This window comes from Camponotus vicinus, unplaced genomic scaffold (assembly GCF_025532165.1).
Source record: "Camponotus vicinus isolate PSW18456_S1 unplaced genomic scaffold, iyCamVici1.0 SCAF_4, whole genome shotgun sequence".
In the NCBI taxonomy this organism is placed as follows: Eukaryota; Metazoa; Arthropoda; class Insecta; order Hymenoptera; family Formicidae; genus Camponotus; species Camponotus vicinus.
Window position 1 is genome coordinate 22,263,148 of NW_028141976.1, and position 468,640 is coordinate 22,731,787.

At 33.4% G+C, this 468,640-nt stretch overlaps 15 protein-coding genes, 1 long non-coding RNA gene and 1 pseudogene across 42 annotated transcripts; 11 read left to right on the top strand and 6 right to left on the bottom strand.

Annotated features, from left to right (window-relative positions):
• Positions 1 to 22,149: 22,149 nt before the first annotated feature.
• Positions 22,150 to 22,633, top strand: LOC145970680 (UDP-glycosyltransferase UGT4-like; annotated as a pseudogene).
• Positions 22,634 to 22,721: 88 nt separating this feature from the next.
• Positions 22,722 to 23,731, top strand: LOC145970682 (UDP-glycosyltransferase UGT5-like; the record flags this gene model as incomplete). Its single annotated transcript, XM_083097550.1, has 3 exons — positions 22,722 to 22,944; positions 23,062 to 23,275; positions 23,425 to 23,731. Coding segments are annotated over 3 exons (744 nt in total), but the record flags the coding sequence as incomplete, so codon positions are not given.
• Positions 23,732 to 27,774: 4,043 nt separating this feature from the next.
• On the top strand, positions 27,775 to 35,798 carry LOC145970683 (uncharacterized). The gene is made up of 10 exons (XM_083097551.1): positions 27,775 to 28,237; positions 28,660 to 29,030; positions 29,221 to 29,440; positions 29,560 to 29,779; positions 29,938 to 30,218; positions 33,319 to 33,801; positions 34,224 to 34,594; positions 34,785 to 35,004; positions 35,122 to 35,341; positions 35,498 to 35,798. The coding sequence occupies exons 1-10, from the start codon at positions 27,787 to 27,789 to the stop codon at positions 35,796 to 35,798; spliced, it is 3,138 nt and encodes a 1,045-aa protein (XP_082953677.1). The 5' UTR covers positions 27,775 to 27,786.
• A 26,853-nt stretch (positions 35,799 to 62,651) lies between these two features.
• Positions 62,652 to 69,949, top strand: LOC145969814 (myrosinase 1). Of its 5 annotated transcripts, XR_014438256.1 has the most exons (9): positions 62,654 to 62,844; positions 63,012 to 63,145; positions 63,240 to 63,573; positions 63,676 to 64,018; positions 64,526 to 64,676; positions 65,205 to 65,446; positions 65,579 to 65,717; positions 67,681 to 67,965; positions 69,360 to 69,949. XR_014438256.1 is itself a non-coding variant. In XM_083096084.1 (8 exons), exons 1-8 carry the CDS (start codon positions 62,664 to 62,666, stop codon positions 67,711 to 67,713), a joined length of 1,557 nt encoding a protein of 518 aa, XP_082952210.1. In that variant the 5' UTR covers positions 62,654 to 62,663; the 3' UTR covers positions 67,714 to 68,865. The 5 variants fall into 5 exon arrangements, 3 of the variants coding, with proteins under 3 accessions (XP_082952210.1, XP_082952211.1, XP_082952212.1); XM_083096084.1 differs by lacking the exon at positions 69,360 to 69,949 and having other exon boundaries at positions 67,681 to 68,865; XM_083096085.1 differs by lacking the exons at positions 67,681 to 67,965; positions 69,360 to 69,949 and adding an exon at positions 66,029 to 66,387 and having other exon boundaries at positions 65,579 to 65,750.
• Positions 69,950 to 107,189: 37,240 nt separating this feature from the next.
• On the bottom strand, positions 107,190 to 337,870 carry LOC145971119 (protein O-mannosyl-transferase TMTC1-like). Of its 5 annotated transcripts, XM_083098435.1 has the most exons (17): positions 337,786 to 337,870; positions 329,813 to 329,981; positions 322,706 to 322,742; positions 184,344 to 184,521; positions 167,969 to 168,042; positions 165,736 to 165,867; positions 165,174 to 165,246; positions 160,451 to 160,554; positions 143,692 to 143,881; positions 131,988 to 132,109; positions 131,737 to 131,901; positions 131,186 to 131,299; positions 120,466 to 120,606; positions 117,540 to 117,739; positions 117,214 to 117,349; positions 110,871 to 111,000; positions 107,190 to 109,713 (listed from the first exon to the last, which is right to left on the bottom strand). In XM_083098435.1, exons 4-17 carry the CDS (start codon positions 184,506 to 184,508, stop codon positions 109,528 to 109,530), a joined length of 1,932 nt encoding a protein of 643 aa, XP_082954561.1. In that variant the 5' UTR covers positions 184,509 to 184,521; positions 322,706 to 322,742; positions 329,813 to 329,981; positions 337,786 to 337,870; the 3' UTR covers positions 107,190 to 109,527. The 5 variants fall into 5 exon arrangements, 4 of the variants coding, with proteins under 4 accessions (XP_082954561.1, XP_082954560.1, XP_082954559.1 ...); XM_083098434.1 differs by lacking the exons at positions 329,813 to 329,981; positions 337,786 to 337,870 and adding an exon at positions 323,305 to 323,724; XM_083098433.1 differs by lacking the exons at positions 322,706 to 322,742; positions 329,813 to 329,981; positions 337,786 to 337,870 and adding an exon at positions 235,428 to 237,816 and having other exon boundaries at positions 117,540 to 117,736.
• On the top strand, positions 141,092 to 142,279 carry LOC145971237 (uncharacterized). Its single transcript, XM_083098697.1, has 2 exons — positions 141,092 to 141,864; positions 142,069 to 142,279. Exons 1-2 carry the CDS (start codon positions 141,172 to 141,174, stop codon positions 142,267 to 142,269), a joined length of 894 nt encoding a protein of 297 aa, XP_082954823.1. The 5' UTR covers positions 141,092 to 141,171; the 3' UTR covers positions 142,270 to 142,279.
• LOC145969674 (uncharacterized) lies at positions 224,437 to 230,493 on the bottom strand. The gene is made up of 3 exons (XR_014438220.1): positions 230,431 to 230,493; positions 227,999 to 228,230; positions 224,437 to 224,736 (listed from the first exon to the last, which is right to left on the bottom strand). It is a non-coding gene; the product is annotated as an uncharacterized LOC145969674 (long non-coding RNA).
• Positions 270,347 to 276,867, top strand: LOC145970684 (uncharacterized). The gene is made up of 11 exons (XM_083097552.1): positions 270,347 to 270,923; positions 271,043 to 271,413; positions 271,527 to 271,749; positions 271,830 to 272,049; positions 272,179 to 272,451; positions 274,598 to 274,628; positions 274,689 to 275,175; positions 275,378 to 275,748; positions 275,875 to 276,097; positions 276,187 to 276,406; positions 276,600 to 276,867. Exons 1-11 carry the CDS (start codon positions 270,416 to 270,418, stop codon positions 276,865 to 276,867), a joined length of 3,195 nt encoding a protein of 1,064 aa, XP_082953678.1. The 5' UTR covers positions 270,347 to 270,415.
• LOC145970685 (uncharacterized) lies at positions 289,865 to 307,158 on the top strand. The gene is made up of 20 exons (XM_083097554.1): positions 289,865 to 289,944; positions 291,088 to 291,233; positions 291,680 to 291,848; positions 293,247 to 293,382; positions 293,558 to 293,665; positions 294,152 to 294,439; positions 295,311 to 295,413; positions 295,484 to 295,536; positions 295,722 to 295,810; positions 296,440 to 296,581; positions 296,691 to 296,801; positions 297,260 to 297,406; positions 297,467 to 297,643; positions 298,468 to 298,606; positions 304,174 to 304,295; positions 304,477 to 304,565; positions 304,730 to 304,871; positions 304,931 to 305,044; positions 305,969 to 306,118; positions 306,560 to 307,158. Exons 2-20 carry the CDS (start codon positions 291,188 to 291,190, stop codon positions 306,704 to 306,706), a joined length of 2,472 nt encoding a protein of 823 aa, XP_082953680.1. The 5' UTR covers positions 289,865 to 289,944; positions 291,088 to 291,187; the 3' UTR covers positions 306,707 to 307,158.
• Positions 335,937 to 383,302, bottom strand: LOC145971123 (beta-1,4-glucuronyltransferase 1-like). Of its 6 annotated transcripts, none has more exons than XM_083098445.1 (7): positions 382,989 to 383,302; positions 381,065 to 381,466; positions 378,873 to 379,255; positions 373,220 to 373,309; positions 368,377 to 368,445; positions 367,932 to 368,225; positions 350,527 to 350,649 (listed from the first exon to the last, which is right to left on the bottom strand). In XM_083098445.1, exons 1-6 carry the CDS (start codon positions 383,203 to 383,205, stop codon positions 367,947 to 367,949), a joined length of 1,440 nt encoding a protein of 479 aa, XP_082954571.1. In that variant the 5' UTR covers positions 383,206 to 383,302; the 3' UTR covers positions 350,527 to 350,649; positions 367,932 to 367,946. The 6 variants fall into 6 exon arrangements, with proteins under 6 accessions (XP_082954575.1, XP_082954569.1, XP_082954571.1 ...); XM_083098446.1 differs by lacking the exon at positions 350,527 to 350,649 and adding an exon at positions 365,525 to 366,760 and having other exon boundaries at positions 381,146 to 381,466; XM_083098444.1 differs by lacking the exon at positions 350,527 to 350,649 and adding an exon at positions 365,525 to 366,760.
• LOC145971124 (dipeptidase 1) lies at positions 382,208 to 391,319 on the top strand. 4 transcript variants are annotated; one of them, XM_083098453.1, is made up of 11 exons: positions 382,208 to 382,279; positions 387,502 to 387,655; positions 388,119 to 388,281; positions 388,604 to 388,887; positions 389,195 to 389,252; positions 389,702 to 389,878; positions 389,954 to 390,044; positions 390,406 to 390,481; positions 390,573 to 390,723; positions 390,828 to 390,943; positions 391,072 to 391,319. In XM_083098453.1, exons 2-11 carry the CDS (start codon positions 387,531 to 387,533, stop codon positions 391,127 to 391,129), a joined length of 1,299 nt encoding a protein of 432 aa, XP_082954579.1. In that variant the 5' UTR covers positions 382,208 to 382,279; positions 387,502 to 387,530; the 3' UTR covers positions 391,130 to 391,319. The 4 variants fall into 4 exon arrangements, with proteins under 4 accessions (XP_082954579.1, XP_082954578.1, XP_082954577.1 ...); XM_083098452.1 differs by lacking the exon at positions 382,208 to 382,279 and adding an exon at positions 384,827 to 384,917; XM_083098451.1 differs by lacking the exon at positions 382,208 to 382,279 and adding an exon at positions 385,044 to 385,139.
• A 603-nt stretch (positions 391,320 to 391,922) lies between these two features.
• LOC145971126 (ornithine decarboxylase 1-like) lies at positions 391,923 to 411,170 on the bottom strand. Of its 2 annotated transcripts, none has more exons than XM_083098456.1 (7): positions 395,902 to 396,142; positions 394,125 to 394,201; positions 393,684 to 393,856; positions 393,248 to 393,548; positions 392,909 to 393,148; positions 392,595 to 392,803; positions 391,923 to 392,347 (listed from the first exon to the last, which is right to left on the bottom strand). In XM_083098456.1, the coding sequence occupies exons 1-7, from the start codon at positions 396,083 to 396,085 to the stop codon at positions 392,290 to 392,292; spliced, it is 1,242 nt and encodes a 413-aa protein (XP_082954582.1). In that variant the 5' UTR covers positions 396,086 to 396,142; the 3' UTR covers positions 391,923 to 392,289. The 2 variants fall into 2 exon arrangements, with proteins under 2 accessions (XP_082954582.1, XP_082954584.1); XM_083098458.1 differs by lacking the exon at positions 395,902 to 396,142 and adding an exon at positions 411,112 to 411,170 and having other exon boundaries at positions 391,925 to 392,347.
• On the bottom strand, positions 401,125 to 405,767 carry LOC145971125 (ornithine decarboxylase 1-like). Of its 2 annotated transcripts, XM_083098454.1 has the most exons (7): positions 405,552 to 405,767; positions 403,931 to 404,007; positions 403,455 to 403,627; positions 403,020 to 403,320; positions 402,682 to 402,921; positions 402,373 to 402,581; positions 401,125 to 401,271 (listed from the first exon to the last, which is right to left on the bottom strand). In XM_083098454.1, the coding sequence occupies exons 1-7, from the start codon at positions 405,733 to 405,735 to the stop codon at positions 401,214 to 401,216; spliced, it is 1,242 nt and encodes a 413-aa protein (XP_082954580.1). In that variant the 5' UTR covers positions 405,736 to 405,767; the 3' UTR covers positions 401,125 to 401,213. The 2 variants fall into 2 exon arrangements, with proteins under 2 accessions (XP_082954580.1, XP_082954581.1); XM_083098455.1 differs by lacking the exon at positions 401,125 to 401,271 and having other exon boundaries at positions 402,496 to 402,581; positions 402,783 to 402,921.
• Positions 411,171 to 413,000: 1,830 nt separating the features above from the next.
• On the top strand, positions 413,001 to 416,516 carry Pp2a-29b (Protein phosphatase PP2A regulatory subunit A). 2 transcript variants are annotated; one of them, XM_083098436.1, is made up of 10 exons: positions 413,001 to 413,328; positions 413,658 to 413,849; positions 413,952 to 414,171; positions 414,275 to 414,435; positions 414,515 to 414,670; positions 414,802 to 415,073; positions 415,149 to 415,343; positions 415,433 to 415,676; positions 415,765 to 416,008; positions 416,160 to 416,516. In XM_083098436.1, the coding sequence occupies exons 1-10, from the start codon at positions 413,245 to 413,247 to the stop codon at positions 416,162 to 416,164; spliced, it is 1,773 nt and encodes a 590-aa protein (XP_082954562.1). In that variant the 5' UTR covers positions 413,001 to 413,244; the 3' UTR covers positions 416,165 to 416,516. The 2 variants fall into 2 exon arrangements, with proteins under 2 accessions (XP_082954562.1, XP_082954563.1); XM_083098437.1 differs by having other exon boundaries at positions 416,165 to 416,516.
• Positions 416,517 to 416,672: 156 nt separating this feature from the next.
• Positions 416,673 to 423,094, bottom strand: LOC145971121 (uncharacterized). Of its 4 annotated transcripts, none has more exons than XM_083098440.1 (10): positions 422,824 to 423,094; positions 421,555 to 421,738; positions 421,240 to 421,479; positions 420,924 to 421,163; positions 420,712 to 420,807; positions 420,365 to 420,639; positions 420,167 to 420,265; positions 419,806 to 420,079; positions 419,464 to 419,708; positions 416,673 to 419,385 (listed from the first exon to the last, which is right to left on the bottom strand). In XM_083098440.1, the coding sequence occupies exons 2-10, from the start codon at positions 421,693 to 421,695 to the stop codon at positions 419,226 to 419,228; spliced, it is 1,770 nt and encodes a 589-aa protein (XP_082954566.1). In that variant the 5' UTR covers positions 421,696 to 421,738; positions 422,824 to 423,094; the 3' UTR covers positions 416,673 to 419,225. The 4 variants fall into 4 exon arrangements, with proteins under 4 accessions (XP_082954566.1, XP_082954567.1, XP_082954565.1 ...); XM_083098441.1 differs by lacking the exon at positions 422,824 to 423,094 and adding an exon at positions 422,407 to 422,780; XM_083098439.1 differs by lacking the exon at positions 422,824 to 423,094 and adding an exon at positions 422,357 to 422,780.
• Positions 423,095 to 423,142: 48 nt separating this feature from the next.
• Cype (cytochrome c oxidase subunit cyclope) lies at positions 423,143 to 424,315 on the top strand. Its single transcript, XM_083098459.1, has 3 exons — positions 423,143 to 423,303; positions 423,724 to 423,881; positions 424,121 to 424,315. Exons 2-3 carry the CDS (start codon positions 423,724 to 423,726, stop codon positions 424,191 to 424,193), a joined length of 231 nt encoding a protein of 76 aa, XP_082954585.1. The 5' UTR covers positions 423,143 to 423,303; the 3' UTR covers positions 424,194 to 424,315.
• A 580-nt stretch (positions 424,316 to 424,895) lies between these two features.
• Positions 424,896 to 440,615, top strand: LOC145969701 (uncharacterized). 5 transcript variants are annotated; one of them, XM_083095889.1, is made up of 12 exons: positions 424,897 to 425,130; positions 426,008 to 426,064; positions 426,769 to 426,909; positions 427,551 to 427,679; positions 427,802 to 427,968; positions 428,115 to 428,331; positions 428,419 to 431,229; positions 431,324 to 431,704; positions 431,808 to 434,384; positions 435,190 to 435,310; positions 435,500 to 435,855; positions 436,243 to 440,615. In XM_083095889.1, the coding sequence occupies exons 4-12, from the start codon at positions 427,553 to 427,555 to the stop codon at positions 436,332 to 436,334; spliced, it is 6,849 nt and encodes a 2,282-aa protein (XP_082952015.1). In that variant the 5' UTR covers positions 424,897 to 425,130; positions 426,008 to 426,064; positions 426,769 to 426,909; positions 427,551 to 427,552; the 3' UTR covers positions 436,335 to 440,615. The 5 variants fall into 5 exon arrangements, with proteins under 5 accessions (XP_082952017.1, XP_082952015.1, XP_082952014.1 ...); XM_083095888.1 differs by lacking the exon at positions 426,008 to 426,064 and adding an exon at positions 426,113 to 426,195; XM_083095887.1 differs by lacking the exon at positions 426,008 to 426,064.
• Positions 440,616 to 468,640: the final 28,025 nt, after the last annotated feature.

The window sequence follows — 468,640 nt, forward strand, 5'->3', positions numbered from 1 at the left end:
GTCATGCTATTGATCGCCGATACTCTTAGAAAACAGGGCACTTAAAGAAAGAACAGAAAAAGTTGCTACGTACAGCAATTTTTTTAAGATTTGTTGTTTAAATTTATTAAAAATTTTTAATGTATGATTACGTGATTACTGATTTCTCGAAAATAAAATAATAAATGAATAATAAATCCGCGTTCTTTTCAGATATATTAAATAAAGTGCGGTTTGATTTAATCACAAATCTCGTATCTTATATATAACACTTATTTTCAAAAATATTCATTTCAATTTTAATTCAAAAATTTAAATTTATAGAATTTTTCAAACGAAATGTATCGCGTGTGCGTATGTGTTAGACGACGACATCGATAGATAAAGCTAAAAGTACTTTGCCTTCCAAGTAATCGTCGAATGGAGTAAGTAACTATAGTTGATAATAGATGGTCCATGATGGCGATAATGTTTCGCAGCTCATATTACAAAATCTTTCCGGATTTCAGTTACGCGAAATTTTTTTAGAAATGCGAATGCTATTCGCGCTATTTGGCAAACCCGCAGGCTCTGCACTTGTAGAACTCACGAAGTTAAACTTAGTATTCGTTGAAAGACGCCGAATACCGTAAAGTTATAAACTGTAATAAATCGCATCTAATGTAGGTTAACGCTAGGATGGGAGAATTATCTGCCGAATTTACGACGAGCTTGTTGCCAAAACCGCCATCGTAAAGAAAGAAGGATCCACCCCTCGTCGAAAGAGGGTCGGTATCCGCGACGATAATGGACTCTATCGTGGTGTAAGTCGACGAGTGCAACCAAGGAAGTTAATTTAGAAAAGAGGATTGTATCCTGACGTAACATTTGTAATCTTTAACAAAGAATCGTGGATTTGGTCAATTTGGATCGTAAAAATGCTTACAAGAGAAAACAGTGGTTACAATAATAACGAGCATAAAATAATATATATATTCTCAGTTACTTTATAGAATTATTATTACTTTTAAATAGCATAATTGCCATTATCATTCGTATTTATATTATATAATAATTGTAAAAGAATAAAACGGACTAATTGAGAACCAAGCATAAAAAACCGAGCGCGAATAAATATTTTCAAAAAAACATCTTTAATTATCTAGAAATGTTTTGGTCTCTCTTTCAATATATAATTATTATTCCATAAACAAAATTATTATGTTACATAATAATTATATTATATTAGAGAATCAATAATATTACAAATCATTATTATTAAAATTGATGATTGTTATTACAAATGATTATTATTAAAATTATTGATAATAATAATTTTATTAAAAGTGGACGATACTGTTATCACAGGATATATTTATGCAAAAATTAAATTGTTATAAAACTCGCACATATATATGTGTGATATGTGCAATTATTATTTTATTAATTGATAAGCAAAATTTATTTTATGGCTTTTGTTTTCATCCGTAAATTTTAATACAACTAAAGATAATATACTTATATGTGTGTTTTTATCTAAATTTTTATTCTCTATATAAACCAGTTAATGCAAACAATATGTATAATAACATAATAAATCATATAAAGTAAATTTAATAGCAAAATAAAATATACGCAGTCATGCACAAATATTTCGAAAAAGAAATTAGAGTGTATATATTACATATAATATATAAATTATTCAAAATAATCTTAATGTTTATTAGTTATTAATGTCTATTGACTTGAAAGAGTTTGCTCTAAAATATTTGTATAAATACATAATACATAACTTGATTAGTATAAATACATAATAACCAAATTCTCAATATTTAAAATTACAAGCTTTTTTCCTAAAAATCTTTTTTATAAAACAATAATGACTTGCTATATCTTAGTTAGTTATTACGATATAACTAATAATAAGAATTATATATCGTGCATTATAAGTAATTAATTTATATATATATACGTGTGTATATACATGTATGTATACATGTATGTATGTATGTGTGTGTGTGTGTGTGTGTGTGTGTGTGTGTGTGTGTGTGTGTGTGTGTGTATATATATATATATATATATAATTATTTATTTTATATAATAATAATAGTACAAGACTATCTTGTTTGATAAAATGATTTTTTTAATGACTTGTTATTCTCCAAAAACCTTTGATATAAAATATTCTCTTATAATAATTTTTATTGCATGATAAAGGATTCAAGACATTAGTATGACGCACTATTATTACTGATCTTATGGTCAATGGGGGATTTTCACTTCTAGCGCAATGTAAAAATTTGTATCATTAATCATTCACGAAAGGTGACAACTTTCTAGTAGACGTTACAATTATCAACTTCGTGGAATAATTATCGCAAACCACGAGCCCGAACGGATATGCGACGCCAGAAATGGGAGGCGAATTGTTCCTTTCGTCGCGTCAATGTAACACGACCGCGCGACTGTTTGGACGTTTCGCGAAATAACATCGAAGGCTGGGGGACGAAGAGACGCGGGGAATGGGGTGCGTAAATTACGAGGAGCTTGTTCGTGCTGGCAATAAATCATACGCGAGGCTGACAGGATCCCAGTCGCGACATCGTTGCACATAACCCGTCGATTTAAAGTGTGTACGTGCATGTTGCGAGTATTTCAGAATTCGAATTCAGGAATGCATCGGCGGGCATGAGGAAAATGAGAGCGAGTTTTGCTTGTCAATTAATTTCATGTTCTTCCAATATCCTGTATTTGACATGCGCAGAAGCATGATTTTGTCCATCTATCTGGATCATAAAATTTGAAAAATGTCAGCGAATTATCATCATTTATTGATAGTATGTAAGTGATAACAGTTCAAATAAATTAACATACATCCACAGATTGAAATATAATATTATACAGAAATATCAAAACCATTAATATATATTTTAATGGCAAGAATTACGATAATAATTGTTACAACGAGATATTATAATTACGTTTGTCAATGGTTAAAAGTCGGAAATAATAATAATAAATATAATTGGAATAAATAATTAATATTAAAATAATTTGTATTAATAATTTTATCATCACGTTTTTATTTAGAATTAATTAAATATATATATATATATATGTGTGTGTTTGATTTAAACGGAATATTATTATATGAATTATAAAATATATAACCATGATTTTGGAGAAATATATACGTAGATTTTAATATTAAATCAATCCGAGATTTGTCAATTACTGTCACGTCTTGTCAGCGACAGGTTGTGTCATTCTTCGATTTTACCGGCTCAGCCTAACTAATGAAAATCCTCGGAAAAATTGACTTTCACCCTAGATTTCTCTCGGTCGTAAAACCTCGGAGACGAAGGATCTTCTCGTAACCTCAGCTTGCTCCCATCTACGCCCGTTCTACAATCGTATCCACGGAAGAAAACTCGAGAGGAATTCAATCTGGTCTATGTGACTAATGAACGAATAAAACGCTTCTGTCTGTCGCGTTTCATTCTCTCCTGACTACGTCTTCCCTCGGAGAAATATTCGCGAAAGAAAAGTTGATGAGCACTTTGAGCGTCAAAAAGCTAATTCATTATCGCAGAGAAGCAGCATTACGATTCAAAATTTATGCAAAACAATCTCATGCGGATTATCATTAATTATCGTGATAGTGTCACCTTTGGGCACAATGGCACACAAAATAGTTCTGATATTCAGTTGATTTCGTTGTATTGTAAACGCTTCGCAATATCGCTTCGAAATACTACGCTTAAGCGTCCATTACAATCGGTGTAATGACAATGGTAATTGTAGCACTCTGTGAATATACTATGTACTATATCACATGAGGAAACATTTTACCATTCGTGTTGTATTTAATCCGATGCAACAATCGATGTATACTATTATGTAAAAATCGATGTGTACTATAATTTCTAATAATTTGCTACATAGAGCGCTTGTATGTGCGTGACGAGCAATGTATCTTATTGGACAGAACGTCAAGCTTGCTGTGATATAGTGATATAGTCTCTATGTATATGAGGATAAAATATAACTTTTAATGAAACATCAATGTCAGGTAGATCGATTTATATTGCATATCCGTATATTACTATAAATTACTATAAAATTGCAGTTATGATGGCAAAATCGACAATATGTATGATATTGACGAGTATGCTTTCAAATTACATTGAACAAATCGCTTCTAAAGAAAGAACGAAAAATAAATCAGAGTATAAATGATTTCGAAATAGTGGAATTTCTTGGTTAAAAATGATAATATCCGAAATTTATGGATATCCGGTAATTATGCATAAAAAGGGCCCACCTTCGGACAAATGTGTTATTGACGTATGTTGTGAAGATGTTATCCCTGATTAACATTCTGAAGGTTTTAGCCGGCGGTCGTTCTTTATTCAAAAGTTATTAACAAATAGTTGTGAGAAATATTGACATAAAGATTCTACTTTATTTGTACACCGATTTGCTTTATTTTTAAATATGTTATAGGGAAGATTTTCCCGAGTAATTTCGTACTTATATAAGATAAAATGTGTGTCAGAAAAAATAAACTAAGAAATGTATTATTACAATCCCCATATTATTATTTAAAGACAAATATAATTGCATTATTTGAAAGTCTTAATATGTATATATATTGCATAAATTAAAATATATCTTCTGAAAATTATAAAGTGAAGACTTATTAGAACTAAAACGCGCGACATTAAATAATTAATGCATTACGCTTTTTACGTCAACTATTAAAAGCATACATTGTAAAGTATAAAGAATGGATTGCTTGTCCTTTTAGCGATATGCACACAATGGAACAGCCCATCTTGAAAGTACTCTATGCATAGTTTAATTCTGACTAATGTCTCCGAGAAGGAGATTCTCGAGCGTTTTATTATTCTCGTGGGTTCAGCTCTTCCATCGTGTTTGAAAAGCCGCCACGGTATTTTGGATATCCGTTTTTAGAGAAATATTTTTTGATTAATAGCCATCGTATTGCAAAATGTCCAATTTGATGGCAGCCGAAGTGTGCAATCTTCATTTTACGATTGTAATAACCGAACAGAGAACTTGTGGTCTCCTGTACTTTTATCTTACAAACTAGAGATCTTGCAACTTCGAGTCATCTTTAATGACCGGCAATATATAGTACGACGTGTATCGAGCCAGCGTGAACATCGCGCGTGCGTTAGAAGCGGAAAAGACGGCGATTTCGCAGCGGCCGCTACCACCGTCAAAGCCAGAGGCGGAATGGAAGAGAAAACGACTGAAGGAAAAGTTTCATAGGGAGTTTGGTACTTTAAAGTGGTTTTCATGCGAGTCCCGTTCTGCGAAAACGAAATTTAAGGGTCACTCGCGGATCGCGGCGACGGTAGAAGGTTGAGAAGAGAAGAGAAGATAATAGGATAAGAAGAAGTTTCTTTTAGAGCGTACACAGGGAATCCGTCGATGTTCATGATAATACTGAAAATGATCGTCCTCGTTTGACTTCAGGACTTAAAAGAAGGTGTTGCGTCAAAGCTGAAATTTTTTATATTTTTTGAGAAAATGTCGAAATGCATTTATTACATCATAAACTGAAAAATAAGCTTTGAAAGTATCAATTTATTCAAATCGTCTCATATTTGAAATTTTTTTATCGCCTCAAAACAAACGTCAGAAAGAGTACTGATTGCTTAGCACATTGAGGCTGTACTAGTAAAATTTTGTCAAGTTCGAGAAGAATAGAAGTAAGTCGATTCCCTTTTTAGAAATAAATCAATTGACGATCGGAAGAATGGAAAAGTGTATGATAAAGACGATCGAAAAGAATATCAAGGAGGTAGATTCAATATTTCAGTATTTTGAGTTAGACAAACGCAATAATATCAATGCACCAATACAATCCACTTGTTAGGTACACACTTATATATTTATATACATGTATATATGTATTCTTCGAGACTTATTCTGGTTGAGGTTTTTATCGCTGTTTGATATTGTTCAAATACGAGCGTATATCCTTGATGAAATGCATTTTTGATAAACATGCTGAGAATTCGATCGATAATCAATTAATAAAATTATCATGAAGATATCTCTGTAATATAGATGAATCTCTGCAATATAGATGAATTTCACAGTATAATGCTATAAACAGGATACATATTCCGTCACAATAGATATTATAATTTCTTTTTAAATTGTTGAAAGATTTCTCAATACTTAATATTCATATTTTTTAAATTAAAAATATTAGTTAAGACATTTATTAATATTAGCGAATTCAAAAAAATATCAAAAACAGAGATACAGATAGATAAAAATATTATATCTATCTAATTTTATTTATGTTAAAAAATTATAATATACATGTACACATATAGTATATAATAATAGTAATATACATATATACATATAGTTATTAAAGAAGTGAAGTAATGTATGACAGGAATGCTATAAATTTAAGAGCTACACTTATATTTTGGATCTCTATTATATCATCATAACGTGAAGAAACTTTAACAGAGAGTATAGTAGTCTGACCACGTTTTGTGCCAGACAGTAATACGTCCGACTCACCTAGTAGGTAATGCGTTAGGCGAACGTGTCTAATGTCTAGGCGAGTGCTCCTGGAAATTATAAATTGTACGGTTCTTTATATATTAATAAATATTTTAAATATACAATAAATCTTTAATAGCACTGAAATTCATGTGTGTGAAGAAAATATATCTCAAAATAGTAATAATTTTTAATTAATTAGAAAAATTAATTTCTCCCTCTTCTTTCACTCTTTATATATATAAAGAGTGAAAGAAAATATATGTATATACAATATTCAAAATTTATTTTACACATATTCTGTTTTGAAACAGAAACACACTAAACTCTTAAATTCTAATAATAATTTTAAGTAATATTTCAGTTGATATTTTATAAAGAATGTAAATAAAAGTATGCAAAATATTGATCAATAGATATTAAGAAAGAAATTTTATCTGAAGAATCTGAAAGAAATTTTACTGCGATGAATGAATTTAATTAGAAAAATTTTGACATTATTGATTCATAATGAGATATATACTAACTTGTATATTTTCATTTTTACAGAAATGAAAATAGCGGAATTTAATAATTAATACGTTTAAAGCACCTTTACATTTAGATAAATCAATTAATAATTATTTCAAGCTTTTTCGAGTTTCTTCATATCACAAATATTAATAGTTTTAAAAGATAATAACCGGAGTTTTTTAATGGAAAGTTAAATTTTCAATAATTATTCTATCATTATAAAAGAAACGAAGACTACGAATATTATTAATTTATGATTATAAAGACTATTAATTTTACCGATAAATATTGATTAAACGTTCTAATGGTCTAGTTAAATAATCATTGCACATACAGTTCTTTCCTATTTGCGATCGAAAGCTTTAAATAAAAAATATTATACTCATTTGCCTTTCTTGCTAGTTATAGTCGATTTGGATAAAATCGCTAGCGGGAAATTAATTGGCACGTTAACCGAGTTTTACTCTTCTTTCGTGAAGTGATCCTGCACCGCAATCACGCGGCGAAACTGCTGTAAAATTTTTTTTGCGTTGAGTAGCAGTCAAACTTATCTCTGTAAAATTAGCAGACCGTTTTAAAAATTTTGATATATAATAGATAGAAGGGAAAGGTTCTGTGCTCTTTTTTTTCTCAAAGAGTTCTAGAGTTTCTGGTATATTTCAGCAAAAATTACAAGAGTTCTAACGAGTAACTGTAAAGTAGAGTCTACAAATATGGAGAGACAATCTCACATTTTTGTTATAAAAAATAGTAATAACGTTTCATTTATTTTAATTATTAATTAAGATATTGAGTTACCATTTCTTAATACTTTCCTTATTTTATTCATAATTCTTAAAAAATACTAAATTTTCAAAGAAAACTCTCAACCTATAAGAACATCAAAAAATTTCTATTCGAGAATTGATAAATCTTCAGAATTTTTGAATTAATGATCGATATAAACATTAAACAACATTATATATAGTAATATATAAAAGCAAGATATCAATTATGCGTTTTTAATGAATTATAACTGCCACTGAATACACTATGCGCCAATTTAGTTTGTCTTTCGCAATTTTGAAACGATTCTAACGTTAATTAAAATAAGTTCTGTCGTTAGTCGTAGAGAGGCGTTCTTTCCACACACGCATTATTTTGACTCGGTGAAATTGAGATTTATTATTAGCTCGTGTTGGAAGAGAGCGCGTTACGATGTATTACTTCATATTTCTGGATTAAGCCTTCCCCTCTACTATGGGAGGCTACGCACGAAACAGTCGCTTATCATGCATCTTTTATATACGCGCCATTTCCTGGTTTGAATTTTTCCGTCTTTCAAGTTATATATTGAACGCTGTTCACTTACATCAAAAATGTTTATTTTAACGTAATGTAAACTAGGAAATTTAACAAACATTATTTATTCACGTGTGTAATAGATAAGCTTCATATAAACTTACAATTAACGTGCCATAATAGAAAGATAATAGGAATTAGCAGAAGCATCAAATTGGAGTTTCAAATTGGCTCAATTTACTGATTATCTCTTTACATGCTACTACAAATTATTGTATTCAATGCATGTACATATGTGTGCGTGTTCAAATGCATAGGAAATGTAATTTTGTTGCAAGTGAAACGAGGTCAATTTATTAAAGATGTAGTGATGTAATCTCCGAATGTTGACACCCGATGATGAAATAGAATATCTGCAGCTGATTTGACACAAAACTCTAGATAATTCATATTCAATTATAGCCCTCTCTTCGGCGAATGATCAAATTTACTTTGGCGGTTGATTCGTGCTCTCTATTAACATTAAACCAACTTAACAACTTTGTTATAAGTAAACACGTAAATAAATGCAATAGTCGGAGAGCATGGTTAAACCCAAATTAAATCGAATAAATAAATTACACATAGATGCACACATGTGTGTAATGCGTGTAATAAAAATATATACACATTAATTATTAAATAATATTATTGTTTCAACAAAATAGAGCTTATGGCCTGTTGAAATTAAAAATACAATTTTAATAGTATAAATCAATAGATTTTCAATATTATATGATACAACAAATTTAATTACAATAATTACACTTCGGCAGTTCTTGTTGGTACGTGAAAGATCATCGAAATTGATTATATAAGCAAAAAATATTTTATTTTTAAATATTTATTTTTGTAAATTGAATTTTGCATATCGTACGTACTTCGATAATAAATATTCGTACGAAGTATTGTAATTATGTAGTTTGCAATCAGGTGATTACTCTAACAACGTTATTAGAAAAAGAAGAGTGTATATTTTCTGACATCATATCATTAATAATTTGTACCAAATTTATCCTTTTTTTCAATACATGTATAATAAGTTAATACTCATGCAGTTTTAATTAGACGTTCCTTGCCATATCTATAGTTCACAATGAATGAACAATTCGTTTATAATGCGGAGAGATGGATTCTATATCAAATACGTAAGGTACTTGGAAAGTTACGAGGTCCTCCGTAATCCTCGATATTATTGCAGCTGCGTAATTCTGACAACTCGAGGATAAGTTCGATAATAACGATAGAAATGTTATGGTCTTTTCTAAGTTAGTATCGTATATATAAGAGTCGTAATAATAAAATTCACATTAATCTTTCACGAAACGCTCGAGAAAGGCGAGAAGGAAGATGAAACGGGATAGGCGCTCATCATGCTTCAACTCGCGACTGCGGAACTATTTATGACTCCAGTCCATTTGTCGAACGTCACGAGGGATTTCCGGAAATTGCTTTAAACGCGTAATGGCACGTCCGCTTTCGGAGTTTACCGGTTGGGTTACCAGCTGCCATAATAAAAACGATGATATTGTCCGCGATGGTACCACCGGCATGCGTGACTATTGTAAATCGACGAAAACGATCAGCAGACGCCGGCAAATAGACATTTCTTAGCTTAGATGCAAAACGACTTTGTGCAATTACACGCAAATCATACATTCCAAAATAAATTCCTATTAAACTCTTTGCATCGATATTTTATTCTGCAGAAAATTATATCTAGCGAAAATTATATCTAGCGAAATTATAAACTATTTTAATATATTTAGATTAATTCCTACGGCATTTAAAAAACATTTAAAATACAATAAATAACCTTTGTAGAAGGGCAATTAAAAATTTTTTTATAAATCGAATGTACAAAGGAATAAAAATATATAAAATGTTTTAATTTTGTAACACGTATAACTCGAATAAATATAAATTAGATTCAGATAAAATAAATTGTTATCAGCACTAATGATGACTTTGCGTGTAGTTCGATCATAATAATTAAGGACGTGTAATATACAACAAAATGCAGAGGCAATTACTTACACTTAGCGTGATAACAATATGACCTGAAGTCATTCCTGGTACCGCTTGAATTCTTCTCTAAGTTTGGCGTACGTTTCAGCAAAACTGGAATTATTAACCGCAACTTCCCTATTGTGTCTCGTGCAGAACTGGGTGACATAATTAAGAGGACTCCTGCTAGTCGTTGACTAGCACGTGACTCGACCTAGGTACAGCCTGGTACATACATTTTCAGACATGCAAAGAGTGAAACCGGCGACGTGTCTTAGGTTTAATTTGATTCTAGATCTAGTTACGAATTTACATTGGAATAGATTATCAAATTTTTTCCACGAAATTAGAGAGCTTATCGTGCATTTCTTTAAATTTTTATAATGTCTATTGCTTATTGAAAAAGAGAAAACAAGCCAAAAATATTGAAATAAAATTAAATTAAGGAAAGAATTTTTATCTGAAATAATTAAGTTTTATATAACATTCTTAAAAATTCAAGATATGTTTCTGTATAAGTGTGTATAAAATTTTTTATATATTTAAGGTTGTTTGCTCTCGAAATTTAACACATGCAAAAATATATTGCATCGCTAATTTTTTGTTGAATGTTGAAGTTTCTAAATTTCTAAATTTCATCGTAAATTCGAAAAATTTCACACATAGATGAATTTTAAATATACAAAGATACGCTGGTGCAGCTAAACATGACGCATAGATGCAATACGAAAATAAATGTTACAAGCAAGACTCTTTTAACATTGCTCATTAACACCAATGTAACACGGCATGGTTTAATGCGAACATGTTTATTCAGTAGTTCACTATAAAGAGGTGCATCTGTAATGCGCGAAAATAGATGACGATATTATCCAGAGACGAGAAATTTTAAAAGCGTAGAAGTTTAGAGTAAGTGAGAAGAAAACACAATGCGAATGGCAGCAGAGGTAGCCAGCGAGGGTAACGAAGGGAACCAGCCTGCGACTATTGCATCCTGTAAATCATGTATAATTGTAATTTATACCGCGCATCATCCTGTGTTAATTATAACAGGGTGCAGCGTCATGCCTTGGCCACGACAAAACGAGTTTACGAACGCACCGCAGCGTCAGGATTTACGAGTTACGCGAAGGGAGGATCCTCTTGCAATGCAATGAGGGAGTTCGGTCGCATCGCCCTCGAATATTTTCTCTTTTCTTTTCATTCGTATTCACGTTTTCTTTTCTATACATATATGTATATGTGTGTGTGTGTATCATATAAAAACCATGATTGTTTCAACTACAACTACAATATGTGTGTGTATATATATATATATAGTAGAGAATCTAGTCGAGAGAGAGAGAGAGAAAAACAATCATGTTTTTTGTCCCAAAATTCAAATTCAATTATTCAATTTAAAACAAACACGATATCTAGGGATATCAATGTAAAGAATTCAATTACTGCATCTCAATATAGAACAGAAATTTTGGGAGTAGAAACTACGAAATTAATTATGCATTAACTATATAAACTATATACATTATAATATATTCATTATAAAGAAGAAAGACATTGGACAGAGACGAGAAATACCTAGGAAAATCCATGATTTATCAAGGACTGCAGTGCCAAAAATAATGACGATAATAATAATATTATATATATAATATATATACATATTAGTAATTAAATTTCTGTGAACATATCTAAAAAAAAAACAAATTTTATTTTTATACATCGATAACTTAATTTTATTTGCAATGTCTGGTGTTGGTATTTTAATTTTTCAATATTCTAATAATAGCGTGATTTTTTAAATATAGTTTAAATAATCTTATTAAATTACTCTTTATTTTAAGCTGGCATTAATAAATATATTTTTTGAAAAGATCGATACACATACGTATCGATAAACTTTGTGATATTTAATCTCACTTTGGAAGATCAAAGTAGATATGCCATCTATCTCTGAAAAAAAAAGTTAACGAAAGCCGATGATATCCGTATGAAATACAGATCGTTGGAGAACTGCGCAATATTTTATTTCGCGATACGACCATCTTTTTTTCGTATTCGACGATATCGAGAAGTATAACGAGATTTCGGGATCGATGACGCTAACGGTAGGCGCCATCATCGAATTTGCTAACGAGACCCGTGACGATACCACCCGCGCTATCGACTCAGCGGAACTGTCATTAAAAAAAGCCAGTTATAGCGGACCATCTATGCCGAGGGAAAAACACGCGGTTCCGCGATTGCGGCAAACGAAGCCACTTTGAAATGGCGAACATAATCGATACGTCTGCCGTACGGGCAAACGGAACGGATAGAAAAAGCTGGACGCGGATTAAGCCGCGAAGCGCAATGTCGTTGACAATTCAGCGAGGTGAAAATGTTTTGCCGACGTATCTAGTTGCACCAGCTGCTCCGTATATATAGCGCCGGCACATTGATAACCGCGTGTATCGGGAAAGATAATTCGATATGTAACGAATTGCTCTTTGACGAACTTTCGTGTCTCGCGTCCCATTGTGAACCGTGACCATGTCGACAATTCGTTCGTCGAATAATCGATATTGGTAGCACTTTGCATATCGTTTTGCCGTATGAAATATTTAATCATCATTAGTAATTCGAGATATTTATTTTTTGCTTCAATGTAATCAATTATTTATAAGAAGATCGCACAGTTTTAGCATTTTAATGATTTATAATGTTTTTACATATTACTGACCGTATAATTAAATCCTTCCGTTTTTATTTAATTATGTTTGAATTAAAATTATGATGTAGAAAAATAAAACAAATTAATTATTATTGTTAATTAATCTAGTTGGCATTAAACAGTAAAGGAAATTAAATTATTTATATAATAGCTATTATAATATTACATTCTCTTTTGGAATTATGCGATATCATTTGTAATTATGCGATATTATTTGTAATTTTATCATTAAAATTTTACGAGAAAATCTGAATTTAACGTGAATCTAATTTTAATATAAATGATATGACGGCATATGATATAAGTTAGAAAATGTACATCAGATACAATCACATAAAGTTTTAATATTATTATAGTATTATAGTATTCTGCTGTAATAAATCTCATAAATAAATAATCTTTATTATATTACATATAAGAGAACAATATACAGATTTTATTGAAGTAGCATTTGCATTGCTGGTAGCATTCTAATGCAATATCGTTAATTATAAATCCTTTCATTATAATTTAACTCGATTTAACCTAGGCATTAATTTTTAATTATTCAATTTAATGATATAGAATTATATTCTCGCATAATGTTGTATATGAAAATGTTTCACCGTTGTAGAAATACTAATGATATCTGAGAAAATACTTATGCAATGCTATTATATATTATATATGTAATATTTTATATGAAAATCTCTTATTATTATATTAATATTATGAATGTGTATGTATTCTCCCTGCTATCTATTAGTATATTAATTATTAACAATACAAATTATGCATATATACATATATGTATGTATTTATATATGTATTTATAAGAAAAAATTACGATTATGCAATAATTTTATAGTTTCTAGATAAATGATCATTATTATGATAAAATTGATTAATTTTCGTTCTAATTGCTTTATAATAATTACTAAATGATAACATTACTTAAAAATGATATAATATTAATATGGTAATTATTTTGATTTTATTTATTAAAACATTATTATCTCATCTCATTTATATATTATTATGGTAAATGTTTATTTTAGGTTACACAGCTCGAAAAATTTTTATTTTCACATATGTTGTAGAGGATACATTTCTAAGTAATACACCGTTTGAATTTTGCGGCGGTCTCTTTTCGTTTCTGAGATATGCACTTTTGAAGTTTCACACTTTTATGTCATCTTTTCGTCATATCCTATTTATATATTTACATTTTTTGTTTACATTTGTTCATCACGGTTTCATATTATATTTTACTTGTATGTTTATATTTTTTTGTTTACGTTTGCTATCTCTAATTAATATTCTAATATAAATATTCTAACAAAAAAAGGTAAACAATTTAATATTATATAGAATTTAATACAATTTAATACAAAAAAGGGCCCAACAATTTAAATTTATATAGAATTTAATACAATTAAAAAATATCACAAATGTATGTGTACACACACACACACACACACGCGCGCGCGCGTGGGGTGCAAGGGGGGCTTTAGGCCCCCTTCCGCAACCACCCCGCCGGTAGGCAAGGTGGATCTCGCTTTACAACTTACAGCATATATCCATTGTGATTGAACTCTTCGCAATGTGTCCCCTACCGGCGGGGTGGTAGCGGGAGGGGGGGCCGAAGGCCCCCCTTGAACTCCCCCCGCCCGCGCGCGCGTGTGTGTGTACACATATATTTGTGATATTTTTTAATTGTATTAAATTGTATTAAATTCTATATAAATTTAAATTGTTGGGCCCTTTTTATGCATAATTACCTATATTCTCTCTTCTTAAACATACATGATGTGGTAAAATTATATTCTATTCATGAAACTTTTTTTGTTAATAACTATTTAATAAATAACAAACGGCTAAAACCTTTTGAAAGTTATTCAGAAAGATGACCTCGATAAATGTAAACAAAAAAATATAAACATATTTAGAATGTAACGAAAAGATGATACAAGTAAGTATAAAATTTCAAAATCGCATATCTCAGGAACGAAGAGAGACCGCCGCAAATTTCAAACGGTGTATTACTTAGGAATGTATCCTCTACAACATATGTGAAAATAAAAATTTTTCGAGCTGTGTAACCTAAAGTAAACATGTACCATTATTATTATTAATTATTTGAAATTAATCCTTATTTAGAGTCTTCTTTATATTATCTTGGCAGCAAGTTAGCTCTATCATTAGAATAATTTGACAGATAACCGACATTTCTTTCTTTCTCTCTCTCTCTCTCTCTCTCTCTCTCTCTGTCTTTCTCTGTCTCTCTCTTTTTCTCTTTCTAGAAGACAAATTTGATGAGGAATATTAGAATCGTATTGACCGAACAAAAATTGATCTAGTTATGGAAAGGTCAATTTCGCCGCGCTGAGCCACCGGTGATGCTAAATTTGATTGCCGCAATTCTTTTCGACAGCAGCCACTGTGCATTCACGATTAACGGCAAATGCATGCCAATCGCGTTTGCGTTTTGTTTGGCCCGACACTAACGAACTATGAATTCCAAAAGCAAAGAAGCAAAAACAAGGAAAGGAAAAAACAAAAATGGGCATGGAGGGGGGGTTTGGTCCTCGTGACGACCGAAAGTGCGGTCGGAACTCGATGAATTATTCACGTCTGTTCTTCATCCGACCGTTTCCGTAGAGAAGTGTGTCCGTGTGACGAGAAAAGCCAGCGTAATGTGCAACTGTGAGTGGCGGCTGATTCGCGATAACGACGACGCCAGATGGAAATTCCGTTCGCCGGCTGGCCGGCTGGCCGACACCATATGCAACTTAGGCGGTTTAGCATACGCATGCTTGCACGCGCGCGTGATGGAGCGTGAAGTAACGAGAACCGCGCGCGCTCACGCCCCCGATCATGTAAATTGACGAACGTAAATACGCGGCCCATACGCTCTCTGCAGCGAGCTCGTACACACGGAGGACCAGCCAGCCGGTTTATCTGGGGCATAACCCGACGACCCGCATTAATCGTCGTCGTCAATCAGAGGAACCCGTCACCACTAGCGAAATGCGATTAATATCGATCAGCTCGCGTCCCTACCGTAAACGGGCGATATCGACCTTGCGGAGAATCGAGTCGCTCACGGTAATGGTTTCTGCGCGATACGATGTTTACGATGTTGCGAACGGAAACTGTTCAATGTATAAGTGTGTAAAACAAATTCGAGAGAAATTAATGAAAGATTCAGTCATTTTATTACATTATTTACTTTCTGTGATTATACAAAGTAAGAATCTTACGTTAAATCAATTATCTCTCTATGTGTCTTTTAAAATACATAATTTATACTACTATTTCGTTGAAAGACTTCTTGATATTTTCGATTACCGTTTTTATACACGATGTCATTAATGATATTAGTATAATTATAGCGAGCAGAAAATTTCATGAGAAAATTTCTCGAAGTAAAGATCCTCATTTGGAAATCCGCCGTTTCCATCTCTTGGCGCGCGAGAGTCAAAGATTTAACGAATTTCTCGTCGAGTTGTGGTAAATGAAAGCTGATTAGAAGCGACTCGGCGAAATTATCTCTATAATCCGATTCCAATGTGGATTAAAGGAATCGTACTCAAACAGGATCTTGGATTCACTTCCGAATTTAGGCCTTACGCCGGCTGTCTTTACCCGATCTTCATTGGTATTCTCGCTATGTCAGTGATCGGATCTACTTTCGTCATATCGCGCAAGCTGGTGAGAAAATGAGTGCTCGGCAGATGCATGCAAAAAAGGAATTAAAATGGCGGTAAACTCGGTCAGAGTGAATTCCGCACTCTTCGGAAATGAATTTCATAAGAGATCGAATCGGGATTGTCTAAGAAGAAAGCTGTTGGCTAGTAATCATCTCTGTTTTATTGTCAAACCGGATTATGTAAGCTGTGAAAGCTAGATTGTTGGACTGTTTTATGCAAAAGTTATAACTATGCGATAATTGCTACAAGAAATAAGATAAATCGCATAATTTTATTGGGTCCATGAGATAGCTTTAAATAAATAAAAAAATGCTTGTTTTGTTAAATTTTGTTTAAAATGCATTCTATATAAAAATATTTTATAGATAAGAATATTTTTAAGCTAAGATATTTTTAAGCTAAGATAGAATTATGAGGTTAATTCTACATTAGAAATAAACTTTCGAAGCAATTAGATGCCCGCTGGAGTATACATACTATAATGCACAAATAGATTTGCATCCCACGCATCCATCAGTAAGAATAATTTAATATTAAAATTAAAACAATAAATATATTAAATAAGTTTTGAATTAAATAAATAAGAGCTAAATAATAAAATAAATTAATAAAAAGTAATTAAAAAATTGCCATAGTATAACAATACGCTTGTTACTGAAGAGAATGCAATAACGACGCGCATGGAATTTATATTATACACATATCTATGTTATAGCTTAATTTCTCATTAACCTAAATATGCCGATAAACAATGTGCGTCACAATATGCTTTACATAAACAATCATATTGGTTATAGTATGATCTCTCTTGCTTGTCATATTTGTTACTTCACATAAGATGTATTAAAAATTGAGTTATTATGTCTTATTATTAAATTTTTTTATCATAAATTCTATACAATGTTGTTTCATAGTTAAATAAATTTTATAATTAACTAAATAAAATAAGTGAAAAAGTAATTATTACAAGTATTAAAAGTTAACTATTGATATAAGTGGAAAAGTTTATTTTTTTCAAAATTTTATTTTTTTCATATTTCTATTTTTCTTGTGTAAAATTACTAAAATTTAGTATGTGCGATATAACCTGTGAAATAAATTATTTTTAAATTTATTGAAATTTCCTTTTTAGTTAGCTATTATTAGCTGAAAAAGCTAAAAAAAAAATATGCAATTTAACTTTACTTTTATATTTACATATTTTTTAATGTTAAAGCTACATTGTACTCCATATCTAACTTTCTTCTAACAGTATATTCTCTCGTCGTTGTTCTGGTTTAGATTTCTTCGTCACGTGGTCGGTTGATCGTCGCAGTATCCGAGAGGTAGTCGACATCGTAAAGTTGTTTCGTGCCTACGAGTCGCACGCCTACCACCAAATGCAAAATCCATTTCCGTCTAACCAGGAAACTTTTAACAAGCCGCATTCAAAGTATGTGTGTTCCATGTTAAAGTTATCCGGTACACCGACAAGTACATACATCACACGAAGGTGGAACGCGAGGGTCGCGAACGATAATTACTTCGTGCCGAGGCTCGCGATTTAGGGAAATTGTGTTTACAATCTTAGCGATTTTAAAGGAAATTCGACTTAATGAGACGGCATTAATCATCATTCATCATAGACAAGTCGGGAAATATTATTTTCTTGTTTTACATGCATCATTTTACTTGTACTTTTATTTCATATAAATTTTAATTTAACAAACTATAGTGAAAGAATAGAGAATGTATTTAAAAAGAAATATGTATTTCTAATGAAGACTGGGGCAAATTCATCTTTGCCCGACGACGTGTGTATGTGTAAGAGAAAATCCACGCTATCTCATGTGCCACACAGTTGCTACAAGTTCGTTTTAACCATGTCGCATATTGTTCTCGTCGCGGCGAGCGTATTTGAACATATCTCGTTGATGAAGTACAGCGACCGATGCCAATGGTTAGTGTATGTGCAAGTGGGTCAGTACCAACATCTTGAAGACATTTAAACTTAGTCCCGATTAACTCCCCCTAGGATTCTCATAGTGTCTACTGTATGTTGAGTATGGTTTCTGCGGATAGGTAGAAACTTTGGCTAGGACTGATATGCAGAGATACATGGGAGCGCATCGTCGCGATCTCTTGAACTGATTGCAAACTAATATTCCGTTCAACTTGCTGCGAATTATAACAGCGAAATTAGTGATGGATTATATTACCATCTAATAATCAAACGCTTGGAATAAAGCAAGTGTATTTTTTTATTTTCTTCTTATTTTATTATTAATTATATAATATAAGCATTATTAATTTTATAATGTTAATTAAACGTAAAAAATTGTGACTTTAGACAAATGTAGACAAAAAAGAAAATACAACGAACTGTCGAAGACAGACTTATTGGTATTTGATGTGAATCTGCAAGCGCTTTGCGAGATTTAAATGCTATGTTTACGTCATGTACAAACATCTAATATTTAATAAAAGATATTGCATCCTAAAAAAATCCATCTAATGATATTATCGCTTCTACTATTAATTACATTTTTATAAGTGTATAAATAAGGTATAAATTTCTCATTGCAATAAATTAATCAATAAGGACTAATAGAATTAATCCAAGGATTAAGAACTTCCTATAGATCAAGAGTCATGGACATAAAAAGATAGAACTGCCATTCCACGCAATTTTCTATAATATATATCAGATCAGATATCATGAAAGGAGAGAAAAGGAAAAGAAAGATATATTAGACTCTTTTACTTACAATAAATAAACATAGTTTGATATACACAGATCAAGAAATCAACGTGTGACTCAATGTTAATATTTTCATTTAATATATTTAGGATAGGTATATAAGTGATAGATGAACGAATACTTGTCGAGATGGCGCTATAAATGTTTCCGTATTATAGCAACGTGTAATAGTAGTCTTTCCAAACAAAGAGAGAAGAGTGATAAGATTGGTAAAATTGTTTTGTGAAAGTATAGGAAATATAAGTGACAAAAATTTCTAAAAATATTAAGGAGAATTAAAGAGAAATACATGTCATTTAGAACTGCTTTTAATTTACAACTGTTTCCGGTGTTATATAAATAATAAAATCAGAAAAGTAAGCATAATTCGATAAAACATTAACTTTTATAAAGCTATTAATTTTTTATATTCAGTTAAATAAATTGGCAATCAATCTTTTAATTGGCTTATCAAACATCTTTTGATGTGTCACTCCAGTTATCTTAGATATCTAAGAATAAAGAGTATAATCTTAAGTATTTTTCTTCGTGACTTTTGATGTATAAATTACGACAACAGATAAATTTTGTGATCAGTAAATTTGGTTAAATTAATTTGATTATAAAATTTTAAACCTTTCCTTTCAAACTTATATAATTCACCAATCCATAATTAATAATATTATATATGTTAGTTTTCAGGAGATGTTTTTAGTCACAGTTTTCATTAATTTGTATTATCTTTTGAATCACGCTTCATAAAATTACAGTGAAAAATTGATAGTGATAAAATATTGATAATGCTAAATAAATAGTGCGATAAATGTAAATAGTTTAAAACAAATACAAATATTTGATTTTAATTCTACATACTACTGATGCAAATTTGATTTTAATTCTATATACTACTATTTAAAAGTTATCTATAATTAGAAATTTGTAAAAGGAAATATTGATAGATATCTCTTTTTACTTTTTATTTATAACAGACTGTTCATGTGCAATTCTGGAAAATAACTATTCGACGTTACATATAAACACGGTTATGATTTTAAAGTAATAATAACATTTATTTTCTCTCAGTTCTATTTATTAACACGTAGATTATTTTTATTTTGATTCAACTATTAATTTGTTCGAGATAATGGAAAATATTTTATTTATAAGAATAATTTTAGATAAAATATTTAAAATTCACTGATAAAATAACATGATTTAGTAATATTATCAAGTAATTAACCAATAATTAGCTACGAAATAAATGAGTTAACATATTTTCTAGATGTATGTGTATATTCGGAAAGATATAAAAAATTCTAACATGAAATTAAGTTACTTGAAGCTTACTCATATAGTTACCATAATATGTTCTACTATTTATTTTATAATTTTGATATGATGTCTTCTATCTTTAACCTCTTATCCCTCTTACCTCATTTTTCGGAGAAATTTCAGAGAAAAATCTTTATCTTATCTTATATATCATAATCGGCATATAAAACAATAATTTTGAATTTTGTGTATCAAGATGTGAGATAGATTTGATTAATATAGTTAATATAGCATAAATTTTTATTATATTTCTTAGTACGAGGGTATAAAAATTTGAAGATTTCTCTCGAAGTTATAATTATGATGATTAACATGTTTTTATTGGAGTTGCATTAATAGCCTTTAAAAAGAATTGTTCCGTATTATGGCGACGAAATAAAGCGAGATTTCACTTTCTTACGGAAGGAAAGCAATCTAAGCAGTCAGATAGAGAAATAGTGTGATAGATGACAAATGAAGATGGACGATAGACGAAAAATAAAAGAAACGAATCTCCATAGTTTTGGTCTATCGAATTTGCGAGTTTCTCATTTGCCACGATCTATAAAATACCCAACACATATACCATTAAAATTAATTTCACTTTCCGCTCCAACTCACCCATGACTTAAAATCACGTAACAATAGAAGAAATAACTTTTTATTTTTTAATTGATACAATTTAAAATACGTTATAATTTAAAAGGACATTTAATGCTTAGAAAATTTTTGCATCGAAATTCTGCTGTCGTATAGCTAACAAGTTTGCTAATAAGCTGTAGGCTATTAGATAACGATGTTATATCTAATGAAAACGATTTAGCATAAGCAAGGCTAACATATAAAATTTTTTAATATACATGTTCCTAAATTTAAATGCGAACCTGATTACTTGTATTTTAATCTATGTCTTATTCGTAATCTCATGTCATACAATGTTCATTTTGATAATCATATATTCTGAATATATTCTATAAAATTTTACATACATTTGTAAAATTTAGGTAATTTTATCACGCAGATGAAGGTCACGAAACACATGCTTGCTATATAATCATCTCTCGAGCGGAAATATAAAAACTAACTAAATAATAATTTGCTATTGCAATAAATATCTGTTATCTGTATAACCCATTTCGTTTTTTATCGAGAATAAAATATACATAGTTATTCATTATATAATAAATGAGAACATATATACATATAAAATATGATTATCATTGCTTTGGCAATATATTGCGCAAAGTAGTCTGGATATTATCAGAAATACATATATATAATACATATATATAATATAGAAAAATACATATATACATATAATATATATAAAATTAAATTTTGTTACATTTATCAAGAAAGAAATGGGACCAACTGCCAAAATAATATTTTGTATGATGTGTTCTCCGTGCATTATCACGTCATTCTTGGAAGCTGCAAGAATCTTAGCAATAATTCCGACACCATCCTACAGTCACCAAGTTAGCTATCAATCATTATGGACTGCCCTAAGCCGACGAAGACACAAACTTGTTGTTCTAACAACAGATCCAGTTAATGACCCTATCATTACAAATTTAGCAGAAATCGATTTTCATTACAACTATAGACTACTGAAATCACGTAAAAATGATGGAGCATAATACATGACTAAATATAGAACGTAATTTATTCTTTAATGTAGGCAATGAATTGATAGAGGATATCTATAAACATTCAAAAGTACGTAAAATGTGTGCACCAGATAGTAACCAAAAGTTTGATGGAGTAATTGTAGAAGTTTTTAAAACACTTGGTCTCTATGCGTTGGAGCACAGATTTAATCCACCTCTTATAGGTAAGAGTTAATTTATTTTTATATCTAATAGCTATTACTCTCTCTTTTAGTACATACTATTTTTTCTAAAATATAAATATTATTGATAATTTTACTTTGTTTCAGAACTTGAATAAATTTCTGATAGATGCACCAAATGGATTTATTTACATTAGTCTGGGTACTAATGTCCATATATCACATTTTTCTAAGCACGTGTTAAACGCATTTTGTGATATCTTTGCAAGTTTGTTAATAAAAGTTGTGTGGAAGATGGATGAATTAACAAATAAATCAGACAATATTTATATCGTTAAATGGCTTCCTCAACAGAGCCTTCTTGGTAAATCTATGACAAAAAATGTCATAATTAAAAATTAAAGAAGTTAATGAAAATATATTCTCTCACTTATATATGTAATCATTAGTTATACATTTTGTATGTTCTTTTCGTTTTTAGCTCATCCAAAAATTAGATTGTTTATATATCACGATGGAATTCAAAGCACGGAAGAAGCTGTTTATAACGCTGTACCACTTATAGGATTACCAATTCTGGATGATCAATATATGAATGTTAATAAAATGGTATCTCTCGGAATTACAAAGTATCTAAATTATCGATATATTTCAAGAGAAATTGTAAATTCATCCATAACAGATATCTTAAACGATAATATCCTTTGTCCACAATGTTTCTTATATAATATATTCATAGAAATCTAATTATTGTCCAGCACTAACATCTAGACCTTTACATAATTAGAATCAAAATTTAATTGTAGAATAATATATATTTTTTTAAAAGATACTACAATTCTTTTTCTAGATATAAAGAAAGAATGCTTAAACTTAAAGCAATAAATGAAGATAAACCTTTCAATTTATTGGAAAATGCCGTTTGGTGGATAGAATTTGTAACTCGTCATAAGGGTGCTCCTCATCTTCGTAGCAGTATTGCATATGATTCTTGGTACCGGAAATATGATATAGACATTATAGCAATTTTATCAAATATCACATTTATAATATTATTGTGCACATTATTAATAATCTATAAATCGTTAAAATCAATATTTAGTCGAAATACGCATAAGCAATTTATGAACATTACAAAAAAAATTAATTGATTTTTTTACATTTCTCATATATAGCATAATTATATTTTGTACATATAATCCTATTTTCTTATAAAGAAGTTGAAAAATATCGAAAAGGTCTAACATCTATTCATGTTTCAAACGTATTTATTTATTTGAGAAATTTAAAATTATATTTTATTATAATGCAAATATAATCAGAAATAATATATTCGAGAAATTCCAAAATCTTAATTATTTAAGCCTTAATTATTTAACTAAAAACAAAGTAATAAAAAAAATAAACATATCCAAAGAAAGATTTTGTTGGCATTTACAAAACAACCTAGTTATTTTAGCTATTCTTCACATACTCTGTGCTATGCATCATAGTGATACTGTCATTATGAGCAATTTAATTATCAGCTATTTTTTTTATTTTCGCTTTGTCACATTTTCGGTTGTTATTTTTTTTGTTTAAGTTGCGAGGGTAATTTACGCTCTGGATCGCGCGCGATATATTGTCGATAATGTGACGAATCCTATCATGGGTGGCGCTCGTGAACTTCCGCGCCTGAAACCTCCCCTTTTCACCTTATCATACTTTTACTTTTCTCATGTTATTATTACGCTCTCTCTACGTGTGTGCCGATTATTGGCTCACATTCCGGACATTATAACCGAAATAATAAAATAATAATATCAAAGTTCATTGTTCACGTTGGATCTGTTTTATCAATCACAAAACCACATATATATAGCACATAGTATCTAAATACAGGGTGTCATGGAAATTTTAGCCCATACGAAGTAAGGAGGTAGATTGGCTCAAATTAAGAAGGAAGGACTTGTACTGTTTTGTGATATTCGCAATAATTAACGAAAAATTAAATAAAGAATATCGGCCAATCTGAATGAGTAGAAGCGCGCGGTGACGAGAGTCGTCCCACTGTAATCCTATACTAGGCGCGCGGCGAAGCGATGGGCGGATCGCTCTCCGAGACATGATGGTGGCGTGCGATATATCGCAATACCGCGCCGAAAAATGACCCGTCCTTTTAGTAGCGAGAAAATGATGCGCTATCATTTCCACACCACCTTGCGGTAGATAGCATGGTGCGCTTTTTTTATAGTGGTTTCCCCCATAGGCCTATTCCGCTCTCAATTTAAATATTTGTGAAAATTGTTCAAAATGCCGTTACTGTACGCTGAATGTATCGTAAATGTAAAAAATTGATGATGACAGTACCTTCACAAAAATTGATCCGTGGTTGAAAATCTTTTGATAAAATGTGTTGCACACGTTGGTAATGATACGAGCGTAATCCGTTACACGTAAAGCGTGATGTACCACGTATCGCGAAAAACCAAATTCATGTGCCACACGACGCACCCTAGTTCCAGGATTTTCATAAAATGCTTCAAGAATCCTTTCTTCATCTCGTACACGAAGACGCACTACTGGACCGGTTATCCCGATATTATGCACGATACCCAGTTTCACATAATTATTGCACAACTCGTAAAACTGTACGTTCACTTGGCTTTCGTGCACACCCGGAAAATCATTCCACGTAAATTACGGCCGCGCGATAAATATTTTTTCCCGCTAGCCCGTATGCCACAATCATATCCGCATATTCCTGCAGAATACACTTCATTTTCACTATTAATTTACTACGCGAACACAAGATTTTTACTAAAACCGTCTGAGCTCTCGCAGGCTGTTGCCAGAGTGCATACGCCAGCAGCACGCAACTACAGCTGAGCGGACATGCGAGTGTAAGCGTACGTGTGAGCTCGGCATCTGTGCATTATGATTACTATTCCGGTGCTATATAAATAATAAAATCAGCGAGGTAAGCATACTTCGGTAAAACATTAACTTTTATACAGTTATTAATTTTTTACATTCAGCTGAAGAAATAGTCAAATAATTCTTTAATTGACTTGCCGAACATCTTGCCAAACAACTTTTGATATGTCACGCGAGTTTTCTTAGATATCTAACAATAAAAAAATATATTCTTAGGCATTTTTTCTTTGTGACTTTAGATGTATAAATTATAAGACAGATCTTGTGACCAGTTTTTTGTTTAAATTAATTTTATTATAAAATTTTGAATCTTATCTTTTGAACTTACATAATTCACTATAATATGTGTTAGTTTTCAGGTGATTTTTCTAGTCACAATTTTCATCAATTTTTATTATCTTTTAAATGAAATTTTTTATAAAATTATATAAATTTGATAGATAATGCAATAAATGTTAATATTTACAAAAAAATAGAAATTTGATTCTATGTACTATTATATTTAAAAGTTATCTATAATTAGAAACTTATAAAAGGAAATAATATTGTTTATAACAGATTGTTTGTGTGCGATGTTCTTGAAAATAACTATTCGATCATTACATATAAACACGTTTATGACTTTAAAGTAATTTTAACATTTATTTTCTCTTAGTTCTATTTATTAACTCGTAGATTATTTTCATTTTGATTCAACCATTATTTTGATCGATATAATGGAAAATATTTCATTTGTAAGAATAATTTTGGACAAAATATTTAAAATTTACTGATAAAATAACATGATTTAGTAATATTATCAATTAACCAATAATTAGCTACGAAATAAATGAGTTAACATATTTTCTAGATGTGTGTTTATATTCGGAAAGATATCAAAAATTCTAAGATTAAATTAAGTTACTTGAAGCTTACTCGTATAGTTACCATAATATGTTCTACTATTTATTTTATAATTTTGATATGATGTCTTCTATCTTTAACCTCTTATCCCTCTTATCTCATTTTTCGAGAAAAATCTTTTTCTTTTCTTATATATCATAATCGGCATATAAAACAATAATTATAAATTTTGTGTATCGAAACATGAAATAGATTTGATTAATATAGTTAACTTAACATAAATTTTTATTATATTTCTTTACGTGACGTACACTATAGATTTTTAGTACTGGCAGTGAATATTGGAACACAACCGTAATACGAGGGTATAAGAATTTGAAAATTTCTCTCGAAGTTATAACTATAATGATTAACATGTCTTTATTGGAGTTGCATCAGTAGCCTTTAAAAAAAATTGTTCCGTATTATGGCGACGAAATAAAGCGAGATTTCACTTTCTTACGGTCGAAAGGAAAGCAATCCAAGCGGTCAGATAGAGAAATAGTGTGATAGATAAATGAAGATAAACGAAAAATAAAGGAAACGAATCTCCATAGTTTTGGTCTATCGAATTTGCGAGTTTCTCAATTGCCACGATCTATAAAATACATATACGCAACACATATACCATTGTTTTAAAATTAATTTTACTTTCCGCTCAAACTCACCCATGACTTAAAATCACGTAACAATGGAAAAAATAACTTTTCATTTTTTAATTGATATAATTTAAAATACGGATTTAAAAGGACATTTAATGCTTAGAAAATTTTTGCATCGAAATTCTGCTGTCGTATAGCTAACAAGTTTGCTAATAAGTTGTAGGCTATTAGATAACGATGTTATATTTAATGAAAGTGATTTAGCATAAGCAATGCTAACATATAAAATTTTTTAATATGCATGTTCCTAAATTTAAATGCGAACCTGATTACTAGTATTTTAATCGTATGTCTTATTCGTAATCTCAAGTTATACAATGTTCATCTTGATAATCATATATTCTGAATATAATCTATAAAATTTTACATACATTTGTAAAATTTAGGTAATTTTATCACGCAGATGAAAGTCACGAAACACATGCTTGCTATATAATCATCTCTCGAACGGAAATATAAAAACTAACTAAATTATAATTTGCTATTGCAATAAATATCTGTGATCTGTATAACCCATTTCGTTTTTCATCGAGAATGAAATATACATAGTTATTCATTATATAATAAATAAGAATATATATACATATAAAATATGATTATCATTGCTTTGGCAATATATTGCGCAAAATAGTCTGGATATTATCAGAAATACATATATATAATACATATATATAATATATATAAAATTAAATTTTGTTACATTTATCAAGAAAGAAATGGGACCAACTGCCAAAATAATATTTTGTATGATGTGTTCTCCGTGCATTATCACGTCATTCTTGGAAGCTGCAAGAATCTTAGCAATAATTCCGACACCATCCTACAGTCACCAAGTTAGCTATCAATCATTATGGACTGCCCTAAGCCGACGAGGACACAAACTTGTTATTCTAACAACGGATCCAGTTAATGATCCTAACATCACAAATTTAACAGAAGTCGATTTCCATTACAACTATAGACTACTGAAAGATGCAAATCACGTAAAAATGATGGAGCATGATACATGGATAAATATAGAACGTAATTTGATGTTTAATTTAGGCAATAAATTGATAGAGAATGTCTATAAACATTCAAAAGTACGTAAAATGTATGCACCAGATAGTAACCAAAAGTTTGATGGAGTAATTGTAGAAGTTTTTAAAACACCTGGTCTCTATGCGTTGGCGCACAGATTTAATGCACCTCTTATAGGTAAGTGTAGTGAAAAAATTATATAACATATACATATATTATTAATCATTCCTTACATGTTCATCTTTAACAGCAGATTATTTGGAATTTATTTAAATTAAATTTTTCTTAACGAAAATATTAAGAAAGTTCATAAATCAATAAAATTTTACAATATTTATTCTTTTTTAATTAATACAATATATCTCTATTATCAGTTTGACTTAATTAATGTAAATACTTATTCTTAATTTTTTCGTCTTTATTATGAATTATACTGGATTCGAAGACAATTTATATGCAAATAATTAGCTTAATTACCTTTATATATCGTGAATGTAAGCGATGTGTTTATAATATTATTTTGCACAGATTTTTAAATTCGGAAATTCTTTTAATTTTAACAATCATTTACATAATGCATTGCATGAATTTATTTATAGGTATATCATCACTAGGATTGTATAGTCATATTTATTATCTTCTTGGTGCACCCGTTTTGCCATCACATCCTTCAAATTGGGAAATGGAAAGAGTTACCGGTTTTAATCTATCATTGTGGCAGCGGTTAAAAAATTTTATTGAACAGTGGCATCAGATATATTGCGTGTTGAATCATTTCTTTCCTCAGCAGCAAGCAATAGCAGAAAAATATCTCGGAAAGAATATACCAAACATAATTGACATGGAGAGAAATATTAGTATTATACTTTATCATCAACAAGAAGCTCTCTCCTTTATAAGACCGAAAACACCTAATGTTATAGAATTTGGAAATTCTCATGTTTCAAAAAATCCTCCAGCTTTACCGAAAGTAATCATTACCTTCAACAGATATTAAATTTTTATTATTGGAATTACAATCATTATTTAATATATATATTAGAAATTATTATTTATATACATTTAATTTATTTTTATATCTAATATCTATTACTCTCTCTTTTAGTACATACTATTTTTTCTAAAATATAAATATTATTGATAATTTTACTTTATTTCAGAACTTGAATAAATTTCTAGTAGATGCACCAAATGGATTTATTTACATGAGTCTGGGTACTAATGTTCATATGTCACATTTTTCCAAGCACGTGTTAAACGCATTTTGTGATATTTTTGCAAGTTTGTCAATAAAAGTTGTGTGGAAATTGGATGAAGAATTAACAAATAAATCAGACAATATTTATACTGCTAAATGGCTTCCTCAACAGAGCCTTCTTGGTAAATCTATGACAAAAAATGTCATAATTAAAAATTAAATAGAAATTAATGGAAATATATTCTCTTATTTATATATGTAGTCATTAGTCATATATTTTGTATGTTCTTTGCGTTTTTAGCTCATCCAAAAATTAGATTGTTTATATATCAAGGTGGACTTCAAAGCACGGAAGAAGCTGTTTATAACGCTGTACCACTTATAGGATTACCAATTCTGGCAGATCAATATACGAATGTTAATAAAATTGTATCTCTCGGTGTTGCAAAATATCTAAATTATCGAAATATTTCAAGAGAAATTGTAAATTCATCCATAACAGATATTTTAAACGATAAAAGGTAATATCCTTTGTACCTACAATGTTTCTTATACAATATATTCATAGAAATCTAATTATTGTCCAGCACTAACATTTAGACCTTTACATAATTAGAATCAAAATTTAATTGTAGATTAATATATATTTTTTTAAAAGATACTACAATTCTTTTTCTAGATATAAAGAAAGAATGCTTAAACTTAAAGCAATAAATGAAGATAAACCTTTCAATTTATTGGAAAATGCCGTTTGGTGGATCGAATTTGTAATTCGTCATAAGGGTGTTCCTCATCTTCGTAGCAGTATTGCATATGATCCTTGGTATCAAAAATATGATATGGACATTATAGCAATTTTATCAATTATCACATTTATAATATTATTGTGCACATTATTAATAATCTATAAATCGTTAAAATCAATATTTAGTCGAAATACGCATAAGCAATTTATGAATATTACAAAAAAAATTAATTGATTTTTTTTACATTTCTCATATATAGCATAATTATATTTTGTACATATAATCCTATTTTCTTATAAAGAAGTTAAAAAATATCAAAGAGGTCTAACATCTATTCATGTTTCAAACGTATTTATTTATTTGAGAAATTTAAAATTATATTTTATTATAATGCAAATATAATCAGAAATAATATATTCGAGAAATTCCAAAATCTTAATTATTTAAGCCTTAATTATTTAACTAAAAACAAAGTAATAAAAAAAATAAACATATCCAAAGAAAGATTTTGTTGGCATTTACAAAACAAACTAGAATAGCCTAAACAACCTAGTTATTTTAGCTATTCTTCACATACTCTGTGCTATGCATCATAGTGATACTGTCGTTATGAGCAATTTAATTATCAGCTATTTTTTTTATATTCGCTTTGTCACATTTTCGGTTGTTATTTTTTTTGTTTAAGTTGCGAGGGTAATTTACGCTCTGGATCGCGCGCGATATATTGTCGATAATGTGACGATCCTATCACGGGTGGCGCTCGTGAGCTTCCGCGCCTGAAACCTCCCCTTTTTATCTTATCATACTTTTACTTTTCTCATGTTATTATTACGCTCTCTCTATGTGTGTGCCGATTATTAGCGTGGCTCACATTCCGGACATTATAACCGAAATAATAAAATAATAATATCAAAGTTCATTGTTCACGTTGGATCTGTTTTATCAATCACAAAACCACATATATATAGCACTTAGTATCTAAATATAAGAGACAAAAATTTCTAAAAGTATTAAAGGAAGAGAAATACATGTTATTTAGAATTGATCTCTTCTAGGACAATTGTTATTCCGATGCTATATAAATAATAAAATCAGCGAGGTAAGCGTACTTCGGTAAAACATTAACTTTTATACAGTTATTAATTTTTTACATTCAGCTGAAGAAATAGTCAAATAATTCTTTAATTGACTTGCCGAACATCTTGCCAAACAACTTTTGATATGTCACGCGAGTTTTCTTAGATATCTAGCAATAAAAAATATAATCTTAGGCATTTTTTCTTTGTGACTTTAAATGTATAAATTATAAGACAGATCTTGTGACCAGTTTTTTGTTTAAATTAATTTTATTATAAAATTTTAAATCTTATCTTTTGAACTTACATAATTCACTATAATATGTGTTAGTTTTCAGGTGATTTTTCTAGTCACAATTTTCATCAATTTTTATTATCTTTTAAATGAAATTTTTTATAAAATTATATAAATTTGATAGATAATGCAATAAATGTTAATAGTTGCAAAAAAATAGAAATTTGATTCTATGTACTATTATATTTAAAAGTTATCTATAATTAGAAACTTATAAAAGGAAATAATATTGTTTATAACAGATTGTTTGTGTGCGATATTCTTGAAAATAACTATTCGATCATTACATATAAACACGTTTATGACTTTAAAGTAATTTTAACATTTATTTTCTCTTAGTTCTATTTATTAACTCGTAGATTATTTTCATTTTGATTCAACCATTATTTTGATCGATATAATGGAAAATATTTCATTTGTAAGAATAATTTTGGACAAAATATTTAAAATTTACTGATAAAATAACATGATTTAGTAATATTATCAATTAACCAATAATTAGCTACGAAATAAATGAGTTAGCATATTTTCCAGATGTGTACTCGGGAGAGATATTAAAAATTCTAATATTAAATTAATTTACTCATGCTTACTCATGGTCACTATAGTATGCCTCTCTATTTGTCTTAATTTTGATATAGGTGTTTTTTACCTCTAACTTTTCTCTTCTATCTCATTTTTCGAGGAAAATGTAATACATTTTTTATCACCCTATCATAAACCGGCCATATAAAACGACAATTTTGAATTCTGTGTATCAAGAAATAAGATAGACTTAATTAATATACTTAATTTAGCATAAATTTTTATTATCTTAGTATGTAGGTATATAAATTTGAACGTTTCTCTCGAAGTCATAATTATGATATGTTGATTAACTTGTTTTTAGTGGAGTTGCATCAATAGTCTTTAAAAACAATTGTTCCGTATTATTGCGATAGTCTGAAGCGAGATTTCACTTTCTTGCGGTCGAAGGAAAAACAGTCCACGCGGTCAAGTAGAGAAATAGTGTGACAGATGAAGATGACGAGAAATAAAAGAAACAAATCTCCACAGTTTCGGTCCATCGATTTTGCGAGTTTTTCATTTGCCACGATCTATAAGATACGCATGCGCAACACATATACTATTGTTTTCAAATCAATTTCACTTTCCGATCAGTCACGTAACAATAGCAAGAATATGTTTTTTTATTTCTGATTGATATATAATTTATAATACGTAAGGACATTTAATGCTTAGGAAATTTTTGCATCGAATTTCTGCTGTCGTATAGCCGACAAGTTTGCTAAAAGTCTGTAAACCATTAGATAATATTATTATATCTAGTGAAAATTCTTTCGTATATAAGCAATACTAATATATAAAGTATTTTAGTATGTATAAAATTTTTTAATATGTCCTACATTTTTAAATGCCAAATTAATTACTTGCATCTTAATCGCACGTAATCTCATGTTACATAATGTTTGCTTTGATAATCGAATATTTTGAATATATTTTATAAAATTTTACATATATTTGTAAAATTTAAATATATTTTATCACGCAGATGTAAATCACAAATCATATACTTGCTATTACGAACTGAGATATGCAAATTTATAAAAAAACTTCGCGTTATCCATTATTTCTAATATCAAAAAAGAAAGTAATCTGCAGCAAATGCATTATCTATAGACCCATATGTTAAATATGTGTTTCTGATAATATTTAGACATGTTTGAGCAGCTATTGTCAAAGCAATGATAATCATATCTTATATGTACATGTCATTATTTATTATAAAATAAATAAGCATGTATACTTTATTCTCGATAAAATACGAAATGGAATATAAATAACAACAGACATTTATTACAATAGCAAGTCAATAGTTTTTACATTTCCGTTCGATGGTTATATGTAAAATTATATTTTATTATGTTTTGTTGTCAACAAAGAAATGGGACCAATTACCAAAACGATATTTTGTATGATGTGTTTTCCGTGCATTATCACGCCGTTCTTGGAAGCTGCAAGAATCTTAGCAATAATTCCGTCACCATCCTGCAGTCACCAAGTTAGCTTTCAATCATTGTGGACTGCTCTAATCCGACGAGGACACAAACTTGTTGTTCTAACAACGGATCCAGTTAATGATCCTAACATCACAAATTTAACAGAAGTCGATTTCCATTACAACTATAGACTACTGAAAGATGCAAATCACGTAAAAATGATGGAGCATGATACATGGATAAATGTACAACGTAATTTGATGTTTAATGTAGGCAATGAATTGATAGAGGATATCTATAAACATTCAGAAGTACGTAAAATGTATGCACCAGATAGTGACCAAAAGTTTGATGCAATAATTATAGAAGTTACAAAAACACCTGGTCTCTATGCGTTGGGGCACAAATTTAATGCACCTCTTATAGGTAAGTGTAGTGAAAAAATTATATAACATATACATATATTATTAATCATTCCTTACATTTTCATCTTTAACAGCAGATTATTTGGAATTTATTTAAACTAAATTTTTCTTAACGAAAATATTAAGAAAGTTCATAAATCAATAAAATTTTACAATATTTATTCTTTTTTAATTAATACAATATATCTCTATTATCAGTTTGACTTAATTAATGTAAATACTTATTCTTAATTTTTTCGTCTTTATTATGAATTATACTGGATTCGTAAACAATTTATATGCAAATAATTAGCTTAATTACCTTTATATATCCTGAATGTAAACGATGTGTGTATAATATTATTTTGTACAGATGTTTAAATTCAGAAATTCTGTTAATTTTAACAATCACTTACATAACGCATTGCTTGAATTTATTTATAGGTATATCATCACTAGGATTGTATAGTCATATTTATTATCTTCTTGGTGCACCCGTTTTGCCATCACATCCTTCAAATTTGGAAATGGAAAGAGTTACCGGTTTTAATCTATCATTGTGGCAGCGGTTAAAAAATTTTATTGAACAGTGGTATCACATATATTGCGTGTTGAATCATTTCTTTCCTCAACAGCAAGCAATAGCAGAAAAATATCTCGGAAAGAATATACCAAACATAATTGATATGGAGAGAAACATTAGTATTATACTTCATCATCAACAAGAAGTTCTCTCCTTTATAAGACCGAAAATACCTAATGTTATAGTATTTGGAAATTCCCATGTTTCAAAAAATCCTCCAGCTTTACCGAAAGTAATCATTACCTTCAACAGATATTAAATTTTTATTATTGGAATTACAATCATTACTTAATATATATATGTTAGAAATTATTATTTACATACACTTAATTTATTTTTATATCTAATATCTGTTACTCTCTCTTTTAGCATACTATTTTTTCTAAAATATAAATATTATTGATAATTTTACTTTGTTTCAGAACTTGAATAAATTTCTGGTACATGCACCAAATGGATTTATTTACATCAGTCTGGGTACTAATGTCCATATGTCACATTTTTCCAAGCACGTGTTAAACGCATTTTGTGATATTTTTGCAAGTTTGTCAATAAAAGTTGTGTGGAAATTGGATGAAGAATTAACAAATAAATCAGACAATATTTATACTGCTAAATGGCTTCCTCAACAGAGCCTTCTTGGTAAATCTATGACAAAAAATGTCATAATTAAAAATTAAAGAAGTTAATGGAAATATATTCTCTCACTTATATATGTAGTCATTAGTCATATATTTTGTATGTTCTTTGCGTTTTTAGCTCATCCAAAAATTAGATTGTTTATATATCAAGGTGGACTTCAAAGCACGGAAGAAGCTGTTTATAACGCTGTACCACTTATAGGATTACCAATTCTGGCAGATCAATATACGAATGTTAATAAAATGGTATCTCTCGGGGTTGCAAAATATCTAAATTATCGAAATATTTCAAGAGAAATTGTAAATTCATCCATAACAGATATTTTAAACGATAAAAGGTAATATCCTTTGTCCAAAATGTTTTTTATACAATATATTCATAGAAATCTAATTATTGTCCAGCACTAACATTTAGACCTTTACATAATTAGAATCAAAATTTAATTGTAGATTAATATATATTTTTTTAAAAGATACTACAATTCTTTTTCTAGATATAAAGAAAGAATGCTTAAACTTAAAGCAATAAATGAAGATAAACCTTTCAATTTATTGGAAAATGCCGTTTGGTGGATCGAATTTGTAATTCGTCATAAGGGTGTTCCTCATCTTCGTAGCAGTATTGCATATGATCCTTGGTATCAAAAATATGATATGGACATAATAGTAATTTTATCAATTACCACATTTCTAATATTATTTTGCACATTATTAATTATCTATAAATCGTTAAAATCAATATTTAATCGAAATACGAATAAGCAATTTATGAACATTACAAAAAAAATTAATTGATTTTTTTACATTTTTCATATATAGCATAATTATATTTTGTACATATAATCCTATTTTCTTATAAAGAAGTTGAAAAATATCAAAAGCGTCTAACATCTATTCATGTTTCATATGTATTTATTTATTTGAGAAATTTAAAATTATATTTTGTTATAATGCAAATATAATCAGAAATGATTTACTCGAGAGATTTCAAAATCTTAATTATTTAAAACTGAAAATAAAATACTATAAAAAATAAACATATGTGAAGAAAGGAATTTATTGATACACTCACAAAATGATCAGGTTACTTCAAATATTCCTTACATATTGCGCTATGTATGATGGTATTTAAGTTATATCAATTGGATAGGTTTTTTAAAATATATCATTTTTATATTATCATACATTTTTAAATAATTTTAATAATATATCATCTTTGATTAATATATCAAAATTGGTAAAAATCTGATAATTTTAAAAAACTTGGTACAAAAATATATAAGCGAAATAAGATAGTAAAAATATTACATATATATATGTGTGTGTGTGTGTGTGTGTGTGTGTGTGTGTGTGTAATACTATATTGTGTGTGTGTGTGTGTGTGTGTGTGTGTGTGTGTGTGTGTGTGTGTGTGTGTGTGTGTGTGTGTCTATATATATATATATATATATATATATATATATATATATATATACACATATATACATATATATACATATAATATTCTTATTATCTTATTTCCCATTACATATTTTTAGAGATAAATATAATAAAAATATAACTGTGAAAGAATTTTGTTTTTCTTTATTTGAGGCTTAATTATTATCTGATTAATTATCATATCAGATTAATTACAGTTCATGTATGTATTCTTTGCGTACAGAACTGAAATTGTTGTAATCTATTTCTATCTTTCTATATATGCTTTATCATAAGTTCTTATGTTTATACACTATATAAAAAAAAAAAATAAAATTACAAACAGTCATCTATATTGTCAGTATAAAAACTATTTTTAAGTTTAATTAGTTCTTGACATACTTGCTCTTTAACTTTGACTTTATATTGCTCACTTTGATGAGTTACTCACGTTTTCTATCTCACTACAATTTCTATCACACATCGGAATTATGCATGAAGGAGAAAAGGTAGATACCATGAGACGAGGAAAGACCACTAGCTCCTGTATCTTACGAAGTATGTTGCCTGAAGGATGGGAAGATTCGAAGAGGCGGGTGCAGCTATCTCAAAAAAGTACCCTATTACGAAGGCACCGTTCGAGATGCTCGAGACCTCGTCTTTTTCTTACAAAGAATGTAGAGTGCGATAAAACGGCGTTCGGAAAAGAGCGACGGATAACAGAGGCGAACAGAGTCATATATGTTTATGACATAGCTACATCAGGATAAAATAAAGTAACTTTCATGATATATGCATTTGATCTGAAATCAGTTTTCATTTAATGTTTTATTGTTGTGCTGGTAACATTTATATAATATTTATTTATAGGTGAAGTTTAATAATATTTATTTAATGGTTCAAGTCAAGCGTGATATTAAAATGTCCAAAAACGTAATTGTGCAAATAAAATATTAATAATAACTGTATCGTTACTTTTGTATTGACAAGTTGATAGACATATATGTATTATAATTTATAAAAAATGTAGGGCATATAATTTTTTCGTTGAAGAGATATCGAACTATATTTCAGTATTTAACATTTTAATATTTAATGTTTCAGTATAAACAATATTTGAAAATATAATTATATAGAAATATTAGAAGCTCACAGATATTAATAATTAATTTTTTTTCTACATGGAAATAGTGTATTAAGTATTAAAACGTAATACAATAAATTTTATAATCACATATTTACGAATGAAACGATACTTCAGCAAACTAGTAAATATGCGAGAGACTTCCTATTTCATGTAATCGTATAATTCGAGATTCCATAGTATATGCCATGGTAGAGAAAGTCGTAGATACCGTGGGATAGTTTTCTACACAGCGACACAAATTGCAACGCTTTACGCCTGATGAGATCGCATAAAGTCAGCGCAGATCGATATCGTCTTAAGAAATACAGCACCCCGAACCGCTTTCCTTCGAATCCAATTAAGCTTAAAGGGCTTTCAACGTGTCCATTCCGGAAATTATGCCACGGTAATTTCTTTCAGCACTTAAGTCGCGCGTTTATCGTTTAATTTGTATAGTTAAATAGCCGCGTGCTACATATATATATATATTTGTCTTTTTCTTTTGTGAATATGTTTGTTTCCTTAAAAAATATTTTTTTCTGTCCGCGACAGCAATTCTGCGCGTAACTTAAATTTTATATTTAATTTCATTATATGATTTATTATAGATATTGTATCATTTTTCTAATACTAATTGAAAGATTTCTATATACACAATCTAATGGCACAGCGAGTTCTGTTAGTTTTTACGAATACATTAACGTTATGTTTAATTTCGTGTTACCACTTCACTGACTCGAAAAGGAATTTAGATAGTGCTTCGGTCGAATAGTAGCTCGTTTACGAGTTCGACCGCAATCTCCGTAGCAGAAGAATAGGCGTAGTTAGATGTTGGTCGATCAATTGTGTCCCCGCGCAATTGTATCCTGTGCGTTCTCCAGCGTGCCATACGCAGCGAAACAATTAAAATTGCTTTTGTACCCTGTAACAGCCTCGCAAATTAGCCGTGGGAAGTCAAAGGGCGTCTCTCAGACGCGATGAAAGTAACGGCGCGCCAATTCGCAACGTGCTGACCTCGAACAAAACTGCAACCCACTACTGCTTGCGGTTTCCGGAAGTGCCGAGTTCACCCACCCGCACATACCGCTTATATCGCAGCAGTACTCAGACGCCTCTCTGCAACTACTATTATCTCTTCTAAACGATTTGTTCGATACGGACTAACGCGCTGATAGTCGTACAAGCGAGATTAGTCGCGGTCCAGCAACTTTGGATCGCGTAGTCTGGTGAGATTTTATGCATCAACGATGTATGTACGTGCAAAGCGAAACGGACAGAAATGTAATATCTTTGAACTAGTCGCCTCGTTATGGTGTGTGTAAATCGGCCATGTCGCGTCAACGAGCATTTCGTTATATGCATATTAAAATGTGCATGATATCTATTTAATAGACTCGTCTTGGCACTTGAACGAAAAAGAATGAAAAAAGAAGACTTTGAGTTATGACGAACGGTGTAGAAAATAAAGTTTGCGCTTGTAGTTTGTGTAAATTCTGCAAATCTTTGATAATATATATATGTACAGATTGTTTGATGAATAATCTCTCGTGGACATGTAGCACAGGTAAAAATAATATAAGTTCCTATAACATTTTTTCTATAACGAGAATTTTTTCTTGATCGAGATATATCTCTAAAGTTAAGATTTGAGAAGCATTTCTTTTAAATAATTTTTATATCTGTAGATTTTTCTAATAATTATTTTTATATTAAATAAAAGTCTATTTTTATAGTAAGTAAAGGTTTTAAAATAAGAGCATAATAGAAGATTTCTTGATATCACGTTAGACAGCCAGGCGCGAATCACCTATAAATCATTTAGCTTACACAACTTTGCAAGCAGTAGGTTTCTTTTATTTTTTATTTTAAATATATTTTTTAAATTCTCTGAATTTTTTTCTAAAAAAAGGACACTTGTTTAAGTGTATTTAGTTCATTTCAAAATTAATTGTTTTTTTTAGAAAAATACTAAATAATGATAACAAAATGATGATGGTAAAAAATGCGTTGTAGAAAAGAATTTTGTAGGAAATTGTGGGGTTACTTTTACCTGCTCTACATGCTCACAAGAAATTGCCTACCGAACACTCTCATATATATGTATACAAAGAAAAAAGTAACTATAGAAAACGGAAGTATGCGTCGAAAACGGTATTGGTGAGAAAACGTCGCGGTTAGTTCGCTTCTCTCTATGGCATTTCGCAACGAAGAACGGGTCGCGGGTAGACGTTTATTTCCATGCGTTTATTTCCATTCAGCCCGGTTGCCGTCGCGAAGAACCGACACAGAGGAAGTGAGGGTCGCATTTGTACGTTAAGCCGCATTTGCACGTTGCCAAGCTCCCCCAAACTACTCCGGACATTGTTTGCCGTTCTGGCGGGGCCGGAATGGAGAGTAAACGGGGGATACCTAGAAGCTGAGAGACACGTACACAACGAGCGGCGAACCGAGATGGAGAAAAGCGAAGGGAAGGGGAGCTCGCAATTCCCGGATCCACGAATTCGATCCGCTCCACGGAACAGAAGCAGCTTGCAAAACTTGCGAAACTGCTACGCGACACGAGAGGCTGTTATTATGCGACACCAACGCAAACTCTGGTAGTCGGATAGGAGAAGTACGCATGACTCGCTGGACACGTCAAGCAGATCTTGGACACTAGGTACTTATTTTGGGCAGATATGTTGGCATTGTAACAGCGAGAAAAGACGCTTAAAGGATAGAAATACAAATTTACAACCCTTTTGCATGTATAGATACATGTTAATCGAAAGAATCAACGGTTGTTCGAGCTTGATTAATTTATATATGCAAATTATGAAGGTAATGCGATGAAATTTTGAGCGAAACCTACTTCTTATAAGAATATTTGCAGCCTTTACCGAGAAATGTTAATAATGTAAAATGCCTCCACGAAGCAGACCTCGATGAGTTGTTATGCGTCGTAATAAAGTGGCCTAAATAAACTAGAAAGTGATTGTAAAACTATAAGAAATAATGTATTTTTTCCTCATCGACTTGGGTGATTAGAGCGAGCAATATATTATTGCGCTCTACTAAACTTTACTTTCCGGGAAATTTAGTTTTCTCTTATTTTGCTTTTAACTCGCCTTGTAAAAGTATATATTAATTAATTAACACGTTCTTTACTAACTTCAAAGCTTTTTATATTCTACCATCAAGACCAATCAAAGGCTAATATGTAACTTCCATATTTTATAACAATTTACAATAATTTCTAGAACGAAAAGCAACTCAATTTTATTATGTCTTACCCTGCAATTCTTATATTAATTAGATATTTTATTAATTATATATAAGCATTCTTTATTATTTAATATATTTTTAAGCAGTATAATTTTTCTAATAACAAATAATTCTCAATATTTTAATGGAAATAAATGATTATTTATTTAATCATATTCTTAATATAACATTTTTTTAATTTACAGTTTTAATATATTTTTTCAATAATTTTTCTCTTAATAGGACTTAATAGTGTTAAAGTAAAATAAAATATCATAAATAGCTATTAAAATAATAGCTTCGCTATTTACATCGTTGTGATATTTAAGAAGAAAATGTCCGAATTGACTCGATAACTCAAGGTAATGATACATAAATTGATTTAACCTTATAGCCCTGACGACATGATAATGATGTGCATGTATATATAGAGTGTATTAGAAGTTCCATACATTTTTTTTAATATAAAATAGAATCTAAATTAATTAAGAAACAACGGCATACATGGTTATGTGTAATGCTTCAATATTTAAGAATTTTATTTCTATTTTCAGAAAGATAAATAGATAATATAATAGTTTGAAATAAATTTTTTACATATTTGGTTTTAAAAATAGATAATATAATATTTAATAATTAGAGATTTGGCTCAAGTAATCAAAAAATTAAAAAGAAAATGGCATAAGAGCCAACGCGCGGTAGTTGGAGCGCAGAGAAGCAACACCACTTCTTTCTTTTTTCAATATTAGTTTATTAAAAAACACATTATAATAACAAAAAGCGAACGTTTCGGATCTTTTGATCCTTCTTCAGCGCGATGTTAACAATATATATTACAGATAGTGACGCGTTACATTAAACGAATTTGTTTTCGACGCGTAGGTGACGCTAAATTACATCCCGCGGAGGTCTAGTAAGCGCTCTGCTTCCAACAATCAATTAAATATACTATAGTTATGCTATGCGACGTCACAGCAGATCAGATTCCGCGCTTTTTACAATTAATAATATAGTATGCCGCTGTGCGCCTCATGTCGATTCGAGATTCGATGACGAACTGTCAGTATGATATGTGAATATGACTGTGAATATAATATTTATAATATAATATTTTTACTCCAATCTATTTCAAATGTACATATTTTACTTTAATAAAATTTATTTTAATATTTACTTATTAATTTATTTAAAAAAATGTTAAAAAGAATAAAAAGTATCCAATTACAAATATTTGATATAATGAAAATGATTTCAAATTTGTTTAATAGTTAATTGTTGAAAGTAAATGCCTCGTGATACTGTAAATTTACGGTGACACCGTATATATCGACAATGTATATGTCAATATCATAGGCGCCGAATACATTAGAATGTCTGCCTTGGAGATAGACAGTGGTCTATACACCGCATATGACGAATTCTGAATGACATTTACATTGGTCACTTTAGTTGAAAATAGCAACATAAACATTTATTTATATCATACTGTTGTCCAGCGATAAAGTAAAATATAAATATGATAAAAAAGCAATTTATAGATAAATGCGAATCGATTTAATCTGAGATGATTAAAATCTTATCAAATACTGATTGATACACATTGATACCAACAAGTAATATGCAACAATAAATACCTTTGTATTGATAAAATTGTTATCAATGTTATTCTTGATCTGATTATTTCTAATAATTAAAAAATATTTATTTGTTTTAAAGAACGATGATCACATTGAAAAAACTTGAAAATACTTTACAATTATTTGCAAATCTTTACTTTCATATATATATTTTTCTTAATATTATATAAAAATTCACACTTTAAAAAAAATATAAATATAAATTAGTTTAAAATATAAATTAGGTGATGTTGCAAGATAAAATATATGCGAATTATATATTAATAAAACTATTCATACATTTCTTATATAAATTTTATTTAACAATTATACTTATATTACCTCTTATATTATTTGTAATTATTTAAATGCTAAAATTCACAATTTTAATCGTTTTTCTATCATAAGACTACATATATATATAGGAAATGAATTGTTTTCTGTTATGTGTTCGGCGATCAGATCGATATATATATATATATATATATATATATATATATATATATATATATATGTATTGTTTTACTGCATTCGTGTTTATTAAACTATAAGTTTATAAAGCAAAAGTAAACATCTCTCACGTCAAACTTTTACAGGGAAAGCATCTTCCGTGTTCTAAGTCCCCGATCGATACTTCCCTTGAGGTGCTTCTCTCGCTGTTGCTACGGCTATTATTACGGTAGCAACAAAAACGGGATACATGGATGAAAGTTGATCGCTATCGGGTATTACTTCCGCATCCATATATTCATCATGTTCTTTTGCGCGATGCATTATATATAGAAGATAGCCTTCACAAAAAAGAAATTCGTTTTTATATTCATCAGTTTTGTAAATTCATGCTTTACATTTGTGCTCTCTAGATACATACATAATAGGATAGATTGTAAGTATGAATTAATTATAGTTATTTCTATTTCGTATATCGAAAAGAGTATTTTAAAAGTATGAAGTATGAATACGCTAAATTGCAATTTATCAATGATATTACAAATCGCTATAAGCGATGCTAACATCCTTTGCATTGAATATATTATTATTATATAATTCATGGTATATATACACACACATACACACTTTACGCGGTAGACATTACAAGTTTACCCAAACATCAAAGATCAAATTTAATTTATAATCCATATATAATTATCTAACAAATCTTGTTATATTAAACCGCATACATATACAGTAAGATTAACACGATAATATATATTATAATTTTTATACATATTTTTATAGAAAAAAAGAAAGAGAGAGAATTATTATTATATTCTTTCCCTTTCAACACACAGATATTGCAAATTAATTAATATATATTTATATATTGAGTTATTTATGTATATTATATCAAACCGTAGTAGTGATATTATTCGTTTTTAATATCCACTGTCTTTAGTGAGGGAATAAGTTCGATATTGAACGGAAACTCGCAACGCAATACTTCTATTCGCTCGACAGAAATAAATATACTTCCAATATTCTACCCTTTGTATCCGGCACGATTAAGAGCACCCATTTAATAACTGCACGATGAAAACTTGGAAAGATTGCCCTTCGAATTGTAAAGATTAATAATGATCGATATCCATCCAGATTCTCGAAGGAACTGGGATATGAGCGCGAAAAAGAGGAAAGAATGAACGTGGGTAAGACGAGTTACGACTCGACGGAGCCACTCAGAAAGTAATTTGCTCGATGCTCGAATGAACAGGAGGAATCGTGCGTTCACAGAAGGTGAGAAGCGAAAGGAAGGAGGAGGCGAGAAAAAGAAGGTGGGAAGAATGAAAAACTGCAGGAAGAGGTTGAATTCCACGCGTAAATAGGGAGAAAGTCGGTGACGACTGCTGCAAAGAGAGAAAATGCAAAATGGCTCTGTAGGATGTACCAATAAAAGCGCACTGCCGCATACTTCCACCCCCTCATCTCATTGTAACTCCTTCATTTCCAAAGTAAATGAAGACGCGCCCTCAATTGAATGCATCGCTGCGAAAACATAAACAGTCGGCATAGAAGGAGCACGAGAAGGAAAGGCGCTTGGAAAGATTTTTCCTTTCCTTGTAACATCACCATATAAAATGAAAAATAGGCGAAAATGTTCTATTAGAAACAGCCAAAGCTATTAGTAAGCTTATAAGTATTTTATGCTCATACACATGTTCTGCATTCATACTTAATATTTCCTTTCATTAAGCTTTCCTCTAGATAGAAAAAACAAAATTTTGAAGTTACATTTAATTATATGGTTAAAAGTTAAATTGCGCTTTAGAATGTAAAATATGAATATATACATAATTAATCAAATAAAATTAATTTAAAATTCGTTCTTAGTTTATACGTACGCGCGCGTGTGATGTGTGTGATGTGTATGTGTGTATATGTGCGTAAAAAACAAAGCTCAAACAATTTTTTGTCAATGTAATTTTGTTGCGAGATATCATATATGCTTCTAAGTTTTGCGTTACATTCTGTTCCACGCCTGCATGATTTTCACAATGAATATTAATTATCAAAATTCTCACGGAACTTCAGTAGAATCCGCCTCACTGCACAGACACAACATGCGTTGACACGGCGGCGCGTGGAATAATCACGTAAATGTCATTATGCTAGAGAAACTTTGCGTCTAGAATAATAAGGGAGTATAAATGCAAATGAAAATTATGAAAATGAGTCATTAAGCATGCATCATTCTCATACGAAGTTGAATCATATTGAGAATTCTCATGATCCGCAATATTGCGGATTCCTTTTATAACGATATTTTAAATAATTACCACACACATTTGAAAAAAGAATAGACAGCACGATTGCTATCCGCGAAACGACTCTGAAAATCATCTCGTTAGAAACACCTGTATATTATCCATTTCAATATCGTGCAATAAATTTCGTTTTCGTATAGTCTCCCTCTTTTTTTCACGCAATCAAGCTGCTGTTAACGCGCGAGCATTATGGACGTATAATCGTAGAAAATCGTCGAGTCTGAGAGGTTCTGTCAAGTGTTCAGCAAATACGACCACGCGTTTGCAGCTATCTTAGGGGAAAATTTGATTACTCTTCTCTCGTGTCGGCTGGTGAACTAGATTGACGTAAATCTCTCTTCTATCCTTTTGCTCGTGTCTCATTCGCAGCACGACGACTTATGAAAAATCCACGAGATCTTATGACAGCTTTATCAGTCAGTGAAGCATACCCTGGCATTCACCGCTGAGAATTTCCGTAAGATTGTTATTTTGAACTTTGTTTCTCGATAGTATAAATTATATGTATACATTCCCTCAAGGAATTAAACATAATTTATTGGAAAGTTGTATAATTATTTTATGAGATAACTCTCTCTCTCTCTCTCTCTCTCTCTCTCTCTCTCTGTTTCTGTTAAATTGTTATATCAAAGCAATTAATTTACATTAAATATTAAATTAAAAGTGACTCAATATGTTTGCCGTTATAGTTATGTTATCGTTGCCTTCTAGAGTGCTGAATTGGTTTGTTTGTTTCAAAGTAGCAGTTTGCATTACATTGTATTGTATAAAGTTTGTATCGCAGAAACAGCACATATTACTAATATTAAGCGTGTAGTTATAAGTTCGTCATAAAGCGTTAACTCTTGACGATATCGCGTCGAATAGTTTATACTGCAATGACATACTGGTAGCTATGAAAGTATATACTACGATGCAACATGTAGGCACATATATATACTCGCCGATGGAGCAGTAAATATTCTTTCTCATGCATTATGTAAACGCAGAGTATCTTGTTTCCTGCGTTACTGCACGCCCAAGAGACCTCGATTCTTTATGAGTGCTTTTTCTTTTGTTTATATAGCGGGCTCGGTACACCCCCGCTACGACGATACATCGACGACGCGGTGCATGTGTGCGAACTGTTGTTAGTGCATCTGTAAAGCTCTCATGATGGAATATAAGAAATTTCACTTTGAGAACGCAAACCTAGTGGCATCGATATTATCTTGGTTGTCAAAAATGCATTCTAAATAGAAATTTTCGTAAAAACGTAGTAAAAATAAGACAATAAAATTATTTATTTATTTTCTTTCTTTTCAACAGTTCTTATTCAATATCGATAAGAGATGGAAGAAAAAAAAGATTTTTATAACGCTCTTCGAAAAATATTATTACACTGTTATGTCATTTATAATTAGTAAACTCAAATTAATTAATTAACTTGTTTTTAAATATTTAACAGAAATGACAATACGATATTGATGTTTTCGAATCTGTTTCCGATATGCAGTAAACACAAGTCCGTTGAAACAACATGAATCGAGGCATAAAAAATCGATAAAGCGAACATTCATATTCCCCAGCAAGGTGCATTCTAACTCATTGCATTCTAACTCATTCGCGAAGTGAAAATCGCAAAAATAAAAATTCACGAATCTAATCGATTTTTTTCTTATGCAACAATGCAACATTATTTATGAATAAATAACGAACGAGATAAATATTTCTGAATGCAAAGGATTAAATTTTTAATTTCGAGTACATTTTTTATAATCTTGCTTCCGCCTTCTTTTCCGCTGAGATCTTCGTCGTTTCTCTCATGCGTAACATCAAACGCAACTTCTTGCTATTTGGTATTCGAATTGCACCTCCGGCACCTCAGTCAAAATTTCTTGCACGTATATCGCCAGATATTCATCTCGCTGATATTCAGCACCAAATATCACCCATGCCTTTTATGCAAAACATCAAATTTCATTGAAACCACAGGAAACTAGGCTGACTAAACGCGGGAAGAAACATGTCCGATCACGTGCACTGCCTTTAAAAAATGTAAACAGAAAATATTATTCTCATACTTTCCGATATTATATGTGTCATGCTGCAAGTATTTTTATACATTTCTTCTAAACACGCATATTTTGAATGCAATCACATTTATTGGTAATAACTTTTTATAATTAATGCAAAAGTGTTTTCTTGCATTCCTATTCAGTTTTCGAGTAATTTACGATCAGTATCAACAGTGTATCATAAATCTTTCTATAATATATTTTTTATTTGCATAAATTGTAACATATACTATTGTAAACGTATTCAAATTTTTGAACAATGCAAATGCCAATGCAAACTTTGATATGCATATAATACATCGCGTGCGATGCTGAGCATGAAAAAAATCCTCGTATAAACATATATAACTTTCATTGCGATCTGTTACATTAACGTGCAGTGTTTCTGCATATCATCGTTACAAGGATAATGCGTGTATGCACAACATATGTGTTGTGTGTGTGAAGCTTAATCAATATACAAAACCACGTACAATATAAAATATTACAAAATCATCACTTTCCATTTCTTACTTGATTAGCTTGTTAACTTTCATTAATCAATTCTTATTTAGAATACATAACGAGATATCAGAATAAGTTTTAAATTATAGAAAGAATTATTTTTCAACTGTAACATTGATGAGATTTTACTAAAGTAAGCTTCAAGAAAATATTTAAATCTCATTTATCTCTTTATTTTCAAATATTTATTTTTATTTTCTATATTTAACTTTATATTATTAAAATTGTTTAAAAATTTATTATCAAAAAGTTTATTTTATTAAAATCTTTTAATTAATAATTATATAATTAATGTAAAAATATAAAAACTTGGAAAATAAATTGCATACGATTATATTTTTTTTAAATTCAAGTTGATTGAAAATATCCACACCATAGAAGAATATGATCGAAAAATTACAGAATTTTTAAATGATTATGTATAAAGTGCTTATGTAAAAAGTTGCTTAGTAATTAAAAAGTGCAAATTTTATATTAATTTAAATACAACATTATATTAATTTAAACAACATTGTTCCATTGCACCAAAGTACATTTTACTAATTTTTACTAATGTATTTTAAGTCTTGCACTTGCTATAAATAAAGGAAGCGTTTTTTTCTTATTTAAGCGTATTCAGTTATAAATCATCTATGCAACTCCTGGTTTTCTCGTTGCATCAACGAGAAATATCTTTGTGAGATATACATAAGAGGATGTGAACATGGAAGCGCACTTAACGGATAGCGATTATATATCTTCTTTACATAGACATTGTAACATATTTAACACACATATACATTTTTATTTATTATGATATTAATATGATATTTTTATTTATTATGAATCAATATTTACGATAAAAAGTGAATAATATACAAATTTCATTACAATCAATTTACCACACCTTATATGAATCATAAACGCTCGATAGATTTTGGTTCAACTTATTTGTACTTTCCGATATACATATATATATACAATATATAGAGAAAATATATTATAAAACATTCTTTTTTCCATTAGTCGTTCGTCACATATGAAATTTTATCAGACGTAATGGACGAAAATTTTACTTCTGCCACATAGACAGTCATGGAAATACAATGCGTACCAAACGGAAGTTCGTTGTGTCAGATTCCGGAAAGTGTGAAAGTGCGAGATCCGAAAAATCCATCAGCAAGCAAATGGACAAAAACAGACAAGTATTGGTGACTTCAATGATATTATTCTGAAGGTGCACGATCGGTTTACGCAAAAAGCCGATAATGCTATGTCATATAAATACTATAGTCAATATTAATAAAAAAAATATATAGCTGAAGTAAATTATGTACTACTTTATTTTACTATGATAAGATATTCGATATTTATCTCATAAATGTCATGTAATAATATATATCTAAATGTAAATTTTATTCTATAATACAAGTCAGATTGCAATGAGATTTACAAATAACTCGTTTCGCTCTTGAAATATTGATATAAAAATAAATACAAAGATCCAATCTTTGTTTAAATAATGCAAAAATGATACCCGAAATGTTCAGAATATTTTCCAGAATATTTTCTCACAAGAACTGTTTTTTTAAATCGCAATTACGCATTTTTTAAATCGCAATTGTACAATATAACTTTAATTTATGAAAAGAAATTATGTTTTACATTTATATATACTTTTAAACATTTATTACGACGATGAGTTACAAACTATAAGAATAAACATAATTAGTTTAATTTTAAATTTAATTTCTTTTTTTATTTTATAATTAAAATTTTAAACACAATTTTTATTTAAGTTTTCGATGTTAAAAAAAAGTATTGTGCTAGTTGCTTCAACTGTCAAATATTACGCGATGATACTATTAAAGGAAAGAGAATAAAAGGGGAGAAAGATTTAGCAAGAGGGGATAGTTTTAATTTGTGGGCAAGAGCAACGGCAACTGCCGTCTTATTGGAAACTTATATTGGGTTTCTCTACTGCTATGATCAAGGCTAGACTTCACAGTAGCCACAGTTCTGGGCAAGAACGATCGATCGTTCCCTTTGTCCCGTACGAAAGATCCGCTGAGATCCTTATTCCGTCGGGACATGCTTCCTTGTTGCTCACGATAGCTCGCAATAACGTAGAAAAATAAAGCATTGGCATTTCTTCTGATACAATCTCTTATACTTTGAAAAGACAAAAAAGTTTTCCACTCTTATTGCCATTAGACTTTTCTTACTTGTTCGTTTTAGAAAGAAACAGTATATCTTTGAAAAAGGTGCGTTTTAATTATTTCTATGATATTTTAATTTAAAATCTTGATATGCGGCTTCATTAATACAATTAAATAGGATATCTGTTAGAATAGCAGGAGTATATGAATCAATAGATGTAATAATAGAATACGAAGAAATTTTGGCTATTTTGAAGGCTTTTCACCCATGAAATTAATGATTCATGTAGAATAATTGCCGATTTAATTTTCGTAACATGACGCGTTTCGAATATTACATATTTCTGCTTCGTCAGTCTTCTTCGCATAATAATTATCATTTAAAAGAAGAAGGATACGCTAGGACTACGTGCTCGTCGTATTACAGGAATAAGCAAACCGCATTTACATACATTTGGAGAAGTTTCTACCGTAATTCCATCATCTCCGCGAGCAATTTTACACAATTCAGCATCCTTGAAAGTGCGTCGAGAATTTATGTTTCATAATGAGCCGGCAAATTTGCGATTAACATTAGGAAAGTCACTGGCCCGGTTTATTATTTAACGGGCTCTTTATCGAAAAGTCGCGATCTTTTGCTCCCGGCGTGTTTTTGACACTCGAAAATATTCGTTGGTTATCATAGCGATTCGTTTTCATGCAAACTTGTTTCTACTGAAACTCGATAATACCGCAACAAGCTTTTCAACTAGGTTCTCCGCTTCAAAGAGTACATTCGATTCACTTTTTCACCGCCATCGATCGATATAACGCTCTGGCCATGGTCGCCTCCCGAGAGATCATTCCGTCGAGATTGTGGACGATTCGGGAGGTACCTTCGATCGTACCGGGAACAATGCTTAAGTGGCTGTTATCGCGTTTGAGCACAAGCCACAAGGCCTTCCTGACCCATTTTGGGGAAGATCCTGCGGGATGCAATAATGTCGTCTCCTCCGCGAGAGCACGTACCTCGGCGCAATGTAATGAGAATTGCATTGTGCATTATCGTAAACGTAGCCGCTTCCCGAGTGTCCCCTAGGTAATTATACGGCAGTTGGAGAGAGCTCGGACAAGCCGGTGTTCTTCGAGCACGAGCATCGAGAGTATCTTACATATCTAATTTTGCCCATTATCGGATAGATCGAGGCGCACGTATCTTCTCGAACGTTTAGCAATGCATGTATTTATTCGCGTTATTTATTGTTATAATTGTACCAAGTGCAAACTGTATGTAATGTAGCACAGTAAGCTCTGACTTACATAGCAAGTTTATTCACCTAGACATAACAGCATGTGATATATAGGAGAACTTAAATTAACTGCGCGGAGAGAGAGACTGACTGGTGCAGAGAGAGCATTGCCCAAAATTGAGGGTTATTTTTAACGCTGATTACCACACGATATTCGCCGAGGGCTGAAGCTGCCTACGTTGTAATACCCCCGTGGGAAATCTATTTCATTTCGTGCACGAATTATATCGCAAAACAAGCAAATACGTCTTATCGTTTCGTTAACTGCAAACAGCGCTTTTTTTCATTACAAACGCAGAACGCTCCCGGATTAAATCGAATTAAATTGTGCAGAAACTGAAAAATGGTAGAGTAAATATTGCGCACAACTTGCTTGAAATAAATAAAAGATTTTATTTAACGTTAAATCAAAATAAAAAAAAATGTGTGCATGATAAAATCAGAGTGTAAAGCGCAAATTAAATAAAATATAAATCAATTCACGCGCGAGAGAATCTCACGTTTGATACTCTATTCATCGTTTTCCCCCGAGCAAACTTTACCGCTTTTCTTTCGTCCGAACTTTCTCTCGCTTCTAAAGGGGAAGGTGGGAGATTCCGCGTTGGTGGTTACGGGACGGGACGAAGTACGAAACGAGTTCGAAGCTCGTTAACATGAGAAAGCACGCGGGATTGGCAAAAATGTCGTTTCTTCCGACCAAGAGAACAACGGGAAAATTACGTCCAGCCATTTAACTGCGACGTTTGCTTTCAACGGCTCGCCGCCGCGCCGCCGACAACAAAAGGCGAGCGGAATAAGCAGGCCTTTTATTCTTCCCGTAGATTTATGAATATTTGCGGAATAAAAGTATACCCGGGAGCGATATATATCGCTTTGTAAAATGGCCACCGACGTCGCGTCGCGTCGCATCGCCCGATGCAATGGTTGCAGCGTCGCTATTCGCGCCGCATGCCATACATCGAAGCGTACAAGCAACGATAGCCCAAGTCTACTATGGCCCGCAGACTATATACCGTCGTAGAAATTGGATGCAGGGATATAAATCCAGTCCATCCCCGTGCCATTCTTCTCCTTTACATCGAAACATTTCTAAAATTGGGCCCATGCACATACACAGAGTGAGAAAACTAACGTTTTCTTTCACATCTGCCGAAAACCCAACTGCGTTACATAAATTCGAAAATATACGACAATATTTTCTTATTTATTCGTGTTTGCCAGTATCAAAAATTCTGCCATCAACAAGTTAATAGACACTAGTAACGGCACGTCTATAATATATCGAGCTTGTTTATTAAAGTGTGTTGATAAATGATTTCATATATATCTTACGTTCTTATTAAGCTCGGAAATATGCAACGAATTGTTCCCAGGAGACGAGTCATATTTTTTACAGAAGATTGGAAATTATAGTGTGTATAATGAACAATTCGAGTTTGAAAATGTTTCCTTAATGATAGCACGTAACATATTTGCAAATTTCGGGGGAGTTCGCATGTCTCTCGTATCCACAATGTTCGCGGTATTTGAAATTTGCCCGCCATTACCGCCGGCTACCTTCCGCGAACTTTCAAATAACATTCCTAAACGTGAGTACATAATACTAGTGTAAATGCTCTCGCATACGGCGCGATATTACTGTAATAGCCTGACTGAAATTCCAAGCGATAGTCGGGCATAGGCGGCTTTGGGAACTTTATCGATACCTGTCGTCCAGAGACGGCAGTGAAATACGTGAAACATTAAATTTTAATGCTTTTGGATCCGTATCAACAGCTTCGGGACGAAAGTCACTTTAATCTAGTTCAGTGCACGTTGAATGGCGTTAGCGGACATTCCGCTATGTGAAATCAATGATTTGTGACAGGGAGACTTTTCGTTTCTCGCTTTATATGATTTATACGCGCGAGCATCCTTCGCGCACAGAAAGATATTATTATTATTTGCACGCGAGAGTGATTTTATTTTTCAATATTTCTTCAAACAAATTCTGTCGCTCTCTTAACGCGTGATAAAATTCTACCGGAATCGAAATTCCATCGGATCCAAAATTTATAAGTAATTTCATAGTTCCCTGTAATACTTTATGCACATTATATATATAGGCATTCAGTGGAGTTATTTAAAATTTCCGCAAGTTAAGTCATCCTTGATGTTCCAAGAATAAGAATAAGTCAGAATAAAAATTGCCGAAATAATATCGAAGGATCCGTATAAAACTAGGTCGTATAAATATACTCTTTCAAAGTGTTGTAATATCGAGGTCGGATGTTCTGTTCTCCGTCTGTCTTTTGTGGCAATCCTATTCAAGGGAACATGGAAAAGTTCTCTTTGTGCAGGATGAAATCTTCCTACTTCATCACACGAGAAGGATGGATCATAACACCATCCACCACCATTTCCACGAATAAGTGAATGGTCACAAAATGTTTTTTTTTTCTTTTAAAAATTGTTTTAAGGATTTTTAAACTTCAAAATAAAACCGACATTAAATACAAATATGTATATCATTTTAGAAAAAAGAACATTATCTTTTTATTACTAATTATTTTGATTAAATAATACCATGCTTTTGTAGCTGAAAAATACGGGAGATGTTTTGTTTTAATGTGATATTTCCTTTTTTTCTGCAAAATATATTTTGTATACAATAATATGAAGCATGAATAATAAGATATATCTGATTTTGTGATACGTAAATTTCTACCTATAATAACGCAAAGTATCCGACGAGTTTTATTATCGCATTTTATTCCTCTTTGATTTTATCTTCCCTTTTGAATATAATAGAAATGTTAATTTTGCATTTAATTGCACGATTTAATTTAAAATCATATTATCGCTCTTTGCGGCACATTTTTAGTGATTCTCCCGAGAAGAGATAAATTTGGGAAAGACTAATTCTAGGATGAGATACGAAAGCGCAGAGGTGTATCGCGAGAATAAAATTATCTGCTCTGCAAAGTACGAAATAATACCGTTCGTTTCGTGTAAGACAAACCATCATTTATTAGCAGCGTCGCATTCTTAAGTGCCTCAAGTAACTCAATGCTGGCACGTAGAAGTTCACGAAATAAACTTACTCGTCTTATCCACTGCTGTCGTTTTAGTCGTTCTAAAACTAGAAATATGTCTTTCTCTGTGGCATCCTGTGGTATTCCTTTGCGCGCGCTGCGTGAGAAACTGCGATATTGAACGCTTTTTATTTCATTTCATGTGGCACAATTGGACAATTTGAGGCGATAATATATTAAATCGTATAAAAAGAATTGCAAAAAAAATTTTACTTTAACAATATTTTTTATTATTATCACAGTTATTGTCATTATTATAATTGTTTATTATCATTGTAGTAACTAATTCCTTTTCTTTCAACACATTAAATAATATATAAGTATTTATTTATATAGTAATATATAAATAAATTTGGAAGTTTTTGTATAGACTATAATATTTTATTTTATATGTGTGATATAATTTTTTTATTAATTACTTATTACGTATTATTGATAGTTTATGTGAAATTTAAAGTTTATTAAGCCACTAATGATACGGAAGAAAGCTCGATTAAACCATATTTTGATATCAATTATCGATGATATGATGCAAAAAGCATGTATTTTCAAATCTCATCAAGTCCGTAGAAAACAATTAATATCTCCCTACATTGCATTGAACGAGCGTGCGTGATTTATATTCGTATTTTAGTTTATTTATACGATATCTGTTAAGTGATTGGCTAGATTAATCAATCGAGTGTGCGGTCGGAAGTGACCTCTCGTTGATAGAGTACAGATCGGTACCTAAATATGATCGTCGATGCGCTATACGCCGCGTTACTGGTTTACAAGAGATACCGCAACCCCCGGAACCAACGTTGTTAAATCGAGGAAGCAATTTTACGAAAATCACGATTTGGTTGATTCGTGCGTCACGCGGACCGCCGTGTAATCCGTGGTTATTCGGTACGCTCGGTCTTTTCGCGTAATCCGTGCAATTATACCAGATCTCTCGGCGAATACCGAAAATTCCTCGCGGCTGGAAATGAGAGAGCACACAATGGAAAAGTTTAAGTGGCAAACCAACGGCTCGTTAGCCGGCGCGGAATGCGCAAACAGAAAGTACCGTTTTTATTGAAAACGCTGGTTACCGTAATTGGATGTAAGCATCATTCGTCGTATAACTTTATCCATACCTGACTGAAAAGTATTTAAATGGGAATAGGAAATGTGTAAAACTCCTAACACACGTACGAAGTGAGTGCCCCTCTACGTACATAACGACGAAAATAAAATCTCGTTTGTCAGAATTAGACGGCAAACACGCGCAAATTCTCGAAATAAGTATCATATTTATAAGCGTTCTTTTTTAAATCAGATTATATTTTTTTTCGGAGACAGAAATCATATTTTAGATGTATACGTACATCTCCCTCGCAAAGGCAAATTCTCTTCAAAGATAATATTACGAGGGGGGGGGGAAAGTTAAAATTATATACAAGGAAAATAGTATTCTGCATATCTACTTTGGTACCGGCCGCAGCTGTGTTATTATTAATGTTTCGAAACAAGAGCAGCTACGGAATGTCTCGTTGGGAAGATATTGATATTATCTGTATAATTGAAACTTGGTTCGGAAAGATATAATTATTTCATTCCCTTCGGCATGGATCGAGTTTCGTAACGCGGAGCTCCGTGTAATTCGGCTTTCTTGCGGTAGCCGTGTTCAAGAAGTTCCGGCAACAAGTTACAACCTTCGACTTCTAGCCCGGTAACTTTAAGGGTGAAGAACTCGAGACGCGCAATGTGTCAGACGCCATAGGCGTTCGCTTGATTCATGGTTGACTTCCTGCGGCGTGTAGGAATTGCCTGCTGCTAATCTAAGAAACTGATCATCGCGCATGCAAGCGTCGTGTAATTAACCGCGGCAGAGCTCTTCCGAGGCATACAATGTGCATGTATACATGCGAGGGATAGAATGAATGGTAGGTTAGCCAAACTAGTGATTAAAAACGTCGTGATGCAAAATTAAGGATCCATTGAATATTCGTTAGACATCTCGAAATATTAATCGCGATGATATTAATTGCTTAATTTGACTCTGGTGACTACATCATTGATATAGTCTAAAAAGAAATGAATGGGAAGGAAGAAGAACGGAGGGGAGAATAATGATTAAGAGTATTGGAGAGAAAAGGACGACAACGTGTCACCGCGATGTCTGTACAAGAACAGACGGAAGAAGCGATGGACGGTAGACGCTCGTCAGAGGGTGCATGCCGCCTCCGCGTTATGGCGAAAGGGTGGAAAGACGGAGGGATATAGAGAGGGCTCGCCCGGGCACGACATGGTCGCCCCCTTTATCAAAGACCTTGGCACTTTGCCACGTCGCAACGCATAATGAAGCAGCACGTTGGGCTTCGGTTATACTGGCGCCAGGGTTCGTGTTTTGCCTCCCGGAGAATAGTTTATTGTGCCGCGCGGCGTCTCCTTTTGCGCCGGCAGTCCTGTTAGCCTTGTCATATATGATATTCGCATTTGGTATTAAGACCCTTAATGTGCTTAACGGCCGAATGGACCTTCTTTTGATGCGGACCGTGTAAACGAAGCAATCTCCGTATCGAACGGGGACTAGATACATGCTATTTAACTCTTTGGCGTTATGTGCTAAATAAATCACGCTAAGGATTTTCTTGTGAAATTCTCCTACTTTAATATCGCACTAGATGTTCCATAATTAGCACGCTTAGCGCGATAGATTATTCACTGAAATTGAGTGCTCAATAAAGCTCTCGTAAAAGGCGACCGTTTTTCATTAATATCTAAGATTATACGTATATTTAAGTCAAAAGTAAATTTCCATTAGAATTGATAAATAATAGATTTTGCGTGATGTATAAATCTTACAAACGATTAAAGTTTCAGTTTTCCATTATTTATAACAAAAACTATTAATGCTTTAATATTGAAGTAGCTATATTTATTTTAACTTGATCTGCAATGTATGAGTTGCTCAGATATCAAATGATACAAGTCCGAAAAAGCTTGAGAAATGAGGACATGGTTTAATTATCTGATCGATCATGAAAATAGACGAATTCAGTATATTGATAGACCGGATTATTTACTTAAAATCAGTTAAATCGAGAATGGACTTGCATTATTTGGCATCTGACCATAACTTTTTATTTTGGCAATCTAGTTTTTTTATTTTTGCGTTACTCGGTAAAAAAACGATCGGTTTTATGATTTTTAAATAATAAGTACTCTATCAATCATCTGGATGTAATCATCCTTAAAAAATAACAACGCGATCAATATTTATATTGATATGGTTTGGAATATTTTGCATATTGGAAATATAACGTTCTGTGAAACTCAATATCGTGAAACATTTTCCTATTGATTTAGATTGACGGAAGTGACATTTGCAATTATTGTGGGAATGTCAAAACTTTATCAAACAAAGACGAACATTAATGTCCGTTTATCTGTTAATCGTCAGGACAGTAGCGGAACACTATGGTTTGTTAAACCACAGTTATATCCTCTTTGTATTCGAGAGCGCGGTTATCGGAGGAACTGTAGACAGCATAACGAGAAGGTTATTATCCGTGCTGCTTAATTTATGCAAGTAATAAACTCATAGCGCCATTATTGGCTCTGTGGCTATACGAGCGCGGTGAATACACGTGGGTATTCATAAGCAACGAGTCTCGAAATTTCGATGGCTGTCATCCCGGATAAGCTTCATGTCACGAAGAATTAATGCAGATAACAATTTACAACTTGATGGAATGCTTTGAAATAATAAAAATAAACAAATACATATATTCCATCTAATTTTTAACTTTATTAAACAATTTAAAATAAAATATTAAAATTTGTTTACTGATATAACTAAAATTATCAAGTATTTTGCAAAATATAGATTAAAAATATAGAAGAAAATAAAGAGAGAAAAGCGTTATAAAATCAACAACAATCTCATTTATATAATAAAAAGTGCTCGCTACTCCTAAGAATATAAAATATGTCTTGCACATTCAGAAAGATTGTTTCTGAGTGAAAAAAGTGATGCATAAAATATGCATGCATTTTAGAAGAACAGAAATAAGATCGTTAATGATTTCTGAAACTTCCGTTCGAAGCAGACGCAAGCGATTCGATTTGTGCAGTTTTCTATAACATTCCATTATATAACATTCCATATTTTGATAACGTAGATTGCTGGCAGATTCACGAAGACGCTGTAGCATCGTAATCATTTGCTTTGGCGACCTAAATTATAGAGTTTAGTCTCGACTATCACGAAAATGTTCGTTGCGAGAATTTAACCGAAACTTTGCAGACGATCTAATTAAAAAGTAAAGAACCAAAAGTACGGTCGGCGCCTGTTTTCAGTATTTAGATGGAAATTTATGGCGCGAATAGATAACGTCCGATTTATTCATACCTCTAACTTTTGATATATTCGAAACTGATTGCTGCGATAAGGAAATATATTGTCAGAATTTCTTAGATATTTCTTGAATATAGAGCAGAAATAAACATAAATAAAAGATTAGCATTATATAGCTGGACGCTGATTAATTTATGCATGATCAAGAGATTGTATACTCTGGGAAATTGCATAGCACGTATGCGGAGTTAAAAGCGATACATGTATCGGGATGTTTATGAGACGAGTTGCAACGATAAGGGGTCTCCAACTTCGCTCCGAATGTCGAATAATCGGCACATAAAGCTCCGATTTAATGCTATCTTTAAGGTTTGATCGGTTATCCACGCAGGACGGTAATACCATGCTCCATTTCCGAAAGTTCGACCCTTGTTATCAAAGCTTAGAGTATGTATCCACTAGAATATATTTGCTCTTCCCGACAGGATACCTATAAATTTAATAGAAAATCCTAAATAGATGGGACAGTAAAAGATAGCATAAATAATATGAGAATAAACAATGGATCTTCTGTATAACTCTAAATTGATATCATATAATGGGAGTAGATAAATGAAATTTTGCGTTGGAACTTCTATGACAGATGCTCTCGCAATTTCTCAGAGAAAATATCTTTTAAAAGTGAATATTAGACTCTCTGGTCTCTTCGTTTTGTTACTGTCTTGCGAAAGAAATTGCATTCATCGTACGGAAGAATAAGAATCCACAAAGTCTCTTCTACGCTCGTAAAGATATAAATTAAAATGCTATTAGTCACGAAACATAAAATGATTTATAGCTGAAGAAAAATTGTATATATTGTGAACTCTTTCGTTCAAAACGAAAAGAAACTCATGAGAAATTCGCCTCGGTGGAAATCACAAAACTCGGGAACTTTTATATTCGGTCTGAGCGAAAATTAGAATTTATAAACGCGGACTACTTGGCACGCGCGCGACTCGGTTCGATTTTCCCCGTCACGGAAGAGGCAGAGTATAAGAAAAAAAGAAGCAAACGAGTGTAACGTTATATCTATTTTTTCATATTACTGTCACGCCTTACGAGCGGACTATACAACGCGCCGAAATGCATACGCATGCAGAATCCTCTGATACACTTTCTTCGCGAAGTATCGTAAAGACGCGCATCCCAGTACGCTATGTCAGATACGCGCGATGTTCTGTATCGGAACATCGAGACACTTGAAAGGAGAGAGAAGAAGCGTTATCTGCTTCTTTTCTAGCAACAAAGTTTTCGTACTCCCAATGTATTTTTCTGTTTGGTTATATAACCCAACCCCTTACTTCAGAGCCGAATGTTTCGCGGAGATTACCTGTCAGAATACGTATTTCCCGCCGGCGAGTAAATTTCTCTTCAGGATGGGTCGCGAAGATGTTTCAATGTGGCAGGACGCTCCTCTTAGAAAGCGAGCGTATTACTCTTTGTCCTATACACATTTTTATCACTTTAATTTGTGGTTAGCAAGACAAAATCTCATCATCACATTATAAAATAAAATAAGAATATTGAGGGCATAGTGAAATAAGAGAGGCAAATAAATCTTTTTTCTCGAAATTATTATGTTTAGTATAGTTTCTATTGTCTGTACTATTATTAATTTCACAAATTTTACTAATTATATAATATTGATTGCATAATTAGTAATTATATATTATTAAATATTGTTTTCAAAGGGATTTTTACATATATAAGCAAATAATTTAAATTAATTTTCAATAAATGAAATTTTTATATATATGTATATATTATCATAAGAAGAGTATGCATATATAATTTCTAATAATGCACTTTGTGCAATTTATATATATTAAAACAGGAAAAATCCCATTTGCGAAACTATTATATACATTTTTTTTTCTTTAGCAATATCGCGTATGCGATATGCGTTTCACATCCCGGATACACAAGATATATCTGCTATTAGTCATATTTGCAAAAAAATTTCCAATAAATATAATAAATACTTTAATTACACTATAATTAACACTTTATTTTATTAAATGTTATAATAACTATATATGAAAATAATGTTACTATTTGCTTGGCTTTATAACAGTTGCATTTGATTTTCTGTTTTTTATCTCGTATTTATACGTGTATCTATATATATATATTCTTCTTATATTCTTTTTTCATACATTTTTCATGAATAATGTAGAATTAAATAAAATATAAATCTTTTTTTAACTATATCTGAATGTCCTATACATTGCAGCGAAATACATATATGATTTGCTACGTTTGTGTTGTACATATATATATAATTTGATAAAATATCCATTTCAATTATCCAACATAAACGTTTGATAAGCTTGATAATTTACTCATACATATATGTACTATTTACATCATCATAATTAATGTATCCGCTTGATGATAGTGGGAATCATAAATAGGATTATTTTTTACTCTCTTATCGCAAGAGTGCTTACAAATATTTTTGTATCTACGATTTCCAAATTTTATTATGCAAATAATAAAACATGGAAAGAAATGCAGTTATTAAGTTTACGAAATTTAATATGTCAATTATGACAAACATTTATGAAAACTTTTTTTGCAATATACTCGGCAATGAGTAATGAAGAGAAAATATTTAAAATTATCTCATATATTTTTCCATGAATATAAACATATTTTATATGAAAAGAAAAAATATAAATTAAAAGTGGTTTCAAAGATAAGAATCAACGAACTGATAATGACAAGGCCAACAAACCACAACGTTAATGATAAGATTGCTTTATCTATATAATTTTATTTATTATTTTATTTTTATATTATTTTTTAATTTTATTTGTTATTTTATTTTTTAATCTTTTTATCCATATATATAATTGATAATATAAATGTTATTAGCTAATAAAATTATCGATTATTTTAATGATAAAGTATAAAGTATAAAAGTAGCGATATAAATATCAATATAAAGCACATATGATAATTGAATATGTATTATAAAACGTTTTTTCTTAAATTTTATTCAATAATATTATACTTTATTATTATGGTTGCAAATCAAAGATATCTGCATTTAGGCGTGCTATAATTGCATTAGAGTTTTCCTCGAGAGTTTTAAAAATAAAATGGCTTATCACATCAAATGAAACTGTTATTCATTTCATTTAAGATTATGACAAGGAGCATGCATGAAAGAAGTTTTACCGATTAAATGATAAGCATGCAAAATTATTAATTAGTATGCGACTGAAGAGAAAAGCGTTGGAGTGGCTATATTCGAAGCCCGAGTTTCTCGAAATATCAGTGGAGGCGTTACTTTGTGAGCTCAAGAGCATGTTTGATCATCGGCCCAGCAGGATGAGGCTACGCAAGGACTTCGAAGAGGGCGAATGGAAGAAAGACGAAATATATATATATATATATATATATATATATATATATATATATATATAATTATCCGTTAGAGACTATTTTTTAACACAGTTAACAAATATAGTTTCTTTTTATAATTAATGCACTTGAAATATAATGACTTGAAATCTTACATAAATATAATTATCGAAATACAATAAAGTTATCGTATCGTTAGACACAACTCGAATGAGAATAGGATATTTTATATGCATATAATATTTTTACATATAAGTAATATTAATACATTAATATCTATCATCCTAATACAGTTTTTTAAATAACAAATTTATTCAAATAATTTTTAAATAATTTGAATATTATCTTATACAAGTTATTTATGTATCTATAGTGTATGTGTGTGTGTGTATGAAGCGCTACATTATAATCGTTGCAATGCAATTTTATGTTTAATATTTTTTCATAAATTGATAATAAAAATAATTCAACAAAATTAACTTTTAAATAAATAAGAATGAAATCAAATTGCATTAAATCACATAGTGCACAAATACATATCACTTCAAAAACATTGTTGTATCGATTATACTTGTGTAATATATATATAAATGAATATGATAGCGAGGAGGAGAGAGATCGTGATAGCATTGAATAAATGGTTGCTATCTTATATATAGGTCAATGTATATAACTGATAATATATTCAATTGCCATGATCACCGCTCAGTCAGTCGTCTTCACAATGGCGCACTATTTGTTTCTAGCAGTTGCTGTCAATTTTATTTTTATTGTTACATATGTCTTTGCTATTGATACGTTATCTTTTCCCCAGGACTTTTTATTAGGCGCGTCTACGGCCGCTTATCAAATAGAAGGAGGTTGGAACGAAAGTGGTAAGTAGATAATACTTTGGATAATATGTTGGCATGATTTAATTAATTTTAATTTCAACATTAAAATGCTAATTAAGGTCTTAAATATATGGATACATAAAATATGTGACATCTGTTCTCTCATCAGATTTGTAATTAATTTATCATAATGCATTTAAATTGAAAAGGTAAGAGTGAAAATATTTGGGACGGATGGTTACACGTAAACCCAAGTATTGTACATGATGGTAGTAATGGCGATGTAGCTTGCGATTCTCTTCATAAATATAAAGAGGATATAAAGATATTACATGATTTGGGAGTACGTCTTGCATAAATACAAAACATATATATCTTACTATAGAGGCTTTAATCACGACATAAAATAATTGAACATTAAAATACAAATATTTTAGGTTGATTTTTATAGATTTTCTGTCAGTTGGACACGTATTTTACCGAATGGTTACGCTAACGTAATTAATCAAGAAGGACTCAGTTATTACAAAAATCTTATTAACGAATTGTTAGCAAAAGGTATCGAACCGTTTGTCACTTTATATCATTGGGATCATCCAGAAATATTGGAAAAGATGGGTGGATGGACCAACGAAATGATGGTTGAATGGATATCCGATTATGCAAGAATTATTTTCAAAGAACTTGGCCCAAAAGTTAAATATTTTCTAACTATTAATGAACCATTTGTCCTTTGCAATGAAGGCTACGGAGGAAACACGAAAGCACCAGGTATATGTTGCATGTATCTATTCATCCTTTAGCAAAAAACTTATGTTATCTTTAGTAAAATCATGTATTTCAGATATATTAAAACAAAACATACTTTTTTAGGAAAGAACTTAGGTAGTCCTGCCACATTCCTATGTATGCATAACATTCTGAAAGCAAATGCCAAGATTTATCATATTTACGACGAAGAATTTCGAAAAGATCAAAACGGCACAATTGGATTAGTTATACCTTGTTCAGGTTCATTACCCAAAAATCTTAATGATACATCAGCAGTAGATACGCATTTTCAATTTAACTGTGCATGGACAGCTCATGCAATTTTTTCGAAGACTGGCGATTATCCAGAAATCATGAAAAATCATGTAGCTGAAAATAGTAAATTAGCTGGTTTTCCGAGATCGCTTTTACCGACATTTTCACCAGAATGGGTGCAATATATTAAGTAAGAAATCTATAAGATATCGAACATGCATGTGCAATCTATTAGCAGGTTTTTTAATAATTATCTATTAATGTGAGCAGATAAAATAGATATATATAATTATGACATATAATTATGATGATGTTTTGAATATGCACATGTTTATGCAATTCTTTTTACATTTTTCTTTATCTAATGGAGTGTTGAAAATCAAACATTTATTCTTTTCTAATTCTTTTTCTTATAGAATATATATATATATATATATATATATATATATATATATATATATGTATATATATATAATGTATTGTGCTTGTGAGTTAGGTGGGTGGGTGTGTGTGTGTTGTGTGTGTGTGTTAAGAAATAATATTTGATAAATTTTATATTATTTAAATATTTAAGAATGAAAAAATTAATTATGTTATTACGATAAAATTAACTTAGTAACTTACTAGTAACTAGTTAATAATAATGTAATATAGTATTGTTTTCTTTAATTCGTATTATTTTGTTTGTCTTTTTAAGGGGCACGTCAGATTTTTTCGGATTGAATCATTATACTTCAAGGCTTGTGGAAACAGTGCCACGAGTGGAAGGGCAAGAATGGTATGCTTATTCCGGTGTGAAAGAAAGTATAGATCCATCATGGCCAAAAAGCGCTTCAGATTGGCTCAGGGTTAGTTAGCGTAAAAAATGCATATTAATTGCATATATCAAATTAGCAGATATTAATTTTCATGAATTTAAAATTTTTATTTATATAGAACTCATTCAGAATTTATTAATTTGATCCGAATAATACATCAGACACGATTAAGATATATAAATGATTTATTATGAATATATAATTCGTTTTATGAATAATTCATAGATTCTATTCATACGCACGATGCCACAAATTGGAAATCAAAATCGAGTGCATCTTAGAAAATATGTATATTTCGATAATTCGGCTGAATCGAATATAAGGGGCGATTAAAATTGATTAAAAAAGGACGAATAATCGACTTGTTGAATACATTATTGCACATTAGGAGACAACAAATGCTTTTAATTTAATTGATTATACCGGCATATATATATCATTTTTTTGTGTATAACAAGATTACATCAATTAGCAAGACAATTTTCTCGATTATATCTATATATAATATATAAACATATTGTGTATTTGTATGTATCTACATATAAAAATATATTTTAGGTCATTCCTGATGGATTTCGACAAATTCTTAATAAGATTGGAAAAGAATATGATAATCCACCTCTCTATATTATAGAGAACGGCTTCTCTGATAAATGTTGCATTTTTGATAATTCAAGAATATCTTATTTGCATTCCTATATGCAAGCTATGCTGTTAGCTATTTATGAAGATGGATGTAATGTGAAAGGCTACGCTGTTTGGAGTCTCTTAGACAACTTTGAATGGTTGGATGGTTACACGTAAGTTATTATTATTTATCACAGATTCATGAGTTTCTTTAAAATTAGACGACAGAAAAGTTTACATATTAATTATAATTTACATATCTATTTTAATTAAAATATAATCATATACAAATTTTGTTCTGATAGAGAACGATTTGGATTAGTAAGTGTCAACTTCACGGATAGTAATCGAAAGAGAACTCCAAAATGGTCGTTTTACTGGTATAAGGATATCATTGCATCACGGAAACTTAATTCAACTACTAATTCTATGGAGTTACCAACTGTAATAAATGTTTTATAAATAATGCATGCGCACGTATGCATGTAAAAAAATCATTACATTATTTATTATATAAGAAATAGTCATTATAAATACAGTTGAATAAATATTACACACACATACATACACACACACACACACACACACACACACACACACACGCACGCACGCACGCACGCACGCACGCACGCACGCACGCACGCATGCGCACGTTATTTCTTTAAAATTAGACGACAGAAAATTTTACATACTAATTGTAATTTACATATCTATTTTAATTAAAATATAATCATATACAAATTTTGTTCGGATAGAGAACGATTTGAATTAGCAAGTGTCAACTTCATGGAGAGTAATCGAAAGAGAACTCCAGAATGACCATTAAACTGACATAAGGATATCATTGTATCACGGAAACTATATTCTATAATTCTACTATACTAATTCCATAGAGTTACCAATTGTAGAAAAATTATTATATTATTTATTATATAAGAAACAGTTATTATATAATTTGAATAAATATTACACACATACACACATAAACACACACATATACACACGTATGTATGTGTGCATGTACACATATATGTATGTATGCATGTATGTATATATGCATATGCTTTGCATATAAAATGTAATACTTTGCTCTCTCTCTATATATATATATATATATATATATATATATATATATATATATATATATATATATATAAATTATTATTAAAAAATACTAAAACATAGTTTTGTGTAAACTTTCTGTCATTTGGTATAATTATAGTTTGTATTAAAATTAAAAATGCCTAGTAATAGAAATAATAGTCAAGATACTGTGATATTTATAATTAAAATCGCGACAGTTTCTACATGCAAATAAAAATAACAGACATTGCGAAAATATCTATAAATAAATTTTATACCTTATCAGTATGGTCATAATACAAAGTGAGAAAAAATTCTCTCTCTCTCTCTCTCTCATAAGTAATATCATTTCTGGTAAATATATTGATAGAATATCGACCTGCGATTGATTAGAGTGTAAAAAATATTGCAGCAATCATAATTTGAGAAATAAACGAAATATTGGGTTTTCAAAAAGAAGTAATCGCATGCCATTACTCTCGGGAAATATCTTTCCAAAGCATGTTTGAAGCATGTTCAAAGCAAAAACCTTAGTAAAGTAACGAGAGCGCTTTCAGAGAAACGAAGTAACTCATTATGGCATATGGTTTGTTATTTTTATTCGCATAAACCTTCAATTTAATAAATTTTAGCAAAACGCGCTTTAAACAATTTCTACGATAAGTGGAAAATTTTAAACAAAACGAGCATTCTTAAAAATTTAATTTTTTAAATACATTTTTAATCATTTAATTTCTTAATTAATAATTTATTCCAAATATATCAATACATGTCACTTAAAGTTTTAATAAATAAATATACTATAAATATTTATGTAAAAACGATTGTTATTTAGAAAATTTCAATTTTTATATGCAGAAAATAGAATATTGTATAGTTAAATCGTTTTGCAGCGTTATAATAATTTAGAAATACTTGACAGCAAAAATTCTATAGAGAATATTAATTTTCTTCACTTGGAAATTTCTATTATAATAAAAATTAAAAATTAATACTAATTAAATTTTCTGTTAATTTTGCAATTTTTATATAGACTTTATCCAGAATATCTCAAAGAAAATTAAAAATTTAATTTGCATTCTTTCTGAAAATTTAGGTAAAAAATAATGCATGCTGTAAGATTCCTCTTCGTATTTTATAATGTGAGATGGTAGCCAAACAAAGTGTGTGCGCGTGTGTGTCAGCAGACAGAGAGAGAGAGAGAGAGATAATGGGGGAGGGAGGGAGAGGCAGAGCATATATTAGGATCATGTTACATAATTTAAGGAAGAATAATAGTCTATCTCCGTTTAATCTGTCGGGTTTACTCTTTCCCCCTGGATAGATCGAATTGCCAGTAGATGAGATAAGGCGTTAAACAAAAGGGTGCAGACCGGGTTGGTGAGGGCGATACCGCGAATGCTCCGCTGCCTATCTCGTTTATACAGCTTTCTATGCATACCGCCGTCTAATAAAAGAAGAAGGAGGGACGGAAATAACAGATCGCGCTTCGGCAAGCAGAATCTCCTGTAATTACACCAGGAGCGCTATTATATGTGTACTCGTATCACGTTCGTCGATGCTCCACGGAATGTATGTACTTTACTAACGAAACGAGCAAACACGACATGTAAGTAATGAATCTTCAAGATCTATAGCGGCGAGTAACTCGGTATATCATAAAAATAAAAGATTACAAAGCCAATTAATATCTAAACTTTAAATAAATATTAATTAAATATTAACTATGTTTACCGTAGTACAATAGTATCGATCTCAATATCACATATGTCGACATCAATGCAGGTGTATATCATTACCAGTTATTATCGACTATTCGTCAGCATTCCCAGCTTTCCCATCTTTGATCGCTCAATATCGGATTCGCGGGTGTTAATTGTACTCGCGCGATGTGTATACTGCATCATCCCCATATACGCAATAATTTACGCATAATTGGTATAATTTGGATAACTCGTGGCGTATGAAATTATACTGCGTAAACACGTGCAAACCTATCTGCGCGTGCATGGTCCGTAACTCGATAATTATGTATTCGTACACATTAAACGGACCGCGCGAGCAGACTCGACAGTTTCGACGAAGTATTAAGAGGTGTCTAGACAGGAATATGCATACCGCGCCGCAACAACTCGGGCTGCTTGAAGATCGTTTACATTCTAATGTAAATATTGTACGTGCACAATATATGCATGTAGACCGAAAATCCGTGCCCCGGAATCCCATGGGTGAGATTAGCTGTGCGCCATGAGGAGAGCAGAACAAATTTGGGATAGTGGAATGAGGCGGAGGGCCGATTTCAACGATTAATTTTATTGGCCTCTTTACAAAATAAGTAATCAAATGATACATGACTCTTCGAATATTTGATAAATAAAAGAAAAGTTTTGAAGATAAGTAAAACTGGCTCGCAGAATTTTCCTCATGTTCGCAAACTGAATTTTTTATCTTGAAAATGAAGAGATGGAATGTCTTTGACAGCTCTTAAATATAAATCAGGTTTATAAGTGAGCTATTTCGCGTTGGATGAGTTTACCTGGTTTACCTGGTTTAAATTTACATCATTAGAATCCGATGTGTACGCGATTGTTAAGAAATATTAAACGTCATGAAAGAAGCAGCAAAAATACAAACAAAAAATACTAAGCTTCTTTTTAAGAAGTTACAAAAAATATAACAAGAATAGCCATTTTGCGAATCGCTGATGTATTATCGTGGAAACAATCGATCTTAACTTCAAATTTAATTCTAAAGTAGTACTTGTCGAAACACTTTCTATTTCTGCCATGTCTATTCTTATTTTCCTCCGCACCTTGCGACATTGTTAGCGTTTTGGCGAGAAACGCAAAAATATCGTGAAAAAATTGAGAAAAGTGATTGAGAATAAGAAACCCCGATTCATTCTCTTTCCCTCTACCGTTTAGAAATCTGCGAATCGCGAACAATTCAGCAAAGTCGGTACGCTACGACGGACGTTCAACAGCAACCGCTTTTGTGCCCTAGGGAATGCTGGAAGCGCGAGTAAAAGAGGCACCAGTGAGAGGCGCCGTGAGAGACGAATCCGTACAACGACGTCGACGTAATTGTGTAACTTCGTGGCTGCGACGTACGAAACAATAACCGCCGGCAAATCGCATCAAACAATACTACGGCAGATTGCATCTTCCCGGGCGAGACGCGCATCATTCCTTTTTTCGCGCTGATTTCCTTTGTCCTCGGTCTTCGCGTCGACTTTGCCGTGTCCTCCCAACAAATAACTGTACGCCTTTATCGTCCCGCGAAATCGTGATTCTCAAAGGCTCCCGCCTTTGGTGAATCGCGGCGAAGAGGAGCGCGAAAGAGGCGACGGATAAAACGCGTTATCATCGGGTACAGAAACGATTACGCTTCTTGGTGTGCGAGTTTCGAATAGGAAAGAGAGGGGGTGAGCGCAAAAGGGCGCTCAACGAGAAGAAAATCCTTTTCTATCGCTTTTTGATAACCTTTCAAGATGTCGTTCTTGCGAAAAGATCTTTTCGATAATGAGAAGACAAGAAGAGAATGATGAATTTCTCATATGTATGTATTTGCTACCTGTGACATTATTGCGTTTCACAAATATGATAAGTGATATAATTTTAGATATAATTTTTATATTAGCATTGGAAGAGTAGTGATAGATATTTGAAATATTAAGATTTTAAATCTTAAGTAATCTCGTTTTATCATAAGACATAATTTGCATCTTTTGGTTAGGTTATTAATTTATTTCTTTATTGTGTTTCTGTATTTTTCTATTTTACTCTGTGGAATAATTTATGTTATTTCATTTATGTTGTGTTTACAATAATCTTTTCAGTAGTATACATATAATTAAATTTAATACATTATTTTATAATTAAATTTAATACATACACATATAATTAAATTTCAGTTAATTCAATTTCATAACAAATATTAAAAAATATATAAAAACCAAATTATATTTCCTGTAAAAATCAAATTATATATTTCCTGAACTATTTATTTTTTAAATATCTTACTCTATTTTTATATGCGGAATAATAGAAAGAATTAATTCATATTTTAAAAAAATGGATAGTTTTGTTTAAAAAAATTGAATTGATCTTGGAATCTCCTAAACTCCTGCCTTATAACACGTACAATATTTGATGTCCCGAAACAATGTTATGTGCGTGCTCTTTTTTTATTACTTTCAGAAGAAAAATTATTTATAGATTATAATATATGATATATGATGTATCACTTTATATATATATATATATATATATATATATATATATGTGTGTGTGTGTGTGTGTGTGTGTGTGTGTGTGTGTGTGTGTGTGTGTGTGTGTGTGTGTGTGTGTGTGTGTGTGTGTGTGTGTGTGTGTGTGGTGTGTGTGTGTGTGTGTGTGTGTGTGTGTGTGTGTGTGTGTGTGTGTGTGTGTGTATGTGTGTGTGTGTGTGTGTTATTATATATTATATATATTACTTATATATTTATTTAATTTAATATATAGTAATAGTTTCTCTATAAGATATATCCAATTTAAAGATTTATTATAAGCTGCCATTTTTAATTATGCATTTTCATCGCTTCATTATGACTGGCCTATGCACCATTACTCGAAAATTAGATGGGTACTTTCCACTAGGATAATATAATTATTTAACAGATATGAATTATGTTTCAGCGAAACACGATTATTAGAGTTATTAATATAAATTAAAAATAACATAGAGACAGAGAATGCGTGCACACACACATGTGACAATTATACGTTATTCATGTAACAAAAGAAGCAATATTTATTATAGATATATTTTCCAATGTTTATACTTTATAAAGTTGACCATTTATTTTCACAAATATTAATATATTTAATTCTAAAAAAAATGTCTTTTTTCCTTAAACTAAAATAATTGCACCAAGTCCACGTCTGTTGTAAAAACACTGTAACTTTTATAAAATATATAATATTATTTTAATTAAAATAAGAATTATTTGAAATTATATTATTATAAAAAATAATCATAAATTAATATTATTTTAATTTCAGAAGTAATGTTACATAACAACTGATAAATTTACAATTAATAAACTTTTTAAATTTTTCTAAAAATAAATTTTATTTTATTTTTCCTATAGATAATTATAATTTAAGTTTCTAAATTTTTCTGAAAATAATTTTAATTTAACTTTTATATAAATTTCTTATAAATCTCCTATTTGCTGGCTACGCCAATGAAAAACTGAAATTTTGAAAACATGATGTAATCGCCTGTTGCAATCGCATGCCCTAATCGAATGCACCAATAGCGTTCCAATTAGGTGCACGTAAAATATAAAATGCGCAAAATGCTTCCATATGCTCTAGAAAGTTTTATGAACACTTACGCATTCTGACTAGTATTGGTGTCCTATTTTTGGTGTAGTTTTATCCATTTTTCGTGTACTTATTTTATTTTGGTTCGTGTACTTTTTTATTTTGGTGTACTTATATCCATTTTTCGGACCTACTTTTTGTTTTCTGGCCATATTTTTAGCTCGAGAGATCTCTAACCATTTCTAGATATTCCAGAAAAAGAAAAGAAATTCTCTTTCTAATGCTGGCTGCTTATTATCAAGTAAGCATAAAGATTTTACTTGCGTTCTTTATGTTAAAGATTTGTTAGACGCGTGCATCACTCAGGTTGAAGAGGGAGAAAAATTTCTTCTATTATCGATTAATTACTGTCACTAGCAGATAATCTTTATCATTTTATGCTCGTTAACGATTGACACTTTGATTGTTAAAGTTATTTATTTTATAACATAACTTTGCTTTAACTGATTGTGAGGTAAAGCCAAGTTATCAATCAATATTTATTTGATATTTATTGAATAAAATTTTTATATAGTAAAATATAATTTATATATAATAAAATGTAATATTTATAAATTATTAATATATAATAAAATGTAATATTTATAATAAAATGAAATTAATTAAATATTTATGTCATTTATTATCATATTAAAATAATTCAATTGATTTGTTACTCGACTTTACATCTGTTAAAGCAAAATTTAAAGACAGTTTCTACTAAACAAATCCTAGAACATGGATGGACTAAAAAATTAAGATTAAAAAGTTATATAAGTAAGTTATATCATCATAATTAATAAAATTACTACTGTATTCTTTATTAAATAAATTAAATAAAATTAATTTATTAAAGAAAAAATACTTTTTATAATTTTTATTTTTCAATTTATACTTTAATTCAAACAATATAGATACATATTGAAAGAATTTATTAAAAATTATTCAATCTAATCTATTTTAGCTCATCCATTTTAAGGCAACAAATCTATGCATCTATAATCTAGAATCTGTTTCTATAATCTCTACAAAAATCTAAATCCATTATCTTGAAATAAAATAAATGTTTATCACTCACTGATCAATGCGCACAGCGGACTTGATAATATTAAAACTACATTGATTTGTAACATGCAAATATAAAATTTAAATTATATAACAGCATTTAAGATATAATTAATATTTCAAAGAATTATTATTGTACGCACTGAGTTTTATATTTAATGTGTAATAAACAGATAAATATGGAATGTCTTTATAATTTCTAAAAAAAATTTGTTTTTTTTTTTTAGATAAATCAACTTTTATAAAACTTATATAAAAATTTTTCTCTCTCTTTGAATATTTCTTATTTAAATCGTTTAAATAAATCAAATTAATGCGTATACACAAAAAACTAATATATACAAATAATTAATACTCACCCCAGAGTTGCTCCGCCAGTACTTGATGCCTCTCCTAAGCCTCCTCTTCCTCCTCTCAGATTATCAAGGTTGTCAGGAAAAAATTGCGCACTTAAACACATGACACTTTAAATAGCACTTTCTTATTTTTAAAAATGCCTGGACACTTTTCACGGCACTCCCGAATTCCACGATTGCAAAGTAATATGTTGTTTTATTTGAGAATTGCACTTCAAGTCGACGAGATGATTTCGAGCAAGAATTAAACCAGAAGCGGGAAAAATCAAGGATCATAAAGATTATTAGAAAATAATTTTATATATTATTATATATATATAAAATCTAAAATTTTTTACAAAATAATCCTTATAAAAAGATTTTTTTATCTCTGTCGCTTCGATTTTTACTTGAAATAATAAATAATCGTAATATACGCACTTCGATAAAAATCTATCGCAAAACAGTTTTGTTCTTATTTATAAAAGTTAATTAATCATTAATCATAATAATTATAACGATTTATTTTTCGATACTTGTCGTAATCATCTTTAGGAAAGGAATTTGATAACATACGGAGCGTTTTGTACCATCATTTCACTACTCGAGTGTCGCCGTGCGAATGATAACACGGCCACAGCATGTAAACATTAGCGCGCTACGTCATCAAGGCCGAATACCGGGTTATTATGTGTTGTTATTCTGAGGTCGTAGAAATATTTTACGTACTACAATTTATACAATACACGAAATATTATATTTTTAAATGATAGATTAGTTATTTGTTAAAAGATTGATATGTTATAGAATCTTGTTACGTTAAATTACTCGATCTTATAATTCTTGCCTTTTTTAACCCGAATAAAAAATTACATTTAATCGGCGGAAAATTTTTATAATATCGAAATATATTTGACTTTTAGTATATCATTAAAGATTTAATTACTGTTCGTAAGGATGGCAACGAAATTATAATTTATAATTTTATCTCTATCGTGCGCATTTTGATGCCTTAATTGAAATTACAAATGAATAAATCGCGAGAAATACGCATTTCGATAATGAGTTGTTATCGCGATACAATTAAAAGTTAAATAATCGTCAATTAATAATTATAGCGATTAATTTTTCGATACTTATTGCGATCGCGTTTCAAAAAAGATTGACAGAGCTTCTCGCACCACTGTCCTACTGCTCGAGTGTTGCCGTGCTAATGACAACACGCTCAGCGTGTCCGTAATTACAATACATATACGTCGTGAAGGCTATATATTATATGTTAATTAATAAAAGGATATATAAAATGTTAAATATTTTGAAATGGCAGTTAATTTACTGCCACCCCGAAATATTTAACACACACACACACACACATTTTATATATCATTTATATATTATAACGCTGAATATATATTTTGTACCTTGTATTTCAAATTAATGTTGATAAATAAGCTATTGTCGCAAATAAAATCTGACGTTTATTCGAATAACAAAATTGATTTATTTTGATCAAGGAATTACTGCTGTAAATTAATTTAGTATTTTCATACACTTTACGCTTTATCAAATTTTCAGTTTTAATAATTTTATTTGACGAATCAAAAATTCTTCTCTTGATTTCAATAAATTTTAGTAATTTAAATTTATAATTACTACAAGTAATTTAATAAGTTATTTTCTTTCCTTTTGCTTTTTTTATTAAAAACACGCAAATTTTTCTGGAAATGTAATAATTTGAAAAGAAAAAATGATAATAGTAAATTATATAATTAGTTAATTTTTATATATTAAATATATGTATTTTATAATTATATTATCTATCTTACTTTTTTATTAAGAGCAGTAGAATTTACAGGTATAACAGAGTAAGAAGTAAGTAGATCTATTTTACTTGAACATCAAGGATGATTTATAATATTTAAAAAAGAGCATCTTGAGAGAACTTAGCTACAGTTGTAATAAAATTGCGAAGCGGCAGCTCGCGAAGTAAAAAGTAGGTGTAAAGAAGAAAGCGAGTGGAGATTTTTCGCAGTTACGTTTAATTGTAGCGGCGGGCGAGGCGGCAGGAGAGCAAAAAAGAGGAAATAAGAAACTTCGTCATGATATTTTCTTGCAATTATGTTTCGGAGGCGGTTACAAGCACCGTGTTGGAACATTCGGCGTCCCCATTGTCAGTTAACCGAGCACCAGCCTGCTGCCGCTCGCGCCCAACTCTAAATTAACATTAAAAAGGCGCGTTAAAAGCATCGACTTCGTTAAAGCTTGTCGAGCGTTTCTCGCTGCTTTTGTTCCAGTAATAGAGTATTAAGCAGCCAAGATCTGATAAGATCATTCTTGCAGACGCGCCGTCCTGCGAAACTGCAGGAAAAGCTCTATTGCGAGTTGAGATGACCGGCGAAAAAAAAACGACACTAACGTTCTCGAACGAGAGGATCGAGTTTAATTTAAATTAGATCTTATCCGTGATACTATCGATCGCACGCACGTATGCGGGAAAGCGCCGTTCCTCCCGAAATTTCTCGCGTTTTCGCGCGCATCTCATTTCGCTGAGCGAAACGAACCGACAAAGTTCTCGCAGCCAACTTTTCCGTAGCGCAAGTTTTAAGAAGAAGAGCTCAGAAGTTTTTCACCTCGTGAGCGGTAAAGCGGATTTCTTAACGCTTAATTACTTTTGGACTCGAGCATACGCCGTTTTTTATTCGATAGATCGGCCGAGTTTTGCAACTCCCAATATTGCTCGCGATGTTTTTAAAATATGACTAATTAGAACTCAACGATATAATCTGAACCAAATAATAAAATTATGTAAAAAATATTTCGTACGAAATTAAAAAAAATATACTTAATTTCTCGCATATTTGTTATAACAAATTATTTAATCGATTAAATCAATTCGGTTAAATCGTTTAAAAGAGTGATTGAATTTTAGGATCAGAAGGGATCTGTTAGTAAAGAGTGAGCCGGATGAGTGATCGTTTTAAGCAGGGAATAAATTTAAATCAAGCTTTATCCGCAACGCTATCGATCATGACCAGCTTTCGGAATACTTAAAGCTTTGTTCCGCATTTAATTTCACCATTAGCGTAAATTTTTTATGGAAAGTCAAAGTTTTTATCCCTTGTAATATATACCAAATTTTTTAAGATTTAGCTTCTTTCATATTTGACGGGTAAAACATTTGTTACCTTGAATACATCACTCTGTTTGTTCAAAATAGTAGAAATATTACTTAAAATTAGTGCAACCATACAAAAAAATTAAAAATAAATTTAATTTAATTTAAAATAAAAGCAAAGATATGTAGTATCTAAAAAATATGATTTGAAAGCACAATCTATAAAATTCTTTAATATGACTGGACTTAGAAAGAGAGACGACTATATTCAAAAAGATATAAATCGCTGTCACCAATCAATCATATTCGTCATTGCACAATTTTTCCAAAATATGTAACAATGAAAACAATTAATAAAAAGTTGCGGTTATTTTTAATAAACGATTGATCGCAAATAAATGGAAGAAGAAATATATAATCTCTTTGAAAGATGAAGGATCACAAAAGAGAGGATAAAGAGGCTGGAATCTCATTTTTTGCGAGAGAGAGAGAGAGAGAGAGAGAGAGAGAGAAGAGAGTGTTAGAAACGAGGTGAAACACCGATAGCTTCCGAGAAGCTGGGTCGCGAAGATCTGGATCAGGTAGGAAAAGTGTTTAGGATCGCAGGATGCGCCCGACTGCACCGGCAAATGAGATCGACTGAAAACTCCTCGAGAACCATCCGAACCAATCCTTTCGGCGGAATGTATCACTTTGGTGTAGACGCGCACGATTAATGGGTTTCTCTTGGAAAAGGATCTCGTTTACGTTCGAGAAAAGTACGATAGAACTGACAAGCCAGGCTGTTTCCGACTTGGCCTAGGAAAATGTGTTTTTCTACCGTGGCACAAAGATTCCTGTTTTTCGATGAAAAACATTTTTTTTTCTAATGAAAAATGATGTTATATTGCGAAATATTCATCTCCATATTGCCATACGAGATTGCTATTAGAAATGTGACTAAAATTGTTGTATACATAGAGAGGAAAGAACAGTTTGTAAAAATATATTTATGAAAAAAACATAAAAATCATCATTGTTTTATGAAGTATTCTTATATATTATAATTACTTATTAATTCTATTTTTTGACAAATTCTTTTTTTTACATAATTTCTATTATATATTTATAATAAGAATTTATTGTTAATAAGAAATGTTAATAAGAAATTTTATCGTTAAGTCTATAGTCTTTACACAATTATTGTGAGCTCAATTTGTAAAAATAATAGTGTAAAAATAATCTATATTCTTATAAAATATTTCAATCTACGGAATTTTATATATTTACTATGATTTAAAAAATAAAATTATCATAAAACAATAAATCTTGATTGATCTAAAAAATTTAAAGTTAAACTTGTGTGGGAAATTGCTCTTTTTCTTGAAAGTCCAAAACTAAATCTCTTCTCTCACATACATCTTTATGTACATACATAAAATGTAAAATGTTAATACAGAACATTTGCTGAATTTATTTAACCATTGATGAACCAATCTGCTTCAACTTTTTCGCTGCCCGGCAATCTTTACTGAACTCGACGCTCAATTTACAATCCAAGTTTCTATTGAACTTATGGCGATGGGTCTAAGTTTGTTAAATAACGAGCGGTCGCCTTGAAGTTTGTCCAAGGCGAAAGTCTTATGAAATCATTAAATTGTAATAGGCACTTTCATAGGTATTTCCGAATATCCAAGAATTTCATTTTATAAACGGTGCTAAACGTAGAGAGAAATTTGGAGGCATCGATTATTGAATATCGATTAGGACACTCCGCGCGTATGTCACAAGCAAATACTGCAGTAACTAAATTATTTCATTGATAAAGATTCTGTTTTTAGTAGAGAGAATTTATTTATTATAATGATCATTATACAAGTACAGATAATATAATAACATAATTGTTAAATGTAAGAGTAAATAAAAATGTAAGTGTAAAATAAAAGTATAATTGTTAAATGGAGTATCTCAAAAATATTATTATTGTTATTCATATATACATTTGTTCATATAACACGTGCCATTATTTAATTATCTCTTTTCTTTATTAAAATTGCAGTATTGAATAAGCAATGATATTTATATAATAATGGAGTTTGCACAATTATATTATTATTAATTGTTACACATGTATGTTTAATTTTAATTAATTAGGAATATTTGTGTAATCAACAATTCAAAGTATTTATATGTTGTGCAGGTTAGCTTTGTTAGATACATCACATTGTTAGTTGCATTAATTGTAATTATCTCGAAAATATCTGTAAATTATTTTCATAGTTTTCGTCAACTGCGCATCATATCATAATGAATGTTGCAATCAAGATATATAAAAGAGGAAACTTTAATTAATTGGATTTTAAATGAATTTCTTAATTATTTTTTCTACATTATATAAGTTAGATTTCTTCTTACATTTATCATATCACTATCTTGTCATACATTAGCTAAATTGAAATTTTATCAATCAAAAAGACAAAATAAAAAGAAAATGTGTAGTATAAGAAGTGATTTAGTTAGTTCCAAAAGGCAATAAAAAAAACACAAAAATACTCGTACGAAAAAGCTACTTGTATACATAGCTGAATTCACTAAGCTAGAAAAAGAGGCAGCATGGAAAGATGCGAGGATCAGAGCATCGGTGAACATGATGAAGGAGTGTGCTCCGGAACCAGAGAAGCGTCAAGTCTTAGCCGTTGTCCGCTCAAAAGACGAAGATGGATCGTATCACATTGAATCTCAGCAGAATCTATCCACCTTCGACCTGCCAGCCTCCGTGAATATATCTTTCTCTTCTGTCCTGATCAAGCTGTAAGAAAGTCTGTAATTTGGTTATAAAAATTCTTTACGCCTCGCACATATCGGCAAAAGGAACTTTGTTCGTCAACTGAAATTCGTCGCTAAGATTTCTGTAAGCTGTTATCTTCTTCTACTGTGACTATATTTATATCGGTTTCAAATTAATTAATGCTGATAAACTAGATTCGCGGTTTATTGATGGACGTTGAACGAATTACGACTGAGCGACTGAAGTATTTAAATGAAGTCTAATGAAGAAAAAAGAAACTGGACATCCGATTCATTGAAGAATGCAGATTTCGAGAGCGTTTTAATTAGCCGTCTTCCTCTTTTGTCGATGCGGGGCAGGTTTCATGACAGGATCTGAGATCTAAGTCGAAATTGAATTTCGCCAAAGAATGAGAAGAGTTCTTCGCGGAATTGAATCAGGGGAGATCGTCCTGACATCTCGTTAGGTGGAAAATTCCATCGGATATCAAGGAGGACGAAAATGTTCGGTATGGAAGTTATATCATCTCGCTCTCTAGTTACACGGAGGTAATACGATTTAATTCAGCGTAACTGGGGATGTAGAGGCAAGGCAAAAGTATTCCGAGATTTTCTTCCTTTGCTTGATAGAATCCCCGAAAGTAGCCGCTTTTTCGGTAAATCGCCATAATTCGGGAATACCGTGTAAAGTCGTGAGAGTCGTAGATGTAAAGTTTGCTCTTTCATACATACATATATATGCAGTATCTTTCAAAGAGGCAATAAAAAAAATTTACTTTACTTACGAGAAACCACGAGCCATGCGCCGTGAGATCCCGTGGGACTTTTGCCGAAGAAGGCAAAGAGTCAACGATCAATATACAAGTTACGGACAAACGGAAATCCACCCGAGTGTACAGAGAGAACCCGATAGATTCCGCATCGGCGCATTGAAATTCAGAAGCGTCGGTCGCTGGGCGAAAGTCGCGATGGCGCAATGAAAAAGCTCTTCTTCTCCATCGCTTTCCCCGTCGCGTGTCCAGGGACCAAAAGTCCGTCGCTCGAATCTCCGCAATATGGAGGATGTGAAGAGGATAGGAGAGCGTGAAAGAGAAATATCCACTCACTTCGCGATTGGGAACTTCTTGATGCACTACGGATACTCGAACTAGGAAACTGTGCTCGAATAAAGTCGAAAGGGTACCAGGGACTCTTATTTCATTGCGCCTCGCGAGGCGTGCCACGCAAAGTTATGCAGTCTGCCGTATACAGCTTGAGTATCATCGGAGATATGTCGGCTACTAGCAGGACCTCTCGTAAATACTCGCGCGTATCTGAAGGAGAGATGAATAACGTATTCCGGACACGCTCGAATGCATCGATACCCTTGATCCGTGCACCTGAGACAGCGAAACTATTTATCGAGTTTGCATAATAGGACCTTTGGCGTGCGCGAGATAGACAGGAGATCGTTGATTCTTGTTCGTGAGACAGGGTTACGGTACGTGATCGCGCGTGTCGGAATTTCGTCGGAGCAAAAGGTTCCCTGTGACGCCGCGAAACTCACTTTTATTTTGTTCGCCGAACGAATTGAGATTTACATAAATATGCATATCATGAATTTTGCTTTACGGTATATTAGTACGTAAATTACTCGGAAATTCAAATATTATCTGATGATTCACGCATGTGTCGTTTATAATTTCGCATGTTTCATGCTTATTTTTTTACATTACCGACGACAAAAAAAATTCGAATACTTTCAACAGCATTATTACATTATTATTACATATCTTCCTAATGACATAAAATTGCTTTACAAATATTTTATAAAAAATGCGAGAGTGAACACATGAAAAATTTGATAAAATATGACGCAAGGAAAATTATCTAGATTATTCGAGAGAGCCTCCAATTTGCAAATGCATTTAATAAGTGATCAAATAAATTAAAGCGAATAAGCTCTATCATAGTCATCGTTTTACAATATCGAATGGAAAAATATATACAAAGAATATTAGACTTTTCTTCATGATAAAAAACAATTATTAAAATTACAAATAAATTATTAAAAGAAATAAGGAAAAAATCTTACCGTTTATATCGTGAAAAATATCGCTTAGCCTAGTAAAACCGTACGTCTCATTGAAAATCCGTGATATCACAAACTCGAAGGCCATTTCATACGGTTTCAGAAAAGGTAAGCTTCCGCAATCGCCGCTATTGCAAGCTCCACTTGCAATCCTCCCACCGACTCTCGTTCCTCGTGATCTCCTCTCGAAGCGGTGAAGTTGTCAAGGATAATACCGCTTCCAACTGCCACTGCAATAAAGCTTGAGCTAATACTTATCTGTGGACCGTGGATTTCGCGCGGACAGAATGAAATTAAAAAGAAGTTCGAGCAATTGAGAAAAACAAGCACTTATCTAATTTACACAAAAATCGTTGTTCTATCGTAAACTTTATTCGCGGTGAAATGTAAATTCGTGGAAACGTAAATTTATCGAAAAATTAGTTAAAATAATTTATATTTTTGATGATATTTTAAACAGACTGGAGTTTGCACACATTATTTTAATAAATTTATATGCAACGATTACAAATTATTTCAACGATTATAAATTTTGTTGTATGATATATAAATACAATCGCATAAAATATTCATTCATAAAATGGAACGTTACTATGTATCAGCGTCAGAGATTACCAAATTATTGCAATTGTGAGTAATATCTTCGTAACAAGACATATAACAAAACAGCTATGCAAAAATGCTTTTTATTTTTTCATTCTATTAATTGTGTGTCAGCGATATATATAGACTGCGAGTTATCCCGTTCAAAATAGTATCGATATTTGACGTAAGCGCAGTCATTTTTAATCCTATAAACGACGTAACAGCAATATCGTGTATCGGATCAATCACTGTCAATAAACGACGCAATGCAGCAGTGACTGGAGCAGCGATCTATGAAATACATCGATTTCATAGCCAAACAGCGTGTCATGCCCGTCTCATCGTTTATAGCACCCGACGTTCCTAGTAAGACGTGACGGAGAAGGTTCGGATACGAACGGCGATGCTGTTCATGTAATAACAGAGCGTCGAAAGTCCGATCTAGCATAGAGATTCTGACCGGTAATTTGAGCCAAAGTCGAAGTCGAAGGATTAATGGAGATGCGGTGACACGGCGAACATGTCTTAGCATACTAATGGAGGGTTGCAAGGACGAATTTCTGTCGGTTAGAGAAGTCGAAGAGCAAATGTAACAAAAGAGGCTAAAAAAAAAACAAGAAGGAGTCACTATAAAAAAACTGTATCGTACAACCTGGAGCACTCCTTGCGCAAATGTCTCCCTCGACTTCCATCGGATCTCTGGTATCGTTTTGCCTGCCGCTTCGTTAAAACTGATACTTAATCTTCGCTCGATAAAAGTTCGCTCAGTTATTGCAATAAAATATGATAAAAAGCCACCGGCACATTGGTAGCGTCACGTTGTCATGCTGTGTCGGCGCCGCGACAGCTTGGCTTGGAAATATTCCCGGATATTCCTGAAACTGAAGTCGTAAGCAGGAATATGTAAAATCGACACCGTTTTCGGATCGCGCGCAAGATAAGTCGTTGCCGATATATGGGAACTACGAGTTTCCGGGTGGATGCGCGTGATCCGCGAGAATAGCGGGCGATTCAGCGAGTCTAGCTGCCACTGAAGGAAAACGATATTGGAAATTGAAAACTAGATACGACGGAGAATTACAGACGGATAACAATTTTTAGCAGCGCAGTTATATTAAAGGAAGTGAAAATTAAAATATAGAAAGTTGCGAGAGAAAGCGATAAATCACATGTTTCAGCGCTGTCAATTTCGCATTTATATTAAATTTCTCATAACGCTCGAATCTTTACGATCAGTCTGGTATGCTTTCCGATATATATCTACATCAGTAATTAGCTGCTCAATCGGCTGCCTTTTCGAATTTTTATTTGTGGGAGAAAAGCGTATGAGAAATCTCAGTCGAGCACGTTTTTAGATTGGAAAACCATTCGATGCTAATACGGTAATTCGACTTTACCGTTAGCCTTGTGTTCAACGGTATACCTTTCGATTCGACGCATTTTTCGCCGTAAAGTGAAAAAGGCATTGGTGTACGGACGCACACGTTTTCCCACTCATGTTGTTACATGCGAGCAAGCATATTAGGAGAAAAGTATCGAAGTATTGGTAAGAGGAAAATGCGGAAACGAGCGTGTGGCCGATAAAATCTCATACTCGCAAATATAATGCGCACGTACGTCTTTTTTTTTATCGGGAAACATTATCGATTGCGATCTCTTTGGTCGTTTAAATAAGCAATTCCCGTGCGGCATGGATGCGATTTTACGATGCGACGAAATAGCCAATCTGAGATACGGAGTTGGCGTTTGCAGACGTTGCCAAGGATGTCGTGAGGAAAGCGCATAAACGTTGAGCAGAAAATACGATGAAACGGATTAAGAAACGCATAACTACGAGTGAGGGATTAGATTGATAGTGATGAAAAAAAGACACGAGTGCGAACCCGTGTTAACAGCTATTGGTTTCGCGATTGGATGTCTGTCGAAATGATCGTCTGTAGAAACCACCAACCTTATTTTACCCTATTACTTGAGAACCAAGAAAAGTTTATTTAAAATATACTAATTTTATGTAATTTTCATATAATTATTTAATAAATATTGCCAGAGAATTCGCTGTTTTATAACGCGTTAGAACACGATACGGAGATTTCATTTTATCGCATCCGTCTTCTTACCTGAAGTGCTGTTTATAACACGCTTAACGGCAATGAATTTTCCCTCTTAAATCCACGGGCGCTTTCACGGCATGGCGAGTGCTTAAAAGCTGCGCGATACTCTCCCGAGGCAAATTTTTACATAGCGATTATCTCAAACCGTCGCTTGCGTGATGAAGTGTAAGTGGCCTTCAAACAACCACTTGTAACAAGTGCTTCGAATAGTCGATCGTTTCACTTTCCTGTACTTACCGATCGGCGATTGAATATTTCCTATAAATTGCTGTGCATGTTTATATACCGTAATGCGCTGGACAGCATAAAATAAATATGCCTGTCCTTATAGCCAGTATATTGTTTCGTAACAATTTTATATCAAAATGTGTAAGAAGAAAAAGAAAGAAATATCATTTTTATATTACACGAAATAATTTAAAATAACTGTAATTTTTTTCACATAATTTCTTTAGTTCCATTCTATTATGGGAAGAGAATGGATTATGTCTTTAATATATAATAAATAAATGTAATTGAACAATGTGATAGTAACGATCGTAATCGTAACAAATGTGATTGCTATATTTTATGGTTATAATATTTTCAATTTTGACGATAGGAAAAAGAATTGAAAAAGCTTACGCACTGCTATATAGAAAAATGAAATAATTTATTAAAATTTCACTATATATACGGGAAATATTTTCAACGACTATTCTTCGATCAATCAATTTAATGAAATTTATTAATTAATTACACTTATTATATGCATTGCATTTATCAAACAAGCAACAATATAATCAAATTACAGTCTAATTATTATTCTAATTATCATCATTGGCTTCGCATAAATTAGATCAACGAATTAGCACAGAATATTCCTAGGGAATTATCAAAGAACTAAAATAATAGTAGTTTGCATACAAGTAAAGAAAGAAGTCCATTGGTGAGAATCGTGAGATCATTAAAACTTTGCATTGTTTAGACTTTGGGTTAAATTACAAGTCGCATTCTCTTTGGCCTTCGTTCGTTAACGAAGCAGAAACGCGTCATGGTATTTTCTTTTGCCGCAACAATATGAAAGTTTGTGAAATATTTCTTTAAAAACTTGCCCCATAGCTTTGCATTTTATGTATTATCTTAGAATATTTTATTATCAATTATTATATACTATATTATTTTCTACGTATAAACTCTTACGTAATATAATGCATATAATGCATAAACAAATAAATACAAACATTTTTATTAACAGAAAGTTCCTTGATTATCGATTCAAGAAAAACAGACTCCTGATACATTATAAAAAGGGTCTACCCGCAATCTAATTTAGCTTGGTCACCCTCTGACTACGCATACTTAAGTGGATATAAAGTAACCTGAGGATCTTCAGCTCTCATCCGGCACGGGTAACATTTACATTCTGTATCCGGCGGTAATCACCCCGAGCCCAAGCTCCTTCGTTGAAAATTTATTCCGTATACGATACCGCTGACTCAGCGGATTACACGGTTGCATCAAAGTTAGAGTTAAATCATTACGGCTGTCGACGAGGTTGACTCGGAAAAGGGTTGACTAGGTCGATGGAAAAGGGGAGTCGATTGGCAGGCACGGACAATGAATACGAAATCGTTGGGAGCAACTAAAAAAAAGGCGACGCGAACAAATTTTTACATGTAGTCGGGAGATTGTAATAGATGTTATAAAATGCAGACACAAGATGGTAGGTTGAAAAGTGACGAATTTTAATATACGCGTTTATACATATTCATTTCTAGATTAAAACGCGAAATCTCATTAAACCGCTGGCTAGCGAAAGATACGCGATAGTGATGGAACGCAATTACATGACGTGGAATGTCGCGCAGCGTGGAATCCGAACCTCTATCAACACCGTTTACAAACGAGTAACGTACTAAAACAAGAATTCAGCTCCCCTTATTTGAGCTTGGACCCCCTGGGTTTCTCTACTCGGCATCTCGGTACTAACACCTCGTTACAGGGGTTCGCGGTCAAAGTTCGCTGATAAAGTTTATAGTTACTACAGCAAGAAAGAAGAAACAAGGGCGTAGGGCGAGGCAGGAAGGTATGGAAACAAGAACGTCGAGCAGGTAGGACGGGTAGCACGAAAGTGAGAGGAGGAATAAGGGGAAGGAGAAACGGGAGGTGAAATCAAGGCGGAGTGAGAGAGACCGCGAAGAAAAGTAGAGTATCCCCGCACCTGCATAATATATCGGGGAGGGCTTGACTCCGGCAGCACAAACTACTTGGTAACTACTTAGACGGGAACGCAGTTCTGACGAAACTCTCGGCAGACTACTTAGAAACTTATTTCGCGGCACGTCTTTAAAATGATATACCTACGTAGTCGGCTGCAGTACGAAACGCCGTAGCCTACGAAAGGGCCATTGAAGACGCGAGACTGGCCATACCGGTGCCCTTCCCTCATCCGCTCTGCCTCACCACTCTTTCCTTGAGAATAAATTAGTTTTTTATGGTCGGAGGATCTAGAAGGACGTAATAGCGAGCGAATATCCCCGCCTGGACTCTTTTTTATTATCGTGACTGTTTCACAAACTTATAAGCTTTTATAATTACTCTCCGAGATTACAAGTTTGTGTGTGAATAAAAATATATTATAGATTTCCGTGGAAGTTTTTTGTCACAGAACAAGCTTGATGACGACGAGAACTTTCTCCTTTTTTCAAACACCGAGATAAGAATTCTAGAACAGAATTTCTCTTAAACTAATGGAATAAAATTTCTCTTAAATAATCTTTTACAATGAATCTTTGCTTTTTTTGTTAAACAAGAGTGACATAAATTTTATGAATATAATTGCACATATTTTATCTATATAAGAGAATGAAAGATGTCGTGTTTGAAAATTTATTCAGTGAGTGCGATAATGTTGAAGCTGAGGATGCGGAAAAAAATGGGGCAAAAGCTCGCAGGGTACGACATAAATGAAAGACGGTTGAAAGATAAATAGGACCTTTCCATCCGGCAATGGTATCTTGGCGGTCAGCCATCTGGCAGCGCTACACTTTTATTTTCGACGTGGAAGTTTAAATGGTGGGTTTGCCGCTGCTGTTTCTTCCGAGATTGACGCCGCTGCTGTGCTTAAAAGCACGCAGCATGGAGTAAAAGTATACCTATTTACCACGGTAGCACTCTTGCTACCGGCCAATCGTAAGTCACAAATTGCTGACTTCCATCATGAGTTCCACGTGATTTATCACGGAAGTAGCGGCGAAGGTTCCGACTGTAATAAGTGAATTTTTATTATTCACAGAAATAAACAAGAAAGTAGGTTACACATACATGTAACTTTAAAAGAGAAACCAATTTTTTTTCCATATATTCCCTTAACTTGTGTATTGGAAAAATTTGAAATTTTGATTATTTATTTCTGCTGGACGATTGAGAAATGTCGATATGCGAAAAAAAAACATCATCGATACAAACTTAATCGGATGGTTCTGTCACATTAGCATCAGGTATCGGGGAAAAAAAAACAATAATCGTATTGACCTGATTTTCGTTGTGTACACTAAACGAGTATGCAAACGTTGATCCACAAACGTTGTTCCCTTTCACTTCACGACTGTGTGTTGTTGTATTTCTTCACAAACAGAAATCACTCATGGAAATGTCGCGGTGCTGTTTTCGTTTTCCCTCGTATTTACCGCGATCCACGAATTAATCAGTTGTACATGGGAGACTAGCCGAAGCGGTGTTTATATGAGAACACGACGGCCGCTTGAAATGCTGAATGAACCAACCGTCGAATATCCGTTTCGCTATTTTTTTAATTTCGCCGTTCGTCGACAGAACAGCTAAACGAGCGTAACAGAAACGCGAGAACGAATTCCGTCTGAACGTCGCCGCTACCATTCGTCGAAGAATTTACCTCGAGGGAATTCAAATATACACTAAGCGCCTTCACCCGGTACAATCCTTTCCCCGCACCGCTTACAATTCTACAGCCTTCTCGACGTGGCACGGAGCTCCATTTACCTCGGTTCTACATCCTATCGTTGCAGACGAACCACGGTACGTTCGCAAAATCCCGCACTGTGGAACATTGCCGGCTCGATTTGCCATATAAACGGTAAATTGGGAAAAACGATCGATCGTGCTGATTTATTCGTCTCAAGAATAGCTTCGTATCGATTAAAACATTCTCATATTTTTAATTAATCACAAAAATTAATTGTCAGTAATATACTATCGTATAATAATAACACATATAACGTATAATATGAAATATGATATGAAACTCTATTACATAAAAATTGAAAATTAGAAATAAAAAAATATCAATTAAAATTAATTTTTAAATTAAAATTAAATCCAAGAAATATGTCAAGTAATCAAGAATAAACAAATTTTAATTAAAATTTTTTAAATTAAAACCAAATTCATGGAAGGCTCGTGCTGTGTGGTCCCTCTCTAAAATATTATGTCGATACTCGAAAGTCTTCAAGTATATTGTTGCTTTTTTTCTGTAATACTAATTGGCTATTGCGCTTGTATGCTGCGACTTGTTTTACTCGCGTTATTTGAAGCTGTCAAATCGTGCGAATTTTGACAATTTATGAAAAAAAAGTTAAAGAAAGTAAAAGAAAAGTGATAAATGTTATTCTCACTGTGCTTATTTTGGGAGTAACTATCATCGCGAAGATCGCGTATAGACAATTCAATAATAGTAGAGAAATTAAATAAATTTGTTAACAATTAACTTTCTTTTTGCTGCCTTGACGAACGTTTTTTGTTTATTTTTTGGAGTATATTCAAAATTCCTTTAAATAAATTTTACAAAATGTATAACTTTTAATATTTATAGTATTAAATATTTAAAAATAAACTAGAGAATACGTTGTGCTACATTACTTACATTAATAAATTTTCGAATACTTTTCTATACAAAAAATATGTGTTTGTTTCTCCACGCTATTAAAATTAGAAAGTAGAGTAATATAAGTATTATAAGAAATATATTTCCAGCATACACACACACACATACACACACATACACACACACACACACACACACACACACACACACACACACATATATATATATATATACTTGTACTAAATGTTAGTTGAGTTATTGTATTCTGTAGTAAGGAATATTCGTGCTTTGCATCAAGCTACCGAACTGTAAGCTGCGCTTCTATTTTGTGCAATTCCGTTTGCATATAGACACGATCCTTGGTAACTACTCCATGTTATACCAAATTTACGATCTTTGTGGTAAATGTTACCGAAGGTAAGCTTTGTCAGAAAAGAGAATAGATATATATATATATATATATATATATATATATATATATATATATATATATATACGTTGCTAGCAGAATTTCGCTGGAAAAAAAATGTTTACAAGTTTGCGAATATATTTCCATATATCTTAATATATTAAATATTACATGTTTCGAAACTAACACACACACACACATACACGATTAAACGTTTATAGTATTATTTCTATAAAACATTTTTAAAAACATTGTTAGTTTCGAAACATGTAATATTTAATATATTAAGATATATGGAAATATATTCGCAAACTTGTAAACATTTTTTTTCCAGTGAAATTCTGCTAGCAACGTATAACGTATAACGCTAAAAATATAAATTTCGTAAAACGAAAAATATATCATAACTTTAGAATTGCAAAGAATTGTATTTCTCGAAATACTTCACTGACTGAAACTATCGAGAACTTTGAATCGTGTCGTGTAACTTCGAGGTGTCCTCTATATCTATCATTGAGTTTATATCCCAAGTACGTATGATACCATATGTATGCGGAACCATACATTTCCGAAGAAGCACGCCGTTTCAAATATAACGCGTATACACCTGCGTTAAACAGTACACGGAAACTCAGTACACGTGTTACTAGTAGAGGCCATACATATCACGCACTCGTGTAAAATAGCTTAACCAAACGTTACTTTGTTTTAATACTAAATTAATCTCATTATTAAATCTATGAATTAATCTCACTATAAATTTATGCGTATAATTAGAGATTATATAAATTGCATATATATATAAAATCTATATGTACTACATTACAATCTCAATGATAGTCAGTCAAAATTCTTAGATAATTCAAAATTCTAAATAATCATTTATTTTATTAAAAATATAAAAATAGAACATGATAATAATGCGTCGGGTACTTCCTCTTGCATTGACAACATCGAAATCACTTCAACCGTAACGAAGATATGAAGCATGTCAACGTCAATCTGGCAGACCTCCGCAACTCCCTACGATAGCTAAGTTAATCTGTTCGAAGCTCTCTTCGCATACTAAATAGCCTCTTAGTGCGAACAAGGTGTTTTACTGAAGTGCCTCTGCAAGCTACTTAGGTATGTAACACTGCATCCCAAGTTTGTGCACGTCTTTGACACCAAAGCAGCTGGAAAAACTTTTACAAAATCGTCTCCCTTAAGTTTTGACATTTTCAACATCGTAACAGTATAATTGTTAATAATCTATGAATTACTTACATCCTAAATTATAATTATTTTACAATCATGAATGTATGTAGAAATCTTTTGCATATAAAAAATATAAAACTGTTCGAAATGTAAAAAACTTGTTTTGTGTAACGTCAACAATTAAAATAGTGTTATTTGAACACTCCATCATCGATGCGGGTACTCACAGCGAGCGAGAATGTACAAAACTACATATATATGTTTACACGTAGAGAATCAGAAAGAAGCAATGTATATATGGGAGAAATGCAAATATCCGCTTAAACTACTCAACCACTGTTCCGCTTCGCAAAAAGCTCTTACAATTATTTAACAAAAAATATTTCTCTATATCGTTCATATTGACAGTTTTATATATCATAATTTTTAAAAACCTCTCGTCTATAGATTATATTATCAAACGGATGCCGCGTCACATGTGTCTATCGAATTAGTAGATGTACCTGTCAAGTTAGAGATGGAGCGATAAAAGAACAAAGAAAGCAGAAATAAAATGGCCTCCGCTTAACGAAGGCAGGATGTGGCGTGATTGATTCACCCTGTGATTGATAGAGAAATCTGGAAGCTCTGGGACAAGAGCGTCCATGTCCCATGGTTACTGCGATACACTATAACGTATGGAAAACTGATAGTGATGGATCATAGTGGCACAAGTTCTTGTTAAAGTGACTGACTATTCAATCAAGTAATAAACGCTATACAATGCGACGTATATTAAAAATGTAACAGAACAGCAAAATTAATTTAACTTTTTCTTTCTCTCCTTCTCCTTTTTCTCTCATTCTCTCTATTTCTTTCTTTCTCTCCACACATACAGACACAAATATAACAATTATCAATTGATACTTTTGGGGAATAAATCTATCAATTTAGATTATACACTTAATGTCATACATGCATTTCTTTATTCATAACTTTGTAAACAAAATATCTTATTGAATAAGAAATATTATTCCAACTCTTTTAAATTTCGAGAAAACTTGAGTGAACACTATTATTCTATACAAAAGTTTCTTTTTCATTCAAAACACGTTCTTATATGTCAATATGCATAATATTTCGTTTCAATAAAATCGTCATCGTGGCTGATAATAGCATCATGAGAGAAATGGAATGACAGAGTGGAGAAAGAGAACTGCGACAAGGATAGGTATATAACCCGCTGCTCATAGTGAAATAAAATATTCCATCGATCAATGTCAATCAGGTTACAGCAATCGTCGTTTATTCTAGCCAGAGTCATGCAAATGTTCGAAATTCTCAATAATCAATCAGATGCAGCCCGTCGACTATTAAAAAGCCGTCATCCAGCGCATCGCATGATCGTTTATTATATGATCGTCATTACGCTCGTTCACGGTTATAATTATTGAGCGATTAAGCTTTTTTCGTCCTAAACATCATTGTGCAATTAATTGTTGCGCTTGATTACGCTCGATTCGAAATTTTTTACGATGCAAAAATGTGATGAGTGAACTTATTAGAAACTTATTGGAAACTCTTTTTTATATTTTTAATTTTTGTCTCGCGTCAGATGTTTCGTAATTGAAAAAATGTCAATACACGCAAACATGGAAAAACAATTTTTTTTTTAATAATAGCGAAAATAATAAGCTTATTTAATTCGAAAATTATTCGAAAAATATTATTTTTTAAGTCATTATTATTATATGATTTTCAGTAAACATGACTATCTGTAAAGTTTTAAAAGAAGATTTCGATAAATCTAATAGGAACGCAATAAACTGTCGGCTCTGAATAATGTTTGCGTCGATCTAGATTCTTGGACAATGCGAAATAGGCTTCCGAGAATTGTATATACGATTGTAGTAAAACGTTGACTATCTGATTAATCCGTTGGTGACTCGCAATGGGACGATTTGCTATAAATCGTTTCCGAGAAAGTTGCATGCAAAAAACGACATACTATCTGTAAAGAGTTAGATTCATTTAGATGCAAATCAGAAATATCTAGGTGAAATGAATGTATGCGATATGTGCACATTGTGGATCATAATCGTCAGGTTTATTTATCTTATGCAAAAATAATACAAGGATAATTTGACAACTGCATATTCTGATACTAGAAAAACTAATAATATTTTTTAACTTGAGAATAATAAAAAGTTAATATCAATACTTTCTTATAAAATATACAATATTGATTACTTTAGTTTCAAAATATTGATTATTTATTAAAATGATAGATCATGTTATCTCTTTTCGCGATGAATTATTTACATAAATGTCAATGTAAGATCATAAGGATTAGATTGATGAATATATATCACATTCAAAAGACTTGAAACTTTGCAACTGATAATAATGAATAATTAATTTGAGATTAATTTATGATTTATGCTAATGAAATTCTTTAATTCTTTATAGTCTTATATATAAATTTATGTCTTACCTTAAATCCACATGCCTTCATTGAGAAGTCACTAAAAGAAAAAGATATATTCTATAAAGAATTGAAAAGAATATATTTTTACGAGTCTATATAAAATTTACAAATATCTTCTTACCAAATTTATCAAAGTTATCAGATGAATAAAATGACTTAGCAATTTTATAGAGAGATATTTTATAGAGAGATTTTATAGAGAGAGAGTTTAAAGAGAATTCATTAAAATGATAATGCCACATCGTTATGCAACTATTGACTAGTTCGTTCAAAAGTACTCATCACTTTGACATTTCTAGAACCTTCTCCAATTTCGTTTCTTTGTTAAAATGATGGGAGAGGTTGTAAGCTCCCTTAAGATAGAGCGACTAAGACTATGAGAGATGAGGGGTATTATGTCTCAAGCCTATCGGATAAATGGGGATTCACGCATCGTTAATACCACGCCGCCGCTCTCGAATCCATACAGGGGAGCAGATGGCATCGATTAATCGGCTAATTACTCAAACTCTAAATTCATGATAGGATTTAGTGAAATGAAGAATATTGCACGGATCTCCTTCTTTAATTAATCTTTTCTCGTCTCACACAATTATTTTGAAATAATGCCGAACGATTCATGTGTATTATTATTCATATCATTAATATATTATTCATATATCGTTAATAAAGAAACAAATAATAGGCGAATTGATATGTAAACTGATTACTTTTAAAATATGTAATTGAATTGATTTTTTTTAAATTATTTATTGGAGTTTTTTAGGATAAACGTTTCAAATTTTTATCACATTAATACATATATGTGTTCACTATATGCACTATTTAATTGATCCTTTATATTCAACGTAGATCTGAAAATTATACGAAATAGGTGAAGATTATGTGAAATATAATTTAATATAAAGTATACATAATATGGCCGAAACGATTTAATACGAATATTTTTTTATATGGAACATTCACATATCATGAGCTTATATATATGAAAATATTAAATAACGTAGTCTTATTTACCCGGAATTTATCGACGATCAGAAAATATGATATCAATTATATCCGTTTAGATCAATATTAACAACGTTACGTAAAATGTTTGAAAAAAATCTATCTCTTGCCATCAACTATTGTAAATTTAATTTAATGTATTATTCGAACACGATGCAATTATGTCATCAAATTTACCCATCCTTTTCTCCTCGCATCGTTAAAGGCATTTGATAAACGATAAAATTTTGTAATCATCAACGCTTGGAAGTTGTAATATATTTGCAAGCGGAACGCTGGATAAATTATAATAAAATAATTACATATACTTTAATAGAATTTCAAAGAATCTCGACTTTATAATTGTTCCACAAAATAATGCGCGATTTGCATGGTGAAGAATAAAAATAACTGTATGCAACAAATTCTACATTATGCTTTATTTATGCAAAGTTCAATGAGTTTTTAATCATTCAATATATGATTTACTAACTAACTTAGTCAATAACATTTAATATCGGAAAAAATCAGGTTTACGATCTTATTAGAAAAACAAAAGAAAATATAAGATACGAATAATTGCAAATTTAATATGAGATAATTGAAAATAATTTTCGATGATTAAAAGTGGGGCAACAAGATTGGAAATATTACAAATAAATTGGAATTATTATAAATATGAAGCAACAAAATCAGTAAAACATTTTTCATCGAAATATATAGGCGAATTTGCAATTGTGATATTATGTTGATGTGAGAGATCAATGATAGAACAATAAAATCAGAATTATTACAAATAATAATTGGAATTTTCGAAAATGTTTAGTGCGAATTCCGACACGCGATTTACATGGTCAAACTAACAAACGAACAAGAGAAGTGTAGATATAATCTGCGTGTCAGAAACGCGCGGATTACTCGTTGTTAATTTTAATAGAATTCCTGCACAATCGTAACGAGCTTGTCTATGGCTGACATAAATCGTGCCTGCACATTTCCGACCCACAGTTATATTATCATCGCTATCGTGTCGCTCCACGGGGCCCGTTTATGATGATAAGCATGTCACGCACTGTTCCGTTGTGCAAACCGTGGCAACGCCGATTCGATTAGCCGGCACGATAGCCCATCTTTTCGATAATTTATAAGGCCGCACGCGAACATCACCTGAGTGGGACTGTGGCACCGTCGCTACCACGGGTGATCCATCAAATTTGCAAGACCTCCGCTATATGTATGCTTGTATCTCCGCGGCAGGTGTGCTCGCGAAAAGCCTGTGCGAGCTTAATCGATCGATTCTAACTGCTAACTCTACCCAAACGTGCACAAACGGAATATCGCATGGAATATTAAAATACATTTGGCATGGGCAAAGTCGCCCATCGGGATTTCTGCTATCTCGCACACGATGTGTATATATATATATATATATATATATATATATATATATGTATATATATATATATATATTATATAGAGCAAATCTCTTGCGAGATCGCCGTTCCTCTTAATAATTGATACAAGAAATTTATAATTGATTCCTTTAGAGCAAAAATTTGATATTAATTTTTAAATTTGATACTAATTTTTTTAATTTGTTACGTCAAATAAAATTCTAAATTTTTTATATTTACACAATTTAATTAAACTTAAACTTAAATTAAATTTTTATATTTCTGATTTTAAATTAAAATTAGATTTGAGTTAATTTTTTTCCGGAGTGGAGATGTAGCAGAAGAGGCGAAGTCCTTCCCTCATTCTCGCATTTATTTAAATATTTATTTTTTATTTTTAATAAATATTTAATAAAGCTTTCAAGACACTCGATTTTATCATGTATAATACGATGTTTCGAATAAATAATCAATAAGTTTATCTTTATCCGCAATAATAGCTATATAGAAATTTGTAAAGCAGCATTACCATGTTTATTGCGAAATAATTTCTGATGTGTACTGATAGCGACAAACAAATGTATTTTTAAAGAATTATAAATACACAAATAGGATATAATGGAAAAAAATGATATTAATACAAAAATTATGATACTTCAATCGCATATTTTAGGAATTAAAAGAGAGTGTCACAAAATTTTTATCACTTAGAAATGTAATCCTCTACAATGTGTATATGACGGTTAAAAGAAAAATAATCCATGCTGTCATATAAATGTATTTTTAAAGAATTATAAATACACAAATAGGATATAATGGAAAAAAATGATATTAATAAAATAATTTTTCGGGCTTTAAAATAAGAATATTCGGTTTTACATAAAAGTTAAAATAAGAAATTCAAATACTTCGAAGTTTTATTAAAATGCATACATTTCTTAACAGATATAAATATACTAGATGAAATTATTGGGGCTTGTTCACATACAAAGTAATAACAAACATCTAGAAAAGGCATCAAAAATTTCTCTCAATATGTGTATTTTACTTAGAATTAAAATCAAATAAAGATTTTATTCATTGAGATATGCGGTAAAGTTACAGAGATATGTATTGAATTTGTTAAGTTTTCCTTGTATAAGACTGAGAAATATTGAAAATAATCTTCAAATATTAAAAACGGAGCAACAAAATCAATAGCATTTGTCAGCACAGCCATTATTTTAGCTGCATTTGTTGAAACAATAAAAATACAAATTAAATAACACATTAACAACAAGAAGAAATTAAATCATATATTGAATTTTATTCAATTACATTGTCTATATCAGCTAAATGAACGGCCAAGTTGCTCTGATAATTCAACAAAAATAACAATTTTTTGGACAATAAATAGATCTAGAATAAAGGTATTTTGTCTCTATTCTTGATCAAAGTAATGACTGCCAGAAATAATAAATCGATACATACGATACTTATGGCAATAGATAAAAGACTACTGAAGGGATTTAAGATATATTTATTGATTTAATTGTATCTCATAAAATTAACTTGGAAATTCGAGTTTAAGCGTGTTGCATACTATATATAACGCGTATCTATCAAAGAAGAATATCAAATATTCTTTTATACAAGTTTTAAATTGAATAATATACACTAAGCGCTGCAGAATTGGACGGCCGATATTTAAAACTTATATAAGAATATTTCACGTTACATAGATGTGACGGTGATGTTATATATAGTGTGCAACCCGCTTTAGACAGAAAAATCATGTTTTCACATAGTTTGCATGTCAAAACGTATATGGCATTTAAATGTTTTTGCACACATGTGAATGCGTAATGAACGTCTGCTACGTCACTTGTGAAGGCATTTAAACGGTACAGCGCGAGCATGTGAACTCCACTCGATAGCAAAATTTACATGTCCATAAGCAAATACTCCAAATGTATTGACTGACGAATATTATTTGCAGTGGAAGGTATCTAACGCCGACCTGATTCCCCATTATAGACATACTCGCACAGATAGGTATCAACTGGTACAGCCACGCAATTAGTAATTAATTACTTTACGCGTTACAACAAAAATAATGCGTGCAAATGAACCATTTAACGATGAATTTTCATTAACGAAACTATATCATGGATACGTACGCACTCCATATTTGCACATTTATCGATTGCTGCTGCGTGCTTTATATATTTTTATCTGAATAAATATAAAATATTTATTATTTCACACGTGTGTATGTGCTATGTAATATATTTTTGTGCGAATATATGATGCACTATTAAATATTACGCCGGAAATTATCAAGTGCCTTGCTTTTATACGGACATGAAAGAGATATATGTGCTGTTTTTGAGAATTATCTCTCGTAAAAGTACATAAATTTATTTTTCCCCTCAAAAATATATCAAACATGATTGCTGACCTCATAAATGCTAAATATCGAAGGTAAATCATTCTCTAGCATTAAATGACCGACATTAATTAATTATCCAACGTATTTCAAAAAAACCAATCAAAAAAATATTACCGGCGCATATATCTATTCCTGTTTTCGAGGTATAGATAAATACGAGCACGGGATTGTCGAATTTTATAGCACGGTAGATTCGCGAGCGCGAATGAGACAGTATTATACAGCGTACTCGATTTTGCTGCGGTCGTCATTGAATTAATGCCAACAACGCAAATAGATACGAAGAACGGATGCAATCAATGTCGCGGTCGTTAATACACCGTCTAAACTAACTGCGTCTGCAAGCGCCGACCACAGTAGTCGGAAGTAATTCCTCTCAAGAATTTGCGAGAGGCCTCCTTCTCTTTGGTTGTCCGCTTAGACTTACATTAGCGCGGCTTATGTGCAAAGTTAACGTTGATTGCATTCACGTGCGACGTTTACTTAGCGATGCTTCTGTCAACTAGAGAGATACTGCACGCGAGACAATAACTTGAGTTACAGCGTATATATATATATATATATATATATATATATATATATATATATATATATATATAGTATATACTATATATTGTGTAACTATTTTTAAATCAAATTTTAAACCGAGTATAAAATGAAAAACTTATAAGATTATCAAATTTGCAAGATTTATAAGATTTACTTTTTTTATTTTATGCATAGAGATATAAACGTCGTTTCTAATCTCTCAACTCGCATTTGTTGCCCGTTCATTTCGAGTGATAAAATGAAGACACTTATTAAAAAAAGAAACATGATGATAATTCTATGAATTAATTCGATAACTTTGTGGTTTAATAATTTCTAATAATTTGTGGTAACACAGTTCAACAATGTTTACGATTGTTTACGAGGTGGAATTAAAAGACAAAATTGGAAAATAATTTCGGAGACATTAATAGATATCTTGAAAGAAATATGTTATCATCTCTAATTATACTTATTCTTCTTTCTCTCTCACAGAGATATTATCAATATATACATATGTATATAATTTCTAAAAATAAAATAAATAATAGAACACTTGCTAATGTAATTTTCATAAATTTAATTAGAAGTGCATATCAACGCAATTGTCAATAAGTCGAAACGTGTAGATCTTATCTGGAAATAATGAGTGCGACGCAGATGTTGCCAATTTTTTTACTTGATTGAGCAAAGCAGATACTTGTCATTTGGAAATGCGCGAATTTCGTTCTTCCGTTGAAAAGCATTTCGATATTGCGCGAACAGACGGAAATCGCTTATATTTTATGACGTCGCCTTCGATATACCTTCGACACTTGACCAAGCTCAAAATTGCAGCCATGCATCGTAAAATTTTATTTGCATTGATGAAAAATTAAATAAACATCCGTCATAATCTATCCTCTTTTTGATAGAAGCCGAGAAGGGAGTTTTTTAGTATCTGAACTTCTCATCGTACAGGCAATGTAATAAAAAGAATAAGCTAAACATTTTCTTTTAATTAATTTAATATATTTTTACTAATTAAAAAATTTAAAAAATATTTTTTAATGAGATAAACAATATATGTATACATTATTGCTATGTTATTGTTTGTATTGTTTAATTGTCACTCGGTTTGATCACGTATAATAACTGCGCAGAGATTTAATTTTATAATTTTTTATTATAGTTTGTTTTATTTCAGTTTCTTACAATTGCTATTGGCGGTAATCATTGTTAAAATAACAAAGACAATTAATTGCCAATTAAATGGAATATTTTTTACGGTACATCGATATGTACAACGTCACTATAAAAAATATTTTAAAATAATTTAGCACAAAGATTTATTATTGATTGATATTGAGCGTAATTAAAATAAATTAATTTTCAAATTTTTAATAAGTTTATAAGTAGTTGAGTTAAGATTATTTTCTTAAAATTATATTTATAAAACTTAACCATCATATCAAAATGTATAACATTAAAGATTTAATCTTTACTCATTACTTTTAAATAAAATAATATTTCGTTTGAAAAGAATATTTTGTAACTGTCCTTTAATTTCTATCAATGCCTCTATAATGTATAATTAATTTCCCAGCATTCCTCGAATATCATGCCGCAGCAAAATTACTATTTAGTTCTTAGATATTAAGATTTTTAAATATCGAGCAAATTTATCGCACATAAATTGATTGCATATTTGTTTAAATATTTATCCCGCGGAAAATCGAATTTTACCAATCTTCTAACTAGCTTCTGATCTTGAGTATATTCTTTGACAGCAGTGAGTCTCGAGAGAAAATCTGTCGTGCGAATTTCACGCTTTCTGCTTGGGTCGTTTCGACGTTCCCACGGCGATTTCACGTTGCGAAACTTTGATGGCTGCCATGCCTACACCCGGACACGATAACTTGTCCAAGATCCATCCTTCAGTACCGAAGAGTTGTATAGCGAATTTGTTCTATCGAATTTTCAGCGGCTCCGTACACTACATGTCTGAGGTAAAGGGCTTATCGAAACCAGATTATGTTTTTTCCGGAACTGGTAGAAGAAAAGGAAATAAAAAAATGAAGATGTAATGTCTAAAATATTGAATGTGCTAACAATAATTTGAATTGATATAAAAGTTGAAATATGAAATCTCTCCTTTTTCTTATTTATTTATTAAGATATAATTAAATAAGATAAAATAAAATTGTATAAATTTATAATACAATGGGTATAAAAAAGAAAAGTCAACGTAATTAAAATGTAATTAAAAATCAACATGGACAATACAAATAAATCACTAATTGGAATAAAAAGGATCAATATAAATGCAAAAAGAAATAAAAATTTATGATTTGAAAAATATGAAAAAATTATAAAAAAAAATAACAAAGATACATATATATATGTGTATTATATAATTTGGACGAAACAGTAATTTTACAAGAAAAAAACCAACGATATAAATAGTCGTGAACTTTCTATAGTTTCACAAAATTTAAAAACCGAAAATCACCTGATATGAATAATATGGCAAATGAAATGATACATGAAGAGAGAAATTACGTAGAGCGTGAATATGTCATTGTCATACTGAGACAGTACAAACATGAAATTTTAGTATAGAAATTACTCTGGTGAAGTGCATATATTAATTTTGCGAAAATCTATCTAGGTGCGTTATTCATCATTAGTGCATATTTATAGAAACGTTAACTTTACATTTTTATATAAGGGAGAAAACATTAGTTTTGCCATTTTAACAGATCCGTTTAATTCAATTATAATTTATTTGCGCGTAATATTTTCTTTTGTTACATTTTCTATTTTCTATATCGTCCGGAAGTGATACTTCGTTCTAAGAATATTATTCTCGTAGAATCAGAACGAACCGACTGGAACTTATATCGATCGATTTACACCCCGATGAAACGCTTTTGCAATCTCATCCGCTGCCATGGCTACCTAACGCGGTAACTTTCCTCTTCCTTTCTCGTTTCTCGCTCTTTTCGCCATTCTTAACCGCAAACAGCGTCTCTGCACGTACACTCACAAAGACTCATTTTTCTCGATCCAACCGTGGCTTGTACAAAAGTCTAAGATCGATGGATGAATACACTTCGCTTTAACGTGTCCACGACTTTCGCGTAAAACTTTTACCTGCTAACCCAGTGATCGAAGTTTTAAGAGCTCTCTCATAGCAATAAACTTTTCTGTTAGATCTTTAAACGGGTTAACAAATTACGGATCCACATACGCGTAATTGTAGCACATTACAAGATAATTTATTATAGTAGTAGGCTAACAAATTATAGAAGCCTAGTAAATTGAAAAGTAGATGCTTTTTAACATTACGTATAAAATTTACACTTATATAAATAGATAAATAATATCTTTTTTATTACAAATATGTATTTTTAATAATAAAATCAAGATAAAAAGATGCCCCATAACTGCATATTTAAATGTTATCTTTTGCTAAGTTAATCTATTTCGCGCATGAATCTGCGAGCACATTATATATAAAGCATCTTTCTTGCTTTTTAAACACGAGATATATTTCTCTTTGTAAACGCGCATACACACGTTTCTGTCGTGCCAAAAAAAAAAATGTTTAGATCAAAAGGCGTAGCTTCCAGTCCTGAATTCATAGAAAGGATAAGCCTGGGGGATGGGTTGGATGTAATTGACCTCGGCAGGAACAAAGCTCGCTCATTAATCAACGGTGACGTAGAGCTGACGTCACATCCCACGGGTTGGTGCAATGCAGGCGAGCTTGCTGGTCCATTTATTTACCATTAACGGCTCATTAGCGTACTGGCATTTTCCTCTCCGAATCCTCTGCAATTGCAGCGATTCTTTTCTCGTATTTCCAATATGTATGATATATATGCATGATATTTTATATTATCAACCATTTTTTGCCGCTTTTTTTCGATTTTGAATCTCTGTTATCCGTAAAATTGATATTTTCACATGAGATATTCAAATAGAAATGCAAGAAATTTAAATTACTAAAAAATTAAATTTAATACATATTCATTTTTTATAATTAAATAAATAATTCTTTGTTTTAAATTTTAATGTTCTGCAGAGTAACGAGAAAAGAAATAAGTCATTAATTTGTCTGTTTTATTAAGTTGTTTCGTCGATAAAGTAATATTCGATTAATCCAACTATGCAAAGCTTCTGTGTGCCAAGATAACAAAAGCCTTCCGAATTATAATGCTGGTTGGAGCGCATAATAAAATTTGATTAAAGAACTTTGTAATATTTCGCGCTGAAATTATTCAGCTCATTTAGTAATTAACGCGAAACAAAGGAAAATCGGGTTACTTTTGTAACGCGAACGAGTGCTAAGACGATGGTCGACGACAGCGAAACTCATGAGACGGCAAAATTAAAAGCTGCCTCGCGAAATATATATCTGTTTCTCTTTCCTCGCTGTGACGTGCGCTTTGAATCTGGAGTGTAAAGGCAGTTGCTGCAGGCTCCTAGATGGTGTTTGGATGGGTCTCAGGTAGCTCTGACGGGCCAGGAAGTTTAATTACGCGAAGACGTGACAGCCTCCCGGCGAGAAACTTGGGAGAGATACATCCACGTCTAACGTGCTTCGGTTTATCCTTGACCATTTCATTCTGTATACGTTTGACTTTACGTACCACGCAATAAGCGTCGCGAGAGAGAAGGAGAATCTTCGACTCGGATGGTCGAGCAACAATATTTGCTTTTCGACAAAATTGAAATCCTACAGCCTCTTCGCCTGCAGTTGGAACGCGCTGCACATATATATATATATATATATATATATATGTGTGTGTGTGTGTGTGTGTGTGTGTGTGTGTGTGTGTGTGTGTGTGTGTGTGTGTGTGTGTGTGTGTGTGTGTGTGTGTGTGTGTGTGTGTGTGTGTGTGTGTGTGTGTGTGTGTGTGTACACATATATGCGTAGGTAGAATATAAAACGCTCTTTTCTCGAGCGAGGTGAATCCTCGTCGCATCTACCAAAATAGAATTTCGTTTTCCAAATCGACTTTTTGATACGACACGTATAAACTTAAACTAGAGAAACATACAACGAAAACACTGGCGATTTAATCGGATTTTCGTATGCAATTTAACAATTTAGCTTACGCGCGAAATCGTACAAAGTCAATTACAAGTTAAAATCGCATGATTTTTTATTACATAAATCTACTGATCCTCCGCGAATAGAAGAACGAAGCAATAAATCGGTCGTTACGAAATGCTGTTACAATCATCTAGCAAAAATTTATTTATCGCACAGCATTGCAATCGACATTAATATCGAAAATACATTTGCATGTCGTAAATTTCGTTAAAATAATAAATTTCACCTTGCAATTACAATTGCATATTATTTTATCGAACGCGCGCGCATTCGACGACGTGTAAAAACATTTCAGGCATCGCTTACCGAAATATCGATTTATGAAGACAGCTTTCAGCGAATTTTTTCCAAATACTTTCCACGATTCATTCGCATTTCACCCATTCCGTTGAAAATTCTTGCCATATACTTTTTAGGACGCTATATCACGCGACGTTCATCGCGACGGGGAGGAAAATGTCGTTTTTTCGGTTTGGTCACTCGCTCGTTTACCCTCTTGCCCGACGATAGAAATAAAACGGTGTCGAGCGAATAAAGATCCCCGGAGGGCACAGTGGCCGACAAATAACGTGCGTATTCGATACACGTAGGAACTTTACGATAATAAAAGAAGGTAATAACTTAGCGCATGCTGGTGAACGCGTAGTACATATGTGTGTCCCGCATCAGCGTTTCTCGTATCATCGATTCACGCCAACGCCTTCTCGTATCTCGTTTCACGGCAACGTGGCTAACTTGTCCCTACCTGGATCTAGTGCGTCGCGATCCACAGGGTTTTTACCGGTAGGATAAATAAAAATAAACGCCTATACGTGCGCGGTTGCGATTTAATATCGCGACGCTTTATCCCGGTGCACGTGTACGCTTCCCGGGAGAGTTTTATCATAACGACGATGCATCACGAGTACATGTATGTAACGGAATATATATGTACGGGATGGAAAGTGGAAGGTCGTTAATTTAACCCGCCGATTGTATTCCTACGTAAATCCGTTTTGCACGAAGATAATAGCACGACTTGTCAAGGATTTCGCGCGAGCGAGAGCATAAATAACGATGCATTCGCGCGTATATAGGAAATAATTTAATTTAATCGGATGATTTCTAGATATCGATAGCATTAAAGACTGACACGAGTATACGAGGTGTATATCGAGATTACAATATTCGATGTGGAAACGCTATTTCTCAAACGATTTCTCGATCAACGGCCATTGTCTGTCCCTATATACGAATTTAATGTCAATCGTCGATGTTGGCTGTCGGTTGCATACTGTTAGATAGTCAAAGATCTCGAGCTTCAGGCAAGGGATTCATTAGACATGGGGAAGGCATGACCCTCCGTCGTTCCCAGGACGTTCGACGAATACAGATCACGTAACCGCACTCGATGCAACGGGACGTACATTCATCCGTTCTGGGTTACCGAGCTGTCACGATGCGCCAGGATAATGTCCGGATTCGTATTCCCACGTGGCTCCCGGATCATGCAGATCCGTCTGCCATTATCGGCAAATCCGCCTATCGAAAACGTGATAGCCGACTTTCACGCAATGTAAATCAAACCGCGGCTCGGTGCACAATGCATTTATGGATGCTTACGCGCACATTTTGCTATAAGGACATGACTTGTAAAGCTATAAGAATCAATCAAACCTACTTAAAGCAAAAAAGAAAAGGAAAAAGAAATAATTGTCACTATAGAGTCGGTACGTGTTTCTAATGTTTCTAATGGCATGGAAGAACGTTATAACGAAAGAAAAATTTTCCGCGGGTACAAAGATTCCGGTAAGGAGCGATTTACTAGCTCTACGTGACTAAAATACGCGCAGCATGATCTTACAATTCTTTTTACAAAATATTATCCGAGGTCGTGCATAGAAAGTTTCTCGACGTGAGGAAATTATCTTAAGTCGGAAGATGCTATATATATATATATATATATATATATATATATATATATATATACACATATATATATATGTACATATATATAGTTTTTCTTTAAATAAATGACGACACGCAGACAAAAAGATTTGTGACGTAATAATATAAAATTCAAAATGCTCACCCTTAATGTCAACATTACATAGCAGTGGCGAAATAAGGGCTATTTCAATTGTGGAGCGTTTAAACCACCAGCAATTACCGTTAAAATTACGCCATACTTACCGGAACACCGAAATTCTGCATTACGGCAGGCACCATTATTTTCAGGCGTTGCCGAGCTATAGAATGAGGGTGCTAGTACGCGCTCATTGTGAACTGAACATAATGTTAAAGACTCTTCAAAATCATCTGCGCACAATAGATTTGCTCAGATGTGTACCGAATGCATACATGAATTTGTTCATCATAAAATGAGTCACGTATAATTATATTTCTTTCGCTCAACAACGATTATCATTTTATTATAAAAATGTCTCATGCGCTCAGATTTTTTAAAAAATAAGATTTTTTTTTCAGTTTAAACGGTACTTAAAATTTATTTAAATAAGCCAAACGCATGCGTGCGATAATTGATGTAAGGAATTGAATTAAATAAGAATATTTGTATGATATAAAAATAAATATAAATAAAAATAAATTATAAATTTTCAAAAGTAAGCACGATAAACAATACTAGATGAACAATCTCGATGAATATGTACCCGTATCTATTGTGCTCTATTATCACGACTGTAATAACAAACGTTACGCACTTAATGAAAATTATAGCCGTGCTATCATGTTAGCTTTCCCTAGCTGAAGTTTGTCGATCTATTCTTGCTACACACTTGTGAGAGGAGGGGAGATCTGTAAATTTACTATAGCTTGGTCAGGGAAACCGCAATTTTGGCTGGACGACCATAATTAAACCGGGGAAAACTGGATAATTGATTAGGTGAAGGTAGTCTGGAATCGCCAATATTAACGATGTGTGTGTGTGTGTGTGGTCGGATGCCAGCACATAAATCAAACATATATGGGTATATGTATAAACATACACTTTATTATGATAATTTATAATTGTTGTATTCACAATGAATATGAGTAATAACATATCGTAATTAGATATACAAACTAGTCTATCAAGTAGTAACCTAGACTAATTAAATTGCGACTAATTATACACGGCTCGCGTACAATTTCTGGTACCGAATTTGCACATCAATACCGCAAATTTTTCAATTTTGTATTCTTTTTAAATGCTTATGTTTTCATCTGCTATTGAACGGATCGATAACGCTAAGCTCTTGTTGACATTCTACCATTAATTCCGTTCGTATAATGATAATGCTAATCAGAAATTGGATTTGTCGATCGGCCAAACGTCCTAATAAGAAGAAGACTTACACATATAATATATATGTATATATAGTAAAAATTAAATATGTTGCAATTAAATCTATTTGCTGACGTTTACTTATATAAATGGTACGGGGCTCAATTCCTATATACTATATGAATTAAAAATTATTTTTAGATAATTAAATGTGTCCCATCTTTTCGACGTTCGACCATTACGAAATATCACAAAATTGTTTTCACTAATATAAATTTGTATTTGTCACGGCGATAATATAATTTTATTTATGCAGTTATACTATCTCAAGGAATTTTTATAATGAAATATACGTGGTGCTAAATGCTTATTTCTTTTAAATTGGGAAAATGTCTAAGGCTTAAATGTACGAAAAATAGAATACTCGGCTCACTTCCATTTATCGTATTAAACATATTAACTTGCAAATATTTTGTTTCTTACCTTAGTTAATGAGCAACTCTCCTATGATCCTCTATTTCTGCTTCATCCGTACGGCTCTTACGGAAAAGCTTGAGATTTCTCATCTCTTGATTGTAATGATAATATGATGCTTGTGCAAAATTTATGCAATTCTGACTCTGACGCTGGCCGATTAACATATAATTTTATTACATTCACTTTCTTAATTAAATTGTCTTCCAATTTAATCAAACATTAAGTATGAAATAATGTATATAAATTTATACATATATGTATACATTTAATACTCTTTGTAAAATATAATTTTAAAAATATTAAGTTGAGAAAGAAATGTTTCAACTCTGGTGTAATTAAAGCGAAAAGTTTCATACGTATTTTATTCAACATTAACTACATTAAAAAGGAATATTTAAATAAAAATGTTCGAGTTGCGAGTATCAAACAAGAACCGTGGAAAGAACGGTATAGTAACTGAAAATATAACTTCATACATATGCATTGTCATTTCCATATACCATTATAGTTTAGATCTCATGTTTCATTCTCATCTCCACGTTTCGTTGCATTTTTTCCCACTATCCGCAGTGTTCTGCAAAGTACCATAGGCCGTTGTAACCAGATGGCCAAAGTGTATTTATATTGAGTTTGTTATAATAATATTACACATGACAATAATTTATAGTAGAGAAAAGTTTAATAAGCAACATCGTCAAATTTTCGATGTAACATATTTTTTTCTGTATACAGGTATGTACATTGGTCTTCTTAATTTTTGGCAAAGTTTTGCAAGTACACGTAAAGCGATGTACAGGTACAACAAAAATCTATTATATTGCGTTAATGTCAACAAGTTATATTTTATTTCTTTTGTAAATTATGTAATAAGTTATTAATTACAAAAGATCTATCGATTTTACAAACTGGAAGCAATTCCCTCTCATTTCCTTAACAGTGTTTTATTTAACCTTTAGACAGTTTTAATATATTAAAGTTAATATAATTATATATAATTTTGATTAGTATCTCATTTAACTTAAAACATAAAAACATTTTATAGTAATTAAATGCTCATTATATGTATGTGTATGTGTGTGTGTGTGCATAAGTTTTTATACTATAATTATATAATTGCTTTTATAATACATTCATAAATTTTGAAAAAACTTTACGCGCTGTCTTCTCTTTACGATGTACTCGCAGTATAACATTGCCATACCAAGCTCATCGAAGAATGTATATCTCTTTGGAAAAAATTATTTCTGTTTTTTCTTTCATATACAAAAGCCATACCAAACGCCGCAGATTAGTGGTACATTCATTATATCCTAGTATTGGCACCGTGTATTTACGTGCGTAAAATTGCGTGTCTACGAGAGAGGCACACAAAGAATGATCCGAGAAAGATTCTTAAAAGTATATATTTATATACATTTTCATCTAGAGTATTGTGCTACATTGTCATCGTCATGACGGTAAATAAAAACTTGACGGCAAAAATTCTCGTTTTTTTTTTGCATACAGTTCCGTCGTTGACATAAGCGGTAGAAAAAATATAATGTTTATCTCGATGAATGTTCGACTTTTAGAGTGTTTATTGCTAATAAAAATTTAAGTAAACCCTTAGTAATGAATTCTCCTTGACAAGAATAATTTATTTTTGAATTATTTACTTTTGAGACATGAGATGATATTAGTTTATATATTTAAATATTTTTTTCTCTTGATAACTATATAGTTTTGCTAAATTACTCATCGAACTCTCCGTCAAAATATTTTTTACAAATATAATTTTTAGTTTTTTTTCTCCGGTATTGTTTGATAAAAGGCTGTGTATTTCAGGTGTATATGTATATAACAATAGCTTTATCATTTCATCGAAACAGACATCATAAAAACGTTGAAAGCACACATGAGATACAGCAAATATTTATAGAAATACGTCATACTACATGTAACTATATTACCAATTACACTTACAATCGCGTTTCGAACGTGTAGACAGACACATGCTGGACGCACATGATTTTTATATCATATATCATGATAATGCATTTAATTTCACGTGTGAAATTTCGCAATAGTATGTCGCACACAGTTATTCGCTCGAATCTCCCTTGGTCCTCTCTCGTTAAGTATCCTTACGATAAATTTAAAAGTGGCAAAATAATTTTTAAGGAGTTTAATGCTAGCATTCAGTTTTCATCATTGCACACATTGTCATTTGTCCTGGCCTGAACGATTTAGTTTGTTCAATTTTAGAACGTTTTGTTTACGTCCAAAGTCACAAAGTTATCTACAGAGCAGGCATTTATTTTTTCCTCTCTTTTTTTTCTTGTCAGCAACGTTATATTTTAAAAGATTGCGACCTTCTCTGTCCGATCGACAATATAACCAGGATGCCACAAAGAACGCTGGGATATATATAAACGATAACAATGATACATGCATACCTTTTTCCATTTCGATATCATGAATGATCCGCGACAGGTCGAGCTTGCGGTCCCAAATAACACACAAACACGGCATACGAAAAATATTCAGGCATTCCCCTATAATAGGACTCTCTTCGCTGACGATCGTCGAACGAGGCTGCTACGGTTAGAATTGCACTCTTCTCTTCATCTTCCACGGTCCGTTTTCATCTGGTGAACGAACAGGAGAGAGGGCCGCTTTCCCGATTGGCATGGACTAAAGTGTCTCCAGGAAATTCTGTACGAGTAGGGTTGGCGTGGTCACCCGCGTCTTTCCTTTTCTTGGCTGCCTGCAAGTCCGCACGTTGCAACGCGGAGCCCGCTGCAGCTGCTCCGACTTGTTGCTATCTTGTTCGAGCTGCACCGATACACTGGCTACGCGCGGCCTCGAACATCCATTCTCCTACAACAGACAATTACCGATGCTCGAGCGGAATTTGCGACCATTCCATGATTTGTTTGAATGTCGATGTGTGCGTGTGGATGATAACTTCTGCGCTTGATTGTGTATGACACACACTAGGATATATGTGAATTGCTTTAACAGACAGAGAGAGGGAGAGAGAGAGAGAGAGAGAATCATTATTATATACATATTAAATTAATGTGACACGGGTGTGTTATATGTAGGGATATAGTTAAGGAAAAGTTAAATAGTAAATGGTAATAATAAAATGCGTTAATTAATTAGTACCATCACTTTCGAATAGCGATGAGAGCGAATATTAGTTTGAACGCACAAGTCTCGGGTTGGACTGAATACAGTTTCAGGATTATGAAACTTTAGTAAACTTTACTTACTATGCATGTCATGTTTCCAGCTACGGCTGACGCAACTTTTGCGTGTATGTGCCTAACACGCACATATCTATGACAATACCTTTAATTTTTCTTTCTACACGAATTTATTCAATGTAGAATAAAGTGAGAAATAATAGAGATTTAATAATAAAAATTTCAAATATCAAACACATTTTTATGCTTAAATATAATTTGTTAAAATTATCAATGTAGAAATTAATAATTCCAAACCTATCACGTCACGATGATTTATAATTATGTACATATGACCACACTTTAAAATTATATTTGTATATGCGCATGTATTCTTTTGCATATATTAGTTTTTGAATGAAAGATGTAGGGATTGCATTTTTTTGATTGCATGATTTCAAAAAAATATTCGACTATCTTTGAAACTAGTTCATAAATGTAAAAGAGTAATTTTACGATTATAGGCATGTGATAATTATAAAAGCGATTTAATCCAGACAAAACGATAAAAGGACAATGTGTGCTTAAATGCGCAAGTTTTTACGGCTGAAATTTTTAATGAGTGGAACAAGTCGTGCCCAAGCCAATTAAGTTGCCGTAGAAACGAGACCAGAATAAAAAATGGAGAACAGAGGGGAAAAAGATTAAGAGGAGCTATATCTATTTAATTAGAATTATGGCAAAACACAACGCGACTGAAGAATTATAACGCAAAAGCCAGATAGTAGCGAAAGAAATAGCAAACTAAATTCATGAAACTTTGCACATTGTGCCAAAATTACTAACCGATATACAGAGATTCCGTTGGTGTTGATGAGCCCTTTGACGAGATTCGCTTTGTAGCTCCCACGCACGAATATATAAATCCCCGCGATAGATGAAGCCTCCTCGTTTTGCTCGCAACATTAAATGCCATCTGAAACAAAGAAAAGAAATAAAATTTCGCATTGTTTACGTGCCACGTTACGCGTATATCTGTTTATTTTCATTATAAAATATTATGTTGTTCACGAAATAACGAGCTATACTCTTTATAAAATGTTTTCAAAGATTTGCCTTTCATGTAAATTATGGAAGGATTAATAATTGTTGGAAGAGAGTAGAGATTTTTTTAATTCGGATCTTCCTCCAACAATTATTTAATGATTATAGAGACTTCGAAAATCTCAACGTCCGCTTTTGCACTGATGAAGTACCATCATTTATTTCCGCTCGCACCCTTTAAAAAATAAATTCGTAAATGACGTACCTTTTTTTTACGCGTCACTTGCGCGTTAAATTCATTCCTGCTCTCCCTACTCTAGCTAAAGTATCGTGTTTACGAGCCGTAAAAAAGGGGAATACGGGAAGTTGTTTGAATAGATGGAAGCGACACAAAAATACATGACCTTATATCCGTGTACAAATTTGACTTGCGAATTTGCGACTATGATATCTCACTTAGTATTCTCGTTGTAAAATATTTATGGAACTTTGTATTTTTCTATTGGGTCACATTACTATTTGTTTACCCTTGATTGTGACGCTCGCTGAAAGAACAACTCATGCATTAATTGATCTTGTTGCAGTTTGAACAGTATTGAGATTTACGTCTATAGAGAATGCAATGTCGATGCAATTTGCATAATTTTTAAATAAAAAATCTTTTGTTATATGTATCGTAGATTTCGCGAATTAATGTACGTAATACAAAAAAAAAGTTTTTAATTTCGTACAAATCGCACCATAATTATAACCCGATAGCTAACGTTCTAATTCGCAATCGAATAAATCTTGCAGTGTCAAAGTGAACGTAGCGTTGTCCCGGCTGTACATTCAGTTGCCCGAATAATCTTGATTGTTATCAAGGCTGTAACATTTACGGGGAGGTAGTTAGAGCAGATTCGAGGCATCGACAATACCAACGTTTTCGTACTGATTAATCGAAAACGCATGCCTATGTATATCGAATAGCTTTATCCTTCAACCTGTATCAATGTCGATATCGATCCGCGCCAGCGACAGCGTTGACGTTCGGCTGGCCTGACTGTAATCGCGACGTGACTTAGCAATCTCAAATGCGTTCGAGCGCATCGGGTCAGTTTGAAATCGTTCGCGATCGATCGTACGTATTATCGGGAGACAGTAGCAATTGCAGCAATACGGGCCTCTAACGCGGTGCAAATAATATTAAAATAAAAATGCTAGCTGGAAAAATGTTTCATCATCAACCAATAAAAAATTCAAGAAACAGTATTAATGTCGAATGAAGATTGAAGCCGGATTTAAAATTTTAATAAATTTAATTTTGATGTTACAAATATATATTCTCTCTTGTAAATATATATTGTCTCTATGGAAATATATATTCTCTCTTGTATGCTTCTACCTTTTCCCTCCATTATTACGAGCAAAAATGGAGATGATGCTTTTGCGCGGACATCCGTATATCGCCGCACACATGTCACTTGCAATTTCATCAAAGGATTTAAAGATTAAAGTTTTGCGGTGAGCATTGTTAAAACCTTGGTACTTCGAGCGGACATTTGCGTGAAATAAACTCCAGCTCAACTGTGGTTATAACGAAGTGGTAATGCGCGGCTACTACAGGTTATATCTGTCGTTTGGTGGTACGCCGATAGACCGGATGAAACATGGCGCACCATGAATTATAAAATCGCTATTTACAACGGAAGATAGAGACCGTGTCGGACCGGGAACGGTCGCGCGCAAATCGAAACGCCAGTGTAATATCGCATCCTGCCTTGTGGAAAACGATAGCGCGGCAAAGTTTGATACAAAATTATTGCGGCACATGGGCATTTCTTTTCCGCATTCCGACATGTCCGGAATGTTGTTGCAGGTTGTTGCGAGGCGCGAGATCCGCTACCAGGTCGTTTGCCGCGATCGTGACGATGTATCATGGCAATTCCGCGATCGCCGCCGTAGACCGTCACTTTCATTCTATGCTTATCGTGAGTGCGTTAAATTTCGGAGAGAAAAAAAATATTTACTCAAACGCGCGCGTTCCATTTCATTGGTCAAATCTACAAAAGTGCAGGTAGCGTCGGTAAATTCTCGATTTATCAGCTCGTCGAGCGCTTAATGCAACGCAACGGCGACGACGTTATCGCACCCGTGGCATTATCCTCCGTAGAGTGGCTTTTCTCTGAATTTATATGTCCGATAGGGGAAAACGTGCGAGCAGGAGGGTAGTTTGACGCATTTCCACCGTAAATGTGCCAGCCATTCGATCGACTTTTACGTTGATCTTTATTCTAGATATTATTTTCTAGACGGTTGATTCGCGCGAGGTACGAAGTATTCATTTTATTCTAACGGGATTGTACAGCTAAACATGATATCTCTTGGTGTATGCACAATGAAAATTTTATAATGTTTCAACGCTAATTAATGTGCTAATAAATATTTATTTCAATGAGTGAATTATGATCGATTTTAAAATTATTGAAATCGGTATGATTTAATGATAGACAAATAAGCAAATTTAAACGATAATACACACGAGATATTTCAAATTTATTTTCATTCGAACTATACTTTCGATGCTCGCTGCGTATGACTCTGCATTTTGCAGTAATTTAGCCAATGTTTCGGAAATTGGACATTTGTATGATTCTTTAAATGGAAATTCATTGGACGGAAAACATTTATAGCAAGTAATTTCATATGCAATGATCAAACGATTTTAGTATAGGGAAAACGCGATATGCCTCTAAACCATAATGATAATCGGCGATATTTTCGACGGATGTTATTCCTCTCTATTGGATAACAGACACAATTTTAATTAAGTTCGCGATTAATTCGACTATGAAAAGATATTGATTGCATTTAAAACAAATAACAATGAAATAACGTGACGTTTATTATATTCATTGATATATTTTTATTTATTAGCCAACCATTTATTTATTACCAACCAAGATCATTTTTACATATAAATAAAATGTTTATTTAATTAACGAGTAACGCGATGCTTAACGTTATAGATTCATTAATAAATATGCTTTTATTTTTTAAATATACTTTTTCATTCTTTTTGTGTTGAAATATCTATTGAGTATCTCTCGTCAAATTACTTCGTGAAAAAGAGGGATAAATGAAAATATAATACCAAAAAAGAAATAAGTATAGAGACCGGAGAGTTTATTTCTCATTTCTTTTATAATCCATTTTATAATCCATTCTGGATATGAGCACTTTATAAAATATCACTCCATTGTTAGCGACAATATAAAAAGATTTTCGTCAATGGCTCAGAAAATTGCGTATCAATCTTATTTTCGCAAGAAACTAAGATATGTCTCGATGATTCATCGCGCGCGCGAAGGTAGTATAATATATTCTAATATCTAGAACAAATTTCTTTTAATTTTTTATTATTATTATAAATCATACAATTATATATATATATATATATATATATATATATATATCTTTTTTATTGCATTTTTGTTTTATCACATATAGCGGTTCAATTTAATTATTCATCAAATATAATTTTAATTAATTGCGAATAATGTAAATAAAAGGATATTTCATAGAGAACAATTCTGATACATATGCTAGATATAATATTTTCCCATATAATATTTTCTTCAAAGAAAATAAAATATTACATTCTATATAATTATAAAAAATGTGCACGCTTTAAAAGAAATTATAGCATTTCAATTTCATAATTTCAACACCCATATGCATATATGTAATATCTTGCATATTTCTGTATACACTATATGCGTTGAATATGTATGTGATCTCTCTGTTGAATACATTATAAAGAAATGTCAAGAGAGTGCCTTCCCCTTACATAAAGTATTCGATAAAAGATATGATACTTTCATTGTTTCTTAAGCTAGTTCAGAGGGAGCAATTTTCTTAAAATGATATCATAATATGTCACATGTCCAGATGGTTTCCTCGACAGTGTCAATATCATATTGTACGTCTATAAAAGCGGACGTGGTCGAGATACCCGATATCGAGCCGATCGCGACACTTAATTACTTTAGATCGGAAACGGCGTGTCCCGGAGCGAGGCACAAATGAAACCGTGACCCAATCAACGAAAACCACGGGCGATTTATGAGAAATTAATCCTACTATCACGAATCCAGTGGAAAGTGGATATAGCGGCAACCTGCCTCGGCTTGGCTTTAAATAAATGAAACATGAAGCACTCTCATATTATAGAAAGTTCCTAGAATTCCCTAGAACATTCTCTGTCATATTAACGATGTCGCGATTCAAAATAATATAATTAAACAAGGTCACTGCTGCCCGTTTGCCGCTGGATTGAACAATACCTTTCAAACTTTGTTTCGCACGTTTATTGATAGACAGGAAAATATATCTTGATTAATATAATTATTCTATACGCGATGTATGCCGTTCTGATTCACTACATATTGAGTAATAATATAAATATAATATTGTCCCAGCAAATAATAAATAAACATTTTTCGCAAACAATAAATAAGTTAAACATACACAAGCATATAAGATGCATTAGTGAATCAATACGACGTGATAAATGACAAATACATGGAAACAAATGTAGCATTTACCCGGCTGTTCTTGGAAATCTCCATTAAATTAACCCCACCGCCCTCCATCATCGCTAAATTAATTCTGTTGGAAAGTCACATTAAACGTTATTTGCATCATTTGGCATTTATAGATTTACATATAGACGTAGTAACAATCATATTAATATTGTTGTACATCTATTTTCATCTCGTATAAGTGACAGTTTTTCCGTTTTCCTTCAGTCAGATATACATAGCAGCTACGATCCACCAAGTCGTTATGGATTGTGGAATTTATATTTGCATTTAAAATCCGGGCGATGCGCCACATCTGTCAAACGATGCATATTGAAATTTCACGTGTGGTAGCAACAGACATAGAGAGAGAAAGAACGAGAGAAATTCGCTGCTCGACTGCCTATCCGCCGGCGCCTCTCCGAGCGTTGTTTCTCCAAAATTTAACCCCTCTTTCGCCCCGTTGCTCCTACATCCCCCGAGCCACGCCTCCCTGACCCTGCAAAACTCGTATACGCTTGGACGACGCCAGTACGCCGCTGGTATGCCGCTCTTCGTTGCTAGCAACCAGTTAAGAGAGAGAGAGAGAGAAAGAGAGAGAGAGAGAGAGAGAGAGAGAGAGAGAGAGAGAGAGAGAGCCGGCTACAAAAACAGCGCGAATCGTCGCAGGCAAATTTACTGTGCGTGTTTTATAGGCGCTATTTGCACACACACGCACACATATACAAGGGGGACGCAGGGGGATTACAGTGCGAGGGTGGAAAAATAGGCGACGGAGGTGGTAGTGGCGGTCGCAGCGAAAACACGGGAATCCACCACTTGCGCGTCCGTTATCGTATAATCTACGTATGTACGTAGACGCGGCGCGTACATAAACGCCCGGATTCCCGACACTGAGACAAAATGATCGCGTCGACTCACATAGACAGTGCCGAATCTGTTTTTTTTGCATTTTTTTTTTTTTTTACATTTGCTCTTCGATATATTTCGCATAAAATACGAAAATTGCGTGGAATTTTTAATCAACTCGCGCGGAACGAAGATCGAGCCCAAAGAGCTTGCCGGGAAAAAAAAAATTGAATTCGTTCGCTGATTGCGAATCGACGTGTGCGCTAAACGTACCGAGTACTTGCCGCGCGAATAAGCCCGCCGCCCGATCCACGCAACGCTGCAAAGCCCATCTGAAATTGAAAGGATTTCCGCGCGACGATACTACGCTTCGCCGCATGCACGGAATTTGCAACACGCGGGCGAACCCGTGTTTGTACACACAGTATCGCGTTTGTACCGGGAAAATTACGAATTTCGACATTACGTTGCGCTCTCGAAACTGTTCTCCGGAAGAATGTAAATTTGATACTATCTTAAATGTAATTCTATGGAATACACTTGGCGTAACGCTTCCCTTTATTCTAATGTTTTCGCGTGAGCGATAAAATGCGTGGAAAATCCAACACATGATGCTGTTCTCACGGTAACTTTATGAAATATGCTTTTTAATCCCCCTGGAAGCTGTTACTGCCGCTGTAATAGCGACTATAGATACGTCCAGAAATTCGCGTACGAAGCTCGCAAATGCTCACCTGATGATGAGTTGATGTACCCTGGACCACTGACCTCGGGACCTCAGAATTCTGAGTGTACCGATAAGCGAAGGTTTATGCGACGGGAAAATCTTCATGGCTTTGAAATAGTACTGGAGCGAGGGCAGCCATTTACCTGAAAGAGACGAAGCAAGTTTCTCGCGAATGTAAATATGCTTTTGATTATGTGCGTACCGCTTCGTAACAGACGGCTCGACGGTGAGATTATTCTATCTTCGACGACAAGCATCGCTTTTCCTCTATCGGGGATTTATATGTCTTCCATGTCTTGCTACACTTTAAGCTTATTTCGTTTAATAACTCACCGTTCTTGTACAACCAGTAAGCATACTCAGTGAGAGCGTCCGGGTTTCGTGGCTGAAGATGAATTACATGCCTCAGGAGTTCGCCTGTTGCAGGACCGGTGGCGATCCTAGCCAGAACTCTAAATGCCGGCGCATACGCCGGATCCAGTGACACGCATCGCTTCAGCATCTCGATGCACTCTTCAGTTCGATTAGTTCTTCTGAAAACAAAATTTTATTACGAATTGTAAAATTGTAACTACGAATGTCTTACACAGACTAAGCATTACTATATAGGACAATCAATACAGATAATTCACAATATACAGTGTCAGGGCAATCTGCAACTAACAATTACATTTTTTTTTTCGAAACAATTATGTGTTTTCTTTACACCAATTGATTCCTCTCATTATTTTGTACATAAAAGTATTAAGGTAAGATAATCGAAAAATGAATATTTTACTAGATATTTTATGGTTTATGTAAAAATTAAAAAATTATTTCAAGCCTCATAACTCGAAAAGTACTCGATGAAAAAATACTTTATTATAGTGTTTTCGAAAGCTCTCGAGGTAAGCTATAAGAGCTTTTTTTGGGAAGAGATTGCCTTGACACATTCTCATATATTCATCAATTTAACTTTTTTATATATTTTTAATAATTAATTAGTAAAAGTTATATCTTTTAAAAATTAATTAGTAAAAGTCGCGTTATTTACAAAACCAAGTAAATAATGTTATACGAGAATGACAGCTGCGACAGCTTCTAATATATTTTATGTAAATAAAGACTGCAGTAGCCATGTGTATATAAAGAAAGAAAATTTCAATAAAATATAACCAACGATGCACACAAACAGCGTATAATTATCATTTATTATTCTTAACCAGTAACGAGCAATTCGATTCTAATTAGTGTCAATTACAAATTTAATGGATACCGCATTCAAACAATATTATTTAATCATTCAATATCGACCGTGCGTCTCATTGCTTATGCGACTCGCTAAAATAATATCATTGCAATGTATTTCTTGTTTGGCTTAACCTACTGTGCAAATAAGTGTGATGAAAATGCTACATTAAATTACAAAGTAGATTGGCAGACAGGGTAAAAAAAGGCCTGGCGTTAAAAAGAGCGACGGACAAGTTACCGCAGTAAATTCGGCATTCCCGTACAAATTGAACAGCAATTTCGCGAACGCGTCCGGTTGAATTATAGTCGTGCGCTTTCATGTAATCGACTTTGCGCCCGACAAAAGACCCGGTAATTGTCAGAGAATGGCGACGCCAATAATGCCGATCGACAATGCCGTTTTTACTGTTTACGCCTGCAGCTGGAGCGATGCTTTTTGCCAATATCGCTCTATCGACATTTTCGTGTGATCGAAAGAGGAAATACTAACAGATAAAAGAGCATTTATATAGATACATATCTGCGCACAAAGTATGGTATATATCTTGGATTTAACTTAAAGTATTTTAAAACAGAGCTTTTCATAAATTTGTTTTCTTTTATTTTATTATATTTTATATTATTTTCTTTTAATTTTTGCATCCCGATTTGTTGAATTCCTAGGCAGAGAGAGTTTTTGAGATATATATAATTATGCACATATAATGATTCAGAGAAATCCGTTACTCTATATAAATAATAATACATTATGTGATATTATATTGATGATAGTTGAAAAGTGAAATTCAATAAATATTAATAAATAAATTCCACATGTCATAGAATAATAAGTGAGTTTTTACGACGTTTTCTTATAACGATTTTTGATAATAACGCGCGATAAATAATAGATAAATAATAATAATTTTATAATTAAAGTGAAAAAACAAAAGTGTGTATCGTCTGTATCGTGTGTATGATCTATCCACAAATGTAGTCTCACACACACACACACACTATTTTAAAAAGACAATCACTTTATTATGGTACATGTCATATAGGTACGGTATATTTTTCATGCGTAACACACAATATACATTAACATCACTTTCCATCACGTATTTGAGCCATTGAGTAATTTATTCAACGCGCAAGCGCTAATGTGCATTGCGTAAAATCAATTATATAGTAAATACGCCACGCGTCATATTATACATTAAATTACATTAAAAATGAACTGAGCTAAAATGTGTCGTTGTTTCAAGTATATAATGATAATATTATGCAAATGTCATATCGATACTATGCCATTATAATTATATAAATTGGCGCAAAAGGCTATTGCGTTAGATAGTTAATGAGTATAATCGGTTATTGCATTAAACGTTATATAGGAAAAGTAAAATTTAGCAATATTACATAGATATTTTTAATAAAAAAATAAAAATAGTTTTTATTTTTATAATTTTATTATTTGTATAGCATACTATATAAATACTAAATAATAGCAGAGGAATTAAAAAATGTTTAATTAGTTGTTGTATAAATATATCATCGAATGTGTGTGTGTAGGTTTTATATAAAGATTTTTGGAAAAAAGAGAAAGAGAATTAAATGAGACGTCGCTTATTTTTCACGCACGATGAGTGAGAAATTGTTACATTTACGCAACGGTCGACCGCGTGTATCCCACTTCTACCCTTAATTAAACTTTAATTTATCAAGTAGGAAGGCGTTAATTAAACTTTAATTTTAACCATGCCACCGGAATTACAGCTCAAGCTAAATTTACTGTCGGAAACGCTATTCGCTCTAGGTCGATGACCTGAAAATAGTGAACTAGAAGATGTGGAAGATATTTTTATTACATGGAAACGATCAAAACAATTTCTAAGTATATTTTATAATTTTATTATTATAAGTAATATTGACATAATGCAATGCAATGCGTCATAGTCCCTTTTCCTCTGATGAAGTAATTAATGAACATTATTAATAATCTTTGATTAGTGTATGTACCATCTTTCGAAGAAGATGTTTATTCACTAACCTGTACAATCGTCCAAGATTATAATGAGCATTTACGTGGCCAGGTTGAGCATGAATAGCTGCTAGAAAATGATGTTCCGCTTGAGCATCTATCGTGAGAGTTCCAAGATTATTATGCGCACTGGCATAACCTGGCCAAAGCCTGAAACAAGTAAAATTATCTTTTTAATACTTACAATCTTTTATCTATAATATACATTCATGTTATGGTTGTAATTTGCGTAAAATGTGTCACAAAAAATATAATTATTGTTATTTCTTAATATCAATTTTATTTTTATAAGAAACTATCCTTCGTTTTTTTATTTTTTATGGTGTTATATAAAACGATAATAATTCGATAAAATATCATTCCATAATTTTTAAATATAATTAAAAATTTCGCACGCGATAACTATGCAGAATGATGAAATTACTTAAATGAATCAAAGATCACGGACAATTGAATAAAGGAAAAAAATGGGAAAGTGAAGAGTGGGTTTGGTTCAACAGGGCGCGAAAAGAAACAAAAGGATGGATTGAATCGCGCCAACGGAGGCTCTACAAGCGAGATAATGGATCGGAATTACCCCGGGCCGAATCCATTAGCCTTTGATGGCTTTCGTCATTCTAGGAGAATAGTATTTCCTACGAATCACGACCGAACGCATTTTCAAAACGTTTACTAGAGATACCGATAGATAACCGGTCGACATTTAACGCACACAAACACAACTTTTATTTATTGGATACGTTATTCAATCATAATGTATATTATAACGCAATTTGTTCAATCAACAATTTGTACGTAATTTATCGCTCTCAATTAAAATAAAAAAAAAGTATCTTCTCTAGAAGGAACAAATAACGCATTTAATTACATCGCAAATGCATTTAAATACATTACTTGCTCTCTCAAATTGATTTTCAATATCTGCCGCAAAATATATAATTTCGGAATTCTAAAATACTTTGTATGTATAAAAGCCACAAGTAAATAATATATTAATTTAGAATATTTCGATATTGAAATAGATATTAATTAAAACGGATATTAATAAATAAAACTAGTCGAGAATCGAATAGATAAAGTTAGAAATCGGATGTATTACATATTGCCCGCAATATTGGCTCAATGTCAACACACATGTGACTGTATCAAAAAATATTAGAAGAGAAAGATATTCACCAGCAACATCCAAACTTGGCTGTTTTGTAACGGTATAAGAGCCTGACAGGGGCTGTTTCCGAGAGCTCGGTAAGGGACTGTCAAGGGCGAAGAAAAATACGGAGATAGGATTCGTGTAAGAGTTACACAGCGGAATGAGAAAAGCGGATAAAGGTCCAAGAGAAAATCCAATGTATCTATTCCAATATCATGAAAAAAAGACCGCAGAGGTTTATACACGTTTTATACACGTATATATTTTTACTAACGAAAGTGCCTATTTTCATACGTGCTGGGTATAACGGTATAGCTTTCAACGGAATAAAATATAACGGTATAAAGTAAAGTGCAAAGTTTAAAGAAAATATATAAGATAAATTTTCATAAATATAATTAATATAATTATGTAAAAAGACTGTCACTTTACTATTTCAAATTTTACGTCGAGATTCAACGATAGCGTTCACAAAATAATATGAAAATTTTGCATCGCCGTCTTGGTTATGGATAGTTATCAAAAATTCTTTGGAATTTCTTCCACCGTCTTAAAATGCAGACATGCCTTATACCTTGGCTTCCCTGCCTCCGGGAAAGAGGATTGCGTAGAAGGTATGCGTTGCATCCGTCGAGGATAAGTCACAATCCGTGAAAATGCTAAGAGTGTGCGTGGGACTGAGAATACAAGGCAGTGAAGGATGACGAAGTCTATCCGAGTAGTAGCGAGTTCGCGTGCTTACCTCTAGGAAAATTCGGTCGAAAATCACGACAGATTCAGAAATTGCTAAAACTCGGCACAGCTCGAAAAGAGTATTGTCCTGTCGAATGAAACAAGAAAGCCTCTGTAAGGAATTGACATAAATCGCCGTTTATTCGAATCCCATGCGGAGAAGTGTCGGTATAGGAAATCTGATTTATTTGAAAGACCGCTTAATAGGATCAATTTAGAAAGGCAAACCATCTATGACGAAGATAATCTGCATGTTCTTCAAACAGAAGTCCCAAATCACACGGTTGCGGAACGTCGCAGTCATCATTTTGCCCAGAAGGATAATTGTCGTTCACGCTCGGTGACGTTTAAATTCCTTCTTTTAAATTTTAAATTTTGTAAAAATGCCTCAACTTTTGTCGGAACCAATTACTTTCTTAAATTATCATAATTAAGATATATAACGTGAAAGTATTTATTTCCGAAAATTGATAGTGATAAGAACCGAATAATTTAAAAACATTATAATTACATAATCTACATATTATCTTTTTAAATTATATATTTCACTTTTATTTATTATAGTTATCTTTGAGAAGATAAAAAGCTATTATATACTTTTTCCAATCAATCTCCGAAGCGATGCTCGAGATGCGTCGCACGTTTCCGAGGATAACTCGAGATCGAGTTAAGAGAAAATCAATCAGCTGTTTCGCAAACTTCGTTAAAAGTTTTCGCGCGCGTGTGCGGATGCTATCGAAAGCGCTCTTTGAAAATCACAGCTTGAAGAAAGTCGAAGGGAAGGTACTTCGCGTATCAGTTTACTTTTTGTTGCGCACGTGATTAAATCGTCGCGTCTTTCATACTGGGCAGGCAAAGCATTTGATAATCCCGGATTTTCATATCTCTCCATCTACGTAGGCTTGTTTCACTGCACGATCGCAACATGCTCACCACCGAGTGCAAAACAGCTTCAGGAGCTAGTCGTCTCCATAAAGCTGTACAAAGTTTTAATGAAGGCTACTTTGTCGAATAGAGTCTAATCTCTCGCAACAATTTTTCATTTGTGCTGACATAAAAGCACATGTTCCTGGCAAATAATCCGTCCGTAAGATATGGTCGACAACTGCACAGTAAGCAGCAAAAATTTAATGGAAAATTATGCCACTGTACGTTTCATATAAATTATTTAGTAAAATATAAATTAAATTACTAATAAAAAATAGATAGAAATAAGAATTAATACATACATATATATATATATATATATATATATATATATATATATATATATATATATAGATTTATATCGATATAATATTTTATCTTTTATAGAACTAAAAATATTTAAAATAATTTTATATTAAAATATCTGGATTTTATTTCAAATACCTTTTTACAAATTCTTTTGTTTTTTAACATGAAAGATACACATTAAATATATATAATATAAATAAGTATATATAAATAAATATGTATAAATATATATATATATATATATATATATATATATATTTAACGATAAAAAATATATAACTCAAATATTCTACGTATTTCTCGTATTGCTAGCATATAAATACTTAGCAAATGTCAAGATAGTTAATCATACACGTTTTTAAATACTGCAAACAAATTCCTTCCTCCCAACTCGAGATTCTCTCATGCGACGCGCGGAATATGTGCTGTCGAAAACTCGTGTAAAAGATGGAACGTCGTGCAGTGGTCTCCGGAGAGGGACGCAGAGAAACCTCGATATTTACACGTCAGGGGTTGCCACCCCCGTAAAGTATCCGGCGGGGTACCGCGCGTGCCAGGAGTGTCTCTTTATTGGATAATAAATAACCTGTTTCATTTATAAGAAGGAGATAAAGTGTGGTAGACTATGCTCCCCGGATAGATCCTTCCTCACCGAGCCCCTTTCCTGCAGCATCATTGCCCGGAAGTTGAAATTGCCAAGTATACGACGCATCGTGTCTTTTTCCAACACACACACACACACACACACACACATTATTAGCATTATTTAATAAGTCTAATATCGAAGGTCTTTTTTATCACTAATCATTGATCGGAAGAGACAGATATAATCATTAGACGTAAATAGGATTGACAATTTTATCTTAAATTTAACATAAGTTATAAACTTAATTATTATCGTTTGATAAAAGAGACAAACAGCAGACTTTTTAATTTTAATGTTATTGCAAAAAGATAGAAACTAGATGTAATGAATTTTATTTTACAAAAAATTATATCTAATTTTATTAGTATTCCGTGTGCATGTATAAATCTGTTCTAAGCAATTAATAATAAATTGGCAAATATGTGTCGAGAAAATATAAAACGTCTATAATATTTAAAATTAAAAATGTTACTTTACAACGAAGAGAAGAAGAGAAGAGAAAGAGAATAAGTTTTTTCAAGATGTTCAAAAATCAGAAGTAAAAGCAAAGGGAGAAATGGCGATCTTGTACATCGAGACCGTAAACTAAATTTAAATTCAAATACCGTACTCAACGAACTCGTTGCATTACAATTTACCGTCGGTATTTACTGTAAAAGAAAGCCCGTCTGTGGCTAACCTAAGACAGCTTGGTGCTTGCAAAATTCCTCGTCGTAATTTTCAGTAAACCAGCTTTATGGCGGTAAAGTATCGTAAAGTTAAGACAGCAACGTTACCGGACTTTTGAAGATTGAAAGAGAAAGAGATAAAGAAGAGTTAGATCGGAAGATGTGTATGTGTATATCAAACTCGACTGTTGATTTGATAAATGAAAATACGAATAAAAATATATTTATTTTTATTTTTCATTAATTCATATTTTTATTTTTCATTCTTGTTAAATAAGTTCAAGATATTAAAAAAATATAATTTTTCTCTCAAAATAAAATTTATTATCACGTTAAAGGTTTGTTAAAGACTATCCTATTAAATACACACATCTGTTTAGTATATCTTACATTTTACTTAAAATAATTTTAATAATTACTTTTAACAGGATTGTGTATTTTATCTGATAATAAATATGAGTTATTGTATCTACGAGTTATTATTTTTCTTCTTTATTTCCGTGAAAGAAATTTAAATAACTGGTACGATTTATTAAGATAATATTGATAAGTATTAATTCTGCATCGTTAGGACATTGCTTTCTATAAATATCTCATTGTGAACAATGAAACAATGACGATGCGTTGCTTCATTGTACCGCGAAGAATCGATGGGCAAGGTATAGGCTCGTATTGCTCACAGTACGTCGGAAATGTTGGTGGATAAATTGGCCGCACGGCTTCCACTGTACCTTCCCTTTCTGTAGTACTCTATACATCGTGTGTTCATTGTACGCATGCACGTTTCATGTTGGTTCAATACGTTTCGATCGATTCGATAGATTCTAGCACGTTTCAAGCGAGAAAGATAATTGTACATATTCGTAATGATAAGAAAATACATGAAATTATAGAAAATTAGAAGCCAGAGACATTTTAACGAGTCATGTATATATATATATATATATATATATATATATATATATAGTAATAAATAATTATTACGTAAGCTGAGCATTACAAGTTATGCACGAGTATAGTTTTTACAATAGAATATTATTCTATAAAATCGCTATATTTAAAATACAGCGAACGCTACTAAACAACAATACAAACTTTCTCATATAGTATGCATGGTTACCGCATCTTAAACTAAGTTATGGTAATTTTATTTCATTATTTTTACACTGGATGCGCGAGAAAGTTCCGCTTTATTCTTTGAATTAATAAATATACTATACAATGAATATACGTGGTAAACTTTTTAAAATAATCTTAATCTTTTATTTATATTTCTAAGACAAGTAAAAAAAATAAAAGATCTATGTAAAGAAGCGATTCAATGGAAGATTCTCATTTGCATAAGAAGATAAACCGAGCGTAAAGAGCAATTTGTGCTAAATCAATGATTTTATATTATGGATGAATTTTTGCAAAGTGCACTTGAAGAGCAATATGTAGTAAATTATTGTTAGACTATCGATATTATTCAGGCAAATAGACGCTGTAGAACCGCGCAATTCGTTTCTGAACGTTTCCTTCTACTAGCGATTGTCCCGAGAATTTTTATTGCGGATCAGCGTATTCAAGGGATTTTCTTCGCACTTGATTTACTGCGAGATACAGAACCTGCACACACCAAGCATGGTTTTATGCCCGAGGCTGAATAATAGTAAAAGCGCGGCGTCGTAAAACTGCAATCAAATAATGCATTATCGTAAATATAAGGCTGTATAATGTCCGTGTAAAATTCTGATGGTTTATATATCTCGTCCACTGCCGGTATCTATGGTCCAGCAACAATGCATCATCTGCAAATGGCGCATATCCCGGCGTAAAATAACGATATCAACTACAACCGGAAATTTTTAAAACTCGTGTACTGTTTCACACAAACATTGCGACAAATTTCCATAATATTTTGTTCGAGTAAATCTATTTTGTTTTTACATAGTATGATAAAATTTTGCAAGCGTCAATGGGGGAGAGATTAATGGAGGAAACAGCTCGTTTATATAATTTATTTGCTTTCATTTATCTATATAAAGTGACATATTTCTTATTTGTATTATTATAACGAGATAGACTTCCTAAGAGATTAAGAAATTAAAGAAAAAAATTAAATTAACGTTGTTTTTTATATACTCCAGGAAATACGGTAAGCGATGTATATGCGAGAAATTTAAACACGATAAGAAGATAGTCGTTGACATAAAAAAAGTACAAATATCACGAAACTCTGGCATTTCATGGTTGTCGACCGAGAGAGCGAACGGATGGACCGATAGGGAAGTAATGCAACATAACGTATCGAAAAGAGAGAAGCGTTACGAGTAAGAGAGAGCGAAGAAATAGCGTTTCTACGATACAGTCCGCTTTTCCCGGCGAATGAAAAGCAAACAGAAAAGTCGCGTCTTACCTCGATTCTATGACGTTCCATCGAATATGCTCGCCTCGCCTTTTTTATTCCGTACTTGCCTTCCTCTTTACCCTTCGCTCACAATTCTCAGGACACCTTGCGCCATTCTTTCCACGAATGCAATAAGCGCTACAGAGGGAAAAGAAGGGAAAAACGAGGGAGTGTGAGAGGCGAACTGTCTCGGAGCGAATACCCCGAGAGAACTCTATGTTCTTCCGGTGACGCTCAATTATTACTCGTGCACGGACCAGGTCAATCTCGGACTACTTTAAATTACTTACTCGGCGCGATATTCCGGAGGGAGGAGAAACTTCGCCGCTACTCTCCTCGGGGAAATTTCGTACGACAGATCGAAAACTAATTCGTCGCGCGAGGATCAAAACGAGAGCGGAATGTTGTAGGCGATAAACGAAAGTTGATTCAGCAAGATAGTAGAAATGTAAGATGTAGGGAAAAAAGATCGAGCTATCAATTTCGAACAGGATGTTGCGAAATCGCAAATTATGGCTATAAAATGTTGCGAATACGAGATGAACGAAAGGAAGGTTGAACTTTTACCAATCTACGACCCAGCATCCCGTCAGAATAGCGTATGATGCGATGATTTGGCGTATAAAACAAGCGGAGAAAATTGCCAGTTAACTGAAGATTCGATTTTTCAGAACCAAAACTGGCCGATCCGCAGAACGCGATGCGGTGACGGGAAATAGCGGAAAAAGGATGATAGAAAGAAAGAGAAAGAGAGAGGAAGGAAAGAGAGAGGTGCGACAGAATGGTTAGAGAGCTCAGCGTAGGAAATGAGATCTATAAGTGAACGAACTGGACGAGCGCGGGTGCACAGCCGAAATGCAATTTTCATCCAACTGCAGTTGTCCGCTCTTGCATCGCAGCGACTACAGCTGCCGACCAATTTTCTCCGTTCTCTCTTCCCTCCTCATTTATCTCAGTTTTTTTCCATACCGCGTCACCATTTTCTCGATATGTTTACTGGACTGATTGCATTCGCGTAGACAAATAATTCAATATTACGATAAAACAATCTGCGAGCGTGATGCTACAAAATGCATTACACGTTGCACATGGCAAAATGTACAAAGAACAAGAGTTCGATTTATCAGTTCGCTGCAGATGATTGCCCGATGATGAATCGCGTGACACATCGCGAAAATACGCGTTGCAGAACTTTAAAACGAGAAACTCGTTTATTTTTTCGACAGACGATTATTTTTTACGACGCGATGATCCTCGTTGCGCGATTCTCATGCTAGGTGAGATAACGAAATTCGCGAGATATACGTAGGGAGGAAAACGCGCAGACAGAAATTACAAGAGTACAGAACGATAGAGAATAGAAAGAAAAAGACAGAGAAAGAGAGAGAACGAAACAGAAAAAGCAAACGACTGGTTACCACTTCATCTCGAGCGCAGTCGAGCCGCGGCTAATTAATGCACTTTTGTCGGTTTGCTACGACCCTTCTCGCGCTATATACGAGATGGAAAAAGGGTTAGCCTATAATGGTTGAAAAGTGCGTGTAGTAATAAGATTATGCATTGCATTTATTATTCTTTTATAATATTCCATGTCTTCTGTCATGCTATGCACGGAGAAATAAAGATTAAACAAGTAATAAAAGACTATGATGACATATGAATCATTTCGAAAAGGGAGAAAGATGAGATATAAAAATAATGCAGCATGAATGTGTATTTATTCTAAAAGATATTTTTTTTAATAATATTTTTCTATGGAAATGTGTGTATTATTCTATGGAAACCTGAAGCAGAAAACAAGCATTTGGCGAGTTGGTTAAAAAAAATGCAAATCATGGATTTGCAATTATATTGTACACCCTCCGACTTTATGCATTAATTTGCCGTCGTCTATCTCCTAAAGATGAAAGAATGATTATAAAGTTACAAAAGATACGAAGCCGAAAGTTAATTAAAATTTCTCAATAATACTGAAATTTATAAATAAATCTTCTTAATTACTTTTTCTCCCCTTTTTATCGCGTAATATCCTTCATAAAAGTTATAAAGCCATACTGAATACAAGCATATATACACTGTGTGACACGTTCTTTCACAAAACAATATTCATATTCATGAATTCGTGTTTGATCTCTGTTCATCCGTAATTTTTTTATCAAAATTGATAAGTATAAAATAGAATAAATGATGGATTTTCTACAGAATTTCGATCACGATAATAACAAATTTTTTTCACATGATTGTTTGCTATGGCAATCATCGATCCTTTGAAAAATTAATGATTTAATTATTGTAACATTTTACAGAGACAAAAATATATCTCTAATAGACATTTAATAACTTTATATTTTTATTAGATATTGTGACAAATAGAAACATGCAAGTACACAGTTTACGCAGATGGTCCGACGATTCATCAATCAATTGATTCATCAGTATAAGAAGCTGTCCTCGAGAAATGTATGACTCAATATATTGGCCACATACGAAGCAACAACACCGCGAATTGACGGTTATCTGGCCCGCTGTTCAAACAATCACCAGACAAATCCGGCGCTAATGCTCGAAGACTACGTTCCAGATAATTTTGCTTATTTTAGTAAATTGCATTTGTAATCAGAATATTTTTCTTGCGTTAAATTATACACAGAACTTTTTCGTAATATTGCGGCCTACTTTTTTGGATTTATTTTTAATTATGAGAGTTTACTGTACATATTTATATAAATTAAATTACATTTATTTCAAAAAATTACGTAAAGAATAAGATTTTATAATATACTACATTTTTAAAATATATATTTTACATATTCATTAAAATATATCTTAAATCTTAATATTTTTGCACATAATATGATAATTAGATGCCCTCTTAAGAACATTTTTAATTTCCACTCTATTTTGAGAATTTGCATATCGACATGTATATAACTTGCAATATAAAATATAATTTTTCGGATTTATAACGCTGCGCTGATATGCTTGAATTATTTAATTGGATTCTTTGGTTTAATGCATTGCCATAAATGCTGTATGATCAAACATATTAATACTGTTAATCTTTTTGACTCTGACAGCTTCATAGAGTCTAGTTATGTCGATATTATTTATATCTCATGTAAAAATAAAATTGATATAAATGTTATATTTGGATATCGTATTATAAATAAAATTTATGACAGTTTATGAAATGATAAATTATATTAATTGTTTTAACTATAACAAAATTAAATCGAAATTATAATGCTATCTGCTGTATATTTATATCGCGCCGATCATACATTTTAATGTAAACTTTTCCGTATCTGCGTAATTCGATTATTTTATAAATGATTGTCGCAATGAAAATATTTGTCAGAAAATGATAAATTAATGGTAATTAAAGATTTAATCAATTTTCTGATGCGTATATTTAAAGCATACAAAAAACCAAGTTTATTCACAAACCAAGTAGAATAAGAAGCATTCATTTTAGAAATTTAAATACAATACATACGAATAATCAACTAAGTTTTTGTTATTAACAAATAAAAAATTTAAAATTAAAAGATTTCACTTTTTATTAAAATATAAGAATATAAGGTTCGAGATATAATTTGTAAACATTGTAAGTGCTTAAGAAATAATTTTTTTACTAAATTATAATATATAATTAAGAGATTGTGCACACTTCAAAACAATGAAGCGCAGAATATTGATTACGTGAATGGGAACAACATCTACGTTATTCCATGACTTGGAGATAACAAGAGACAGTTTTATACGAAATATACGGAGTACATCTTTGAATTGCCAGAATTGAAGTAATTAAAAATGCTATCCTCACGCAAATTGACAAACGTCACTTTTGTTCCAACGTGCACTTTGAGATTTTGTACACCATATGCAAGAAAGAGAAACATACTTACCAGAGGGCCAACTGGTAATGGTGGACCGCAAGATTCGGTTGCGATGTGTCTTTGAGGAAATTAGCAAAGTTGTAATGCATCTTGGCATTGTAGGGCAGAGACCGCAACCCCGCTCTGAAACAAGATGATTTGAGGTCAGACGGGACCATCCTCTCTCTCTCGACCCCGATACGACCGTGTCACCGTCGTCATCCCGTATCTACGTTAGTTATGTTTTGCAGTCCCATACATAGCCAATCGGCGCCTAGTGTCTGCATCAAGTTCGTGAATGTATACAACACTGGCACTATGCCAGACTTCTTGTTTAAGCCGGAACTAAGCACTCGCCATATATGTCCACGATATCTTCGCGTGACAAAATCATTTTTGTCGTAATCGCGAGACTCAAATTGCATGCAACGATTCTATATATTTGCCATTACTGCGAAAAGTTTATTTAAAGTTACATGCACGCTTTGTAACGTTACTATTGATTAATCAGAGGATTTCTCAAACAAATTAATTTAAGTTAATAAAACGTGTAACATGTAAAATAATCTTTGATCACGTACTTGATTAAAGTTTCTCTAGACGTCCAATCGTTATTCCGAAGAACCGTTCTGAAACAACCTAGAACAAGCAGGAAAACTACGCCTGTAGTGATCCAGCTTCTTCGTCGCGGCACAGCAGTCCAGCTCACTTGCATACCGTAGACGATCAAAATAATCCATCCAACGCTGTAAAATTACGTAAAAAATTCATATCATTCGTTATAATAATCATTGCGATTATGTTATAATTTATAAGGCTTTAGTGAAATTACCTCGGCGTATATAAAACTCGTTCCGCTACGACGAAACCCACGGTGACGAAAAGATTGGACGCAGGTAGGAACGGCAATACCAGGAACATCCAACCAAGAACGAGAGGCGGATGCCTCTGTTGCTAAAAATAAAAAAAAGAGATATGACGTATCATTGAAAACATTCGCTGATAAATGCAAGGTTAAAATCCTTGTTCAATTTAGCTCTTCTGCATCGAGATCTCTTCGAGAACAAACTACTCTGCGTAAGTTTCATCATGCTGGGTGAACGTACTCGATTAAAGTTTATGTTATACTACGAGTTTATACTGCTTTTACATATGAAACTCGCCATACTCATGAAATTATGTTTAAATTGTGCGCTCGCAAGTTTTAAATGTATAACGGATAACGATTCAAAACGCAACATTCCGATTTGATACATTTTTATTCATGAAAGATTCTAAAAGATAAATTCTAAAATACCGAAAAATATACTTTCGCAAAAAAATGTAGATGTAAATAAATTAAAATTAAATGGGGGGATAAAACGAAATCCTGTGTAATGCTTTCAAACAACATTTAAACGTGTATACCCACATTTGCGAGGAAACAGAATGTTTTTACAATTGCTAGGAAGAGTATAAAGTCCAACGACAAACGATAACAAGTAGCAGTTTTTATCGAGAAGTGAAGAAAGAAATGATGAAAATTTCAGTGATCTTATCGTCTCTCTTGTGCTGGAGCTTTGTATCGTCTAATCTGCATCATGAAAAATCAAATGACAAAGGTGTGGGTCAATCAAATTATATAAACGATGGAAGTGATCTGACTCTTGCAGGAAAGGAATATTCGGATGAAGCGTCCAGTGGAAAAGATTGGGGAGGAGACTTAAATTTTTTAAATCGTAAGGTATGTTTGACTCTAATTATTAATAGAAACGCAATAAATAATAAATAATATTCTAGCCAAAAGTCATTTAAGAAATAATTTCAAAATTTAATTTTTTTCTGTGTGTTTCCAATATGTGTTGTAAGAGAGACAATCATAATATTATTTAAAACATCTTAAAACAGCTTTATATACAACTTTTACAGATATGTATATTAATGTATTTCGAATTTTAAAGCATTTATCTCATATAAATTTTAACGTAAAATTTCCGTTGCAGTTTCCTGTTTTTGCTTAAAATAATACATTATTGCGTAGCAAAAATCGCATTAATATTGTATCACTATGTATTTAAATATTGCATATGATAATAATTATAACACATGATATTTAATGAGAAATCAACTTTTAATTAAAAATTTCGTATTTCTATATGGTTAAAATTATTCAATTTATAAATATACAGGATTTGGACAACACTGACAAAATACATCAAGCGGATAATAAATCTTTGCTCGATAAGTTAATTTATCAAGAATCGAACTTTTCTAAAACTTTAATACCAAAAAGTAAATTATCCGATAATTCATTATTCGACAATATCAATGATATTTCTAAAATAAAAGAATCTGCATCCATCGATGAAAAAATAGAGAAAAATAATGATCGTGTCAAGAGAGATTTAAGAGCATCTACTTCAGAACTTTTATGGGCTAATTCTAATACAGGAGGTATATCCGAACATCTACTCAAATTAAACGACGGAAACAAAGTGTTAAAATCCAAAAAAGCAACTGTCGCTGAGGCTTTAAATGGTCCGGCTGCAATTAGTAAAATATTGGCTCAAGCGAAAGCAAAGACAGCTAAAGCAGCGGAATACAAAAATCTTTACGATAACGACGATTTTAGCACGTGGCTGCTGTCTGAGTCGCCGTTCGATACGAATATTTTTAAATACCCTTTCAGACCATCACATAATACAAAAATAATAGACAATAACGAAAATAACCACTTGGAGATCGAAAATGCGGATAATCATGAATTTTCGATATCGCGATCTAAATCCAAATCAACGAACCACGATCACCGCGAGATAAAACATACGCTATCTGATTCTATAGTTGACATTGCAGATATCGATCGTTCTACAAAATTATTGCATAAATCAGAACATCAGAAGCATCCATCGTCTAAACTGCGGAGTACCTCGGGCGAGAAGCACGGTCACGACACAAATGAAATGCTCCATAAACTTACAGTATCACGTCACACGCACGAACTGTCATCCTACGAAGATGAAGAGGATACCGGGTTACAACATACATCTTCACACGTATACGCACCGCATATGGACTTCCGTATAACAAAAGATCAGGAAACAGGAAACAATATTCCAAAACGGAAGCATGCAAAATGGACGCGTACGGATTATCCTAGAGCACAAGCATCTCATGCCTCTCACTCTGCAGAATCGTATGAATTCGAAACATCAGACGAGGAAGAAGGATATAGAAAAAAGTTTATATTTAAAACATTATTTGAACCTGGAGAAGATGTTGAAAAAATTTATATTAAACCTTGGGAAGCACATAAATTTTTAGAAAAGATAAATATTAATGAAGAAGACGAAAATAATTATAATAAATTTGCGGAATCTTTATTTCAATATGATTCATCAATTGATTCGTATAACGAAAAAGATATCAGAAATAGAAATAAACAGAATCTGAATGAAATTCAGCGTTCTATTGTCCATTCTACAACGTCAGCTGAAACGAAGGAGGGAATTGAAAACAAACAAGCAGGAAACATGTTAATAACGAAAATTTTCACGGGCATATCTACACAGGAACCTGTAAACATCGATATCAAACATTATCATTCGAGAGATCAGAGTAGTACTGCCAACAATGCAACATCATTTTCGTCGAGTTTATCTGATGATAAAGGAAACAAACGTATAAATAACGTGCTCGCGTTGCCATCGATTAATGATGGATCGAAAACTGAGAACGAGTATGGTCTCTTAGGAAGGACGCACTCTACAATTAATAATAATGTGCCGTCAACGGAAATTAAAATGGATTTTAGTGGAATTAAAAGTTACCCACCGATCGGCTCATCGTTAGCCCATTCATCGTTATCTCATTCAAAAACACATCTGGGAAATCAAAAAGTGCATCACAGCATCAGCGGATATGAAGGCTCTACTGTCTCTTCGAAAACAAAGCACTTAGATCCAAAGACGTTGATGGGAAGTCAAAATAAGAATTATAATAATTTAAAAATAAATCAAGAAATTACCACCACTGCGACATCAATAGAAACAATACCTTCAATTAACGAGAATCATTATAGAGCCGTATCATCAGATAAACAAATTTCAAATGAAGAAGTTTCGGATGAACAAAATTACTTAAAAACCAGAAAAAAATATATAGATTTAAACGGAAAAGATATGGATTATAGAACGTCAATAGAAGTTGTCGACATCGATGATTATAATGCTAAACTATCGATACCAAAATTTCCGGCTCATAAACACGGAAAGGCATATACACTTTATGATATTAATTATGATTTCGATAGTCGAGAAATAGATGACGATGAAAAAATTGAATCTGCCGAAGATTTAAAGAGAATACAAGTTGATTACGATAATTTAAACCAAGAAAAGAAATTTACTGATAATGTTAAAATATCAAAAGAATCGCAAATGATCACATCTGACAAACATTTATCCTACGATCGGCATAGCCAATATGAAAAGAGTGACAAACATAATCAACACAATTATCGTAGTCATAATAAACAAAATTATCATAAGGATAATAATAAATATAATCTCCATAGAACCTATAATCAATATAAGCATCGTAATCAAGACAATTACCATAGTTTAAATCAACAAGCTGATAGCATGAAATCATCAACTGCATCAGATGCAACTGAATTTGATAGGAATAGATATATATATTTTATTCAAGAACAAAAGCAAGGAAATAATGAATCAAATGCATCACTTGAATCTTCTATTATCAAAGAAGGTAAAAAGCAAAATAACGCTAAACATGAAAAAATATTATTAAATGGAAAAGAAAAAAAATACGTTTCAGGAGAGGATAAACATCGTTACCTGAAAAAGCATACGAATCTGTCTAGCCCAGTTATGCAGTCTATAGAAATTAATAAAATAACATCAACTAACGAAGGAAAAATAGAAAGCCAGACTAATATAAAAAATAGAAACAAAATTGTTGCACGTGTAAAAAATTTAATTTCTGATGGTTCGACGGTCGATACTACATTACATACAGAATTTAGCAATAAAAAACCAACAAAAACGATAAATAACAATAATAATTTTGCTCAGATCTCATGGGAATTAATGTCATTAAAGAATCCTCACGCAGATGTTCAGAGAGAAACGGAACGTGTTTATGACACTTACGGAGGAAACGAAAATGTTGATATTAATACAAAGCAGACTGTAAAAGCGGCGCAATCTACTGAATCTAAAAGTAATCTTCAATCCACATCGTTAAAAACATCTGAATCAGATAATACTAAAAAAATTGTAGCTATACAGCAGGTATCAGATGAAAAAATATCTTCCAATAGCACAGAAAATGGTTACCAAGATTATAATGATAAGATATCCGGTTCTTCAAAGTCTAAATTACAAACGAATACAATTCGCTATTCAAATAAAAAATTAAAAAGTGAAATCAATGCGAATGTGAAAACACTGATAAAAGTAGCTTCATCGAACGATACGATGGATAAATCTCGATCTAATATACAAAATGCTTCTTCTACAGCTTCTGCGAAATCACAAATTGGATCTTGGAATTATCAAAATAATAAGAAATATAATACAAATGCAAAAGCATCAGCGGATGCAACAATCTTTGTTGGTGTAAAAAATAAACAAAAGTCCATATTAGAAAACACATCAACATTTCCTAAATTGAAATCTGAAGTAGAATCTGAAAAATATTCAAATGATTTGAAGAATAGTATTGCTATAAGTACTGCTAAATCAGGAGTAATGCCAGGAACGGCTAATAATTCCTCTATCAAATCTAAAATAAAAATGGAGCAAACATTGAACTATTATAACAGCGATCAGAGAGATGCTAATGTAAAAACGTCATCGACTGCAACATCTAATAATGTAAAAAATGAATGGTTGCTTCAAAATTTGTCATCTTCCAAAATGTCCCATTCGAAAAGTCATTTAATAAATAATGAAGATTCTTCCAAAATGTCCCATTCGGAAAGTCATTTAATAAATAATGAAGATAATCAAATAAATTCTATTTTAAAAGCATCAGCAGACTCAACGTTGCACAATATTATAAAAGATAAAAATCGATTTCATTTAAAAAAAGCATTTTCTTCGTCATCTGTTCCATCCTCGGAGAAATCACAAGCGGAATATAAACATGATAATTTACAGAAGAACAGAATAAATGTTTCCCCTACAGAAGTGTCAATACAATCTACAGTTTTCAATAATAGTGACAATGGACATTGGCTTGATTTATCAAAATCAATATTATCTTCTAAATGGTTAAAAGAAAAGCATATAAAAAATAAGCATTATTCGGATAATATGAAAATAAGCCACAAAGACAATATCGACACAACAACAAAAATAGGAGAAACTGTTTCGAATGTTATTAGAAATTCGTATCAAGATAAAAATCCTCATCAATATAAAAAACAAGAGTCAATAAATTCTTTATCATCGTCTTCTTCGTTCGGAAAATCACAAATATTAAATAAAAATGGAAAGGCGAGCATAACTTCTAACAATATTTTTGATATGAATGAGCATAATGTATTGCATACGTCATCATCATCACAAACTGCAAGTAAAAATAATTTAAACATACAAAAAAATGAACCAAAAACTGCTAATACTACAACATTAACAATATCGGCACTTATCAATCATGATAAATATAGACAGAAAGATAACATATTAAAAGCAAAGTTGCTTTCTGATCCAACAAATAAGAACAATATCAAGAAATTCGTTAATAATGATAGTATTGAAAAAGACGAAATTATTATACCAAAATTAAAAAATGCATCAAATGCAGTAACATCGGTAAAGACAGTAACTTCCACTGGCACTGAGAATGTAATAAAGGCATCATCATCAAGTAATTCAAAAGCGAAATCGGGGACACATAAAGAATATGATTTAAATCAATTAAAAAAAGAAAAAATTATAACCAATGATTTAGCAGCATCAAAGATCTCAAATAATATTGAAAATAAATATAAAAATAAATGGCTAACAATGTCATCTTTAACTGATTCACATAGCAGATCGGAAGAAGAAAAGAAGAATCATATGGATATCGTGGAAAATAATAAAAAATCAATGGATATTGCGTTATCAAAATCCTTTTCTTCCACTAACAACAAACAATCACAAAATGATTTAGTAAAAGAGGCAACGTTATCCGAAATCTCCAAAGAAGCACAAAAAAGACGAAATAATTTCAATATGTCGAAAGAAAAATTTAAAAATATTGCAAACCAAATAACAATGGAAACAATATCTAATAGCGCTAATAACGTATATCATAATGATTTACTAAGAGATAAGTCAGTTATTTCGAATGAAAAAATAGAGACAAACAATAAGATAAAAGATAAAAATGAAATTAATGCTGATAATTCTGATATAAAAAGTAAGATTAATTCCAGGCGAGTGAAAGGAGATAATAACATAGATAAATTATCGATGGATTTAGCAACTTTAAATAGTTTTAATAGCGAGAATGGAAACAATATATTAAAAGTGATATCAGATGACTTATATGCAGAGGTGTCGCAAAGAGATCAGCATAAATCAGATATTCTGTCGAATGTTAACAGAAAAGCCAATACTAATATCCAAGATAAGCATCGACATGGATTAATTTTTTCAATTGATACAGAAATTCAATCGATGATTGATCATAAATCAGATATTTTAAGGAAAAAGGAAGCCGTTAATTCAGAGACTCGTAATAATATTAATAAATGGAATACTAAATTCCAAACAATATCATCATCTTCAAATGCAAAATCACAAAATAGAAAAGAAACTATTGTAAAAACAGTATCCCCAAAATCAACAGCCAATAATAATAAGAAAGATGCATACGATTCAATGCAAGAAAAATCTGTATTTGATCCCACAAATATCGTAAAAATAGATAAACAATATCGTTTGCATGGCAATCACAAAGCAGATATGGCAAATACTGAAGGAGCAAGAGCAGAAGTATCAAATTCTCAACGTTTCATTGAACATTTTAAAAATGACGCAAAAGAAAAAAAATCACAGCAAAATAAATTAAAACATCATAAAATAGTTACTTCAGATATCGAATTTTCGAAAGGAACAAACTCTAACAAAATGGAAAATGTGCATCAAGAATTATTAAAAGATGCAACGGCATCTAACTCACGCACAAAAGTGCAACACAAATATAGTGATATTCTAAAAGAAGGTTTAAAAGTTACTGGAAGAGCCGCAACGTCAGCACAGGCAAAGTCTCTCGAAGAAGTTGAGAGTAAATCTAAAAAAAAACTAATAAGAGATTCAGCGAAATCTAATTCATATGCGAAATCGCAAATAGAAAGTAAAAATGATTCAAATGCTCGGAAAGAAGAACGCATTAATGCAAGTATAGAAACATTAACAAATTCCGCGATTTCTGATAATTTTGAAAATGTACGACAAGACAAGCTAAATAAGAACTTATTATCTGATTCAAAGCTCCACGATACGCATACGAGAAATGAAAATAGGAGGAAAATATTGAAAAATAATCTTGATGCAATCATATCAACAAAAGAAACAAGCTCCAACATTATTAAAGATAAATATCAAGATGGTGTAAAAAAGATATCTAAAGAAGAATCGTTATCCAATTCGTATGCAGAAATACAAAAACGTGGATATGATTCAAATCTTCGGCGAAAATCAACACAAATGACATCTTCCAGTGATATAAAAGAATATGCAGGAAATAAAAACACTATTAATAATATAGGAAAAAGTTTAAAAGCTCACAATATCGTGACATCTGCAATATCTTCGAATAATGTCAAAAGCACTAATACACAAGACCCATCACATATATCATCATCATCCAACTTATACACTGCATCACAAATAGACAATATACATTCAAGAAATGCACTAAACGATAAAAAACGGATATTTATGGTTACACAAGCACCCACATCATTAGTAACTTCCATTAATAATCCAAATAAGCAAAAAGAAATATTACACATTGAAGATTCTAAAAATCAAAAGATAATGAAAGCCAAACAGAACAATAACAACTTTTTACGACAAATTTATAATAGTGAAGATGCTGCAGCATTAAAACAAGCAATAAGCAATGTTAAATACGAACATCAAAATAATTTATTGAAAGCGACATTGTTAATTAATCCATTTGTAGACACACAAAACATGCAAAAAAGTAAATCGAAAATTTATAAGAAACAACATTTGATTACTTCAAATTCTATCGCATCATCGGATTCCAATATCTCCAGTTATATAGATCGTACCAGCAAATATGATCCCGAAAAATTAACTGGAACATCAAGTAATTTTCATGCAAAATCTAAAGCGCAAAATAAAAATCATACAGATATTCTAAAAAATAAGACCATGGGTATTCTTAACAGAAACAAATCAGGACAAACAATAATTTCCAATGAATTTAAAGACACAGAACAAAATAAATTGTCTCAAGTGACATCGTCATCTAATTCATATACAGAAACAGAAATAAAAAATAACAATATAAAAAAAGCTTTAGATGCTGCTCTAAAAACAATATCTTTTAATGATATAAAAAATATTGATCCAAACAGCTTATTCAATCTATTAATTAATCCCCCGTCGAAGTTAACAGAAAATAAAAACATTTTCCAGAAAGATGTAATTATAAAAAATCTTTCGGAAACATTGTCGGACTTGTTTTCTAAAACACAGAGCGAAAGCGCGAATTTCAAAATCATGAAAGATGACTATGAAAACTCTGCAACGGTAAACACAATGATTAAAACAAAAGGCAGCAATTACCCTAATCAACAAGAAGATTTGTATAAAACGCGATCCTTTTCAAGTAATGCTCCAGATAGCCAACATAACATTAAATCGATATCGTCAGGGAATTCTTACGTAACAATACCAGCTACGAATGAAATTATTGTTGAAAATGGAAAAGTTAAAAAAGATGGAGAAATCATTTTTAACTTATCAACATTAGAAGGAATTAAAATGTACAATAAGATCAAAAAAGAACATTTGAATAACTGGCCATCAGATACTTTTGCGAAAGAACACACAGATAAGGATAAGTTTAATGATTCGAAAACAACTGAGAAAGTTGCTATTCATTCAGAAACAGCAGAAGCAGCAACCACTAACAATATTGAAACCAAACAACATGATATTCACCTAAAAGATCGAAGCAAATTAGAAGATAGTTGGAATGCTGAGACAAAAATTCAGAATGCTATTTCAGATGCTTCAGCCGAGATGATTGCTTTAAAACGGATAAAGAATAAGAGTGAAGGAAAAAACATTTTAGATGATAAACTGGCAACGCTATCATCTAATGATGCGCATGCAAAAACTCAAGTAATAAACAAAGAAAAGTATGGCATTATGGGTACTTCAGACTCTTCTGTCAATGCTGAAGAAACACAACGTTCGCTCACATCTGCAATGTCATCTGCGTCGACATCAATCTCTAACAATATGAATATAAATCTTGACACGAAATATGATCAAATTAATAACAAAATGTCGACCACATCATTGATCACTTCAGTATCAAAGGATACTAAAGGAAGAAAAAAACATCTTTCTTCTGATCGAACATCTTTGCATTTATCAGATAAAATAAACGGATGTGATAAAGACGTCGAGACTAGAGAATTCATTAGTCAGGTTTCTAATTTGTACAAGGTAAATAAATCATGCATTTTTTTATCAAAACTTAATAATTATTTTACATAATCAATTATTAAAGCTATATTGCGTAAAATAAATATTACATATATATATATATATAATTATTATTTTAAAAATATCAAATAGAAAAAATTAATTTATATTAATATATTAATTTGTGTTTATTAGTAAAATTTTTAATTATTGTATTTTATATAGGTCTTAGACAAGAAACAGGACAGTGAGATTTTAGTGATGAAAAGGAATTCCAAAGGACCTGTTCAAACAGCAAGCTTCAAAAACAGCGTACCACCGCTTATTGCATATCGATTAATTCCACGAAAAGTATATGAAAGAATACGTACAATACTAACGAATAAGCAGATTTTTTGCACCGATTGTCCGCTTTCAAATAGTTAGAATAAGCAATTATATAATATATACATGATATACATTTATTATTGATCGATTAAAATTAATTTAATAATTCTATTTTCGTAATTTTTATACGACTGCTAAATAGACTGTTATTTTAATACAAAATACATTTTATTATAAATATTATATACTTTATAAATTCTACAACGTATTCTATAATATAACGATTCATTAATACAACGATTAAATATCATCGATAGATATTAGAGTTATAGCTCTGGTGTGAAAACAGGCATAATATCATCATCATCAAGATTTATTACATGCACAACAATTTATTTAATATAATTGTCATGATTTATATTGCATTGTAAATAAACATCTAAATATCTATCCAAAAAAATAAGATTTTTTAAAAATATTATTCATTATACGATAAATTTTCTACATAAAAAAGATTTTATTTTCCTCTAAACAGATACTCTAAAAATAAAGTTTATATTAAAATAAGAAAAAAGTCTATAATTTTTTTTAAACAGTTACAAAATCTAACTGCGTTAAAGCATATTATATATATATATATATATATATATATATATATATATATATATATATACACACATAAAGAGCTGATGGTGGAATAAAGAGCAATCACATCTATAAAAAGATCTTTTTCTTCAGGGACAGTCGCGTAAACGTATAGACCGCTCTACATAAAAATAAGGATGACCTCGTTCGAAAAAAAGTCTGTTTTCATTTCGAACTTGCAAAAAGCTAGATAATCCCTGGAATAGAAAAGCGACATTAAAAGATATGACCTCTTTGTAAAAATGGCAACCGGCGTACGGACAGTATACTTTAAAGAGATCATGAAACCAAAGATTTAATGATTATTATTGATGGATGATTCCAAAGATACGTTGAATAATAGATATAATTTATGAGATACACGCTTTTTGTTTGGGTGTGCATGTGACTTACAATTAGAGTTTGTGTCATTTGGTTATTATACAAGTCTCTTTATGACCCTTGAGCTGAATGCAATTTCATCATCGTCGACTATGTCGGTCATGACCGACAGGAACTGGAAGCACGGAATACTACCTTTCTTGTTACACCAGGCTTACCAGTTAAAACGTTTAATCGTGGAATGACATTTTGTTGATGATAACCATTCATTTTATTTTATGTTCATAAGATAACCAATAATGTCAGCGAGTCTACGATATCGGCCACTTGAAAAGAATATTTTTTTCTTTCTTTACATTTCTTGATATACCAAATTAAAGTATAGGAAATGTAGGAATCTTAGATCTTTTCTCAAAATATAAGTTCCAAGAAAGAGAATTCGATTTATCTGTTGTTTGAATGAAAAAAAAATTTAATGTATAATGATAATGTTTTTGTAATAATATGTAATCTGTTATTCGATGTTAGTCAATTATCAAATTTTCGCACACTCACCTCGAAATCCGTGAAGGCTTTGTACGTGAGAACCAGACAACCGCCGAAAAATATACAGGTGGCCAGATTTCTGGTATCCGTAAAAGATGTAACCAGAGGAACAGATCCCATTTGCCAATCATGCGAGAGTATAGCCGGACACAGGAGCAACCAACAATTCAACGATGCCAAGTAGCAAAAAGTCAACAATCTGAAAAAAAAACAACAAATACGATTGAATATATACAGCTACATATATATAAAATGTAGCTATGACTAAAGTTGTATTTAAATTCACAATAAAACGCAGATTAAATTGCAATTGTTATTATGTTAATAATATTCTTTTAATTCTGAGCTGATTCAACTGCCTTAAAAAATCGTTACACTCAATTGGCAAACAGATTTTTGCCCTGATGCTTTTTTCCGAGAAAAATTGGCCGCTCGTTCGTTGCGACGAAGGCAACTTCTCACGATCGGTATTGTCCTCTTGGCACGAGCTGAAGTACTCGGCCAATGGGGCTGAAGTGGTACCCTCCAGTTGCTGACATCGAGGTTCCATTTTCTCACTATCAGCATCTACCGATATAATCACCGATATAACGCTCTCCCCGGTATCTCCACGGCAAGCGTCTGTACGATCGTCGACGGGGATATTCTCGGTGTATCGTCGCGCTCCCTGGGACGGCTTACTCGGCAAGTCTATTGTCTCGCGAACAAGCCCACCCACACAACGTGCCACGTAACGCGCCGGTAAATATTCGCCCGTGTCATTGTGAGTGTTAATTCCGACGGCTCATGAGTCCCTCTAATTGTCCTCGGCGCCAGATGTGGCGACGTCATCCAGCATCGGCTCTATTCACCGAATAGTCGAAAAGTAAGCGAGTAGCACCGAGGTGTAAGAGGTTCTAAGCTTACCCACTCAATAAATTACCTAGTTGATACGAGAGAGTTTAAATTTATCTACGTGTAGATAAGAGAAACATTACATAAATTACAATGGAAATACGATGGTGATTTATATTGCGATGTGTGCATAAATTACATCGCAATTCTTGTATCATTGCATGTTAAATAAATTTTCTCTAGTCGTAGTTCTTGATAACGACTCACATGTATTTTGTAATACGACTTTTTAATGTATTCTAATAAAACACAGTTAAATAGTACATCAAAAAACGTACTGAGAAGTGCTAAAATTTAAATACAGAGTGGTTCTCTAATGGCTCCCTTGGCGCAAGCAAAATTTACATTCCGTACAGCAATTGTTTTAAATGTCTCACAATTTAACGACATTTATCCCTTTGTTGTTTCATGCTCTTGAGCACGTATATTGTACTGCTACATGCTAATTAATATCCATCTCTTGGACAGTTGGGAAGTGAAAAACGCAATGTAGAGGTCAGAAAAAAAACCAAAAACAATAATGTATCTCGGCTCTGAACGGCCGTCCTCTTCCCGAATAATTTTTCTTGCCGTTGGCTATCTATATTTTCATTTCGTTGAAATGATTGATGAGAGTGCTTCACGAGCTCGCAAGACACGAGAATCGGAAGCTCGTAATGCAAGAATAAAAAATGATCTGGAATATCAAAATAATAATTTGTAACATATATCAAACGCGATGCACGTATTACGACATGAAAATATTACAGAAACAAGTAGGATTTCTCTGAAAAAAAAAACGATAATGTGTATGTGTGTTTGCGTGGCAGGAAGTGACATATATCCACACGTCTACTCTTTTTGTAAATTGTGGATATAACAAAGATTGCTATAAATCTAGAAATATCTAGAAATATCTAGAATATTCTCATATTTATGGACTTTTATGGCTATCATAAATTTGCCCAAATAAATGTGCACGGAGATCGCAATTAATAATAAATTCGCGACTAATAAAAGATAAAGTCAAAAAACAGAAATACTTTGTTATTTTTTTGTCAAATAAAAAACATAAAAGAATAGTTATTTTAGCAAAAAATATATATTCGTGTATATCTTAAAATTTATAAATTATATTAAATTTCTTTTCTTTAGAAATTTACATAAAACTTAATAGCTTTCGCATTATTTATTGTTTATATAAAAATATATTATGCATTAAATTTATTTTTTTATATTTAATGCAGGAGAATTAATCAATTGGTTCAATTAAGACTATTTCATCAAGACGGTTTGCGCTAGACACCGTTTCTTACTGGCCTTGCGATCGTTTGTCAAGCCAACCAACTTCAGAAAAAGCTTTCTTTTGAAGCCGTCATTCACGTAGAAACGCGATGTCATTAGCTTTTAATCGTACCCTTCCATCAATTTACCCTCTCTTTCATTCAACCGTCCTCTTTTTCCTCTACACCTTCGTGATATGCGGGTATCGATCCTGTCGATGCTCATAAACGGTAAAGTTTTCCACCCGTATTTCTGCGACGTTAAGATATCGTCAGCTTCCAAATTACATACATCATGTCAATTCGATAATAATAGATCTAAACTTATATCTTGGAAAGGAGAAAGTTGTATATGCATAGGAAGAAGAAGAAGAAAAAGGTAATATAAAAGTAACATAAAAGTGATGATTCATGGACTAAGAATATATTAAATGTATTTGTCACTCTTTGTTAACATTGGTTTAGAATGTGTCCGAATAAAAAAAATGACAATTTCAAACGAACGAAACGATTAATCATGTTTGAGAAATTCATGGAACCAAATGCAAAGGTGAAAACTTTAATCGACGCTCGCGTGATAAGTTCTTCGCACCATCGTCCGTTCGTTTCGCCATCGTCGGCACGTAAGAACTTTGATCTCTCGTACATGCTTTTGAATTCAGATGAAAGCAATTTCCCTCGATTACCAGGCCGAGGTGCAAGATAGGCTACGATCGATTCGCACGTGTTCCTAAGCATTCACTTGGTGATTTCGAAGCGAGATTTATTGTATGCATAATCACGCAGCTTCTAAGCACGCGAACTGGCATCATTTTTCTATGTCAAATTTTTCAGATAGTCACCTCATTTGCATAAATGCAATTTCCAAGCGCGAAGTCATGCATCATGTAATTAAAAACATATACATACACTTGTAACAATTTGTTGGTAATGCTTTTCACACTATATCAAATTGAAATATGAAACCGAAATGTAAGTATGTTAATTAATGCCTTAACGTCTAAAGATAAAATTTAATACCTTCATCTAGAAGTATTGTTAACGTTAAATATTTTTCAATTGTATTATATAGATTATATGGTCTAATATCGAAGAGATCTTGTTATAAAATCAAAGACAGAAGATTTATAAAATATAGATCAAAAACTTAGAGTGACATAATAAATTATCAATCTTTAATAAATAATACGATGCATTTTTTGGGGGACAATTCGTATTATCGTGAATAATCGCGAATTATCATTATAACGAGTATGAATAATTTGTCTGAGTTTTCTGTTTTTCTGACATGGTTTCTACCATAAATTATTTTCTACGTTATCAATAATATCTCGTATTTTTTTAAATATGTACATATATATACGTAGATATTATGATCAAAGTGTGGGCGAAATCGCGACATTGTTGCGTATGAAGTGGTTGATTAGGAAACGACGATATCGTGAGAAGAGTAACGGTGCGGGAAGAGGTTTCTGTAATAGAGGTTTATTGGCAATTAATCTTGCGAGCCGGATGTGCCCGCTTCGTCGGGCACGATACACTTCCGTCTCAGCGAGCGACCGGTAAACCGAGGAGAGATGTATTGCACCGTACCACGAAATCAAACGTACGTCCTCCTCTCCACTTCCTCCCGTTACTACCAATCCTCCGGTATACCTGCCGTGCGTCTTTGTCAGTTGCGCCGGAAGTGTATTGTTCCTGAGTCCGGTACTCGCGAGATGTCCAGCAACCTGATCTTGATCGAGTGATCTAACATATGTAAGTAGCGTTACTTTTTTCTTCGTGCCTATATTACGTGTATTACATATCTAATGCGTTAATCTTGATGGAAGTGCACCTGTTTCAATATGATATTTTGTTGACAAAGCACAAAGCTGATTATGCGTTACATAAATTATGTGTTATCGTAATTTTCACGCTTTCCATATCTATCTAACTATTCAACGCGCGAATGATATCCTGAATTAGTTCTATGCAAAAGTATCGATTTCCTTGAAAATTTAATAGTTCCATTCTCTGTTCTGGTAGTATCACAAAGAGGACAATAACACACATCGGTGCATCGTTTCCGTGAATAGTAGGTAATTCCGTTATCAAATTTAGCCTCGATGATCGGATTCACGCGAGCTACGATATTGCGGCACGATTTTCAATCGACGATCCAGGCGTATAAATGCATGCCGCGTAGAATACAAAAAAGCACACGCTTGCTAATTATTCGCTATCGAAATTATCACCGAGCCACAGCCATTATAATTAATCATTATAATTAATATCAGAAAATATCAATTCAATCAAATTAATAATTATTTGCCTTACTGGGGAGTATTTCCAGTTCCTCTTTAACTACGAAAAGATTTAATCCCTCTGCTGTAGAGGTGAAAACAGGAGAGAATCGAAGCGTAAGAGAAAAAGTCGAGAACGACATAGGTAGATATTGCATCCAACCCGATTCGCATTTTCCACCTAAATGCACTCTCTTCCTTGTGCTTCCGACTTATCGTCTAGACATTGCTCGATTGGATTTTCTTCTCTCATTAATGACGGAATTCATATTAATTCGACTTCCATGAGCTATTTTAATTGAATATACACACGAGAATCTCCTTCGGACTGTAAAGAGAAGAATAATTACCGGAGAGTGATATAACGTTGCTGCTGCTTAAAGTCGTATAATTCGGAATATAAACGCGATAAAAACATACCGAGTTCACGCCAGCAAACTCATAAAAAATTTCTATTAATTAAGAGCATATTTAACCGAATGGTTTGCGAAGATAAGACATCTATTTTCATATATCGTCGTATGTACATAAAATAATAAAATCCAATCGCAATCTTTATTATTTATTTATCCTACGTTGCGTTACTTAATTGCTATATTACGGCACAATTTTTAATTACGCTCCATTAAATATATTTGTCCCGATTATCCTTTGTATGTATGTTACACTTGATTTGCCAAAGCAATATTTATCGGCAAACGTAATATGTGTTCAATAGACTATGATCAGATGGAATTCATGTAACACGAAATTGGATTGAAACGCTATTTCGAGAATAGTAGCGATAGTTATATGCTTCATTGCTCATAAATGATACATTCGTTAATACGTAGCAAACCATAAAATTATTACGTTGTTAATTTCGCGGTAAAGTTACTTTTTAAGCTGTTAGATGTATATTAATATTGTTATAATTAATGTAATTTAATTTTTAATTATTCTAATACACACACAACTTGCGAAGATAAATGTTACTAATCAAGTTCGATCGCGTATAAACTTTAGCTACGTATGTGTATCCACATATTATTTCTGATATATTCGCACACAGTAGTTTCGAACTTTGTGACGAAGGCCGAGAAATTAGAGCCATTAATATAGTCTCCTATAAGTGTACCTGAGAACATTAAACACTACTCTCTACTTTAGCTCTTAAAGATTAATCAGCTTTCCATACTGTTGCAAAATATATATTTCATGCAGTCCAAACACGATTACAAATAAAATATAAACTTTACAAATACAAATATAAACTATGCAACTATATAACACAAATAAGTATAAACAAAATAAAAGATATATGTATGTATTTCATTCTATCGATGGATGCAGCTCGTTATCGTCTTTGATCTGTACTTTTTCATCTTGACATGATAAAAAATAGTGCATTCTAACTGATCGTGAGTGAAAAAGCGAATGGAGGAGAAGCGGAAGATAGAAATCGTGATGACAATAGTGGGAGAATTAATACGTCGTTTCTACGCAGATAATTTGTGACATGCAATCCCGATTTTCAACCATCCGAATAGAATAGGATAAGGCGTAGGTTATAACCCTTTCGCAGTAATTTACTTGACTTCCTCCCTCTCCCGGTTGACGAACGAGTAGAGCCGGAAGCGGCGAGATTGATTGATCGAAGGCGAAGCATCGCCTCGCGTTCGCGGCAGAATGCGCCGTCAGTCTTGGTTACTAGCATACGGAAACTGATGACGATCCAGTTCTGCTGCGTACGAACGCGTCAGAATGGATTCAGGAAACGCGTACACGAAAGCCGTTTCGATTTAACTATTCCACAACCATCTCTCGTCGCGCTAATACCTCCTCTTGTCTGGAGTCTATATTTCTACGACGCGTCACGTTATAATGAATGGAAGATGTCGGAATGGATTATTATGTATAGAATCTCGGATCTCGATGAAACGTCCAGGGTTCAGCATATAACTATACAGGGTGACCCATTTTAACTTAGGCAGCCAAATAACTCGAAAAATAAGCAAGATAGAGAAAAATGTTTTAGACAAAAGTTGTATGGTTTCGAGGGGGCCATAAGATGGTATCATTGGTTTGACCTTGAAGAGTCATTTGAAGGTCACGTGAAGGTCACTTCAATTTTTTTAAATGGAATACCCTATATATTTTTGTATATTCTTGTAGCTTATTTCGAGAGCTTTCCAAAACACTATAATTAAGTACCTTTCCGTTAAGTACTTTTTGAGTTATGATGCTTGAAATAATTTCTTAATTTTACATAAACCGTAAAATATCTTGTAAAATATTCATTTTTCGATTATCTTACCTTAATACTTTTATGTACAAAATAATGAGAGGAATCAATTGGTGTAAAGAAAACACATAGTTGTTTTTAAGAAAAAATATGGAATTGTTAATTGCAAATTACATATTTTTTCTTCGAAACAACTATGTGTTTTCTTTACACCAATTGATTCCTCTCATTATTTTGTACATAAAAGTATTAAGGTAAGATAATCGAAAAATGAATATTTTACAAGATATTTTACGGTTTATGTAAAATTAAGAAATTATTTCAAGCATCATAACTCAAAAAGTACTTAACGGAAAGGTACTTAATTATAGTGTTTTGGAAAGCTCTCGAAATAAGCTACAAGAATATACAAAAATATATAGGATGTTCCATTTAAAAAAATTGAAGTGACCTTCACGTGACCTTCAAATGACTCTTCAAGGTCAAACCAATGATACCATCTTATGGCCCCCTCGAAACCATATAACTTTTGTCTAAAACATTTTTCTCTATCTTGCTTATTTTTCGAGTTATTTGGCTGCCTAAGTTAAAATGGGTCACCCTGTATATATCAGGTATATGCGTTGAGGATTATCGACGACATCTCCTCTTGATGTTTCATTGTTATGTAAGCGTTTATGTAACCGCCGCATTATAACGATGTAGTTCTACATGATGGACAAAATCTTTAGATCTTTATGTATATTCATAGTCTGTTCTTATATTTATTATATTTAAGATCATCTTAAGTATAATCTTGAATCGTATTAAGATTCCATTCAGTCAGATATGGCCGTATAACATTTTCAAATCTTACTTAAAACGAATTTCTTAAGTGTAAAAACGGACCATGAATTTCAAATTTATCCCTCCTTCCTATTTTTATCTTGTCAAATAAAAAATAGCATTTATCAATGTGATAGTCTATTTTGATAATGTCTCTCCAAATGAGATAGACTATGATTTAATATGAGTACATTGTCATCTCTATAAAATGTGGATGATTTAAGTATTGAATCAAAGTAAGAAAGATCTCAATGTTAAAATCACATTATTAAGTAAATAATTACGTAAATAATTATTATTATGAAAATTATTATTACTATAGAATCTCGAACCGAATTTAATATTCTTTTTAAATGTAAATTTATGTTAGATTTTTCTTCTTATCCCAATATATAAGCATTAAAATTTCAGGTATATAAATCTTTAGATATTATAATGCAGAATGACATAATCTAGATATACGAATTTTGTCAAATTTATTTAATATATTCATATCATATAAATTAGAGATAAAAATATTAATATATTTATACTAATATCTTTTATACTTGTTAAATTAATCCTATTTCAGATTTTAATTTTATTTTGTCAAATTTTGATACAAATGAACAAGAAAATATTGAGTAATTATACGGATGGTCATTTTTTAGAAATTCATAGATTACGAGCGGTTTAACAATACTTGGTAACTCTGTAACATATGAGATTAATATTCTCTGCAATAAATATCATATATCCCTATTACTTTATGTGTATACTGTTGTATGTATATAAAAGCCAACTCCTACAACAATAATATTCAGCATGTAAATCCTCGTTGCATTTTACATTACATTGCATTTTCAAGCAAAATATCAGTGACATCGGCGGTAAATCGGAAGAGTTAATACAGTTGTAGAACCGTCATTACTACGAGGGAGAAAATCCTTTAAGTTAGATTTATTCTATTTCTCGTCAGTAATGATGTATTATACTCTCAAGCGTCGTTAGAAATGTAACATTAATTTATTACTGTTCCATTGCAAATTATTAGAAACCAGCTTTGCTAACGTAATGACACACAGTTAGTAGAATGTCTCATTAATCATTATAAAATATATTTCGCAATCCAATATATATATATATAATATAATATAATATATGATAATGTAATGACGCGATACAGGAACACTATTTGAGTAAGAAAGCCGACGATGCGGTTTACCCAAAGTGCTTTTAGAGGCCATAGAGAATTTATGTCATGCCGTATCAGTTAGTCTGAGACATTCCGCGGCTTCGGAGCTCGGTGTAAATGCGTGCTGTTAACCACACTCTACATCTTTAAGGCATCTCGGATCTGCCTCTGAGGCGTACGGTGGAGCAGCAAAATTTCGCGGTCCTACTGACTTAATGTCCTCTAAAGTGGTTAATGGATAATTTAACATCATTGCACAACTCAACGTAGAGATATATCTGTAGATAGGTGCGTGCGAGTCGAGGTAGCGACACTATGAATGACTTATATCTCTCGTGTATTACGTGTTGATGCTTGCAAAATGATCTATGTAAACGACATGAAACGAGATATAATTTTGTCAAAATGTATAAAGTTTACTCGGCAAATATGCGCAATAAACGTAACATCATCTTATTGAATCTTATTATTAGATACTCTTAGCTCTTGAATAAAAAATTATTTTATCAATTATTTTATCAATTGTATAATAGTGCAAATTTACTAGTCTCAAGGTTTATTAACATTTCATACTTAAAAATGTATAAACAATTTTGAATGGAAATAGACAATCAATGACGATTAGTAAAGAGCAGGCTGCTAAGAATCAAATAATCTCTCTTGCTTTGCATTTTAATAAACTTTAATAATATTTTACGAAAAATCCCAAATGGTAGATACCTTTATTAACAAGAATGCTTTTATCACGCTCTAAACTTTATTCTTTTTATTTTTTAATTTTTTTCTATTTCATTCTTCGCTTTTCTTCTACTATTTCTCTGTCTTGTACCGAAAGTATAAAATAAAACAAGGCTTATATATAGAGTGAGTAATCTTGGAAACTATTATTGCACTTGCACTCGCGCTTGTAGCACGAGAGCGCGATGCACCACACCGATCTACGAGGTATACCAAGACATTCCCAAGTCTCGAAACATCCACTCGTCTCTCGAGTATCGGCTAATTGGATACTCCGCAGCCGACACCCGCGGCGACATTTTCTTTTTACAACGTTTCTTTTATCTTATCCTTTGTCTCTATTCGTCGCAGACGTATATTTCTGTTTGGTCTCGCTGTTTCCCCGACGTAAGAATACTAGTTGAAACATGACTATTTCCGAAAGACTATGCAATAGAGAGATTCTATTCCAAGATGAGACGCGTAAAACTTCATTCTTCACTTGAATTCTATAAATTTCACCATGTATAATAAAAGCATATTGAAGAAAATTATCGCAATCCATTGTACAAGGTGTAGATAATAAAATCCACTGTGGAAGAAACATGTTTAAAGTGCAGTAACGATATTGCGTCAGTAACAAATTCTTTGATGTAGAGAAGTGAAAGAGGAAAAAAGTCACAAAAGCTGTTTGATATCATCTTCGTTGCTTTGTTCTCATATAAAGTATGAAATTTACTACCGCCGAGAATTTTCGTTACAGAACAGTGCCTCCGGATATAACTAATTACGCGCACTCAGCGATGTCGTCGCAGTAGCTTTGTCAGAGGCATTTTATCTCTACGCCAAAATTTTCACTGTCCAGAAAGTCCTCTGCCCACGTATATTCTCAGTGGTCTTGCGAGAGATAACCACATTATGATCGTTTAGTTCGTTTTCATTATATAGTTACGTAATTAACGCCAACACCGTAGTACCGCATCATTAAAGTTATTTTAAAAAATCATTAAAAAAAAGTAAAAATCATTAAAAAAAGTATGCTTCGAATAAATTTTACAAGATAAATTATTTGTGGAGAAATGTATGTATTCAAATATTTAATAAATGATTTAGCTTTACTTGTTTGATACAAGAAAATGATATTCTTCTTCGGGACATATACTTTCACTCGATTATCCAGGGAAAAAAGGCTTATTTAAGCGGCTATATTTAACAATCTGATTATAAGCGTCTCATAAACGTTAATGTTAATTATCTGCGTCGAGTATATCATCGTGCAATCTTTATGGTGAACTCGTGTCACGAGTTTACGCGGAGAAGGAGAGCAAAATTCCGGGAAGGCGCGCAGGTGCTTGAATAGAGCATAAATTATGGCAAGAGTATACGAAGTTAGTACGGGAAAGTACTTACGGTGAGAAAGAAGCGCATATGTCCGTAGTTGACTAGCGGTATTAACTGAGCGTGGTGTGTAAGCATTCGCATACAAAAATATGCCCCAAACCGTAAATCTGTCTTGCTCATAGGTTAACGTGAGAAACACTTTTATATATTCCCATAATTCTGAGCTCGTGCATTTTATAATCCACCTTTTTTGTCGCCGGCTATTACGAACATTACACGCGCGACAACCAATATTTTACCCTTTGAATATATTATTAACTGTACGATAATAAAACGAGATTAAATAAGATACATTAGTTTCAACTAATAAATGAGCTGTCACTTTCTTACAATTTTGATGTAGAGAAAAGAGAAATGGTAGACTTAAGCTTAACACCATTTACTGCAGAAACTTCCGATCATGAGAATTAATCGCCCGGCAATGAGGCGATCGCACGAAAACTGATCCATGGATTTAACGTTTTGATGGATTATACGAATGGAAAAAATGGATATAAGTTCCATTATCTTTCGCTGGCAATCGATAGTAATCTTCTTTCATATATTCTGTTGCATCATCCTAATCCTAGAAGTTTGCAATCTTAGATAAAATTGAGAAATTACTTTTTATTTTATTTCGAATTAATTTGATCCGACTATAGAATTTTTAAATCTATGAATAGCGAGATGTAACAAGCACGTAAAATATTTTTTCGCTTCTTTTTAAAGGCCGCTATTTGCAACAAAATACTTTGTGCGAGCAAATTGGGATACGCGATATTAAAATACAGAGAGTAATACTTCAAAGATGATTGAACAGGACTCTCAGTAAAATGGCCATGAGAGCGGATACAAATTTTCTCGTAACAATATTCTCGGTCAAAGGATTACGTCATAAAGACATGCTATTATACATACAGCGATGGGGAAATAGAAGCGAGAGAGGGAGAGGCGCTATATTACACTCTATCGCTATCAGACATGCATGAAGTTCTATCACTCGTGCATGATTGTGAGCGCAACGTAAATGACTAGTGTTGCATATGTTTGCATTTTCGCACAACGTGGCTCATAAATATGAAAGTAAGTTTCGACATCCTTCTTGGAGAAAATTGCGTCAATACGCGACAACATGATTCGACTGCCAGCTCTCGCTGGATTGCGATTCCAATGTGATTCTTGCCCAATTTAAAATCTACACGCGTAGTCGACAGCAACATTCGTCGTATTCCTATTGTTAAGAATATTCCAAATTTCAACAATTTACTGTCATTCACAAATTGAATAAAGTAAATGTTGGAAAAAAAAGTTACCTGCGCACAAAACCGCTCACGATTGAATGGAACTGTGCATGATTATTCTAACGCTTCTCTATCATGGATAAAATTCAAAGTGCACTCTATCATTCTGTGGGCAATATTTCGCCGACACACGCATGGAGGACTTTTCGTTTTATAATTCAAATGTACTGTTATCGGGACGAAGAATTTTACGTTTATTGTTAAAGTTTTCTGCAAATTTGTTTTATACTATTATCGTCAACTATCATACATATGTACAACGTTTCAGGGGTAGCTGCACCCCAATTTTTTATGCACATTACGCGATGCTATAAAAAAACAAAAGAAACATCAAAATATCAAACAGAGGGAAGTGGAACAATCTTTTTACGAGAAAACTTACGTTAACCATTTATAGCGTATTTCTTCTGCTTTCTCTCCGAGATATTCCGCAGTTCTCCTAAGAGAAGTAAGCTGTTTTATAAACTTATAAATCTCCCGAGTATATATATTTCAAACATACAAACGTAAAGAGAAGAAGTTAAGTTACTATGCTGCATAAATTCCAATGAACTCCTGTGGCGATTTAAAAAACACAATAAAATTGTAGTTACTTCCGTGAACTGGTTCTGTCATCGTTATTATAACAACATTGCGTTCTTCTTTTCGATATACAATTCAATATGCTGCTTTAAAGGGTGCATAAAATTATTCGCCAATGCGCTGCTCAATTCGAGAAGTCAAAACATTTGTAATATTACATGACAGATTCTAGACATAAATATATTCGCATTCCAGAATTGATCGAATATTGCAAGCAGAATTATATCACATGATTATTATTTAAGACGTCCATAACTCATGTTAATCCCATTATATGTAGCTGGATATGTATAGTGAGACTGCTAAATTTGTCAAACCCTATCTTATCATTGATCATTCATATCTCCTTAATTCCCTTAATAATCTTCTCCATAATAGATCATATTATATTCTGAGGAAAATCTAATAGAAATAGAGAAATTTTGAAGGGACTTCATCGGGGAAAGTTTTGGCTGCGTAGTAACATTCATAATATGTCGTACCATCTTCCGCGGAGGCTGCCTTCCGCTCTAATATTTTACGACGTTAATATTTTATGACGAAGCCGGCGCAGACTATAGTGGAAATGACACGCGTGTGGCGTCTATAATATTATTGCACATGAGTACAGAGCAATAGAGCGAGACACATGGGGCGGACCCGTCGTGGAATTAATCACCGCAAAGACCGTGCACAGTACCTATATACGAGTCTGTCGTAACCGAAAGGACCCTTTAACGAGATATCATTTGCTCTGTACTCCGTAAAGCTCGACACGAATCTCCGACACTTTCTAATGTACTTTCGCTATTCTCGGCAGCGAACATTCAACATCTACTAAAACTCGTTTGAGGGGATGTCACCCATAATACATTCACGTCACATCTATCAGCTAATAAAGTGGAGTAATATTTTCTTGACGCCGGTATCCCAATGTTGGTGTCCGCAAGTTGAAAATCGCGAAGCTTAGATTGGTTTTCTTTTTCAACGATCAGTGTACGGCTTACGTTGGATACACACGTGTAATGATGGATAACTCGTTCCTAAAAATAAAGAAGTTAGCGTTATAAAAGCGGTGGAAAATTGCGAATCTTGCCGAGCGCGTAAGCGAGATTGAAGCGGCACCCGTTTGCATCCTGCATTGTAGCGAGCAAGTCGTAATTGCGCGTTGTCGAGAGAACACGCTGTTTCGAGCTCGCGTTAATAACGGGCGAGCGCGGCATGATTTATATCGTAGCCTATTTAAGTGGCGATTAGCGCTTCGCACGGAGTTACGCGTGCCAGTCGTCCGCTTAACAAGCTTAAACTTAAATTACCGTATTAATCGTGCAACATCGCCGGATCTAACGGAGTAGCCACACCTGAGCGGTCGAATGGTACATACATCGGTCGATCGCAAATACACTGTCCGATAGTCCCGGAACCTCCTAAACTATTATTGCATTAACCGAAACCTCGCGCGATTGTACATACATCTTGAATTTTGATAAAGGACCCCGTACAGATCTTATGGAAAATGGCTTTCAGCTAGATTTCGCTGAAATTAAAGTATGTTATTGCCTACACTTTCCTGATAAAAAGTGTCAATGGGCACAACCTCCTGAAAGCAATAGTTTAGGAGCTACAAAGCTTCAAAGTCTCAATATTAGGATTTGGAGGTGAAGCTAACATACTGCTTAGAAGTTTATTTTTGTTCAAGTAAATGCATATATGTGATGATTAGAGAATGTATAAGTATAATTCGGCGTCGGTGTATATATAGGGTGAGGAAAAAAGATTTGATTATAGGATATAGTCCTTGATGTTTGGTTTAGTGCAACGCGACGTGAAAGCGACAATCAAATCACAGCGCGTTATCCAAATACCACACAGCGTTGTTTTTTCCCTTGGTGTGCCTCCGTATTTCTTATTTACAAAAATAAACTTCTAAGCAGTATGTTAGCTTCATCTCCAAATTCTAATATTGAGACTTTGAAGCTTTGTAGTTCCTAAACTATTGTTTTTAGAAGGTTGTGCCCATTGACACTTTTTATCAGGAAGGTGTGGGCAATAACATATTTTAATTTCAGCGAAATCTAACTGAAAGCCATTTTCCATAAGATCTATGCGGGGTCCTTTGCTCAAATTGCAGCATCATCTACAGACATATGTCGTTACGCGTATATATGCGTGCATGCATATTTGACGAGAAGAACATTTCGAAGATAAGGGACCGAGTTAACAGAAGAAAAATAAAATCCTAAGGGAAACGTGAAGCACTCGCGAGTTGTACTGAAAGACTGCTCCGATGTAGGCTTGCGCGATCATAAATTCTACGAGAAACAACGGTACATCCAGCCAAATTATACATTGCATAAAATATTCCGCCTGGTTTCTAGCCCGAAAATATTTCATGTGAGATAATATCCTCTTTTCTTCTGGTCTGTTTCTGTTCTTATTTCGTTTCACTTGACTGTAGGGAGGAAGAGACGTGGGCAGCTGGGATTGTATCAGAGATGAAAGATGAATAAATAGAAGAGGAAAAAGAGGACTGCTCCAATACGTCCATATATGTCAGACAAATGGGAAGAGTACGGCTGATGAAAATAAAGCAATTCGTCTCAATATGCTAAAATTATCAAATAATCTTCCTTTCAAATCACTAACTAGAATTCTTGTTTTTTTGTTCTGCTATTTTCGCGTCGGCAGCGAGAAACAAAGGTGCAACGAGAGAATGCTGTATTTAATTAGCGTTTCTTCGTCAGTCGGAAAAAGGAATCTTACGGTCTGGTTGCCACGTATGAAAGAAATTCGCGGAAACGCGGCTTTTATCATGAAAATGTAATGGTATGGCTAATTAGCTTTATAGAGTAGGGGCAGACTAATAATACATTATACTTATAAATACTTCGAAACATGCGCCTCTGTAATTAAGATAATTTTTCATAAGTAGAAAAAAAGACATCCTGTCTCCTGTACTTATACAAAAATAAAAAATCATAAAGCGAATATACTCCAAAGTTCCGTCATGAATAAAAGTTATGCAGCGACGAGTTGCGGCGTCTAGAGAATCACATCGTGTGATCGTTTACATTTTCCATCTACGTGAAATGTCAGGACACGTCCGTTTCTTGTGAGACGTAACAGATACAGTGGTCATATCGTTGAACTACGGAAGATAGCGAGATTAGATTTACTGGACATGTTCAACGGGCCGTCAAATCGAATCGTATATTAGAAAATTTTTTATAGATATTCGTCGAATCGAAATGCCTATATCGTGTCATTAAAAAAGATTTCAAAGTAAAAATATGACATGATAGTGGATGAAAACTTGCGAATATCATCATAGTATCGCCAATATTTTCAATGAAATCAACTCAGAAATTTTTCAAATTGTATCGAAAAGTTGCATCGAACTCGAAGATTCTTTGACGTTCGATATTCGAATCGGCGCAGCAGGACACAGTGCGAATCTGTTACAAGCAGGCAATTGGAGTGGAAAAGTTGGACAGACGAGACTTTCGGTTTAACCCAAGCACGAATTGAAAATCTTTCACTGACAGATAGTCTACTGATGCTTCAACTTTGAGACGTAACACAGTTAGAGGAAACTACAGAAGGAGGTATTTTAAATCAAGTATTTTGCATGAATATAAAGTAGAATTTTTAATACTTTTTTTCTAGAATAAGCTCTCTCATTTTCGGAATAAAATACAAAATATTATATAAATATAAATACGCGCGTAAATTACGTTTTCTCTTTACTTTCATTATGATTACAAAAAATTAAATATTTCTACATATTATTTTTATGTGACAATTTCGTAAAAACAATTGAATATTCAATTGAGGATTTGAGAAAACATTCCATCGCAGAGGTGAAAATAAACAATCGAAATAACATTGCCGCTTAAATGTTTCCAACTACTGAAAGCATCGAGCGAGAGGTGAATCCCAGCTGAATCAGATCAAAGGATAAAGTCGTCTTGTTTCCATTGTCATCCAACACTTTGATCTCACATATACGCGATACGTTACTCCTCAACGAAGGACAATGGTATAAAGTTTCCAGTCGTTCTCAATCGCTGCGAGTTTTGAAACATTGTAATAGGATTCCTCGCGTCGCGACTCGCGTAACATAAAGGATTTATACAGATACTCACCTGACGTGGAAACAGGGATGAAAAGCAGCTGGATTATCCTGTGCGGAGAAGTTCGGCAAAGTACCATGAAGCAGAGCAAGCCGCACCACAAGAAGTATGCCAAACTGCAAACATTAAACGGTCGATGAATTTTCATATTGTTACAGAGAAATATTTTTCTTTGTGAAACATTCAAGAGTATTTTATACCAATGTGAAATGTAGATTTGAAAGCTTCCGTTATTCTTACACAAGTATAACAAATCTGTTTTCTTTATATCTTTAAATGCTAGCAAGAGAAACTTCAATTATTAGAAACTTCAATTATTAGATATAAATATCTTATATATAATCATATGAATATAATAAATGTGTGATGTCAATCGAATATTTATTTTGAATTAAGATGCATTTGCATTGCACTCATCTCCTTTCGCAACTTTTACATTTCATGTATTTTATCCTAATTGAATTATAAATTATTCTTACATTTCGAAAGATAGAGAGTGAAATGAAACAAAACAATCGTAAGAAACTCTGTACTTTTAGACAACTACTCAAATTGCAATTTATCGATCCACTGCACGATATGATGAAGACATAAAAGTTTTACGCAGAAATATAGAAACTTTTATACGATTCTCTGTAATATAACGAAATAAATCAAAATGAAGTTAATAAAAAATGGCAAAGACAAAATTTCACGTTCTTACGTATGTCTACCATGTTCGTGATATTGCTATTTTTTTCCTCTTTCAATTACACAATTCATGAGATATCCAGTGGGGAAGCTAATAAGTCTCGCAATAATGCTATTAGCGGGCGTGACATGTATCACAGTCACGTTTTCTTAAATGGTTGAATTAAGTAACGCGATTCGCGAGTCTGAATAGTAAAGAAGGAAACGTATTCGCTTCGTAGTCCCTGCCACGTCGAGACGTCGTCACGTTCACGTTGGGAATGACACGGGTCCGTCGTCACATTTCCGTCACGTTCTTCGCAGAGCTCGCTAACCCAATAGACGTCCGTACCATTCTCCGATAGACCACTCTCCATCCCTTATTCCGGAGTTATCCGGGAGCATCGCTGGCCCTCTCACTGTCTCTCCGCCTTTGTACCTATGTCGGGACCCCTCTCGCTCACATTCTTGTCGATGGACAGACGTAGTGGTTCCGGAAGGGTTGGAGAACCGGACAATATCTGCCATTCGAGGTATTCATATCCTCCAGGATCGAAGTCGACAGACTAGGATAGCGTTCGTCCTAAAGCGATCATACGAACACGTCGTATATACGTAATGCCGTCATCGAAACGCCCCATGTATATCCCGTCGAGACGTCCGACACCAGCGGTGTCGGTCTTGTTCTTCGATGGGAAGCTCTTGGAATATTGTATTACGCCACCACGAGATCCCGGTTGACCCGCGGAACACGGCGAGCGAGACGGAAATTCAATTCCGATAAACATCCGATGTGCAGAAAATATCGTATCGCATATCAATGCAGCCTTCCTCAACATTACAAATATTTAACCATGAATAGATATATGGCCATAGTTCTTTTCTCATAATATCCAAATTAAATAGTAAATAAAAAATGATATACATATAATAAAGATTATAATATTATACAAGAGATTAATTATAATAATAGAAAATAATTATTATTCTTTCTTTAAAGTTTCTTTTAATTTTTATTTCTTTAAGTTTCTGTGAGAACGCATTTCTTACTTCTTACGTGCAATTAAATATTAATTATTGACTAATTCAATAATGATAAAGTAGCCGAAGAAAGCAATTATAATAATGCATTTCTTATCATTGATATATAACAGTTTCGATCATATTATCTTTGAACACAACATCTTAAGGGAGAGTAAGAGAGAGACAAACGAGAGTTAAACGCTAAGCTAATCAGATAACACTGAGCATAGCATTGTACAATCAGTAAACAGCACATGTAGCTAATGGATTGGCCTATTGATTAGGTTTGTCACCTCGATGTTAGCAGTTTGATGCGTCTTTAGCGCTTAGCCTTGACTCCAATATAGGAGCAATAACATTTCAGTAACGCAATAAGTTTCATCACCAATCGAAAAATATTTTGAAGCAAGTCTATTCGCAAATTATTTGAAATGTTTTTTAAAGGCTATAATTTGTTAGAATTTAAATTAATTTTTCTGTTTATTTAAAAGTTAATTTCATCAGTACAAGTGTATGTTATACACTTGTACTGATGAAATTAACTTTTAAATAAACAGAACATGTTATATTCAAATGAGAATAGTATAATCTTTTTTTTCGATTTAAGAAATTTATATTACTAAATTAAAGAGGAATTAATAAAACAGATTTGACAGATGTTTAATGCTTGGAATTAAGGTTGAAATAGTACTTATTCTTGGATGTTCGTGGTCTTTCTTGATGATGAAGATTTGTGAAGCATCGTTGAAAACGACGTACCTGAATACGTGTAAGTGCTATGAGCTGTCGGAAACGACAGGGGTGGAAAGAGATCCGTAATATGTAGATAACTGTGTGAGGGTAGGTCGTGTGCAAGCCCGCCTCCCTCGTTCGCCGGCATAAATTAGCATAACTCAGAATCGTATTCGGTTAAAGTATCCTCTATGCGCAACCTTTATTTCCTTTATTGGACCAAGTGATTGGGTCGTGTGTCGCTCTGACTTACACAATATATTTTAAAGGTAAGGATTACGTTATTTAGCAATTTCTGTACCCGAGAAAAAAATTATACAACCTAATTTATTGCCTAATTATTTAAAACTACTATTACAAAATTTTAATGCATTACTCAAAATTTATTTCATAGAAAAATGAAGATGGTACAATTATTATTTATGTATCATTCTTTCTAACAGTTATTAAATATATTCTTCAATTATCATATATATTCTTAATAATCATAAAATATCTGTTTGCTAACGAACTCAATAATATAACAATTACCATGAAACATACCACTTTCGAATCTTTATTGAAGGCATTCTTGTTTAGTAGGTGTGCTTGATACAATGCCGTCTAAATTAATTCACGATAATAAAGATGATGAGCGTCGGCGCCGCAAAAGCCCCTGTTTCTTAAGCATGACGATCGTAAAATGCCGAGGATTTAATAGCACTTCATAAACTCCTTTTAGAGGTTACATGATGTCGTAATAATCGACCATTCCGATGAATCCGTGCCGAAAATACGGAATTCACATTCTCTATCGTGATAAAATTTATCTCTCATCTTACTTAATTTTTTTTAAATTTAAAATACTTCATATTTACATAGATTTTGCTACAAAAGAGCGAGAAAAAAAGAGCTTTTTAAAAAGCTTTAATCATTTTAAAAAGAAACTTTAAATTTTATTTAAAAATTAAGTTACCAAGGAAGATTCTAAATTAAGCGCATAAAATGTTTGATGAAAATTAAATTGTGCATATTTTCCGCTTCTTTGAAGTATTCAGTCTTCTATCAAGTTAAATATTCAATTCAGTATTTAACGAATATTTAATTTAAAATCTAATTTAAATGAATCTTGAATGGAAGATAATTTGATCATGTAATCGTCGCTGTTATTTAACAAAACTAATTACTAGAAAGCTGATTATTATTGTGGATATCAATGGCAAGCTCGTGCCATATTCTCGATTGTCGAGCGTCATACAATACCCATTTATGTGAATCATATATCATCCTGTTGATCTTTTGAAACTGCCGCTATTTCATTCCACGCTTCGCTCGCTACACAGTTTGTCTTGCTGCATAGCAATTCAGGAGAATGTTATTTATTTTCCACGACCGTGAAGAGAAATTCTCGACGTTGAGTGTATCTATAGCAACGATCGTTAAATTTGCTTAAGACGTAAACTGCTGTAAACATTGGTGTCTAACTACAGTCGAGCGATAAAAACGAAAGATATCGGTCGTTAAGAATTAACGATGCGGACACGGAATAGAGGATCCGCGCTAATTCCGTGGATTATAGAAGAGCGACGATCGTGTTTTCTTAGCACGTAGGTAATCCCTTTTAGGAGTAACACCAAGCATACTGGTAGTAGCTATGCTACCACAACACGCGTATATATAATTATAAATAATAAACAAACATTTGATTAGAACTTTTTTTCTCCTTTTTCATATAATTCAATAAACCTTGTGAATAACACAATCAAGGATAAATCAATAGAACACGATAGAATACTATTCAATTGCTGCCGAGGCTTACTGAAACTTGATTTTTCCATTAATCCAGTTATGTGATAAGTTGAGGGTGCGTGGATCTAAATGGATAAATATGGGGGCGTTTCTACAATTCCCTGGATAGCAGAAACGCAGACATTGTCGTTAATACAATAATAATAAAGCCGGTCGCTCCTGCCATTCGTCTGAAAATTGTATGAGGTTTTCATGCATGACCGAATGTACATGGTTCGTTAAGAGAATTCAATCCTCTTTGGCCATTATCTACTCGTCTATACTTCAGATTGTTATAGAGTCACTCTTTTTCTCGCAATAAAAATTTTTAAATCTTTAAAAATATTACTGATAGCCATCAACAGTCGATATTAAAATTAATCTATTATAACTTATCATCGAACTCGCTTCGAAACACATGATTTTATCATGATTTATATTAATTTGTATTACGAGTTTGATCAGAGATTAAAATATAACCACATAATACGCTAATTATTATGGATAAATATATAGAGATGCACACAGATTTATTTTAACTCACCGAAACGAGTAATGCTGCAGCACGCCTTGAGAAATATCTGGAATCGTCGTTCCATTTGGCTTCGAAAATAGACCTGAAAAATCAATGTATAATACATGTATAATCTCTTTTCGCTTCACAAGTTATATGCCTATTATTATAAATGAGCTAAATACTTTGCCAGTATAATATTACTATGAGATAAATAATGCATCAACATTTGAAAAAAGCTTAATTTCGACATAAAATTCGAACATCCCGAAATATTTTGACCGTATTTTCTACCGTCACGAAAAACACATTCACCGCTTTGTAACATGCGACATAGAATTTATGGTAATTTAACTGCCGCCATGTTACTTATGACGAGAAGCAAAGAAATTTTGTTCATTTTACGATTATTTTTCCTCTAAGATCCAACTATTTCAAATGTCTTAAATTAATTACATTGATTCTAATGCAAATAAGTATAATTGAAATCAAGATAACTATATCAATTTAAAGTTTACTTCGCGACATCAAACCTTACATTTCCGCGCTAGAAAGTACATTACGCTCCAGCGCTGAGGGCTTAAACACTTACCTCTTGATTGAATGCCAGGAACGACAGAGATCGTAAAGAAGGTTTAGTGCCAGAACAGTAACGCCAGTTTCCTTCGCCAACATCGACAGGGCACCCAGACAAACACTGGACCATACGTAAGCTGTCTGTTGGCTGTAAAAAAAGAGAAATTTAAAAATTAGATAAAAGACATCGTACAATCATAAACTGAATTATATTTTTTACGGAATTGAAAAACATATATCAATGACTATTTTTATTTTCAGACTTGTCTAAAGATATTATAAATTCAACTATAAAATAATTATAGACTCGAAATTAATAATTATATATAAATTAGCGTAGTTTAAATAGCGTAGTTTAGTTTAGTTAATTTCTTCTTATTATTAAAAAAAATATACATTAAAAGATTCAATATAATTTACACAAAAAATCCACATAAAAAATCCACAAAAAATAATGTATTTATCATATAAAATAATGTATTATAATGTAAAATCTTTTCATATAATTTTATTATTTTATTATAAAATAATAAAATAAATATGATTTTGTGCAAAATCTATTATAAATAGAATAATTTAAAATTTCATAAATCCTTTATGTAATGATAAAATAATATATTAATTTCTACAGATATTATATGTAATAATAATATATTGATACACTTATATAATAAAATAATATATTGATTTCTACAGATATATTTTATGTAATATCTCCAATATATTTTTTCTGATCGAATATAAATACCGGTATTGAGAAACAATTCTCACATAGATTCAAAGACATGTAGGATTTATTCGTTTACGTCGGTTGGCATGTACATCAATCTACGTCAGGCAACAGATCCGTTACAAGATGTCGCTCGGGATTTTAGGAACAACAGGACCAATGTGAAACTGGTCTTGTTGTTCCTAAAATGCTGAGCGACATCTTGTCCGCTGGGACCTCGGCAACTCACAGTTAAAAACGGGCTAAAGTGCCGCGGCAAAATGAAAGTGTTTCTTACAATTTACATCAAAGCTTTCTAAGCAAGATTAATAGTAACTCGCCACAGCTATAGTGGAGAGCAAGTGAGAATGTATTCATTTTATAGAAAAGTAAAGTGATCGAGAGAACGACGACAGTCTTGAATAAGCCAAATGTATAATTGGAATTAATTATCGGTCGCTTACTCACCAAGGGATTTAAACGCGCAACGTAAATCGTTGAGAGACACTAAATGAAGGTGGAGTATCTAAGAGACACTAGTTAGAAAAAAAAGAAGATAAGCATAGAACAGGGCGATGAAGTAAAAATGGAAGGAAACGAAAGAGAAAGAGTACTCAAAGGCAGCCAAGAGTAATCAATTTCTCAGGTTCGAAGACAAGCATCTTACCCTCCTGGCCAGCCATTGGCCGCTTGACGCTAGTCCTACAGACGAAGTTTTACCTTCTTGTCTTCTGCAACCGCTCTTTTATGTTGGAGCACGACCTCCACGAAAGCTTTTTAAAGCTTTCGCAATCGAGTTCGTCTTTACAGATTTTTCGTCGTACTATATATGAAATTTGTTTTAAGTATTAACGCGGCAGCTTTCCTATAGTTAATTAAATTTATTTCAAAAGTAGTATAAGTGACGGAATACATCACATTGAATTAAAATGAATATCGGTAGAATAATCTCCCAGAAACATAATTGAAATTGTTTTGTGCATAAAGTCATTCTTCTTCTAGCTCTAACACTGAAGATCGATGTGAGCGACCCCCGGGGCACATTTACGACGCTCCCGCATAGCTATGGTAGTAGTTCGTGGAGTAAATTAGTTTAGTTTATAATTTTCAGGTTCTATGTTCATGAAAACGAATGGGGGTCGCTATTTTGGCGTCAGACTAGCGTCGTCGCGATGTTAAGCGTCGCTCGACATTCTTGACGTAGACGCAGTTTCTAAGTTCCCTCGGGTTTACAAAAGGTATTCTAGATCAACTTCGTAACTCATTAGATATGTATGCGTGAAATAGAGCAAGTTTTCTTTTCTCTCTCTCTCTCAGCACAATTGCCAAATTATCTTTTAGATAACTCTAAAGTTTTATATATTTATATATATGTATGTTATTGTTATATATATTTTTTGTGAAAAGATATGTATATATAAATAAAAATTTAATCTATAAAGCGTTTGTGAGTTCGTATTTGCGTTAACGTGAAAAAGAAATTAAATATCAAGAGCCAACTAACCTAAAGTAATATTATAGGAGTTTAAGCCATACTCACCCGTGATAGGCAAGGAAAGACAGTAAAAAGAAAATGCACGCTAGAACGTCCGCTCTGCCTACGATGCCAGTCACCTGCAACATAAAATGAGATGAGATATAGTAATAATGTTATAGCGTCACAGTAGCATTGCTGCGATATATAAATGCCAAATATAAGTACTTGTATTTTTAATGGATATATATGTGTGTATATTTATATATTATATACTCTAGTTTAAGATGCATATGTACTTCATCTTATTTTCAGAAATTTTATTCATTCAACAAGTTGTGCTTGAAAGCAATTCATTGCGTTTGAGCTTCTTGTATCTTAAGAGTAAAAAGGAAAAAGTAGAAGCGTACAAAGACTATGCCTAGATCCTCTCAGAAAATACGAAGCGACAGCTGATATTGGATTTAGTGGTGTAAAACGAGAAAACTGATCTGGAGGATATATGAAGAAGCCAAACCAAAGATCTTCATAGCGAACGAGATGATGAACAAGACAAGCGAGTACATAAAAGTGCGAAAGAGAAACGAAAGTGGGCAGAGTTAAGATTGTATCCAAGTTATCGACAGTCTAGCACGAGTGAATAACCGAGATTCTCAAGGATCAGCTCCAGCTAGAGAAGCCGACCTGCTACCGGAAGCTGGATTTAGCCATCGTATTCATCTCTCTTCCTTCCTTCCTTCCTTCCGTCCTACTGGACTAGAGTACCAGGTGTACCTCTAAAATTTACGAACCCCGTCCATCACGGTGAAACGGCCAACCTCCCACCTCTTAACGAATTAATTCCACGGAGAATCGCAGGGATACAATCTGCCAGGGCAACAGAAATGCGAGACAGAAATGGCGAGAAATCAGCGAATTTCCGATGTAAAGTTCTTTCTGAAGAAACATGTTAAGATTTTTTTTCTCTTAAATCGAAACATTTCAGCATTTCAAATATCTTATTGAAATAATATGTCGAAACACTTCGACCATTAATGTATATATGTTTGTGTATGTAATGTATTTTGAATTTATCATCCATTACCATATTGATTAAAACGTCATTAATTATATATTTGAATAATTTAATCTAAATATTTGAAATAATTTTCGCATAATGATATAGCATAAAGCTAAATTGATCGTAATTATTAAGCGCGAATTGTTGATGCCTTATTTAGCAATATATTATTTTCCGATATGCTTGACAAATAATTCAAAGATGCATTGAAAATAAACGACATTATGATTCATAACCGACGCTAAAATTATTATTGAGAACTGTAATTATAGATATGTCCGAAAGACATTGATGAATATACGCTTTCACGCGAGAGCGCAGATGCAATTAATCATTCAATTATAGTAAAACAGTATCAGGGAGAAGAGTAACAATTAGCATTTATTCTTCAACTTTGACATGAGTATGAAATATATGAAATACGCGAGTAAAATATGAAATTTTAACGATTTGTATAAAAAGAAAAAAAGAAATATATTATTGGTATTACTTAAAATGTCTTCGAAAATATTGTTTTATATCCAACTCGAACATTCAAACAAAATTCGCAGAAAATAAACACTCAGTTGACATTTCATTACAATCTCATTCTTTTTTGCCATATCTCCATTCTTGCTGCTTTTGTAGCAAGTGGACCCGGAGGAAATCTTGCTCGGGGAAACAATACTCCGTCAATGTCAAGGGGAATGAGAGCCGAGTCCGAGGCAGGCTCTCTCTGCTGGAAGCAAAGAACCATAACCGAAGGGTCTGCTTAAGATAACAGAGATTACGATGACCACTTTGCGATAGATTCCTTCAGCACCTGTCAGATTTATGGCGAAGGATAATGGGCAATTCGCTAAAACAAAAAATCTCCGGGAGACATTTAACCTAACTTGCAAATAATTCAGCCTTCGAACGATGAAGAAACAAATGCAAAGTGATGCAAAAGATAAGTAAATGACAAAATCATTTATTATTAATTTCAACTCTCGTGTATTCTTTTTCAATTCATGTCATCTTTTTCAATTTATTTTACAATTATTTTTATTTCAACTATATTTTCAAAGTGTCGGTAAACTGCTTTTTATTCTTAAGCTGTTAAAAAACGTATATGAGAATATTTTTTTCTAAAATATAAATTTGACATAGAAAAGATAGAGTGAAGAAGAATAACGGTGATCACTTGCATTATACTACACATAATTCGACGAATTTACAATATAGGTAAATACGAGCCAGTGAAGGTTGATGCGTTCGTTCGACTCGACACCAGTTTGCTCTAGTTTGTACTTAGTCGAACTCCGTTAGCATCTCACTCGTTCTGGAGTTCTAATTGATTATATGAAGCGTTACACTTTCTTAAGAGTTTGCTCGTTATTTTAAGATAACTCAAAGTTTTTTTTCAAGTTTTATCCCTTTCTCGATTCTTTTCTTTTTTATATCAATATATTTTTTTTATTCCTGGAAGCGTGGACTATTATTCAGATATTAATAACCCATTTCCGACTAACGTCGGAATATCTATGCAAGTTTCATGCAGAATTTTATAAAATTGTTAATTAATTATAATTTTAAAATAATAAATTATATATATATATATATAATTTAAATTCAAAATATATATAATTCAATCAATATATAAAATTCAATCAATAATATTACTTTAAAACTCTTTACATTTTTTATATTTTGTTTTTCAAAGAGATTTAAATAGTATAATTAATTATTAAATTAGTTATTATTAAATTTTACATTTTTACAAACTTAAATATGTTTCATATTAATAATAATATTATATTATCGTACAGTAATCTAAAATTATAAGTAAATATTTATTTTTGTGTCTCTCTCAGTTCTATTTTTGTATGCAATAGAGAATTAAACGCGTACGTTTGTATGATATTAATATTCTCGTAAATTAATTAATTAATATCGTCATTTAATGCGGTAAACCACAGGCAACAAGGGGAGAGAAAAGTAGTGATGTCATATCAACGATGACATGCACGACCTATAACATACGTCAAATTTTCAGTGTGAGTAACACAAGCTCTCTGTACGGGATAATGTCACAATCGATTGTACATTTAGCGAAGATAATTCTGATAAAGCGCACAATGAGTATAACAACATTAATTAGCCAATTCGCAAATATTTCGCAAGTGATTTGTGAAATGAATAAGTAAATCAAATCATTATTTTAAATGTCATACCCTGCTCCCTACAAGTCAGTTAACTCATATTCGTACATGTTACATAATTCTCATTCATTATATTATATATCACGTGAAATTGTATTAGACGAATGAAGATGAAGATGTAATTCACTCTCTCTGTCTCTCTTTTTCTCTATTTCCTTTTGATTAGCGTTAATATTGTATTTCCGACTTTGCGGTATACATATGCATACATATTTTACCGATGATATAAAATTAAACGTTCAAATACTGTACGATGGTATGAGGAGAGACGCATGCCAAGCTCAATTCCTGGCGTTGAATCTCCTGTGAAGGAAACACTCTACGAACCGGAACGATCGTGCAGCTTCATGTTTAATTTGGCCTAAAACCGAGCTCTGCGGGTAAACCCATCCTCTCGAACACGCCCGTCCCTTTCCGCGCGCTCGCAAAATTCATCCCTTCCGCGGAACCGACGTAGACCGATAGGAGGGTTCGAGTCTCTCTCACTGGCAATATACACTGATACGGCAACGACGTCGTAACCACGAAACGACAGCTCGGTCACTTGGTTCTCATGCTGCAGCCTAAGCGCGAACGAGGCGCTTTTCGCGAAAGGAAACATTGCCGTGAAGTATAACGACGTTCAAGAGAGCATCTCGTTTGAAATGTACACGGTAGCGTGATTACCTTACGCTGTAACAAGTCAACTGCAGTAAACATGTTTGCGATGTATACCCCTACTAACAACGAGCCTTGCCTGAAAATACTTTTTATTTATAGTTGATCATCCGTAAACTTGAAGTCACAAGATTTAGAACTGCGATACTGTAAACTGCAAGATGGTACATTTAATTACATTTGATTAGAAAATAATAATAAAAATGATAAACATTAAATCATAAGGAGTGCAGATAAGTAGGCTTGTTGTTAAAAATTTTCCCAATTTGAGATTGGACTTCATTTTTGACTTGATAAAATTTATGATGTCTGGATTACAAATATGCAACCTTCCAGATGAATCGATTACCGTTTAATATTTTCACGCTTATAAAAATTTTAATTTTTATCCTTTTAAAACTACTTTTTTCACCTGCCATTTTCTCTGGAACGATAATTCAGCTCATTTGAAAACTTGTACACTTTATTTAAGCCTACTACTTTATTTAAGCCAAAAATGTTCAATCTCGAGTTGAGAAAATTTGGGCTATAATTATGATTCATTTTTTTACATTAAATTTTTTTCTATTATTATTTATGATAGTCACATTTTTCTACATACATATAAAATATAAAATATAGAATAATTTTTCTTTTAAACTTATATATTTATATAATAGTGAAATATATACATATATGTGCTCGTGTATAATAATGCGTAACCATATATTTCTATAATCTCATAATATAACAAGAATGTACAGTTTCGGTGTAGTCTAAATGTTCTGGGAACCGCCGTTATATTCGCGAGTATAAGCACGTACGAGAAGCCGGCAATATTCTGACCTCTTTAATATTATAGGAGGCTTTAATAAAGCCTGAGCTTCTTACAGACTACTGTTCGCTCTCCATTTTCTCTTTCTCGCGACAACGACGTCGTTAAATCTCTCCGAACTTGCTTTATAAAAGACTAACGAAGTGGACAAACGCCAAACCGATAATGAAAGAGACTCGATAGTATCATTCCTAAACAGTAGTATTATAAAGAAAACCTTATAATATTAACGTAGCAATTCATTTATTATATATCATTTATTATGTTACGAAGCATAACAATAACTTGCATTTTTACATCTTTATTTGCAATACTCCGAACATCATTCTGACAACCTTGTTAACCTCGTTTGTATTCCATATCAGTTGTTGGCGGCACAAACAGATAACGGAGTGGAAACGAAGAGACGGAAAAGAAGAGACAGATACTTTACTTCTAGCTTTTTCTTATCTGCGAGAGTAAACATATTTTTATTTTTATTTTACTTTGAAATAGTGATACAATTGTTCGAAATTTTAAACAATCGTAATAAATATGACGCGCACATTAATTTTTATTTTTTATTTAAACGTAAAGTACATGATTTTATAGTATAATATAGTATTTAGTATAGTATAATATATAGTATTTCAAATAACAATTTAGATAATGATTCTATCACAAAAGAAAAATAAAAAGATATATCGCGAAAAGATATATAAAATGCTTTACATGTATAATAATCATCGCAATATCGCTTCAAAAAATATTTAATCTTAATTTAAACCTTTCATATGATTTGACATTTCTGATCGAAGTATATTCGCATCGATGATCTAATAATTAGCGATATTTTACCGGAGATTTTTCGAGCAACGATCGAGAAAGAGGGTTATCTTCTCACGCTGATTCTTAAACCTACCATCAAAGCGGCATACTGCAACCGATTCACCCTTAAAAAGTTTGCACTCTCCCCTTTCTTCTTCTCCGCCCTCTGAGCAACGGCAATATCCTTTAATGAAACGTCTAACCGCTCGTACGGAACATTGGGATGATCGTCATTGCGGCCACTATCAAAAGTATTTTCTCTATTTGTCCCCAATTACCGTCACAGAGGTTCCTGCGGTTCTCCTCGAGTTGAGTCCGGGAGCGGAGGTCGCTAGGAAGTTGCCGGAGCAACTTTTGTGGAATGGAACTTCAATTGGCCGCACGTGTCTCCATCCACGTTCTAAAGCCAAATAAGGGACGCGTTCGCCTTATTTTATGATTCATTCAAGGAAAATGACAGTTTACGTGTCTGTATTATATTATAATGTATTCATGGTACATGTATCGCAAAAAAAAAATATATTATTGTGTCATAAGCAATAATTTCAGTTTATTTTCATAAAATTATTAAAATTATTAAATATTTTATAATTTTTAATACGATGATTGTATTGATACAGCGACTCAAAATACGTATTATAAATCAATTATAAGTTACATTAAAAAACAAATACTTGGAAAGTCTACTAAAAAATACAAGGAAATAAAAAGGATCCTATGATCTTGTTTGCAGAACGCTTGTGAAAGTTTAACATTGCTCTCAAAGGACATATATCTATAAAGATGCATATATAGAGATAGCACTTCAACTATAACGCTGAGTTTAATGGTGAAGTTTTCCGCATCATAGAAACGCAAAACTGATAGCATGGAATAACGAGATGAAAATGTAGGTAAAATTGAAAAAAGGGAAGAAAATTAATCTCTTTAAATATCAAGTTATTTTAATATATTTTAACAGCTTATAAAATGTTATTTGCGGAAATAAGAAAAAGTTTAATTTCTCCGTTCAATTTAATCTGTTACACCCGAATTAAATGGAATATTTTTTATATGATCGGCGTTTTCATCCTGAATGTATGCAGAGTTTTTTTTAAATCATTGCTCCCATGATTTTTTTTCATTCAACTTCCTTTTTACTTCTTAAAAAAAATTTATGTTTCAGATTGTGAATAAAAAGGATAGTTTGCAAAGGCGAAAATGCTGAACATTCCTTCGAATGTTTTGCTAAAATATGATTGCTGCAAAATAAATGATTCTACAATGAAAATGATAAATTGTAAAGTCTGTGTCTACTGTTCGCACGTAGAGAAACACTCGTTTCTCTACACGCTTCTTGACATAATCCTCTGAGGGTTCTCTATCCTGGTGTAAATTCGAGTTTCGACCGTAACGAGCGATCCACCGGATATGAGAATCCATCATCGTGCCGTATCACGTGGCGGGTGAGAATAGGACTGGAGCAAGCTAAGGGACGGGCAGGACGAATACTGAGCTCGTATTCTGAGAACGTCATGAATCGTGCAATCAAGACCTGAAATTCTCAGCTTCAGACTTCAGCCAGCTGATACCTTCCTACTTCCGGCTGTTTCCGGAATAGAGAAGGCGGGACACCAGCGGGATACACCAGCGCGACACCCTTTTGTGTCAAGCGTTAAACCGATGAGAGAATAAGAGAGAAAAGAAGAGAAAAAAAAGAGAGAGAGAGACAAGAGAGAAAAAAAAGACAAAAGTCAAGTGTACCTAAATCATTTGAAACTCATTCGCGCGTTGTTTCACAAACAAAACGACAAAGCGCGAATTGTTATGCTTAATAAACAATTTCGTCCTGTTATTGTTCACGTTGCAAATATGTTGTGTAAAATGGCACTTTTGCATGCACTTCGATCTTCGATCGCTGACAAATATTTTTGCTCGCGTCACCAACTTACAGATATTTTCTGAACGAAGCTCCTTTGGGAACGGAGCGACACGTTTCCTGTAACGTTTCGACGTCAGCTCAAAGGGAGGAACACCGCTGGAAACGGGGAGAGAAAAGTTTCGTCCGCGTGAAACGAGGTTACCTCCTCTACTTTGAATCGACGTCCTACGAATCGTGCGCGGAATTACGCTGCTGGTAGTTGCGAATACCGTCGCCATGAATATTTCACTGCGGGATTTCGCAAACGCATGCGGCCAAGAGGAACGTAGCGAGGCGGAATCTTGCCAATAATGTGTAAGTGCTTTTAGATAAATTGCGTTTATACCGCGCGTTACAGCAACAAGAACTTAGATTGACGTCGATATATTTGCATCAAGTTCCTCATTAAGCTTCGGAATATAAAGCACACACCAACTATTTGCAGATAGACTAGCGTAAGGTACGAGGAAAATATCTTAAAGTGAGAAATATCAAAGGCCGGCGGAGAATGAACAGTGATGTGCGGAAGAAGGTAAAATGCTTACCGTAGCGAAAATATTCTGTTGCGAATAACTCCCCCGTTTTCTCGGCGAATTAAATTTTTCATTACAAACTTCTCTCACCGTAAAAAAATAAAGAGAAATCCAACTGCATTCTCAGCTGCAACCGTCTCAACGGCGGCGTTTCCGTTTCTAGCGTAGCTCGGCCCTGAAAATCCGCCGAGCTCGCAGAAGCCGCGATATTTTTTCTCCGGCCAAAGGCGAGGAAGGCAGCCGACATTCTTTTTGTCTTCTTGCAGAACGGACGGCCGTGGGATTCGACGTGTAAACGATATCACCGCCTGTCCATTGTGCCCGACCGATAATTCTTTCCGCCTCGTCGCCGAGAAGCCGAGAAACTTTCGGCTTCCGCGTACCGTGCTCTTTCCTCCATAAATCAGAGATAAATCACTTTTAAACTCACGCTGTTAACTCCAGGTCGTCGCCGACTTGGCCGACCGACGTCCGCGGATTCCCTCGGGTAAGAACGACGAAATCGATGGTCCACGAGATAATGAATATGTCTCCCAGAACCCTTTTGATTGCCGCAAAAAAACGAAGGCGAACGTACTTAATTAACAGACTCAAACGTACGATGAGATAATTATCCTACACTCCTCTTGAAATTTCAATGCTTTACGTAGTACTCTTTTTATCATTGCTCTTATCAAACTTTTATCGACTCTTGGATATGATAATAATGTATAATACAGGTAATATATTTCCCTCTGCAATATAAAACTCCTATAATTTCCGATAAATTTCTTTAATATAATAATCTCTTTCAGTCTTTGCTTTAAGCCGCAAAAAGATAAAATTGACTTTCACGAGGAAGAAAATCTTCTTAATTTTGTTTCCAATCTTCTTCATCATTGTTACAATATATATCATTGTTTATTTCTTTTTTATTTCAATGAAAAAAGCTTTGATTGTTTATATTTGAATGTGTTCACTTTAGCATATCGATTATAGGTGACAGATAAATTTGCAGATAGATAGTAGCATATACAATTAAAAATTCCAATAGGTTTCATACATGTATCAATCAATTCCGATAGTCGATTGTCATTGGAATGTATAATTTACAAGGGCTTTGCTAATTCCGAGATACTGGAATCGGTAATCCATAGGGATCTGTGAATTACTTTGTTAATCTAGGCCAACCGAGTGAGCTTTCCTTAATTTAGTAACCAGGCTATTATATGTATTAAGTACAATTATCCCAGAATATCAGTATGAGTTTACTGTATATACAGGGTGACCCATTTTAACTTAGGCAGCCAAATAACTCGAAAAATAAGCAAGATAGAGAAAAATGTTTTAGACAAAAGTTGTATGGTTTCGAGGGGGCCATAAGATGGTATCATTGGTTTGACCTTGAAGAGTCATTTGAAGGTCACGTGAAGGTCACTTCAATTTTTTTAAATGGAACATCCTATATATTTTTGTACATTCTTGTAGCTCATCTCGAGAGCTTTCCAAAACACTATAATTAAGTACATTTTCGTTAAGTACTTTTTGAGTTATGAGGCTTGAAATAATTTCTTAATTTTACATAAACCGTAAAATATCTTGTAAAATATTCATTTTTCGATTACCTTACCTTAATAGTTTTATGTACAAAATAATGAGAGGAATCAATTGGTGTAAAGAAAACACATAGTTGTTTCGAAGAAAAAATATGTAATTTGCAATTAACAATTCCATATTTTTTCTTAAAAACAACTATGTGTTTTCTTTACACCAATTGATTCCTCTCATTATTTTGTACATAAAAGTATTAAGGTAAGATAATCGAAAAATGAATATTTTACAAGATATTTTACGGTTTATGTAAAATTAAGAAATTATTTCAAGCATCATAACTCAAAAAGTACTTAACGGAAAGGTACTTAATTATAGTGTTTTGGAAAGCTCTCGAAATAAGCTACAAGAATGTACAAAAATATATAGGGTATTCCATTTAAAAAAATTGAAGTGACCTTCACGTGACCTTCAAATGACTCTTCAAGGTCAAACCAATGATACCATCTTATGGCCCCCTCGAAACCATACAACTTTTGTCTGAAACATTTTTCTCTATCTTGCTTATTTTTCGAGTTATTTGGCTGCCTAAGTTAAAATGGGTCACCCTGTATATATATATATATATATATATATATATATATATATATATGTATGTATAATTATCTATATACATACATATAATATCTATTCATTGTAATGAATAATGCGGACATAATTTCTAATATTCAATAATTTTTAGTGATATGTTTCATCAAGCTATTTACTAGAAAAAGTTAAAAAAAGAAAGAGATTTAACATTTATAAATTTTAAAAAATACGCGTATAATTTTACGCGCTATCCTCGATGCGTCAGTTTATTTCATATTTTTTTAACACTGTAGTTTTATAAATTATTATAGAATTATAGAATTTTCAACGTGTATCTTGTCATGTATCAATATTGGGAAAAAAAGTTTTCGTTAGACTTGAAAAAAAAGAGTAATTACGAAAAATATAATCACTTAATTCCAATCTTTCAACAGCGGTATAGAAATATCTACGATTTCACAAATGATTTAATAACGACAACGCAAAATTTGAACAATATTTAAATCGTGCTCTCTCTAATTTTCATCTCTATATATAAAAGAAAAAAACAAAAAGAGACACGTCATTTATTATAGACTTTTACACGCATCTCGCAATATTAAAAATATTCTTTTATTTTCTTGCGGGCGAGCGATATCTTCGCCATGGTGACTGGCAATCCTGCTGATTTTCCAAAATGAACGGACTGTTGCACACGGAGAAATGCCTCCGTTTTCGCGTCGGAAAGATCGCACTATGCCGTGAAGGCACCTACGATTTTACGAATGATTTAACGGGAATGCATCTCCCCGCTCTCCTTCTTCCCAACAATACCTGGAAAACATTCCGGTATGCACCCTGATGCTCTTTAGTTCCTTTAGATGAAAAGAGGAAGCATTCGGGACGCATCTCGCTCGATCTTCCTTCCCTTTATCCTTGCTCTTCTCTCTCCCCTTCCGTGAGTGTTTCGAGCCAGCGGCTTCTCTTCCGTACATCGTGAAACGGAACACGTATTTTGTTTTAGCCCACCCGTTTGCTTTCGACAATACATATGCGCAGCGGAAGAACCTCGTTCTTCTTTTTCAATTCAAGGAATGCTTTGAGTAAAGACAATACGACTAAGCAGTTTTCAAAGGCATCCGCGTTAAGCAGAAACTTAGATCTTGAATCCAAAATAAGCTTTATAATATGTCTTTCTATAAAATTATTAGCTATTTTCCCGTCTTTTATGGCGAAATATATTTTAATAAGTTGCATTTCCATGAAATATTTCATTTATGAAGTATTGAAAAATGGCTCACATTCCATATTAGTTCTAAAATTTCTTTTCAAACATCCTTCGAAAAATGAGTAACACACCGTGAATAAATTAGTTTTATTTTTGCCTTTAATCATATTTTTCGAGTATATAATTAATAACACAATGGTATATAATCTCGCCATTTGTATGAACCAATTAATCTTATTATCGTAATATGTACAGAGTTAATTGAATTAATATTCTTTTTCGCATTATTGTATGTGATCCAAATTAAATTCAATGATATAATAAAAAGTAATACATTGTTATAATGTATTTTGCTTATAACTTGTATCATTCTATACGATGATATGCATAAAAATAATGTCAAAAGAAAACAAGAGAAGCACTGAATAAAGAGAAAGATTATTCTTAAATATCGCAAACAAGGCAAACGATAAGATAATTACATAATAACAGAGCTTACATGTATTAATGCATAGTCTTTGTGGTTTTTTTCAAATTCTTGCCATTTCTCTAACTTACACTTCCTTTTATGGAAATCGTTACACCCGTTCAATAGCGTGAAATCGAGCTGTGAAATCGAGCGACTTCCATTGTAAAAGTAAGTGCATTTTAATGCGATAAAATAGTTGAAATTTCAAGGAATTGTTCTTCTTCGTGAGCTTTATACACGTAGAAAATAAAAGGAATCGTAAAAGAACGTAGTAAGATAATAAAGTAATATTTAATCGAAATGGTTAATGGACTAAATATACTTCCCGATCCAAATATATATAGTATATGTATAATTATAGTATATACATATATATATATATATATATATATATATATACATATACATATATATAATTACATTACAATTAAATATTACTTTATTATCTTATCCTTTTGTGACTGCCATATTATATATGATACATTTACAAATTGTTAATACTAAAAGTTAAATATCCTATGTATAATATATATATATATATATATATATGTAATAATCTATATTAATTTATATATTTCCAAACATTTCTGAATGGTATCGCGCAATCTAATATTCCTAATAATTTAAGTTATTTTTGTCATTCAGTTCAAACACTTCACTAGATAAATGTGGATACTATATATATATATCGCAAAAAATCAATGCATTTCACATGCAAATTATAAAATCCGGCCAACAGCAATATAAAACGAGAGAAAGTCAAAAGATGCAAATCTTATCGAAATAAAAGTGAGTATTTTTTGTTATAATATGAAATTAACAACATAAGGTATATAAAATAAAAAATCTTAAAAATTTTATAAGCTCTTAAAACATGAGAGAGAGAGAGAGAAAACTTTTTATATACTATAAATATTATTCTATTATTTATTTCTTATAAAAATACTATGTATATGTGTGTGTGTGTGTGCATGGAATAGAATATATAGTAAAACAAAACAAGAGATTGCAATATAACAAGAATTTGACTCAAGTATATAATAATTGTAACTTGATAGTTCAATTTCATTCAAATAAAAGAAAATAATTTTTAATAAATTTTAATAGATCTCGCAGTAAAAGTAAAATTTTTAATAAATCTTAATAAATCTCGCGGATAGTGATCGCTTCGTGTGTCGTTGTATTATTATTCTTTAAGAAACGATTGCGATCAATTGAAATAAAGCACCAAGAAAATATATAATAATTATATATAATTATTCTATACTACTTAATAATATAATTAAATCTATTATCTGAAAATTTTAGCTATTATAAGTCAGCGCGTTTATTTAACTTTCAATATTAACAATTTATAAATATATCAAAGTAATAGTTGGTTTAAATAGATATAATAAATAGATATTGTACGTTTTCATTTGAAATAAAAATCGAAGCAATTGGAAAATAGGAATTTTAATTTATGTACAGTGATATTTATGTGGATAACAATTATTTCTATAATGACTTATTAACTCGAATATATCTCGCAACGAGCTTTAAATTTTTCTTGCCAACATGTAATTTATCATCGACCGATGAGCGATAAACTTTATTTTACAGTAAAAAAACATTGTCAAATATATATACATGTCTAATTTTTATTTTTTAACTTCTATATGTTATATGCAAGTTTAATACGTACAATATAATATAAATATTTTTTTTAAATATTTGATGTGTTTTTTTACATTTTTTAAAAAGGTTTTGTATTAATATATTTTCATCATGAATCTGTACATAGTAATACATTATCTTCGAGAAATTCAACGTATATAAATTTTAATCAAGAAATATGTCTAATATATATCAGCCACACAGAGTACTTTTATTTTTATAAACTTAGCATAAAAAAAAAGAAAAATTCAAATACTTTTTAAACATTTAGGCATCAATTCTCTCTTTTTCTAAATTTTTTTCATACATAAAACAAATAATTATTTTTTTCTTTTTTACAAATAATTATAATAATTTTTCTTTTTTAGCACTCAGTTATATGTTAGCTGTTATAAATAAGCTTGTCACATAAATATAAAAAAATCAGCTCCTTCGCCAGACCTGCAAATGCCTATTGAACTTCTGCCAATTAATTAGTCATACGAGCACGAGTAGAATGCATCCTATATAATGAACAGCGACACGAGCATGCTAATTGATCGATCGTAGAGATTTCCGCGTTCGACAGACAAACGACGAAGTCCAGGACGGTGGTCAGTGATCCCTCTTCACTTGATGCCCCTCCTTCACCCACCCTTTCAAACGCGTCCTTTGTTCAAACCGGTTTACACCAGACCAAAAGCCAAACGCTTCAATGGTGTTGTGCTTAATTAATACGAGATTCCTTTCAACAGCCGAATGAAGGACTTAATCCGGAAACAGACGGCGTTTTCGTCGGATGATCATTTCGACAAATAGAGTCAAACAGTATCAACTGATTTGTTTGGCAGAGAGCCGGCGACTGTCATCAGAGTAATGCGAACAACGATGTGACAACAGATCCTATGCCATGGCAGGCGAAACAGGAGTTGCGGGTAAACCGGAGGTTAATGCTGCGGTATCGCGCCTTCCGATTGAAGCACGAGATTTCCGATATTCGTGCGCGATATGGTATAATTTATTAATATTAGCGACAAGTTTATGAACGTTTCGTGACAAAAGAATATAAATTAAAAAAGAAGAACGCAAAAACATTTTTAACGTTTAAAAAGTTTTATGACATGATTTTGTCGTGATAAAGGCAAAATGGCAAAGCTCCGATTGATATTGATGTTTCAATACTTAATGTAATCGGATAAAAATAATTCGAACGAGTAAATCTTTGAATAAACATCTTGAATATTCTATCATACCTTTTTTACTACTTTCAGATTTGAAAATGTCATTAATTATTTACGAAATCGGTCACACAATTTTCGATAAAATTACTAAAATCAAACTGGATTTTATGTACAATTTATATACCATATGTATTGAAAAGTTCCTCGCGATTTTTCCACTACTGTTGCTATATGAATAATAAAATATTACAAGACATTGTCATGTAAAAATAATCATGTTTGGCATAGTATTTGATCTAATACGAATATTATCTGACTTAGCCATCCGTCCACAACGTGAGCATGATATCACAATAGTGACACTAGCAACGAGGGCTGGCTATGCACGCAACGAATAATACATGCAATACTACACGCACGTGATTGTAACAGAATGCAGTGCGTGACCGGCAAGCAGGCCGAGCTTGTAATAGGCAGAGACTGGACTTGTGAACCAGTGTCGTATGCCGCCAGTAATTTCGCTCAAAAGGCACGATTCTGAACTAATGAACGCGGAATTCACCTTTGTATAAATACCTATGCAATCTAGTTTCCATACATTTTTCCCATGTGCGTGTGATTATGTATTCATAATTACGAAAAATTAACACACATTGTTCATTGGTATAATGTTTCGCTTTCAATTCCTGAGTCGCGAATAAATATGAACTCCGTCGAGTAAAGCAGTAATATGACAATAAAAAAAAAACAAGATTGTGCGTGCGACATCCATCAATATTTTCATACATCAAATTATTTTACAATAATATAAAATTAGAATATATATATATATATATATATATATATATATATATATATATATATCTCGTTTATGTTATCTTTAATGATTTTATCTTTAATGATTCTAATCACTGACGAATAATTTTGTTATATTTTTCAATTTAACACTCTTGTTAATTTAACGTTCTATAAACTTTCTATTTCTAACACAAAATTAACTTCTATTTCTCAGAATACACAATAATATAATTTTGTGCAATAAAACGGCGGACAAAACAATTATATTTAAGTAAAGTAAGTTAAGTAGAGTAATATTATTAACGACGTCGAAGTTTATCATTCTCGCATTAATGCCGTAGAAATACTTGATGAAAGCTAGCTCTAATATTGTCTCTCCCCGGTCTATATAGAGTTCCAAAGAAAACTTACGATTTGTCTAAAGTAGCATGCGCACACATCCTAAGTGTTTCTCTTATGGCTGATAAACGCCAACGTTGATTATAGCAAAAACAGGTCTATCTTAAAACAACAGTCTCTCTCTCCCTCTCTTTCTCTCTCTCTCTCTCTCTTTCTCTCGCTCCATCAGGCAACAAACACTTCAAATTTTATCCGTCATGATCATAGTCATAATAAGATTAGGCTAATTATGTTTATACACTTACGAAAATCGGATCAGCTAGACTCTATTCGCGCACATGAGGCAGTTACGTGACGAGTGGACTCTACTAATCTTGTTGTTTAGTTTGGTTTAGGGTGAATTTGCCATTATGCTATGAACTATGTAACGCCTAAGTACATGTACGCGAGAATATGCTATTGAATATTAATTAACTGTAAACAAATGATGGCAAACAAAATCACGGAATAACGAGCGATTGACTAAAGGGTGTGCAACGTGATGCAAATGATATATAGTTTGCCATCTACAGCTGAGAAAAACATAACTAACAATGATCTTAAATACGAGTGGCCGATTCGGATCAGATATAACTTATACTGGCATTTCTTACTTGAAATTATATTTTTAAATCTTAAAATCATTAATAAAAATATATCGCATTTATTTCTGGGACGTTTCGTATGTTGTCACTTACCGCTTCTGTGTGCACAGGATGCGTGGCAAATAGCAATCCAGCGAGAGCCGCAAATCCTGGCCGAAGTGCCGCTACCACGAGACTCACTCTGGTGACCAAGATGCACGCACCGGCATGTAAGGCGACGTTTGTGGCGTGATACCACATGGGACTCAAGCCTGCCATCAAGTAATTCAACCTGAAATCAATTAAAACAAAATTCGTCTGAAAATATCTGAAAATATTTCGACTTAATATAAGAAAATTGAGCTGTGTTAGCTACGATAAAGATGAATGACAAATCAAAAAGTGGATAATTAAGATTAGAATTAAATAAAAGCAATGAACAATCGGAAAAAATATCGCATATTTTCTGAAAATAATTGAAATTTATATAGAAGATAACAGATATCTGGATATAAATGTAAATGATGTTTTCATCAAAAATAATGGAGATTGAATAATGGAGATTATAAATTCACATATTCCCTTCCTATTAAATTAAAATAGAACAGCTAATTACGTATGTGTATCCTGTGCGCAAAAATATTATTATTCGTAAGTAGGACGAAAACGTTGCACCGAAAATAGTTTCTGTATGCCATTCTGTGATGCCTATATGAAACAATCCTTACTCGTAAAAAACAAGATAAATTTCATTGTTACAAAGAAACACGGAAAGATAAATCCTGTCATCTTTTTGTTTATAAGTACAATGGATTTCAAACACGGGCGTGACGTAGTTTCCACGAAAATCCGCTTAAGTCGGCCAGAGTAATCGGATTTTAGAAAACCATTCCGACCATTTTCCTTTCGTCGCAACTAACCGAGGGATGCCGTTTTCTTTGAGGAGATTAAAGTAACTGACATATATATATTTGCCCGTTAACAAAAATAATATCGACATATCATATACGTGCGCGAGATTATTGAAATATCTTTCATGGCGTTCATTCTCAGTTCGCTGAAAAATCATTCGCCATTGCAAACAGTAGGCGCGATCAAAATAAGACGGAATGAAAAATAGTATATGGATCGTCGTGCCGACATCGAGATGAAAACAAACATCGTAGTTGCTGACGCAGCCGGGCTATAATTTTGGAAGCCTGCCGGCGGCATAAGTTCGACGCCCCCGGAGGACCTGCACTTGGCCCGTTTCCAAGTGTCAAGGATCATGGTTGTCGGAGGCGTATCCTGTCTCTTCCTTGGCCCTAGATCAAGCAAGAAGCTCGCATACGTCGATCGCAGTGCAGCGCGCAAATTTCACTGCGAAGTTTCTAGTTATACCGCTAACTATATTGTACATTAATATATCTTTATTTTTTATTATGTCTGAATTAAAGAATGTGGCGGTGCAAACTTATTTTGCGAAATAATACACTTGCAATCTGAATAAGGAGTCCATTCTCTCTCGTATTCCATTTAAAAGTCAACATACAAGTCATATTTTCGCACTTATATCTATTTATTGTACTAAATTTATTGTTTCTTTGCCGCATCCTCAGTTCACAAATTTCTGATTCGAATTTCTGATTCATGGTTCAAACTACAGAATATGAGGATTGCATGCTTAGATGCTTCTTGTTTGCTCTAACTGGTTTCTCCAAGCACAACGGCGTGCACGTGCATTCATGTTACGGAATGAAGTACCTTGAATTGTTGCAGTATCACACTTGGATATTAAACAAGTATTGATTCAATCTCGCTGTTGATATGCGATTAAATATACAAAGACAGTTACATGTGGAGATACTCTTTGGCGTTGGACATTGATATGGATTTCATACCTCGACTAGATTGTAATTATTTTAATTGCTAGTATATGTCTCGGAGCTAAAAAACAGAAGAGATTAATCGTTGTATATTATAAATGTCTCAATCTTCAGTTTCATTCTTCTTCGCTCTCTTTGCGAATAATCATTTATATTTTTCCCCTGAGGAATTCTCTGTAACACAATTTGTCTTCGTCGGCGCAACTTTCTACGCGAATTTCTCCTCTCATATCTTTTATTCATGTCATCATTGAAACTCGCCCAAACGCACAAAAGAGAGAGAAAGAATTTGGTCAGGAAAATAATTACAGACTCTCTTTGTCCACGTGCAAATAACAAAAATTGTTGCTTTCAATATTTCATTCTGTGCGATAAAAATTCATGTATCTGTATTATTTATATACGAGAAGTAATATATAGTATATATATAGAAAGCATAAATATGATACTGTATACTAATGTTATTAATGATATGTAAAAAATATCTATCAGTATCACACACATTGCGTTCTATTATAAATTATTATAATTCAGAAATAAATTGTGAAAATTTAATTTTCCCAATTTGGATAGTGAAAAGAGAAATCTCGTAGAATTGAAAACCTTAATTTAATTTATCTGAAAATAATAGAAAAAAAGCTTTTGTCTCGAAGATGAAAAATCTATTTGCACGACATTTTAGTCGTATCTATTTAATTGCCTCGTTTTTAAGTACTTAATCGTCTTTGTTCCTACACAATATTTCTTCGAAAAGATGCAAGGAAAAGCTGATTCAACTGTCCCCATGTTGTTTCTACCATGTCACTTTTAATTATTACAGATAAGTTATATTTTTGTCATTATCATTAAATGAATATCACATAATGATGTTATCATAATAATAATTAATATGTTTTTTGATATCATCACGTATTATGCATGAAATATACAACATGCTGATCATAATCTTTTACATTATTCTTCTAATTCGTTTGTTGAAAGAATGAAAAATATGAAATAGCACTGTGCATACAAAAGCACTGTATTTGCGCGCTTGGTCCAGAAATGGTAGTTATTCCCTAAAAAAATATTTTATATACGGTAATTGGAGTGTACTTTGCATTTTCGTGCTGAAATAACACTGATGACACAACTATCAAAAGTTCCAAAACAGAAGTGTAGTATGATAAAGTAGAGCAGCTGCTCGTATCAGACCGCAGCGGGACCTGATACTAACTGTCTGACCACAGCTACGCTCTTACTACTGGCTAACCACGACCGGTTCTATTACTACTGTTTGACCACATCGGCCCGTAACTACTGGCCAGCCGCAGAGAGCGATCAATACTTATTCCCGCTGTTCCGTCATTATCACTTTTGCGTTTGCGTTCCGGAACAAAACGAACGGCTCTCGCGCCAGTTAAATGAAGAGCTTTAATCTCAGGAAGAACCTCTAAAATCCGACACTCGTTTCTCTCTTGAATAACCGTACTTCTGTGAAAATGTCGCCTCGTGCGTAAAGACTCGTACTATCGTGCAAACTATCGCGTGGCATAGATCAACATCTTGAAAAGAGAATCTTGACAGAATTCCGGTACGTAATTAACTAATGAAATTTAGCCGGTCGTGAGCCATAAGGATGATACACTGGGCAAGCCTTTCAAGGATTCTCGACGTTCGGCCTCTTCAAAAGACTCTTCTAAAGACGTCGCATAAAAAGTCGAAAGATCGGCCCCTTCGTAACGAGGTATTAAAATCTTGAACGATGTCGTTAAATCACGTTGACTTAGTTGACTATCCGTTCCACGTTACGTAGTCGAAAATCAACCTCGTTTCGTCTATTCATCTTGTTAGCAACCTCTTCCGCTTCAAGAAGGAAGGTTCTGGGAAGTTGCCCGTATATTACGAAAAATTTTATCGGTATTCATCGGAATTAAGGTGCAAGATATATCAACACGGAAAAAAAGATAAAATATGATTATCTTTATATCGCACGACAGAGATATATATTTTAAGATCTTTTCTTAAACGCTTTTCTATAGAATAGAAAACATTCCTCTACCTTTTCTCATGGAATGTCAAAGTAATGCACGATACCGCAGAGGAAACATTTTCGCGCGATTTTCCTTGACAGTGATGTACGTATTTCGAATCTCGTTTCCTTTTCGATGGCATTGAGTTTCAGCTCTGGTAAGGACTATCGTTTGCAGCCACAAGACAAAGGCACGATGATAGAGCATCATAGAACGCCATTCAGGCTCAATCGTGCGCGGAATATAGCAGCCAAGATACCGATTTCGACTCTCCAGTGCTGCTTCAGTGATTTAAGGGACTGGCTAACCCGTACTTCCAGTCACGTTCCTCCCGGCCAAGTGTCCAACGAAATAAATCACGGATACGTCGGGACTTCGATCTCTGTTGTTCACGCAAAGAAATTTAGACACGTCGGAAGGCACCGATCGATATCCGTAAAATATTGCCCGTTCTCTTATGTTCAAAAAATAAGAACACGTTTGCGCCGTCTTAAAACTTTTATAAATATGAGTTTTTCTATTCGCTATTTGTAATTCTCTTTTTTATTGTATTTCTCGTTTTCCATTTTAATTCTTTACCATTTTATTTCTTTATTACTTACAACAGAATTATGATAGTTGTGCAAATGTAATATGGCAATCTGCCAGATTGCAATCGCAGATTGGCAAGATTGTCATCGACAAGATTAATTATCCGATATCTTTGATCTTCTGTTTCTCAACCTTTCTTTTTCATTCTTACGATCCGTTTAGCCACGCAGTCAGATCTGATAATACTATGAATTACGACCGTTTATACGCCTTGAGTGGCGCCATATATCAACCGACGGGCCTCATTCCTTTTCTAGATTGTATATTGGAAAATATGGTGTGTCCATGTCGAACATGATAAAGGACTTTCCGAGGAAGGCCATGCAGCAGGCACCTAGCTAATATCATGTAATCATTAAGCCACACATCCCTATCCAGATTGCGCCTCAAAATTACGATATCGATCGAGGTCACTCCACAATCGATTTCTCGGGTATAATTAAATTATTTTACGTATAAGGGATAATATAATTTTTAATTTGTATATAGATAATATAACGAAATTCACACAAATTTTATATTGAGTTTACTAAAAGGAAAAAAAGACAATATGCAATTTTTATTATTATTGTATTATTGTAAACAGTTATATTAAAACAGATTTATCTCACAGCAGACATATACACGAAAAATGAAAACAATAATAGGATAACTGTTGGTTGGCAATACAATTCTAGACAGCGATTGGATAGTTTTAGAGGGTAATTTGAGTAGTTTTAGAGGTAATTTGGAATCGTGCCACCAATCATTTGGTGTGCGACGTGGCTGATGTCGCTAAGCAAAAATCCGACTTACGCCTCGTTTCCAATCTCTTGTGGTCCGTTGGGAAATATCGAGACTGCTTTCATTGCGGCCAAATTAACCTGTCGATCGAGCGTATCCCCGTAGCCGGGATCGTTAAGAAACAGATTAAGCCGTGTTCGAGCAAACGGAAAAACCTCCTCTTGTAAAGCACAAAAAGTTTATCGCGTTATTAAACGATTTACTACATGGGTTTATTCTAGCAATTTTTCAATCCACTTTAAAAACGATTAATTATATAGCATTTCATACGAGAGCTATTGAGCTAAAAAAATATAATAACTAAAACTATGATCCACAAAATTCGAGTACTCTTCAATTAAACTCGACATAATAATCGGACATTGAAAGAGGGAGGCAATTGACGATGTTTCGCGGAAGTAAGCTCCCACTGATTTGTTGTAATCCGATTTGCGCCTAATCCGTCACGAAGGTCGTTCGCGTCATATTGCGCTCAAGGGTTTTAGCAGCGCAAATCGCTCGTGTAAAACCATTGCAATCGCGAATGGAAAACTCGATATTGTAGCAATTGCACGAAACAAGTGGCGCCGATCGATTGATGGAAAATCGACGATTGGTCGCTTCGTTTTGCACGGGTCTCCATATCGATGCAATGAAATAATGAAAACAGGTCAGCTGCAATCTTTTAAAGCCATAATTATGAATGCGTCGGCTTACATTGGCGTATCCATGACGACGCACAAATGAACGCACGGGTAAATAAATATTATATTTTTAGAGATTCTTTATACACGCAGTCCCTGTAAAATGAAAATTGCAAAGCCATGTCGCGCCGTGATGTAATCTTCGCGCGCTAATCATTTTTTATCGCGCTCGATAACCAGTCCGTACGCATTAACGTTATTCGCGCGTACGAAACGTCATCGTAATTGTCAGGCGAGCCGCGAAACGCAGCTATTAAATTTGTCATTGTCGCCGAATGCAAACGGCGCACGTTTGTGGGAACGTTTCCTCCCGTCTAGCCCCTATACCGTTGGTCCGTAACAACTCGTAAAAATGTCACCGAAATATATAGACGGTATCGCGTATACACTCTGAAACGATTATCGGATCGCAGCCGCTTTTATAGCCGCGTTTAATTGTCGCCCTTTTTATCACCGACAATCAATTCACCGAGGATCTTTACGACCGAGTTATTCGTTTCTTCACATATGAGTAATACGTGAGGAACGGTGAGTCGTAGCTGCAGGGAGTGGACGAGAGAAAACTAGAGACAGAGTAACACAGAGAGAGAAATACAGAGAGAGAGAGATGAGCTGCCACAATTTCGCACTGCGCGAGGCGCCACATCGAATGCGCTCGTTTCCGCCGCGATCGTTATAACGGTGCAGTATAAGGAACTGCACCGGGCAAGTTCTCGTGCCTTGAGATTAATCGCGTTCCAGGTTTCTCCTGCCCCGAGCATTAAACACGACGTCTGAACGATCTCGCGTTTTGTGCACCAACGAATAGGCGGACGGGCATGATGATAACGTACGGGCAAACTGCAAGCGGAATTAAGGCCCCCACGGCCGTCATTGTAATAGAATTCCAGTGTTTATATCTGAAGATGCACGCTGTGTAAAAGAAGAGAACACGGGATTTATTATCAAATTTTATGCCGCGCGAATATTTTTACGAAATTTTTATTTTTTGAAGCGACTGTTCGATAAATATATGATTTAATAATGTCTAACGTATTCGCTTTTTCAAATGTATTTATAATTTTTATTATAAATTACATTATATATTAAAGAAATTATACAGGGTGACCCATTTTAACTTAGGCAGCCAAATAACTCGAAAAATAAGCAAGATAGAGAAAAATGTTTCAGACAAAAGTTGTATGGTTTCGAGGGGGCCATAAGATGGTATCATTGGTTTGACCTTGAAGAGTCATTTGAAGGTCACGTGAAGGTCACTTCAATTTTTTTAAATGGAATACCCTATATATTTTTGTACATTCTTGTAGCTTATTTCGAGAGCTTTCCAAAACACTATAATTAAGTACCTTTCCGTTAAGTACTTTTTGAGTTATGATGCTTGAAATAATTTCTTAATTTTACATAAACCGTAAAATATCTTGTAAAATATTCATTTTTCGATTATCTTACCTTAATACTTTTATGTACAAAATAATGAGAGGAATCAATTGGTGTAAAGAAAACACATAGTTGTTTTTAAGAAAAAATATGGAATTGTTAATTGCAAATTACATATTTTTTCTTCGAAACAACTATGTGTTTTCTTTACACCAATTGATTCCTCTCATTATTTTGTACATAAAACTATTAAGGTAAGGTAATCGAAAAATGAATATTTTACAAGATATTTTACGGTTTATGTAAAATTAAGAAATTATTTCAAGCCTCATAACTCAAAAAGTACTTAACGAAAATGTACTTAATTATAGTGTTTTGGAAAGCTCTCGAGATGAGCTACAAGAATGTACAAAAATATATAGGATGTTCCATTTAAAAAAATTGAAGTGACCTTCACGTGACCTTCAAATGACTCTTCAAGGTCAAACCAATGATACCATCTTATGGCCCCCTCGAAACCATACAACTTTTGTCTAAAACATTTTTCTCTATCTTGCTTATTTTTCGAGTTATTTGGCTGCCTAAGTTAAAATGGGTCACCCTGTATATGACAGATATATCATTGAATAATTTGACGTGTATTCATATCAAAGTGTCTTCATTTTTGATTACATGTTTATGCAATGTATAAAATTCATGTACGCAAAATATAAAATTCATGTACGTAATAAATATATTTTATCATTTTTATTTAAAGTACGTGTACGTTTTTTGTGCTTCTTCTTTCTTTCACATATTATAATAGCTATCAAAAAACGTCTCTTTTAATAAATAAATGATAAAATCCAAAATTAAAGATGAGATCTTACTCGTCCAGAAATACAATTAGCACAAATCAAATCTTTATTCATTTTTAATTAGATCTTTTTTAATTAAAATGCTATTAACTTCTCTCAAATACAAATAGAGCGTATTAATTTCTAATGAAATAATTAATCGAATAAATTCGTCGTGACGTCTTTATATAGCGTGCTTGAAAAAGAGAGTGTCGAGATGTTCGTGATTATTCCGTTTCTATTCGTGACGACCCGAACGAAACGAGTACTTTTGATTTAAGGCCAGTTTTATAATCAAGCCTCGAGCAGTAAACTCCAAGTGTTCACGGTATGCATATAAGGATTTATGGCTGCATGCATATACGTTGCGTTTCGAATTTTTTTAAGTTTATGGTGCCAGTTTTATTAAGTTAGGTTGTAAAAATTACAATTACTTGTGTACTAGTAGAATAATATAGATGTATGCTTGTACGAATTAATTAGCAGCATCCACAATTCCTAATATGAAAAACTGTCGAAAATATTACAAAGAAATCTGTACATTTACTTAAAATTATATATAAATTTTCCAAATGGACTGAATATATGAGAAAAATGCCATGTCATATCGTTTCTTTAAATATTCTAATGCTCGAAAATGTTGCGCTTGAAAAAAAGTTTGGTTGCCATAATTTCGTCGCTCGAGATGTACATTAGATTTCGCGGTGTATCATTACGCTATTTCGCTTGCGTGCTCCTAAATAGTACCATACTAAGAAAGAAAGTACATATGATAAGAGCAGAAATGTGAGGGAGACGACGAAATCCAGCGAGATGTGTACTGTGTTGTGAAGTGGATTTTTCAATTGCACGCTAATACGATTTTCTTCCTTATCGAGAAAACTGATTCACGCTAGTGGCGGTACATATATTGCCTAATTCACATGCATGTTATAAGCATTCAAAAAAATGTTTTGCTGATATAAACAAATTTTATAATTTTATAAATGTAATAATAAAATTTATCGCTATTTTTTGTATCTGCCAGATTGCTTGTAGTTGTAAAGTTTGTAATATTACACACACACACACACACACACACACACACACACACACACACACACACACACACACACACATATTAAATCAGTAGAGAACGCGAGAGAACCAATTAACATCACGGAAAAGCGACAATAATGAACTTTGGGATATTCGAATAATCGACTTTACATGCCTTTCTTTAAGAATGGATTATATATTTTAATTATACTATATATATTAAATATAATTTATATTATGGTATGTTTTTATATATTTTGTACGTAAAATTATTGTTACAAGAGTGTAAGAGTAAGAGTGTAAGCTGTAAGAGTGAGTCTACAATTCGGATGAAATGTCAATGTTGTGATGATCAAAAGTAATCTTCAGTCTTTTTCTTCTCATCTTTCGATCGCAAACGATCGAAGATGCAAAAATTCATATAAATTAACGAATGACTAATGTCTTTCCTAGTTCCTAGTTCAGTAGTTCCTTGCGATTCTTAACTCGTGGACAATGTAATAAATTCTCGAAAATCCACGGCTGCGCAAGCTCGGACGCAAAACTCGTGGAGCTTTATCGTCGTGGAGTAATGGGCGACTGTTTGCGAGACGGAGGCGCGTATAAATTGCTTCGTGAGGAGAAACGAAGAAAAAAAAGTACGAAAGCGAGAAAGATAGGTAGAAAAGAGAGAGAAAGGAAGAGAGAGAGAAAGAGAGAAACAGAGAGAGTGGAGGTAACTTCTCTATCCTCCCAGGATATCCAGAGCCATTCAGCGAGCCGAGGAAAGAAGGAGACCTACAATTCCGTGGGAAGAATACCTCTGGGTATTTAAGGGATAAAGTGCCGCGCCGAACTAAACGCCTCCGTGCCTCGCGTATACCATCCCCCGCTTCTTCCTCAGTCGCTGCACAGCCCACGCACATTCTCTTAGCGGAATCCACGTCTCCCGCGAGAAGGTCGAAAGAAGAGAAAGAAAAAGAGAAAGGTTGAGAGGAAGAAGAGGTTGGAGATCCACATATGAAATAACGGAGACAGTATCTTCGACCAAATTGAAATACATCTCCGCGCCAGATATAACTAGGCTCATGAGAGAAACAGACTGCGCGACTCCCTCGTCTGCAGATAACTTTGTCCCATGAGAAAATAAGCCCGCTCTAACATTTTCCTCCGTAAGTTTAGCCTGTGTGCTCGAACGTAGCTAGAAATACGGTTGGACAATGCTAAGCCTGAATCGCGAAATAGAGAAAGAAAAAGAGAAAGAGAGAGAGAGAGAGAGAGAGAGAGAGAGAGAGAGAGATTGGATCGCACAATGTATAAAGTAAAAATAAGCCGTTCTTTTTCATAGAAAAATTCCATTGTTACCCATCATCGACAGCAGGCTATCATAAATCCGCGGAATAACACGAGAAACTAGAATATATCGGACGTTAAATGTTCTGTATTTTACTATGTTTGCAGTATTTGTGCAATGATAACGGCTTTGTCGGAATATCGGATTATTACATTGAATTTATTACCGCAACCGTTCGAGAGCCACAATTGTGTCCATATTTAACTGAATATTAGTTACGATGACTGATGGTGATGTTTTCTGAGTCAAGTGCTTAAATAACTCAAATACTGCACATTTTTTTCCATAAAGAACACTTAACATAAAAGATTAATTTTAAACTATTATTTTAATAGAAGTTATTATGCATTTTATTCTCGCAGGTAAATTTAAAGTATATATTAACATAAGATAAATAATTAATTAATTCATTTTTCGCGCTTTCAAGATAAATATATTTTTTTATAAATTTATATTTTCCATATATATATTCTATGTGTGAGTATGGACAGAAAGAATACTGGAACACGAGTCATAAAAAAATAAAGGACGTTAAAAGTGACCAATCAAACAACAGAAAATAATATTCAGTACGGCAACAGTCACAGAACTATTTGTTAAAGAATTTTAAATTTTTCGTGAAGTTTCCAACTTTTCAATAAATTATCGTATAGCATTACAAACACAGACATCTTAAAATTCCAAATCAGATTTTCCACAAACTGCGCAATCTGTCGAATCGAGACAGCAACGTATCGCTTTTGCTCATCCTATTTCTCACGAGATGATAGACGGTAACAAGAAAAGATACCGATTTTTTTTACTTTCTTCGTTTTACTTTGAGATATTCTGTCATTTACCTCACTTGAAAGACACATTATTATTTCTCTCTGTGTGAGACAAACTTTAACGAGAGAAAAAATCCAAGATTCAGAACTACAAGCGCAAAGAGGGAGAGCTACTAAAGAGCCGTTTAATAAAACAAGAAAAATGTATGATGTATAATTTGTTCTTTATGTATTATACAATTATATAACTATATATTTCAAAGAAAAATATCAAGACGTTTATTCTGAAATAATTAAAGTAAATCACTCAAATAAATGTGCTAACCTTGTTTGGTGAGAAAAGTCTATTTCGTTTTAAAGGCCAAAACAACTTCGAGGATGGAAACAATACGGTTAATGGCTAAACTTGAGAGATCATGGTTGAAAGAACGCCATTTCTCGTTTGAACCTATAAAATGGCAACGGTGGTGTACCGGTACTGAGAGTTTCTTTTAGCAATAGTAAAAACTTCGATACAACTCATCGACCCTCCCGAAAGTGGCTTCAATGCAATCTTTTGGACTTTGTTGGAAGAAATCTTTTGCTTTTCGGATTATTTGTTCTCGAATATGCATTTTCACTGCACAATATTCCAGCATTGCAATCGTGAAACGTTAATCTATAAAGAATGCAAAGAATGATCGAATTAAAACAAACGATCGACTCTACGAGAGTAAAACAACAAAGCTTTAAATAGAAATATCTCTTGTTTTTATATAGAATTTTCCTATGTGTATGCGGCATTTTCTATGGTTCCAAAGCTCATAAAATAAATACTGGCAACTGTTTTTTGTTTAATAATTGGGAATTAAAAATGTGATCGTTACATGTTAATAAAAATGTCCCAGGATTGATCTCTTTTAATAAATAGCAAAATTAAAATTAATATCTTCACAAAATTCACATTCTAAAATAGCTTAAATAATGTCTGTAACATGTACGTACGTAATATTTCCTTCTAATTAACCGTTGATTGAAAATTTAAAGGCATATTGTTCATGAGTTTACATGGAGGTACTCCTCTTCTTTTGTTATAAAGATCTTTGTCCAGTTGAACACCTAGATGATGCCCTTATTAAAGCCCTTCAGAATGGAGAGACGAAACAAGGCCACCCTCATTATGTGAGGACCAGAAGAGAACTCTCGTCTCAAGTATATTATCTTGAAACAGAACATCTTATGGAAATACCGAGAATACCACTAAACTGCTTATGAATCATTACATGATATTTAGTATATTACCTGTACAAATTTCAAATAACATCGCGATCGACTATTACTGACAATAACTATTATAGTAAACGATAAAATATAAAAAATGAAATCAAAAGGCTTTCTGATTGAAATAATAATTTGTCACATATTTAATTTTAATATGAGAATTCTGCTTATTTTTAAGTAAAAATTTTCTTGTAAAAATATAAGAAGGAAAATATAAGAGGGATATTTGTGAAGGTATCTAACAACAAATCAATATACAACTTGTATTAGTGTCTCATCATAAAATACATTGAAGTGACATTACGAGCGAAAACATTTATCGATCGATTTGCGTCCAAATTGTATATTCCAGAAAAAGTGTAATATATATGTATATATAAAATATAAAAATTTTCCCATAATTAAAAGCAACATATTTATCTGCGTAGTTAACTTTCAAACGGGAATACACAATGCCCGTATATGTTATGATTCATTTTATATAATTAAAAATGAATACAGAGTAAGTTTTCTCACGTTTTTTCAGCAATGTACCCTATATACTTACACATGTATCGCTGCAAATCATTGTCTTCCTCGTCCAACATTTCGTCCAGTGTGTCAGCTGGAGCTTTTAAGCTGACGCATGAAAGCCTCCCGCTGCACTGTCGGAGGTGCACCGCAATAGCGAACTTTTTTTCTAATACCCCAACTCGTTGCAGCGAGTTTGCACGTAGTAAACCTTCACGACGGCGTCATTACGCCGTGCAGCACGACTAAAACGACGAATACATCGTTCCTACGTGTCTGGGAAGTTTTCGCATCGCCCGACCCGACATCCGTCCGGTCACCTCTATACTTTCGCTACTGCGGCACGAAATACGGGAATTCGCCCGTTGCCTTTCACATAAGTAAAGACGTATACCTGACCTGACCACCGCAGCGCACAGTATGTAGTCCAACAAAGACGTAATTAGCGATTAAAACTTTCCGCGATAATTTCTTTCCTCACGGACGGTTAGGTTGACCGCGTTTCATGGACGAGCTGGCCAGAATTTTCATTTCTGCAGCCTCCAATTTATCGGCACCCTAGTTTCTTCGAAGATTCTTACTTTTTTTCTCATTTTTCTCGTCTCCATAAATCCTTTTTTCATTTTTTTTCTTGGCTATGGTAGTTACATCTCATTCATCATCTCATTTATCTCACTTGTTTATGTAACAAAGATTATAAATAAAAGAGAATATATTAATAAAAGCACATTCGACAATTTCGAGTAATTATTTTACATTTTCAATCGATGGACAATTTCATTCCGATGGGCCATTTTCAATTCATTCCATAGATTTTGTAGATTAAAGTCAATTTGCGAGAACACATTTCTCTCTCAGATTTGAAATTCTATCTATAAAATGTTCGGGCGATTTACTAGCATACCGATAACTTTAGCGCAGAAAATTTAATATGCATCCGCCGCATTGAATATAATTGGCGTTCAAACGCGGATTTGTTAGCTTTACAATATCGCCAACTGCGAGTATGTCGTGTGCGAGGACTTGCATAGAGTTTTTATATTTACACCTCGGTTGGTATAACGCTCCCTTTGTAAATTGTCTCTCTAAATGTCATATAACTTACCGTCGCTACATTATTCAGTATATACGCATACATGCATTAAATCTACCTTCACAAAGCAGCGGTAAATATCACTTCCCGCGCTACACACGCTACATTGTTAGCAAACAGAAAAAAACAGTTCCCTGCAATTTCACATAGCTCTACATAAAGCTATAGTAATATAATAATTATATTCGAATCCTGATTCTCTCTCATATGTAATAGTTATTATAGCCTTCAAAAGGACAGTAATGATACTAAAGCGATTATTGATCATCAACTCTCTTTATCGCAAATTCGTATTAACACGAGATAAATTCTTCTATATTTATAGCGCATTGTAAAAATAATATTTAGAGAAATTATATCAAAATATTAAAATATTAAACATATTATTTTACTTTTTTTTCCATCAATAGATGGATCAATTTTACACATATTTATATTTATATTATATTATCACTTTTTATATTATTGTTATTTTTGTATTATCACTTTTGTAATTTTTAATAAATTTTAATTGTGTATATGATATGTATTACTTACATGAGAAACAATTTGAAAAAAATGTTTACATTCAATTTATTTCACGAGAAGAAATAGCGACACGTCATTTTTTATTTTTCTTAAGCAGAGTGTTGCAGGCTCAGGCAAAATGGCAAGCTGAGGAAAATTGCAAGCTTTGTTTGTGTCAACGATACAACAAATTTTTCTTAAGAAATACGTATGACTCGATGCGAGCAACAGTGTGGATTCTGCAAGTTCTATTTTATGCATCCTAGTCTCTCATTCTGTATAGTTGCTCAGATTTTTCGAATGTATTTTTCTTCTGGCATGGAATAATTTGTAACTGTTTGTGTTGAGTTTATCGCAATTTCGTGAAATTTTCGTCTAATTTATGAGATTTCCTTTCTTTCAATGTAACCTCTATTACTCTGGACTGGTCCGTTACTCGAATCTCGCTAGATTCTCACTTGCTTGCACGGAAAATCGAGATGTGCTCATCCGCCAAAGGTAACGCAATATGAACTGGGTCACGTCCGTAAATCGATCCCCCCGACAGACGGATCACGATCGTCTTCCATCCGTAGATTGAACGAACAGATAGACTTCCGATGTCAAACGTGTCGACAATCTCGCCAAGTTTGAGGAAGTCTGATATGTTATCGTTACGACTCAATTCCGGCGATATTCCCGCAGGAATGACACCAAATCCCCTCGATATTGTTTCACATGGTCATGATTGAGATTTAAGTGTTTCGAATTCTAGTCGATATACAATAATTTTTCGAGTGACTGAAAATATTTTAAGTTTCATTGACAAAGCATCTGGAGGATGCATTATTAACAAAGTAATAGTCAAAATTACGAATGTCATACGAAAATATCAGAAAAACAATATTTTATCGGTTTTATCGATAAAGTATCTAAAATATTTTTAGAACCCTAAGCACATAAAAACTCCATCTATTTGTTAGGAGAATTTCAATTACTCTCAAAAATTATTTAAGAAATTATTTAATTTTGTAAATATGAAAAAATAAAGTAAGTTTTACTTTGTTTAACTATAACAATTTATTTTATCTCTGAGATTTCAATGCTTCTAAAAAAAGAGAAGTTTCCAAATATTGTTCTCTATTTACAAATTCTAAATCCGTTTCTATCGCGAAGTCGATTCAGAATGAGGCCGAAATAGGAAATCGGCGAGTAGAGCAAATCGCTTTGCAAAACTTGTGCTTCCATGTAAGCGTGCAGCAAATTTCTCTCTTCTCTCCCCTACAGTGATTACGAAACGAGAAAGCGAGAAATCACGCGACGCTGCTGGGGTTGGAGGAACGTCACATTGATTCCGTCGATAAAGTCATGCTTCATTGCAAATTTTCCAATCCGTGTCTACGCGCATCGTTAAGAGAAGCGGAAGTTAAGGATATGGAAAATTACAAGCATCCAGGAACAAGCAATTTTTCTCTTCAACACAGAGAAGCTCTTTCTCTTCCTACTGTATTTTCAATTGTGAATAGAACGGCATATACATAAATGAAATCGCAGACGAGGGAACATTGATATTATCATCCCTCCAGAGAGCGATTAATCGAACCATTAATTATTAACAATTCTTCCATTCGTTAACATGTTTCCTACAATATCGAATAAAAGATATAATAAAAGATAAATAGCATTAGGTTACTTAATTATACGATACATTATGTCACTCTTTTATTCTCTCATACACACAGCAGTAACATAGAAAAATAAGCCAAACATTTTATATTAAAAGCCATTTATAGATTCTAAAGTTAATTATTGATTTAATTTCTCTTGTCTCGCAGATTATTGATATATTATATATTTGGAAAGTTTGTTACAACTTGTTTTATCGCAAATTGGAAATCAATTCAATTTGCAAATTACTTCATAATTATCGACAACATAGTCTAAAAGTAATCAAATTGTTATTTTAATCACGAATTTCATGTTGCTGTGAGAATTATAAGATCACGACAATCTCGTATCGATGTCACGTTAAATATTTCGACTAATTCCTCTCTTGAATATTTCATTTATTTTTCCTTTGATAATTCCTTCTCAATATTCACGAAAAATAAAAAAAGATACGTATTTAAAGAAAAAGAAAAATGATATTTAAGCGAAATGTATATAAAATGGCAATACATCTAACAGAAATAAATCAAGCTTTCTGATTCAAATCTCAAACTTTTCGTTGAGCCACTTGCTTTTAGTGTATTATCACGATAATCGTGAGCGACTCTGACACGGACATGATTCTTCTTAAGTCTTAGGCTCGTCCAAGGGAGCAAAGTGAGAAGATTGAGAAAGTTTTTAAGCGTGGATTTATCCACTGTCAAAGAATATTTCTTAAGCCTGGGCAAGGGGGGATAAGAAAAAGAAGAACGTTCAGAAGAAGATCAGTAGCAAGGATAGGCGTGACACGATCAATCATTCACGGCAGTCATTCTGCTCGTCTTTCACTTAAGGCTGGACTTGCTAAGAGCTTCACAGCTACTAATCTACCTTAATAAAACGGGCCGATGATACGTTATCCTCCGATTCGGGAGCTGGTTACAACGCGATTTATTCCCTTAATCCGCTGTTCGTGAGAAAATTGTCAGTTTTCGGGGTCGAGAGAGCGAGGACACCCGTCCACTTGACTCTACAAATATAAATCTAGTTGATAGGACTATTACCAGCAACGTAAACAACTCACTAGAAGGAAACTTACTTTGCACGAATCAGAAGTTTCACGATCGTTTTAGGCACGACAACTTTACCGCGCCGCAGTGATTCACGAACTAATATTTCAAAAGTCATAGGACACCATGGAAACTTTTAATCTTTGAATAAATAAATATTTTAGAACTGGTAACTGAATTATTCTGACATATAGAAATTATGTCTGCAATTTACATTTACACTGAACCAATATTATTACAGCCACTGTTCTGCTTAAGTAATGATCTTTTATGAACGACACATCATTAAAGTAAAATTATGTAAAGACATTTAGAACTTACGTAGATAGATAGTTAAAGATGCCTAAAATATTTTCCAAAGTTACGCTTAGTCAAATTCTTAGTTCGTAAACTTTAGTCATTAATTATTATCAGTTTTTATTGCTATTTAGGATCCATCAATAGTTATAATGATCATTCAAAATACTCATAGCATATTAATAATATACATAACGTGCTAATGTTCGCTATCGATAAAAGCAATTTGTTTGTCTCATACTCCATTATCTTTCATAATATTTAAATTGCTCAGAATAATCATCATTAATAATACTTGAATAGTATATTTGTACAGACTCCGTAATGTGTGGCTAATAACGAGAATGAATCATGTAACAGCATATTCAAAATATAATATTCCCACATTTATATTCATATCGCCACAACTTGTACATTACATTTGCTATTGTAGCTCGAAAAAGCATTCTGTTGTCTTATAATAATTTTAAAAAATCGAATAACAGAAAAATGTGCGAAAATCTATTTCCAATAATATAAACAACAAAATATTAAATGTTTTAGAATAGATATTGAAAATTTTTGATTATCAGGAATCAAAATGTGTAATTTTACCGAAATCAAATTCAGACCGAAATCAAATAATCGACCTACTAATACAACTTTTATTATAAAATCGAAAAAATGCTTGGTAAAATTTCCATGAGAGTCGCAGATAATTTTAGTACCAAGCAAATATTTTACTTCTATGGATTATAAATTATTTTCATGTGACAATTTTGCGAGAGGTTAAAGTTCGACAACACTGTCAACTGTCTTTTTTTCCAACTATTTAATTTTCATTGATTTTTCATTATAGATGACACAAAATCAAAGTATTATTCTAAACGAGATACAGAGCGACTATATTGGTCGACAGTAATCAATCAAGTAGTCCAACGAAATAACTCTCATTGTTTGCCGTGCAACGAAGGTAAGAGCTCAGTACAACGAAGGTAAAAGCTCAGTGATCTTATTGCGTTAGCGAAGCGCCACTTTCCACTCCGTCTTCCATGTATCTTTTTTTTTTTTGCCGCGGCCTGGAGGAACTTTCGTCTTATCCGATATTTCTGTCTTTTCGTATCTGTGTTGCAACGGCGAAGCAAAGCCTGATGCGGCGGCGGTTTCCCTCCCGGATGGGAAAAGCTGACGTACGATCGATCATATCTATGATTGAACGGTTCTAATGGAGCCGGAAAGCTGCTACGCGGGATTATGAATTGCCGTCTGTGAATAAGCAAGCGTCGATTCAAAGTAGTGGCTTCGTAAAAAAATGACATCGGGTTTATCCTTGGTCGCCGGAAAGATCCTCGATTGCCATGATTTATTATCCAAGCGATTTTATTTGTTAACAAAGAGAACCTTCGTCGAGCGTGCCCAAGAAATGCGACCTCGTTCGAAATCAACTTCGAACATCGCGATGCGTCCATTTGTCGTTTGAGTTATTACAATCGGATATTGAAGATCTAAAAATACTCAAATTTTTCGCTTATGAATGCGAAAGTTATGAAAATTACACAAAATCACGTAAAATACATAAAATTATGATGATCATTTGATAACTGCGAGCGCGAACGAATCGCTACAAGAGGAAAAACTTGCAATAAATCTTGCATGTTTTAGAAGAAAAACGAAGTAGCAAGGACCTGGTTTCATCTTCCTCCGCGCGAAAGAAGACGCACAAGAACCGTTGTAGAGAATAGTCGAATGGGAGCGAAGAGAGCGACGATTTATATTCGTCAGAGACGAGGGTCTTGGAGCACTACATAGAATAATACTAGGCCATACCACCGTCCCCGCCCCCATAGAAATTTCACTCTGGTTATACCATTCATCATATTAATAAACCAGATTTCCCTTTTACGCAGCGGCACCGCTTTACTTTCTTTACTGTCAAGACTTAATCGCTCGTCTCTATCGCCGCAAAAAGAAGCACTGCTGCTAAGACGACATTTATGATCGCAATTTCTTTCTGTGTGCTATTTATTTAATTATATATACATTCATATTTAATATTGAAAATTGGCATGACTCTTCGAAATGTATGACTCTTTGATATATTGCACAATATATTTACACAAGACGATATAGATTTAAATTATGTAGGTTTATATATTTATATATATTTGAAAAGGCTATATCTCGAGAGTACGTTGTGTCTGTGATTGTAATAGCAAGAGAATAGGTGAGAAGTAAAGAAAGCAGATAAGAAAGATCAAAAACTCTCGACGGTGCCGATAAGAATGAAAATCGAGTGAATGAAATAAAGAAGAACGCACAAGTGTGTTTCGATTTATTTCTGGAACATCAAAGAGATGGAATAGCACTGCCTTTTGTGAAGTTGAAAGACGCGCACTCGTGTATCCACAGTTGTATAGTACATTGGTGAAAGATTCATGGAAAAGGTGAGAGAAAATATATATTCTACAATAAGATAAATAACATTGATAAAAATAGTCCTCATAATGAATATGACTTAGAGAGAGAGAGAGAGAGAGAGAGAGAGAGAGAATGTATAATAATTATATATATATATATATATATATATATATATATATATATATATATATATATATACAAAATATATAATAAAACAAGAGGCTTTGTAAAGACTATTCTATATGTCATACACAATAATATTAACAGCCGCTTATACAGCACGCTTTGAAACAATTCACTTCTATGGCAGAATATGTTTCATAACCGTAAAGTGCTCAGAAATGTTGGATGCACAAAGGATAAAATTACCAGAAGGAACCGTTTTCAAACATTTTGTATAAAATTATAAACAAGAGAAAAATAAAATTTTATATATACATATAAAAAAATAACTTGTAACATGCAAGATAATTGTAATGCAGATCGAATTAAATTTCGAAAAATTATTTATCGTAGCGCTAAGGTTATAATAATAAACTCAAAATTTTCTCCAACTATAATCAAATACACAAAGAAAATATACAGTTTGTTTTCGTCCTTTTTTCCACTAACAGAAAAATATAAATCCGCAGCAACGAGAAAATTCTACATAGCGAACTCTACTCTCTCTCTCTACTCCCTTTTTCTTTTTCTCAAACGCATTCTGGCTTGAAACATCGCGCGTCCAGCGTCATAGATGTCGAGATAGGTTTAATGCATGCAAATATCGGAGCGAAAGCAGAAGTAGGATTCGTGCCATATCTTTAAAGAAAGTTGTAGTGCTCTCTCTCTCTCTCTCTTTCTCTCTCTCTCTTCTTTCTCTTCTCTCTCTCTCTCTCTATCTCGCCTGGCCGTTACCGTTGTGGATGGGAAGCGCGGCGAGCAATTTACCGATTACCCTTAATTGAAGACGATGACTTAACGCGCTCGTATAACCGCTCTGGGTGCCGGGAATCGCAATAAACGATCTGTTCTGCAGCGTCGGCGAGCTACGTGACTTCGACGACGGCTCGATTAAACTTCACAAACACCTAATGGATAGGGAGGCAATACATACACATATATGAGAAACATATGTATATGCATGTGTATGTATATGAATGTACGTTATGTATACATCCATGACATATACATAAGTCCATGAATTATTTAATATCACTAGTCAATTAATCAAAGGATTGGAAATAATGTAATCGACCAAACTAGCCAGAATTTTTGTTTATTAATTAGGACCATATGGTTGTGGTCCTTTTCAAGTATATAAGATCAAGGGATATAACTCATAGTATTGTAAACTGCACAAGTCACATTTGCAAGATCATTACATCTTATTAAATTTAAAATCAAGAGATAAAAACGATGTGTCAGTGTGAGACTTCGTCAACGAACTACATATTAATATATATAAGTATATCTCGCGATGTATGATATCTCTAACAATCTCGTATATTGCTGTAAAGCGCGAAAAAAATTTGTCGCGAAAATAAGATAATCCTAAACTTTCGGATCGAACATTCATTCAAATTGTTGGTCCCATCGATCAATCGGCTATTGTATTATGACAGTCATTAATCTTCATTATAAAAAAGGTGAGTTTCAATTAAGCGAATTGCTCGCCCCACTCGAGCTGTAGAACCGTTAAGCGATGAGAAGGGCCTTTTTCGCGTCTTCCATCATGCGTCGAATCAGAGAAGAAATGTGCAGAGTTTGATAAATGATTCAGCACGCGCGCAGAGGCACTGCAAATTCTTGAGCATTAAGTATTGACTGTATTTCACTTATTTCCCCATACGTTTGTTTATGGAGAAATATTTTCCGAACGATGATACCGACTGTGATTCGGCTGCTTTTTAGTGAACGTAATCGAAAGAAATAGTATATTGTCTTACTAAAATCTTGAGGATTTTGGAGTAAGCCTCCTCATAGATTTTCGCAGAATCTGTGTTCCCAGTCTTGTAAACGTCGAGGCCGAGGTCTGATAAATCGCTAGCACCAGACAGACGAATAGTCCGTAAAACGCATCTCTGACAAATGGATAGCCATTGCCGAAGAAAAAGGCGCGCGGACTCCTTGCTACTTTTATGGTAAACGCCAAGGAAAGCCTGCTAGGCCTGGTAAACTGATCTCTGGAGAAAATCCACGCGATTTTCTCGTATCTGATGTTTTTACATCGCAATAAGATCCTTGATCCAAATTTTTAAAATTTTCGCATGGTCAATGCAAATCAATCTAAAAATTTAAAAATTATAATCATATATATATATATATATATATATATATATAAGTTGATAAATATTATACCTTACTACTTGAAATACATGAAAGCACTTTTATACGCTTGTAGACAACAGTAAAAATCATTTCAAAAGGTTGAGTTATTTGTAAAAACTTTTTTATAATATGCTCGGGGACATATCTCGAGCTTTGTTTATTCTTTTATTGGACGAAGAAACAACTTTTATTATTTTTTTATTTGTGTTTCGTTATGTGACACAGCATGTTTCGCTCTCATATGAGTTTCGCTGCACCCAGTTATAATCAAAGTATCATCGCACTCGATTGTTCAAAGTTTATTGAAGATCGATTCGTTAAGTTTAACGTCTGTATCGAGCGCAATGTCGCGTCGCTGCAGCATGGCTATTACTGCATAAAAATGCGGATACCGTGAATGTCGATATAGCCAAAGGCTAAATTCGATACGTTAACGTGATTGCATATACAGGTTAATTCACGAAGAGAAAAAAAGCCCGAGGAAAAAGGGAAGATTGCAAAAAGCACCAAGGGTGTAGCCTGTGTGCATTCATGAACCGGCATAAAAATCAAAGGCTTGCTCTCGGTGTCACCAACACGTATAGACACGATTTTCCTCTTAAGCCATCAGACCTATCAAGCGTCAATAACGCATATTACACCGAGATGCATATACGATAGCTTCTTTAACAGGATATTTAAAACCGTGAACAATTGCAATAACGACCGCATTTCTTTGATATGATACACTTATATATATATGACGTGTATATATATGTATATATATACACGTTAGATTATTAACATTATTGTAAAATATTAATACCATGTAAAATAAGTGCTTGCTGGACAAAAATCAATAAAATAAAATTCGTCAAAATAGGTATCTTTACAATAGTATTTAGTTTTTTCGCAACATCTTGTATGCTAAACTATTTTTTGTTAAATTAGAATTTATAAAAATAAAAAGTTATTCTTTTTGTCATAAAAATCTCAATACATATTCATGCATGTTTATCTCAAAATATTAGCGTATATATACATATAATATTGTTCAACTAAACTTTGGTACAACTAATAAAGGAATAATATTAACCCATTATTTCTCTCTCATACACACAGCTGACAGAATTCGCATGCATGATAATTAACTGAAAGTTCTCCGGAAAATTAAAAGCAAACAAATATAATAAGATTCGGTCCATTTCGTATATGAACTTTTGCAAAACAAATACACATATACATATATTCAATTATAACATTTCGTACAAGCTAGTTCTTAAAATTGCAAAGAAATGAAAGAATTATATAACAGAAAATATAAATCTTACGTTATCATATATTTCTACTATTGTTAACTTTCCGGTCATTATACATTAATTAAATCTTTTTTGTGATGTATTCATGTGTTAGGAGATGAATGCGTATCTCTATTCGATGTTTTAATAAAAGTTTTAACGAATAATATTCATGCTCAGTTCCTGCGTAAAATTAATATCTCGCGAGGGAACGTTTTAATTAGTGAACACCTTCGCCGAAGTGTTAACGACTTGTGATGTTGGTTTGACGTGAAATTTGGATCACGGCTATGGCCACGTGTACACACAATATACGCCGAGGGGGCGCGTGAATATTTGTCAGAACTTATCGCAACGTGTCATCGCGCCAAGTTTGACGTGGTGTAATGAACGTGGTCGCACGTGTGTATGTGTCGAGCGAGGTAAAACATGTGTCAAACTATACCACGCCAAACGAAAGTCACGGCAGTCAAAAACGTTATCACATCTATCGCTAAATTTTTCAACAATAAATGATTATTTATTCATCTTTACTTTCTTTAATAAGGAGATATTTCGATGAAACTGAAAATAATGAATAATCCTGCACAATGTACAAATAAAAAGAATAGGAAAATCATCTAAAAGATTACTTTATATATATACAATTAATAAAAACTATTTTCTAACATAATCATATAAAAAAAAATAAATATATATATTTTTTGACATAAAACGATGTTTTTACGTATATATATTTTATTATTTATATATATATGTATATATATTTTTATGAGATTAAAAATATAATGCTGCAAAATATTCACGAGTAAAAGGAAATCTAATATACAGTAAATTAAACTTTGATGTATTAAAATGTCAGTATTGAGATTGCGCCAGTATTTTAGTCTGCTAGAAGTGATTTAATTAACGAAATCTCACCCTCTTATTTTTTAATGATTCTTTTGCTTGAGACAACGTATTCCCAAAAGGCTCAACCGGGCAAATTAAAAAACATAAGATTGGATTATCGTACGTACTATGTTTCGTATGTTTTTTTTGTAAAATTTATTTATAAAAAAATTATTTGAATATTTCTTCAAAGCGACAGTTATTTTTTGTTTTTTGTAAATCTCTTTCTATATTTTTAAATTCAACGAAATATTTAAGTGTCCTAATTTTGTATATAATAAATGTTTTAAATCTTTTTGTGGAAATAAAATTGTCAAAATATTTTATACATTAATATACATGATATGGATTTTATATATATATATATATATATATATATATATATATAATTCATTCACGTATAATATTTTAATATATTAATATATTAATATATTAATATATTAATATATATATATATATATATATATATATATATATATATATATATATATATATAATCCACTCACATATATTACACTCGCTAATGTTATATATAATATTAAGTAACCTAATATTATATTTAATATTAAGTAATATGAAAAAAAAGAAAGAGAGAATTTTGCCTAAATTAGAAAAAAATTATTTTTAACATGAAATGAATAACAGATTTTGATAATAGATTTCGTTAATGGTACATTACATCACTGCAATATGTTTCATTGTTGATTTGTACGCGAATTAATTTGTTCCCGAGATATTTTCTCATATTTCACACAACGAATGGGCGAGGAAACGAGTAATCTACGAATGATGCAAACTCACATTACACACGATACGAATACAAGAACATGGCTAAATATTATTTGGGTCAGTATTATTTACAAAGACATATTACGACATTATCGACAGAAATTAATTAAAGTGTCGTTTCCTGAAATAAGAAATAAAAACGAAATAAAAATAAACTTAAAGAGATTGTACTTAGAAAAATTATTCAAATATAATTAAACTGTAATGCATTTATTTATTTCAACGGTTTATAATGATAAAACGTTATATATGAAGCTGAATTCAAGAGACGTAATAAGTAAATAAAATAATTTTCAATTTTTCTAATATTTTATATTGTTTAACATAAACTGCGTTTTATAAGAAAAAAAAATGTAATTTTTTATTCTCCTTTTTAGTTCGTCGACTGTATGCGTCGTGTCGTATCATGTAAATCGTTTAAAGATTTCACCGCGGATTTGCTATCGCGTGTCTTTGTGTATCTTGACGCATTAGCACCATAAAGGATTAAGCTCGGTGAACATCCGTTTCATCCCCCTTTCTGTGTTTATCCCCACGCGGTATCCGCGCTCGTTTGTCGCATTATCCAGCGCAGCTTCAGGCTAGCAGGAAAGCTTCGCCACTTTAGCGATCGCGCAAAAGCGCCCATGGTAAAAAGAATTGAGAGATATCGCGGAAAACAATTATAAAAGAGGGCTAAGAGGGGAACTGGCAAGGGTGGCTCGGCAGAGGGATGCGGGAGAAGCTGCGGACATTCCCAGAAGAGTTATAATGGTGAAGAAGAATAGATATAATAGCGACGGTCTCTGAAAGGGTTGGAAAAAAAGAGAGCGAGAGAGAGAGGGGAGAGGGGAGGGGAGAGAGAGAGAGAGAGACAGAAAAACAAGAAGAGTTGAAGGGTATGAGGGACTTTGAGAGACCGTGAGTGGGTGGTGAAGGGAGAACACGGGGCACAGGGTCTGCGCAGCGCCAATTCATCAACCGCACGACTCCATACTACGGCCAGAGACCGCCAGACCGCAGCGAGCCATTTCATCGTTCATTCTCATCAACAATGCTTGCCAAGAATCGCGATGGGCGGAGCGCCTCGCTACCAGCCGTGGAAACAATTCCCACCAAGGTATACGATTCCTCGGAGTCGCATTATTTCCTTGGTCGCTATATCCTTTAGAAAAATTCCTCTTGGCGACTGCCCGAAGATGATCAACGCTCCGACGACGGTAGATGGCTAATTATACCTGTCGAGATAGCTTTTTTTCAACGCGAAAATAAATCGCACATAAATCGTATTTGCTTGCCCAGGATAGATATGAAAATGTAGCCTCCATTCGTATGTTTCCTCGTAAACATTATTCAAATGCTTCCAGACAAATACACAACTGCACTTGTATCGATCGAAACTATTTTTTCCGGCACGAATTTATCTCGTATATTTTCCATACGTGTGAGTATAAAAAAGTGAGCTTTTAATGTATTTAATACATTTTCAACGTAAATATAAAGGAAGCTTTTGAAATTTGTTTCGACTTGATTAAAACGCAGAATGGCGTTGTAACGTCACAATATTGACAAACGAGAGAATAATATTCGAGAATAACATTTGCTCTCTACTGAATTTTCCGGAATATGACGGAAAGTGCATATAATTATTGCACGAATAAATAGAAATACAGCATACAATTGACAAAGAAAACGCTCCTTATAGCAGTTAAATACTTTGCATACAATGGAAGTTTAAAGCTTCCTCGCTTCCATTTGTCCCGGACGGACTGCTATTTCCGATGGGGCAAGAACCAAAGTCCTCTTGCTTTTTTCCAGCTCCCGACAACGAACATTCACGGGAATGACAGATGTACGACTTGCCGAGATCGCAGATTTTTTCGCAACGTTTTTCTCTCGATTCGCATCTTCCTCACCTTCTTCATGTAAAGAGTGACAATATCCCGTTTCGCGTTAACCGCGGCTATTCGCCTTCATTTTCGCAAGCAAAAGGACTAGCGACGACCACCCGCAGCGTACTTTTCACGTCTAGGCTTGATTGAAACGGGTGACTTGCCAAAATAGCGAATGTGTAGCATTGTGCGCGACGCTCGGCTGGTCCACGTGGCGACAGTCTATTTTCTGGTGTACGTCGGCGTGAAAAATGAGTCAGGAAAACCAACTCGCGTCTTACTCCTCCCGGTACTCCATTCTCATTCCTCGGCAAACCGACATTACGGATGAAAACACACGAAACTCGTGTCGAGTGTCACCGCAAAAACGCGTTTGACTCCGTTGTCGACAAGCTTCGAGCCGGGGCATTTCTTTCTCTCGGACGTGTCGGACGCGACCGAGGAAGCTGTTTCGAAAATAATTCGGCCGATATTCTCGGCGATATTTTCGCGTCGCTCCAGGGGAAGCGTGAAATGTCATGAAATATTTTTCATTACGGCGCAAAAATCCGAAAATATTCTCGCTCGCGCGGCGTGGTGTACGCATAAAAAATGCGCGTGAAATTACGAATTGATTGGGCACTAGCGTCGAATCAATATCGGACTAAACATTGGTACGCGTCGAAGCATCTCATAATTGCATTTCGAGAGATAGTGCACAGCGCGCGTGGAATTTTCGGTTATAAAATAAAACGACGCGCACGCGCGGAGTCCAGCTTGATAGAAACGCGAATGGATACAGCAACGTGAGTAGGAAAAAAAATTCGCACAATTTTTCGATCCACCTGTATATACGCCCTCATGACCATATTTTTTTCGACACATTTGCACCTTCCACGCGCGGAGTTATGCCGGGACAATCGGTGAGATAGCGGATCGGTGCAGGTGGTGATGCTGCAAATTCAACGAATAACCGAAATGTCGTTACGCACGATGGGAAGAGAGGGAGGAAGGGAGCGATACAATTGTTATTATAGGACGCGCGATTATCACGCTGTTACAATAGCTGGGATAAATGCGGAACGAGCCGCGGATGTGCACTCGTGCAGGTGAAATAAATTTTTTCGAACGATTTCACCTGCGCAGCATCGCGTTCGCTCGTTTTGCAAGCGTTATCGCGCGACACCGGCACGTAATCAAAAATCACGAACGCGGCGTGAATTTTCGCGAGACGGAAATTCACGGCGAATTTAATCCTGTAATTAGAACAGCCAGCGTGCCGTTTGACACGGGATGCGGATATCGCAATTTGGCGATCATCACGCTGATCGCGAAATGGAGCGAAAATTAAATTCTTTTATACGTGTTTATTATATTAGCGGTAACAGCTGATATTGATTATAAACAGAATATAGATTCTACGATCCTATTTACAGTATCTCATTTTATCGAAGAGTCACGTTTACAATGTTAAATGCGTAACGCGTGATGCATTTCGAGGCGCATTTATTAATAATTGCAATGATATTCTGTTCTACTTAATTAATATATTTGTTAGAATTAATACATTTATTGTAAAAATTTATATGCGCGGCTTATCTATAATATCTTTTATACAAAAACAGCGATGCGTCTTATTTTACTATCAGATAATATATCTTATAGATATATTTGAAGATAAAAACGATATTTGTGCAGTAATATGCATCGTTATGTAAGCCTATGTAATTTATTCAACATATTCTGCATATTGCAATGCATATATTGCAAGTCATCCTAAGTATTACGATTAATTCTAATGTATTGTATTAATGCATGTTAATACATAATTAATTCACTCATTATATTCTAGATATAATGTTCAATGAGAGGAACAGCCAAGTATAGATATTTGCATGCCTTGAAGATTCTTTGATATATCCTCAATTTATAATTTATATTCCAAGAATTATAATGAGCATCCACATCTGTATTTTAAATGCATAAATAAATGCATAATGCGTTGAGAAATATTTCATCTATGTATTTTATTTTGATCGCGATAAAACATTATAACTGATGATTAACGCAACATTGCTTAAAATTATTTCTCGAAGAGTTGTTTTGTGAGTAACGCTTGCGTCTTGTATACTCGATTCAGCACAGTTAAAGATGTCTGAAACATCCGCGAGAAATACATCGCACTTTTTCGCGGAAAAGAGCGTACACGAACGAATCGAATAGGATTCTACGCGAAAACGCAATGCAGGCGTACGTGTGCGAAGGTACGAATGCATTTTTCAAGAGAGATGCTGCATTCGTCTCTTAGCAGACCGGAAGAAGAAGAGAAGGAAGGAAGGAAAGCAGCAGCTCCCGGGGAACCCTTTTAGCCGGCACGTCCATTTTAATGGGCATGGGTTTTAGTACCTTCGCTAGACACATGTTGCCACGATGATGCATATAAACGTTGAATGCGTTGCGCCGTGTGCCATGCCGTATATAAAGAGAGAAAAGTGCGTTGATATAATTTATGAAATCTCACTCGTTGCATGCAAACGAGAGAGTGAAATTATTCATGATGCAAGTACCGCGATCATGCATACGTGATCGTAGAATGGTCGAGCCTGTCGCGTTATGTGTATTGTGAAATCGCAAACTTTGTTCCATATCGGCGATTGATTATTGATTAATATGAAGCATGGAATATAAAACGAGGAAAATTTTTTAAATCGATGTTTTACCTCCGCATAATTTCGATACGGTAATTTTACGGCAAAAGCCAATGTTCCATGTTCAATATTATATTTTATATATTCAATATTGTATATTTTTATCATTCGCCAAAAACGTTCGTCATTCAAAAAGATTGAAAAACAATGCTAAAAACATATAAGAATAATTGCGCCAGTGAAAATGCGATGATTAGCATAAGCGTCGCAGTTATGGAAATTAAACCAGTTTCACAATTTCTGCCTTTAAACATCATGTTTTCCCACATATGAGAGAATTATTATTTATCCTTGATAAAATATATACGCAGCGTGTAACGAATTTACACGTAGCTAGATATACAAGAGCGGAAATTCGTACTTAGGAAAGGAAAACATAAAGGCACATTGCGCATATACTCTCAGTTTGCGTACCTTTAATAAAATAGAGAATGCGTCAGAGAAGCGTAGAGGCAAGAAATCCTGATAGCAATCTACTCACGTACATAACAGTTGAAGCTCATCCGCGATATCGTATTGCAACTCTTTAATACTACGGGATAATGATCGGACATCGTTTTTGTCGCCGACTTGCGAAACGAGTCTGAAAATAGCGGTTACTTCCCTCTTTCTTTCGCCCATTACCGCGTGTAACACGGCTGCTGATTACAGCCTTTGTGCTCGGTTTTCAGGATGGACCGACATCAGATGTAAAAGCATAATCTTTCAACGAGGCGTCAAGCGAGGAAAGACACTCACAAACGGTAACGCCGGAAAATGGATGCACAGGACGAAAAGTGCGACAGATAGGGACATGTTGGAGGAAGAGTGACGAGACTAGTAGCGCGACATGATTACTCGACGTCCCGCACCGGGACGCAAAACACGTACACGCGTACCCCTTTATCTTCCGCCATAAAGCTCCGCGGTGCCTAAGCCGGTTTCACGCTTTAAACGACACGTCGAGATAAACGGCCGAAATACGGTCCCCTTCGCATGAGATCACGAGTGACTTTAATCACGCGGCGGAACGACCGCCATTTACGTCCCAAGTACGCGTACCGACGAGTTGATTTTGACGCATAAAGAGTCTAAGAGATGAAGGATTGTACATACTTCATAATTTACATTAATGGGTCCTGAAGGTTGAAGAGAAAAAAAGAGTTTGCCACTTTAAATAAAATAAAATCACACTGCCAAATATGAAAAACATTTCCGCCTCTAAAAAAATAGTCAATTCTTATTAATTTTTATATGAGAAAAATGAATGTGATATTTTTAAAACTTTTGCTTTTATTTAGCTTTTTTTAAAATTCAGAAAAAAATTTTTGTCAAGGAAATTTTAAATTTTAAATAAGGTTCATATCACAACTTTAGCATATGACTGCAACGGAAGCTATATTGCTTAAATTTATTTCATTTGCTGAGTTAGCACCAACTTTTGCAAAACTACTGCTATTTTTAAAGATAAATGTATCAACAATTTTTATTATGTGTGAAATGAAGCCTTTTTCATCTCAAAAAGCGAAAAATGTAAAGATATCAAAAATAATTATTATTTTTGCATGATGCCTTCTTTTTAATATGAAATATCAAAAAAAAGTGGACCATCAACTATTAAATAATCCATAAATTTTTTTATACGCGATCAGTATCACATGAATTTACCAAAATTTATTTATAAACTAAATTAAGTATTTTATTTTATTAAAAAAGTTAAATATTATATGTATCTAGAAACTCAGAGTTAATAAAAATGTTGTAGTGTCATATTTTCTCTTCTCATCCTATATTTAATAAAAATTGATTAATTTTCTAGGAAAGAAAACATATTTTTACTTTTTTGCGTACCATTTGTTATTTATGCAAGAAGAATATAAACTACTTGAGCTGTTAGATAAAACAGATGCAGCGTGAATAAATATTATAATGTCTCTCAATTCTATAAAAAAACTTATATAAGCTCTTCATACGCGATATTATACATAATCGAAGAAATCGTGACGCTAATGCAATGTACTAGCTCTCGTCGTGAGATTGGAGGACTCTTCGAGGACACTGTATTAATGCCGGGAAATGTTTTGCGCACTACCGGAGATAAAACCCGGGGATGGTAAAACGATCCAACGTAATATATCAATTCGCGGGGCGATGCGCTCTGTGCAGGTACCTAAAAACGCTCCGGACGCATTATTCCTCGAGCACGTCGGGATAGCGCTGTCGCGTATAAATAATTTCCACCTCGCCATTTCTCAACGGGATTACGTAATATTTCGAATTAAGGCGAAGGGACAATCTTCGTAAATGCCGACGGTGTAAAGCGTGCGTTAATAAAGAGCAGTATGGGCACGCTTAACGAGAGAACGGCAAGCAGTTCCGCTAATGCGCTCAACATATCTCACCCTACGCTCGTATAACATATGTATATGTATATTCCTTCCGCTAGAGCATTTCTGAAATCACCTGTGCTCATTTTGGAAACTAATACGTCACTGGTAAGAATTTTATATCTTTATGAAATATTAAAACATGAACATTATAATAATATAATATTATAATGTATAAATAGTATTATAATGTATAAATAGTCGCGTATTAACTGTTAATCAGCTGATAATCTTCGTAACAATAATCAGCTATTAAGTAAGAAACGCAGGGAAATGATTCTGGAAGTCTTGTAAGTGTGCTTTAATAGTCGCTTTAATTATGCATACCCTTGTCGTCGAGCAACTATGTATATTGCACGCTATTGCCGCCTTCTTTATTTCACAACGCGAGCTTGCGTCGCGTTAAGTGCGTAAAGCGAAGCGTAAAGTCTCGTGATAAAGCACACCTTAATAAAGCGAATCGAGTGCGCGAGTAGGGAAGACAGCCGCGCCCGGCTTAATATTACTCGATGCAAAATAGGATTAAATCCTTTACGCGGCAATTCCCGCGCTCACCGCGACGCTATATTTGCTGGGGGAGCAACAACGGCAGACACATAACTCTCTTAAACTCAACCGTCGGCCCACAAATTACAAAACCGTCGAAGCGTTTATGCGCGAGTTATAACTGTATAAGCGGTACAGGGCGCAGTAAGAAGAGATACGATGTTTACCTCTCGCACTGTCCGCGATTATTTACACGCGATGCAGTTGTGCTTTATCGTCGGGATACGTGCAGCGTTATATGGATATGCATATAGATGTGTATATGCATATATAACATTACAGCCGTTGTCAATTTTACACGCAAGAAAAAGATTCAACTCCCACATGTAACGCTTTCATTAAATTTCTACGTCGCGTACGTATTTGCAATCAATCACAAGTATAGTCGTATCAAATTAACATGAATTAAATTAACATCTCTCTGCGCCATCAATGCATTGCGATTAATTATAAACAATGCATTGAAATATTTGTTTATCGATATTTGTATACAAAATAATCCGGGTACGTAGATTTATTAATGCAACATACAATATTGATAAATTGTGATGTGCAGCCTTTAGCGTGCAATCAGATGAGATTACATGTATGATTTTACATTAGAGAGAGAAAAAAGAGGGAAAGTAGATATATTCATTGAGAATAGAGGTATGCGAAAAGATGTATATATTTATATTCTCTTGTCATAAGAGATCATTCAATCGTATATTATATTTTATTGAACATATAAACTGAAAAACTTCTGATCGCCTTGATGAACTGGGCTGTAATGTATAAACCTACATATATTGCCATTTATTTACTAAATGACAGATATATACATACATACATATATATATATATATATATATATATATATATATATATATATATATATATTATCGTACAGTTATTAATCGCGACAATTAGCATTGCAAGTGACAGTTGGAGTCAGACTGTACGGCCGTGCGCGCAGACAACAATATAGGTAATTCTCAGTTAATTAGAGGTAGCACCGATGTTAGAGAAGGAAGGTAGAGGGACTGTGAACGAGAAGAGCATAATAAATAGAGGGAGGATGACAACATCGTCAAAACTGTGATCGACTCAACGTTTACGACACGGACGATTTACTTGAGATCACAAAGATCGCTCGTTCCCTTGCTGGACGACCTATTCTCGTAACCGCTCTTGCTATATTTATTCCAACCCTCCGGTCTAATCACTGCGCCGGCCATTTCGCCGGCGACCAAGTACCCATTAGCTTCGGACTGTCATCGACTGAATTGCGTTAACATGTGCTAAAATATGGGTAATTATATTCCTCTAGAAGAACTTTAGAATATTAAGAAAAATAAGGTCAGAAAAATTTCCCAAAAATTATTGCGAAATTTAGATAAGATTAGAATTAAAAATGAAGAATTCCATAACCAATTTTGGTGTGAACAGAAAAAGATACGCGTAGGATATGTTAGAGTGCATGAAGTCGAAACATTAGAGCATTCAATAACAAATTGTATTGTAGAGATAAGAAATAATACAAGAATAAATCAAGTTTAGGAAGAGAAAGAAGAGGAAATCAGCTGAAGAATGAAGAAAGTTGTAAAGGGAGGAAAGAGAATAAGACCAAAGAAAATCTAGAAAGTAGACTTACGGAAAAATAAAATAAGTTTAAAGATAACCTAGAAGTAATTAAAAAAACTTGTGCAATTATTATAAAAATTTAGCTATCAAATAAAATTATTAAATAAAGATTAATTAGACTAAGAGATATTGCTATTATGTAAAACTTATATTTTATATGCACGACATTATAAAGTTTTTGTATTATAAAATCTCTTTTAAAGTTATAAAAGACAAAAAATAAATCTATATTTCTTTAGATAGCAACTGAGTCTATAGTATATAAAAGTCCGACGAATTTCTTCTTCTTTTTAAAAGGTAAAATTAGACCATGTTATAATTCTGTTTAATGTATATTCAATTATATTATATGTAACAAATATATATATATATATATATATATATATATATATATATATATAATATAATAAAAGTTCTTACTTATAGAATTAATAACAGGGAATACAGAATTAATTATTATTAATATTAATAATTAATACACACAGCAATATTCAACTTGATAGTTTTAACAAGATAGAATAGCAAATAAAATTAAAAATATTTTAAAGAAGTTAAAGTTTTAATCATAAATAATAAATGCAAAATTAAAACAAAAATTTGTGAAAAAGTCCATTTCAGGATGTTAGAATATGTTTTCTATCATCCTGAATAATAAAAAAGAAAATTTGGTCACCCTAGACTTTCGTGTTTTTTCTTTAAATTTGTATATATTTGAACTGTTAAACAAATCTTATATATAAGTATATATAAATTAAAATACACGCGCAAATACGACTTTGATAATGGGATGCCTTTTAATTAAAGAGCGTAATAAGAACTGCACGAAGAAAATGCATCTTCATCGTAGATTCAAAGGCAGTATGTACGGTGACTGAAAATCTTTCGTTTTGAAATATAACGATCTCGCGCAATCGATGTAACTGGTGACCAAAAAAATGATCATTTCTCGAGCCGAATAGAAATTACTATAGCGTATGTGTACATTCAATGCATATGTACATACGCCGATGATAACCTCGCAAATGGAACTAGAATGCAAGTTCAACTTTACATACGGTCGAGACACAAAAATTGATTTTACGCTCTTGTTGAAATTATCTCTCGATTATATATAAATATAATTCTCTTTCTTTCGTATATATTGCGCGTTATTATTATAACTTTTATTATAATTTTAATTGCTATGCTGACGTCAATAACATTTAATATGACAGTTAAACGCTCATTATTTTTCCGTTTGTTGCAGCAATTGCACAATAATGCAGCGTTTATTTGCCTTGGATTTCATTTGAAGAATGACGCTATTACATAAAAAGCAATAAATCCAGGTCACATATTTCCGTCATGTTTAAAGAGATACATTAAAGCCAATTACATAGCATTGCTATATTGAAATATAATTCTCATGATATATAACTCAGGGATATTTATATAAGCGCACAGTTTCCATTTATTAATCAAATTCATAAAGCATACCCGACGCATACACGGTCCTTTAACGATGCGGCAAGAATCTCCCAAAACTCTCGAAAAATGCGCCAGCTATGTGAGACCGAAATTGTTGCGTCAAAAGAATTCATTGTCGACGCAAAACCGATGACACATAGCTTTCTGACGCCGGGAAATTATTTTCTAATAGAAACGTGTCCACTAAAAATTCGAAAAAGCTGAATTTTGGACGTGCGGTCAGCAAAACGAAAAAAAAAAAAATATTGCGTTTCGTACGATCCGAGTTTATCGAGTGCGGTCTCGGAATTGCACGAGAAAGGAGTGAAAGAGAAAGCTTTTTCCGCGACTTCACTTTTTCGAATTGCCGGCAGGGAAAATCTTGCCGTGCACCGCCGAGATTTGTTGGATGCATGCCGGGAAACCCTGCGAGATTTATTGCCGACCCTCGCTCGCTTTAAGAGCCGAAGTCGGGCTGTCTTCGCGAAATTCATTACTTCGCACTGGGACTTCTCGACAGCTGTTGACGCCGCGAAAAGTTTACTTTGAAAAGTGCACAGCAAACGCCGGTTTACTCGCGGTGAGGTGGAAAACCTTTCACGCTAGCAGCTTATGTAACTTCGTTCATTACGCGAGTGATGGGTGAAACAAAGTGCTAGATCTGTAATCAAAAATCGGTAAGCGCTAAATATGAAGACTCTTCTTCGATATCTCGACGAAATAATTTCTCAATTTATAGTTAAGGAACAACAGAATATATCTATAAGATTCTATTGCGATGCTAAATAAATACGAGGAAATTATTAGATTCACAGAAATACGGAAAATTTGAAAGAAGATAGCTCGATGACAAGAAAACCGATAGTTAAGGTCTCTTTTACAATCTTCGTATAATCTTATCGTACATCGAACAACGCGTGTCCTCGTATGAGATTCTCGATTCCGATTCTGGCAATGTTTGTCGAGCGGGCAACGTGAAGCACGTCGTCGGGTTCCAATGTCCTCGAGCTTCTCACCGATCTGAATGGCGATGTGGCGTGTTACGTTGGCGACTCGACAAGGATCTTTTACGATGCCCGAGTCCGAATCGACTTGTTTAAACGGCGGAAAAGTTTCGAGGCTCACAGATATAACGATATAATACCAGTCGGTGGTGCGACAGCACTGGAATAATGTCTCTTAATGGCACGACGAAATGGGAACAGCGGTAAGTGTGACATTTCGAGCAAAACGGTTCCAGTTCTAAACGAAGTCCGAACTTTCTTGCGGAACTTATGTATATAATGTGGTCGGGCTCGTTAAAATGCCATGGACATCGGAACAGAAGCTCGTTAGCATAATCCGCGAAGTTTAGTAGTCTGAATTCTCCTATACACGGAAACATGATTGTCAAAAGTCCGCTGCGTTTTATATACCGCAATTATCGTGTTCGATAATTTCTTCCTTGACAAAATTACGTTTTCGAGTCAGAGGAAAATTAATAAATGATGTATCGGTAAAATTGATTCATCTAAAATTAATCCACCATTGTAATATTTAATTTTAATTAATGGCACTGAATATATATTGAAATGTGACCGACATTTGCAATGTGTTTTTATATGTATCGATTAAAATGATTAAATACATCGATCGATCATTAAATCTCCCTAACAAGTCCGAATCCGTGTCGACATTACGTTATAACCCAAGCGCAAGAATGGATACGGATAGCCGGCGGATACCATTTTCCCTCCATTTCGGCCAATTACGCGCATCCAATTATCGAGGCACCAGCCGTGGGTTTGAGCTGAGGCCGGATCGTTATTCTCGCGTACATGCGAAACACGTTTCAGATATCGCCGCCGCGTGCTTTTCATTCTCCGTTCCGCCACGACCGCCCGGAAACGATGTCATACGTCATTGCCGGTTTCATTGTGATTCGCGGATAGCCGTACACTACCTAGAGAGCGCGAATTCCGCCGTACTCGATTGCGCTTCGGTTCTCCGGCATTCCAATTCCGCCGTACTTTTACTGGCATTGATTAGTGAGTCCGGCATCCATAAATTTCAGGAAGTATATGAAGATCCATTGGACGCATACAGGGGCACGATTAAAGGATCGCGGCGAGGGTTGCGCCAGACGAGATTTTGGCGTACCTTTAGGTGACATTATGCTTGGAGAATGAGAATTTTTAATTATATCGTTCTCTATGCAAATCCGGTTGAATTATAATGGCGCGGACATCACACGGATACATATTTTTGCATTAAATACGTCGGCGAATAAGCTACAATGATGCGTTAATTCCGCTGACGGCGGGTTGATAAATCTCGTGAAAAGTACGGAAGAGCGCGCACACGCGCACACCGGCGCTGTCCATATTTTTAACATTTCTGAAGTTGCGGCGGAAAGTTGCACAGGCATGCAAAAGGGAAGTTAACTGCTACTTTGTAACACGGAGTTCGAAATCCCCTCCGGGATGACGGAGTCCTTCGAATTTGCATGAAAAAGGAACGGGCCCCTTCCAGCAACTGGTATATAAGCTACTTCCAAATGAATGCAAATTCTTCTTCGAAAGCTCTCTCGATGAGGGTCTAGGAATTTGCTTACGTAAATACGATGTTATTGTGCGACGAAATATTGCTTCGTCGCCACCTTTGGCGGAAGCTGCGCGAAACGCATTAAATATTTAAGATATTCATGTTTACGATCTTCATTTTCTGCGTCGCATTGCTTTAGCTTTCAGACTTTAAAGTACCATGGTGGAAATACGATCACCATGCATTTGCTTCGGACAACATATATATAACGCTATATTTTTTTAATTAATAGATTCTATTAATATTTATCGAGAATTTTTATATAAATGTGAAATCTATCATACAGAAAAATGTACAATATGATTGTACATATAATAGGTGCACTGTGAAACGATGTAAGATAATTGATTACGTATACCTTCCCAGACTAGCCGATAATTGCCTGACACAGAGAGTACAAAAACAATTACTGGTTCAGATTAAGTATCGGTGTAGAATGTATATATATGTGTGTGTTTAAATGTATGTGTACAAGATCTCTAAAGCGCAATTATATGGTAACATGTAAAGAGATAATAAGCACGTTAGACTACGTGCGATGTATCGGGTATCGATTGATCGAATCGGCTCCTAGATTTCTATCGAAAAATGAAGTAAAAAATAAATAATTTTGCGCACAATTATTGTCTGCAAACTAAGAAATATTACATCTCAATTTTATGTACGTAATATGAGTCTAAATAATTGTTGGAAAAATAGTTGCAAATATGTTATTTAAAAATGTATAAAATAATATATATTATATAATAAAATAATATATATATAATAATATATATTATAATATTATAAATGTTTACTCTTTTGCTCCGTAAGAAAATTACCAAATAACCTGATGAAAATTGCCGAATAACCCGATGAAACGTTCAGAAATCTCGGATAACATCGACATCCTGCCGATTTAATAAATGTTCTAAATTGATTTCGTGCGAGCAAGTCACAGGAAGAAAATTGGGGAGGTTGAATTTCTCCATGTCTACATCATTTCACTATCAATTTAGGGAATTGAGGCTCTCGATGACACTTCTGGCCCCCTTCCATTTCTTATGAACAAAATAGTCAAGGACGATATTGGCCCAATTCGCAAACGGCCAACCCTTGCGAAGGAAATGGATCTTGGCATGAGACTACGCTAGAATCGAATCAGACCTAATCCAGCTGACCACGTCGATTTTATCCTCTGACCACCGGAGTAATTCGATGCCTCGAAATCGAAACTATTCAGTTTCACATTTGTATCACACGCTTAATCATTTAGTCTTATAGTTTGTCGAATTTTATAATATTCAATTTATTTAATTTTTTATTAATTTATATATTTCTAAACATATTTATAAGAAATTAATTAAATAAAAAAAGATGGGAAAATAGGAATTACTCTGAAATTATAAACTCATATTTTTAGTAGGAATTTTAAAACATCTAATTAAAAGACATATTAGGAATATTTATTTAAGATTTATTTAAGATTTATTTCATTTTTTGCACTTGAAATTATATTAAATTTAACTCATATACATGTATTATTTTAGAAGCACAAAATACTTGAAATATAATATCTATCACTCTCAATATAAGTTAATAAGTATCATATATGTACATCAAACATGTTATTTCTTGTCTCCAAGAATAAAAAAATCCATATAATTGTAAATTTAGAGATTCAGAGATCCTGGTAAAGATTTCAATCATTTGCTATTTTGAGAATTTAATTTCAATCATTTTAATTCTATTTCAAGCTTATTTAAAAGACTACATAGAAGCTGCTCTAACAATTTTCAATCTCGCGTGACATAACAGAACAATCGGAATAATAGATAGACGAGATGTAAGCTATGATGCCGGCAACGTGGTCGTCGTCGCTACCCTCCTGTCCACTCGTGTTTTACTGTTTGCGAGTGTTGAACCTCGCTAAGCTCCGTAGATAACGTTTTGCCCTTCGTACATTGTTCTAGGAGTTTAAACAGATTATGCCCCAGCGATGGTTAAACGTAAATTGCTGCTCCAACTCTATCCCTGTTCTCATCGAAGACCGGGCGATCTTACCTCGTTTTTTTAACGTATCCATTCAAGTTACTAGAGAGAAAGTAAAAACGAAATATAAACTACACTCCATTCACAGATTTAAGAAAAATTAATTCATATTTTAAATATCACATTATAATGTTATCTACTTACTTATGAAAAAAAAGTACCACATTGCAGCACAAAAAATAATTTAAGATTTTTCTCGCTATCTTTATCATAAAACAATGAATAATAAAGAAACGATTAAGAATATGACAAATTGATATAAAATTAATTTGACTTCTTATACAGTTTTGTGTTAAGATTTAATTTAAATAAAAAGTTAAGAGTTCTTTTCTGTTTTACTTCTACATAAATAATTCTTCTTATCAATAAATAAAATAATAAATGATTATAAGATACAATCTCGAATGTATCGCACGATTAAACATATAAGTGGAATTTAGCTATTTCAAGTGTTTTCTAATTTACTATAATTCCGGTAGATTATCGAAAGCATCGAGGGGAAAGCTAGTTGCGCATCTGTGGATGGACACGATGACTAGTCACGTTCGAAATGCGAATCCGTCACGTGCCGACGATCACCATAACGGAAGATTCTCGATTCCGATAACGCATTGCATTTGCCTACCACGACCATATCCTTCCCGAGGGAATGATGTCTGCGGGTCGAAAAGGCTACTGAGAGGGCCGTGTTTTTGGCGGTCCCGTTGCGGTAAAAGAGAGGCAATCTGTTCCGCCCCAAGTGTACGACATTACGGAGTAGTCGGTGGTGAATATTGACAACCAATAAACCATTCTGTAAGGACGGACCTATTAGGGAACTCACTGCTATTACGGGGAATCTCTTTACTGCGCCGATTCTCTTCGAATAAATCATCCTCGCTATTCGTATTTCTATTGGTGTCGGAATGCCGAAGCAAATGCGCCGATAGATTCATGAGAAAACATAATTCACTCAGTAAACGATTATCGCGGTATTCACAATCTCGAGGAAAACATGAAAGTTTCATGCCATATTCTTCCCAATTCTTACTCTTTACAGCAATTTTGCGATTCGAATTCGCAACAAATAATTGAACGAATTATGAATGAGTTATTTATTAAGTGACGTTCAAATTACGCGAGTTGTATGGAAAAAGAAATATATGCTTATTGTTCTGTTTTCTTCTTGAAATTTTTAATGTGAATTTATTTTCGACGCTCAGAATTCACTGTTGAATAATATTTTAAGGGAAGTGTACAAAGCTCCTCGGTGCAAGACGGAAAAAAAGAGCGCGACATAGTTCTTTAATCTTCTTGACGTCTTGCTTACCACAGTCATAATGACGCCCGCTATTACGAACATTGCATTTGCAGCCCTAAGAGGAAGCTCTCGGTGCGCTGTCTGTTTAACAGCCCTGTTATTCCACCACGCGCGCGACGACGGTCTACGTGAAAGGCAGGGAAAGAGATAGGCGGTGACGCTACAAAATACAACGTAATAATGGAAGAAGAACCGTTACTATATTGTAATACTTAATGAAGCTCTCGTCTCGAGTGACTCAATATCGCGCGGCTTGCGGAAATGATAACGTAGAACGGAAGTTGAACTGACGCACGACCGACGCACGGAATTACAACGACAAGAGAGGCCATACATTTTATATTACTCGGTTTACGATTGCCCGAGATTAACGTTATAGCATTTCGTTTCTGTCGGGCTTTACTGCGATGCAAGTAATACCATGAAATGTCGCTTGCGTCCGCGAAGGAAAAAAGAAAGAGAGAAACGCCGGAAGAGAGAGAAAACTGGCACGCGTCAGCTTTCGCATATGTTAGATTCAATTTTCCTACAACGATCCGGATAACCGGAAATAAGAAAAAGTATGATCCATTTTGAATGGCGTATCTCGCCAAAAATCCATCGTGAAATCGAAAGATTAATATATTATTTTTGCGATGATGTAACGTGTATATAAATTTCATATGAATTCTTAGCGATTCTTTCTTTCTCCGCTTTACAAACCACTGCGATACCACAATACCATGTATACCATGATGTATACCATTGCTTTATGTATTCTATTACATTTCCCTGTCTATTGTCTGTTTTTCTTCACAGTTGCTGTGCTATCAGTCTTTTCGAATGCTACATTGTACCGAAAGTTATCTTTCAATTTTAATATAAGAATGGAAAAAAGATTAAATTGAATATATATCTCATTTAAAATGTCGTAAATTCTCACAAACATTTGTTATATAAACTAAAAAATAATTAACAGAATCGATGAATGTTATGATTATTTAATATCAAATTTAATAATGCCAATCTTGTTTGCAATGTAATTATATATATCAACAAACATTGTTACGAATAATAATGGTATTGAACTATTTTTAGCGAAAATACAATACAAAAAGTGGAAAATGCATGATATTCGAGTAATTGGTAAGAAAAAATATTGGAATATACATATAGAGGAAATCATTATATGCGCATTATAATAAGCTATATTTTTACGGCTTCCATTGAAAAATGTTGCGATTCACAAAAAATTGGAAAAAAAACAAAGAATCTTTTCAAGGCATCTGATTCAGAATCCTTAGTCACGGAAATAAGTAAGAAACCATAATACAATATAATCACATTATCATGACATATAAGTTTCTATATGAATTATTTCCTTCTTGATTATGCATTGTTCCAATGTCAACAATATGAGGTTTAATCAGTATTCAATGCTTTAATAAAATTCAATGAGCCCATTATCATTACCCAATCGTATCAATTATCTCGAATTTGTGTTAATTCATATTTTATTGATATTCTCGATCTTAATATAGATATTGCAAACTTTACTCGAAATAAAGAAATGCAAATAAAGACATGGTCCAATCTTTTTATGTAGAAGCTAGACTTTCCTACGATGCGAAGAGAGAAAAAAACTCAATTTCACATATGTTACCAAAAGCATGTCATATTGTTAAAAGTATATGATGCACATAAAAGATAAGAGAAAAGAGAATGTGTGTGAGAGATGAAAACATGAGTTTCTCAAAGCATTTTTTATAATTATAGCGCCGCCCACACACACACACACATTCACGCACACGCACATACACACCAGATATTGTATTATAATACTATCCGAAAGAACATTACTTAATTCAAACAAACATGAATAGAAATTGGCTTGAATAGAAAACATACAAAGAAAATAAACAAATATAATAATTTATGCATATAATTTATACATTTAAAAATAATATTTGTGTGTAATTTTAACTTTTTATTTTTTTTTCAGACTACACATTTCTGTCAACTTACCGCATCTACTTTGGAAATTGAATCATTCTTTCTGGCACTGTTCCTATACAAGCTCTAGGCAAATCGTTTTTAGCGGGTATCATAGCTTATCTTACGTCTCAGATGTCATCTTCGTGCCGTATAAAGGCAAATAATTGAACTCTTTTGCATTGAAACTTAGGAAGTTAAAGGCCTCGGGGTGTCGCTTGAAATTGAATTGGCTCGAGCGAATAAAGCCATTTAGTCTTGTCCGCTGCACAAGAGAGTTAAAAGTACAAGTACATGTCGTAAATTAAATTCTTTGAATAATATCAATTCTCAATGATAAATCCTTCATATAATATTTAATATTGTTTTTTAATTGTATGTTGCAAATCACAGGAAAAGAAGCATTTTTCTTAATGAGAATTTTGTACAATGGCAAAAAAATAATAAAGATATAATATAAATAATATAAATAAATGATCTATAAATAATAGAGATAAAAAAATAAGGCGATATTAAATATTATAATACAGATAAAAATACATCGCATAATGTAAATAAAAAGTAATGCTAATATTCAAGATGTGACAATTCTATTTATAAATAGCATAAATTGACGCTTACGAACTTTGTCAACGTGTTGCAATATCAAGTCTCTATGAAGAGAAATTCCTTCACACATTTACACACATAAGGAAGCGATTTATTGTTACGGCGATACGTCAATCAGGCAACTATAGCACGCTCGACTTTGGAACCGTAAACTAATTACGACGACGTAATTAAGTAATTAACTATCTAGCACGGAGAAGGTTGCAAAGCTTCTCGTTCCATAACTCAGTCGAGCTATGTGTGTGCACGCACATTTAAAGCTGATGCAGTTTGTGAGAGTTATTTTAGAGTTATGTAATTAACTAGTGCACTATTCATATATTTAATTATGATATTTTTAGTGAATTAATTAATTAGGATCACCTAATGAATAAATTCCATGCGAAATACATTTGTATAAATAATTTGTCAATGCACATTATTTGTAACTATGGATGGGCAACTAAATTCCTAATAATTAGTAGAAAAGTTCATCAACTTTCGGAAAATTGTGCGTATATCTCTCTGGATTTTGGAAAATAGCGTCATCGTCCGCTATTAAACTTAGTTCCTGATTTATATTTCAAGACGAATTATATTCTTCTCGATAACCCATTATGCCGGCGCTTAATTAGCCATACTAAACAAGGGAGTCCATAGCAGCGTAACGATTAGCGCGTAATAATTGAACGTTGATAATGAGAGTTTCGACGAGAAAACCGAACCATGCCTAATCAAAAATTAATACCCTCAAGCTCTACTGGGCATTCGTCTATCGGGGTCAATGAAAATTAAGCGTATCCACATGGTCGCAATAAAGCGTTCAAATCTGCAAAGTATCACGCTCTCTTGTGCATATGTACTCGGGTACGCGGGCGCACCGACAAAAGCGTTCTTTAATATACGCGCACCATCGAGTGGGCGAGTTTACAGCGCTTGCTCACGGCACGCTTCTGGCACGAGAGAGTCACGAAACGCTCCAGATGAATCACTGCACGGCACGAAGTAGTGATATAGAGTCAGCTAACGCGCCCTGAGAATCCAATGGCGCGTCCATGCGGAAGCGAATTATCTTTTCTACCACCTGTACCTCGCACCTGATTAATTCGCTGTTCCTCGATCACGGGGCCACGCTTTATCAAACGACGAAAATTTAATGGCGCGCGTCCATTCGATTGTACGATTAATCGAGGGGAAGTATTACAATCTTTACTATGTCGGAAATGTGCTTCATGAGCCAAATGAGCACGAGACAATGTATAGAGTGTCTAGAACGGGCTTTAATATATCCGAACACGGATAAGCTAACCATATATTAAAGCCTTCTTGCGGAAACTGCGAAAAGTAAGATGACTCTTAATAAAGCTTCGATTTATAAGAATCCTATAACGTGATGAAAATATCTTATAAAATATTCGTCAAATTTTTACATGTGACTTTTACTCGTTTGATTTTAACACAATAGAATTGATAAGCAATATTGTACTTATATATATTTATAAGGTGCAATTATTAGATTTCCTAAAAGCTTAAAATGCAAATTTGTTTTCTCTTCTCTAAATTTGCGAAAATCTCCTTGTCTGTATATAACGTAGCTTATATACGTAAAGTCAAAGATCTAATAAACGAAAGGATCATTGAAAGAATATTCACAGATACATAAAATCGTACATTCTTGTCGCATTTGAAACTAAAATATATCCCACCTCGCATCGACAAATACAGCTTGTCGTATCCCCGGATATACTTGAACTAAACAGTTCATGAAATTGTCCTGCCCAAATAATTCAAATGAAACGGAAAGAACTTTTCTCTATCCGCTATGAACGAAGAATGCCAGAAGGAAACGCGATGCACTTAAATGTGAAAATGCTCACTTTTGAAGTGGAAGTACAGTCGGATGCGATATTTCTTTCTTGAACTCATACCAAAACACGACTACATCGTCAGAGCGCGTGCATCAAAAGCCTCGCATAAACGTTTAAAGATCTATACGATTTTCTTTTCTTTTTGTTCATGTACCAATTATATAACATGCGATATTATATCGATAGTATTTCGATAATATTATTATATTCATGAGTTGCAAAATTTAAGCTTTCTTGGCAAAAACCTCTATGTGTGATAGTTTGTTTAAAATAAAATATCAACATTTCTTTATCGTCATTAAAACTATAATAAAAATTTTTATTTTTTTACATTCATGAATAATATTAGACGACGTCTTTTAATATAAATTCGCATAATTGTTACACGGGCTTAGAATATGTAAGACGTAATTAGATAATGTTTTATACATGAAAATTGACAGATTTGCATATTCGTGTCTTATGTGTGTGTGAATATGGAGAAATAACAAAATATAATAATATCATCATATCAAGATTTTAATGATATTACAACTTTATAGTGTATTTCTTCAGTTTGAAGATAGATACATGCATTTGAACTTTCTTGCAAAGAAACAGTGACAGTATGTAGCACGATATCTCAATATCTGATTCAATGACGAGAGTTAGACTACAAGACTAAATGAAATATCACGGTCGACATAATCGAATGCGAGGCGTACGTGCTGCGCAACGCAAAGCTATATCACACGTCTAAATTAGAGTTTGCAACGCAATCATTCATGCGTGTCAGTAATGTCGCGAAACGAGATTCCACCATGCACGCGTGTGTGTCCAGTTAAGTAATTTAATAATAATTATTCCCTCACACATACATATGCACACACAGAAAACGCAAAATGCGGCCCATCGCCACTGTCGACCGACTCATAAATCACCGGCTAACGCTTAGCGGACTTAGTCGCTGATCGTGATTTAACTGGCAATGTCAGTAAAATGCTAACAACTGCACAAAAGAGTCGATAAAGGGGAGCATTTGTGAATGAACGATCGGTCGAGTCTTATTTATATGAGATAGCATTTTAATTGACATCACTTAATCTCTTTAAATGGCTATTTAAATATAAAAAGCCTAATGAGAGAGAAGAAGAGCGATATCCCTTTAGAGTTCGCAGATCGTGTTTTTTTTTCGATATGATCTATCAATATAAATCTACCAAAGTAAATCGATGCAACTAAATTTAGATAGTGTTTTAAAGTCGCTGACAATCGTGGAAGAATCAGCAGACATCCGTTCTTATAATTTTATTGTTAAATTCAATTACGTGGCACTCGCTGTTTTTTGGCCGGATGTGATAAGATGAGGAACGATCTTCGAGGAAACGATATGAATTCTAACTTGCAGTGAACGCGATTACATCGATCGTCATTATACAGGCACGAAGGGTTCGGTGAGCGGGAGCGTGTGGGTATATATAATGTGTATTATCAAAGTACACCAGGGATGCGTTGGCAAATCCGTTAGAGAAGAACATAATAGAGCCACGAATATTCCGTCACGCTGAGAAGATTTCTCTTAACGAAATTGACGTAGCGATATAACGTAAACGTGAGAGTATCGTATTAATGAAAAAATAAATATGAATTTAATACTTACGGAATTTTAATAATCGCTCTTGAATGCATCGGATTTTAATATATTACAATTTAATAAATCAAATTGACCTACTTTTTTCAATTTTAATCAAAAGCGATAATTATCTCGCGCGTTTCGCGAATTTTGTAATGCGCGAACAGCTTTTCGTAAATATCAAGTCATGAATTAGAACAGTCTATTTTTTTTAACGTAAACCCGATAAACGAGTGCTGAGTATTATTGGACACCTGTACATTCTCTCAACCTCAACAGTAATAAGGGGTTATTTGATTTTATCCACTCTTTGTGCTTTATCGAACTATACTCTAGCCGAGCGTATTCTACGGTCAGTTTCTATTTGCGGCCGTAATAATCTAACATAGTCGCCAACTCTCTCGTAAAGTTCGCTCTCTCGCAAACGTGGAAACGAATCGCTCGGCGAGCTTTCTGCGTTATTCATTCGACGCCGCCGCCGGGGCAAAGACTCACGCTCGACCGCACTCGTAAATTATTTCCGGGCGAAACGAAGTAGCTGAAATACGTACAACCTGCATGAAATCCCATTTTTCCTATCAAATACGTGCCCACGCGATTCTTCGGACTGCAAATAACTGTGGGTAACTATTTTCCAAATACTCCTTTTGCGATAAGGTACACCGTTCGCACAGCTGATAGCATCTCAATTAGCACGTGTCGCGTCAAAAGCGGCGGCGGGGCGATCAAACGGAGAATTAAATACTAGAAGAACGATCGAGTTGATGCCATCTACGAAATGATATGCCATGTATGTTGAGTAAGATTATCCGCGTTTCGCGAAGATAGCTTGCGCGATGATATCGATGATGAAGCATATAAAAGCGTATACGCGAACGTGGCAAAATATACGTGGATGGCCGCTTCGAGGAAACACCCGGAAATCTCTCGGAAACTTTAGAGCGATCCGAGTGTGCGGAAGGCATCGGGTCAACTGCCACAAATGCACTCTGGACTTTTGGGGTCGTCTCGGTGCGTTTTCATCCGAGAACTCGAATCCTCAAAGCGACATACAGTGAACGCCGTCAGAGTTTCGCGTCAATAAAGAAACTGGAACGAAAAGAGACGCGTCGTCTAGAAAGGATAGAGAATGAAACACACATGCACTCGAAAGGGATGAGACGACACGCGATTGCCCAAAGCTTTTCACTCGTATACCGGTAACGGTAAAACTCGAAGCATGATCGCTCGCGCACAGAAAGAATTATCGGAACGATCGATGGACAAAGGAAATCCAGCATACTCCAGTTCGACTTTCTTATCGTTTTCGACAAGTTCTTTTCATCGTAGACAATAAAATGTTAGAATAGATTATTAAATAAGATATGTAAAAGTATTCGTATTTACTCGCGCACACATATACGTACACAGACACAATATATATACATATATATGTTTCGATAAAGGGAGGCAATCCCTCGTGGATATGTAGAGATTGTAAAAATAATCCTATTAGTTCCTATAAAATTTTTTTCTACGCATCTTTTATCACTTTATTATCATCATCTTCTAATTTCTTTCAATCAAATATATTTTTTTTGAAGATAATTTTGACGAAATAAAACAAGAATACTCTTTTTTATAAAAAGATGTGGAGAATTTAAAAATTATATTTAAAAAAAAAACATATATATATAGTAAAAATACATATGCATATAAAAAAACGCTACCGCTTCAAAGTTTTATACGTTAAAAGATTTATAGGTAATCTGCATTTACGATGTATAAAAAAAGAATCTATCACGCTATTAAATAAAAATCTTTACTGAACATAAAAATAATTATTACAAATTATTAAAATCCATAAAGTGATATAAAAATTATTTAAAAAATATGCTTCTCAAATTTTAACTTTAAAGAAGAATATCTCGATAGAGATGCGTCGTAGAAAAAAATTTTATAGGAACTTATGAAGTTATTTTTATCTACTCTACATGCCCACGAGGGATCGCTCATCTTTATCGAAATACCTCGCATATATATATATATATATATATATATATATATATATATATATATATATATATATATACGTTTTGCAAGGAATAAGGAATGAAAGTACAATGTATCAACCATCTTAATAGACAACTCTCTCGCCTTAAACGGCTAACGCATAAATCTTCGCTTATCCTTTTAACTGCGTGTCAACGTAAATGGCGCATTTTCGCACGTGCATAAATTACTCCTCCACTCGAATCGCTTAGCGGCAACAATGAGAGATACCTGGTATCGCCCCGCGCGCGCGATATAAAGGCAAGCTTCGCGCGTCAGTGGCGATTTGGATCGTTAAAGGCTCGTCTTCCCGACGAGACGAATGCGGTTAGCGGCGCGCCGCGGCGCCGGCGTCCTCGCATCCGCCCAAGGATTATGGATGCGTTCCACTTCCGATAACGCGCGAAACATGAAGGCGTTATGCTCTCGCCCCCTCCCCCCTTCCCCTTCCCCTCTCCTCTCGTGTAGCACGTTCCGCAGCCGCACACCTCGTCGAAGTTGGCAACAGCATCTGGAGCGTTAAGGGTGGATGAGCGATGTGCCGGTGTCTTGCGGCGTGATGGATCGTCCAATACCAGCCAATATGCAGTATTGCACGTGGAGTGGCAAACTGGTATCCATGCATCAAATCGGCGGCAGAGCGGGCAAGGGGAGGACAGCGGACGGACAGGGAGGATGGGCGAAGGGAACGCAAGTTTTGTGTGCTCTACACGACACGCTGCTGCACACACTATCGTATGCTCGGTCGCCTCCATCGTGGTCAGAGGGAACGGTTCTTGCCGTTCTTCCTAGTACTACCATAAGGTGCATCTCCGATTGCAGGGATAGCTAGACATATATATATATGTATGTATATATACGTATATAGAGGTATCCCTGCAATATATATATGTGTACATGTACGCGATTCTCTCTCGGTAAGAACGTAGGATATACCGGTGCTGCGAGCTACGTGGTCGTGCCATGTGTTTGGAACGTCAGGCAACCAGACACGTTTCTCGAGACAAGTTTTTGCTGTCTTATTTTATCCGAATGTGCACCAAATTGTATTCACTTTTCTGTTTAACAGATTGTTCTAAAAGGTTAAAGTTCGAGGAATAAAGAAAAAGAGGAGGAAAATGAAATAAAAGCGATGATATCTAAAACAACAAGGAATTTCATATTAAATAAATTTCCGTACGCAAGTGATGGAATATACGATTTCGTGCGACAGTAATTCGATTTCTTGTCGCGCGTTGTATCGAACCATTTCTGCAATTGTCTTTAATGTCGCCGCACTTAACGTCGATCCCTTATCGAATTTCAACAAATTATTCTACAATACTGAACTCGATAAACGTGACGAGAAGAAATATTGGCTTACCGAAACGTCAGAGTGGTGAATGGTCGATAACTCTTATGACTATTGATGCTTTCCATCGGCGTGCCCCAGAAGTCATCGTTGAGCACGCTACTCCACGATGCCTCGCCGATCACGTCCCTGTTCCTCACCACCGCCGGTATATCATCGTGTACGAAGTCGCAGTCGAGTGCATTGAGATAGCAACCAACCGCGACGAGGGCAACAGCCGCGTAGATGCACCATCCAGGTGGCTCGTTCGTTTCAGTCCCGTTGCATCCACCGCGCCCGCTTCTCTTCGACGTTTGACAGAAGCAGGAGGAACCGTTATTCCGTCGCTTCATGTTATTCAGCGCTGCTTGATACCACGCACGAGACAAGCTCTCACGTTCGTTTGAATCGCGAAGCCCGGAGCGCGATCACTGTCATCAAATTGCGAACTGTGCGTTTTCCGACGCCGTTATCTCCTGCGCGGAATTTGATCGCACTGTCCGCTGTTACTACACCGATCGGAATCAGCTGACTCTCGCATTTCTAAGACGAGCGCACAGGGGAGAGTTTACACGGTCGAGAAGACGTGCTATGTCTCCTCGGCGTTTAAGGGTCGCTACTAAGTGCCACTTCGATCGCGAATACCGGCACACATTTCACGGTACTTATTTTATCGATAATCTTGTGAGTAGATAAGTCGTAAAAGTCTAAGGATAACACATTGGCTTTCGAGTAAGCTCCCGATCGAGCCAAGGGGACATGATTCCTGCGTAACCCTCGTGGTAATACGACGCGATATCTTGCGGTGCTAGCCGGTGCCTCGCGTTGGATTCTCCCATTTAGATCGTCCTCAACTATACCCCGAGCATTCGTTCGTCTCGCGGTGAGCTTGATAAATGACTGCGGGGGTTCATTATTTATCGGGTCGACCGGCCCGAGACCGTGTCCTAGATGAAGGGTAGCGGTGGGTTTCGCGCGCGAACCTCTCGCTACACGACTCGGATAATAGCCCTTGCGCGTGGACTTTCCTCGGAAATTGTCCCCATGGGGAACCCAGGTGGATTCTTTTTACGTAACCGTGTAACGACGTAACAGCTCGTTACCACGCACGCGACCGGTATCGTGCCGATTCAGTCGCAAATCACTGATTCGTACGGGTCATTACGGATTCTTCCGGCGGGGTGAAATGCGATATACTTATAGCTCACTTAGCGCGTGATTTAAGTGACATTAACGCGATGCTTCTGTAAGCTGCGGTTTCGTTTCAGAGTAAATCGCGATCCGATAGTTCGCATATTCACATATGCACATTGTTCGTCTACTCGGATCAATTCTTTTATAATTTCGATTACGCAAACACGCTCTTATCTTATATTTCACGTGTCCTTTTATCCAATATATAGTGTATCAATTATATCGTTTTTATCGTCCTAGTTTTGCTTCTCAAGCGTCTTAAGAGTGAAAAGTCCAGATCGTTAATAGATGTTCTACTTTGTTGCAGCATCGAGAAAATTTCGTAGAATTATGGAGAACAGGCTACAACGCCGAGAGGACGGCTGTATGACCCAGATATTCGTAGCGAGAACTCTTACGTCGCCACAATTTTACTGTGCATATAGATCTATACAAGCTCCTATCTCGCCGGGGGCACGGCTTGAAATCCTCCGCGGCAACACCTTCATCTCCCGCCAACCCCCTGTTTCTCCCTCGCTATTGCTCGCTTTTCTATCCCTTTCCCCGACGCCGCTACCGCTTGGTCGCTTCTTTCTTGCTCCTCGTCTTCCTTCGGCTTCACCTCTCGCGCCGTTGAATCCAATCTCTAGACAAGTATCGCGATAATTTTTCCCCCCGATTTCGCTTGGTTTGCAATCCAGAATCCCTGAGAAATTTCTGATACCCCAACGATCTCACAGATTCTCCTCCTATTCGCCTCCGGTGAGATGACACTCGAACGAAAAGTCGGGCATTCTCAAATGCTCCAGTGATAGTCTTTCAACGATTCATGCCGAGCGACTTTTGACGAAGGAACGAGAAAATTTCACGAGATGGAAATTATGAACAAGTTCCAATTATCAGTATTCGTTAGTTTCAATCTTATTCGAACTTACCGCAATAATCTATTTGAAATATGCAGCATCCTCATATCATTTATGATCTTTTCCTGCGGGAATGCTCTATTTTTCATAACTTTTAATCATCAAAAACGCTCAAATGCAATTGTAAAGGTAAAAAAGATATTTCCCTACTGATCGGTAGTATCATCAAAAGTTGACGATGACGAATCAGCGCAGACACCTCCCAACGATCTGTCATCTGTTATCGCGCATTTTGCCGATCGACACGACGTGCAGATCGCTACGCACCGCACAACGTCATCGGAACGTCACAGATCACGACGATCGGCGTCGAGCTCGGACAGGTCGTCGCGACGACGATAAGCGCGAGACTAAGGGACGACGGCATCCGCCCGGTTATATACCCGACGCACTCTGACCCGCAAAGCCGCGCCCGCGCACGAGCCACCCCCGGGGCTTTCCCTCCTGCCTGCACTCTCGCGCGCCTTTCTTCTTCTTTCCCGTTGGCCGGCACCTGCTCAACCTTGGACTCCACTGACGTCACGTTGTTTACCCTATGGTTCACCTGCCGAAATATTATCCCAAAAGGGGTTACGTTCAGTAAAGTAACGATGTAATAATTTGAAAAATGCTAATGAAATTAACAGTCGCTATAAATTCATTAAAAAATATACATATGTGATATTTAATAATCATTAAGAAGTGATAAAAAATGATAATTAATAATTTTATTATAGAATTATTATAATATATGTTTTATCTAATGGAGGAAATTCCAATTACTCCACTTTATAGATTTACTTAGCGCTTATTTGATCATTTTAACAAGTTAAATATTTAATTATTAATAAAGCTTCTAGAATTCATCGTGCTACGTCTCGCTTATGTTATACAGTTAAAAGCACGTTGAATCTTACGAGCAAGATAACAAAGCATCGAGCAATTATTTATTACCTGTATTTCCTAGGATATCTCGAATCTAACAATACAACGAATCACGGTTCGCGAATCAATGAACGTAATGACGATACGAGCTCGTTACCGACGATGATGATACGATAACGAGCTCGTAGTGGCGAAGTGATGCTGCATGGTATGATTGAATTTGGCTCGCGTGCCATCACAATTCTGAGCATATATCAAATTGAAATTACATGATATCAAGATACAGTCATGTATATATAATATAATTTTAATTATTGCCCCAAATCATTATCACAAGTGAAATAATTAAAGCGTAAACGTAACAATAACTCATGCGTGATTTATGTGTAAGCGTACAACGAGAACTTTGATATGTAAAATTATAAGGACATATTTAATACATCTCTGTTCGAAAAAAATGCATTTTAAATTGTTCTTTAAAGTAATAATGCAGGAACATATGTATATATATAAAATTTTGCAAAGTTAATCTAAAGATTTGTACCTTCAAAATTGCAAAGGTAAACTCAATCATAAAAAAGATTATCAAAGAATAGAAATATCCACGTATAATACGATTATAATTGATTGTAAGATAAATCAGAATTTTCCTTGTCACTAATAAGCAAGTTTCTCAGGAAGTTATAATTGAGCAAGATGCTAGCATTCTTCGACCAAGAAACTTAATATTAGGGACATGACTGTCGCTCAAGTAATTCGCATAATGTACCCAGAGTTCGCAATTAATGATCATTTAATGTAATGGCTCCGAGTAGCCGTCAGTGCCACGATTCGCAAGCGAGCACGGAACTTTGGCCCCCAGCATGCTGAACTTCCGTATGAATCCACTTTCAAACTACACAAGAATTTTTAATTACGACCCTATAGAACGAAAAACGCCACTTACGTGTCAAGTTAATGGTTCCCCGCACTCAAAGCATCGGAAGTACGCGGACTTGTCTCGCATGGCTCCTAACGAGTTTTTACTCCCCGCAAAAAAGATCAGTGCGATTAATCGCGATAACTATTTTATTCACACGCGCGATCTTTATTCTCTTTAGATCGAATTTATCACGTATCTCTCTGTGATATTTTATATATTTTTCAATTTTTAAACGCCACTTTTTGCTTTCAACCTACATATTTCCGTTGAAACTGTAATATCAGACTACGCTTAGCATGCAATGTCGAGGAATGTTTAAAGAATCGATCTGCCAGACGAGATTTTGCGCGCGAAGATGACGCGCTTAAACCATTTCTTTGTGGACTTCTCGTTGAAGTATAAATTGGTTTTATGCTGTGCCGAGAAAGTTTCTAACTAGAAACTTATAGTCGCGGAACAAACGTCTGTAGACGGCACTGAAATATAGTGTTCTCGTTGCGCCTGAATATTCAGCGAACTCGCTCGCGCGCTACCTACTTCGTTATACCCGGTTTAACGCTTGCCACTGTCTTTGACCGTATTTAATAATACACCTAATCGACGACGGCGCCGCCGATGCCCCATGAGAGGCAAGGTCCGCCAAGGACCGTGAAAAGGTGTAAGTAAGGGTGGTCGCGATACGAACGCGAGTGTCTTCATGAGCTTGAAGAAGAGCAAGAAAGAAAGAGGGACACGAAATGACTTCATCTGAAATAAAGATAAAGGCAAGTCTCGCGTTTGCCTCGCTCTCCTCGTGCGCTTTAATTTATTAAACGCTGTGGCGTATCGAGCAATTGCTCGCCTCTTTCTCTCTTCTTTCTGTCTCCTCCTCGCTACCGAAGATATAAAGATGAACCGATGGCTTGCGCTGTGTTTCGTATTCTCGTACAGTAGTTTCAGCGAAAACAGTTCAGACGCAGTCTCATTCGTGCCGTTCGCCGGTTCCTTGTTTAAATTCTCGCATCAAGTATTCATTGTTCCTTGGTTGTTGTTAATGCGTTACGCGTCGCGCTTCGTGTCTGTTTTATCGTCGAATCGTGAAATCGCTTCGGTTATCTTCATCTCGTGAAATATTTCGATTTCTCGGCGCGAGATAGCATCTTGGACTTGAAAGCGCAATGTTTCTGCGAGAAATCACATGTTAACCGTGCGGATACCTCGCTGTACGTGCCGTATCGATCGGCGGGTAATCTTAAACGCGAACCGACGCGAGAAATAATACCTATAATCCGTACGTAGTGCGAGGCACGCGAACGCGAAAGAGCATGCGAAACGTAGCTACATCGAGTAACTCGGACAATCCCTCGACAATCGCGAATAATGCCGTTCGAGAGCTCGGTATTGGTGCGTTAATGAAAATCCGCGGCCTGGTCACTTGCAACGCCTCAACGGCAAGCCACAAGAAGTACGAAACTCGTTAACGCCACGTTAATGAATTCGGATGGCGGCGGCTTCATCAAAACAACTCTCACCGTCCACGAGGTTTCGCGCGACAGAGAGACCGTTTCGTCGGCCACAATAGGACAACTCCGTGGACAATCAAAGGTGGTGGACAATCAAAGGTGGTGGACATTCGGTCGGTTAAAGCGCCGCAGGAGAGAGGAATGTATTTAATTAATGCATTCGAGCAATGCGTTATAGAATACACATACACATACACATACATGACCGCATAGAATCGAGGACGACATCGTGTATACATGCGGACTTACACGCAGTATATATGTATGTATGTATGTGGCGAATGTTATCATATTCGCCGCAAAATTCGGCGGATTTCATGCCGATGTCCGAGTTGCTATTTCGCCAAGAAAGACAGAGCCCGCAATTTCCGGTAATGCCTCGTTTTCGCAGGAAAGATGCATCGACGAGATTTGGGACGAGAAGTGGGTGAGCGGAATCCAGACAAAAATTCTATTCTCGTGCTTCAAAAACATCCTCTTTACAGTCTCTCCTCTCTCTCTCTCTCTCTACCTTTTCCTTTCTCTCCCTTATCTCTAGTCCACCGTAGGCAAGATCGCAGGCTTACGAGAGAAGGGCGTAGACGTTCCCGAAGCTACAACTGTCGGAGGAATCTCGCCGACGAGCCGGAGCAAGGTAGAGCGTAATCGGGATCTTACCCCGCCACCCGACACCCTTCACGGTACATGGGTAACTTGGAATGATTTCGAGCGTAGAGTTTCGGGCTCTGCCTTACTCCCCTTGGATGCCACCCAAGTGATAAGAGAGAGCTCTTTGCACGAAACGTGGAAATATTAACTAATATTATCGCTTTGCACTGCAAGTCTAGTAGTTGTATCCTTTTGATAAATACCGCGAAAAATTCCGACCCTATCATGTATTAATAAATTTTCTCTTCAAATCTTGTTTTATCAGATAATTTAATCAAAGTGAACATGTTACATCCTACTAATAAAATCGCATATTTATATCTTTTTGATGGATATTTTATGACGTAAATTTAAATTACTTTTATTAATGAAAAAATTACGTCGTAATATAAATGTAAGTGATATTCGATGTTTCTCAAAATGTCCAATCTATCGATGAATCAATCTGCATTGTGATACCATTTGCAGATAAAAGGCGGATAAGAGGATCCGGAAGAAGGCTAGGTAGATGTAATGAGAAGAAAGATCTCCGCGTCAGCTGAAATTCTCGTAGAACGTGTTCGTGTCCAACCGGCGAAGAAGTACACGCGAACGACTACGAGTACGATTTTAATTACGAGTTTATTCGCGCGCGCGGCTTCAAAGAGGAGGACATCGGAAGGGAGTTACACGAGATTAGTTCCAGATTCAAAAAAGCGCATTCTACCTTTTGAGCATAATACACCGTCGTTGTAAGTCGCGCGAAATCACATTTTCGTTTCGAAGCGAGCGTAGATCTGCGTAGAGTTTTTGCGCTTGGAGATCCGTCTACACAACGATACGGCCGGGCATAGTCGATCAATATAATCGCATCGGTAAACGGATCCGGATGTGAAGTACCGATCCCGTTCGGACGGCTTTTGGCGGTGGAGCTTACGAGGCGGCTTACGCGCGCGCGCAAACAACGGTTGCCGGTGCAGGTGATTTCGGGCTTCTCGAGAGCTGACCAAACAAGGATACGCCGAATTCGGTATAATAAATTCACGGCTTCTCCTTGTGATTGACTTGGCATTATGTCGCAAGCTGTCGTAATCTCTGATCAGTAGCTTAGCAGTTCGAGAAGATTTGGCGAAATTGTCGCGGGATATACGATAAGGGAGTAATGGTTAGATGCGAGAGAGACTTTATGGACGAAGATACGCTGGACCAACCGGATTAAGGCTGGCCTTACAGCGAACTTGTCGAATTACCTCCGGTTAAGTTCGTTCTGAAATTTCGGAGATGCGATGCCTGGGATATAATAGCTTTCGTTGCGAACTGCGCCGATAATAATTCGCATGGAATGTGAAGCGTGGAATTTCGAGTCGTAAATCAATTACGGGACTCTGGAAAGCCTGTAGGTTAATGAGTCTGTCGGACGTCAACCGACACGACGGTCGAAACGAGCTTCGATTATCAATTACCGTTCGCGAATTAATGAAACATGTTCACGAGCATATTTTAATGATTCACGAAGCGAAAGAGGGTAAATGTGATGCATCTGTAAAGGTGAACATTGATACTGGCAACGGACTCTGTTCGATTTCAATTCTGAAATTTTACGACGACAGGAATCAACATTTCATAAAGGATCAAGCAGAATGGACCTGGGCACGGCTTGCAAAAACGGTTTACGAGACGCGTTTCGTCCGTCATATTTTTGTTCGATCGAAACATTTCGCCCGTTTTACATTATTTACACGAGAGAGAGAGCGCAAGCGGATACAAATGTGCGGCACAAAAATACAGAATCGACATGTAATACTTTAAAACGTCATTTAAAGTAACACGACGATAAATCAAGCAACGAAATAAGGACGGCTGAAACAATGTAATTTGATGTACATTCGATTCATGCGTTTTCTCCCGCTTGTCTTTTTGCTGGGTCGTTTTCATCGAAGCACAATCGCTATATAATTTAAGAGACCACCGTTCGTTTGTGATATTTTTTCAAAAGCGTCATTTTCCCCAAATTAAAACCTATTTACCTGTTTTATTTTCATATAGATAGTTTCCATGATGTGCTATGTAATAAACGCTAAAGATTTTTTGCAATACGTTTAAAATACCCGTACGTATGAAAAAAATCACACGTAGATATATAGATTTTACATAATATTCATTGAAATCCATAAAACATATACGGAAATTAGATAATTTAAACCGTCCAAATATATCAGCGGTCAAAAACGAATAAACGTACGGCTTTCGTAGCCGTCTGGAAGTAATGGGAGCTGGGATACCGCGATAACCGATGAGAATTTTTCTTCCTGCGATAACACCGTCCAGTGATCGCCTTTAACGATTGGTCGGCGACATATCAACGATGGTCGCGTCGATGCACTAAGTGCACCAAGTCGAAACTTTTCCAATTTTCTACGATTTCGTATTTATAACTTTGGTACTTACGCTCTTCTTATTTTTTCTCGTCGGATTCTTAACAACTAGAATCAATAATTTGTCTTTAGCGAAGATATAATCGAACAGTGTTAAATGGAGAATTTACTAGATACATAACTGTAAAAAATAAAGAAACAAGAAAAGAAATCGCTCTCCTCAATTTCACAGAAATATTATACATGTCAAAATAACGCTGCGAGAGTGGTAAATCCATCTTTATTCCTCTTCATTCCCCTTTTATTTCTTTTTTCATGTAAGTTTCCTGGTCGAAGAATTCTTGATTGCGATGTGCGATTTGTCAATCAATGCTGTCGATCAAATTTTTATCCTTCACTAAGTATATATGTCAGAAACAGTCAATCCTCATGCTCTTTTTCGTCTCCAACTTATGTTTCCGAAAATAAGAAAAAGAAAAAGGGAGAGAGAGAGCGAGAAAGAGAGACAGGAAGAAAAAGAACGAAACACTTCTATCTTGGATTTTCGGGAAAAAAGTTTGATTCGGCCGTCATTACTACCGTGACATGATGGTAACGTTCTGATCCTCGAAAACCTCGGATGATAGTGTCATAACTCAGTGATCCGAGACTTTCTTGCCTGCCAAAGAAATGTCAACGAAATTAACGAAAGGAAAAAACAAGCAAGATGTTCGATCCACGAAGAAAAAAAAGTAACATTCTCATGAAAACGTAATATTGGGATTCCAAAAGCGAAAAGGAAAAATGTTAATATATTTAGAAAACGAAAGAGAAATCGGCAATGCAAATTTCTCGAGAGAACTTAGCAGCAAAATCGCGTTATAAAATTGCGTTGTCGCCAAGATTAAAACAATACGAGAAAATAGGTCTGTTTTTTATTCTTGCACATCAGTTACACCAGTTCCGGAATAAAAAACGCTCTAGTGTACACTTTTTGAACTAGTTCAGTTAGTGCAGGAATAAAAAAAACAGAACCTAATAACAACAGGGAAATAAAATAAAAAACACAAAATAATATCGCGCCTCGGAATTCGATTACTTAGCGCGAGGAAATGCGCGCGGAATGCATCCCTCATCGGGGCGTAATATCAATATCATGTTCATGCGTCAGGATCCGCGTAATTCAATGGCACGACATTGAAATCCGTTCTACGAGACGAATCTCGAGAAATTAGCGAGGACGACGCGACGCGACGAGAAAGCATGGAGTCGAAATTTAAGGTGTAAAACTTTCGCAATTATCGAATGTTCGGTATCCTTGAAAACTTGAATAAGTGCGGCTGGTGAATGCCCTAACCTTCTCGATATTCCCTGCCCGTGCAATCCGCGCGAACCACCCCCGCGATGGATGCAGGGGCGCGCGATAGGAACGAAGAGGAAAGTGCCGGAATGTGCAATAAAACTGTGCGAGACTTACGGGTAGGGGCGCGTATACAGCAACCAGTAAAGTAGAAAGCATTTTCTATAAAGTACGCAGTTACGTGCCAAACGTCGAAAATTTCGCGCTGCGGCAATATCGCTCGTACTCGCCGGTTTCGCGTGTATCCGTCCCTCCTCCCCCGTTCCGCAATCTCTCTTTAAGTTTCCCTTTGCCGTCGTACTTTGAACACCCGCGCCCTTTCCCACGTTTCGCGCTCGTTCAGGAACACGCACTGACAAGGAATTGTCGGCAGATCGTCCTTGAGACGAATTCCCGAGAAGTTTGCGTAGATACCTTCGCGTACTGCGATGAACGAGAATAAGCTTTTACGATACTGCAGATTTTATCGTCTGACAAAATTGTCTTGGGAGATCCGCTAACTTTTAGAATGCCTGATGGTGTGCGGAATAAATGTCCACAAATATCGCTTGTATAACACGAAGGGAACAGCCGCTGTGTATCTTTTACGATGACCATGGAATTTTAATCGTATGGCATCTCAATTTTGATTGTCTTATTTGATAGTCTCACTCCCTTCTTTTTAAAAATCATTTTACAGATTCTGCTTAAATTCTACGTTTATTAGAACAAAGAAAATAACGAAAAATTCTTTTTCAAAGACAGCGAAACACATGGAGAAAAAAGAATTGAATCGTAAATAAATTCAACAATCAAATAACATAATCCTTAATTAATTACATCTTGTCTGTTATTTTCCTTTTCAAACGAAATATAACAAACTACCGAACTACTTAAAAAGCAGTAAAGCGTAAACTGTTTCTGAAACATTACAATCTCATTGCATAGTACAGAGAACACCAGTTATTGTCGTGTAAAAGCTTATAAATACCCTCCTTTTCAAAAGTTAAATCGCATTTCGTCGTTGGAGTTCGAGAACTGCGTCAGCATGCTAATTCCACTTTCTAATGATACGAAACATTTACGTGTCTCGTAAATTCCGCGAAATACGTTACAATACCTTGGCAATAGCTGATAGCGATCGTTACAGTTGTAATAATCGTGCATACATCGCATGGTGCGGCACCAACGACAACGTTATTAACAACATCGACCAGTTACGCCGGGCAAACAGCAAGTAAAGGAAAACAGAACGCATGGAACGATTCCATGGCGACGGTTCCACGCGGTTCCCATGCTGTCGCGTATATCCAACGTTGTTTTATCAACAAGCGAATACGCGTTTTATCACGTTCACAGTTAGAACGCGAATAATACGTTTTGAATAATGTATTTTGATTTAATGCAACGAGCGCCACGCCACGCCGCTGTATTTACTCTCGAAATTTGTCTCATTGATTCGCCGGGATAACTAAATACGAGGGAGGAGGTAATGCCCGCGTGTCCGCCGACTGTCGACAATTAGCGTCGCGCGAAATTGGTCCCGCATGGACGCAACCGCGAAACCAATGATAATTCCGCTAACGTCGTTATCGAGCACGTGTTTTACGCGCGCCGCAAGACTCTCTCTCCCCCGTTTTTGGCGTAACGCGACGAAACAAATTCTGCGGCTCTCTCCTATATATCTCCCCCGAAGGTCCGCTTTGTCACGTGGCGCGTGAGAATGGCGCTAGTACAATAGCTAGCTACTCTCGAAGCTGCGCATGAATAAGTCCGGCACGACGATAAATAAAAAGGGACATACGGGAAAAGATGCCGAGATATTACGGGTTTTCTTACGGGTACATGCTTCATTGAATTTTTAATGGCAAGTGTTACTACGCACGAGTGATCTCGATAAAGTGAAATATGCGGGGGAGGATACGTGTGACTTGAAAAAAAAAACGTCACGAAAGTGGTTTTCTCCTCGTCAACAGAAGTTTTAAAGTTAAAGCGCGACGGTATTGGGGAACAATGTGACGCGCATGCATGAAACATCGTGATTTATGCTGCGTGACTGTCTACGCACATCACGGACTCAAAGAATCATCCCTGTAATGCTATCCTCACTGAACGTGCCGCCCTATTTATTCAGGAGGAAAGAAACTTTTTTATTACACAGTACGCTACTGTCAGGCTTCGATAAAGCGATGGGGTCTTATGCGTCGTATGAGCGAGTTTCAGTAGTGCACCTCAGTGGTTGGCCCGACGTAAAATAACGAAGAGCAAATAACGGTGAAATAATGGGTATCAACGTTTCCTTGCGCCGCGCCTAAGCTCCCCGACGATCTCTTCCGCTTATCTGATGCCCTAGTTCGCTAACTTACTTCCGTGCGGAGGTAAATGCATCGCGTAATAGATTTACCGAAGTGACGGGCCCCAATATTACTTCCGATAGACATCGGATACGACAGAATATTTTTCTGTCTTCTATGATTACAGAAAAAAAATCATTTAAGGTATTCAGACCCGTAATACTTAACCCTTTCGCTGCTGTAGGCGCCTTTAGGCGTTTTGAAATTTTGGTAATTGTATGCTGTTGGGGCCTTAAAGCGTCCAATTGTTATCACCAAGATGATGCTCTTGGCGCCTTTAGCCGTTCAATATTTTTATTATTATTAAAAAATATATATAATCGACCAAAACTAGCCAAAATTCTTGTTTATTTATTAAGTTGTTTATTTATTAAGCAGTTTTTGACGAAGTCTCACACTGACACAACGTTTTATCTCTCTTTTTCAAATGTGGCAAGACGTTAATGATCTTGTAACTGTGATATGTGGAGTTTACAAAATTAAGATTTACTCTCTAAATTTCTTAGAGTGAAGCTTGCACTCGAAAAATTGAGTGACTGGTCAAATCACTCTAGTTAGAGTGATTTTTCACTCATAGGAGTGAAAAATCACTCTAACTAGAGTGATTTGACCAGTCACTCAATTTTTCGAGTGCAAGCTTCACTCTAAGAAATTTAGAGAGTACATTGTTATACTCTTTTATCTGAACCTGTATACTTGAAAAAGGCCACAACCATATGGTCGAAACGTCTTTTAATAAATAAACAAGAATTTTGGCTAGTTTTGGTCGATTATATATATTTTATAATGATCCTTTGATTATTCTACTAGCGATATTAAGATAATTTAAGAAAAATTTTTATTATTATTATTCAAATATCTTTATACTAGTAATTGATATGCTTTGCGCGACAGCGAAAAGTTTATAAAATTTTAAACTTTGTCGTGTATCGGTACGGCTAAATATGTGTCATCTGTCACACGCGCATTAGACTTCACCGTAGCGAAAGGGTTAAAGGTCAAACTCACTGATGGGAACATAGATTAACTTTATGATGAAACTGAATTTTCGTAACGCGCGTATTTTCATTATATGCCTAAAAGAACGAGATCACCATCTCGCTCCCCATGTTCATTTACAACGACCCATCGCACGGGAACAGCAGCGCAGGCTTGTCCACGATGGAAGTTTGCGAGTCTTTCATATCGCTCGCATTTATCTACGTAAAAGCGACCAGCGGCGGGTAGAGAAAGGGCAGCAATATAGGCCTGAATGACGCACAAAGTGCGGCAACATACACTCCACGCATTTGGCCAGCCATTAATCTCGAGCTGTTCCAGACGTGCTATCCTCTCTCCCGGTTGCTCTTTACAGAATCATCGGGGGGAATCATACATATGTACATATTCCACCTATATATTATAGCCATTCCATTCGGTGCTTCGATTAAGCAAATCATGCTCAATAATTATTACATTATGATTGTTCCGTCATTTAACCGGACGATTAAATACATTTATTGAATTTCCGATCTTTAATCGATACTCCGCGTGACGTTTCAATTTCGCTTAATCGCTATGGTTATCGCACGGTTATTGCAGTTTAAGAAAATAATAATGATAAATGTGTCATGATCATAAATTTTTCATCATCGTTGATATGTAACTTGTCAATTAATACTTAATCATATATCGATTGCGGATTACATGAGTAATAATTCCGCAAATAAAACATTAAAACAAGCAGTATATAAATATATCTCGTAAAATTCCTAGTAATATTTATAACTCATTTCAAATCTCATATATTGCACACGATAAATATTTTCCGAATTGCACGCGCAAAGAGAGGATAGTATTACCAATATACACATGTAGCTGTTTCCTTCCGTTTCAGTGACGGATCACGGAAGCAGATTCACTCGCAATCCGAAAGAATGCACGATCGCTTCCCGTCGCAGCTGCTGCGCGCATTTCCGTTCACGTGCAACGAATTTCAGCCAGGAATTCGTTAGCAGCTTTGAACTGGCGTACGTGACGACGGCATTTAAAGGCACTATCAGGTTAACGGCTCGCTCGTTTCTCCGAGGTGAGGTGGAGGGACCCTCCTCCCCCGGACATTCGGCTGGGAATCAGTGATTCACGATGCACGGGCCATAAAACCCGGTGTACACCCCATAAAAATATCCGGTCAGTGCGTAGGAAAAATGCGCCTGGCGTCGACGGCGTTTTATTTTCGATCGCGTGTCGCACAGTTTGCGGGACATTATTCGGGATTAATTCCGTGGACGCGTTGAAAATGCCGGGCGCATCACCGACGCGTTGTAATTTATTAATCCTCCCGCGCGCGAGTGTGCGTTTCTGTAAAAACATGCGGCGGTCGGCGCGATTGTAATTAAATGCAGATGTCCATCCCCCGCGAAGGTTACGGCCGGAACGGATGGGGTTCCGCAAAATGTAAAAAAAAAGGACGGCGAATGGTAAAAGGGATAGCTCTCGCGCTCGTTTTCGCGATGAAAAACTGACGGATTTTGTGACAGCGACCGAAAGATAAGATCTTTTCGCCCGGAACATGTGTAACGAGATGAATAATACTTGTACGCGAAATTCGCGAAGGGTTAATAAGCGGATTTTACTCCAGTCTAATATAAAAGATATCTATATATTCGTGCGTGCATGCATATATGCGAATATATAACCGGTCATACATGTAGGTGCGTGACAGTAATTTATTATAACAGCGGCGGTTATTGTACCAAACTTTTTGTCGAGCAGCATGACATCGTAACGAACGATAATCGCGACTACGCTCCATCGGAGAGAGAAAGAGAGAGAGAGAGAGAGAGGGGGGGGGCTCGTAATACACTTTACGATTTACAATCAAGCGCGCCGTGTATGTAAAATGACTGTGTGTACGCATAACAGTGTATGACTCATTAATCCCGATGCGGCCTCGAAAACAAGCACTGCTACCATGCGTTTTAATTAAATGCAATCTCCGTCGAGTAAAATCGAGGACACTCGAGGCCATGAACGATGAGCGATCGCGAAAGACACGAAATAAATAATATTACAGTTACAAGACAGCTCAAAGATGGATGCACCATAAATTCATCAACTTCTCTCGTATTCGAGTATCCTTGAGTTAGATAATAATATGTACAGAATCGCGCGAAGACGATAGAAATATAAATATATATCACTTGAGAGAGTACAAATGATAAGAGAGAAGTATTTTGTGAAATAATGGAGTAGTATACATCGTAAAATAAAAGTTGTGTTCGCCTTCTAATTTCATAAAGGCTGATATTTTATAAGGTATTTTATTTTTATAGCTTATGTTATATTTTTTTATATATTATATTATTTTATAAGTTTCATCATTCGCCACTATTGCGACATAATTTTCGGTTACGGGTAATTCGCGCCGACGTATCGTCGAATTATTCGACAAAGCGCACTTGGAGATGTCGATTAGCTCCTGCGTCGGGGGACACATTCAATTCCGCTGCATTTAATTAGCGGCATAACTCGCTTAACTCGCACGCAATGATCCTCGCGACGGAAACGGGTCGCGAAGGAAAGATCCTGGCGGCAGGTGGCGAGATTAATAGAACCTTTCTTAAGAGGGAGTAACTACAGGGGTTAAACTAGATCGAGACATAAAGAGGTAGCTATTTGAATGAGAAACTTGAGTCGCTAATGAGAGAGGCATTTACGGTTATTATATCATACGTGGATGTCTCCTGCGTCGCGTTGCCAAGCAATTAAGATGGCAAATTTTTTGCGAGAGAATACTGTCGTGAGTCGCAATACATGTCCCTCCCATTCGTCGTCAAGCGGCGAACTTTGCGAGCAATTAGAGCAATTGGATATTATGATTATCGTTGTTATTACGCTGATTGCGTGAGCAACGAACCAGCCACAAAACGAACCTGTTTTGTCTTGATTATCCCGTCAAATGCATCGACTCTCCAATCTCTCGATAGTGCGTAATTTGGGAATAAGCGGGTGATTTTTGATACCCTAAACGCTCGCATAGCTCGCTGTTTACATGCATTTAACGGGCACACTGCAGTTAAGGAATTTCTACCGAGGCACTAATTATCGTTAATATGCGAGAGAGCTAACAAGCCGGATAAATAACGGTGAAGCGAGCGATTAACCAACCGGACGATAATCGATGAGCTGCGGGGAGGCAAATATGAATTAATATTCGTTGACGCGTGAGAGCAATCAGATTTCTGCGAGAGTAACTCCCAAAATTTGTAAATAGCTCGAGTTAACGCATAGAAACAGCCGCTGCAACAAAAACGACCGCAATAAATCGACTTTGCGAAGGATTATGCCCTTTCCCCTCCCTTTTATCCACGCATGTTCGGCGAAGTCCAAACGACACAACCGCATGCAGAAAACGGCCGATACGACGCATATGTACATGGCCGCCGAACTTTTATCTGCACGCAAAGGATTGAAAATGCTCGATGCGCTCGAGAGGGTTTTAAAGGGTTTAAAGCCGGTCGGCCGATTCTCTCTTCCCGGCTTTGATCGAAATCAGTTTGTCGCGATTTTATTACCTGGGAATGGACGCAGTCGCGAATCCGCGATGCCACACGGCACATCGACGTTACGAATAAATTCTCCCCTCCCCTCCCCCTATGTTTGTCGCGGCAATAAAAGGGGCAGCCGGGTATCTCTCGCGTTGTGGGCCTAGTTTGTGGAGCACGTGGGTCGAGCAGATCTTTAAGCGACGTTCACACTATCGGGCGATATAGCGCATACAAATGAATGAGGCGAACAAACGTGAATAGAAATTACCGACGCTTAATCTGGAGCTATTTGTAGAGAAGATAGACGAGGGAGAAAGAAGAAGAGAGTTTTTATCGTGCTAGATGACGTAGTTGAGTTTTTTGTTCCTATCAAGTGATCAATGCGTGAATCTGAATAAATAAAATTCTTCTTTGTTTTATGATGAATTGGCTTATCACTTTAGTAGAAATAATTCTTTATAAAGGAGCTGATAATTATTTTCTTTACTATCCTTCATGTGAATTAGAGTAGCAATTCGATAAAGCCTCACCTATATCTGACCAATCTTGTAACTCCCAGAGGATGATAGAACGCAATCTTGGTTGCGACGTTTTCTACGATGGCTAAGCCAATGCGCATAACGTGTCTATATCCATTTTGCTACGATCGAATACACAATATCAGGATGCGATCTTGTTTGGCCATTCCATCTACGTGAGACAAACACATCATAATTTCATAGTCTCTATTAATATTTATGCTTTTACTATTTTTTGTTATTAAAGCATGCGATATATATTAAAATATTCTGTTAATCAAACATCATCTTCATGAATCATTTATATCATGGCAACACAATTTTTGCTCGATGTCATGAGTAAAAATCAGAAATTTCGCGCTTTTATGCAAAGCATATTGATAGCTAAATGCAGCACATACATTTTTTATCCTTCAATTTTATCTTTTAATAAAGGCTAATCCGATTTTTATATATTTTTTATATATTTAATATAAAAATATTTTTTTGTATTATTTAATTACATATCTTTAGGTACGTATAATGTTTTATCTTAAAAGTCTCATTTACGTTCGATAATTTAGACATGCTAATTACGTCCTTCGATTTTGTACGCTCTGTTGCAGGCAGATGAAATTTATGCTACGATGCCTTTTAACAGTTTAACGTTCTTATACAAAATTTTCGAAAAAATAGATTACATAACTTATTTTGATAGTTTTTGCAATTGCTTGTAACAGAAATTGATGTACAATATTCGCGTATACAAGAATTATTATATAAAGAAACGATTTTGCAAGCATTAAAACTGGAAAAATGTCGCGTTTGGCGATACTAGTATACGATTTACGTTGAGATCTGTCACAGGTCGCGCATCGACGGCGCTTATCGTATTTGCGTTTCAATTGACTGCGTGTGCAACGTGTGCATGCGAAGGTTTCGTGATGAAGGGAAAGAGGAAAAGAGAGTTAACACATACACACATATACATTAGAGAGAAAGAGAGAAGAAAAGAGAGAGAAGGTTTGTAAAAACGATAAAAGCGGTACAATCACGGCAAAGTACGTCTGTAACTGACGTGAAGGTCCGGTCCCGCTATAAAAATATATTTTATCCACGCCAGCGCAATGCGACTTTGCGATACATTACGTTACGTTTACTCGGACGTTGCGACACAGTCCTTTTATTTATGTTTGTCCAATCAAAAACGAAAAGGAAACTGTAAGACTTTTCCATCACTATTTTTTTAATGTAGAAAATTTTTCACATTTAAAAGAGATAAGAACAAGTATGAAATCATTGTTCGTAACCTGGTTAACGTCTTATAGATTTGAAAATTGAAGATGAAAACACTTGAAATCAATTTTTTTCATGTTTAAAACTGAAAATATTAGTACGTATATAATTATATGTATTCGTATTTTATTTTAAAGACGAAAAAACATGTAATTTTTCTATCCTTCTTTATACAAGAAACAAAATAGATTGTGGGCAATAATCATATAGAACATGTAGAATATTCTCAATAAAACCATTTCCATTTATTTATTTGAATTGATGATGCGCATATATGTGTGTAAAAGAAGAATGTAGAATTATTATATATATAATACATATGTACACACAATATAGATACATAATATATATATTGTAAAATATAACATAATAGTAAATATATTATTTCAATTGTTAATGATACGGGATTATTCATTTTCATCCTATTAATTAGATAATTTTGTGATAAAGTTACTAATATATAGACAAACATATAATTAATTATTAACCAAAAACTTATAATAATTACGAAAAATTGAGCGGTTTATTTGTTCGTATATAAAATGTAACAAAATTAAAATATTCCGAAACAACAAGATATTACACAAGTAATATATTTATAATGTTGTTCGATATAAGAGGGACTGTGAACAAATATAATGAATGAAGTAAAATTGTGAAATCAGAACAAGTCAAGACATAAAAAGTCGTCTATAGATAAACACATCAAATAAATATATAAAATATGAACATATAAATTATTTAAATATAAGTTATTTAAATATATACTATATATATATATATATATATATATATATATATATATATATAATAAGAATATAAATAGCCGTCGCGATTGGAAACGTGTGCTTATTGATCGTTCTGTACTGCGATGTTCTGAAAAATAAATGTAAATGCTATTTTCTCTTTAAACAACAAGAATTTTCTTTAAATAACAAGAAAATGGAATGCGGGAATAAGATTTTTCAAAACGCGAGACCTCTTTAGTACAATTATAAGAAAGTGGATAGAAAGATATAATAGAGAATAATATTATATATATATATACATATACATATAATAGAATCTATGCCCATTCTGTCAAGCTAATGCCACTTTATATTCCATCTTAACATTGCACTTACTTATCAAAACCTATTAAATATTATTTGTTAAGATATTTTATACAACAAAATTAGCATAGATATATACTACTATATGAATATATAATATTATATTTAATATTCCTCTTCGCATTAACATTTTTTAAAGAAACATAGATAATATATAACAATTACTCCATCCCGAAAAATAAAGTTTATATCTAATTATATATAATTGTGTAGATACAATTATATCTAATTATATCTAATTATATATATATATATATATATATATATATAATTATGTATAGTAAAATCTATTTATTATAATTATTTACACATAATACATCAAAATACTTCTAACTTTCAAATTATGCAAAAATATTGAATATAACTCGGAAAAGAAAATCTAATAAAATTCTGCATAATTTGATATGAAATTATAAATATTTTGATATAATAAAATATAAATAATAATATATATATATATATATATATAAATAGATTTTATTATTTTATTATATATAATTATATCTAATTATATATGGGCCTCTTTTCCGTGATGATATAACTACTTATTAACAGAAAGTTTATTTGTCTAAATTTATGTGTATTTTCTTTATTATGTTATATAGTAAAATATAAAGTGGTCAAATAGATATCACATAAACTATAAACATTCAAAATCTGTATTGGCTTCAAGCGGTTTTGTATAATGGATATTCAAAACATAAATATAAAAAATATTAATTTCTTTTTTATCGAAAAATAAATAATATTATATATTTACTTTTAATTATACATAATAATTACTGTATATATATGTGTATATATATATATATATATTTCACATATCACTCGATTAATTATGAAGAGAGAGCATACTATAATAATTATCATAATTAAACCAATCATGTTTACATCCGTTTGCAATTCCAATTTAGTATGCAGTGCACTCAAAAGTCAATTTAGCTTAATGAATATAAGCAATAAATTGCTTTACACTTTCATGATATTTTTATATCCAAAGCTGTGCAAAAGAGCACTCTTTTAAATATGAATTAAGACGAAATAAGTAGTATATATATACATGGACTGCGTTAACGATAATACGTATATAGCCGCAATTTTCATTCGAGAGCAATTCATCGATTTCACATCCTTTTGATGTGCCCACATAAATTACTGCGCCACTTTGTCAGCTTTTGAGCGATTGGGGAGAGAAAGAGCTTTTTAATATATCAGAGACGCCTAATGCGCCCGTCTCGTGAAAAATATAATGGCGATAGATAATTACGGCATTAGTGCAAATTCGTTACTTTCATTTAATCTGTCATGCGTAGTTACTACAGCAAAATGGCGCCTCTATTTATTCCGACGCACTTAATCCATTAATATCACAATTATTAAAGCTATTAAAGCTGATATATATACATATTTATCATACTCACATATTAATGTAGACATTTAGACACGTTTCTCTCGTGTCTCTTTCTCAATTTTATTACAATATCAAAATGTCACAAGAGAAAGTAAGTTTCTTGGCACGGATTGTGAACAGCGGCCAAAAACACGAGTTTGGATCGCAGATTTTACACGAATCGTTTAAAGATGATTTGCATGAATCTGAAATTCGTTTCCGCGCGCACGCGCGGCATCTCGGCGTCCACCAGGTCTATGGCTGTAAATTACGGAAAGGATATACGCGTAGGTTTTTCTCGATTTTTCTGTCTTACCTACATTAATCTTCCCTTCCGTTGCGGCGGCGTAAGAGAAAATAAGATTGATGAGCAACTCGCCTTAATTAATGCGAAGCACCCGTTAGGATGCTACATCAAGGACCTGAGTAGGAACTCAATCGTGCAGCTTGATTCAGATTTAAAAGAGATTCGGACGACACGACATTGTCATTATTAAGTCGGTCTCCACAGCATTGCGATTTCAATGACGAATATGCGAGCTGGATCGTGCATTTCAATTCGACAAATACTGTCATATTTCAAAGTTTTCCTCTAGCTTACCCGGAGACCATCCTTAGATGGCATTAACGCGCTTCCGGAAAATATATCCCTCCATTCTTTATCATCCTGTTTAGATTAATCGTTCTACGTTATAACGCTCCATTTTGCGTCATCTGCTACCTCTTTGCCGTTATCAAAACGTGATTTAACGGATAACTTACAAAGTACTCTACTCAGACGGCTTAATTAAAAGAGACTGATTTTTATGTAGTTTATATTTGCCTATCTGGATTTTTATATACGCATAAATTGTGTACATCTACAAACTTTTTTATTTAATTGAAAAGAAATTATAATTTTAAATTTGGATTTTATTAGCCAGAATTTTCGTAATAATGTAATTTGAACAATATACGTGTGTTGTATATGCAAAAAATGAACAATTTATCTTATTCTAAAAACATAAGATTGATCACGAACTAAAAATACTAAAAATCCAAAAGATAGTGCCTGTTCAGTCAGTTATTTATTCGGTTTGTATCAAAAAGAGTAACTCAGCAAGATTAACCGAAACCACATTTTAATAAGAAACTACTAATCTTTCCCACCTTTTTCAAACCTAGTCAACTCATTTATGTACGCCATCTCTTAATAATTTTATAAGCCAGTATATAATTCTTATTAGAGCTTACTTAACCTTAGACAGTGAATGTGCGGGCAGAAAAGAAGAAGCCGCATATTTTCGTAAATTTTAATTCCCGTGAAGGAAGCAAAATGCGGAATCTGTTAAAGCAACCTCTTCGCTTTAAAATTCGCAAGTATCTACTAGGATTATAAAAATTATGTTGCGTATATCTCTGCTTATGCCGACATTAATTACATTTATTACGATTTTGCTTATTCACGAGATCCGTGAGCATAAAAATGATGCGCGCGAGTAACGGCGATGGAGCGTATATTTATCGAAGATTAATTAGGTGTGTTAATGAAGATATGTGCACATGCACACCCGCGAAACGTCGGACCGCGTAACATTTTGCAGTTTTATATGGTTGCAGCTGTGGGATTTCGCTAATGCCATTGCGACCTGCAATAGTCGCCGTAGCACGAAAAATTTTAATGAACAAAAACTCAACGGATGGCAAACAACGTACGCAAAACGCATAACTGCATAAAAATCCAGCCGTCATGAAATTGCAATCAACTGGAAGTTCTCTATTTTCGCACAATTAGACACAATAAATATTATGGGCCAACGTAAAATCGTTTGCGTAATAAAATTATTATCGTTGACATGCTCACGATATAATTCATTGCACATCGCGTAAATTGAAGAAATTAATGGGATAATTATATTCCAGAAATAACGGCAATAGGATGTAAAAAGAAATAGTAAATTTTTTGATTCGACTTTTTATAACGATTCCTTCAACTCCGATTTCACACACCAATTAGAAATCAGTTATTTCGATGTAAAATTGTGACGTATATAATAGCAACGAATTCTGTGCATGTGACAAGAAAAATATACTCCTTAGCATTATTTTATAAGTATTATATTTTGAGTAAAAAGTGCAATACAAAATTATTCGAAAGAATTTCTTAACGCCATAGAAATTTGAAAGGTATTTCGAAATATTTAACGCATTTCTCATATGTATGAGCAAAAGATATCAAACACACATACACACACATTATGTATGTTTTTCGCAGTCCATGATATTATTTTATATCATCGATTTAACAACGTTTTCCTTTCTGCGACCCTTTTGTCGCGATTCTATCGTTATTTTTTTTAGAGCTTATCCCATTCGTTTGCAGCGCAAGCATACTTACGTACTGTTATCATTCTCGTTCAGTCGAGGACATAGGATAAGAGGCATTTCAATTTTGCGAAATATGTACATATATTGTGCCGATAATATTCACAAGATAATTTCATATCATCTTTTGCTTAAAATGTTTCAGCCTAGCTTAAACTTTCAAAACATTTCAATCAAATTATACGAGTAATTGTGACACTGATTGGAACGATTACACACATTTCAAAATAATATAAATACCGAATAGCACTCTCTCTCTCTGAAAAAGAATAAAATTTGGTTAGCAGTTTACACCGATGGAAGAACGGCAAAATCGGCTAAATAAATTGATGGAAATACGCATCAGTGAATGGTATGCAATTTCGCAGCGACGTATAATTCCATTTGTTGCATTCTAGAATGTTGTTTCGAACGAGATCTGTCAAAAAAATATTTTTTTTATTTGACGCGTCTAGTTTAAGTGATGTAAAAATTGTAACATAACAATATCTCCAAATTGTTTAAACATAATCTCTCGCACAATGCAAAATTAGATAATTATATATATGCGTAAAATTATTTATAAATAATTATTCTATTAATATTTTTTAATCTAATAAAATATATGTAATATATTTAATATATTACGCCAACAAAAAACACGTTGCTGGATTTTTATGTATCCGGATATCCGAATGTTATAATGCGATAACACACGCTCTCTTGTCGTAATATAATATAAATAAAATATAAATATAGCGATATCAGATAAAAGATAATTCAACAGATTTAATATTAACACAAAGAACAAACAGCATGATTTATTAGATCCTACGATTCGGAGATATATGTATGTGTGTGTATAACCGCATTTCTCGTCCTACATTTCAAGAATCCTGGTCACGTACAGTAGCTTTACCGAGCAAAAAAGGATATAGGAAAGTTCTTTTTTTGCGGTAACTTATTACACCGACCAAGTCTTAAAAGTCCTCTCTAATCATCGTATCAAAATGTAGAATTTTTTTGTATTGGTCTAAAGTCAATAGTTCGTGATTTTGCAAAAAGTTAAATGCAAAACTTCTGTCTGTTCTCACGTTCAATTTAAATAACCCGAAAGAGAAAGATAACTGCTTTAATTTAATTTAATGGTTACAAACTATTCGATAAAAGTTTTAATAGTTACAAAAAAAATAATTTTCCCATAGAATTTTTTAATTTCAAAAAATTATTTGTTCACTCTTAATTTGATCTTAATTAAACTTCAATTATGATATGGAATCATAAAAATGTTCTAAGGAAGATACATATATCTCGGTCAATTTCTGATCTAATCGAAGATAGGAAGGAGGTAAGCCTCAAGTCAATAGGCCTAATTCCGAACTGAATGAGTAATTAATCTCTCTCGATCCTCCTATCTACATAAGCCGAGATTACCGAGTATCTAATGCACGAGACATCGATGAAGCTTAACTAGCCTAAGCCAGTAAATACAACAAGACTGTATCTACTTATTTGCTTCTGTAAGCGTCTATATCTTTGTAATATATCGTATGACTAAATGTTGTTTATCATTCTTGTTAGCCATAATTCTAAATGTACATATTCATAATCGCGCTTGAGTAAAGTTCCATAAAATACGCCGCAAATTCTATTCAATAAGCTCGTTGTGCAAAATATACAATTCTACATAAGATTTATATATACGTGAAACATATATTTTCTATATAATCTGTAATATATGCGTACATATACATATGAAAAAAAAAAGATATATATTATGTATCTATATCTGCTCGGAAATAGTTTAGCATATCAGTAATTGATACGCCTCTCAAAACATAAAAAACATAATTTAAATTCTTCGGGCTAATAATAGCCAAACACGGATGGTAATACGTAAATTTTCAAAAATTATTTTTCTTACGATAACTTTACCGAGTAAAAAAAAGAGGATCCACGCTTTTCCTTTTTTTTGGTAACTTATTATACTAACCAAGTCTTGAAAGTTCTTTCTAATCATCGTATCAAAACATAGAATTTTTCGTGTTGATCTAAAGCCAATAGTTCTGCTCGTGATTTTTCAAAAGAAAAATTATTTTTCTTAAAACTAATTAGTTGTGCATAAATTTTTCTTGGTATAATACAAGTAATTAAATAAATATCGCTTTGGCATTCAGAATATTCTGAAAACTATTTATTATAATCGAGGCCATGAATAAATTCAAAAAATGCACATATATTTAAATTCTAATAATAATTGTATTGTAAACAAAATTATATCTAATCGAGTCAACATGATATCATTTATTTCTCTATTTTTTTATTAAAAACTTTTATATTTGGCAATTAGTAAAGATTAACATTTTCTTAGATATTACATTTTTTTTATCATGTAATTAGCGCATAAAATAAAATTTCTTAATTTTTATCTTTTCTTACTATTACATACGATTCGAAATATTGGCAGATTTCGAATACGTTATTGTTCCAGCACTGTTCTAATATTATGTTTCAGCACGTTATATGATCCATAGAGAGAAAGCTAAAGGGTTAAACATGTTTCCGCGCCTGGAAAATGAAACCTCGAGTACGTTCACCATAAAAGATGATCCGTACGTATTGGCGGTACCGTCAAAGCGTGTACTTTGGCATGTATGCACAACAATTATCTAGCAATCGTAGTACAAACGGTACCAGTAGCGTTTAAACCACGAGGCAACGTTTCACCCTTTCAACTCTTTTGTATCGCCATTCGTGTGGAAAGGCACAACAGCGAGAACGACGTACGTTTCGCGGCACGCTCATTGTTTTCCGTTTATAAATGCCAGGGATGACACGCATCGGGCACGTTTCGTTTGCACGGCCGGCATCGCGATTCATCACATTTCAAACTCTCATTTATTTTCTCGCGTGTTTCCACAAAACTACCGTGCGAAACGAGCGGCAAATATGCGCGTACAAACATTGGCTGCACTCACTAATGTACGATTCATTCGTACCTCTCACTTAAATTGTCGAGAAGAAAATGGCAATTAGAGAATTGGATGAATTAGGAGTTTTAAATTTGTTCGCAATCGAAACACAATGATTCGCATTAAGAGAATAAAATTTGCAAACCGGTCTAAAATATATCGTTACAATATCTTTCAAATTTGTTGACTACCGTTTCCGAGATAACGTCGATAATTCTAGAAATAAATTTATCATGCGAGAATCATTCATACACGTACATATCATATTCTTTAACGATAATAAATCAGACGCTGATGAAAATACGAGCAGATCGCGTTTAATCTGGTGGAGTGCGATACGCCTATACGAATTCAAATGTGTCACGTGGCAGTTGAACCCGTTATTGTCGCTGCTCGCCTATATCAATGGTCTGTAAATTTAGGGAACCCTAACTCATCGCTACCAGGCCTGGCTCGCGCGCCAGCTGTGTACTCTTAAATCCACGAAAAACCATACGCGATCGCATGGAGGGTTCGCGGGGAAAACCGGCAGAGAACGCAGTATTAATTTCCCGGTAGCGATCGTGCGGTTGCATTGCGAATCTGCCTCTCCATGCGTGAAATTGCAACTGCCATGCCATATCGGGCGTGCGTATTCGACCGAAATTTTAATTTCGCATTTCCACCTGACGTGACATCGACGATGCGCGCAAAAAACGGATTGTCACTTCGCGATTAAGCGAAGTGTACGCGATATCATCGAGAGTTGGCTCTCTCCGATCATTTAAGAATTAATGCCCGCACGCCGCGAATTTATATAGGATTCTTCTCCACGAGGAAACGACGAGATGAGATGCGAGACGACACGTCGTTATGTCACGTTGCAATGTATCGAGTTCCGCGTGCAGTTTCCCGCTGCGGTATAAAAGCCTGCAGCCACATGATTCTCCATTTTACTGAAGGCTGCATCAAGTTGCGTCTTTGGTTGCAATTATTCGATACATGACATACGAATCCAAAGCAATCTTACAATGTAATATATACATGTACATACATATCTATAGTTATACGTGATGATTCTCTCTTTCCTTCCAATCAAATTCATTTCTTAATACAAAAAAAAACTTATGTCAAAATCCATATGAAATTTACATGAAACTAGACTCTAGATTCAAATTATACTAAAGGATCTCAATATAATTTGAATATAGCTTAAATTATGCATAATAACTATCGATCCAAATAAGATTTCATTTCATACAATTATGCAATTATCAAGAGTAGCATTAGTCCACATTGAATTTAAGCTAGATCAAAATAAAATATAAAGCAGATATATTTAGTACGAAGTTTATGAATTGTTTAATAAATTAAAATAAATAAATAAATAAATATATATATATATATATATATATATATAAGTTTAAAATTTATTAATAATTTCATATTCAATCTTTTTTAATTACAGCTTCTATGTTTGTGGTTTCGTTATTCCAATAATATAGGTCACTATTTTTAAAAATAGAAAATGCATTTGCACTGAGTGAGAAAACGAAAATATCCTTCTTTGAAAAAACGATTTATCTTTGTTTAATCTTTATAGATTATTCATTGCCACTTATTTTTATTTTGATAGATAAAAAAAATCAAATGTCTAATTTGACAGATTTTGCTCATGGTTTAAAAATGCGGAGAATCACGAACGTCGACAATAAAAGATTTAATATGTCAGTAAATATATTCAGATCAAGTCACATAGCAAAAATGCATTAAGTAAGAGAGGACGTCGCTATTACTTGCGCAAAAAAAGAGAGAAGCGGCGGTGATATCGCGTGGTTTATTTTCATCGCGTATCACAAAACCGCGAATCCTTTGTGAATCGCAGATACGAATGGGCGGAAAGGTGCGGCAGGAAATGAGAGGAGGAGGGTGTAAAGGCGGGCGGACGAACGAACGAGCGGAACCGCTGAATATTCACGTGCGCAGATGAATCGAACGGATTCCCCTGAATATTCAACCGTCTATGGCGATGATAAAAATTATTCCGCGCCAGGAAAGAATCGTATTTCAGAGCTGCCGAGGTACTTTCTCGATATCGCAGTGATTTCTCGATCAGCCGACAAACCTTAGATTCTCGAGGGGTACTTTATTAAAATTTGCAGAAAGATAATTATCAGTTCTTTCAAGTTAATACATTTACTACTATCGTATATTTAAAAAAACATTTTCTCTTCAAAAGTGGATTATATTATTATCGATATAATTATATTATTATCGATATAATTATTTTAGAGAATAATTATATATTTATACCGATAAAAAAAAATATATTTTTTTTTCCTTTATATGATACATGATAACAAAAGCGTTATAAAAACCGTCGAATCAATAAACTGAATATATTCTAGTACTATATAGAATATTCCGGAGTGACAGAAGAATAATTTCCAATTCTCGCGGGAAGCGCAGAATGACAGAGCATGTTTGCGATTTTACGTTAGAAAGGAGAAGAGATCGCAGATATGTTTCTCTAGCCGCGTGTATCGGCAGAAATTCATATCGTCAGAAAAGAAAAATATTCCCATCGCTTCCGCGGTCGTGGTTCAAACTACCGGTTAGACGATCGACGTCCATCCGGAAAATTTTGCAGCGAGATTCGGCATGAAATTCCGAAAGCGGAATCTTTCAAGCGGCGCGGTGGAGAATGCCTCGACCTCTTCTCTGGTTGCTTCGGCATATTACTAGGAAACTACGGAATGTTATTTATGTAAAAGGCGCGGCAGGTAGCAAAGAATTTCTTAACTTTGTCGAGAAATTCCTTTTCTCTGGCCTTTAGTGAGAAAATAAGAGTAGCAAGAGTATACGAAGGGGATGTTATTGTACAATCTGAAGCAGTGTTGATACAAGCACACACACAAGCTCTATTAATAAATACATACTTCCCTGAACACACACGAGGTACGCGTTTCTATGCAGCTTCTCCAGCATTTAAGTCTCATATCCATAAAACTACGCAACGTATAACTTGGATATTCGATTCTGTATAAGTAAAAAATAAATACGCGAGTATGCAAAAAATGTATGGAATTTAAATGCAACGTGCCACACTACAAGCTATTCGAAATATAGTACGCCCATAAACACATTCAGATCAGGTGTATCAGTAGAAGAGGATCAATTAAAATCAGGTAGATAATATTCGGTCTCAAAAATTTGTCCATCGACGAGAAATCTCTTGTTTAATCGGTATTATTGCTCTTTCTATTATGAATATTATTTAATACAATAGAATATTATTTAATTAAATAGAATAGAATTTAATTAAAGGTACCCTGGAGGGCTACAAGGCTCAGAAGAAAGCTTTCGCAAACACAATAGCATGAAAAGAGCCGATCGAAACCATCCACTCGTTAGACGAATGCCTCGGAGCTAAGTGGCTTACACCGAAGCTAACAGTTTTCATCCGCTTGTCTACAATGCGTCTTTCAACATATGCCAGAAAAGTAGCAGAGTATCACAAAGTAGAAGATTTTGTATAGATTTTATGATAAAAAGAGTTATACATATAATAGTTAACATATATACATAATATGTGTAAATAAATAAATAAATAACTATTTTCCATTATTGTAAAAATTGCTAAGCGATATTGAATTAATGCTATTTTTTTATTACAAGAGAGTATATAAAATAGTGCTATAACACGCGTCTGGCCGGTAAGAAGGGTTCTCGTTTGAACTCATAAACGCCGGCGGGTCAACTGATATTTCAGGATCGCGCAAATAACCCAACGGCACGGAGATGGCGGGATTATGGGCTCTCGAAACCATAGGGAAAAGCCATACTTGCGGACCGACGTAATCAACTGAATGAGCAAGTGACTCTAGAGTACCGACCTCATACGTAGCAACACTTTCGTTCTCTCTCCCTCCCTTCCTTCTTCCCTCCCTCTCTCTCTATCTCTCTATTTATCTTTCTCTATCTCTCTATCTATCTCAATGCGGTCATCTAAATAAACCATGAGTGTTGCCTTAATGACGAAATCGAGTACACACAGTCAGTATTCCATTTTAGTCAAATCATTGACGGCGGTGAATATATAGGACAAAAATAAATTATTCAGATTTTGTGTCGTGTCATATCTTAGAAATCTTATAAGCACAGTTTGTAAGCTATTATAAAATTCACTCGAATTGTATTAGTGCCGCTTCAATAGTATCTCCTTTAGAGTCGAGTTTAAGTTTTCATATATCTCTGTTCTCCTTCTTGTATTCTAAATAAGAACATAAAGAACAATATCGCGATAAGCTCTTAGTCAAATTGGTAGAATCCAGATATAAAGATGCTTTATAATTTCGTGCGCATGTCTGATTGTGAGTTAAAAGTACACCATATGCGCTTTGACTGAAACATCATGTTACGATAACGTTTGCAAAATTGGAATCTAACTCCTGAACGTTTGACATTGACGTGATGTTTAAGCAACGTTGATATTTTACCGATGCACATCCATTAGCACATATTTGCGTTCACGGTCGCGTCTGTAAAAAATGCACAAACTTGTTTGCTCAAAACGTATTTGTAAAAGTAACGAACGCGGCTGTCGTCCGTTACTATTATTATATTCCGGTAATGTTTTCTATTGTATTGAAAGAACGTTTCTAGAAAGCCTTTTTATTCGAAATCAAACAGAACATAGTCGTTCGATGTACAAGTTTAATGGAAATTGCAATTAAACGCTGAATTTTATATGGCGCTCTTCTCAGTAATTATACTTCGTTTCGTTTGTAATTTCCTTAGGTAGCTGGTATTTTATTTAACTACCTTTTAATAGTCGACGAATCGTCCGAGTTAAAGTTCCTGTGATACTCGCTAAAATTCACTCGTGCCTTGAACTTCCTTTTATAACTACGGAATAATTAAAATACTTCAATTAGATGAATTCTTATCTTCCTCCCCCAGATTTCTTTATTCCATCTACTTTACCCTGAAGCGTTGCTTTATATTATAAAGTTGATGTAACAAATATTATTAATCGATCGATACGATATTTCTTACAATATAAATATAAAACAATAATATAAGCGAGGAAAGAAAAAGAATTATTATTTTTCTCACATATAACTTATAATATATAAATACATATTTTAAAATTCTACATAATCAAAAATATATTGCAGCACTATCTAATTATATAATTTAATTTCATCTTCGACAATCAATGTGTTCAATTCAAAATAAAATCTTAATTGTGCTTCAGCCTCACAACCCCCATCGTTACTTTGATATCGCGGTGTAAAGTTAGTGATGCACGCGTATATTACGAGTGAAACTCAAACATAATATCCTGAAAAGCACTCGTAACTCTATTTCGTCCACATATCTCCTACATGGTTTCAAACCATCATATCGCAATCTGCCTTTGCTGTCCCTAGTTTGTGACAGGTGTTTAATATTACTTGGAAATTTTGATTTCTACCAATGTTATACTGATAATCATGATGCATTACATTGAAGAATAAATCTGTTATTGAAACAGCAAGTAAAACATGCAATTGCAAAATTTTTTAAATAATTTTTATTTATTCATTTATTAAAAACGAAAGAGAAATCCTTTTAATATAATAAATAAATAATTACATAAATTAATGTTATGACAAAAATAACAATTACGAGAAATTACGAAGAATACTCTCTAAAAGTAAATCAGTGTATTATCACTGTAATCAGTGCTGTACTTATAACTGCTTGTAATCAGTGAGTATTTACTGTTTTTCAGTGTATTATCACTGAAAAACAGTAAATACTCACTGATTACAAGCAGTTATAAGTACAGCACTGATTACAGTGATAATACACTGATTCACTTTTAGAGAGTACAAAGGAAAAATTACAAAAAATAAGTATAAAGTTATTATATTAATATATTATATAAACTAAAATAATAAAAAAGAAAAAGGAAAAAAGTGAAAAGTATCGTCTGCGATTTGAATCAATCTACATTCGATGCTTTTTAGAGAGAAAAATAATTGTCATATCGTGGTTGTTCATAAAGTACACAACAATAATCTTCAAGGATAATCTGCGTGTCAGTGACATGATTGAAATGTAAACGTCTTTTTCCACTCATTGAAAGACACTTGTCACTCATGAAATACATGTTATAGAGAATAACAAGGCATCGCGAGCAGGTTTTATTGACGTTCTCCTGAATTCTTCGCCAGCTTTTCCATCGGCGTTATAATGCAAAATGTCGGATTCTCGACACATTCGTATCGCGGTCTTTCTCGTCGTAGCTTCCGACAGTCGCTATACTCAGACAGTCTCATAATGTTCACATGATGGGAACTAAAGGAAAATGCTGCAGGTGTTTATATACAACGTTGCACGTTACCTTTCTGAATAACTTGGATTAATAAAAGGTGCGTCAATCTCCGAGAATGTCTAACAAATACATTGCGAGAAATATATTATTTTTCAAAGAGAAAATCTATTGACGTTTAGTACTCCGGATTGTGCGCTGTAAGGTATTATTTTATTATCAAAACAAAATACATATTCTTGCATATATATATAAAAATATTTGACATAAATTGAAAGCCTTTTATGAAAATCTATTTTATGTATAATATATATATATATATATATATATATATATATATATATATATATATATATATACAGGGTGATTCATATAAAGTGACCGATGTGAATATTAGCTAAAGTTGAAGAGCTATGAAAAAATTTTTATACCAAAAGATGTTTGACACAGAGGGGGACATCGTATGGTACAAACGATATTTTTTATAAATGAAGGCATTAAGGAGATTTCAAGATCAACTTAATTTTTTTAAATGGAACCCCCTATTTTTTTATTACATATTCTTGTAGCTCATCTCGAGAGCTATCTAAAACACTATAATTAAGTTAGTTTTCATTAAGTACTTTCCGAGTTATGAGGCTTGAAATCATTTCTTAATTTTATATAAACCGTAAAATATCTTGTAAAATATTCATTTTTCAATTATCTTACCTTAATACTTTTACGTACAAAATAATGAGAGGAATCAATTGATGTAAAGAAAACATATAGTTGTTTCGAAGAAAAAATATGTAATTTGCAATTAACAATTACATATTTTTTCTTAAAAATAACTATGTGTTTTCTTTACACCAATTGATTCCTCTCATTATTTTGTACGTAAAAGTATTAAGGTAAGATAATCGAAAAATGAATATTTTACAAGATATTTTACGGTTTATGTAAAATTAAGAAATGATTTCAAGCCTCATAACTTGGAAAGTACTTAATGAAAACTAACTTAATTATAGTGTTTTAGAAAGCTCTCGAGATGAGCTACAAGAATATGTAATAAAAAATAGGGTTCCATTTAAAAAAATTAAGTTGATCTTGAAAACTCCTTAATGCCTTCATCTATAAAAATATCGTTTGTACCATACGATGTCCCCCTCTGTGTCAAACATCTTTTGGTATAAAAATTTTTTCATAGCTCTTCAACTTTAGCTAATATTCACATCGGTCACTTTATATGAATCACCCTGTATATGTATACATAAAGATAAGTTTCCTCAAAAAGATCGATTATTGGCAACATAATAGACTCACTTATTTAACAAATATTATAAATAAATCATTCAAAATTTTTGACATCATATTCTTTCGGATTATGATTATTCAAACAAAATACGAAAAAATTGTAAGAGATTTATAAGATAATTTCTAAGATAATTTAACTAATTGTAAGAGATATTAAGAGAATTTATATTATTATTATTCGATTATTGTGAAGAAAATGATTTATATATCTAGAGTAGAATTGCGAAAATTAATATCCATTTTCCATAAACTATGAACTTTTTCAAACGAATATAAAACCGATATTTGGATTTTGTAAAAATCCGTATCTCTCATATCCGGCCGTCTGTAGTGATGTAGTGACGAGATGCTTGTAGTAGCAAACAACACTGATACAATTTTGCATTCTGCAAAAAGGAAATTTGATTTCCTTTCGCGTGGTCTGTCTACATAAATAATGTGTAAAATCACGAAACTTTTTAAATTATGAGATCAGTACATATGGTGGATGGTGTCGGAACAACTGGTGGCTAATGCGCAATTTATTAAGATACATGGCCTCTTTAATCGATACGGAAACAAGAGATGGAGAAACGAGCGACCTGAGAAAACTTATCGCCGTCTGTTACCGGAGACAGCATGCTTTTAAATATATCTCAACGAGACGATTTATGATGCCGACAGATTTATGAGAATGTCCACACGTCCGTTTCAACGATTTTATATCCAACGCGAAAGTGTGTGTGTGTACGTCGTAAAGAGCCGACGATCACGCATTAATCATTATGGTTGTTAGTCCACTCCCATAAAATTTATACATGAATAATAATTAAGAATGAAAAATATAAAAAAAAGAAATAGATGTAAATGCATGCATATATTGTTTAATCGATATCATGATATCGATGTATTTACGATGTACATCATATAACACAAAAAATGCATTATAAAATTTCAAAAATAATTCATATTATATCTGATTTTCTAAATCAGAATAAGGCTAAAATGCACGGTTCATGCGATTAATAATTTTAAGTTAAACTCAAAAAGTTTAAGAAATACATTAGAAATATATTTATGCTCTGCTTAAAAATACATTATATGCGCATTTCAAATAGTTCGTTGCAAATAGGAAAGTATTTATACAAAATTTAATCTCACGAATACTATATATATATGTATGGTTTCACCCGAATACTACAAGTGCATTTTACATTTGCGACAAAATTTACTAAGATCATTGAAAGAATGTGGAGTAAAATATATTTATTCTCAATATATGCGATTTTGTATGGAATAGTGCAATATAATGTGACACATGCCAAAAGGATATTAGTAATAGCAAATTATCCGTCATATAGCCATCAAATAGTTTACCGTAATTTATGCTTAGAATTAAATAAACAAGGTTACGAGATTGTGTCTGTCACTACAGATCCTATAAAAAACTCTTCTTTAACAAATTATAGAGAAATTGATTTAAAATACTTTTATAAAGGTTTTCCTGAATATAAAAAGATAATACCATTTAAAAATTTCTTTGAGGCATTCTTGCAGTTAAATCTCCTAGATGTAGAAGAAAATATTCTGTGGACTGCGACTCACATCGTAAATCGCGAAGTTTTCAAAAATCCAGAAATGAAGAAATTATATGCAACTGATAGCAATGAACACTTTGACGCAGTCATTGTAGCGCAAGGCCCCACACAAATTTCATTGAACGCTTTCGCATATAGATTCAATGCTCCTCTTATCGGTAAGAAAAATAAGCGCTATCAAAGAAACTGAATTATACGATCCATTTTCTTAGCATTAAGCATAATTATTCTCATTTTATTCGCATAGTCATGAAGTAATATGTAACGTGACACTTAGGTATTTCAAGTCTGGATGTATACAATCATATGCGCTATACGTTCGGATCCTTGATTCTCCCATCGCATATTTCCAATTGGCAAGCCAATACATTACCAGAAAACAATATGTCATTTTGGAGAAGACTCGTTAACTTTTATGAAGTGTGGAAACAGATGTATAAGTGGGCGAACGTACATATCCCTATAGAGGATGCGATTGTAAAGGAGTATTTAGGAGAAGATCTGCCGCATATCGACGATATAACGAGAAACATGAGTATATACTTGGTGAACAAACATCCAGTGCTCTCTTATGCCAGACTTGAACAACCGAACGTCATATTTTACCATGGTTTTCATATCGCAAAAGTACCGCCTGCTCTACCAAAAGTACATTATACATACATATATATGTATATTTTTCCAATGCTTTCAAATAAGATTTATTTGCGCTGCATTGTATGCATTTGCGTGTCTGTTATTAGTCTCGTTATATTCCCTAGGATTTAAAACAGTTTCTTGACGATGCGACCAAGGGATTTATTTATGTCAGTCTTGGAACTAACGTTAATTGGCAATATTTACCAAATAATACATTTAAATTCTTCCTCGAAGTACTTTCTGCGCTGCCATACAAAGTTGTTTGGAAATATGACCCTGATCTATTACCTGGCAAATTTGAAAACATACTAGCATCGAAATGGTTTCCCCAGCAAAGTATTCTCGGTAATATCGTTTCTATGTATGTAAGTATGTGTTTTAGAAACATTAATTCCTATAACTCGTGTTGATTTTCTTATTTATAGCTCACCGAAATATCAAGCTATTTATTTATCAAGGCGGCATTCAAAGTACCGAAGAAACTGTCCATTATAGAGTTCCGGTCATAGGATTTCCCATATTTTGGGATCAGATGTATAACGTGCAATATATAACAAAATTAGGTGTTGGAGTTCACCTTCATAGTAACAATATTTCGAAAGAAAGCATCGAGACTGCTGTACATGAAGTTATAAACAATAAGAGGTATTATTCTGCATAAGTCATATTTCTAATATAATCTTTTTTTATTAGAGCTTGACTAATTTATGTAATAAGAAGAAGAGCTTTAAATCACATGTGCATTGATGTAACGATAGTATTCTTTATTTTAAGATACAAAGATCGGATAAAATATGTGAGTAAACTTTATAACGACGTACCGTATGACAGTCTTCAAAATACGGTAAGGTGGATCGAGTACGTGATACGACAGAATGGAACACCTTTCTTGCGAAATAGTCTTTGCGACGAGACATGGTATCGACGATACGACTGGGACATCATCGGATTCCTCGCCATACTAATATTTATAACATCCCTTCTTATTCTATGGGCGTTACTTCAGATTTTACGATTTCATTTACGAATGTTATCGAATTCATTGCGGTAGATGTTAATATAAAAAATATTTTAACATTATTTACATGCGAGTATGCGAAAATATTCTCTCATAAATGACACAAGTAATGTTAATGTATAGAATCCCGTGTAACAATTGGTATTGTGTACATGTATATAGTGTGTATGTGTGTGTATCATTTATATTATTTATAAACTATAAAACTGAAATTTGATAAATGTACTACCTTAATATCCCGTATTATTTGTCACATTTTTCAATCTGTTGATTACGATATTTTGATAACTGTTTACTGGAGAAAGAATGCTGAAAGATTTTTCTATTCGATTTGATGTCAAAAATAAACTATTGCTTCTATCTTTGCTAATAATTTATAAGTTTACTAGAATATAAAATATAAATATGAATTCATATACTCTACATTGAAAGTACAATTGATAGCACGAAGCAATTTTAAGTTCGTGTACTGATTATTGAATTTTTTGTCGATATTTTTATATACACATTGAAAGCATTATTTATTATTAAAGCACGGAATTTGAATTTGTAAGATTTTAAGATGAATTACTTAAATGATTCAAGATGTAATGTTTTTTTAAAAAGATGAATAATAAGTTAAAAGGAGAGAAATTTATTTAGATTAATAAACTATGCAAAACCATTTATCTATTGGTGTTGCTTCAATGCATCTCAACCATAGACGTAGAATACATAGACTTCGCATTTGGCTAAAAAGTTAAACAAATTTTAGAAGGAGACAACATGCTTTCGTGGTGTTAGTTTATCTGTCTATCAATAATAAGAGTGGGGCAAAAATTTAATATGGCCACTGCATTTGACATAGGTGTTGATCGATTTCTTTCCCCCACCACGCGTCATTAGACAAAGAAGAAACTACCATGAAAATAAGCTCTCTCTTTCTAAAATTTGACGTTGCCGAAACAAAAGAGAGAGTGGGAACGCGCGGTCTATATATTATACGTCTATGGCCGGAATTCATAGTCCGATCTTATATTTAAGATTGTCTTAAGCCTGGTCTTAGGTCGTTTTAAGATTCTGTTCAGCCAATGAAATAGCCGTATAACATTTTCAAACCTTACTTAAGATGATCTTAAATATAAGAACGGACTATGAATACCGGGCTATGATCTCAACGTCATAAAAAAGTCTGTGAAACTATAAATTTCTGCGCTCTTATGTTTTAGAGAAAGAAAGAGAGAGAGAAAAAATTTAGATTAATTACAGTTTTGTGCCAATATTCAAATTTGGCTTTTTGTCATTCGTATCGTGAACGATTTGCAGATCAATTTGAAAATGCAATTAATTCTAAGTTACTTCTCATATTTATCATTGCTTTAACCAGCATATTACGTACACTGCCTACATTAATATATATACATACATAAAGACGATATAATTATAATTAAAATGTATTTCAAGTAGATTCCTTGTGAGTTATTGCTAAAATTTGAATGGCAAAAAAATTATATGTAACGTTCACGGATATTGGTCTGATAATATTACTAATTCTAAATTCTATTATTATTTATATCACATAGCAGCAAACATTACATAAAGTATCTGTACTAATATGCATACACATATAATGAGGAAAGTATATCATAATGATTAAAATGCATTGCAGGCAACGTTATTAATATCATAGTCATAACAATGATAAATACGTATAACTTATTTTAATTTTTTATTTATCAATTAAATATTTTTTTCTATTTTATTTTAATATAATAGTGTAATATTGCAATATAAAGATTTATTGCAACATTTAACTCACTTTGCAGTGATGATTAAATTCATTAAGGGCACTAACACATAATATGTAACTTGGCATTAACATTACCGAATATTGAGCGATGAATAAATAAATTAAAAGAAAAAAAAATAAAGAAAAACAATTAGTCCTAATAGAAACAGATACAGTCAAAACAATATTTAAAAAGGAAAATAAAGATATATATATATATATATATATATATATATATATATATATATGTAAAAACTGTATTTCTAAACTATATTAAATTATAATTAATGTAAAATAATGCGTATGGTAAAATCCTATTTAAAATATTTAGTCTTTTTTATTTTACAAAAACATAAGTAAATAATTTAAATATATATCTTTTAGTGTGGCTATTTATATGTTATCAGACAATATGAAAGCGCCCTCATTCGAGCTCTGGTTGTTCAACGATTTATAAATGTAAATGCTCATATAACTCTGAAAGAATAGTACAATTAGAACAGTGGCAAAATGTATAGAGTTATTTGTAGAATATGTGTTATTTTATCTCTATGGCTGCTACTGACAAATAACATTGCGAATGCTGAAAAGATTCTTGTGATCACGTTTGCACCATTTTACAGTCATCAAATAGTTTACCGGTCGTTATGTTTAGCTTTAAATAAACGGGGACACGAAATAGTCATAATAACTCCACGTCCGATGAAAGATCCGACATTAAAAAATTATACAGAAATTGATGTGTCGACTATAAATACCAGTGGTGAAGAGTATAAAAAACAACAATCGCAAATGTCACCGAGCGAATTGAACAAATACATCTTCGACTTAATAAACATAATGAGCGATGCCATGTTCAATGAACCAAAATTTAAGGAGCTTTATAAAGAGGATAGTAATGAAAAGTTTGACGCGGTTATCGTAGAAGCAATAGGCGGTCTGTCGACATTTACTATGGCATATAGATTTAGTGCTCCTCTCATAGGTGAGATAATTTCTGCAAATGGCACGTACAAGATATTCTGCAAGTGACATGTATAAGAGGGAACGGTCGATATTTTGGAATATGTTAGTATTGCTTGAAATGTTGGTATCGTTATAAGTATAAAAGTGTTGACCTTTCCTTCTGAGAGTTATACCTTCAGTATGTTGTGGAAAATTGATATCTCGACTAATCTATTATACAGGAGTTATGTCCTTGGGCATACATAATCACCACCGATATGTTTTTGGTAGTCCTATACTTCCATCACATTCTTCAAATTGGGAAGTTAATACGTTACTTGGGGAAAATCCATCGATATGGCAAAGACTGCAAAACTTTATCGAGGTATGGTCTACTATTTATTATTGGAGTAATAATTACATAACTATTGAGCAGGAAACGGCTAAAAAATATCTCGGAAATGACATACCACAAGTCATCGATGTAATGAAAAACATGAGTGTGTTATTAGTTAATGAAAACCCAGTAAATGTATACCCTAGACCTGAACAACCAAATGCAATATTTTTTAGTGGATTCCATATACAAAAAACGCTACCACGTCTGCCAAAAGTATGTAAATTTCTAAGTTATTATCATATCGATCTAAATTGTCTAGTAATATATTACCCGTTTTCAATTTTTACCACTTTATAATAAATATGCACCGAATAATTAATTTTCACAAACAACGACAAGGATTTAGAACAATTTCTAAATAATGCAACGGAGGGATTTATTTATGTGAGCTTTGGAACTACTATCATCTGCCGCAGTTTACAAAACGAAATGCTAGAAAATTTTATTGAAGTATTTTCGAAATTACCTTATAAAATAGTTTGGAAATTTGATTGCGATGAATTGTTAAGAAAGTCCGATAATGTACTTATATCGAGCTGGTTTCCGCAGCAAAGTGTACTAGGTAAAATGGAAAATATGGAGTCATTATTTCACGATCGACAATTCATTTATATAACTCGCACGATATTACTAATTATCTCAATCGTGCAGCTCATCCGAACATCAAGCTATTTATTTATCAAGGCGGACTTCAGAGTACCGAAGAAGCTATTTATTACGCAGTTCCAGTTCTGGGACTTTCTGTTATCCCCGAACAGGAAGTTCGAATTAAACGATTGGTTTCATTAGGTGCAGCAATATATCTCCCATTAAATAAAATAACCAAAGAATGTTTCCATACAGCCATTCATCAAATTCTAAATGATAAAAGGTACATATATATATATATATATATATATATATATATATATATATAATTTCAATATAAATCATTATAATCAATTGCTGTTATTCCTTTCTTCTAGTAATGTAACTTACTCGAGGGATGAATATTAATTAATTTATTATAATTATATTATAATGTAGCTAACAATAGCGGATTGATAATCTTAATATATGTTTAGTTACAAAGAGAAGATGACGTATCTAAGTTATCTCTTCAAGGATCAACCTTACGACAGCATGGAAAATGCACTGTGGTGGATAGAATTCGTGATGCGTCACAAAGAAGTAAATTATCTCCGATTTAGTGAAAGCGATAATCCATGGTATCAACGTTATGATATAGATATCATTGCTCTACTCTCCGTAATATTATTTATATTGACATGTATAATAGTATTAATTATCTTCAAGATTTTAAATTTCATTTTAAACAGAATTACATTCTAATTTTTAAGTTTTGAACATTTCTCAGTGTAGTACAAAGATGTCATTGAAATTCTAATTATTTAGTTAATAATGCTTTTATGCTTCAGAAATGAAATTATTTTTCAAGGAATATTTTATTATTCTATGTATATTGATTATTAATTGATTAGACTCGCAGTTTTATCTTTATGAAGAATGGAGTGTAATGCAATATTAGTTTTAAGCAGTATTAATGAATTCACTTAATTATTTTACAGTAATATGCGACATTACCATAAATTACATCGTATTTAAAATCATTATAAATTTTAATATCGATATTATAAGCGCTTCACGTCCATCAATCAACTGTTCTATGAGAGATAACAATTCGTCATTTAAATTGTATATTAATTTGAATAAACATGTCGAATTATCTTAGACTTATTAATAATACGCATAATAATTAAACTAATAAAAACAATTTTAATTTAAGAATAATACTTTAGCTTAATTGCAATTTAATTCATAATATATGCTTTCTTGTTCTTATGACATGTAAACCAAAAAATACTATTATAATAGAACAGCAACATAAACATTAAAGTTTTCTTATGTAAAATATTATTAGTATCAAACTGTACGGACCACCAGAATTTCATTATGTAATGCCGAATAAGCGTATTCACCAAGTACATACTCTCTTCAATTATAAGCTTTCTAAGTTAACTAGCGGTATGACAAAGTTATGTGATTATCCCAGTTCGTAACGCATAAAACATAGAATATCAGAGTATGCTAGAGTTAGCCAATTTGGCTCTGTGTTAATGTTATAGATATACGAAGTGTACAGCCTAAAGCGCAAGATAATTAACGCAAAATCTAAATAATCTTTAATTATATGCAATTTATACGTTCAAGTATTTATAATTCTACATGTGTCGCACAAATCACAATATATGTAAATCATCCTCATTGTTATTTAAAGTACATATTAGTTTATTATATTTAAAATTTTTATCTTTAAAAGATTTTATTTTATTTTTAATAAAATTATTCGCATTACAAATAAACCACACATAAATGTTTTTTTCATTATTGCAGATACTATTATAAATTATTGGCAATAAAATCTATAATATATAAAATGAAAAACTGTTTACTTACTTAGCATACGTTAAAATAAAAAGAAAAGCAATTTTCGCGGCAAACTAAATGATCTTGGCAACGTTATCGACGTGCGATCGCGATCCAAAAGAAACAGAATCAGGGAAGCAATCTCCAATACGCTATGCGAAAGCCGGTGGAATGGCTTTCTATCGCGATGCGACGGGAACGTGTCATCTTTCAGTAACCATACCCCCAAAGTGTCCTGGACTCATCAGCCGCGGTAACACCGGGAGCTTATTCGACGCAGCCGACTTAACTCGAGCTCGGCAGAAACTTGGCGCGAACTAGATTACCATACTACCGTCCGCACGTAACGTCTAGGCAGCTACGCAACTACGACGTGGTACATACAAAATGACGATGGTCGAAGTGCTTCACGGGATTTCGGAATTAACGTACCGCATCGTGTTCCTCTGTGAAACCCAATGCAGGCAAATTCGAAGCGAGCGGCCGCGCAAGCCGTGCAACGTTCGATCGTATTAAAGCGTAAAAAATTTCATTAAATCTTTATCTCTGCGCAAAAAATTCGTAACAACCTCAGCACTATATATATATATATACAGGGTGTATCTGAAATGATGCACTAAACTTTAGGAGCGTATTCTAGAGGTCAAAATAAGACTTTTTTTCTTATGAACATGGGTCCGCAAATGAACCTCCCTCCGAGCTAAAATTCGAAAATGTGTGAAATTGACCAAACACCCGCAACGCAAATTTATTTATCTCTCAAGAGAGGGTGATAGGTAACGTCAAAACCAAGATCAAATAATAAGGCAATATATACAGTCAATTTTCAATTTTTTCCCCAAACTTTAGGGGCCTCTAGCTCGGAGGAGGGTTCATTTGCGGACCCATGTTCATAGGAAAAAAAAATCTTATTTTGACCTCTAGAAAACGCTCCTAAAGTTTAGTGCATCATTTCAGATACACCTTGTATATATATAGTGCTGAGGTTGTTACGAATTTTGCGATAATTATTGGACGTAAACAAAGATTCCGATATCGGAGCAGAATTTTTTTGCATGTAAATAAAGATACCAGTATTTTCATCTTTTACAATATAACAGCTAATATGTATTGTTTCAACAATTTGTTCATGATAGATTTCTCGCGCGTTGCACGTCGATCATGATTTTTATTATACATATGCTATAAAATCTAAACATTATCTCTTCTGATATGGGATTGATAAAATTTTCCTTCAATTAAAAATAGCAAAATATGGAGGATTATGCATCGTATGAAGATAAAAACTAAACAAACAGCGAAGCAGATCGAAAGTCAATGAAAGGATTTGTGAACGGGATGCTGAACAATAAGGAAGGAAGAGAGTAATGTAAGAGCGACGCGTGTGTGTTTCTGGCGTTCCACGTCAGGGAAGTTTCCCCTTTGGCTTAGTGGCGTCGCGCGATGCATTATGCAAGGTGGTAAGATCTGGTAGGGAACTGTCTGTCTTTCCGACTGTCTCTACCGTTACGCCAGGACGCGCCCTCGTCGCAATTGCTAAACCATCGTATTCCACGCAGGGAGAACAAAGACGAGAAATTTGTACAACTCCCTTGAACTAAATTAGCGCTGGTTGATATTAACGATTCAGGTAGGCAGCCGAGCTAGATTCGTTAAGATAAATTAGTAATTGTTCGATATTCGCCAAGTATTTTAATATCTAACGTTAAATTAAATCTCTTCTGCATACATTGTGAGGGATGACCGCTTAGAAGCACAGTCCTCTGAATAATTTCCAATCGAGCATAAGTATACATAGAATGCTGTATATGTTATACATGAAAATATTTGAGGAAAAACGTAGGGATCTTGTGTGAGATAAAATATGTAAACACGATTTTACGCACGCGCGTGCTTACAAAAATTATACTCATATTTCAACCCTATCTTCTCTTCTCCTCGTCAGTGTTCTTTTACTGTAAAAATATTTAACAAAATTGATCGAATTTAGTATATCTGATGAAATTAATAATATACATTTTTTGCATCCAAAGACTCATCTTTCTTGGAACAAAAGAATCTTCTCATAAAGCGATCAAAATTAACAAATACCCCTGTATTGCAATATAAGAGAGCATAAGTTACACATTATATATATGTATATATATAAATTTCAACAATTTACAGTACTGTTGAAATTGCATTGAGATATGGCAAGAATGTGTCACCTCGTCTTTGGTGCCTATTTTGCTTGGTCCTATCGGTTGATCTTAATGTGGTAATCTATGTGGCGTATGCGTGGCGCGTGGCGCGTTAGGTGTACGCATTGCATGATTCACGGATACCTGATACATACATAGTATCGCATTGTAACGCGAGAGAGACTATGGCACGATCGGCGTTCAGCCGATGTGTCAATATGCCTCTCGATCAGACGTACAAAATTCAACTCGTCTTGCTCGCTCGTCTGATTCATCGTGAACATCAAACTGTCCGTGAACAACCATTCGATGCTTTGCAGCTCTTATACGTATCGTACAAGCGCGAGATACAAGTTTTAGTCGAGAGAGAAAGAGAAGAGGTAAAATCAACGGTAAATTCCACCGATGCTAAGCTACGCGTTTTAAATAGTTTCACGTGTATCTCGATGACGATAAACGTGTTTTCAATAAATTAAAGTAGCGATAATTTCATCTATGGTATTTCACAAAGGCTTTCTTATTGCGAAGAATTTTATGATAAGAGAATGCTTAGCTATATAAATTGGAAATTCTGTAAAATATTTATATAAAATAATTTTATAAAATATATATATATATATATATATATACACATATATAATTACTAATATATGTATTTAGCTTAATTATAACCTTTTTAGCACACAGCGTTTTTACAAACTTACATTTAATTTTAATAATTACTGTAAACGTAATTTCTTTTGTAATTTTGTTAATAATAAATTGTATTTTTCTCCATTTTCTCAGCGTAATAAATAGACGCTGTACCAAAGCAATAAAATAACTAAATTGCAACAGAATTTTAATGCATTATTTTTTTAATGACTCTTTAACGTTGTAATTACTGTTATAATGTATCGACGACTTACGCGATGCGTCAAAAGCAACTAAATGCACCTAGCACAAATTGGATCACCAGGTTTGTTTATGAGGAAGCAAATATTTCGTCGCAGCTACAGTAAATTGTTTGCCCGCGGCGAGCCCACGCTGCGCGCTTTTAATTTGCACGGCTGGCCTGTCATCGAAATGGAAAGCCAAAAAATGCGAAACGGATGAAAATTTAAGAGCAATGTATCGCAACGAAACGCGAACAGCAAAAATATATCTTTTAAACGTTCTATTGACGTACATTATAATAATTTAAATACTAATTAATTTAGAAATAATAACATTACTTCTAAATTAGACTCAAAACACACAGAAGTTCTCTGTAAAATCGTTTCAGTTAAATTATATTTTTAAGTCTTTCTATGCATTTCATGAATTAACAACAAAATACGCAACATTGCGTAACGCAAAGTTTATTTTGTAAATAATAAAGAAAATTTCACAGGAGACTCAACAAATGCAAGCTAAATAATACAGTTTATGTTATCAACTGTACGTGTTGTAAAAGTCGGTTGTGTCCGTATGCACTCCTCAACATATGGCACACATTGAAGATATTATACGTCGACTTCAAGAGCGGTGATATAAAACCACATGAAATTTTTGCTCTGCTAGCGGAAATAATTTTCGTCTCATATCCGGAATTTAGAACGTTTTAGAATATTCATTATCTATAGTAACAATCATAGTTAAACGCGAACACGTGTTTTATCTCTCATGATATTTAAATATATTATAGGAAAAATGTCACAAAACTTATTATAAGGTTTATTAATACTTTTATTCCTTTTCTCATTTCTTGTTTAATAATATGTTAGAGCCATATATATATATAAAAAACATAAATTAATAGTATTTAAAAATTTACAATATTAATTAAAGATATTAAATATTATTCGGATTTCTTCTGAAATTCGATTAATTTATGATAAGCAATTTTCACCAAATCAATAACAATGTGAGTTTGTCCCTATAATAATATTTATACTTGTTTCGTCATTTTTTATTATATTAAAAAAGATTTGACTACACAAGTTATTCCTCTACTATCAAAATAATAATTAAGAAAACAGCAATTAGTTAATTATTGCAAAAATCATTTGATCGCCATTATTCTTTTGCGTTTTCATATCCCTCTTTATTGTGTTTAATAAAAGAATATTTGATATCAAAAAATAAAATAACAATTCCAATTTATATGTAATATCTTTCCTCTTTTATAATAATTGCACTCGAATGGTAGAAATATTTGCACACAACTACAATTTGTATCACGGTTAACTTGTCTGCCGCTGGACATAAAGTAACCTTTATGCGAAAATCCTATATTATATTTTTACATTTTTGTCTGTCGCACTGGATCCATCATTTCAAATTTCTTTTAACAGTCACGACAAAATAAGAGAGCTGAAAGAGCATAATTTATGGATGGATTTACGTAGTGGGAAACGATAAAAGAGGTAGCATTAAATTGGTGTTAAGAACGAGACCCTAGTCCAACGCGGGGATTATCGTCGTGTACAGTTAGCAATAACCAACCGGAATCCAACGGATTATCCTCTTTGTAAAAATAAATGCCTGGAGCACGAGTAAAGTTGAAAGAGAAACTCTAACTTAAAATCCTTTGAGCACGCAAATGTTCGACTCATGTGCCTTTGCAATACGAAGGGAAGACGATTGATCTTTTATAAATAATACATCGATATTCATTATCATTCTCGCAATTATGTCAGCGTTATCTACACTAATTCCTATTACTATAATATCATATATTATACAATATCAAATTCCACATATAAATTAATGTTTTGCAAATTTCTGATTAATATAATAACTAATAAACTGATTAATATAATAATCGGAATGTTCTCCAATTCGCGAATATCTTTGTAACGTAACGCTTGAAATCAACCCCGAGAATTCGATCCCGGCTCAATCCAATTAACCCTGACCTCAACCGGCCAGATCGAGACATAAGAGGGGAATAGACCCGATCGAGAATTCGAAACTTATACACTTGACGTGAATCCGAGTGATGCTGGCCACGAACGCTAGCGCCAACTTTCCCACGGGGAAGTTACGTGTTAAGATCTTTGGACCGCAGACCGCGATATCTCGCATGCAGAATTACTCGGGGGGCGGGCAGAGGGAGGCAAGCTCCAATTTTCATGTGCTAATGCGGAATCCGTTTTCCATCTACTCACTCGATAACGTTACATGTCGTTTAACGTCTCTAACACCATCGACGCATGTCGAGACGCGAATGTTAATTATTTCGGCGGTTTCTCCCTCGGAGTTTCCTAATCACTTACGGAGCCCGATTAAGCATTGTGCTTAACAGGTGACCCAACCGCAGGACGCGTTCCATCGCGGAACATTGGGGAAGTTATGCATCCGGCGGGCTCGCTGAGAGTTGCCGTAAAGTTACCAACTAAAGCATCCGATAAAACATATTTTATTGCAGAAATATATATAAATATATATTGTGTGTGTGTCTATATATATATATATATATATACATATATAAAATTGATAACTGTAATTAGATTGCAATTGTCAATTTTAATCAATTTTAATTGGGTTAAATATCATACGCTAGAAAAATCTATTTTTGAAATTAAAATTTTCTAGAAAATTAAGATATTTCTAGAAAATTAAGACATTTCTAGATTTTCTTATATTATTATTCTCTCTCCCTCTCTCTTTCTCTTCCTCTCTCTCTTTCTCTGCAAATCTAAATTTATCCGATGTAGTCCTATTTCTTGCATAGCACGACAGCGAAATAGGTCACTAGTGGCAGCGCAGTTGCGGAGTTACGTCATCACCGAATTGATTTGCACCCAATATTTTTATACAACCTGCCCTACCGTTTCATCACCGTGGCGCACACATACGCGCCACGCGGATTGATATATCACGGTACGCGAGAGTCGTTGGTTGAGGTCGAAATTTTACTGGCAAAGTTTGAAAAATGCGACAGGACCGCGACGATGGCAGCCGCGGTCGCTTGTTCACGATGTTCGCGGTGTTGATTGCCGATGGTACTGGCGTGTCCAATTCCGAGACATTATCACGTAGACTGAAAATGGGAGTCGCATGGCACGTTGTATCAACCATAATTTAATAGACCGTATTATGCAGGAGTCATGTGCGCTAATGGTCACCGCAGCGCGCGACGCTATGTGGTTAATTAAATTTTATTATATATAATATTACATAATATATATTATACGTAATATTATTTATAATAAAATATTATTTATAATATTATATATAACATGTATATATACATGTATGTATGTGTATTATATAGAGCGACATACACAAAGTATACATTTCGGCTTTATGTGGAGGTTTTGCGAGGAATTCGCACCCCGCGGTTCCGAGTGAAATATTAAATCGAGCTCGTGAATTTCACTCGCACGATTCTATCTCAGAGTGCGAACGACTAACCCACGTAATTAATTCATTGCTCGGCCGTTACGCTTTACGTACCTTCACAGCGCACTCCATTAAGATTTAAAATGTTATACGAGAGGTAAAACGCCACGGAATAATACGTGTCCATCATTCCTATGAACTTTCCAACGCGTTGTACGTCCTCGTAGCACATATCATCGTATATAATTGCGGGCTAATTTATAGTGTTAATGGCAAGACGAAAAAGATAATACAATTTCAAATGTTTTACTTCACAGAGATATGTATATGTGTCTGTATACAAGAATAATACAATATTATTTCTAAACCAGAGAAAAATAAATTTTAAATACACATTGTCTCATTATTTCGTCCGTGGCTGGGAAAATCTTTTTCGACCTCTCCTTCATAAACCAACTATTTTTAGCAAAAAATCCAAGATATTGCAATATCGTAAAGAATATTGATGTCTTAAAAAAACATTATCATCACGACCGCACATTACTCGCGTTCGTTCACGGAAATTACCCCCTGGGTTCGAGAACATTGCCGGTGGTGCAAAACGGCGCCGGCGGGTATGATTTAGATAGGATAGCGGGACCATTCTTTCGGAGGGATAATCCGGCGGGTTCGTCCGGCGGTTCATTCATTATGCACGGCCATTTATAATGCACGTAGAAACGATGCATGCAGGTATAATTACAACTCCAACTCCGTGCCGCGCACCCCGCGCGACAAACCAACTATGTATCCCCATACACCCTCTCTTTCGAGTAAACCGACATTCTTCCCTAGTTGTCCAGCCACATTGCGAGAGAATCTTTTTTACACCTTATCAGACAGTCGTTCTAACTATATTTCCGCGCAGATCGCGCTAACGATCGTTCGCTTTATCTCGATGCGTTTTATCGGATGGTGATTGTGATAATAATTTAATTATAATGATTCAGGAAATTTGCAGTCAGTTGAAAAACATCTTTTGTAAAAAATGTGAGAAAAAATATTGTAAATATTAAATATCAATTAAAGTGACACTTATGTAATATCGATCACGTTCATCATCTCATTGTTTATATATCTCACAATCAGAGATAAAATTATATCTCTATAATATATAAAATCTAATCATTTATATATACTGCGTTTTTTTTCATACATTTTTCTACATTATCTTTATGTTTGAAGTGTTTTTCAAAATACGATAAAATTTGATATAAAATATGATATTTCTTATTTTTATATTCTTATATAATATACAAATGATCAGCATAATTGTACTTCATTAAACGTTATTGAGTGATTTATAAGCACACACAAAATAGTACAGTTTTATTCCGTGCATCTTATCGATCATAATAAACTATGATGGAAACTTATATTTTCAATATACTGTCGGAGAAAGATGTTTTCGATTACCGATCGTCTGCTCTTTCGAATGCGTTTCTACCTACTTGCAAAGCAAGACGCGCAAACTCCGTAAAAGGGACGAGAGTAGCAAAGAGGAAAGCGAAGGACGGGAAACGATGGAAAATCCAAATTGCCGCACAAAGCTCTCGCGCAATCAGGTTCCCGGTAATCCTCGCGCCTCCAAGTACTTCGGCACGATCGCGAAAGCCAATTATGTGGCTGACGTAGGTACAGATGTGGCTTTAAAACGACAGGAAGAAAGACAGGAAGGAAGGGATGAATACATAGGGAAAATACATTTCGACGGAGCGCGCAATTACTCGATTAACGCTAATTCAAATTATGCTACCTTGTTAATCAAAATCGCTAATTGTTAATTATCATGCGTCAATCTCGCATGCGACATAGTACAGATGCGTCGCAGCATTGTATCATTGAATGATTCTGTTTACGATAAAAATCATAACAATCTTAAGCCAAGTAGATTGAAATTATAAAATTTTCTAGATTTCAATCGCGCAACCATCAAAAATCTGCTTTTAAGCATTTATATTTCATTTCATTTTGATGGCGCATCATCAGAGATTCATTTTTATATTTCAAAATGTCATCTCTATCAAACTGCGCACCTACGATCGCCATCGAAACGCAACAATTTCATTTTGTGAAAAAAATATCTTCTCGTGCTCCTACGATATTTCGATGTGAAGAGACAGTAAGATGCATGTCCTCGATGGGATACGTTCTCGTTTCTCGATCTTGTCGCGTACATTTGCGGTCGACTTTCGCCGCTGATAAATGGCGACTAGCGAAAGTGTGAAAATTGCATATGTCGTTGTAACATCGTTGTCCCCAGTGAGCTGTAATCGCCTTGGACGTGCGCACGATGCTCGTGGGCAAAGAAGCGAAGAAAGAATACGCGGGTAGTCGAAGGAGAAAGTAGCCGTTACAGTACGGATGTCCACAGAGTATGTCGGAGAATCCTCTCAGGATGGGTCTCGTTAGTCCTACCGTGGCAGACTTACGACACCCAGAACTCGTTTCACCTCGGCTATCTATTATGGCTTCGGAGCGAGATATACCAGCGAGGCAAGGATGATAGTTTCCTTCCGTTCAAATTACACCGATAGTCTTCTCTTTTAACTAGAATCAGCTCGCAGTCCTTAGAAATATACTTAGTCATGTGTTGCATCTCTTTATAATGTAGAAGAATTTAGAATTTAAAAATCAAATTGCCCCGATAAACAATTAATCCAATTACATATTCAAATCCCGTATCTCGTATTAGCTGGACCAAACTCCTATTTACAGACGAATATTCTTTTATTTCTCGATCGACAAACAATACATAAATCTATTTGACAAAAACTATTGATAATGTAATTTATGCGCTAAATGACATTTCAAATTCTCTACATGCAAAACTTTCTTTCCCATTTATGAAAATTTATATTAAATTATATTAAGTATTTATATTAATTTAGATAATTGATTTGAAAAAGTAGCTTTTGTAAAAAAATGGCACGTTAGATATACTTGACGTTATTGTGAGTGGAAGATATATTTTTGATTATTGTCATCTTTTCAATATCGGAATGCCTCCGTTATCGTGCGTTTTTTAGAAAAGTGAGAGAGAGAGAGAAAAAGAGAGAATAGCACATAAGATGGCTGGTGGCGCACACGCATTCAGCGCGAATAACAGGGGAATCCGGAGGTGAATTCGAGCGCGAGAAAAGGAGGAGGAGGAGATGGGCTGCCGCGTTGGAACTTTGATTTATATGTTAATCGCTAGACAGCAGTCGTTGCCGATGTCGGCAAGTGTGCAGTCTGGTACGTACGGCACTCTTTTGCCCCTCATAACAATCCTCGAAATATCCCGTATAAGCAGACATCTGCCATATTTCAAGGCAATATTGGTAGGTACAATAGAAAATCCGAATTTTAATTACTAATCAATTTTCAAAGAAACTATCAGGAGTGCGAATTTAATTCAGTATGTGTATAAAACTAATATATAATGAATTTATAAAGAAATAATTATAAAAATAATATATTTTTAATACATGAACATAATTCTGAATATATCTCAGCAAAAGAATAGTAAGAAAATACATGTTCCTTTTTATTTTAAAAAAATATATATATAATTTTAAAAAAAATTGATAAATATATATTTTTGAACAAAATAATTCCTACTCGACAATTAAAGCTTAAATTTTATGTTTTGCTACATATTTGCATTTAGGAAAACCGGGTTTATCGATATGGTAATATCAGAATTCATATTATTTCGATAGATAAACTACATATATATATATATATATATATATATATATATATATATATATATATATATATATAAAAGACGATTAATTAATAACCGATAGATCAAAATTGTCTACCGAGCAGAAGATAAATGAATACGAAAATGATTCATTTCCGGCTCAATGAACCTCATGGAACTATTAGAATTTCATTAATCAATATATTGAAAACCGCTACAATCCATACGTTCAAATTCCAAATGCCTGTTGAAATAGATATAAAAGATATTATAGGAGGTTTTTAATTGAAATTGCGAATTTCCAGTGATTAATTAATTGTCAACCAATAATATGCATAAAATTTTTATTATGAGAATTGGAGTGATTTGTTTTAATAGAGCTTTTATATTTTTAATTTATAATTAATATTCGAAGAAATCTCAAATAAATGATACAAATAGGTGTACAAAATATGTGAATAAATACCTGTATATTTTTATTATTATTATATATACATATATATATATATATATATATATATATATATATATATATATATATATACACACACACACATATAAGACATATAAAATATTAATTAAAATACATTAATATATGTAAATAAATTATATGGTGTAAAGCTTAATTATTTATTAATTTATTATTTGATAACTTATAAAAAGCAAAAGAAAAAGCAACTATCTTATCGAGATGATTGCAATAATTTTTATCCGCTGCCTTTATGGCCTATATTTCATTTCGAGTTATGAAATTTTCTGATATATATCACAATTTTTGTAAGATAAAGATTTTATCAGAGCACGATCGGACACTTGTACAAATAATCAATCATTTAGATGTATATATATGTATATATAAATGCTGTCTGTCGCATTACACCACTCGGATTTCTAAAAAAACGCACATTATAATTTGTCGGAAAAAAACTGATGAATAAAATAATCTATAATTAAAAAAAATAAAAACATCCTTTTAAGCAATGGATATCCTTTAAATTTTATTTTCCACACATGTGTTGACCGCCTTAAGAAACACCTTTTCAAATCAAATTCCTTAGTGAATAATACCCAGGTCATAAACACAAATGATCACATTACTTATTTCACGATACCATATGTTCCTTCAATTTCCGTTTTAAACATATCGTTAAGGATTTGGATGTTCGACTCTCATATTATAGTATCAATAAAATGAAAAACTTCATCAGGGCTCATAAGGATCCTTCTACCTCCAATTCTTTGAATGTCATATACAAATTGAACTGCATGGATTGCGATGCGTCCTACGTTGGACAAACTAGCAGACAATTGCATACCAGAATCAACGAACATCGCAGTCACATTAGACGTAACACTAATTCTCAATCCGTCATCATTAATCACAGGGTTGGTTTTGATCATACTTTTAATTGGGATGGCGTTCAGGTTTTGGATCGGGAACCATATTTGAGTAAAAGATTGATTTCTGAAATGCTATATATCAAAAGGCAAAAAAATGGTCTCAATTTGCAAACGGATACTGAACGTTTACCAGAAATTTATTTAAACATTGTCAACAACTTGCCAAAAATTTAACACAGTTTCTATCATAACAAATAGATCTGCGACTTTGCGTATGTGTACATTTATACATTACTTTGACTCGCTTTACCGTTTATATATAAGTCACATTTATCCGTTAAAGACGAGTCGATGTTTGTCTTCGGAGATGTTAAGTTGTCTCTATTCGTCTCCTCGGCGCGTCATTGTCTTCGATGCCTGAAAGTAAGTCTTATTTCCGTAGTTTTAACTTCTTATCTTTTTAATCTTTTTAATTTTTATTTCTTTGACTATCTGTTCAGTTTACATTTATTTAGATCATTTTTAATAAATTGACATTAAAATATTTTCAATCTCGTAATTTTCATGTTTAATTTTTAGTACTTTTTTCTTTCTTTGTTCATATTAATTATACTTCTTGTCCTTTGTTTTTACGTAGGCATCGTCAAGATAATGAGATACCGAGACATTTATTATCGCTTTAGACAGCACCCTTTGTAACAGACTCCGATACAAAACACTTTTGTTATTTCTTTTATTATATTATCACTTTCGCGCTGAAGATGACCCAAAAATAGGGTCGAAACGTTCGCTATCCTCTCTTTGTATTCGTTTAATATCAATATTTATTTGATTGTATTATAAATAAATGTGTTATAACATCGACACTCGACTCGTATTGCCATTATAACTGTTTTGTTTAATTCTATAATTAAATATCGCAATAAAGATACGATCAACATGATTAAATGACATTTGAAAAAGTACGTCAAAAGTGATATTTCGTCTTTTATCACTTTTGACGTACTTTTTCAAATGTCATTTAATCATGTTGATCGTATCTTTATTGCGATATTTAATTATAGAATTAAACAAAACAGTTATAATGGCAATACGAGTCGAGTGTCGATGTTATAACACATTTATTTATAATACAATCAAATAAATATTGATATTAAACGAATACAAAGAGAGGATAGCGAACGTTTCGACCCTATTTTTAAGTCATCTTCAGCGCGAAAGTGATAATATAATAAAAGAAATAACAAAAGTGTTTTGTATCGGAGTCTGTTACAAAGGGTGCTGTCTATATATATACATATATATATATATATATATATATATATATATATATATATATAAATGTATATATTTTCTCTCTAAAGATATAAAATTATATATTTATTTAGAAAAATGTTTTTTTCTCGATTGAATTATTATTATATTAAAATGGCCGTGAATATAAGTATCTTTTTTTTATCGGTATCATTGATTAGATTTTATAATGAGAATAATTTGTTACCATTCATTTCCTATATTACATTTTTTATAATATTTGTTACACTATACGATACTCGAATGAAATAGGTTGCGTCGTCAGGAGATAAGAGTTTTTCGTCAGATGAGAAACTTGATTCCAATATAAAAGCCAGTCCGTGTACACGACATTAGTCTGCATACTTGTAAGATGTTACGAAGTTTCGCTTCCTATCTCCTTTTCATTGGAGGTTTTGGTGAGTGAAAGAAATTGATAATTTTTATATTCATTACGTATGATATATTTATAATATATTTTCTGATGTTGAGATTTATGTGTTTTATGTGATTTATAAATTTATCTATTAAAGTTGGTATTTTCATATTTGTAAATGTGGATCTTTACATGTGGTTTAAGATAATTTGCTTGATAATAAGCTTGACGTAATTTATTTGATGATAAGCTTTAAAATTAATAATAGCGCATATAAAATCAAATTAATATAGCAGAATTTGCTTAACCATATTTTCTATCATCCTTGCGGCGTTTTATTTTAGGAAGAAAAGTTCAAAGCTATAAAGCGCTGCACGTAATAAAGTTGATTGAATCCTTGCATGATTTATGTATTCGTCGCATTCTGGGGCTAACTTTTTTGCTGAAATAGCTGGAAGACAAATTCTATCATCAAATTTAATATTACAGCATCCTTCCTGCGACCGGCTTTCTTTCTTGACCCTAAGATCGTGGGAGGTTGGATAGTTGATATAAACCAGCATCCTTATCAATTGAGCCTCCATCGAGATTCAAGCCATACTTGCGGAGCTGCTATCATTAGTAATAAATGGGTTATCTCTGCAGCTCATTGTGTAAGGTATATATTTCTTTCTCTCTTCTCTTAAATATGTATTGCGCATTATTTCATATCCTAAGACAAAGAATGACCGCAAAAATCGCCCGTTTCGTGGACCTCGAGTTTTGATACGATTTTGGTGGTAAATGATTGTATATCATCAAACATTCATCTTCTAAAAATTTCGAATTGAGCATACCTTTTATTGCTGAGATATGAAGAGTTGAAGTTGGTATTATTCACGAATGAAGGATACGCCATTTTACACGTTCAACACAAGATACTTTAAGGTTATTTCTAATACCAAAAAATGTAATGCAAGACAAAATCGTGGTGACATAAGATAACTCTAATAAAATACTCCCGTATATACATGTACTCGTTCAGAGACTGCAGAGATAGATATCCGACATCAGTTAAAAAACATTTTACTGAAAATCGCAAGTTGACCTCTAAATGATCTTCACAATTTTGACTTAAACGTTGAGATCACGATAAATTAATCTTCTAACAGATAAACAAATCTTATCTCAAACATTTTTTGATATGAGAAATAACCTCGAGGTATTTTGTATTGAACGGATAAAATGGCATACCCTTCATTGTATAGTGACCAATTTAACCCCTCATATCTCAGTAATAAAAGGTATGCTCAATCTGAAATTTTCAGAGGATTGATGTTCTATGATGTACAATTATTTATCGCCAAAATCGACTCAAACTTCGATGTCCACGAAACGGGCGATTTTAGGCCTGTTTTTGCGGTCATTCTTTAAATCTTTATAAAACATTTGGGATAGCTTTATCTTTGGAAAGTCTCTTAATTATAATTTAATACTTCTTCAAGTACCAAATATATAATACCCCTTCATTATCAAGACCGTATTTAGCTTTACTTAGTTCTTATGCTTCATGGATTTAGACTGATAAAACAATCAAATTGTAAACTGTAAACTATTTACTATAATTACTCGTAGTAATGCCATTTATTGGAAGCTTTTAAATTTGTAAGAAATTTAGAGACTTCCAATTTACTTGTTCATAATGGATTAATCTTTAAGAGAAAAAAAAATCTCTGGTAGATTGAAAACTCCAATTAATCAAATAGAAAAAGACATTTTTAAGCTAACTTCGTCAATTAATTTCATTTTCAATCACAAATTAAATATAATTTTAATTATTTGCAAGCAAATTAAATATCACATTAAGTTTATTCCGATACATATTGCAAGTTCACAGTGCAAGTTAGAAAATTGTAGCCACGTTTGCGCGATCATCCGCCTCGCTATTACGAATGCGGTCGAGCATTTACCAATAAACGTTTTGTCGATATTGTCATAGCGTGTGGTTCGCACATAGCATATCATAGTTATTGTCACAGTATTTATATGTATCGACGCGTGTTTCGTTTCGTTGCAGTTCGAATCGTAGCACTTACGAACTCAATGGAGGAAGTAACACCACATACGAGGGTGTCTATTATCCAGTTAAAAGGATCATTCGACATGAGGCTTACGATGACTTGACGAACGATTACGATATTGCTCTTCTCGAAGTACGAAACTGTTAATACTAAACTGTCTCTCGTCCCCTTTTCTTTTCTCCCTTTTCTAGATTTCTCTCTCTGTGTATGTGTGTGTATGTCTTTCTCTCTTTGCTTACTAACGGCTTGCACCAGCTGACAATAACAACATCAGTAGCTCTCACACGCTCTGGAAATTTCATTTCAGGTCGACGGCGAAATCAGATTTAACGATAAGATGCAGCCAGTGAAGCTAGCGGAAAAGGAACTCGCGAATGGTGTTATAGTGAACGTTACAGGATGGGGTGCGGTGAAGGTGAGTTCACGGAGAATAGACTCATTATCTGAACGTTGCGGAAAACAGATGGTGCTAAGTAAACTTTCCCAATCGCTCGAGCGCGATTTAAAGATTTCATGAGAGCCATCACGAATCTCTTATGTTATCTCGTGTCAAATCGGAACCGTTGCATTCGATCGAGGCATTCGGCGTTGCGATACGCGAATAAAAGAAATCGATATTACGATGATATTAAATCGTGTTACAAGTATATGAAAAATATCATATTACGCATGCAAGTATTATTAAACTATATTTATTCATGGATTTTTTGTTCTGCAACTTATCGTGTGAAAATGTATTTTTCGCATCCTTCACATGGTCAGTATCTGATTTGCAAAGAAATATGATTATTGTATGTTATATATATAATATACGACCATTTATAATCTTAATGAATCTATTAAAATAATAAGCATATTGAATGCAATTAATTGAAATAATAAAATTTGCGATTCATTTTAGTCAGGTGGAGAACAGTCACCTGTGTTAAGGGGAGTATCAGTTCCAATCGTAGACAGAAAAACGTGTCAAGACAGTTACAGCCACCGACAAATCACCGACAGAATGATCTGTGCGGGTTACACGGAGGGTGGCAAAGATTCGTGTCAAGGTGATTCGGGCGGACCGCTCACCGCCAATGGCACGCTCTACGGAATCGTATCCTGGGGAAACGGATGCGCCCTGCCATTGTACCCTGGTATTTACACCAACGTTGCAGACCTTCGCTGGTGGATAAGATTAAAAATCGGTGTTTAATCTTTGACAATTGCACACGTCTTGAGATTGCATGTTATTAGTAATCTTTTGTTAGTTTGAAAGTATAGAAAATTTAGTTTGTATAACAAATGACGAACAAGACAATTGATAAGATTTTGATTATTAAAACAAAAATTTTATAAATAATATATATTTGCAAATTTAATATTTATAATTATTTTAATATTTATATTTATAATATATTTATAATTATTAAATAATTATATTTTTAAATAATTATATTTTGCAATGTATATATCTGAGACAAATATAAAAGCAAATATAATATACATTAAAAACAAATACAAACACAAGATCAGATTAAAGTTTCAATAAATTATCACATTAACTAGTTTTAGTCACAAAAAAAGATATTAATAATATTATATTATAATAAGATTAATTGCAAAATAAATAAATTTAAAAAAATGTGTCATAATAAATATAAACAAACGATATTAAGTACCGATATTATATGATCCAACAAGTTTCAACGTTTTAATTGTACGATCATAAAGACGAAAAGATAGTGCTAATTCAAAAATATAAAACATGTCTTACATGATTATTCTCCTTTTATACTTCAGAAATTCAATTAGTTATCATGATCTTAACATAATTGTACCATTATAAACCAAGTGATAGGATATCATTCCTATATTATATAGTTGTAGTAGTGTATATACCATATAAGTTGATACACAAACATTATCTCGTAACGGATTTATGCTTTTAATGTGTAATCCTAAATTACTCGCGCGATGTTTTTTCACATTTTCATGATAACGCTTTGTAATGATTTCACACATAGATAAGCGATACGTTTGTCTTTAGAAAGCAAGTTTTACGTTGGTGACAAAATCTTTTTATACGTAAATCGTTAGTTACATGCATCACACACATGAATGATCAGTGCAAGAAAATGTCCAAGATATTTTTCCTCTTTTTCTGCATCTTTTTAATACATAGTGAGTCAAATACTTTTACGTATATTCGCATTTTCAGACCAAATTGTTTTCATATAAATTGTAATTATAGCCGTTAATACTGAAAGCCATCAATATGTGGACATCGAGGATTATCCATACCACGTGAGAGAAATTTATTTCTTTTTTTTACACACAGTGGTTCGCAGTTTCGTGCGTTCCGCTGACAAATAAAACTATACACCATTCACATGTGGTTTTAATCGGTAGTCAGTACAGCGCAGTGACTGTAAGCCGCTATTATTTTCGAATAAATCGGATTTCAGATAGAATTCGTTATTTCAATATAGGTATCGATCCAAATATCTGAACGTCACGTTTGCAGCGGCGCATTCATACACGAATCATGGATTATGACTGCGGCATCCTGCGTTTTCAGGTACGTATTTTACTACATAATATATATGTAACAATATATTTAAATATATAATAAACGCATCGTATATTCTATGGAAAGTTTAAATAGAATGTGTCTTCTGGCAAATGATTTATCCGGACTATGTTAATTTCTTTCATATGAAACTGATTCCATTGAAACGAGCATTGCGTTGCTATCTCTTCCAACCAATATGATATGTTTGTAATTACATTAAATTAATCTGATTTAACTATCTAAATATTTTGCATATTAATTTAAATATTTAATTTTATCTACAAACTTTCTTGACTTAAATTTTTCCATTTTTCCAAAACTTAATCTCGCAGTTAATCATCTTTTATAATGTATTTCTGTTTTATATGCGTCTGCTGATATATCTTTTTTTATGTACTTAAAGAGATTTTTTTTGTTTATTCTTTAATAAGTAAATAAATAAATAAATGTATCAGGTGTCATATGATAATCACGACTTTGATTTCATTGAAATTTTTTTCTACGAGTTTATACGTGTCAATTTTTTTTAACAATAATCATTTCTTTTTTGTTAGGTTTTTTGTTATGTATTTTTATAATTAACCTCAATTTATAAGATTCTACGAAGATAATATTTTTGATATGTTTTCTTATAGTGCAGAATTATCAAAAGTATCCGTAAGCGTTCGTTCCTCTTATATTTGCGCAATATGTGGCAATAGCTTAGAAATAAGCAATATTGTAATTCATGAAGATTTCAATAAGTGGGTATACTTCAACGATATAGCATTGATAAAGGTATGTATCTTCAATCGCTGAGCAAACATTCAACACATATACGTCATTGGTTTATCGTGCATATGACATTGTTATCGTGATAAACTTGTCACATTTATCATTCTTGTAGCTAAAGAATCCCGCAGAGTTCGGAGAAAAGTTGCTTCCTATCGGGCTCCCAGAGAAGGAGAATGAACAAGTCAAGGATGGAACACATTGTGTCGTTACTGGCTGGAAACCGGTAAATATCAAGTAACACGTGCAACTTTAATTTATTTTTAAATTGTCACAAACATTTATGCGCGAGAAAATCGCCGTTTTGTCGTTTGACAGAGTTCCCACGTGTTACGAAACCTTGAGGAATGGGTAACTCACCGATTGTTCCTCCACGGTGAAACTTTGAACCTTTTGTTTTAAAAGTCTTGGTATATATTGTATATATATATATATATATATATATATATATATATATATATATATAAGAGAATGAGATTTTTACGCGAACGCGAATATGCAGATTTTCTACACAATTTTAGCTGACACCGACGTTATTCAAAGTCACGTCGGTACCAAAGTAAATCGTTACGAACACCATCGCAAAACATTCGCACGCGTCCGTAAACCTCGATTTGTCCCGGACCGAAGTTACAATAACGAGAAACGTGTCGTAAAAACGTGCGAGCTGTGCCAAATTTACAGGAGCTCAAACCGGGGATTCAGCTCGAAGCGGCCGCTGTGGCGATCATAAATCAACGTACGTGCAAAGAGAGAATGCCGAGTTACAAGCCGTTGTCCAAAGAGATGCTGTGTGCCGTTAACACGACCCACCCGTCGGAAACGTGTCAGGTAAGATGAACATAAGATGAGGATGACGCGACGCAACTTATGGCGCGATGATCCGTGAAGGGCTCGTCCGCACGAAACCCTGGGCGACACTCGAGAAAGCGTCGACGACACCGAGATGAGACACCTCGACCTCGTCGGCGGGCATCACTTGGCACGCGTGCACAGTGTATATGCATCATCTACGTGTCGGGTACACGTTCTCAAGTGTCCGGTAAAGTATTGCGCGAGATGCCAGAATAACTGGAGAGTGTTCTCTGACGGAAGATACCACGGAGAATAGATAACGAAAAAGTAAGATTTATATGCGATTTGTGTTAATGGTAATTCTCATCTACGTTTATGTTTACATATACGCGCGAATCTCCAAGCTCACGTTCATAATGATCTCACGGGAAGCAACGGTCGGTGGAAAATTCGAGGTGCGTAAATTAAGAGCAGTCAATAGTGGTCGAATTCCAATTGTACACGGCCACGAGTGTACAATTACGTCGATGGAGTCAATAGTCTTTCCGCAAGTATGCGCTGGTTCAGGTGTCGGATGCACCAGATCGGTGAACAATGCGGCACTTGACTCGAGAACGCAATTTTCACGCGCCGCCGATGTACCGCGAGCAAAATGCGAAGAGACTCGCACACGCGCTAGAAAAATTTCCATTATTTCGCGATGTGACTATATTTGAAGACCATAGAACAAGAGAGTATTTTTATGTAGACACATTGTATCTCTGTAACACGAATTGTACTATATTTACAATAGATTTATGTAGTGGTGTAGTGAAATTTTACACAGATTTTATAAGAGTATTTTAGAGGAAATAACTCCTAAAGTTTTCTATTTCAAATAGGTTGCCAATAAAAATTATAAAAAATTTTGAGAGATATTTAAAAAGTATTATTTTTTAAAATAAATAAAACTTCAATACACATAGAAATAAAGGGGATCAATATTTGATCCCCTGTCCTGAGCTTATGTAATAATCTATTGTTGAATATTTTGAGCTGACAATTAAAATGATTGAAGCTTCTAGTGATCAAAACCATCGCGATATTATTGTTTACAGGGTGATCTAGGTGCGCCTCTAGTCTCGGAGCAAACGCTGATTGGCATTCTATCCTATGGATTAGGATGCGAAACCAGGACACATCCGGGAGTCTATACTCGTATCAGCAGCTACTTACCTTGGATCTTTGTGAACTCCGGTATCTATTAGAAAGGCTTAGAGACAGTGTGTAAAATCATTACATCTAATCCCAATTAATTATATACAAATTGGAATGTCGCCTATATAAGAGATTATAATGTCTATTAATAAATCAAATTTTGCAAATTACCTTAAATGCGTACTGATTTTAAAGCACGCACAGTCTCCGATAATGAAATATCTTTGGCTAGATTTTTTTTATCTCATCACAGTAGTTACGAATTTAATTAAAATAAAGGGTTATATATATTTTATGCATCATACTATATATATACATATTTCCCCCTAGAAGATAAGAAAGTCGCTCGAGTGCAAATAAACAATTACTTTAACTTAAATATTATGCGATTTCATCAATATCTGATGCATATTTATAAAGATTTAACGTAGTAGCAACGGACTGGCAATTAATTATTTCGGCCTGCCGCGTGCAGCGTATTTGTTGATAAAGTCCATGAATACAGTACCTCGAGCATGCCATTTAATTTAAGCGCTACCAGTGAATGTTCTGCACTTCCGATTTCAAATGTGACTTAATTGTCATGTTTCGAAACCGAAACTTCCGACACGCCGCCGCGATTGGTCGTTAAATTATCGTCGATATTTTGCGCATGCCAATTAATAGAGAAGAGGTTTATAAAAATTTATACTGTTCTCATTTCCATCTCATTGAGAGCCCGATTGTACAGAATTAATTAGCGATCGTTTAACATTTTTTCAGCGGCTTTATTAAAAGATTAATGATATATTTTTAATCTATTTTCGCGCAATCTCCATTGAGAAAAAATTGATAAAAAAAGAACGATAAAATTTATTATCTGATAATTACATGGCCGAGATAAAAGTGTAAATTACGTTTTACTGCTTTTTTATGAAATATAATTAAAAGAAAAGTGCACATAAGAATTGTCTAGGACAAATAAATGATTGTATGTATGTATGTATGCATATCTTCTCTTAGTAAAAAATAATTTATCAGTTTGCGAAAATTAACATAAACATTTTTTTATAATTGGAAGAGAATCGAAGAGCAGACACTCTGGCTTTTCTTCAATATCTGATTACGAAATGCCGCGACATACATATCCTGTAGTGTGCAAATTTTGTACAAACGAACCCCCAAGAGGCACTTCTACTCCTATCAGATGGTCATTTTGCAATGGATCGCCACCATCGTCCTAGAAACAAATGTGTGCACAAAATTCGAAGCGATCGTCTGTGCGTGTTTGTGTAGTAATTCTAATCGGTTCTTTATCGTGTCAGAGAATAGCACAGCGATAGAGAATACCCCCTCGGGGATACGGTTGCAGCCCCTAGTCCCTTACAACGATCGCTATATGCAAGCGTAAAAATCGATAGGAGTCGTCGCAATATATTATCCGTTCCTTCCGTTATCCCGCGTAGAGAGAAAAATATCGCCGTCGGAAAGCTCGCCAATTTTCGATCGCGACTGCTCGATATTTAAAACTGTCTGCGTAACGGCATAAGAATAAAAGCACTAGCGATACTTTTCATCTGTGTGCGGAGATTAATATTTTTTCACAAGCGGATCCTTGCACAACATTTCTCTCTCTTTTTTTTTTCTTCTTCTTTTCCATTCTATCGTCTCGAAGCCAATTCATTGACAAAAACTAGACAGAAGAAAGAAACAAGAGCATTTCCTCGCTCTTACACTTGTTTATCTATTCGGTATCCATTATTTCTGTCTCGAGAGACGAAAAATTACTTGACAGATGCATATACATACATATATCTCTTTTTCCTTTTAGTCGATGCTTAAGTAAGCATATCTTGAAGATGATTGATCGTAGTCTTTTTATGAACAAAAGCATTGTCTGAAACGAATAATACTAGCATTTTGTGTAATTGATTAACGATCGCGTCGTTGCTTTCTAATGTTCTACAACCGGTAGCATAATGCACATGCTACTGAAATTAGTTATACTAGGTAATTAGGCAAAACTTAACCTAAATAAATAAATTCCTTAACTGTAATAATTATATTATTATATTATGAAAATGCGCGTTCGTTAACGTGATAACTTTGTGAAATTGATTGTTATGACACCGGTGACTAAAATGAAGATCTAACAAGATTTATCTTTTTGGCAAGGACAAAATTAACAATAACTTTTAAAAATAATCCTCTAGAGTACTTCAAAGATTATCAATACTGAAATTTAATTATTGACAATTTTATTTGTCTACAAATTTAAAATTGTTATTAAAATTATTTTTATTGCACATATAATATTTATTCTTATTATTTTTGTCATATTTTTATTTATAATTATTATTCTTAATAATAATTATAAATAATTCTTAATATATAAAAGAGAAAGAGAGAGAGAACATATTTATAATATATTTTCTAAAAATCAAATCACTTATAAAGATTGACTATTCGTAATATTAATCACAAATAGATATTCCTAAATGCTTTTCAATTCTCAAGTTTGGCGAATCTAGAACTCATAGTGCCCGCAAAGTGATTCTTTCCGAATAATTTGTACAACACTCGAATGAAAAATTGCATATTGGATTACAAATAAATTTTTAAACTCGCTACTCTTTAAAAATCTTTAAAAATATTAGACACACTTTTGTGGAACTTTCTTAATATTCAATCGATATTTTAACAATATATTTTAAAGATTATAATTAAAGATTATAATTGAAGGTTTGATTAAAATTGAAAATCTTAATAAGATATTAGGATCATTTATAGTTCCGCAAAAAATGTATGTGAGTATTTCTGTTTATACACGTATCTGGATCTGTTATTTGTTATTAAAATCCAATGCAAATGTTAATTTTCATCACGCGCGCGCTCATTGCAAGTTAATTTTATTTTTTATTTTATACACAATCAATGAGAAAAATTGACAAATAGGTCACTATAATAGCATTTTAATTAGATGTGAATTATTTAATCCGCTGTTCTAATGAAAATTTGAATAGTTGATTACATAATAGTTATTTCACTTCAAAAAATAATTGGCAATTATTATAAAATAAAAATATTTTTTAGATAAAGACGAAATAATTAATTGATTTTTCTCACATAAAATATTAAAATTTAATTTATTCTTAATATCATAACATCTTTATTATTACTTGATTAAACATAGCAGAGAAAAAAAAAAATTCTCTCATCTTTAGCAAAGCAAGAGTTTATTTGTGTTTATTTTACTTAACATTGCATTATGAACATTGTAATGTTACTAATGAGCCAGAGTCGAGAATGTGCGAGCAAAATAAAAACATAAATGTCATGTTACATGGTTTAACGCCATGTTTCATTGCAAAATATGGTTGGATTTTAATAAAACCTAGAAAGTGAAAATATATGCCGATTATAATTATGCACATCTTGAATGCATAAATAATATTACGTTATGACCAATATCACAGAGAATTAATTAGAATTTTTATTTATAATTTTATTTTTCACTTTATTATTTTATTTTTTTTCCATCGGTGAGCAAAAAATTATTTTAAAATTTTTGAAGAAAATATATATAGAGAACGGACGAGTACTGCAATATAATTTCGACGAAATTGAGAATTAACTCTATTGTGCATATAAATCCTCATATAATCTGCCGTAGAATGTGATATTACATTTTACTGGCGTGAAATTAATTAGTGTAAAAACAGAAATATTCTATTTAAATCGGGTGATAAAAAGTAAAAGCGCGTTTTAACTAATTTTTTGCTTTTAGTTTCCAAAAAAGAACATTATCTGAATACATGCGTTAATAGAATATTAGTAAAATATGCATCAAATAATAACTCCATAAAATGAAAAATCTGCTGTAAATTTAGATAAACACTGTTTTCCACTCACTATAATATCAATTGCAAAAAATATCTTGTTGCTGGATTATTTTATCAATACTGCGGTCATATACTCATATGGCTAATGATAGCGCGATACATATACGTGTTAATTAAAACACGTTTCAATGATAATAGAGCGCATTACTTGTCTTACACAACTTGATGATTTTTAAGTTGCATCAATTTCAATAAAAATATAATATACATACTAAAGATAATTTCAACAACCATTCTTTAGCCTTCAACAGAAATATCAAAAAATGTTTTATTATTTGTAACAATTTTAATACGCAACATTAGATAACCAATAAACTCTGCAAATTTAAATATTACTTTAAAACTTATCCGAATCTTACTTTTAAAATCTCGTACATATAAAGGTTCTATTATCTATTTGCACTTTCGAAATGGATGCTTACGAAATAGATCTGTCAGACTTGCGATAAGGGACACAAGTATAACTTCGAGAAGTATAACACTAGAATATTTCATATTGTTTGTGTGTCGGACAGTATACATTTCATATATATACAATATATACATACTGTACGTTATACGCTTGATGGAAACTAAGTAAGTATCACGAGTTGGAAATTTCAAACAGATTACAACGAGTTAACCTACGAGAGGAAGTTTACGTATACGAGGCAACATCTACTCAGATTCGCCGAACAGCATCTCTGTAAGTGAGATTGTTGTTTCTCGATTGAACACGATTGGGAGCATGCGATCATTAAATAATTAACTTACTAATTATATACAACGTTATATTCGCTCAGCGATTTCACTTATTGTGACTATTGTTTCGAATCTTCTCTAGTATCTTTGTATGCCATTACATTGTCGCATTGTTAGATTCTCAAATAAATGTTTAAATTTTAGAAAATAAAGAAAATTTGATACTATTACAAAGAGTGTTCGGAAGTTACAAACTCTATAAATTTTAGATTAATTATAAATCATATGAAACATATAATACATATATGAGATATAAATCTCATTTTTCTCTATTACTAAGTTAAATAATATACATATATGTCTCCGATTTTATATTAATGTGATGAATGTGCTACTATATAATTTTAAAATTATAGTGACTGAGTTCTTAAGCTTCAGGAGACAATTCAAGCGACAGCCTCAGGCGAGTGGATTTTAAAAATTCATATTTTTTATACGATCGCAATTAATATATCGTTATAAGCATATTGTTGTTTTACATAGGAATATCGTGCAATGTAAAAAATAAAAAAAAATAGATTATATTGCACTGTATTGCACTATAAAATTGTTTTGTGATATGTAAAAATAACAAAAAATTGATTGCCAAAAAATCGAAATATAATATTTAAAACGTAAAGCTAATTTAAACAAATATTATATAAACGTGATCTATTAAGCAAAAACTGTTCAAATGAAAGATAATTATAAAACATGCGAATAATGCTGTTAATATCTTAAGTGCACATTTAAATAAAATATATTATCGAATATTTAATTTCTAAAAATATCTAAAATCTAATATCTAAAAATAATTTGTTTATTTCCCATTATTTCCGATTGTATATCAATAATTAAACGAAACACTCGAAAATGCATCTTATGAATGATTTCTACGAATATCGACGTGTGATACCATATCTTGGTATCACAGTGTCATTTGTCTTATCGCGATTAATCGTGAATCTGTGAGCTGATTTTCGAATAAACATATTAGTAACTAAGTCGCCGTAACGATCGTAGCCATGCTGATTATATTCTGTTTGACATTAATAGTTTCCGCCTCGTGTTTAGAATCTAGAATAATCGGAGGTATATCTACAACTATCGATAAGTATCCATACCAGGTCAGTTCACGATTAAACACGATTCTCTAATTATCACATTGCTCAATACTCAACTAATTGTATAAATTTGTTACAACTGAATATTGGTGTTTATTATTAGATATTATTAAAAAGACAATTTTCTAACAAATAAAATTATTTTGTATATATGTATGTGTTATTGTCTTATTATTTTTAACAGATTTCTCTCCATTATAATGGTAAACTTATATGCGGGGGTTCGATAATTAGCAAACAATGGATCTTAACAGCAGCACACTGCGTTTATGGGTATGTGTCAATTTGTTGTTCTTAATACATAATCACTTTTACACATATACAAAACAATATTCGTAAATACATATAGATAAAAAGAAAAGAAACTCATATAGATAATATAGTTTACGTATTTACATCACAAGAATCATTAGATCTATTAAATGTGTTTATTGTAGTAGGAACTTATCGCTCTTTAAAGTCCGAGTAGCGAGCAGTTATCATAATGAAGGAGGTATTCTAATCACAGATATTTCCTCAATCATTCTGCATGAATGGTATGATGAGGATACTTACGATTACGATGTCGCTTTGATCAAAGTATGTAACCAATTATGGTTTATTTCGCACAATATACTCTTAAAGTATAACTATTTTAGTTAATTACTCCTTTATCCTTGGGTCGAAACGCAAAAATTATTATTTTGGCGACATCATCAATCAATATTAAAACTGGTAGCAAGGCAATTGTTTCGGGATGGGGAAAGACGTCGGTAAGTTTTTTCTGTTAGTTCATAAGTCGTTTTATTTTCGCATTCGTGTATTATCAACGTCAGTTCTCAACACCATCAGCAGTGACATATAGCGAGATTGATTGTCGGTTTGGAAATACTAAAGTTTGTTTATCGATCATTTTGTGGTTGATTGTGATGATAGATATTGACGGAATTTCTGATAGATATTCGATAAACATTTGGTAATCTACATTATACAGAGTGCTCTAAAAAGGTATGTCAAAAATTTAAGGAGATATTCCTCACACCTGAAGGATGAAAAAAATGTTATATGGACATAGATGCGGAAATGCTTATTTCAGGAGTTATGTTGAAAATACTGTTAGCTGTATTACTTACACAAAGAAAAATTTAGGATTAATTATTGTAGACGACAATCGTTTAATTAGGCTTATTTACATTTGGTTTTAATGTGACCTTGAGTATGTTACAATAAATGTTGAAAATGTTCACCATTTTCCTGAATACAAGCAGTGACACGTCGACGCATCGATTCACGGACACGTTCAAAAATGCCACCAGTGCGTGATATTCAAGATCTTTGTGATCGTATCACTGCAGGTTGCGAGACAATCCGCTGTACGCCAGGCATTTTTGAACGTGTCACTGCTTGTATTCAGGAAAATGGTGAACATTTTCAACATTTATTGTAACATACTCAAGGTCACATGAAAACAAAATGTAAATAAGCCTAATTAAACGATTGTCGTCTACAATAATTAATCCTAAATTTTTCCTTGTGTAAGTAATACAGCTAACAGTATTTTCAACATAACTCCTGAAATAAGCATTTCCGCACCTATGTCCATATAACATTTTTTCATCCTTCAGGTGTGAGGAATATCTCCTTAAATTTTTGACATACCTTTGTAGAACACCCTGTATGCGTATTGTCAATTTCAGACGAACGGCGAGAGTTCCAAAGTACTGCAAACCTTGACGGTTCCAATTATTGATCAAGAAGCCTGCCGAAAGATATTCGCTCGTTATCGAATAGTGACAGCCAATATGCTTTGCGCCGGTGACACTACCGGTGGAAAAGACACTTGTCATGTATGTCTCATATTTAATCAATATTTTCATTTCATCGACAATTACCAAGTGAACATTTGTAGCCCTTTAATTATAAATATTTTTTTCGCATCTTTTTCTATAATTTTATATCTTCTTCTATTATTTTCTATTACTATATATTTACATACATACGAAATACATATCTATTTTCATATTTTTCCAGGAAGTTGTCAAAACTTGCTATTGCTCTCTACAATAATACACATATGTACACACACACACACACACACACACATTAAAATATTATATTAGTATAGAAATTTTATATTGTATATGATATATATATATATATATATATATATATATATATATATATATATATATATATATATTAAAACGATCTTATTGTTTTCGCATCAGTTTTTAAAAAATTGATTCCTACACAAAAATGAAAAAGTTTTATTTGTTCATATCGCGCAGGGAGATTCTGGTGGTCCACTCGTGTACAACAATGTCCAAATTGGGATCGTGTCCTGGGGCGCTCAATGTGCGAGTGCTGGATATCCTGGGGTGTACACGCGAATATCCACCATACGGAGTTGGATAACTAAGCGAGCAAACGTGTAGCAGAATTAATTTCTTCCCTCTCAGTCCTCCTTCCATCAGAAAATAGAAAAAGATAACGTATCCTTGAAAAATTATTTGCTTTTGTGATAAATATGTATAATAGATTACATCCTACCAATTTTTCCACTACTTAAGTATATTGTAGAGAAGATTATTCTGAGTAATTTTCCGCAAAAATCAAGTTAGAGATGGCATTGGTTTAGAAGAACATTGATTTAACATACTTATGCGGCGAAAAGCGTGATCGATAAAGTGTGACCTATTAACACTTACACATATTTATCTTATGTGTAACTACATTAATTTCGAACAACATTATGAGAAAGATATGTACGAATTGCACAATAGCAGAAGGTTAGGAAATATCTAAAAGTGGAAAGAAAAAAGTGAATTTGCGAAATTCTGTAATAGTAAAACAAGAATTAAAAACTGCAAAGCTTTGATGAATTTAATTATTGCGTTTCCATCGAGATTCCCATCCAATGAATCAAGAAATTATTTCCATGTGTTTATTAACATCAAAATTTGTAAAATATCGATTTACATTTTTATTTTAAAATTGACCAGCCAATAACGTGTGATCAGCAGGATATTTATTTTCGAATATATATAAATTTAAGGTTTGACACTATTTTTTTTCAAATATTACGCAATATGTGTGCATTTTATTTTATCATCGAAACATACTAAGATGAATGACTATGGAATTTAAGATATCGACACAATTTCAAAACAACAAAACGTCAAATATCGCAATATTTTCTCTATAAACTTTGTTCGAAATTTAAGATATAGTCAAATAATAATAATCGATCTCGAGCTCTGCAAGCAACATAGATTATGAAATCACAGGATCCACGACAGATTCAGATTCGCGCATAAATGTGACATAACACATTTATAATCGCGTATGTGTAATAGTCAAGTGTTTTCACGGATTGTATTCTCCTATGAGAGAGAGAGAGAGAGAGAGAGAGAGAGAGAGAAAGAGAGAGAAAGAGAGAGAGAGAGGGAGCAAGTGTAATCAGTTCTAAGGTAGCGACGTGTAATTTTGCGCAATGCAATAAATATTATCTTGCTGCCCTTTACACTTGCCTCGACGTAAACGTTCGTCACGTGGGATTATTAATTTCAGCGTCGACTCGGAACGGTAGCTCCAGGTTTCGCCACCTCTGCGCAGTGGCATTGAATAAACGGTTTTGCAACCCCGTACACAGGTGGCTGGCTCGTAAACGGTGGCACAAACAGTCAATGCACGCGTCCACCCTATCTACGTACCGGGTGCTGCTAGTAAAGAACGTTGCCATTATACGTGACGCCGGATGATTGTCGTCTTCATCTCTTGAGAAGAACATGCCACGTCGATGAACAGCACACGTTCGCACTGTATAGTTCTGATCGTTAGGAATCATGACAAATATGACATACTAATGTCCCATTAGTAGCAATAAACGATCGATATTTTCTCGGATATCAATTTTTATTATTTAGCGGCTATATGTCTCAGCCTGCATTGTTTTTTGCGTATATATCTGGAATTTTTAATAAAGATAGATTACACGTGCCGCGTAATATTGTTAACCCTGGAACGTTTTATCCGAATCTGAAAAATTTGAATTTATGATATAAAAATTTCTATACATTAAAATGCTTCCTTCGTTACAATACTGTATGTTTATTTTGCTTCCGAGTTGTCATTCGAAAGAAGCTGGCTCTCAAGAAAAAAACACTCTCTCTTTAAGAGAGAGAGAGAGAGAGAGAGAGAGAAAGATTTGCCTATTCTTCATAATAGTTACGTTTCATTACTCTTCTGTAAAGCCGTTTAATTAACTTTCAACCAGCATGTTCCGAATTGTCTCGCGGATGTTTAATTAAGCTTGGCAAGCGTTTCAACGTTTGTCAGGTAAACGTTTCAACGTTCGGTATTTTATTCTAGAGCTCTTTCTTCGAATAAACGATGGCGATAGAGAAGCAGAATCTAAATCGGATTTTTAGAAATGCTGGTTAACCTAAGATACTTCCAATAATCCGGATATCTCGGAATAAAAAAAATGCGTATGGGAAAATATTGATTTATCAAAATTTTTATATGATTTACGCACATTTCTAATATTGCTATTTGTCTTACAAAAGAATTTTTCATAGATTATACATGTAAATGTTAATAACATAGCGTTTAAAGAAAAGTATCGGACACACGTAATTAGTTAAAATCAAGCTTTTCACTCTCTCTCTCTCTCTCTGATAACTTAAATATTACAAGCTATTCAGCCCCTACAATAGTCTTCTACACGTTTATAGTAATAAACGTGATGAAAAAAGAAATCAATGAGAAAGCGAGTTATATAAAAGTTAATATTGTCTCTATCGAAATTACTAGTATTAACGATTACGTTGGATACTGTAATGTGTTTTAAATGTGTTTTAGATGTAAAATCAATAGGTTAAATTTTTAATCTTTTGTTTCAAATGAATATACTACTTCTTTTACGTATAGCTGTGTAAAATTATTAACTTTCTCATTATAATAAATCATATGTTTCATTTTCCAAACAGTCTCAATTATTCTACATTCATACCATATCGCGAATATAATAATTATAACGATACCACATCGCGAATATAATAATTATAACGATACAGTTTTAATAGTACATTTTGAAAAAATAATAAACTAATGAAAGAGATGAAGCACAGCTCATACTTTAGAAATATTTATAGACGTTCATACAGAGAAACGTTCTAACGAGCCTTTCAGATATATGTATAAGATCCATCTCAGTTCATGTTTTGTACCATAACTAAACTGTACACTAGTTAACAGTTTATATAGACAATTGTGACGAAATACTAATTCAAATATTGACCATCTAGAGAACGGTTTAGTATGATCCCGTATTGTTAAAGACTAGTTGATCAATGTTGTGTTGACGAACACGTGTATCAAATAAGTATATTTCAAATAGATAATTGATGACTCCAAGTTCGTTAAACGAAGTAACTTTCGGATTATATGATGAAAGTTGCACACAAGTTTAACACAATGGTAGAAAAAAATTTAACAATGTAATTGCTCTATGGATTCGACTTTCATTTATCTGGTTCTGTCTGTTATGTTTCAATAACACGCGATATAGATTTTATTAACAAGAACTTTTATAATAAACTTTTATAATAGGAAAAACGGTCGCTTATTGCAAGTATTCGAGACACGGTTTTATTATTAATTAGTAACCAACAAGGTTATCTGTAAATAAATTCGAAAGTAGTAAATTATTCGTAGGTAACGACCGCCGCATGCGAAAATTATGATGTAGTTATTCGCAGCTATTGATAAGTTATATAATTCTAATTTCATTTCTTTTTGCAAAAAATTGAAGTAATAATCTATATTTAGCACACGTTCACGTTTTTATGCGATGAATTTCCGATGAATAGAATATGACATTTGATAATGTATAAGATTAAAATATTCGCCAAATTTTTACATATCTCTGCGATATGAGAATCGGCACGTTTGCGACAGCGTTAAAATTAGCAAGAATTGAATCATTATCGTGGACAATCGTTTGGTAGAGGGATACATAGATTTTTAACGGAATCCGTATTATAATACAGGCACGATCGATTTTGTTAAGTCCCCCAGTAGATTCGTGACGGATATTTCACGTGACATGCTCTCGTTTCAGCTCTTTCGCGCGATTCTTCTCGATAAAAGCAAGCACGTATTATCTGAGGGAGGCGCAAAATAAATTATTTCTCGCAAGATTTACAATCGCGATTATTTTGCATTTAAACTATCATAAAGATACGCTGCTTTATTTTCCATTACGGAAAGTGCTTTAGAATATCTCGGAAAAGATCGTATGGAATTGTATAAACAAATAAATTTTTCCTCTGATGAAATACAATTCCTGTATAATGATACGCGTTTATGTTTCGCATGTGCGACAGTTTCCTATCAAAGCATTATCATCGAATCGTCGTTATACGATATCCTCCGTGTAATCATTGGAGACCGACGTATTACCAATCCCAGAGATGCTGCTGGTTCACCGATTCCAATATCTCTGTAAATTCACGCGAGTGTCCGTCTGATATTTTTTCACTTCATTGCATTTTGGCTTCAATTTTCTCAAATCTCTCTCTTTCAAATCTTGTATATTAAAAAAGAAAGATCTATATCTTTTTTATATATTATATTCTTAGATTGTGTGTGTGTATATTTTCTATTATATCCTTAGCAAAAAATAGAGAAATTCCTTCATACGTATAGAAACTTGTCATTTGGAACACATCGACCTTTGATACCGAAATCAAAGTCCAACCTCTCGAATGGCTAACAATACCTTGAAAAAGCAGTCGGGAAGTAGCCGTTCAATATCGCGGTATTACGTGCGCAATTGCGGAGTGGCAAAACTCCGCGGCGACGCGATACCATATTAAAGTAATGGTGTAGGGCGTTATTACGTTATAATAGTATGGCGATTATTGCGAGTGGCAGTGCGACGCGAAATGCCGTGAGCAAATAGCAATTCGCAGAGAAATTTATTCCTATTATTATTCCTTTATTGATACTCGTCTCAAGATAACAATTTCGTTCACCGAATTATTGTAAAACTGTTTACAAAAGGCAAAGTAAACAAATCAGTAAAAATCAAACTTGCCTTAAAAAAAAAACTGCAAAACGACGAAAGACGTTTCTGGATTTAAATTAACGCTCACTTTTCTTTAAACGGAAACTGTTTTCTATTAAACAATTTCCTCTTTCCTCTTATAAGTCTTTTACCACGCTTCAAGTTTTATTGTTAAATTTAATTACATCTCAAATTCAAAATTTCAATTTCAAGCTAGGTTTACACGTTATAGAAAGAAAATATATGTTCACTGTATATTAAACCAGCAAACCTCTTCCGATGATTTGGTGGTTTATCGTTCTGGAAATAGCAGCAAACTGATTCGTTCATTCTCTATCGTGATCACTCACATTACAATCCAATCTCTTGTCCGCGTGCTCATGTAAACGCAAATTTACGTTATTTTCGCAGACACGGATCAATTTTGCGAATTTTAGAGCCCATTTCAGATTTAAATAGGATATCTAAAATTAACGTTCAAATATGGATTTCAATTTTGCACCCGCGACTTCCACGTACCGGCTAATTGAGCACTGTGTGCATATGCGATTGCGCGTGAAATAAAGATTTCCGCGAAAATAAAATGAATAAATCGTTCTTTTATAGGATAATAACGTATCAAGCCGTAGCATGTCGTTGGTTAATTATTATAAATTGAGAAATATATTACTACGCAAATCCTCTGTAAATTCCATTAATGCCGGGATAATCATAGAAGAAAAAAGAAGTCCGATATAATATAAGAATAAAAATAAAAGAGAATCTCCCGATTTCTCTCAAGTAATTCTTGCTTCTCGAGAGGAAGCAGAGCATTCGCGCGCGACGAAACTAGTTGTCTACTTTACTCGATAGTCGACAATGGACAACAAGCTGTGACAATAATAAAATCAAAGAAAGAAATTTTCTTTGCTAGAAGAGGATAGGCGCAGTCGGAAAGTTTCTCGGTTTGCCGATGAAGCTGAGAACGTCTTCTTACGCGCGTCAATTCGGCGCCTGCGAACCAAGAAACTCCGATAACCAGCCGTGCCGGGCACATCTCGGTTCTACAAAAGCGTATCGACTTTTTATTCGATGCTATTTCGCGCCTTGTACAGATCTCATCGTTTTAACGACGAAGCGCGACTCTCCTAAGTGAGAGAACTTAGTTCTGCCTGGAAATCGCGCAAGCGAAGATGATCGTTAGCGACTTGTTATCTTACGCGTAAGGAGAGAAAATTAAAAGAAGAAAATTAAAAAAAGAAAAGGATATTGAATCAAAATTTTCTTCGTTTTGATTCATCGAGTTTTACCAATTCCCAGAATGTTAATAATTGACGAGTTGTGGAAAATTATCTATTAAAAAAATATAAATAATTATTCAATATTAATTATAATAATAATAATTGAAAAAAAAATACTGCAAGATTGATTAAATAATTAATCAATTTTGCATGATATATATTTGCACATATTTGACGAAAGCACACGTGAATATCGAGCAAAGGCTGCTACAATCTTTACATAATTCTCTACTTGATACCTACACACTTGGTAACACACAGTATTCACTCTAGGAATACGGTGCGAGACGCGCTTATTGCGACAATTTCGCGAGATCCTCGACGATATTAGCGCTACGACAAATATGATTATCCCGGCTGTGAAACATACACCGGATACGAAAGGCTACAGCCGCGTCCGCCATCCTTTTCAGTACGTTAGGAACTTAATAATATAAAAAGAGCAGACACATATACATACACACACACACAAAAACGCACGAGGTAGGGTTTCGAGAGGGAGGCGAATGGTACACCACCGTACTGGCTAACGTCGTTTGCCGTTTCCCGGGGAAATAAAAGCGCGACTCACCCCTCTGTCGGGGTTAGCTGGCTGGCTGGCGCTGTACCCGAGATTGCATCAGTATTTTCTCGGAGCATAGTCCGAGGGACCGAGGACTCTGTAATTATTGTTTGTCTACCGAATGTGCACGGAATGGATTCGGAGCATTGCGCTCGCATTGTATCCTCCTTACCGCGGGATATAAAGCGGGTGTGCGCTCGGTAAGAGAGCTCATTGTGTAGCGGCTTTGATTTTCTTTTCTTCGCGAGTAGCCTTGTTTGTCGCGAGGCAGCGCAGCATCCGACGACAAATACAATAAATAATTGTACGCAAAGAAACGCGAGAAGACTCTGCTCTTTCAGAGGCAGAGTCTTTCGTGATCTTTGCTTCAATTCGTTTCTTAAAATTCTCGCAACATTGGAGGCTTTCGAGGAGATTCTCATTCTGGTGTTTGGAACGTTGATGTTTAAACATTCAGATATGTTTTTTGCGCGTGCTGGGTAAATTCAAGACAATGTTAAAGTACAAGCTGCCACTTGCAACGTCTCCGTTGAGAGCAATAGATCACTGTCACGAATAGTCTTAGTAGCAATTCTGCAGGTGACACATTTGTTAGAACTCTTTGCTGGTATAAAGACGGAGAACGGAGACGTAGCGAGAATTACCAAGCACAATGGCGACTGTCTACGCGACTTCTCTCCGCATGACCGTTTTTCTTACTTTAACTAGTTTATACACCGGCATTTCAGGCCGACTTCCATCGCGCGGTAACGAAAATTTAGAAGCATCAAGCGGTCTCGCGCTCGTCATCTACCGAAAGCCGGAGACTCTCTTAAAAGAAAGAAAACGCACGACGTAACAAAGTCCTAATTTGCAACTCTATCCCGTCAGGATATTCGTCAGGTTCGCGCGCGAGTAGAGACTTTAACGAGTGACGAATGCTCGCATCTGTCAAGATTATGATCGTTATCCTGAAATTTCCTCTGTATTCCAGCGTGAAGTCCCTCATTTTTAAAGCTCTTCCATTCAGTAACTTCTCCTGACAATAAACTCGACCACGATTGCTTGCGGGTCTTCCGCTCCGATCGTTTCAAAATGCCGCGCTATATTATTTAATTAAAAAATTAATTAAAAAATATAAAGCATAAAAGAGTGAGTATTTACAACTGTGTAACGTTACTAAATACATCTGCAAATACGGCTTTATTAAAAATTCTATTTAACTGATAAAATACCTCTTGTAGATACATGCGCTTTTTATTATTACATTGCGAAAAATTGTGCGTCGCATAATTGCGATATTATTAATCATTCAATTGCGAAATTGCAATTAGTGTTCTAAAAGTTGTACATAATCTAATCCTATTCTTTGAGCAATATCTGTATAAAATAAGGTTTTAAAGTAACAATGATATGTATTGTGACATGTCGAAAATCGTTATGTCTGAACGAGCCTTTACGCGAAATAAAAATATCTCCCGTGCCGCGCCAAAAGAACGTGAAACGTTTCGCTTCCAGTGTCAATATTAATACGAGAGAGGATTCGATGCAATATGTATTCTGATACATAAATCATAAGCACGGTATTAAAACTGCGAAAGGCACATGCCATGCGCGAGCGTTTTCTCGAACGCTGCACATATTCGGCGAAGGAAAGGTCGCATTCTGACGTTTTATGAAAATCATGGGACGGTATGTTTCTATCCGTTGACCTTGTGCTTAAACACGGCCGACATCGATTTGTGATAGGAACACTGCTGGCTAGTTGACGCGTATCCCTTAAAAGTTTCGTTCCTGATTTTGCACGATAACGTTGCACGATATCATGACGCGTATATCGATCTCGGAAATGTACGTACGTAAGAGATCAAACGTTGTACAAAAATACATCCTCCATCACTTGGAACGTTTTAAACATCGATCGATCACTGCTCGAATCATGCTGTTTGTCCGATCAAATACATCGCATCTGTTGATTCACAGCAGGCTCGATCGAAGTTAGAGGTGGACAATCGACTTAGGATATTAACAAAATGCACGAGAAACAGTTCTAATTTAAAAAATCTACCAGTCTTATTCCTGATATATAGATAAAAAAAGAAATATAATTTGTATTTAAAATTCAAATGAGTTGTCATTTTTCGAATAAAAATTATAAGTAAGGAATTCTATATAAGTAAGTTCTATAATAATATATACAGAGCTTCTATCCAAAAAATGAGTCCTTCATTGAATCAAGTGTATGAATAAAATTATCAATCTCAAAGCTATTTCTCTTTTCCAAAAAATTGTCCTTTTCTCTCTCTCTCTCTCTCTTCCCCCAAAATATTATATAAAATAATTAGAACGAGTTCATTTATTTGGAAAGTTGAATATTCTCGTCAAAATTTATGAAATTTTGCTTGTATCGTCAGCTACCGAAAACAAGAGACGATTGAATCGCGTGTTTGTCGAAAAAATTCATAATCCTGCATTCGCCTGCAAATTGACTGCGCGCGATCGGTGCACTACATGGCATGCATTCGCGCAAGTCCCGATCAAGCGAAGCCATCTCCATTCCAGCGACGTGCAAATAATCCCAACAGGCCTTTGCGTGTCTCTCGCTACCCCTCGCTCCCGCGTCCCTTCCCGGATTCCGATTCTCCTCCTCGACCCTCGAGCGAAATCTCGTTTTTCGTCGTTTCGCAACTCCTGTCGCGCGTGACGAACCCATGGCTGATATTCCATTTCGTCCTGTCGCTCTTTTCCTGACGCTGCCTGGGAAATATGACGCCCGCGACTCATCCGTACGAATATAAAGTATCGACCGTCGTGCGAAGTCGAACCTTGATAAAAGAGTTCCATTAGCACGGAGCGTGCTTCTTGCCAACAACGATCAGCAGCAGTCGACCGCATCGGCGTCGTTTTTTTTTTTTTGAAGGATCGTTTAAACAAAACAGCGAAATCGCAATGACAACGAGCTGAGATCGACACACGTGCGACACATTTCAAAGTTCACCGCAGTGATAAATATCTGCCGCAGTGCGCAATTCGTTGTGCAAGCAGATTGTTACAGAGAGCAACGTACGACTTTGAAGCAATATTGACGTAAGAGATTCATACACGTACGAAAGAGTCTCTCGCTGTAATTGTAAAAGGATGAAGGATTAAATCGATATTTTAAAATATACCTCGAAAAGACACGAGGTATTTCACAAAAATCTTTTTCCAAGTGTGCAAAAGAGTTATGACGCGTGAGATGGCGAAAGATTTCTGCACGTATTCAAAAAGTCGAGAATCATTGATAACAAATTTCTCATACGCTTAGCATGTACAGTGCGTCAAGGAGGGTTAAAAAGAATTCAATATTCACCCCGATCATAAAACATTTATGCCAAAGCCGCCACGAATACATATGAGAAGAATACGAGAGATATTTTATTGGCCACTTTATGAAACATCGAAAAATGAAGGATCGAGAATTATGTCACCTGTACGCGAAAGAGTTTACATCTAGGAAAAATAGTAAGTTTACGGCATGCCCGCGCCAACGGGCGAAAAGTTTCCGGGGAAACAATGACGGGATAAAACGCCGTAACGTATGTACCCGCGTTACATAGAGACCTCCCGGCAGCCATCCCTTCCCTTCTCCAACGAACATTTTCCGCCAGCTTTATTATATGCGTTGTACAATCCCCGACATGATAAAAAAAAGAGAAAGAGAGAGAGAGAGAGAAAATGCGGGGAAAATTTGATAAGAACACGCATGAATAAAACGACAAAGCGCTGTTTATCTCCAGCAAGAGCAAAAATTTGCGTGCATCATTAAATTTACGTGGCGCGCTAGATGAAAAATGTAAGGGAAAACCTCTGAAAATTTTATTAAGAGATTAATTTTGGGTATTCGATATCAGTAAAAAATTTAGAAATCTCTCTCTCTCTCTCTCGATCTTGAGATTCAATTCCGCGATACATTCTTCTATTTCTTGCCTGATATAAAAGAACAGAAATATCCTCGTTCTAGCACTATCAACGACAAACATTTATTAACGTTTCTGTCAGTTTTCTACTCCAATGCAAACATCCGAGCCAATATATTCGAACATTAATTAAACGTGCGTCACGCATGTATGCGCAAATGAAATTTTTTTATACTGCCCGTACGAGGGAGAACAAAAGAAAACGAGATGAATGCATTGCTCTCGATGTCTCGCAAATTTCACAAATAATCGAGAAATACATCATAGATTTATAGTGTACGTGAATGTTTCACGCAGGATATTTGTGAAGAAAAAAGAAAGAGTTATGAGCAAACGTTTAATTGCGTTCGACATATGTACTGAATAATGATTTCTCGAGCACTTCTCGGGCTACGAAATTTTCTACCATCCTGTTCGTGTACAATTCCCAAGACGCGAGTGGTTTGCTTGCAGTATGCAGAAGAGAAATTCGATGAGAATATACATAAATAAAGCAGACGGAATTTCGTTCAAGAATATATCGAGTGTTACACACACACACACACACACATACACATATATACACACATTGGAAGAGTTTAATATTTAATTTTAAATCAAATATAAAATTTAATCAATACGTTTGTATTTATATACGTATGTATACTTTTTTGTTATTCCTTCTAAATAATATCCATTGGAAAAATGTTTTTTTTTTTAATTAAAAGTGTCCTGAATATCGATGGTTTATTGTTCAACTGGAAATACATGTATTTTAAATGTGCTTGCTATCGTACTATTGTGAAGCAATAACAATCCTTTTCCTTTTTTAAATCAAAAATTCTAGAAAATCAACTTTTATCAGTTATGATATCTTTCTGTTGAACGAGCAACAATATTTCCCAATTCCTACTAAACAAAACATTCGATAGAATTTGATCGACGTAAAGGTACGTGTTGTAAGAAACGTAAACATGCTGCAAGAATCGATTTGATTTAAGTAAACCAAGTAGATTGCAATAACAAGTATCAAATACGAACGAACGTCCGAGGATATCGTGTCATGATATCTGCTGAGCATCGAGCAGTTTACTCAGGACAACAATCGTAATGTGTCGGAGAAAAAGGGTCGCGCACATACCTTGTCGCGAGTGATGTAATATACCGTTATATACGTCCGTTGTTTCGCAGTGATTTACGTTTCGACAGCGATATCGCACGAACAAGCATTGAGCGCGTAATATCTGCGTGCATACGCGTGCGAAATTATTACGTGCGATAGATATCTTTATTAACAACGCAATGCATTCCACGCTTCATTCATCAAGATGAACGCAGCGAAACGTACGCTTTCGAAGCGATATAACTGGAATATAACACCTTCGTTAGTAACGCTATAAAAAGAACGCAGACGACAAGCGACACCAGAATTCCTGGCGAAACGCGACACAAATGCATTTCTCTCCATTGTGCTGCCGGTCCAATGACCAAACCGCGCGACCTCTTGATCCCATTTTGCCCTTTAAATCGATTAATTTGACGCTTTTCGAAATATCATACCACGAAACGTCGTTTCTCATCCGTCTCATTTTCCATTTGACAGTTATAAAGTTAAATTATCCAGTAATGCAATTACATACTGAACTTATAGCCCAACTTTGTCCTTATGACAAATGATGTAAGCCAAGGACTTCTGAACGTGACTTCATTAAATCAGGCATTCGAATATTCATTTACTACAGACAGAAATAGAGCTAAGTGCATTCACGTTTGGAGATGCACAATTATGATAGAAGGTGCATACCTTAGAGAAGAAACCCTATACAGCGACAGAGAGAGAGAAAATTATCTACCGAATAATTAATCTTTCCGGTCAAAGCTACTTCAACAGAATTTTTTAATTATCACGTACTGTCATGGTGTAAAATAAAAAAGAGGAGGAAGAAAATAGAGCGACCGGTGTCGTTGTAACGCTAGCGGCATTTTTCCCGTAACATCGGCGAATAAAATTCAAAAATATTTCCGAGGACGCGTGGCGGTGTACGATGTCAAAGGGTCTCGATTTCCATCGGTGGCAGTCAAAAGATCGGATTTACACTACGAAGGACAACGGGTGGCAAAACGTTGTAGGATCGAGCCGGATGAAGAGCGAGGAAGGGAAATATACGAAGGGAGTGCCGGACTCTAACGTAGGTAACTACAGAATTCCTGATGCCTCAGCTGCCGCGCAACGGAATTCCGGCCCTTACCCGCAAGCGAGAAGCCTGCCCTATCCTACCGTGAGGACGGTAAACTTTTAATACGGAATTCCTCACGCGACGACGTCGGGGCTGAGCCGATGACCGTGAGTGAGATTCTTGCGCGACGCAAATGGACAGGGGGATTAACTCTGTCGTACTTCAAACGCATACAGAAATTACCACGGGAATATATAAATTAGCTCTTACGCAATTTAATTGTTTCGACATGTACATTTGCCTTTGATGCACAAAGTAGGATTGCACGAAATACCAAGATTTCATAATTGTTTTGTTTCGAAATTTGAAACGAAATCAATACGATATCATTAATTATTTAGATTTGATAATTGTTTTGTTTCGAAATTTGAAATGAAATCAATAAAATATCATTAATTATTAAAACAATATCAAGACTAAAATTGCGAAGCTTATCTGTCTTATCAAGATTAATAAAATCATGTACTATATTAAACGAGCTTAAAAAAATTTATTTAATAAATAAAAACATTAATATTATCAAATTTCGAAACGATTATTAAAACAATAAACAAAATAAATAATATAAGTTACAAAATTTTGCGTACAGTACATGTACACAGTTCTCTGATTGTGAGTCGCGTTTATATTTTGGCATCATTATATACAACAGCCTTTTTGTCAAGATAACGAATATAGAGTTTTAAAAAATAAACGAATGACATAAATAATAGTTATTTTAAATTACATTATAAAGATAATTATGTTAAATATTTTATTTTATAACTGTTGAGCATTAGATAAAAATTCTTAATAAAATCGAAACAAGACAATACACACACAAGATGAGATTTTTGCCGTGAAGATCAAGATTTATATATAAATTTTTGAAAATTTTCACTAATACAATATTTTTACAATTATTGTTTTGTCTTGATTCTTGTGCAACCCTAAGCATATCGCGTATACATAGATGTACATATGTACATTTTTCGAAAAGCATTGTTGCCGAATTAAAATATATATTATAATATTCTTTCTATTATACGTTGGAAGAATTTTATTAATTGTACAATTTCTTGTTGTTATGTGAAAAACATACGAACGTTTCACATTTCTTCATATTCCGAGATTATCGGTCTTGTCACTCGAAGATCCGTGTAACAAAAAAAAAAGATTTGATATAAAATTTTATCATCACGATTAAGGTTTCCTCGTTACGAATCTCGCTGCAGAACGCATCTGGCGCACGAAGGAAAATTGATTTTGCGATCAGCATCGTACGGCCGGTGTGCGACGGTAGTAAACAATTACTATGGCTACGAAAAACACTCAGGGGAAATACGGTGCGCTCGTGTCGTCGTGACGAACGGCCGTACATAAAAAAATAAAACGAGGGAAAAGAAGAAGGGCTACGAGAAATGTGTAATACGCGGTATACCGGCGGAATACATATTCACAAATTTTCGTTCGAGTCCCCATAAAAAGTATACTAATTATTCCATCATTTCCATCGGAAATATATATCTCTAAAGATTGTTGGGTAAATGCGACTGTACTTTTTATTGATTCTTTTTATTATTTCTCTTATGTGACTTTTCTATCGTGCGCGCGTTCTTGCATCAATTATAAATTTATAAAAATATCGCATGAGAGGAAAAGCATTCAGTCAACCATTTAATAAATAATGTCCACATACATACAACACAGTGATAAATAAATAAAAATTTTTAAATTTTAAACGATTGATTTTCTGATACAAATAGCTAGCGACGTTTTAAACGCGATCAGGGATACCGGGGCAAAAAACAACAGCCCGGAGAGATATGAAGAACCGTCGGCACCAAATGGCCAAGGCGGATCATATACCCACGGTATAAACGCAAAGGGGCACAGGCCGTGCATTATCAATACTATGCCGGTATTCCGGCCAGAGTTACGGCACAGAACATACGTATATATATATATACATATATATACGTATAACCCAGTCTATTTCCGAGTACAAGGCCTCTGGGAGATGACCGCTCGGTTGGCCTCCAACCTCGTGGAACCGGATGGCCGGCCGCGAACCTGCTCTCGCATCCGCTTTCGAGCAGTCTCCTACCGATAAGCCGCTCTCCGCTGTTACCAAATTCACTCTGCCATTTTCTATTAACTGTCGAATGAATTTAAACGAACTGCGCTACTCGGTACAATGCTCTTCTAATAACGTGCGCAGAGAGATAACGCGTGAATCGACATCAAAGGTGTTCAAATTTAACATGTGCAAACTGGTTGAAACGGCTTAGAGTCAGTCTCGTCAGAATTGATTAATTTACAACGTAACTGATTTTTCACTATCTTAAAATAGAATTTAACCTAACACAATGGATCGAATATCGATTATATAATTTTAATAGTGATCGAATATTGTTTAAACAATTTAATACACACAGATTAAAATTGTTTATATAGATAAGTTAAATTAAGATTGTGTTATTTTAAAAGATAAATTAAATTAAATTATTTTGTCTTTTAAATTTTCTGATGCTTTAAAAAGATTCCATTTTATTTCATTTAATTATATTATTAATTCCCTCGTGTTTTATAATTAGAAAACAATGTAAAGATTATTGCTTATAAATGTAATCAAATCGATAGTACCAACACGTACTGACGAGATCAATAAAAGAAATATAGAATTTCTATATAAATGAAAAATCAAAACAGAGTAAAACGTTCTAGCGGCAACAATGTAACCGTTGAGGGACAGCGTCCACATCAAACAATTCTGATATTGACACAGCCCTTTCCTGGTTCTTGCACTTTGACGAGCCGGGAGCAGGCTGTGCCAAAGGAACGTCAGTCACTGACACGCTACCGTATAACAGGATTATCATTGTACCGTGCGCAAGCCGATGCATCGCACCACAACCCCTGTCGCCCGGAGGTGAAGACGGTGGCGAAAACAAAGGAGGTTTCAACGCTAAACTTGGAGGAAAGCTCGATTCTATAACCGAGACACGTCTTAATGCGAGAGGAATAGAGAGAGCATTTATTTGCGAACCTCATTAAAGTTTTGAGTGCTTTCAAAGGAAAAATTTAAAATTCGTCGATATATAACCAGGCAAAAATGGCTATATATCATATCAAATGATAAGAAATAAATCTGAGATAAATAATCAGAAAGGTTAAAACATATAAAACATTTTGAAGTCTTGAAATTTTTAGAAAAACATTAAAATCTACAAACAAAAATTATTAATGTATCCTTTAAAATATTTTGAAGTAAGAACAAAAATAGAGAATTTAGTTACAATCGCTGAAAAAGCTCTGTCTATCCCGCAATACTCAAGCACGTTAATTATATTATTTCAAAATAAAATAAAAGTTTGAAAAACTCACCGAGTCGATGCGCAGCAGCTGAATTAACTACATTGATCTGTAACATACAAATATAACATACAAATTATAACAGCAGCAAAAATAATTAATATTTAAGAAGAAATTGTTATTGTATACATAAGATTTTTTTATATTCGATGCAAGTATTTTATATTTGATTAGAATAAGTATAATAAGCATTTATTTAATGTAATAATTATTTAATAATTTTCAAAAAGATTATTCCTTTTAAACACATATGAATAAGATGATTAAAGAATTCCTCTTTTTCTCTAATTTTGGTTTAAGTTTAAGTTTTAGTAAAGTTTATGTTTAAATTTTATAAGATCAAATAAACAGACTAAAAATTAATAGATTCTTGCACGATTAATAAAAAAATAATGTGTATTTAAAAAATATATTTAAATATAAATAAAATTAACATATTAAAATTAAGATATATTTAATATAAAATATAATGGCATATAAATATATTAATTAAATTATAAATATAATAATTAATATAAGTTTAATAATTGATATCTAAATATATAAAATTTAACATATTTAAATATAAATAAAATAAATATTTGCTCCAAAGTCCCTTCGTCATTGTTTACCTTCTAGATCTGCTCCTCCTCACAGGTTGTCAAGATTTGTAGTCGTAATAGTTCTCACTGCACTCATTTACAAAAATATAGTTTTTTACGTGACACAATAAAAATGCGACACTTTTTATGGCACTCCCGAATTTAGACGCGCACATTACACATGATACTTTGCACTGACGAATTAATTAAGGTACGACGAACCAGTTACGATGAAAATGTTCGCGTGATACTTTGCACGGTACTCTCGAATTTCGCGGATCAAGAATAAACGAACCAACATCCCGTTTCACGCGAGGACGGCATTTCGAGAGAGCAATGGTAACTTCGAGCAAGAGTTAAATCCAAAGCGAAAAAGGAACGAAAACCGAAACGATGGATGGGATCGACGCGAATAATGTGCGCTCCAATTCTCCTCTCAGAACATATTCTCTTCAAACTGTTAAAGTATAATCTCAGTGATGAACTATTCACGAAATATTAGCGAAAGAGTCAATTGGCTTCACGGAAAGAAAAGGCAATAATATCATACATTTGATAATATCACTTAAACATATTTTTTTAAGAATGGAAATAACGAGCAATTAATATTATACAATAATAAAAAAATGTAATGGAGTATATTAATTATAAATTTCTTACTCCAAGATTGCTCAATTGCTCTTTTCTATTTATTGCATTTATATATATTTATTCGCGAAAACACGATGTCTTCGACACAAATTAATCGATAATTACAAATTAATCGATAATTATAATAAACATAGGGAATAATTACATTCCTCTAAAGATATTCCAATAATACACGAAGCTACTGCGAGTCTTTTTCCGATTGAGTCTCGCCCAGTGAATAACAATAGGATGATTGTGTGTGTTAACAATAGCTTTACCGCAAAACGAAAACATTGATTGTGCGTTAGTTAATATAATTACTATCGCTATAAAATATATTTGACACATTACAAAATAAATTTATGAAATATATTCTTTCGTTCGTGAAACGGGATAATTAATTATTAATAAAGATATCACAGTGATATACTATTTCTTATTATTTTATATACGCCATTCTACTTTAATCATTTGATGAAATTCGTATATCAACGGACGTTCTTAATTTAAAAATAATAAACGAAAATGATATAAGTAAATTACATCAGCGAAAATTTTTAATGCGTAATAAGAAATACATTAGAAAGAGAATTTAAATGTTAAGGAAATAATTATATCACTGTCTAATAAAATTATCAGAAGGAAAAAGTAATCTAATTATCATTTTCTATTCCGATTTTTACTGCAAATGAATAAATTGTACGAAATAGCTGCTGTTTTGACACGTTCATAAATTGTTAATCGTTAATCGTTAATTGTTAATCGTTAATTGTAGAAAATAATTGTAAGACAAACTAATTTTACATGAGAACGGAATTACTATCGAAACTGCCGAGAAGAACGCCATTGATACACCTTGCTCGATACACGAATGTCGACAGACTAATAACAATGTTTTCGTCTTTTCACGCATCGGTCCTTGTCCTTCCCACTTGTCTGTACCCCCTCTCGATTCCTCTTGTTATAGTAAGACATACTTCACTACGTCGTATTGATATACCGCCAAGTATGTAAACAAAGACACGTCACTGTTTCTTAGATGGTTAAACATGTCATAATACTTGTCGCGATCGCGTTTAGAAGGATAATACGATAATATATAGAATGAATATGTCACTTGGTGTCTTGATCGCTTGAATCTCACCACGCAAATGACAACAGCGTGCTCTTATATATGTTTGTATATCGCAAAAATCAAATGCCAAATGATGAGGTATAATTAGAATTTGTGATGTTACAGCGTCATTGTGCTACTTTATTTATTTCAGATTTACGTTTTTATTATTTTATTATTTTCCGTACATGTAATCATTTCTGTAGACCTGCACATAGTATCAGAAAATTTTAAATGTTTCAAAATCGTTTCAAAATTTTGAGAAAAAGCGAGATTTAAATGCAAAATTATTTCATGTCGATGAAAACGAAATTCACGAGCGCCTTTTACGCACGATCGTTCGTCTTACAGAACCGACCCTTTCACCTTCGCAGAAATCGCGGTAATTACGTCGTGCCGAAGCATGAAAACCGCAAAATAGCCTGTTCTGCTTTAGTAGTGGGAATAAGAAAGAACGAAAAAAGCAAGGAGACGGACCGGGAACGGTTGAAAAGCGCTGGGGTGGGCTAGTAGGACTGGGCGAAAAGACGTAAGAAAGAGAACGGAGCAAGGGTGCGTATGAGGGTTATGAAAAAGAAAAAAAAATCATGGCGCGATTTATACCGCGTACAGATGTGAACGCGAATACAGAGGGAAACGTGTCGAGAATTTCTTTTCTATGTTATGGAAAAGACGAAACGTAGAACATGGCCACGAGTCTTTTGATAGCGCAAATATAACGTAGAATTTCATTGTAATCGTCGAAACGCTACGAACGTGCCGTGAGAAGTCTACCGGAAAGAAAAAATAATTTGTATTTTATTCACACAATTGTATAAAAATAATTTTATATATCAATTTTATATATATATATATATATATATATATATATATATGTATATGTGTATGTATAAGTATAAAATAGATCCTAATAACTTATAGTTTATAAGTTTGTCGTATTAATTAATTTGATAATTTACATCGATTTAAACGGGTATGCTTTTTTTATTAGCAATAATGTAAGAACGTTTTCTTTCATCGCGCAAAATTTTCTGTATGACCTCTAATAAACGCATCGCGACATTAACGCGCATTGTCGAGTCTCATTAAAAGGATAATTCTTCCGGCGTCGGTTGCACTTGGCGCGATTCGTACAAACATGTTTACTCACATCGTATAATTTACATTTTAATTACTCACAGCTTGGAGAAATATCGCGAGTTTCGTTATATAACGTGCAGTTCAAAATGAATTTTCGCTCAGAGAGAATTTACGCGCAGAAATCAAATAAGCTAATATTCTTCTTGACAAGAGAATTGGCTAACACTATTCGCAATTTAAATGATTTCTATCCCAATAGAGATAAACGTCACTCTTCCACAATTTAAATCACAATGATTAAAAACATTATAGAAAATTAATTAACTTATTCTAAATTTTAAAAATTCTCTCTCTATACTTTATGCTAATTAATATTCAATAATATGAATTTTTGAAAAATTGACGTATATTAAAATTTAAATATAAACTTTTTACTTACACATATAGACATATTTGAGATATTTTTAACTTCTAAAAGTTTTTTAGAAATTTCTCTAGATTTTGTCTGAAATCTCTTCTTTATTAAATATGTGGTAAATCATCTTGAAAAAAATGACTGATCTCGTTATCAGATTGTGATATATTATGGAAATTCCAAAAGATGAGACATGAAAATAAGATCTTTTTATGATTAATTTGCTACGAGTCGACGAGAAATTGTTGACATTAAAAGATTAATAATATCCAATATAATATAATTACATCATTTATATCTCACATCATCTTGGAAAGATGACTAAAAGAGAAAAAAGTGATGCCTTTCTCATTACTCGGAACATATACGCGACAGTGCTCCAAAAGAATTACGCGAAATTCCGTAGTAATGGAATTTCATCCATTCCAATCGAAAGAACCCGTATCCGAGAGAATCCGTTTTTCTTTCGAGAAAACCACAGCGCGGAACATGACAAAAGAGGAGGCTTCGCGAGTGATCAGTCGTAAAATTCGTGTCGGGATGACGTTCTCGCTTGAGCTGGCCCGAAATTGCGCGGACGAAATTGCGCATTTGTTGCTATTGACGAAAGCCAACAACCAATCCGAAACATTACTCAAATGAAACAAACTTACGATATTTACGATATTTACGATATTTACAGCCCCACTTCCCCTATTTATTAGCTTATATTTATTCTTTATCTTATCGTAAAAAATGTTTTTATATTTCGCCATCATCAACAATAATTAAAGGTGAAGCATGAAATTCCATAAAACAATATAAATTATATATGTGCTCGTCTGCTTTGTAAATTCATAATCAAAGGCAGCATATTGACATAATATCAATGTAAAAATTTTAAAAATATATATAAAGTAACAATATATATAATTGCAAGTAAAAATATAAATTATATATTTGATGAAAAAGAGAAAAAGAAAAGTGCATTTGAATATTTATGTCTATCTTCATATCTATAGAGAGATGAAACATTTAAAATTTTATATATATATATATATATATTTGTTTATTTATTTATTTATAATTTCATATATATATATATATGTAATTATATATACATAATAGTTTTTATCGTATGTCATGTAAAAATATTTTTCTTATTTTAAAACACCATGTGAAACACTAAAAGTCATTGACATAAGTTATCTAGTTTATTCGCAATGGAACTGCATTGTACACTCACGCTTAATAACGTCATGTTTATTGAAGTGATTAAATGGTTACCGTAATATATCCTAGTGAAATATAATTACACGATACACAATTACAATATTGCATATTATATATCTATGTACATTGTATAAAATATACAACGCACAGTTACAATATTGCATATTGTATATCTGCGCATTATATAGAATATGCAATGCGCTAGACATTCTCCTAAATTTAATTTTTCGATTTTAAATTGCAACAAGGAAGAACTAATAAAATTTTAATTTATTAAAAACATTTAAATTGTGTAAAAAATTAGATTAGCATTTTAATTTTAAATTAATTACCCAGGAGTCTTTCTCTATAAATGCTAGTTAAGTCTCACTTAACATTAATTGACGTTTATGAAAATGGAACTTAATTGTTTAATTTTCATTAAGTATCAAATTGGGAAATATTATTCAATCAATTTTAAAATGATAAATGCGACTTGGGATGTTTTTCACATGATCTGCGCAAAAAGATGGACGACGCAATCAAATTATAATATACAATTACCGTATTCGCGAGGGTTACAGACTAAGAAAGATCAGACGAGGCTCTCGATTAGTTGTAGCTGGAACGGCTCTGAGAAACGTGAAACTTTGACGTGCGCACCAAAGTTCGTGCAATTTGCTCGCGGCGGCACTAATGGAATGCTATTTACAAATGCGAAAACAAACACTCCTATCAATTACAAAACGATTCTCCTTCTGCAGACGCCCAAAGCGCCTACCAGGTCCTACAAGATGACTTTCGTCGCGACGCCACCGCGTTCTCCGTCCGTTACATCAGTCCTCAACTTTTGATCACCCGCATCCTCATGTAATCTAGAAGAGAATCGTAACCGTCTGTTCCTTTTTCCCTCCTCTTTCCTCTATCTTCTCTTACCAGACTTCGCAAATATTTGACACTCAAAATCAAATAAAGGAAAAGACGATGAAGTTACGATCCACGCGAATCGCAAAGAACGGATCTTATCGTTTTACGAAATCGGATTGCAAAGGATGGATGCGATAAATTAATGTGAAAATGCAGAAGAAAATTGTAAAAGAATAGAATCCAATTGGGAGCAGGTGCTATCCGTTGAAAGTAAGTCACAGTTAGAGAACAAATTACGGAGATAAATTAAAGTATTCCTTTTTGTTTATATTATTTTTGTGTACCTTCGTTAAGATAAAAACTCTTTTCTTTCCGTCTTTTATATAATTGGTTTGTTGTTTAAAAGATCTAACTCGTATTATAATTATCTCTCTGTAACAGCAAAATATTATACCACCTATGAAAAAGCGAAGTAGAAATATATTTATTACAATTCAAATGTATAATGCAAAACTAAAATATTAAAATCAAAATGAAATTTTCTAAAATCGATTATGTAACGAATATTAATATCATTTATCATTTGTCAATGCAAGATTTTTTGTTATAAAAATAATCTGCTAAATCTGGAATAAATAATTGCATAACAAGTAATATATTCACGATCGTATTTAAAACTGACATTTCCAATAAACAAATTCAATGATAAAAGAAACTAATACCACATCAACAATGAATAGTGAAATATCGAATATTAATATTATGTGACTTTATCTTTAGCATTTTCCACTGTTTACAGAAAGTATTGCTTCGGAAATTAATTAATCAATCATGAATTTTATCAATTTCTGAATGTTGTGTGCTTCGGATAAATATATTTTTTCCCAAAATAGTAAACTTTGCAACATAATAAGAAAAATTGTAAGAACAACTAATATGTTTATATAGCAAATGCGGTTGTGTTTTATGAAAGTATAATATTTTCTGCATAAATTATTATTGCAATTTTAATGAATAAGAATTCGAAACGTAGAGCGGATAAGTGGAGAAACGAAAGTTTACTAGATGTTTAAATTTCACTTATATTCGCAATATATATATATTATAAAAAAGTCTGAGGTTGATTGTGCATTCGCGTAAAAATGCATATTGGTGAAATGTATTGCGAATCGAGAAAAAAAGTAGCGTGCAACCGCATTGTACCGTTAGTAATCAAGAATGGTCGGAATGCAAAAACTTACTCAAACAATGCACGTAGTGTGTGGCAAAACGTCAACCTGGCATTCCATTTCAATCTCGGCGGTTACCCCGAGAAAGCTACAATTGATGAACGGCAATTTCCAAATGGACGTAGCTTTTTCGCGAAACCCGATTTTTCATGCATCTATTTCTGACAAAGCGGGGAGAATGCTGAAAAAATACAAAATGGCAAATTCTATTAAACTAAGCGATTACGCGAGATCTCGGCTGATTGTGCTTAGAATTTAATCAAAGTACGAATCCGTAAGAAGGCTCACGCACACGCGCATTGTAGAAAATCCTAATCCGGTTGCATAATCCGGCCATTATCTATGGGGATTGCTCATACTGACAGATTCCCACCAGCATCCGTATCCGTAAACCTTCCTTCCGTATCCGTACGAAGTTTCGGCAGATATCCAGCCGAGCGGTGGGAGGTGTATGAGGAAGCAGGCGCCATCAGCAAAATGTTCCCTCTAATTGAAAACGGACCTATTCCACCAACGTTCGTACCCGGCGCCGAAAGCTGCCGTTAGATTGCACGAGATTAGTTCAGATTATTCAAGATCAGACGGGATTAGACTCGTCCCCGTATTAGGCGACGTTAGATAGGAACACCGACTACCGGTGTTACCCGTTAGCGACCGCTCGCTTAGCGTTATAGCGCTATTCCATACACCTTGTGTCAGTTATAGAGGAAGGGTTAGCGATAATCTCAATTATTTAAAAACTGCAATCACAGTGGCATCAAATTGATGCAATTATCTGCCTTTTACTCAATTAATAATCTCTCAAACACGGTCATTCTTCAGTAATTATTCGAATCAAATTGTTTTGGTATTAAATCTATTAACCATAAAAAATAACATTAACGCAGGATAAGTAACCGAATTTTTTAAGAAGAACTGAATGAATTCTATCTGCCAACGAACGAGAATTTTATTTTTCTATTCCTTCGATATATAGAACTTAACGCTTCGCGAGAAAGGCGCAATCTGCGCGGACGGAAGAGAGAGGGGTCCTCGAGAGAGGGGTTTACAACGAAAAATTCGCGACAGTGCGAATTTAACCAAATGCTTGAATGGCGTGAGAAATAGAATTTAATCGCGAGAACGTTCGAAGACGAACTCTTGAACATGTGACGTGTCCCGCATACGTTTTCTCGGAAGTTCTTTTTACTTATTTTTTCCTTTTGAATCGGTTTCAATTCATTTTGTTTGATAAAGTATATTTAATATTAAGATTATATTAATATTAAGATGATTATCTCAAGATATAATTATATTAATATTAAAATAAAAATCATAAGAAGTTTTTGTCATTAATTAACAATAAATTAAGAATAAAAATATATAAACTTTCTACTTTTTATTTTTTTTCTAAAATTATTGGAATAAACTCTAATATCATCTGATATCATTTGGCAATCATTTCACATTGGCTAAGATTACTCGATAACATCAATTCCTTGTGATAAATTAAATGATTAAGTGATTTATAACATAACACTAGTAACCAATACACACAACAGAAAATCTAATTACGTGCTGTCATTTCATCGCTATTCTGGTAAAACTGCTGTCACGACTGCTCATCTTTCGAGCTGATTGACGCATAAACAACTTTAATATCGCTGCTACGCTTTTCGCGATGAGGCTTTCTCTTCCAGCGTCGTTTTCAATGAGCACTTTGAGGAAGTCTAATAGAAAAATTCAGGTGGAAATAAGGGGGAAATGATGGCTCGAAGAAAAGAAAGAATTACCGTTCGAATCTCAACTACGGACAAAACAGAAAGCACGAGAAATTCGCGAAAGCGAATCTACTAATTTAATCAGATACGATATATCGCGTATAAATACATGTAGTGCGTGCATGTATATAGTACTTAGTACACGCTCCATCTATTTTCTGCTCTGTCTGTGTTTTTTATGCCCCGCAGCATTTCTCTTACGCATACATCATCCTACATCTTTTTACTCCGTATAAACTGACCGAGGACTAGCTAAATAGCTGGCAACGTGTAAAAAATTAAACCATTTTTAAAATGAGACAACAACATAGAAAGTGTAGGAGGTCGTTACCGCTTAGTCGAGAAAAATATACTTATCAAGTTGTAATACGAAAATGCGAAGAAAATAAGAGAATGTCTTTTAAAATATAGATATAAAACGTGAAAAATTATATAAGACTAAATATTAAAATCTTGAATAATAATCAAGAGTTTTTTATTTAACAATATAACACGCGCGCGTATTTTATTGTTATCATAAAATAAAATTTTTGATACGAGACGCAAATAACTAATTTCAAAAAACATAAAATTAATCTTATTTCTTATCCGTTCCGTTTTGCAAAAAATCAATAATCTCTCCTCTTTATTATAAAAAAACTGAATATTCGTAAAATTCTAATCACGGTGATATATCACGCAATTAGAAGTGTGCTCCTGCGTTCTTATGATTATTAATGAGCAACGGCATAAATCTGTATATATGATGTTGAATATACAACGCGAGCTTTAACATTCACGCCAGAATATATTATACTTAAACCGTAGTACGACGCGTGCTCTTTCAAGAAACGCGCTCCAGGATTAACGGTGCACACAAGTAGCAAAGTATACGCGAGGATATGTAGATAGCTTTCGTTAACCTGATACTCTCATCTTGAGAAATCAAATTGTATAATTATGTGCTAATTTGTTATTGTAATCCTGTAAATTATTATATTAATTCTATAAATTTGTTGTCTTTATTAATTAACAGGAAATTGATATTAAAAAATTAAGAAAAATAATTTAACTATACATTAGCATCTCTACTTCCGAAAAAGACGTATAGCAAACTATAAATAAAAACAAATATACCAAAATTAATAAATATTCATAAAGCTATCGTAAAAAATTTTTTAAATTGTTATAAATGCAATACTATAAAGAATACTATAAAGGAATAAAGTGATTAAAAATAGGAAAGAAGAAAGAAAAAAATGATCATATTAATTTAATATCAAATTATTTTTAAAATTTAGAATTAATTGCTATCAAAATTAAAAAATAATTTGAAACATTCCAACGTTTATTTTTCGCTGAAAGAATAAATTATACTACCGCAAAGATAAAAATTAGACAATAATTTTCTAAATAACAAATATTATGTAAATAAGTATTATATAACTTACTTACTTTATAGTTGCTTCTCAAAGCCTCCCTTCTTTCTCTTTTGTTCTTCGCTACTCTGCATTTATCATTAGAATACGACGACCGCTCGGCTTTACATACACTTGAAATTAATTGTGATCGTAAGCAATAGGTATTTTTGCATTAGATATTTTTATTTTATTTTTTATCTTTAGGTTTTTAATATTTGTTGTACTTTGAAAAATAATATAATACAGAATTTTTATATTTTAATATATGTAGCACGAAATTATTACATGTGGTTATTATTATTATTTCCACAGTAAAATCCGAAAAAAAGAGAGCATTGCATGTTTCATGCGTCATAGAATATGGCATTAATTTTAATTTTAACTCAAATATATTTTCTAAAACGTATATATTCACTTATGTTGTAATGAGAGATATTAAAATTATTGTAAAATATATCTATTTGTTAGCAAGCATTGTACGAATTCGATCCCGTGATTTTCCAGTGTCAAACAAATTATAGTTTTATATAACTATGATTTTCGAAGTCTCCCGTTACAATAGAGTAAAAGAAAATGCGTGTCGCACGACCATCAAGAGTTGTAAAATACCGAGCAATCGTTTGTTCTGATTAGTAAGCACGATTTTAATTAACCGTGCTTTTGCAAGTGAATATCATAAAAAAGAGGCAAAAGACCAATAAAAGAGAAAAAGTAGGTCAGAAAAGCAAGCGATAATAAAGCAATCAATGAATAATTCATAATTTCATTAATTTATTATTTATAAAATTAATTGCTCAATTTATTTTTGCGATAGCATAATTTAATTTTGTAGATGCAAGCATTATTCTTTTAAACTCATTTTACAAGCAATAAATTCAAAATCAAGATATTTTTATAGAATTAAGTGTAGAATTAATTTAATATTTATAAAATATATAATTGAATATTTGAAATGATATTATAATTAATAATATTTAAATTAATATTATTAATTACTTTATTATTTCCTTTAGTTACTTTTATTTTATATAGCTATATGATTCTGCGTATATACTTTTGTAGTGTCTTTGAGCAATTAATCAATAATTAACATATTTTTTGTTTATAATTTGCTATAAATGTTTTTCGGAAGTGAAATTGCTAGTATAATGTTAAATTAATCTCACCTTTATATTTATTTTTTGTTAATTGATAGGAGTAATAAATTCGCGATTAAAAAAAAACAAATGAACAATAAGTTAATATTTAATTATGGCATATTCGAATTTTCTTGAGGTGGGAATATCAAGTTGACGGAACTACGCGAAAAATAAAATCTTTTTCGTTGTTACGCATTTGATGTGTTGTGATGTAAGTAAATTCACATTTTTTTTTCTTTAAGGACTTCCACTCTCTTGCGCGCAGTAATCCTTTACAGCAACTAAAATAGCGCATCTGTACGTTGGTTTAACCAAAAGCGATAACGACTATAACAGCAACATCGACGGCAACGACTACGGTTTCTCGCGCGCATCTTTTCCGATCTTGCATAACGAGACACGATGGTCGTAAACAAACTTTACTAAACCGAAACGATCGCGGGGAAAAGCCGGGAAAACGGTTTATATCTCGGGCTTAAACGTGAAGTTACGTCATCGAGTGCATTGACGTAAGCTACGAAAACTTCCATCGTGTTTTCCGATGCGCGAGAAACTGTGAAGAAGAAAGACTGCGCGAAGCTTAGTGCCTTCCTTCATCTCCAAACGGTTCCATAAATGCGATTACAGAAATGGAGAATAGATAAACTATTAAATAATAAGCTCGTAAAGATTATATACAACCAAAAAGAATCATGGAATAATATGCAGGATATTCCAAAAAGAAAGCTTGAATAATACTTTAGAGATAAATTTCACCACAAAAAATCCAAATCAATATTTTATTAACGAAAATATCGAAATAATAACTTTTCAAACAAAAAGCATCAAGAGAGAGGAAATTTTTGCAGATAAAACCTGCAGTGAAAAATTTTTAACTAAAATATCTAATATTAAAATTTTTGCAGATCGGTAAGTGATTCTTGTCTCGATATTTTTATTAAAGAAAAATCAATTCTTTAAATTCGAAAAATCTATTCTCGAAGATATGACTCGCGTGTTTTCGTACCGCTCTGTATATTCAACGCACGTGCCGTCGATATCTCTTTACAGTGTACTCGAAGGTCCGGATGAACTCGAAGTCGACACCTATGACACGCGATGCAACTGCGGTAACACGATAAAACGTAGCTATAAGCCGCAACCTGGCGCTATGGAGCTGTTGGAATGTGCCCTGAAACCGCCCGATCGTTAGCATTTTCATCCCACATCCGGTGAAGTCCTGCTATATATATTTTTTACTGTCGACCATTGTCAGCATTCGCGATTCAAGTTAACTGCCGAACGTTCGGAAGATCGTTTGAGATAACTGTAAAAAAAATTGACGCGTTTGAGCTTGCAAAGCACAATAGCGCAATATTTAATCGGATTATTCGTGCAGCTCTCTCAGGATTAGGGAATGAATGGGAAGAGTCAAGTGTTATCTCATGGAACAACACCGCATAATACGAGAGAGATGCAATTGTCTTTGAGACGAAATATAATACACAAATACGTGCAAAATGAGATTTTGCTCGTCATTTCGTAACATGATTTACATTGTAAGTCTTATAGAAGTCGTATAGGTAAAAACAAAATTTTTTAAATATATATATATATATATATATATATATATATGAATAAAAATTAATTTTTCTATTATTGTAATGTTTAATGATAGATATAAAAGATAAATATGTCACGAATAATTAAATCTGAAAAATAACAGAAACTTTTTTAATGTTTGATTTAACGTTTAATATATATTAATATGGATTTAATATTATTTCTTTAAATTTAGTTAAGTAAATTTTTTAGAATTTTTTATTGTCTCTTGTCGGAAGGAATAAAAGGACAGAACTTGTAACATTTTCACGTCTTTTAATATGCTGCGCTCCTTAACAAGGAACTCATTGCGAGAATCAGAAAGGCAGCAGTATATACATAATTCTCGTAATTTTTTATTACATTTTATATCATTTCACAACATCGCCTACGCGCTATATTTTACATCTATCAGTAAAAACATTATAATATAAAGATAACTCTGTGCCTTAAATTAAACGTTGAAACGTTTTAACTTCTAACTGACAATGCAGTGTCAGCACCAACAGTTTCCTCATAATTTTATAAAATAAGCTAAAAAGCTGATATTTTTTCTTATGTATTACACAATTTCTTGTAATTATTGTTAAACATAAATAACGAAGTGGGAATTTTTCGATAAAATACTTCATTTTTAATTAAAGAAAAAAGCTAAAAAATTTAACAGGTTGCATCATGTCAGTTAAAAGGAAAAACGAAAATGTTATCTAAGATTTAATCGGATGAAATGTTATCGATGGCGATATTATTGAGCAATCGTTGTCGCTATTGAGCTTATACAACGCGAGCGAATGTAGGTACATCCTTGTACCTACAAATCTCGGGACATTTCGCCTCATAATTGCCCTGCAGTTTCATAAAGTAAAACAAATAACGGTGCTATTAATGTAAAAATATTATAATATCACGAAACGATTTCATTATATTGTTAAACGAAACGCGTACATTACGTCTTAGATGCTACCATATCGCCATAAATATCGTCGATCTACTTGACTTGTACAGAACACGTTTTAATAATAAGATATTATTTGTCATTCTCTTTCATATATTTGCCATCTTTGATTATATATGTATCCAAAATTCTCTGTATATTCTAATCTATAAATTTTTTAGACAATTTAAACTCGATTTGCGTGTAACCATTTAGTCTAATTAAATCTCGAATTATATATAAAATTCGATTAAAATAAATTTCTTGAAATTTTTTGTTTTCTATTTTCTATAAAGTTAATTATAAAATTCCCTTGTAAAGTTTTTTATATAAAAAATTATCAATGATACTACGATTTTTTATTGTTAAAGAAAAATCGATTTAATCGATATTGGTCAAAAAACACGTCCAAATAAAAGAAACTATAATCTACGACATCTTTTATATATATATATAAAATAATTCGCATCCTTCTATGCAATCAGGGCGATACGGCATGACGATAGTTTACGCTATTTGTTTATTTTACGTTCGGGGCGCTATGTCGGCGTCAAGCGAAGTATCGATTTTGGAGTTAAACGCCACCCTCTCTTAAGCCCCAGACAGCTAACGAGGTACGCTCACTTAAGATCTCCCGCCCGCGTTTTCCCGCTCCTCATGCACGAGTACGTGCCGCGAAACTCACGAGAAGATATTTATTCCGCGATCCCGTATGGCACAGTCTCTGATGACTTTGGGGAATCGTGAGTAGAAGTAACAAGAGTTTCCGCGGTTGGTTTCGCCTGTGGAATCGATGAACCGGAAGGTTCGATAAGTAGCGCGAATCGCGGTTACTCGATCTGGCATCTGCTCTCTCGAGCATACTGGAGCACTTTGTCTTAATACAGTTTCATCATTGTTCCCGAAGAGTAAAAAAATCAAGTATCTTTGAAAGATCAAAGATAGAATCAATTCTACGCAAATGCGTATGCAGATAATTAAAAATAGTTTCTACTATGATTAATGAATATCAATTAGTAAAGAAAATATTAAGCGATTTACATAATAAATATTATGAGAGTTAAATGAAGTTGACAGAGAAAATTATAGATCTACACGCGATACGCTGCATCGCTTTGAAATAATAAAGATAAGATAGAAGATAAAGTATAAATATTATTCGTTGACTCACGTGAAACACTTGGAATCTATCGACTACATTAAATGGTGTGAGCACTGACAATAGCCAGAGGCCTAACTCTACTCTGGATTCTTCGATGTGTTGAGTGTCAAGACGAACGTAAATGACGGCGAAATCTCGATTCAACGAGACTCTCGATGGACCTTTTGTCAGTTAGCGTTCTTCATCATCTTGAGCGGATCCCGCATGTAACGAGCGAATACTTCCTTCTTGAACGTCTCAAACTGCTTCCTGTTGGCACTGTTCTGACGCTCGCGCCAGGCGGGCCTGCTCTTTCTAGTCTGCAGTCCCCAGTGCCCCGTAAATACAGGCGATAGCACTTTGAACTGATAACCCGTCACGTACATCTCGTAAACCTGCAAGAAAAACGAGCGACTGGTGTTACACGAGACAAATGTGCCCCCTGAAATGGAATTAAAATCGAAAATTGAAATAAATTGGAAACTGAGTCGAGCGCGGTTCAATCGATCGATTGTATTCCCCTATTCCGCGATCGATATTAATTGGTTTAATCTAACCCGTATTCAATTATATCTCGATCGAAATCAACAGCGGGGCAACAAGAATTTATCACAGGACCGCGAAAATGGCGAGAATCGTTCGCGGACCATTTTCCACGGCGAGATTCGCGAGTGCTGGCAGGGAGATATAACACGTACAAATCTGTGCAGAGACCGATCTGCGGTAACCGCGGGCGGGTGAGACGAGCGGCGCAACGGAGCGCACCTAGATTCTTTACGAGCCCGCTTCGAAGCTCGGGGAGTTTCTGATTCGAAACCACGGTGAGCGGAGATTCTGGCTGCCGCGTCGCGACGTAATAAATGCGGGCGTCTGCGTAAGCCTCCATGCATTTATTGTATTTGTATGTATGTACGTGCAAGCGAGCATGCCTGTCATTTCTACGGAATAAGATCCGGTCGAGGAAATGACATTACATTCTTCTAGGTCGGCGCGCAAATGGAAATTTTTAATACGAGCGCGTATCGCAATGTACTTTGTCGTAAATATATGCGAAAATACCTAGTAACGTATCGTAATTGTCTTTTATTTAATAATGGAGCTCTACATTTGTCGAAGATCGTCTTTACGATTTTTCCTTTTCTAACGATAAAACTGTTACATATAATATTTAATAGAATTTTCGTTTGAAGTTTATAAAAATCGTAATATTTAAGTGCAATTAAATCTTGGCAGAAATTACTCTGAAGACCTATATAAATCGTATCGTTAGTTATGTACACTGAAAAAGTAATAGAATCTTGGCACGGTATAGTGACAGAATTGTATCGAAAATTGCGCCCAAATAGACATCAGAGATCAACGGACGTTATAACCGGCAAACGCATTTGTACACCGTATTTGTATGACGTTGCGACATTTCCGGATGAGAGCGTGCTCCTCGCCAACTTTCGAACGTGCGTCCCATTTCGGCGGAAGTAGCTTTCAGAACATGGCGCAGATATTCGTTCGGATAGTGACGTCTTCGCGGGAAGTCCCGTGTTTCCGACAGCGTAAGCAGGGCGACAGCAAGGAGAAAAGCGGATGGCGTCGTAATCTCGCCCTCGGTTTGCCAGGCGGGACAAGCCAGACAGACCTAACGGACGAGATCCGGTACGCCCGTTCTCCTCCAGTCTGAATGCCTCTTCGTGAATAATCGCACGTAACAATATACGGCGACAATATTCGCGACAGCTCTGTATGTGTGTGTGTATATGTAGCCAACTTTGTCTATAATGATTTACTTCATATGAAGTCAATCTGTTCCGATATGCATAATGGCACACTTCATTTTCCAAAGCTTGAATGCAAATATCTCCTATGAGCTTGCTTTGCTTTTCTATTTTATTTATAAATTATCACTTTATATAAATTATACTATTTATTATAACGTGATATAAATTGATTATTTAAAATTCTATTCTATGAAAATGTAGAAATTATTTGCATATATACTTCTTATACATTTATAGAGAGAGAAAGAATTTTGGGGACCACATATTCATATTCATATCATTACTCATCATAAATACACGATGGGATCATGAAGATGTATCATGCAGATCCAAAAACGCAGAATGCAAAGCCATCTTGATGCAGCCACAGCTCCTCATCGAATTAGAAACGAGATAATGGATCAAAATTAGCACATGAAGTGAATGATAAATGATGATCTTAATTATGGAATGGGTTGAGCGGGAATATTGTTAGTTAATGCGACGAAGAGTGGTAACCTATGGGGACAGCAGTATGCACGCGAATTATATCATCGGAGGAAATTGATAGACAGAATCTAATCTACCACGTTCTAGATCTTGGAGATGTAGACCTCGTGAATAATTATACATAACGATGATGCGACATGCGTGTGACAGGCGTCGCGACGTCCTGGGATTGTCTCCGCAATACATGTCGCAATGGATGCACACAATTCGTCACGTTATTATAGTGTGCTGACACTGCCAAAATATATATCGCGATTGACGGGACAAGCTCGCATTCATAACTCGTGTCGATTCTCTTCCTCAGACTGGGTTTCGTCCCATACAATTGCTTTGAAAGCATATAACGCGTGGCACGGCACTTACGCAACATAACGAAGTTACATCACAAATCTTGATTCAGATTGTATTTTTTTCAGCTACGAAAAAAATCTTAATCTTTAAAATATGATCATGAAAAATAATTTGACATTTATACTCCCTACACATAAGAATGACATAAGTTTAACGAGTATGGAAATCAAGATACGATGGAAAATGCAACAACGACGGGAAGGAGAGCTTTAAATTAAAAAAAAAATTCGCGTAATTGTAGTTTCATGTATTTAAGAATCAAATTCGGACAAGAAATGACATAAATCTGATCTCTGGGGACAGAGACTGTTTTCCGACAGTTCAACACGTATATATGACATTCTCGCACAGATTATATGACTAACAAGCTTGCGCTGGCGCAAGCGGACACCGTGCATAATTATCTGTCTTAATTGGATAGATAATAAATTCCTTTCAGTTTCGCGCGCGGATCTTACATCCTTGCGGCTAAAGTGCGCCTCTCGCGCGCAAACCTCTTGGTTACGGAAAGAGGACGACCGACTGTTTGCCGAGGGTTTCTCGGGGAACAGATTGCATTAAACAACACGGCGGGCTGACGTATCTTCTTAATTAACAAACCTCGCGGTCTCACATTCGTTACAGACTCGCGGGCGTAATGATGTTTGCTGAACTTACACGTGCCCTGATGCTGCTTGCGAATGCACACCATTGCACGGCCTGTTTGTACGCGAAACTTTCGTCATCGCGACGATTATTGGATAATGCATATATACCACGGCTACTGCGGCATTAATGCATACTATACATATATATATATGCACGCGATATGCACAGCTATAAAACAAGCAGGAGGCAACGCGGGGGACGTGCTCCTGCCATAAAACTTGCCCCTTTGAAATTCCGACGCGGCCTCTCGAACTACCATATGCAACATCGACAACTGTCAACAGCTAGAGTAGAGAATATTCCGCGCAAACCGTGACGCACAATAACGCATAATGCACGTCAAAGCTCCCGAGAACGCGAAACGGTCCGTTGAAACTTTTGCGCGACGGGATGAACAATTTGCGAAACTCGACAGGATCTCTCTCCCTTCCGGCAGGGCTCAAAGGACTCAAAGAGCGGTCACGATGGCGCCGTACGCGTGTGCGAGTGCGAGTAAAAAATAAATGAATGAGAGAATGTACGGAGAAGGGCGGAAAAGAGGATATGTATGCAAAGCATGCAATATATTATTTACATAATTCTATCTTCTATGCGCTCTATAATGGCTCTTTTAACGAGCACGAGCGTTTAGATTCTTCTTTCTCAAAATATCATTTCTACAAATATTATATATTCTTTATTGAAATTAATAAAGAGAGATATAAAATATTCAAACATACTACTGTTTCCCCAAAGAAGGATTAATAATTTCACTATTTAGAAAAAAATAGCACTTGTTCCGGCGTGTTTTTTTACATTTTTATAACGAACGCAGTGAAAAAAATCATTCTTTCGAGAGATCTAGCTCGTTCTACATCCGCCAGAGATAATACAACAACACTTGCCGCTTATAAGGGAGATAAGGTAATCGTTTGCGGCTTTCGAATGGTAATGCATAATATTGCAGTGGGTCACCAGAGAGCGGCGGTTTTGTATTTGCATTAGTCACAATTGTACATGTTCGTGTATGCATCTGTATAGCGTATCACATAATCGGACCACATAGTTGTAAGTACGTGCGGCTGCATGGAGAGAACGCGTATTATAGCTATTATATTTTATAAGCGCGACCAGAGTAAAATATGATATCCCTCTACCAGGGATGTGCAATAAATTCTAAAATAAGAAACTTTTGCACGTCTCATCGTAAAAATAAGAATGATAATAAAACAGCAAACATAATATTCTACGAAAAATATAATCTCCAGAGAGTATAGCGGTTGTTGTGCGTTGCTATATCGATTAATAAACTCGCAATGCACCTCACGATTTCTATTCGACGTTTTATTTATTCTGTTCGGGGCATTTCTGTGCTCCGGATATCCAAAAAGGAAAAGGTGCTTAAACGTGTTCGTGTAGCCGCATGTTTTACAAACACACAGCGGCGGAGTTAAAATTTTACAACTAGCGGAAACGTGGACGCGGTGCAACTCGCTCCGCACGCTCGCTCGCAAAAATGGAATTGCATGTCGCGCGGAAGATAAGCTTACGGTTCTAGTACCTGGGGGAAATGCGCCCGGGTTAATTTCACGCTTCGGTATCGAATGGACGGTGTCACTATCATCGCCGCGGACCATTACGATCGTGACACGCCGATGCTGACAGTTTGCGCTCTTTATTTCATTCCACTGTCACGGCAACTCCCGTTCAATTTCGTTCAGAGAAGACGAAAGTACGCGACGTCGTGTGCGGTACAACAAATGTGTGTGTAATATCCAATACATTCGATTATCTTTCTTTTTACTAATCGATACGTTTCATCGTATTTGACGCGATATTGGCAAAAATTAGAATATATGATCACTTTGTACTATAATCAAATCACCTTTCGTCGAGAGACAGAACTCCCGTCTTCGATAATATAGCTTCTCCAGCTTCAAAGCTTTCAAAGATGTGCGATCTCATAATGCAGGATGCAGGACACATTGCACGTAATGCAATCGTTAACATTTCCTCATCCGATTGGGATTAAAGTATTAAATTTAATTTGTCTGCATGTTGCATGCGCACACAATGCGTTACGTGTCACAGTCTAAGCAACCGAGATGCATACTGGATTGTGCCAATGTCATGTTGTGTCATGTATTTCGCAAATTAGACGTGACGTAATTACCGTGTTGTTACATCGACTCAAATCAGCGCCGGCACAAACTACGCGACTCGATCCGAACCGTTTGCAGGAGGATCCCGTGGTATCCCGATGCTCGAAATTCAAAGACAGAGTGTCCCTTTGATATTCAAGAACCCCATAGCTCGCTGAGAATTCCTTACGTACCGACGTGTTTCGGGCGGTTCTGCAAAATCACTGCGTACCAACGGTTTAGCTTTGTTGACGCAATCTCATCGAGAAACCTGCGCCAATTTCTCTCAGTTCGCACAAGCCGCAGCAGCTCTCTTCAATTTGCCCGCGTACATGCATCTCCGGTCCGCAAAATAATCACTATAACATGTTGCTTTGTATACATTTCCTCATCGTCGCCATTTTCGACAATAAATACAAATAATATACGTTCCTGTTTATTTAAATACTTAAAATATCTAAAGTAACGTGCAATTTTTCCTTATCCATTTTATATACGTTCTACAATATGTATACCAGTCAAATTAGCACGATTACACTACAAACGATTGAGAAAAAATGTAACTGACACACAAATAGCCAATGCATAATAAATGTTAAATATCGTCACATGTTAACTTTATGAATTATATGATGCTTCTTTCACAGATTTTCTTTAAATATGCACCAATAGCAACTTGAATAGTTGGATATCTCTAGCTTTATAAGAATATATTCATAAACGCACAAAACGTTAACTAATCAATTATATTCGTCGCAAAACGATGGAAAACCACAAATGACATTTTTCGGATAATATTCAGATTATTTTTTATCGCATCAAGATGTGCGTATTTCGTCGAACGAGCGTGCAAAGAAGTGACATTTAGATGAAGACGTGCCGACGCATGCATAAGAAAAAGTGAGTGCGAGGTAAACAAGATCGTATAATTTTTTCAAATGACAGCAGAGTAATATGCCGGCTATGCGAGGGTAAGTGGCGGGCTAAATCTGATAATTGAGTTTTATGCCATCGCACGTCGACGTAAATCCCCGCGAATACGGCGCGTCCCAGCCGCCTACCGCCGTATGGCGCCTCCACTTATCTTACATTCTCTGCATTAAGGGGGTACCGGCGCGACACCGCAACTTAGGATGGAATTAAAACGGCGGGGGCAAAAGAGGAACGCAAATCCTCTCGTTCGTTTCGAAGGCGCTTAAATGGAGTGAGCAGCGAAAATGGAAATCCATGTAATTTTAGATGAATTCAAATTTCGACGCTACAGAAATATTCTGGCACCGCACGTAATCGTGACGTTGGAGATATTTTTTCATTTTTCACGACATTGAAAGGAAGATTATAGAAATATTGCGCGCCTTTTTTTCTTTTTAAATACGACAAATCTTGCTACAGAAGCTTCGCGCGAGAGTCCTCGCGCGATCGATCCTCTCTACGAAAGAGAAGAGAGAAACTTGCATTATCCTGCGAGACACTTAAATTGCTGCTTGTTACACGGTGCCTGCAAGCCGCGGTCATTGATCTTCCATGAGAGAACTAGCCGCTAAATTACGGACATCCTTTGGCTCGAGTTGGATCGTTGGTTACCAACGTGCTGCACGGAATACCTGAACGCCTAATCGAAAATCACTTTCGGACCAATTCAATTATAAAACAGTTAACGGAAAAAGATTGCCGGAGAAATGCGTGGGAATAATTAAACGCATAGATGCATGGAAATAATATCGATACGCATACACACGCGGCACTATATTCGAAAATCGAATAAGATTTTTGTTGCTCCATTATCGAATTTGCATTATGAAATGCAGCCGCTACGATATATGACGCTTGATATATGCACCAATAATTCAAATTCGCATAGGTTAATTCGCTCGGCACTTTGCTTTGGATGCAAATTTAAATGCGCGTAATGCGAAATATATAAAATAAAATTTACTTATTCAATATTATTTAATCCCACATTAAACATCTAGTTATGAAATACGCAACCAATCATAATTGAACGTGCAAAAGTGCGCTACGTCAAAAATTAACAGCAAGCTATCGAACGAATTAAACTGAAATAAATTATATCAAAAGCCGAATTAAGCGTTAATGAGTCATGCGAAATAATTCGTCAACATTCATCATGTAATACTTATCATGTAATGAATATGTAAATCATATTAATGTGTGATTACCGACTTGACGAGGCTAAACTTGTAACACAATGTCCTATTTCTTCTGCAAAATCAAGATTCTTTTTTAAATTTCATAGAGACTCGCGAGGATAAATAAGAGGATTTATTTTTATTTTACTTACATATTTTCGACACTATATTTCTTATCTCACACGTTTCCAATGACTATATAATGCGCAAATCTGAACTCTATTTCGTAATTTTCGACAAACTGCAAACGATAAAAGGCGCCGCTCGCAACAAGCTCGAACAAATCGGATCGTTCTATTCGTGCCGGTTTGCCTCTGATTTACGATCCCAGCTGGCCAAATCGCTCAATCAACGTAGCAGAGTGACCGGTACGTTGAAGTGTCTAGAACGAACTATCTCGTTTCCGACTTGATTGCAATCATCTGCGAGGTGCTTGCGTGCGATACTTCGGTGCCACTTTTCTCGCGACAACAACATATCTACCCTCGAGAATCGAATGTATCGCTATTATAGATTAATCTGAAGCGATAATGAATAATGAATCAATGAGAAACAAAATGTCAGATGGCGAACAATGTTGATATCACTTGATATGTACAGCGCGAATGGAAATGCGTATCTCACGAAGCTAATAACGGCGTGGGTGGTCTTTAACCCCTGATATAACGCATATATATATAAATCAATATTCAATTTCCTAATTAATATTAACTTCGTGCAAAACTCCTCTGTTTATTATTATCATACTATTGCTTGAGAAATTAACTCTCTACTGTAATAATGATAATAATTTATCTTCTTTTTATCTGATTTTTTCCGCGATTCTCAAATTTTTTGATCCGAATTTATGACATATATTAATGACAGTGATATATCCTTTTAAACTACTGAATGTGTTCACTTTCCGTTGATTTTTACTCCTGCATTTTTATTCTTCCATCTCTCACGCCAGGCTTATCTCACTTATCGCGATGCGCCGGCCCTGGGAGCCGGGAATCAATCCGATAACGCCAGTCTGATGAGATATCAAGCCGGAACAGTTCGTACCGGCCCGATCGGCACACTCGATAAACACGACAATAAAGAATCCCTCGAGGTTCGACTACGTTGGCGTATCGAATCGGCCATGACAAGATCGATCGTCGACGCGATATATACATATATATGTCGAATCGCGAACGAGCAGCGCGTGCCGCGCATCTCGTCGGGCCCGAATTCTTTATATTGAGGTCGCGTCGATAATCGGCCAGTGCGTCGGCGAGTAATTGAAGGTTGTATCGGGAAAGAGGAAAGGGAGAGGGAGGGGACGTTAAGCCCGCTCGGCCAGACAAAGGCTATGCGATGAGAAGGGACGGGGAGGCATGGAGAATTAACGAATCGATCGGCAATTAACATGCTCATTTTGCCGGGGCAATCGAGGCGAGCCAGGGAACTGGCGTAATTGCGTCGCGATTATGGCGCATACCGCATTGTTCTCGCACATTGCATACGCAAACAACCGAAGATTAATTAACGTAAAATAAAATTTAACCGGTAGCGATGCGTCCTCGCGAGAAATGCGCATCGGCGGGAAAGGCATCTCAATTGCGATCTAAAATTCGACACCTGGCCATTCAAAACATTCCTAGACTTAATCGAAACACAACTTTGAAAACAAGATTACAAGTAACATTTAATATGTAATAAAATAAAATTCAATATGTAATAAAATAAAATTGAAAAATGTATTCGTATAAATCTCGTGATAGAAATCAAGAACGAAATAGAATAGCACAAAACAGAAATATTTTTAAAAGCGATAGAGATCAAATGGCCAACATTGTGTTTCCCCCTCAAAAAGGGTAGCTCGATCTTAATGTTATACATCTCGGAAATGAGTCTAGCAACTGGTTAAACGTGTCGCAGGGGACGAAGAGAGAAACGGACGATACTCATTCTCATTTCTCCGCAGGAGTGAATGGATGTTGCGCGACGCAAACCGCAAAGGAGATGCGAATACGTACTTCCGATGTCCGCTGGCATGTAATATCAGCCGCATGACCGCGACCACCACACCACCATCGCGACTGTTTGCAAGTCGACGACACAGTCGCGATACATATATACGTAGATTTACGCTCGTTTTATTGCCCTCGGTACTTGGCATACTTCGTTTTACGGTCGTCGCGCTCGGATTTTCGCCGTGCGATGGAATTTCGTTATTTCCGCCATGAGGTCGAAAACCACGAACATCGTACACTTCTCCCGTCGAAACAACGCGGGAGCCGCGTGCCACCCTACGAGCGTACATCCATATGCTCGGAGGTATGCAAACCCCTGAACTGCAAGCAGAAAATTTCTCTCGCCACCGCTTCGTAGCACAAATAATCTTTTAGAAGCCACTACAATTTTAATTGCGATCTTTCTCTTTCACAGTTGTACTTAAGCAACAACGAGAAGGGAGAAGAAAAGCTTACGATTAAGTTTCTGCGAAAGATAAATCGAAGCATCTATAGATATTGTTCTTCTGCTTGTTTTTCTTTCAAATTTTAGTCTCGAGATCGAAAATCCTTCCCGTTCCATCAGATATCAAAGTTTCACCCGCATGATACGTCACGAGCTGCATGACGAAGTTTCAAAGTTTAATGTTATCGACCTAAGTAATTAGCGATTCTTTCATAGTTTGGGCGAGAACGACGTGCCTGAAAAGTACATTAGCGAATGCAATTTGCAACCCGCACGATGCTGTCCCGATATGCAAACGTTCGATTATACAACCGAGGATGCATCAAGTTTAAATTGAATAATGATCGTTTCGCGAAACGAGCCTCCATCGCCCGATAACAACGCAGCAATGATAATATGTAATTCAATTAATGTCGTGGCTGTGCACGAGGGCATGCTCACTCCAATTTGCTATTCTCGAACGTACTATTCACAAACGAGCGCCCTTGGTTCGTTTTCCCCTGGCTCATGCCAGGATCTCGCTAGCATGCGTCCTTGCTAAAATTTTATCGTCGCTGTCGCTATATCCTTTTCACATAGCACGATTTGCGTTCTTAAATTAGCAAAATATTGCAGTTCGAAACGTTAATTATAAAACGCGGAAATATATGTATGTTCGTTTTTACCTGTAATATCCCAAAATGTACAAAATGTGTCTTTTCGTTAATTTATGTCGCTTATTTACATAGTAATGTAGAAACGTAATAATGGGTAGTAGTTTCCGGTTCCATCACTGCCATTTATCTCCGTTAATTCCATTAATGCGCCCCGAAAGGTATATTAATTTTCGATGAAACACTTTTTATCTCGTGACGTTGAGCTAAACTAACAGCGGGGTAAAATATCATCCTGCATTCATGCAATTATCATGGGTACATTTGGATCTAAGCCATATTTATGTTCTTTATTACTCATCCACTTTTTTATGGAGGATATCGACGGTAATTTTGTCGCGAAAGCATTTTTAATTCAAGGTGTTCTACGATATTGTTGCCAACTGATTTAATACATTTTATATAGATACACGCACAGCGCTCATCTTCTCGAATACTATTATTTTCATCCATTAACGGAAAGAATGGCGTTCATATCATCAAATCGAACCCACCCCAGATCGAACATAAACTTTCGCATTGTAAAATTTCATGTTATTTCGTGCTCGGGCGAAATTGTATTTTCGATTCCACATTGCCACTAACGTATTCGTCACGTGGCAAACGCAAACAGAAAAAAAGAGACGTATCCTAGGGAATATCGCGTACCTGGGTATTCCTCGTATATCCGTATCCCATAAACCTCTCATCGTGAGACGGTGCGATATCTTTCGCCACGTAAAACGGCTCGTAAAGGAATTCGAAATTCGTCACGTCATGACTAACGTAGACCTTACCGGTCCTTACGTTTTCATGATATTTATGGTTCGGCGACACGTCCTGTAGCCACCTGTAAAATAAAAAGTTCTCAAGCATATATATGTTGCGCAGTATTCAAATAACAGTGCTTAATTAAAACTTTATGTTATATATTTATAATATATATATAATAATTCGTAAAAAGAAAAAAGAGAGAGTCGCAATCAAGTCTAAATTACGTTCAAATAATCATATCTGAATAAGGATAAAATTAGATATATTAAAGTCGTACAGTAATGTAACTTTAAATAGGAAAATCATTATATTATTCACGTTATTATATTGATTCAATCGCAATTTAAATTTAACTAATATTTCAAATATTATAAATCGATTACATAAATGTATTTTTAAACAATGTCAATATATATATGATTATATATATATATATATATATATATATATATATGATTAATATATTATTCAGTTGATTGAAGCGAATATTATTTCAACAAATTTATACAGAGCTAATTTTTAATAAAATCACTTACCTTGTAAAGTTTGTGGCGAATTGATTATGTATAAAGACTTTTTGATGAAAAGGTCTAGCTAAACCTTTCCTCGCAAGCCTGATGAGTTCCGTCTTGTTCTGGGGGAATCTCATACGCGTATCCAACTCATATGTAGGTATTACGTAGGCGCACTTATCACAGTTGTCGCTTCTGAGGAACTCATCGAGCGCGACCGACAGATTGAAGCTCGGTATGATATCAACGTCTGTCAGAAACACATAGTCCGTCTGGCAGTTCTTGCGCGCTAAGTTACGCATATGATTCTGCGGATAAACGTTTCGTATCCGCCAATTGGTCTGCTCGCTGGATATGTGGCTCGCGAGCTCGTTCAGGGTGGCTTCCGGTTTGGCACAATCGATAATATCCGGTAGCTCAAAGACGCGCGGCTGTTTCTTAGGCGGTCGCATCCTCGGTACAGCCAGAGAGAAGATCACTCTCTCTCTGATGGACTCGTAGCATTTTCTCAGGTACACCAGGTAACGTTGCAACACCTCAAACTCTTCGTCACCGGCAGCGTAAAGCGCCACGGACATCGGTCCGGTCCAGTGCAGAGCGACCTGCACCAACGAATGTAACTTTTCCACGGAAGTCTGGGTAGCCAAACACACCCGGTAGGTCTGCGATAACTCGGTGAATTTGCTACCGACTAGCACCGAATCGAACGTCCGAAATATCCGTCGAGCGTCCCATCTACCAAGCTTGATATCCAGCTGCAGACTGTTACTGTCAGGTGACGTCGGTTGATAATCCTGCGTAATACATTCTGGCTGTTGTTCCTGCTGCTTGACGAGGGTACCGAGATTCCACTCGGTGACGGCGCTCACCTCCACGACTTTCCGTGGGATGGTCTCCGGCACACAAGTTTCCGATTGTAACAGTAAGAATGTTAGCAGCATGTTCGACAGCGCCAAGATGATCACGCTCGTCAGACTGAGATTCCATGGCCGGCATCCCAGCTGAAAACAATAAAAAAAAAAAAACAATTTTGCGCGTCATCGAAACCGATATCATTCTGGAAAATTCAGATTTCGAGATACCACAAGCATACAGGAGAATGATTTTAATTAACGATCAAGTATACGTCAATTATATTTTGAATTATATTATATTCAATTATATAATTAATATTTTGAATTATATTATATTTTATTTGGTGAACTAAGAAAAGAATAAAGTTACAAGTAATACTTATTGTATTTAAAAAAACGAAAAGATTCAAATTTTGAATTAATATATTTCGTTTGTAACATTAAGGGAACATTAATTCATTAAAATGATAGCAATGACGTGATGAATTAATTATACGATTGTATGATTACGTGACGAAGCAAAGATATGGAATAATAACAAAGTTCTATCATAATTTATCGCGATTAATTATTGTGCTCGAATTTGTAGAAGTCGCCGAAAACTTGACAAAGAAAGTAATCGTGATGCGAATATCATGTTCTCATCGTAACCTGTCCGCGTGGAACGACTTCCCTTTTCGCCGCATTTTACGTTCACCACTTATTCTTCCAGAACCGCGGGGCACAATGTGTCGCCGACTAGCGTGAATAATTTCATAGGGACACGTGAGCGGAATAAAACAGACCATGGTGAGATGAAGTCGTCGCGTAATGATGAATTTCGCATTAGTTTGCAGCGGCAGACTAACGTCTCGAAAAACATTAATCCAGATAACGCGAATCCTTCGAAAAACAATTGGAGGTACATGTAAAGCGTGTTATTTGCTTGTAACAAATAATTTGTACATAAAATATTTCATTATTCGTAAGAAAGCACAAAAATCTGCGAATTAATTTTGGTCAGGGATATTTGTCAATTGTTATTTACATTTAGATATAACGTAAAATACAAGAGAAAGCGTATTTCTTTCAACATTTTCTTATTTAGAAATTATGCAGCTCAACATTTGTAAAAATTATTAGTTTTGGATCCAAGAAAGATAGCTTCTTTGACACATAGAACATGAGACTAAAACAGACCGTAAGAAAATACATTCGATAAAATGCAGTCAAGCGCGCATGTTGTTCTACACCGTCTCTAAACGTATCAAAACGTGTAATCGGATTATACCTTTTGCGCGTATTTGTGAGAGAAGTTAAAGAAAGCGGACTGGGGAGGGAGGGATGCGTTTAAACTAGAAATACCTCGCTCCCTTCTATAAACAGGGAGATTATCCCGATGGATGTTCCAAGCGAAGAACTTATGATAACACCGCAACGGCTAGCGTTGTTTTTAAACAAACCCATGAAAGTGGTTCGGTCATCGACGAAAGCAAACTGCTGAGCAACTTACCGACAACAGCTTGTCGGCTGCAGAGCAAGAGCTACTTTGCTATCTTAATTATCAGTTTGCTGTTCGATGGAATCCGTTGCAAAAATCAATGCTTGTTTTATAACGAGATAAACGAGGGAAAAAGGGAAGCAGGTTTCGGATATCACAAACAAACAAAAAATGAAAACGAATGAGAGAAATATGTTTTTGCAAATTATTATCTTCGAATAAAATTTTTATCAAATTTAATAAATATAAAAATAATAAAAACCTTAAAATGTTAAAAATAAAAAAAATAGAAAATGCCCAAAGTTTTATGTCACGAGCACAATCGTTGAAGTTTTATGTCACGAGCACAATCGTTGAATCGATGAAATCAAAAATTTCTAATAACGCATTCTTTGTATGGCGCTCGCAAAAGAAATATTATTTATCATTTTTCTTTGAAACAGTAAAATCTCCAATATTTCGTTCCTAACTTGGTATTAAATACAATATCGAATAAAAATATTGCCCTTATTACATTATTCTTAAAATAATTAAAGGATTTTTATATCTTTCGCTTTGATAACGCTTCGCATATTTTTATTCAAATTTTATTTTTATTCAAATCTCTACGATAAATATTTAAAAAACTGACTCCGTATGTATGTATGTCTGCGCAAAAGAATATATGTGCAGTTTACTCTATATATTTACCTTCGCAGCAAAGTTTCATGAACTAAACTTTAGGGCTGAAACTTGGCGCGTCGAATTGTAGTTCGCTCAGGATGCCAAACACTCTCCCCCCCAATATTAAACCTGACAAAAAAATCGCGCAACCAATTAAATCGTGTTCAACTAACCGATAGGGGCGGGAAATCCGCCCTAATGCACCATAGGGAACAATGTGTTGCTTCGTAAATGTAAACGTCGGTCGTAAGTATTCCGCACAACAAGTTTCGTGTTGGCAAAGGGCAAAGGGTAGCTGCAGTGTCTACTAACTGTTGTGAACCTACTGAAAATTATATACATGCCGATAAGAACTTCGGCAACCCTTCCTTGCACCGTTCAACATACACCTCCCGCTTTCCATCTGGATGTTCAACCGGCGGAACTAACACCCGAGGTAAAATCTTCGCGCCCAAGGGAGATAAATCATCCTTCTCCTACTTCCATCCTCTCCTCTTCCTCCCGATTCCCGACTCACAATCTTCCTGCACAGATCGCCAGCCTCACCGACAAGCAAACCTTGGCTATTTGGATGCGCTCGCATCTCCTCGAGCGAGTATGGGAAGAAAGTCTCGAGTGGAAATGCATCTTCTCAAGGAGTCTTGACCGACTTGGGAAAGCGGATATCGGATGCATTAAGGTCACTTGTGTATGGAACGAGTAGCGCGCGTAATGTATTCCTTATGATGTTACATTCTCGCGAATTACGGCCTATATATATATATATATATATAGTATGTGTAAAACGCGCGTATGTTTATCCTAAGATGCATTTACACACCTTCCTTTTGCGCAGCAGGATATTGGACGAATGTGGTAAATGCAAATATTTGATGACTCAAAGGCACATTCGAGCGTTATGTCAATTCGATGACGATGGAAACGTAAGTAAGAGTGATATTTTCGTGACGTTCCTATTTTAGCTAAAAAGCGCAAAATTATTAATAAGAAAAAATGTTTATCGTGTATTTTAGCTCTCTAAGTTCTAGCTCATTTCCTTTCATTATTATCATAATTTTAAATTTTTGCCAAGATACTCCATATACATTTATATTTCATATAATAATTGAATAAAAATAGTTCAAATTTATACAACGTAAACTGCTAAAGAACTACTACAATTTAATTAAATAATTCAAAATGATGCTACAATAGACAGAAAATAAAATATTAACGCGAGAATCGATTGTTTAATACCGATGTAACTTTATTCGTTCTCCGTTTGTAACATACCCACAAACTAATAATGTAGGCAATTAAGTTTGACTTGCACACAAGTTTGACTTATTACACATTCCTGCGGATAATATATAAAAACGGTGGCTTTGCATGTAAGTTGCGTATAAACCATTAAACACATTTTGCGAAAAAAATAGAGAAAAAGTGCCGTTTTGTAAAATTGTTCAAAACAGCGACAGCGACGGAAAAAAAGTTTGCGAACTCCGGCGTACTATATTTTTCTTAGCGCGCGCTCCAAGAAAGACCACCATTACATATGACGATGGTACGTATAATGTAGTAACCACAATTTCGTCATAACTATTTTCTTATAATTTGTTCGATAAACGCGATTTTTCCACTACCATGTTTTCTTTCCATTTCGCTGCTTGCCGTATCATTATTGTGAAAAAGTTAGGAACGAGTACCTCGACGACGCAACCATCTTTGTTTTGCGTAAAGAGAACCGCGGAAAAATATGTTTGCATCTTCGTGTATGAAAATCTATGGAAATATCGCACGATAAAGCAAAAGTAATCTTGTAGCATGTTTTTATTAACACGATATGGTATCTTTCTTAAATCCTCTTTTAACATGTATATTTTAATCCTCATGTAAATTAATCTATAATTAATCGCAAGAGAAATATAAAATGCGATACTTGTGAAATATATTCAATAAATTGCAAACGTAAGGATTTCGTATAAAAGTTTCTTTCCTTAGAAATATTCTTCTAGAAAACAAAGTATTATTTTTTTAATGTTGCAATGATGTAATAATAAAATTACATGGTATAAACAATAATATAACAAGCAATACAGAGTATATAGAAATGAAGTAGAAAAAATGAGAGAATATAATACATGCTATGCACAATAAAGCAATTATGAGTATGAAGAGATTATTAAAAAGCTTTCATGTGCTACGTCGACAAAACTCGTGGACGTTTCTTTGTCGCATCACGTCCTTCGTTGTACACGTTAGTTGTAACCTAATGTCCACGAAAGGTCGTAGCACGTCGGTGTCGGGAGAGAACATCAGTTGCAGAGATTTTTATAACCCAGAGCGGAAACCCCGGTGTGCAACCATGCATGCCGGTGTAAAACGCGAGAAAATTCCAGCCGTCGTCAAGGTTCGCCCGAGAGGACACTGTACCAGCGTTCGTGTCTAGGTAGGCAGATGTATTAACTCGTCGTGACGTCACACACGACTGCGGGAAAAGAGAGAAGGAGGTACGCGACGTCCTCGTGTTCCCTGCAAGGATGTTTGCATGCTATTACCGCCAGCAAATCCCTCTACGTCGCAGCGGACGCTCATTACAATTGCAAGAGAGGCAGGCGCGCGTCGCAGAAAGTAATATCAGAATGCATTGGGATGTGCATCCGGAAGTGTCCCGAATCCGCGTTCTTCGAAAGGAACCCGAACACCCGACTCTCTTTTCCTTTTCTTCGCTTTTTCCCCCGGCAGCGTGCGACTGGCGAAGCAGTCTCCGCATAAAGAGAGGGAATTTAATATTTTCGAAGAAAATTCTCTCCAAGTCCATTAAAAAAGGAGAGAGATGATCCGTTGACGTGAGAATGTATAACTCAATGATCTTGTAATTAGTGTGTATATCGATTGACATTTGAGGATTAGATAAAATTGTCAAATTATTATTCTGAGTAAATTCTCAAATTTACGTGAATTTATATTCCGATTCAAGTATGATTCAAGATATACGTATAAAATCTTTTTCTCCCGCCATTCGTAAAATTTTGAATTTCAATCAACTGTTTAATCACAATTCCTTTGTAATCGATAATAACAATTCCTCTGTGATTTTATCAGAATCCGATCAGTGATCAATGACACATCAGTGACATCAAACGTTCGTTTATCGAGTCTATCACCGAGACTAGCATCGTTCTCCGATAAATGCCGCGCCTTGCACGGTAAGCAATGTATGCAGGTCGTTTACAAATACAGGGCGATTGCGGCGATAGAGATTCACACGAGAGGAAAGAGAAAGATCGATAGCTGAATCTATACTAATTGTAAGCTTTACGTTGTCGAAATCGATCAACATCGGTTGAAGAACAGAACCAGCATTGAGAGCGCGCACTTGATCGATATCTATTCTCAAAGCCATAGATAAACAGCGCACATTAATACAAATGTAAGAAGTTAAAAAATAATGATACAATTGATAAAAAAAATAGAAAGGTTTTTCGCTAGTAAAATAATAGCGATAAATATAACAATAATCAACAAATATAACAATATAACAATAATAATATAATAATAATCCGATTGATAAGACCAGTTTTTGCATCTGATCGCACATATTCCATTACAATACCGTTCTCGTGAGAAATCGCGAGCTTATCGATTACGGCCGGAAGACTAAAAGCTGCCAATGGAACATACATTGATAGAGGTGTACGGCATACAAAGTTCCGACGACCTATGGTAATTCCGGGCACCATGAAAACTCGTGTGCGCGTCCAAGTAGCTGCTTGCTTCGACGCACAGCTACACGAATCCCTCTACGTGGTACACGAAGAGCCGATGGCATAGGTACGCGAAGTACTGGCGGAGAGAGACTGTGTGCCAATGTGTGCGGAAGGTGGAGTCACGGCATGATTGATTATGCGAACACGTTGTTATCACTGATTCAGTCTGCTGCGTGTAACGCGCGTGTACCTGCTGGGGCCGACCGGGGCAAATGTGTGCACATTACACAGCTAACCCATTATCAAATTGTGTACCTGGGCTTTGGGTGTTCTCGCTCACGTTCACGTTTCACGAAGCGAACGCTCCATCGCGAATGGAGGTAGAATCTTAGAATCGAACTCTTTAGAAAAATTTTCAACTAGTTTCAGTAATCAGACATTTAAGAATTGAATTTTTCCATCAAATATATTTTGAATGATTAATTATCTTACAACAATTAGCTTTACAACTCGTATACGTATGATTCTTTGTAAAAAAATTGAAATAATAATTTTTTTAAATTTAATATTTTAATTTTTAAAAATTGAAATTATAAAATTGAATTTTAAGATTTCATTATCAAAATAGGAATATTAAAACAATAAAATAAACTTAAAATTTTACATTTCTAATTTTGTGTGAAATAATCGGGTTAGTAAGCGTCTCGACGATTCCACATTTATACGCGCTTCAATAGTACTCTGAAATTCAACGAACGCGCATACAGGCTACGAAGGATTACGGGATTATCGATTGTTTATCCGTTCCATAATGCGTGATGATATTCAATGTATGCGCGAAATTACTTTTGTACCTAGCACAATAAATTTCCGCATACGTAACCACCCCGAGAAATCCGTACGACTCTCTTTGATGTTTTTTCACGTTGCTGGCCATTCTGGATTCCGTCAAAGATCCGGTTTGAATAGCAGATCCGTGCACAATATTGTCCAAATACCACGAACCAATGTGTTGGTTTCACAATTTTCGAAATCTGTCTCTCTATACGTACCGTTAGATTGGAGGAAATTGGAATGCAATATTTCTTTTTATTAATGGACCAATGAAATAAAAGAATCGTGATATATATTGGATATCTTGTCATGTCTTATCAATAATGAAATCTGTTCGTAATCCGTCGTATCATTCGTCATTCATTTTTCAGTAATCTTTTTTATTATATTAAATGAACGTATATATAAAGACATCTCTCATTTTTCAGTAAACCTCTCAACTCAGTTAACCTTTTTTTATTATATAAAGTATATAAAGACATCTCTCTTTGAGATAAGAAAAATAAACGTAACTGCTTCTTAAATAAAAAAGGTAATAAACGATAACGTTCAGGTCGATAGAAAATATTGGAAATTGCGAGAGTATCTTCTTTTCTTTACGATTCTTCTCGCTGTAAATTATCTCTTCAACTTAATTAATGAATTGAATTTTTTCACGTTTCGATAATGACATTACGAAGTCTCTCATTTTATTTTCATCTTATTTATTAAAATAAGTTTTTCTATAAGTAAATAATATTAAAATATTTATATTGATTATATCAAAATAATTATATATCATATTGTTATTTATATAATTATACACGGTGAGTCATTTTAATCTATAATCCCAATTATCTCGTTGGCAAAGCATGACAGAGAAAAAATTTTCCCACAAAAGTTGTTTGTTTCTTTGGGGGCCATAAGATGGCACCATTGGTTTGACCTTGAAGAGTCATTTGAAGGTCACGTGAAGGTCACCTTCAATTTCTTAAATGGAACCTACATTTTCTCATTACATATTCTTGTAGCTTATCTCGAGAGCTTTCCAAAACACTATAATTAAGTATTTTTTCATTAAGTACTTTTCGAGTTATGAGGCTTGAAATAATTTCTTAATTTTACATAAACCGTAAAATATCTTGTAAAATATTCATTTTTCGATTATCTTACCTTAATACTTTTACGTACAAAATAATGGGAGGAATCAATTGGTGTAAAGAAAAAACATAGTTGTTTTTAAGAAAAAATATGTGATTTGCAATTAACAATTCCATATTTTTTCTTCAAAACAACTATGTGTTTTCTTTAGACCAATTGATTCCTCTCATTATTTTGTACGTAAAAGTATTAAGGTAAGATAATCGAAAAATGAATATTTTACAAGATATTTTACGGTTTATGTAAAATTAAGAAATTATTTCAAGCCTCATAACTCGAAAAGTACTTAATGAAAAAATACTTAATTATAGTGTTTTGGAAAGCTCTCGAGATAAGCTACAAGAATATGTAATGAGAAAATGTAGGTTCCATTTAAGAAATTGAAGGTGACCTTCACGTGACCTTCAAATGACTCTTCAAGGTCAAACCAATGGTGCCATCTTATGGCCCCCAAAGAAACAAACAACTTTTGTGGGAAAATTTTTTCTCTGTCATGCTTTGCCAACGAGATAATTGGGATTATAGATTAAAATGACTCACCGTGTATATTATATTATTATTTATTTTTCCTCTTTATCAAATTATTTAATGACGTTCCATCGGATTATTCTATTTTTTTCACGTTTACACATATAAAATGTTTCCATACACTCTGCCAAATATCAATCTTGATTTATTATTCCATAGTATGCTACATAATCATTCTGTCAAGAATTTATTTTTGTCTTTTTATTTCGATTATACTTTATCATTCTCCAAAAATATATAATAAATTCCATTTTATTTTTTTCTATATCGAAATATGCTGTTAGTACGCAGAATAATATATAAAGGATATAAAAAAAAAATATGACAAAAGGAAAGAGAGAAAGAGAGAGAAGAAAAGTGTAAAGAGAAAGTGCAAAGTTTCATGTGCAGATGGCGGATAGAGATTAAATATTTTATTATAGTTTTATTTTATTTCTATTTCAATGCTTAGGTACAACCACCGCGCGCTGCATCGCGCTGGTGCAACGTCGGCGCGTAACTTAGATCGCAAAAATAAACTGAATACCATTCATTATTCGCTAGCCCATTTCGCACACAGGCGCAATGTCGAAAGTACCATTGAAAAGCTGAGAATTGGAAATTCTTTGAAATTCGTTCTCTCTCTCTTTCTCATCTCGGTTACCACTAACCGTCAGATACATCAATTGAAAAGAGCCATTCATGAAAAATACGATTTGTGATAATAAACGAATCTCGCCCATCCTCCGCGCTAAAAAAATAAGCCGACGTGCGTATTAACTCTCGAGAGTATATCAGCATTTCTCGTTGAACTATAAAGACAGCGTGGAATTTCGATACTTTGCCGTGAGCCGTTTTATGCTAAACAGGTACTGATAAAAAAATCACTCTATCACCCTGGCGCCACCCTTTCAATGTTCCCGTTTATTTGCTCTCGATTTTGGTCCAGTAACTTTCAGCGCACTTGTTCATGAAAATATACTCCCGACTTTGTTATCTACTAATAAATTTCTATATCATTTTTTATTAGTGGAGAGTGAAGGAATTGAAAAAAAATTGATAGAAATTTATTCGGTAAAACTAAATTTCTTATCTGTAACTTTATATTAGTTCAATTTTTAGCGGCTTCATTTAATTTATTCGCTTTTTATGGGGTAACTATATCGGAAATGAGATACTTAGAAAGATACTTTGAAGATAAAAAAGGCGAGAGTTTTTCCGTACATATATATCATGGCGTATAAAAATACTTCAACTTATATACATCGCGCTTTAGTTTTATCACATTAAAGACCGTTGAGAGAAACCCAACGAAATACATATCAAGAAACTTCTCCTTAATTCGTCATCCGGAAACGTAACGTGTAATTACGAACTGCATATGAGTGCAAAAGCTAGTTAGTTGCTTTCGATGAGAGTGCTTTGAAGACGAATCTTATGGCAAAGTCGTGTGGGCAGAAGTATATCCTCGTTGCAAAAGTTAAGAACGAGAGTCATCATCCTCGTCAAGTATGGCGAAACCACTGCAATTAAGCTATCTTTCTCCCTCGTCTCTTCCCTCTTTTTTTTCTCCTTTGCTCCCTTATCTTGCGCTTGAATCTATCTTTTTGCGTCTTTACGCGATAATTAGTGCATCTTCAATTTTCCTGTCGGTGCTCGTATTTGCTTTGCGTAACTGTCGAGATAATTAAACAAGCTACAATTCTAAGACGTGTCACTGGCAACCAACTGCGACGCAAAAGGTTCACGACCGGAAATGCAGAAGACGCAGCAGTAGTCAAGCCTACTACTCGAGTTTTCTGTTTCTCAGACATGTAAATCTTGTCGCAACATCCCCTCGAGCCATCTCAACGAATAATTACTGTTTTTCTCTCTTGATGTGCAAAAAGCTACTACTAACACGAAAAATTCAGCCAGAAATGATTATATACATCTCATGGTAATCACCGGTGTGATGAATAAAAAATTATATTTCAAAAGAAGATACAATTTGCGAATTGTGAATATAATTTTTATGTTGTTGGAGTGCACGTATAGAAGCGTTTAATGATGCATTCGATGAATTCTGCATAACATTCTGTAGAATAAAATAGAATTGTAGACATGTTTAATCTGATTAAAAAAGCGATTTTCCTCTCTGTAAAATAATTAATTTAAAATTTTTGAACAAATCTACCTCGAGCCTTAAATACGCGAGGAAAAAATATTTGATAAATTCGAGTTAAATGTAAATTCAACTAGATACTCCTCAATTTGTATAAAAATGAATTAAACAATATCAAACAATCTGAATTATTTTAATTTGTACGTAGACGCACAATGCGTGTGCAGAGAGAAAAATTTTTCGTGGATTTTTCGAGCATAGAAAATTAAATTGCTCTCTCATAGATCTCTTATTTCAAAATCTGTAAATATTATATCCAATAAACGGAATGCGAAAACACGCATGTTCGCCGTTTAATAAGAGTCCTTCATCAAATTCAGAACAGTGCGATGGCGCATTATTCCAAGATCGCACTTCATAGAATCGGCGTATCCCGTAAAAAATGATGAAGACTCGTAAATATATGCAATATAAGCGTGCAAAGCGGAAGCGCGAACGTCGAACAAAAAAAAGAAAGAAAAAATTTGTCTCTCACAGAACGCGAGAAACTTCAAACGGACGGTGTCGATATTCGGCGTCCACTATAATGCAACGTTTTCGATTCGCATATCCGGTATGCATCCGAACCCATTGAAAACACAGCCGGAAACGATAAAACAATATACCTGGTCGCGCTCGTGAGCCTCGCATCGAAAACACTTGGAAAATGTATTGAAAACACTCGAAAATGATTGAAATCAAACAAGTTACGTGGTTGAGAGAGAAAGCGAGAGAGACAGAGATGAGTGAGAAGGAGAATTCTATCTATCGGACATTCCAAATACACGGGGTCGATAGTTCAGATCGAACCAACGATTTTGGACGCTGCTCGTTGGCAGGAGATGCTATCAACGAGAGCAGTGGCACAGAAGGGTAACTCGACCGCGGATAAATTGGTCGTTTCGCGATTGCTGTATCCACGGTGTATCCACGTCGAGTATTCGCTATATTTTCGCTCCGGATCGGCCGATCAAGCATCCGGCGGATTATACGAATGCTGATTTTCGTCAATTCATTCGACGACGCCACGTAACACGAACGAAAAATCTAGTTACGAATATCTAGCAGTGCATTCATATTATTGATGCACCTGGCGCATCAATATTTTCTCCTTAAAATCTTTTTGCAGATGATCGACCAACCATGTGTCGACTATGACAATCCGTAATAGTTATAAATTATAATATTATTAAATTTTCTTTCGATTATTATATGAAGATTGTTTGAAACTTCGTTTTTTTAGATTAAACGATGGCTAACTGGTTTAATGAAAATACTGTTGTGCAAATGTTAAACACAATTCACGAGAGACAGAGAGAGAGAGAGAGAGAGAGAGAGAGAGAGAGAGAGAGATCTTCTCTCTATATTTATCTCTAAAATTTTCAGATATGAAAATGGCGCATCATACATAATTTATTATATAGTATGCGGAAACTTTCGATATAATCGCGATGTTTTTATGAAATATACAGTCTATAGCCGATTACACGGACATTGATGCACGAAGGAGATTACGAATCAGTAAAAAACATTACATTCTTATTTGTTTAAAAAGGCATTCGATAAAATGAAATTTTTTTTTAATTTCTTGTGCTCAATATATGCATGACTATCTATAATATGTAAAACATAGAAAATTTATAAGATAATTATATAAGTACACAGTCCATAAATTATAGTATCCAATATCAATAATAATATGTTTCTCTTAATATTTATATAACGAGATATAATAGTGAGAATAGTAACTTAATAATTATTATTTAAAATTATTGTTCTTATTATTGGTATTAATGCAAAAGCCATTAGCATAATACGAATTTGTGTCAGCTAGCTCATCACAAAAAGGATCTCGTATCTGATATACGATAACAAACGCGCCACAATTAAAACGTAAATAATCGCGGTTTACATAAATAATCATCGGTATATCGACGGAACCGTTAATGCGAAACACTGTTAATTATTAGATTTATTTGTTAATAATTGCCAAGCAAAGTGATGAGCCAGGCTGATAATTAACGGGGACAACGCAGCAGAATGGGCGAATCAACGCGCGATGAATCCGCAATTAGGAAAAAAACCATCATCGGCTTCGCGGACATTTATGAAATATACAAACTTATGGGAGCGTAAAATATGTATAAAATCATCGCTCGCGCTCGAGAAATTTTATTTATGCATTAAGCGAGCGATGATTACGTAATTGACAATTATTTCAATAGAGCCACATTAGATAAAATGATATAATTATAATTTGTTTGTAGCGGGCCGCTACAAACAATTACATGTAGACTTTCTCAAACTACGTTACACGAAGCTTTGTATAAAGCTTACATTATATTAATAATGTGAAAAATATTAGTAGCCGAGGTCGCTTCTTGGAAAAAATAAAAAGAAGGGATTTAAGTTATTGCGCGAGGATACAATCGCGATTTACAAGCAATCAACAAGCTCCGATATTAAATATATTGCATATAACAAAGAGCGATGTATATTTAAACGTTAATAGTTTATTCTAAAATAGTACAATCTTTATTATCACCCCCTCGCAAGGTATCAGTCAATGATACTTACCAATGACAATAATGTTTTATAAAAAAATATGATCGCTTATTTTTTCTTTGTATATTAATATAGCTATAAAGTATAAGTACATTAATATAGCTATAAATTATTTCCAAGATATTCTCTTTTTTTTCTCCGATTGATTTATAATATATTTATTGTATCGATATATTGCCTCGTTTCTTTTGCGTAATTAATACGAGCCGACAATTGCTCGTCTGTCGCGACTGTATCATTGAACCGCGAGACAATATGGTATGAGTAGCGTGTAGAGAAAGTGCGCGTATCAACACTTCTCTCTCGCGTCGATTCATTAAGACAGCTTTCATAGGGTCGGGTAACCGGCGCGATTATTGCCTCGCCTGAAGCGTCCCAATCAACAGAGCGTCAGGTATCCTTGTATGGATGAGCGCGTGTCGAGGGACGGATGGGCATAAACGAATGGGCGGCGGGAGGAGAGGAAGGAAGTGCGAGGAAAGGGGAGTTGAATCGAGCGAAATAGAAGATAATTCCCATTGTTCCGCGTTGGACGCCCGCGAGGCTCCCGCCACTTCAAAGCCGCGTTGCGCGCGCCAGTTCGCCTCTATCTCTCCCGAACCGTAACTCTCTCATCGAACCCGGCGTCTGGCAGTTAATGAACTGCCCTTCGGCAGTAGCAACGCACACCGTACGTACTCACCGTCCTAGGAACTTAGCCAACCGTTGTAGAACCATTATCCATTTACATAAAGGGCTGCCGCGGAATCGGAACTGAAGGTTTTCGCCGCGCACTTCGTTCCTTTTCTCTCTCGCTTCGAGAACTACCCTCTACTTATCCGGATTAATAGTCCTCGATGAAATACATATCGATTTTCATCAATTACGCGAGCGTAAGAAGATATTCTTATAGGAAATTATATGGTTATAAAATGTATATTAACGCTCTTTATGCTTAATGCGTATGATTTTATTGCAGGAGATATATCGCAGAGCTGTATCGCGTATATTATAAATTAATGCTTTCTGAAATTTGAAGTTTATTACGATTTTATTACTGTTTATATCTGTACATTTTATATTTTTGCAGATATGTGGATTTATTAAAATTTTTATATGCAATGCTACTCTATATTTATTCGCATCTTTTTTATATACTTTGTAGTAGTAAAAGAACCGAATTAAAATTTAATATCGGTGGCATAATACTACAACACATTCTTATCGTTTATTAATATACATAATTTTCTATGTATAGCTACGAAAAATTCCTCCGATATAATTTCATAAATGTGTCTACCGACTTGCTTTGATCATTATCAACAGCTACAGATACAGATCGTATCGCAAACATATCTATCATGAATAAAGTACGTACATATATCTATGAAATATATATGTATATCCGCGTAGGGGATGGTACCTATATGTATATCGATGTCATAAATTAGAAATAAGGTAGCAGCATATCTACCTTAACCAACGTTAAAGGTCGCTCAAACTTGTGACATTAATTAAAGATCAGCACAGATTTAGACATTTAGATTATAGATATAATACATATGAATCATCTGAAACTATATATGCTGAATCAAATGAAATGGGAAGAATAAAAAAATGGAATCAGATGTCAATAGTGGAACACGATTAATGTGGAAACCAAGAGCAATCAAAGCTACTTCTACAAACACGTGAGAATCGTTCTCGAGTGGCGACACCTTTTCCGTGTCCGCTCGTTTTCAGACACACAGCTGGGACACGTTCGCCAGCAACGACACACAAGCAAGGGAAGGCGAGTAGCGCTGCTCCACCGTCACTCACAACAAACCCCACTCGCGTGCAGTCGTTATTCCCCGGACAGCGACGAGCGCCACCGCGTCAACCCCCTGTCATCGCTTGCAGGGCGCCTCGCTCGCTTACTCACCTGAACCATTGATGTGTGCTGGCACGCGAGACAGACCTCCCCGCTTGACGGCAGTCTGATGGCGTAATCGGCCGATTCGGGTTGACGATGTTCACCGTACATCCGCCGTCGCCGTCGGTGATGGTATCATCGACGCGGTACGTCCTGACGGACACACGCTCGCTCGCGCAACCACGCCCGCGAGTATCTCCCGCCGCGCGCGAGGGACACGTCAGAGTGACCCGAGGGAGAAAAAAAAGGAAAGAATCTTGTGCGCGTTTATTTACGGATATCTATCCCAGGCCTGACGAGTTATCAGCCTCGGAGACAGTTTTCTCTCGCTCGTGCAAAACTCGCTGCAGCGTGTCGGCAGATCAGTTCCGCGCATGCGACGAGCGCGCGCGCAACCGGTGGATCGATCAACCCTTCACGGCGGGTAACGCCACGTTTTCTCGTGATATCCCGCGAAGGTCTACCGTCACGACAGGGATCGAGTAGAGTAGGATAGCGAAGGTAAGACCAAGTATTGGTTATTTGCGAGAGACATACAATGTTTCCTAATGCGGTTAAACTCTTATAATTAACAATTTTGGAAATGTACATATATACGTATGTAAAAGAGTTTAACACATGCAAAAATAATGATAAAAGTTTTTGGTGTTTGATAAATATCTGTTTCATTTGATCTTGCTTATAAATTATGCATATTTCTTATTCATTTTAATTCATTATTTCTTATAATTTTCTTGCATCAATTATTATTTTTACAAAAAATTTACTGAAAATAAGCATCCTGGGCCTAAATCTCAAAACGTATTATATATGATATATTTTTGTTAAAAGATCATTACTGAAATTATCGAAAATACACAAAAATTATTGAAACATGAAAGCGATTGTAACTCGCGGGAATGAACAAGAACAAATGTGTCGTGAAATGAAAAACAAATATTAAAAAATTTCAGACTCGATAAATCGAGAAGCGAGTAACGCGTGCTGGGCTATGCGAAACCTGCGAAAGTAATTTCAGCCGCGGGCGATGAATATATTGTTCAGAAACAGCGCTTGATTATAGAAGCGTAATAACAGATTTAACCGTGACCGTGGCAGCGGAATCATCTTCCCGTAGAACAACAGTAGCGTATTTACATATTCAGAAGAGCAGCCGCAACACGATGGGAGCGAACACTTTATAGTCGCTGATTTTCCGGATCTTTAAGTTTAACTCGGCTGCGTAAAACGCCATGTGGATCATAGCCGATAAAAATATTCTCTTGGTACTCGTCGGCTCCAACTATCCCGCGTGCGATTCGTTGCTTTTGGCAAGCGCCTATTTTCCGCACGATCATCGTTCTCTAGGTGGAAAGAACTTTGAATAAGTCTAGAATCGTGCAGAGAGAAAGTTTTTAGTATACAATTGCATACCGTAGGGATTCGTTTGTCTGCATGTTAGCGCATGTATGTAGCGCACCGTAAAAAAAATAGATATTCAAAACACGAATAAAAATAAGTGAACTCATCGAATATCGCTAAATCTATATTATCTATATATATTTCATAATTTTTAAAACTTGGTTCTTTTCTTTGTGACTAATTGTAAGATTACCTATTACTATTATAAGATTTTGTAAATATAGAAGAAATCAGGTTGACGTTGACAAAGCGACTCATTTTTTCGTAATTAAAATTTCAGGTTTCTATAATAACTTGTCAGAGAATCTTATATAGAGATGTTTTACAATATTTATATATATATATATATATATATATATATATATATATATATATATATGTGTGTCGCATTTACGTCCATACGTATTACCGTCGCAACTCGTTTCGTCGCGGCATCAAGGGGGTAACGGATATGGCGGGAATACGAACCGCCAGAACATTGAGTGAATTATTTATTCGGATGGAATTAAGTTTAAATATTTTATCCTCAGACTAATCTCACGGGCACAAGTGCAATTTATTTATGGGCATCTCGTCGACCTGCCAAGTCTACCAACTGCGTCTCGACAATATAAGCACGCGTGTGACAAAGTAGGGAAGTATAAAAGTTCTTGACGGGAGCCGATCGAACCAGTTTGAGAGAAACGGATCACGACACGATTGAAAATAAGACCGTCCATCTGCGGAAACGAATGATCGATATTGCGATATTTCATAGACGCATAGCGAGTTTATCCGTGTACAACAAAATTGTAGTAATATCGCTTTCAAATTAAACTGGGCCACGCAATTTAAAACATACATATTTGTCGTATGTTATAACATACGTCGGGTTATTTCAAATAGATGTAAAAATATGATAGAAGATATAGATCTACACATATAAAGTACGTGTAAACAGGAATATATATGGTGGACAAATATACATCGATAACATGATGGAAAATGAACCGCAGTAATAAAATATCGATCTGCAGTTATAAAAATAGGCCGTTAAATAGAGACGTCGCGTACAAGTCATGAGAAAAAATATATAAGTTATATTTGTAGTGATTTTTATACTATTTTATTTACCTGAATTAGTGGTGATCAAGAGTTTAAGGCTTGACGCATAAGACGGTCCGCCAATTTTTTCTCCTGCAAGTGACGCTGTTGCAAAGTTTCCAAATATGGGTCTTCGAGAACGTTATATGAAGCGAGCGACGAGCTGAAATTCGGCGTTTTCTCGAGCATTTCGATCTCTCGGGACGGCGATGTTTTACTCGGGACGGTGATGATTTCCTTTCCTTTCGGATATCTGACAGGACACTTTAAGACACTCTCTTGCATCGCGCAGTCCGTCTCAGGGATGCTTGAGTTTTCACGATCCTGAAATAAACGAGATAATGTTATCGACGATGATCTTGCCGCGCGACTTCTTTCAGTCTCCCCACTCCATTACAGAGATACACGAATAATTGCACGGCGGAAAAGTCAGCTAGAGTATCCGAGAGTGAGGTTGCAAAAGAGCTCAATTTACCTTTGAGGCGGCAACGTCCCGATCCTTCAAAGGGGGCAAGAAACATTTTTGAGCGATGGCGCGTCTCGACTGTGAACACAAAGAGGATAAGTGCTCGCGGGACGAGTAGGTAAGTCACTTTGATCGAATAAATAGGAAGAAAAGACGGGAGAATCAAATGATATTCACGGACTATGATTTTACACTTTGTCTGGCGCCGATAACCTTGAGAGTCTTTTCCAGCGGCAATGACATAGATAAGCATTAAATTTTACTTTAAAAGTACCAATAGAGATTCTGAACATATATATAGAAATTTGGATATGAATATATATAATATTTTATTTCTGGAAATAGTAAGTACTTCGACAAAATTAACTATTCTTTCTTAGAATCAAAGGAGATATAAGCAATAAGAAGCAAAAGTTAAATTAAATTGTGCGATTAAAATTAATAAACGAGACCGTTTAAATATAATTAATATTGCAACTTCTCCTTCATCATGAAAAGATCGATATCAGCGAATAAGAGAGACGCGTATAGTATACAAGCATAGGAAATACGCTGCAAATGAAATTTGTCTATCGTAGTATGCGAATCACGAGACTACTTCTCCTTGCGAGAAGCATAGCATAGGTTTATCCACGTGCGCCACTATTCCCCCTCATTCGCTTCTCGTATCTTCAATTTCTGCCTATGCTCGTGGTCGTTGCGGTCCGCAATAGTAGCTTTGTACGTATAATTGAATTTACATGCGGATAACGGCATTTCAGATGGGTCACTTCTATACGATCACTCCTCGTCCGTTACGTAAACTTGACACATCAATCGCGTCTTACATCTACGCAGTATGCGAATCTAATGACATAATGAGAGCTTTCGGCAACGAACAAATCATATGTAGAAAGATAGTAAAGATAGTGAGATAAAAATCGAATTCAGTAGTAATCTTCAAACTATAAAACAATAAATTAAACAATATTTAATGTGCATTATACATACAAACCGTAATGTGTGAATGATAAATAATCATTATAACATCGTAGAAATATTTTAATATAAGAATTTATTCTATAATTTGTTTTTATTCTAAATTTGTTGATAAAAAAAATAATATAGAGCATTATAGATCAAATGTAATTATATATATATGATTAAAAATTATTGTTATTAATATATATACATATATATAATATAAATATTGATAACATTAAATTAAATATTTTATGATGCAAAGTGCAACAAAAATCATAACATAAATTAAAAAGAATATTGATAAAAAAATAACTGAATAATTATTAATGAATTAAATAAATAAATAAAAATAAGAAAAATAAATAAAAAAATATATATAACATTTTACTAAGATTTTTTAAATTTAAATTAATAAAAATATATTTTTATTTATTTTTAGATATTTTTATATAATTTTTATCTACTTTTTTCTTAATTTATTTAATAAATTTATTTTACAGCTACTTTTTATTAGCACTTTTTGATTTATCCTATGATTTTATTCTGTATAATAAAATATTTAATTCAATTGATGTATGTATTATCGAATTTTTGCTACACAAAGTTGTCAAAGTAATCTTAAAATTTCAAAATATGTTTATCAAGAGTTAAATTTAATTTTTTATTTATTCAAATCACATAAAAAGATATTTTGTATCTAATTTAGCACTACTTATTAAAGCGTAAGAAACGTGAACAAACGTTGCCAGTATACGTTCATTAACGGAGCTTCCAATAGATGTTAAAACAATATTGTGAATTGCCTCTACAGCCTTGATCAAGATAGGGTATTTGCATGAGGAAATTGGACGGATTCACTGCGCGTTTACATCGCTCTCGCGTTTGCGAATCGAAGCAACGCAAATTTGTTTATTACTTTTATAATACGCGAAATATAAACGTTCATTATTTTTATAATACGCGAAATATATATATATATATATATATATATATATATATATACAAGGTGACCCATTTTAACTTAGGCAGCCAAATAACTCGAAAAATAAGCAAGATAGAGAAAAATGTTTTAGACAAAAGTTGTATGGTTTCGAGGGGGCCATAAGATGGTATCATTGGTTTGACCTTGAAGAGTCATTTGAAGGTCACGTGAAGGTCACTTCAATTTTTTTAAATGGAACATCCTATATATTTTTGTACATTCTTGTAGCTCATCTTGAGAGCTTTCCAAAACACTATAATTAAGTACATTTTCGTTAAGTACTTTTTGAGTTATGAGGCTTGAAATAATTTCTTAATTTTACATAAACCGTAAAATATCTTGTAAAATATTCATTTTTCGATTACCTTACCTTAATAGTTTTATGTACAAAATAATGAGAGGAATCAATTGGTGTAAAGAAAACACATAGTTGTTTCGAAGAAAAAATATGTAATTTGCAATTAACAATTCCATATTTTTTCTTAAAAACAACTATGTGTTTTCTTTACACCAATTGATTCCTCTCATTATTTTGTACATAAAAGTATTAAGGTAAGATAATCGAAAAATGAATATTTTACAAGATATTTTACGGTTTATGTAAAATTAAGAAATTATTTCAAGCATCATAACTCAAAAAGTACTTAACGGAAAGGTACTTAATTATAGTGTTTTGGAAAGCTCTCGAAATAAGCTACAAGAATATGTAATGAGAAAATGTAGGTTCCATTTAAGAAATTGAAGGTGACCTTCACGTGACCTTCAAATGACTCTTCAAGGTCAAACCAATGATACCATCTTATGGCCCCCTCGAAACCATACAACTTTTGTCTAAAACATTTTTCTCTATCTTGCTTATTTTTCGAGTTATTTGGCTGCCTAAGTTAAAATGGGTCACCCTGTATATATAAAAGAAATCTTGATGTATAATACTATATATCGTCTATCTGCGAGTTATTGTGACGTAAAATTTCCATTACATTTATAATTTGCAAAGCTTAAGTAAAAGGTATTCCTTAACGTAAAGAACAATACCATCATGATGATACTGTCGTGAACACACACTAGATTCTTCCGGCGTTGGATCGGCCAAGTGGAAACACACGTAGTAGCAACCACGGCACGGTGTTCCACGCGAATAATCGTTAAGCTCGAACCTTTGTAATCTCGCGAGATCAGATCGTGAGCGCGTTCCCGGTTGAAATGGAATAATTGAATACAAGTTGCCAAAGTGCAATTGACTTAGCCGTGGCCGATACGAAACTAAGTTATTCCCGGAATTGTATCTAGGGAATGGAGCGCGCGAATGGAGGATACGACCCGACGGAATTTCATTCTACCGTTATGAATATTTTGTCTCGCAATGAGACTCCCTCCGCCGCGCGTTCCAAACATCTTTCATCTTGCGAATCGCAACGCCTCTTTTCTAACGTATCCGTTTAGTTGATGTATAATAAATTTCATTCGTAAATACGAAATATCGAAACATGCCAGCGTGTAAATTGAAAATATAGATCAGATTAAAACAAATTATAAATTAAAAATATAACAAATCTGTAAATAGTAGAGTCATATATATCTTGATAAACATTTTACAAAATCATAAGATGACTACTAATTCAATAGTGACTATATTCCTCCGATTCGTTACGAATTCGTTACGAATAATAAAATTGGCTTTCATTTTCGATCTGCCAATATAAATTATTATGTTATCCATTCGTTACGACTCAACTGATCTCGCGAATAAATAAATAATTTAAATTTTATAGTTGGGTCGCTGTCGCGCACAATTAAATGAGAAATTGATATGACAGCGAAAGCAAATGGGTAATGACGAGCGTCAGAACAAGATACGCTGCTGGAAGGAGGAAGGTAGAATGAGCGACGAGATAGAATATAAAAGGGGAGAGAGAAAAGAAAAATGTGGTCTCGGCATTGTTAACGCGGAACGGTACGTACGTAATTAATTTCATTTATAAATCTTGCGGCCGGTCATTACGAGGCTTGACTTTCACGAGTGCGTCGGGTAAAACGAGCTAGTGCCCGTCAGCAATGCCTCTTTTGCATCCTCTAATTGGCAATTAAATATCGACCGTAACGGAACCGAATGCCATCGATGCTAATTTATCAAGCACAAACCGCGATTTTTGCCTCGTCCATTATTTTTTTCCATTATATTCCGCTGGATGGCCGTCAACGCGATCGTGCTTAGCGATTCGTCGCGTGAAGCTGGAAAGCAAACTTCTGCAGAAACGTAATTACGGGTTCTCAGATATGTACGGGTATCGAATGGAATTTTCTGAATCTTGTTTTCGATAATGTTCGCGAATTCCTCCGGATAGAGTTCATACATTGTCGGGCGCGAAATAAGATGCCTATTCCAACTAAATGTTACGCGATCATGAACGAAGATTCGACAGTTTGTGTTTAAGAGACGAATACGTGCGCTACACTTAGCTGTGTAAAGACATTTCTATTGATTCATATTACTTTTGTTTAGAATTCTTTCTCACATACAAATCTTGAATAATTAACTAAATAAATAATAGAATATATATGAGATAAAAGGGATACAGGGAATATATAACATATATATTTCATTTAAAATTAATTTTAGAATCCAATTATTTATACTTCTTTTTGGATTAATTTGTGAGATATATGAAAGTCTATCTAAATGAAGAGGAAATTAAATGAAAGATTCAAATCAAATAAAAAATTCAGCTTCATTAACTGCGAAAAAATAGCACAACGACTAATCAGTCATGCATAAACTTGACAGTAATGTACATTTGACGAGAATATGTGAGAATGGCATAGTTGTCAATGTTATCGATTTAGCCCTTCATGCCTAAGATAAACCGCGATCGGTAATCCATCGAAACACACGGATGTATCTCGTACCTTGAGTCTTCTCGTTCGTTGCAGTATCTGCTCACGATTGCGCGCGCTAACCGAGTCTCCGTACGATCTCCGGCGCATCAGCCATTCTCTCTGCAACAACAAACAATCCCTGAAGCTACTACTACTACTACTACCATCACTATTACTACTACTACTACTATTGCTACTACCACTTCTACTACTACTACTACTATTACCAGTTTGGTCCAGTGAAACTTTCAACCTAAACACGTCGCCGCGCTACGTCTGACTAAAGGCTTTATTTACTTTTTGTGAGAGTTTAGCGCGACGAGGAGATAACCTCTACGACTAGCGCGCATACGTCTGCACTTGTATACATGCGAGAGTATACTGGCGGCCGCAAATTTGCGGACAGATGTGGTTGTAGATTGCTGTTTGCCATGAAGAGGCGTACCTCGACGAAGGTGCGAGTAAACACGACATACGAGTAATATCTTTCTAGATATAACGAAGCTGAGTGTAATACCGATATATATATGTGTGTATATGTTATTTATGCGTTTATGCATTTTCTACAAATTCCTATATTTCATAAATCTTATAAATCTAAATATTGCATTGGATACAGCAAATAATATTAAAAGCTTCTAACATATTATTCAGTAACATTAATCCATATTTATTTAATATTAAATAGATGGCGCGACGCTTGTTTAAGTATCAAAAATTTGTGTTGATATATTTAAAGCGAGAGCGTCAAATATTAATTTAATCTATTAGCGCTTGACCCAAAAAAATTTATTGAACACAAAAATTTCCGAAATATGTAAAAAGTATTTTTAAATGCAAAGAATTTATTATTTTCAAGTAATAAAAGTGGTAAAAATCTCAGAAATTACAATAAACACAAACATTCACGTTTGATTGATTCTAACCCGTCATTTACACAAGGAGAAACAGATCGATGATGTAATATATATTTGCAAAGGAAATTTCATGATTATGAAAACCATGCTTGATTCTAAACAAGAATTAAATATTTCTCTTTGTAACTGCAAACTATATCATGCTTACGAGTCTTGGAACAGTGAGGTCGATCGAACGAGTTGCATCGAAAATCGTGAGCTGCCAAGTCGACTTGAATCCGATACAAAGTAGATTATGCAAATGCTCATCGAACGAAGTCGATGACGAAGAAACCAGCAGAGAGGTTGAAGATGAGACAGCACAAAAGAAACGTAGAACGGGATAAACCGAATCGTGGGAAACGGGAGAAAAGATAAAGGTGGCGATCGAAAGATAGATGGAAGGAGAGAGAAAGAATCCCATCACACGAAGACGAGAAAAAATCACATCTAACAGAAGGAACAGATCAGTCATGATAAATTTAACAGTGGCTTCCTTAAAAAATAGATCCAAGGAATGAATTTCGTATTTTTTCATTTAAGCACACGTCGAATCTTCTTGTCTAATATATTTAATGTACACTACCATAAGTAATTGAAAATCTTTATTCTCTTATTACTGTCGTATAAAATAGTATGATTATTAAAATATCAGCACAAATTTTTAATGCTTGAATAAACATGTTACCTATTAGTATTAAATAAACACGAAATTGTGTATTGAATAATATATTAGAGGTTTTTAATATTTTTTGTATCCAAAAATTATATCACTATACAAGACTTATTAAAAGATATCATAATTAATCTACTATATCATAATCTTATTATCATAATTAAATCATAATATTGATTTTATAATATTATAATCATTTATTAAACAGCACAAATAATTATATGTATAATAAATATGTATATGTATTTGTGCGCGCGCATGTATATATAATTATGGAAAGCATACTAAAATATTAAAAAATCATATTTTATATGTTAAATATAATATTTTACAACGTAATCTGTTGTATAATTACAAATTAAAATAATTGCTTACTGAATGATCACATATTTATGGATTTATTTTAAGATTTAGTAATATCTGATTGGAAGTATTTTTTTTATTGGTGATACAATATTAAGGATCCAAACTAACTAACATCACGTGTAATTGGCCATAACATTTCTTAATGAATCGATATAATTATAGATATTCTGTCAGTGTTCCTTTAGCCATCACTGTCATCCGCGGACATTTCGTCGGCTTACTCTCGTCGACGTTTCATTTAAACTGTCCATGACGGCAATGTCAGCGGCGGCAGTGATGGCGGCGACTTCGTCGGGAACAAATTTGCCCCCGTATATTGCTGTACTTATCTGCTCCGGTACCTGGGCGTACCCAGTAATCCCGGATAATAGCCTGCGAGTGTACAACGAGCGCGCGCGCGCTTATATAAGAAACACCCGGATAAAAGTCCCTCCGGGTCTTCTCTCCACGGCGTTCGCCGTTAGAGCGGAAATTCCTGTTCGCCTGTACTTGGATCTGGTATCGGCGAAGTTCGATTGCGCAATTGAAGCTTTTTACGGCTTTACGTGTCGCGGTTCTCTATAGCGTCTAATTGCGGATAACGTATTGCCATGACGCCGCCCTTTTGCGAGATGCCTTCCTATAGCACATCTTATACTTTCGCGTGATAGGATTCCTTGACTTATTTGATGTCGATTTTTAATCAGAAGATTTATATTCGGGCGTTCTTTTTATTTTATATAAATCTTTGCGATAAAATATGGATTTAAAAATCCTAAAGTAAAGTGCAATTTAAGTTAAATAAACAATGAACTATTGTTAACTATTCTTATCTTCAATGCTTTTAATCTATATGTAATAGCATAATATTTATGAAATTTATTAATCCATACTATTAATTATAGTTAATATATTGTATTTGATAAAATATTTTTCATATATTTAATGAAATTTTTTTATTTGATTCTTCAAAAGAAAAAACAAAAGAAAAATTTAAATTTAATTTAGGGGATACTCTATAAGATGTATCAATTTTATAATAAATTCTACGTGGTATGAGTTTTTAAAAAATATATATTAAATTAAAGTAACTTGTATGACTGACGGGCGGCAAATGTGTATGCACGCTAAACGAGTTTTATCGTTGCTCGCGGCGCTTAGAAAAGGAAACCTCGTCCTTGCTCATCCAACGGAGGTGAAACACCTTGAAACTTTTTACCGTGAACCCACCATCTCCGCCCGCGGCTCCAGGATGTTGGGGGACCCTCGTGATGCAGTAACGAAGCATTTCCGCTTGTCCCGAGGCGCGCTTAAAGAGAAAGGGTTTCCGACGTTCCGAGGGTGGGTTGATGGCTGCTCCCGTGAAGCCACGTGAAATTTTAATTTCCAATCTGCTAAAATTGTTCCCGCGAAAACGGTACAACACGACGGAGCGTAACTCTCGGATTCCTTTTCTTTCAGACACACGCGCAAAGGAATACACCGGTATCGGTCCGCGACCAGATGCTGCATGGTGTATGAGAAAGGCTCTCGCGTACCGTAAACCCTCTATTGCATTTCGCCAGCCGCGATAGAGAAACCATGAAAAATTTACAGATCGCTCACCCTCGCGAGCCGAACCGCTCAAAGATTGCGAGAATTTACTGCATCTTCCGACTATTAGGCATATTTTCTATCGCGCACCTGCCGTCTCGTGCAGAATTTTACGATTTTGATGATTCGAAAACCGAAGAATATCGACTAGTGCAATTATAAAATATCATATTTTATGAATCTAGATATCATTAGAATTGCTTATGTTTTATTTACTGCATATTTAATTTATGAAATTTGTGTCATTACCGCCTTACCAGAAATATGAATCTTTTTAGAAAATATTATACATGTCAAAATCCTTGCTATATTGCTATCGTTGCTTGTAATAAATAAATAGTAATATTTATGCGATTATTGACGATTTTGAGAAATCTATTTAGACGAAAATCTACTGAAAAAGACTACTGATAAAAAAATAAATACACTGTAGCAATAAAATGTAGATGAACTGTGCGAGTATCGCATATAAAGAGAAAAAAAATACATGTGAGAAAAAAGTAATTCCGAATTAATAAAATATGAAAAAAAAACTCATGAGAAATATTTCAGAGATTTCATTAAAATTTTAATAATTTACTAACTGTAATATGAAACAATGGGAACGATAATTTAATTATTAAAAGAGACGTATATAAATTTTGGCTTTTACACTGAAGTGTGATTATCGCAATTAATGAATTAAAGTAATTTCCGAATTAAATTTTCGGCGATAAACTGCGACGTACTTCTTCCGCGCGCATCCTTCAGACAAATGGACGAAGAGGATTCACGACGCTCATCACCGTACACGTACACGATTGCTAGGAATACAATTCGTCGTATGCAGCCTCTAATTCAATATTGCGTATTCGTGCCGAGAAAATAGGAAATAGACGCCAACGAAAATAGCACGCCCGAGCTCAAGAACAAGAGTCGCGTATTTATTAAATTGAAGTTACGAAGCCGTGCTCGTTGTCGACTCCTTCGTGGAGAAGTGCTACGTCTTCCGTGAAAGTGTTAACTGCGTCCTCGCAAATACGACACGACGGAGTTTTCTTCGCTTCGCTTATCCGGCGACAGAAACCTCTCTTATAGCAACTTATGAACGGGCTAGCTTCACGCGATAAAGTTCCCATTTTTCGAATCGAGCTTCTATTTCACGTCAAAAAAACTTCTCACGTCCGTTTTTCCATGTTATTCAACTGAATCCATTCAAATTGATCCCTTACTATACGATCAATATTCGACATAGATGTGTTTTACTCTATACTTTTCTGTCAAAGTTGTCCATAGAAGTTTCGCATGCGAAACACTGAGCTACATTGAGCAACGATGAGCATCGATGATGCCGAAGAATTAATCGAATTATCGCATTAATCGAATCACGGTTACGTTCCTACCGTAACACGTGTAACTTCGTCGGGCCAAGAGAACGTTGTTTATTAACGTACGTACTCTCGGTACGATCCAGTCCGTAACGTAATTACCTCACATCGAGGACACTAACAGCGAAGACGCAGCAATAAACATCTAGCGAGATAAAAGGATAAGGATAAAAGAAACGCGGGCGAAGATAAATTTCGCGATAAAAGCACAAGCGAACTCGGCACGCCAAGTTTTAATGACATTCTCGAGTAATATAAAATACTTTTATACTCATTATCAAGAGAGCAATATAGAAAACGTGAATTATCGAAGCGAGGAAACTTTCCTTGTCCCGGAAACTTTGATCGAACGCGCGGGCGACAGATAAGTTTTCGGAAATGAGAATTGCGTGCCGTGCCTCTAAATCTCGCTTCAACAATCTGATCCCGATTTTCTATCTGTAGATAGAGAAACGTCGGAGAAATATCGCGCATTTCAAGCATGTCAGAATTCTGTGTAACCGTAACTTATAATGTATAACGAAAAATGAACTATCAAGAAACATATTTTTTTTCCTATGTCAAATATAATAATATATATAATTGCGCGAATCTCAAATATATTTGTATTTTATATATTCTCGCAATATCTCTTTTTTATTGTATTACTTTATAATTTTGTTATATATGTATCTATTATATTATATATTTCATTTTTCTATTGCTCAACTGGTATTTGCTCTGAATTAATACCAATAATAAAGATATTAATAAATCGGATAATAATGAAGATTATTATTATTATTATTTCATAAAAACGTGTGTACCTTTGCTTGTATCTCGTCCTTATCAGGACCCAGGGATCGATCAGGTCTTGGCACCGATAGACTCCTATATTCTTCGATGGTATACGGACGATATCCTGGTTTCTTCGACTTGTCCAAGTCACTATGTTCGCATTGCTCTCCGGGAAAGGAGATATTCGAACGTATTCCTCGATGCGGTATCTCGCAGGATCGTGTAGAATGCGTACGAGTAACGTGACCTTCGATAAAGCGACGATAGAAGCTGAGCTCGCTACTGTCGTCCCTTGAGGTGCCTGGAAGGGATGAACGACCCTCGTCCAGACTGAGCTCCCTGGACTGGCTGTCACCGCAAATCGACAGGGTGGAATCCTCCGGAGACCGAATGCGCGGACGCCTCTGGATGCCTGAGAACAAAAAGAAAACGGTAAATTTTAACTTTCCATATCAATAAAAGACACGCGGGCAACATTGCCGAAATTAGCTTTTATGAATATAACGGTGAACAATCATTGTCACATGAAAACGACTGTATGCACCAAATCCTTTGATTTATTTAATTATGAATTATGTTCTTTATTCATTGGTACAGACAGAAGAATGGATTTCATGCGAGAAGGAAAAGTGACATGAAAAGCGGCGGCCAGTGACATGAGAAATGACGCTATCGACTTTTCGAGATAGGAGCGGCTTTTTGTTGAAGAGAATAATGCTTGAAAAGTTCGCACGTCATACCTCTATAAGATGACAGAACTTTTAAATGCAAAGGTAAGAGGGACATTATAATGTTAACTGTTGTCTATCAAATCTTATTCTATAATCGGTTGAGAAATGTGCCACGTGAATTACATTTTCATAAATGCAATACTAAATTATAATTTTAATCTTGATAACTTAGATAATCTTAGATAATCTCTTTCTAATCTATTTTATTTTATTTAAATCAAAAATACAAATATATACATATATATATGTATATATATATTTGTATTTTTGATTTAAATAAAATAAAATAGAATAGATTATATTATATATATATATATATATATATATATATATATATATATGAAATTAATTTATTTTTTTAAAGAAAGAGAATATGCATTTCTTGTAAATAATTATTTAAATAATTATTTAATATGATCTGTGTGTGTATCTTTTTTTGTATATGAAACAATTTTATCTTTATAATCGAAGAATATGTTTATACATCGCAAAAAACATAACTGGATAACAATTTTGGGAAGTTCCATATATTTTACACAAAACGAAGGTTAATATCTTTCATCATACAACTTTGCTATACCATAATATATAGAAACTGTGATAACTATGCCTACATTATGTCGCGATGGAATCTCTTTCATGGTGGATTTCTCACGCAAATTTCATGCCTTACAATGAGAGAGAGAGAGAGAGAGAGAGAGAGAGAGAGAGAGAGAGTGTGTGTGTGTGTGTGTGTGTGTGTGTGTGTGTAAGAGAGAGAGATTTAGATAAAATCCAAATATATTTAATATTCCCGATTGTGTAGACTTTACGCTTAATCGAAATTCATGTATACGACAGACGGAAATTTTTATTTCCAATAAAAATGAAAAGATCCACGAACTACACAAAAAGATTCCTTTTTCTGAATAGAGAAAAGAAAAATTTTGCACATTTGCATTTATAAATCTATAATTGCTTTGAGCATAAAAATAATTTTATTTAAAAGTTTACTTTAGGAAAAAGAGATAAATCGTAGAGATAAATCTTTTACAATGCATTTCTGAAATGATGATTTTAATCTTTGTATTCATAAAAGTACTTTTGAAAATACTTTTGAATTGGTACATTTGTCGGCATATTTCTCATAAAAGAACTCAAAAGAGATGTAGCTGATATACGAATTCTGTTGGCCTCTCACTTTCGCAATTTAAAAATCTAGCTACTTTAAAAAAGAGAATGACAACGTCAAGTTATCCAACGAGACTCATTCGCCGGATTGAGAATCTTCCCTCGTCCCTTCCACTCAGTCTCTTCCAGCGGCGCGAACACACCCCGCTTCTAATCACGAAAGAAAGTAAATGTCCTCGGGGAAAATTGCATCGTTTCATGTCATCCTTTTTTATCGGGACCGCCGACGGCGGTGAAAAGATGGTGAAGGAGACGGGGTTGGCGGCGCATTTCGGCATTATTCCACGTGAAGGAGAAATCTCATCTGATTAGGGACTAACTGAATCTACGACGATAAAGCTCCGAATACGAAGTCCAACCAGGCTTAGCCAGTTCTGGTCGACATGGTACGAATGCGTTACCAAGCTTTTTGTCGATCTTCGCGTTACTCCCGTTGCTGCGCAGGTTACATTTTGACGAAGAATTTTGCGCCTCCGGGGAACATCGCTCCGTCGACATATGACAACAACGACGATTCGCGTCATCTTTTTCTTTTTCACCTTTCCCAACGACATTGTTCCCCTTTCTTATACGAAGCCGCGATTCGTTCCACGTCGCGTTGCTCTCCTGTCGTCGTCGGACGAATCTTCTTCTCTCTCCACTCGTAGTTATCAAATTTCTGCCGCCAGTTATTCTCGCGTACCTGTCCCCACGTACGGTCCCATTGGATTCTGTCGTATTGTCTAAAATGTTATCAGAACACGAAATTAGATATAGTATTTTCTACATATCGAAGCTGCATTTGCATAAAATCTAAATAAGTCCGCATATATATAATGAATATTAATAAATAGAAAAGTATACGAGTGTACGTTACACGTTATAAGATGTCAATGTATACTAGTTATAAAGAGAGAACTAGATGCGAACTTATTTAAATTTTATATTATGCAGCTTTCATACACACATGTGTAGAAAATACTATATCTAATCTCATGTTCTGATAACATATAGACAATATATATAATGAATACTAACAAATAGAAAATTATACGAGAGATATTACGTATTACATCATCACCACATATTACATTGTCCACGTTACCATTATATTATACATTACTTGCATCTAAATAACATCAATTTGTGCAACAGCAATAAGTGGTATGGCCTGTTCTGTGTGTGTGTGTGTGTGTGTTAACGTTTAACATTGATTTATTACTTAAAGTTTCCAACATTTTTTCCGGAACATAATAAAATCACTCTTATCCTATCCATTCTTTCTGCTAGGATCGATAAGCGAGTTTTCTTGCCATTCGTGTTACACCCCCGCGCTCTGCCTTATTCCGTCTAACTTTGCTCGTCGCTTTAATTATCCCGCGGAGTTTTACATTACCACGAACGACCACGAGTCTCGACCAGAGATATTACGTTTTATATTATATAATTAGTACTGTCGTTAACGAGGCGATCGATCGCCTTCAGTTCTGCGTTCGCTTCGGTTCCGAGCTCCCAAACTGCCGTCGAACTTTCGATCGATTTCCCGACGACCGCTGGTAAGTCAACTACTATGCGCCGATCATTAATTAATTAGCACGCGATATCCGGGAACTCGCTCGTTCGTCCGCAAAAGCCGCGGCTTTCCAGGTTATAGGAAATCGAATTGCATTACGCAGAGCATCATTTTGCAACGCTGTTGTCTTTTTATTATTTGTAATACACACGCACGCACATACGCGTGCAATTATCTTTTGCTAATGAAAAAAAAAAAATATTTATCCAATACAATGGAAATGTAAAATTTTTTAATCTCGGAGGATATATATATATATATATATATATATATATATATATATAAAACATGAAAATATATATATATATATAAAACATGAAAATTTTTTTTTAATAATTTTTAATTTTCCAAAATTTCCAAAAAGTAGTATATATATATATATATATATATATATATATATATATATACTACTTTTTGGAAATTTTGGAAAATTAAAAATTATTAAAAAAAAATTTTCATGTTTTTTCTCTTTTATATCTAAATTTATTATATATGTTACATCATACATCATAAGTTCTTCCTATTTTTAAAATTTATGACAATTAATTCAGCATACATAATCTCACAAAAATAACGGAAAAGTTCGTTCAAAAATATATTGATATACTCTATTGCATTGCACAGCTATTCTTATTATAAAATCCTTCTTTCGCGAACTCGAATCTACAAAACTAATTTTATATCTTTCATACCTTTTATTTCAATGTCGTTATGCCTTTTATGCAATGTCGTTAATATTGGATTTATATGAAATGAAACGTCCTTGACAAATGTATCAGCAGATGAGGATTTGATTGCTATGAGATTATTATCATTATCATTCTCATTCTTATCATTATTCATCAAGATATTCTTCTCCAATGAATCTCCCTCAATATTATCTAAAGAATCCAAGGAATACTTCGACATTTTTGTGAAATTTTCATTTAGCACGAAAAAATGTTAATAAACACACTGTATAACATATATGCATTGACATCTGATAATGTCAATGATGATGTCAATGTCATGTATGATGTACGATATGAAATTAATCTTAACTAATCAGTAATCTTAACTGATTTCTATTTTTCGTGTGGCAAACTTCGCACTTTTTTCTATTCATGACATAGAACATATAAATCATGTATATAAAATATGCATAGACTTATAGAAAAAATTAATTAATTAATTAATTTTAGATCGATATTTCAACAATTGTTCAAAAATTAATAATTTTTAAACAATTTTTGAAATGTCAATCTAAAATTGCATATATAGGTTGAACTTGAGCAAAACTATCGGGAACTCTTGCTAAAAATAATGATATTCAACGCGTTTTGGTACTTCAGAGGTAAGGATGTCGTTCTAGAATCCCGAAATTAGCACATTTTTTCAATTTCAATTTTTTAATATAAGGAATGCGGAACTCTTTTTAATTTTTATCAGGAACTGTAGAACTGAAAAGTGCTATCAGAACTCTTAGTATTTTTTTGAAATTCGTAAATTGTAGAGGGCCAGCTTTACAGACACATTGTCTTCTTATATATATATTTTTTGCCTTATTTTATATGTTTATTAAAAGCAAGTTTAAAAATTTGTTAGGTTCCTGTTTTATATTCTATGTCATAGCAATCATAAATATTTATTAAGATACATTAGAAATCAGTTAATTTATTAACTTATTAATTAAAAATTTAAGCTCGTTTGGCAATAGTATCATACATCATCTAAACAATATATTTATTATATAATGTTATTTTTATGCATTATAAAGAAACAAATTATGAGAAATCGGTAAAGTAAATCGGTAAAATAAATACTCTGGTCTTAATAATAATGATTAAACAGTAAATTCCAAATTAACTTTGTGTTACATATGTTCTATTAATTATCATTACCAATTATCATTATCTATATTTTACAAACTATTTTAGTAACTGTTGGCTATATATCAGCTGCTAACATATAAAAAACCGACAGATATATATGTATATGATATCTTATCATCTGTTGCTAACTTTTAGAATCCTTCTTTTCTCACTCTGTCTTTCTTTCTCTGTTGTATAGATATATTTTTATTTCATTTTTTGTTTAAAATTTTATTAAATAAGTTGGACGATTTAACATGATGCATGATAATCATGTAAATAACATATAAATATAAATATCATATAAAAAGTACTAAATAAATTATCGCATTTCCAAATCTCGCAAAAAAATGGAAAAATTGTTCTTACATGTATTCTGATGATCTCAAATCTAACATAATTATATTGTGGTTTTTAATTAATAATATAGAATAATTTTTGGTTTTATAATGGCCAATTATGCATTATATGTATATGTATGTATGTATGTATGTATGTATATATATATATATATATATATATATATATATATATATATGTGTGTAATGACCAATACAGAAAGAAACGTTTAATTGCCAATGATTGATATAAACGATGATAAATATGAAAAAGGCACATTTACATCATCCATATATATCGTGTCTATTATATAACTTTATCATACAAAAAATTTCTATCAGCGTCGTTATCAGGTTAATAAGATTATACTTAATCGTATAAGAAGTACAGAAGTTTTCGTCAAGAGCATTTTACTGCAGGAGCACTGCTAACGTAAGTCACAGACTTTATCGTTCATAAAGCGATCAAACATAACACATACCTATTGTAAGCTAATGTATTATATATCATCACATAAAGCTCTGTCATATATATATGTATGTATATTAGAACTACTAAAAGCGTTTCAAGGCGACACCGTCCCTCTGCAGTGTGTTGCTTGATTTTATAGTCGTTTGATCACGTCGGAGGAATGCTTCGCTACGTTCAGCATGGGTGAATCTAGTATTTATCTCATTGATTCATAAGGGCATAATAGATATATTTCAACAAATATTACACAACAGTTTTCAAAAAGCATAATATATTGCCAATGATTATTTCTTTGGACCGTATTTCTGTGTCGTTGAAAACATAATGCGTCATTGCAAACTGGTTTATCAGTTTATCAGTTTTTCTCTCATCTTTACGTATAATAATTAATTCTAGTAAAAACATATCTTGTGCCCATGTATTCTTTTTATATTTATATAATATAAAACTTTGCAAATATCCAAATTTGAATTTTATTAATATAATTGTGTGTGTATATAAATAATATGAGTGTACTTTATGTATGCATATATGTATGTATAATTGTTAAATGTTTATGTCTGTTATCAAAATGAGAAAATACGGAAATATTACGCGTAATAGAAACTTTTAAAAAATAATTCAATATAATGATTCAATATAATAAGATGTTACGGATTTCTGTTTATAGTTTTCTTATCTTATACGGTTTGCAATCAAATAATTTATCAAAAAATTTAATTAATTTGTGCAATTAAATTCTCGTACGATTGAAACAAAAAGATTTAATTATAATTTGTTTGGAATAATGAATATTTGTTTGGAAAGTATGAATAAATTATACTTAATTATGATACATTTGTTACGATTCATAAAGCTAATTAGATAGATAATCAAATACGATGAAAGTTTCAAAATAGTATACAATTCTTAGCAAGTATTGATTTGTGTTTCTACTCAGACAAATAATTTCTAATTGATAACGTATACTGGTAAATTTTTGACATTGTTAATATTAAGCTTGCAAATATTATACTGGTTAAATTTTCTGACATTGTAAATATTAAAAAATTATAATCATAATTACAATATATGTATCATAATAAAGATATAATTTATGGTAATTTTGGATTCGACTTACTAATAATATTTTTATCAATAAAAATGTAAATTGTAAATTTAATATTTCAAGATAGTTATTTAAAAAATCATCTCAGATACATGCATCTTTTTTCATGAAATAAAAAAAAAGTGACAATGTTAAAGTATTTTCAATGATCTTTAATGACTTGAAAGCAACTATCACGGTTCTGCTAAATAATCTTCGCGATTTTTTTGGAAGTTATCGAAGTTTATGACATAGATACTTTATTAATAATTGAGGATGCAAATATCAGATTTTTATACATACAAATATGTCTGTTATACAGTATATAAATACTGCTTACAATTTTTTCATGATATTTCGATTATTTATATCGATGTCTCCGCTCCCCCCCCCCCTCTCTCTCTCTCTCGCTCAATTTATATACATTTTACACATTTTATAAACTTAATATATTTATAAGCTATAGTAATAAATAATGTAATTAATAAGAAATTAATGGAATGAGATATTAAAAAATTCTTCAATATTCAATATTTTGCTAATATTTTATTACCGAATTTATTGCAAATTTATTTATCATAAATCTAGAATTCATCACATTTTTCTCCTTTTTCATGTGTATGTATAGCAATGTAAAAAATATATAGAAATCTATACATAAAAATAAAAGTCTTTGAAACACTATTTCTCTACGCGAATTAAAGTATATATCTGTATATGTTTTCTATATTTTATCCAGATTTATCTCGATTCACATTACATCAACAATTATCAAACATTAAATTATTAAGAGAATACATTTGAAACAATAATTATTCCTATATGCTTACTCATGCATTATCAATAACATCAATAACAATCACCTATTCGATACATAAGTGCACTAAATGCATCAAGAGCGTTTATCATTTACACACGTACCATGTGTCAATACTTCCATCAAAAAATTACGACTAAATGTAAATATTACTAAATCATATGTAAACAATTTTGAAAAATTCTATTTTAGCAGCCATTAAAAATAAAACTAATTAAAAACTTATAAAATTTGTAATAATAATAAGATATATATATATATATGTGTGTGCGCGCGCGCGCGCGTGCGTGTGTGTTGCTATATAAATTTGTTGTATTTTGTAAAATTTTTGCAAAAAAATATTTATTTTTTATTTCAAATATTTTTTTAAAAAACATAGTGTAAAATATAAATTAATATTTATTTTATATAGTTTATTTGTAATACATATATTTATATTAAAATAATTTACATATATGCATCTATGTCTTTGTGTGTGTATAAGTTATTCTAATATAAATATATGTATTAGAAATAAAATATATAAAATAAATATTAATTTATATTTTACACGATGTTATATATATAAAAGTAGCAAATATTGTGCTCAATCTTGTTGTCTGTACAAGAGATTCTAATTTCGCTATTTTTATTTTTTTCAGACATTATTTTGCAATACTGTACAGGGAAAATGTTATATATTAATGTCGCCATTTGCCTATCAATACTTCTGCTTGTGATTGGATTATCCGTGGGGTTGAGCGTGAACACCTTTAAAGGACGTGACGCTCTCGATTCGGCACCTCTTATTGATGGGTAATATAATCATATAATTGGGAAATAGTGCAAATAAGAATACATATAAAAAAAACGAATGACTACAATCTATTTTTATTTCATCGATATCATATTTAAAAGCGACATTAATTGTTGATAAATCAATTGATATTCATTGATATCCAAACCAATAGTTACATCAATCAATCATTAATTAGATTGAATGGTCAAACTAGATTTATCTTCATCTTAATCGATAGATTTATTCTTTTGTGCTAATATTTTCTAATTATTCCAATCTTTTTATACATTTTGTTTCATATATTGTTACAATAAACATCGTATCATTGTTTAAAAATAATATCAAGTTTTCTTGTAAAATATAAATAAACAAACAACGAAGATTAGTTTTACTTCGCGTTTTTATCACATTTGCATTCTGTTTTTTCTTTTTTGATTAATTAAATATATATTTATCTCCAATCTCTCATTATGTTCATAGCCATAACGATTTACCATACAATTTGTATCAAATCTTGAGCAACAACTTATCAGCCTTCCATTTCGAAAACGATCTAAGGAATGACAGTGTCTGGGGAAGAAACGCTTGTTTGTCATGTTTCACTGATCTACCCCGCTTAAAGGCAGGAAAAGTGGGTGGACAAGTAAGTCATGATATATCTCGCATATAAGATTATATAAGATTAATTATCTCCAGGAATTTCGCAGCCTATTTATTTTACAATTTATAGATCATTTCATCTTGAATTCATTTTGTCATATTCTACAAGAAATTATATATGTTTCATTATTATTTATATTTCTTATGTTTCTTTTATTGTTATTTTATTTTTCACTGAGTGCCACATAAAAAGATTGTTTTATCTGAATTTTTTTAAAAACTTCATTTTGAGAAAACTTCATTTCACGAGATTTTCCAGATAAGCTTACTCTTATTTATCTTTTACGCGATAACGCAATTTTTAGTTCTGGGTGGCATACACATCATGTGAATCGCAATATAAGGATTCTGTAACGTTAACGTTACGTCAGATTGATGTAATCAAGAGATTAATTCAGCGATATCCAGCCAACTTACAACTGGTCACTGCCGCGGCAGACATTGAGACCACATGGAGGAATGGCAAAATAGCATCTATGATAGCCGTCGAAGGCGGTCATTCACTAGATTCGAGTTTGGCAATCTTAAGACTCTATTATGATCTCGGAGTTCGTTATGTCACCCTGACACATACCTGCAATACACCATGGTACGTGACTGTAAGCGTTGTAAACCGAATTCGGTGGAATCTTTCGCGATCACTTATCGTGATTGAATCTCTATTAAGTGCAAAATTCTCGTATTATGCGGTATTAAATTTCAGTCACATTAAATTTTACAAGTTCTTATCTCTCTTGATAATTGCCTCCCGATAACGCAAATTTTGATGTAATTTATAGGTATAATAATTTTGTTTAGCTTTCTGAATTAGCAGCGCACAAAAATGCTTTATCTTGTATTTAAAATTTTTAATGTAACGAGAAAATTGATGATAAACTTTATTGTTATTTTTATAGGGCCGATGCATCAATTGTAGATGATGGATATGTATACAATCTGACAGAATTCGGGCAAGTATGTGAAAATTATTGAAATTATTAATATTATTTTTTAGTACAATATTTTGATTGTTTTGATGCATATTATTTTATATGATAAATAAAAAATATTCCGAATGTAAGATGACTCTCACAATAGCTAAAAGGCATGATAAATTGATGATATTGGTATGATATATTGAAACTTGATCGAGCGAAAATACGTAATGATTAATTAAAATTAAAGATCTAAAAACATGAATTGCTTTCTTATATAATTATAATAATTATAATATTAGAAAATATTCTTCGAAAATGATATATAATTAATATCTATTAATTATATATTATATAAAAAATGATTTATACGATCGTTTTAAACTAATTTGATAGGACTATTAATTTTTAATTTTAAATAAAAATTAAAAATTTCAATCGTTATTTCTCTTTAAAAAAAAAAAACAAATGATATCTCACAAATTGTAGACAGTGGTTTACGAGATGAATCGAATTGGAATGTTAGTCGATCTGTCTCACGTTTCTCACAATGTTATGAGAGAAGTGCTCGCAATAACAAAAGCGCCCGTCATATTCTCGCATTCGTCCGCTTTCAATGTTTGCAGACATTACAGGAACGTTCCCGATGATGTCCTGCACCTAGTTGTAAGTATATATAAAGAAAATTTTTTATAAAAGAAATGCAAAAATTTCAAAAATATTTTCCTTTTTTTTTTTCAGAAAAAGAACAATGGTATTGTTATGGTGAATTTCTACAGTACTTTCGTAAATTGTAATTCTTCCAGAAACGCGACGATGCAAGATGTCGTAGGTAATGTATTCAATTATTATCCTACACAGTATGTGATTTATAATAATCTTAAAATTTATCATTAATTATTAGTTTGCAAGGACCTTGTAAACCTTGCACGTTAATCTCAAAAGTTAAAGATAATAGCATATATGAAATAATATATAAAAAATTTTTGTTCTCTCTGTCTTTCTCTCTTTTTCTCTCCATAAAAATATCATTTCTAACATTACATAATTTTCTTTTCTGGTGGTCTTTTCTATGGTCATGATTTTTTAATTTTTATGTCGACATCTGACAATGTATCCGATAATGTATCCTCAGTTAATTTTTGTACATGTGAATTTTTAACCTTCTGACCTTCATTTATTGATCTTTTTAGATCATATAAATCACATTCGAAATCTTATCGGCGTGAACCATGTTGGTATTGGCGGAGATTATGATGGTGTAAACGCGTAAGTAATTATTTTAATCCTAATAACACGAATATTATGAATGATACTAATTAATAAGTACAAATAAAATATATTTAATAAAATTAATTAGAGTGCCGATAGGCCTGGAAGATGTCTCAAAGTATCCAGATCTTTTTGATCGTTTATATGAGAATCGGGAAGGAGAACCAACATGGACTAGAGAGGATTTAGAAAAATTAGCTGGAAGAAACTTTATTCGCGTTTTCCAAGCAGTAGAAGCTGTAAATATAAAACCTATAAAAAATATATAATGCATTCATGAGTAATATAAGAATATAATCTTTTAGCCTATTTTTCTTTATTTTATTAATATTTTTTTTTGAAGGTACGAGATTCTTTATCGTCCGAATCACCTCGAGAAAATGTTATAACGGGAAACGAATTATACATTGCACAAAAGAGAGAAGGACTTAATCCAGGCGCATGTCAAACCGCAAAAGAGTAAATATTTCATGAAATATCTAATTCATTGTATAATATTTATTCTAATAAGAATATTAATTTACCGCAAAAAATGGTATTTTTCCTAATATTTAACATTTTCTAAGTATTTTTTATTTTTATATTAGATGGCGTAATGTAAATGCAACATCAGGTACTGAAGAGAAGATTTCAGGAATTCATTAAGACTGAAGCCATTAAGGATGATGAAATTATGAGGAAGAAATCTATTAAAAGTGGAACATCATTCCATGTGGACTCAGGTTAAAGTAAATAGTTTGAAAGCATATAAAACAATATGTGATATTTCATTAAGACGCAATTAATATTAAAGAGCAAAATGTAAAAAAATATTATAATAATTTTATTTATTTTACTTCTATTTTTATATATTATTCGACTTTAGATAAAAGATTTCAAAATGCTTTTAGATTTACGAATATAAAAGTAATATATACCAGAAAATCTAAAAAATTATGAATTTTTATAATTTTTGTGGTTTTTATTAAATTACAAAATTAATTAAGATTTTCATGATACTATACATTTGTATAGAGTCATGAAAACCTTAATTAATTTTTAAATTATTATTTAATTATAATAAACAAAATTTACGGAAGAGAGGCACACATCTGATACAATACAATATTATTCGTGTATAAATTGTTTTCTATATTTAAAGAAGAGAATTATAATAATAATATTTTTTACATTATCTTTCTTAAATATTAGCATTAAACGATAGCATTTTATCGCATAAATATGAAATATGAATGAGATATGATCACTAAAATTTTATCGAATTTATTGATAAAAATTAAAAAATAATATCATCAATTTTTTTTAAGTTACATTTTCAATTTACATAAACTTACATAATAACACTGTAACATAATCAAAAAATATGGTAAATTATAATAATTACTAATCTGTTACAATACGTCAGTAATAAATAATATATTCTATTTTATTTTAATTAAATGTTTTTTCACTTTCTTCTAAGTATTTCAAATTACTTTTTATGTAAAGTACTTAAATTTTGGAATACAAAATAAGAAACAACATCATTATATTAAAAGACATTGTTGTACTCATTAATAGTTTGTATTATCATTAAAAATTGGCTTCCATAATTATTAATATATATATATTTATAATATATTTATAATATTGAGAAAAAGATTAGATAACTATCTTTACACACACACATACACACACATAAAGTATTTTGAAACATTTAATTTAATTAACAACAAACAAAAATTTATATTCTAATTTTCGTTTATTTATTGAAAAAGTTATTGTCAACGGCTTCCAATATAATTTTCTTTTTCCATTGACTTGGATCATTCTTTGAATTTCATAGATTTTTGTATTAATTCAATTTCCGTCATTAAATTTTCCCTAAAAATATTTTATTAAATAAAATTAGACTGAATTGTATATATTAAAGTGTCTTTAAGATAACTCATAAATTAAAAAATATCTCATTTCAAGTATAATCTTCATATTATATATACATATATACTATATATACTAAATATAAAATTTATAAGATATTATTGCATATTTAGAAAAATGTCAATCAATTGACACTATCAATTGACGCTAACCATTGACTTGATACTTAACGCTATCAATTGATACTAACCATTGACTTTTTCTAATAATCGGTACAACAGTTGGGATTGGAAATCCATTGAACATTGTAGAAAAAGATATAGAATAGGCACCCATATCTTCCCAAACTAACCAATCACCGAGGCAGAGCTCTGGTAATAACACCTCTTGAACAATTACATCAAATGAGTCACTAGTCGGCCCCCATAAAGTCGAAAGAAATTTTTCGTTACTCGCTGGCTATAAAACGCAGTAATAAATTAATTAAATTATTTTATATTCACATACGAAAAATATGACGTAAACGCATATAATATAACATAATCAAAAGAAAAATTTAATTACTTTAAAGAGGATTTGTGGAACTCTGAATTTCGAAGCCAACAATTCTTCGATGAACGAATTATATACACCGACGTTAATATAATACATCCTCGTAATTTTACCGTTGTTACGAGAAAGTCTCTTGGAATGTAAATAAGCAGCTAGAGTAAACGCCGAAGTAACGTAGTATCTTCCGGGCTCACTAATAATTTTTATACTAGGGTCAAGATCTTGGATTGCGTCATTAATTATATTGGCGAACTAAAAGTTTCAAAACATTAATAAAACATATTTTTATTATAAATTGTATATGACGTGAAACGAACTGAAAAAGGAGCATAAGCATACAAAAAAGCATACTTTATCAATTTCAGTTCCTTTTTCCCCAGGAAAACCGCCACCGATATCAATCAATTGCACATCTTTGCAGCCCATAGTTTTAGCAATTGTAATCAATCGTTTGCACATCCCGATACCTTTGCTAAATGCGTTTAAGTCTCTACAAGGACTACCGACATGAAAACTGAAGCCATGTAAAGTCAGATCAAGATCCATCGTGAGTTGTATCAATCGCACAGCTTCCTCGTCTGATTCGCAACCGAACTTTAATCCGAGAGTGCGGTCTGAGTTTTTCCCGTCACATTGCATGCGTATCATTATTCTGTGTTAGATTATTACAAAAAATTACTATATCACATAGGATCAACGTAAACCGAATATGCAAACGTTTTTTTTATTATTGCAGCTACAATGATGAATAATATCATAGTGATTTTATATACTTTTATTTACTCACTTGGCCTCAGGATAAAGATCTTTAATCTTCAAAATCTCTAATTCGCTATCGACCGTTATTTGATTAATGCCCATTTCCTTGGCGTATTTGATATGAGACGGACATTTATACGGATTAGCGAATACGATGCGATTAGCATGCACACCGTATTGCATTACCTGCTTAATTTCTTGCTATATTAATATATTACGTATATGTTAGAAGTAAGTTTGCCAGTGTTTCTTATAATTTAAAATAATAAATATCACATAAATAAATAAAAGATAACAAACAAAATAACAAAAATTTTATTACTTAAAAAAGAATATTCTATTTAAAAAATAATAATTAATCTAATTTAAAATACAACAAAAAATCCTAACTAGAATGGATGATGAAATTTTTTTTTTAACTTAGTATGATAAATAGAATAAGATCGCAGTAAAAGTCGCAACAATTTACCTCTGACGAACAATCAAAACCTGCATTTAAAGCTGCCAATATCTTTATTACTGTCGGATCAGGATTGCATTTAACCGCTGAAATCAATTGAGGGAGAAACATCAATTTTTCTTTCAATAAATTTAAATAATAAAAAAAAAATTCAAATTTTAAATTTATCAAGCCAATTCATCAAATCGAATATTGAATCTCGAATCGAACTTCAAACGATCGCGTATTTATTTTGTCGAACATCTTGCAGTAATTTTATTAGTAATGTCTAAAAATCGATATTTTGATAGCAAAAAATGTTATATGTTTTTATAATAAAATTGCACATTTCATTAAATAGTGAATCGAATTTCATGTCGCGATATAAACGAAAACGTACAGTATAAATAGTTGCTCGATTAGTTGCAATATTTGATTCAATTCTCATATTATAAGTAAGTTTTTATGTATTAAGCTTTAATAAGCAAAGAATGAAATATAAATTAATAAATATTTATACAATTAATTAACACTAAGGTGTATTAAAAATTTTTAATACGTACAGTCTAAAATAAAATAAAACAATATCTGCATAGTTGGGTATAAAAATTTAAATCTGGTGTTGAGATATTTAAAAGGTAATTATTTACTTATAGGGACGATCTTCTCCCGATTTCAATAATTTTCACATATATTATCATTACTCTGAGTAATATGAAGGTTTTAATTTCGGTCGTTGTTGATTAAAAAGTTATAAACAGAAAACATCAGCACAGAGTGATGTGGGTTGGGCCTTGCTTCGCGTGGAAAATTGGAAACCCATGTGGAATCGTACAATAAAATCAATGATTATAATTAAATAAATGCGTGAGCGGGAGAGAGGTTTCGCTCTTCCCATGTTTTCTCTCTAAATCATTACATTATCTTTTCTCAAATATTTTCAAAATAAGAAATTCAACAACATAGAAGTCATGATTTCATTAGATTTTAATATAAGAAAGCATATAAGCAATGTGTTAAGCGAAAACATATAGTTTATATATGGTGTCATGAAATTACATATTATTTATTAGACGCTTTTTGTTTATAATTTTTTAATAAACAACGACTCAGATTAAAACCTTACAACATTATTCAAAGTGATGACCGTGATAATATATGAGAATTATTGAACTCGGGAAATGGTATATAAGTAAGTAAATATAAATAAATATAATTAAGTAAATATAAGTAAATATATAAAAAATGAAAAAATAATTATTCCACCCTTCTTAAAATAAAAAAATTTGTTCGCATTCTCTTTTCATCTTTTTTCGAGGGGTAAACCGCTGATCAAAATTATGTACACTAATGCTTACTAATGCCCAATTCCTGGGCATTACTGCTAAATTTTTAAAATTTAATAATTTAAATTTTAATAAATTTAAAATTATTATTTGGAAGAAAAGACTTAATAATACTTTAATAACGTCCATAATACGCATTAATACTTCAATAAAACCTAATAATGCCCAGTAATGCCTCAAATCTGTACATCGCAATGCCCTCAGCGGTTTACCCCTCATCTATTTTCTTCTTTTTGTTGCATTATGTGTATAAATTTATGTTACAGCAATTAATTTTAATATTTTTTTCGCGCAAAAATGCTTCATAGAAATATGTAACTGGATTGAAAACAATTTTTTATATATTCACGATGGTGTTTGATTTGAGATTTGTTTAAAAATTTCGAAATTCAAATCGAGACCCTCTTCTAAACTAAAGAAGAGTATAAATAATGCATAACATGTAATGCATATACTTATACCATAGTGTGGAACAACCCTTGGAATCTTGGTAATCCACTCGCGGTGTTTGTTAATAACATCACCTATATCTACAATATAGAAACCGTTTTCTTGATTTTCCGTATCGATTATAGTTTTAATAATGTCCATATTGTCAACAGCATCGTCAAAAATTTTAATCTCATTGAAATTGTTAGTAGACATGTTTGAGATACCACTAACACGATTCGAATGTAACGAAGTCTCTGCACGAACTGAACGTTTTTCTGTAACTTGTAACGCTTGCGTTTATATATCACTGCGCAGGATTTTTATACCATATAACAACTGCGCAACATACGTAATGCAAGCGTTAAAGTTACAGAATAGGGGCTCTCTGAAGGAAAAAATTAATCGAATATTTATAAGTAGCCCGATATATTGTAATAAGCATTGCTAACGTTGAATGCAGTCACAATCCGTTTCCCGCTTAGACAGCGATAAGATTTTTTAAAATTGCAAATATTCTCTATTGGTAAAGTGACTTTTTATGAAATTATAAAGGAATTCATGCACACTCATCTATGCACACTTATCATTGAGCAAATAAACAATAATGCTCTTATGAAAAATTAAGCCATTACACGTGTAAAGGGAAAACACGTGGAGAGGGATTTTACTAAAGTAAGATTTATTTCTATTTACAAAAGCCACGAAAGACTTGATTCTGAGCAGAAAGGAGAAATCCCATTGATGCATATACCTTCCACGTGAACTTCGAACCGGGATGTTTTCTTATCATAAAATTTTCTCCATTGATTTATACCTCTTATTTTTTTCTCCTTCTTTTTCTTTCTTATATGCATGCATATACGCATACATATATATAAAATTACAATGACAGTTATAAATGACATATTAATTTTTTATCTCTTTTTGTATTGCATTAGAGTATAGGATTTTAATTATTTTATATGTGTAAAAATACAGTTTCCAAACATAATTTTTTAATTTCTATGATACCCGACAAAATTTATCAGAAATTTAAGCTTTGTGTATTACAAAAAAATTATTCAGATATTTTGATTAAAAAAATTGAAATTGATAAAGGATATTTATCTATAATTATATGGTTATATTCATTAATTGTATGATTCAATATAGATTTTCACGTTATCATATAAAACGAAGTTCACCATTTTGTCCAATGCTTTCGACGTGATCTTTCAGTCATTTTCTTATCATGCATACTCTATATACGATAAATTATGGTAAAAATGCTCTGGAGCATTAATTGATATATATATATATAAATTTTGTGTATGCATACACTCACTATGTGCAATAACACAATAAATAAATTATATCTATATAAATGATATATATATATATATATATATATATATATATATATGTATGTGTGTGATGAATGTCTATAATTATAAATGGCAACAAAATTATAAAATTTCCAAGGATTATAGTGTTAACAGAATATGAAATTTATTACATTTTTTGTTGTGTACCTTGTCTTTATATTATTTATTTTATTTAAGACAATGTGCAGAGTTACTGTCTTAGTAGATGTCTTCTAGACTTCCTCCGCACATTGAATTTTACGATCGCGAATCGATATCGATATTCACAGAAGGATCGCGCCAACGAATCAGAAATGCAACGATAATTTCGAGTAAGGATTAAGTTCGAAGCGGAAAAAGATCGATTCGATCGACAGAATCGACGTGATGATTCGCTCAACTATTAACTCGCGCATGTTAGTATCAGGCTAATTCGAACTAATTTAGATAGGATTTCATATGAAACACCAGGATATTATGTCATAGCGATATAATAAAATAGACGCGATAAGAGAGAAGATACCACATAGGTGTATTTATAAAATTTTATTGTGATTTGTTTACTTCACTTTTTGCAAAAAGGATCCATTAATAGAGTATATAGTGACGTATTTATTAAATAATTATATTTATTATAATGTTGAATTCATGTACATAAGTTTATCATCATTACTCAATCATATGTATCCATCATTTTTACATATGTACGTTAAGTTTGATATGTGTACAGATAGATACATAAATACATTTAAAATGATACATGATACATACACGTGCTATTTCTACTCAAAAGAAGAAAAACATTTTAGTAATTCAAATAAAATGCAACAGGTGGACATACATAACTTTAATATGCTAATATTGAAACGTTTTCTTTCGCAAAATTGATTTCCCATACATGGCGAATAATTCATCATTCAGAAATCAGTTTGAAATTTGATAATAATCTTCCTTAAAGTGAACTATAGTCATAATTCTGAAATTAGATTATTTCGCGACATGTAATAACATATTCTTCGTCTAAATTCAATATATTAAGAATGTAATGATAAGTCATATAATGGCAATAGATAAGGTATCTAGATGATATCCGGGTAATGGATAAGTAATTCAAGTTTACAACAATATTATTGTTTTATTGACATAAAAATCTCTCAATTAATGCAATTCTCGACAAATATGTAAAATATTAGATAAAAAATATTTTACTAAATAATACATATAATAAGAATTATTTGCTTTATAATACTTTCAAAATAAACACAGAATTTTATTTAAATTACTTGAAATTTTTGAAGAAAATTTATAATATAAAACAACACAAAAAATTATAATAATTCATATTATTGAATTATTACATCTTATAAATAATGATAGCGAATTATATGATTATAATCTCAGTTACGAAATTAAATTCTACAGAACAAATACTATTATAAAGAATACAATATTTTCTAGTTATATTTTATTTGACAAATTTATGGCTAACTCTTATAGTATAACTTTTAGAATAGAATAGTCTTTCTCTTGTAATCTCATCTCACTATCAAATTTCAGCAGTTCATTGGGATCATTCATATTTTCAACAAATTTTAAATTGTTTCAATAAAATAAACGTATACATGTTCTGACAAGTAAAATAATAAATGTTTTGACGAGATAAAAGAGTTACAAGTTAATACTCATAGACTGTATGAATTTAACAAAAAGATAAAATTTATTAAATTTGAAAAGATACCCATGGATGTGCAAACATAATGTTTATCAATACTTCACTAGTTGTGCAAACATAAGATTAATTATTAAAATAATTAGCTACATGGATAAAAGAATTTTCTGGAGAAGTTGTAGGAATATAAGTTCTGATATACATTTTCTATGTATTTATATTTCTAGATTAATTCTAGTTTTTAATTCTAAAGATTAATTTTTAATTTTAAAGATTAATATTTCTAAAGATTAAAAAACAATATCTTTCACTATTGTAGATATTTCCATCCAAATTTCCATCCATGTCGCCCAAATTTAAGAAAAATGTTATAGGTAAAAATGCATGATATAGGTAAAAAATTGGAGAAAACTGATTTGAAGAGAGAATTTAAAAGAGCATATAAAACATCATTCTTTCAATTGAAAAAATCAAAAATCTAAAATTTTGTCTTTAAAAGATCGTGTTATATGAAACAAATTAATACAAGCAATTATTAATAATAAAATGATATGCAAGCACCATCGCGCATTATTCCAAATTCAAATATATAAAGATATGAATATTTAAAAATCTATCGTTACTACGTTTTTATAGATAGATATTTATTTTGACCAAACACTTCATTAAGATTATGAATGAATATTTAATTAATAAAAATGATAAAGGAGCCCATGCTAATTAAAATTTTTCATCTACAATATATTTAATGTAACGAAATATTTAAGATATCACAGCCCTAGAAACGATTTATCCTCTCTCTAAGCAAAATATCATAACATTTTTTGTCTATACAACCCTCTTCAATTCTAGTCTTATCTTTTCACGTCAATTGTAAATAAATTTAATTAATCTTTTGTCATCCAAATAAAACCATATTTCTAAAATATAATTTATGCAAGAAAAATTTTTTCTTTTTAAAATTTATTTAAATATTAAATTCAAAAATTTAATTAATTAAAATATATAATCTTTTAAATAATTTTAATATATATTTTTAGATAATAATAATATACACATTTTCCAAGTATTTCTTATTTTTATATTAGATGGAGTAATGTAAATGCAACATCAGGTGCTGAAAAGAAGATTTCAAGAATTCATTAAGACTGAAGCCATTAAGAATGATGAAATTATCAGGAGAAAATCTATTAAGAATGGAACATCATTCCATGTGGACTCAGCTTAAAGTAAATAGTATGAAAGCATATAAAACAATATGTGATATTTCATTAAGACGCAATTAATATTAAAGAGCAAAATGTAAAAAAAGTATTATAATAATTTTATTTATTTTACTTCTATTTTTATATATTATTCGACTTTAGATAAAAGATTTCAAAATGCTTTTAGACTTACGAATATAAAAGTAATATATCTCAGAAGATCTAAAAAATTATTAATTTTTATAATTTTTGTGATTCTTATTAAATTACCAAATTAATTAAGATTTTCATGATACTATACATTTGTATAGTGTCATGAAAATCTTAATTAGTGTTTAAATTATTATTTAATTATAATAAACAAAATTTGCGGAAGAGACACACATCTGATATAATATTACTCGTGTATAAATTGTTTTCTATATGTTAAAAAAGAGAATATTTCTTACATTATCTTTTTTAAATATTAGCATTAAACGATAAGCATTTTATCGCAAAATTATGAAATATGAATGAAGCATGATCGATAAAATCTTATCGAATTTATTGATAAAAATTAATAAATAATATCATCAACTTTTTTTAAGACAGTCACATCAATTCACATAAACTTACATAATAACACTGTAATATAATCAAAAAATATGGTAAATTATAATAATTACTAATCTGTTACAATACGTCAGTAATAAATAATATATCCTATTTTATTTTAATAAAATGGTTTTCTCATTTTCTTCTAAATATTTCAAATTACTTTTTATGTAAAGTACTTAAATTCTAATAAATGGAATAAAAATAAGAAACAACATCATTATATTTATTAAAGACATCGTTGTAGTCATTAATTGTTGTATTAAAAATTGGCATCCATAATTATTAATATATGTATATATTATGTATATATATTAATATATGTATATATTGTTATAATATAATTATAATACTGAGAAAAAGATTAGATAACTATCTTTACACACACACACACACACACATAAAGTATTTTGAAACATTTAATTTAATTAACAACAAATAAAAATTTATATTCTAATTTTCGTTTATTTATTGATTCAAAGTTATTGTCAACGGTTTTCAATATAATTTTCTCTTTCAATTGACTTGGATCATTCTATGAATTTCATAGACCTTTGTATTAATTCAATTTCCGTCACTAAATTTTCCCTAAAAATATTTTATTAAATAAAATTAGACCGAATTGTATGACTATATTAAAGTGTCTTTAAGATAACTCATAAATTTAAAAATATCTCATTTCAAGTAAAATCTTCATTATATATATATATATATATATAAAATATATAATATAAAATTATATATATATAAAATTTAAGGAGATATTCCTCACACCTGAAGGATGAAAAAATGTTATATGGACATAGGTGCGGAAATGCTTATTTCAGGAGTTATGTTGAAAATACTGTTAGCTGTATTACTTACACAAGGAAAAATTTAGGATTAATTATTGTAGACGACAATTGTTTAATTAGGTTTATTTACATTTGGTTTTAATGTGACCTTGAGTATGTTACAATAAATGTTGAAAATATTCACCATTTTCCTGAATACAAACAGTGACACGTCGACGCATCGATTCACGGACACGTTCAAAAATGCCACCAGTGCGTGATATTCAAGATCTTCGTGACCGTATCACTGCAGGTTGCGAGACAATCCGCTATACGCCAGGCATTTTTGGACGTGTCCGTGAATCGATGCGTCGACGTGTCACTGCTTGTATTCAGGAAAATGGTGAACATTTTCAACATTTATTGTAACATACTCAAGGTCACATTAAAACCAAATATAAATAAGCCTAATTAAACGATTGTCGTGTACAATAATTAATCCTAAATTTTTCCTTGTGTAAGTAATACAGCTAACAGTATTTTCAACATAATTCCTGAAATAAGCATTTCCGCACCTATGTCCATATAACATTTTTTCATCCTTCAGGTGTGAGGAATATCTCCTTAAATTTTTGACATACCTTTTTAGAACACCCTGTATGTGTGTGTGTGTGTGTGTGTGTGTGTGTGTGTGTGTGTGTGTGTGTGTGTGTGTGTGTGTATTTTCCAGTATATATATATATATATATATATATATATATATACTAAATATAAAATTTATAAGATATTATTGCATATTTAGAAAAATGTCAATCAATTGACACTATCAATGATATTGACTTTATCAATGATACTTGACACTATCAATTGACGCTAATCATTGACTTGATAATTGACACTATCAAATGACACTAACCATTGACTTTTTCTAATAATCGGTATAATAGTTGGAATTGGAAATCCATTGAACATTGTACATAAAGATATAGAATAGGCACCCATATCTTCCCAGACTAACCAATCACCGAGGCAGAGTTCTGGTAATAACACCTCTTGAACAATTAAATCAAATGCGTCACAAGTCGGTCCCCATAAAGTCGAAAGAAATTTTTCGTTACTCGCTGGCTATAAAACGCGGTAATAAATTAATTAAATTATTTTATATTCACATACGAAAAATATGACGTAAACACATATAACATAATCAAAAGAAAAATTTAATTACTTTAAAGAGGATTTGTGGAACTCTGAATTTCAAAGCCAACAATTCTTCGATGAACGAATTATATACACCGACGTTAATATAATACATTCTCGTAATTTTACCGTTGTTGTGAGAAAGTCTCTTGGAATGTAAATAAGCAGCTAGAGTAAACGCAGAAGTAACGTAGTATCTTCCGGGCTCGCTAATAACTTTTATGCTAGGGTCAAGATCTTGAATTGCATCATTAATTATATTGGCGAACTAAAAAAGTTTCAGATTAATCAAACATATTTTTACTATAAACTATATGTGACATGGAACGAACTGAAAAAAGAACATAAGCATACAAAAGAGCATACTTTATCAATTTCTGTTCCTTTTTCCCCAGGAAAACCGCCACCGATATCAATCAATTGCACATCTTTGCAGCCCATAGTTTTAGCAATTGTAATCAATCGTTTGCACATCCCGATACCTTTGCTAAATGCGTTTAAGTCTCTACAAGGACTACCAACGTGAAAACTGAAGCCATGCAAAGTCAGATCAAGATCCATCGTGAGTTGTATCAATCGCACAGCTTCCTCATCTGATTCGCAACCGAATTTTAATCCGAGATTGCACTCTGAGTTTTTCGCATCATATTGCATGCGTATGACTATTCTGTGAGATTATTACAAAAAATTACTATATCACATAGGAGCATCAATGTAAACGGAATATGCAAACGATTTTTATTATTGCAGCTACAATGATGAATAATATCGTAGTGATTTTATATACTTTTATCTACTCACTTGGCCTCGGGATAAAGATCTTTAATCTTCAAAAGCTCTAATTCGCTATCGACCGTTATTTGATTAATGCCCATTTCCTTGGCGTATTTGATATGAGACGGACATTTATACGGATTAGCGAATACGATGCGATTAGCATGCACACCGTATTGCATTACCTGCTTAATTTCTTGCTATATTAATATATTACGTATATGTTAGAAGTAAGTTTGCCATTGTTTCTTATAATTTAAAATAATAAATATCACATAAATAAATAAAAGATCAAAAACAAAAAGATAACAAACAAAATAACAAAAATTTTATTATTTAAAAAAGAATATTCGATTTAAAAAATAATAATTAATCTAATAATTTAAAATACAACAAAAAACCTTAACTAGAATGGATAACGAAATTTTTTTTAAGAAGTATGATAAATAATTTAGTACGATAAATAGAATAAGACCGTAGTAAAAAAAGTCACAATAATTTACCTCCGACGCACAATCAAAACCAGCATTTAAAGCTGCCAATATTTTTATTACTGTCGGATCAGGATTGCATTTAATCGCTGAAATCAATTGGAGGAGAAACATCAATCTTTCTTTCAATATAAATTTAAATAAAAGAAAGATTTTTAAATTTATCAAGCCGATTTATCAAGTCGAATATTGAACCACAAATCGAATTTCAAACGATCGCGTGTTTATTTTGTCTAGCATTTTCCAGTGATTTTATTAGTAATGTCTAAAAATCGATATTTAGCATAATAGCAAAAATGATAGCAAAAAAATGTTATATGTTTTTATAATAAAATTGCATATTTTATTAAACAGCGAATCGAATCTTAAGTCGCGATATAAACGTATAGTATAAATAGTTGCTCGATTAGTTGCAATATTTGATTCAATTCTCATATTATAAGTAAGTTTTTATGTATTAAGCTTTAATAAGCAAAGAATGAAATATAATTTAATAAATATTTATACAATTAATTAACACTAAGGTGTATTAAAAATTTTTAATACTTACAGTCTAAAATAAAATAAAACAATATCTGCATAGTTGGGTATAAAAATTTAAATCTGGTGTTGAGATATTTAAAAGGTAATTATTTACTTATAGGGACGATCTTCTCCCGATTTCAATAATTTTCACATATATTATCATTACTCTGAGTAATATAAAGCTTTTAATTTCGGTCGTTGTTGATTAAAAAGTTATAAACAGAAAACATCAGCACAGAGTGGTGTGGGTTGGGCCTTGCTTCGCGTGGAAAATTGGAAACCCATGTGGAATCGTACAATAAAATTAATGAGTATAATTAAATAAACGCGTGAGCGGGAGAGAGGTTTCGCTCTTCCCATGTTTTCTCTCTAAATCATTACATTATCTTTTCTCAAATATTTTCAAAATAAGAAATTCAACAACATAGAACTCACTCTCTAAAAGTGAATCAGTGTATTATCACTGTAATCAGTGCTGTACTTATAACTGCTTGTAATCAGTGAGTATTTACTGTTTTTCAGTGATAATACACTGATTCGCTTTTAGAGAGCATGATTTCATTAGCTGATTTTAATATAAGGAAGATAAGCAATGTGTTAAACGAAAACATATAATCTGTATATGGTGTCATAAAATTACATATTATTTATTACGTTTTTTGTTTATAATTTTTTAATAAACAACGACCCTGATTCAAATCTTACAACATTATTCAGAGTGATGACCTTGATAATATTTGAGAATTATTGAACTCGGGAAATGGTATATAAGTAAGTAAATATAAGTAAATATAATTAAGTAAATATAAGTAGATATATAAAAAATAAAAAAATAATTATTATATTTAAATAAATAATTATTCCACCCTTCTTAAAATAAAAAAAATTGCGCGTACTCTTTTCATCTTTTTTTTCTTCTTTTTGTTACATTATGTGTATAAATTATGTTACGGCAACTAATTTTAATATTTTTTTCACGTAAAAATACTTCATAGAAATATGTGACTGGATTGAAAACAATTTTTTATTTCGAAATTCAAATCGAGACCCTCTTCTAAACTAAAAAAGAGTATAGATAATGCATAACATGCAATGCATATACTTATACCATAGTGTGGAACAACCCTTGGAATCTTGGTAATCCACTCGCGGTGTTTGTTAATAACATCACCTATATCTACAATATAGAAACCGTTTTCTTGATTTTCCGTATCGATTATAGTTTTAATAATATCCATATTGTCAACAGCGTCATCAAAAATTTTAATCTCATTGAAATTATTAGTAGACATATTTGAGATAGTATTAACACGATTCGAATGTAACGAAGTCTCTATACGAACTGAAGGAGAAAATTAATTGACTATTTATAAGTAGTCCGAGATATTGTGATAAGCATTGCTAACGTTGAATGCAAGCACAATCCGTTTCATGCTTGCACAGAATATTTGCAATAAAATTCTTTGAAATTATTGCAAATATTCTTTATTGGTAGAATAACTTTTTATGAAATTATAAAGGAATTCATGCACACTTATCTATGCATATTTATCATTGAGCAAATAAACAATAATACTCTTATGAAGAATTAAGCCATTGCACGTGTAAATGGAAAGAGATTTTACTAAAATAAGATTTATTTCTATTTACAAAAGCCACGAAAGACTTGATTCTGAAGAGAAAGAGAGAAATCCCAAATTGATGAATTGAATTGAAATCCTATTTACTTTCGACGTTAACTTCGAATTGGAGTGTTTTCTTATCATAAAATTTTCTACACTACTGATTTACATATACCTCTTATTTTTTCTCTTTCTTTTTCTTTCTTTACTTATATGCATGCATATACGCATACATATATATAAAACTAAAATAAGAGTTATAAATGGCATATTAATTTTTTATCTCTTTTTATATTGCATTAGAGTATAGGATTTTAATTATTTTATATAATATGTGTAAAAACACAGTTTTCAAATATCATTTTTTAATTTCTATGATACCCGATAAAATTTATCAAAAATTTGAGCTTTGTGTATTACAAAAAAAATATTCAGATACTTTTTAATAAAAAAATTGTAATCGATAAAGAATAATTATCTATAATTATATGGTTATATCATTAATTCTATGATTCAATATAGATTTCCACCTTATCATATAAAACCAAATCCATTCTTTTGCTTTTGACGTCACTTTTAGTCACTTTCTTATCATGCATACTCTATATACGATAAATTATGGTAAAAATGCTCTGGAGCGTGAATTTATATATATATATATATATATATATATATATGTATATAAATTTTGTATATGCATACACTCGCTATGTGTAATAATATACAATAAATAAATTATATCTATATAAACGATTTATATATATGTATATATGATGAATATCTACAATTATAAATGGCAATAAAAATATAAAATTTCCAAGGATATAGTATTAACAGAATATGAAATATATTACATTTTTTGTTGTGTATTTTGTCTTTATATTATTTATTTTATTTAAGACAATATGCAGGGTTACTGTCTTACAATTAGATTAGAGTCTGATTAGTCTGATTAGATGAGAGAGAGATTAGTCTTCTAGACTTCCTTCGCACATTGAATTTTACGATCGCGAATCGATATCGATATTCACGAAAGGATCGCGCCAACGAATCAGGAATGCAACGATAATTTCGAGTAGACGATTAAGACCGAAGGATTAAGTCCGAAGCGGGAGAAATCGATTCAATCGACAGAATCGACGTGAATGAGATTCGCTCAACTGTTGACTCGCGCATGTTAGTATCTTAGGCTAATTCGAACTAGTTTAGATAGGATTTCATATGAGACACCAAGATATTATGTGATAGCGATATAATAAAATAGACGTGCGATGAGAGTGAAAATACCATATAGATGTATTTACAAAAATCTCATTGTGATTTCTTTATCTCTCTTTTTGCAAAAGAGGCCCATTAATATGTAATTACGTATTTATTATAACGTTGAATTTGTGTACATAAGTTTACCATTATTACTCATCAATCATATGCATCCATCATTTTTACATACGTATGTTAAATTTGATATATGTACAGATAGATACATAAATTCATTGAAAATACATGATACACGTGTTATTTTTACTCAAACGAAGAAAAACATTTTAGTAATTCAAATAAAATGCAACAGGTGGACGTACATAACTTTAATACGTTAATATTGAAATGTTTTCTTTCGCAAAATTGATTTCCCATATATGGCGAATAATTCATCATTTAGAAATCAATTAAAAATTTGATAATAATTTTCCTTAAAGTGAACTTTCGTCATAAATAAAATTAGATCATTTCGCGACATGTAATAACATATTCTTCGTCTAAATTCAATATATTAAGAGTGTAACGATAAGCCATGTAATGGCAATAGATAAGGTATCCAGATAATATAGTATCCGGGTAATGGATAATTCAAGTAATATTATTGTTTTATTAACATAAAAATCTCTCAACTAATGCAATTCTCGACAAATATGTTAGATATTAGATAAAAAATATTTTACTAAATAATACATATAATAAGAATTATTTGCTTTATAATACTTTCAAAATAAACACAGAATTTTATTTAAATTACTTGAAAATTTAAAGAAATTTTTGAAGAAAATTTATAATATAAAACAACACAAAAGATTATAATAATTCGCATTATTTGATTATTACATCTTATAAATAATGATAGCAGAGTATATGATTATATCTCAGTTACGAAATTAAATTCTACAGAACAAATGCTATTATAAAGAATACAATTTTTTCTAGTTATATTTTATTTGATAAACCTATGGCTAATTCTTATAGTATAACTTTTAGAATAGAATAGTCTTTTTCTTGTAGTCATCTCACTATCAAATTTCAGTAATTCAATGGGATCATTGATATTTTCAACGAATTTTAAATTGTTTCAATGAAATAAACGTATGTATGTTCTGACAAGTAAAATAATAAATGTTTTGACGAGAGAAGAGGATTACGAGTTAATACTCATAGACTGTACGAATTTAACAAGAAGATAAGATTTGTCAAATTCGAAAAAATGCCTATGGATGTGTAAACATAATGTTTATCAATACGATTAATCATTAGACTAATTAGCTACATAGCATGGATAAAAGAATTTTCTAAGTTGTAGGAATATAAGTTCTGATATACATTTTCTATGTATTTATATTTCTAGATTAATTCTAGTTTTTAATTCTAAAGATTAATTTTTAATTTTAAAGATTAATATTTCTAAAGATTAAAAAACAATATCTTTCACTATTGTAGATATTTCTATTTCCGTCTATGTCGCCCAAATTTAAGAAAAATGTTATAGGTAAATATGCATGATATAGGTAAAAAATTGGAGAAAACTGACTTGAAGAGAGAATTTAAAAGAGAATATAAAACATCATTTTTTCAATTGAAAAAATCAAAAATATAAAATTTTGTCTTTAAAAGATCGTGTTATATGAAACAAATTAATACAAGCAATTATTAATAATAAAATAATACACAAGCACCATCGCGTATTATTCCAAATTCAAATATATAAAAATATATATATTCAAAAATCTATCGTTACTATGTTTTTATAGATAGATATTTATTTTGACCAAACACTTCATTAAGATTATGGATGAATATATAATTAATAAAAGTGACAAAGGAGCCCGTGCTAATTAAAATGTTTCATCTACAAATATTTAATGTAACGAAATTTAAGATATCACAGTCCCAAAAACGATTTATCCTCTCTCTAAGCAAAATATCATAACATTTTTTGTCTATACAATCCTCTTCAATTCTAGTCTTCACGTCAATAAGTTTAATTAATCTTTTGCCATCCAAATAAATCCCATCCAAATAAAACCATATTTCTAAAATATAATTTATGCAAGAAAAATTGTCTGCTTCGCAATTAAATATGTACTTTCCATGTTTTCATATTTTATGTCGGTTTGTATAATAAATATAAATTCATTAATAAATATGAATAAATGAACATCAATAAATATGGACAGATTATGCAAAATTAAAATAAAAATGACACATTATAAAATTAAAACACAATTAACGATTAATGCGTTTTCATCAAATGAATTATTTCGAATATGCTCTGATTTTATTTTTTGTTTTTCTGTTATTTGTATTTGTGACACATGTCCACATTAATTTTTTGGGATTATTCTTTCTTATGCATTAGTTTATACAATATTTAATCCTGGAAAAATAAAAGATAAGAAGACTAAAAATATTTGAATTGACTTCCAATACTCTCAAAAAATATTTGAAAAAAATGAAAAAAGAAAAAATAAAATAACATAGCCAAATATACAACACACATTTTTCCCTACAAAATATTCTATAAATATTAATTTATTTTTATTTCATTTAATACAATATATGAATATCATATTCTAATCTTCATCTTGTTTCTATCTTTTCATGACACGAAAAAAAAATTTAATATCAAAAATATAATATTAAAATATAAAAAGCTTCATTTTATTAGAAATATAAATCTTATATTTAAATATTATTTCTTTCCCTTTTTTCTTTACTTTTTAAAATTTATTTAAGTATTAAACTCAAAAATTTAATTAATTAAAATATATAATCTTTTAAATAATTTTAATATATTTTTAGATAATAATATACATACTTGAAACAAATTATCAAAAAGTAATATTATTAATATATTATATCTTCATAGTACATACTTTTTCCTTGTATTTTCTAAAAATCCTGTAAAGTGATTGATAAAAAGTTTAATATAATAATATCTTTGTTTCTTCATTTTGTGTGTGTAAAAACGATTTTTTAACAAAAATTATTTTATTATTGATCATTATTTTGTACCAATCATACACACTCAAGCTATGGAAATATTTTATATAATATAAATAAATATTGCATCAAAACTTTCATCACAGAATGGTGTATCCCCAATTTCAATACCAAGTTACAATTTCAAAATTAGAAATTAATATTTTGTGAAATATGTCTATATTCTTGTCCAAGATATATGAAAATTGCATTTCTATATATCAAATTCAAATATTAAAACGTTTCTTCTTGTTTTTATAAAGTTGCAAATTTTTGTCTTAAATCCTTCTGGGGAAAAATTCTTGATATAAGTCAATAATGTATAAATAAACGAAAAAATAATGTCTATATAAATTATTTCTATGTGTGCATTTTTGTATGCACATTAACAAGCAGTCTCCTATACTTCAGGATTAAATATTGTATTTGGCCCAGTGTTTGCCCTAATCTGTCCATTTTAGGCCGTAATGGATTTAAGATATATATTTCAATATTTTATATTTATTTATATTTTTATTATTTTTAATATAATTTTTAAATAATAGCTTCTACTATCAAGTAATGTATAGTAAATAATAAATAAAATTTTACCATTGCATTTATTATTGCATCACAAATTTAAATGCAAACTTATATACATTAATAATTATCAGAAAACTTTAACTTGATTTATATTAATTGTGATATATATGTCACCTTATATATATATATATTTAATACATTTTATACATATATTTAATAAAACTTTCCCAAATCCATTACTTCATTTTATTGAAATAAAAAACAGTTTAAACTCACCATATGCAGCATCGGAATTACACAGGATTAAATATTTGATACAGCGTAGTACACAGCGTTGATCTGTAAAATATACAAATATATTTATTTAATATAAATTAAAACAAATGCCCAAAATATATTTAATATCTTGAAAAATAATTATATAATTAGTGAAATTTTACTTTTACTAAATTTTTTACAAATAATAAATTTATAATAATAAATAACTGATAACTTATTCATAATAAATTATTCACCTCATGATTGTTCCACCGTCACTTGATACCACCATGGACTTCCTCTAACTTCCTTTCTTCATCGTTTCTTCGTGGCATTTACTAATAAAAACAATTAATTACAATTAAGCATATATTCATAAAAACAATTAATTAAGCTAACCTAATTATGATTATGCGCGTCCTAATCACATTCGAATATAATTGATGAGTGCGAAGTATCTTGTACATTTCCAATTCTAATGGCGAGTGATTATGACGAGAAAATAACGCAGAAAAAGTGCGCAAAATTCGCAATCGCTCATAAATCTCTTAAGCGTCGTCTACAATGAGATTTTAAGGAGACTTAAGGCGTAAGACTTAAGAAATTGACCAATCACAGTCAAGTATTAAGAGAATACTCGACTGTGATTGGTCAATTTCTTAAATCTTACGCCTTAAGTCTCCTTAAAATCTCATTGTAGACGACGCATTAACCTTGCATGCGCGCGTACAGTAGAGATTTTAATAAATCATCCACGGCCATAGAAGTGCCATATTTATATGCGGTCGAAAATGATTAAAATACGATTTCAACAATTGACAATTATCGTAAATATATGTATATCATGAGACAATGATTTATATTAATCCGTATCGCGTTGATATCTCGTGTAATATTGTCCTCGACAAACAGCCGTTACTGCGATACGTTTAATCAAATTAAATAGTTGATGCTCACTGATCATTGATCATGTTTAGTAAGATATTTTTGGTGATCGTATCTCGAAAACTAATGTGACACCGCTCGCGCGTCACTGATCTCTGATAAGATATTTTACGATTAATTCCTAAGCAAATTTTCGATAAAAATGATGCAATGTAAACTCGATTATAAATGTAAACTTGTCTCTAAATATGCAAATACTCAGAAGACAGATAGGATAAGAATCAATAACAGCAAATTATCTGATCCGAAAAAATCGCTTGACTTTTTGCTCTTAAAATTTCCATCTAATATACCACGAAACTAATAAATATTTACACAATTTATTGAAAAAAACAATACTATATTGAATAATCATATTTATTTGGTTTGATTATCTCTTTGTGAACTTACCTGTACAGATATTATTAGGATCCGGAATTTTCAACTTCTACACTCTCCGTTTTCGCGCTGAAAGAGGAAGAAGACGTAGTAGCATCTTGAAGTAATCAGTATGAAAAGCACCAATCAAATCGATGAGGTCGCCCGAAATCTCCCGAAAACCGCCGAGCGGCCTCGAACGATTTGGCGCGAAGATTCAAAATCATTTAAAGTCGTTTTGTAAATGGACGTAATAAAGGATATCAAACATATAATATTTTCCCTTGGAAATCACGTGAAAATGGACTCGACACGATAATACGCACTTAAATTTTAGCGAGATCTCTGTCTAATTACTTTTATAATATAAAAATTATATTTTTTACGTATATAAAGAAGAGCACTTACATTTCTCTCCGCTTGAACAATCTAAATCTGAAGATGGGCAATCAATGTAGCATTATTCGACATTTATAGATAAGACGCTAACAAAAGGATCTTTATCATTTGAAAGAAAAATTACACACACGCGCGCGTAATTGCGTAACGACACGCACAATACATTCGCGCATTCGTGAGAGAGAAGTCGCCATCTGTCAGCGAATGGGGTCATCATTATCGTCAATGTATATCCTGTATCAGTGATTCATGGAGTTGGATATACTATGAGAGTACATTTACGTTGCTAAAAGTCCCTCACAATTATGCAGTAATTACACGTATCATCTTGAGAACGACATCCAAGGTCGAGCTTCGAAAACGCAAGCATCGGCATCGACGCGTCAACGCGACAGCAGGAAGTCTTACAAACGTGCGACGCACCAAATTGCCAGTGTGTCCGGCAGCAAAATGGCAGCGAGTGACTCTACCACGGACGACAGCCTTTATCCGATCGCGGTTCTGATCGACGAGCTAAAAAACGAGGATGTCCAGGTAATCGTTACGGCGATTATATAATAAAGCGCGAGTTTTCCATTTTCTCGTCTTCGTTCAAAATGTTCGTTTCCCCGTCATCCGTTCGCTAAACAACGCGTTGCCGACATAGCAGTACTCGAGAAGAGATAGGAATATCCTTCGTCGAGTGTGTGCGCGATATATAGCGCTCTCAAAGATAATACGTATAATAATATATAGAATTGAGAAGGCGGTGCAAATATTTAATAGAGAAATTTGATTGAAACTTTTTGGACATTTGGAGTACAAAACAAAAAATTTTCTAATTCTGCGCATTGACGTTACAAACATTTCTCGTTTTATTACAGCTACGTCTCAATTCCATCAAGAAGTTATCAACAATTGCACTTGCACTAGGTATCGAACGAACACGAAGTGAGTTAATTCCATTTTTAACGGAGACTATTTATGATGAGGATGAAGTCCTCCTTGCACTGGCTGAGCAACTTGGTACATTTACTCCTCTTGTTGGTGGACCGGAATATGTGCATTGTTTATTGGTAAGAACAATGGATTTTGAAGTGTTTAACATAAATCCCAGATTTATTTCAATAATCTCTATGTTCTATCAAAGAAATATAAATTATAAATTTCTACTTTAGCCACCATTAGAATCTCTGGCCACTGTTGAAGAAACTGTGGTTCGCGATAAAGCAGTGGAATCTTTAAGAAATATTGCGAGTCAACACAGCCCTGCAGATTTGGAAGAGCATTTTGTTCCTTTGGTACAACGCTTAGCTTCAGGAGACTGGTTTACATCAAGAACATCAGCATGTGGTTTGTTCAGTGTTTGTTATCCAAGAGTGAGTCCAGCTATCAAAGGTAAAATTGTACAATAATTTTATCTCTTGCAAATTAATGCTGAATAAGTTTTTAATATAAAATAAATAATAGAAAGATTTAAAAAAAAACTAATGTTTTGTAGCGGAATTGCGAAATCACTTTCGCAGTTTATGCCAGGATGATACACCTATGGCACGACGATCAGCTGCCTCTAAATTAGGTGAATTTGCAAAAGTTGTGGAAATTGAATATCTTAAATCAGATTTAATTCCTATGTTTGTTATCCTTGCTCAGGATGAACAAGTAAGTTTATTAAAATTATGAAATTTTGCAATTCTATCTTTTTGTGTTGATTATAACATAAGTATTAATAATTTTATAGGATTCAGTACGTCTTTTGGCTGTTGAAGCTTGTGTTAGTATTGCAGCATTATTACAACAAGAAGATGTTGAACAGTTGGTTATGCCTACGCTTCGGCAATGTGCTAGTGATCAATCATGGCGTGTTCGTTACATGGTGGCAGACAAATTTACAGATGTATGCATTCTTTTTTTTTCCCCTTTTTCTTTAATGTGAAAATGTATTCTTATGCAGGAAATTTATATGTAATATTTTACTCTTTTTCTATCTATGAATATATATGTTATCTATAAATATATTTTTTTTAGCTTCAAAAGGCTGTTGGTCCAGAAATAACAAAAACAGATCTTGTGCCAGCATTTCAAGTATTATTAAAGGACATTGAAGCAGAAGTACGAGCTGCAGCTGCTGATAAAGTTCGCGATTTCTGCCAGAATCTTGATCAATTCAATCAGGAGTCCATAATAATGACAAATATATTACCTATTGTTAAAGAACTAGTGGCAGATCCAAACCAACATGTAAAATCAGCTTTAGCAAGTGTGATCATGGGATTGAGTCCCATACTTGGAAAACACAAGTAAAAATTAATAATTTTGATATAATGCCAGATATACAATAAATTAATTAATAATCATGTTTAATACTTTTGCAGTACGATTGAACATCTATTACCTTTATTCCTATCTCAACTTAGAGATGAATGTCCAGAAGTGCGACTCAATATTATTAGCAACTTGGAATGTGTTAATGAAGTTATCGGCATACAACAACTTTCACAATCCCTCTTACCTGCTATTGTGGAATTAGCCGAGGATTCTAAGTGGCGTGTGCGACTAGCTATTATTGAGTAATTATATATTAATTTGTCTAATTTATATAATTCAAAAGGAAAGAATAAGATAGCAATATACTTGTACTGTTAATTTCGCATTTTAGATATATGCCATTATTAGCTGGACAGCTTGGAGTAGAATTTTTTGACGAGAAATTAAATTCTTTATGTATGACTTGGTTGGTGGATCATGTTTATGCAATTCGGGAAGCAGCTACCTTAAATCTGAAAAAGTTGGTAGAAAAGTTTGGTCCCGAATGGGCACAGAATACAGTTATACCCAAAGTTTTGGCTATGTCTAGGGATCAGAACTATCTTCACAGAATGACATGCTTGTTCTGCATTAATGTAAGCTGCATCATTGTGTTATAGAGTTTTGAGACAGAGATTGTGCTGGTAATATGTATTTAAAAAAATCATTTTATGCAATTTTTAGGTTCTAGCTGAAGTGTGTGGTCCAGAGATAACAACAAAGGTAATGCTTCCAACAGTATTAACAATGGCTACTGACAATGTTGCAAATGTAAGATTTAATGTCGCTAAGACTTTCCAACGAATTGGACCTTTTCTCGAACCTTCAGCAGTTCAAACTCAAGTAAAACCTATTCTCGATAAACTAAACACTGATAGCGACGTAGATGTGAAATACTTTGCTTCAGAAGCAATAGCTGGCATTGCAGGTAATAATATATCGCTATACCTTATTAAGATTTAATGAATAAATAATATATCTAAGCATGTTCATATATACAGAATGCTGATTACAAAAACTAAATCATTTATTATTTTCCATCTTAGTCATATTTAGTTTTGATTATGATAATGTTTCAGCGTAGGTTGAACAACATAGAATGCATTTATCATATACCCGCAACATATTCAACTTAAAAATTTGAGATAAAAATAACATCCTACAATACTTCACTATACATGGTAATAGATAATATTAATGCACAATCATGGAGCAGATTTTGACGCGATACAAAGGCATACAAATTCTAATTAGTAGATTATAAATATATCAAATAGATCATATAAATCATATTTCTTAAGTTATGTTGTATTTGTATACCTATTATTACCTTACATTAATAAGTACAATATTCAATTTAATTTGTAACATGTATTTCTCATACATACTTGAATGTTTTAAAAAATACATAATAAAATAAAAAACCTTTCTCTGAATCATTCCTACAATAAAATACCTAATTACAAACTGCACTTCTGCTTTTGCTAATCTTAAAAAAACATTTTAATAATCAATATTTTAATTTTTCAAACATTTATATTATATATATTATTACATATATTAAATATATTAAGAAAAAACAAAAGGGAAAATAAGTTTTTGTTACAATTTATTTTATTACATAATCATTAATATAGATATATTATACAATATTATCACAGCTTATTACTATTATTGTGTTTAATAAATTTTCGATATATATTTATTAAATTTGATAATTGTAAATGTAAGATACACTGGTATTATGAGAATGTTAATTTAACATAAGCATTTTCAAGTTTTATTCATACTATAACAAACAAATTTCACTCTTTCCACCAAATAAAATATATTATTAATGGTTATAACTTTGATTTGTAGTATGATATAACAGATATAACTTTAAACACTAAAATGTAATCAATATATAACTTTTAATATAATTGACATATTATTAAGCAATAAAATAATAAAAATAATAGTGAATATTAAGGAATAAAAATGAACTTCATTCGTTTACTTATTGCAATAGATGAGCACATTACTGTTGCACATTTCATGTTATGATATAAATATATACTTGTATTATTTTGTGTATATATATATATATGATATATACTACATTTTTTGAACTTTTTAAAATACTTTTACAGAGAATATAGTTATACAAAAAAAATATAAGCTGACATTTTTATTAAAGTTTATATTTAATATCAGTATGGGGGGGTCTCTAATCATTACTGTATTAATTTTCTTCAATTATTTTTAAAATAAAATATCGACTTTTTAGAATTACATATGATAATATATGATATAGTATAATACGTCATTATTTTTATGCAAAACGTTATAGAAGAAACAAATTTCTAAATGAGAAGTTCAGAACTTTTTATCAATTTATAGTGTACATATGTAGAACTATGAATTATATTATGTGTAAAGTATATTGTCTACAACTATTATATGTAAAAAGCCTTTATATGGGAACAATGTTAATTTTAACACTCTAGAAAATAATATTCGTAATTATATAAATTTTTCTTAATGTAACTAAATTGTTAATTTAACTGTTTAAGATACATAATATAATTTTAGTCATAATTGTTAGTCATCATTATATAACAAAGACATTTCAATATTAAACTATTACATCTTTTAATACAATCTAGAATAACAACTTTCTTTGTATTTTATGAGCCTATATAGATTGTTATATAAATTGTTATTTGATAATACATCTTTTAATAACAAAAAAGATAGAAACAAAAATGAATTTGTAAAATTAAATTTATCTTTTTTTTTTTATCAAAGAAAAAAGGTATGTTATTTATATTCTTAAAAATATATCTTATGTATATAAGAGAAAGATAGAATCTCTATTATATATATTATTATTTATGTTATAATCTGCAGAGTGAACCGCTTAAAGTATGACAAATAAATACTTTCAAATATAGTGATAATTTGAGAACATTATTAGGCAAAGTTGCAATATTTTATAGCGTATAATTTTAGATATTAACTTTTTCCTATGTGAAACCAAAAAAAGATTAATGATACAATTTTCGTTATTTATGATTATCACTGAATAACTATGATCATTATTTATTTCAATGTGAATTGTGCAATTAGGCATACAAAAAAATATATAATCTTATTTCAAGAAAAAAAATGATCCTGTAATTTTCTAAAACATTCTATAAAAAAGAATATACTTAAACAGTATATATGCTCGACAACTATATAAAATACTACAACTTTATCTAACAATATTTTTTTCATCAATATTTTTGAAAATATTTATTTGTCAAATTTTACGCATGTCTGATCTTATATATACTATTATATATAACACTCTATTGATATATAACACTCGTCTTTTCAATACTTATTTGTAAATTATTAAATAAGTGTTAACAATTAGTATAAATTCAATTAATATAAATTATCCAATTCACGTAATTATATAAATATTTATTTATAAATTGCACCAATGATATAATGTTATATATCCTACTGATATCTACTTTTGAAAATCATTGTCTCTTTAAACATTACAATTGCTTATGATGAATACTATTACTGCTATGATGAATGTACTCTATATGCTAAGTTCAAAGCTATTTTTTTGAAACAGTTGATATACAAATTCTAATGATACCTTTTCACAAATATGAAATATATGATATACATATATACTAACAAAATAATTAAAATAACTCGAGTTATAATGTATCTCTTATGAAATCTTGCAAATATTTTGTAATGCAATATATTATATATATTATATATAATGTAAAATATGGGATCTCTATACATCCAAACTTAGTTTGCATTTTATACATTTAGAAATATAATCAAATAATAAGAAAACATAAAATATAAAAGTTTGGCAACTGTTTTATCCTTCAATGAAATGTAGACATGGTACATTTTTTTTAGTATTTTCTCTACATTTTGTAAAATAACTTTATTATTTTACAAAAAGTATATGAAAATTCTGATTGAAAGCGTACTGTGTCTTAATCATAGTCATTATATGTATATATGTTTATGCTTATAAAACCAAATATGCACATCTACACATTATTATTTAATTTTCCTATCTTGAATTTATTTCAAGCAGGAAGCATACCTATGTTTTGTAATGCAATGGCAAGTATAGATTATATTGTAGCCATATCCGATTTCGTTAAGTCCACAGAAATTGTGTGACTTATTGTCGTAACATGTGCAGTCCCACTATTCTCACTATCACTGTTAACAATATTTAGCGACGAGATTTTAGCTCGTTGATACGCTACAACAGTGTTCAAACTCAAAAATCTGAAAAAAGCGATTTTAACTGTATAAACTGAACAATGCCAATGTTACACTTTAAAAAAGGCTAGCATTTACTCTTACCTTATACAGACGTACATAATCAATAATGCAGTTCCGGCTGCGAACATTCTGATAATGGGTCCTTCTACAAGTTGAATAACTACCCATGCAGCAGCAGAAGACGCACACATCGTTGTAACAATAGCGATAGTTTGCAAACAATGGCGTGGAGTTAAACTATTTTGCCAATCTAATCGACTGGCATGTTCAACATTGTACTTTGTATTGCAAACTTTACAAATAAGGCTGTCAGCATTAACAGAACTCTAAAGAAGGAAGAAAACGTAAAAAATTACAATTTACAAAATACATTGTGCTTGAGAAGCAACTTTTATTTAAAATAAAATATTATAACTATCTTACCTCGACGAGCCAACGACGTAGGCAATCATGATGTACAGCACTTACATCACCCCTACAATGGCATGGTTGTATTAGTGGACCAGCATCTTGTCTGTCACTGTCATAACAAATCCAACAATCCTTGCTATTAATCGATGTCTCATCTGTAGGAAGAAATGCAGTGTCTTGAGATGCGTTCTTTTCTTGCAATTCAATTTCTTTTATGTGTTTTCCCTGATCCAGATCCAATCTTTTCAATATACGCTTCGGATTTAGAATCCATAATTGTTCCGGACTGAAATAAAAATGAAAAAAATAAAGATATATGTAAATATACTATAAAAAAAATTTTATATGTACATAAAAAATATAGCTCACATACCTCATGCAGTTCCATAAAACACAGGGAAACCACAGCGCTACACCAACTTCAATAACACGAAATACAACATCATGCCAATTCCTGCTGTACAATGGCACTCTAAAAACGTAAGAATAAGTTGTATAAGTTGAGATAAATTCAAAAGATTGTGCATAATTTACATATATAAAATATATACTTCTCTCTTTGTTTTCTTACTTTGTTTTCCAAAATTCACTGAGAGTCTCACTGAATAGAAAACCAACAATTATGAACAACATAAAGGCTTGAGAAAGTAATCCAAATCTTGATTGATGTAATTGGGATGTATTCACTTGTTGCATATGTAAAGGCTCTGTCGTAGATGTAGATGGAATTGGATCAAATAATTTTGCTGTCACTTGATCCTCAGCCTGGATCTTTGCTTCATCAGCTGTACGTTTATTTGTTGCAATGGAAGCGACTCGATATTCATTTAAGAATCCACCACGAACCTAAGTTAAAAATATCATAAATAATAAGAATGAGAGTTGTAATATAAAATATTACAATATAAAGAAATATACCTTGAAAAATACTTCCACTCCATATATCAAGAATAAAACCACTACAATGAACAGGAGCACTGCATAACAGCCATTGAATACATGTGTATAGAAACTCTAAAAAATAAAAAAGAATTTAATAAGTAATTTTATTTTGATCAAATATGCATACATGCAAATCAATGAATTATTGTAATAAATTACTCAATTATACTTTCCATTCTATTGCTTACTTGATCTTGTTGTGAATATGTTTGAGCTGTAATAAATTCCGCTAATAGAAGGGAATATGTTATTATGTTGAAGACAACAAAAGCCAGAAAAGATTTTGATAAAAACTGAGGTTTGTCCAATCGAATGTCTCTAAGATGAAATACCTCGGCCCAAAAACAAACAATCAATGATGATCCACTTAACAGCAATGGATAATACGCTGACAGCAAAGATCTAGACCAGCCTTCTTTGAAAGCAGTCTGTAGAAAAAGTAAAAATGTATTAAAATATATATGAGAAATACTTTTTCTAAGTATAATAATTATCTGTATATACCGGTGATGTGAAATATGCGCCTCGTATAATTGATGCAAGAAAAACCACAAAGTATAACACTTTTTGAGTAGTAATCCTACATGCTCTCAAAAATGATGGTGCCTTCATTCTTTGCCATTCAGCGACAATACACATGACAAGTTGTATCAAACAAACAAAAGCTAATAAAAAAAAGATTGTAGCAAAAGCAACATAATAACTTAGATTTGGAATATGGCATTCCGGTCCATCAAATTGAATCTAAAACCGAATAAAAATTCAATGAAATTTATATATAATTTTGGGACAATTTAATGTAGCAAACAAAATTATTACCTCGCATAAACAAGTTCCATTGTGGCATTCTCCATGACCAGAACAATTTTCAATCCCACAACTGTTGTTCCAAGCCATCATACCAAATTTAACCAATATGGATAATGGATTTTGCGTGCTTATTGCAATCATTTGTTCCATCGCTAGATACGCTAGATACAGAGCAACTGCTCTGATACAACTTCTGGAAAATTATATTTATCTTCAATATAAATCATTTATTTTAATTCTTTCACTAATCTTAATTCTTTTCATCACACATTTAAATTATAGACAATATTAAAAATAAGTAACATTATCTTTTAACATACACACAAATGGGCAAGAGATAAAAATTTATATTATTTCTAAAATCATGAAATTATTTGAAGATAAAAATTAATAAAAATTCAAAAAAAATATATTATAGATCTATAGTAAATGAACTTGTAAAAAACTTCTTTTTATACTTTTTGTAATTTCAGCACAAATGATTTATGCACAAAATAATTTAAGTTTATTGTGCGTGACAAAAAAATTGTGTTGAAACACGATTACACATATCACATATTATTTAAATTTATCTATCGTAAAATTAAAAAGAAACCGAGAAAGAGAGATAAGTTGGTTGATAAAACAATGATATCAATTCAAGTATTTTTATAGGTATATATTGTACGTTTGAATTATATTATGCTCAAAAGAAAATTTGCACAAATACAATGCCCATTGATAATGAACACGTACACTTAATAGTAGAAATTAGTTCTTCCTATCGGGAAAATGGGTTTCTTCCCCATTAATATCAATCAATATTATGTACGTATATATTGTGCAGGCCTTGCCGTGAGTACAAACTAAGTACAAGCGTACGGAATGACGCGAGGACGAGTGTCGCGTTACATTAGTCAGCTGTCACTGTCGGTCACTGGTCATTGTTGGTGTTGGTCACTGGTCACTTGCTTGTTCTGCGCAGCGAAACGTCGCATCAAGTTACGTATCGACCTCAATTCTTCAGCGATGTAGTCTATCAAAAATCAATCGTGTCCAAACAATTACGTCGAATGAAAAACGAAACTTTTTTCTTATTAAGCATTTCGTCCAGCTTCCAGTTTTTTCGATGATAAATTCCTCACTCGAGAGTTCACCTAATTTCGATCATAAAACCACCATCGACGACGTAAACAGAATGTCCGATTTCGACGCATTAAGACTGACTTGTCCAACTCCCTTGCCAATGATCTTGATTTGTCGACTGTATCCAATTTAATAAGGATTTTTGTTACATACCTATCTATACCAAATTATGTACACTCGATGGAATGTCCATGTTGTCGTCTTTGAAATGTGGAAAATACAGGAAATGCAAATTTTTTAAATTTACCTTTCTCATTTAACTTTTAATTCCTCTTTTTCTCACTTTAAACCTTCATCACATGTTTCTACAAAACACAAAAAAAGAAACATGAAAAATTTAGTATGTTTGTTTTGCTTTTTTCTAAAAACTCAGATTTATCACATTTTCTCTCCCCAATTACACATTAATCTCATTTTAAATACAAAAAATTCCGAGAAGTGCCAGCAAACGAACAGACCTGAGATCTATTGTGCTTTGGAAACAGGTCTGAAGTATAATACCGACATATTTGACGTCACTATCAAATATTGTGGCCGACGGTCGATATCTATCTAATTGTTGAAATTGGTCGAAATATTCTTTAGATTCAACTGCGTTCGGCTCTTTAGTAGACATAAACGAAATTATTCAAGGCAAGATATATTTTTGATTTAATTAATATAATCTTTAGTTGGACTCATATATAAAGCCTTCTCTAGAGAACTACTGAATTCACTAAGTGTGTATCATGAAACATTATATAATATATATTCCGTGTCACATATAGTATAGAATATTACATTATTTAAATGTAAACTGTATATTGTAACACTTTTATAAGTCCTAAAAATATTTCAACCGTTATATCTCTTAGTCTTAGAGGATTGAAAGCTACACACTTCTCGCAACTTTATATCAAAAAGTGATAAAAATAAGTGCTGTATCTTATATTTAATAGTAAAATATTCAATATTACTCGACAACTTTGTTGTAACTTTGAAATCCCAATATTAATGACATTTGTCTAAATAAATGAATCTGAATAAAAGATTTTTTATATGAATAATTTTCAGATGTCTGCTCAACTGGCAAAACCAAAACTGCGTGCTCTCTATGCGGCACAGATCAAAAGGAATCTTATAGTAGCGATATCAGCTGGCGTCATCATAGCGGGATTGTTCAAAGTATTTGTCTGTGATAAAAGGAAACAGAGATACGCCGATTTCTACAAGTATATGTTATAATTTTATGTAAATTGTTATTCTATAATTTTGTCTGTAAATTATTGCTATTATTCCATAATTTCTTTTATAAATTATTGCTATTCAATAATTTGTGTAAATTATTATTTTATAATTTTTTCTAATTTCATTAATACAATAAGAATCGTTATATATCTATATGATCTTCAAATTATTCATTTCTAAAATTTTTAGCTACATTTCTAAAATTTTTAAAATTACTTTGCAGGACCTATGACCCAGAGAAACAATTAAAAATAATGAATGAAGCTGGTCTTATGCAGTCTTATAAACCTAAATAGAAGATTCATAAATTATTATAGAGGCAAGAACTTAAAAAGATGTGAGCAAAGAAGAAATAGTCTTCTTCAAAATGATATATTATATCTCAATATATAATAAATAAACTTAATATAGAATTATACATACATAAATTTTTCAGTACAGTATTATGAGCTAGTTTTACTTCAGTCGATTATTAATTTTAAATTTAATTTAACTAAATTTACATCTTAAGATATTTATGAGAGCGCATTATGATGCAATATATACAAATATGCTCTCGTAAAAATTATTTCAATGATTTGATTTCGTTAGCTTTATATCCATATTTATAGGAATTTTTTAACTCTATGATATCTTAGGTACGTAAAAATATTTAGATTTATCATTCAATTTAAATTTGAACTTTGCAACAGCCTTAATATTTAAGCATTCTTTTTAATATAAATTCTAATTATAATTCTAATTAAATATAAATGACGGTATTATTAGGCATGGTAAGCGCAATTATCCGTATGTTACATGACGAAAATTGACACGGAGCCGCGGCAAATATTAAGCTAACTCGACGATATTTTGCATTCGCGAGAAAGCAGATCGGGAGCGTTTCGAGGTTAGGGGACGTATATCACGTATACGAGAACCATAGACGAAGCAAAGCGATCGGCAAGATGGCGCGCCTCGTAAAGTACCCAGCGTGCCCCGCGCGATTGATTTGCGCATGTCAGTTGTACGCATTGCAAATGGCGGCACCTTGTTATTGTTCATGGCGTTTTATGACTTGTCTCTTTATATTAGCGATTATGTCGAGTTTTTTCGCGATCCCTGCCGCGCGCTGTGTGCCGAGAGTGAAATAAGGGCCGCGCGGTGTGTTTCCGACTAAGATCAGTGGCCGGGCGGTGTGGCTCCGTGTTGTACGGACGCGTGAAATCCCGCACAGTGTCGGAAAGAAATGGGGTAACGTTGAAATTTTCCTGTGTTCATACGGTATCAAATCGGCGCTGTGCGCGACGGCTCAAGCGAGGTCCGCTCCGACCGAGTCCGTTTGGGCCGCCGCGGATCCGCGCGACCGCGTTAGTCGAGCGCGTTTAAGCGCCGTACGTAACGAACGCGGCTCGGGAATAAAAATAATTCTTCGACGGTTTTGACGGTGCCTATCTTTGAGCATGCTTGAGCCCACTTCACGTACACCTCCTCCGACGGACAAAATGGTGGGCCCCCCCCCGATATCCGATGGTCTGGATGCCTTATTTCGAGGAAAATCGTTACGTTGACCGCCGGGACGGCCGTCTCGCGCCACGAAACCGTCGATCCCCGTCGACGCGCACGTCCGCGTTTCGCGCCCACCTAAAAAAATGCTATCTATAACCTATTTCCTAACGTTGTTCGAGCCCGCACGGGAGCCCCCGCGGCCGCTTGTGCACCCGTGGATTTTAATTGCCGTTCGCGAACGGTGAGACGGCCTATCCGGGATCGCTTCGCGGTTACGTGCGCGCTTACGATCGGCGAAATATCGACGGGAGGGTCCACCGGCGTCCAGGATCCGCGGACGGAAATCGTTCGGGACTTTCCCGGAAATCGCGCACAAATTATAACCTAGTAACGCTTAGTTGGCCTCACTTTTTGTTTATGCGCCCATGTTTTTGTCATTTTCTTGCCGTTCTCGCACTATCAGCCTTATCGATTGTATAGTAAATAATATCTTTCCGCCAAAGTCCTCTGTCTCTCTCTCTCTCTTGTGTCATTGTCATTAAATTTATTATCTGTACAAAGTATGAGTGAATTCTGTCTTGAAAATTTTTCTCTTTTTTTTTCTTTTTTTTACGCTTAATAGAGATTATATTCACCGTATGTTTTGTAAAATTATAACGTACGTGCACACGCGTAACAGGTACATTATTAAGTACATTATTATAAAAATTATGATATTCTTGATAAGATGTGTGCGTATATATGTGTGTGTCATATTTTACATTATTGACACATAATGTGCTAAAGAGACTCGTGGCATATAAATATATGGTATGTATAAAATTGTTTTCCTTCTTTTTCTCGTTATCGTTTGGTTTTGATATTTATAATCTAAATACTAGTTGCAAGAATAAAGTTGAAAAATTTATATTATCTTTAATTCATTATATACGAATATTATATATATTTGATATGTTTATATTATTTAATTAAAATTCTGGGTTTTAAAAATTTTTCTGCAATATAATGCAAACTTGCTGTTTTTATGCATTTTATTAGATACATGATACATTTAAATACACGCACATATCTTTTTAGAAGCACTAGAAAGATTAAAGAAGAGACATTTAATTGATACATTTTTATATATAAATATATTATATATTATATATTATATATTATATATAAATTTTATATATTGTTGTATTGCAAATTATTACATTTTGCTAATACACACACACACACACACACACACACACACACATATATATATATATTTGGAAAATGTAGTGTTACTTAACAATATTATTTACTGTACATTGATGTTATATTACACAAGAATTTGTTTTAATTAATTTGTTTTTTATATAATTTAATTACTCCAATTTTTAATTTGTTTGACAGTAAACAAGATTAGTAGTATCGGTGTGATTTGGGGCTGTCGCTGTACAATTGATACACGACATCTCATCATCACACACACATATTGGAGCAACACCCTGAGGCGTTCCTAAACTCTCTGGGTAGTTATGTGATTTGTGATTGGTACGTATATATTTTATTATATACAAATATTATGATTTTTATGCAAATTGTGCTTTTGTGGTAAACTCAAATAAGATATAATTATTATAATTGATTATCATTTTATTGAACATTATCAAATAAACTTCAGAATTGAAACTTAAATTCTGTAATTTTGAGTAATTAAATTTATCTGACAAATATATATATATATATATATATATATATATATATATATATATATATATATATAACTTTTTGATGACATTAATAAAAGAAAACAAAGGAAGGTGGGGATAGAAAGAGAGAAGCAAATAAACATTTCTTCAACTTAATTAAGTTCTGTTTATAATTTCTTTTTAATAATATTTTATATATCTATAATTTGTATATGTCTATAATTTTTTTTTGTATTATATATAATTTGATTTTTATATTATTAATATCACATTCACAAATATTATATTAGTATTATTTCCTATTATTTCATCATTTTAAAACTTAACAAACATTGAAAATAATTTTTTTATTATTATTATGTATTTTATACACACACACATACACACACACACACATATATATATTATACACTTACTATTATTTTCTATTACATAAAGATAAATTTATTATTATTAAAATAATATCAATAATGAATTTTACAGTCATGGCGGCAGATAGTGATGGTGATCTGATTGAGACGGTGGTAACGTGCGAGGGTGATCTTACAGATCCAGAATTTCCTCAGAAATTTGAAATTATTGTCGACCGTCTTAACACTTTGCTTTGCAAAGGTAGACCAATCAATATAAAGTTTAATGATTCAAAACAACATTTTATATCAATAATGTATTTTTTAAATAATATAATATTAATAAACAGATTATACTTAATTTATGTATTTTACAATTTATAGAAACAGGAGATGGACTAAGAGTAAATAAAGTAGAACCATGGAATTCTGTCAGAGTAACATTTTCAATACCCAGAGAAGCTGCTCTGCGACTTCGAGAGCTAGCAGCTCAAGGCTCTCCAACGCTTACACAACTAGGCATACTTTCAGTGCAGGTCGAAGGAGATCAGGTAATTTATATAATAAATATCTAATTATATATTTGTTTACAATATATTCTTATATCATCTTATCATAATAATATATTTTCTGTGAATTTTTATGATTAAAAAATAGTTAAGAAGTATTATTTATATATTATTATTTTTTTCTACAGGTAATATCTTTAAGGATAGCCAGTCGCTTTGGTGGAGATGCACAAGAAATTGTGTTACATTCTGGAACTACACAAGATGGTGGAGCAAAATCACAAAACGATGTTACTAATACAGCTACTGTTGATGCTAATCCTTCAACTGCTTTGCCTGGTCCCAGTAATAATTCCACCAGCATTTCATCAGCACTACGCAATGTTGCTCAGATAATAGCAGCTGGTAAGCTCCCATAAATTATAAAATAAATTGATGAAAACAAGTGAATCGAGTTACACATATGTAAATTTCTTTCTTTTTTTTTTTTAGGAACATCGTCGGAAAAAGCTCCACAATTTCGTTCTCCAAATGTAGTTGCACCTACTGACTGTGATCCTATTCCACCGTTTCTTGCGAAATCAGTTCAATCCACATCAACGAGCAATGTTGGTGTTTCTGGAAGCCAGCAAGTAGCTAATTCCAATGCATCGCCTAGGAACAACTACAATGGTCCTTTCCCATTTGCCAGTATGACACATGCTGCCCAAGCAATACACAATCGTGAATCGCAGATTACAACAATTAAAAATACGATGCAGTTCAAGCACCATGCGCAACCGCCGCCGCCGTATCCATCTCAGGAAAATTTGGCGGCGGTTACGGCATTGACGACCGGTCATACGATCACTCAACCGGTCGTTACTGTTGGACAATTAACGAATCAATACAAGCCCACGACGATTGCTACAACATCTAGTCTGTCACCAAACAGTACCAATCTGGCAGGGAGTTCGAACGTTAGCGGAAATCAAGTCGCCCTGTCCAGTCCATTACTTGTGAATCTTTTACAAAATGATGCTGGCTCACATGCAAATAACGTCGTACCTGGTCAGAAGATGTTACCACCGGCTGTTACCGACAATTCTGGACTTACCAATCGTATGAGACCCACTAAGAAACCTACAGTTAGAAGGAAAGATCTCCCATCGCCCAACGAGTCGCCACCAAATTTAGATACTTTGAGAAATGAAGATTTGATTGGAGGAACGGCGACGACAACGACGACGACAGTTATTCCTGATTTATCTCAAACTTCTACATCGTCGGCATTCGTCACTGTCAACGTTAATCAACCGTCGTCACTTCCATCGCAACAACATACGGTTAATGTAATCGGCGGTAGCACCGGACAAAATATGATGCCGCCTCAAGCAGTGCATCAAGTGCCGCCCAGTGGACAGATGCAACAGCAAGCTACGCCGACTTTACACAATCCAGTACAAACTCAGCAAAAGTTTCCCAATATTAGGCCAGAATTATCTTACAGAGCTTCACAAATACAAATGCAGAATCAACTTTCTGCTAGGCATCCGGTAAATGGACAACAAATTAGAACACCTTTACAACAACGCCAATTATTACTCCAACAACAACAGCAACAACTTCTTACACAACAACAACAACAAATAAATCAACAAATTGTCCCACAAGTCTCGACGACGCAGCAAGCTCTACTTCATCAACAAAATATAAACACGTCGTTACACACTACATCTCTTAATAATCAGTCACTATTACAACAACAACAAAATCAGCAATTGCTACAACATTCGACAATAGGCTTAAGCGTCCCGCAACAACGGCTAGGTTACTTAAACAGTCAACGTCAACAAACCCCGTCGCCCTATCCGAGACAACCGGTCCCGCAGCAAACGCATTTAAGTCAACCAAATCAGGCTCTCAATGTCCAACAACAACTGCATCACAATCAAGTGAAAAACATGAATATCAATACTAGCGCGAGTACTGATTTTCGTTATGGACAGAGCCAAAATATCCTCAGTAGAAATTATCAGTCTCCCTCAACGAGCAATGCTAATGGGACCACATGGAATGCACAGAGCAATTCTATTCCGCAAGGTGCTCAAGTCAACACCACACGTCTGTCAGTCTCGAATCAGGTTTCAGGTGCCTTTCCTCAATGTGGGTCTCATATAAGTAATTCTAATGCAGCTAGCATTGCTTCGTCGCCCGTTATTAAAACGGAAACGTCCGAATCTTCGAAACCGGAAAAAGAGGATCCGGAACCAGAACCGGAATATACTTCAACCGGAAAGATACGACAATTTTTAATCAATCCTTTAACAGGACACTTGGAACCGATGCCCAGTGAAAGTTCAGATTCAGAACCAGAGAGTGCAGTAGATAATCAAGACGACTTCTTCTCCTTTCCATCTCCATCAAACGATAGATCAAACTCCATATTTTCTGACGACGATGCGGACAGCAATTTCTCAAGAAGAAATGACACTACGACAAACACGGATCAATCTGATTCCGAGACAACAGCCAAATCGACGGCCAGCGAAGGAAGTTTGAAGCATAGCAGAATAAAATCTAGCAGAGAGACCGCGCATAGTCCGATGCCAGGAGAAAAAATCAAACTAAGATTAAAATTGGAAAAATCCGAGCCCGTTACACCGGCTTACAAAGTTGACGTTTCTTTCGTAAATACGCCGCCCATGCGAAAAGCTGATAAAACCATGAATAAAATTTTCACAAGTGGCGTTCCAAGTACAGGAAACGGTGATGAACCACTCCGAGTGCCTCCGTTACACATTTCTTTAAGAGGACGTAACGCTTCAGTAGTACAAAGGAAAAAAGAAAAGAAATCTCTGAAGGGCGATGGTGAGAGTGATTTACTCAAGAGGAGAGGTAAATTGAAGAAGATGAAGGAATGTATCGATGGGAACAGATTGCTGCAAAAGAAATCACCATTGAGTATGATCATAGGCACATCATCTGCATCAAAACTACCTTTGTCCAACTCGACAATGATAAACAGTGCTAATACCGTTTGCAAAATGGGTAATATGCTGCAAACTGTTATGGCCAAACCCAATGCCTTAAAACAAGAACTACCAGTGGATGCCGTACGACTACAAACTGGTACTATTACTAAGCCATGTTCGAGTAAAAACAGCGATGTAGATGATATACCACTAAATAGTAGAATACCGTCTCCCTTAAAGCATAAATCTGCGATTGTAAATCAATCTTTAAATACTCCACAAGTTTTAACAAAGAGTCAAGTGGATCTTGATGCACAAAATCACATGCAAGAATATAAAATAGGCGGAGGTGAGAGAAAAAATCTATTCAATATTTACATATAATTTAATTATCCTTTTTTCCTCTAATTAAATAATTTATATGTAATATGTTTTTATTACAGGTAAAACAAAAAGAAGGGATTCTAAGAAGAAATCGGAATCTGGAGATGGTTTACATCGGGAACAAAATCTTTTGTCAGGAGGTCGAATTTTAGATAATCAAATGAAATGGAGAAAGCTTGGTTATAAGGGTGATACAACCCAATCAATAAAAAAATCAGACTCACTTTTAACTGGAAGTGATTTTAATACAGTCAAGAAAGTTGGCGAAATTCGGAGAACAAGCGATAGCGACATTAATAAATCAGCAATTGAAAAAAGTAATTCATTGACTAGTGTTGCTCCCAGATTAACAGAACTTAATGGTATGAAGAAAGACTTAATAAATCAAGACAAGAGAAGGCGATTAAGTTTAATTGATGAAAAAGATCTGCATTTAGGAGGTAAAAATATATATTTTTTTCTATTTTAATATAGCAGTTATAAAATTTATATATTTATGTGTAAAGGTATATATGGAATAATTAACTATTGAATATGTTGTAGAATCTCCAAATACAGAAGTTACACATTTTAATAGTCAGAAGGCAGTTTCTGAATGTTCTGGAAATACAGTACCAAGTGTAAAAACAAATGTCAGTCTATCCTTCGAGAGCGATTCTGGTTTAAAATCGACAAATTCATCGGCGCAACAGGGCGACTCTAGAAGTACATCTAACAACCCTGGTAATAAGATACCTGTACACACAGAAACTACAACAAAAAATTCTCAATCACCTATGGCAAGAATACTTTCTGTCAAGTGTAAATCCGATAGGGAGAATTATATCGCCACTGTCAAAAGTCAAAATATCGGTCAGCAACTAAAAAATCATATGGTTGCCAAAAGTGAAGCAAATTCCATTATGAATAGACACAATAAAACAGTCGAACAGTTGAGTTTTAGTCATAAGAAGACAATTCAAAACCATGTTGTAAAACAACAAATCGATAGACCGACGACAGATAGCAAAATAGATAACGCGTCACAAAGAATTAGTTTATTGAAGACTACATCAGGTAATACAGTAATCGGTAATTCGGTGGACCAAGTTTCTAGATCCCAGAACATTGATACACCTGCAACTAAGCCGATCTTGCCTATCGGTGAGATAAACGTGACTGAAGCAAAGGTGAAGCAAAAGTTACTCGAAAATACAACAGTACCTATTGGGATCGGTGTTGACGCGAATATCGAAAGAGTCGGCAGCAGCGGGGGCGGCGAAGATTCGGGCATCGAGTCGATGGATGCTCTTTCGGAAAAATCACCAAACCAAGGGGAGTCACCTTTGCATAGGCCGGCATCGGCAATCGAATCAGTGACACAGAGCAGCGCCAAGAATGTAATACAGGGGGAACCCACCTTATCAACCACCAATAAGAACGTGCCTTCCTCAACTAGTAGTAGTGATATGTGTTCAAATTCCCATTCGGAACTTCTCAAGTCCAGTGGCCCGCAAAGGTTAAGTCCTGTGTCTGTAGCGAGTTATCTTGAAAACCAGTTAAATCGCAATATATCAAACTCCGGTGAGCATGACACAAAGAATGTGTCTAGTGAAAAATCGTCGACAATTCCGAGAACTGGACAAAGTGATTTGATGGCTAGTTTAGATATAGGAAGTAATGACAAAAGTGTGTCCAGTCCTTTAGTGACGGGAACAATGACTGTTGTGACAGCATCTATAACCAGCAGTATGAATAGTGATAATAACTTATTGCAATGTGCACATCAACAAGCAAAAGATTTTTCTGATAAGGATAGTTCTAGTGTTAAATTAGAGAGTACTGTTAACCAAAATGATCAGGGTAAGGCAAACTCTAAGCATGAAGAATCGAGAGCTGCGGAAAGCGTATCTGAAGACAGTACGAAAGCGATTGTAGAAAGTAACAGTGCAATTAGATTAAGTGATGAACCTCATGGACAGAATAATAATAATAATAACAATAACAATAATAATAATGATGGTGTGCCTATAATACAAAATCACGTTGCTTATAGTAAAGTTGACACGATAAAACTCGATAGTGTGCTCGCAAACAATACTAATACGGCGACGGATAATTCTTGCTCGAACAATGAGAATTGCAATCTAGAAATCAAAGTCGAATCTAAAATTAACGTAAAAGTGGACGATACTAGGCAAACTGATCGGTTCGAGGTTTCAAAAAATGGTAACATTTCACTGAATACAAAATCCGTCAAGTTAGAAACGTGCACCGAACAAAATCAGAAGTGTAATGTACAAAGTCACCAGAGTCAGATCATGCTCAGAGAATCTTCTGTAAATCTACAAAAAGTGACAGACGATTTAGTCAAAAAGATGGTTAATGATTCGAGCGATTTGAGCGTAGGTGGTATCCAGTCACCTCTCGGCGAAGATCCGCAACCTATTAGGATTACACCACCATTGTACACGTATTCCAATCCCGTTGTTCTGCAACGAGACGAAACTCCAAGTCCGGCAGCACAGAATCCTGAAGTGGATTCTAGCGATGTGGAACATCTCAAGCGTAAACGCAGAAGGAAACAGGAACTCGAGGGACGGCAGGATATCATATGCATAGAGGATAACGATGAGGGACATTTTGTGGAAAGGCTAAACTCTAACAATTCGGAGGAATATATCAAGAGACCGCCCAAGTCATTGCTGGAACAGCTTCTAATAGATATTCCAAACGATAACAATGAGAAGAGATCATTAAGAACCAGGTCGCAAAAGTTGAATAGTCCGGATATTGCAAAAACTCCAAAAAGCAGCCCCCACGGTCCTAACAAATTAGAGGAACGCCGTAGTATATCACCCTACGCGAAAGCAAGTCCGAAACTGGCGGTATCAAAACTGTCTCCTAACGCGACAATAAAAATAGGAAAACGGAAAAGACAAGAAAGCGAGAGTTCCGTTGCATCGAGCACAGCCGACGATCCACAGCCAAGACCAGGTAAACGGAAATGCTCAGAGAATGCAGCAGAACTTATTAAAGCTTGCATGGGTGTAGAAGAAGCTGGTTCTATAAAGAAACAAGTGCCTGGCAAGGAAGAGCAATCAAAGAAGGGGTTCAACATATTGACAAAAGCTAAGAAAGGTGTTTATTTATTTCTTATGCTACTATTTCTCCTTGTGTAGATAGTATTATGTTGATGAGTTTCTTTTTTTTATAAACTTTTTTTTTATCTGAGTTATCTTTCTTGATTTTTTTATCCACATATCTTCCTACATATACAGACTGTTTAGTTGTTAGCGCATCAAGTAATGATTGATTTTTTTTTACAAACTTGAAGATGCATGAATATTTTTATAGCGAAAATCTTATGGAATAATTATCTAATTTTATGAAGATTTAAACAAAATTACAATTTATCCTTCTCACATAATAAGCATGTATTACATTATATTAAAATATAACAAACCAAATAATCTTTCATAAAATTTTCGCTAAGGAAATCCTGAATTCACTACGGAATTTCTCATTATCAGCTAATGTGGTAGGTGGACACTCTGTATTATTATATAATGATTTTAGATCTGTATATAGATCTATAGATTTTATATATGTAACAAATTAAGGACTGCCAAAAACAGGACTGTTTATATGCAAATTAAGACATACTAAAAAGATTTATTGATATCGAGAACTATTGTACTAAAATCGTGAAAGAGAAAGATAGAAAATTAAACTTATAATAATGGAAACTGTTAAATCAACTATGCATAAATATAATTCAAATTAATAATTTATTGAAATGAGACTGATTTTAAATATTGCAGTATTTAACTACCTCTCAATTTCATTTTAATGTATGCTTCTAATTCATCTGTCTCTCATACTTGTCTGATACATAATACTTGGGCCAGACTTATGTGACATGAGCGTTTTTTCATATTTTTAGGTCCCATTGTGGTAGAAGTAGATTCGTCTGATGACGAACCATTGATTGAATCTGTAGGAAAAGCAAGAGTTCAATTGTCAGATGAAACATCCGCTGCTTCCCCAAAGCCTAAAGATCAAAAGTAAGCAACACTGATGCATTCTTTTATGAAGCCCAAAAAATAAAAATAAAAAAGAAAAAGAATCTCAGAGATTTGAGAGTTTTACTACATAAGATAAGCTTTTATTACTTTAGAGCGAGTTTAAGCTACAGCTGTTTCTGGCAGTCAAATTAATTCCAGTAATATATTAAATTTCAATGCCAATAATAGAGTGCAAAGAGAGAGCCGTTTATTAACTACCAAGCAGCCGAGTACGGCTATGGCGACGATGACGACGACGACGACGACGATGATTACGATGACTACGATGACAACGACGATGACGACGACGATGACGACGACGATGACAGCTGCGGTGGTGGCGACGACGACGGCGGCAGTTACTGTCGGGAAGGAGAGATTACGAGGCACTTCTGTATCTAGCAACGAGTCTGTGGGCGAAGTAACGACAAGAAGATCTGTACGGCAGAATACAGCTTCACCGCTAGCTACACCAGCAAGCAATACTAGGGGTGCGTCTAGAACCTCAGACGATATTAACAGAAGGAAAACTCGTAGTGGTGCTGGTATGTAAGCGATTTATTTTAAAATAGCTCATCTATAAAAGACACTCGATTATATTCAATTTTTAGAGATTGCAAGTGTCAATTCATTATTTCTCGATAAGCACGTTGTTTATATTCTTAGGAAATATTTTACACACGCGCGCGCGCGCATGTAAACACACACACACACACACACACACACATATATATATAAAATTATATATATATATAAAATTTATTACTCAAATTATATGCAGAGTTTTTTTTTAATCCTATGCTGCTTTTTTCCCATAATTTTTAGCATGTTATATCAAATATAAAAAAATTTACATCAAATATAAAAGATAATGATTATAGATGTTAGCTGTATGTTTTGCATACTATTTTAATTGAAAACATCTCGTACAGCGGGCAAACATTGTTTTAGTAACAGCGGAGACGGCGGAGCAAGCGAAACGGAGGCGAATATCCCGAGAAAACAAATGACCTTCGGGAAGTGACCTTGACAGTGATTAGCTACCGTCGCTCGTCAAGGCCTATCATCTGTCTGATTGTAAATCCGACATAAACGGGTATTTGATCGCCGTGTGGCTGGATCCCACCTGGTGAAACTGTATGCGTCACAGCGCACAACGTTGCTGTATATGTATCGGGAGTATTGTGTCAAAAAAGAAATGCTAGACGGTGTGTGAAAGCATTTTGTGCTATAAAACATTTGTTGGCTGCTAGTTAAGTTAGTCATACATGAAAGATAGTACTTTCCAATTTTTTTCTTGCTCGTTCTTCACATTTTTTCTTTTCTCTTTCTTTCCATCTTTTTCTTTTCTCTATAGCTTATAAGAATTATGTTGTTGTGACATTTAAAGAGAGTTTTGTATATTTAATAAATCATTAATTATTAATTGTTATGTTCTTAAATGTTTAAGAATAGCGAACAAAATAAAAGCAATCTACTTTAATTTTTTTCTTTCACCGTCTAGCGTTTTCATTTATGTTGTACTCCTATAAACAGCAAAGTTTAGTTACTCAGATTTTACTTGCTCACAACGCATTATATACTATAATCTAAGTAACTGAACTAATTCAAAACTGCCGAGAGATTGTATGTAACTTTCTTTTACCAGTCAGATGTGTCATTCTATTCTCAATAACTAAATTTCATTCTTCAATGTGCAATTTTCTAACGTTATCGTCTGTTAGATGTAAAACAAGGAAATTCAAGTTAGCTTTAGAAAGATTTAAGAAAATTAGAACTATTTATGTTTCGAGTATCATCTTCTCTCATATTCAATTTCTTTCGTTCATTGTATCACTACAAAATAGTAGCGGTAAAAGAAAGTCCAAATTTTTTAAGTGTCAAAAACGGGAATTTGACTGTACTGCCGTAAGTAAAATACATATTTATAAATATGTGGATAAATTTATGGTAACTGGTGGGGCTTATAGATTGCTACTCTGACGACTTTGCTGATAGACTCTGTTAAAACATATCTCTAATTTGTGTATACATATTTATTTATTGTGTGTCATTTATTTGTTATAAAAGTTTTCTATACATGCATGTGTATAAGCACAGTGTGCACACACACACACACACACACACACACACACACATATATATATATATATAAAGTAACGGTATCATACGAATTTGTCGCACGAATTAGTTTTTGTCATATATTGTAAACTCAAGATAGTAGTAACATACTTTCGTACTTATCTATGCAAAAGATAAAAACGTTTGAGATGTTGGTCTAATATTTGGACAATTATATATCACATGATTGCATTTTGGATATATTGAGAATTGTTACATCTTGAATATTGAGAATAATGAATTTATACATTGATGTAATAAGAACAATGACAAATGTGAAAACTGTTATTCATATTTATAATTACAGAAACGTGTGTATATTTCTTTTAATCAACAATCTAGCAATTAAGTTTGTAATTACATTATTATATGTTTTCATTTTTCAAACTCGTCAAACATGGTCTTTCAGTAAGAAGTTCGTCTTGAGTTATATAATATTCAAAAATATCGGGGTATAGAATTTTTAAAAAAAGATTTATTTTATTCATGAAATATGAACATATACACAGTGAACGTTGGAAGATATGCATAAAGATGCGAAGATGATAAGAATAACTATTATAAGAAAACTAATTAATACAATGTTAATTTGATATAGGTAATATATGAATGAATATATTTTGTAAATAATTTCTTGTAAAGATGGACAAAGCACACCCTTTCTCCCTATTGTGTATATATAGAAACTGTTTAAATTTTTATTAAATTAGTAATAATTAAAGTATATCGTGCAAAAATAAAAATCGTAATTGTCATTATTATTATAATTATTCTCTCGCGTTCATGTAATTAAAATATACTTATTCTTCTTATACAAATTTAGAACTACATTGAATTATATGTGCATACGTATATACAAGATCTATGTATGTGATTTATATCGATTATTGTTTTTGTGGACAGATAATCTAGTTTTATATTGTATAAATATAACTTACACACATAGAGAGAGAGAAAGCTAAAGTATGTATGATGTGTAAAGTGTGTATGTGGCTGTGTGTATTACGCATGTGGTGTTGAGAATTTACATTTCTAGCTAAGCCTGAGTAGTCATCATTGTGTAGCACTGTCCAAACATTTCATAAATCCATTATGCAATTCTGATAATTAACTTTTCAAGCAGCAGAAATTTAAAATATTGTTTAGTAAATAATACTTTATTCATTTATAAATATTAATAATTAATTAATTTTAATTATTTATCTTAGTTATGTTCTTTAAATATCCCTTAATTTTCTACCAACTTCAGAATATCTGTGTTAAATATTCTGTCAGCTTTGATGAAAGCTTTAAGTATACGCTCAGATAAATGTTCTAAATACATCCATATATATAGAATATTGATCTGTGTGATTATGATTATAAATTATACTATAGTCGATGTATGTGTGTTAAAAACTTGTGGATCAAAAGCTACACTCAATTTTATCACGATCATTTTTGAATATACATGATTTTGTACAAAAAAAAATATGCGATTTTTTTATCACAGACCAAGTAAATATTTATTATATGATAAAGAAGGATTATTGCTATATAATTGTTACAAGCATAGAATGTACAAAGTATGATAAGTGCAGTGCTCAATTATATAGTATGCATACAAATTTTCTGATCAATACTTTTTTCTCCCAAAGGTTCGATGGCTACCAGGCGGCACTTTAATAGAAAAAAAATGCTTCTCTCATGCTAGTAATAAATACCGAATTTAATGATATTTAAAATAGGAGAGATTTTCATCGATCTCTATACCCAACAAATTACAGAAAGAGACTGCGTCTTGGGTTATAGTTTCGTTGAATTTATTTCCTACTTTCAATATGAATTTAAGTTATTTGATTAGAAAATATTGCTTGTTTATCAAACTTTATTTCTATTAGACACTGCTGGATCTATCTATTGTACATAATAATATACTTATTTTACTCGGATGGGAAATTACAACCTGATTGTATATAATACCATGAAGAAATGGGTACACGACTTGCGCGTTTGATTTAATTCGTATCCTATAACATAAATAGGATCGAGTGTAATATATAGTAATTTAATATTGCAGAATATACAAGAATAATTGAAAAAAATATTGTAATTTTGATGTGTAAAATATTCTCTTTCACATTAGATAGATAAGCTAGGCATTATTATGTTACAATTTTATCATTGAATATTACATTTATATGATTGTATAGACTATAAAATGAGGTCTTTGTGTAAATATGAATATCTTAAGTATAAGCGAATATTTAGCGCGCTCGCATAATTAAGGAGCTTTTAAAGTATCTCTGCCGTATAATCACATGAGTGTATCTTTGTATGTATGTTTGTGTGAGTATATGCATGATTATACATATATATATACATATGTATATGTATATATATGCATGTAAGAGCAATTAATAATGCGCCAAAGATCAGATGTCGGATAGCTGTTGGCATTCAACAATTGGAGAAGTCGTATAAGTGTGAAAAGCTCAATAAATAATTGCTATTGATATTGTGGTTTGTAAAGGGTGTAAAGTTTACATGCTACCATCTCCGCGCAATCTACGAGAATTACACCGATAATAAATGATCACTTTATGCCTGTTTATATATTATTAATAGTCGCTTGACGAGCTCCTTAATTTTGTAGGCAAAGCTGCAAATATATTATGTATATGGATGTGTGTTTTAAGATCACCAGATAAGGGGTTTGATGACTTTAAAACCTGCTATATGCAAAACATTTGTATTTTTAGTATTTGGTTATATAATATACATATATATATATATATATATAAATAGCAGTAAAAAAGAAGAAACCGATTGATAATAATCTAAGTAGAGATATATATATATGTATATATCTACTATATATATATACATATCTCCATGAAATAAAGAATTAGATACCATATTATATTTGTAGAAATGATTGAGCACGTGAGAGATATCGCGCTATGATTACGGAGAAAAAATATTACAATTATATTATTACCTATTATTACACAAAATGAATACACAACATAGTAATTTGCTAATTGTATCTTTTAATAATTACTGTAGACACACATTGATGAAAAAGGTTTTTTTTCTTGTTATTAATTATTAATTACCATAGACTTATAAGACAATGAAAATATGTTATAAAAAAATGCATTTGTTTGTTTTATATTACATTTTACCCATTTTCAACGAACAATTTACTTTGTTTTAATTAAAAATAAACACATAAAATTGTAGCGCGCGCGGGCACGTATATAAGTTACATATAATTACACACGTATATAAATTATATTTTTATTTTTCTATCGAACATGATCACATTATCTCATTTACGGAATAATTTAATCGAGATATTTACTTTTCCAAGAAAAAATACATTTTATGGTAATAATTTAGAAGAGTTAAAAAATATTTTTAATTATTACAATTGTGCGCAATTAATATTACACCATATTTCACACAATACAGTAACAGGATTGACTATATCTTATTTTTGGCTATTAATTTTGCATTCTGTTTTCTAGAATTATCAAATACAATAATACATTTAAATTTTTTTATAAAATATTTTAAAAATATAATATAAAAAAATGAAATAGTATTTTGTTTTGTAATATATGAAAGAGAGAAAAATGCATAGCATATATATATACAGAATATTACAATATATAATATACAATATATTAATATATTTTTCATATAGACTTTTTTATCCTTACACTTTATGCGATTTGTATCCGAATTGTTACAATTTTTATATCTATTTTCAATTATTTTAAAATTTTTATACATATTTAGCTGTTTTTTAATTATAAATTTGTTTGTATACTCCATCTAATCCATCTTGAAGAATGTCAAAAATAGAAAAAAAGTATTTATTACATTTGCATAACATGTACTTTTTTATTACTATTCAAAATTACACATTATCACAGATAAAATAATTTTGATTAATTCTAATAAATATGTTAGTGTTTGTATAAACACTTTAAAGCATAGAACACAACCAGAAATTGTGCACATTATGTGCATGTTATCCACTGAGAACATTCATAGACAGTAGTTCATGTCCATGTTTTTATGTCCACAGAGGGCGCATCACTTTCAGAGATCACTAGTGTCCCTAGAAGATATCTTTTAGGGACACTAAGAGATCACTAAACAGGTAGACAGAGAGAAGACTGAGGGTGCGGTCCCATGGAGCGTATTACGATACGCGCGTATCGGACGTATTGAAAATCTGACCAATCGCAGATGTTCCGCTGTTTGTGATACGCGAAAGTTACGTCTGCGATTGGTCAGATTTTCAATACGCCCGATACGCGCGTATCGTAATATGCTCCATGGGACCGCACCCTGAGGGCCGCTTCGACCAAACTCCGATTAACTCAATCGTTGATTAAAGGGTTGCCAACATGACAAAAGTATTTCTACAATTATATTGGCTTCTTTCTATATATTGTTAGAAATACAATTGGTCACACTGAATTATTTTGTCATGTTGGCAACCCTTTAATCAACGATTGAGTTAGGGCCTGAGCACAAAGATGTCGTAACTGTTTCCGACAAAGTCGTATGCGTAAGTCGGAGACGTTAGTCAGAGAGAAGCCTGAGAGCGGCCATGCCCCTGACAGAGAGAAGAATGAGAGGTGTCATGGCCCGCTTTTAGGTGATCCCTGAAAGCGATACGCCCTCTGTGGACCTTAAAAACGTGCACCTAAACTACGAAGCCAAGGTGCACGAATGTTCTCAGAGGGTAACATATAAGGTGCACAATTTTTGGTTCTATTCCGTGCTATGTGCACAAAATGTCGGTAGCACCAGTGCTGTATAGCAAGGTGCTTACGTATATCAAATAAATTTTAATATAAATGAGAAATGACGAATTTGCGATCCTCTCACTCTCTCTCTCTCTCTCTCTCTCTCTCTCTATATATATATATACATTTTTTTTTTTGATATATGAATTTGCAATGAGTGCAGCGACATATTTTTTCTGAAGAACAATTATATGTTTTTTTTACATTAACTGATTCCTCTTATTATTCTATACATAAAATTATTAAAGTAAAATAATCGAAAAATGAACATTTTATCAGATATTTTATAATTTATATAAAATTATGTCAACTTAAAGAATCAAATATCTCGTTAACTGTTCAATTTTTGACTATACTATCTTTATAACTTTTTACACGGAATATTGCGAAGAATCGATTTATATAAAAAAATTAGGATGGTTCCATTAAAGAATATGAAGATAATCTTGAAATTTCTAAAACGCTTCCACTTACGAAAACAATATTACTAGCATATCATGGTCCTTTTAATCGTACAATTTTCGTAATTACAATTTTTTCATATCTGTAAAAATAGCGTAGATATTTCAAGTGAGCAAAGTTTTATATATATATATATATATATATATATATATATATATATATATATATATAGTTATGTGTGTGTGTGTGTGTGTGTGTGTGTGTGTGTGTGTGTGTGCGCGCGTGCGTGCGTGCGTGCGTGCGTGCGTGCGTGCGTGCGTGCGTGCGTGCGTGCGTGCGTGCGTGCGTGCGTGCGTGCGTGCGTGCGTGCGTGCGTGCGTGCGTGCGTGCGTGCGTGCGTGCGTGCGTGCGTGCGTGCGTGCGCGCGCGTGTGTAGCGTATACGGGAGTTATGTGAGCAAGCGAGAAGGTAATAAGAGAGAGCGAAATGGCAATAAGAGCGAACGAGATAGCAATAGCACGAGCAACGAAGACTCGGAAATCGAGTCTTTCTTGCAGCCTGGCATACTATTTCTCTCTCGCTCGCTCCTATTACTATCTCGCTCGCTTCTGTTATTGTTTCACTCGCTCTTACGTACTCATATACTGTCATGCTCATCTCGTTATCAAATCTGCCGCTGGCAAGCGGCCGATGACAAATTATGACAAATAAATAAGTTAATTATTTTAAGATATATTTATAAGGGTATAGAAGTAATTTTAATGGAATAATGAAAATTTTGCGATTAAAATAACATCAAACACGGTATCAATCGGATAAACGTAGTTAAATATATAATCAAAATTTTTATTATCAGACCAATTAAAAATTATCCGATTTACGTCGTGTTTGATATCATTTTAATCGCAAAAATCTCAATAATTCATTAAAATTACTTTCAAATGGATAAAATAAAAATTAGGAATTTCAGTTTTTATTTTATAAGATGTTTACATTCGCGAGGAAGCCGAGTCCGCTTATCTTTACGACCTGTCAAGTGCGAGAGCGACAGCGAAACCGCGAGTCGAGAGCGAGCGAGATGACCTATCATCAAAGAATTCCGAAGTCTCTTACAATCGGCTTCTTCACTTCCTCTATCCATTCGCAATTTACGAGATTATAAAGTAAAAACTGAAACTTTTATTTTTTATTTTATCGATATGAAAGTAATTTTAATGAATTATTGAGATTTTTGCGATTAAAATGATATCAAACACGACGTAAATCGGATAATTTTTAATTAGTCTGATAATAAACATTTTGATTATATATATTTAAATACATTTATCCGATTGATACCGTGTTTGATGTTATTTTAATCGCAAAATTTTTATTATTCCATTAAAATTACTCGCATATCCTTATAAATATATCTTAAAATGATTAACTTATTTATTTGTCACAATTTGTCATCGGCCGCTTGCCAGCGGCAGGCTTGATAACGAGATGAACATGACAGTATATGAGTACATAAGAGTGAGTAAAACAGTAACAGAAGCGAGCGAGATAGTAATAGGAGCGAGCGAGATAGTAATAGGAGCGAGCAAGATAGAAATAGCACGAGCAACGAGGACTCGAGCTCGAGAATCGGATTTTTCTTGCGCGCTATTATTTTCCTCTCGCTCGCTCCTATTACTGTCTCGCTCGCTCCTATTATTGTCTCGCTCGTTCTTGTTGCTGTTTCGCTCGCTCTCGATTCTTGGGTCCGCTTATCATTCCGGGCTATCTATCACGACTGCCAAGTGTGACAAAGAAAGCAAGACCATGAGTAGAGAGCGAGCGAGATGACCTATCATCAAAGAGTTCCGAAGTTTCTTACAATCGATTTCTTCGCTTCCTCTCCATTCGCAATTCACGAAAATGTAAACATCTTATAAAATAAAAATTGAAACTTTTATTTTTAATTTCATCGGTTTGAAAGTAATTTTAATGAATTAAAGAGATTTTTGCGATTAAAATGATATCAAACACGACGTAAATCGGGTAATTTTTAATTAGTCTGATAATAAAAATTTTATAATTATATTTAACTAAATTTATGCGATTTATATCGTGTTTGATATTATTTTAATCTCAAAATTCTCATTATTCAATTAAAATTACTTTCAAATGAATAAAAAATGCATTTAATTTTTTGACATATATTCGTGAATATTATAAATGAAGTCTCATGTAAGAAACTTCGGAATCTGCGACATCGGGAATTTTTTCATTATTTATAATAATATATGACTTTAAATTGCCATAAAATAAAAACTAAAGCTTTGATATTTTATTTGATCTTTTTGATTAAAAGGGATTAATGAAATTTTTAAAATTGAAAATTATTCTAATAAAATATTGGGTTTAATGTGATTTCAATCGTAAAAATCAAATTAATTCTAAAGTTATGTTCAGTAAGATAAATTAAGTAAAGTACAATGCAATATTTTATACAATGTAGTCTTATTTTCAAAATTATAGTTTAAATTAGACACTATTAATTTATTAAAATAAAACTATAATTATGAGAAATTAAGAGTTTTATTATATACATGTACACATTGATTTTTACGATTGAAATCACATTAAACCCAATATTTTATTAGAATAATTTTCAATTTTAAAAATTTCATTAATCCCTTTTAATCAAAAAGATCAAATAAAATATCAAAGCTTTAGTTTTTATTTTATGGCAATTTAAAGTCATATATTATTATAAATAATGAAAAAATTCCCGATGTCGCAGATTCCGAAGTTTCTTACATGAGACTTCATTTATAATATTCACGAATATATGTCAAAAAATTAAATGCATTTTTTATTCATTTGAAAGTAATTTTAATTGAATAATGAGAATTTTGAGATTAAAATAATATCAAACACGATATAAATCGCATAAATTTAGTTAAATATAATTATAAAATTTTTATTATCAGACTAATTAAAAATTACCCGATTTACGTCGTGTTTGATATCATTTTAATCGCAAAAATCTCTTTAATTCATTAAAATTACTTTCAAACCGATGAAATTAAAAATAAAAGTTTCAATTTTTATTTTATAAGATGTTTACATTTTCGTGAATTGCGAATGGAGAGGAAGCGAAGAAATCGATTGTAAGAAACTTCGGAACTCTTTGATGATAGGTCATCTCGCTCGCTCTCTACTCATGGTCTTGCTTTCTTTGTCACACTTGGCAGTCGTGATAGATAGCCCGGAATGATAAGCGGACCCAAGAATCGAGAGCGAGCGAAACAGCAACAAGAACGAGCGAGACAATAATAGGAGCGAGCGAGACAGTAATAGGAGCGAGCGAGAGGAAAATAATAGCGCGCAAGAAAAATCCGATTCTCGAGCTCGAGTCCTCGTTGCTCGTGCTATTTCTATCTTGCTCGCTCCTATTACTATCTCGCTCGCTCCTATTACTATCTCGCTCGCTTCTGTTACTGTTTTACTCACTCTTATGTACTCATATACTGTCATGTTCATCTCGTTATCAAGCCTGCCGCTGGCAAGCGGCCGATGACAAATTGTGACAAATAAATAAGTTAATCATTTTAAGATATATTTATAAGGATATGCGAGTAATTTTAATGGAATAATAAAAATTTTGCGATTAAAATAACATCAAACACGGTATCAATCGGATAAATGTATTTAAATATATATAATCAAAATGTTTATTATCAGACTAATTAAAAATTATCCGATTTACGTCGTGTTTGATATCATTTTAATCGCAAAAATCTCAATAATTCATTAAAATTACTTTCATATCGATAAAATAAAAAATAAAAGTTTCAGTTTTTACTTTATAATCTCGTAAATTGCGAATGGATAGAGGAAGTGAAGAAGCCGATTGTAAGAGACTTCGGAATTCTTTGATGATAGGTCATCTCGCTCGCTCTCGACTCGCGGTTTCGCTGTCGCTCTCGCACTTGACAGGTCGTAAAGATAAGCGGACTCGGCTTCCTCGCGAATGTAAACATCTTATAAAATAAAAACTGAAATTCCTAATTTTTATTTTATCCATTTGAAAGTAATTTTAATGAATTATTGAGATTTTTGCGATTAAAATGATATCAAACACGACGTAAATCGGATAATTTTTAATTGGTCTGATAATAAAAATTTTGATTATATATTTAACTACGTTTATCCGATTGATACCGTGTTTGATGTTATTTTAATCGCAAAATTTTCATTATTCCATTAAAATTACTTCTATACCCTTATAAATATATCTTAAAATAATTAACTTATTTATTTGTCATAATTTGTCATCGGCCGCTTGCCAGCGGCAGATTTGATAACGAGATGAGCATGACAGTATATGAGTACGTAAGAGCGAGTGAAACAATAACAGAAGCGAGCGAGATAGTAATAGGAGCGAGCGAGAGAGAAATAGTATGCCAGGCTGCAAGAAAGACTCGATTTCCGAGTCTTCGTTGCTCGTGCTATTGCTATCTCGTTCGCTCTTATTGCCATTTCGCTCTCTCTTATTACCTTCTCGCTTGCTCACATAACTCCCGTATACGCTACACACGCGCGCGCGCGCACGCACGCACGCACGCACGCACGCACGCACGCACGCACGCACGCACGCACGCACGCACGCACGCACGCACGCACGCACGCACGCACGCACGCACGCACGCACGCACGCACGCACGCACGCACGCACGCACGCACGCACGCACGCACGCACGCACGCACGCACGCACGCACGCACGCACGCACGCACGCACGCACGCACGCACGCACGCACGCACGCACGCACGCACGCACGCACGCACGCACGCACGCACGCACGCACGCACGCACGCACGCACGCACGCACGCACGCACGCACGCACGCACGCACGCACGCACGCACGCACGCACGCACGCACGCACGCACGCACGCACGCACGCACGCACGCACGCACGCACGCACGCACGCACGCACGCACGCACGCACGCACGCACGCACGCACGCACGCACGCACGCACGCACGCACGCACGCACGCACGCACGCACGCACGCACGCACGCACGCACGCACGCACGCACGCACGCACGCACGCACGCACGCACGCACGCACGCACGCACGCACGCACGCACGCACGCACGCACGCACGCACGCACGCACGCACGCACGCACGCACGCACGCACGCACGCACGCACGCACGCACGCACGCACGCACGCACGCACGCACGCACGCACGCACGCACGCACGCACGCACGCACGCACGCACGCACGCACGCACGCACGCACGCACGCACGCACGCACGCACGCACGCACGCACGCACGCACGCACGCACGCACGCACGCACGCACGCACGCACGCACGCACGCACGCACGCACGCACGCACGCACGCACGCACGCACGCACGCACGCACGCACGCACGCACGCACGCACGCACGCACGCACGCACGCACGCACGCACGCACGCACGCACGCACGCACGCACGCACGCACGCACGCACGCACGCACGCACGCACGCACGCACGCACGCACGCACGCACGCACGCACGCACGCACGCACGCACGCACGCACGCACGCACGCACGCACGCACGCACGCACGCACGCACGCACGCACGCACGCACGCACGCACGCACGCACGCACGCACGCACGCACGCACGCACGCACGCACGCACGCACGCACGCACGCACGCACGCACGCACGCACGCACGCACGCACGCACGCACGCACGCACGCACGCACGCACGCACGCACGCACGCACGCACGCACGCACGCACGCACGCACGCACGCACGCACGCACGCACGCACGCACGCACGCACGCACGCACGCACGCACGCACGCACGCACGCACGCACGCACGCACGCACGCACGCACGCACGCACGCACGCACGCACGCACGCACGCACGCACGCACGCACGCACGCACGCACGCACGCACGCACGCACGCACGCACGCACGCACGCACGCACGCACGCACGCACGCACGCACGCACGCACGCACGCACGCACGCACGCACGCACGCACGCACGCACGCACGCACGCACGCACGCACGCACGCACGCACGCACGCACGCACGCACGCACGCACGCACGCACGCACGCACGCACGCACGCACGCACGCACGCACGCACGCACGCACGCACGCACGCACGCACGCACGCACGCACGCACGCACGCACGCACGCACGCACGCACGCACGCACGCACGCACGCACGCACGCACGCACGCACGCACGCACGCACGCACGCACGCACGCACGCACGCACGCACGCACGCACGCACGCACGCACGCACGCACGCACGCACGCACGCACGCACGCACGCACGCACGCACGCACGCACGCACGCACGCACGCACGCACGCACGCACGCACGCACGCACGCACGCACGCACGCACGCACGCACGCACGCACGCACGCACGCACGCACGCACGCACGCACGCACGCACGCACGCACGCACGCACGCACGCACGCACGCACGCACGCACGCACGCACGCACGCACGCACGCACGCACGCACGCACGCACGCACGCACGCACGCACGCACGCACGCACGCACGCACGCACGCACGCACGCACGCACGCACGCACGCACGCACGCACGCACGCACGCACGCACGCACGCACGCACGCACGCACGCACGCACGCACGCACGCACGCACGCACGCACGCACGCACGCACGCACGCACGCACGCACGCACGCACGCACGCACGCACGCACGCACGCACGCACGCACGCACGCACGCACGCACGCACGCACGCACGCACGCACGCACGCACGCACGCACGCACGCACGCACGCACGCACGCACGCACGCACGCACGCACGCACGCACGCACGCACGCACGCACGCACGCACGCACGCACGCACGCACGCACGCACGCACGCACGCACGCACGCACGCACGCACGCACGCACGCACGCACGCACGCACGCACGCACGCACGCACGCACGCACGCACGCACGCACGCACGCACGCACGCACGCACGCACGCACGCACGCACGCACGCACGCACGCACGCACGCACGCACGCACGCACGCACGCACGCACGCACGCACGCACGCACGCACGCACGCACGCACGCACGCACGCACGCACGCACGCACGCACGCACGCACGCACGCACGCACGCACGCACGCACGCACGCACGCACGCACGCACGCACGCACGCACGCACGCACGCACGCACGCACGCACGCACGCACGCACGCACGCACGCACGCACGCACGCACGCACGCACGCACGCACGCACGCACGCACGCACGCACGCACGCACGCACGCACGCACGCACGCACGCACGCACGCACGCACGCACGCACGCACGCACGCACGCACGCACGCACGCACGCACGCACGCACGCACGCACGCACGCACGCACGCACGCACGCACGCACGCACGCACGCACGCACGCACGCACGCACGCACGCACGCACGCACGCACGCACGCACGCACGCACGCACGCACGCACGCACGCACGCACGCACGCACGCACGCACGCACGCACGCACGCACGCACGCACGCACGCACGCACGCACGCACGCACGCACGCACGCACGCACGCACGCACGCACGCACGCACGCACGCACGCACGCACGCACGCACGCACGCACGCACGCACGCACGCACGCACGCACGCACGCACGCACGCACGCACGCACGCACGCACGCACGCACGCACGCACGCACGCACGCACGCACGCACGCACGCACGCACGCACGCACGCACGCACGCACGCACGCACGCACGCACGCACGCACGCACGCACGCACGCACGCACGCACGCACGCACGCACGCACGCACGCACGCACGCACGCACGCACGCACGCACGCACGCACGCACGCACGCACGCACGCACGCACGCACGCACGCACGCACGCACGCACGCACGCACGCACGCACGCACGCACGCACGCACGCACGCACGCACGCACGCACGCACGCACGCACGCACGCACGCACGCACGCACGCACGCACGCACGCACGCACGCACGCACGCACGCACGCACGCACGCACGCACGCACGCACGCACGCACGCACGCACGCACGCACGCACGCACGCACGCACGCACGCACGCACGCACGCACGCACGCACGCACGCACGCACGCACGCACGCACGCACGCACGCACGCACGCACGCACGCACGCACGCACGCACGCACGCACGCACGCACGCACGCACGCACGCACGCACGCACGCACGCACGCACGCACGCACGCACGCACGCACGCACAACTATTAGGTGCGAAACTAAGTTCTCGCTGTTTTTTTTATGAAAATGCAACTTTATTGTGAAAAAATGGTTACAAATGAATCATTCAAAGTATTGCCCATCGCTAGCTACAACTTTTTCCCATCTTTTTGGCAGAGCTCGAATATCGTTACGGTAAAAGTGTTCATCTTTTGAGGCTATCCACGAATCAAGCCATTTTTTGATGTCTTCATATGAGCGGAACTGCTGATCAGCCAGACCATGTGCCATCGAACGGAACAAGTAATAATCGGACGGCGCAATATCTGGGGAATATGGCGGGTGGGGTAGGACTTCCCATTTGAGCGTTTCCAGGTAGGTTTTAACGGGTTTGGCAACGTGAGGCCGAGCGTTGTCATGCTGTAGAATCACTTTTTCGTGCCTCTGCTCGTATTGTGGCCGTTTTTCGCGCAGTGCTCGGCTCAATCGCATCAATTGAAGTCGATACCGTTCCCCAGTGATGGTTTCGTTCGGTTTCAACAGCTCATAATAAATAACACCGACCTGGTCCCACCAAATACACAGCATAACCTTCGCAGCGTGAATATTCGGCCGAGCCGACGACGTAGAAGCATGACCGGGCAGTCCCTATGACTTTCTTTTCTTTGGGTTGCTGTAATGAATCCATTTTTCATCACTCGTCACGATGCGATGAAGAAAACCCTTCCTTTTTTGCTGCTGGAGCAGTTGTTCACAGGCGAAAAAACGACGCTCAACGTCCCTTGGCTTCAAATCATAAGGAACCCAAGTTTCTTGCTTTTGAATCATTCCCAACGCATGCAATCGCTTGGAAATGGCTTGGCGGGTAACTCCTAATGCTAATGAAAGCTCTTGTTGCGTTTGGCATGGATCCTCATCGAGCAATGCCTCCAATTCAGCGTCTTCGAAGATTTTTGGCCTTCCTTCACGCGGACGGTCGTCAACATCGAAATCACCGTCTTTGAAGCGACGGAACCAATCACGGCACGTTGTTTCACTTAGAGCAGCATCTCCGTAAACTTTGTGGAGCTCTCGATGCGCTTCAGCCGCCGTTTTCTTCGAATGAAAGAAGAAAATCAACACTTCCCGCAAATGACGATTATTTAGCACAAAATCAGACATTTTCACACAACCAAAAGTATATGACGCCAAAACAAAATCACTACTGTGTCAAAACGGTTTGTTTACCATATGTCTAAGCTTGGTTCATGACGTTTTGGATATGTCGAAATCGACCAACACTTATTGGTGGCGCAATCTATTGACAAACAGCGGGAACTTAGTTGCGCACCTAATATATATATATATATATATATATATATATATATATATATATGTATATATGTATATAAAACTTTGCTCACTTGAAATATCTACGCTATTTATATATATATATATATATATATATATATATATATATATATGTATATATGTATATAAAACTTTGCTCACTTGAAATATCTACGCTATTTTTACAGATATGAAAAAATTGTAATTACGAAAATTGTACGATTAAAAGGACCATGATATGCTAGTAATATTGTTTTCGTAAGTGGAAGCGTTTTAGAAATTTCAAGATTATCTTCATATTCTTTAATGGAACCATCCTAATTTTTTTATATAAATCGATTCTTCGCAATATTCCGTGTAAAAAGTTATAAAGATAGTATAGTCAAAAATTGAACAGTTAACGAGATATTTGATTCTTTAAGTTGACATAATTTTATATAAATTATAAAATATCTGATAAAATGTTCATTTTTCGATTATTTTACTTTAATAATTTTATGCATAGAATAATAAGAGGAATCAGTTAATGTAAAAAAAACATATAATTGTTCTTCAGAAAAAATATGTCGCTGCTCATTGCAAATTCATATATCAAAAAAAAAAATGTATATATATATATATATATATATATATATATATATAGAGAGAGAGAGAGAGAGAGTGTGAGAGGATCGCAAATTCGTCATTTCTCATTTATATTAAAATTTATTTGATATACGTAAGCACCTTCCTATACAGCACTGGTGCTACCGACATTTTGTGCACATAGCACGGAATAGAACCAAAAATTGTGCACCTTATATGTTACCCTCTGAGAACATTCGTGCACCTTGGCTTCGTAGTTTAGGTGCACGTTTGTAAGGTCCACAGAGGGCGTATCGCTTTCAGGGATCACCTAAAAGCGGGCCATGACACCTCTCATTCTTCTCTCTGCCCCTGATTTAGGTGGAACCCGTATTTGAAGCGCCTCTATGTCCATAAAACGTGGACATTGAACTACATAGCCATGTCAATGAAACTTTTCAAAGGGTAACATGCTATGTCCACGATTTGTGGTTCTGTTCCGTGCTATATGCACAAAGTGCCGGCAATATGACTGCAAAAATATGAATGCAAGACAAGTTATGTATACATCTTTAATGTAAATAAGATTTGTGGTCTCTCTTTCTCCATATATATATATATATCGAGATTTATACTAAAAATAGCTATATACAATATATAGAAATTTATTCATAATATGACTATACTTGAAAATAAGATATTTTTTACCAGACTATTAATAAATAATTTATATATTTAAAGAGAGAGAAAGTTTGATATTATTTTCAATATAGATCCTACACATTTCTTAAGAATAAAAGTTCTAAATAATAAAGATGTATATATATATATATATATATATATATATATATATATATATATATATGTATATATATACACACGCGCGCGCGTGTGTGTGTGTGTGTGTGGTATATACGTATGTATTTACGTATGTATGTATAAAAGCAATGCGAAAGTTACGTGAGGAAGCGAGAAGGACAAGTAAAATAACAATAAGAGCGAACGAGATAGAAATAGCACGAGCAACGAGACTCGAGCTCGAGAATCGGATTTTTCTTGCGCGCTATTATTTTCCTCTCGCTCGCACCTATTACTGTCTCGCTCGCTCCTATTACTGTCTCGCTCGCTCCTATTATTGTCTCGCTCGTTCTTGTTACTGTTTCGCTCGCTCTCGATTCTTGGGTCCGCTTATCTTTCCGAGCTATCTATCACGATTGTCAAGTGTGACAAAGAAAGTAAGACCATGAGTAGAGAGCGAGCGAGATGACCTATCATCAAAGAGTTCCGAAGTCTCTTACAATCGGTTTCTTCGCTTCCTCTATCCATTCGCAATTCACGAAAATGTAAACATCTTATAAAATAAAAATTGAAACTTTTATTTTTAATTTTATCGGTTTGAAAGTAATTTTAATGAATTAATGAGATTTTGGCGATTAAAATGATATCAAACATGACGTAAATCGGGTAATTTTTAATTAATCTGATAATAAATATTTCATTATAATTATATATTTAATTAAATTTATGCGATTTATATCGTGTTTGGTATTATTTTAATCGCAAAATTCTCATTATTCTATTAAAATTACTTTCAAATGAATAAAAAATGCATTTTATTTTTTGACATATATTCGTGAATATTATAAATGAAGTCTCGTGTAAGAAATTTCGGAATCTGCGGCATCGGGAATTTTTTCGTTATTTATAATAATATATGACTTTAAATTGCCATAAAATAAAAACTAAAGCTTTTATATTTTGTTTGATCTTTTTTGATTAAAAGGGATTAATGAAATTCTTGCGTTTAAAATGACATCGAACACAATATAATTCGGATAACTTTTACTTATTGTTATATAAGTAAAAGAATGTTTCTAATTGAAAATTATTTGAATAAAATGTTGGGTTTAATGTGATTTTACAATTAGTCGTAAAAATCATATTAATTCTAAAATTATGTTCAGTAAGATAAATTAAGTAATATAAAAATTTTAATTTCTAATACATTTTCAATGTTATCAATTGTGGTGTTCACATGACGTCTCCTGGTCTAAATATGTTCAATATAATTAATATTAAATGGTCTATATATTGTGCAGTGAAACAATTTATTTTAATTTATTATATATATATACAGGGTGACCCATTTTAACTTAGGCAGCCAAATAACTCGAAAAATAAGCAAGATAGAGAAAAATGTTTTAGACAAAAGTTGTATGGTTTCGAGGGGGCCATAAGATGGTATCATTGGTTTGACCTTGAAGAGTCATTTGAAGGTCACGTGAAGGTCACTTCAATTTTTTTAAATGGAACACCCTATATATTTTTGCACACTCTTGTAGCTTATCTCGAGAGCTTTCCAAAACACTATCATTAAGTACCTTTTCGTTAAGTACTTTTTGAGTTATGAGGGTTGAAATAATTTCTTAATTTTACATAAACCGTAAAATATCTTGTAAAATATTCACTTTTCGATTATCTTACCTTAATACTTTTATGTACAAAATAATGAGAGGAATCAATTGGTGTAAAAAAAACACATAGTTGTTTTTAAGAAAAAATATGGAATTGTTAATTGCAAATTACATATTTTTTCTTCAAAACAACTATGTGTTTTCTTTACACCAATTGATTCCTCTCATTATTTTGTACGTAAAAGTATTAAGGTAAGATAATCGAAAAATGAATATTTTACTAGATATTTTACGGTTTATGTAGAATTAAGAAATTATTTCAAGCCTCATAACTCAAAAAGTACTTAACGAAAAGGTACTTAATTATAGTATTTTGGAAAGCTCTCGATGTCAGCTACAAGAATGTGCAAAAATATATAGGGTATTCTATTTAAGAAATTTAAGGTGACCTTTATGTGACCTTCAAATGACTGTTCAAGGTCAAATCATTGTCACCATCTTATGGCCCCCTCGAAACCAAACAACTTTTGTCTGAAATATTTTTCTCTCCCGGGCTTGGTTTTCGAGATATTCGACTGGTCGGATTAAAATGAAACACCCTGTATATATATATGTATATACAGGGTGTCGCAGATCATCCGTTTCAGCCGAATATCTCAAAAACTGAGCGCGGCAGACAAAAATATTTCAAACAAAAGTTGTAAGGTTTCAAGTAACGCATTACATGGTGATATCAGTATGACCTTGAAGAGTGTTGTCAAGATCAGGGCAAAATCACTTTGGATTTTTTAAACGGAACTCGCTATTTTTATTACATATTCTTGTAGCTCATCTCAAGAGCTTTCCAAAATACTATAATTAAGTTAGTTTTAATTAAGTACTTTCCGAGTTATGAGGCTTGAAATCATTTCTTAATTTTACATAAACCGTAAAATATCTTGTAAAATATTCATTTTTCGATTATCTTACCTTAATACTTTTATGTACAAAATAATGAGAGGAATCAATTGGTGTAAAGAAAACATAGTTGTTTCGAAGAAAAAATATGTAATTGTTAATTGCAAATTAAAAGAACAGTTAGAAGGAGACAAAGAGTGAGTTAAGCTAAGATTAAAGTTAAACGACGTTGGTAGAAACAGGCATAAGTCAACGATTAAATTATAAGATAAATCGCGATTTAAAATTCCCGAGAAAATGCGACGAATAAATAAATCGATAATATTCGGAATATCCGATTGTGATATGTACCTTTTATAATATAATAATCGAAGCGTCTCAATAGACATTATAATCGCGCGCGATATAATTATCACATAAATGCGAAGATATTTGGACAGACAATTTGATGTCTGTAATATTTACGAATACAGTACTCATTGTCTGAGTCAATTGCGAATCTTTATAAGATAAATCGCGACTCGAATTCACGGGAAAACGCGACGAATAAATAAGTCCATAATATGCGGAATATTTGATCGCGATACGTAATTTTTATAATATAATAATCGAAGCTCTCAATAGACACGAGCGCGATATAATTGCTATCACGTAAGTATAGAAAATCAAAAATATTTCGACAATCATTTGAGGTCTGTAATGTTTGCGAATATACAATTCACCGACCGATTTACTTGCGAATTTTTATAAGATAAATCGCGATTTAAAATTCGCGATAAAACGCGACGAATAAATAAATCGATAATATTCAAAATATTCAATTGCAGATACGCGAATGATATATCAGTAATATCCGATAAAAAGAGGAGCGATCTTAAAAATGGAGAACGATTAACATCTTGTGTCTACATTAGATTTCGCAACATCAATCTGCGAAGAAAAGTTAAGTAATCCATTGAATGTCGGGAACTTCACTGTAGGAGGGAACGAATCCTGGATCTTCCGGACTATTCCCGATAGCAATGATTTCAGTAATAAATCAACCACAATTATCCCTCGTCATTATCTCCAATTCACGAAATTGATATGCACATTAGAAAACATGTTCTTCCATTATTAAGAAATATATTTCTTTATTGAAAATTAAATGGATATAACGACCTTTTTTATTGAAATGTGATTACGAACGATTATATTTATAAATAATAAAATACATGCATTATTGGAGTTTGTGTTAAATGTGCGAACACATAATTTGGGGTACGGTTCGCGCGCGCGAGACGAATCGAACCCGATATCAGCAAGATTTAAAAAATTTCAATTCGAACAGTGTGCAAAATAAAATAAATCAAATAATTTTAAACAATTAATTCTAGATTAATTCTCTAGATTCTTATTCTTATAACGTTTAAATTAATAATTTCTTTTCTTTTAATCAATATCTTACTGATATAGGTACCCATTCGATTTGTCTCGAAATTTTTAAGTATTCGCACATTTTATATAATATACATGTATAATTTCGCGTATATATAATATATAACATTATTAAAAATTATAAAAATATTTTGGATACGTAAATTTGTGCATGTATTTTATTATACATATATATATAAAATGGTATATATCTAAAAACTAATATTTCAAAATGCCGATGGATGTCCAATACCTGCAAATAGTTTCTTAAAAGAAACTAAAAATTAATGTTAATATCCCCAGCACCTAAAAATAATTTTTCAAAAGAGACAAATTATATTAATTAAAAATATATTCGTTCGTAATTATTTTTATCAAAAAATTTATACAAATTAATTACAATATGAAATTACTTGAAAACCTAAAATTTATACACAACGCTATATCCATATTTAATCTACTATTAAATCTTTCTAGCATTATATATATAGACAATAATAATACCAATCCTAATAATGATAGAACATTTTTAACGAAGAAAAGAAAAGATACATTTCTCTCATCTAAATATATATTATTTAAATTAATTCGACGTTAAAGAAGCGTATCATCATTGAATTACTACCGAAATCATTGCTTTCGGAAATTGCCAGGAAAACCTGAGATTAGTTCCTTCAATCTTACAATAAAAATTCCCAATTTTTAACAGGGCACCGAACTAGACGTCGCGAATGGATCTCACAAGAACCGATGAAAAATAATTCTCCATGATGAAAATCGTTTTGACTCCTTGGCGGTACGAGCCACGCAACTTTCATTAAAGTTTATTTAACGGAAGGAACAATGGTAACTCTTTTATTAAAACGACAATCTCGTCTAAGAACGCGAAAAAGAATGCGAAAAAGGACGCGAAAAGAACACGGTGTTTTCGCAACGGTAATTTATTAATTTATTTATGAATATTTTCCGATATGAAAAAAAAAATTCGTAAATACAAATATAACCAAAAAAAATAAATTATTAAATTCATAATAATTAACTCGCGATTCTATAATATCGAAGGTGATCGTTAAATTTTGTGAAGTTAATATTTAATCGTTGACTTATCACAAATCTTATCGAATCTTCACTCTCTTATTCGACATTTCTTTATATTTAATTAGCAATATTTAGGAATATTATCTGACGAGAGGGACAGCGATAAAATTCTTCTGTTAAAATGATAATCTTGTATAAGAACGCGAAGAGAACGCGGAAAGAACACGGTATTTTCGCAATCATAATTTAATAATTTATTTTAAGAATATTCAGTTCCTCTTTGACATGAAAATACAAACAGTTACTCTTTTATGAATATTCCAAAAATATATACTACAGAAACAAATACTTTAATTTAATGAATTACTATTATGTTAATTACTATTATGTAATCATTATACGTATACTTTCGATAATTTTTCGTGTAATTTACATAAGAATTTACAATCATAAATACAATTTCATATAATATAATTATAGTCATAATTGTATTGTATTTTACAATTAAAATATCAATGTTAGATATTATAATTAAAATACAATTATAACTATTTATAATTTACAATTTACAATTTACAAATTTATGATGCTATCAATATCAAATAATAATTCCATTTATTCAAATATTTAATAACATTGATATAATAATTTGATATTGATAGCATTAACATTTGGATTTAATATTATATTCGATTTAATACACATACATTTTTAAGTTTTAAAATAAAATATAACATGTTAAGATTTCTTAAACGTTAATAATTATGCAATTTCTTTAATATTTCTGAAGATAATTTTGATAATTTAAATTTCCCTTTTAAAACATTTTTATTTTTAAAACATGTTATATTCATTTTTACGTTTTTAAAAATAAATTCAACTTAATTAAAATAATTTTAATTTACCCCTAGGATTATTGGAATATTAAAAGAAAGAATGAATCTTACTTAATAGCCCTAACAACCCTACTATTAAAGGATTCTAATAATTTTAATAGCTCCAACAATCCTACTATAACAGAATTCTAATGATCTTAAGAGCCCTAACAACCCTAATATTAATAGAAGAATTCTAATGATTTTACTTAATAGCCTTAACAACCCTACTTCCTGATTAACTAAAATTATTCGAGATTTGAGGAACCTATCTCTAATCATCACCTCACCTAATCATGTATATATTTTAGTCACGTGCCCTAACCGCGTACCCTAACCGTACTCTTCAGGCCAGTTGAACCTACCTTTCGTTGATCCTGGCCACTTTCTTTCTCGATCTCTAATCAGAGATCGAAGAAGGAGATAATTACTCCTTCTTTTGCCGGATAATTACCGGCAAAAGAGCGTGAAATATTTACGCTCATTTAGTAACGATCGTTCGATTTCACGATCGTTCGTTAAATATTGAATATAACTTTATTTTAACTGAAATAAAGCCAAATTACTACAAATTTCTATAAATTATATTTTATAGTAAAATATAAAATTAATATGTGTATTTATCATATTACAAATTATTTAATTAATTAATCATTTGGCTTTATATTAAGTTAAAGTAAAGTTTAAAAACAATATCTACAAACAAATTCTACGATGGATGAGCTATGAGCAATTAGAAGATAAGTGCGTATTATAAGAATAAATTAGCATCAAAAATTGATAAAATTGGTAATTGTTAATGCGTGTCCTTTATTTAATAAATTAGACAAAATCTTTACAAAAAAATCTTTTCTTAATCTCTTCTTTTTTTAATTAATATTTCAATATATTTTCGCAATAGATGCAAAGCATAAGTTCGAAAGAACTTATTAAAATTATTTAATTTAATTGAATTAATTTAATTTAATTATTTAATTTAATTTATTTAATTTAATCCATCCTAGCTCATCCATTTTAAGGCAACGGATTTATCTACAATCTACAATCTACATCTACATCTACATCTACATCTGCAATCTCTACGAATCTGTTACCTTAAAGTTAAATAAAAGTTTTTTTCACTCACCGGCACTGATGCGCAACAGCGGAGTTGTTGTTATCGAAGCTAGTTGTCTGTAACATACAAATATAAAATTCATTTATAATAATGCTCACAAAATGCAATTAATATTTAAAAAAATTTTTATCGCGCGGAATTTTATATCCCATGTGTAAAATAATAAGCAGATAAACACGTATGGAAAAATTTTATAAATTTTTGAAACCGTTTTTTAAATAGAAAATTTTATATGACTTTTATAAAAATCTTTCTCTTTAATTCATTTAAATAATAAGATCGAATTATTGTTCGTTTATAACAAGTTAATGATTTATAACAATTAACATATAAATAATAGATATTCACCATCAGGTTGCTCCGCCGATGTAAGATGCCTCTCCCAGGCCTCCTCCTCCTCTCATGTTGTTGGCGCGCGATAACGACACTCCCGCACTCGCGAGCGATATTTTTATATCGCTATTTCCGCTATTTTACGCGCGATACTTAACGGTGTCCGCACTATTTCGGTACAATAAAAAATTTTCTATTTGATCGCGCGATGTATATACTTAATATGTATATACTTTGAACGGCACTCCCGGTTTCGGTAGGAGCGAAAATCCCATTTCACTTACGAGAATCAGCTTCGAGTCAACAGGTCGGGAATGCAACGATACAACGAGCAAGGACTAAGCCCAAACTGGAAAAAAGACGAAGCGATTAACGGAAATAGAGGAAAATGAAGTTCACCAACTCTTTTTCGCGCATAATTATCCTATCTCGTATCGAACCTGGACCCGCTAAGCACGATTTCAGGTGCTCCGCCCGGACATATTATGCCTCCCGCGGTTGCTATATGCTACACCAGGCTAGTAGACGGCAAAAGAAGAGGATACCCACATTTTTTAAATGCTAACATTCAGCAATTTAGAAAATGGGGAGGCAACCCCTTTTACCGAGCGAAAATCGTGCCTAGGGGAATCCACTCGACTCCTCGACAGGGTTAACACACGCAGTGCGTATGGCTGTAGACGAGCAAAGAGAAGGGACCCATTGACGACCATTCCGAGCAATCGATCAAGTTCTAACTAATTCGGGCCGAATCACTTGACGAAGCACGAAGCACGAAGCGCGAGTGTACGTTGTATAGTAACGTGTGCAAACTCGAAACATCCCAGTTAGTTGGCATCGGAAGTAGAGACTCGTGACAATAAATGAAATTGGGATTTTATATGAAAAAGTCCAAAAGTTCCGCGAAAACGCGACAACGCGAGAATACTGCAACGCGAAAACGCGGTAACGAAGCGCTTGCCGTCCGCGGCACGTTGACGGCACCGACGACGCGAAAGGGTACTTAGCTTCCCATTCAGGCACCTTAAAATTTATCATAAATAGAAAAATTTAAGATAAACCTCAAGGCACCATCCAAGTACTAAGCCCTCCCACCGCGACAAGGTGTACCCCATGGGAGGGTTATATTATATATAATTTTATATATAATATAATACATAATTTGAAATTTATTTTGTAATATAGTACATAAATTTAAATTCGCAAATATAAATAATAAATAAAAATATAAAAGATAAAAGAAAATCTATTATATAAAGCAATGTTCAAAATAATTGATTTTAAAACTAATTATTTTTAAAACTAATTATTATATTTTAATATTATAAATTTCGTAATTACAAAATAATTTATATTTCTTAGATATAAACTTTTAGAAATATGATAAATAAAAAAATTTCTATTTTTTTTATACATGAAATATTTAAATAAATATATTAATATGAAATGTTTTATAAAATATAAGAAGTAACTGAAAATATTAATTAATAAAAAATTTTATAAATGTTTTATAAATATTTTAAAATAAAATGGAATATTTTTTTCGGCATACGCTGACGTTCGTGCACTCGTAAATAATAACGCGATTTAAGGTGCACAAGAATTTTAATAAACCGCGAGTAACATACAAGAATTCAGAATAATCGTAAAATGGATCACAAATAGACGCGCGTCCGCACAGCTTGACAGCTGGGCTCAGATTCTTTGACAGTCGTTGTTTATAACAATATCTTGACATCGCGCGCGGAAACGACCTTCTTCGAAAGAATTCAACGGGTGACGAATACAGCGGGACGGGACGCGGGGACGCAACAATATAACAAATAATGAATGTGATAAATAATTTATATTAATGACTTACATCATATTTCATTGGTCCATCCATTTCCAAAATCTCCTTTTTTTTGCTTTCTTCGCTTTTTCCTCGTGGCACTTCAATCCTCGTTGCACTCATTTGAATTCCTCGTTGCACTTACATTCATTCACGAAAAGTTCCTCGTTGCACTTGCAATTGTGTTCAGAGAAAGAATTTGATAATATATGATACGTCTCACATCACTACTCAAGATATTCACTGCTCAAGAGCCACTGAGCGAATGATCGTAAGTCAGAAACATTACCGCGGTACTGTTTATATCGCCAAGGTTGACTATGTAAAGAAAGAATTTGATAATATGTGAAACGTCTCTCACGTCACTACTCAAGATCACTGTGCGAATGATAATAAAGCCGTGTAACATATTAACAATAGCGCGATACTGTTTATCAAGGTCGAACACGGTGTTATTGATAATTCTCTCGTTGCCGAAATATTTTCTGTAATATAAAATATTCGTGCGCGGAATATTAAATTATAGAAGCATTTTAATTTATTGATTAAGATTAATTGATTATTTATTAAACTATTCATCATGAAGTCTTTCGTTATACTAATTATTTGCATCTATAATTCGATTGTTTTACTTCGTGTTCTTTCACAATCCCCGCCCAAATTATATTTAGATTGTCAAGTAAAATGATAAAGTAACACGGATGGAATATATTTGTGACTCTAAGTATTAAAATAATAATTATTGTCCGTAAAGATTGCAAACATCGATGTGATTATTTAATATGTTGGATTCCTATCACATTAAATCGATTCTCGATTAAATTGTATATTAATATACAATTTAATCGAGAATCGATAAAATGATAGGAATACAAAATATTAAATAATCACTTCGATCATTGTGATCTTTACGGACAATAATTATTATTTTAATACTTAGAGTCACAAATATATTCCATCCGTGTTACTTTATCACTCTACTTGACAATCTAAATATAATTTGGGGGGGGGGAGGGATTCTGAGAAAACACGAAGTAAAACAATCGAATTACAGATGCAAATAATTAACGTAACGAAATGCTCCGTGATAAATTGTTTAATTAATAATCAATAAATTAAAGTATTTCTGTTATTTAATATATTTCGCGTTAGTGTATATTTTATAATATATAAAATATTTCAACGAATTGTCGATAACGGTGTTCGACTTTGGCAATATAAAATATAAACAGTAGCACACTATACGTTACGGCTTTGTCATCATTCGCGCGGTGACTCTCGAGTAGTAAGGTAGTGGTGAGAAACGCTTCGTATATTGTAATTTTTCTACTAAATACGATTACGATTAGTATCGAAACATAATTTGCTATAAATATTAATAATTAAAAATTAATTAACTTTTGATAAACGACATGAAACTGTATCGCAACGATAAATATTTATCGAATCGTAATCAATCATTACTGCGAATAAAAATTGAAATAGGGGATACATGAAAGATGACAAGAGAATTAAATATATTATGATCTTTTGATCATCGATGCTTATTATAATATTTCTTTAACAATATTAGAATTAAATATATTTCTTGTTTAATTAACCAGGATTGAGAAAATTTAAAGCATTGGTCGAAATATATTTAATTCTAATATTGTTAAAGAAATATTATAATAAGCATTGATGATCAAAAGATCATAATATATTTAATTCTCTTGTCCCCTTTCATGTATTCCCTGTTTCAATTTTTATTCGCAGTAATGAATGATTACGATTCGATAAATATTTATCGTTGCGATACAGTTTCATGTTTATCAAAAGTTAATTAATTTTTAATTATTAATATTTATAGCAAATTATGTTTCGATACTAATCATAATCGTGTTTAGTACAAAAATTACAATATACGAAGCGTTTCTCATCACTACTTTATTACTCGAGAGTCACCGTGCGAATGATGACAAAGCCGTGATATGTATAGCGCGCTTGCTATACGTCGCCAAGGCCAAACATGATATTATTGATAATTCTCTGCCGAAATATTTTACGTACTACATAAACACGCGGAATTTTAAATTATAGAGGTATTTTATTTTAAATTAATTATTAAACGATTGATATATCACGGAACCTTTTGTTATGCTAATGATTTGAATTTATTCGATTGTTTTACCGCGTTTTTCCGAAGTCAAATTTTATAATATTTAGTTTTGCATTTTAAAAGACTGACTTAGAGCGAACTAAATAAATAAATAAATGATGTTGAGAAAAAGAAAAAGAAGACACATAAATAAATAAATAAATAATAGCGTGAAAAGAGAGAACATACTAATATTGTTATATAATAAATTATTATTAATTAAATTATTTATATTTTTATTTATATTATTTATATTATCAGAGGGACATATGTGTTACCCTCTGAGAACATTCGTGGACATTGGTTTTGTAGTTCATGTCCACGTTTTTAGTGTCCACAGAGGGAGTATCGCTTCCAGGGATCATCTAAAAACGGGTCATGACATCTCTCAGTCTTCTCTCTGGCAGAAAATCTATAGCTTACGTTACGTACATTCAGAGAGAAGACTGAGAGATGTCATGACCCGTTTTTAGATGATCCCTGGAAGCGATACTCCCTCTGTGGACACTAAAAACGTGGACATGAACTACAAAACCAATGTCCACGAATGTTCTCAGAGGGTAACACATATGTCCCTCTGATAATATAAATAATATAAATAAAAATATAAATAATTTAATTAATAATAATTTATTATATAACAATATTAGTATGTTCTCTCTTTTCACGCTATTATTTATTTATTTATTTATGTGTCTTCTTTTTCTTTTTCTCAACATCATTTATTTATTTATTTAGTTCGCTCTAAGTCAGTCTTTTAAAATGCAAAACTAAATATTATAAAATTTGACTTCGGAAAAACGCGGTAAAACAATCGAATAAATTCAAATCATTAGCATAACAAAAGGTTCCGTGATATATCAATCGTTTAATAATTAATTTAAAATAAAATACCTCTATAATTTAAAATTCCGCGTGTTTATGTAGTACGTAAAATATTTCGGCAGAGAATTATCAATAATATCATGTTTGGCCTTGGCGACGTATAGCAAGCGCGCTATACATATCACGGCTTTGTCATCATTCGCACGGTGACTCTCGAGTAATAAAGTAGTGATGAGAAACGCTTCGTATATTGTAATTTTTGTACTAAACACGATTATGATTAGTATCGAAACATAATTTGCTATAAATATTAATAATTAAAAATTAATTAACTTTTGATAAACATGAAACTGTATCGCAACGATAAATATTTATCGAATCGTAATCATTCATTACTGCGAATAAAAATTGAAACAGGGAATACATGAAAGGGGACAAGAGAATTAAATATATTATGATCTTTTGATCATCAATGCTTATTATAATATTTCTTTAACAATATTAGAATTAAATATATTTCGACCAATGCTTTAAATTTTCTCAATCCTGGTTAATTAAACAAGAAATATATTTAATTCTAATATTGTTAAAGAAATATTATAATAAGCATCGATGATCAAAAGATCATAATATATTTAATTCTCTTGTCATCTTTCATGTATCCCCTATTTCAATTTTTATTCGCAGTAATGATTGATTACGATTCGATAAATATTTATCGTTGCGATACAGTTTCATGTCGTTTATCAAAAGTTAATTAATTTTTAATTATTAATATTTATAGCAAATTATGTTTCGATACTAATCGTAATCGTATTTAGTAGAAAAATTACAATATACGAAGCGTTTCTCACCACTACCTTACTACTCGAGAGTCACCGCGCGAATGATGACAAAGCCGTAACGTATAGTGTGCTACTGTTTATATTTTATATTGCCAAAGTCGAACACCGTTATCGACAATTCGTTGAAATATTTTATATATTATAAAATATACACTAACGCGAAATATATTAAATAACAGAAATACTTTAATTTATTGATTATTAATTAAACAATTTATCACGGAGCATTTCGTTACGTTAATTATTTGCATCTGTAATTCGATTGTTTTACTTCGTGTTTTCTCAGAATCCCTCCCCCCCCCCAAATTATATTTAGATTGTCAAGTAGAGTGATAAAGTAACACGGATGGAATATATTTGTGACTCTAAGTATTAAAATAATAATTATTGTCCGTAAAGATCACAATGATCGAAGTGATTATTTAATATTTTGTATTCCTATCATTTTATCGATTCTCGATTAAATTGTATATTAATATACAATTTAATCGAGAATCGATTTAATGTGATAGGAATCCAACATATTAAATAATCACATCGATGTTTGCAATCTTTACGGACAATAATTATTATTTTAATACTTAGAGTCACAAATATATTCCATCCGTGTTACTTTATCATTTTACTTGACAATCTAAATATAATTTGGGCGGGGATTGTGAAAGAACACGAAGTAAAACAATCGAATTATAGATGCAAATAATTAGTATAACGAAAGACTTCATGATGAATAGTTTAATAAATAATCAATTAATCTTAATCAATAAATTAAAATGCTTCTATAATTTAATATTCCGCGCACGAATATTTTATATTACAGAAAATATTTCGGCAACGAGAGAATTATCAATAACACCGTGTTCGACCTTGATAAACAGTATCGCGCTATTGTTAATATGTTACACGGCTTTATTATCATTCGCACAGTGATCTTGAGTAGTGACGTGAGAGACGTTTCACATATTATCAAATTCTTTCTTTACATAGTCAACCTTGGCGATATAAACAGTACCGCGGTAATGTTTCTGACTTACGATCATTCGCTCAGTGGCTCTTGAGCAGTGAATATCTTGAGTAGTGATGTGAGACGTATCATATATTATCAAATTCTTTCTCTGAACACAATTGCAAGTGCAACGAGGAACTTTTCGTGAATGAATGTAAGTGCAACGAGGAATTCAAATGAGTGCAACGAGGATTGAAGTGCCACGAGGAAAAAGCGAAGAAAGCAAAAAAAAGGAGATTTTGGAAATGGATGGACCAATGAAATATGATGTAAGTCATTAATATAAATTATTTATCACATTCATTATTTGTTATATTGTTGCGTCCCCGCGTCCCGTCCCGCTGTATTCGTCACCCGTTGAATTCTTTCGAAGAAGGTCGTTTCCGCGCGCGATGTCAAGATATTGTTATAAACAACGACTGTCAAAGAATCTGAGCCCAGCTGTCAAGCTGTGCGGACGCGCGTCTATTTGTGATCCATTTTACGATTATTCTGAATTCTTGTATGTTACTCGCGGTTTATTAAAATTCTTGTGCACCTTAAATCGCGTTATTATTTACGAGTGCACGAACGTCAGCGTATGCCGAAAAAAATATTCCATTTTATTTTAAAATATTTATAAAACATTTATAAAATTTTTTATTAATTAATATTTTCAGTTACTTCTTATATTTTATAAAACATTTCATATTAATATATTTATTTAAATATTTCATGTATAAAAAAAATAGAAATTTTTTTATTTATCATATTTCTAAAAGTTTATATCTAAGAAATATAAATTATTTTGTAATTACGAAATTTATAATATTAAAATATAATAATTAGTTTTAAAAATAATTAGTTTTAAAATCAATTATTTTGAACATTGCTTTATATAATAGATTTTCTTTTATCTTTTATATTTTTATTTATTATTTATATTTGCGAATTTAAATTTATGTACTATATTACAAAATAAATTTCAAATTATGTATTATATTATATATAAAATTATATATAATATAACCCTCCCATGGGGTACACCTTGTCGCGGTGGGAGGGCTTAGTACTTGGATGGTGCCTTGAGGTTTATCTTAAATTTTTCTATTTATGATAAATTTTAAGGTGCCTGAATGGGAAGCTAAGTACCCTTTCGCGTCGTCGGTG

Coding starts and splice junctions, on each gene's coding strand:
- LOC145970683 (XM_083097551.1), top strand. CDS start 27,787: ATGATGTGTTCTCCGTGCATTATCACGTCATTCTTGGAAGCTGCAAGA. Junction 29,780..29,937: donor GATATTTTAAACGATAAAAG/GTAATATCCTTT, acceptor TTCTTTTTCTAG/ATATAAAGAAAGAATGCTTA. Junction 30,219..33,318: donor GCATAAGCAATTTATGAATA/TTACAAAAAAAA, acceptor TTGTCAACAAAG/AAATGGGACCAATTACCAAA.
- LOC145969814 (XM_083096084.1), top strand. CDS start 62,664: ATGATCACCGCTCAGTCAGTCGTCTTCACAATGGCGCACTATTTGTTT. Junction 63,574..63,675: donor AGGAAACACGAAAGCACCAG/GTATATGTTGCA, acceptor ATACTTTTTTAG/GAAAGAACTTAGGTAGTCCT. Junction 65,718..67,680: donor ATTCTATGGAGTTACCAACT/GTAATAAATGTT, acceptor CCCCCTGGATAG/ATCGAATTGCCAGTAGATGA.
- LOC145971237 (XM_083098697.1), top strand. CDS start 141,172: ATGTACAATAAGATCAAAAAAGAACATTTGAATAACTGGCCATCAGAT. Junction 141,865..142,068: donor AGGTTTCTAATTTGTACAAG/GTAAATAAATCA, acceptor TATTTTATATAG/GTCTTAGACAAGAAACAGGA.
- LOC145971119 (XM_083098431.1), bottom strand. CDS start 235,747: ATGAAGCGACGGAATAACGGTTCCTCCTGCTTCTGTCAAACGTCGAAG. Junction 131,902..131,987: donor CGAGTTTTATATACGCCGAG/GTAATTTCACTA, acceptor GTAATTTTACAG/CGTTGGATGGATTATTTTGA. Junction 131,300..131,736: donor TCTAGAGAAACTTTAATCAA/GTACGTGATCAA, acceptor ATCTTGTTTCAG/AGCGGGGTTGCGGTCTCTGC.
- LOC145970684 (XM_083097552.1), top strand. CDS start 270,416: ATGTGGAGTAAAATATATTTATTCTCAATATATGCGATTTTGTATGGA. Junction 275,749..275,874: donor CGCTACCACGTCTGCCAAAA/GTATGTAAATTT, acceptor AACAACGACAAG/GATTTAGAACAATTTCTAAA. Junction 276,407..276,599: donor CAAATTCTAAATGATAAAAG/GTACATATATAT, acceptor ATATATGTTTAG/TTACAAAGAGAAGATGACGT.
- LOC145970685 (XM_083097554.1), top strand. CDS start 291,188: ATGTTACGAAGTTTCGCTTCCTATCTCCTTTTCATTGGAGGTTTTG. Junction 295,537..295,721: donor TCGAGGATTATCCATACCAC/GTGAGAGAAATT, acceptor ATTTCAATATAG/GTATCGATCCAAATATCTGA. Junction 306,119..306,559: donor GTGGAAAAGACACTTGTCAT/GTATGTCTCATA, acceptor CATATCGCGCAG/GGAGATTCTGGTGGTCCACT.
- LOC145971123 (XM_083098443.1), bottom strand. CDS start 365,528: ATGTACGGTGAACATCGTCAACCCGAATCGGCCGATTACGCCATCAGA. Junction 350,650..365,426: donor AGCACACATCAATGGTTCAG/GTGAGTAAGCGA, acceptor TATTGTTTTCAG/CTGGGATGCCGGCCATGGAA. Junction 349,213..349,672: donor TTCGCCACAAACTTTACAAG/GTAAGTGATTTT, acceptor TTTATTTTACAG/GTGGCTACAGGACGTGTCGC.
- LOC145971124 (XM_083098450.1), top strand. Junction 387,656..388,118: donor TCGGCACCTCTTATTGATGG/GTAATATAATCA, acceptor TTATGTTCATAG/CCATAACGATTTACCATACA. Junction 389,253..389,701: donor ATCTGACAGAATTCGGGCAA/GTATGTGAAAAT, acceptor CACAAATTGTAG/ACAGTGGTTTACGAGATGAA.
- LOC145971126 (XM_083098456.1), bottom strand. CDS start 396,085: ATGTCTACTAACAATTTCAATGAGATTAAAATTTTTGACGATGCTGTT. Junction 393,549..393,683: donor GATCTTTATCCTGAGGCCAA/GTGAGTAAATAA, acceptor AATCTAACACAG/AATAATGATACGCATGCAAT. Junction 392,804..392,908: donor TTCCACAAATCCTCTTTAAA/GTAATTAAATTT, acceptor TGCGTTTTATAG/CCAGCGAGTAACGAAAAATT.
- LOC145971125 (XM_083098454.1), bottom strand. CDS start 405,735: ATGTCTACTAATAATTTCAATGAGATTAAAATTTTTGATGACGCTGTT. Junction 403,628..403,930: donor GTTTTGATTGTGCGTCGGAG/GTAAATTATTGT, acceptor ATATTAATATAG/CAAGAAATTAAGCAGGTAAT. Junction 401,272..402,372: donor ATTATTAGAAAAAGTCAATG/GTTAGTGTCATT, acceptor AAATATTTTTAG/GGAAAATTTAGTGACGGAAA.
- Pp2a-29b (XM_083098436.1), top strand. CDS start 413,245: ATGGCAGCGAGTGACTCTACCACGGACGACAGCCTTTATCCGATCGCG. Junction 413,850..413,951: donor AATATGTGCATTGTTTATTG/GTAAGAACAATG, acceptor TTTCTACTTTAG/CCACCATTAGAATCTCTGGC. Junction 415,344..415,432: donor GTGCGACTAGCTATTATTGA/GTAATTATATAT, acceptor TTCGCATTTTAG/ATATATGCCATTATTAGCTG.
- LOC145971121 (XM_083098440.1), bottom strand. CDS start 421,695: ATGGAACAAATGATTGCAATAAGCACGCAAAATCCATTATCCATATTG. Junction 420,808..420,923: donor CATATTCACAACAAGATCAA/GTAAGCAATAGA, acceptor TTTATTTTTTAG/AGTTTCTATACACATGTATT. Junction 419,386..419,463: donor ATTATGTACGTCTGTATAAG/GTAAGAGTAAAT, acceptor CGCTTTTTTCAG/ATTTTTGAGTTTGAACACTG.
- Cype (XM_083098459.1), top strand. CDS start 423,724: ATGTCTGCTCAACTGGCAAAACCAAAACTGCGTGCTCTCTATGCGGCA. Junction 423,882..424,120: donor AGATACGCCGATTTCTACAA/GTATATGTTATA, acceptor ATTACTTTGCAG/GACCTATGACCCAGAGAAAC.
- LOC145969701 (XM_083095891.1), top strand. CDS start 427,553: ATGGCGGCAGATAGTGATGGTGATCTGATTGAGACGGTGGTAACGTGC. Junction 431,705..431,807: donor AAAAGATCTGCATTTAGGAG/GTAAAAATATAT, acceptor AATATGTTGTAG/AATCTCCAAATACAGAAGTT. Junction 434,385..435,189: donor ATTGACAAAAGCTAAGAAAG/GTGTTTATTTAT, acceptor TCATATTTTTAG/GTCCCATTGTGGTAGAAGTA.